The 576,716-nt window shown below is 45.5% G+C and overlaps 9 protein-coding genes across 18 annotated transcripts; 3 read left to right on the top strand and 6 right to left on the bottom strand.

Annotated features, from left to right (window-relative positions):
* Window positions 1-95,162: 95,162 nt before the first annotated feature.
* On the bottom strand, window positions 95,163-152,294 carry LOC141182894 (vacuolar protein sorting-associated protein 37A-like). The gene is made up of 8 exons (XM_073661010.1): window positions 152,269-152,294; window positions 119,176-119,250; window positions 118,076-118,190; window positions 114,042-114,142; window positions 103,799-103,994; window positions 102,934-103,004; window positions 102,567-102,694; window positions 95,163-95,335 (listed from the first exon to the last, which is right to left on the bottom strand). Exons 1-8 carry the CDS (start codon window positions 152,292-152,294, stop codon window positions 95,163-95,165), a joined length of 885 nt encoding a protein of 294 aa, XP_073517111.1.
* A 3,283-nt stretch (window positions 152,295-155,577) lies between these two features.
* LOC141182791 (uncharacterized) lies at window positions 155,578-168,619 on the bottom strand. Of its 5 annotated transcripts, none has more exons than XM_073660897.1 (7): window positions 168,538-168,602; window positions 167,686-167,803; window positions 163,458-163,624; window positions 163,251-163,374; window positions 163,070-163,167; window positions 162,781-162,871; window positions 155,578-156,258 (listed from the first exon to the last, which is right to left on the bottom strand). In XM_073660897.1, exons 3-7 carry the CDS (start codon window positions 163,563-163,565, stop codon window positions 155,612-155,614), a joined length of 1,068 nt encoding a protein of 355 aa, XP_073516998.1. In that variant the 5' UTR covers window positions 163,566-163,624; window positions 167,686-167,803; window positions 168,538-168,602; the 3' UTR covers window positions 155,578-155,611. The 5 variants fall into 5 exon arrangements, with proteins under 5 accessions (XP_073516998.1, XP_073517000.1, XP_073516999.1 ...); XM_073660899.1 differs by lacking the exon at window positions 168,538-168,602 and adding an exon at window positions 167,962-168,502; XM_073660898.1 differs by lacking the exon at window positions 167,686-167,803 and having other exon boundaries at window positions 168,538-168,619.
* Window positions 168,620-175,011: 6,392 nt separating this feature from the next.
* Window positions 175,012-537,715, bottom strand: LOC141182798 (gastrula zinc finger protein XlCGF66.1-like). The gene is made up of 7 exons (XM_073660910.1): window positions 537,673-537,715; window positions 191,292-191,438; window positions 190,983-191,162; window positions 190,776-190,899; window positions 190,598-190,695; window positions 190,319-190,400; window positions 175,012-178,540 (listed from the first exon to the last, which is right to left on the bottom strand). The coding sequence occupies exons 2-7, from the start codon at window positions 191,382-191,384 to the stop codon at window positions 177,768-177,770; spliced, it is 1,350 nt and encodes a 449-aa protein (XP_073517011.1). The 5' UTR covers window positions 191,385-191,438; window positions 537,673-537,715; the 3' UTR covers window positions 175,012-177,767.
* Window positions 223,986-324,509, top strand: LOC141182792 (uncharacterized). Of its 2 annotated transcripts, XM_073660903.1 has the most exons (9): window positions 242,077-242,424; window positions 250,433-250,582; window positions 250,712-250,891; window positions 250,966-251,089; window positions 251,173-251,270; window positions 251,469-251,559; window positions 262,599-264,067; window positions 302,988-302,993; window positions 322,820-324,509. In XM_073660903.1, exons 2-9 carry the CDS (start codon window positions 250,505-250,507, stop codon window positions 323,804-323,806), a joined length of 3,033 nt encoding a protein of 1,010 aa, XP_073517004.1. In that variant the 5' UTR covers window positions 242,077-242,424; window positions 250,433-250,504; the 3' UTR covers window positions 323,807-324,509. The 2 variants fall into 2 exon arrangements, with proteins under 2 accessions (XP_073517003.1, XP_073517004.1); XM_073660902.1 differs by lacking the exons at window positions 242,077-242,424; window positions 302,988-302,993; window positions 322,820-324,509 and adding an exon at window positions 223,986-224,044 and having other exon boundaries at window positions 262,599-264,966.
* LOC141182796 (uncharacterized) lies at window positions 341,250-377,945 on the bottom strand. Of its 3 annotated transcripts, none has more exons than XM_073660906.1 (7): window positions 377,871-377,945; window positions 351,376-351,525; window positions 351,064-351,246; window positions 350,851-350,974; window positions 350,670-350,767; window positions 344,159-344,249; window positions 341,250-342,457 (listed from the first exon to the last, which is right to left on the bottom strand). In XM_073660906.1, exons 2-7 carry the CDS (start codon window positions 351,451-351,453, stop codon window positions 341,433-341,435), a joined length of 1,599 nt encoding a protein of 532 aa, XP_073517007.1. In that variant the 5' UTR covers window positions 351,454-351,525; window positions 377,871-377,945; the 3' UTR covers window positions 341,250-341,432. The 3 variants fall into 3 exon arrangements, with proteins under 3 accessions (XP_073517007.1, XP_073517008.1, XP_073517009.1); XM_073660907.1 differs by lacking the exon at window positions 377,871-377,945 and adding an exon at window positions 358,041-358,111; XM_073660908.1 differs by lacking the exon at window positions 377,871-377,945 and adding an exon at window positions 358,010-358,104.
* Window positions 409,923-436,564, top strand: LOC141182871 (uncharacterized; the record flags this gene model as incomplete). The annotated part of the gene is made up of 7 exons (XM_073660993.1): window positions 409,923-410,078; window positions 410,208-410,387; window positions 410,471-410,594; window positions 410,678-410,775; window positions 410,973-411,063; window positions 414,121-415,302; window positions 435,056-436,564. Coding segments are annotated over 7 exons (2,445 nt in total), but the record flags the coding sequence as incomplete, so codon positions are not given.
* LOC141182790 (uncharacterized) lies at window positions 487,819-506,258 on the top strand. 2 transcript variants are annotated; one of them, XM_073660896.1, is made up of 9 exons: window positions 487,819-487,902; window positions 499,520-499,910; window positions 500,006-500,076; window positions 500,471-500,594; window positions 500,724-500,825; window positions 500,900-501,023; window positions 501,107-501,204; window positions 501,405-501,495; window positions 503,490-506,258. In XM_073660896.1, exons 4-9 carry the CDS (start codon window positions 500,517-500,519, stop codon window positions 504,932-504,934), a joined length of 1,938 nt encoding a protein of 645 aa, XP_073516997.1. In that variant the 5' UTR covers window positions 487,819-487,902; window positions 499,520-499,910; window positions 500,006-500,076; window positions 500,471-500,516; the 3' UTR covers window positions 504,935-506,258. The 2 variants fall into 2 exon arrangements, with proteins under 2 accessions (XP_073516997.1, XP_073516996.1); XM_073660895.1 differs by having other exon boundaries at window positions 500,386-500,594.
* Window positions 527,567-534,028, bottom strand: LOC141182800 (uncharacterized). 2 transcript variants are annotated; one of them, XM_073660911.1, is made up of 4 exons: window positions 533,980-534,028; window positions 533,800-533,897; window positions 533,511-533,601; window positions 527,567-528,725 (listed from the first exon to the last, which is right to left on the bottom strand). In XM_073660911.1, exons 1-4 carry the CDS (start codon window positions 534,011-534,013, stop codon window positions 527,725-527,727), a joined length of 1,224 nt encoding a protein of 407 aa, XP_073517012.1. In that variant the 5' UTR covers window positions 534,014-534,028; the 3' UTR covers window positions 527,567-527,724. The 2 variants fall into 2 exon arrangements, 1 of the variants encoding a protein (XP_073517012.1); XR_012257970.1 differs by lacking the exons at window positions 533,511-533,601; window positions 533,800-533,897; window positions 533,980-534,028 and adding an exon at window positions 530,930-531,060 and having other exon boundaries at window positions 528,594-528,725.
* Window positions 537,716-548,019: 10,304 nt separating the features above from the next.
* Window positions 548,020-571,190, bottom strand: LOC141182795 (uncharacterized). The gene is made up of 7 exons (XM_073660905.1): window positions 571,060-571,190; window positions 564,555-564,705; window positions 564,246-564,425; window positions 564,039-564,162; window positions 563,858-563,955; window positions 563,569-563,659; window positions 548,020-549,771 (listed from the first exon to the last, which is right to left on the bottom strand). The coding sequence occupies exons 1-7, from the start codon at window positions 571,083-571,085 to the stop codon at window positions 548,771-548,773; spliced, it is 1,671 nt and encodes a 556-aa protein (XP_073517006.1). The 5' UTR covers window positions 571,086-571,190; the 3' UTR covers window positions 548,020-548,770.
* Window positions 571,191-576,716: the final 5,526 nt, after the last annotated feature.

Raw genomic sequence — 576,716 nt, 5'->3', positions numbered from 1 at the left:
ACACGGGAACTAATACCGTAAAGCAGGAGACATACAGGACACAGTTCAGACACGGGAGCTGACACCGCAAGGCAGGAGAAATACAGGACTTAGTTCAGACAGGCCTGGAAATACAGCCTCCAGGAAAGGCGGACAGGGAAACAGGAACGGACCTGGCACCTTAAGAGTGCAAGCACACACTGAAAGAAACACTTATGCTCAGGCAGGGATAGAAGGGAGCTGCTGAGCTATATACCAAGTGTCAGACAGCAATAGGCTGAGGACGCACAAGGGGTGTGACCCACAGCAGGTACAAAAGACAGGAAGTGATCGGGCGCCGCCCTTAAGCAGCAGAGACAGACACAAACAGACAGCATGGAGGGAAGCCAGAGAGACATTCTGGACAGGAGATCAAGTGCGCGCTCCTGCACAGTGGGAGATGGACCACTATGCAAGGACGCCGCCAGGTATGTTACAGTACCTCCCCCCTTACGCCCCCTCTTCTTCAGGCCTGCCAGAATCTTCCGCAGGGAATTCGAGGGCCAGTCGTTCACTGGGTTGGAGGGGGACAGAGACTTGAGGGTAATCTCTGCTTCGAGGTACATCTTGTCAAGCTCACAGGAAGAAATAGACGGGTTATCAGGTACATAATGAGGAAAAGTCACTGTCTCTTTGTTATCTGGTGGTACCCCGGAGGATTCAGGAAACAACTGGAGGTCCTCCGCCGGGTCAGAAGAGTACTGAGGCTCAGAGAAAACATCTGCTTCGGAGAACACTAGGTCGGACTCACTGGAGGAAGCAGGCGAGGTATCAGGTACAGGAAATAGGAAAGTCTCTGTCCATTCACCACCAGGTGGCACCCCGAAGGGTTCTAAACACAACTGGAGGTCCTCCGCCTGGTCGGAGGGGTGTAGAGACTCGGGAGAAACTTCTGCTTCGGAGAACACTAGGTCGGACTCACTGGAGGAAGCAGGCGAGGTATCGGGTACCGAGTATAGGAAAGTCTCTGTCCATTCACCACTAGGTGGCACCCCGAAGGGTTCTGAACACAACTGGAGGTCCTCCGCCTGGTCGGAGGGGTGTAGAGACTCGGGAGTAACCTCTGCTTCGGAGTACACTAGGTTGGACTCACTGGACGAAGCGAGCGAGGTATCAGGTACAGAGTATAGGAGAGTCTCTGTCCTTTCGTTACCAGGTAGCACCCCGAAGGGTTCAGGAGGTCTCAGGGAGGACAGACCCAGGCGTGACTGCTTGCCTCTAAGTCTAGCACGTCTGGACTGCCTCTTGAGGTTGGGAGAAGTATTCCGGAAAGCGTAGTCACCCTGTGAGGATTCTGGGTGGGCAGTAGTCTCATTGGGCTGGAGAACTATTACGCTACCCACACACATTACCCATTGGGGCTGCTCCGGGATATTGGGAAGTGAAGCTTCAGCAGGAGCCTCCGGGTTAGGATCATCGAAGACCATTAGAAAGGCCACCAGGAAGGCCATTAGGTCCCGGAGGATCGGATCCTGTGTCTCATATAGGGGGTTGATCCATTCCAAGGCATCCCCCGCCAGGTAAGACATCATAAAGGCCACTTTAGCCCAATCGGAAGGAAAATAAAGAGGGTAGGCCTTAAAGTGTAGCATGCATTGCTCCACAAATGCACGACACTGTCTTGGATCCCCATAGTAACGTGGCGGATCCGCAGGAACGAGAGCTGATAGATCCATCTGGACGGTGCGTAATTCGCCTGGAACTCAGCTAAGGGAAAAAAATTTATTTATTTATTTTAATGCATATATTCGCTGGAAAAACTTCTCAAAGAGCGAAGGCCGTGGGGCTCAACGGGAACCATGGCCTGAGCATGCTGTTATGCACACGCCCGGGCTAAGCGGCGTGTGCGGGTGATTGGTAGTGATTCCACTGGACCATGCCGGAGAGTGTATGCCTGGAGGGGCGTGACTAAGTATTCACCCGATCCGACCAGGGTCGCACGACGGCATACGACGCCAGTGCACCAAGGAGGAACCGAGCAGAGGGACCAGGTGCTACTCCAGGACAGACCCCGGACACGGCTGTTGACCCACACAGGGGAATACAGGAACAGACTGGTATGCAGGCAGGCGGGTATGCAGGCAGGCGGGTATGCAGGCAGGCGGGTATGCAGGCAGGCGGGTATGCAGGCCGGCGGGTAAAGGTAAGCACAGCTAGAGTGCAGACAGGGAGGCACTGGCAAGTGGGAACACAGGCGGGATAGGACCCAGTACACACCGGGATTCAGGAACAATACAGGCAGAGGGGTACAGGCAAGCACAACTAGAGTGCAGAAGACTGAGCAGGGAGGACAGGGCTCTGTTCACACTGAACAGACAGGAAGGGAAAGGCAGAGCCAGACACCCACAGGGTACTTGCAGTGAAGTAGCGAGTGGACCACAAACTCACAAACGGGAGTACAGAGACAACAGGCAGGAGATAGGTACGAGTTCAGACTCTGCAGAAAAAGGAAGGGAACGGGCATAGAGGCAAAACAGGTAAAGGATAGGAGAGAGTTCAGACTGGAACTGAGTGTACGGAGGAGACCGACACTGCAGCGGGATACAGGAGCGGGTCTGGGAATACTGCCCCCAGAGAGGCGGAACGAACAGGCAAGGAGCGTGTTCAGACAGGACAGACTAAAGAACACAGAAAGGACTCAGTTCAGACTCGGGAACTAATACCGTAAAGCAGGAGACATACAGGACACAGTTCAGACACGGGAGCTGACACCGCAAGGCAGGAGAAATACAGGACTTAGTTCAGACACGGGAACTAATACCGTAAAGCAGGAGACATACAGGACACAGTTCAGACACGGGAGCTGACACCGCAAGGCAGGAGACATACAGGACACAGTTCAGACACGGGAGCTGACACCGCAAGGCAGGAGACATACAGGACTTAGTTCAGACACGGGAACTAATACCGTAAAGCAGGAGACATACAGGACTTAGTTCAGACACGGGAACTAATACCATAAAGCAGGAGACATACAGGACACAGTTCAGACACGGGAGCTGACACCGCAAGGCAGGAGAAATACAGGACTTAGTTCAGACAGGCCTGGAAATACAGCCTCCAGGAAAGGCGGACAGGGAAACAGGAACGGACCTGGCACCTTAAGAGTGCAAGCACACACTGAAAGAAACACTTATGCTCAGGCAGGGATAGAAGGGAGCTGCTGAGCTATATACCAAGTGTCAGACAGCAATAGGCTGAGGACGCACAAGGGGTGTGACCCACAGCAGGTACAAAAGACAGGAAGTGATCGGGCGCCGCCCTTAAGCAGCAGAGACAGACACAAACAGACAGCATGGAGGGAAGCCAGAGAGACATTCTGGACAGGAGATCAAGTGCGCGCTCCTGCACAGTGGGAGATGGACCACTATGCAAGGACGCCGCCAGGTATGTTACAGCTTACAACTGAATCCCTGAAATTCAGGATTGTGCTGTCTGAAATGAGACATCTGAAAGCAGAGAAAATGGAGCCTAAAGATTCAGACTTTAGCCTCGGTTTGCCTTTGTTCAAATCAATGGCTATGTCAAGGCACATCTGAATGCCATTTTTCAGGGATTTAGATAGAAGCCTGGAAAGAGGAGATGAATGCATTGCAAAATTCAGTGTGAATAGGCCCTTATATCTGGAGTCTTGATATTGATGCCACAAGCATTTTACTTGTTTTTAACTTAAAAAAAATACACACACACAAATTATACACACACACACACACACACACACACTATACATACACACACAGTATACATACACACACATTATACACACACACTATACATACACACACACAGATGTGTATGTGGGCAGGTGTGTGTGTGTGGGCAGGTGTGTGTGTGTGTGTGGGCAGGTGTGTGTGTGTGTGATGTCTGTCTGTTTGTGTGTGTGTGTGTGGGCAGATGTCATTGTGTGATGTCTGTTTGTATGTATTTTTGTGTTTCAAATGTGTTTATGCGTGTCTGTATATGTTTGTGTGTGTGTATGACTGCATGCGACCTCCTGCTGAGTATAGTTGGCGCCGTGCGGCCTCCTGATGTCTCTGGGGGGGCTCCGTGCATTATAGACGGCGCCGTGCGGCCCCCCGCTGTGTATAGATGGCTACGTGCGCCCCCAGCTGTGTATAGATGGCTACGTGCGGCCCCCCGCTGAGTATAGATGTCGCCGTGCGGCCTCCTGCTGTGTATAGATGGCTACGTGCGGTCTCCCGCTGAGTATAGATGGCGCTGTGCGGCCTCCTGCTGTCTCTGGGGGAGCGCCGTGCGGCATCTATACTCAGCAGGAGGCCGCACGTAGCCATCTATACACGTATACTCAGCAGGAGGCCGCACGTAACCATCTATACGGTGCCATCTATACACAGCGGGAGGCCGCACGGCACCATCTATACACAGCAGGAGGCCGCACGGCGCCATTTATACACAGCGGGAGGCCGCACGGCGCCATCTATACACAGCGGGAGTCTCAGTACTTTGCAAGAGCAGTCAATAAATTCTGCTTGACTAATTCTGAGCACCATAAAGTCTGGTTCGCTTCTAACCTGCTGTCTTCATTTTCAGCTTGCTGAATTCTAACTCATTTACTGTCATTCGAGACGATGCCTTTGCTGGTCTCTTTCACCTTGAATACCTGTAAGTGTTCCACTTAATTTCATATTTTTGATTCTGTTCTTCTTCATCTTTTGGCATGTGCAATTGTATGAGCAAGTATTCATATGAATTTATGACCTACTTAAACCTTCGAGGACCTTAAAATTTATTCAATCAAATTTTTTTCCAGTTTAAAACTATGGGACATATATGTGCCTTGGTCCTCAAAGGGTTTTTAAAGGGGCTGCAAACATAAATACGAAAAAACTAATTCAATTACTGCTTTTTGTGTTCATTTAATTTTTATTTGAAGTCCATTTTTTTTATATACCTTGAAATTAAACCCTACCCCATGGAATGAAGCCCTACCTACATGACATCTGAGAGCTACATGGATCCCGCTTGTGAGGTGCCTGTCCGTCACTACTATTCAGTTTTAGGGTCCACTCACTAAGCCATATATTCTCTCATGCAAGAGAATAGGGCCAATTATGCTAATGACACTGGGCTCAAACTCTGTCAGAGCTTCAACTGAGTGTGATCCGATTCTCTCGCAGCACAGATATGGAAAAGATGGAGAACTTAATTTCTCCATCTTCTCCATAGTCTCTGTGAGTGTTCATCGGACTGCACTTGGATGACATTCGAGTGCAGTCCAATGTTTTACGTGCACCCATAGACTTGTATGGGTGCACATGGTCCGAATATCGAATGAGATTATTTTCTCATGCCAATAATCGCACTGTCCCATAGTATAACATAGGGCCGAGTCCTATCCGATAAAACATCACATAGCATTCGGCCGTGTTATACGACAGTGTGAGCGAGCCCTTAGAGTCAAGGAATATTTACATGCAAATGATGATATTACTCTCCAAGTGTATATTTTTTTAGGCGAGTTCATAGTAAATGCTTTGCATTTTTGACATGTGATCAACTAAAGAACAAGAAAGATTTAGGACCTCCCCTATAGAGAAACGGAAAATAGTTTGGAGGACTTGCATGTCCTTTTTTATTTATTATGAGAAAATCATAAAAGATCCCGTTTTTTAACCATGCTGTGACTTTCTGCTGAGGGAGAGGGAGAGAGCTGACCTATTCAGAGTCTGTAATAAGACCTGCTGACAAAAGGGTTGAAGATACAGTCTAATGTGAATTAACAATGAAAAAAAGTTAATTTAACAAATGGCTTGTATTTTTTTAATACAAACTTTTTTGTCTTTACAGCTCCTTTAAAGGGAATCTGTCATCAGGTTTTTGCCACCTAATCTGAGAGCAGCATAATGTAGGGTTAGAGGCACTGATTCCAGTAATGTGTCACTTACTGGGCTGCTTAGTGTTGTTTTGATAAAATCATTGATTTGTCAGAAGGTAATTATCAATAGATGACTAGTAAGTTCTGTAGGACCCCACCCCCATCACTGATCAGTAGATTTCTGTGTACACTGAGCATGGGCAGAAAGCTGCCAATCAGTGGTGTGGGTGGGGCTATACAGAGCGCAGCATTCAGAGAGCTGCTAGATCTGCAGCAGATAAAACGGTGATTTTCTCAAAATGACAACAAGCAGCTGAAAAAGTGACACATCGCTGAAATCAGGGTATCTGCCCCAATATTGTGCTGCTCTCAGATGAGGCAGCACAATTAATATTATGCCAAATAAATTTCCTGTGAACTATCACATGATCTATCACAGGGGATCATGTGACATGTCACGTGATAAATCAGGTGTGTGGAGGGGGCCTGCGCCTTCTAAACTGCCCGGGGCCCTTGCTACTCTTAATCTACCCCTGCCTATATCCCCGGAGCGGCCTGGCTGCCCCAGTATGCCGGCGAGTCGCATACCTTGGGCGACTTTAAAGAAAGGCTGTATAGACTGTTCAAAGTTTATCCCCTGACAGAAGAACAGAAAGTAAGCATACTGATAGGGCAGTTAACTGGTGCGGCCTAGCGGGAGGTAAAGTCTTGGACAGCTGAGGAGAAAAGGACTGTAAGGGGGGTTCTGACCCGTCTACGGGACACCTTTGATACCCGTACCTCAGCAGAAATCAAAATGCGGTTCTATGGATGTAAGCAGCGAGCTCAAGATAGCATCCGAGATTATGCCCTAAATTTACAGGAAGCCTTGGGGGCAATTAAGCAAGCTGACCCTGGCAGCGTGCAGGATACAGATAAACTATTGACTGACCAGTTCATAGAAGGTCTGCTGTCCAGCGCCCACAGAACCCAGCTGCGCCTCATGGCCCTACAGAACCCCGATTTGACTTTTGCACAGTTCAAAGATAGGGCCATCCAGGTGCTCCGAGAACCTGCACCGGGTGGCGCTGTAGCTTCCCGGCGCCCTGCCATCCCTTACCACCAGGGGGCGGCGCCCTATCCCGCAGACCTTGTGGGGACCGATGCGCAGGCCCTAAATCCATCCCCGCCTGCAAACCTGCACCATCAGGTCCAAGAACTAACAAAGAGTGTTGCTGCATTGACCAGGACCGTACAGTCGTTATAGATGGACCCGTCAGAACCAATCAAGCTGGCTTCCAGTCCGGAGGATGTCCCGTGGCGTCGACGGAGGAGGATCCCGTCATTCAGAGGGAGGCCCGCCGATCATTACACTGAGGATGGACAGCCGATTTGCCGCCGTTGCAGCCAGCCGGGACACGTAGCCAGGTACTGTACTTTAAATGGGTCCGACCTGGGGCAAAGGGCCAACCCCCAGGCATAAGGTCATCAGGCCCATCTAATTGGCGTGATAAGTACGTAGGGGGACGCCCGGTTTTACCCGTAGTGCTGGACGGTATCCGCATGAGTGCACTGCTGGACACCGGGTCCCAAGTGACTACCATCCCCTATGTACTTTTCAAGCAGTACTGGAGTGACACTGATATAACTCGTTATCCAGATGATGACTTGAGCATCATCGCCAGCAATGGTCAACCCGTGCCGCAGGTGGGGTTCAGAGAGATGACCATTAAGATTGGTAAAGTTGAACTGCCGGCACAAGGAGTGATCATTGTGGACATTGACCGTCGAGAAAGTCACCCTAAAATAACCTTGGGTACTAATGTGATTGAAAATTGTCTTTCAGAAGTAATTGTAATTTTGCAGCAGGTGGCGATGAATGCGAGCTCCAGCCAACAGAGGGTCCTCCAGAAGGAGATAAGAGCCCTGATGAGATGGCAACAGGTAGAACTGTCTGGTGGTGAGATCGGTAGCGTGAGGATGAGCGACCCGTTCCCCATTGCTATGCCCCCCAAAAGTGAAATTATCTGGTGTCGGACTGCAATCGGGTTAAGAGGGAGAGACTACCAAGCCATGGTAGAACCCGTGTACTCAGACAGCAGGCCCACCATTTTCACAGCCCGGGGGGTGGTCTATGTCCGCCATGGAAGGGTGCCCGTCCGGATCTTAAACATTGGGGAAAGGGAAGTACACTTGCCCCGGTACGCTACAGTAGCCAAATTGTATACTGTTGAACACAATGCTGTCAGGGCCGTGGAACCCTTGCCTCCATCTCCCCAGGCGGAGGGTAATGGTTCCCAGAAACCCAAGGAGGACTGGTGGCAGAAACTCCACGTGGGTGCTGACTCCACTCCCTTGCACCAAAAACAAGGAGTATACCGGGTGGTTCAAGAGTACGAGAGAATCTTTAGTAAGCACCCGCTAGACTTCGGCAGAGTGAAAGGAGTAGAACACCACATCCCCACGGGGAGCCACCCACCAATAAAAGAAAGATACAGACCTGTACCACCCCGCACACTATCAGAACGCAAAGGGCATTCTGAGAGAAATGAAGGAAGCCGGGGTCATTAGAGACAGTTGTAGCCCCTGGGCAGCCCCCTTGGTTCTGGTAAAAAAGAAAGACGGTACTATGAGAATGTGCGTGGACTATAGAGAAGTCAATCGTATCACCCATAAAGATGCATACCCGTTGCCTAGAATAGAGGAGTCTTTGGCCGCACTAAAATCAGCTAATTTCTTCTCTACTTTGGACCTTACTAGTGGGTACTGGCAGGTTCCTGTGGCAGAGGCTGATAAGGAGAAGACAGCCTTCACCACCCTGATGGGATTAAGTGAATTCAACTATATGCCGTTCGGGCTCTGCAACGCACCCGGGACCTTCCAGAGGCTGATGGAATGCTGTCTAGGGCACCGAAACTTTGAGACGGTCCTACTTTACCTGGACGACGTGATTGTCTATTCGAAGACGTACGAGGACCATCTAAAGCACCTGGCCGAGGTGTTCGATGCCCTGGCAGGCTTTGGCATGAAATTGAAACCCTCCAAGTGCCATCTGTTAAAGCCGAAGGTACAGTACCTGGGACACGTGGTGAGTGCAGAAGGAGTAGCCCCCGACCCTGACAAAATCACGGCAATAAAGAACTGGCCAAGCCCCTCTAACATAAAAGAAGTGTGGCAGTTCCTCGGGTTGGTAGGCTACTACCGAAGGTTCATCCCCAGGTTCACCAAGATAGCAGCCCCTATGCAGGACCTCCTTATAGGACAATCTAAGACCAGAAGCCAAAAGCCACCCTTCAAGTGGGACAAGCCGGAAGAGGAGTCCTTCCGCCAGCTGAAGATGGCCCTCACGGGGGATGAGATCCTGGCTTACCCTGATTATGGCCAGCCTTTTATCCTCCACACAGACGCCAGTAATGTGGGGCTGGGAGCTGTACTGTCACAGAACCAACAGGGCAGAGAAAGGGTGATCGCGTACGCCAGCCGGAAGCTGAGGCCCACCGAGGGAAACCCGGAGAATTACAGCTCCTTTAAGCTGGAGTCCTTGGCAGTGGTGTGGGCCGTAACAGAATGTTTCAAGCATTACCTGGCCTCTGTGAAGTTCACTGTGTACACGGACAACAATCCGTAGATACATCTGGACAATGCGAGACTTGGTGCCCTAGAGCAGCGGTGGATGGCCCGGCTAGCAAACTATGACTTCACCATCAAGTACCAGGCAGGCCGAGCCAATGCCAATGCAGATGCCCTATCGAGAATGCCCCACTTGCCCGATGAGGGAGAAGATCCAGACGAGTTGGAGGAAATAGAGCTCCCTGCATTCCACCGGTACGGGGCCACTCAGTACTCCCACTGTGTAAGAGACAAAGACTTGACCACTGTCATGTTCAATCCCTTACCTCACCACGGCTGGGCTGAAACGCAAGATAGTGACCCTGCAATTCGCCTGGTGAAAGACCTCTTGACCCCGGCAGACGCTAGCCCTGGCTCGGATGCTCCAGAGGAAGCCAAGCAGTTATGGAAGGAGAAAAGCAGGCTATTCCTCTACGAAGGTAAGCTGTGCAGAAGGCTTGTCAACCACCGGACGCACGAGCTGACCTGGCAGGTAGTGGTCCCGAGACGAGATGCATCAATGGTCCTGGAGGCCTACCATGACAGAGCGGGACACTTCGGGTGGAAGAAACTGGAGTTCCTACTGAGAGAGCGGTTCTACTGGGTCAGAATGAGAGGGGCCATAGAGAAGTGGTGCAGGGACTGCGGCCCATGTAACCTCAGAAGGAAGGACGGTACCAGCCAGAAGACGCCCTTGATGCCCATCGTCACCAGGCAGCCTCTTGAGCTGGTAGCTCTGGACCATGTGAAACTGGCTCCAAGCCGGTCGGGCTACGTCTATGCCCTGACAATAGTGGACCACTATTCCCGGTTCCTGGTGGTGGTTCCTGTTAAAGACTTGACAGCCCAAACAGCGGCCAGAGCCTTCCAACAACACTTCTGCCGTCCACACGGGTATCCGGAACAGGTCTTGACAGATCAAGGTCCAGCGTTTGAGGCTGAAATCTTCCAGGAGTTCTGCAACCTCTACGGCTGTAAGAAGATTCGGACAACGTCTTACCACCCACAAACCAACGGGCTGTGTGAGAAAATGAATAATATCGTCATTGATCTCCTCAAAACGTTGCCCCTGGAAGAACGCAGCCTGTGGCCGGAGAAGCTGCCAGACCTGATAGACTTATACAACCATATCCCGGTGAATGCTACAAATTGCACCCCGGCTTACCTGATGCGGGTAAGCTGCCGATAGACCTGGAGATGGGAGTCCTGACCCCCGAGGACACCTCCCCAGACGCGGACTGGGATACGGAACGGTGGCTACAGTACAAGAAGGTACAGGAGAGTGTGGAGAGGAGTCTGGCTCAAGCGAGAGAAAAGCAAGAGAGGCTCTTCAACCAACACGCCCCTGCTGGTCCCCTGGAACCTGGTGAGCAGGTCCTGAAGCGGAAGAGAAGGCTTCACAAGCTAGATGACCAGTGGGAGTGCGACCCGTACACAGTACTGCAGTCCAACCACAACAACCCGAAGGTATGTGTAATTACCAAGGTTGGAGGAGAAACCACTAGCACCGTCTCCAGACACCACCTAAAAAGGTGCCCCGAGCAACTACAGAGTGCAGGAGAAGATCAAGATGACCTTGAACCCGCAGAAGACAAGAAAGAAATGATCAGCACAGTTCTTGGAGAGTTCCCCCGGTCCTGGACTCGGATAAATGATGCAATAGTGGTACCTGTCCTACACTTCCTTCAACCAACCCAGCAGGAACCTACAGGAGAGCAGGAGGAATCAGAAGACCAAGCAGCCCTAGAGGCAGAAGAACCCATGCCAGCAGCCCAGGAGAGTCAACCCTCTGCTGACAGTGAGCCTGCCATACCTGCGGTAAGCCAAAGGACCCGCAGATAGCTGCCTGCACTGCCTGTAAACCCAGCTAGTAGCTGTACCCTGAATGCTAGTGGGGAAAGTCAGGTTAGACCACCACCAGACAGTGGGTTACGCAGGTCAACCCGGAGCACTAGGGGGCAAATACCAGCTCGCTGGAGGATCTAAATGCTGTATATTGTAAATGTTTTATGTTTGTTGCCTGGTTGCTAATTATGTTTTTCCAGTCTTTCTAGTTCATGGACTAACAGGTTATGGACGCTGAATAACCGGAACTATCTTGTAGATAGTTGCACTTGGTGCCCTCTTTCGAAGATGGCCACGGAAGAAAAATCTGTCCGGTGTGGCCTCCTTGTGGCCCAAAGTAGAGAGCTCAGCCTTGTCGCCACGCCCAAGGCCAGGAAATTGGGGTTTATGGAAACAGGTCCCCACACCGTGGAAAACTTCACCTTGTTGGGTGAAATGGACACCCGGTCACGGAAGCGCCGTGACCTCAAGGACAAAATATACTTGTATATATGTTATGTTGTCATTTATACCCTGTATTTGTGTTTCCTGTTTAGTCCGGACTCCGGAGTACTAAATTTTACTAGGGGAGAATGTGTCACCCCAGGTCTGGATGCCACAAACAATAATCTGTGTCTGAGAGCAGGAGGGAGGTCCCCTGGTTAGGGACTATTAGCATACAGCACCTCCTGTCCCAGGCCAGCAGGGGGAGCTGGCTGCCCCTATAAAAGCTGGAACTGGGGGCAGGGTTAGAGAGAACTGGAAAACCTAGCTCAGGAGTGAGACTAGTCCCAGAGAAGGAGGGACAGTTCAGCTGTAGCTGAGGAGTCCGTGAGGCAGAGGAGAAACTGCAAGCCAGGGACAGAGGCGACGAGAGCCGGTCCTGGAAGAGAACCAATCTACCGAGCATTGGGGTCCGGGGCTGTCAGGGTTACAAGCCCAGCAGCAGAGAACCAACCTGCGAGGGATTTCAGGTCCCTTGGCCTAAGAAGCCTGGAGGCTCCGCCACACAGAGGGACCTGTACAGCGAGGAGCAAGCAACAGGTACCCAAGGCCCTAGTCGCATGCCATACAGGCGAGAAGTACACGGCCAGCTCAGGGACGTGGGCTATTACGCCACGAAAAGTGGGATAGTCAGAAAGAGCATAGAGAGAACGGTAGGCCTACACACTCACCCTGACCAGTGGGGCTCGCCCGAATGCTCTCAGACACCCAGGCCCATTCCTAACCGGTACTCTTGGGTCATTAATAATATCTACAATAAAGACCCTGAACTGTTTGAAGCGGACTCTGAACTCTTACTATTGCGGCCTGCACTATCACCCCCAACATCCACCTACACTGCCTTGAGGCTACACTCTTCCCGTGGGGAGTTATCCTACACCTGTGCTGCACACCAACACCAGCCTCAGTAGTCTGCCTCGCAGCGGCGGTTATCCCTGACCGCAATCCACGGGTGGCGTAGTCGGACATTCAAAACACTGATAAATAGACTGCCACCATTTGGTCTGACCACCCTGAGCCATGGCATCGGGTTGCCACTACTACCCCCATCAGCACCGTACACTAGAAGACCCGGTTCCGTGTACCCCACGGCCCAGGGGGCGAGTCATGTGCATCAAATTATACATACACATATGGGGCAGTGGGGCTTCATACTATATACAGGTGCTTCTCACAAAATTAGAATATCATCAAAAGTTAGTTTATTTCAGTTCTTCAATGCAAAAAGTGAAACTCCTATATTATATAGAGTCATTACACACAGAGTGATCTATTATATAGAGTCATTACACAGAGGGATCTATTATATAGAGTGATTACACACAGAGGGATCTATTATATAGAGTCATTACACAGAGGGATCTATTATATAGAGTCATTACACACAGAGGGACCTATTATATAGAGTCATTACACACAGAGGGATCTATTATATAGAGTCATTACACACAGAGGGATCTATTATATAGAGTCATTACACACAGAGGGATCTATTATATAGAGTCATTACACACAGAGGGATCTATTATATAGAGTCATTACACACAGAGCGATCTATTATATAGAGTCATTACCCATACAGGGATCTATTATATAGAGTCATTACACACAGAGGGATCTATTTTAAGTGTTTATTTCTGTTAATGTTGATGATTATGGCTTACAGCCAATGAAAACACAAACGTCATTATCTCAGTAAATTAGAATACTTCATAACAACAGCTTGAAAAATGTTTTTAAAATCCGAAAAGTTGGCCTACTGAAATGTATGTTTAGTAAATGCCCTCAATACTTGTTCGGGCTCCTTGTGCATCAATTACTGCATCAATACGGCAATGTGGCATGGAGGGATCAGCCTGTGGCACTGCTGAGGTGTTATGGAAGCCCAGGTGGCTTTGATAGCAGCCTTCAGCTCATCTGTATTGTGGGGTCTGGGGTCTCATCTTCCTCTTGACAATACCCCATAGATTCTCTATAATAGATTCTCTATGGGGTTAAGGTCAGGCGAGTTTGCTGCCAATCAAGCACAGTGATACTGTTGTGTGTAAACCAGGTATTGGTACTTTTGGCAGTGTGGACAGGGGCCAAGTCCTGCTGGAGAATGACATTTCCATCTCCATAAAGCTTGTGGGCAGAGGGAAGCATGAAGTGCTGTAAAATGTCCTGGTAGACGGCTGCGCTGACTTTGGTCTTGATAAAACACAGTGGACCTCCACCAGCAGATGACATGGCCCCCCAAACCATCACTGATTGTGGAGACTTCACACTAGACCTCCAGCAGCTTGGATTGTGGCCTCTCCACTCTCCCTCCAGACTCTGGGACCTTGATTTCCAAATGAAATGCAAAATTTACTTTTCATCTGAACACAACACCTTGGGCCACTGAGCATCAGTCCAGGTCTTTTTCTCTTTGGCCCAGGTAAGACGCTTCTGGCGTTGTCTATTGGTCATGAGGGGCTTGACACAAGCAATGCGACACTTGTAGCCCATATCCTGGATACGTCTGTGTGTGGTGGCTCTTGAAGCAGTGACTCCAGCAGCAGTCCACTCCTTGTGAATCTCCCCCAAATTTTTGAATGGCCTTTTCTTAGCAATCCTTTCAAGGCTGCGGTTATCCCGGTTGCTTGTGCACCTTTTTCTACCACACTTTTTCCTTCCACGTCCATTAATATGCTCGGATACAGCACTCTGTGAACAGCTGCTTCTTTAGCAATGACCTTTTGTGGCTTACCCTCCTTGAGGAGTGTGTCAATGACTGCCTTCTGGACATCTGTCAAGTCAGCAGTCTTGCCCATGATTGTGGAGCCTACTGAAACTGACTAAGGGACCTTTTTAAATGCTTAGGAAGCCTTTGCAGGTGTTTCTTGTTAATTCTAATTTACTGAGATAATGACTTTTGTGTTTTCATTGGCTGTAAGCCATAATCATCAACATTAGCAGAAATAAACACTTAAAACAGATCACTCTGTTTGTAATGACTCTGTATAATATATGAGTTTCACTTTTTGGATTGAAGAACTGAAATAAATTCACTTTTTGATGATATTCTAATTTTCTGAGAAGCACCTGTATGTAGCAGTGCGGCAATTATACTATATACAGTCAGGAGTATAAGTACTTGATACACTGACAATTTCAAAAGTTTTTCCACCTACAAAGAATGAAGAGGTCTGTTTTGTTCTGCTTAACTGCTGCAACTTGGACCTTTAACAGGATTTATATTTCACCTATGAGAAAGCATACTATGTGCAGATTAACTCAGGCATGTTTATGATAAACTGAATACCTGGATTGGAGTCCTATTTGTATACAGAATATTGACTATTAATGCTGGCAGAGTAAGTCTTAGGCTATATTCACACTAGGTGTTTTTTTTCTGCAGCAAAACATAATCTCTTGGCAGGAAAGAAGTAGCGTCAAAAACGCAGGTTTTGGTGTGTTTTTTTGCAGTGGTTCTTGGTGCATTTTTGGTGCGTTTTTCAGGATCCCAAAGTTCAGCTTTGCTTCCACCATAGACACATGAAAACAGGTCACCATTGCAAGACATATGTTCATGAAAAAGTACACATTACAAATGTAACAGGGGGGGTGGGGGGTGAATTGGTCTGGAATGGTTTATCTAAGACCCTGGCAGTGCATTGAATTTGTAGGACACTATTTACTTTCACATTATGGTTTGCCATTGAGTTGCTCAGGCATTGTTCATTTTCACACCTCCCTGGGCCACACGTGTTGTTCAATCTCACACCTAGCTCAACCAATGTTTACTTTGTAGGCATCACTAACTTAATTAAACTGTAATAATCCAAGCTGCTAACTCAGGTGACCAAGACAAGATGGTTTAAACTTGGGAAAATCACAAGAATAAATGTGTGTCACATACTTGCTTTTTTCACTAAAAACGCAGCAAAATGTTCACACTAGGCTTTTTTTCAGCATTTTTTTCCACCACCCTTTTTTTAATGGGTGAAAAACGCTGAAACAAGTGACATACTCTATTGCAAAAAGCCATGGAACGCACAAAATACTGAGGACAAATAAGCAAGCTTTGTGCATGAGATTTCGGAAATCTCATAGACTTTGTTGGTACTGTAAAACGCAGCTGAAAATTTGCATAAAAAAGCCCGCTAAAAAAACGTCTAGTGTGAATATAGCCTTGTATAACAGTTCGCCAATGAGTTAGGATATATGACCACGATGCAGAAATGCTGCGGATTTTTCCTAAGCGTTTCTGCATCTCCCTGGGTTGTCAAGCGCTTTGCCAAGTGATTTTAGCAACACTTGGAAAAGTGCTTGACAACTTGGTCACACTATATAATTCCATGCAACCGGCATGGATTTATATAGTGTGACCAAGTTACAATGCTGCAAATGCAGCATCAATAATAAAAAAAAAGAATAATAATGGTGAAAAATAAAAAAAAAACATTATACTCATCTTCCGATGGTCCTCGATCTCCTTCTCCGGTGCGTCCGGTGTCTTCGGCAGATCACGGTGCTGTAAAAGGACCTTCCATGACGTCATTTAGTCATGTGACAGGTCACGCGACCGCCGATGTCAGCGGTTGCGTGACCTGTCACATGACTAAATGGCGTCATGGAAGGTCCTTTTACCACCGTGAGCAGCCGAAGAGCCAGCAGCACCGCCGGGAGCAGACAGGGGCCATCAGAAGGTAAGTATATGTTTATTTTTTATTTTAATTCTATTTTAACTACAGGTACTATGGTACCCGGGTCTGGAGGAGAGTCTCTTCATCTCCAGACCCGGGTACCATCCACGCATTGAGTCGCATAATATCCACTTTCTAGAGCAGTAATGCAATTTAAATTTAATTTATTTCATGTTACTTGCTATAGCACTGCAGAATGGACCCTCCATCACATGAATGAGGAAGCCCCCACCCATTCTGACCGCTCTCATCTCAAAATTCTCCTTTCCATTTTTCCTTCTTTATAGGCTGAAGAAAGATCTCAGACTGAAGATTTGGCTGTCTTTAAAGAACTGGCCAATCAATGTATTTGTAGTCATGCGGATGTTATGCGTTCCAATGCAAGTCAATGGCGGCTAAATCGCAGCGACTCTGCAAAATTAAAGGACGTGCTGCAGATTTTTCCGCAATGATAATCCGCAGCGGAAATCTCCGCAGCATGTGCACAGCACATGCGGATTATCATTGGGGACCATTGCAGACCTATCACCAAGCGTTTTTTAAGTGTTTCCGCGGCTGAAGTTAAGCTGCAGAAACGCCTAAAAAACGCATAGTGGGCACACAGCCTTAAAAGTTCTATGGTGAAGAAAAACACGTGAGATAATAAATGCGAAATGACTGAGGAAAAATGCAAAATGCAAAAATGCTGTGTTTTACAGTACCATCTTAGTGAATGACATTTCTGAAATCTCATTCACATGCTGTTTTTTTTGCATTTTTTTTAAATCTGCAGCTTGTCAAGTCTTTCAGAGGTTTTGCAGCATTTTTCACCCATTCAAATGAATGGAAAAAAAAACACAAGTAAAAACACCTGAATTTTAAGCAGCGTTTTTCCTGCCTCCTTTGATTTTTGAGGTAGAAAAAAAATGCTGCCAAAATCCAACTTGTGAACGCACCTTTATCTTGGTTGTGTCCTAATTGGATATAAAATAGAACGGCCATGATAACATGGGTAGTTAATTGTATGGTGTTTTCACTTTATATATTACCAGGCCGCATTCTATTTGCGCAGAGCTGCTCCGTGAAGATTCTATCACAAGATTCCGTGATGACATCACAGGTGATGGTGACATCACTGCTCACAGTCGCTATATATACAATGCACATAGGCTCACTCGTGCCTTTCTTGGCTCTATAGTGACTGATAGCACTTGCAGTTTTTCACTATGGCTGGAATTGTTTTGGACATTCCTCAGGTAAAAGCACTATTGATGATCCTTATGATCAATCGTCCTAACAGTGTGCTTCTACCACCCGATGGCGTCCTCAGCTTCACTCACCGGCTGGTGATGGAGCTAGTAAAGGATTGCCTGACCAAACACCGACAACGTCGTCTAACGTCAGACTATCTGACGGATTTACTTCAGAACATCAGGACATTACTACACCAGGTAAGTGACGGACACTCTGCACAGAACATCTCAATATTAACAGATAATAATGGAGGGCTAGAAGCTTTTTCTTCTAATATATCGTATTTTGCAGACCATAAGACGCACCAAAAATTTTTGGGAGGTAAATAGGAAAAACATTTATTATAATAAAATGGGAGTCTGTCTTATAGTCCTGTCTTATAGTCCGAATTTTCGGTTGCTTACTGAGGGGGGTGGTGGCAGTGGAGCGAGGTCACAGGAGGCAGAGTCGCTGCTGCAGGAAGTTGGCAGTAGGAGTGGGGCACTGCTGCGGGCCCCAAGCTGGGAGGAGCGGGGTGTCCAGAAGGTGCGAGGCTGTGGGCCCTGGGCTTCAAGGAAATGTTAGCGGTAATTCAGGAGGGGAGGCCCTGCTCTACTTATTGATTTCTCTGCAATGGGCTTCAAGAAGTAGGCTGCTGGAGATGGCCAATACGCAGATTGAGATCTCAGCTCCTCCTTGAGCCGAGATCTAAATCTGCACATGCACTGCCTCCAGCGGCCATTTGCCTGAAGCCCACCGCCAGAAATTCAATGGGCAGAGCGGGGACTCCCCTCCTAAATCACCGCTAACATTGCCTTGAAGCCCAGGGCCCGCAGCCTCGCACCTCCTGGATACCCCGCTCCTCCCAGCTCGGGGCCTGCAGCAGTGCCCCACTTCTACTGCCGGCTTCCTACAGCAGTGACCCTACCTCCTGTGACCTCACTCCACCACAGCCACCCCCCTAGTAAGCTACATTCAGACAATTATTATTATTAATAATCTGTCTGATATGCTGGGGTGGAGAGTTCCAGAGTAGGGTGGATGCACGGGAGAAATCTTGTATGCGATTGTGGGAAGAGGAGATAAGAGGGGAGTAGAGAAGAAGATCTTGTGAGGATCGGAGGTTGCGTGCAGGTAAGTACCGGGAGACTAGGTCACAGATATATGGAGGAGACAGGTTGTGGGTGGCTTTGCATGCCAAGGTTAGGGTCTTGAACTGGAGTCTCTGGGTAATGTGGAGCCAGTGAAGGGATTGGCGGAGCGAGGGGAAAAGCCAGGGAATAGCGGGGGGACAGGTGGATTAGTCAGACAGCAGAGTTTAGGATAGATTCAAGGGGTGCGAGAGTGTTAGAAGGGAGGTCAAAAATTTTGGAAAAAAAGGCATCTTATAGTCCAAAAAATACGGTAAAACACGAGTCCCCAAATACAGTATGTAGTCATTGTATCTGCAGACAGAGAACCGATGTCACATACAATTTCCGCCTCCATTCTGACCGCTCTCATCTCAAAATTCTCCTTTCCATTTTTCCTTCTTTATAGGCTGAAGAAAGATCTCAGACTGAAGATTTGGCTGTCTTTAAAGAACTGGCCGAAAAAGTCCTGTCTATACTAGAACGCTCATTGGAACGCCCGGTAAGGATCAATATTAATAGACGTATCTTAATCCACCGTATCTGAGGAGACTTTCTGAGAAAAGGTCTGAAGATGGCGCGGGATTTGTATCGTTACAATTGGTGCATCTGTAAATGTTGGTTTAGTCCTTCATGATTTACAGTATGTATTTGGTGATTTAGTGAAATCTTCCACATATTAATTATATATATTATATCTATCAGGAAACAACAGGAGGCGACGCCAAATATGGGCAAAATGTGACCCCGAAAATCCCTGACCCTAATAGGAGTCAGCCGGAGCTGAACAGCGATCTGATTACAGGTGAGCGATCACCCGACCTTCTACAAGGAATGTCCAGATATTACAGAGGACGGAGGATAATGTTAGATTTACTCTCTACTCTGTGTAATGGGAACCTGGCAGCACATTGTTACATATAGAAGTAGTGGTGTGACGGTATAGGCCATTGTCCCCTAATAATAATTGTTTGTAGTAATCCAATGTGCCAGTCAGGAGAAATGTAAAGTAGACACCATATACAAATCAGAATGGAAGTGCGCTGGGGGCGTGAAAGAAGAAATCCAAGTGCAGTGACACTCCCCCAGTGCACTAATTTGCAAATCTCTCCTATGTTTCAGCTCTCTTACCATCACTCGTATGTGCAGCGTGGGTGGGGGCTTCCTCATTCATGTGATGGAGGGTCCATTCTGCAGTGCTATAGCAAGTAACATGAAATAAATTAAATTTAAATTGCATTACTGCTCTAGAAAATGGGAAAAAACTAAGATACTGAGCACATAATTTGGCCAATTCATGAATGCCCAGCAGCCAATGACAAGGCGATCTTTTTGTTGGAATCCTCTCCTAATGTGAATCCTCTCCTAGGCTGAAGCCTACATTTATATGGGTAGGTAGGATCCTGTTGTAATTAAAACCACCCCGGGCTGATGGGTGGAGATAGGTTCCCAGCAAAAAAGGTCGCCTTGCCGTGACTGCTGGGCATGCACCGAGCAAAAGAAGGTCGCCTTGCCGTGGCTGCTAGGCATGCACCCAGCAAAAGAAGGTCGCCTTGTCGTGACTGCTGGGCATGCACCCAGCAAAAGAAGGTCGCCTTGTCATGACTGCTGGGCATGCACCCAGCAAAAGAAGGTCGTCTTGCCGTGACTGCTGGGCATGCACCCAGCAAAAAAAAAGGTCACCTTGCCGTGGCTACTTGGCATGCACCCAGAAAAAGAAGGTCGCCTTGCCGTGGCTGCTGGCCATGCATGAATTGGCCAAATTATGCGCTAAGTATCTTCCTTTTATCCTATTTTCTACAGCAGTAATGCAATTCAAATTTCATTTATTTCATGTTTACATGCTATAGCGTTACAGAGTGCAACTTTGTTAGTTATGTATTTGGATGGCTACTCTTAGTATGCACCTGTTCACACCCATTTTCTTTTTGGAAGTGATGGTCAGTCTTTTGTTATTTATGAAGGGGTTCCTCCATCATTTACATTACATTAATCTATGGATTCCCCGTATATTCTCATATTTAGAATCCCCATATAACGAGTATTAATCCCATTTACAGACATCTTGTCATTTCTCCGTTATATTGCTGTATTATCTATGTAGGAATAATATCCTCTAATACATTTCATTTCTCCATCATTATTTTAGAAACAACTGAGCTGTCGAATCCTAACAATGGAATTAGTGAGATCCCGGAGATCCAAGAATCCGTAAGTATCATAGAGGGGGATGCGTGTGTGTCATCAGATCATGGGGTGTGAATGACTCGTCCAATATTATCCCCATACAACCATGGGACGTCTCTATTCTAAGTGTAGATGACCCTATGGTGTTAATTACATTTGAATTACAGGGAATCTGTCACCAGGTTTATGCTATTTGGTCTGAGAGAAGCATGATGCAGGGACAGAGACCCTGATTCCATGTGTTGATTACTTTACTCAGTGGAGCAGTTGTGATAAAATCACTATTTTTTTCTGCTGCAGAGCTCTGAATGCTGAGTCTTGATTGGCAGCTTTCTGTGTACACTGTGCATAGGCAGAAAGCTGCTAATCAGTGGTGGAGGCAGGGGTACAGAGCAATAGGATTACCTGGCTAGACAGATAGTCTTCTAGTGATAATCTACTGATTTTATTGAAACAGCCACACACAGCCTAGTAAGTAACACATCACTGGAATCAGGGTCTCTGCCCCTACATCATGGTGCTTTCAGAATACATAGCAAACACCTGGTGACAGATTACCTGTAAGTCCTCCTCTGTGTGATCTCCCACATTATCCAGAATGTTATAGTAATGTATGATGACCGTTGTAGGGCGGCTCCAGGATTTCGTGGGCCCTGGGCGAAAGAGTCTCAGTGGCCCCTTTAACACATACCACGATTCATGATGCACAGATACCGCAGATAAATATATATATATATATATATATATATATATATATATATATAGTACAAGCCCGAAGATTTCACTTCTTACGTTACATGAGCGATATCTATTGTAAATTCCACAATAACTCAGAAAGCGGCGAATCCTCACAGCTCACAGTGCAGACCGGACAGTAATGTCCTCCACACAGTATAATGGCACCACATAGTCCTCTATACCGTATTATGAGCTCCATATATTGCTCCATATAGAACAATGGACCCCATAAAATGCTCCACGCAGGCTGTGCCCCCATATAATGCCCCATGCAGGCTGTGACCCCACACATAATGCCCCATGCAGGCTGTGCCCCCCACATAATGCCCCATGCAGGCTTTGACCCCCCACATAATGCTCCATGCAGGCTGTGACCCCCACATAATGCCCCATGCAGGCTTTGACCCCCCACATAATGCCACATGCAGGCTGTGCCCCCCCCCCCACATAATGCCCCATGCAGGATGTCCCCCTCCCACATAATGGCCCATGCAGGATGTCACCCCCCATATAATTCCCCATGCAGAATGTCCCTCCCACATAATGCCCCATGCAGGCTGTGCCCCCCACATAATGCCCCATGCAGGCTGTGCCCCCCCACATAATGGCCCATGCAGGATGTCACCCCCATATAATTCCCCATGCAGGATGTCCCCTCCACATAATGCCCCATGCAGGATGTCCCACCCCACATAATGCCCCATGCAGGATGTCCCCCACACATAATCCCCCATGCAGGATATCCCCCCCATATAATTCCCCATGCAGGATGTCCCCCCCACATAATGCTCCATGCAGGATGTCCCACCCCACATAATGGCCCATACAGGATGTCACCCCCCATATAATGCCCCATGCAGGATGTCACCCCCCCATATAATGCCCCATGCAGGATGTCCCCCCAACACATACTGCCCCATGTAGGATGTCACCTCTTACCCCATATATTGCCCCATGCAGGATGTCACTCCCCCCCATATAATGCCCCATGCAGGATGTCACTTCTCCCCCCCCATATAATACCCCACGCAGGATGTCCCTACCTCCCCCCCATATAATGCCCCATGCAGGATGTCACTTCTCCCCCCATATAATGCCCCATACCTCCATACATAAAAAAAAAAAATCAAATGCTCACCTCACTGCTCACCAGCTGTGGAGAGGTAAGTATTGTGCCGGCCGTGGTCCTGGGCAAGCATTGGGGGGGGGGGCAAGGCCCACTAGCTGGCGCTGGCACCACTCTCCTCTGCTCACCGGTCCCATAGCGCGCCAGGGTGCCCGACAGCAAGTGGGCCCCTCGCCTACTCAGGGCCCCGGCACTTGCCTGGGTGTGCTGGGTGCTAGCGCCAGGTCTGCCCAGCGTCCGGTTTGTATCCTCCCAACATCATATCAGTGTAAATCATCTGGGACATAATATGGGGGGAGAAGTTTTTGCATCTGTAACTTTTTTCCTGCATCTTCAATAAATCAGTATTATTTCTTATTCTTTTATAGAGCATGATGGATTCATTGGTTCCGGCGAGAAAGCCGCATATGAGCGACTATGAAACTACCAAACTCATCAGCAGTGGAAATTTTGGGTGAGATTTCTGTTGCCATAGTCCACATTTCTCAGGGTTCCCTATGACAATGCTTCTGCCCCTGCACTCTGCCATTCAGTGTTATCATAGGGAAATTATATGATCTGTAGCAAATCAAACTGTAAGGAAAGCAATTTAAATAATATAATTACATATAATATAATATATAATAATATAATATTATTACATTTGCCTGTGCTAGACCCTCATCTGTTCTTATGCTGCCTCCTCCACCTGAGCTTTTCTGCTCTCCACTCTGATCTTTGTTTTGATGGGGGGGCTCCATTATGAAGCTGATCAGAGAAGTTGGCTACACATGGTCACATGAAGGGTGACACCATATTGACGTCAATGACATCTACACCCTCCACCATGACCATGTGGGCCCAATCACTGGCCTCAGCAGCAGAAGAGAGCCCTGGAGCACATTCATTTTGGACCAATTTTATTTGCACTAAATTGTATTTGGTCAGTTATAGCGAATCTGCCCAAAGAGAATTTCGATAGATTCTCGTATCTATAATGTGACCTGGGTGATGGCTCCGGCAGAAGTGGCATTGTGGAGACCTCCCATAGGTGATCTATGTAGTGCTATTTTATGTATTTCTAGATGTGGATTTATAGTGGCGGCCAGACTTCTAGTATTAAACATATGCAAATTGTCTCTTCAGAGAGGAAGCAAACTAGAACTCCACCTATAGGAAGTAGCAATCCTAAAAGTCAATATCGACCCTTTAACAAGCCTTGTCACATGACTTAGGATAATAGCCAAAACCAAAATCTCAATTTGCAGGGACTGTGTTCTGGGGTACTGCCCCTCTTCAGTGCAAAGTGTGAGATATGGTTTGACTGGGTGAGAGGTTTCTGACCGGTATACAAGGGGTTGACGTTTCTCCTTGCGGACATGAGGAGACTTTTAAGCCGCAATGCTCCTCTGGGAAATAGGATTGCTACTTCCTATAGGTGGCACTAGGGTGCTAGTTCTCTTCCTCTCTGAAAAGAGACAATTTGCATATTTCCCAGAAGAGCATTGCAGCTTAAAAGTCTCCTCACCTTGACATGCTTAACATGGCTTTTTCCGCAAGGAGAAACGTTACCGCTTGGATCCCGGTCAGATGCCTCTCACCCAGCCAAACCATATCTCACACTTTGCACTGATGAGTGCTGGTACCCCAAAACATAGTGTCCGAAAATTGAGATTTTGGTTATGGCTATTATTCCATGTCATATGATAAGGCTCGTTAAAGGGTCGATATTGACTTTTAGGATTACTACTTCCTATAATGGGCACTAGAGTTCTAGTTCTCTTCCTCTCTGAAGAGACAATTTGCATATTTCCCAGAGGATCATTGAGGCTTAAAAGTCTCCTCACCTTGACAAGCTTAACATGTCACTCTCCGCAAGGAGAAATGTTACCCCTTGGATACCAGTATTAAACATATAATGATTTCTATAGATGGATTATTAATAAGGATTTATTATAACCGATGGATTCTCCTTCTCTCCAGGGCCGTCTACTTAGTGCATCATAAAGACTCACACCAGACCTTTGCTATGAAGAAAATGGCTAAGCGGAACCTAAATACTGCACAGAGATTGGAATGGGCCTTTCTGGAGAGGGACATCTTAACATTTGCTGATTGTCCCTTTGTGGTCTCCATGCTCTGCTCCTTTCCAACTAGATCTCACCTGTGTATGGTCATGGAGTATGTAGGAGGTAAGACACATCTATTGTATTATATTCAGCCCATGTCTGCTTTCATCTTATCACTGCTCATATCATTAGGACATTGTTGGTTACATCCCCACAGAGCATTTACTATAGGTTATCTATTACCAAGATGCTCGTAAATTCATTGATCTTGGTGCAGGGGCGCTATGGGGCTCATCAGTCGGAGGGGGTCTGTCGACGCTCGGCAGTGGGCAGCATCCCTCCACCTGTCATCACAATTTCAGCGGTATTTGCTTCTTCAAGGAGGTGGGGCTGGTGGGGGCAAAAATACTGAGTAGGTGGCTAGTAGGGGCCAAAATACTGAAAGGGGGCCGTATGACTAGATATGGGGGGACTGTGAATGCTGAGTGGAGGTCATCATATTAAGTGGGGTGCTGTGGGGGTCCTCACTCTATATGGAGGCCCCCATTCTGTGTGGGGACATCATACTGAGTGGGGAGTTATGCGGACCATTATATTGTGTGAGGGACTGTGGGAACCATTATCATGAGTGGGAGGGTTGCTGTGGGTGCCATCACACCGAGTAGGGGGTTGTGGCTGGCCTCCTTCTAAGTGGTGGCCTCCTTAGGAGGATTCACTGTGGGGATACCATACTCATTGAGTGTGGGTGTGGGCATTTTTGGGAGCATCATACTCTAAAATGGCCATAAAAGTTGTATTGCTGGTGAGAACACCAAGCTGCTTCAACAGGGATATAAATATATTTATTTTTTATTTTTTAGGGTGGGGGGCAATTACAACTTTTGATATGGGGTCTTGTGATTTCTATGTACGCCACTATCTGTGTGATCTCCCCAGGATGTTTCCGCCTACTGCTCATTATACATCATGGTTATCTGCTCGTGGTATATCATGGTTATCTTCTGTATAAACCCCTCACCGGTCATATTTCCTTTCTTCTATAGGTGGAGACTGTGGGACCCTTCTAAGCACCAGGGGTCCTTTCTCTGTCCCCATGGCCCGCTTGTACTTTGCAGAGGCGGTACTTGCCGTGGAATACCTGCATAGTTACGGTGTGGTGCACAGAGACCTGAAGCCGGAAAAGTAAGTGCCCCCGTAGTATAATAAAGTGGGGAAAGTTGTCATTTATTATCATTCAGTCTGTGAGGCTAAAACCATCTTCTCTTTTGCAGCCTCCTGATTACATCTACTGGACATATTAAAGTTACCGATTTTGGGATTTCAAAACTTGGTCTAATGATACCGAAAACCAACACCTACAAGGAATTAGCAGTGGACATCTCCAGAGAGTTCCAGGACCGTGAGGTCAGCATCACCTACAAGAACTTAGCTTGTTATTTGCAAATCTCATCACACTATTGTCTCTTCTCTACGTTCTTCCTTTCTAGAGAACTTTTCCACTAATATTTTATCTTCTGCATTGTGTTTTAACAATGATATCTTGTCATAATAATTGTTTCATCGATTCTCATCTCTATGTTCTGTTGGTTTCCAGTTCTGTGGCACCCCATGTTACATAGCCCCAGAGATCATCCTGAAAGAAGGCTATGGAAGACCTGTTGACTGGTGGTCATTGGGGATCATCCTGTATAAATTCCTGCTGGGATGTGTACCATTTGATGCTGATTCCCTCACTGAGCTTTATAAAAGGGTTGTCATTGGTGAGTAGAATAATCCGATCATTGCGTTGATTGGTTACATTTGTTTAGTTATTTCCTTTGCTCTATGTTACAGTCCAGTAAAGAGGTTTTATTTTCTGTAATTTTCTATGTAACAGGAGAACTAATTTGGAATTGTGATCGCGCTCCACCCCTGGATGCTCAGAATCTCATCACTGAGCTGCTCAGAAGAAATCCTGTGCGTAGACTTGGGACAGGTAACAGATATACTAGTATTAATATTCCCTTATTAGACCAAGGACATATCGCTCATGTCCATGAAGATCAGCATTTCTCTATCAGCTCATCTACTGTATTTCTAGTTCTCCACACTAAGACTTTCAGTTTATTTCCTTCATGTCGGCTCAGTTTTGTCATTAGTTCAGATTACGATAAACTGTTCAGATATGGAGCCATCCCTGACTATGTCCGCATCACTTTTGTTTTTCTTTTTCTAGGAGGAGCATTTGAGATCAAGGTTCATCCATTCCTGAGTGACTTGGACTTTGACAACATTCTGAGCCAGGAGCTGGAGTATGTTCCTCAGCTTGTTTCAGACACAGACACCAGCTTATTTATCAGTAAGTAGAAGGAGACGTCATCTAGACTAAGCGACTGTTTGTCTCATCTTCCCTAATATGTGATCATCTGTTCCCATTAATATTAGTGATAAATAGTGACTGTGTTATACTGACAACCTCTAATAATACTTCATTACCTATTTCTTGTAGATCATTCTGATATAAACAAACATCTGGTCTCAAAGGATGAGGAAGGCACAAGTGAGAACAATGAGAGCCTTGACTTCCAAAATTTTACGTCATCTTCTGAAAAGCTTTGTAAAGTAAGTATGTGATTAATAAATCCAAAATATGTAAAAAAAAAATAAAAAAAACTCTAAGAGTACATAAAAAAATATTTTATATCTTATTTTTATCCGTATTTAGCTCTGTACCATCGCTACCAGGATGGTGAACAATGAGGATCCCAATGCCCCTCCAGAGTATACACAAGAAACCAACACAAACATCTCAGAAATGTGAGTAGATTAGAAAGGGTCATTACTGGGAGTTCCAGGCTGATCTATGTACACAACACCAAATATAGGACATAAATAACAGAATATCAAATGCAGCATTCACCGCTTCATGGTTAACGGTTATTGTACTTTTGGCTTCAGAAAATGCAGAAGATAACAGCCCATAATTGTGGCAGGTCATGCATTTTTAGCACTGCCTACTCTGTAGGAGAGCTGTAGTATTACTTGCCAGACATTCTTGGTAGTTGTGTTCTGATCCATGGAAGGTAGTTTGGAGCAGAAAACCTTCCCCACTATGACAGTCATATGTCCTATTAGGCCTTATAGCCAGTGTTCTTATAGTGAGACAACCCATTTTATACTGTGTTTACTTACGATTTACATGTTTTTCTTCTTCAAACAGGCAGAAAGAATCTGTTCCTATATGTAATACAGACGATGCTGTTACCATCTTGCCACCCTCGTCCCCATTGCCAGGTATGTACATGTCTACAGCACCAGCAATGTGAATGTTGACTTCAAGGCTCAAATATTCCCACATGGTTTTATACAATACTATAGGTCTCTTATGTTATCCATATTATGACAAAGCAGATCCTATAAGAATATATTGTTACTGATTTTTTTTTAATTTTTCATCAGAATTTCCATCTCATGAAGAAAGAAAATCGGCAATAAATCTGAGTATGGAGCAACAAAACTCAGAAAATGGAAAAAATGGGAAAAAGAGACGAGGTAAGTGTGAGAATCAACTCCATGTTGTGTGATGTCAGTGAGAATAATTCATGTGGAGTAGATGTCATCTGTCAGTGATGGGATTGTCACATGTATGATTGCTGACAATGACCCCTGACCTCTGTATGATAATATTCCTCTGCCGTCCGGCCACAGTGACTGCACAGCATTATCATGTAATATGGAGTCCCATCACTTACATTATATTTATTTCTCTTCTCATAGGTTCCATCTTCCGCCGGATCTTATCATCCTGCCGGCGTGGATTATCCAGGGCTGCTCGCGCATTTGCATGCTGTCACTGTTGCCCTAAAACCATCTAAAAGACGGGACACCTAAGCATCCAGCGCCCTGAAGTCCAGCAGATCCACCATCACTGCTGGAGCTGTATAGAAGGACCTTCACCATCTACCTGTGGCCTTCTGACTGGTCAACCTGGACAAGTTTCAGTAACGCCTCTGTCATCGGGCTCCGCGGTATTCATACTGCTCATCTGACTTGTCATTTACTGATCACCTGGTATCTGACCTCGGCTATCTTCCTGACTTTGATTTAGTCTATTGATAATGTTCACGATTTTATTCATCCCATTATTAATTAAAAAAAAGTAAAATCTGTTACTGTTGCTCTGATTCCTTTTTGTCTTGAATTCACAAATACTTGTAACACACTAATTGCTCTTCTTCTCACTAAATGTATTTCTCATTATCCTTAATGCAGCAGTCAGTCTCATATTTCTGTCCAGCAGTTACACTGGTGCCTCCACCCTGTACCAGTCATTACACTCATCCACAAACCTCTCCACACTGCTGCACAGTCCTGCATCTCTACCATATCTACACTCCAATGAGCTAATATTAACATCCTCCATAATCAGGACCTCCCACTCTCATGTCCAAGACATTTTCTCTGCTGCACCAGCTCTCAGGAGTGCACTACTGCAGGCAATCATGTTCATTCCCACTATCAGAGATTTTAAGTGTGCAGTAGAAACAGATTATTTGTGGCAGGACTATCAAATCACCTCACTATTCTAAGTTTTTCCTACAGCACTCAGTAGCACTTAATATTTGTACATATACAGATAATGGTTGGTGACTGGTTCATGCAGCCTTAATTCCACAAAGATAGAAATAAAAGGTCAACATGTTTCATACATCCAAACCATCCTTAATCATGGCAGAAAAACATAATTTTAAGTTCCCACTATGAATATTTGGTGAGATATCACAGCTGTGTATTTTCACAGCACAAAGAACGCATCTTACAGATCAGCAAATCACAGTGTGCTGACGCTTAGTGTTGTAGTTTTGAACAACACCATTCATTTTATCATATAATGTGTTGAAAAATGAGAAAAAATGGCAGGTTTGGGTTCCTTCATTTTACAGTGTGTACTGTGTTGTAAAAACAAACTGACAAAATGATTCAGAGTCAGTAGTACGATTACTGTGATACCAAACTTATAAGGTTTATATATATATATATATATATATATATATATATATACAGTGTTTAGCATAAATCAGTACACCCAAATAGATTTGTCAGCAAACCTGTAGTTTCCTTTCAGAATCATCATTTTATATGGGATACCATACTACAAAATACTCTCGCAAATTTGAGCCATTGAATGCAAACAAGATTTAGTATTTTGCAGACCCCAAAAAAGTAATTTTCTTAACAAACTCATTCAAGATCATGTTTCAAAAATGAGAACATCCCAGTAACAGTCTTAAGAGAAAAGCTAAGTTTAGACAACAAAATTCTAATTAACAAGAACTGAACCACAGGTAAGTGTAATTATTCATTAAACAGATGTCCAGCAGACAGGTGTCTGTAAAAGGAAGTTACTTAATAAAGAAAACTCCTTCCCATTTCATGCTATCAGCAATGGCACCACATAGAAGGGAAATGTCACAAAACCTGAGAAAGAAAATAATTTCTTTGCAATAAATGTGAAGTCTACAAGAAGATCAGCAAAACTTTACTTATCAGTCAGAATACTGTAGCAAAAGTGATGCAAAACTATAACAAAGATGGAACTGCAACCATCTTACAGAGACGTCCAGGCCGACTATGGAAGTTAACACCTAAACAAAAGCGTCCTCTGATGAGAAGGGTAAGTGGCACCACATAGAAGAGAAATGTCACAAGACATTTCTGAGAAAGAAAATAATTTCTTTACAAAAAATGTGAAGTCTACAAGAAGATCAGCAAAGCTTTTCTTATCAGTCAGATGGAAGTTAACATCTAAACAAAAGCATCTTCTGATGAGAAGAAAATCGACAGGCAAATTCATTGCTATTAGCTGAAGAAGTAGAAAGCCAAACTAGGGTGAGTGTTTTTCATGACACGACACGGTGTACACTGCAAATGAATGGCATTCATGAGTGTCCTCCACAAAGGAAGCCTCTCTCCCTTAAAGCCCATGAACAATAAAAGTCCGTCTACAATTTGCCAGGGTCCATGCTTAAAACTATGAGGACTACCGGGACTCTATACTGTGTATGTGCATCTTATGTGTATGTCCGTATTTTATGTTTGTGTGCACTATGTATATGCATACGTTAAAATGTGTATAGAGTATTAGCATGTGCAAATTTTATATGTGTGCCTAATATAAATATACATGGAAATGTATATGTAGGTGGTGCCTCATGGAGGGTGGGGGGCCCAGATCAGAAGTCTTGATTAAGGGCCCTTCACTGTCATTGTCTGCCCCTTCCCTTTGGAAGTGCATTGAGGTGAAGGGTACATTGCTGGAAAAGGAAGAAAAAAAAAAAAAAAAAAAACTCTTTAAATCTCTTAGTTTGCGAGTGTGAACGAGCTGCGTGTGTCCGGAGCGTAAGTGCGAACGAAAGTAAGTGTGTGACTTGTTTTTCAGTGAAGAGGTATTTGGGAATCCTGCAGAAAATACCTGTGTGAATTGCGGTGAGTGCTGCATTGTGACCTGCTGAGTGCTTTTCTACCTGTTTAGATTTATTGGGCTTTTTAAAACCTATTTTCTCACTACAGTTTTAGTTTCTTAGTTTACTACCTGTGTATTTAAGGATTAACTACATTGCACTAAAATCCTGAGGTGTAGATTTACTCACAAGGGGTTAATTAAGGGGAAGGGGTCATAATTAAGGGTTTATAAGGGGCAGCTGGTTGGACATCAAGTCCTTTGGAAGTGCATTGAGGTGAAGGGTACATTGCTGGAAAAGGAAGAAGAAAAAAAAAAAAAACTCTTTAAATCTCTTAGTTTGCGAGTGTGAACGAGCTGCGTATGTCCGGAGCGTAAGTGCGAACGAAAGTAAGTGTGTGACTTGTTTTTCAGTGACTTTGGATTCAGGGAGTTTGGAAGGGAGGACTTAGGACTGAATTGCTGACTGTATTTCATTCTTTCTTTACTTTACTTTTTACTTAATTAATCCACCTGACCTACTTATCTGATTCCCCCGTCCATACTTGATACTTAACTGATCCCCCGCCGATATCTAATTGATACACTTGCACATCCCTAATTGATCCCCGTCCATACACCTATATATAAATAATTGTATTTTGTACTTGTATGTATATACTGACTGTATCCCCATATTTAGAATGACGTCCATTTTGGCCGGAGCCGTGCAGTGTACATCTTGCGCAATGTATGCATTCTGTGAGCAACCGCTCGAGGATCCATACTGCTGCGAGAGATGTGAGCATATCGTGCACTTGGAAGCCCAAATTCTGGATCTAAGTGCTCAGATAGCGGTACTGAGGAGCATCGACAACATGGAACGGAGTTTGCTGCTCACCGAGCAGACACTCAATGGGTCAATACTGGGGGTGGAGCATAGAGGGGAAGTGCAGGCTGAACAGGCAGGGAGCTGGATAACAGTTAGAAGGGATAGAGGGAAGAAGTATAGGAAGGCTGGTTCAGAACCGGCATTATTGGAGCACGACAGATCCTCTGACCGCCGGGGGAGTGTATGCTCCAGTAATGAGGGGGAGGGGGGAAGTGTAGGGCAGGCAAGACAGGTTCTGGTAGTGGGTGACTCTATTATTAGGGGGACAGACAGGGCAATCTGTCACAAAGACCGGGATCGCCGAACGGTGTGCTGCCTCCCTGGCGCTCGAGTCCGGCACATCGCGGATCGGGTTGACAGGTTACTGGGTGGGGCTGGCGAAGACCCAGCGGTCATGGTCCACATCGGCACCAATGACAAAGTGAGTGGTAGATGGAGGGTCCTTAAAAATAATTTCAGGGACCTAGGTAGGAAGCTTAGGGCAAGGACCTCCAAGGTAGTTTTCTCAGAAATACTACCAATCCCGCGAGCCACACAGGAGCGCCAACGGGAAGTTAGGGAGGTGAATAAGTGGCTAAAGAGTTGGTGCAAGGCAGAAGGGTTTGGGTTCATGGAGAACTGGGCCGACTTCGCGGTCGGCTACAGGCTCTACCGTAGGGAAGGGCTGCACCTCAATGGGGAAGGTGCAGCGGTGCTGGGGAAGAAGATGGCTAATAGGTTGGAGGAGTTTTTAAACTAGAGACGGGGGGGGAAACCAAGGAAATAGGTGGGATGTGAGGCAAGCAAGGGGGAAGGGGAGAAGTGAATATAATGAGGGTGGAGAGGGGGGTGGGGATAGTACAGTTAGATCGTTAGAGAAGAATAGGATGCTAAATAACCCCAAAGTTTTATCTTGCATGCTGACCAACGCAAGAAGCCTGACCAATAAGGCGGATGAGCTGCAGGCGCTTATATCGGAGGAGAGGTATGACATCGTAGGTATAACAGAGACTTGGCTAGACGATAGCTACGACTGGGGGGTAAATTTATTAGATTATAGTTTATTTAGAAGGGACCGGAAACAGGGGAAAGGCGGAGGAGTCTGCTTATATGTAAAGTCATGTCTAAAACCCAGACTAAGGGAAGATATAGGAGAGGGAGAAGAGGGGGTCGAGTCCATGTAGGTAGAGATAGAGGGAACTAAAAATAATAATAAAATATTACTGGGGGTCTACTATAAGCCACCAAATATAACAGAGGAGAATGAGAATCTGCTATTAGGACAAATAGACAAAGTAGCAAAACATAATGAAGTAATTGTAATGGGGGATTTCAACTACCCGGATATTGACTGGGAAACAGAAACCTGTAGATCTCAGAAAGGAAAAAGGTTCTTGACAAATATTAAGGATAATTATCTCTCCCAACTAGTGCAGGAACCAACGAGAGGGAAGGCCGTGTTGGACTTAATATTGATTAATAGGCCTGATAGAATAACTGAGGTACAGATAGGGGGGCACCTAGGTAATAGCGACCATAATATTATCGACTTCAAAATGCCCTTCAGTAGGGTTATCAATAAGGGAACAACAAAAACATTAAACTTTAGGAGGGCGAAGTTTGATCAGCTGAAAGAAAGCCTTCAACTTATTGACTGGGACAAAGTTCTTAATCAAAGGAATACGAATAGTAAATGGGAAACCTTCAAAAGAATTCTGAATACTCAGTGCGAGAGATATATACCGTATGGGAATAAAAGGGCCAGAAATAAGAGGAAACCAATATGGTTGAACAAGAACGTCAAAGGGGCGTTAAATAGCAAAAAAGAGGCATTCAAGAGATTAAAACAGGAAAACAGTAAGGAGGCACTAATGTGTTACAAGGAAAAAACGAGAACCTGCAAAAAACAAATAAAAATAGCGAAGGAGGAAACAGAGAAACGTATTGCTAGGGAAAGTAGATCAAATCCCAAACTGTTCTTTACGTATATAAATAGTAAAAGGATTAAATCGGATAATATTGGACCGATAAAAAGTGAGGAAGGCAAAATCATAGAGAAAGATGAGGATAAAGCTAATCTATTAAATAATTTTTTTTCGACAACTTTCACAAAGGAAATAGAACTAACAGGAGAAATGAGAAGTGACAAACTTAATCCTCCACTAAGTATGACAAATCTAACCCAAGCTGGGGTACAGAAACGCCTCAGTAACATTAAAATAAACAAATCACCAGGACCTGATGGCATACACCCACGGGTACTAAGGGAACTAAGTAATGTGATAGACAGACCATTATATCTTATATTTAAGGACTCTGTTGAGACTGGGTCTGTGCCACTTGATTGGCGACAGGCGAATGTAGTGCCAATATTCAAAAAGGGAGCGAAAAGTGACGCCGGAAACTATTGGCCGGTGAGTCTGACGTCCGTTGTGGGCAAAATTTTTGAAAGCTTCATTAAAGAGGCAATTACGGAGCATCTTGATGCTAATAATCTTTTAATCCCGAACCAACATGGATTCATGAGGAATCGCTCCTGCCAAACAAACCTGATTGACTTCTACGAGGAGGTTAGCTCTCGAGTAGATCAGGGGGAACCAGTGGATGTCGTGTATCTCGACTTCTCAAAAGCGTTCGATAGCGTGCCACATAATAGGTTGGTATACAAAATGAGAATGATGGGGCTGGGGGAAAATGTCTGCAAGTGGGTAGCTAACTGGCTAAAGGATAGAAGGCAGAGGGTGGTTATAAATGGAATATACTCAGATTGGGTAAGCGTCACTAGTGGGGTACCACAGGGGTCTGTACTAGGCCCAATGTTATTTAATATCTTTATTAACGACATAGTCAACGGGATAAATAGTAAAATATCAATATTTGCAGATGACACAAAGTTATGTAAAACAATTAATACAAAAGAGGACAGTGCAGACCTACAGAGGGATTTGGATAAGCTGGATAGGTGGAGCATTAAATGGCAAATGAGGTTTAACGAGGAGAAATGTAAGGTCATACATATGGGAAGGAAAAATGGAAGTCACCAGTACTCACTGAATGGGAAATCATTGGGGAATTCAGAGATGGAGAAGGACTTGGGCATCTTGATTGATAGCAAACTAAATTGGAGTGCCCAAAGTCAGGCCGCTGCTGTAAGGGCAAACAGGGTAATGGGATGTATCAGAAGAGGTATAGCTGCAAAGGATGAGAACATTGTTCTTCCACTGTACAAAGCACTGGTCAGACCACACTTGGAATACTGTGCTCAGTTATGGGCCCCAATATATAGAAAGGATATAAATGAGCTTGAAAAGGTACAAAGGAGGGCAACAAAATTAATAAAGGGAATGGAGGGACTGCAATACCCAGAGAGGTTGGCAAAACTAGGACTATTCAGCCTGGAAAAGAGAAGGTTGAGGGGGGACATAATAAATGTGTACAAATATGTTAGGGGACAGTATAGAGATCTTGCCCGGGATTTGTTCAAAAGGAACAATTTTCTTGGCAGTTGTGGCTGAAATTTTTGTTGGTCTACCTGACTGTGGTTTGGTTTTTACAGAGCATCTGATTTTCCATTTGTTAATCACAGTTTGAACACTGCAGACTGGCATTATCAATTCCTGGGATATCTTTTTGTATCCCTTTCCTGTGTTATATTCTTTTTGCCTCCCTTTCCTGTGTTATACAGTTCAACTACCTTTTCCCGTAGATCCGTTGATAATTCTTTTGCTTTCCCCATCTCAAAATCCAGAAACGTCAGTGGCTGGATCCCAGAAACTCACTCAGCTTTATGCCCACACACTGATTACAAGCAAACAGGTCATAGGTGAGGATGTTACCTTTAGTAGCCATTCAAACCCATTTGTGTCAAATTCTGTGCATGTTATCAGGCCAAAATCACCAGGGTATGTGAACTTTTTGATCAGGATTATTTGGATGTTTTTGGTTGTCATTAGTGATGAGCGAGCACTAAAATGCTCGAGTACTCGTTGCTCGGGTCGAGCAAATTGAAATACTCGGGTGCTCAACCCGAGCAATGAGCCCAATATAAGTCTAGGGGAAACTTGAGCATTTTTCAGGTGGCTCCCCACGGCGGTCTGCAGAGGGCCTAAAAATTGCCCAAATCGATGGGAACTGCTCAAATGACATGGGAACAGCATGGGGAAGACCCCTGGAAGCATCTCTGACTCCCAGATCACTGCTGTCAACAACGTCGTCAGAGTATTACGCCACTTTTACGGCGTAAGGAACATCCTTTCCAGGGTGATGACTTGTATATAAGGCAAAATAAATAAACAAAAACAAAAATACTCCTACACACCTTGGGCTATGTTCACACGTAGCATTTTTGACACGTTTTTGCACTTTTGCATTGCTTTCAACCAAGACAAATGCATTCACCAGGAAATGTAATTTTAACATTTTACAACCTTATCTGGCCATGTGGTGTGTGACACATCATCAGACACATGCATACAGTGCTGAAAAGACATGGAAACAGCAAGGGGAAGACCTCTGGAAATATCTCTGACTCCCAGGTCACTGCCTAAATGTGTGCCCATCATAAGTGATCCTTGGCACATGCAAAGATGCCTCCCACCATGCACCTGTCATTGCAGACTTGCAACAATCACCGTCCACGTCCTTGTCCCACTGCAGTGTTCAGTTGTCCCTACCCCATTCCTTGGAATGCAAGCACAAGAATGCCGGCAGCCACACAACCACAGGCTGCAATACTATACTGCCAAATTTTTGACAGCTGCTTGCACTTGAAATGTGGCCTTTTAGGCTCGTGGAGGCGGAAGCTTTTCATAACCTCATGCCGGCGGCGGCCGGGTGTCCATACTCGGTCCCCAGCCGCCACTATATTTCCCGGTATCGCCTCCGCCTTCCACAAGCACGGGTCCCATAACATTACCCGTGCCCTCCCCAGTGCACTTACTGGGAAGGACCGCCTAACCACAAACACGTGGACAGGTGAATGTGGCCAGGGACGGTATGGAGCCAGTCCACAACTTTTTTTGCTAAGAGTTGTATTTAGCTCGGTGAAAGGACTGGCATAGAGGGAAACCGTATCTACCCTGTGTGTCATTTCTCCCAGAAAATCCTGTAATTGAGCTTGTTGCAGAAGCAATGGCAGCCCATCCAACATCAACTCACACTTGTCGGTGGTGCTTTGACACACACACATCTTTCTTTGCGCATTTAATTTCTTGAATACAGAGTTGGAAAATGGCCTGATCCGTAATGCGTTTTGAGAAATAACATGCATAAACATGGCCGATCCGCATTAAAAAAGCAGCCATAGAGTGTCCGGGAACCTTCCCCCACACTTTTCTTAGCCAGGGCTGCTTTTCGGCAGGGTTGGACGGGCCCACCAGAGAACCGGAGGTTCCTCCGGTGGGCCCTGGCTTCTCCTTCAGGAGAGTTCATAGTGCCGAGGTGAGGCCATGATGATGATAGAGGCCATCAACTGCTTAGTTTTCTGTTACTTGGAATGCAATTGCAAGTATGCAGCCAGCCACCCACCCACCCACAGGCCGCAACACTAAACTGACAGATTTCTGGGCAGCTCTTTGCACTTGAAATATGGCCTTTTAAGCTTGTGGAGGTGGAAGCTTTTCACAACCTCATGCAGGCGGCGGCCGGGTGTCCATACTCGGTCCCCAGCCGCCACTATTTTTCCTGGTATCGCCTTCGCCTTCCACAAGCACGGGTCCCACAACATTACCCATGCCCTACCCAGTGCACTTACTAAGAAGGACTGCCTAACCACAAACACGTGGACAGGTGAATGTGGCCAGGGACGGTACGGAGCCAGTCCACAACTTTTTTTGGTAAGAGTTGTATTTAGCTCAGTGAAAGGACTGGCATAGAGGGAAACCGTATCTACCCTGCGTGTCATTTCTCCCAGGAAGTCCTCTAAAGCTGCTTGCACTTGAAATGTGGCCTGAACATTACTGCTGGTACTTTTCTGTGGGAATTTTTTTGCCTCCTACCAGCCTGGAATATTTCCAGCAAGCTATGGTACAACACCATGGTATTAGCACTGCCCCCAGTACCAGTAGCAAAGCCATCCTCAATTTCCTTCTCTGGAATTTTATTTGGTAGACTGAGTGGCTGCCCAAATACATTTTCTCACAAAGGAGCTGATGATAGAGTGGCAGTAGGTTCAAGTTTCTCCAGCCTGTTAGATATTAGAGGGTGAACGGCAGCACATTGGATCAGTGGTTAGCACTGAAGTCTTGCAGCACTGGGATCCTGGGTTCAAATCCCAGCAAGGACAACATCTGCAGGAAATTTGTATGTTCTCCCCATGTTTGCGTGTGTTTCCTCCTCAGTGAAAATAGAGAGTCCTGGAATCTTCCCACACACTTTTCTTAGCCAGGACTGCTTCTCGGCAGGGTTGGACAGTCCCACCAGAGAATTCTCTGGTGTGCCTTGGCTTCTACCTCAGGAGAGTTCATGCTAGCGCTAACTTTGCAGCTGCTATGGGGCTCTTGAGCGGGTGAGAAAGGTTAGCCCTCAGAAACAAATCCTCTGGTGGGCACAATGTTTTTCAATCTGAAACAGCTTCTCAGTGGGAGTTGTATTTCACCACAGCCATATTCTTTAGCTCGGTGACAGGACTGGCATAGAGGGAAACCTTATCTACCCCGGTTGTCATTTCTCCGTCACCAGGTTCCGCCCATTGTAACACACGACCATGCCTGGCTGTATGTTCAGCGGTGAGAGCCACAGATCAAGCTGCTGTGTTACAGCTTTCAACAACTATGCAGCGCTGGGCGGTTTGTCAATTAAGCATTAAGCATGTTATCTTCAGCACAGCCTGTTGCTGTTTGGCCAAGGCAGTGCTGCAGTGCTGTCAGCTTGTGACTGATGTGGTCATTTCGGATATGGAGGAGGAGGTGCATGAGCTGAACAATGTGATTACATTGAGGTTAAATTGGTGATGCTGTTTTTTGTACTAAAGAAAGATCCTATTGTTAACCTAATACCCCTTTGAAGAGACATAGAGGAGGGTCTCAGTAAAAAAAATGTTCCCATTATAAAGGAGCGGGTCTTCTATAGTGGTAGTGCCCATGCTGTGACTGCAAGGGTGGCCAAAATTTTTGAAAAAAAACACTAACAATTTAAAGACACAAAGAGCATGGCCACAGTAACAAGCTACGACATGTTCCCATTAGAAAGGAGAGGGTCTGCTATACAGTTATAGGGTATGCAGTGAATCCAACGGCTGACAAATTTTAGGAAAAACCCCACTAAGAATTTAAGGACACACAGAGCAGGGCCACAGTAACAAGGTACGACATGTTCCCATTAGAAAGTAGAGGGTCTGCTTTACAGTTATAGGGTATGCAGTGAATCCAACGGCTGACAAATTTTAATGAAAAACCCCAATAAGAATTTAAAGACACACAGAGCAGGGCCACAGTAACAAGGTACGACATGCTCCCATTAGAAAGGAGAGGGTCTGCTATACAGTTATAGGGTATGCAGTGAGTCCAACGGCTGACCAATTTTAGGAAAAAACCCACTAAGAATTTAAAGACACATAGAGAAGGGCCACAGTAACGACAAATTCCCATTAGAAATGATAGGGTCTGCTATACAGTTATAGGGTATGCAGTGAGTCCAACGGCTGACCAATTTTAGGAAAAAACCCACTAAGAATTTAAAGACACATAGAGCAGGGCCACAGTAACGACAAATTCCCATTAGAAATGATAGGGTCGGCTATACTGTTATAGGGTATGCAGTGAGTCCAATGGTTGACAGATTTTAGGAAAATCCCCACTAAGAATTTAAAGACACACAGAGCAGGGCCACAGTAACAAGATATGACATGTTCCCATTAGAAAGGAGAGGGTCTGCTATACAGTTATAGGGTATGCAGTGAGTCCAACGGCTGACCAAGCTTAGGAAAAAACCTACTAAGAATTTAAAGACACATAGACCAGGCCACAGTAATGACAAATTCCCATTAGAAAGGAGAGAGTCTCCCATAGTGTTGGACTATGCAGTGACTGCAAGGGCTGCCAAAAATTTGGAGGCACTTCAATGGCCCTTGGAAGAGACGTGGAGGAGCGCATCATAAAAAATTTTTACCATTAGAAAGGAGCGGGCCTCCTATACTTGTAATTCCATGCACTAAGTGTATGGGCTGACAAACATTTACTCCTGGGGGGTATACATGAACATACTGTATAAATTTTTTTTTTTACGGGCATCATAAAAATGTAGCGCCCCGAGGGCTCGGCCGCTACAGGGGTATTGCACCTCTGCCAGAGGTGTGATATTTCACTCCCGGGTAAGGATGGAGTATGGACCAGGGTTCAGTTAGCTGCATACAGCACACTCACCCCATTTCCGAGGGACAGCTCAACGGTGCTCCCATTAGACAGAAATGCAGGCACGACAGACCATGTCCCTGGCTGGAGTGGGGAGGGGGTAGGAATACCCAGTGATGTAGGAGCAGATAGGGGTTGGTTCCTGAGCGTAGATAGGAGCCCATTGTTTGCTGGTCACCTGGGCTCATGTTCTAGAGGGAGGTATAAAAGGTGGGCACCATCTTAGAACAGTGTTCAGTCAGAGAGAAGAAGTGACAGAGTGGGGGCCTTGGTTGTTGAATGAAGTGTGCCCTCTGCCTCCAGCGTTTTTAGATGGGAATTTTTTTAAAAGTTCCGCAACAAGGGCCTTCTGGTACTGCCTCATTTTTGTACACCTGTCCGCCTCAGGAATAAGAGATATAAAGTTCTCCTTGTAGAGTGGGTCTAGAAGTGTCACCAACCAGTAATGACCTAAAATTTTGAGAATGCGAGGGTCATGGGAAAGGCAGCATAACATAAACTCAGCCATGCGTGCCAGACTACTAACAGGCAAGACTTCCGTGTCCTCACCAAGAGGATGACTGACCATGCTCTCCTCCTCCTCCTCTCTGTCCTCTGCCCATCCACGCTGAACAGACGGTATGACAGCTGTGCAGATAGCACCGTCTATAGTGCATGAAACTAGTTCCTGTCCTTCCTCCTCCTCCTCTTCCTCATTGTCACCCAATCCACGTTGGGATGAGATGAGGCTTGGCTGTGTGCAATCACCCTGTATGGTTAATTGCTCCATCTTATCGTGCTCCGCCTGCAATGCATCATCTTTGATTGTGAGCAGAGAGCGTTTCAGAAGACAGAGAAGCGGGATGGTGAGGCTAATTATGGCGTCATCGCCGCTCACCATCTTGGTGGAGTCCTCAAAGTTTTGGAGGATGGTACATATGTCTGACATCCACGTCCACTACTGAGGTCTTATGTGTGGAGTCTGAACTGAATACCGATAGCCTTTTTGATGCTGGTACTCAACAACTGCCCTCTTCTGCTCACAAATCCTTCCCAACATCTGCAATGTAGAGTAACAACGTGTGGGCACATCACACACCAGTCTGTGAGCCAGAAGCTGCAAACGCTGCTGAAACACTGCAAGGGCGGCGGAAGCTGTAGCTGACTTTCTAAAATGGGCACACAGGCGGCATACTTTAACAAGCAGATCCGGCAGCTCCGGGTAGGATTTGAGTAACCGCTGAACCACGAGGTTAAGCAAATGGGCCAGGCATGGTACGTGTGTGAGCTCGCCTCGCCTCAGAGCCGCCACCAGGTTCCGGCCATTGTCACACACGACCATGCCTGGCTGTAGGTTCAGCGGTTTGAGCCACAGATCTGCCTGCTCTTTCAGAGCTGTCCATAACTCTTCAGCAATGTGTGTTTTTTCACCTAAGCATATTAGCTTCAGCACAGCCTGTTGCCGCTTGGCCGAGGCAGTGCTGCAGTGCTTCCAGCTTGTGACTGATGTGGTCATTTCGGAGATAGAGGCCGAGGAGGAGGAGGAGGCTGAGGAGCATGAGGTTCAGGAGCTGTAGACCGTGGGGGCAACCCTGATTGACCTAGGGTCTGCAATCCTTGGCGTCGGGAGGACGTGTTCCGTCCCAAGGTCCGACTGGGTCCCGGCTTCCACTATGTTAACCCAGTGTGCCATCAGCGAGATGTACCGTCCCTGCCCTCAAGCACTTGTCCACGTGTCCGTGGTTAGGTGGACTTTACCGGTAACTGCGTTGTTGAGGGCACGGCTAATGTTTTGGGACACGTGCTTGTGTAATGTGGGGACGGCACACTGGGAGAAATAGTGGCGGCTGGCGACAGAGTACCGAGGGACGGCCGCCGCCATCAGGTTGCGGAATGCTTCTGTCTCCACAAGCCTAAAAGGCAACATTTCGAGCCAAGCAGTCGTGAATTGTGAGAATTTAGTAGTGTGGCCTGTGGGACGTTGGCTGCATATTTGCGCTTGCATTCCAAGGACTGGAGTATGAACAACTGAACGCTGCGCTGGGACAAGGACATGGACGTGCTTCCTGATGCTGCTACTTGAGAGTGTGCAATGACAGGTGCAGGGCAGGAGGCATCTTTGCATGCACTATGGACAGGGGATTGACTTGCATGCACAACAGCAGAAGAAGCAATGGTGCCACCTGTAGACACTGTTCCTGGACCCTGGTGTTCGGCCCACAAAGTCGAGTGCTTTGCTGCCATGTGCCTGATCATGCTGGTGGTGGTCAGGCTGGTCGTTTTGCCACCCCTGCTGATGCTGGTCTGGCTCGTGATGCAAATGGCCTTTTTGGAGTTATCGGCAGAGTCTTTAAAAAACAACCAGACTTGGGAAGACCTAACAGTTGTAGTGGCAACTTCCTTCGTGTTGGTGTTACGGGAAACGGTAGCCTGCCTTCTGTCTGCGGCCACCACACTGCTTCTTCCTGCCTGTTGGGGTGCTCTGCCTCCCTCCCCCTGTGTGCTGCTGTCCTTCCTCTGCATGTCCTCCTGCCAGGTTGGGTCAGTTACTATATCATCCACCACCTCGTCTCCCACTTCTGCACCCTGGTACTATTCCTGACTTTCTGCCAATTGTGTCTCATCATCGTCCACCTCTTGTGACAGTTTCCCACCGTCGCCTTCGTGTGACCGTGGCTGCTCAAATATTTGGGCATCGCTACACGTGATCTCCTCTTGCCCCGCTTCAAGTGGACTGGGCGAGAGGCCCGAATCTATAAATGGAAAAGTGAACAGCTCTTCAGATTGTCCAAGTGTGGGATCAGTTGTCTCTGGGTACTCAGCATGGTGGGAGGAAGGAGGATCAGGGTGAGGAATATGAGGTCCAGACTCATGGCTACTGAGACTTGACCGTGTGGAAGACAGGGTGGTGGTGGTGGTGGCTAAGTGACTGGAAGCATTATCCGCTATCCAACCAACAACCTTTTGACACTGATCTGGGTTCAATAGTGGTGTGCTGCGGTCCCCTAGAAATTGGGACAGGAAGGTCAGGCGAGAAGATGTGGGTGTTTGTTGTGGCACAATTTCGGCTTGCCCACGGCCTTGTCCTCGGCCTCTGCATGCACCATTACCATCACGTCCAGTTCCCCGTCCCTTGCCACGTGCCTTGCCCATTTTAAATGGAGGATAGTATCTTCCACGCTCACTACAAATGACTGAGTTTGAAGCAAAGTTATATGTGATCGGTGTGATGGAGAAAACAGAGTTTTAAATACCTGGCCTGTAGGTAAGTAGTGTGAACAGCAAACTGCTGTGAATTGCTTCACTGACACACTGAAAAAATGGAGGCCAGAAATGGCAGTATTTTCTGACAACGTATATGTGATCCGTGTGACGGAGAAAACACAGTTTTAAATAGCTGGATTTCTAGCGCTCTAATATGGAAAGGACCTGGCTGTATTCTGCAGTGCCAACAAGCAAATGGCGCAGAAAAACGGTGTTCTCTAGATTGCTTTATAAGCAAATAATGAGGATTAAGATCCAAAGAAAAGTATTCCTGGCCCCTGAGACCTGGGCCTTTGTATAGAAATATCTAACAGCAGCAGAAGGCAGAATTGGAATGGAGCCTCTTGTGCTATATGCACTGCAGTCTGCTATATACACTGCCTGCCTATATACACTGCCTGCCTGATATCTCTGCAGATGGATTAGTCCTCAGAAGGACTGTTTGTTGAGATGGATATGTGTAATGTGCGTTTTTTCTCACTACACTACCTAATGCACGATCAAATCTCTCCCTAACGCAGCAGCAGCTCTCCCTACACTGTCTGATCCGGAGTGACTGTGATGAGCATGGCGGCGCCAGGTCAGATATAGACCTGATGACGCTGTGCGGCCAGCCAATCACTGTAATGCCCACAACCAACATGGCTATGGCATTACAGTGCATGGCAGGCAATCCCTGCATGTTCATTGGCTCTGTAAAGAGCGCCAAACATGCAGGGAGGGGACCTGACTTCCCGCCCGACCAACCCGGAAATACTCGGTGAGCGCAGAGCATCTCGAGCAGTGAGATATTCGGGCGAGCACAGAGCAGTAGCGAGCATGCTCGCTCATCACTAGTTGTCATTAAGATTTAAAAAGAGAAAACACAGAAATGTGACAGTAAATGGCTTCCCCCAACCAATAACCATGAGTGGAGAAAAAGTGTTTTTGTTATCATTCATTTTCTCTGAAACAAGGCCAAGAAAGGAAAAATTCTGCTGGGGTATGTAAACTTTTGAGCAGAACTGTATATGCGCCAGCCCCAGTGTCTCCTATTCTATATACTCCAGCCCCAGTGTCTCCTATTCTATATACTCCAGCTTCTTCTGTGATGTATATGCTCTAGCCCCAATGTATCCTGTGATGAATATACGCCAGCCCCAGTGTCTCCTATTCTATATACTCCAGCCCCAGTGTCTCCTATTCTATATACTCCAGCTTCTTCTGTGATGTATATGCTCTAGCCCCAATGTATCCCGTGATGAATATACGCCAGCCCCAGTGTCTCCTATTCTATATACTCCAGCCCCAGTGTCTCCTATTCTATATACTCCAGCTTCTTCTGTGATGTATATGCTCTAGCCCCAATGTATCCTGTGATGAATATACGCCAGCCCCAGTGTCTCCTATTCTATATACTCCAGCTCCAGTTTCTCCTATTCTATATACTCCAGCCCCAGTGTCTCCTATTCTATATACTCCAGCTTCTTCTGTGATGTATATGCTCTAGCCCCAATGTATCCTGTGATGAATATACGCCAGCCCCAGTGTCTCCTATTCTGTATACTCCAGCTCCAGTGTCTTCTGTGACGTAGCTAATGTAGCCCTAATGTCTCTTATGCAGAGGCGTCGCATGATAAAGCAGTGAGACACAAGCTCCCTGCCCTATCACTATCTCTTTCATATGCCACAGATCGCCATAGGCCTGCGGTTAACGAGATGTCAGCATACTCACGCAGGTGGCTCGGTGACATCATTGCATCGCTCTGCTCTGCAGTCCCGCCATGGAAGAGGAGACAGAGGCCGTGATGTAGGGAATCAGGATTAAGTGAGAATAAACTTTATTTTTTTAAATGATCGGGCAGTGGAGCCATCCTACTATATATCTGGAGTAGTGGATCCATCATACTACATATGGAGTAGTGGGGCCATTATACTATATGTATGTGGGGCAGTGGGACCATCATAGTATATACAGGTGCATCTCACTAAATTAGAATATCTTCAAAAAGTTAATTTATTCCAGTTCTTCAATACTGTTTCAGTATGCTCCACAATCATGAGGAAGATTGCTGACTTGACAGATGTCCAGAAGGCAGTCATTGACACACTCTACAAGGTCCTAGAGTTCCAATTTTCATTTGGAAATCAAGGTCCCAGAGTCTGGAGGAAGAGTGGAGAGTCCACAATCCAAGCTGCTTGAGGTCTAGTGTGAAGGCTCCACAATCAGTGATGGTTTGGGGGGCCATGTCATCTGCTGGTGTAGGTCCACTGTGTTTTATCAAGACCAAAGACAGCACAGCCGGCTACCAGGACATTTTACAGCACTTCATGCTTCCCTCTGCCGACAAGCTTTTTGGAGATGGAAATGTCATTCTCCAGCAGGACTTGGCCCCTGTCCACACGGCCAAAAGTACCAATACCTGGTTTACACACAACAGTATCACTGTGCTTGATTGGCAGCAAACTCGCCTGACCTTAACCCCATAGAGAATCGATTATAGAGAATCTATGGGGTATTGTCAAGAGGAAGATGAGAGACAACAGACCCAACAATGCAGATGAGCTGAAAGACAGCTTTTTGTATTGAAGAACTGAAATAAATTAACTTTTTGATGATATTCTAATTTAGTGAGATGCACCTGTATATGGAGCAGTGGGACCATCATGCTATATATATGGAGGAGTGGGGGCATCATACTAAATATAGAGCAGTGTGTGTGTGTCACCCCAGGCCTGGATGCCACAAACAATAATCTGTTTCTGAAAGCAGGAGGGAGGTCCCCTGGTTAGGGACAATTAGCATACAGCACCTCCTGTCCCAGGCCAGCAGGGGGAGCTGGCTGCCCCTATAAAAGCTGGAACTGGGGGCAGGGTTAGAGAAAACTGGATGACCTAGCTCAGGAGTGAGACTAGTCCCAGAGAAGGAGGGACAGTTCAGCTGTAGCTGAGGAGTCCGTGAGGCAGAGGAGAAACTGCAAGCCAGGGACAGAGGTGACGAGAGCCGGTCCTGGCAGAGAACCAATCTACCGGACATTGGGGTCCGAGGCTGTCAGGGTTACAAGCCCAGCAGCAGAGAACCAACCTGCGAGGGATTTCAGGTCCCTTGGCCTAAGAAGCCTGGAGGCTCCGCCACACAGAGGGACCAGTACATCGAGGAGCAAGCAACAGGTACCCAAGGCCTGAGTCGCAAGCCATACAGGAGAGAAGTACACGGCCAGCTCTGGGACGTGGGCTATTACACCACGAAAAGGGGGATAGTCAGAAAGAGCATAGAGAGAACGGTAGGCCTACACACTCACCCTGACCAGTGGGGCTCGCCTGAATGCTCTCAGACACCCAGGCCCATTCCTAACTGGTACTGTTGGGTCATTAATAATATCTACAATAAAGACCCTGAACTGTTTGAAGCGGACTCTGAACTCTTACTATTGCGGCCTGCACTATCACCCCCAACATCCACCTACACTGCCCTGAGGCTACACTCTTCCCGTGGTGAGTTATCCTACCCCTGTGCTGCACACCAACACCAGCCTCAGCGGTCTGCCTTGCAGCGGCGGTTATCTCCAACCGCAATCCACGGGTGGCGTAGTCGGACATTCAAAACACTGATAAATAGACTGCCACCATTTGGTCTGACCACCCTGAGCCACGGGATCGGGTTGCCACTACTACCCCCATCAGCACCGTACACTAGAAGACCCGGTTCCGGGTACCCCACGGCCCAGGGGGCGAGTCAGCTTTGGCGTAGTCGGCAGAATTGTGACCAACCCGCCACAAACGGGTATTGCGTGCCTCGAAAAGACTCTATACATATCTGAGTGAAGTTTCCCGCCATTCGGGGCCATTTCCCGCCAATCGGAGCCGTTTCCCGCCATCGGGCGCCATCTTCGGGTCGCCGCGCGGGAAGAAGAGGGGCGTGGATGTCCAAAAACACGCGAGACCTGAAGCCCCGCCCTACGCTGAGACGCTGCTCAAGGTCCTGGAAGGAGATCCAGCGGATGCCGACGTCATCACCGAGCAACGCAAGGTCTTCGCCCAGAGCATCGCGAGCGGAGCCGTGGCCTACAGAAGAGGATCGCCAGAAGGTAGGCCACGGTTAACTAGGGGGGAGGAAGATGTCGGACGCGGAGGGACCCTCTACCACCAGCGTAGCCGCTGCAGCTGTGATGCCGTTTTCCATGCCCTATATCCATAGGCGGATTATAATGAGGGCAATCCGGGCGACCGCCCAGGGCCCCGAGCCTGCAGGGGGCCCGCGGCTCCAGGCGGGGTGTCTAATGCCGGATTGCCCTCATTATATGTGCGGGCCGCCGCGGCACATAGCGGTAGCAGTGGCGGGAGGGGGGGACCGGACCGCTCCCCCAGCAGCGGCCGCCGCTACTTCTTCATCGGCTCGGCCAGCACTGCAGCAGTTAACTTCCCTGTGCTGGCCCGGCCGCGTCACTGCTAGGAGACATGGCCCTGTGTGCGGCTGCGTCTCCTAGCTGTGACGTCACGCAGTGCACCCCGGCCTGCAGTGCTGCACCGGAAAAGAGAGAGAGCAGGCAGGAGGAATTGAGCCGGGGGATGGTGAGTGTGTGTGTGTGTGGGCAGATGTGTGTGTGGGCAGTTGTGTGTGTGTTTGTGGGCAGGTGTCTGTGGGGGCAGGTGTCTGTGTGGGCGGGTGTGTGTGTGTGTGTATGTGTGTGTGTGTATGTGTGTGTGTGTGTCTGTGTGGGCAGGTGTGTGTGTGTGTATATGTGTGTGTGTGTATGTGTGTGTGTGTGTGTGGGCAGGTGTCTGTGTGGGCAGGTGTGGGTGTGTGTGTGGGCAGGTGTGTGTATATGGGTGTGTGTGTGTGTTTGTGGGGAGGTGTCTGTGTGGGCAGATTTGTGTGTGTGTGTGTGTGGGCAGGTGTGTGTGTGTGTGTGTGGGCAGGTGTGTGTGCGGGCAGGTGTGTGGGCAGGTGTGTGTGTGTGTGGCCAGGTGTTTGTGTGTGTGTGTGGGCAGGTGTGTGTGTGTGTGTAGGTGTGTGTGTGGGGGGGGGCAGGTGTGTGTGTGTGTGGGCAGGTGTGTGTGTGTGGGCAGGTGTGTGTGTGTGTGGGCAGGTGTGTGGGGGGGGGAGGTGTGTGTGTGTGTGGGCAGGTGTGTGTGTGTATGTGTGTGTGTGTGTATGTGTGTGTATGTGTGTGTGTGTGTATGTGTGTGTATGTGTGTGTATGTGTGTGTGTGTAGTGTAGTGTAGTGTGCATGTGTTTAGTGTAGTGTAGTGTAGTGTAGTGTAATGTAGTGTAGTGTAGTGTAATGTAGTGTAGTGTAGTGTAGTGTAGTGTTGTGTAATGTAGTGTAGTGTAGTGTAATATTGTGTAATGTAGTGTAGTGTAATGTAGTGTAGTGTAGTGTGTGTGTAGTGTAGTGTAGTGTGTGTGTAGTGTAGTGTAGTGTAGTGTGTGTGTAGTGTAATGTAGTGTAGTGTAGTGCAGTGTAGTGTAGTGTGTGTGTGTAGTGTAGTGTAGTGTAGTGTAATGTAGTGTAGTGTAGTGTAGTGTAGTGTAATATAGTGCAGTGTAGTGTAGTGTGTGTGTGTAGTGTAGTGTAGTGTAGTGTAATGTAGTGTAGTGTAGTGTAGTGTGTGTGTAGTGTAGTGTAGTGTAGTGTAGTGTAATGTAGTGTAGTGTAGTGTAGTGTGTGTGTGTAGTGTAGTGTAGTGTGTGTGTGTAGTGTAGTGTAATGTAGTGTAGTGTAGTGTAGTGTAATGTAGTGCAGTGTAGTGTAGTGTGTGTGTAGTGTAGTGTAGTGTAGTGTAATGTAGTGTAGTGCAGTGTAGTGTGTGTGTGTAGTGTAATGTAGTGTATTGTAGTGTAGTGTAGTGTAGTGTGGGTGTGTAGTGTAGTGTAGTGTAGTGTAGTGTAATGTAGTGTAGTGTAGTGTAGTGTGTGTGTGTAGTGTAGTGTAGTGTGTGTGTGTAGTGTAGTGTAGTGTAGTGTGTGTGTTTAGTGTAGTGTAGTGTGTGTGTAGTGTAGTGTAGTGTAGTGTAATGTAGTGTAGTGTAGTGTAGTGTAGTGTAGTGTAATGTAGTGTAGTGTAGTGTAGTGTGTGTGTGTAGTGTAGTGTAGTGTAATGTAGTGTAGTGTAGTGTAGTGCGTGTGTGTAGTGTAGTGTGTGTGTGTAGTGTAGTGTAGTGTGTGTGTGTAGTGTAATGTAGTGTGTGTGTAATGTAGTGTAGTGTAGTGTAGTGTAGTGTAGTGCAGTGAAGTGTAGTGTGTGTGTGTAGTGTAGTGTAGTGTAGTGTAGTGTAATGTAGTGTAGTGTAATGTAGTGTAGTGTGGTGTAGTGTAGTGTAATGTAGTGTAGTGTAGTGCCGTGTAGTGTAGTGTGTGTGTGTACTGTAGTGTACTGTAGTGTAATGTAGTGTAGTGCAGTGTAGTGTGTGTGTGTAGTGTAGTATAGTGTAGTGTAATGTAGTGTAGTGTAGTGCAGTGTAGTGTAGTGTAGTGTAGTGTAGTGTAGTGCAGTGTAGTGTGTGTGTGTAGTGTAGTGTAGTGTAGTGTAGTGTAGTGTAGTGCAGTGTAATGTAGTGTAATGTAGTGTAGTGTAGTGTAGTGTAGTGTGTGTGTAGTGTAGTGTAGTGTAGTGTGTGTGTAGTGTAGTGTAGTGTGTGTGTAGTGTAGTGTAGTGTGTGTGTGTAGTGTAGTGTAGTGTAGTGTGTGTAGTGTGTGTGTGTGTAGTGTAGTGTAGTGTAGTGTAATGTAGTGTAGTGTAGTGTGTGTGTAGTGTAGTGTAGCGTAGTGTAATGCAGTGTAGTGTAGTGTGTGTGTGTAGTGTAGTGTGTGTGTAGTGTAGTGTAGTGTAGTGTAATGTAGTGTAGTGTAGTGTAGTGTAGTGTGTGTAGTGTAGTGTAGTGCAGTGTAGTGTAGTGTGTGTGTGTGTAGTGTAGTGTAGTGTAGTGTAGTGTGTGTGTGAGTGTAGTGTAGTGTAGTGTAATGTAGTGTGTGTGTGTGTAGTGTAGTGTAATGTAGTGTAGTGTAATGTAGTGTAGTGTAGTGTGTGTGTAGTGTAGTGTAGTGTAATGTAGTGTAGGGTGTAGTGTAGTGTAGTGTAGTGTGTGTGTGTAGTGTAGTGTAATGTAGTGTAGTGTAGTGTGTGTGTAGTGTAGTGTAATGTAGTGTAGTGTAGTGTAGTGTAATGTAGTGTAGTGTAGTGTAGTGTAGTGTAGTGTAGTGTAGTGTAGTGTGTGTGTAGTGTAGTGTAGTGTAGTGTGTGTAGTGTAATGTAGTGTAGTGTAGTGTAGTGCAGTGTAGTGTAGTGTAGTGTAGTGTGTGTGTAGTGTAGTGTAGTGTGTGTGTGTAGTAGTGTAGTGTAGTGTAGTGTGTGTGTAGTGTAGTGTAGTGTGTGTGTGTAGTGTAGTGTGTGTAGTGTAGTGTGAGTGTAGTGTAGTGTAGTGTAGTGTAATGTAGTGTAGTGTGTGTGTGTAGTGTAGTGTAGTGTAATGTAGTGTAGTGTAGTGTAGTGTAGTGTGTGTGTAGTGTAGTGTAGTGTAGTGTGTGTGTGTAGTAGTGTAGTGTAGTGTAGTGTGTGTGTAGTGTAGTGTAGTGTGTAGTGTAGTGTAGTGTAGTGTAGTGTGTGTGTGTAGTGTAGTGTAGTGTAGTGTAGTGTGTGTGTAGTGTAGTGTAGTGTGTGTAGTGTAGTGTAGTGTAATGTAGTGTAGTGTAGTGTAGTGTAGTGTAGTGTGTGTGTAGTGTAGTGTAGTGTAGTGTGTGTGTGTAGTGTAGTGTAGTGTAGTGTGTGTGTGTAGTAGTGTAGTGTAGTGTAGTGTAGTGTGTGTGTGTAGTGTAGTGTAGTGTGTGTGTGTAGTGTAGTGTAGTGTAGTGTAGTGCAGTGTAATGTAGTGTAGTGTAGTGTAGTGTAGTGTAGTGTGTGTGTAGTGTAGTGTAGTGTGTGTGTGTAGTGTAGTGTAGTGTAGTGTGTGTGTAGTAGTGTAGTGTAGTGTAGTGTGTGTGTGTAGTGTAGTGTGTGTGTGTAGTGTAGTGTAGTGTAGTGTAGTGTGTGTGTGTAGTGTAGTGTAGTGTAGTGTGTGTGTGTAGTGTAGTGTAGTGTAGTGTAGTGTAGTGTAGTGTGTGTGTGTAGTGTAGTGTAGTGTGTGTGTGTAGTGTAGTGTAGTGTATTGTAGTGTGTGTAGTGTAGTGTAGTGTAATGTAGTGCAGTGTAGTGTAGTGTGTGTGTAGTGTAGTGTAGTGTAATGTAGTGTAGTGCAGTGTAGTGTGTGTGTGTAGTGTAATGTAGTGTATTGTAGTGTAGTGTAGTGTAGTGTGTGTGTGTAGTGTAGTGTAGTGTAGTGTAGTGTAGTGTAATGTAGTGTAGTGTAGTGTGTGTGTGTAGTGTAGTGTAGTGTGTGTGTGTAGTGTAGTGTAGTGTAGTGTGTGTGTTAAGTGTAGTGTAGTGTGTGTGTGTAGTGTAGTGTAGTGTAGTGTAGTGTAATGTAGTGTAGTGTAGTGTAGTGTAGTGTAGTGTAGTGTAATGTAGTGTAGTGTAGTGTAGTGTAGTGTGTGTGTAGTGTAGTGTAGTGTAGTGTAGTGTAATGTAGTGTAGTGTAGTGTAGTGTGTGTGTGTAGTGTAGTGTAGTGTGTGTGTGTAGTGTAGTGTAATGTAGTGTAGTGTAGTGTAGTGTAATGTAGTGCAGTGTAGTGTAGTGTGTGTGTAGTGTAGTGTAGTGTAGTGTAATGTAGTGTAGTGCAGTGTAGTGTGTGTGTGTAGTGTAATGTAGTGTATTGTAGTGTAGTGTAGTGTAGTGTGGGTGTGTAGTGTAGTGTAGTGTAGTGTAGTGTAATGTAGTGTAGTGTAGTGTAGTGTGTGTGTGTAGTGTAGTGTAGTGTGTGTGTGTAGTGTAGTGTAGTGTAGTGTGTGTGTTTAGTGTAGTGTAGTGTGTGTGTAGTGTAGTGTAGTGTAGTGTAATGTAGTGTAGTGTAGTGTAGTGTAGTGTAGTGTAATGTAGTGTAGTGTAGTGTAGTGTGTGTGTGTAGTGTAGTGTAGTGTAATGTAGTGTAGTGTAGTGTAGTGCGTGTGTGTAGTGTAGTGTGTGTGTGTAGTGTAGTGTAGTGTGTGTGTGTAGTGTAATGTAGTGTGTGTGTAATGTAGTGTAGTGTAGTGTAGTGTAGTGTAGTGCAGTGAAGTGTAGTGTGTGTGTGTAGTGTAGTGTAGTGTAGTGTAGTGTAATGTAGTGTAGTGTAATGTAGTGTAGTGTGGTGTAGTGTAGTGTAATGTAGTGTAGTGTAGTGCCGTGTAGTGTAGTGTGTGTGTGTACTGTAGTGTACTGTAGTGTAATGTAGTGTAGTGCAGTGTAGTGTGTGTGTGTAGTGTAGTATAGTGTAGTGTAATGTAGTGTAGTGTAGTGCAGTGTAGTGTAGTGTAGTGTAGTGTAGTGTAGTGCAGTGTAGTGTGTGTGTGTAGTGTAGTGTAGTGTAGTGTAGTGTAGTGTAGTGCAGTGTAATGTAGTGTAATGTAGTGTAGTGTAGTGTAGTGTAGTGTGTGTGTAGTGTAGTGTAGTGTAGTGTGTGTGTAGTGTAGTGTAGTGTGTGTGTAGTGTAGTGTAGTGTGTGTGTGTAGTGTAGTGTAGTGTAGTGTGTGTAGTGTGTGTGTGTGTAGTGTAGTGTAGTGTAGTGTAATGTAGTGTAGTGTAGTGTGTGTGTAGTGTAGTGTAGCGTAGTGTAATGCAGTGTAGTGTAGTGTGTGTGTGTAGTGTAGTGTGTGTGTAGTGTAGTGTAGTGTAGTGTAATGTAGTGTAGTGTAGTGTAGTGTAGTGTGTGTAGTGTAGTGTAGTGCAGTGTAGTGTAGTGTGTGTGTGTGTAGTGTAGTGTAGTGTAGTGTAGTGTGTGTGTGAGTGTAGTGTAGTGTAGTGTAATGTAGTGTGTGTGTGTGTAGTGTAGTGTAATGTAGTGTAGTGTAATGTAGTGTAGTGTAGTGTGTGTGTAGTGTAGTGTAGTGTAATGTAGTGTAGGGTGTAGTGTAGTGTAGTGTAGTGTGTGTGTGTAGTGTAGTGTAATGTAGTGTAGTGTAGTGTGTGTGTAGTGTAGTGTAATGTAGTGTAGTGTAGTGTAGTGTAATGTAGTGTAGTGTAGTGTAGTGTAGTGTAGTGTAGTGTAGTGTAGTGTGTGTGTAGTGTAGTGTAGTGTAGTGTGTGTAGTGTAATGTAGTGTAGTGTAGTGTAGTGCAGTGTAGTGTAGTGTAGTGTAGTGTGTGTGTAGTGTAGTGTAGTGTGTGTGTGTAGTAGTGTAGTGTAGTGTAGTGTGTGTGTAGTGTAGTGTAGTGTGTGTGTGTAGTGTAGTGTGTGTAGTGTAGTGTGAGTGTAGTGTAGTGTAGTGTAGTGTAATGTAGTGTAGTGTGTGTGTGTAGTGTAGTGTAGTGTAATGTAGTGTAGTGTAGTGTAGTGTAGTGTGTGTGTAGTGTAGTGTAGTGTAGTGTGTGTGTGTAGTAGTGTAGTGTAGTGTAGTGTGTGTGTAGTGTAGTGTAGTGTGTAGTGTAGTGTAGTGTAGTGTAGTGTGTGTGTGTAGTGTAGTGTAGTGTAGTGTAGTGTGTGTGTAGTGTAGTGTAGTGTGTGTAGTGTAGTGTAGTGTAATGTAGTGTAGTGTAGTGTAGTGTAGTGTAGTGTGTGTGTAGTGTAGTGTAGTGTAGTGTGTGTGTGTAGTGTAGTGTAGTGTAGTGTGTGTGTGTAGTAGTGTAGTGTAGTGTAGTGTAGTGTGTGTGTGTAGTGTAGTGTAGTGTGTGTGTGTAGTGTAGTGTAGTGTAGTGTAGTGCAGTGTAATGTAGTGTAGTGTAGTGTAGTGTAGTGTAGTGTGTGTGTAGTGTAGTGTAGTGTGTGTGTGTAGTGTAGTGTAGTGTAGTGTGTGTGTAGTAGTGTAGTGTAGTGTAGTGTGTGTGTGTAGTGTAGTGTGTGTGTGTAGTGTAGTGTAGTGTAGTGTAGTGTGTGTGTGTAGTGTAGTGTAGTGTAGTGTGTGTGTGTAGTGTAGTGTAGTGTAGTGTAGTGTAGTGTAGTGTGTGTGTGTAGTGTAGTGTAGTGTGTGTGTGTAGTGTAGTGTAGTGTATTGTAGTGTGTGTAGTGTAGTGTAGTGTAATGTAGTGCAGTGTAGTGTAGTGTGTGTGTAGTGTAGTGTAGTGTAATGTAGTGTAGTGCAGTGTAGTGTGTGTGTGTAGTGTAATGTAGTGTATTGTAGTGTAGTGTAGTGTAGTGTGTGTGTGTAGTGTAGTGTAGTGTAGTGTAGTGTAGTGTAATGTAGTGTAGTGTAGTGTGTGTGTGTAGTGTAGTGTAGTGTGTGTGTGTAGTGTAGTGTAGTGTAGTGTGTGTGTTAAGTGTAGTGTAGTGTGTGTGTGTAGTGTAGTGTAGTGTAGTGTAGTGTAATGTAGTGTAGTGTAGTGTAGTGTAGTGTAGTGTAGTGTAATGTAGTGTAGTGTAGTGTAGTGTAGTGTGTGTGTAGTGTAGTGTAGTGTAATGTAGTGTAGTGTAGTGCGTGTGTGTAGTGTAGTGTGTGTGTGTAGTGTAGTGTAGTGTGTGTGTGTAGTGTAATGTAGTGTGTGTGTAATGTAGTGTAGTGTAGTGTAGTGTAGTGTAGTGCAGTGTAGTGTAGTGTGTGTGTGTAGTGTAGTGTAGTGTAGTGTAGTGTAATGTAGTGTAGTGTAGTGTAGTGTAATGTAGTGTAGTGTGGTGTAGTGTAGTGTAATGTAGTGGAGTGTAGTGCCGTGTAGTGTAGTGTGTGTGTGTAGTGTAGTGTACTGTAGTGTAATGTAGTGTAGTGCAGTGTAGTGTGTGTGTGTGTGTAGTGTAGTATAGTGTAGTGTAATGTAGTGTAGTGTAGTGCAGTGTAGTGTAGTGTAGTGTAGTGCAGTGTAGTGTGTGTGTAGTGTAGTGTAGTGTAGTGTAGTGTAATGTAGTGTAGTGTAGTGCAGTGTAGTGTAGTGTAGTGCAGTGTAGTGTGTGTGTAGTGTAGTGTAGTGTAGTGTGAGTGTAGTGTGGTGTAGTGTAGTGTAGTGTAGTGTAGTGTAGTGTGTGTGTGTAGTGTAGTGTAATGTAGTGTAGTGTAATGTAGTGTAGTGTAGTGTGTGTGTGTAGTGTAGTGTAGTGTAATGTAGTGTAGTGTGTGTAGTGTAGTGTAGTGTGTGTGTAGTGTAGTGTGTGTAGTGTAGTGTAATGTAGTGTAGTGTAATGTAGTGTAGTGTAGTGTAGTGTAATGTAGTGTAGTGTAGTGTGTGTGTGTAGTGTAGTGTAGTGTAGTGTGTGTGTAGTGTAGTGTAGTGTGTGTGTAGTGTAGTGTAGTGTAATGTAGTGTAGTGTAGTGTAGTGTAGTGTAGTGTGTGTGTAGTGTAGTGTAGTGTGTGTGTGTAGTAGTGTAGTGTAGTGTAGTGTGTGTGTGTAGTGTAGTGTGTGTGTGTAGTGTAGTGTGTGTAGTGTAGTGTGAGTGTAGTGTAGTGTAGTGTAGTGTAGTGTAATGTAGTGTGTGTGTGTAGTGTAGTGTAGTGTAATGTAGTGTAGTGTAGTGTAGTGTAGTGTAGTGTGTGTGTGTAGTAGTGTAGTGTAGTGTAGTGTGTGTGTAGTGTAGTGTGTAGTGTAGTGTAGTGTAGTGTAATGTAGTGTAGTGTGTGTGTAGTGTAGTGTGTGTAGTGTAGTGTAATGTAGTGTAGTGTGTGTGTGTAGTGTAGTGTAGTGTAGTGTAGTGTAGTGTGTGTGTAGTGTAGTGTAGTGTAGTGTGTGTGTGTAGTGTAGTGTAGTGTAGTGTGTGTGTGTAGTACTGTAGTGTAGTGTAGTGTGTGTGTGTAGTGTAGTGTAGTGTGTGTGTGTAGTGTAGTGTAGTGTGTGTGTGTAGTGTAGTGTAGTGTAGTGTAGTGTGTGTGTGTAGTGTAGTGTAGTGTAGTGTAGTGTAATGTAGTGTAGTGTAGTGTAGTGTGTGTGTGTAGTGTAGTGTAGTGTAGTGTAGTTTAATGTAGTGTAGTGTAGTGTAGTGTAATGTAGTGTAGTGTGTGTGTGTAGTGTAGTGTAGTGTAGTGTGTGTGTGTAGTGTAGTGTAGTGTAGTGTAGTGTAGTATGTGTGTAGTGTAGTGTGTGTGTAGTGTAGTGTAGTGTAGTGTAGTGTAATGTAGTGTAGTGTAGAGTAGTGCAGTGTAGTGTAGTGTAGTGTAGTGTAATGTAGTGTAGTGTAGTGTAATGTAGTGTAGTGCAGTGTAGTGTGTGTGTGTAGTGTAGTGTAGTGTAGTGTAATGTAGTGTAGTGTAGTGCAGTGTAGTGTAGTGTGTGTGTGTAGTGTAGTGTAGTGTAGTGTAGTGTAGTGTGTGTGTGTAGTGTAGTGTAGTGCAGTGTAGTGTAGTGTAGTGTAGTGTAGTGCATTGCAGTGCAGTGTGGTGTGTGTGTGTAGTGTAGTGTAGTGTAGTGTAGTGTAGTGCAGTGTAGTGTGTGTGTGTAGTGTAGTGTAATGTAGTGTAGTGTAATGTAGTGTAGTGTAGTGTGTGTGAGTGTAGTGTAGTGTAGTGTAGTGTGTGTGTGTAGTGTAGTGTAGTGTAGTGTGTGTGTGTAGTGTAGTGTAGTGTAATGTAGTGTAGTGCAGTGTAGTGTGTGTGTGTAGTGTAGTGTAGTGTAATGTAGTGTAGTGTAGTGCAGTGTAGTGTAGTGTGTGTGTGTAGTGTAGTGTAGTGTAGTGCAGTGTAGTGTGTGTGTAGTGTAGTGTAGTGTAGTGTAGTGTAGTGTAGTGTGGTGTGTGTGTGTAGTGTAGTGTAATGTAGTGTAGTGCAGTGTAGTGTGTGTGTGTAGTGTAGTGTAATGTACTGTAGTGTAGTGTAATGTAGTGTAGTGTAGTGTGTGTGTGTAGTGTAGTGTAATGTAGTGTAGTGTGTGTGTGTAGTGTAGTGTAGTGTAGTGTAGTGTAGTGTGTGTGTGTACTGTAGTGTAGTGTAATGTAGTGTAGTGTAGTGTAGTGCAGTGTAATGTAGTGTAATGTAGTGTAGTGTAGTGTAGTGTGTGTGTAGTGTAGTGTAGTGTAGTGTAGTGTAGTGTGGTGTAGTGTAGTGTAGTGTAGTGTAGTGTAGTGTAGTGTAGTGTGTGTGTGTGTGTAGTGTAGTGTAGTGTAGTGTGGTGTAGTGTAGTGTAGTGTAGTGTAGTGTAGTGTGTGTGTGTGTAGTGTAGTGTAGTGTAGTGTAGTGTAGTGTAATGTAGCGTAGTGTGTGTGTAGTGTAGTGTAATGTAGTGTAGTGTGTGTGTGTAGTGTAGTGTAGTGTAATGTAGTGTAGTGTAGTGTGTGTGTGTAGTGTAGTGTAATGTAGTGTAGTGTAGTGTAGTGCAGTGTAGTGTAGTGTGTGTGTGTAGTGTAGTGTAATGTAGTGTAGTGTAGTGTAGTGTAATGTAGTGTAGTGTAGTGTAATGTAGTGTAATGTAGTGCAGTGTAGTGTAGTGTGTGTGTGTAGTGTAGTGTAGTGTAGTGTAATGTAGTGTAGTGTAGTGTAGTGTGTGTGTGTAGTGTAAAGTAGTGTAGTGTAGTGTGTGTGTGTAGTGTAGTGTAGTGTAGTGCAGTGTAGTGTAGTGTAGTGTAGTGTAGTGTAATGTAGTGTAGTGTAATGCAGTGTAGTGTGTGTGTGTAGTGTAGTGTAGTGTAGTGTAGTGTAGTGTAATGTAGTGTAGTGTGTGTGTGTAGTGTAGTGTAGTGTAGTGTAGTGTAGTGTAATGTAATGTAGTGTAGTGTAGTGTAGTGTGTGTGTGTAGTGTAGTGTAGTGTAGTGTAGTGTAATGTAGTGTAGTGTAATGTAGTGTAGTGTGTGTGTAGTGTAGTGTGTGTGTAGTGTAGTGTAGTGTAGTGTGTGTAGTGTAGTGTAGTGTAGTGTAGTGTGTGTGTGTGTAGTGTAGTGTAGTGTGTGTGTAGTGTAGTGTAGTGTAGTGTAGTGTAGTGTGTGTGTGTAGTGTAGTGTAGTGTAGTGTAGTGTAGTGTAGTGCAGTGTAATGTAGTGTAGTGTAATGTAGTGTCATGTAGTGTAGTGTAGTGTAGTGTAGTGTGTGTGTGTAGTGTAGTGTAGTGTAATGTAGTGTGTGTGTGTGTGTAGTGTAGTGTAGTGTAATGTAGTGTAGTGTAGTGTAGTGTAGTGTAGTGTGTAGTGTAGTGTAGTGTAGTGTAGTGTAGTGTAGTGTGTAGTGTAGTGTGTGTGTGTAGTGTAGTGTAGTGTAGTGTAGTGTGTGTGTATAGTGTAGTGTAGTGTAGTGTAGTGTGGTGTGTGTAGTGTAGTGTGTGTGTGTAGTGTAGTGTAGTGTGTGTGTAGTGTAGTGTAGTGTGTGTGTGTAGTGTAGTGTAGTGTAGTGTAGTGCAGTGTAGTGTAGTGTAGTGTAATGTAGTGTAGTGTAATGTAGTGTAGTGTAGTGTGTGTGTGTAGTGTAATGTAGTGTAGTGTAGTGTAGTGTAATGTAGTGTCATGTAGTGTAGTGTAGTGTAGTGTAGTGTGTGTGTGTGTGTGTAGTGTAGTGTATTGTAATGTAGTGTAGTGTAGTGTAGTGTGTGTAGTGTAGTGTAGTGTAGTGTGTGTGTAGTGTAGTGTAGTGTAGTGTGTGTGTGTAGTGTAGTGTAGTGTAATGTAGTGCAGTGTAGTGTAGTGTAGTGTGTGTGTGTAGTGTAGTGTAGTGTAGTGTAGTGTAGTGTAGTGTAATGTAGTGTAGTGTAGTGTAGTGTAGTGTAGTGCAGTGTGTGTGTGTAGTGTAGTGTAGTGTAGTGTAGTGTAGTGCAAAGTAGTGTGTGTGTGTAGTGTAGTGTAGTGTAGTGCAGTGTAGTGTGTGTGTGTAGTGTAGTGTAGTGTAGTGTAATGTAGTGCAGTGTAGTGTGTGTGTGTAGTGTAGTGTAGTGTAGTGTAATGTAGTGTAGTGTAGTGCAGTGTAGTGTAGTGTAATGTAGTGTAGTGTAGTGTAATGTAGTGTAATGTAGTGTAGTGTAGTGTAATGTAGTGTAGTGTAATGTAGTGTAGTGTAGTGTAATGTAGTGTAGTGTAGTGCAGTTTGTGTGTGTAGTGTAGTGTAGTGTAGTGTAGTGTAATGTAGTGTAGTGTAGTGTAATGTAGTGTAGTGTAGTGCAATGTAATGTAGTGTAATGTAGTGTAGTGTAGTGCAGTGTAGTGTAGTATGTGTGTGTAGTGTAGTGTAGTGTAGTGTAGTGTAGTGTAGTGTAATGTAGTGTAGTGTAGTGTAGTGTAATGTAGTGTAGTGTAATGTAGTGTAGTGTAATGTAGTGTAGTGTAGTGCAGTGTGTGTGTGTAGTGTAGTGTAGTGTAGTGTAGTGTAGTGTAGTGTAGTGTAGTGTAGTGTAGTGTAGTTTAATGTAGTGTAGTGTAGTGTAATGTAGTGTAATGTAGTGTAGTGTAGTGTAATGTAGTGTAGTGTTGTGTAGTGTAGTGTAATGTAGTGTAGTGTAGTGTAATGTAGTGTAGTGTAATGTAGTGTAGTGTAGTGTAGTGTAGTGTAGTGTAGTGCAGTGTGTGTGTGTGTGTAGTGTAGTGTAGTGTAATGTAGTGTAGTGTAGTGTATTGTAGTGTAGTATAATGTAGTGTAGTGTAGTGTAGTGTAGTGTAGTGTAGTGTAGTGTAGTGTAGTGTAGTGTAGTGTAGTGTAGTGTAGTGTAGTGTAGTGTAGTGTAGTGTAGTGTAGTGTAGTGTGTATGTGTGTGTGTGTGTAGTGTAGTGTAATGTAGTGTGAGTGTAGTGTAGTGTAGTGTAGTGTAGTGTAGTGTAGTGTAGTGTAGTGCAGTGCAGTGTAGTGTAGTGTAGTGTAGTGTAGTGTAGTGTAGTGTAGTGTAGTGTAGTGTAGTGTGTATGTGTGTGTGTGTGTGTATGTGTGTGTGTGTGTGTAGTGTAGTGTAGTGTAATGTAGTGTGAGTGTAGTGTAGTGTAGTGTAGTGTAGTGTAGTGTAGTGTGTGTGTAGTGTAGTGTAGTGTAGTGTAGTGTAGTGTAGTGTAGTGTAGTGTGAGTGTATTAATATAGTCATCTACCTCCTTCTCCTGAAGAATGTGGCAGTAGATCAGTATAGTAACACACACCACACTACATACACATATAAGCAGCTTTAGTATAAAGAATCCTCATGGGGGGGCTTCTGTAAGTGAGATGGAGGTATGGCATGAGACCACTTGTCTCTGCCGAATGGCTGCGCAGGGCCTGTGCGGCTAGCAGTTTTACTGGCCCATTGTGATTGGCCCCTTAGCAGGTTTATTGCATGTATCCGGCAGTTTGTCATATTAGTAAGTCTTTAAAACCTTTCAGAAATTACAGGACATAGTTGGGGTTTGTGCACACTGAGTTTTTGAGGAGTCTTTGGAGCAGAAACGGAGTGGAAACTCACCTCAAAAATGTAAAACTTCTCAAAAACTTGGAGGTTCAGTTTCTGCTTTGAAAGCGTCAGAAAGACTCCTTGTACTCACAGCCTTAGTATGATTGAGAAAAAGACATGTCCATCAAGTTCTATGGAGTGATTGGTAAGGGGTGTAGATCCATCCAGAATGTCTGATCCAATGCTTTACTAGAGCCTAAAGCTGGAAAATCTGGGTTATGTTAATAAAAAATAAACCTTAGAAAATAAGTTTTCTGCCCTTTTCTTTCTGGTGTCCTGCATGTGGTTTTCTTCTGTAGAATACACTCGATGTACGAGTATACAAGTATTCCATGTCACCTCTGTGAAGTTACTGAGCATTCACATCACTTTGTAGAAAGCACCATGTCCATGTACCTGAACATCGCTGGTTGTATGGGGATCAGAGCCAAAAAAGGGGGAAAAAAGGGCCCGATTTGTAATGAGTTTTTAAGTCACTTTTCTTTTTATGTCTTTTAGTATTCCTACATATTTTTGCGCCTGATTCTTATAAATTGTGCGTGTGGTTTCATGAATTTGGGTGGATTTAGCACAAGTCTAATATGTTCGACTGCAATGTCGCAAAAAAACGGAGTAAAAATGACAGCCGTCTATAGAATAATTTGGGGTGGGGGCCTAGTACATTTCTGCAGAAGGGTCTAGGCTATTTTTGCTCTCACTTGAGAGCTTGAGGAAGGTGAGTGGTTTTTGCTCCTTTCATGTGGTGTTGGTGCAGTGTGTCGGCCATTGTTGCTGTGGTTTTGTGCTTGTGGGGCGGCGTGGCCTGGAGTCATGGGGACTCGGTCTGGCAGCATGGGTGCTGTGAGGCACCGGGCCGCCCGCCCTGCTGGTGCATTGTCGCTGCGGCGGTGGGTGGCGCACGGCTCCGCTCCCGTTCAGGCAGGAAATGTTAGGACCCTCTATGAGGTTTGCCGTGACGTGGCAGTGGGCTTCATACAGTCTGATCATTACATCAAATGGATGAGTTTTCGGAGGTGCGCTCCATGCTCCTTTTTTTACATTTCTGTAAAGACTTTGTAACATTTTAAATAAACCCAGGAGAAGACATAAAATAGACTTTACAAAAGGGGCAAATTAAAACCGTATAAGGCCGAAATGAGAAACAGCCAAAAACACAGAAAACCACACAAAAATGTGCAAATGAAAACATGGATTGTGCCCAAAGTTTATTATTATAGAGGGATTGATACCTTTACTTATAAAAAGGGACTTAAAATGGGAGTCGCATCACAGCTCAATACAACCTACTTTATATTTCAGCAAATACATTAATGTAATTATAGCGGAGCATGGTATGGATGGTGTATATAAACATGCAGACAAGATGGCGGTATATTATCGTACCTATAGCGGTGCATGGTATGAATGGTGTATATAAACATGCAGACAAGATGGCGGTATATTATCATACCTATAGCGGTGCATAGTATGGATGGTGTATATGAACATGCAGACAAGATGGCGGTATATTATCATACCTATAGCGGTGCATAGTATGGATGGTGTATATAAACATGCAGACAAGATGGCGGTATATTATCGTACCTATAGCGGTGCATGGTATGGATGGTGTATATGAACATGCAGACAAGATGGCGGTATATTATCATACCTATAGCGGTGCATGGTATGGATGGTGTATATGAACATGCAGACAAGATGGCGGTATATTATCGTACCTATAGCGGTGCATAGTATGGATGGTGTATATAAACATGCAGAGAAGATGGCGGTATATTATCATACATATAGCGGTGCATGGTATGGATGGTGTATATAAACATGCAGACAAGATGGCGGTATATTATCATACCTATAGCGGTGCATGGTATGGATGGTGTATATAAACATGCAGACAAGATGGCGGTATATTATCGTACCTATAGCGGTGCATGGTATGGTATGGATGGTGTATATAAACATGCAGACAAGATGGCGGTATATTATCATACCTATAGCGGTGCATGGTATGGATGGTGTATATAAACATGCAGACAAGATGGCGGTATATTATCGTACCTATAGCGGTGCATGGTATGGTATGGATGGTGTATATAAACATGCAGACAAGATGGCGGTATATTATCATACCTATAGCGGTGCATGGTATGGATGGTGTATATAAACATGCAGACAAGATGGCGGTATATTATCGTACCTATAGCGGTGCATGGTATGGTATGGATGGTGTATATAAACATGCAGACAAGATGGTGGTATATTATCGTACCTATAGCGGTGCATGGTATGGTATGGATGGTGTATATAAACATGCAGACAAGATGGCGGTATATTATCGTACCTATAGCGGTGCATGGTATGAATGGTGTATATAAACATGCAGACAAGATAGCGGTATATTATCGTACCTATAGCGGTGCATGGTATGGATGGTGTATATAAACATGCAGACAACATGGCGGTATATTATCATACCTATAGCGGTGCATGGTATGGATGGTGTATATAAACATGCAGACAACATGGCGGTATATTATCATACCTATAGCGGTGCATGGTATGGATGATGTATATAAACATACAGACAACATGGCGGTATATTATCGTACCTATAGCGGTGCATGGTATGGATGGTGTATATAAACATGCAGACAAGATGGCGGTATATTATTATACCTATAGCGGTGCATAGTATGGATGGTGTATATAAACATGCAGACAAGATGGCGGTATATTATCATACCTATAGCGGTGCATGGTATGGATGGTGTATATAAACATGCAGACAAGATGGCGGTATATTATCGTACCTATAGCGGTGCATGGTATGGATGGTGTATATAAACATGCAGACAAGATGGCGGTATATTATCGTACCTATAGCGGTGCATGGTATGGATGGTGTATATGAACATGCAGACAAGATGGCGGTATATTATCATACCTATAGCGGTGCATGGTATGGATGGTGTATATAAACATGCAGACAAGATGGCGGTATATTATCATACCTATAGCGGTGCATGGTATGGTATGGATGGTGTATATAAACATGCAGACAAGATGGCGGTATATTATCATACCTATAGCGGTGCATGGTATGGATGGTGTATATAAACATGCAGACAAGATGGCGGTATATTATCGTACCTATAGCGGTGCATGGTATGGTATGGATGGTGTATATAAACATGCAGACAAGATGGCGGTATATTATCATACCTATAGCGGTGCATCGTATGGATGGTGTATATAAACATGCAGACAAGATGGCGGTATATTATCGTACCTATAGCGGTGCATGGTATGGTATGGATGGTGTATATAAACATGCAGACAAGATGGCGGTATATTATCATACCTATAGCGGTGCATGGTATGGATGGTGTATATAAACATGCAGACAAGATGGCGGTATATTATCGTACCTATAGCGGTGCATGGTATGGTATGGATGGTGTATATAAACATGCAGACAAGATGGCGGTATATTATCGTACCTATAGCGGTGCATGGTATGGTATGGATGGTGTATATAAACATGCAGACAAGATGGCGGTATATTATCGTACCTATAGCGGTGCATGGTATGAATGGTGTATATAAACATGCAGACAAGATGGCGGTATATTATCATACCTATAGCGGTGCATGGTATGGATGGTGTATATAAACATGCAGACAAGATGGCGGTATATTATCGTACCTATAGCGGTGCATGGTATGGTATGGATGGTGTATATAAACATGCAGACAAGATGGCGGTATATTATCGTACCTATAGCGGTGCATGGTATGGTATGGATGGTGTATATAAACATGCAGACAAGATGGCGGTATATTATCGTACCTATAGCGGTGCATGGTATGAATGGTGTATATAAACATGCAGACAAGATGGCGGTATATTATCATACCTATAGCGGTGCATAGTATGGATGGTGTATATGAACATGCAGACAAGATGGCGGTATATTATCATACCTATAGTGGTGCATAGTATGGATGGTGTATATAAACATGCAGACAAGATAGCGGTATATTATCGTACCTATAGCGGTGCATGGTATGGATGGTGTATATAAACATGCAGACAACATGGCGGTATATTATCATACCTATAGCGGTGCATGGTATGGATGGTGTATATAAACATGCAGACAAGATGGCGGTATATTATCGTACCTATAGCGGTGCATAGTATGGATGGTGTATATAAACATGCAGACAAGATGGCGGTATATTATCATACCTATAGCGGTGCATAGTATGGATGGTGTATATAAACATGCAGACAAGATGGCGGTATATTATCGTACCTACAGCGGTGCATGGTATGGTATAGATGGTGTATATAAACATGCAGACAAGATGGCGGTATATTATCGTACCTATAGCGGTGCATGGTATGGATGATGTATATAAACATACAGACAACATGGCGGTATATTATCGTACCTATAGCGGTGCATGGTATGGATGGTGTATATAAACATGCAGACAAGATGGCGGTATATTATTATACCTATAGCGGTGCATAGTATGGATGGTGTATATAAACATGCAGACAAGAAGGCGGTATATTATCATACCTATAGCGGTGCATGGTATGGATGGTGTATATAAACATGCAGACAAGATGGCGGTATATTATCGTACCTATAGCGGTGCATGGTATGGATGGTGTATATAAACATGCAGACAAGATGGCGGTATATTATTATACCTATAGCGGTGCATAGTATGGATGGTGTATATAAACATGCAGACAAGAAGGCGGTATATTATCATACCTATAGCGGTGCATGGTATGGATGGTGTATATAAACATGCAGACAAGATGGTGGTATATTATCGTACCTATAGCGGTGCATGGTATGGATGGTGTATATAAACATGCAGACAAGATGGCGGTATATTATCGTACCTATAGCGGTGCATGGTATGGATGGTGTATATAAACATGCAGACAAGATGGCGGTATATTATCGTACCTATAGCGGTGCATGGTATGGATGGTGTATGTAAACATGCAGACAAGATGGCGGTATATTATCGTACCTATAGCGGTGCATAGTATGGATGGTGTATATAAACATGCAGACAAGATGGCGGTATATTATCGTACCTATAGCGGTGCATGGTATGGATGGTGTATATGAACATGCAGACAAGATGGCGGTATATTATCATACCTATAGCGGTGCATGGTATGGATGGTGTATATGAACATGCAGACAAGATGGCGGTATATTATCGTACCTATAGCGGTGCATAGTATGGATGGTGTATATAAACATGCAGACAAGATGGCGGTATATTATCATACCTATAGCGGTGCATAGTATGGATGGTGTATATGAACATGCAGACAAGATGGCGGTATATTATCATACCTATAGCGGTGCATGGTATGGTATGGATGATGTATATAAACATGCAGACAACATGGCGGGATATTATCATACCTATAGTGGTGCATAGTATGGATGGTGTATATAAACATGCAGACAAGATGGCGGTATATTATCATACCTATAGTGGTGCATAGTATGGATGGTGTATATAAACATGCAGACAAGATGGCGGTATATTATCATACCTATAGCGGTGCATAGTATGAATGGTGTATATAAACATGCAGACAAGATGGCGGTATATTATCGTACCTACAGCGGTGCATGGTATGGTATAGATGGTGTATATAAACATGCAGACAAGATGGCGGTATATTATCATACCTATAGCGGTGCATGGTATGGATGGTGTATATAAACATGCAGACAAGATGGCGGTATATTATCGTACCTATAGCGGTGCATAGTATGGATGGTGTATATAAACATGCAGACAAGATGGCGGTATATTATCATACCTATAGCGGTGCATAGTATGGATGGTGTATATAAACATGCAGACAAGATGGCGGTATATTATCGTACCTACAGCGGTGCATGGTATGGTATAGATGGTGTATATAAACATGCAGACAAGATGGCGGTATATTATCATACCTATAGCGGTGCATGGTATGGATGGTGTATATAAACATGCAGACAACATGGCGGTATATTATCATACCTATAGCGGTGCATGGTATGGATGATGTATATAAACATACAGACAACATGGCGGTATATTATCGTACCTATAGCGGTGCATGGTATGGATGGTGTATATAAACATGCAGACAAGATGGCGGTATATTATTATACCTATAGCGGTGCATAGTATGGATGGTGTATATAAACATGCAGACAAGATGGCGGTATATTATCATACCTATAGCGGTGCATGGTATGGATGGTGTATATAAACATGCAGACAAGATGGCGGTATATTATCGTACCTATAGCGGTGCATGGTATGGATGGTGTATATAAACATGCAGACAAGATGGCGGTATATTATCGTACCTATAGCGGTGCATGGTATGGATGGTGTATATAAACATGCAGACAAGATGGCGGTATATTATCGTACCTATAGCGGTGCATGGTATGGATGGTGTATATGAACATGCAGACAAGATGGCGGTATATTATCATACCTATAGCGGTGCATGGTATGGATGGTGTATATGAACATGCAGACAAGATGGCGGTATATTATCGTACCTATAGCGGTGCATAGTATGGATGGTGTATATAAACATGCAGAGAAGATGGCGGTATATTATCATACATATAGCGGTGCATGGTATGGATGGTGTATATAAACATGCAGACAAGATGGCGGTATATTATCATACCTATAGCGGTGCATGGTATGGATGGTGTATATAAACATGCAGACAAGATGGCGGTATATTATCGTACCTATAGCGGTGCATGGTATGGTATGGATGGTGTATATAAACATGCAGACAAGATGGCGGTATATTATCATACCTATCGCGGTGCATGGTATGGATGGTGTATATAAACATGCAGACAAGATGGCGGTATATTATCGTACCTATAGCGGTGCATGGTATGGTATAGATGGTGTATATAAACATGCAGACAAGATGGTGGTATATTATTATACCTATAGCGGTGCATGGTATGGATGGTGTATATAAAAATGCAGACAAGATGGCGGTATATTATCGTACCTATAGCGGTGCATGGTATGGTATGGATGGTGTATATAAACATGCAGACAAGATGGCGGTATATTATCGTACCTATAGCGGTGCATGGTATGGTATGGATGGTGTATATGTATATGCAGACAAAATGGCGGTATATTATCGTACCTATAGCGGTGCATGGTATGGTATGGATGGTGTATATAAACATGCAGACAAGATGGCGGTATATTATTATACCTATAGCGGTGCATGGTATGGTATGGATCGTGTATATGTATATGCAGACAAAATGGCGGTATATTATCGTACCTATAGCGGTGCATGGTATGGTATGGATGGTGTATATAAACATGCAGACAAGATGGCGGTATATTATCGTACCTATAGCGGTGCATGGTATGGTATGGATGGTGTATATAAACATGCAGACAAGATGGCGGTATATTATCGTACCTATAGCGGTGCATAGTATGGATGTTGTATATAAACATGCAGACAAGATGGCGGTATATTATCGTACCTATAGCGGTGCATGGTATGGTATGGATGGTGTATATAAACATGCAGACAAGATGGCGGTATATTATCGTACATATAGCGGTGCATGGTATGGATGGTGTATATAAACATGCAGACAAGATGGCGGTATATTATCGTACCTATAGCGGTGCATAGTATGGATGGTGTATATAAACATGCAGACAAGATGGCGGTATATTATCGTACATATAGCGGTGCATGGTATGGATGGTGTATATAAACATGCAGACAAGATGGCGGTATATTATCATACCTATAGCGGGTGCATGGTATGGTATGGATGGTGTATATAAACATGCAGACAAGATGGCGGTATATTATCGTACCTATAGCGGTGCATGGTATGGATGGTGTATATAAACATGCAGACAAGATGGCGGTATATTATCGTACCTATAGCGGTGCATGGTATGGTATGGATGGTGTATATGTATATGCAGACAAAATGGCGGTATATTATCGTACCTATAGCGGTGCATGGTATGGTATGGATGGTGTATATAAACATGCAGACAAGATGGCGGTATATTATTGTACCTATAGCGGTGCATGGTATGGTATGGATGGTGTATATAAACATGCAGACAAGATGGCGGTATATTATTATACCTATAGCGGTGCATGGTATGGATGGTGTATATAAACATGCAGACAAGATGGCGGTATATTATTATACCTATAGCGGTGCATAGTATGGATGGTGTATATGAACATGCAGACAAGATGGCGGTATATTATCGTACCTATAGCGGTGCATAGTATGGTATGGATGGTGTATATAAACATGCAGACAAGATGGCGGTATATTATCGTACCCATAGCGGTGCATGGTATGGTATGGATGGTGTATATAAACATGCAGACAAGATGGCGGTATATTATTATACCTATAGCGGTGCATGGTATGGTATGGATCGTGTATATGTATATGCAGACAAAATGGCGGTATATTATCGTACCTATAGCGGTGCATGGTATGGTATGGATGGTGTATATAAACATGCAGACAAGATGGCGGTATATTATCGTACCTATAGCGGTGCATGGTATGGTATGGATGGTGTATATAAACATGCAGACAAGATGGCGGTATATTATCGTACCTATAGCGGTGCATAGTATGGATGTTGTATATAAACATGCAGACAAGATGGCGGTATATTATCGTACCTATAGCGGTGCATGGTATGGTATGGATGGTGTATATAAACATGCAGACAAGATGGCGGTATATTATCGTACATATAGCGGTGCATGGTATGGATGGTGTATATAAACATGCAGACAAGATGGCGGTATATTATCGTACCTATAGCGGTGCATAGTATGGATGGTGTATATAAACATGCAGACAAGATGGCGGTATATTATCGTACATATAGCGGTGCATGGTATGGATGGTGTATATAAACATGCAGACAAGATGGCGGTATATTATCATACCTATAGCGGGTGCATGGTATGGTATGGATGGTGTATATAAACATGCAGACAAGATGGCGGTATATTATCGTACCTATAGCGGTGCATGGTATGGATGGTGTATATAAACATGCAGACAAGATGGCGGTATATTATCGTACCTATAGCGGTGCATGGTATGGTATGGATGGTGTATATGTATATGCAGACAAAATGGCGGTATATTATCGTACCTATAGCGGTGCATGGTATGGTATGGATGGTGTATATAAACATGCAGACAAGATGGCGGTATATTATTGTACCTATAGCGGTGCATGGTATGGTATGGATGGTGTATATAAACATGCAGACAAGATGGCGGTATATTATTATACCTATAGCGGTGCATGGTATGGATGGTGTATATAAACATGCAGACAAGATGGCGGTATATTATTATACCTATAGCGGTGCATAGTATGGATGGTGTATATGAACATGCAGACAAGATGGCGGTATATTATCGTACCTATAGCGGTGCATAGTATGGTATGGATGGTGTATATAAACATGCAGACAAGATGGCGGTATATTATCGTACCCATAGCGGTGCATGGTATGGTATGGATGGTGTATATAAACATGCAGACAAGATGGCGGTATATTATCGTACATAGAATCATAGAATCATAGAATCATAGAATGGTAGAGTTGGAGGGGACCTCCTGGGTCATCTAGTCCAACCCCCTGCTCAAAGCAGGATTCACTAGATCATCTCAGACAGATGTCTGTCCAGCCTCTGTTTGAAGACGTCCATTGAAGGGGAACTCACCACCTCTCGTGGCAGCCTGTTCCACTCATTAATCACCCTAACTGTCAAAAAGTTTTTTCTAATATCTAATCTGTGTCTCCTCCCATTTAGTTTCATCCCATTGCTTCTAGTCTTTCCTTGTGCAAATGAGAATAAAGATGATCCTTCTACAATGTGACAGCCCTTGACATATTTGTAGACAGCTATTAAGTCTCCTCTCAGTCTTCTCTTTTGCAAGCTAAACATTCCCAAATCCTGCAACCGTTCCTCATAGGACAGGGTTTGCAGACCAGTCACCATTCTGGTCGCTCTTCTCTGAACTTGCTCCAGTTTGTCTATGTCTTTTTTAAAATGTGGTGCCCAAAACTGTACACAGTATTCCAGATGAGGTCTGACCAAAGAGGAGTAAAGACCGATAATGACTTCACGTGATCTAGACTGTATGCTTCTGTTAATACATCCCAGAATTGTATTTGCCTTTTTTGCTGCTGCATCACACTGTTGACTCATGTTCAGTGTATAATCTATTAGTATACCTAAGTTTTTTCACATGTACTGTTGCTTAGCTCTATTCCTCCCATTCTGTATATGCTTTTTTCATTTTTATTGCCCAGATGTAGTACTTTGCATTTTTCCCTGTTAAAAATCATTCTGTTGGTTGCTGCCCACTGCTCCAGTTTATTTAGGTCTTTTTGAATCCTCTCTCTCTCTTCTCTAGTATTAGCTATCCCTCCTAACTTTGTGTCATCAGCAAATTTAATCAGTTTACCCTCAATTCCTTCATCTAAATCATTGATAAAGATGTTGAACAATACAGGTCCCAGGATGGAGCCCTGTGGTACCCCACTTGAGACATTCATCCAGCTGGATGTGAAGCCATTTACAACCACTCTTTGAGTCCGATCACTAAGCCAGTTATGAATCCACCTAACAGTTGCCTGGTCCATTGCATACTTGGTCATTTTTTCAATAAGGATGGTGTGAGATACTTTGTCAAATGCTTTGCTGAAGTCAAGATATACTATATCTACAGCATTTCCCTGATCCACCCAGTCAGAGATTCTGTCATAGAAGGAAATTAAGTTAGTCTGACATGACTTGTTAGTTACAAACCCATGCTGACTCTGGTTAATCACTTCATTCTTATCCAGGTACTTACATACATGTTGTTTAATAATTTGTTCAAAGATCTTTCCTGGTATAGAAGTCAGACTCACCGGCCTATAGTTCCCTGGGTCCACCTTCTTCCCCTTTTTGAAGATAGGAACAACATTTGCTCTTCTCCAGTCTTCTGGGACTTCTCCTGTTCTCCAAGAATTTTCAAAGATTATGGAGAGTGGTTCTAAAATTTCTTCTACGATCTCCTTCAGTACTCTGGGGTGTAATTCATCTGGACCTGGAGACTTGAACTCATTTATGTTAGCTAAATATTCCCTCACAATCTTTCTGTTTACAGATAACTTGGATTCTTCTATTCCTTTAAAAGGACAGTGAAGATCAGTTGATGTTACATTTTCTTTCTGAGAGAAAACAGATGCAAAATAGGAATTAAAAAGTTTGGCTTTCTCAACATCCTCTCTTACCATTTCTCCATTTTCATCCTGTAAAAATCCTATAGCATCTTTGACTTTTCTTTTACTTTTGACATACCCCCAAAATCCTTTTTTATTGCTTTTGACATCTCTTGCAAGCCTTAATTCATTGTCAGCTTTAGCTAACCTGATACGTGCCCTGCAGGATCTGCAGACTGCATTATAATCTTCTTTAGATATGCCTCCCTCTTTCCATTTAATAAACATTTCTTTCTTTCTTTTTAGCATGTGTTTAAGTTCTGTGTTCATCCATCCTGGTTTCCTTAAATGCTTCCCATTCTTCCTACTTTTCGGGATTGTTAACGATTGTGCTTTGAGAATCTCATTTTTAAAAATTTCCCATCCTTCCTGGACATTTTTGTCCTTAAGGACATCCAGCCATTGTATCCCTCCTATTCTCTTTCTGAGTCTCTTAAAATCTGCCTTTCTAAAATCTAACCTTGAAGTTTGAGTCTTCACATGTCTTCCTCCTCTAGTTATCCAAAATTCTATAATAGCATGATCGCTGCCTCCTAGGGTCCCAGCCACCTTTACCTCCTCAACCATTTCCTCCCTGTTTATAAGGATTAGATCCAAAGTAGCAGATCCCATTGTTTTCTCCCCTACCTTTTGGAAGATAAAGTTGTCAGCAAGAGAGGATAAGAATTTGCTTGACCTGTTAGTTTTACTTGAGAGAGATTCCCAACAAATGTCTGGATAGTTGAAATCTCCCATGACCACTACGTCATATTTTTTGGAGAACTTGGTCATTTGATGCATAAAGAGTTCATCCATATCTTCAGCTTGCCCAGGTGGCCTGTAGTAAATGCCTACAATGGTGTCCTTTCCGTTGTTCTCTCCTTGTATTCTTACCCAAACAGTTTCCACAGAACTCCCAGTCTCTGAAGCTTCAATCTCTGTGCAGATATACGCTTTTCTAACATACAATGCGACACCTCCTCCTCGTTTATCAAGTCTGTTTCTTGCAAATAAGTTGTATCCTTTTAGCCTTTTATTCCAATCATGTGTATCGTCCCACCAAGTTTCAGTGATTCCAATGACATCATATTCCTTTTCCTGCATTAGTAGTTCCAATTCTCCTTGTTTGTTGCCCATGCTTTGTGCATTTGTATAAAAACATTTTAGTTTGTGATTGGTTTCTCTTCCTCCCATATTTTTATTATTTAAATTGTTTTGTCTTTGTTCTTCCTTTCCACTTCCAGTAGCAGAGATCTCAATAGTATTTGTCAGCTGTATGGCTTTTTCTGGCCTTTTGCTTCCCTTCCCACATTGTTCTAGTTTAAAGCTCTCCTGATGAGTGTAGCAAGGCGACTTCCAAATACATGTTTTCCAGTCTTCGTAAAGTGCACCCCATCTCTAGCAAGTAGTCCATCGTATAGGTAATTCATTCCGTGATCCAGAAATCCAAATCCTTGTTGACGGCACCATCGACGTAGCCAGTTGTTCACCTGTAGAATCTTATTCCACCTCATTGTTCCATGGCCATCCACTGGGAGGATGGATGAGAAGACCACCTGCGCTCCCAATTCTTTCACTTTCTTGCCTAAGTCTTCAAAGTCACTGCAGATGGTTTCCAGGTCCTTTCTTGCGGTGTCATTTGTCCCCACATGTATTAGCAGGAATGGGTAGTGATCTGTAGATCTGAAGAGTCTTGATATCCTGTCAGACACATATAGCGGTGCATGGTATGGATGGTGTATATAAACATGCAGACAAGATGGCGGTATATTATCGTACCTATAGCGGTGCATAGTATGGATGGTGTATATAAACATGCAGACAAGATGGCGGTATATTATCGTACATATAGCGGTGCATGGTATGGATGGTGTATATAAACATGCAGACAAGATGGCGGTATATTATCGTACCTATAGCAGTGCATGGTATAGATGGTGTATATAAACATGCAGACAAGATGGCGGTATATTATCGTACCTATAGCGGTGCATGGTATGGTATGGATGGTGTATATAAACATGCAGACAAGATGGCGGTATATTATCGTACCTATAGCGGTGCATGGTATGGTATGGATGGTGTATATAAACATGCAGACAAGATGGCGGTATATTATCGTACATATAGCGGTGCATGGTATGGATGGTGTATATAAATGTGGCACCCCAGGGGTCTGGTCTCCACAGTAATAGCAATGTTATGTCTGAGAGCAGGTGGGAGGTCTCTTGGTCAGGAATCCTATGCATGCCACACCTCCTGCCCAGTCCCGGGAGGGGAAGAACTTCCCCTATATAAAACTGGGGCTGAGGCAGGGTTAGGGAGTAGAGTAGAGAGAAGAAGAGGAGCAGCATAGGAAAGAAAGATCAGGAGCTCTGTGGGAGCAGTGCTAAAAGGAATCAGGGGCTGGCAGCTGAAGAGCTCGCCCTGATTGAAGAGTTACCACCGGACCCGGAGTCCGAGGCTGTGGGGATTAACCCAGACCCAGCAGCAGAAACCGACCGGCAGGGGATTTCAGGTCCTCTGGCCAAGAAACCCGAAGGCACGGTCACACGCGTGGGACCAGCACCGCCGTCGTGGAGCGGAAGCCACTAGAAGGCCCCGAGTCACCGGCCATACGGGTGAGCACCACACGGTACACTCAGGGACGTGGGCTACCTTTACCCGCCTCTAGCAAGGAAGCCAGAAGAGTACAATTAGTTGGGGAGGCCTACAACTCCGCCTGGCCAAGGGGGATCCCATCTGCTCAAGGACTGACCAGGCCCCGACCGCTAGCCAGTACTCCGGGAGGGTCTATCTTTGTCACCAGTAAAGACCCTGAACTACACCGCATCGTCTCTGAGTGGTTCCTACTACCCCCATCATCCACGTCGGCTGCCCTGAGGCCATACCCCTCCCGTTGGGGGTTATACCATCCACGCTGCACCATCCTTCCACCGGCCTCAGCGGTCTGCCCTGCAGCGGCAGCTCCATAGCTGCATTCAACGGGTGGCGTAGTCGTCCTACATCTACTGCTAATATACTGCCACTCAGCTTGACTCCCTGGGCACGGACCGGGTCACCGCCACGAGACTACTACCCCTATCAGATCCGGCTCCGGGTAGGCTCCCGTGTGCGCAACGCTACTCAGCACAGGCCCAGGGGCGCGTCAACTTTTGGCGTAGTCGGCAGGATTTCGTGCCCGCAACCACCGGGTACTGCGTGCCTGAAAGAGACTGTTCAAACTTACTAGTGGTGAAGATTCCCACCATCCGTGGAGGTTTCCCGCCATCCGGCGCCATCTTCTACCTTCTTCCCGCCATCCGCGAAGTTTTCCCGCCATCCGGCGCCATCTTCTGCCATCCGTGGAGTTTTCTCGCCGTTGGACGCCATCTTGAAGACGCCGCGCGGGAAGAAGAGGGGCGTGGACTCCGAAAGCGCGCGAGAACTGAAGCCCCGCCTCACGTCCGGACGTTGCGTAAGGTCCTGGAAGGAGCCCAGCAGACGCCGACGTCACAGGAGCGCGACGGAAGGTCCTCAACCCTGACGATCCACTGCGGAGCCGCGGCCTACGGAAGAGGATCATCGCAAGGTAGGCCACGGTCCACTAGGGGGGGAGAAAGATGTCGGATACGGAGGAGAGCTTCACTGCCTCAACCCCCGCCAGCGCCACCGCTGCTGCAGTCATGCCTTTCACCATGCCCTATATCCCGGGAGCAGCCTGGCTACCCCAGTACTCAGGGGAGTCACATACCCTGAATGACTTTAAAGAAAAGCTGGATAGCCTCTTCCAGGTGTACCCCCTCACAGAAGAGCAAAAAGTGAGCATCCTGGTGGCCCAACTAACCGGGGCAGCCCAAAGGGAGGTAAAGTCCTGGCCACCTGGGAGGAGGACTGTCGCAGGGATACTAACCCGGCTGAGGGACACCTTTGATACCCGCACCTCAGCCGAGATTAAGCTTAGATTCTACGGGTGCAAACAGCGAGCACATGAGAATATAAGGGACTATGCACTAAACCTACAAGAGGCCCTGAGAGCCATTAAGCAGACCGACCCTGACGGCGTGGGAAACGAGGACAGGCTGTTGACCGAACAATTTATAGAGGGACTATATTGCAATGCCCACCGGACCCAGTTGCGGGCAATGGCCTTACAGGATCCTCATCTGGACTTTGCACAGTTCAAGGACAGAGCCATCCGGGTGCTCCGAGAACCGGCACCGGGTGGCGTTGTGACCCACAGGCGCCCTACTACCGCTTACCACCAGGAGGCGGCGCCCTTGTCGGCAGGGCCTGTGGGAGCTGACGCGCAGGCTTTGAACAATGACCCGGCTCCAGACCTGCACCATCAGGTCCAAGAGCTAGCTAAAAGCGTTGCTGCGCTAACCCGAACTGTGCAGTCTTTACAGGTTTCTGCTCCAGGGAAGATCCAGCTGGCATCCGGACCGGAGGACATCCCGTGGCGTCGACCAAGGAGGACCCCACCGGCCAGAGGAAGACCCAGCGACCGATACAACGAGGACGGACAACCCATCTGCCGCCGCTGCAATCAACCCGGACATATGGCAAGGTACTGTCCTTTAAACTGGCACAACCTGGGGTAGAGGGCCAACCCCCAGGAAAAAGATCACCAGGCCCATCGAACTGGCGCGACAAATATGTGGGAGGACGTCCAGTCTTGCCTGTGGTACTGGATGGCATCCCTATGAGTGCCCTACTGGACACCGGGTCACAGGTCACCACCATCCCGTACGTGCTCTTCAAGCAGTACTGGAATGACTCGGATATAACCCGCTATCCAGACGACGACTTGAGTATCATCGCCAGTAATGGTCAGCCCGTGCCACAGATCGGATTTAAAGAAATGACCATTAAAATCGGTAGAGTCGAACTGGCAGCACAGGGACTGATCATTGTAGACATTGACAAGCGCGAGAGTCACCCAAAGATAACTCTAGGAACTAATGTGATTGAAAATTGTCTTGCAGAGGTGATTTTCATTTTACAGCAGGTTGCCAAGAACGCCAGCTCCGGCCAGCAGCGAGTGCTCCAGAAAGAGATCCGGGCACTGATGCGACGGCAACAGGTGGAACTCTCCGGTGGTGAGATTGGTAGCGTAAGAATGTGTGACCCTTTCCCTATTGCCATGCCCCCGAAAAGTGAAATGATGATTTGGTGCCGGGCAGCTATTGGTCTGAGAGGTAGAGATTACCAGGCCATGGTAGAACCAGTCTACTCAGACAGTAGGCCCACCATTTTGACAGCACGGGGGGTAGTTGATGTACGCCATGGGAGGGTGCCCGTTCGTATAATAAATATCGGGAAAAGGGAAGTATACCTGCCCCGGTATGCTACGCTAGCCAAATTATATACTATCAACCAAAATTCTATACAGTCTGTGGAACCCTTGCCTCCATCTCACCCGGAGGAAGGTAACGGCTCTACGAAAATAATGGAGGATTGGTGTCAGCAACTACATTTGGGTACTGACTCCACTCCCTCCCACCAGAAACAGGGAGTCTACCGGGTGGTTCAAGAGTACGAGAGAGTGTTTAGTAAACACCCGTTAGACTTCAGGCGAGTCAAGGGGGTAGAACACCACATCCCCACGGGAGACCATCCTCCCATAAAAGAGAGGTATCGACCCGTACTCCCTGCACACTACCAACACGCCAAGGGGATGCTTAGAGACATGAAGGAGGCTGGGGTAATCAGGGATAGCTGTAGCCCCTGGGCAGCTCCACTAGTCTTAGTCAAAAAGAAAGACAACACCATGAGAATGTGTGTAGATTACCGGAAAATTAACCGTATCACACACAAAGATGCGTACCCCTTACCAAGAATAGAGGAGTCTTTGGCTGCTTTAAAATCTGCTAACTTCTTCTCCACCTTGGATCTCACTAGCGGGTACTGGCAGGTTCCTGTAGCAGAGGCGGACCGGGAGAAGACCGCATTCACCACCCCGATGGGACTTAGCGAGTTTACCTGCATGCCGTTTGGACTCTGCAACGCACCAGGAACCTTCCAGCGACTGATGGAGTGCTGTCTGGGACACCGGAACTTTGAGACGGTCCTGTTATACCTGGACGATGTCATCGTCTACTCCAAGACCTACGAGGACCACCTGAAACACCTGGCGGAAGTGTTCGAAGCTCTGGCAAGTTACGGCCTAAAGGTGAAACCCTCCAAGTGTCACCTCCTGAAGCCAAAGGTGCAGTACCTGGGACACGTGGTGAGTGCTGACGGAGTGGCTCCCGACCCTGATAAGATCACCGCAATTAAGGAATGGCCAAGCCCCTCCAGCGTAAAGGAAGTGAGGCAGTTCCTCGGGTTGGTAGGCTACTACCGAAGGTTCATACCCGGTTTCACCAAGAAGGCAGCTCCTATGCAGGACCTCCTGATAGGCCAGTCCAGGAAGGCCAAGAACCAGAAGCCACCCTTCAGATGGGAGAAGCTGGAAGAAGAGTCCTTCCGCCAGCTGAAGATGGCCCTCACGGGGGATGAAATCCTGGCGTACCCGGATTACAGCCAGCCCTTTATCCTCTACACCGACGCTAGTAACATCGGGCTAGGAGCCGTACTGTCCCAGATCCAGCAGGGGAAAGAACGGGTAATTGCTTACGCCAGCCGAAAACTGCGACCCACCGAAAGAAACCCTGAGAATTACAGCTCATTTAAGCTAGAGTTCCTGGCAGTGGTGTGGGCAGTCACCGAACGCTTTAAGCACTACCTCGCTTCTTCCCGGTTCACCGTGTACACGGATAACAACCCGTTGACACACCTGGACACTGCAAGACTCGGTGCCCTAGAGCAGAGATGGATGGCCCGCTTGTCCAACTATGAGTTTACAATCAAATACCGGGCAGGACGCTCCAATACCAACGCAGACGCCCTGTCCAGGATGCCGAACCTACCGGACGTAGGGGAAGATTCAGAGGAACTGGAAGAAGTTGAACTCCCCGCGTTCCACCGTCATGGGACTATCCAGTATTCCCACCGTGTAAGGAGTAAGCAATCCGCTACGTTCAACCCGTTACCTCATTACAACTGGGCGGAGACGCAAGACAGTGACCCTGCCGTCCGACTGGTAAAGGAGATGCTGACTCGGCCAGATGCACGCCTTGACCCAGACGCTCCGGAGGAAGCCAAGCAACTGTGGGCTGAGAAGAGTCGACTGTTCCTTTACAAGGGGAAGTTGTGCCGCAGAATGGTTAACTCCCGGACGCATGAACTAATCTGGCAAGTAGTGGTGCCAAGAAGAGACGCAGCTATGGTGATGGAGGCATACCACGACGGAGCTGGGCATTTCGGATGGAAGAAGCTGGAGTTCCTGCTGCGCGGGCGGTTCCATTGGGTAGGCATGAGAGGAACCATCGAGAGGTGGTGCAGAGACTGTGGCCCATGCAACTTAAGAAGGAGGGACCGTGCCAGCCAGAAGACTCCCCTGCGGTCCATCATCACCAGACAGCCGTTGGAACTGGTAGCCTTGGATCATGTAAAGCTGACCCCAAGCAGAAGTGGCTACGTCTACGCATTAACCATCGTGGATCACTACTCCCGGTTCTTGGTTGTCGTCCCCGTCAAGGATTTAACGGCTCACACAGCAGCTAGAGCCTTCCAGCAGCACTTCTGCCGTCCGCATGGATACCCGGAGCAGGTGCTGACGGACCAGGGGCCTGCCTTTGAAGCGGAGGTCTTCCAGGAGTTCTGCACCCTGTATGGATGCCGGAAGATTAGAACAACACCCTATCACCCGCAAACTAATGGACTTTGTGAGAAAATGAACCAGGTGGTGATAGATCTCCTGAAAACATTGCCCCTGGAGGAACGCAGTCTGTGGCCTGAGAAGCTGCCCGACCTGGTGGACCTATACAACCACATCCCTGTAGGTTCCACCAACTGTACCCCGGCTTACCTAATGAGGGCAAGACCTGGTAAGCTTCCTGTTGATCTGGAGATGGGAGTCCTGACACCCGAGGACACTTCACCAGAAGCAGACTGGGACACAGAGAGGCAGCAGCAGTACCGGAAAGTACAGGAGAGCGTGGAGCGAAGTCTCTGTCAAGCTAGGGAAAGACAAGAGAAAACTTACAACCAGTATGCTCCCGCTGTTCCCCTGGTGCCCGGAGAGCAGGTCTTGAAGAGGAAAAGACGGCTCCACAAGTTGGACGACCAGTGGGAGAAGGACCCGTACACCGTACTGCCCTCAAGCCACGACAACCCGAAGATCTGTACAATCAGTAAAGACGGAGGGGAAACCACGGCCATTGTATCCCGGGATCACCTAAAGAAGTGTCCCGAACAGCTACGGAACCCTGAAGAGGAACAAGAGGACCCTCGACCCGTAGAGGAAAGGGTAGATATGGTTAGTACTGTGCTCGGAGACTTCCCTCGGTCTTGGACTCAAGTCAATGGTGCTGTTGTGGTACCCGTCCTCACGTTCCTCCAACCAGCATCCCAAGTGCCTACGGAGACACAGGTAGAACTGGAAGAACAGCCGGTCCAGGAGGCAGAAGACCCTACACAAGCAGACCCGGAGAATCAACCCTCTGCTTATAGTGAGCCTGCCATACCCCTAGTGAGCCAAAGAGTCCGTAGATGGCTGCCCAGTTTACCCTTGACAGCTCCTATACCCTGTAGCTCAGGACCAGTGAGTCAGCTCCGTAGGTCCACTAGGGTCACTAGAGGCCAGTTGCCCATACGTTGGAGGATCTAAGTGTTTAGATTGTTTATTAATGTTTACCTGTCTATTGTTGCTTGTGTATAATTTTGTGTTTCTAGATATTTATAGGAGTCTTTGGTGGATTTACCGGGAATCCTTTGTGTACATATGTTGGAGCGTAACCAGGAATGGACTAAAGACTGTTAAGGACTCGGGGCAGGACAGACCCCTACCTGGTTACGTCTCCCTGTGTTGGTGAAATGGACACCTTTGTTTTCTTCAAAGACTGCACCCAGTTGCGGACACGCCGTGACCATCCTAATGTTTTTCTTTATTGCGTTGTTTCTGTTTGTAATTTGTTATGTTTACAAAAGTATGTTTAGTCCCGGAGTACTAAAATTCACTAGGGGGGAATGTGGCACCCCAGGGGTCTGGTCTCCACAGTAATAGCAATGTTATGTCTGAGAGCAGGTGGGAGGTCTCTTGGTCAGGAATCCTATGCATGCCACACCTCCTGCCCAGTCCCGGGAGGGGAAGAACTTCCCCTATATAAAACTGGGGCTGAGGCAGGGTTAGGGAGTAGAGTAGAGAGAAGAAGAGGAGCAGCATAGGAAAGAAAGATCAGGAGCTCTGTGGGAGCAGTGCTAAAAGGAATCAGGGGCTGGCAGCTGAAGAGCTCGGCCTGATTGAAGAGTTACCACCGGACCCGGAGTCCGAGGCTGTGGGGATTAACCCAGACCCAGCAGCAGAAACCGACCGGCAGGGGATTTCAGGTCCTCTGGCCAAGAAACCCGAAGGCACGGTCACACGCGTGGGACCAGCACCGCCGTCGTGGAGCGGAAGCCACTAGAAGGCCCCGAGTCACCGGCCATACGGGTGAGCACCACACGGTACACTCAGGGACGTGGGCTACCTTTACCCGCCTCTAGCAATGAAGCCAGAAGAGTACAATTAGTTGGGGAGGCCTACAACTCCGCCTGGCCAAGGGGGATCCCATCTGCTCAAGGACTGACCAGGCCCCGACCGCTAGCCAGTACTCCGGGAGGGTCTATCTTTGTCACCAGTAAAGACCCTGAACTACACCGCATCGTCTCTGAGTGGTTCCTACTACCCCCATCATCCACGTCGGCTGCCCTGAGGCCATACCCCTCCCGTTGGGGGTTATACCATCCACGCTGCACCATCCTTCCACCGGCCTCAGCGGTCTGCCCTGCAGCGGCAGCTCCATAGCTGTATTCAACGGGTGGCGTAGTCGTCCTACATCTACTGCTAATATACTGCCACTCAGCTTGACTCCCTGGGCACGGACCGGGTCACCGCCACAAGACTACTACCCCTATCAGATCCGACTCCGGGTAGGCTCCCGCGTGCGCAACGCTACTCAGCACAGGCCCAGGGGCGCGTCATAAACATGCAGACAAGATGGCGGTATATTATCGTACCTATAGCGGTGCATGGTATAGATGGTGTATATAAACATGCAGACAAGATGGCGGTATATTATCGTACCTATAGCGGTGCATGGTATGGTATGGATGGTGTATATAAACATGCAGACAAGATGGCGGTATATTATCGTACCTATAGCGGTGCATGGTATGGTATGGATGGTGTATATAAACATGCAGACAAGATGGCGGTATATTATACCTATAGCGGTGCATGGTATGGTATGGATGGTGTATATAAACATGCAGACAAGATGGCGGTATATTATCGTACATATAGCGGTGCAAGGTATGGATGGTGTATATAAACATGCAGACAAGATGGCGGTATATTATCGTACCTATAGCGGTGCATGGTATAGATGGTGTATATAAACATGCAGACAAGATGGCGGTATATTATCGTACATATAGCGGTGCATGGTATGGTATGGATGGTGTATATAAACATGCAGACAAGATGGCGGTATATTATCGTACCTATAGCGGTGCATGGTATGGTATGGATGGTGTATATAAACATGCAGACAAGATGGCGGTATATTATACCTATAGCGGTGCATGGTATGGTATGGATGGTGTATATGTACATGCAGACAACATGGCGGTATATTATCGTACCTATAGCGGTGCATAGTATGGATGGTGTATATAAACATGCAGACAAGATGGCGGTATATTATAGTACCTATAGCGGTGCATGGTATGGTATGGATGGTTTATATAAACATGCAGACAAGATGGCGGTATATTATCGTACCTATAGCGGTGCATGGTATGGTATGGATGGTGTATATAAACATGCAGACAAGATGGCGGTACATTATACCTATAGCGGTGCATGGTATGGTATGGATGGTGTATATCTACATGCAGACAACATGGCGGTATATTATCGTACCTATAGCGGTGCATAGTATGGACGGTGTATATAAACATGCAGGCAAGATGGCGGTATATTATCGTACCTATAGCGGTGCATGGTATGGTATGGATAGTGTATATAAACAAGCTGAGAAGATGGCAGTATATTATCGTACCTATAGCGGTGCATGGTATAGATGGTGTATATAAACATGCAGACAACATGGCGGTATATAATCGTACCTATAGCGGTGCACAGTATGGATTGGGTATATAAACAAGCAGAGAAGATGGCGGTATATTATCGTACCTATAGCGGTGCATGGTATGGTATGGATGGTGTATATAAACATGCAGACAAGATGGCGGTATATTATCGTACCTATAGCGGTGCATGGTATGGTATGGATGGTGTATATAAACATGCAGACAAGATGGCGGTATATTATACCTATAGCGGTGCATGGTATGGTATGGATGGTGTATATAAACATGCAGACAAGATGGCGGTATATTATCGTACATATAGCGGTGCATGGTATGGATGGTGTATATAAACATGCAGACAAGATGGCGGTATATTATCGTACCTATAGCGGTGCATAGTATGGATGGTGTATATAAACATGCAGACAAGATGGCGGTATATTATCGTACCTATAGCGGTGCATGGTATGGTATGGATGGTGTATATAAACATGCAGACAAGATGGCGGTATATTATACCTATAGCGGTGCATGGTATGGTATGGATGGTGTATATAAACATGCAGACAACATGGCGGTATATTATCGTACATATAGCGGTGCATGGTATAGATGGTGTATATAAACATGCAGACAAGATGGCGGTATATTATCGTACATATAGCGGTGCATGGTATGGTATGGATGGTGTATATAAACATGCAGACAAGATGGCGGTATATTATCGTACCTATAGCGGTGCATGGTATGGTATGGATGGTGTATATAAACATGCAGACAAGATGGCGGTATATTATACCTATAGCGGTGCATGGTATGGTATGGATGGTGTATATGTACATGCAGACAACATGGCGGTATATTATCGTACCTATAGCGGTGCATAGTATGGATGGTGTATATAAACATGCAGACAAGATGGCGGTATATTATTATACCTATAGCGGTGCATAGTATGGATGGTGTATATGAACATGCAGACAACATGGCGGTATATTATCATACCTATAGCGGTGCATGGTATGGTATGGATGGTGTATATGAACATGCAGACAATATGGCGGTATATTATTATACCTAGAGCGGTGCATGGTATGGATGGTGTATATGAACATGCAGACAACATGGCGGTATATTATCCTACCTATAGTGGTGCATAGTATGGATGGTGTATATGAACATGCAGACAACATGGCGGTATATTATCGTACCTATAGCGGTGCATAGTATGGATGGTGTAAATGAACATGCAGACAACATGGCGGTATATTATTATACCTATAGCGGTGCATAGTATGGATGGTGTAAATGAACATGCAGACAACATGGCGGTATATTATCGTACCTATAGCGGTGCATAGTATGGATGGTGTATATAAACATGCAGACAAGATGGCGATATATTATTATACCTATAGCGGTGCATAGTATGGATGGTGTATATGAACATGCAGACAACATGGCGGTATATTATCGTACCTATAGCGGTGCATGGTATGGATGGTGTATATGAACATGCAGACAACATGGCGGTATATTATCATACCTATAGCGGTGCATGGTATGGTATGGATGGTGTATATGAACATGCAGACAACATGGCGGTATATTATCGTAGCTATAGCGGTGCATAGTATGGATGGTGTATATGAACATGTAGACAACATGGCGGTATATTATCGTACCTATAGCGATGCATAGTATGGATGGTGTATATAAACATGCAGACAAGATGGCGTTATATTATCGTACCTATAGCGGTGCGTGGTATGGATGGTGTATATGAACATGCAGACAACATGGCGGTATATTATCGTACCTATAGCGATGCATAGTATGGATGGTGTATATAAACATGCAGACAAGATGGCGGTATATTATCGTACCTATAGCGATGCATAGTATGGATGGTGTATATAAACATGCAGACAAGATGGCGGTATATTATCGTACCTATAGCGGTGCATAGTATGGATGGTGTATATGAACATGCAGACAACATGGCGGTATATTATCGTACCTATAGCGGTGCACAGTATGGATGGTGTATATAAACATGCAGACAAGAAGGCGGTATATTATCGTACCTATAGCGGTGCATAGTATGGATGGTGTAAATGAACATGCAGACAACATGGCGGTATATTATCGTACCTATAGCGGTGCACAGTATGGATTGGGTATATAAACAAGCCGAGAAGATGGCAGTATATTATCGTACCTATAGTGGTGCATAGTATGGATGGTGTATATAAACATGCAGACAACATAGCGGTATATTATCGTACCTATAGTGGTGCACAGTATGGATTGGGTATATAAACAAGCAGAGAAGATGGCGGTATATTATCGTACCTATAGTGGTGCATAGTATGGATGGTGTATATAAACATGCAGACAACATGGCGGTATAATATTATACCTATAGCGGTGCATAGTATGGATGGGATATATGAACATGCAGATAACATGGCGGTATATTATTATACCTATAGCGGTGCATAGTATGGATGGTGTATATGAACATGCAGACAACATGGCGGTATATTATTATACCTATAGCGGTGCATAGTATGGATGGTGTATATGAACATGCAGACAACATGGCGGTATATTATCGTACCTATAGCGGTGCATAGTATGGATGGTGTATATGAACATGCAGACAACATGGCGGTATATTATTATGCCTATAGCGGTGCATAGTATGGATGGTGTATATGAACATGCAGACAACATGGCGGTATATTATTATACCTATAGCGGTGCATAGTATGGATGGTGTATATGAACATGCAGACAACATGGTGGTATATTATCGTACCTATAGCGGTGCATAGTATGGATGGTGTATATAAACATGCAGACAACATGGCGGTATATTATTATACCTATAGCAGTGCATAGTATGGATGGTGTATATGAACATGCAGACAACATGGCGGTATATTATCGTAGCTATAGCGGTGCATAGTATTGATCGTGTATATGAACATGTAGACAACATGGCGGTATATTATCGTACCTATAGCGATGCATAGTATGGATGGTGTATATAAACATGCAGACAAGATGGCGTTATATTATCGTACCTATAGCGGTGCGTGGTATGGATGGTGTATATGAACATGCAGACAACATGGTGGTATATTATCGTACCTATAGCGGTGCACAGTATGGATGGTGTATATAAACATGCAGACAAGAAGGCGGTATATTATCGTACCTATAGCGGTGCATAGTATGGATGGTGTATATAAACATGCAGACAAGAAGGCGGTATATTATCGTACCTATAGCGGTGCATAGTATGGATGGTGTATATAAACATGCAGACAAGAAGGCGGTATATTATCGTACCTATAGCGATGCATAGTATGGATGGTGTATATAAACATGCAGACAAGATGGCGTTATATTATCGTACCTATAGCGGTGCGTGGTATGGATGGTGTATATGAACATGCAGACAACATGGTGGTATATTATCGTACCTATAGCGGTGCATAGAATGGATGGTGTATATAAACATGCAGACAAGAAGGCGGTATATTATCGTACCTATAGCGGTGCATAGTATGGATGGTGTATATGAACATGCAGACAACATGGCGGTATATTATCGTACCTATAGCGGTGCACAGTATGGATGGTGTATATAAACATGCAGACAAGAAGGCGGTATATTATCGTACCTATAGCGGTGCATAGTATGGATGGTGTAAATGAACATGCAGACAACATGGCGGTATATTATCGTACCTATAGCGGTGCATAGTATGGATGGTGTATATAAACAAGCCGAGAAGATGGCAGTATATTATCGTACCTATAGTGGTGCATAGTATGGATGGTGTATATAAACATGCAGACAACATAGCGGTATATTATCGTACCTATAGTGGTGCACAGTATGGATTGGGTATATAAACAAGCAGAGCAGATGGCGGTATATTATCGTACCTATAGTGGTGCATAGTATGGATGGTGTATATAAACATGCAGACAACATGGCGGTATATTATTATACCTATAGCGGTGCATAGTATGGATGGGATATATGAACATGCAGATAACATGGCGGTATATTATTATACCTATAGCGGTGCATAGTATGGATGGTGTATATAAACATGCAGACAACATGGCGGTATATTATTATACCTATAGCGGTGCATAGTATGGATGGTGTATATGAACATGCAGACAACATGGCGGTATATTATTATACCTATAGCGGTGCATAGTATGGATGGTGTATATGAACATGCAGACAACATGGCGGTATATTATCGTACCTATAGCGGTGCATAGTATGGATGGTGTATATGAACATGCAGACAACATGGCGGTATATTATTATGCCTATAGCGGTGCATAGTATGGATGGTGTATATGAACATGCAGACAACATGGCGGTATATTATTATACCTATAGCGGTGCATAGTATGGATGGTGTATATGAACATGCAGACAACATGGCGGTATATTATCGTACCTATAGCGGTGCATAGTATGGATGGTGTATATGAACATGCAGACAACTTGACGGTATATTATCGTACCTATAGCGGTGCACAGTATGGATGGTGTATATAAACATGCAGACAAGATGGCGGGATATTATCGTACCTATAGCGGTGCATAGTATAGATGGTTTAAATGAACATGTAGACAACATGGCGCTATATTATCGTACCTATAGCGGTGCATGGCATGGATGGTGTATATGAACATGCAGACAACATGGCGGTATATTATCGTACCTATAGCGGTGCATGGCATGGATGGTGTATATAAACATGCAGACAACATGGCGGTATATTATTATACCTATAGCGGTGCATAGTATGGATGGTGTATATGAACATGCAGACAACATGGTGGTATATTATCGTACCTATAGCGGTGCATAGTATGGATGGTGTAAATGAACATGCAGACAACATGGCGGTATATTATTATACCTATAGCGGTGCATAGTATGGATGTTGTATATGAACATGCAGACAACATGGCGGTATATTATCGTACCTATAGCGGTGCACAGTATGGATGGTGTAAATGAACATGCAGACAACATGGCGGTATATTATTATACCTATAGCGGTGCACAGTATGGATGGTGTAAATGAACATGCTGACAACATGGCGGTATATTATCGTACCTATAGTGGTGCATAGTATGGATGGTGTAAATGAACATGCAGACAACATGGCGGTATATTATCGTACCTATAGCGGTGCATAGTATGGATGGTGTATATGAACATGCAGACAACATGGCGGTATATTATTATACCTATAGCGGTGCATAGTATGGATGGTGTAAATGAACATGCTGACAACATGGCGGTATATTATCGTACCTATAGCGGTGCATAGCATGGATGGTGTATATGAACATGCAGACAACATGGCGGTATATTATCGTACCTATAGCGGTGCATAGTATGGATGGTGTATATGAACATGCAGACAACATGGCGGTATATTATCGTACCTATAGTGGTGCATAGTATGGATGGTGTATATGAACATGCAGACAACATGGCGGTATATTATCGTACCTATAGCGGTGCATGGTATGAAATGGATGGTGTATATGAACATGCAGACAACATGGCGGTATATTATTGTACCTATAGTGGTGCATAGTATGGATGGTGTATATAAACATGCAGACAACATGGCGGTATATTATCGTACCTATAGCGGTGCATAGTATGGATGGTGTATATGAACATGCAGACAACATGGCGGTATATTATTATACCTATAGCGGTGCATAGTATGGATGGTGTATATAAACATGCAGACAACATGGCGGTATATTATCGTACCTATAGTGGTGCATAGTATGGATGGTGTATATGAACATGCAGACAACATGGCGGTATATTATCGTACCTATAGATGTGCATGGTATGATATGGATGGTGTATATGAACATGCAGACAACATGGCGGTATATTATCGTACCTATAGCGGTGCATAGTATGCATGGTGTATATGAACATGCAGACAACATGGCGGTATATTATCGTACCTATAGCGGTGCATGGTATGGATGGTGTATATGAACATGCAGACAACATGGCGGTATATTATCGTACCTATAGTGGTGCATAGTATGGATGGTGTATATGAACATACAGACAACATGGCGGTATATTATCGTACCTATAGCGGTGTATGGTATGGATCGTGTATATAAACATGCAGACAACATGGCGGTATATTATCGTACCTATAGCGGTGCATAGTATGGATGGTGTATATGAACAGGCAGACAACATGGCGGTATATTATCGTACCTATAGCGGTGCATGGTATAGTATGGATGGTGTATATAAACATGCAGACAACATGGCGGTATATTATCGTACCTATAGCGGTGTATGGTATGGATGGTGTATATAAACATGCAGACAACATGGCGGTATATTATCGTACCTATAGCGGTGCATAGTATGGATGGTGTATATGAACATGCAGACAAGATGGCGGTATATTATCGTACCTATAGCGTTGCATGGTATGGTATGGATGGTGTATATAAACATGCAGACAAGATAGCGGTATATTATCGTACCTATAGCGGTGCATAGTATGGATGGTGTATATGAACATGCAGACAACATGGCGGTATATTATCGTACCTATAGCGGTGCATAGTATGGATGGTGTATATGAACATGCAGACAACATGGTATATTATCGTACCTATAGCGGTGCATAGTATGGATGGTGTATATGAACATGCAGACAACATGGCGGTATATTATCATACCTATAGCGGTGCATGGTATGGATGGTGTATATGAACATGCAGACAAGATGGCGGTATATTATCATACATATAGCGGTGCATGGTATGGATGGTGTATATGAACATGCAGACAACATGGCGGTATATTATCGTAACTATAGCGGTGTATGGTATGGATGGTGTATATGAACATGCAGACAACATGGCGGTATATTATCGTAACTATAGCGGTGTATGGTATGGATGGTGTATATAAACATGCAGACAACATGGCGGTATATTATCGTACCTATAGCGGTGCATAGTATGGATGGTGTATATGAACATGCAGACAACATGGCGGTATATTATCGTACCTATAGTGGTGCATAGTATGGATGGTGTATATGAACATGCAGACAACATGGCGGTATATTATCGTACCTATAGCGGTGCATAGTATGGATGGTGTATATGAACATGCAGACAACATGGCGGTATATTATCGTACCTATAGTGGTGCATAGTATGGATGGTGTATATAAACATGCAGACAACATGGCGGTATATTATCGTACCTATAGCGGTGCATGGCATGGATGGTGTATATAAACATGCAGACAACATGGCGGTATATTATCGTACCTATAGCGGTGCATAGTATGGATGGTGTATATGAACATGCAGACAACATGGCGGTATATTATCGTACCTATAGCGGTGCATAGTATGGATGGTGTATATGAATATGAAGACAATATGGCGGTATATTATCGTACCTATAGTGGTGCATAGTATGGATGGTGTATATAAACATGCAGACAACATGGCGGTATATTATTGTACCTATAGCGGTGCATGGCATGGATGGTGTATATAAACATGCAGACAACATGGCGGTATATTATCGTACCTATAGCGGTGCATAGTATGGATGGTGTATATGAACATGCAGACAACATGGCGGTATATTATCGTACCTATAGCGGTGCATAGTATGGATGGTGTATATGAATATGCAGACAACATGGCGGTATATTATCGTACCTACAGCGGTGCATAGTATGGATGGTGTATATGAACATGCAGACAACATGGCTGTATATTATCGTACCTATAGCGGTGCATAGTATGGATGGTGTATATGAACATGCAGACAACATGGCGGTATATTATCGTACCTATAGCGGTGCATAGTATGGATGGTGTATATGAACATGCAGACAACATGGCGGTATATTATCGTACCTATAGTGGTGCATGGTATGGTATGGATGGTGTATATGAACATGCAGACAACATGGCGGTATATTATCGTACCTATAGCGGTGCATAGTATGGATGGTGTATATGAACATGCAGACAACATGGCGGTATATTATCGTACCTATAGTGGTGCATAGTATGGATGGTGTATATGAACATGCAGACAAAATGGCGGTATATTATTATACCTATAGCGGTGCATAGTATGGATTGTGTATATAAACATGCAGACAACATGGCGGTATATTATCGTACCTATAGCGGTGCACAGTATGGATGGTGTATATGAACATGCAGACAACATGGCGGTATATTATCGTACCTATAGCGGTGCATAGTATGGATGGTGTATATGAACATGAAGACAATATGGCGGTATATTATCGTACCTATAGTGGTGCATAGTATGGATGGTGTATATAAACATGCAGACAACATGGCGGTATATTATTGTACCTATAGCGGTGCATGGCATGGATGGTGTATATAAACATGCAGACAACATGGCGGTATATTATCGTACCTATAGCGGTGCATAGTATGGATGGTGTATATGAACATGCAGACAACATGGCGGTATATTATCGTACCTATAGCGGTGCATAGTATGGATGGTGTATATGAACATGCAGACAACATGGCGGTATATTATCGTACCTATAGCGGTGCATGGTATGGATGGTGTATATGAACATGCAGACAACATGGCGGTATATTATCGTACCTATAGCGGTGCATGGTATGGATGGTGTATATGAACATGCAGACAACATGGCGGTATATTATCGTACCTATAGCGGTGCATGGTATGGATGGTGTATATGAACATGCAGACAACATGGCGGTATATTATTATACCTATAGCGGGGCATAGTATGGATGGTGTATATGAACATGCAGACAACATGGCGGTATATTATCGTACCTATAGTGGTGCATAGTATGGATGGTGTATATGAACATGCAGACAACATGGCGGTGTATTATCGTACCTATAGCGGTGCATAGTATGGATGGTGTATATGAACATGCAGACAACATGGCGGTATATTATCGTACCTATAGCGGTGCATGGTATGGATGGTGTATATGAACATGCAGACAACATGGCGGTATATTATCGTACCTATAGTGGTGCATAGTATGGATGGTGTATATGAACATGCAGACAACATGGCGGTGTATTATCGTACCTATAGCGGTGCATAGTATGGATGGTGTATATGAACATGCAGACAACATGGCGGTATATTATCGTACCTATAGCGGTGCATAGTATGGATGGTGTATATGAACATGCAGACAACATGGCGGTATATTATCGTACCTATAGCGGTGCATAGTATGGATGGTGTATATGAACATGCAGACATGGCGGTATATTATCGTACCTATAGTGGTGCATAGTATGGATGGTGTATATGAACATGCAGATAACATGGCGGTATATTATCGTACCTATAGTGGTGCATAGTATGGATGGTGTATATGAACATGCAGACAACATGGCGGTATATTATCGTACCTATAGCGGTGCATAGTATGGATGGTGTATATGAACATGCAGACAACATGGCGGTATATTATCGTACCTATAGCGGTGCATGGTATGGATGGTGTATATGAACATGCAGACAACATGGCGGTATATTATCGTACCTATAGTGGTGCATAGTATGGATGGTGTATATGAACATGCAGACAACATGGCGGTATATTATCGTACCTATAGTGGTGCATAGTATGGATGGTGTATATGAACATGCAGACAACATGGCGGTATATTATCGTACCTATAGCGGTGCATGGTATGGATGGTGTATATGAACATGCAGACAACATGGCGGTATATTATCGTACCTATAGTGGTGCATAGTATGGATGGTGTATATGAACATGCAGACAACATGGCGGTATATTATCGTACCTATAGTGGTGCATAGTATGGATGGTGTATATGAACATGCAGACAACATGGTGGTATATTATCGTACCTATAGTGGTGCATAGTATGGATGGTGTATATGAACATGCAGACAACATGGCGGTATATTATCGTACCTATAGCGGTGCATAGTATGGATGGTGTATATGAACATGCAGACAACATGGCGGTATATTATCGTACCTATAGTGGTGCATAGTATGGATGGTGTATATGAACATGCAGACAACATGGCGGTATATTATCGTACCTATAGCGGTGCATAGTATGGATGGTGTATATGAACATGCAGACAACATGGCGGTATATTATCGTACCTATAGTGGTGCATAGTATGGATGGTGTATATGAACATGCAGACAACATGGCGGTGTATTATCGTACCTATAGCGGTGCATAGTATGGATGGTGTATATGAACATGCAGACAACATGGCGGTATATTATCGTACCTATAGCGGTGCATGGTATGGATGGTGTATATAAACATGCAGACAAGATGGCGGTATATTATCGTACCTATAGCGGTGCATGGTATGGTATGGATGGTGTATATAAACATGCAGACAAGATGGCGGTATATTATCGTACCTATAGAGGTGCATGGTATGGATGGTGTATATAAACATGCAGACAAGATGGCGGCATATTATCGTACCTATAGCGGTGCATGGTATGGTATGGATGGTGTATATAAACATGCAGACAAGATGGCGGTATATTATTATACCTATAGCGGTGCATAGTATGGATGGTGTATATGAACATGCAGACAACATGGCGGTATATTATCGTACCTATAGTGGTGCATAGTATGGATGGTGTATATGAACATGCAGACAACATGGCGGTATATTATCGTACCTATAGCGGTGCATAGTATGGATGGTGTATATGAACATGCAGACAACATGGCGGTATATTATTATACCTATAGCGGTGCATAGTATGGATGGTGTATATGAACATGCAGACAACATGGCGGTATATTATCGTACCTATAGTGGTGCATAGTATGGATGGTGTATATGAACATGCAGACAACATGGCGGTATATTATCGGACCTATAGCGGTGCACAGTATGGATGGTGTATATGAACATGCAGACAACATGGCGGTATATTATCGTACCTATAGCGGTGCATGGTATGGATGGTGTATATGAACATGCAGACAACATGGCGGTATATTATCATACCTATAGCGGTGCACAGTATGGATGGTGTATATGAACATGCAGACAACATGGCGGTATATTATTGTACCTATAGCGGTGCATGGTCCTGGCTGTGCAGGGATATGGACTGTTGCAGCTTCTCTACTGTGGCAGCACTGAGAGATAGGAGACAAATCGTCAGTGATGTGAATGGCTTCTAGAGACATAAGTGAAACATGACAGGACTCGGCTCTGCACAGATGCACAATATGATCTAGAGAGCAATTACAATGCCACCTTGGGCCATGGAGCCAGTGTCAGTCACTATCTTTGTCTTTCCTAGGCTTCTTCGTGCAGTCGTTGTATAGGTGCACTATAGGTGCATCAGTGACTGCCAGTCATACTGAGATAACACAGGGGGACATACAATACAAGAGGGCTGTATCCAGCACTAGATCTGAAGAAAATCATTGTAAAAACAACCATTTATTGAAAAGTTTTTATAACTGACGCACTTCAGACTCTGCGCTCTTAATCCTAGTATGGCGTAGTTCTCCAGCGCTAGGTCGTGGTTAAATAATGAAGGTATAGGATATGATGTAGACAGATCATTAGTTCTCTGAACTGAATATATAGACATTTGTTTTTCAAATCAATGATTTATTTCGTTAATATCCATTAAATCAGTTCCAGCATGCTTGCCATCTGGTTCTCTGATCTTTAATGTGAGGAGCCATGAAGCCTCTATGTTTTCTACTACGTGATCCATCGCCTCCTCTCTTGGGTGGAGGAACTTTCTCAGCCGCATTAACCCCGAGGCTTCTGACATCACCATTGTGCTGATGTGGAGGCACCGGATACCCTATACCTTCATTATTTCCCCCCCACCTAGCGCTGGAGAGCTAGAACATACTAGGAGAACACATGGTGTGAAGCGCGGCAGTCGTGCATGCCTCGGAGAAATGCTTTTTTTATTAGATGAATTCTTTGTAACATTTTTTTCAATAAATGGTTTTTACAATGATTTTCTTCGGCCCTGGTGCTGGGTGCACCCCTCTTGTAGCCATTTTGCCCTGCTGGGGGGAGTATGCACAATCAGCAGGGGAGCTGGATTAACCTCTTCTTTCCTCTCTAGGAGGACATACAATGTGGAGTCCATGGCTTCCCGCTCATCGGTACAAGCCGTGTCCGCTGCTCCACCAGATCCAGACCGCAGATAACATTCGCTCTATGGATCCAAGGCTGACCAGCCCAGATACTGAATCATTAATGGCAGCAATTCCCTGTATACAGACATATCTTAGGGAACTGCTATTCATGCAATTCCCCAGTATAAGGTGCACCACTATTAAACCAATACCACAGCACTTACTCTTCTCTTTTCCATGAACAGAGTTAAAAAATCATCTATTTCTGTTTTTCCCTCAAGGAAATTTTCGGCAAAATTGTCAGAGTCCTCTTCAGCTTGGTGGGCAGCGACCTTTAACCTGGCCTGTAGTGCGCTGAGACCGCAGCTCTGCGAGGGGGGAAGGAGCAGGACGTTACACCTCATCCCATATGGCACAGGGACTCACCTATTTTACTAGCGGCAGTAGGTTTCCCCAGCAAATGGGGCTCATTTACAGATCGTCCATTGCAGCCAATCATAATGCAGCTTTCATTCTTCAAACTGTTCCTAAAAAATGAAAGCCAAGCTCTGGTTGGCTGCTGTGAAAGCATCTGGTCATGTACCATTCACATGCTATAACCTCACAGTACTAATCATCAGGATTAAATACAAGTCTGGACAATTGGACCTATCGTCTGTCTAGTAGAAAAGATCAGCTGATATAAAAATGTGTATTATATGGAAAACTGGGCGAGATGATGCTGAAAACATTGTATAGGACTATAGTGGCAATCTGGGAACATGTAGCGACTAGTGATGAGCGAGCGTGCTTGTTTAACCCTTTAAACGAGCACACTCGGGTACTCGCTGAGTAGTTTCGTCGTGTTCAGCATTTCCGTTGCAGCCAGGGCGGCTGCATGTATCGCGGCTGTTACACAGCTGTGACACATGCAGGGATTGCCTGTTTGTTAGCCAGTCTCTGCATGTGTCACAGCTGTGTAACAGCCGCGACACATGCAGCTGCTGCGGCTGCAACCGATATGCACAGCACGCCGAAACTACTTGGCGAGTACCCGAGCGTGCTCGTTTAAAGGGTTAAACGAGCACGCTCGCTCATCACTAGTAGCGACATCATACATATAGTAATATTTCAATATTCAGCCAATTCTTGCATGGCCCCCTTACAGTGCACGCCGTCCATATCCCCCCGCACTGTAAACCTTTCAGAACGTTCCCTTTGTTCTACTGAACAATAATGTCATTTGTGGCTTCAGCGGCTTTCTGCAGATTAGAAGTCCAGTTTCCACAGGACACATAAAGGGCTTTTATTACCCTTTAACTTATCAAAGAGATCTACTGACAGCACAGTTCTGCAATTAAAGGGAATGTGTCATCAGAAAATGACCAGGACTTTATGTTAAAGGTAACCTGTCAGCTCCCCCGAGATCACAAACCGTCACCATGTATTTATTTCTCACTTTATACCCGTCCTAACAAACCCCTTTTAGTGGCTTTCTGATTTCTGCATTTGGCGAAAATCTATTTTATAATTGTGGTGGCAATTTGCTAATTAGAGGGTGACTAGTGGTGGGGCGCGTTGCAATGCCCCCACAAATATTCACCTACTTATTATCACGGCCGCAGTTATAAAAATGTTAGAAATCAGTAAGCCACTATTAATGGGCTCTTTACACAGGGTACAAAAAGATCAATAAATACATGGTGGCGCTTCGGGAGGCATGAGAAAGCTGACAGGTTCTCTTTACATGTTATTTTTAACTACTGAGTTTTTTTTCAATTTTCCATAACACAATCTAGATAAAAAAAAAATGCAAACTGGCCATTAATCCTAATACTAGACTCAAACTTCTTATTCTGTTCACAAGGCTTTGCATCAGTCTCATGATCATCACAGACAGGATAATAATGAAAGGTAACAATCAATATACAATAGAATCCACCATTCACAAGAGGTGATATCACTGTCCCGCAGTCGCCATCTTCTCTAGCCCCGTATCCGCCACATTACCTCGCTCAGCTCAAGAAGGGGGCTGGAGGCATGGGAACCTAGAAGGAAGCCCCACATGACCGGGATTGGCCAGGAGGGTGCAATTTTTAAATCCCAATGGTCGGGATTGGGTATTGGCTTGGAGGGGCTGGCATTTGGATGGGGGTGGGGTAAAGGGGGGGAAGAGGTATAATAGGGAAAAGTGCGGGAAAACGGGCAGTCCAGGGAAGAAGTCATTGAGAGAAGTTCTGGAGCACTGATCAAAAAAAAATATATATATATATATATATATATATATTTCTACCTTTCTAATTGCTTGGACACTCTTCTCGCTATTATGGAGTCCGTGGAGTCCCTTATCGCCAGGCTGAGGGAGACTGCCAGATCCAGGCAAGGAGGGTGGCTTGAGGCCCAGCTGGCCGGACTTCTGGGGAATGCCGGAAAGGAAGAATCCCCGTCGGGTTTGGGAAGAAGTGCCAGGAGGACGCGGCCCCCCGAGAGGCTTTCCCTGGAGATGGTTGGTACGGGCAGCAGGCGCAGGCTGCGGAGCCCCTCAGGGGACCCTGTGTCCGGGGAGCATGCCGGCGGAATCCCCTGCCGGCGTGCCCGCCGCGGCAGGAATCCGCCCAGCCGGTCTGCGGGCTCCCCCTGCATCGGGTCGCGGTCCGCGACTGAAGTTCCCCGGTCCGTCGTGGTGCGGCCTCCCCCGTCGGCGCGCCGCAGTACTAGAGCCCAGGCCGCGCCGGAAGCAAGGCCCGGGCCGCAGACGCGTCATCCGGGGGGCGGGGCCTCACCGGAAATGGGGACTACGTCACTTCCGGCCCCGGAGACAGACGAAAGGGACGCACAGCCAATGAGCGGCGGGCGCAGGGACACGCCCCCCACTCCAAGATCCAGCGGAGATTCAAGACGCCGGTTATTTAAAAGAAAAAAGGGCGGCAATCCTGCAGCGGGGAACGGAGGGAACACCAGTGCGGCAGGCACACCTGGCGACGTTCCTGTCGGGGTGCCTGCCAGACAGACCAGAGGGCGCAGACAGCAGCGGAGCTACACGGGCAGGCAGCAACAATTCCAGGACCTGCTGCCTGGCTCAAGTTTCTCCAGGCAGAGGGATGGAGCGGCGGGCAGCAGCACGGAGTTGCCTGGCAGTTATCCACGGACCAACACGGATCGGGCTGGTGAGTCCAGGTCTAAAAATCGCGGAGGTGCACGGTCGGCGGTGAGGACTGGAGGACGAACGGCGGAGAGGTCGGCACGGGCTCGGGTCCCCCCTGGTGAGGAGGAGGCCAGGGGCGCGGGCCTTGAGCAGCAGGGGTCGGTCGGACTGGATTATGGAGAAGAACAAGACGAACCAAGGACTCATCAGGACTCGGGGAGTACGGCTGGCGGGGACACAGCACCTGCGCAGCTTCGTGAGTATGCGTCTATGTATGGTTTGTCGCCCGCGGGGTCTGTAGCGGATGGGTTAGGTGATAGGCAGGTGTCTGGGCCCAGCAGGGAAAATGGTAGGGGAGGTAGTGGGTCAGATGTAAGCGGGTTTAGGGATTTGTTGGTTAGCATGTCGCGCATTTTGGCGAGAATAGACGGCGGGGGGGCCATTCAAAGGGGGTTGTCACCGGCGGGGGCTTGGCTACCTAGTCAACCGGCGTTGTTGCAGGTGGGGAGCGAGTCGGCCAGGTCGGCGGGGTGTACAGCTGGGACACCTTCTGGGGTGTCGGTGTGTGTGCAGACAGAAAAGGAAAATGCGGATAGTATAAAACTGGATGATAGGGCGAAAGGGGAGGTATACGTGTGCTTTGAGGGGCCATTGGGGGCGCATTTAAAAAAAGAGGTTAAAGAAAAAATTTGGCGGGACGAGTATGTCGAAATTTTTTCCCTTCTTCCGTTGGAAAAGTTTAACCTGGATAAGGGAAAAAAGGAAGACAGTAAAAAAGAGGAAGAAGAGAAGCGTAGGTGAAGGTTGATTCCACAGACGTTTGTCAATTGGTTGCAAGCATTTGCAATATTGGCTAGCGTTATTGGAGAAAAAGCTCCTGATAATTGTTCGGGTTTGTTTTGCTACTTTGATGCTATTGGGGAGGCTTATAGGACTTACGGGGGTCAGGCATGGTTACGATATGACGAGCAATTTCGTCAGAGGAAGGCAGTCCGCCCTGAGATCAGATGGGATCAAAAGGACATTGGTTTGTGGCTGAAGGTTATGGCCCCACTGAGGTATGGGCAGTCCTTTCATGGGAGCAGCAGTAGTGGTAACCAATCTGCAGGACAAGGGGGAGGTAAACAAGGGGCACAAAGCACTAAGAAGGAAGTGGGAACTTGCTGGCAATTTAATGACGGCCAATGCAAGTACGGGACCTCCTGTAAATTCAAACACGTGTGCTCCCATTGTAATGGAAGCTCACACGGGGCATCAAAATGCTTTAAGAAGGGTAAAGGAAAGCCGACAGTGGGTACCGGTCAAAGGGTTGACTCCGGTGAGGGTGCACGCGATGGCCCCCTTTCTAAGTAGGTATCCGGATCAGTCGAAGGCTAAGGTCATTTCGGATGGGTTTTTGGAAGGTTTTAGAATCCCTCCTCCTGAGCACGAGGTCCCCTTTTCACTAAAAAATTTGACGTCGGCTTCCCTTCATCCGGAAGTGGTTAGCGTGAAGTTGGCTAAGGAGGTGGAATTGGGCAGGATGGCGGGACCGTTTCGGGTATTACCTAGCAGTGGGGTGATTATCTCGCCACTGGGGGTTGTGCCCAAAAAAGAGCTGAATAAGTTTCGTTTGATTCAGCATTTGTCGTACCCGAAGGGGCTCTCGGTGAATGATGGCATTGCACAGGAATTATGTTCAGTTGAATATACATCATTTGATGCGGCGGTGCGATGGGTACGGCGATATGGGTCAGGATCGTTGCTAGCCAAGACGGATATCGAGTCGGCTTTTCGGTTGCTGCCAGTTCACCCGGATAGCATCCCGTTGTTAGGTTGTTTTTGGAATGGGGCATATTACATGGATAGGTGTTTGCCAATGGGTTGTGCAATTTCGTGTTCTTTGTTTGAAACGTTTAGTACCTTTTTGGAATGGGTGGTGAAGGACCTGGCATCAGTTAATTCAGTCATTCATTATTTGGATGATTTTTTGTTTATAGGCCCTCCGCAATCGTTATTGTGTAGGAATTTGTTAGGTACTATGGTGTGGGTAGCGGAGCATTTTGGCGTACCATTGGCAAAAGAAAAGACGGAAGGCCCTTGCACAATCCTAAGTTTTTTGGGCATTGTTATTGATACAGAAAGGATGGAGTGCCGGTTACCTGAAGATAAATTGTGTCTGCTCAAGCAGGAGGTCGATAGAGTCGGGAGGTTGCGCAAGGTGACCCTGAGGGAGCTACAATCGCTGTTGGGGCGCTTAAATTTTGCATGCAGGATTATGCCAATGGGCAGAATATTTTGTCGCAGGTTGTCAGGCGCCACAGCAGGAGTGCGTGGGGCTCATCATTTTATCCGCCTAAATAAGGAACACAAGGAGGACCTGAGGGTTTGGAAGTTGTTTTTGGAAAGCTATAATGGCAGGTCATTAATCCAGCAGGAGTTTGTAAGCAGTTTTGATTGTGAGATTTTTACAGATGCTGCGGGAGGTGCTGGATACGGGGCCTACTGGAAAGGGCGGTGGAGTGTTGGGGCATGGCCGATTGGGTGGACGGAGAGGGGACTTACGAGGAACCTGGCGTTTTTGGAATTGTTCCCTATTGTTGTTGCGGTTACTATTTGGGGGGAGTGTTTTGCCAACAGGAGAATTCGGTTTCATTGCGACAACATGGGAGTGGTGTCTGTCATCAACAGCTTGTCGGCCTCATCCCCACCAGTTATTAGGCTGCTCAGGGAACTAGTTCTTTGTTGTCTCAATTTGAACGCTTGGATTACAGCGGTACATGTTCCAGGTGTACAAAATTCTATAGCAGATGCCTTATCTCGTTTTCAGTGGGACCGTTTTCGGGCGCTAGCACCAGAGGCAGGGGACGTGGGTCAAGAATGCCCTTCGCATTTGTGGCAAATGGTTATGGAGGAGCCGGACGGTTAATAAGGGAGTCCATTACGAGGCAGACCTGGGCATCATACGAGGCATCGTGGCGAGTATGGCAAAGTTGGATTCTGGAGTGGGGTGTGATGGAGAGTGATGGAGATAGAGAGATGGCGGTATTGTTTCTTGTGGGAAGGGCAGCAGAGATTGGATGGTCTGTGTCAAAAGTTGGTAAATTTGTTGCAGGATTGGCATTCGGTTTTAGATTACAGGGGTTAAAAGATGTTACAAAATCCCCAACAGTGTCACCAGCAAAGCACCCCCCACACCATCACACCTCCTCCTCCATGCTTCACGGTGGGAACCAGGCATGTAGAGTCCATCCGTTCACCTTTTCTGCGTCGAACAAAGACGAATGCCAAGAGTGTGCAAAGCAGTCATGAAAGCAAAAGGTGGCTACTTTGAAGAACCTAGAGTATAAGACATATTTTCAGTTGTTTCACACTTTTTTGTTAAGTATATAATTCCACATGTGTTAATTCATAGTTTTGATGCCTTCAGTGTGAATGTACAATTTTCATAGTCATGAAAATACAGAAAAATCTTTAAATGAGAAGGTGTGTCCAAACTTTTGGTCTGTACTGTATATCTATCTATCTATATTTTTTTTCCCAAGAACCAGAAAAACTCTTCATTCCTCAAAACCGTATTCAACTACCATCCACCAAATCTTACTTGCCAGCTCCTCGATATTTTTCACTAGCTCCTCTTTATCAGATATAATCTGTTTTAGTTGTGGAAGATTTACAAACTGCTCCAGAAGAACATCCTCTTGCTCCATCATATCGGTGAGCTGTGACACGCTGAAGTAGAAAAAAAGAGAAACGTGCGTCCAAGACTTTCATGGAAATGTTACAACAGGGTACAGAGAAGCTAGTGTGCAGAATAAGCCCCCACAGACTTATCTATAGGGGTGGCCCTGGGGAATACTAGGATGGATGTCATTTTATCATTAGAACTAATATAGAATTCAGAATTTTTTTTTTTGACAAATAAAAATTTAACTTTTTTTTATTTTTATTTTAGTTGTAAAAATACAAACCTCAAATCTGACAGCTCAGGAAACGTTTCAGGGAGATCAGGCATCTTATATGTAAAACCATTCACACCCACCTAAGAAATATATACAGGTACTGGTGAGAGACTACAGAAACAGAAATGTTCGGTGCCTAGGTTACCGGCCACTGCTGCTGTCTATCAGTGGTGGCCAGTCTCCTAGGCAAGGAAAGCAGTTTGCTATACAGCTTGCAAGTGCAGCTCTGAAGTTGGCCGGATCCCTGGATTCAGTACCTCTGTGCTCCTCCGACGCTGCAAAGTCAAAGCGGTCTCTGCCGACAGCAGAGGAAAGTGCATAGTTCAGACCAGCGGCGCGACCATGCCGCTGGTTGAAACTGTCCATCTTCAGGAGAGCACTGCCCCAGCAAGGAGGTAGCCAGCAAGACAGAGGAGCAGTGTGCTCCTGATGAAACAAGATTAGACAAGCTCTTAAAGGGGTTTTCTGATCCGACATGACACTGACTGCAGACTTGTGAATTCTCACATAGTGTGCACTGCTGTCTGCAAGTACGCGCTATGCATACTCCCAGCCAGAATCCAACTACAGTTCAAGGCCTCGCACAATACTCTTGCATTGAGCGCGCTGGAAACAGTGTAGCCAGATTGTGGCCGGAAGTACGCATATTGTATACTTGTGGCCACCTGACCGCCTTTCCCGGTGTGGACACCACAGAATCCTCACTGTGTGCAGTGTGCTCTATGTGAGGATTCACAAGTCTGCAGTCATACACAGTGACTGCAGACTTGTCGTTTTAGACCAGACAACCCCTTTACAGAAACATCTTCCCTGCCCACCTATTAAAGTTTAATTGACATTTTTTGGCTTTTTCTGATCACGGCTGCGCACTTACTTCAGACGGGGGGACAGGCACCGGCAGATCTGTAATTAGGCCGTATGCGGGGGCGGCAGTTTTGGCAGAGTTGTATGTGGAAGGAACAGGTTCAGATACTGGCACTGATCTATTGTTATCTTGTGTAGGGAAAGGTGGAAACAAAGAAAAGCCAGAAAGAGGGTACGGAGGCCTCCCTGCGGGATTGCTGTACAGGCGGAAAGACAAGAAAGGGTTTCCCTCATTAGATTAGTAATCTCACAAGCACCATCGTAATGAAATAGGACATACAATATCTGTAGGTAGATGCTGTGTCGCCAACATGCCAGCAGATAGATCAGCCTATTATGTGCTGTAATTGTGCAGCTCTGAACATACTGTGTACGGACAGATACACACGTATTAACACACAGTTACCCTGCAATCCTATTAGTATAGCAGAGATGTTAATGTGCAGATAAGGTTACTGACAGGCTTCATGAGGACACAATGTAGCCCGTACTCCACATGGGCTGCCAGATGATCACCTCTCCTCTACTGCTAGTGTAGCTGCCATGCAAGGTGCACAATGGGAGAGAACTGTCCGGGCCCTGCTTACCGGCAGCAGCAACATACAGCACATCCACGGACAGAAAACGTACAAGAGAAGTAAGAGGAGCCGTCTGGATGGTATATAGCACCCTGTAATGCTGGGTTTAGTCATTATACCCATTCTGCCCATCAGCAGCATCATATCCATAGGCAGTCACTTCTGGAGATGTTTAGACAGGCGAGCCGCACTTCTGTCCGCACAGAACGATGGTTAATATGATAGAATCTCAGCAGCACACGATCTGATCACACAGGGCGATGATGTGCTGCCAATAACGCTACAGCTTAAGCAGTCTTGAAAATGACCGCCCCATCGCACCAGCTTTGTGCTCCAAGTCTCTTCTATTCACCGCCACATATTTCTGTTGAGTGATGGAGATAAATTTACATCACTGTGACTCCAACTTGTCACTACAACTGAAGACTTCTTTGGTCTCTGAAGTGTAAATGATTGTGAACACACCGCCATTTCCACAGCTCCCATAGCGTTGGCCTATGTTCACATGTGCAGTAATCATCAGTTAGGATGGATCCAGCAGCGATCCATTCACACACAAAAAAAAAAAATTGACACAACTTTTTTGTCCACCTGAAAAGAAACTAATTTCAACTCGGTCCATTTTCTTAACACTGACGTCTATGGAAAACGGATCCGTTTATTAGCCATCTGTTTTCTTCCTTTTGAAACTGATCCAGTAAATAGAACAATTAACCTTTTGCAAAATGAAAAAAAAATGGATGGCTAATTAACAAATCAGTTTTCCATAGGGTTCAATGTTACAAAATGGATCAAATGGAAATAAGTTTATTTTTTTTGCCACATAAAAAAAAGTTGGGCCTGCACAACTGTTCTGTTATCAGATTGCTGCTGGATACGGACTATGTTCACACATCCAGTAATCATGTTAGAACGTTCTAATGGATGATTACTGACGTGTGAACATAGTCTCATGTGCAGCGGCATCATGCAGAGTTTCCCCGACACACTGTGTCTGCAAATTGAGAATCTGGTTTGGCTTTTATCCTAAGTCATATGGCAAGGCTCGTTAAAGGGTCGATATTGACTTTTAGGATTACTTCCAAAAAGTGGCGCTAAAGTTCTAATCCTCTTCCTCTCTGAAGAGACAATTTGCATATTTAATTGCCCAGAGGAGCATGCACGGCTTATACGTCTCCTCACTCTGACATGCCAGGCTTGGCTTGGCATTCTCCACAAGGAGAAACGCTAGCCCTTAGACCCCAACCACTCAGTACAAAACTCTCATCATTGGTGTACAGTGGGTATTCCCATCAAACAATATGGAAAGGAGGGGACCCATAATTTGTAAAGTCTGAATTTTGATAATGTTAAAAGTCTAAAGGAGAGAAAAAGAAATGTTCAGGTACAAGTTAAGGTACAACTCTACAAAGAAACCTGCAGTCAAAATTAGAACTTACTGTCATTTGCTACATGGAACCACAAATTCAGCCGCAATGTGAGGGTAAACAATCGTTCAGATGACCAGAAATAAGTGCTAAAAGCGGATGTGCCATCTTATCAAGTAGAAGTGCACCGCTCCCCAGCCTCCTCGCTTCCCGATTTATGGGGAGCAGTGCGCTCCTGCTTGATTGACAGCTTGGTGCAGCGGCATGTGTTGTGCGGCTTGTCCGAACTATGCGCTCTCTGGTGCTGCAAGCAGAGATCATTTTGCCTTTGCAGCATCTGGGAAGCAGCGGCACTGAAGCCGGCAGTGCGCTCCAGCCATCCAGCCAGCTTCGGGCAGTGCTTACAAGCTCTACTGGGAAGGACTTGTATTTTGCCACCGCAGAAGCAGAAAAGAATAAAATTAAATATACTTCCATTGTTGAGAATGGAAAGGATTTTTAATAACAAGTAAATTACCAAATTGCTTGATTTTACAAGAATTTTGCAATTTCACCACTTTAAGAATATTGGAATAACCCTTTAAACTTAGATGATATTCCACCATAACAATGGAAGGATCTGAGATCCCAGGCCAATATAATTACTTACTAGTAGTGTTGAGCATTCCGATACTGAAATATCGGGTATCGGCCGATATTCGCGGTATCGGAATTCCGATACTTAATTCCGATACTTTTGCAATATCGTATACCGGAATCGGAAGTTCCCATAATGTAATGAGCCATTTTCATTTTATTCAGCCAATGAGGATCCTAAGAAGTGTGGGCACATCCTGTTAGGCATGTAGGCATCTTAACTAATGGCATGGCTGTGATTGGCTGCTGAAATGATGTCATGATGCACTATAAAAGCCGCCGCCGCCATTTTGAGCTCACTCTGCTGTGAATTCAGTTAGGGATAGGACGCTGTTGTTCTGAGGGACAGTTTTAGCTACCTATTTGGTCTATTCTGCTTTACCCAAGCTACTTTATAAATCGCTGTGCCTTGCAGTGCTAGTGCACAGTTCTCTGTGCTGTTCACCGCTTTCTGCAAGGTCTGGTGTGTGAGTGCAGCTCACCCTGTAGTGTGTGCTTCAACCCCGTCTGGTTGTAGTGCACTCAGTGTGTGTCACTGCCTCATACATTGTCCTTTTTTGCCAATTCATAATTTTTCCTGATTTCTCCTATTAGTGTGGTGGTTCCATCTGTATTCAGCTAAATTGGTTCCAAACACACTATATAGGAGTAGATAGAGAAATTTTTTTTGGTCTTGCAGCGCTAGTGCACAGTGCTCTGCATCTGTACTGTTCACCGCTGTCTGCAAGGTCTGGTGTGTGAGTGCAGCTCACCCTGTAGTGTGTACTTCAACCACGTCTGGTTGTAGTGCACTCAGTGTGTGTCACTGCCTCATACATTGTCCTTTTTTGCCAATTCATAATTTTTCCTGATATCTCCTATTAGTGTGGTGGTTCCATCCGTATTCAGCTAAATTGGTTCCAAACACACTATATAGGAGTAGATAGAGGAGCCTTTCTGCAGCATTGGGCCCTGCAGCCCCAGCCAGATTAGTATTAGCCTATTTTTTGTAGCCTCATCTATTGCATTGTAGGTTACCTTCCTACATTGTAATAGCTACAAAAAGTTTGTGATACTATCGTTATTACATCTTTAGGCACATCCAGTGTCTTTTTGTGACAAAAAAAACCTAAATAAAGTTCACCAAAAACTCCACTTTACAGTTGTGTAGGCCACATTAGCTCATATTAAAGTCTAGTCCACACTTTATAAAATTAGTGTTTCTTATACATGTTAGCAGCTGTTCAGGAATAAGCACACTAAGCCCTTAGTACTTTTCTGCCTATCTTTATCAGTCTACCAAGATGAAGAAGGCAGGGAGTAAGGCATGTGGTCGTGGGCGTGGGCGTGGAGTTTCTGGAGGGAGAGGACGTGAGGATTCTGTGCCTGCAGGGAGAGGACGTGGGGATTCTGTGCCTGCTGCGGGCACCAGTGACTCAGCATCCCCCAGTTTTACCAGGGAACAGTCCTTTATGCGCAGCTTTGTAGGAGCTAGCCGTACCCCACTGCTGCGGGAGGACCAAATTGAAGCCGTTGTCGGATGGATGGCAGCTAACGCATCGACTTCAATTAGTTCCAGATCCTCTCAGGTCCTGAGCACTGAAGAGCACCCATCTGTCTCTTCACCACCTGCCAAATTGCCCAGGCAGTCACAGAGCCCTGGACAAGAGCCATCTCTACTTCTGTTCTCTGAATCTCTTGGCTTGGAAAGAGGGGGCCAGCCAAGCAGAATTCGAGAATTTGAAGAAGAGGCAGTATGCAGTGATGCGCAACCGTTTTGTCTCTCTGAATCTGAAGAGGTGGGTGGGCCAGTGCCTATGGTCAGCAGCACACCTCAGTACGCATCTGATGATGAGACTCAGGTGCCACTTTCTGGTGCGTACTGTGCTGTCGAGACTACCCAGGAGAAGCAGCTGTTTGAAAAGGGTGGTGTAGATGATGAGGTCCTTGACCCATCATGGCGTGAGGGACAGGAAGGTGGTGGGAGCAGCTCTGAGGAAGAGATTCCCCGAACAGCCCAAAAAGGAGGGAGAGGGAGGGGGCAGACTTGGTTGCCTGTAGCCTCCACTTCGGCACCCATTAGGAGCATGGCTCTTCCAAAATCCAAAGTGGGCGCTCCCAAGACTTGCAGTGCCTGGTCCTTTTTTGACACAGTTGCAGATGACATTTGTTTTGTCAAATGCAAGCTGTGTAATCAGAAGGTGAAAAGAGGCAAAAGTGTCAGCAACCTCAATACCACAAATATGTGGAAACATGTGCGGACCAAGCACGTGGTGGAGTTACAAAAACACACTGAAGACCTAGGCCAACCTACAGCGCCACCTACCACCTCTTCAGCTCGTGTTGTAGCCTCTTCCTCCAGCTCACACACAGCTGGTTCGGCTTCCTCACAGGATCGCCATGGAAAAATCTCTGGCACTGTTGTACAGAGACACAGTGTAATTCCACCCACAGCACCACTTTCCCAGTCATCCTCACACTCCCAGGCCAGTCTACAGCCATGGTTAGCACAGGCATGGGAGAAAAGGCGCCCATACTCGGCAAACCACCCCCGAGCACAGGCTCTGAATGCTGGCATTGCTAAACTACTGGCCCTTGAAATGCTATCATTCAGGCTGGTGGAGACTGACACATTCCGTAACTTTATGGCATTGGCAGTCCCACAATACAATGTGCCCAGCCGATTTTATTTCAGCAGGCAAGCCGTCCCTGCCCTGCAACATCATGAGGAGGGAAAAATTAAACATGCGCTACAAAACGCCGTCAGTAGCAAGGTCCACCTGACCACCGATGCGTGGACCAGTAAGCATGGACAGGGACGATACCTTTCCCTCACTGCCCATTGGGTAAATGTTGTGGAGCCGGGTACAGATCTTGAGAGTGGCGCTGAACGTGTTCTGCCAACTCCAAGGATTGCAGGAATCCAGTCTGTACACATTGACTCCTCCTCATACTCCAGTTCCTCTGAATCAGCGCTGCAGGAGCCGTCACGGTCTACCTCCACATCGACCCGTGAACGGTTACCTGTTATGGTGACCAATATGAGCACAGCCGTGGCCAAACGTCAACAGGCCGTATTAAAATTAATTTCTTTGGGGAATCGAAGCCACACAGCGCAGGAGCTCTGGAATGCCATCAAGCAGTAGAGCGACGTGTGGTTTGTGCCAGCGAATCTCCAGCCAGGCATGGTAGTGTGTGACAATGGCCGAAATCTGGTGGCAGCTCTGGGCCTACGCAACCTCTCTCACATCCCATGTCTGGCACATGTGCTCAACTTGGTCGTGCAGAGTTTTTTGAGGGACTATCCGGATCTTGATGCACTGCTTCACAAGGTCCGCATAGAGTGCGCTCACTTGCGGCGTTCCAGCAATGCAAGATCACGCATTGCAGCTCTGCAGCGCCGATTACGTCTTCCGGAACATCGCATCATATGTGACCTACCCACCAGGTGGAATTCAACGTTACATATGTTGGAGAGGTTGTGTGAGCAGCAGGCAGCAGTAATGGAGTACCAGCTGCAGCAGGCGCAAACAAGTCGCAGTGCGCGCCGTTCACACTTCACCACCACTGAGTGGGCTTCTATGAAGGACATTTGCCACGTTTTGCGTGCCTTCGATTATTCCACGCGGATGGCGAGTGCAGATGATGCACTAGTCAGCATGACTATCCCCCTTATCTGCCTGCTTGAAAAAACACTGCAAGCACTAAGGGACGAGGTTTTGGAAGAGGTGGAGGATGAGGAGTCACAAATGCCATCTGCTTCTCTACAGTCTGCGCAACGTGGTTCCTCACAAAGGCCTAGGCAGGGGACACTTTGTGAGGAGGATGAGGAGGAGTCAATGGATGAGGAAGACATCTGTCCAGAGGAGGGAGGTACACAATGCTCTAGTAGTCAGTATCTAGAGCAAGGGTGGGGTGATGCAGAGCAGGCAGAGATCACGCCTCAAGCAGGGGACAGCGTTTCGTGGCCAGTTGGCAGTCTGCAGCACATGGTTGTTTTCATGCTGCAGTGCCTGAGAAACGACCGCCGCATCGCCCACATTCTCAACACGGCTGATTATTGGGTGTCCACCCTCCTAGATCCTCGCTACCGGGACAACTTACAAAGCCTCATAACACCGTTGAACCGGGAGCGTAAAATGCGGGAGTACCAAGACGCACTGGTGCATTCCATCATGTTCTCCATTCCAACCGAGAGCAGTGCTGCTAGTGCTTTACAAAGCAGCTCAGTGCGTCGAGGCAGTGGAGGAAGCTCTGCACAAAGAGGGAGCAGAAGCAGCACCTCAGCACAAGGCAAGACCAGTATGGCCGAAATGTGGCAAAGTTTTGTGTCCTCGCCGCCACAAATGTCTACACCATCACAGACGGCTCCAGTCAGCAGGAGGTAACGTTTCCGTCAGATGGTGACAGACTACATGTCTTGCCCTCTTAGTGTACTCCCAGACGGCAATTCTCCCTTCAAGTTTTGGGTCTGTAAGCTAGATACATGGCCAGAGCTAAGTCAGTATGCATTGGAGGTGCTAGCTTGCCCTGCTGCTAGTGTATTATCGGAACGCGTCTTTAGTGCCGCAGGTGGTGTACTAACAGACCGTCGCATGCGACTATCCTCCGATAACGTTGACCGGCTTACTTTTCTCAAAATGAACAAGGCCTGGATCTCTCATGAATTTGCCAGTCCTCTTCCAGAATAAATAATTGTTGGCAAAAGTATCCAGGTCTCCTGTTCTGTTCATGTTTCTACCACCTGAACTGTAATCCCTGAGCTCCAACAGGTGGCGCTCGGAAGTGCCGTCTGCACAGCCAACACTTGCTGCCGTGTCATTGGGGTTCAGTAACGTCAGTTGTTCCCCGGCTGTGCGGACGGCAATTTCTCCTGCTCTGTCCACATCCACTGTACTACTGATTTAAAACCTCCTCCAAATACACCTCTGGCTCCTCTGTTTTCAGTATTATCCCTGAGCTCCAACACCACCAGTTGGCGTTCGGAAGTGCCGTCTGCACAGTCAACACTTGCTGCCGTGTTATTGGGGTTCGGTAACGTCAGCTGTTCCCCTGCTGTGCGGACGGCAATTTCTCCTGCTTTGTCCACATCCACTGTACTACTGATTTAAAACCTCCTCCAAATACACCTCTGGCTCCTCTGTTTTTAGTATTTACCCTGGGCTCCAATACCGCTAGTTGCTGCTCAGAAGTGCCGTCTGCACAGTCAACGCTTGCTCCAGTGTTATTGGGGTTCAGTAACGTCAGCTGTTCCCCTGCTGTGTGTCCGGCAAATTCTCCTGCTTTGTCCACATCCACTGTACTAGTGATTTAAAACTTGCTCCAATTACACCTCTGGCTCCACTCTGTTTTTAGTATTTACCCTGGGTTCCAGCACCGCCAGCTGGTTCTCGGTAGTTCCATTTGCTCTTGTACCTTCTACTACCCATCCGGGTTCCAGTACCATCAGCTAGTTCTCGGCAGTGCCTTTGGATTAGGTGCCTCCTTCTCGGTATCCAAGTTCCACCAACGTCTGCTGGTCCTTGGTAGTGCTTTCTGGCACAGGTACCTCCTGCTTAGTAACCGAGTTCCAGTACCGTCAGCTGGTCTTCGGCAGTTCCATTGGCTCTTGTACCTTCTGCTACCCATCCGGGTTCCAGTACCGTCAGCTGGTCCTCGGTAGTTCCATTTGCTCTTGTACCTTCTACTACCCATCCGGGTTCCAGTACCGTCAGCTCGTTCTCGGCAGTGACTTTGGCACGGGTACTCCCTCCTGCCCAGCCTGGTTCCAGCACGCCAGCTGTTTCCGGGTAGTGTCAACGTCACTTTGCCTCCAATGCGTTGTCCTGTCGTGTTGCGGTCGGGTTAGCCGACTCTATGGTGCCTGCAGTTTAGGTGACTCCTATGTGGGCTGCGGGATCAGGCAATGAAGGCTGGTTCCATAGTGCCAATAGGACAAGCACCCCCTGTAGGACTGTGGGTTTTGGTAACTGCGGCCGGCTCGCGGCCTTGAACTTTTTTTTACATGGGTACCTTCTGCTACCCATCCGGGTTCCAGTACCGTCAGCTGGTTCTCGGCAGTGCCTTTGGATTAGGTGCCTCCTTCTCGGTATCCAAGTTCCACCAACGTCTTCTGGTCCTTGGTAGTGCTTTCTGGCACAGGTACCTCCTGCTTAGTAACCGAGTTCCAGTACCGTCAGCTGGTCTTCGGCAGTTCCATTGGCTCTTGTACCTTCTGCTACCCATCCGGGTTCCAGTACCGTCAGCTGGTTCTCGGTAGTTCCTCAGCTTTCTTGTACCTTCTGCTACATTTCCAAGTTCAAGCTTTTTGAAATGGTTCTTGGTAATCACTCTGGATCTCCCTGATGAGGACCCTGAAGACGAGGACCCTGAAGACCAACCCTAAGAAGACGAGGACCCCGAAGACAACGACCCTGAAGACGAGGACCCTGAAGACCACCCCGAAGAAGACGAGGACCCTGAAGACCACCCCGAAGACGAGGACCCTGAAGACCACCCCGAAGAAGACGAGGACCCTGAAGACCACCCCGAAGAAGACGAGGACCCCGAAGACGAGGACCCAGAAGACCACCCCGAAGAAGACGAGGACCCTGAAGACCACCCCGAAGACGAGGACCCTGAAGACCACCCCGAAGAAGACGAGGACCCTGAAGACCACCCCGAAGAAGACGAGGACCCCGAAGACGAGGACCCAGAAGACCAACCCGAAGAAGACGAGGACCCCCGAAGACGACGACCCTGAAGACCACCCCGAAGAAGACCAAGAAGATGACCCTGAAGAAGTTGACCAAGAGGACAAAGAAGGGAAGACAAGCACCAAGATACAGAAGAACAAGAGACAGAAAACCAAGAAGCAGAAATACAAGAAGCTGCAGAACAAAAAGCGGAAGAACATTAAGCATAAGACTAAAAATCAGAGCAAAAGATAATATCTAAATTATAAGCAGAAGATGACTAAGCAGTGTATGGGGGTGAGTCCGTTCCTCCTCGTGGTGCCCCTGGAAAAGACCTGCTGCTGCAGGCCAAACTGAACGCGGACAAATCCTGTTGTAAATCTTTTGTGACGGGCAGAACGAAAGGTGTAATGTCCAACCTTTTATAGATAACAACTACAGGAATGCCTGTCACAAATAAGAATATGATGAAGAAGAAGAATATGAAGAAGATGAAGAAGTAGAATATGAAGAATGTAAAAAAAAAGAATAATACGAAGAAGGTGAAGAAGAAGAAGATGAAGAAGGTGAAGAAGAAGAGGATGAAAAAGATGCTGAGGATGATGAAGGAGAAAGTGTGGGAGAAGTAAAAAAGAAGGTGAAGAGCATGGAAGTAGTGAAACATAAATATCTGACAAAATATAAAAATACTTAACATAGTCAATATTTCCGTAACTCAGAACGTCTTAAAAAAAATATTAATTCCTGCTATTCCATTTGATTGGGCTAAACCTCTATGCCTTCATTGTCTCCCCCACCTCCCCCAATACATTCTACATTATTCTTAGTTGTTTTCCTTCATGTAGAATTAACCTACAAGGAAAGAAAGGGTTTATTTTCATTCCGATATTTCTGTCCCATTGACTTGCATTGGTTTCCGGTATCGGAATCGGCGATATCCGATACTTTTTTGGTATCGGTCCAATCCAATCCGATCCGATATTTCCCGATATCGGAAGGTATCGCTCAACACTACTTACTAGGGGAAAGAGCCAGAGGTTGGGGCCAGGGTTGGAGGGCTTTTCCAAAACTCTTCTAGTAAATTCTGGACTATTTTCCCAAGATCTGAGTGCATAGTAAACTAAAAAAGGAGAAAATTGTTAAGATGTTAACAGCTGTAAACTCTCATCAGAAAGAATCATGTGGCTAATGCCATAATAACACCTAACATGATCAGAGATTCCTGGCTTTACACTGTGTTCCAAATTATTAAATTATTATGCAAATAATATTTTCTCAGATTTTCCCAAATTACCTATATGAATTGCAGTCATTGTAATTTTCCAGTCAAATAACTATTAGAGTACAATTGAAAGGTTTTTGTACAAACTGCCTATGATAACAGTATATTTTTTAAAAAATAAAAACTCAAACTGCACTCAAAATGCATGTTCCAAATTATTATGCACAGCAGAGTTTTCAAACTTTTCATTTTAATAAAGAACAAAAAAATGGTCATTTTTGAAATTATAAGCATTAGCAGGTTATTACAAACTGAAATCAAACAGTTTTCAACTCAAAACTTTATTCTAGGTGATGTTACATTTTCACATAGGACCCCTTGTTCGAAAGGAGCTTCTGAACTCTCTCGTCCATTGAATTTGTCAGGTTTTGGATGGTTTCTGCTTCAATTGTTTTGCATGAGGACAGAATACCCTCCCAGAGCTGTTGCTTAGATGTGAACTGCCTCCCGCCATTATAGACACTCCTTCTGATGATGCTCCAGAGGTTCTCAATGGGGTTGAGGTCAGGGGAGCATGGGTGCCACACCATAAGTTTGTCCCCTTTTATGCCCATAGCAGCCAGAGATGCAGATGTGTTATGTGCAGCATGAGACGGGGCATTATCATGCATGAAACGATCTCGATGGTCCAGATGGATGGAGTGGAGGATGGCTGGTTGATGGACACCCCATGCAAACATGGCTACGGCGCTAACAAGGAGGAGGTGGAGTAATGTTTTGGGCTGGAATCATGGGGAGAGGGATTGTCGGCCCTTTTAGGATCCCTGAAGGGGTAAAGATGAACTCCATAATGTATGTTGAATTTCTCAAACAGCACTTCCTTTCATGGTTCAAGAAGAAGAACCGTGCATTCCGCAGCAAGATCATTTTTCGGACTGACTGACCTTCATTTCTTAAAGTAATGATGGCCACTCGTTTTTTTTACTTAGCTGCCTTTTTCTTGCCATAATACAAATTCTAACAGTCTATTCAGTAGGACTATCAGCTGTGTATCCACCAGACTTCTGCACAACACAACTGATGGTCCCAACTCCATTTATAAGGCAAGAAATCTCACTTATTAAACCTGACAGGGCACACCTGTGAAGTGAAAACCATTTCCGGTGACTACCACTTGAAGCGCATCAAGAGAATGCCAAGAGTGTGCAAAGCAGTCATCAAAGCAAAAGGTGGCTACTTTGAAGAACCTAGAATATAAGACATATTTTCAGTTGTTTCACACTTTTTTGTTAAGTATATAATTCCACATGTGTTAATTCATAGTTTTGATGCCTTCAGTGTGAATGTACAATTTTCATAGTCATGAAAATACAGAAAAAGTCTTTAAATGAGAAGGTGTGTCCAAACTTTTGGTCTGTACTGTACACACACACGCACGCACGCACGCAGTAGGGAAAATAAGTATTTGATACACTGCCGATTTTGCAAGTTTTCCCACCTACAAAGAATGGAGAGGTCTGTCATTTTTATCATAGGTACACTTCAACTGTGAGTGACAGAATATAAAAATAAAATCCCAAAAAAAATCACATTGTATGATTTTTAAATAATTAAATCGCATTTCATTGCATGAAATAAGTATTTGATCACCTACCAACCAGCAAGAAATCTGTCTCTCACAGACCTGTTAGTTTTTCTTTCAGAAGCCCTCCTACTCTGCACTCCTCACCTGTATTTATTGTACCTGTTTGAACTCGTTACCTGTATAAAAGACACCTGTCCACACACTCAATCAATCAATCACACTCCAACCTATCCACCATGCTTAAGACCAAAGAGCTATCTAAGGACACCAGGGACAAAATTGTAGACCAGCTCCAGGCTGGGATTGGCTACAGGACAATATGCAAGCAGCTTGGTGAGAAGGCAACAACTGTTGGCACAATTATTAGAAAACGGAAGAAACACAAGATGACTGTCAATCTTCCTCGGTCTGGGGTTCCATGCAAGATCTCGACCCGTGGGATAAGGATGATTCTGAGAAAGGTCAGGAATCAGCCCAGAACTACACAGGAGGACCTGGTCAATGACCTGAAGAGAGCCGAGACTACAGTCTCAAACATTACCATTAGTAACACACTATGCCGTCATGGATTAAACTCCTGCAGGGCACGCAAGGTCCTCTGCTCACGCCAGCACATGTCCAGGCCCGTTTGAAGTTTGCCATTGACCATCTGGGTGATCCAGAGGAGGCATGGGAGAGGGTCATGTGCTCAGATGAGACCAAAATAGGACTTTTTGGTATCAACTCCACTTGCCGTGTTGGAGAAAGAAGAAGGATGAGTACAACCCCAAGAACACCGTCCCAACTGAGAAGCATGCTGGGGGAAACCTTATACTTTGGGGGTCCTTTTCTGCAAAGGGGACAGGACAACTGCACCCAGCAACAATCCCGAAACTTGAAAGATCTGGAGAAGATCTGTATGGAGGAGTGGTCCAAAATTCCTGCTGCAGTGTCTGCAAACTTGGTCAAGAACTACAGGAAACGTCTGACCTCTGTAATTGCAAACAAAGGTTTCCGTACCAAATATTAAGATCTGTTTTTCTATTGTATCAAATAATTAATTTGCATAATTGCATCAAATAAGTATGTAAAAATTATAAAATGTTATTTTCTGTTTTTTATTTTTAGATTCTGTCTCTCACAGGTGAAGTGTACCTACGATAAAAATTACAGCCCTCTCCATTCTTTGTAGGTGGGAAAACTTGCAAAATCGTCAGTGTATCCAATACTTATTTTCCCCACTGTATATACTTTGTTACTAAAAAAGAAAAAACCCACCGGTCTTCTATGTGAACATAACAAAGACTATAACTAAAAATCTTATATATTAAAAAAAAACTAAAACAAGGTTGACCACATTTTCTTATGGTATTTTTATCTGAAACTTCCTTGGAAAATTCACTGGAAATATCAGAAATGTCTGAAGTGGGGACCTCAATGTAAGACCCCCACCCATTAGATGTAAGGTGGCTCCCAAACCTCACGTGTCGATGCAGCACAGCCATCTGCAGCCACATTTTACGTAGAGCACACGCAGAACCGGGTCATTAACACATACATTAATCCTTTCATTTCGTTCTCCTTTGCTGAAGATGTGTTTGACAAAGACCTCATCTACCAAAATAAAGAGGTGTATTCCCTATGAAGTAACAATACCGTGGCATCTCTTCTTCCCAGGTCCTCTGCGTTGTGCCAATCTTCTGGAAATGTGTGGATACATTGACAACTGGCCACTGCCAGGCCCCTGGTCGTAGTGATTATGCCTACTGTCCAAACTGATTAGACATGGACAAGGAGTAAGGTAACACCCCATTGTCAATTAGATGTAAGGCTATGTTCACACTAGGCGTTTTTTCACTACACATTACTTTCAATGGGTGAAATACACTGAAAGAAGTGACGTGCTCTATTCAGCAAAAAACAATGCAAATCACAAAATACTGATCATACAAAAACCAGGGTGTGAGCAGGAGATTTCTGAAATCTCATAGACTTTGCTTGTACTGTAAAACACAGCTGAAAATTTGCATTAAAAAAACGCTGAAAAAAACGCAATGTGTGAACATAGCCTTCAAAGGCACTGCACAGTGGTCTGAAACACAAATTCTGCACATTTGTGATTTTATAGGGTTTATAAGATTACTAAAACAGATGTGTCAGGAGACCACACAGATCCACTTTATAAAAAACAAAAACACCTCAGTCATTGAAAGGTTAAATTACAACATTCCTAAGTCCAGTGCTCAAAATCTCCCAAGTCTCCTTACATTATGTAGTAAAGGACAGGTGACATTGGTGCCTTGCTTGTCCACCAGGTGATGTCTTATCGGTGGAAAGACTGTGATGAGAGGTTTGTCTTGAGGAAATTGTGGCGGAAGTAAACTGCAATAAAAGCAAAGTATTAGAGCAAGACGCGGGATACATGACTGCAGCCTACAGAAACGTGACAGGTCCGGGGAAAATACCCAACACCCTCATCTCATCTCAATGGAAAATCCATTTAGGTGGCACGTAGCGTAAGGCATAAAGGGACGTCAGCACCTTGACATATGATCGTAATGGTGTTATAAGAGATCTGATGAGTCCATCATGACAAATCTAGTGTGGAAAACATCTGCAAATCCGTCTGGAAGTGCACTGGGGCGTATCACTGCACTTAGACAGCTCCTTTCAAGTGCACGGACACGCCCCTCTGCACTCCCACACCAATCTGCAGACACTCCATTTCCTTTTGACTGGCACATCGGAGCTCTGCAAAAAAAAAAAAAGGATAATTTTTCTGTGGAGGGACAATCGACGATACTGTTCTACCACTACTTCCATATGTAAAAGGAAGCTGAGAGGACCCTATAAGCCTCCATATTGATTTAAAGTGATTTCTTATTAGTAGCAATTAAACAACTTGCATTAATACACATCATCTATAGTGACGTCATGAGCCGCCAAGCAACATCATTTAATGGCTCCAGTGCTACAAGACATGACTATGGATGACAAGTCATTGTAGGGTACCGATTACACGCGGTGGGGTCTATCAACAGCATGGGACAACGATATTCTAGAAGTACCTAATATGGTCTGCTTTCTTTAAGGGGTTGCCCACTACCTTGATATTGATCACTTACCCATTGGATAGGTCATTAATATGGAATCAGTGGGGGTCATCTTCACAAGTGAATAGGAGCATGCGGCTCCCTCTCTGGGGGGCTGTCAGAACCCCATCGATTTGATATTGATACCCAATGCTGATGTTATCAATATCAAAGTAGAGGACAATCCCTTTAATTCCCATTAGGTTCATATTTAATAACCCCAACAAATGCAACGTAATCTCTCAACTAAGACAATAGCACCCCGTGTCACTTACATATTGATGCTGATGGTGAAGTTCTTAAAGGTGATTGGCAGTCTGTACTCCACATCTTTCTGAATTTCAGTAATACTGGAAAGATAAAAAAAAGAAAACATTGATGATGACAATTCTACAAACTGCTGTGTCCCAAAAGAAAACACAACAGGTGGATATGTGTAAACCTAACCGATGCTCCAGTATTGTGGGTGCTGGAGCGTGCAGTCTCACAAGACACGATTTGTCTACCATCTTGAATTGGAGGTGCCCCAGCCCCCAATAATGATCTAGGGCTGATTCGGCAGAACAGCATGAGGTCCGGCAAATCTGACCGCTTTATGGATACAACATGCTCCATATTACGACCACAAGAAAAAAGCCAAATAAAGAAGTGTGAGAACAGGACGGCGATGGGTGTACGGAGGATGGCAGAGAGATGACTGCAGAACGCAGCATAAAGCACTCAGACATTAATCATCCCTGACAAAACATAATACAAGTCCTGCTTCATGCTGGGTACGCTTCTCAGGTAACCCTATACTGAAGGACTTGTACTGTTCATAGACCTAACATACAACACATTACATACAAGTTATCCCGCAGCAAGAGACACATGACATAAAATAATAACCATCCTAGACATCAAGTTCCCCTTTGAGAGGTCACAAGGTAATATCCGATGGCTCTAAAATGGAATCTGCCACCAGGTTTTGCTATCCCATCTGTATGATGTAAGGGCAGAAACCTGATTCCAGAAATGTGTCCCTTATTTCGCTGCAGTTTTGATAAATTTTAGTTTTATCTACTGCAGATCTAGCAGTGCTCTGAATGCTGAGCTCCGTATAACCGGCTGCACCACTGATTGGCAGCTTTCTGTGTACACTGTGCATAGGCAGAAGGCTGCTATACAGACCTTGTGAAAAATGAGAAGAGAGAAAGGGAGAAAAAGCGCGCCATGTACCACCTGAGGAAGATAGTTCACTATCGAAACGCTTTGTGGAAAGGGCTCATTAAATTTATTTTTTAGTCCTAAAATTTTTTTCACTTCTAGTGTTCATTCTTTTAGCGCCCTATAGACCGCTTTTTTATTTAATTTGGACCACTCCTGAAAAATGAGGGATACCTGGTTGCAGGTTTACTAGTCTTCTAGTCACAACCTCCTACTGATAAAACAAAGATTTTATCAAAACACCAGCAAGCAGCCCAGAAAGTGACACATCGCTGGAATCAGGGTCTCTGTCTCTACATCATGCTGCTCTCGGAATATATGGCAAAAACCTAGTGACAGATTCCCTTTAAGCTCTCATCTCTAGTGATCAGGACCCTAGAATTTTCTTCTGAGGTGGGTTTCCCTTCAGCTCTGCACCTACCTAGCGTCACTGCATGGCTGCGGAAATAAAATAAAAATAAATAAAAAAAAAAATCTTTCTGAATTGTGAAGAGAAGGAGCAGTTGTGGAGTGTCTATATAATAGATGTAGAGAAGTGGGATGACGGCGGCCTGTGCTGAGCATTGCCCGGCTGATCGGGTGATGACTGATGGGTCACATGAATGAGTTATTACAGCAGAAACCGCACCCGTCCTGATAACTATTCCTGCAAGGAACCGGCCGTCCCTAACCCTGCAGCTACATAATAGAGATGCAAAGAAGCAAGGAGAAAGAAAGGAGGCAATGACCGGGATCACCAAGGAATATCAAAAATATAGAATTTTATTAAAGACTAAACATACAAGACATGTTAAAAAAAACACTAAAAAGCAACAATTGCCCCAATGAATAACAAAACCATTGCAAGGTACTGATATGGTTAATCCTCACATATATATGCCCAACTAGTCACAGAAAATCTCACTATATGACTACAGACTGCCCACCACAATATAATAAAGAGCAAGGTAGCAGCAAAGTATCTATTCACAAAGGCATTAATATCCAAATAAGCCTATAAAAATAGTGTCCATTATATAAAGCCACAATGAACCCTGCTGCGGACACAATCGCCCCAAATGTGAAACAATACAATTGGATTGCTAAAAGAGCAAGCTAACGCTGTTAGGTCGGGCAGTAGAAAAAAATGATGTAAATACACCTGAACCATCAGGCAACCTACAGAAATGTGCATGGAGGATGTTGTTTTTACATAAGAGTTATGTATACAGAAAAGCTATATGTCCTATACAGGAAAAGTGTGGGATGAGGAGCTTACAAGACCACTAAAGTAAGACATTCACAAGCTCCTTCTGTATACTCCCTGGTGCCGGGGGTCCGACCCCACTGATCTTACACTGAGAATGGATGGAACTCCTGTAATGTCACCCTTCTTTTCTACAATGTAATCAAGGCATATTTATATGTCTGAACAAGACTTGTATCGACCCATAAAAGAAAAGAGCCGCAGCTCCACCATACTGAATCCCTGCACAGCGACGCTATCAGCCGTGCAGGGACACAACGCAGCTGCCGTCACTTATATAATGGCCGAATGTGCAGGGAAAAGCCACAACGGACCTCATTGTTCTGAAGGCTGCAGCGTATCCGAGCTATATGTGATACTACTCTGACATAGGGAAAGGGACAAAAACCCTTCAAATAGCAGGGAGTGACGTCTGATTAATTTAGATTTGTATTGACCATAAAACCACAATCTCAGGACCATTACATACATTACCAGACTACTTTATAGATGATCAATTGCCAGCACAAGTTATATTACGCCCAAAATTTCTCTGCAGCACCACCAAATTGCTGTATGAAAAATATGAGGAGTTATAGAAGTGTGCGCCCACATATTATCTGTACAGGTCCATATATCAGCCACTATTATGTGAAATATGTCATAAAATACACTATTATACATTATTAATGTTCTGTCCCTTTAAAATTCTGTCACCATGGTAACGACAGTCATACTCAGCCAATAGGATTGCTCGGTTTGAATTTGAAAAAAAAAAAAACCTCCTATGCGGTCAGTTTGTTCCATCTGATCTGAGTGTGAAGACAGACACCTGCGATCAGCGAGAGATTCTAGGTATAAGACGTGATATAATATAATGGACGCAGCCACATCCCATCACACGCACTCAGCGACCACAACTGACAGCAATCAGCCCATTTACCAGAGGAGAAGTCATTATTCCCCAACACATGATACGCTGAGACACCAGTGGGGGGCGCCACACTCATCACATCTCCCATCTGGAAGGATCCAGCCATCACTTCTAATGGGGGTCACTGCCCTTTTTTGGTGATTGCTGGAGTTTCCCGCGGTCGGACCCCACTGATCTATCAGTCGTCACCGAGCCCAGGGATAAGGGGATGACTTGTTCCATCTGATAATTCCCCTTTAATGAAGCTCAGATACAGAACAGTAAATATCCTACACATTTCCCAATTTGCCCTTTCCCCAGCAGAGCCCCCGAATTATTTATAGCCAATGTTTCTAAGACCAAAGAAATATCAGCCAATCCCCAAACCCTCTGCTGACGCCTCCTGAGGTTTTATAGATTGTGGAGACATTTCTACAAGAGAAGATATCAGCGGACACCATGGGGATGGAGTATTCTGCCAGCGTTGGACCCGGTAGTATCCATCACTCACTCACCGTTCTCTATACTCTTGTTACATGGCTTTCTGGGGCTTTCATTAAACAGACTCATCTGTGGGGACATTTTCTTTCCTTTAATGCATATACTTGGTGGTAAATATTTTTCTGAGTTTTATTGAAAATTGTGCACAGTTTGCCTCCTGTACCCTCTGTGCTGTACTGTCTATTGCTGGCTGCAGAACTAGTTAACTGAGAATCCATCAGTGAGCTCCTTCTGACAGTCTTAACATACATACGTCCTCTTTGTACGGTGAGGATTGCTCCTAATATCTGGTTGTGTTTTCTGCAGATTACATCAGTCCTGAGGAACAGCTGAGGAGACTGGCATATTGTGTGAAGTTTCTCCCTTCTCCCCTCTACAAGAAGGAGGTCAGTGAGACGACTCAGGGCAACGCTACGGCCTCTTCTATAAGGTAGCTGTGTATTCGGATCTTCCTTGTAGCCTCCTAACTTCATCTCTTCCCTTCCAGCGCCTTATGCCGACCAACCCCATTGCCCAAAGAAGATGCATCGAAGAGTATAAAGCCAGGGAGAAAAGGAAGAGGGAAGAAAGGCGCAAGGAACTAAAAGAACGGCGCAAGTACCTGGATGAAGAGGAAGACGAGGAAGAAGAGAAGGAAGAAGAGGAGAAAGCAGCAAAGAAGATAAAGCTGGACATCATGGATTTAAGACAGAAGACACTAAAAGAACTGTGCGCCTACCTGGATGAAGAGGAAGAAGAGGAAGAAGAGAAAGAAGAGAAAGCAAAGAAGATGAAACTCCACATCAAGATCCCTAGGGGGGAAGTGACGGCCAAAGGCCAGAAAAGAAGACAACCGATCCCAACAACAAGAAGGAAGAAGGAGAACCAGACCAACTTCCGCCAGTACATCAACCGGTATTTGAGAGGAAAGAGGAACATCATGTGGACCATCCTGCTGGAACCTCTCTGCCGATAACATCACATACGGCAATACCGGCTGGTAAGTATCAGACCACCAAATAACAGCAGGATAGTGTAATATAGTGGTAGTGTATCAGTATTAGTGTAATAAGAGTAATAATACTAGTGATAATAGTAAGAAATAAATAAAATAGTAATAAAATAACAGTAGTAATAGTAGTAGGTAGAATAGCAGTGTGATCCAGGGTCCTAGGACTGATCGCCTTTTCTCGGGGTCAAGAAGGAATTTTTCCCCTGTGACACAAATTGGCTGAAGGTGTCCAGGGGTTTTTGCCTTCTTCTGGATCAATACTGTAGCTATAGGGTAGTATTAGTAGTGATAGGAGAGAATAATAATAATGTAAAAATATAGCAGGTTATTAATAATAATAAGAATATTAAATAGCTATATTTATAAAAATAAAAACATAAATTAAAATAACTCCAGTAGTACAATAAGTAATATATTAATTATACAACTAATAATAACATTATTAGGTTTGATCCAGGGTCCTAGGACTGATCGCCTTTTCTCGGGGTCAAGAAGGAATTTTTCCCCAGTGACACAAATTGGCTGAAGGTGTCCTGGGGTTTTTGCCTTCTTCTGGATCAACACTCTAGGTATAGGGTAGTATTAGTAGTGATAGGAAAGTAGAATAATACTGTAATAAGATAGCAGGATGTTAATAATAGTAAGAATATAAAAATAATTATAGTGTTGTTTTGATTATTTTAAGTAGTTATAGAAAAGTTAGAATAGCAAAGTAATAAGATAGCAGGACATAAATAATATATAATCTATAAAAAGTACAAAAACCTAAATTAAAATACTAATAACTACAGTAGCAGTACAATTAGTTGTGTAATATTAATAAGAATTATTAATAACTAGTAATAACATTATTAGATTTGATCCAGGGTCCTAGGACTGATCGCCTTTTCTCGGGGTCAAGAAGGAATTTTTCCCCTGTGACACAAATTGGCTGAAGGTGTCCTGGGCTTTTTGCCTTCTTCTGGATCAACACTAAGTTTAGGGATTTTAGTAATACCATTATCATAAACACAAGAGTAATAAAAAATTATAAAACTAATTAAAAAAATGAATTATAACAGGTACAATTGATTGCATTAGTACAGTAATAATAAACATTAAAAATGGTGGTCCCAGTTAGTAAGTTAGTGTAGTGTTAGTGTAGGGACCCATCTGAAGAGGTCGCCTTGACGTTGGCAAATGGGCTCGCACAATTTGCTCAAAGTGTGCGCTAAGAACCTCATATTTCTATGTACAGGAGATCTAGCAGTAATACCATTCAGGAGATAGGTATTTGTGTACACACATTTTGTTATGCTATCTGTAAATCGGATCTAGCCCTGCCCCCCCCAGCAGCACTGGGCTACCACTGGTGTGATCAGGGCTATTGGGCTCCTAGATTGGGCAGAGGAGCTCAGTCTTCAGCAGGAGCTGGCTGAGGAGAGCGGAGCGACTTGCATGGGGCTGCTGCACAAGAAGCAGCTCACAAGGTGGAGATTTATCCGGAGACGCGGTACCCGGGCTGTGATCTGCTTTGCAGGCTGCATAGTCGCTGCCTCCTAGGACCCGAACTTCACCCCTAACAGGCACAGCAGAGCTCGGACAGCTGCAAGTGCCGGAGAGTGGCTGATTAGTGACTGCTGTGTCTCCTGCACTCAGATAAGAGCGGTACAGAGAGGGGGCTCAGTAATGGTGAATACGGGAAGTGTCAACCCCTCACATGCCCTATATGTGGCCCCCAGAGGTAAAGTCTTCCCTGTACCCAGCGCCTCCTCCCGCCTTCACTGCTGGCATGCGCCATTGCTTAGAGGGGATGTCTGAAGATGACAAGTTACATACATAGTAACATAGTTTTTAAGGTTGAAGGAAGACTAAGTCCATCTAGTTCAACCCATAGCCTAACATGTTGATCCAGAGGAAGGCAAAAAAAAACCCTGTGGCAAACACTAAGCTCCACATTGGGGAAAAAAATTCCTTCCCGACTCCATACGACAATCAGACTAGTTCCCTGGATCAATGCCCTATCATGGAATCTAGTTTTTGTAACCTGTAATATTATACTTTTCAAGAAAGGCATCCATGCCCTTCTTAAATTTTAACAGTGAATCACTCATTACAACATCATGCGGCAGAGAGCTCCATAGTCTCACTGCTCTTACAGTAAAGAATCCCCATCTGTGATTATGATTAAACCTTCTTTCCTCCAGACGTAGAAGATGCCCCCTTGTCCCCGTCTCAGGCCTCAGAGTAGAAAGATCAGTAGACAGGTCTTTGTACTGTCCCCTCACATACTTGTACATAGTAATAAGATCACCCCTAAGCCTTCTTTTTTCCACAGTAAATAACCCCAAGTGTAATAACCTGTCTTGGTATTGCAGACCCCCCCAGTCCTCTAATAACCTTGGTCGCTCTTCTCTGCACCCGCTCTAGTTCAGCTATATCTTTCTTATACGCCGGAGACCAGAACTGTACACAGTATTCTAAGTGTGGTCGCACTAATGACTTGTATAGAGGTAAAATTATCTTCTCCTCATGATCATCTATGCCTCTTTCAACGCATCCCATTATTTTATTTGCCTTTGCAGCAGCTGCCTGACACTGGCCACTAAACATGAGCTTGTCGTCCACCAATACACCCAGGTCTTTTTCAGTAACAGATTTATCCAGTGTTTTACAATTAAGCATATAATTATACATTTTATTTCCTCTGCCCAAGTGCATTACCTTACATTTATCCCCATTAAAGCTCATTTGCCATTTATCAGACCAAGCTTCTAGTTTACATAGATCCTCCTGTAATATAAAATTGTCCTCCTCTGTATTGATTACCCTGCAGAGTTTAGTGCCATCTGCAAATATTGAAATATTACTCTGTATGCCCCCTACAAGGTCATTAATAAGTATGTTAAAAAGAAGGGGGCCCAATACTGACCCCTGTGGTACCCCACTGTTAAATGAGACCCAGTCTGAGTGTTTTCCATTAATAACCATCCTTTGTTTCCTATCACTGAGCCAATTCTTAACCCACATACATATATTTTCCCCTATCCCCATTGTTCTCATTTTATGTATCAACCTTTTGTGTGGAACCGTATCAAAAGCTTTTGAAAAGTCCATATACACAACATCCACTGCATTTCCTTGGTCCAGTCCAGAACTTGCCTCCTCATAAAAACTGATCAGATTAGTTTGACAGGAACGGTCCCTTGTAAACCCATGTTGATATTGGGTCATGAGGTTATTCTTCTTCAGATACTCTATTATAGAATCTCTTAGGAAACCCTCCAGGATTTTACCCACAGTAGAGGTTAAGCTTACCGGCCTATAATTTCCAAGTTCGGTTTTTGTCCCCTTTTTGAATATTGGCACCACATTTGCTATATGCCAGTCCTGAGGTACAGACTCTGTTATTATTGAATTTTTAAAGATTAAAAATAATGGTCTATCTATGACGTTACTTAATTCCTGCAGTACTCGCGGGTGTATCCCATCCGGGCCTGGGGATTTGTCAACTTTAGTTATCACTTATCCACAGGCTCAGTGATCACTTACTGATCGTGGGGTCTGACCACTGCGAACCATCGTCTGATCGGGAAGGAACGGAAAGTCAGGGAACAACTGCAGCTCCATTCATTCTCTATGGGGCTCTGGAAAAAGCCGAGCTCAGCGCTTGGATGCCACATAGGGAATGAATGGAGCAGATCCTGGAGTAATAACATGTCCTCCTCAGCTTTCTGTCTGTGTAAGTGGCTCAGCCCTCGTCTCCCCTTCTGTTCCCGACTTCTGTTTTGTTCCCTGTGGACTTTCTCTCAGTCCTCTGCAGCCATTATGTGTGTAGACAACTTCAAAAAGAAAAAGTAGCAGAACATCAGTCATCTAATAATCCACGATATTCAGGGGGGAAAACAAAACGGTGATGTTCTTACACAGTCGCCTCCTCCTGAGCTGATGAAGATGTCGATGGCAGCACATTGCGGTTTGTGTTCTCTGCCTGAATATCGCGGATTATGTGACGTCCCGCAGCTTCTCATCATCCATGTTGGGCTGTTGGACGACGTGTGGACGCTCGGCTTGTTGGATTCTTGTGTTACTACCAGCACTGACTTTATATTGTGACTCCTGTGCCGATACCCATTTCTAATTGCAGCGTGTTACTACCAGCACGTGACGGCTGCCACAATCACGTGACGGCTGCCACAATCACATGACGGCTGCCACAATCACGTGACGGCTGCTACAATCACGTGACGACTGTAGCGTCGGCGTCCATGCCTCCTGCTAGGCAGGGACGCCGTTCCCCTCACCTCTCCGCTCCGTGCCCGGCGTCTTCCTCCCGCTCTGCTGGCAGCGCACGCTGCTTCCCGGTCAATGTGCTTAGGGCGCGCGCGCGCACGCTCCCTCTCTCTTAAAGGGGCCGCGAGCGCCGTCCTAAGGAGTCCCCGGCCAATGGCCGGAGGACCTCACTATATATAAGGCACCTCCTCCAAAATGGAGGTGCCCGAGCTCTGTTGTTGCAAAGCCTTTCAACTCTGCTTCAGCCCTCAGGTCCCGTTGCCTGTTACCTGTCTGATACCTGCCTGATATCTGCCTGATTTCTGTCTACCTGCTTGCAATCCTGTGGTCCGACAGTCTGCCTACCAGCACCTGCCAGTCTGTCTATGGATCAGTCCGCCTGCGGACCAGGAACTACCTGCCAGATACCTGCCTGCCTGTCCAGAGACTCTTACCCGCTCACCTGGGAGCGCTCACCTGGGAGCGCTCACCTGCTACCCGCCTGCTAGCCTACCTGGAGGCTTAGCCGTCACTTGATGTGACCACCTGCCTGTCCAGAGACTCTCACCCGCTCACCTGGGAGCGCTCTCCTGCTACCTGCCTGCTAGCCTACCTGGAGGCTTAGTAGTCACTTGCTGTGACCACCTGCCTGTCCAGAGACTCTTACTCGCTCACCTGGGAGCGCTCACCTGCTACCTGCCTGCTAGCCTACCTGGAGGCTTAGCCGTCACTTGCTGTGACCACCTGCCTGTCCAGAGACTCTTACTCGCTCACCTGGGAGCGCTCACCTGCTACCTGCCTGCTAGCCTACCTGGAGGCTCTGCCGTCACTTGCCGTGACCCCCTGCCTGCCTAGAGACTCTTACCCTGTTGTCACTTGCCGTGACTACCCGCCTGTCAAGAGACTGTCCCCGTCACTTGCCGTGACCACCCGCCTGTCAAGAGACTGTCCCCGTCACTTGCTGTGACCTCCCTGCCCTTCTACCCTGAGACTGTCCTTGTCACTTGCAGTGTCTACCTACCCGCCTTCCCTGGGAGCCACCCGCGGCCTTACAAGGACTGCCCTTTATATAGTAGCTCAGAGGTTCCACCTCCCAGACCCGTTACAGTTTGCTCGGGCCATGGAACCCGGTGGCACCCAAGCTCCCTCGCTCTCGGACCTATGTCATGAACTTTCCCGTCAGAAGTCCCAACAGGAGTCCATCCTGAGTCACCTGCGTAGTGTTAACTCTCGCCTGGACACACTGACTGTCTCATCGGGAGCTGCTTCCACTCGCACACTTACTACCACGGCACTGCCGCTGCCCATCAATACCATAGCATCCCTTCCGGGTCCCCGTCTCTCCGCCCCGCCTCGTTTTGGCGGAGATCCCGGTCAGGCACGGGGCTTCACTAACCAGTGCACTCTGCACTTCGAACTTTTGACACACCAGTTTTCCACCGACCGAGCCAAAGTAACCTTCATCATGTCCCATCTCACGGGGGAGGCGCTGGCTTGGCTAAATCCTCTATGGGAGAGAGGAGATTCCCTGGTGTCCAACCTGCCAGCCTTTCTCACGGCTTTCCGGAAAGTCTTCGACGAACCAGGACGGAGGACCTCATCCGCCTCATCTCTGCTACGCCTCCGTCAAGGAAGTCTCACCGTGGGCCAATATGCCATACGGTTCCGTACCCTTGCTTCGGAGCTTGCCTGAGATAACGACGCCCTGGTGTCCGTCTTCTGGGAGGGTCTGTCCGGCCGTATTAAAGATGAACTCGCCGGTCGGGACATTCCTACCACTCTCGACGACTTAATAACACTCGCCAGCCGGATTGACATCCGGTTCCAGGAGCGCACCAAAGAGGTCACCCGTGAGAGGAGGTTTCCACGCCTTGCCCCTACCTTTCAGAAACCCGTCACTTCCTCCGTTCCTCCGTTACTCCTCAGGCGCACTCACCCGAGCCTATGCAGGTTGACCAGACCAAGATGGTCAAAACCCGTCAAGAATTACGCCGTGCCGAGGGGAGCTGCTTCTACTGTGGCAGTAAGGAGCACCGGATCCGTTCCTGCTCGGAGAGGTCGGGAAACGCCTGTGTCTAGGATCGCTCAGAGAGGTCGTCCTAGACAAGAGTAAACCCTCTCCATCTCTGATGCTGTCGGTCTCTATCATCTGCGGGGAGAACAGTTTCTGTGAACTAGCTCAACTTGACTCTGGAGCTGCCGGAAATCTCATTTCTCTATCCCTGGTAGAGAAATACCACATTCCCATCAAACCCCTGGCTGTACCCTTATCTGTCGCCTCCGTGGATGGGGGTCTCTTACCGCATCCCATTCAACTCATCACCGAATCCATAACTCTGCAGGTGGGAATGCTGCACTCTGAGAGCATCTTCTTCCATGTTCTGCCTGGACTCCTTTACGCCCTCTTGCAAGGCCTACCCTGGCTCCAGAAACATGCACCCGTGCTTGATTGGCAGACCGGAGAAGTCCTTCGCTGGGGACAGGACTGCCATAAGACTTGTTTAGTTCCCGTTCTTCCTGCCTGTCCTTCTCCTACCCCAGCCAATCTACCCGGCCTACAGGTTCCCTATTGGTCTTATGCGAATGTCTTTAATAAAAGAGAAGCAGAGACATTACCCCCTCATAGACCATACGATTGCCCAATCGACCTGATACCCGGCGCTACTCCTCCCCGTGGGCGTATTTACCCTTTGTCCGCTGCTGAGACCCGGTCCATGTCTGAATATATTGAGGAGAATCTGGCCCGGGGATTTATCCGGAAATCTACCTCCCCGGCGGGAGCAGGCTTCTTCTTCGTCAAAAAGAAAGACGGCTCACTCCGTCTAGACATTAGAAACGTATCGTCACATTTAATGTCGGAGGTGTAGATCACTTTAAGAGAACTTCCGTCCCGTCCTGTAATGAGCCATGTGAGCTCCTTGTCTGATCAGGATAACAGAGGGGTGGAATGTATTTGTACACCGGACAGATTAGTTGTTGGCTTCTCGGGTTTGGGCTTTGGACGCTGTAGGCCTCGTCTTTACAATGTACTGCCTCCTCTCTGTTTACAGCCTGGGAAGACACATGATAAGTTCAGGTAATATGATCTGTAGGAAAAAAATGGGTGAAGCCAGACTGCGGGACTAAGTTTAGATCAAGTGCGTCAGTAACCTTTATCTCACCAAACAGGTCACAGTCGTTCACGTTCATTTCAGATCTCACATGTACAAATACACATGAATGAGCACGGTCATGCACTGTGGACTTGTGGACTGAGGCCACGGCCCCACTATCAGTATTCGGTCAGTATTTTTTCTCAGGAGTGGGAGCCAAAACCAGGAGTGGGTGATAAATGCAGAATTGGTGACTTGTTTCTATTAGACCGTTTCTCTGATTGTTCCTCACCTGGTTTTGGCTCCCACTCCTGAGAAAAAATACTGACCGAATACTGATAGATAGTGTGGCCGATCATCAGCGTCAGGCCACAGCCCCACTAACAAGTCCACTGGTGCTCATATAAAGCCTTTTCAAAAGGGCCGATACAAAGTGTACCAAGATGGTTGCTTATTGTCGGCAGCACGTCCTGTTTACATGGGCAGATGAGATGACTATAAACAATCCAATCAGGCGATGGATGAGTCTTTTTCTAAATAATACATTGTTCCTGGTTAATAATATTTTTTTAGGACTTGGACCTCCTAAAATTAGGACTTTAAAAATCCTAAATATTTTCACCGTGATAGTGATGCTCATAGTCAGTCTCCTCTCATATGCCACAGCAATTCCAACAGTAAAGCCTTGTCCCATACACAAGAGTACTTCAGCCGAGTGTCTCTGTGTTCTCTATAAGAGAACCGCAGTCCTACATCTTTGGTGATAAGTTATCTCCAGGGAAACAGAAGGATCAATAGTTCAAAATCGGACATGTCGGACACTTTAGAGGTATTCTCATCTCCAAAATCCTATCCCAATATGTAGTAGGTGTAATAATATTAGCAAATACCTACAATTATAAATGTAGGATAGTTCTTCTGATTAGCTATGTCACTTACCCCATGTGCAGGGCATTGCAGTAGCTTAGGTATTCATTGTTACGACCACTAAGCGTAACTATGTGTGGTCGTAACCATGGATGCCTAAGCTACTGCAATGCCTTGCACATGGGGTAAGCAACATTGCTAATCAGAAGGACTATACTACATTTCTAATTGAAGGTATTTGCTAATATTATTATTACACCTACTACATATTGGGATAGGATCTTGGAGATAGGAATACCCCTTTAACTTCCCCAACAATCAGTTGTCTGGGCCCCCATACACATTTGAGTTTCAGCTGAATCTGTCAATATCGGTGGGATAGGTCAACATTAGTCTAATATGTATGGTGGGCCTTCAGTTAGATATTTTGGTTCTAATCCAGCTAAATATACCAGTAGAGTTTATACAATGGGCTCTGTGCTGCTTTATAATGGTCACCCCAGAGTTTGAAGCCCCCGTAGATCCCAGTATACCACACAATAGAACATTTGCTGCATTTTACAACAGTTTGGCTTTTGTAGATCCTTATTTCCATAAAGAACGGATGCAGCCAAATATCCCAGAATACTAAGAATTATTCAGGAATGGTTCCTTGAATAGTCAGGTATTTTCTTTTTTTCCCTCGATGTCCTGGAAAGAGGTGAAGGCTCAGCAGGAGAAGCTCCGAGATGATCATTCCATCATAATGTGTCATTGTCGAGTCTTCAGATGTGGTCCTCTCCCCGCGTGGGGTTTTCCTTTTAGGAGGAAGCTTTAGATTTACCACGTCAGTGTTCTGCATTGTTACTTATTTTTATGTTATGTGAATGTTTTATACACGAGAACATTGACCACTGAGCCTTTATTATAGAATTCTCGGTAAAGCTACTGAATATAGCCTAATGATAATATACAATCACGTTTGTTGGACTTGCGGAATTATATTCTAGTGGTTTCCTGCTTCCTGACTAATTGTGATTTAGATTAAATACTATCTGACCGCGGTCACTTGTGAGGTCCGAGTACTATCTACGTCTTATACGAGTGTTGATCATGTTAAGGAATATATCAGCTAGAAATTTCTGTAATTATTAAAACCAGACATTTATATTCTTTTTTATCAATAGGTTTTTAATTTCTGATTGTCAAGATTTTTCTAATTGTATTCTCTGTAAATGATCAGGCGGCAATATTACCTGAGCTGATAAGCCTTACAGTGGATATATGGACCACTTTAGACTGTGGATGTTCACTGGGTTATAGGCATGCTCTCTGACCTGTGCAGAGGTCATTGTGCAGAGAGGGGGGAGAAGGTCAGCTGAGACCATCACCTTTTGTGAATGGTGGATCCTGTATTATCTATATGACAAGATGTTACCTTTTCTTTTAATCCTGTCTGTGATGACAATAAGATGGCTGCTGAGAATCTCTACAGAACAGGCAGGGTAAGCCAATGCTGAAACTTAATATGCATTTACACTGAAAGATTATAAACAAGAGCTGCTGAGAAGTGGAGTGTAAATAGGCTATAGGGTAAAACGAGAAAATGACGGATTTTGGTAAGACCTTACCTGTAAAATCCTTTTCAGCGAAGGAAGGAAGGGAGACACAGATCCATTACTAGTGGGGGTAGGCGGAGCCCCACAGGATAGTTCACCTCAGATTTAGAAAAAGTGACAACCGGCCCCTCCAGCTTAGGCTCCTGCTACTCCCATGTTCTCCAGTTCGTACACAAGCTAAGGAAGAGCAGACAACACCAGGGGAACAACACAACCCCTTCTGAAAATTCAGAAATGTGAGATAACAGGTTATGTATATAACAGCATGAAAACACACAGTCCCAGGCACTACTTACTGGACCTGACAACTGCGATGAGCTGGCAATGCTGGAACAGAGCCCTAGTGCGCCAACCCCAGACCAGATGACCGCCATCAGGAGGGAGTCGCGCCGCATCTAGAAAAACCATAATACACTTCTGCCATGGGAGGGTGCTGTGTCTCCCTTCCTTCCTTCGCTGAAAAGGATTTTACAGGTAAGGTCTTACCAAAATCCGTCTTTCAGCAGCAGAAGGGAAGGAAGGGAGACACAGATCCATTACTAGTGGGACGTCCCAAAGCAGTCCAAAACTCAAGGGTGGGAAACAGTGGCAGAATCGCCAACATCCCAACAACTTAGGCAAGTGCGCAACAAGCGCCGAACAAAAAATAAAGAGATAACCTAAACCACCGCCGCCTGCAGGACCCTGCGTCCCAAGGCCGCATTGGCGGAAGCACTCACGTCCACTTTATAAAATTTAGTAAAAGTGTGAACGGAGCACCAGGTAGCCGCCCGGCAGAGCTGCGCTGCCAAAGCCCCCTGACGAAAAGCCCACGACAAACCAACAGCTCTCGTGGAATGAGCTTGAACCTTAACCGGACAAGGCTCGCCCTTGAGCCGGTACGCCTCCAGGATAGCCGAACATATCCACCGAGCTATAGTGTCCTTGGAAGCCCGCTGACCACGGCGACGACCAGCAGGAATCACAAACAGAGAATCCGATTTTCGAAACCTTTGCATGATTGAAAGATAGAACTTCAATGCCCGCACCAAAACCAACGAGTGCAAGGCCCGCTCCTTCGGACTCTTTGGTTTCGGACAGAGGGAAGGCAACACGATGTCCTGATTGAGGTGGAAAACGCGACACCACTTTAGGTAAAAAATCTCCATGGGTACGAAGCGCCACACGATCCGGGTGGAATTCCAGAAAAGGGGGCGAGCAAGACAGTGCCGCCAACTCCGAAACCCTTCTTAAAGAGGTGACCGCCACCAGGAAGGCCACCTTCCAAGAAAGCAAGTAAAGCGTAGCTGAATCCATAGGCTCAAACGGCCCATGCTGAAAAGCCTCCAAAACTAAATTGAGCCGCCAAGGAGCCACAACCGCCCTCCGAGGCGGAAACTGACGTGCAACCCCGCGAAAAAATGAACGCACATCCCTGCGTGAGGCAATAGCCTTCCGAAAAAGCCCGGATAGTGCAGAGACCTGACCCCGCAAGGTACTAACTGCTAGACCCTTGACCAGACCACATTGCAGAAAGGCCAAGAAGTTGGGAATGGAAAAAACCCTCGGGTTCCTTGACGATCCAGAACACCATGAATAGAAGGCCTCCCAAGTTCTGTGATAAATCCTAGTCGTAGCTGGACCTCTGGCCGCCCGCAAGGTGGCAATGACCTCGGCCGAAAACCCACGACGGGTCAAGATTTCGGTCTCAAGAGCCACGCCGTCAAACGAAGTGACTTCAGGTCCGGATGACGAATGGGCCCTTGGGTTAACAGGTCCGGGTGAAGAGGCAGTGGAAACGGAGGCGCCGCCAGAAGAGACACCAGCGTTGAATACCACACCCTCCGCGGCCAATCCGGCGCCACCAAAATCGCCGATACTCGTTCGAGATTGATCCGCCTGATCACCAGAGGAAGTAAGGATACCGGCGCAAACACATAGATCAGCTCGAACTGGTCCCACGGGGCCACTAGAGCATCTACCGCCACAGCCTCCGGGTCCTTGTACCTGGACATGAATGTCAGAATCCTGGAGTTCAGCCTGGATGCCATCAAGTCCACTTGGGGAGTCCCCCAACGGGAGCACAGCAGAGTAAAAACCTCCGGATGAAGACTCTATTCTCCGGGATCTATCCGCTCGCGACTGAGGAAGTCCGCCGAGATATTCAGCACACCCGGGATGTGAAACGCGGAGATGACTGGAACCCTGGACTCGGCCCAAACCAGGATCCGAGAGACCTCCATCATGAGTCTGGAACTCCTCGTCCCGCCCTGATGGTTGATATACGCGACAGCTGTCTCATTGTCCGTCTGAATCCGGACCGGCAGACCACTCAAAGGGACCATCCAATGTCTGAGGCAGAGAAATATTGCTCTCAACTCCAGAATGTTGATTGGCAGAGACGACTCCTCTGACGACCAGACCCCCTGAACCCAGAGGTCGTTCCAAACCCCCCCCCCCAGCCAGTCAGGCTGGCATCGGTGGTAATCACCGATCACCGTGGGAGAAGAAGGGATTTACCCAGGGATAGAGCCTCCAGACGTAACCACCATCCAAGAGACTCTCGCACCCTGCGGGTGATGACGACACAGCGATCCAGCGAAGTCGGCGATCGGTCCCAACGGGTCAGAATAAGATCTTGGAGATCCCGGGAATGAAATTGTGCAAATGGCACCGCTTCCATTGCCGCCACCATCAGACCCAGAAGGCGCATGCACTTCCGAAGGGACATCGCCCTCACCGACCTCATAGCCTGGACGTGGTGACGAAGGTTCGCTTGTTTGTCTGGAGGGAGGGACACCACTGCCCGTACGGTGTCGAAATGCATCCCCAAGAACAGGATTGACTGCGACGGCTCCAATGACGACTTCTTCCAATTGACCAGCCACCCGAAGTCCTCCAGGAGCTGAAGGGAGAGATCGCGAGCTGTCACTGCCTCCTCCGCTGTGGGAGCCACAATTAACGAGTCGTCCAGGTAGGGGAGAATCGTAACTCCTTGCTTTCGAAGGAGCGCCATGAGCGGCGCCAGAACCTTTGTAAAAACCCTGGGCGCCGAGACCAACCCGAATGGTAGGGCCACAAATTGGTAATGGGCCTGCCCTACAGCGAAACGCAGGAAGCGCTGGTGAGCCCTGCCGACAAGGACATGCAAATAGGCGTCGCGGATGTTGATCGAAACCAAAAAATCGTACTGCGACAAGGCCGCCACGACGGAGCGAAGAGACTCCATACGGAATTTCCGGATTCGGACATGAAGATTCAAATCCTTGAGGTCCAGAATGGGACGAAACTTGTCCTCCTTTTTTGGGGACCACAAAAAGGTTGGGGTAAAAACCCCCTTCCCCGTTCCTCCGGCGGAACCGGAACCACTACACCCTGCAGCAGAAGAGAGTCGACCTCCCGCAGCAGAGCGGCAGCCAGCTTGGGCACGGACGGGATGCGAGACTGACGAAACCTGTCCGGGGGTAGAGAGTGAAACTCTATGAAATAGCCCGCTGACACAACCCGCGTCACCCAGGCGTCCGATATGTGGGACGCCCAAACCGACCCGAATTGTAGCAGCTGACCTCCCACCCGAGAGCCCTCGAGAGGGATCCTGGCGTCAGTCCGCCTTAGCGGGCTTTTTGTCAACCTCCCTTTTGTCCCGACGGAAATGCTGTTTCCAGGGAGTACGGGATTTCTGGGTGGACTTCTTACCGGAAGACGAGGGACGACCCGATCTCCAAGAGGGCTGATCGAATCGTCCCCTGGGTCGAAAGGACCGACGACCACTACCGGCACTTGACCTGTCAGACGTAGAAGCCGCTGCTTTCCGCTGTGGCAAAGCCACATCATTGGCCTTAGCAATCAGCTCCGTGAGGTCCGAATCAAAAAGCTGACCGCCCTTGTACACCAGAGTAAGCAAACCTTGTTTGGATACTGCGTCTCCAGTCCACTGTTTGAGCCACAGTGCTCTCCTGACTGTGACAGCGGAGGCTTGAGCCCTGGACAGAACCGAAGTAGTATCCAGCACTGCGTCTCTGCTATATCGGGCCGCCTCTTCCAACAGCTGGAAGAGCCTTTCCATGTCAGACAGCGGAGTCCCATCTTGCCATGCTGACTGCAGCTGATCCAACCATCTCAGGGAAGCCTCACCAGTATAATGTTAGGTGTCAGGCATGTGCTGGGCATGAAATTGGGTCAGAATCATCTGTGGATTCTGTGGTCTCCCATTCTGGTCCAGCCAGGGCAGACACTGCTCAGCATCACCATCTGGCCCAACGCCTAACTAGTGCACTAGATGTACAGGCTGTCCCCACATGGCCCCCAAGGCCGCTCGGAATCCATGACCCGCGGCCTCGTAGATGGACTTCGCCGCTAACTCCGTCCTTCTGTCCAGCAGATCCTGTAGACTCGCCTTCCCTTTAACCAGAATTAAAGAAGATTTGCTCAGCTGAGACAATGGCACGTCCACTTCAGGAGAGGGGACCCAATTAGCGATCGTCTCTGTGGAGCAGGGATACAGGGCATCCAAAAACCGCATCCCTTGGAAGCGTTTATCCGGACACAGGCGTTCTTTCTCCACCGCCTCGTTAAGTTCATCGTGCGCCGGCAGTGTCGAACGAGCCCGACGCGACTCCTGATACAGCCGGGCCGACTTGCCCGGCCTCGTCACCTCTTCAGACAGCTCTAACACTTCCTGCATGGCTCCAATAAGAGCATCCACGTGGCCTGAAAGCGAAGCCGAGCGACCCTGCCGATCCTCTTCATCAGAATCGGAGATCTCACCAGCAGAGCTTGTCGGTGAATCCGAAGCCTCTGATGCGCTGCGCGGAGGAGACAGCGCCACCACAGGCCTGTGGTGCTTCTTACCCCGCGCCGGTAGGGACTTAGCTGATACCCAGTGACCCAGGAGGTCAGACAGACTGTCAATAGAGCGAGTGAGCGCTTTAACATCACTGAGGCCCCTGACCAGAGACGAACCTGACGCCGTCAACCCCGGCATATCAGATACGCGTGACCGATCCTGAAGCGGGCCGGGAGAGAGGTCCGCGCCGCCTGGACCCTGATCCGACATACCCCCTACTCAGTAGCGAGCGTCGCGGAAAGAGCAGTAATAACCCCTTACAAGAGCACAGTAACCGGGGAAGTGAGATCCTGCTATCACAGCACTGCAGAAAAAAGGTTTTCGGATGATTGCCAGAAGGGGTTAATGCTGCTGAACACGCAATGCACCTTGCCTTAAAAGGACTAAGGTGTGCATGCAGCAGAGAAGACAGCAGCGCTCTGTGCTGTAGAGATGAGACAAACAGATGACTCACCAGCTTCCTGGAGCCTGTGTGTGAGAGCGGAGAGCAGGGGGGAGGGAGAGGACAGCGCTGAGCTCCGTGAGGCAATGGCCGTTTGCAGAGCCGAAGAGAAGGAAGGCAGGAGGGGGTCGGGGACTGCCCAGCGCGCGCTTTCCAGGTGCTTCCTGTCTGCACAGACGATGGCAGGCAGCCAAGAACATAAGCCACGCCCCCCCGTTACACTAACGGAGCCCGCGCTCCTCTGACCCGCTCCCCTGCTAACAGCAGCGGTGATGTGCATTCTCCAGTATTACACCTGTGCCTGAAAAGACGAAAGGTGCAGTCACCATAAGACAGTAACACACACACACACACAGGGCACTTACCCAGCTGAGCGCCACAGGGACCCCCAGGGATGTGTGGCGCCATGGCCCTTCGCTCCCCCCACGGCGGAGCTCGCAGGGACCCCTAGATGCAGTGTGCGTCTCCGCCAGGGAGCTCCCTGTATCCCCCGGGGCCGGCAGGCTTCTGCGGGGACCTCCTTAGGGGGTACGCAGATCCGCCAGGGGAGGGCCAGGGGTCCCAGCAGCGCTGAGACCCCCTGAGACCTCTAGACCACGGGGGGTCCAGGTTTCCTGGTAAAAATAAAAAATTCTTCTGAGGAGCTGCAAAGGCAGCGACTATCCTCTGCGACCTCAAATTTTAGACTGGAGAACATGGGAGTAGGAGGAGCCTAAGCTGGAGGGGCCGGTTGTCACTTTTTCTAAATCTGAGGTGAACTATCCTGTGGGGCTCCGCCTACCCACTAGTAATGGATCTGTGTCTCCCTTCCTTCCCTTCTGCTGCTGAAATGCTTGTTCGTAGGGTGAAATTATTTTTAAATCATTAAAAATCATTCTTCTTGGCGGCGCATCATCCTGTATAAACAGGACTTGCACTGCCAAGAACAATGGTAAGCTTACGCCTTCTGAACGTTCAACGCACATCATTTAGCATGGTTTTCCTGTGTAAACAGGCTTCTAAACCTCCGACAATCAGTAAATATTTACCAGTTAGTGGTAGTTTACTGCCACTAATCTGTCTGTGTAAATGGAGTATTAGTGGGCAAAGCAAAAATTCCAAGATTTTAGGATTTTATTTTTATATGTAACCTCTCACCGCATTAGGATGTGAATGAACATCCTGAGAAGGAGCCTGCGTGTGTGGAGGTGGCTCAGGAACTCCACAAGAAGCTGATGGTGTCTGTTAACTATTTTGAATGTGCGCTGTTAATCGATGGGTTACCACAGCAGCCGGGGTCCAGCTTAAGCAGAGGCGTTCATAGAAATCATGGGACCCCATACCAAGAGTCTATATTAATGGACTAGGCAGGGTTAAAACATATTGATGCAGTCACACAAGGGCCTACTTTCCAACTTTTAAATACAGGGAGAGGACATGTTTTGTGGCTTGGACACAGAAATAATGCCCCTGCTACTGATTCCTCTTGTTTGCACACACTGATACCATTTTAATAAACCCCATAGAGTATGCTGCCCTCCACACACGGTGCGATACCTCGGAGTGAATCTCCTGTCATAATTTTCTCCCACAGTAGTCCTTACATGGACAACATGATGACCCCATGGCAAACCCCACCAGTATAATGCACCTACACTACTCCCCCCACACACACACACACAGTATGATGCTCTTACAGCCCCCACACATACAGTGCCTACAAGTAGTATTCAACCCCCTGCAGATTTAGCTGGTTTGATAAGATGCAAATAAGTTAAAGCCTTCAAACTGCAAATGAGAGTAGGTTTTATGAACAGAAGCATAAATCTTACAAACCAAAAAGTTATGTTGCTCAGTTGAATTTTATTAAATTTTAAACATAAAAGTGTGGGTCAATTATTATACAACCCCTATGTTTAATATTTTGTGGAATAACCCTTGTTTGCAATTACAGCTAATAATCGTCTTTTATAAGACCTAATCAGGCCGGCACAGGTCTGTGGAGTTATCTTGGCCCACTCCTCCATGCAGATCTTCTCCAAGTTATCTAGGTTCTTTGGTTGTCTCATGTGGACTTTATTCTTGAGCTCCTTCCACAAGTTTTCAAATGGGTTAAGGTCAGGAGACTGACTAGGCCACTCCAACACCTTGACTTTTTCCCTATTGAACCAGGCCTTGGTTTTCTTGGCTGTGTGCTTTGGGTCGTTGTCTTGTTGGAAGATGAAATTACGACCCATCTTAAGATCCTTGATGGAGGAGCGGAGGTTCTTGGCCAAAATCTCCAGGTAGGCCGTGCTATCCATCTTCCCATGGATGCGGACCAGATGGCCAGGCCCCTTGGCAGAGAAACAGCCCCACAGCATGATGCTGCCACCACCATGCTTGACTGTAGGGATGGTATTCTTGGGGTCGTATGCAGTGCCATCCAGTCTCCAAACGTCACTTGTGTGGTTGGCACCAAAGATCTCGAACTTGGTCTCATCAGACCATAGAACCTTGAACCAGTCTGTCTCAGAGTCCTCCAAGTGATCATGAGCAAACTGTAGACGAGCCTTGACATGACGCTTTGAAAGTAAAGGTACCTTACGGGCTCGTCTGGAACGGAGACCATTGCGGTGGAGTACGTTACTTATGGTATTGACTGAAACCAATGTCCCCACTGCCATGAGATCTTCCCGGAGCTCCTTCCTTGTTGTCCTTGGGTTAGCCTTGACTCTTCGGACAAGCCTGGCCTCGGCACGGGAGGACACTTTCAAAGGCTGTCCTGGCCGTGGAAGGCTAACAGTAGTTCCATAAGCCTTCCACTTACGGATGATGCTCCCAACAGTGGAGACAGGTAGGCCCAACTCCTTGGAAAGGGTTTTGTACCCCTTGCCAGCCTTGTGACCCTCCACGATCTTGTCTCTGATGGCCTTGGAATGCTCCTTTGTCTTTCCCATGTTGACCATGTCTGAGTGCTGTTCACAAGTTTGGGGAGGGTCTTAAATAGTCAGAAAAGGCTGGCAAAAGAGATCTTTGATCCACACATGTGAAGTTCATTATTCTTGGTGCCTGAACTACTTCTTAATACTTTAGGGGGACCAAACAGAATTCTTGTGGTTTGAGGGGTTGAATAATAAATGACACTCTGAATTAACTTTTTACGTTTAAAAAAAAAAAAAAAAAAAAAAAAAAAAAAAAAATTTGCTGCAGTGCATTTCCCACTTCCAGGCTGATCTACAGTACAAATGTCACAATGCCAAGTTAATTCCGCATGTGTCAACCAGCTAAATCTGCAGGGGGTTGAATACTACTTGTAGGCACTGTATACACACACAGTATGATGTCTTCCACAGTTCGCTCACACAGTATGATGGCACCCAACAGTTCGCTCACACAGTATGATGGCCCCCAACAGTTCGCTCACACAGTATGATGGCCGCCCCACATCATGTATGATGGATCCCACAGTATACGCTTTTCTTGTTGCCAAAATAAAAAAAAACTCCACACAGAGGGCCCGATCTAGTGACGCCATTGCACCTGCAGTGCTGAGACTTCAAGCACAGACGTACAGGCTGAATGATGGGGAACAAAGGCCATCTTTCAAAGAATGATATGCGGAAGAAGAAAACCCTGTAGCATCAGGCTTTCCCAGCTAATGAGCGCCATAGTGGCCACGTGGTCTACCGCTATGGGCAAAATGCCTTTACCTTTAAGGCCCATCTTAGTACTTTTTACAGCAGACTGAGTGCCATAGGAAACCATGATTTCCAGTAAATACCGCAATACTGTGGTATTACAGTATATATAAGCAATCCAAGGATCACATGTTTAAGTCCACTAATGGGTACAAAAAAAATGTAAAAAAAATAAAAAGTCAAAATATAAAAAATAGATAATTTTTAACTATCCCACGTTTTCCCTATTAAAAACAAAGAAACGGAAAAAAAAACATTTGGTATCGCCACATCCGTAAAAGTCAGATGTATCAAAGTATGGAATTATGGTAATTAACCTTTACGGTTAACATTGCAGAAAAAAAAAAATCAAAATGCCAAAATTGTGGGTTCTTTGTCACCTCACTTAACAAAAAAAATACAATACAAAGCTAGCAAAATGTTCTATGTACTCCAAATTGGTATCAATAAAAACGTCAGCTCCATAAACACAAAAAGCGCTTAAATAAAAAACTCCCTGGTTCTTAGAGAGTTAAAATAGCGATCACAAGACGTTATGTCACCAAACTCATTAAGGCCTAGTACATTAATGGTGCCACAGGAACGGGCAACAGCGAAAAATGTTATTTGCAAATCTCCTTTCAGCGTATGTATGTTGGCCCTTGAGGACATTGCACACGCTGCTGCCAATTTATAGTTTTCCATGAATGTTTATTTTGTGCATAGGGTAAAAGAATACATAAAAGATATTTCTTATAGATGGCAGCTAGCGTTCTATTACTCCTGGTTTAGGAGCTGTGACTCTCACAATCCCTCCAGGTGAGCACCTCAAATTATTTCTTTCCCCCTCCAGTGTTTTTTTTCCCTATGTTCTGTGCGCTCTATTCCCTAAACAGCTCCATTTTCAATGGACAAATCATGATGTCTAGAGATCTCAATATTCTCCTTGTCAGAGGTGCCCCCATGAGGGTTGTCAGAAGATCTCAAAAACAGCAGGTGTTGTGGGGTGTGCCTGGCATACAATAGTTAGTGCCTACCAGGGTAGAACATCCGGTGAGCAGGTGGCGGAGTCATGGGCGCCCAAGGCTCATTGATACTTGTGTGGAACGAAAGGTACAGTAGCCCCAGCTGGTCCGGTGCTGCAGAAGAAATACTGTGGCACATATTGCTTAAAAATTAACTTTTGGCTATGAAGAAAAGATGTCAGGATAAAGTATTGCAGCTTATTACATATGGAGATGCACACTGGTCATTGTCATGCTGACCCGGTTACAGCCAAAAGCACCTACAAGGGTATATGGGCATCAGAACTGAACCATAGAGTAATAGAAGAAAGGGTTCTGGTCTGATGAATCATGTTTTCTTGTACATCACGTAGATGGGTAGAGGTGTATAACTTACCTGGGGAGAAACATGGCCTCCAGGCGCACCTTAGGAAGAAGGCAAACTCCGGGGAAGTAATCTATAGCTGTATGTGCCAAACATTACATTTTATCACCCCTTTGGAATTTTTTTTATATAAAGTGACCAACCCCAATATAATAAATAATACAGAATTTTACATTTTCATTGTACAATTTTTAAGTCATATCCTCACTTGGAGTATCCTACACAACTATATATATATATATATATATATATATATATATATACACACAGTCATGGCCAAAAGTATTGAGAATGAGACAAATAGTAATTTTTCCAAAGTTTACTGCTTCATTTTTTGCAATGGCAATTTGCATATACTCCTGAATGTCAAAGAGTGATCAGCTTAACAGCAATTACTGTACTTGCAAAGTCAATATTTGCCCAGAAAATGAACTTTAACCCCCAAAACACATTTCAACATCATTGCAGTCCTGCCTTAAAAGGAGCAGCTAACATCGTTTTAGTGATTGATCCATTAACACAGGTGTGGGTGTTGATGAGGACAGGGCTGGCGATCAATCAATCATGATTAAGTAAGAATGACATCATTGGACACTTTAAAAGGAGGCTGGTTCTTGGTATCATTGTTTCTCTTCAGTTAACCATGGTTATCTCTAAAGAAACACGTGCAGCCATCATTGCACTGCACAAAAATGGCCTAACAGGGAAGAGTATCGCAGCTACAAAGATTGCACCTCAGTCAACAATCTATCGCATCATCAAGAACTTCAAGGAGAGAGCTTCCATTGTTGTCAAAAAGGCTCCAGGGCGCCCAAGAAAGACCAGCAAGCGCCAGGACCGTATCTTAAAACTGTTTCAGCTGCTGGATCGGACTACCAGCAGTGCCGAGCTTGCTCAGGAATGGCAGCAGGCTGGTGTGAGTGCTTCTGCACGCACTGTGAGGCGGAGACTCTTTGAGCAAGGGCTGGTTTCAAGGAGGGCAGCAAAGAAGCCACTTCTCTCCAGAAAAAACATCAGGGACCGACTGATATTCTGCAAAAGGTACAGGGAGTGGACTGCTGAGGACTGGGGCAAAGTCATTTTCTCTGATGAATCCCCTTTTCAATTGTTTGGGACATCTGGAAAACAGCTTATTCGGAGAAGAAGAGGTGAGCGCTACCACCAGTCTTGTCTCATGCCAACTGTAAAGCATCCTGAAACCATTCATGTGTGGGGTTGCTTCTCAGCCAAGGGAATCGGCTCACTCACAGTCTTGCCTAAAAACACAGCCATGAATAAAGAATGGTACCAGAATGTCCTCCAAGAGCAACTTCTCCCAACCGTCCAAGAGCAGTTTGGAGCCAAACAATGCCTTTTCCAGCATGATTGAGCACCTTGCCATAAAGCAAAGGTGATAACTAAATGGCTCATGGAACAAAACATAGAGATTTTGGTCCATGGCCTGGAAACTCCCCAGATCTTAATCCCATTGAGAACTTGTGGTCAATCATCAAGAGACGGGTGGACAAACAAAAACCAACAAATTCTGGCAAAATGTAAGCATTGATTATGCAAGAATGGACTGCTATCAGTCAGGATTTGGTCCAAAAGTTGATTGAGAGCGTGCCAGGGAGAATTACAGAGGTCTTGAAGAAGAAGGCGCAACACTGCAAATATTGACTTGCTGCATTAACTCATTCTAACTGTCAATATAACCTATTGGTACTCATAATATGATTGCAATTATATTTCTGTATGTGATATAAACATCAGACAAACACTAATAAAAACCAGAGGCCAGCAGATCATGTGAAAATATAATTTTGGTGTCATTCTCAAAACTTTTGGCCATGACTGTATATATTGAAACAGCTAAACAGCTAACTCCTAGACAGGTCAGATGATCCTTATTTTTCTTTAGATTCAATTTCTCTTTCACTTTCAGGCCGGGGTCCAAGAATGTGAAGACTGACAAACTATCAAACTATTTTAGTTCAGTTTCTACTCCAGAACCTCCATCCTCCATTCTACCTTAGGGTATTGTGGTTGTGGTATCCTCAGAGTTGAAAGCTGAGATCCGTAAAGTACAGTCTTTGGCTCCTTTTACCACTCCTTGGGTCCAAATTATTTGTAGTTATGTACCTAAGATTGCGTCTGTTGCGTAAGTTTCATGATTCCATCTTGAGTGGTCATCCTGAGATCACAGATATGCGAAAAACTATCACTAGGCTTTTTTGGTGGCCATCTATGAATAATTACATTAAAGAATTTGTATCCGCTTGTGAAGTTTGTGCATGCACTAAAGTCTGTCATAACTGGCTAGCCAGGGAATATGCTCCATTGCCAATTCCAGAAAGACAGTGGGCGCATCAGTCCATGGATTTCAGTCTGGTGGGAAGACTGTTATTTGGGTGGTGGTTGGCTGATTCAGTAAATAGGTTCATTTTGTCAGGGTTACCTAATGCTGAGACACTCATCACAAAGTTAATTTAAATCAGTTTTTCAATACAAAAAGTGAAACTCATTTATAGAGTCATTACAGAGTGATCTAGTTCAATTGTTTATTTTTACAGCCAATGAAAACACAAAAGTCATTATCTCAATAAATTAGAATACTTTATAACACCAGCTTGAAAAATTATTTTAAAATCCGAAATGTTGGCCTACTGAAATGTATGTTCAGTAAATGCACTCAATACTTGGTCGGGGCTCCTTGTGCATCAATTACTGCATCAATGCGGCGTGGCATGGAGGCGATCAGCCTGTGGCACTGCTGAGGTGTTATGGAAGCCCAGGTTGCTATTATAGCAACCTTCAGCTCGTATGTATTGCTGGGTCTGGTGTCTCTCATCTTCCTCTTAACAATACCCCATAGATTCTCTATGGGGTTAAGGTCAGGCAAGTTTGCTGCCCAATCAAGCACAGTAATACTGTTGTTTTTAAACCTGGTATTGGTACTTTTGGCAGTGTGGACAAGTCCTGCTGGAGAATTAAATTTCCATCTCCAAAAAACATGAAGTGCTCTAAAATGTTCTGGTAGATGGCTGCGCTGACTTTGGTCTTGATAAAACATAGTGGACCTACACCAGCAGATGACATGGCTCCCCAAACCATCACTGATTGTGGAAACTTCACACTAGACCTCAAGCAGCTTGGGTTGTGGCCTCTCTACTCTTTCTCCAGACTCTGGGACCTTGATTTCCAAATGAAATGCAACATTTACTTTCATCTGAAAACAACACCTTGGACCACTGAGTAACAATCCAGGTCTTTTTCTTTTTGGCCCAGGTGAGATGCTTCTGGCTTTGTCTATTGGTCATGAGTGTCTTGACCCAAGGAATGCGACACTTTTAGGCCATGCCCTGGATACGTCTATGTGTGGTGGCTCTTGAAGCAATGACTCCAGCAGCAGTCCACTCCTTGTGAATCTCTCCCAAATTTTTGAATGGTCTTTTATTAACAATCCTTTCAAGGCTGCAGTTATCCCGGTTGCATGTGCACCTTTTTCTACCACTCAACTTTCCATTAATATGCTTGGATACAGCACTCTGTGAACATCCAGCTCTTTAGCTATTATTATTTTATTGTTATTTATATAGCGCCATTGATTCCATGGCGCTGTACATAAGGAGGGGTTACATACCAAATACAGATATCACTTACAGTAAACAAACTAACAATGATAGACTGGTACAGAGGGAAGAGGACCCTGCCCTTGTGGGCTTACATTCTACAGGAATGGGGAAGGAGACAGTAGGTTGAGGGAGATGCAGTAGCTCTGGTGTTGTTGAGGTGGCAGCATGCAAGGTCATGGCAGGCTGTAAGCTTGTTTGAAGAGATAGGTTTTCAAGTTCCGTCTGAAGGATCCAAGTGTGGAGGCTAATGGGACATGCTGTGGCACAGAATTCCATAGGATGGGGGATATTCGGGAGAGAAGGGGGTCTTGGGAGGACCAGAGATTACGTAAGGGAATGTATCGGGAGATTAGTTCAGAGATATACAGAGGAGAGAGGTTATGAATGGCTTTGTAGGTCAGTGTTAGTAGTTTGAACTGGATACACTGAGCAATTGAGATCCAGTGAAGGGATTTGCAAAGGGTGATAGCAGAGAAGTAGCGAGGTGCGAGATGAACTAGTCACGCAGCAGAGTTAAGGATGGACTGGAGGGGTGCGAGAGTGTTGGCTGAAAGGCCACAGAGGAAGATGTTGCAGTAGTTGATGCGGGAGATGATGAGGGCATGCACAAGCAGTTTAGCAGATTGAGGGTTGAGAAAAGCATGGATTCTGGAAATATTTTAGAGCTGGAGGCGACAAGAGGTGGCGAGAGCTTGGATGTGGGGTTTGAAGGACAGGGCAGAGTCAAGGGTTACGCCGAGGCAGTGGATTGCTGGTACAGGGGAAAGTGTGATGCCCTTTATTGTAATAGAAAGGTCAGGTGGAGAAGATATACGAGATGGGGAAAGATGATGAGTTCAGTTTTGTCCACATTGAGCTTGAGGAAGCGGGAGGAGAAGGAGGATATGGCTGCTAGACATGCTGGGATTTTGGCCAGCAGAGAGGTGACATCTGGGCCAGACAGGTATATCTGGGTGTCATCAGCATACAGGTGGTACTGGAAGCCATAGGATTTTATGAGCTGTGCTAAGCCAAGGGTATAGATTGAGAAGAGTAGGGGTCCTAGGACAGAGCCTTGAGGGACTCCAACAGAGAGGGGGCGGGGTGAGGAGGTAGTGTGGGAGTGGGAGACGCTAAATGTGCGTTTAGAAAGGTATGAGGAGATCCATGATAGGGCAAGATTTTTGACACCAAAAGAAGAGAGGATCTCTAGTAGGAGGCAGTGGTCAACTGTGTCGAAAGCAGAGGACAGGTCAAGAAAAAGGAGTACAGAGAATTGTATGTTAGCTTTGGCTGTAAGTCATTGGTGATTTTGGTAAGTGCAGTTTCAGTGGAATGGTGGGGGCGGAAGCCGGATAGACGGTTGTCGAAGAGAGAGTTAGATGAGAAGTGAGAGGAAAGTTCAGCAAGGCAAATGGGCGCAGCAACATGGGGCGGTAGCTTGAAAAGGTGGTTGGGCCAAGAGATGGCTTTTTGAGGATGGGCGTGATTGTGGCATGTTTGAAGGCAGCAGGGAAGGTACCAGAAGATAGTTATAGGTTGAAGAGATGGGTTAGGGATGGGATGAGTGTGGGGGTGAGGTTATGGAGGAGGTGGGATGGGATGAGGTCGAGTGCAGAAATGCTGAGGTGTGATTTGAAGAGGAGACGAGAAAGGTCTCCTTCTGTGATGCTGAGAAGGGAGGTTATGTGGGAAGGGCAATGGTCTGTAAAACAAAGGGGTTGTGGTGGTTGGGCAGTAAAGACTTGCCTTGTTTGGTCAATCTTGTTTTTGAAGTGTGTGGCAAACTCCTCAGCAGAGATGACGGAGGTTGGAGGGGGCAGTGGAGGGCAGAGGAGAGATTTAAAAGTGTTGAATAGTTGTTTAGGGTTGCAGGATAAGGAAGATATGAGGGTTGTGAGGTAGGCCTGTTTAACAGAGGTGATTGCTGATTTGAATGCGAGTGTTGCTTGTTTGAATGTAGTGAAGTCCTCTTGAGAATGTGTTTTCTTCCAATGCCGCTCCACAACCCTGGACGCTTGTCGAAGCTGTTTAGTGAGGTTGTTGTGCCAGGGTTGCCTATTGACTCGTTGCGCTCTGCCATGCATAAAAGTGGCGACCAAGTCAATAGCTGATGCAAGAGTGGCATTGTAGAAAGCAGTGGCGCTGTCTGTGTCGTGGAGTGAAGATATGGATGTCAGTGGTAGAATAGAGTCAGAGAGTGTTCGAGTGTCTAGATTCGCAAGGTTTCTACAGGGGTGTGCTAGTTGCTGGACATGGGTGACAGGTGAGGAGGACTGGGATGAGAATGTAAGTAGATGTGGTCAGATAGGGAGCAGAGTTGGGTGAAGATGAGGTCAAGTGTGTGTCCGTCTATGTGGGTGGCGGAGGAGGACCACTGTGTAAGTCCAAAGGATGAAGTAAGAGGCATGAGTTTGGATGCTGCTGGCTGGAGAGTGTCAGTGGGGATGTTTAAATCGCTCATGATGATTGTGGGAATGTTAGCAGAGAGAAAGTAAAGAAGTCAGGCGGAGAATTGGTCAATAAAGGAAGTGACCGGGTCTGGAGGTCGGTATATGACAGCCACTTGGAGGCTCGAGAGAGAGTAGATGTAGACAGAGTGGATCTTTTGTGGCTTACCCTCCATGTGGACTCTATCAATGACTGCCTTCTGGACATCTGTCAAGTCAGCAGTCTTCCCCATGATTGTGGAGCCTACTGAAACAGACTAAGGGACCTTTTTAAATGCTTAGGAAGCCTTTGCAGGTGTTTTTTGTTAATTATTCTAATTTACTGAGATAATGACTTTTGAGTTTCACTCTTTATATTGAAGAACTGAAATAAATTAACTTTTTGATGATATTCTAATTTAGTGAGAAACACTTGTATTGTCTGCAAATCTTGCAAGATAGGGTCATGGAGCAATACAGTTTGATAATATGCTGATTACGTATTACACCAGCCCAGGGGGTTGTTGATTTGCTGAGAAATGGAGGACAAACTATGCAAGTTGATTAAATGCTCAAACAATGAGTCATGGACCCCTTCCACCTTGATCTCTGACCGTTGACTTTTGAATGATGGCTGAAAGGACAACTGTGATCCATAAAAAGGGGTCTCTCTACAGCTGGTCAGCTTAGGGGACTTTGGCCCCAGCTGGAGGAATACAGATTAGCTCCATTGACCATTGCTGAAGCCTTAGAGATATCTTGAAGAATCCAAGTCACCTGGCCCCAGACTTCACTGCTCTCGGATAGTTTTCTAAGCTTGTCATTACCTTCTCTCGTTGGGGGCCCTACAAAAGTGGGGTGCCTGTGGTGGGTGTAGTCGACCCTGGAAGCCCCAAAATCGCAGCTTCTCTATTCCCGGTGGGCCAGCGGAAGGGTGAGGACTCTGTCATTTGCAACATCTAGAGTACTTGCTGGGACTATTCTATCTGTTTATTGTCCACTTTGTGGTTCAATAAAGTATTACCACACTGTTTTCCCCTCACACTGTGTTGTCTGAGTAGTGTTACGCCCACGGAAGAAATAGGGTCTTCACAATAGTGTCTGCCATTACTACGTCTTGTAGTAGGTATTCCACAGTCTGACTGCTCTGTTTGCTGGATTGGCCATTCTTCCACCTGTAATAAGTGCCCTCTAGTCCTCAGTATGGTCTTTGGACGGAATAAGTCAGCTGGAGATAGTCGACATCGTGCTCTCCAGAGACCCCCCGAGCCTTCCCTAGGAAGACGAGAAAATCATGGGCATACAAGCCACCTTCTCTTTCTTGGTCCCATATTTAAAGATTCATTTCTTACATCACCTGTGTCCACCATGCAGTGAGTGACAAGCAAGCTGAGAGACTTCACCAAGATATTGCAGCTATGGAGAAAAGATATGAAGGAAAATGGAATCCATCAATGCTTGCAGATTATTGATGGACAATTGTAAGAGAAGAGCTCATGGAATACAAGAGTCAAGCAAAAAAGAGTTGTCACTGAATGAGTAACACATTTTGTAATGCAATTTTTTTTAACTGTTGATGGTTCACAATAGTGTTTAGACAGATTTTAGGTTTTTGAATTCTTGCCAAGTTTCCACTAATTAAATATCAGAAAATTGGAATAACAAAATATTCTGAATCTTTATATTTTCAAAAATAATAATGTTTCAAAGTGATGAAACTTTTATGCATTAATTATATGTAGCAGTAAAAGGAAAACTCTTTGATAACATAGAAACAAGAGACATATTTGAATGCAGGAGGTCAAAATCATAAGAAATGGCTCATTTCATAACTGAACCTGAGAAAGTTTGAAAATATGTAAAACAGTGTTACATGATCTGAAACATATATGAGCTACTTGGGTGGAAGGTTCTTAAGCTGCTCGCTCAGGACATACAGGCTCTGTGCAGGTCCCGGTACCTTCCCCTCCTGCTCTGCACCAATCAATTAGATAAGTATGGGCTGGAGGAGAGAGAGCAGCTATCTCAGTGATCAGGAAGGAAACTGTCTCATTGTCCTCCTCTGACACAGGAAACTGCCTCCAGTCGTTAAGACACTCACTTATTAGCAATATTTTTTTATTGCTAAAAAGTGTCTTATAAGTCAAACAATAAGGTAAGTTCTAAAGTAATTTCCCTTTCTCATTTAATTATAGAACTGTGTGTTATATGTTTTTGTATAATTTGTCAATAACATATATAGTTTCTCCCCATTGGAGTCTTTTTGATGGTCAACAAAATACAACTTTCCAGTAATTCATTTTTTTTATGTTTAAAAAAGTTGTCCACTACTTGGACAAGCCTTTTTCATTCCTCATGTTTGGTTCTATTAAAATAAAATAAGAAATACAAACTTCCCATGCCGGCACCATTCCAGCGGTGTCAGCACTTGCATTCCTAGGACTCATGTGAGGTTGGTATGTCACGTGAGCCCTGTGCCCAATCAGTGTTGACGTCAATGTCCCCACTGTAGTGCGGCGGTGTTCACACTGTGCGGTAACGAGGCATTGACCCAAGGAAAGTTCAACTTAAATGTCTTTATTTGCCAAAACTCCCAGCTCAAATGCAAAAGCTGTCCTCCAGATTGCAGCTGGGATATCCAAATAGTCCGTGTAAACCTGATGCCATGGGAGACGGCTGTACCGTTCCAGTCTGGGGTGCACCAGTTGTTTCCTTCACAAGCCTGTGTTATGCCTTCACTCAGGCTTGCAGTGCACAGAGCCTCCTGCTCTGCAGCTTGCAAACAAAGCATTGACACAACCAAACCTTTGCTGAAGGTTTAAATGGAATGGGAGTGACCTGCCCTACTGCCACCTATAGATCACTTCGAAAATAAAATCCCATTCCGGGTTTTCTTAAATCTGACTTGGTCAAATAGTTTGACCAAGTCCAAACTTTACTTTTATTTTGCACTGCAACCACAGGTGTTTTTGCGACTGCAGTGCACTCTAGCGGGTTCAATATGCCTCTATGCACATCCTAGGGAATATATACCGTCCCTCGAATATGATCCCCCTCACTGCCTCACACCACCTTCAGACAAATCAAACATCATGAGGAAGTCAGAGAGCAACCGCAGCCCTGGCTTCCTGTTGATATTCAATACATTCAAAGGCAGGGTGTAACGGGTCTGGGAGGCGGAACCTCTGAGCTACTATACAAGGGGGCAGTCCTTGTAAGGGAGCGGGTGGCGACCAGGCAGGCAGTCACAGCAGGTGACCGGGACAGTCTCTGGAAGAACGGGCAGGAGATCACGACAAGTGACTGGGGCAGTCTCTGGGTGAACGGGCAGATGGTCACGGCAAGTGACCGGGACAGTCTCTGGAAGAACGGGCAGGAGATCACGGCAAGTGACTGGGGCAGTCTCTGGGTGAACGGGCAGGTGGTCACGGCAAGTGACCGGGGCAGTCTCTGGGTAAAGGGTTGGTACGACCTGTGGCGGCTGATGGTAGACTTGAGCTCCCAGGTGAGCAGGCGAGAGTCTCTGGATAAACGGGTGGTCACAGCATGTGACGGCGGAGCCTCCAGGAAGACCAACAGACAGGCGGCAGATGAGCGCTCCCAGGAGAGCGGTCAGAAGTCTCTGGACAGGCGGGTGGTCACAGCACGTGACGGCAGAGCCTCCAGGTATGCTAGCAGACAGGCAGCAGATGAGCGCTCCCAGGTGAGCGAGCAGGAATCACTGGACAGGCAGGTGGTCACAGCATGTGACGGCGGAGCCTCCAGGTAGACTAGCAGGCAGGTAGCAGGTGAGCGCTCCCAGGTGAGCGGGCAAGCTGGTCCATAGACAGACTGACGGGAGTAGGAAGGCAGACCGTCGGACCTCAGGCAAGCAGGCAGGTGGCTGGTGTGCGGTCCCAGGTGAGCGGGCAGGCTGGTCCTTAGACAGACTGACAGGAGTAGCAAGGCAGACCGTCGGACCTCAGACTAGCAGGCAAGTAGCAGATAATCAGGCAGGAATCTGGCAGGTAACTGGCAGGTAACTGGCAACGGGACCTGAGGGCTGAAGCAGAGTAGTGAACAGTGCAACAACATTGCTCGGGCACCTCCATTTTGGAGGAGGTGCCTTATATATGGTAAAGTCCTCCGGCCATTGGCCGGGGACTCCTTAGGACGGCGCGCGCGGCCCCTTTAAGAGGGAGGGAGGGCGCACGCGCGCCCTAAGCACAGTGGCCGGGAAGGAGCGCGCGCTGCCAGCAGAGTGGGAGAGGGACGCCGGGCACGGAGCAGAGCGGTGAGGGGAACAGCGTCCCTGCCTAGCAGAGGGCAGGGACGCCGGCACTACACAGGGACAGTGAAACCGGCACTGATTGGGTGCAGGGCTTGTGATATGTAACAACCTCACATGAACACCGGAAATGCGAGCCCAGAAACGCCTGGAATGGTGCCAGCACAGGAGCTGAGTATGAGTGTTTTTACTTTAACAAGGCCAAACATGAGGAATGACAAGGGGTTGTCCTAGTATTGCACAACCCCTTTAAGATGATACAATTTTCGGTTAAAACATTTCCAACATTCTGAACATGAAAAAAGCTTCTTCCCTGTGTGACTTCTCAGATATTTATTAATCAGAACCTGTCACCACCAAAAAAGCTATTAACCTGCAGATATGGGCTTACTCTGCAGGTTAGTAACGTTACTATCGTGCCCGGCACCTGCACATAGCCAAACGCTGCTGGGAGAAAGTTAACTTTATTCTCCTCAGCAGCATTCGGTTTCAGTCACAGGGGAGGTGCTGGTTCAGTCACCGCTCTGAGTATAAAGAGCAGTGACGGTAACAGCACCCCGGCACTGACTGACAGCCAGCCCCCATGCAGAGCCAGTGGCAGTCAGAGCTGGGAGTTTGTTTACAAAAGCCGTTCTGTATTCTCCGAGCGGTAACAAAATTCGCACATGCACTGCCCTCATGACTGAAATTGAATGCTGCCGGGGAGAATAAAGTTAATTTTCTCCCAGCAGTGGCTATGTGCAGGTACCAGGCAAGTTGGTAACCTGCAGATTAAGCCCATATCTGCAGGTTAATAGTGTTATTTCTGGTGGCAGGTTCCCATTTACAGTTGATTTCAGTGTAAATCATTTCCCACATTAAGAACATGAAAAAGGCTTCTCCCCTGTGTGACTGCTCTGGTGACTAAGAAGAGATGATTTCTTCACAAAACATTCCCCACATTCTGAACATGAAAAAGGCTTCTAGCCTGTGTGGGTTCTCTGGTGTTTATCAAGATGCGCTTTCCGCGTAAAATATTTCCCACATTCTGAACATGATAAAGGATTCACCCCTGTGTGGGTTCTCTGGTGTCTATCAAGATGTGCTTTCCGGTTAAAACATTTCCTACATTCTGAACACAAAAAAGGCTTCTCCCCTGTGTGGCTTCTCTGGTGGCTATCAAGAAGCACTTTCCGTTTAAAACATTTCCTACATTCTAAACATGAAAAAGGCTTCTCCCCTGTATGGGTTCTTTGATGTATAATAACATCTGATTTGCAGTTAAAACATTTCCCACATTCTGAACATGAAAAAGGTTTCTCCCCTTTGTGGATTCTCTGGTGACTATCAAGATTAGCTTTCCGGTTAAAACATTTTCCACATTCTGAACATGAAAAAGGCTTCTCTCCTGTGTGAGTTAGTTTGTGTATAACAAGATTACATTTCTGTCTAAAACATTTCCCACATTCTAAACAGGAAAAGGGCTTCTCCCCTGTGTGACAGTGCTAGTGACTAAGAAGAGATGATTTCTTCACAAAACATTTTCCACATTCTGAACATGAAAATGGTTTCTCCCCAGTGTGAGTTCTCTGGTGACTAACAAGAGTTGATTTATCTACAAAACATTTCCCACATTCTGAACATGAAAAAGGCCTTTCCCCTGTGTGAAATCTTTGATGTCTGATAAGACTTGATTTCTTTGTAAAACATTTCTCACATTCTGAACATGAAAATGGCTTCTCCCCTGTGTGACGTCTCTGGTGACTAACAAGCTGTGATTTGTAGTCAAAACATTTTCCACACTTGGAACAAGAAAATATATTCTCTGCTGTGTGAATTTTTTGATGTTTAAGAAAACACTTTTTGAGAGGAAAACTATTTCCCCATTCTGAACGTGAAAATGGCTTCTTTGCTTTAGGAGCAGTTCGTTTTTTAATGCTTATTTTGCGACTTGGATTTTCCATAGTAGTCAGTAATGAATCAGAAGACAGGACCTGTTTCAAAGGATTAAATGAGAGATCTTTGCTTTTAAGGGATGCTGGTAAATCTGGAGTAATGGCATTCACTTCAGTTGTATCCTGTGGGATCTCAAGGTCATCTGATTTGAAAATTGAAGATGTCAGTTGTCCCTCTGATCTCCTGGTACAGTCATCTGCAAAGAATAAAAAGAAACCATTATTATTTTTGAATAATATATGCTTGATTTTTATATTTTTGAAAATTTGTACTTAAATTGTCTATAAAAAGTTATGTTAAAAAATTTAATTATTCACAAATTAATGACAGTTCACAGTCTAATGCAAATCCTCATAGAATGAACCAGTGGAGCGTGGCGTTCTACTGTTCATTCTGCCTCACAAATATTTAATAAAAAGCCACCAAACAATGTTTTGCAGTCGAAAATATCACCAATAAAAACTTCTACTCATCCCGCAAAAAACATGCCCCCACTCAGGTCCATGATCTGTCAATGGAAAAACAGAGGTTTCCACATTATTAGTGGCTCGTAGGCTCTTGAAAAGAAACATGGCTTCCATACACCAATCCTGCAATATCCGCTCTCTTAAAGTCAAATCTCCCCCTCGCTTCTGAGCCTTGCAGTGCGCCCAAAACCACATTTAGCCTCCATGTATTTGGCATTACTATAGTGAAAAGAACCCACTTCATTTACGGTGTGTCGCCTGGAGCACAATCTGGGAACCAGTAAAATGGCAAATGTGCAATTTTTCTCTCCAACATCCACTGCGTGCTAATTTCCGGAAAGTGCCTGTGGAGTCAAAATAGTCACTACTCCTATAGATTAATTCACTGAGGGTTATAATTTCCAAAATGGAGTCACTTTATGGGGATTTCTGCTTCTCTGGTTTTCTGCCATTTTGTCAAATTAGGGCTTCTGTAAATGGTGTGTCCCATCTCCTCTGGGATCTGCTTCTGCGAAGTCTGATTCTGTCATTAGGCACTGCGTCAAACATACACAGCCGGAGGGGTCATGCAGATCCACCCATTGTTATCACTTCATCAAGGGAACGCAACTCTGCAGCCTCCAAATCGTAAGGACAATACGCAATTGATCAATGATTGATTGACGAGACTGCGGCTGCTTCCAGCACCAATCATTTATACAGGCCAACTGGACACCCATTACAGATAGTATATGGCTTTGGGTGAGGTTTACAAAGCAAAAGGAATAGAACTATTAAACTATATATTTAATCCAAAATATAGGCAGTGTTTAAAAAATATACAAGATAACACAAAATGGGAACAAAACAGCAGAATATATACAAATACATAAAAGGTATAAACACAAGAAACTTGCTAAACTTGGTCACAGAAATGGCTCAGAGTTTAGAGAAGGGAAGCATTTCGATTTGGAATTGGACAGAACCTCCACAGCAAACTACGGTAGGTCTTCCTAGGTGCTGACAATGATCCAGACGCAGGATTTGCTTTTTATTAGCTCCTAAGTTACGCCCACACACTTCTCCTTTATGAACTCATGTGTGGCTTTTTGTGAGATGTTCTCAGCCTTTATGGATTTTAGGAGAGCAACAACTTAAGATATCTTCACCTCTGAAGATCACAGGCACTAGATATTGATGTCATATTTTTTATCATAATTTTACCTGTACATAAAGATCAAATATGACCTGGTTCACACCATCTATCAGACCGTTATTCAATTGGAGGGATTCTAGTGCCCCACCTATGTGAGTTAATGCATTACATCCACCCTTCGTTATGACGCTGAAAATCTATATCTCATACATATCGGGATTGTGCTCAGTAAACTACATACACTGTCTGGTGGGCACCATTACACTGATTAATATGATACCTTGGTTGATGAAATCCGTCCTGTGGTTGCTGTGTTATCTTTACTTTCAGTTTGGAGATAATGATATACATTTGCTCCGGGGCGGCCTGTGGGGGGGTGCGCTATCTGGTGCTCTGCTTACATATTCATCTGTATGCTCTTATGACAGCTCACTGACCTGCCTCCTATTTTACCTAACCCTGCACTACTAAATGCATTATGTAAAATAAGAGGCAAGTCAGTGAAGGCTTAGAGATTGTCACAGTTCCACCCCTCAGTGTGACTGGGATGCAGTTGCTGCCAACTCAAGCATTAAATCTGGTAAAGGGGCTTGCTGAAGCTGTCACTACTTTGATTGACAGCTCGGCCGTCCAATCTGCGACTGGGAGGCACTGACTATCTCGAAGCGTTCATTATCCCAGGTGATTGCCAGTATACTTAACTGGGCTGTTTCTCCTAGACCTCTGCCAGACGTACATTCAGCTTGGGTGAGGTTTGTCTCTACCCCTTGTGTTCTGTGAATTTATCCTCTGTTGCCTGACCTTGGACCTAGTTGTGCTCTGATCCGCTATACTCCTGGTATTCTGACCAACGGAACGTTACCTGACCACGCCATTGTCTCTTCCTTCTGTTTAGGATGTATCCTCCTGGCTTCTGACTTCAGACTCCCTCACTATCCTGGTTCACGACTTGGCCATGAAAGGTGACTCAGCGTCACATTATGTCTGGCCAAGGTCTAAGAATGTGAAAGCTGACACATTATCTTGTAGTCTCGATTCAGTTTCTCCTCCAGAACCTGCATCCTTCATTATTCCTCACGGTATTGTGGATTCTATGGTAACCTTGAAATTGGAGGAGGAGATCCATAAAGTCCAGTCGTTGGCTCCTTCCGCTACTCCAGGATCTAAATTATTTGTGCCTGTGTACCTAAGATTGCGTGTGTTACAAAAATTTCAGGATTCCATCTTGAGTGGTCATCCTGGGGTTATTGCTGCACAGAAAGCAATTGCTAGATTTTTTGGTGGCCGTGCATGCATAATAATATCAAAGATTTTTGTATCTGTTTGTGAAATTTGCGCCCATGATAAAGTCAGTCATAGCCGGCCGGCTGGGGAATTGAATCCATTGACAATTCCAGAAAGCCAGTGGACTCATCTGTCCATGGATTTCATCACGGATTTTCCTCTGTCTCGTGGGAAAACTGCTATCAGAGCGGTAGTTGACCAATTCAGCAAGCAAGCTAATTTTGTTCCTTTGTCAGGATTACCTAATGCTGAGACACTCTCCAGGTTGTTTTTCTCATATTGTAAGGTTACATGGGATCACTCTTAACATTGTGTCTGATAGGGGAGTACAATTTGTCTCTAAATTATGGAGAGCTTTTTGTAGTAAAGTCAGGATTGACTTATCATTTTCATCTGTTTACCACCCTCAAACCAATGGTCAGACTGACAGGACAAATCAATCTTTGGAATAAGTTTTAAGATGCTTTGTGGCGGCTCAGCAGGAGGTCCTCGTTTTTACACTTGCTGAGTTTCCATTTAACAGCTGAGTGAATCAGTCTACTGGAACCTCACCATTGTTCTGTAATTATGGTTTTCATCCCTATTTTGGTGAATTTTCTAGGATTATTTCTGAATGTCTTGGGGTGGAGGTCACAATACTAAGATTTGGGAATGTCTGAAAGGATGTTCAAAAGAATATTGGGACTGCTCAGATTCGCCAAAAAACAGAAGGCCAATAGAAGACGTTCAGTGAGTCCTGTTTTTAAGATCGGGGATAAGGTTTGGTTGTCATAGGAACATTAAACTTAAAGTGCTGTCGACAAAGTTGGGTCCAAATTTTATTGGTCAATATGATATCCTAGAGGTGGTCAATCCAGTGGCATTCAGATTAAAGCTTCCTCCATCTCTTCGCATCACTAAAGTCTTTCATAAATCCCTATTAAAGGAGTTTGTCACTTCGGCATTGTCTTCCCCGCCTCCTCTGGTTTCAGTCGACGGTGGCTTGGAGTATGAGTTTCAGTGGGTTATGGATTCTCATAGGGTCCGAAATTCCCTCCAATACCTCATCCATTGGAAGGAATACGGACCAGAGGAGAGAACGTGGGTCATAGCATGAGATGTGAAGGCAGATTGGTTAGTCAGGACCTTCCATCTAAAATTTCCTGGGAAGCTTGGGGGTCCGGTGGCCTCCGTTAGAAGAGGGGGTACTGTCACGGTTCTACCACTCAGTGTGTCTGGGATGCAGTTACTGACAACTCGGTCATCCAGTCTGGTGCAGGGTTGTGCTGAGCTGTCAGTGTGTTGATTGACAGCTCAGCCGTCCAATCTGAGACTAAAAGGAACTGGCTATCTCGAAGTGTTCATTATCCCAGGTGATTGCCAGGCTACTTAACTGGGCTGTTTCTGCCAGATGTACATTCAGCTTGTGTGAGGTTTGTCTCTGTGCCTTATATTCTGTGAATTGATCTTCTGTTGCCTGACCTTGTTCTGACGATCCGTATGTTTAACCCCTTATGCTCTGATTCGCTATCCTCCTGGTATTCTGATGAACGGAACGTTACCTGTCTACTTATTTCTTTCTTTTGTTTATGATGTACCCTCCTGGCTTTTGACTTCGGACTTGTTACGCTCACGCCCGGGCTGACTGGCGTGAGCATGATTAGTGATCCCACTGGATCATGAACCGAGGAGTGCCTGGAGGGGCGTGACTAAGTATCAACCCGGTTCGACCAAGGTCGCACGGCGGCTCTATCGACTCTGTAAACCAGGGAGGAACCGAGCAGAGGGACCAGGTGCTACTCCAGGTCAGACCCCGGTCAAAGCTGTTGACCCACACCGGGGAATGCAGGAACAGGCAGGTTAGGCTTGCATACAGACAGGTGGGTACTGGCAGGCACAGCTGATATGCAGACAGGTGGGTACTGGCAGGCACAGCTGATATGCAGACAGGTGGGTACTGGCAGGTAGGAACGCAGGCAAAATAGGAACCAGTACAGACTATGATACAGGAACAGAGCCGCAGATGCGGTAGACAAGCAGAGCAGAGCAAAACCCGCAGGTGCGGTAGACAAGCAGAGCAGAGCAAAACCCGCAGGTGCGGTAGACAAGCAGAGCAGAGCAAAACCCGCAGGTGCGGTAGACAAGCAGAGCAGAGCAAAGCCCGCAGATGCGGTAGACAAGCAGAGCAGAGCAAAACCCGCAGGTGCGGTAGACAAGCAGAGCAAAGCAAAACCGCAGGTGCGGTGGACAAGCAGAGCAGAGCAAAACCGCAGGTGCAGTGGACAAGCAGAGCAGAGCAAAGCCGCAGGTGCGGTGGACAAGCAGAGCAGAGCAAAACCGCAGGTGCGATGGACAAGCAGAGCAGAGCAAAACCCAAAGATGCGGTAGACTAGCAGAGCAGAGCAAAACCCGCAGATGCGGTAGACAGGACAGGGTTCTGTTCACATGGAACAGACTGGAAAACACAAGAAGATAGCTGGAACACAGGAGTAGATACGGAGACAGGGAAACAGAACGAGCAGAACCAGATACACACAAGGTACTTCCAATGAAGTAGTGAGTGGACACAAAACTCACAAACAGAAGTACAGAGACGAGTTGGAGTTAGGTGCAGGTTCAGACACTGCAGGAAAAGGGAAGGTACAGACATCGAGACAAATAGGTAAAGGGCTAGGTCACTGTTCAGACAGGATCTGAACCAGGAACAAGATACAGGAACGAGCCTGGGAACTCAGCCCCCAGGATGGCGGAAACTGACTAGAAGTCACAGGTAACAGGCCTGGGTATACAGCCCCCAGGGTGGCAGAAACAGGCAAGATACAGGACAAGACCTGGCAACTCAGTTGCACAGAACACACTGAATGAAAGTGTTGCTCAGGCACCTCCTACTGGGTGGAGGGGGTTTAAGTATCCAGTGACTCACAGCAATAGGTTGGGGATGCATTAGGAGTGCACACACTGCAACTATAAGAATCAGAAAGCAAAAGTGCCGCCGCCCTAAGCAATCAGACAAGAGACATGCAAACAGAAGGCACTGGAGCAAAGTGTGCAGCCTGGACTGATAGGTAAGATTGCGGTCTTGCATGGTGGGAGGTGGTACACCATGTAAGCATGCCACCAGGGATGTTACAGGACTCCTTGACTATCCTGTCTCAAGGCTTGGCCATGAAAAGTGACTCAGCATCACAGAGATATATCATGGCACAGGGGTAATGCTTTTTTATGTAGTTTATCATAATCCTCCTTGAAGTTAGTCAGTTTTAAAAGAAATTTAAAAGTCAGGATAAAGGGAAACTCTGTTGCTATTGTACAGAAATTCACACTCGGCCCTCACTGCACATTTAATGTTGTCGATCATAAAAGTGAAGTTTGGCCAGAAAGACTGGACCTGGTCTTGTAGGGACCATATGAGCACATTCAGCAGCACAGAAGGGAGAGAAGGTAGATTCATCCAATAAGATATCAGGGTTCTAGGAAGCCAACAGCATCATTACCCTCCGCTTTCTCTTACAGGCCCATCATAATATTATTCTTCATGTGATTTTCTAACTTGTCAGCAAATTCTATGTACGCTGTCATTTGGCTTTGTAGTTTAAAGATCTGGGCAGGTAAGAGTCAGCATCTCCTAATCTCAAAGGGTAGGTGGATCCTTCCGGTTGTAAGTTCTATAGAAAAGGGCTTTCAATGCCCAAAGTCATTTAAACAGTTTTGGATGGAGGAGAATGTTGTGGTCTAGAAGTAAACTGGTGATCGCATGATTGTGATACGGCCAGACTACACCACCGATAAAGCAGCCACAGCCGGTGACTGAGATTAATTGGTAACTTCTCTACATTTAGTGGTTACTACTCACCTGGGTAGTCATATGTAGGAATCTCCTCTTTACACCGCTCATCACCCCTCACATATGTCTCTGTAGTATTAATATGGGTCAGATATTCACCCTGAAACAAATATTGTAAAAGTCACAGACTGATGGAGAAGTCACATCTATGATCAGCTCTAATCCTGTCATCTCCACTGTTCTCATTACACAAGTATAAAACATATAATACTGGTGGATAAAACAAGATGGAACACAAGACCTTCACAGCCGTCTACACATCATAGGGGAGATCTCATGACACCTTCTCTCCATCTACCTGATGATCCTGAGGAATATTGGGATCTTCTTGTTTACAGTCATGTGGAAGAAGAGGACGGGGACATCTCTCTGGTGTTGTCCTTTTACTGGATAGATCTGGAGGAAACACATACAGGGACTGAATTCATTCTTTACATACAGATAATTATAGGCCGTGTGTATTTAGTCCTGTCTATTACCTGGTGATGTGAGGGGCTGGGGAACCTCCATCATGACGTCCTTGTACAGATCTTTGTGTTCTTCTAAATACTCCCACTCCTCCATGGAGAAATAGACAGCGACATCCTGACATCTTATAGGAACCTGACACATACAATGATACAGTCATCCCCCCGATCCTTTCATAGCATTACTGTACAAAGTCACAGCATTCCCAGCAGTGTCACCTCTCCAGTCAGCAGCTCAATCATCTTGTAGGTGAGTTCTAGGATCTTCTGGTCATTGATGTCTTCATATATCAGAGGATGAGGTGGAGGCCCCCTGATTGGGCTCATCCCTCAGACACAGGGTCCTCACAGCGCTCTCTAGAGGTCTTCTTCACTACTGTGTAATCCTGGTTATGGAGAGAGACACTAACCTCTTAACCCCTGAGGGTGGTTTGCACGTTAATGACCAGGCCAATTTTTACAATTCTGACCACTGTCACTTTATGAGGTAATTACTCTGGAACGCTTCAACGGATCCCCCTGATTCTGAGATTGTTTTTTCGTGACATATTGTACTTCACGATTGTGGTAAAATTTCTTCGATATCACTTGCTTTTATTTGTGAAAAAAACGGAAATTTGGCGAAAATGTTGAAAATTTTGCAATTTTCAAAATTAGAATTTTTATGCCCTTAAATCAGAGAGATATGTCACATAAAAGAGTTAATAAATAACATTTTCCACATGTCTACTTTACATAAGCACAATTTTGGAACCAAATTTTTTTTTTGTTAGGGAGCTATAAGGGTTAAAAGTTGACCAGCGATTTCTCATTTTTCCAACAAAATTTACAAAACCATTTTTTTAGGGACCACAACACATTTGAAGTCACTTTGAGAGGTCTTTATGACAGAAAATACCCCAAAGTGACATCATCCTAAAAACTGCACCCCTCAAGGTGCTCAAAACCACATTCAAGAACTTTATTAAACCTTCAGGTGCTTCACAGGAATTTTTGGAATGTGGAAGAAAAAAATGAACATTTAACTTTTTTCACAAAAATGTTACTTTAGACCCAATTTTTTTTATTTTCACAGGGGTAACAAGAAAAAATGGACCCCAAAATTTGTTGTGCAATTTCCTCTGGGCACGCAGATACCCCATATGTGGGGAAAAAACACTGTTTGGGCGCACGGCAGGGCTCGGAAGGGAAGGAGCGCCATTTGACTTTTTGATTGTAAAATTTGCTTGAATAATTAGCTGACGCCATGTTGTGTTTGGAGAGCCCCTGTGTGCCCAAACATTGGAGCTCCCCCACAAGTGACCCCATTTTGGAAACTAGACCCCCCAAGGCACCTATCTAGATGCATAGTGAGCACTTGGAACCCCCAGGTGCTTCACAAATTGATTCGTAAAAATTAAAAAGTGAAAAAAACACTTTTTCATTTTTATGAATCAATTTGTGAAGCACCTGGGGGTTCCAAGTGCTCACTATGCATCTAGATAGGTCCCTTGGGGGTCTAGTTTCCAAAATGGGGTCACTTGTGGGGGAGCTCCAATGTTTGGGCACACAGGGACTCTTCAAATGCAACATGGTATCCGCTAACAAATTGTCAGCTCAAATTGTTAGGGGACACCATGTTGCGTTTGGAGAGCCCCTGTGTGCCCAAACATTGGAGCTCCCCTACAAGTGACCCCATTTTGGAAACTAGACCCCCCAAGGCACCTATCTAGATGCAAAGTGAGCACTTGGAACCCCCAGGTGCTTCACAAATTGATTCATAAAAATGAAAAAGTGTTTTTTTTTTCACTTTTTCATTTTTACGAATCAAATTGTGAAGCACCTGGGGGTTCCAAGTGCTCACAATGCATCTAGATAGGTGCCTTGGGGGGTCAAGTTTCCAAAATGGGGTCACTTGTGGGGGAGCTCCAATGTTTAGGCACGCAGGGGCTCTCCAAATGCAACATGGTGTCCGCTAACAATTTGAGCAGATTTTCCATTCAATTTGTTAGCGGACACCATGTCGCGTTTGGAGAGCCCCTGATGTGCCTAAACAGTGGAGCTCCCCCACAAGTGACCCCATTTTAGAAACTATACCCCTCAAGGATTTTATTAAGGTGTATAGTGAACATTTTGAACCCAGAGGTACGACACAGAATTTGATAACATTAGGTCATGATATTGAATAAGTTGTCATTAGTCTTGAACGCAAATGCTCGCTACTTGAGTTTGCATCGGGTACTCAGGTATGCACCATGTACAGCGTGTGCTCGAGTGACATGCTCGAGTCCCTGCTCCGCATGTTTCACGGTTATTAGACACCCAAAAAAAAACATGCGGGGATCGCGCGTGCATGGCAGGCAATCCCCGCAAAGTTTTTTTGGCCGCGAAGCATATGGGGCGGAGACTCGAGCATGTCACTCAAATACCCACGATACTCAATGCATACCAGAGCACCCGATGCAAACTCAAGTACCGAGCACTTGCGCTCAACACTAGTCACCATATCGTCATCTTTTTTTTCTTACTTTTGAAAAAAATCCCAACCCCATCACAACCCTAACCCCAAACCCAGCCCTAACCCTACCCTAACCCGAGAGTTTATTTTTTACGCCGTTCCTCGTGCGGTATAAGTGATTAGACGACTTTATTCTTCGGGTCGGTGTGATTACAGCAATACCAGAATCATATGGGGGTTTTATGACTGACAGATGTCACACACTAGAAGACGCATTTTTCGTAAAATCTAGTTTTTGCATCGCCATATTTTGAGAGCTATAATTTTTCCAGATTTTGGGAGACAGTCATGTGACGGCTCGTTTTTTGTGGGATGAGTTGACGTTGTTATTGGTGCCATTTTCAGGCACGTGACATTTTTTGATCGCTTTCTATTCCGATTTTTGGGAGGCAGAATAAACAAAAACCAACAATTCAGGAATTGTTTTTTTTGTTTTTTTTTATTCTGTTCCACGTGTGGTAAAATTGATAAGGCAGCTTTATTCTTCGGGTCAGTACGTTTACAGCGGTACCACATTTATATCGTTTTTCTATGTTTTGCACTTTTACATAATAAAAGCAATTTTATAGAAAAAAATATTTTTTAGCATAGCTTTATTCTGAGAGCTATAACTTTTTTATTTTTTGGCTGATGGAGCTGTATGGCAGCTTGTTTTTTGCGGAACGAGATGATGTTTTCAGCGGTACCATTTTTATTTATATTTGTCTTTTTGATCGCGTGTTATTCCATTTTTTGTTTGGCGGTATGGTGATAAAGCATTGTTTTTTGCTTCGTTTTTTTTTTTTTTACCATGTTCACTGAAGGGGTTAACCAGTGGGACAGTTTTATAGGTCAGGTTGTTCTGGACGCGGCGATACCAAATATGTGTACTTTTATTGTTTTTTTTTATAATAATATTTATTGATGGGTACATTATATTTTTATTTTTGGTGGATTATTTTTTGTATTTTTATTTTTTATATTTTTGCAATTTTTTTTTTCACTTTCTGATAGTTTTTATATTTTGTTACTTTGTCCCACTATGGGACTTTCACTTTTTTTTCTCTGATCGCCTGCATGGCACAGGAATGCAGCACCATCCCTGTGTCATGCAGGCTGTCAGCGCTGGACAGGGAGAAGATTGTTTGGAGATGCACTGCACATGTCCAAAAAATCTTCCTGCTGTCTGGTGACTTGTATGTTGTCATGTCGACATCGGGTCGTCATGGCAACATCCTGGAAGCCACGGCAGACAGCGCTGGAAGGTGGAAGAGGAGGTGAGTATCTGCGATCACCTCCCCTTGCCACCGCAATGCTGCGATCGACTTCGATCGCAGCATCGCGGGGGTTAATGTGCTGGGAGAGGTGCGTGACCGCTCCCTGCACATAGTACCGGGTGTCAGCTGTGACAATCAGCTGACACCCGGCGGCGATCGCGCCCGCACAGCCTGTGTGCGCGCGCGATCGCCATGACGTACTAATACGGATCTGGCTCTTAAGTCCCAGGGCACAGATGCGCATTAGTACGTCAAATGTTGTTAAGGGGTTAATAAATCTCACTACAGACATTTCCAGAGTCCTCACCTCTCCAGTTCTGTCCATCTGTTATTCCCATAGATAAGAATGATGTAATGTGACGTCATCAGAATCTCTCACCTCTCCAGTAAGCCGGAAGAGGATCTCTAGGGTGAGGTGTAATATCCTCTCCGCCATCTTGTCTCTGTTCATATCCATCCTTGATTTATAAATCAAGAAAATTCTCTTATATAGAAGATCTTCACTGAGAGGATCTGATATTGTAGAGACCTGAATGAGAAGCTGATGAGCCAATGTAACATCATAAAAATCCTGTGTGATAATACAATTACTGGAGATAATAAGGGGAAACATATGAGAAGATTTATTATTTTACAGTATTTAGTTTTCTTCTTTACATCTAGTAATAAAACCTATATATTTTAGGCCACAGACAACAAACAGTTTCTTCCTCGGAGTCTGCAGCTGAATCCGTTTTTCACAAGATGGTGGTTTGATGGTTTTATGAGATGGTTGTTTGTTCTCGGCCCGACCCTTTCACAACTCCTGTCTCCTAAATTAATCGTAAGAGAAACACATAATGAGAACCTGGCTTACACCTCTGGGTTTTTGTAAATGTGGCATTGATAAATGTCCACCATGTAAATATGCCAAACACAAGAAATAGATTTAATCACATTAAATAAAACATTTCATTACACAATGGATCACCTGCAGCAGAGAATTTGTAGTATATTGTATTCAGTGTCTGGGGTGTAATGTCAGATATGTCGGCTGCTCCTCCCGTAAATAAGGCAGAGAATTAATGAGCACATAGGAGACCCCACTAATCCCGCGGCCATTAACCCTTCCAACGTTTCCACACATTTCCTAAGAGAACACAATGGTGACTGAAAGAACCTTCGGTTTTGTGGCATTGAAAGGGTAAATCGTTCAGGTGGAGGGGAGATGTCAGAGGGGCATTGCTGAACTGTGAAGCTTCCTGGACACTGAGGGTAAATCCATCCTACCGGAGGGTATAAAGAGGATATGTGGACGGTTATCACTACTATCTACATTACTGTGCTGGGGCTAGGAGAGGAATAATGGCGTTGTGTGAGGACTTCTCTGGGCTTCTGTCCTTCATCCTGCAGTCGTCTGAATGGATCTAATGTGGACGGGAACCAGCTAAGCCGCATTCTGTCCACAGCTGTTACCTCACTGTTCACACCACACAGAGACCCCAAAAGAGTCTCCGTGCTGAAGGGGTTAATGCCCCCTGCGCCCAGTAATGGGATCTCCACATACCTCCACCTGCAGAGCCACCACCACATATATCGCTGCTCTGTGCGTACAGGACCTGTGATGAGGTCACAGGAGGGGAGGAGTCAGGGGTCACATGATCAGGTGCCTCAGTGGATGCACAGTGTGAACTGTGCGGCTCCTGTACAGTGATATCCGGAGTGAAGACGCTACATGGAGACGTCTCCGCAGTCAGTGACATTTCCGGCATTATGTATGTTTTTTGCCTATCCTTCTCTGAAATTTGACTACCCAATTCCTTCTCCCAACCCCAGTAAAGGGTAGAGGGTCATCGCTGGTGTCCATTTGTGTTGCTTTGTGTATGCAAGATAGAAGTTTAGTACAAGGACCTACTTGCGTGATTAAGGGTTCAAACGGAGTGAGTTCATCTTTTATACTAGTAACATGTGAGAATTTATAAATGACCTGAGCTGGAAATAAGCCAGGCAGGATAGACTCCTAATTGGAAAGGAGCCACGAAGTTCTATAAAGGAAAGAAAAGAGCCTGACCCCATGAGAACATGTCTCAATCTAACCCCATCAGATCAGTCCCAGATTAGAAATGACTTCGTACCTGAAGCAGAGGGAAAATCTGGGTTGCCAAACAAGGGCGTTAATGGACCCAACCTACGTGATATAGATGATGAGATTAAGACTTGATCCCATGTTTTCAAAAAGTGGTGAATGGGTATTGGTAATTGTTTAGTTTGTACATGTATTTAGTCAATCCAAGGTAGAGATGTGAGTATCCTGGGATAGAGGTCCCCTTCCAGTTTCACCCATTGCTTATGTTCCACAGACGTGAACCAGTCCACTGCTCTCATAAGAATCAAAGATTGATGGTATTTTTTTAGATCAGGCATACTAGTACCCCACTTTATTTTTGGAACATCACAATATTTTAAAACATATCCTAGACCTTGACGTTCCCCATACTACCTAAGAGCATTGTCGAGATGGGAGAAAAAGGTCTGAGGAACGCAGAAAGGAACGGTCTGGAATATATTAAGAAGTTTTGGCAAAATGTCCATTTTATCACATAAATACAACCAAACCAGGACAAGGGTTTGAATTTATAATTCATTAAATTTTGTAGAGTTTGTTCAAGGACAGTGATATAATTTAAACTATACAGATCATTCATGTTCCCTGGAATTTGTGTACCGAAGTACTTAGGTGTGTCTTTTTGCCACTTAGAGGGAAAGTTAAAAATTAGCTTTTGTCTTATGTTATTGCTTCTGATTTAGAGTAGTTGACTTTAAAATCGCTTACTTGGCCAAATTCTTCGAATTCCTTTAGTATAGAAGGAAATGAAATAATGGGTTTGAAAATAGAGCAACAAGTCATCTGCATGCAGAGCTAGTTTATAGTGATGTGAGCCTATAGTAACTCCACTAATATCTGGATTTTTTTGTAATACTACCGAGAAATGTTCCATCACCAATGTGTATAGGAGAGGTGATAAGGGACACTCTTGCTTTGTCTCATTTTTAATAGAAAATGTGTCATATAGAAGGCCGTTTACCCTATCGCTTTAGGGTCAGTGTAGAAGGATAGAATTTTAGATAACAAAGAGCCTAACCCAATGTGCTCTTCAAGGAAATCCAGTGCATTCTGTCAAACACCTTTTCAGCGTCCACAGAAACAAGGCACATTGGGATCCCCTGTTTTTTGCACGTGAAACTAACAACGTTTTATTTGTATTATCATGCACTTCTCTACCCTTACCGAAGCCAACCTGATCGCTGCTAACAATTGAGAGTAGGTAGTGGGAGAGCCATGATGCAATTATATTAGAGAATATTTTGATGTATATATTAATGAAATTGGATGAACATTAGGGCAGGCATTTAGTTCTTTTCCAGGCTTTGATAAAACTGTTATGTGAGCCTCAAGTGATTGGGGGGCAAAGGGGGAGTCTTCTGAGATATTATTGAACACCAATGGTAATAACAGAGGTGCAAACATGTTATAAAATCTATTATTGAATCCTTCTGGCCCAGGGCTCTTCCTGATAGGACAGGCCATTAGATCATTCCCTATCTGTTGTTCAGTGAAAGCTTTGTCTAGTACCTCCTGCTCAGGGGTCTGTAAGGAAGGAAGGGCAGTGTCCTTAACCGCTTCCCGACTGCCCACTGTACATAAACGTCCGCGCTGCCTGGGCTCTGTGCAGCGCGGACATTTTAAAACGGTGGGTGGTCTCACAGTGCTCAGGACCCCCAGGGTCCTGCAAGCTCTGCGAGAGCGGTGCAGAGCGATAGCTCTGACAGGGAACATCATCGGGACCTGATTGGATCAGGTCCCAGTGATGTGAACCCTTTGCTGTCTTCTATATGCCGCGATCTATAGTGATCGCGGCATATAGAAGACAGCAGGAGGAGAGGGGGTGGTATACTTACCTCACCGAAAACCCCTGATACCTTCCAGGACCTTGGGTTGCTATGGCAGCTGGAGGTCACATGACCGCCTCCAGCTCTGCCATATATGGTGTCCTGCCAGGGTCAGCCTGCAGCTGAAGCCTGGCAGGACACACTGACTGTGTGAAGATCTCATGTAATGTAATACATGTCTATTACATTACATGAGATCAACGATCAGAAAAATAAAAATTAATATCCCATACAGGGACTAAGTAAAAATGTAAATTAAAATAAATAAATAAAATATTAAACCGAAAAATCCGTATATTTATGCAAAAATAAAAAAAGCACACATATTTGGTATCGCCGCGTCCGAAACAACCCGAGCTATAAAACTGTCACACTAATTAACTCCTTCTGTGCACACCGTAATAAAAATAAATAAAAAACGGAGCAAAAAACTATGCTTTTTCCTCATATCGCCAAACAAAAAGTGGAAAAAAATGCGATCAAAAAGCAAAATGGAAATAAAAATGGTACCGCTGAAAACGTCATCTTGTTCCGCAAAAAAAAAGCCGCCATACAGCTCCATCAGCCGAAAAATAAAAAAAGTTATAGCGCTCAGAATAAAGCAATGCAAAAAAAATATTTTTTCTATAAAATTGTTTTATTGTGTAAAAGCGCCAAAACATAAAAAAAATATACAGTAAGTGTATCGCTGTAAACGTACTGACCCGAAGAATAACGCTGCCTGATCACTTTCACCACACGCAGAACGGCATAAAAAAAAACCCTCAAAAAACAATTCCTGAATTGTTGGTTTTTGTTAATTTTACCTCCCAAAAAACGGAATAGAAAGCGATCAAAAAATGTCACGTACCCAAAAATGGTACCAATAAAAAGGTCAACTCGTCCCGCAAAAAAGAAGCCGTCACATGACTCTGTCGGCCGAAATATGGAAAAATTATAGCTCTCAAAATATGGCGATTCAAAAACTAGATTTTGCAAAAAAAAAGCGTCTCTTAGTGTGTGACAGCTGTCAGTCATAAAAACCCGATATAAATCTGGTATCTCTGTAATCGCACCGACCCGAAGAATAAAGTAATCTAATTAGTTATATCACACGAGGAACGGCGTAAAAAAATAAATAAAACCAATTCTTCACCTGCTACTGATTTGTTTATTATGTCTCCCAAAGATCGCAGTAAGGCTCTGCTCACATTTATCCTGCGCTCTGTGCTGAGCACTTACACCAGAGTTTCCATGTAAATCTCTGAAATACGTGATTCAGACGGAACCCATGACGGAAGATTCCCTGTAATGAGGCAGATATAGGCCACTGTGAATGCCGTCTGGCCTGTGATCCCACGGTGTCATTTGTTTTAGGCGTGCATAAAAGTGCGGTTGGCCAGTTTTGTGCACTTCTGAAAAAAAGGACACCGCTAAACAGAGGCCAGACGGAGTCCAGAGTAACTCTGCTGCCTCATTACAGTGAATGGATCCCGCAGGGGTTTAATCTGAATTACATCACTTGGAAATTTAGATGGAAACCCCGATGTAAGTGCTCAGCCTAGAGCGCCGGATAAATGTTACGTAAAATGTTACCAATAAAAGCTTCAACTCAGTCCTCAAAAAAAGCTAGTCCCCACTCAGGTCCGTCATCTGTTAAAAATATAAGGGACTTCCAAGTTACTGGTAGCAGAAAGGCTCTGGAAAAGCGAAATGGTCCTTGCCCCCCAAAAGAAATTCAGAAACTTTTGTGCTCCCAAATCCAAATGCCTATTCTACAATAATTTGTTCTCCAATTGTCAAATAGCACTCCGTCCCACCCAGATCTCGCCGTATGGCTAAGCGGTACAATACAGCCACATATGGGGTATTGACACTTTTAGAAGAAATTGTGTGACATTTCGGCACCATTTTTACCCTTTGCCCTGTGTGAAAATGTAAAATCTGAGGGTAAAACATTTTTTTGTGGTAAAAATATAATTATGCTTTTTTCACTGCCCAATGGTATAAATTTAAAAATTAAAAAATACTCACTGCTTCCCTAGATGAATTCCTTGAGAGGTGTAGTTTACAAAATGGGGTCACTTGTGGGGGTTTCTGCTGTTTCGGCATGTGACATGGTGTCTGCAACCTATCCCAGCCAACATAGCGCTCCTTTCTCTTCCGAACCCTGCCGTACACCAAAGCAGTGGTTTTCCCCCACATATGGGGTATCGGCGTACTCAGGAGAAATTGCACAACAAATTTCATGGTGCAATTTATCCTATTACCCTTATGATAATACAAAATTAGGGAATGAAAAACATTTTTTGTGGGAAAACCGTGAAAATTTTATTTTTATGGCTCAATATTATAAACTTCTGTGAAGCACCTGGGGGTGCAAGGTGCTCACCACACATCTAGATAAGTTCCCTAAGGGGTCTAGTTTCCAAAATGGTGTCACTTGTGGGGGGTTTCCACTGTTTAGGAACATCAGGGGCTCTCCAAATGCAACATGGCGTCCGCTAATTATTCAAACAAATTTTACATTCAAAAAGTCAAATGGCGCTCCTTCCCTTCCGAACCCTGCCGTGTGCCCAAACAGTGGTTTGCCTCCACATATGGGGTATCAGCGTGTTCAGGAGAAATTGCACAACAAACTTCATGGTGCAATTTATCCTATTACCCTTATGATAATGCAAAATTAAGGGATGAAAAACGTTTTTGTGGGAAAAATGTGAAAATTTTATTTTTACAGCTCAATATTATAAACTTCTGTGAAGCACCTTGGGGTTCAAGGTGCTCACCACACATCTAGATAAGTTCCCTAAGGGGTCTAGTTTCCAAAATGGTGTCACTTGTGGGGGGTTTCCACTGTTTAGGAACATCAGGGGCTCCCCAAATGCAACATGGCGTCTGCTAATTATTCAAACAAATTTTACATTCAAAAAGTCAAATGGCGCTCCTTCCCTTCCGTACCCTGCCGTGCGCCCAAACAGTGGTTTTCCCTCACATATGGGGTATCAGCACAATCAAGAGAAATTGCACAAAAAAATGTGGGGTCCATTTTTTCCTGTTACCCCTGTGAAAATAAAAAAAATTGGGTCTAAAGTAACATTTTTGTGAAAAAAGTTAAATGTTAATTTTTTTCCTCCACATTCCAAAAATTCCTGTGAAGCACCTGAAAGGTTAATAAAGTTATTGAATGTGGTTTTGAGCACCTTAAGGGGTGCAGTTTTTAGAATGGTGTCACTTTTGGGTATTTTCTGTCATAAAGACCCCTCAAAGTGACTTCAAATATGATGTGGTCCCTAAAAAAATGTTTTTGTAAATTTTGTTGGAAAAATGAGAAATCGCTGGTCAACTTTTAACCCTTATAGCTCCCTAACTATGTTTCAAGAAAATTAGGTGGCATGTCGTGGTATTTCCCATGAATATTATGTAGTGAGCTATAACAGCAATGAAATGCGTCAGCTATGTCAGTGGGGTTATGAATTTATAACAGTGGGGCTCCTTTTGTTTTGGATACATACAGCTCTGGCAAAAATTAAGAGACCACTGCAAAATTTTCAGTTTCTCTGATTTTTCTCTTTATAGGTATATTATAGAGTAAAATGTACATTGTTGTTTTAGTCTATAAACTACTGACAACATGTCTCCGAAATTCAAAGCAAAAATGTTGCATTTATTTGCAGCAAATGATAAAGTGTCAAAATACTAAAAAAGAAACACAGTGCTTTCAGACCTCAAATTACTCATGTTTTAAATGTGAAATCAATATTTGGTGGACTAACCATGATTTTTAATCACAGCTTTCATTTGTCTTGTCATGCTTTCCACCAGTCTTTCCAATAGAAAACTGTTCAGTGGTCTCTTAATTTTTGCCGGAGCTGTATGTCCTTTGCATCCGTGGATGTAACTTCCTTGTCAATGAGAGACCACATTTATCTGTGAATTCATACGAGTACCTTCACATGCGATCTTGATATTTTGTATACGTTTGATCTATTAAAGACCTTCGCTCCTTTCTTTTTTTTCAATCAGATCATTTTTATTTAACAAAAGAAAGACCAACATTTTGTTTTTGTCATATAAACTTTGTGGAAAAAAAATAAAAAGAAAGAAAAACCAGTAAACAATAAGGGAACCGGTTTACAATGATATAAATCCCAATATCGCTCTATAGTACAAGGTTTTGGAATAGTAATTTTACATTTGTACATAAATATCTGAATACTTCCTGACTGCTTTTTTTTCCCTATTGGGACGTCAAAAGAAAAAGAATATATCTAAGAAGGGGCAATTGTGTGGACTGAGACAATTATTATTTGCTGACACCTTAGGTATAAGGATATAAATTCCTGGTTTACTGCAGGGATATGTACAAATGGTCCAGTATAGTATTTCTGAAGCAATACCTGGGGTAATTAACCATTGCTCCCATATGTGTATGGATTTCTTGAGAGCGTTCCCTTTCCAAGCATAGAGTGTTATTTATCCTGGATTTTAGTTCTGTTATCGTTGGGGGAGAATTGTCTATCCAATGTAGGGCCATCAACTTTCTGGCTTGGAATAATATTCTTGAGCTAACTATTGCCATATGGGAGTCTGTATCTACGTCCTCTCCCAGGAGTCCTAGGATACAGATTTTAGGTTCCAACTGAAGTTGTATCCCAAATACAGATAGTACAAGAGCGATCACCCCCTTCCAGTAGTCGCCAATATTTACACATTTCCATGTCATATGCATCAGGTGGGCGTCCTTTTGACCACATCTAGGATATTGCTCCATATCTTCTTTAGTAGAGTAATGTAGCGGCTTGCGGCATTACTGTAATGGTCCAGGGTGTGTTTTGGCTGACCATGTACCTCCCCCTCAGGTGACTGATCACATGACTGTGATATCAGCACAGGTCCTGTGCACACAGAAGCTCTGATCACATGACTGACATCAGCACAGGTCCTGTGTGAACTGGAAGATATATAAACCATGGTAGTTTTGAAACAGGTAAAGAAAGGCGTGAGGCCTGTTCCCTGTGTGTGGGACACCGTTGGCCTGGTGAGGCTTAGGAAGAGAGGCCTGGTGAAACCTGGAAGGCAGAGGCTGGATCTCCCCTGTGTTTTGAGATACCAGTAGCCTTTGAAGGTACGTGGCCCGGAGGCCCCATGAAGCCCCGTGAAGCCACAGCGGTGGCAGAAGCCAGCTGAGAGAAGCAGCTACGACCCAGCAAAGGTAAAACACTGCTTGATGTGGACATTTATATTGTTACCTTGCTGAAGGCTGTATCTGGAGCCAAGTGGACATATCTGTCACTGGAAAGGCTATTGGACATTATATGTGTAATATGTCGGCGAGCCACGGAGATGGACTCTGTTATAAGCAGTTATGATAAATAATAAACTGCTGGATTGTGAAATACCGGAAAGATGTTGCATGTGTGCTTTAGTTGACCCGGTGAAGCGAGTGCCCCTCAGCATGATGAATAGCGCTGCCTTACAGTAGGGATAGACGCAATCTGATATACAAATAAGTTATGTTGTTCCCCCATATCAGAATAACCTGTGGCTGGGGGGTAAATGTCCCTGTGAAGCAAGCACTGCACAGTATGGGGGCTTTGGTGAGAATACAGGGAGATTTGTGGAGCTGTTTTCTTGTGAGGCCTACATTAAGAGAGAAGTTGGTGCAGGACTTACTGGCTGGAGCTGTCTGGCATCATGAGGGTTAAGACTGCTTCTTTTTCCACGCTGAGGTGAGGCAGTAATAGCTCCGGAGCAGGAAGATAAGACCTTCCATAAGAAACGCTGCATACCAGACATGCTGACGGAGGTGGAGTACCTCAGATTAACCTCTGATCTCTTCTTTCTTTCCCATATCGAAAGTCATGTTTGAGGCTGTAAATTGCTTATAATTGCCCCAGGAAGACGGCGGTCTGAAGAGAGTGCTTTCAGTGTGTGCATTCTCTTGGTGCTATGTACAGGCCTTGACCGTCCTGTTGAAATACAATACGTCTAAAGGTGGCGTTGATTGGCAGCAGGATTGTGCGATGTAACAACCTTGTGTCATGCAACAACCTTACGGAAACACAAGTTGTGACACCAATGGAACGGCGCCAGAACAGGAAGTGCGTATGAGTGTTTTTATTTTAACAAGGCTAAACATGAGGAATGAGAAGGAGTTGTCCTAGTAGTGGACAACCCCTTTATGATGATACAATTTTTGGTTAAAAATGAAAAAGGCTTCTCCCCTGTGTGACTTCTCTGAAGTTTGTTAAGAGTTGATTTCCATGTAAAACATTTCCCACATTAAGAACATGAAAATGGCTTCTCGTCTGTGTGAGTTCTTTGGTGCTTAACCAAATCTGATTTCCGGCTAAAACATTTCCCTCATTCTGAACAGCAAAAAGGCTTTTCCCCTGAGTGAGTTCTGTTGTGCTTAACCAAACCTGATTTCCGGCTAAAACATTTCCCACATTCTGAACAGGAAAAAGGCTTCTCCCCTGTGTGAATTCTCTTGTGCGTAACAAAACCTGATTTCTGGCTAAAACATTTTCCACATTCTGAACAGGAAAAAGGCTTCTCCCCTGTGTGAGTTCTCTGCTGCTTAACCAAATCTGATTTATCTTTAAAACATTTCCCACATTCTGAACAGCAAAAAGGCTTCTCCCCTGTGTGATTTCTCTGGTGATTAACCAAATCTGATTTCTGGTTAAAACATTTCCCACATTCTGTACAGGAAAAAGGCTTCTCCCCTGTGTGAGTTCTCTGGTGGTCAACCAATTCTGTTTTCCGGCTAAAACATTTTCCACATTCTGAACAGGAAAAAGGCTTCTCCCCTGTGTGAATTCTCTGGTGTTTAACCAAATCTGATTTCCAGCTACAACATTTTCCTCATTCTGAACAGGAAAAAGGTTTCTCCCCTGTGTGAGTTCTCTGGTGCTTAAACAAATCTGATTTATCTTTAAAACATTTTCCACATTCTGAACAGGAAAAAGGCTTCTCACCTGTGTGAGTTCTCTTGTGCTTAACCAAACACGATTTCAGGCTAAAACATTTTCCACATTCTGAACAGGAAAAAGGCTGCTTCCCTGTGTGATTTCTCTTGTGCTTAACCAAAACTGATTTCCGGCTAAAACACTTTCCACATTCTGAACAGGAAAAAGGCTTCTCCGCTATGTGAGTTCTCTGGTGATTAACCAAATCTGATTTCTGGTTAAAACTTTTCTCACATTCTGAACAGGAAAAAGGCTTCTCTCCTGTGTGAGTTCTCTGGTGATTAACCAAACACGATTTCCGGCTAAAACATTTTCCACATTCTGAACAAGAAAAAGGCTTCTCCGCTTTGTGCGTTATCTGATGTCTGATTAAACTTAATTTCTCTGTAAAACATTTTCCACTTTCTGAACATGAAAATCGTTTCTTTGTTTTAGGAGCAATTTCTTTTTTAATGCTTATTTTGTGACTTTGATTTTCCTTAGTAGTCGGTAATGAATCAGAAGACAGGACCTGTTTCAAATGATCAGATGACAGATCTTTGCTGTGAAGGGATGATGGTAGATCTGGGTTAATGGCATTCACTTCAATTGTATCCTGTGGGATCTCAAGATCATTTGATTTAAAAATTGAAGATGTCAGCTGTTCCTCTGATCTCCTGGTACAGTCATCTGCCAAAAATAAAACCAATTATTATTTATGAATAACATATCCTTCAAATTTATATTGTTGAATATTTCTGCTTAAACTCTACGTAAAAATGTACTTTATGTAAAAGTATCATTATCTACCAAGAAAACATATCACAGAAAAAAATCAGCCTTACCAACACCAAATCAGATAACAAATGCATTAGCATTTTACTGTTAGTTGGGTGTACTGGGGTGTCTGTCCATGTGGGGTGCACTTATATAGTGCTGGGCAGCCTTCCTACCCAGTATGGACATCATCAGTATCCTAAGCCAGACACTGTGCATCAAACCTACCTGTGTGACTGGCGTCCTATGCAAGCTTCATCTGTGTGCATCTTTAATACTAGGCAACCACACCCTCCATGAATTGGTACGATTATTGGTGTTAGTAAGGCTGTATCTTTCTCTGTGATTTTTTTTCATTTTGCCCTATGTTAGCCGTCATTATTCACCAAGATAATAACAGTTCACAGTCTAATAGAAAACCTCATAGGATGAACCAGTGGATCGTAGTGTTCAACTGTTTGTTAATTCTGTCTCCCAAATATGGAATAAAAAGCCACCAAACAATGTTATGTAGGTGAAATAATACCAATAAAAACTTCTACTCATCTCACAAAAAACAAGTCCCCACTCATGTCCATCATCTGTCAATGGAAAACCAGAGGTTTCCACATTATTAGTGGCTCAAAGGCTTTTGAAAAGCAACATGGCTTCCATAAAGCAATCCAGCAATATCCGCTCCCCCAAAGTCAGATCTCCCCCTCACTTCTGAGCCTTGCAGTGCGCCCAAAACACATTTAGCATCCATGTATTTGACATTACTATAGTGAGAAGGACCCACTTAATTTACGTTGTGTGTCTCCTGGAGCACAATCTGGGCACTATGTGTTGGGTAATGAAATTATATATTTGTAATTTTCACTCTCCAACATCCACTGCGTGTTAATTTCCGGAAAGTGCCTGTGAAGTCAAAATAGTCACTACTCCTATAGATTATTTCACTGAGGGTTATAATTTCCAAAATGGTGTCACTTTATGGGGATTTCTATTGCTCTGGTTTTCCGCATTTTGGTCACATGGTGGGTCCCATCTCCTCTGGGATCTGCTCCTGCGACGTCTGCTTCTCTCACCAGGAGCTGCCTTATTCATTCTGCAGGCGGCGCTGGTAATGGAAGAGACGTTAGAACCAGAAGCTCTGGGCGGTGCAGGCTCTGTCCAGCTACTAAGATTAGTTTGCCTGGGACCAGTATTACCATCCAGTCTGGCAGTATGGGTGTGTGTGCTGTCCAGCTGGAGTAATCTGCTCCCTGCCTCAGCCAACTGGAAAGCACCGCACCCTACTAAAGCTGGAAGCATAATGCCGGAAGCTGCCAGATACAGCTTTGTTCTCCTCTGGTTCAGTCCTCTGTGCTCAGCTCCTTTACATCAACCTTGTAACATAATAATTTGACACTCACTTGGTCAACTGTGAAGGGTCATTGCTGCCCTCCCTCAACAGCTTGGTGCCGTGACTCAGATCCCTAACCAGGGACACCCCACCACCTCTGGACGTCCACAAAGAGACTTGCTTTCGGCCTCCCCCACTCGAATTGGGACTGATCATCCCCCACAAAAGCCACGGTAAGTGCACGAGTTCTTTACTAGTGATACTGACCGTTTGGCGTGGTTTCCACATGGTGCGTGGTTGTTTGCAGTATCTCCGGATGTCTTGGCTGGATATAGTCAAAGGTGAGACTATAGGGGTGTAGTCCCATTAGGGGTCTGATATTTAACTTTTAAAGCAGTACCACCTCGGATTGACAAGTGAATATTGTATGAATCTTCCTTAACTTCTGACAAAGATTCTTAGGAGACTGAACATTATTAGTATAAGTCGTGGCAGGTGATCAAAGATTGGGTAGGACACGCACACAGATATAAGTATATCGAGTGTCCGGAGGGTTGGAGACGCGAGCTCTCCTCCTTTCACCTAGTACCGTACGTGACTTCCCCGAAGGGAGGGGCGAGTCAGTGGAACAGTTGAGGCTGACCGGACTCATACTGGGCACAAATCAAGGATCTTTGTCAGTCAAAAGGCAGCAGTGCAGTGATTAATCAATGTTTCCGTGGAGCAGAAAGTGTCTCCCCCTCAGGAGGGAGAGGATGTGATGACTATCATGGTCGGTCGAGAGGGGAAAAGATGATTTAAGAATGCACCAAAAGTGTTTAAGTTGTTAAACTTTCCCGTGGAGGGGAGACTTCAGCCTACATTGTGGGACGAAGGAATCCAGCAGAAAAGGGGAAGACTAGTTGACTGTGGATTGTTGGAAGATGCTGAAAAGTTTAGGAAAGTTGCACATGAGATTTGTGGTGATGGATATGTTGAAATCGAGGAGGAGATGAAGCCTGGTTATTTCAATTATCTTTATGTCAAGAAAGGAAAATTATCTAGCACTGTAACAAAGACTGGCTGTTTTGTGCTACAAAATTAAGCTGATGGGGAAAAGGTAGAGGAGGAAGTAGATTCCCCTTCCCAACTTATGTGTCCACAAACTGAATCTGAAGCCCCTAAAGAAGCATCCCCTACCCCCACAAATGTAGCTGTACCCCAGCCCCTGAATCCAGAAACTGAGCAATTTATACCTAAGGAGATTAAATACCTTGCACTTCCCACTGGTGGCCAGCCACCACCATATAACCCAGATGGCTGGCTTTGTAATGTGTGTTGGGTCACCAATCCGGGATGGCTCGAGACGTGTTATAATTGTGGAACCTGCAGACCCAGTGTTGTAGCACCAACCTTCCCATTACTTAACGCTGACGGCGGGTATTATAAACCATTGCCCCCACCTGGACACGAGTACCAGGAGGTGGCGTCTGTTTTACTGAATGGTCCTTCGGAATTTTCCACTATACTGAGAATAGGCATGGGGAGTATACCGCAACAGCAAGTTGGGATCATTGTAAATGCAGCATATGCAATACTACAGCATGGGGGTGGGGTGGGGGGGGGGGGCTAGCTGCAGAAATATGTCATATTGGGGGACCTACAATACAAACTGCATCCAACGATTACATCCATGACCACGGTCCGTTAAGAGAAGGAGAAGTGATGGCTACAAGAGCAGGACAGCCATCATGTCAGTATGTTATACATGCGGTGGGACCAAAGTATGATTCCCTGGATGTACCCAGGTCATAACACCTGCTTACAGAAACAATTCAAAACACCATAGCATACGCATCACAGCTTCATGCGGTCCCAACCCTAGCCCTGCCATTTATTTCCACCGGTATTTTTGGATATCCAAAACATGACGCGGCCAAAATAATAGTCGGGGCTATAAAGCAATACATCGCCACGCATCCAACTAAATTGAGAGAGATAAGACTCTTGGCCATCGACAGGGATCTAGTTGATTATGCCGCTCAACTAATCAAACCCCTATATCTGGTCTCCCCCAGTGTTCCCCTACCTTAAGAACTCCCAACAATCAGTACTCATGCTGATTTCCCTCCACCTCCTCTCACAAAGATGGAGGAAATGGAGGAAGCGGACCACAATACCAGCCCACCCAAATATACCCCGTTTACCCCAGTACAGACGGATACTCTGTGTAACCGTCTCTCGTATCACGAACATTCCTCCATGGCTTTTTACAGGGGCATGGCCGCAAATAGAGAGATATATTCAACAACAAGGCAAGATCTTTTACACCTGCTCCGTGTAAAAGCCGGTGAAGGATATTATCCTATGGTAGAGGCTGCTGTCCCATATAATAGAGCATTAGACGCCAATAAATAGGAGAGTGGGGTTGACTTCTGTCAAGCCCTTAAAATATGGGCTCAGGATAAGTTGGCTGATCAATCCACTACCCTCACAGATGGGAGAGTCGGCTGAGAAGTTTTATGGGCGCCTTATGCAGGTTCTCCTTACATAATAAAACTCATTGCCAGCTGTTAGTATCCGCCCTTAACCAGGGGTTACGGACTGAAATCAAGGACGCGATATTGGCTGTATGACCAGATGTTGAGTCAGCCACCCCAGGAGATGCCCTAAAGGTAGCAAAAAGCTTCCAGAAAAGTGTCGCCCGGACCGCTTCTGCGGTTAAGCCTAAATCCAAACCTGCTGCAGTGGCAGTTGCGGCACCAGCAACACAGTATCCTCCCTTACAGCTCCACTATTACCCCATGGCGGTACCTGATCAGTGAGTAATGTATCCCGGGAAAAGGCCAGTAGTGAATTCCCGTCTTCAATGTTGGAGGTGTGGCCGGACGGGACATTTCCAAAGGGACTTCACACCCCTGCTAGCCATGCACCACCCAAGCCTCCCGATCTAGAAATAGGACGCCCGGCCCACGAGACTCACGAGAAAATGTCCCCCAAAGACCATCCATTCTGAAATGGAGGCCAACCAGAGTCTGCCATCGTGATGCCCGTAACCACCCCTGGGCTCTGTTCATCTGTAGTTCTCCCAGTAGGAGGGTATCCGGTGAAGTTCATGGTAGACCCTGGGGCGGCCAACTCCATTTTAAAATCCACTGAACTGCCCCAGGGTCTCCCAGTCCAATTTTCTAACGACAATCTAATATTGATCAGTGTAGATGGCAGACCTAACAAACACACTCTCACTAAACCTATTCCGAATGGCCCATTTCCGGAAGTAATGGCACAATTTGTCATATCCCCGACCTGCCCGTTAAATCTTTTAGGAGCAGACCTCTTATCTAAATTCCGATCCCGAATTCAATACCAGGACAATGGTCATATGATCCTTACTTTAAAGGATCCAAACTCTGATGCACACATAGAGGAGGTCTGCATCTTACGGGCGCTACCCACGGTTATGATTAACATATCAGATACGATTAAAAAATCTCCCAAAAAATCCCAGGTTAGCTCCATACACAGAGGAAATCCCTTCTCATCTGTGGTCACAAGGCCCAGACGACATTGGGAGATTGCCGGTAGAACCAATACAGGTGTACCTCAAGCCCGGAGCGCCCTTTCCCAAGGTTCGCCAGTACCCGCTCACACATGCACAAGAACAAAGTCTACACCAGCAAATTCACACCTTGTTAGAGAAAGGGGCACTAATCCCCTGCGTCTCCCCGTGCAATACGCCGTTGTTCCCCGTAAGGAAAAAATCCCAACTGGGGCAGCCGCCCGCTTATCGATTGGTGCAGGATTTGAGGGCAGTAAATGCAGCGACAGTCTTGGAAACTCCTGTGGTGCCTAACCCACATACACTTCTCTCACAAATACCATCTACTGCAGCCTGGTTTACAGTAATTGATTTAGCAAACGCCTTTTTCAGCATTCCACTACATAAAGACTGTCAGTTTCTGTTTGCATTTGCATATCAGGGCAAGCAATTGACTTGGAAGGTGATGCCGCAGGGAGCGCAGAATAGCCCTAATCAGTTTGCAAAGAACATGTCTAGCTGTCTGCTGCTGTGGCAGCTGGACAACTCTGAGGTAGTACTATTACAATACGTTGATGATCTTCTTTTGTGTGCCCCCCCATGGAGCAAGTGTCCATCAGGACCAGTGTTAGCCTCCTCAAGCATCTAGCAAAACTGAATTGTCGAGTCTCAGCCTCGAAACTTCAGTTTTGACTCGGTCAAGTGGTTTTCTTAGGCCACTGCCTTACTCAGGGTGCCAGACATCTCACAGAAGAAAGAAAGATGGCCATCTACCTACTACCATTCCCAAAAGATCCCATAGAGCTGCAACGGTTCCTCAGACTATGTACATATTGCAGACAATGGATCCCAGGCGCCTCACGTCTGATGCAACCCCTATATGATGCATTAAAAGAAGACACTCTGGCTGGTGTAAACAACAAGGACCACCAAGAACTGCTGCAACAAGCCTTTGAGCAACTAAAATCAAGGATAATGACAGCCCCTGCCCTTGGAAACCCGGATTATGCTCAACCTTTCCATTTGTATGTCTCCGAGACAGGAGGGCATGCAGCCGGGGTTACTCACGCAGAGACACTGTACAAAGCAGCGCCCGGTCGGTTATTACTCAGCGCGTCTGGACTCAGCAGCCAGGGCCTCCCCCAGCTGTCTACAAGCGGTTCACGCCACACAGCAGTTACTTGAAAAAACGGCAGACATCATCCTTGGAAATGAGACTCACATTTATGCTCCACACGATATTGCGGCTGTTTTGGCTTTACAGCAACCTAAACATCTGTCCACACAGACACCTGCGGCTGCAGTGTACGTTGATTTTGCCAGAAAATGTGAAATTACACCGGTGCACCACCATCAACCCGGCCACCCTGCTACCAGCACCTAAAGGAGAGGGGAAAGAGGTTCCACCACATGATTGTCTGGAACAAATTACTGCGGAGTCAACTCCACTTGTTTTATTGGTGGAAGTACCCTTGGATGGCCCAGAACTTACTTATATACGGATGGATCCAGATATGCTGACACCTCTGGCAGGTTTCATACTGGATATGCTGTCACAACTGAAGATACATTGGTAGAGGCAAAAGCCTTACCTCCCAGTAACGTCAGCACATGAAGCAGAGCTCAAAGCTCAGATTGCTGCTTGTCAACAGGCCGAAAGAAAACGTGTGAATGTATTTACTGACTCGAGATACGCCTTCGGGATTGCACATGACTTTGGGGAGATCTGGGCAAGGAGAGGCTTTGTCACGACTGCAGGTTCTCCTGTGAAAAATGCTGAAAGCGTCAGACAATTGATGGAAGCGGTACAACTACCAAGACAGTTGGCTGTTGTAAAGGTAAAAGCTCATACCCGACCAGATGCCCCTGAAGTAAGAGGTAATGCACTTGCTGATCTCCATGCTAAGCAAGCAGCTCTTCTTCCAATATCCATGTCCATGGCTGTTACGCGGCAGCAGACCAAACAGCTAAATTCCATGCCAACCCAGGATCAACCTGCAGAAAATCATCAACCGGTCCCTCCAATCACAAAGCTACACTGCACATAGCAAAAAGTCTCTAAAGAAGAACACCAGTCATGGAAGGAGGCGGGTGCTAAATTGATAGATGGGCTATGGAAAAAGGGACAACTGTATTGTTTGCCTCGACTCCTATATCAGGCAGTTGCAGCCTGGGCCCATGGACCGGTGCATCGAGGGAAGAATCAAGCTTTGCTACTGGTACAGTAACTCTATTGGGCCCCAGGAATTTCCACCGTGTTGAGCGCACAAAACAAAGGTTGCACAATATGCCAAACCTGCAACCCAGGCAGATTACAGAACGTACCGACAAAACACCTTGCTAAACCAGAGTATCCGTTCCAACGATTGCAAGTTGATCATATCACTCTCCCTAAAGCAGGACGATATGAATACTGCTTAGTGGTAGTGGATAGGTTTTCCAGCTGGCCAGAAGCATTCGCCGTTCCAAACATGACTGCCAAGACTACCGCCAAGAAGGTGGTCTCTGAAGTTGTTTGCCGGTATGGAGTCCCAGAAGTTATCGAAAGTGATCAGGGACCAGCCTTTTCCTCATGCGTATATCAAGAAATACTTACCATGATCGGATCAACAGTGGCGCTGCATACTCCTTACCATCCACAGTCAAGCGGCAAGGTGGAGAGATTGAATGGCACACTGAAAAGGCAATTGACCAAAATGATGCAGGAGACTACGGTCCAGTGGCCTGAGCTCCTTCCCATTGCACTATATCACATACGCACCACCCCCATAGGGAAACATAAACTGTCACCCTATGAGATACTATTTGGGTCACAACCAGCTATAGCTAGATTTACCCCACAACAATTATCAGAAGAAACAGATCATGTTGTGCAATATGTGATTCAGCTTGCCAAAGCCTTAACTAACACCCATGCGTTAGTATCATCTTCTATTCCAGATCCAGCTGATGCAGAAGGTTGTCATACCCTCAAGCCTGGATATTATGTGTATGTGAAGAAGCATGTTCGGAAACACGGACTATGACGGAACATACCAAGTGCTCCTGACAACCCCAACAGCAGTAAAACTTGAAGGGAAGTCAACATGGATCCATGCTTCACACCAAAAGTCAACCATCTTGAGATGTTTTGTGATAATTTGTATGGTTGGACTAGACAATACCTGGAATAGCCTACAACAGAGTACTGACCCTTTTAATAACAAGTTCATTACTCACCACCAAATTTTGGTACAAGAATTGAGTCAATTAGAGAACAACCCGCTCAGTGACTGTTGGATATGTACTTACTCACCAGTTTCAGCTGCTAGTATGCCTTTTCTGGCGGTCCCAGTTACTCTGGAAGAAATACTAAACTGGCCCAATTGTAGCGACGCCCTTGCTAATAACGCTACTAAGTTTAGTAGATTATGGAACACAACTGTAGGTATAACAGTAGTTGGGTGGGTGGATCTTCCCTGGTGGCAAGGAAATCTTACTGCCACCAGTAAATACCTACAATTTCTTGCCCTTAAAGGAAACAAATGGGTGCCCAGAAACAAGTCCTCCTTGACTAATTTAGGCTTCAAACCAACTGAAGGTCTACAAATCAGTTTTAATGCTACTCCTAGTACGGCAGATGCTTTTAAACCATCATTGTTGGAAAGATACATTCATAATCACTCATGGGTACATGCAAATCTGTTTATAAAAGGTACCAATGACACATGTTATAAAATATCTGGTAACATCCCTTGCAATGAATCTTCTGAATATAAGCCTAGTGATCCAACATGTGGCAATCCGGATATTGGATATTGTAGCCCCCTGTGACAAATGCCTTCATGGTATATGTTATCAAATAACACCGTTTTTATCGATTTGGTACATAAATTAGTATTACAGCACTCAGCTTTATGGAATCTGCCATCAGCCACATATTGGGTCTGTGGGAATAATGCGTATAAATGGATATCAGTCGGAGTAGGGGGGGACTTGTACGTTGGCCCGACTAACACCAGCCACTTATCTTATTCCCCACAGTAAAGTAGATATGAGAACCATCCCTCTTCATACCATCTATAAACATGCCAAGAACAACACCCCACGCCCATCAGGAAGACCTCATTTAGTACAAATGAGTATACCCAATAAGATAGCCAGTACCGTCTTCCTCTACCCTATTGTAACACAAATGTGGGACAAATCAGTGGAAGTCACTGACTACTTAGATGACCAGATTTGGAGTGTGTTAGAAGTAATTAATACTACTGTTGCGGTGCAGAATCAACTTACTATAGTAGCTAATCAACATACTTTAGTGCTGGACTATTTGACAGCAGCTCAAGGAGGGATGTGTCAGGTTATAGGCCCAGCCTGTTGTCACTATATTGACCCCGACTCTACCATACGTTTAAAGACTAAAATGGAAGACATTAGGAAACTCAGGGAAGAATATGACAAACATAACAAATTGACCAAAGACAGTTGGTGGTCTGATATGTTCTCCTTTTTAAATCCTGCTAATTGGATTAAAGGGATTGGTGGATGGATTGCTGGAATATTACAAGGAGTGTTGCATATTGCTGCTTGCATCTTGCCAGTCATCAGAGAGCAAGGAGAACGCTGTAAACCAACATCCAGTGCTACTATACACGGACCTCGCAGATGTAACCAGCATTGAGGACCTTGAAGGCAAGGGAATGATGACCGTCACCCGCTTGCCTCGATCAACCTCACGTCTGAAGATCAGAGCTTTATGATTATATCAACGGACAAGGGGGGGATGGACATGCCGCGACGGCCTCAATTGGTAACAAGGGCACTAATTGAGTGAAGACCAATGTCCCTCAGGCTCAAAACATGACCCTGGGATAGCACCTCTATTGTTGATAATAACATCATTTTTAGGGGGGAAATGTAAAGGACATATCGATATTCATGCTATAGTTACTTCATTTTGTGCTTGCTTCTAAAATCATGTTATTATTACACCTTGCATAGCATACATTCATTCATTCTTTTCTCCTGCTTCACATGCAATTTTCTCACAAGAACCTTTTCTCTCAAGAACATTCTATGAAATACACTGCTCCTGTTATCTAACTAGTCTGAACCGGGATGTATAACCTTGTAACTTTCCATCATGTGCCGAACTAACGATAATATGACCATATGTGTGTTTCCGTAATAATCGTACTAACATTGGTTTAAACCTGTAGTATGGCTGTAGGTGATTGGCTATTGATATACTCAAAACAATATATAATGCTAAGTAAAATAAATGGGATTAGAGATTCTCCAAATCCTCCCATACAGAGCTCTGTCTTCGTCTGGTTTCCTGATTGCAATCAACCTTGTAACATAATAATCTGACACTCACTTGGTCAACCGTGAAGGGTCATTGCTGCCCTCCCTCAACAGTGACCTCGGCCAGTTTACTGACTACTTTTGTGTGATTTTGTATTTTCTCTGACCTTCATGTTCTGACCCGGCTATCTGACTATTCTTCTTGCAATCTCACACCACAGAACATTAGGTAACACTGTGGCCCAAGCTTAGCGGGTCTCTGTCTAAGTCCATAGCCATGTAGAGGGGTTAAAGGATGATGAGCAAGGCAAACCCTGGGATCTGGAAAATGGAGTAGATAGCGCTAAGCCTGTTTGTGGTAGCCATCTTTTGAGCTGTCAGGTGACAACGAACAGTGTCCATAATACATTGTGTTTGCACACCATCCCAGCAAGATCTGCATTCAAATAGCTAAATGGCGCTCCTCCCCTTCTTAACCTGCCATGTGCCCAGACAGTAGTGTACAACTGTATATAGGGTATTGTCAGATTCAAGAGAAGTTGAAATATTATTTGTAAGGTCCATTTGTTTCCTATTATCCTTTGTGAAGAATTCCAAAGTTATCACCACATAAAGTGACACACGTCAGATTTGAAAAATGGGGCCTAATTAGGAACACAAAGCTGGCTGCAGGAAGAGGTTAAATCAGAGTATTTTGGGCACTAACTACTATAGTAAAAACTGTGACTATAGACAATAAGACATCTACTGAAATGATCAAACTCAACAGTCTCCATCAGTAAGTAGTGAGTAACTAGTGGTGAAACCTCTCTGGGGTAATTGGAGTATGGGGCTCGGTGGCTCTTGGCATCTAAACTATCGTAAGGGACAATATTTTCTGTCAGATGAGTTTCAAGAAGAAATATTAGACGTTCAAAGAGAACTTTTTATAATAGTGCATAGATGAGGCGTCTTAAATTTAGCTTAGAGATATATCGTGGCACAGGTGTAATGTTTTTTTTTGTTTAGTTTATCACAATCTGGTTTGAAGTTAGTCGGTTTTAAAAGAAATTGAAAAATCAGGATAAAGGGAAACTCTGTGGTTATTGTACAGAAATTCACACTCGGCCCTCACTGCACATCTAATGTTGTAGATCATAAATGTGAAGTTTGGCCAGAAAGACTGGACCTGGTCTTGTAGGGACCATATGAGCACATTCAGCAGCACAGAAGGGAGAGAAGGTAGATTCATCTAATAAGATATCAGGGATCTAGGAAGCCAACAGCATCATTACCCTCCGCTTTCTCTTACAGTCCCATCATAATATTTTTCTTCAAGTAATTTTCTGGCTTTGTGGTTTACAGATCTGGGCAGGTAACGTCTCCTAATCACAGGGAGTAGGTGGATCCTCCAGGTTGTAAGTCGTTTGAACAGTTTTGGGTGGAAGAGAATGTTGTGGTCTAGAGGCAAAATGGTGATCACACGATTGTGATACGGCCGGACTACACCACCGATAAAGCAGCCACAGCCGGTGACTGAGAAGAATCTGTGACTTCTCTGTATTTAGTGGTTACTACTCACCTGGGTAGTCATATGTGGGAATCTCCTCTTTACACCGCTCATCACCCCTTTCTGTAGTATTAATATGGGTCAGATCTTCACCCTGAAACAAATATTGTAAAAGTCACAAACAGATGATAAGTCACATCTATAATTCACTCTAATCCTGCCATCTCCACCGTTCTCATTACACAAATAGAAAACACATAATACTGGTGGATAAAACAAGACAGAACACAAGACCTTCACAGCCGTCTACACATCAAAAGGGAGATCTCATTACACCTTCTCTCCATCTACCTGATGATCCTGAGGAACATTGGGATCTTCTTGTTTACAGTCATATGGAAGAAGAGGATGGGGACATCTCTCTGGTGTTGTCCTCTTACTGGATAGATCTGGAGGAAACACATAAGGGACTGAATTCATTCTTTACATAGATAATTATAGTCCGTGTGTATTTAGTCCTGTCTATTACCTGGTGATGTGAGGGTCTGAGGAACCTCCATCATGACGTCTTTGTACAAATCTTTGTGTCCTTCTAAATACTCCCACTTTTCCATGGAGAAATAGACAGTGACATCCTGACATCTTATAGGAACCTGACACATACAATGATACAGTCATCCCCCCGATCCTTTCATTGTGTTACTGTATAATATCCCAGTATTCCCAGCAGTGTCACCTCTCCAGTCAGCAGCTCAATCATCTTGTAGGTGAGATCTAGGATTTTCTGGTCATTGATGTCCTCATGTATCAGGGGGTGAGGTGGGGGCCCTGTGAATGGGCTCAGGGGTCTTTCCCATCCCTCAGACACATGGACCTGATGGCGCTCACTAGAGGTTTTCTTCACTACTGTGTAATCCTGGTTATGAAGAGACACATTAATAAATCTCCCTCCAGACATTTCCAGAGTCCTCACCTCTCCAGTTCTGTCCATCTGTTATTCCCATAGATAAGAATGATGTAATGTGACGTCATCAGAATCTCTCACCTCTCCAGTAAGCCGGAAGAGGATCTCTAGGGTGAGGTGTAATATCCTCTCCGCCATCTGGTCTCTGTCCAAATCCATCTTTGATGGGTCCATAGGGAAAATTCTCTTTAATAGATCTTCACTGAGAGGATCTGATATTTTAGGGACCTGAATGAGAAGATGATGAGCCGATGTAACATCATAAAAATCCTGTGTAATAATACAATTACTGGAGATAATAAAGGGAAACATATGAGGAGATTTATTATTTTACAGTATTTAGTTTTCTTCTTTACATCTAGTAATAAAACCTATATATTTTAGGCCACAGACAACAAGCAGTTTCTTCCTTGGAGTCTGTAGCTGAACACGTTTCTCAAAGACTCATCTTCCATAAAGCTAATTCTAGTCTCATTTACCGACACTGGAATCGGCATTAGCAAAACTGCAGGAGATATTCATTACACGTAACATGAGAAATAACTACTTCATGATGAGTATGACATTCATCTTCTACTACAGCTCTAGAACCATATTTAGCCAGAGTGCTTCACTGACTACATCTCCACCGGTCGTCTATATGAATGTCTCCCGTCTTCCCTGGACTGTAATCTTCTATTACATTAGATCTCATGTCTGATTCACACACAGAAGTTTGAGGCTTTGACACATGGTAAGGTTTTTAATATTATACAGAGTAGGACTATCCCGAATGGGTTCACCTTGCCATGGTGGGATAGCTTTCATGCTATTTTTGATCAAAAACAGACCGCCGGGGGGAGCCGCCAGAAAAATGCTCGAGTTTCCCATAGACTTACATTGGGCTCGTTGCTCGGGTCGAGCACCCAAGTATTCCAATGTGCTCAACCCGAGAATCGAGCACCCGAGCATTTTAGTGCTCGCCCATCACTAGTTCTGAGTTTAAATCCCTGGTGCGGAAAAAATAAACTTTTGTTTTTTAAATGATGTTGGCGAGCACAAAAACTTCACTGATGCTTGGCTTTGATATCTGACGACTTTTCTCACACATCAGAATAAGAATCACAATTACTTTTAGACCCCTGAGTATTATCATGGTTAATCTCATAAGCCAAGAAAAACTTGTAGGGACACTGAACTTTTTATTATTAATTATATTATTATTATTATTATTACTATTATCTTTTCAAACCAAAACTATGTGACACAGATGCCTTACCATTAAGCTGTAGGTTCATTATTTGATTATTTAGGTAGTGATATATAATTATAATAATTACATAGCAAAAGTAAATTGGGAGTTTGCAGCCAGTTCTTGGGTAGATGGAAATAAAAATTGACAATAAAGAAATGTTATCATTAGACCCCTTTAAGAAATTATGCAAATGTACAGTCACTTGGAAATAGATATGTAGTAAATTAGTGCCTCCCAATTTACTTTGGCTATGTAATTTCGCATGCAAATACACAGCGTGTCTGAAACTCTTTAACACGTCAGGATGACAATCAAAATGTCAGATATTAAAAAGTAAAACACCCCTGTAGTTTGTGTGCTAAATAGGGATAGTTAAAAAAAAATAAAAATAATAATAATAATATTTCTATGAGGATTTTAACTGTGACACTTTAGTTTCAGAGGCTGACGCCTTACCATTGAGCTATCCAAGCAAGTGATAGCTACTAGCAGCTTTTCTTGTCTTATGAGATCAACCATGAAAATACTCAGGGTGACTAAAAGTCATTGTGATTCTGATGTTTGAAGAAAGTCACACATCAGACTCACACATCAAAATCACACATCATTTGAATCTGTCTTGCTTGCAGTCTGTGCATAAGTCCCAATGAGTTTCAATCAGATTTCCACTGAAAATCAGATAACCAAATGGAACTCCAAGGTCTCTTCAACTGAGTTAATAGCTCAGTGGTTAGTGCACTGGTGTCTGGATACAGAATTTTAGGTTCAAGTCCCATCAGCGAACAGTGACTTTTTTTTATTTTTTATTATTATTATTACAGTTGTAAAAGTCACTTATCAAAGTCACTAGTCAGAAACACTAGTCAGACAGGGTATTTAGCCTCAAACTGACATCATTATGATGTTTGATTTTGATATCTGATCATGTCCTAAAATGGACACTGTACTCCTGTGACCGTGTTAACCCCTCTAGTTGCTGGATGCTTCTGGAGCACAACACTACCTGTCTCTTGTGCTTTTGTTACTGCTAATAGTTGCTGAATGCTTTTAAAGGAACAGCACTACTTCTGCATGTCACACTGCAACAGCACTACTTCTGCATGTCACAACGGGCATTGCAGAAAATGACCTTGGTGGATGACGTTCAGGCATTCCTAGTTTGAAAGGGTCGCTGAGATGGAGAAACTTACGCCAGAGCAGAGGGCTGATGCATTGGCGCGTTACTTGACGTGAGAGCCCCAGAAGGTGTACTATGATTTAGCTTTGCAGGACGCCAAAGGGTATGGCAAGCTAAAAACTGAGATTCTCGCCCACTGGGGTAATCACCGGGACAAACAACCTAGCTTCCAAATGTTTGACCTCTTGCACCTGGTCCAGAAGTTGCTGGTACCGGATTCCCCTACACCTGCGCAGATGGTAGAGCGGGTGGTGATGGACCGGTTTGTGCACTCCCTGCCAAGGCCCATACAGACTTGGGTTGCCCAGGGTGATCCCTGGAATACGGATGACCGGGTTGGACTGGTCGAGAGATACCAGGGGGTTGAAGGTTCCTTGGGAAGGCAGCCCACTCCATACTGGGGTTCCCAACAGGGGGCGGAGACTCAAAAGGGGGTGGGCCATCCAAGGTCCAAAGGGGCGGGGGAGGTGGTGCCTAAGGTCCCTACAGGTGATGTTGTTTACTGGAGGTGCCACGGCCCAGGCCATATAGGCACCCATTGTCCGCTGAGCCGATGGACTGCAGCATAGGACGCCATTGTTCATATTATGCTTATCCGACCTGCAGTGTGAAATGTCTACCCAGCGAGGGGCCACAAGCATGTCCTGTGAAGGTGAACGGACAGGAGGTAACGGCACTGCTAGAATCCGGGAGTCTGGTGACCCTTGTGATGGCCACCCTTCCTCTTCAAATGATCCCGGGAAAAAAAGTTGGCGTTCGGTGCATTCATGGTGATGCTAAGGACTACCCCATGGCCAGAGTAGACATTGAAATGGCTCATGGTACTGAGTCCCACAAGGTCGGCGTCGTTCAGGACTTGTTGCACCCTATTACTATAGGCTGGGACTTTTGTTTGTTTTGGGATGTGTGGGGGAAGAGTTCCGGGTTCACTGGCTCAGATAAGAAACCAGTTAACCCTGAGGAGGTATCACCACACCCAGAGTCAGACAGGTTTCTCTTTTGTGTCCTTGTTGGGGATAAGGAGGTAGTGCTCCCCGGGTCTGCCATTCCGGAGTTAGGGGTGACCAGCGAGAATTTTGGGCTTGCCCAACACAGGGACCTAACTCTGAAGGAAGCCTTTAATAATGTCACTGCTATAAATGGGGTTACACAGGAGCCGGGGGCTGACACATGGTTTCCCCATTTTATGATGAGTGGGGAGTCGTTGTACCGGGTCAAGAAAGTGAGGGAGGAGCGAGTGGAGCAGTTAATAGTGCCGGGCCCCTATAGACAGAAGGTGTTGGACATGGCCCATTGACATGTCTTGGGGGGGATATCTGGGAGTGGAAAAAACACAGGAACAGATTGTGCAGAGGTTCTATTGGCCGGGATGTAAGTATTGCAAGTCTTGCCCTACACGCCAGTTAACCGCCCCCACCTCTCACTTTTAAAGTCCCCTTGTGCCTTTGCCCATTATTGTAGAGCATTCAAGAGAATTGTTATGGAAATTGGTTGGTCCCCTGATTGAATCTGCTCGTGGGCAACATCAATATACACTGCTCAAAAAAATAAACGGAACACTCAAATAACACATCCTAGATCTGAATGAATGAAATATTCTCATTGAATACTTTGTTCTGTACAAAGTTGAATGTGCTGACAACAAAATCACACAAAAATCATCAATGAAATCAAATTTATTAACCAATGGAGGCCTGGATTTGGACTCACCCCCAAAATTAAAGTGGAAAAACACACTACAGGCTGATCCAACTTTGATGTAATGTCCTTAAAACAAGGCAAAATGAGGCTCAGTATTGTGTGTGGCCTCCACGTGCCTTGTCGAAAGGTTTAACAAGACTCTGAAGAGTATGCTGAGGAATGCCATAGAAAGGGCCGCAGAGACTGGGATTGTCTCCTACCGTATCTCTTGTTCTCCATCCGAGAGGTTCCACAGGTCTCTACAGGGTTATCGCCATTCGAACTACTGTATGGCTGACATCCGCTGGGTCTCCTGGATGTTGCAAAGGAAACCTAGGAAGCGGAGGTCTCGCCCCACAGGAGCGTCATCGCGCACGTCGCTCTGATGCAGGAAAGGATTGCGAAGGTGATGCCCATTATGAAAGAACATCTCCTCCAGGCACAAGAAGCTCATGCCAGAGTCTACAACCGGTCAGCCAGAGTGATCCAATTCAATCCGGGAGACCGAGTGCTCGTGCTAATTCCTACGGTGGAAAGTAAGTTCTTGGCCAACTGGCAAGGGCCGTATGAGGTGGTGGAAAAAGTGGGTGAAGTGAACTACAAGGATCATCAACAGGGACGACGTAAGCCGTACCAGATATATCGCGTCAACCTCATCAAGCCGTGGCAAGACAGAGAGGCTGTGGAAGCTCCATGCTTGCTGGGCAAGCCAGAAGGTGACGTTGGAGGAGTCGCAATAGCGGAAACGCAACCGAAGGCCCAGAAACAGCAGTGTCGAGAGTTGTTGCAGAAGAACCGGGATCTGTCTACAATAATGTACTGCACCTACGCTACTTCTCATGAGCTAGAAGTCCAATAATGTCCATTCCCTAGTGTGCATGTTCGGAAGTGACGTATTTTACACTGAAACGCTAGATAAACATGGAATCAATGGCACTATATAAATTAATAATAATAATAATAATAATAATAATAAAAAACTGATTGCCGCCGCTTCACTCGTACCTGTGACTGCGCATGCCCGTAGTTATCATTCCACACTGGAGCGCATCTAGGATCATTGTCACGAATGCGCATGCCCAGATGTCTGCGTTCCATGCCGGAGCGCATATGGTATTGGATTGCATTCCATCAAATGAAAAATCCTCTCTCTGAGATCAGCGTCATGGGAGACTAAAAACAACTATTGCACATCCTCCCATCATGCAATAGGCATGTAGATCTACTTTATCACTACAAAAAATAGGGGATGATGGCGCACAGTATATTCCTAAATGGTCAAATTTGACCACTATTGCATAATTAGAGATACATAAGGAACACCACACTTGTTAGTTACTAAACAGTATAAGTGGTATATAACTGATAAGAAATAATTCTGATATAGAAGCTCAGATCTCTTGATGAAGTAAAACAATATGTGAACCTCATTCACAGGGAACTGAGCAGCAATGGGTAGAGTATAAAATCCAAAAATGTAATCCAGAATGGGGCTGTATTCACACAAAACAGGCATAGGAAATTTGCTCATTGAGTTCCTTTGGAGCTTGTGAATCCAGTCTGGAAATCCATTCACTTTCCATTTTGAGGATACATCTATTGTGATCACCTCCTCTCACATTGGGTTTAACCACCTCAATGATATAAGAGGAGATGTCTCCAGTTTCACCTCAATGTGCACTGTTCATGTGTCTCACTAATGAGGTGTCCCGGCCATGGCGTATTTTGCCCAAATGCCCCCCCACAATCCTCTTGGTCGTGCATACATAATCTAGGGGGCAGTTGCATGTGGCCACATATACAAGTCCTGAGGTTTTACAGTTGGAATAATCCCTCTGGAAAAAGGCTTCACCTGTAGATGAACTTGAGAAAGATTTATATGGTCTCATCCAATTACATGTACAACTTTCTCCACAACTAAAGAAACCACAGATTCTTCTATCTAGCCAAGACCACTTGGGTGCAGGTTTTTATAGAAACTATGCACTAAACGGTCCCTAATTGACCAACCCTTTATGAAAGTTATTGTGGGAGTAGATCCCACAGCACCCTCAGGTCCGGGTCGACCACAAGTACATACTAGTGTTTTCTGAGGATATTAACCCCTTAACAACATCTGACGTACTAATACGCGTCTGTGCCCTGGGACTTAAGAGCCAGACCCGTATTAGTACGTCATGGCGATCGCGCGCGCACACAGGCTGTGCGGGCGCGATCGCCGCCGGGTGTCAGCTGATTGTGCAGGGAGCGGTCCTGCACCGCTCCCAGCACATTAACCCCCGCTATGCTGCGATCGAAGTCGATCGAAATCGATCGCGGCATTGCGGAGGCAAGGGGAGGTGATCGGGGATACTCACCTCCTCTTCCGGCTTCCAGCGCAGTCTGCAAAGGCTTCCCGGGTGTTGCCATGACGACCCGATGTTGTCATGACTACATCCGGGTCACCAGAGAGCAGGAAGATTGCTTGGACATGCGCAGTGCATCTCCAAGCAATCTTCACATTGTGCACCGCTGACAGCCTACATGGCATAGGGATGGTGCTCCGTCCCTATGCCATGCAGGCGATCAGAAAAAAAAAGTGAAAGTCCCAGAGTGGGACAAAGTAATAAAGTGTATAAACTGTGTGAAAGTGGAAAAAAAAAAACATTTGCAAAAATATAAAAAAAATAAAAAATAAATAATCCACCAAAAATAAAAATATAATTATAATGTACCCATCAATAAATATTATTATAAAAAAAAACAAAACAAAACAATAAAAGTACACATATTTGGTATCGCCGCGTCCGGAACAACCTGACCTATAAAACTGTCCCACTAGTTAACCCCTTCAGTTAACCCCTTCTAGATAGGTGCCATGGGGGGTCTAGTTTCCAAAATGGGGTCACTTGTGGGGGAGCTCCAATGTTTGGGCACACAGGGACTCTCCAAATGCAACATGATATCCGCTAACAAATTGTCGGCTCAAATTGTTAGCGGACACCATGTTGCGTTTGGCGAGCCCCTGTGTGCCCAAACTTTGGAGCTCCCCCACAAGTGACCCCATTTTGGAAACTAGACCCCCCAAGGCACCTATCTAGATTCATAGTGAGCACTTGGAACCCCAGGTGCTTCACAAATTGATTCATAAAAATGAAAAAGTGTTTTTTTTTTCACTTTTTCATTTTTACGAATCAATTTGTGAAGCACCTGGGGGTTCCAAGTGCTCACTATGCATCTAGAAAGGTGCCTTGGGGGGTCTAGTTTCCAAAATGCGGTCACTTGTGGGGGAGCTCCAAAGTTTGGGCACAGAGGGGCTCTCCAAACGCAACGTGGTGTCCGCTAACAATTTGAGCCGATTTTCCATTCAATTTGTTAGCGGATATCATGTTGCATTTGGAGAGTCCCTGTGTGCCCAAACATTGGAGCTCCCCCACAAGTGACCCCATTTTGGAAACTAGACCCCCCAAGGCACCTATCTAGATTCATAGTGAGCACTTGGAACCCCAGGTGCTTCACAAATTGATTCATAAAAATGAAAAAGTGTTTTTTTTTTCACTTTTTCATTTTTACGAATCAATTTGTGAAGCACCTGGGGGTTCCAAGTGCTCACTATGCATCTAGAAAGGTGCCTTGGGGAGTCTAGTTTCCAAAATGGGGTCACTTGTGGGGGAGCTCCAAAGTTTGGGCACACATGGGCTCTTCAAACACAACATGGCGTCCGCTAATTATTCAAGCAAATTTTACAATCAAAAAGTCAAATGGCGCTCCTTCCCTTCCGAGCCCTGCCGTGCGCCCAAACAGTGTTTTTTCCCCAAATATTGGGTATCTGCGTGCCCAGGGGAAATTGCACAACAAATTTTGGGGTCCATTTTTTCTTGTTACCCCTGTGAAAATAAAAAAAATTGGGTCTAAAGTAACATTTTTGGGAAAAAAGTTAAATGTTCATTTTTTTCTTCCACATTCAAAAAATTCCTGTGAAGCACCTGAAGGGTTAATAAAGTTCTTGAATGTGGTTTTGAGCACCTTGAGGAGTGCAGTTTTTAGAATGGTGTCACTTTTGGGTATTTTCTGTCAAAGACCTCTCAAAGTGACTTCAAATGTGATGTGGTCCCTAAAAAAATGGTTTTGTAAATTTTGTTGGAAAAATGAGAAATCGCTGGTCAACTTTTAACCCTTATAGCTCCCTAACAAAAAAAAATTTTGGTTCCAAAATTGTGCTGATGTAAAGTAGACATGTGGGAAATGTTATTTATTAACTCTTTTGTGTGACATATCGCTCTGATTTCAGGGCTTAAAAATTCAAATTTTGAAAATTGCAAAATTTTCGCCAAATTTCCGTTTTTTTCACAAATAAACGCAAGTGATATCAAAGAAATTTTACCACAATCATGAAGTACAATATGTCACGAAAAAACAGTCTCAGAATCAGGGGGATCCGTTAAAGCGTTCCAGAGTAATTACCTCATAAAGTGACAGTGGTCAGAATTGTAAAAATTGGCCTGGTCATTAACGTGCAAACCACCCTCGGGGCTTAAGGGGTTAAAGGTAAGGTCACTGTGATTGTGACAAGTTTCTATTACTTGTGTTATCCCATATTTTTCTTGCTCTCTTGGTTAGGTATGGAGGAGTGTCTGTCCCTCCTGTTTTTCTGCAAACAATCATGCGGAATCCAAAATGTACTGTGGGTACCTTTTTCCTTGAATCTGGTCTTCATGTCTATTGCCTCTTTATTAATATCTGTGACATTAGAGCAGTTTCTACTCAACTGTAAAAATTGGCCCTTGGATATTGCTTGTTTTTTTTTTAGTAATTTAATAGTTTATTAGTGCTCATAGGTTAATGGTAGATGAGTGTCCCTAGGGTCCCATCCCGTTCTTTCTTGATTGGTACATCCAGGAAAGGCAACTGGTAATAATTAAACTCCGATGTAAATCTAAGGCCCACTCTATGGATATTGAGTTCCCTGACAAATTCAAGAAATTGTTCACTCGTCTCTGACCAGATGATAAAAATGTTGTCAATATATCTATATCAAACCCCAATATATGGATGCCACCACTTATGATCATCCCTGAATATTGTGGTTTCCTCCTATGAGCCCAGGAATAGGTTAACATACGAGGGGGCACAGGGGCTCCCCATCGCAGTACCCCTGAGCTGGTGGAAGTACTTCCTGTCAAAAAGAAATATGTTGTAAGAGTGAATTTTAGAAGATCCTCCATGAAGTCATTATGTCTGCTACACTCTATTGATCTCGATTTCAAGAAACAACTTACTCCTCTGATATCATCCTCATGCGGAATATTACTGTACAAAGACTCAATATCTAGTAAGGCCTGCTCCCCTACATGCCTGTATACAAGCTCGAGGGTATACATGTAGGGGAGCAGGCAAAGGGAAAACCAAAAATAAAAGAAAAAGTTCCCAAAACAGCACACATGACCCTACACATCCAGGGGACATGGCTGCCCCTGTAATCACCGCAGCCCATCCAGCGCCCAGTCAAATGATCAATACCATATACCCCTTTGACAGCGCAGCGACGTATGCGCCTGACACCGATATAGCATCACCCTCTAGCTGGACACAAATAGCACCGCCACATCCCGGTGGGACACATGTATACTGCGCAGAACCCCACATACACCGTCAGGGACACAGAGACTCCAGGTGTACTCGCTGCAGGCGAACTCGCTGTAGTTCCTCCTCGACAGATCTACATCACAGCACACAAGTCACCGGCAAAGGAAGAGGTCGTCGCAAGCAAAGCGGAGATCGGCATCCCACAGGAGGGGTAACAGGTCGCGGTCCTCAAGGTGGCGCTCACCATCCTCCGCATCAGAGATGTCGGGCGCAACGTCAAACCACAGCTGCTTGCACCGATCCCGTCCTTCGGGGGGCAGAGATGATTCAAGGGCACCCTCCAGAGCTTACAGCCTGCACGATGAAGCGATTTCACGTAGGTCTACAAGCAGAGGCACGCAGCTCACCCCGAGCGAGACTGGTGTCGAAGTCCCTCCAAACATCGGAGTCCCTCCTCCAGCCGCAGAAATGGGTGAGTGCAATATAAGTATAACTGAAATGGGAAATATTAACAACAACTTAATAACGGCCCTTAAGGCCATAGTCTAAAAACTATCCGCGCCACCAGGCGCAATACATAATTCTACTAAAACAACTCCACCATTAGCCAGTGTACACAAGGACGCATTCTTTTGCGGAATTAGCCCATTAGGCTCACACATAGACGAGGAAACCAGAATGAAAATATGGAATAATGACTACATCGACATTTGGTCACTATTAACCACTGACCAACATACTATACACAAAGAGAGAAGGGTAGCCGACCGACCATTCGACAGAAACAGACAAAAGGTCGCAAAGACAATGAGCAACTGGTTACAGGCGTTTTCTGTGCTGGGTTGCATCATGGGCCAAAAGCATCCGGAGCGCTGCTCGGAACTATTCATATACCAGGATACGGTGTATAACTCGTACAAAGCACACGGCGGTTCAGCATAGTGGCGCTACGATGAGGAGTTCTGGAGGCGGTTGGCTCTGCAACCACAGCTAGGCTGGGGGGTAAAAGCTACAGACGTATGGTTGTGATTAATGCTGTCACAGAAACAACATCCCTTTACAACAACGGCTACTGGACAACCGGCAACAGCAGGCCAAAATTCAGTGGTCGTACGTAGACCAGGGGCCTGCTGGCAGTTCAATGAGGGACACTGTCGTTTCTACACCTTATGCAGATATAAACATGAATGTTCAGCCTGCGGAGGAGCCCACCCTGCAGCGAGATGTTCTCGTCCCGCAAGCAAATTATCAATTAAACTCCCACAGTCACAAGCCAAGGACCCCGGTGAGCGTAAACGCGATGGGCCCCTGGCTAGACCAATATCCTAAGAAAGACACAGCGGGGCAGTTACGTTTTGGTTTCACATACGGTTTTTTCATCCCTTTCAAACTTAATAAATCGCCCACCTTTGCAAATAACCTTAAATCTGCAAAAGAACACCCTGAAATACTTAGACAAAAAATACAAAAAGAAGTAGCTCTAGGCAGAGTGGCGGGCCCTTTCCCAACACCACCATTCAGTAACCTAAGAGTTTCCCCTCTAGGAATAATACCAAAAAAAGAGCCAGGTTCATTCCGGCTTATCCATCATTTATCTTACCCAAAAGGAGAGTCTGTAAATGACAGTATTACGTCAGAAGATGCCTCGGTCACCTACGCGTCGTTCGACAGAGCAGTAATGTTAGTACGCGATGCTAGGCCCGGAGCGCTCCTCGCTAAATCCGACATAGAATCCGCTTTTCGCCTACTACCGGTGCACCCAGATTGCTACCACCTGTTGGGATGCCAAGTGAACAATGAATACTTCTACGACACTTGCCTCCCAATGGGTTGTTCAATTTCTTGTTATTACTTTGAACTATTCAGTTCCTTCCTAGAATGGGTGTTGAGGTATGAAACCGGCAATAGGTCCGTCACACATTACCTAGATGACTTCCTATTCGTCGGACCAAAAGACTCAAATCAATGGCAATCATTACTTAACGAATTCACAAATATCGCTCAACTGTTCGGAGTCCCATTATGCCCTACACAAACCATAGGCCCCACAACAAAGCTATCGTTTTTAGGCATCAAAATCGACACCACAGCAGGGTTGTTCCGCCTCCCAACGGAAAAAATACAAAAAACATTACACCAGATCGAGGGATTTTGCGCGGTACGGAAAGTAACTCTACAGCAGATGCAAGTATTACTAGGTCTCCTCGTGTTTGCCAGCCGGGTGATGCCAGTCGGAAGGGTTTTTTCTCGTCGTTTATCCCTTGCAACAAAAGGTTCATTAAAACCGAGTCATAGAATCAGAATCACCAGGCAGCTTCGAGCGGACTTAGAGGTGTGGAAAAACTTCTTACAATCATTCAACGGTCATACGTTATTTATGTCAGCAGAACAGTCCAACACTGAACTAAGATTATTCACCGGGGCGGCAGAAGCGGGAGGATATGCAGCGATACTAGATAACCAGTGGCGCACAGGCTTATGGCCTCCATATTGGTCTGAACAAGGATTAACAAAAAAACAGACACTCCTGGAACTCTTTCCAATATTGGTAACAATAGAAATATGGGGCACGTTCCTAGCTAACAAAAATATACGCTTCATAACAAATAACACCAGCCTAGCGCACTGCATTAATAAGATGGCATCATCGTCTCTCCCAGTGCTAGGCCTACTGCGCCGGCTAGCATTCCTGTGCCTAAAACACAATATATGGGTTCGCGCGAGCTACAATATTGAAGAGTCTAATGCTGCTGCTGCTAACGCTTTATCACAATTCAATTGGCAGGTTTTCAGAGAGCTCCTCCCCAACGCCCACCCGTCGGGCACCAGTTGCCCACCCTCCCTATGGGATATAGTGGCGAACAGCTGCTGCCATTAATCAGAGCATCAGTCGCCCCGTCAACGTGGAAAGCATACGGTAAGGCATGGGAAGAGTGGACACGATTAGTAGCAGGCAGACGGGTTGACATATGTGAACAAGCCAGACTAGATGTAACCATAGAATTTCTCCACCAACTAATGATGAGGGGCATATCAGGGGCGTCAGCACAGCGGTGGCTAACTGGAGTGGCATTTCACTTTCAATTACTGAATTGGGAAGATGTGACAAAAAGATTCATCATCAGGCAAGCCTTAAAAGGGTGGAAAAGAGGTCAGCCAAGTCAGGAGTGCAGACGTCCCGTGTTAATAAAACTGCTGTCAGAAATCATATCCCTAACACCAGTAACATGCCACTCACAATTTGAAGCAACACTAGTGTCTACTGCATTTGCGATCGCCTTCTTCGGGGCGCTACGCATAAGCAAATTAGTCCCCCGATCCAAAATCACCACCAGTGGAGGCTTATTACACCAGGACGTAGTCATAGCCAATAATGCAATACGCATACGCAAATCCAAAATGGACCTAGCGGGCAGGGGCACTTGGGTGCTTTTACAACCCACTAACAGTATACTGTGTCCGGTAACAATAGTAAAAACATATACATCCATCAGGCCACAAAGTAATTTCTTCCTATCACACATTGATGGAACTCCATTATCAAGATACCAGTTCCAAGCTATATTTAATAAATGCCTAACATCAGCAGGGTACCACCCCAAAGATTACGGGACACACTCATTCCGCATAGGCGCAGCCACGGAAGCAGCTAAAGCAGGACTGTCAGAGACGGAAGTTCAGAGGATAGGAAGATGGCGATCCGCGTGTTTTGCAAGATACATAAGACCGGACTTGTTATCCTAACGTGGTTTGTTTCTTTTACAGGTGACGCTAAGCCAACAGTGTGAGTGATAGGCCACTCGTATATATATTGGGCAGAAAAAAGGGCGAAAGTCCGCCCAGGCGGGAGGAATATAGGGTTTCATAACACATATTTCAACTGGAGAGGTATTAGAGGCCTGCGATGACCACATGTACTAATGGAGGTAATCGACATAGGCAGAGAAGCATCAGGTCCGGTCATCTTAGTTATACACGCCGGGGGAAACGACCTCGGTCATTACAAAAGTGCAGAACTAATGGCAATAATGAAGCTAGACACTGAGCGCTTCAGAGCATTTTTTAGTAAACTAACTATAGTATGGTCAGAGATTGTGCCGAGAGCTGTATGGAGAGGTGCGAGAGACATCACGGCCATCGAACGGACAAGGAGGCTAAGAAATATTCGGATGGCAAAATTTGTAAAGGAAAGAAGTGGTGTAGTGATACGACACGAGAGCTGGAAGGAGATAAAACAGGCCTCATACGGCCCGATGGTGTTCATTTAACGGATATTGGACTGGACATATTCCTGTCAGGACTCCAGGATGGAGTGGAACAAGCGTTAATGATGATGATGGGTGGGGGTCGGAGTCCTGCCTACGAGTATGCAGGATCCTCCGTGGCCTGGAAATAGAAAGGACATGTTGGAAAGTTATTCTTGTTGGCCAACTTGCCGGTGTGGAGACCCAGGGCATGCTGCAACAAGCTGAATTATTTTTGGAAATAAAATGCCTTTCTAATGGAATGAGTTAAAGAGTTAATAAATCTGTGACCGATCCTCACCCATCCAGTTGTAAGAGTTACATTATTGTAGTGTTAAGGAAGGGGTGGCAGTAGGGGGGCTGAGGATCTGGGTTTGGTTGGGGGTCCCCACAGTCTGGTAGACTCCATACTAAATAAGGAAGGAGTCACTGACTGTGGTGATCCCCCTTCGCTGCCCCTTACTGACCAGTGATCCTGAAGCCCCCGGAAGGATCCAATGAAGCGAAAGGGAACGCTACAAGCCGTCCCATGGATACATAAACACCGGGACATCCCACGTTACTTCCTTTCTTCGCTGGTCCCAGAGTGGAACGTCCCAACCACCCTCCCTGATATGAAGACTGTAAGAAGGAGAATCATAGAATTTTTTAAAGTCACAGCGGCCTGGAAATAGAAAGGACATGTTGGAAAGTTACTCTTGTTGGCCAATTTGCCGGTGTGGAGACACAGAGCATGCTGCAACAAGCCGAATTATTTTTGGAAATAAAATGCCTTCCTAATGGAATGAGTTAAAGAGTTAATAAAGCTGTGACCGATCCTCACCCATCCAGTTGTAAGAGTTACATTATTGTATTGTTAAAGAAGGGGTGGCGGTAGGGGGGCTGAGCATCTGGGTTTGGTTGGGGGTCCCCACAGTCATGGCTGTTCTGTGCGCACAGGACCTGTGATGAGGTCACAGGAGGGGAGGAGTCAGGGGTCACATGATCAGGGGCCTCAGTGGATGCAGGACTCTGCTGTGCTGGTTGTCATGGTGCTGGATGAGCTGAAGTTTATGTGTGGGGTCAGGAGGGGTTTACAGTGTGGATGTAGCAGAGCCGCGTGTGTACGAGGTGTACGGAGCAGAGCCGTGTGTGTACGAGGTGTACGGAGCGGAGCCGCGTGTGTACGAGGTGTATGGAGCAGAGCCGCGCGTGTACGAGGTGTACGGAGCAGAGCCGCGCGTGTACGAGGTGTACGGAGCAGAGCCGCGCGTGTACGAGGTGTACGGAGCAGAGCCGCGTGTGTACGAGGTGTACGGAGCAGAGCCGCGTGTGTACGAGGTGTACGGAGCAGAGCCGCGTGTGTACGAGGTGTACGGAGCGGAGCCGCGCGTGTACGAGGTGTACGGAGCGGAGCCGCGTGTGTACGAGGTGTACGGAGCAGAGCCGCGCGTGTACGAGGGGTACGGAGCGGAGCCGCGCGTGTACGAGGGGTACGGAGCGGAGCCGCGCGTGTACGAGGTGTACGGAGCGGAGCCGCGCGTGTACGAGGTGTACGGAGCGGAGCCGCGTGTGTACGAGGTGTACGGAGCGGAGCCGCGCGTGTACGAGGTGTACGGAGCAGAGCCGCGCGTGTACGAGGTGTACGGAGCAGAGCCGCGCGTGTACGAGGTGTACGGAGCAGAGCCGCGCGTGTACGAGGTGTACGGAGCAGAGCCGCGCGTGTACGAGGTGTACGGAGCAGAGCCGCGCGTGTACGAGGGGTACGGAGCAGAGCCGCGCGTGTACGAGGGGTACGGAGCGGAGCCGCGCGTGTACGAGGTGTACGGAGCGGAGCCGCGCGTGTACGAGGTGTACGGAGCGGAGCCGCGAGTGTACGAGGTGTACGGAGCGGAGCCGCGTGTGTACGAGGTGTACGGAGCGGAGCCGCGTGTGTACGAGGTGTACGGAGCGGAGCCGCGTGTGTACGAGGTGTACGGAGCGGAGCCGCGTGTGTACGAGGGGTACGGAGCGGAGCCGCGTGTGTACGAGGGGTACGGAGCGGAGCCTTGTGTGTACGAGGTGTACGGAGCGGAGCCGTGTGTGTACGAGGTATACGGAGCGGAGCCGTGTGTGTACGAGGTGTACGGAGCGGAGCCGTGTGTGTACGAGGTGTACGGAGCGGAGCCGTGTGTACGAGGTGTACGAAGCAGAGCCGTGTGTGTACGAGGTGTACGGAGCAGAGCCGTGTGTGTACGAGGTGTACGGAGCGGAGCCGTGTGTACGAGGTGTACGGAGCGGAGCCGTGTGTGCACGAGGTGTACGGAGCGGAGCCGTGTGTGTGCGAGGTGTATGGAGCGGAGATGCGCGTGTGCGAGGTGTACGGAGCGGAGCCGCGCGTGTGCGAGGTGTACGGAGCGGAGCCGCGCGTGTGCGAGGTGTACGGAGCGGAGCCGCGCGTGTACGAGGTGTACGGAGCGGAGCCGCGCGTGTACGAGGTGTACGGAGCGGAGCCGCGCGTGTACGAGGTGTACGGAGCGGAGCCGCGCGTGTACGAGTTGTACGGAGCGGAGCCGCGCGTGTACGAGTTGTACGGAGCGGAGCCGCGCGTGTACGAGGTGTACGGAGCGGAGCCGCGCGTGTACGGAGCGGAGCCGTGCGTGTACGAGGCGTGCGGTGTGGAGCAGCACGTGTACGAGGCGTGCATAGCGGAGCCGCATGTATGAGGTGTGGATGTAGCAGAGCCGTGTCTTTGTAAGTTGTACGGAGCACGCATGTGTACGAGGTATAAGGAGCGGAGCGCGCACTCTTCTACCTCCCAACTTTTGAAGAAGAGAAAGAGGGATAGATCCCTCTGCAATTTTTGGCCACGCCCCTGGCCGCACCCCAATCCACACCCATTTACCATTTATTTCTCCCCTGGCAGGAGGAGTTGTCACAGGGGCGCTGGTAATGAGAGGCATTCAGCAGACTGCCCTCATCCCCATTCCTGGTATGCATGGCCCCCTCATCCCCATTCCTGGTATGCATATCACCCTTCATCCCCAATCCTGGTATGCATGGCCCCCTCAGACTCAATCCTGGTATGCATGGCCCCCTTAGACCCAATCCTGGTATGCATGGCCCCCTCAGACTCAATCCTGGTATGCATGGCCCCATTAGACCCAATCCTGATATGCATGGCCCCCTCAGCCCCAATCCTAGTATGCGTGGCCCCCTCCGCCCCAATCCTGATATGCATGGCCCTCTCAGCCCCAATTCTGGTATGCATGGCCCCCTCAGACTCAATTAGGGTATGCATGGCCCCCTTAGACCCAATCCTGGTATGCATGGCCCCATCATCCCCAATCCTAGCATGCATGGCCCCCTCATCCCCAATCCTGGCATATATGGCCCACTCAGACTCAATCCTGATATGCATGGCCCCCTTAGACCCAGTCCTGGTATACATGGCCCCCTCAGTCCCAATCCTGGTATATATGACCCTCTCAGACCCAATCCTGGTATATATGGCCCCCTCATCCCCCAATACTGGTATGTATGGCCCCCTCATCCCTAATCCTGGTATGTATGGCCCCCTTATTCCCAATCCTGGTATGCATAACCCCCTCATCCACAATCTTGATATGCATGGCCCCCCTATCTTGGTATGCATGGCCCCCTCATCCCCAATCCTGGTATGCATGGCCCCCCCATCACTGCACACATGAAAAAGATAAACACTTCTACTCACGTTCCTTCCTCCCCTCTGCTCCAGCGCTGCATGCTGTCTGTCAGTAGCTGATCTCAACATCTGAGCAGCGCATGACATCACTGCCATGCGCCCTCAGACGCCGAGGTGAGTTGCGAGGATATTCACTCCTCTCCACGCCGGGATATGGGAGTGGAGAGGAGTGAATAGTCATTCTCCTTATTGCGCACTGTCAGCACGGACACAGCTCTTAATGCGGCTCAGCTATCCTCTGTGCCCGCTACTAAAGAGAATGAATATTCACTCCTCTCCATGCCCATAGGAGTGGAGAAGAGTGAATATTCATTCTCTCTAATAGCGAGCACACAGGATCGCAGAGCTGCAGCAGAAGCGAACGGCTGCGATCAACAGTGTGCGCTATTAAGGAGAACAGCTGAGCCGTGACTGGACGCGGGACTGAGCCCTCAAAGCACGACAGTCCCGCGGAATCCGGTACAGTTGGGAGCTATGCGTGTGTGTATGGAGCAGAGCCGTGTGTGTATGAGGTGTATAGAGCAGAGCCGTGTTTGAACTAGGTGTACGGAGCGGAGCCGCGTGTGTATGAGGTGCACGGAGTGGAGCCATGTGTGTACGGAGCAGAGGCGCGTGTATACGAGGTGTACGAAGCTGAGCCGTGTGTGTACGAGGTGTGCGGAGCGGAGCCGCGTATGTACGAGGTGTGCGGAGCGGAGCCGCGTGTGTACGAGGTGTAGGGAGCGGAGCCGCGTGTGTACGAGGTGTACGGAGCGGAGCCGACTGTGTACGAGGTATACGGAGCGGAGCCGCGTGTATATGATTATATGTATTCGGAGGAGAACGTAGATAACAGAAGTAGTGAGTGTGGAGCACAGAGTGAAGCACTTGCTGATTGGTGTCAGAAGGAAATTGTGAAATTTGCTCCGCTAGTCTGGAGGGTCGGCCGTGGTACCTGACGGACTTCAGAGATGTGTTCTCGGAATAAGAGGCGGAGATACTACCTCACCATCGTTCTTATGATTGTGCTATTAATCTTGTCCCTAATGCTAAATTACCTAAAGCTCATATCATATAGAAAATCTACTCATGGGCCAAGATGCATAAAATATAACAATGCTTTATTAAATACAAGATAAATGCAATAAAAAATACAGTGGGAAACCACAAGATGGCGCCACAAACCCACAATATGGAATCATGTAAAACCAGATACTGGATCTCTATATCGCCAGGATTAATCATCAAGTGGGAACCCAGTGTCAAACACTATTATACTGTAGTAACCTGCAGAAGTCTCTGCTGTCCCAGCAAGTACATAGACACGTTGTAAGGTATCAATAGAGTATATACATCACCTTCTTGTGGGTGGTATTGCCAGCCCCTAATAACTCAATGTTAGACTATAGAAGAAATATATGTATAACCATTTGTCCATGAATCTACCACTTGAGTACTTCACACCACCATGGAGGCGGTAAGTGGTTCCCTACAGAAAACACTCATCATATAGAAAATGTACTCATGAACCAAGATGCCTAAAATACTTATAGATCGTAAGCTCTTGCGAACAGGATCGTCATTGTCTTTGCTTTAATTATTGTATGATCTTTAGCTATGTTACTTATGACTGTTGTATATGAACCTCTAAATTGTAAAGCGCTGCGGAATATGTTGGCGTTATATAAATAAAGATTATTATTATTATTATATTGTGGGTTTGTGGCGCCATCTTGTGGTTTCCCCACTGTATTTTTTATTGTAATGTATTTTATCTTGTATTTAATAAAGCATTGTTATATTTTATGCATCTTGGTTCATGAGTACATTTTCTATATGATGAGTGTTTTCTGTAGGGAACCACTTACCGCTTCCATGGTGGTGTGAAGTACCCAAGTGGTAGATTCATAGACAAATGGTTATACATATATTGTTTTCGGGGTACTATAAACCATTGACACAACTTCTCTCTATTAACTTGAGATCGCCTGTACAATTTGTCTGGACCTGAACGGACCTCCATGAAAAATTATGTAAACGAAAGTTTACGGAAGGGTCATATCCGTCCTTCCTCCTCTGGGGCTACTGGATTGTTCTTTATAAAAAAAAAAAAGATGGGGGTCTACGTTTTTGCCTCAATTTCCAAGTACTGAATAAAATCACGGTGAAGAATACATACCCTCTTCCAATCATCCCTGAACTATATAATCAGCCTTCGGGGATAAATGGTTTTCTGACCTTGACCTTAGGGGGGCTTATTACAATTTGATTTGCACCATGACGGGTGATGAGTGGGAATCGGCGTCTTTATCGTCTGAGGGTTTACTCGATAATCTCGTCCTCCCATTCGGATTCTCCAATGCACCAACAGGATTTCACCACTCTCTGAATGACGTTTCTCTGATTACATTGGGAGATTTCTTGTGATTTACCTTGATGATATAGAATTTTCTCTCCTGATTTGGATTCTCACCAGGAACATGTCCGTGTTGTATTACAAAGATTGAGGGAGAATTCTTTCTTTGTTTGCTAAAATTGAGAAATTTTTTTTTTTTCTGCTCAGTAAGTGTCATTCCCGGGTCATTTTATCGGCTGATGGGTTTACGATGGATCCTGGGAAGGTAAATGCCATAATAGATTGGGTCCAACCTAGTGACCTGAAAGTGTTGCGACGTTTTATAGGATTCGCCAACTATTATAGGAAATTCATTAGGCTTTTTTCTCAGATTGCTGGACCTCTTATTGTCATCACATGGAAGGGGGCAGATATGAAGGTTTGGTCACCAGATGCTATTGGGCTTGTGAAAAATTGGAAGAGTGTTTTATGTCTGCTCCTGTTCTACATAATGCATCTAGCAGTGTGGGGCTATGTAAAATAGAAGGCAGGTCAGTGAATGATCAGTGAGCTGCCATAAGAGCATACAGATGAATATATAAGCAGAGCACCAGATAGAGCGCCCCCCACAGGCCGCCCTGTAGCATAAGCATATCATTATCTCCAAGCTGAAAGTAAAGGTTACACAAGAACCACAGGACGGATTTCATCAACCAAGGTATCATGTTAATCAGTGTAATGTCGCCCACCAGACAGTGTATGTAGTTTATTGAGCACAATCCTGCTGACGTGTGCTTTAAAGTGCCTTATTATAATATAGGGGATTTACGAGAAGCCAGCAATAATAGTGAGAATTGTATGTATGATTCTCCTGGAATATGGTGGTGGTATGTAGATAGAGATTATGAATAGCGATGGGCGATTCCGAACAGTAATGTTTGGGGCCCGTACCGAACAACTACTGTTCGGGCACGGACCCTGAACACGGACTTCCTCGGGAGATCCGTGTTACTGTTCGGGTCCAGGTTCGGGTGTTTCCCGGGCTGTCATCTGCGAGACAGCGCAGGAAACACAGGCTCTGATTGGCGGTAACATAGTTACCACGGTCAGAGCGCTGTGGGATTATGCTGACAGATGTCAGCATGATCCCACAGCTGTGACAGTGACCTGCAGTAGAAAGCTTACTGCAGGTCATAGACGCCAGCTGATGTGACTACTACCCACATCAACTGGCGCCTGCTGTCATAGAAAATAGGGAGCACAGGCACCACTGGATTGAAGCAGCAGTCTCTTGTCAGCGGTGCCTGTGCTGAAAGTAAAAAAAACAAATGTCGAAATGAATAAAAATAATTAAAATAAAAAAACCACATTATACTCACCTACACCTTGTCCCCGATGTCTTCGACCCCTACAAAAAATAAAAACACGCCATATACTCACCTTACACCTAATCCCTGAAGCCATTGTCTCCTGAAATAAAGATAAAATAATAAATGACCATAATCTTCACCTGTCCACCGTAGTCCATATTGTGAGTGTCCCACATCGATCTCATGAATAGAACGGCCACATCAGAAAATGTGACGTCTCTATTCAGCAGCCGCAATACACTGACAGGAGCGCGACCTCACTTACGGCACTACTGCTGCGTGGGAATTTTTTGACAGTCTGTGTCAGGCGCAGCACTTCCTGTGACGCTGAAGCAGCCTGTGACATGCGCAGTATGATTTGAGATTCTTACTTCAACAATCATGGCGCAGGATACACACAGGCGTTTAGAGCGCCTGCCCGGCCAGGACACTTCCTGGCACTGACACTAACATGTGCGGGAGCATTTGATAGACACTCAGTTTTGGCGCTCGATTATATGATCCAATGGGGTGAGTCATGTTATCTTTGATTATTGAAAGCTACGCATCTGGTACTTGATTGCAATTAAATGTAATGTGTGTTTTGTGTAAATCTGCAATCTGTGTATCACCGGCACTTTATTTATAAATATACAATGAGGTTTGCACATGTCTTTTGTACTAGGCATTTTGGTTCTGTAAAGCACTTATGCACTTTATTTATATCATTGGTTATCTGACGGATGACTCTATTTATATGATGTAACTTCACTTATTCACTGCTTGAGAAAGGCTCAAATCGGAGCCAAAACATCGCCACTAGCCCTTATGGGCCATTGAACCACATTATGTTTTCTACAAGGAGTGCTGTCCTTTATTTTTGGAGTAGAGACATGGATAACTAGATAAACAGATAATAGATAGATAGATAGATAGATATACAGATAGATAGATAGATAAATAGATATACAGATATTAGATAGATAATAGATTCATAGACTGATAAATAGATAGATAAACAGATATATGGAGAGCTGTCTGAAAGCAGGAAAAACGGGAATCTGTCCTGTGCGCTGACGGCTCCTTGTTATACGGATGAGATGGAGTCACTGTGTCTCCTGGACATCGTGTTCTGTATCTGCACTTCTGATTAGCTACAATACCTAGTCGCTGATAACAATGCCTCAAATAAGAACCTGAAAAGTCCTCTGTATCTGTGTGAATAAAGTCCTCTGTATCTGTGTGAATAAAGTCCTCTGTATCTGTGTGAATACAGTCCTCTGTATCTGTGTGAATACAGTCCTCTGTATCTGTGTGAATACAGTCCTCTGTATCTGTGTGAATACAGTCCTCTGTATCTGTGTGAATAAAGTCCTCTGTATCTGAGTGAATATAGTCCTCTGTATCTGAGTGAATATAGTCCTCTGTGTCTGTGTGAATAAAGTCCTCTGTGTCTGTGTGAATAAAGTCCTCTGTATTAGTGATGATCGAGCATACTCGCAAGTACTCGGTACTCGCCCAAGCATCTCAGTACTGCGAGATGCTCGGGCGGATGCTCGGGTCGCCTCCCTGCATTTTTGGCACTCTTTACAGAGCCAATGAACATGCAGGGATTCCTGCCACTCACTGTAATGCCGCAGCCATGTTGGTTGTGGCATTACAGTGATTGGCTGGCCGCACATCGTCATCAGGTCTATATCAGACCTGGCACTGCTGTGATCGTCAGTCTACTCCGCAATCAGGCAGTGTAGGGAGAGGTGCTGCTGAGCTAGGGAGAGATTTGGTTGTGTATTAGGTAGTGTAGGAACAAAACAAGTACATTACACATATCCATCTCAACAAACAGTCCTTCTGAGGACTAATCCATCTGCAGAGATATCAGGCAGGCAGTGTATATAGGCAGGCAGGCAGGGTATATAGCAGACTGCAGTGCATATAGCACAAGAGGCTCCATTCCAATTCTGCCTTCTGCTGCTGTTAGATATTTCTAGACAAAGGCCCACGTCTCAGGGGCCTGGAATAATTTTTTGGTGGATCTTAATCCTCATTATTTGCTTAAAAAGCAATCCAGAGAACCCCGTTTTTCTGCGCCATGTGCTTGTTGGCACTGCAGAATACAACCAGGTCCTTTCCATATTACAGCGTTAAAAATCCAGCTATTTAAAACTGTGGTTTGTCCGTCACACGGATCACATATAATTGCGCTGAAAATACTGCCATTTTTGGCCTCCATTCACATTTTTTTTCAGTATGTCAGCAAAGTTTTTGGCACCGGTTTGCTGTTCAAAATAGTTACCTACAGGCCAGGTATTTAAAACTGTGTTTTTTTTCATCACACGGACTACATATAACTCAGCCATTTGTAGTGAGCGTGGAAGATATTGTCGTCCATTTAAAATGGGCAAGATGCGTGGCAAGGGAAGGGGAACTGGACGTAAATGGTGATGGTGCATGCAGAGGCCGAGGTCGAGGCTGTGGGCAAGCTGAAATTGTGCCACAACAAACACCAGCATCTTCTCGCCTGACCTTCCTGTCCCAATTCCTAGGGGACCGCAGCACACCACTACTGAACCCAGAGCAGTGTCAAAAGGTTGTTGGTTGGATAGCGGATAATGCTTCCAGTCACTTAACCACCACCACCACCCTGTCTTCCACACGGTCAAGTCTCAGTAGCCGTGAGTCTGGACCGCATATTCCTCACCCTGATCCTCCTTCCTCCCACCATGCCGAGTGCCCAGAGACAAATGATCCCACACTTGGACACTCTGAAGAGCTGTTCACTTTTCCATTTATACATTCGGGCCTCTCACCCGGTCCACTTGAAGCGGGGCAAAAGGAGATTGCATGTAGCAATGTCCAAATATTTGAGCAGCCACGGTCACACGAAGGCAATGGTGGGAAAGTGTCACAAGAGGTGGACGATGATGAGACACAAATGCCAGAAATTCAGGAGGAGGACCAGGGTGCGGAAGTGAAAGACGAGGTGGTGGATGATATAGTAACTGACCCAACCTGGCAGGAGGACATGCAGAGAGAGGACAGCAGCACACAGGGGGAGGGAGGCAGATCACCCCAACAGGCAGGAAGAAGCAGTGTGGTGGCCGCAGACAGAAGGCAGGCAACCGTTCCCCGTAACACCAACACGAAGGAAGTTGCCAGTTAGGTCTTCCCGAGTCTAGTTGTTTTTTAAAGACTCTGTCGATAACCCCAAAAAGGCCATTTGCACCACCTGCCAGGCCAGCCTCAGCAGGGGTGGCAAAACTAGCAGCCTGACCACCACCAGCATGATCAGGCACATGGCAGCAAAGCACCTAACTTTGTGGGCCGAACCCCAGGGTCCAGGAAGAGTGTCTGTGGGTGGCACTATTGCTTCTTCCGCTGTTGGGCATGCAAGCCAATCCCCTGTCCATGGTGCATGCGAAGATGCCTCCTGCCCTGCACACTCTCAAGTAGCAGCATGAGGAAGCACGTCCTTGTCCCAGGGCAGCGTTCATTTGTCCATACCCCAGTCCTTGGAATGCAAGCGCAAATACACAGCTAACACCCCACAGGTCACACTACTAAATTCTCACATTTCACGACTGCTTGCTCTCGAAATGTTGCCTTTTAGGCTCGTGGTGACGGAAGCATTCTGCAACCTGATGGCAACGGCCGTCCCTCGGTACTCGGTCTCCAGCCACCACTACTTCTCCCGGTGTGCCGTCCCTGGATTACACAAGCACGTGTCCCAAAACATTAGCCGTGCCCTCAACAACGCATTTACTGGGAAAGTCCACCTAACCGCGGACATGTGGACAAGTGCTTGTGGGCAGGGATGGTACATCTTGCTGATGGCACACTGGGTTAATATAGTGGAAGCCGGGACCCAGTCAGACCTTGGGATGGAACACATCCTCCCGACGCCAAGGATTGCGGTCCCTAGGTCAATCAGGGTTGCCCCCACAGTCTACAACTCCTACACATCATCCTCCTTAGCCTCCTCCTTCTCTACAGCCTCCATCTCCGAAATGACCACATCAGTCACAAGCTGGAAGCACTGTAGCACTGCCTTGGCCATGCGGCAACAGGCTGTGCTGAAGCTAATACGCCTAGGTGACAAACCACATAATGCTGAAGAGTTGTGGACAGTTCTGAAAGAGCAGGCAGATCTGTGGCTCATACCGCTGAACCTACAGCCAGGCATGGTCGTGTGTGACAATGGCGGGAACCTGGTGGCGGCTCTGAGGCGAGGCGAACTCACACACGTACCATGCCTGGCCCATGTGCTTAACCTTGTGGTTCAGTGTTTTCTCAAATCCTACTCAGAGCTGCTGGATTAGCTTGTTAAAGTATGCGCCGCCTGTGTGCCCATTTAAGAAAGTCACCTACAGCTTCTGCTGCCCTTGCCGTGTTTCAGCAGCGTTTGCAGCTTCTGGCACAACGACTTGTATGTGATGTTCCCACGCGTTGGAACTCTACACTGCAGATGTTGGGACGGATTTGTGAGCAGAAGAGGGCAGTTGTTGAGTACCAGCATCAACAAGGCAGTCGGTATTCAGTTCAGACTCCACACATAAGACCTCAGGAGTGGACATGGATGTCAGACATATGTACCATCCTCCAAAACTTTGATGACTCCACCAAGATGGTGATCTCACTTCTCTGTCTTCTGAAATGCTCTCTGCTCACAATCAAAGAGGATGCATTGCAGGCGGAGCACGATGAGATGGAGCAAGGAACCATACAGGGTGATTACACACAGCCCAGCCTCATCTCATCCCAATGTGGATTGGGTGACAATGGGGAAGAGGAGGAAGAACAGGAGCTAGTTTCATGGGCTATAGACGGTACTACCTGCACAGCTGTCATACCGTCTGTTCAGCGTGGATGGCCAGAGGACTGAGAGGAGGAAGAGAGCATGGTCAGTCATTCTCTTGGTGAGGACACGAAAGTCTTTTCTGTTAGCAGTCTGGCACGTATGGCTGAGTTTATGTTACGCTGCCTTTCCCATGACCCTCGCGTTCTCAAACTTTTGGGTGACAGTCATTACTGGTTGGTGACACTTCTAGACCCACGCTAGAACTTTATATCTCTTATTCCTGAGGCGGAGAAGTCTACAAAAATGGGGCTATTCCAGAAGGCCCTTGTTGCGGAACTATTAAAAAAAATCCCATCTGAAAACGCTGGGGGCAGGGGGCACAGTTCGTTGGACAACTAAGGAGTACAGGCGAAAGAGACACAACTTCAATCCAGCAGAGGAAGGGGAACAGTGTCAAAGTTCTGGGAGAATTTTCTCAGCCCCTCCCATCGCACAGGCCCTGAGGTGCGGGGTACTCTCACAAGGAGTGCAAAGTTTGGGAAGATGCTGAGGGAGTACTTTGCCGACCGTACCAACGTCCTCCGTGATTGCTCTGTGCCATATAATTATTGGGTATCCAAGCTGGATACGTGGAATGAACTGGCTCTCTATGCCTTGAAGGTCCTGGCCTGCCCTGCCGCCATGAGGCCTTATAAAGAGGGGGGGGGTACATCCTGAATGGGGCACTATAAATAGAGGGGGTGACATCCTGCATGGGGCATTATAAAGAGAGATGGTTAACATTCTGCATGGGGCATTATAAAGAGGGGGGGTGACATCCTGCATGGGGCATTATAAAGAGAGGGGGGTGACATCCTGCATGGGGCATTATAAAGAGAGGGGGGACATCCTGCATGGGGAATTATAAAGAGGGGGGAGGTGACATCCTGCATGGGGCCTTATAAAGAGGGGGGTACATCCTGCATGGGGCATTATAAAGAGGAGGGGTGACAACCTGCATGGGGCATTATAAGGTGGGGAACAGCCTGCATGGGGCATTATAAGTGGGGGGGACAGCCTGCATAGTGCATTATGTGGTGGTAACAGCCTGCATAGAGCATTATAAGGGGGGGACAGCCTGTATGGGGCATTATGTGGGGGGTAACAGCCTGCATGGAGCATTATAAGGGGGGGACAGCCTGTATGGGGCATTATGTGGGGGGTAACAGCCTGCATGCAGCATTATATGGGGGCCAGTATCCTGTATGGGGCGTTATAAGGGGACCAGTATCCTGTATGGAGCGTTATATGGGGGCCAGTATCCTGTATGAAGCTTTATAAGGGGACCAGTATCCTGTATGGAGCGTTATATGGGGGCCAGGATTCAGTATGGGGCCTTATATGGGGGCCAGTATTCCGTATGGGGCCTTATATGGGGGCCATTATTCCATATGGGGCCTTATATGGGGGCCAGTATTCGGTATGGGGCCTTATATGGGGGCCAGTATTCCGTATGGGGCCTTATATGGGGGCCAGAATTCCGTATGGGGCCTTATATGGGGGCCTGTATTCCGTATGGGTCCTTATATGGGGGCCAGTATTCTGTGTGGAGCGATTCGCTGGTTTCTGAGCTATTGTGGAATTTACAATAGATATCGCTCATGTAATGTAAGAAGTGAAATCTTTGCATTGTACTATATATATATATATTTCTCTGCGGTATCTGTGCATCATGAATCGTGGTATGTATTAAAGGGGCCCACTGAGACTCTTTCGCCCGGGGCCCAGAAAAACCTGGAGCTGGCCCTGTTTATGATGGCCATAAAACAAAAATTTTTATACAGTATGTTCATGTATACCCCCCAGGGGTAAATGTTTGTCAGCCCATACACTTAGTGCATGGGCATTACAAGTATAGGAGGCCTGCTCCTTTCTAATAAGAATATTTTTTTATGAGGCCCTCCTCCACGTCTCTTCCAAGGGGCATTTGAGTGCCTCCCAATTTTTGGGAGCCCTTGCATTCACTGCATAGGCAAACACAATGGGAGACCAACTTCATAATAATGGGAACATTGTTTTCAGGAGGCCCTCCTCTAAGTCTCTTCAAAGGGGTATTGGGGTGCGTCTAAATTTTGGGCAGCCCTGCCACTCACTGCATACGCAATAACAGTATAGGAGACCCACTCTTTAGTAATGGGAACAATAAAACATAGCAGGCTGATGGCTCTTTAAGAATAGTGATGGCCGACGACTGGCCCTTTAAGAATAGCAAAGGCCGCCTGATGGCCCTATAAAAATAGGCTTTGTGACTTTCAGAATCCCTCCATCATAAATGAAACATGATGCGTCTGATGATATCTCACACACCACATGGCCAGATAAGGTTGTAAAATGTTAAAATGACATTACCTATTCTATGGGGCAGCTCAGATCACCGTTTTTTTTCTCAAGCGTATTAGGCGTTCATGCAAAATCGCAGCATGCTGTGATTGTACGCGTATATCGTGCGAGACTCGCCAATGCAAGCCTATGGGTGTAGGAAAAAAATTGGTCGCCACACGGACCATCCGTATGCCGTCCAATTTTTATGGATACATTACCATTCTGTAGCATAGAACACTGTAAATGGTCCTGTAAATGATTGGAGAATAATGGTTGCAGAGAAAATAAATGCATTGCATACTGATGTCATACAGATACACGGGCGAGAAAATATTGCATCATCGCATTACACACGGATTACACATGGATTACCATAGGGAGAACTCGTGCGACTCTCATCAGTGTGAATCGGAACGATTTTGTCTACGTGTAGTGTGACTCCGGCCTGAAGCTTCTGTTCTGCTTCTATAGTCTCAGAGATTAACAAGAACACATCCTTCTCAATAAGACTTTATACACACAAGACTTGTTTTATTGTGGAAATTTATACCTCAAACTGTGTTTTCATTTGAACTTTATGTCTATATCCATATATAGATGTATATATATAGATAGTTGTATATTTACATTTATCTATGTGAGGACACAGCATTTCTTCTTAATTCTGCCAAACGCATTGTTAGTCAGTGGGCACAGGGACAGGAGCTATTGTGGGTGACTCTAGTTGTAGATGTAATTAATTGTTGGAATCTTGAATGGCTGCTGTGTACGGATTATATCGCCCCCTACAGCTTATTGTCCTGCTCTCCTTGTGGAACTAAGGCACATGCTAACTGACCCATTGATCATTGTTAGTTTCCTGTCTACCTATTGTATTAGTGCATTCAAGGTTGTTCTCATGCAAATATTGAAGGACTGGCTATGAACACTTGGACAATGAGAGACGACCTTCTCCCAATCCTGTTGGAAAATACCTGAATACGAGGTGTGACCTAGAAAACTAGGATCTGCCTCTTTTTCCACACACTCTACAGCAAGCCACCGACCAGCTGGAGGAACACAGATCTGCTCCACTGACCATCACTGAACCCTCAAAGACACTGGAGAATCCAGGTTGGGACAATCAGGTCACCTGGCCACATACCTCACTGCACTCACTCAGCTTCCCAAGCTTGCAGCTACGTCCTCCCTGGTTGCCGGCCAGAAGTTGGGGTAGTCGGCCTGGATGCTCCGTAGTCACAGCTGCTCAGAGCCAGCGGAAAGGTGAGACTATGTCATGTGCACCATCTCATGTACTTGCTGGGGCTGTACTGTATGTGACTGGCTGGTGTTGGTGCAATAAATTATTGCCGCACTGTTACCCTCACCCTGTCTGGTCTGAGTAGTGTCCACGGGAAAGGAGAGCGGGCGTTCAGTGGGGTGAGCCCTGGTCCATATGGTTTTCTAAAGATGAGACCACCCACTGACCCTCGTGTCTCCACTCTATCTATTATATTTCAAAATGTTTATGAATTTCTCTATAAAATGCTATATGACAATGATTATATAATGTACATTGTGGACCATTCAGCCTCAGATGCAGAGTGTGAACATTGCCAAAAATCTATATTGTACATTTAACTGAAATAAATTATACAATTCATCAGAAATATTAACCATTTAGACGGTTTTCGAAAACTTCCAGATAAATATGAACAAAATGTAAATGTTGATTGATAAGCCGTGAATTCAGCGGGTCGGTCCTGAGGGAATTTACATCCCATGTAGGAATTCAGGGGATCTGGGAAGGGATTTCGCACCATATGAACAACACCGGATGGATGGGCCCAGATAACCCGGCACCCAGGCTGGAAAAGATCCATACGCTGGTTTTCTTCGATGCCGATATGAAAGAAATAAAAACAAATATTTTCTAACACTTTTCTATTTTTTTTTTTATAATTATTTGATATTAACCCCTTTACCACTTTGGGCTTCTCCATTTTTGCGTTTTCGTTTTTTGCTCCCCTTTTCTCCAGAGCCATAACTGTTTTATTTTTCTGTCAATATGGCCATGTGAGGGCTTGTTTTTTGCGAGACGAGTTGTACTTTTGAACGACACCATTGGTTTTACCATATTGTGTACTGGAAAACAGGAAAAAAATTCAAAGTGCGGTGAAATTACAAAAAAAGTGCAATTTCACAATTGTGACTCACCGGCGCCTGCACACAAGTTTCCTGCTCCACAAGGCTACACAGACGGCAGGAATTAGAGCGCCGTCCATACAGGGTAAATTGCGCAGGCGTGGGATCCGGCCGGGAACTGCACGTCACAGGCCCCTGTGACGTGCCGGGGAGGAGGGGGGATATGGAAAGGAAGCTAATAGGCTGGGATTTCTTCGCATCCCCCAGACGTGAAGCTTGCCAAAACTAATTTAATAAAAAGCTATTACACAGCAAGTGGACCTGTAATATGGGACATACAGGTAAGTATAGATTCATGCTTCTATCACCTGTATCCCCATATTAGAGGTCAGATAGGTCCCAGGGGGGACAGATTCCCTTTAACATATTAACTGCCATGGGAGGATCGCGACTCCACCTGTGGCTGTTAGGGGCATGTGACAGCTGTACAGATCAGCTGTCATGTCCTTGGAAAGGTGCGGTGTCATCGCCGGAGTCCACACGCCTTGCACACATGCGCGGCTCCGCTCCGTACGCCTCGTACACGTGCGGCTCCGCTCCGTACGCCTCGTACACGTGCGGCTCCGCTCCGTGCGCCTTGTACACGTGCGGCTTCGCTCCGTACGCCTCGTGCACACGCGGCTCCGCTCCGTACGCTTCGTACACAAGCGTCTCCGCTCCGTACGTCTCGTACACGTGCGGCTACGCTCCGTACGCCTCGTACACGTGCGGCTACGCTCCGTACGCCTCGTACACGTGCGGCTACGCTCCGTACGCCTCGTACATGTGCGGCTCCGCTCCGTACGCCTCGTACACGTGCGGCTCCGCTCCGTACGCCTCGTACACGTGCGGCTCCGCTCCATACGCCTCGTACACGTGCGGCTCCGCTCCGTACGCCTCGTACACGTGCAGCTCCGCACGCCTCGTACACGTGCGGCTCCGTACGCCTCGTACACGTGCGGCTCCGTACGCCTCGTACACGTGCGGCTCCGCTCCATACGCCTCGTACACGTGCGGCTCCGCTCCGTACGCCTCGTACACGTGCAGCTCCGCTCCGTACGCCTCGTACACATACGGCTCCACTCCGTGCGCCTCGTACATGTGCGGCTCCGCTCCGTGCGCCTCGTGCACACGCGGATCCGCTCCGTACGCTTCGTACACAAGCGGTTCTGCTCCGTACGCCTCGTACACGTGCGGCTCCGCTCTGTGCGCCTCGCACACGTGCGGCTCTGCACGCCTCGTACACGTGCGGCTCCGCTCCGTGCGCCTCGTACACGTGCGGCTCTGCACGCCTCGTACACGTGCTGCTCCGCTCCGTGCGCCTCGTACACATGCGGCTCTGCTTCGTGCGCCTCGTACTCGTGCGGCTCCGCTCCGTGCGCCTCGTGCACACGCGGCTCCGCTCCGTACACAAGTGGCTCTGCTCCGTACGCTTCATACACAAGCGGCTCCGCTCCGTACACCTCGTACACGCGCGACTCCCCTCCGTACACGCGAGGCTCCGCACGCCTCGTACACGTGCGGCTCCACTCCGTACGCCTCGTACACGTGCGGCTCCACTCCGTACGCCTTGTACACGTGTGGCTCCGCTTCGTGCGCCTCGTACACGTGCGGCTCCGCTCCGTGCGCCTCGTACACGTGCGGCTCCGCTCCGTGCGCCTCGTACACGTGCGGCTCCGCTCCGTGCGCCTCGTACATGTGCGGCTCCGCTCCGTGCGCCTCGTGCACACGCGGCTCCGCTCCGTACACTTCGTACACAAGCACCTCTGCTCCGTATACCTCGTACACACGCGGCTCTGCTCCGTACACCTCGTACACGCGCGGCTCTGCTCCGTACACCTCGTACACGCGCGGCTCTACTCCGTACACCTCGTACACACGCGGCTCTACTCCGTACACCTCGTACACACGCGGCTCTGATCCGTACGCCTCGTACACGCGCGGCTCTGCTCCGTACACCTCGTACACACACGGCTCCGCTCCGTACACCTCGTACACATGCGGCTCTGCTCCGTACACCTCGTACACTCGCGGCTCCGCTCCGTACACCTCGTACACACGGCTCTGCTACATCCACACTGTAAACCCCTCCTGACCCCACACATAAACTTCAGCTCATCCAGCACCATGACAACCAGCACAGCAGAGTCCTGCATCCACTGAGGCCCCTGATCATGTGACCCCTGACTCCTCCCCTCCTGTGACCTCATCACAGCTCCTGTGCGCACAGAGCAGCCATATATGTGGTGGCGGCTCTGCAGGTGGAGGTATGTGGAGACCCCATTACTGGGCGCAGGGGGCATTAACCCCTTCAGCACGGAGACTCTTTTGGGGTCTTGTGTTGCCCCTTTATAAGAATCATAAGGTTTTTGTTCTGTTTCCTGTAATAGATACATACGACCCAACTATGGAGACAGGAAGGGAGGAAACGTATTGTTCTCATAGTACAGGACCCCTTTACTGGCCCCACAGTGTAATGCCCCCATTATGCCCCTTATGCAGTATGTATGATGGCCCCCACAGTGTAATGCCCCCATTATACCCCTTATGCAGGATGTATGATGCCCCCACACAGTGTAATGCCCCCATTATGCCCCTTATGCAGGATGTATGATGCCCCCACAGTGTAATGCCCCCATTATACCCCTTATGCAGTATGTATGATGCCCCCCACAGTGTAATGCCTCCGTTATGCCCCTTATGCAGGATGTATGATGCCCCCATTATGCCCCTTATGCAGCATGTATGATGCCCCCACAGTGTAATGCCCCCATTATGCCCCTTATGCAGGATGTATGATGCCCCCACACAGTGTAATGCCCCAATTATGCCCCTTATGCACTATGTATGATGCCCCACAGTGTAATGCCCCCATTATGCCCCTTAAGCAGCATGTATGATGCCCCCACACAGTGTAATGCCCCCATTATGCCCCTTATGCAGGATGTATGATGCCCCCACATAGTGTAATGCCCCCATTATGCCCCTTATGCAGGATGTATGATGCCCCCACACAGTGTAATGCCCCCATTATGGCCATTATACAGTATGTATGATGCCCCCATTATGCCCCTTATTCAGGATGTATGATGCCCCCACACAGTGTAATGCCCCCATTATGCCCCTTATGCAGGATGTATGATGCCCCCACACAGTGTAATGCCTCCATTATGCCCCTTATGCAGGATATATGATGCCCCCATTATGGCCATTATACAGTATGTATGATGCCCATCACACAGTGTAATGCCCCCATTATGCCCCTTATTCAGGATGTATGATGCCACCATTATGCCCCTTATGCAGGATGTATGATGTCCCCACACAGTGTAATGCCCCCATTATGCCCCTTATGCAGTATGTATGATGTTCCCACACAGTGTAATGCCCCCATTAAGCCTCTTATGCAGTATGTATGATGCCCCCCACAGTGTAATGCTCTCATTATGCCCCTTATGCAGTAGTTATGATGCCCCCCACACAGTGTAATGCCCCCATTATGCCCCTTATGCAGTATGCATGATGCCCCCCACAGTGTAATGCCTCCATTATGCCCCTTATGCAGGATGCATGATGCCCCCACAGTGTAATGCCCCTTATGCAGGATGTATGATGCCCCCACACAGTGTAATGCCCCCATTATGCCCCTTATGCAGTATGTATGATGCCCCCCACAGTGTAATGCCTCCGTTATGCCCCTTATGCAGGATGCATGATGCCCCCACACAGTGTAATGCCCCCATTATGCCCCTTATGCAGTATGTATGATACCCTCCACAGTGTAATGCCTCCATTATGCCCCTTATGCAGGATATATGATGCCCCCACACAGTGTAATGCCCCCACTATGCCCCATATGCAGTACGTATGATGTCCCAACACAGGGTAATGCCCCCACTATGCCCCTTATGTAGTATGTATGATGCCCCCACACAGTGTAATGCCCCCATTATGCCCCTTATGCAGTATTTATAATGCCCCCACACAGTTTAATGCCTCTATTATGCCCCTTATGCAGGATGTATGATGCCTCCACACATTGTAATGCCCCCATTATGCTCTTTTTGCAATATGTTTGATGCCCCCCACACAGAGTAATGTTCCTACAGTACCACCTTCCCCCCACATACAGTACAATGTTCCCATAGTATCGCCTGAGGTCCTGCAGTTGGAATAAGTCCTGAGGTTTTATAGTTGAAATAATCCCTCTGGAGTTGGTTTTCCCTCTGCCTGCCATGTATACCCTCGAGCATGTATACATGTATGTAGGGGAGCAGGCCTTACTAGATATCGAGGCTTTGTACAGTAATATACTGCATGAGGATGAGGAGGAGCATGAGATTTACCAATTATCCTTATGGTAGCATGAGACGGACTCTACAACCCACAGAAGTTGATCAGGTAGTGCAGCTCATCCAGGATGGCACATCAATGCGAGCTGTGGCAAGAAGGTTTGCTGTGTCTGTCAGCGTAGTGTCCAGAGGCTGGAGGCACTACCAGGAGACGTGGAGGGGGCCGTATGAGGACAACAACCCAGCAGCAGGCCGCTACCTCTGCCTTTGTGCAAGGAGGAGCGCTGCCAGAGCCCTGCAAAATGACCTCCAGCAGGCCACAAATGTGCATGTGTCTGCACAAACGGTTAGAAACCGACTCCATGAGGGCCCGACGTCCACAGATGGGGGTTGTGCTCACAGCCCAACACCGTGCAGGACACTTGACATTTGCCACAGAAAACCAGGATTGGCAAAGTCGCCACTGGCACCCTGTGCTCTTCACAGATGAAAACAGGTTCACACTGAGCACATGTGACAGACTAATCTGGAGATGCAGTGGAGACACACACACACACACACACACACACACACACACACACACACACACACACACACACACACACACACACACACACACACACACACACACACACACACACACACACACACACACACACCCCCTCTAAAAATAAAGGGATTCAGGTCTGGGGAACGGGTGGGCCAGTCCATAGCTTCAATGCCTTCATCTTGCAGGAATTGCTGACGCACTCCAGCCACATTAGGTCTGCCATTGTCCTGCATTAGGAGGAACCCAGAGCCAACCGCACCAGCATATGGTCTCACAAGGGGTCTGAGGATCTCATCTCTGTACCTAATGGCAGTCAGGCTACCTCTGGCGAGCACATGGAGGGCTGTGTGGCCCTCCAAAGAAATGCCACCCCACACCATTACTGACCCACTGCCAAACCTGTCATGCTGAGGGATGTTGCAGGCAGCAGATCGCTCTCCACGGCATCTCCAGACTCTGTCACGTCTGTCACATGTGCTCAGTGTGAACCTGCTTTCATCTGTGAAGAGCACAGGGCGCCAGTGGCGACTTTGCCAATCCTGGTGTTCTGTGGCAAATGTCAAGCGTCCTGCACGGTGTTGGGGTGTGAGCACAACCCCCATCTGTGGACGTCGGGCCCTCATGGAGTCGGTTTCTAACTGTTTGTGCAGACACATGCACATTTGTGGCCTGCTGGAGGTCATTTTGTAGGGCTCTGGCAGTGTTCCTCCTTGCACAAAGGAGGAGGTAACGGTCCTGCTGCTGGGTTGTTGCCCTCCTATGGCTCCCTCCACATCTCCTGGTATCTGCTCCATGCTCTGGAGACTGTGCTGACAGACACAGCTACCCTTCTTGCCACAGCTCGCGCTGATGTGCCATCCTGGATGAACTGCACTACCTGAGCAACTTCTGTGGGTTGTACTGTAGACACCGCCTCATGCTACTGTACCTCTAGGGGTGAGAGCAATGGCAAAATGATAAAGTGACCAAAACAACAGCCAAAAAGGATGAGAACAGAGAGATGGTCTGTGGTCACCACCTGCAGAACCACTCCTTTATAGGGGGTATCTGGCTAGTTGCCTATCATTTCTACCAGTTGTCTGTTCCATTTGCACAACAGCAGGAGAAATTGATTCACAATCAGTGTTGCTTCATAACTGGACAGGTAGATTTCACTGAAGTGTTATTGACTTGGAGTTACATTGTGTGGTTTAAGTGTTCCCTTTATTTTTTGAGCAGTGTGTGTGTATATATATAATATATTTACATATTTTTATTGATCATATTAAAATTGTACATATATATTGTTCAAGACAAATTTGTTTTGCATCAGGTTGGAGATGACTACGGAATTGCACCCAATTCCACAAATTATATGCTATTATCCAAATGATCAAAGGTTCATTATTATGCCATCAAGTTTAGTTGATTTGATAATCAGAATTATACTATATCAAATAATAAAGGAGATTATTTATGAAAAATTCTAAAGTGACTAGTGCATCAAATAGATAACAATTGATCATATCATATACTGTGTATAAAAATAATAAATAAACGATACAACAAAGATACCACCTATAAAGTACTCTTGTTCAATATTTCGATATGAAATTGATATGACAAGATTGATAGATTATTAATTACTAGAGATGAGCGAATGTTTTGATGTTCCGGTTCGGCGAATAAACCTGTAACATCAAACTTTGGTTTCCCGCGCTGTCATCTGCGTGACATTGTGGGAATCAGGGCCTGTGATTGGCGGTAATATAGCTACCACCGGACACAGCGCTGCAGGGACCATACTGACAGCTGTCAGCGTGATCCCCGCAGCTTTGACAGTGACCCGCGGTAATATAGCTACCGCCGGTCACAGCGCTGCAGGGACCATACTGACTGCTGTCTGCGTGATCCCCGCAACTGTGACCCGGGGTAAAAAAGCTTACCGAGGGTGACAGGCGCCGGCTGATGGGGCTACTACCCCCATCATCCGGCGCCTCCTGTCATTGTAGACGAGCGCCGCTGATAGGAGAATTAACATCTCATCAGCGCGCTTGCACGGTGATAGTGAAAGTAAAATTAAAAAAAGTTAAAATATTTAAATAAAAATTCTAAACACATATACTCACCTATGACTTACCTGCACCTTGACCCCGATGTTCTCGTCCCCTGTAAAAAATAAAAAAACACCATATACTCTCTTTACAGATAATTCTCAAAGCCCATCATTACCTGCAATAAAGGTAAAATAATAAACCAACCTCAATCTCACCTGTCTGCCACAGTCCATATAGCGAGGGTCCCACGACGATCTCAGTGATAGACCAGCCACATCCCGAGATATTTATACTCCAATCTGCGTTCTTTTTTAAAGCTACATACAAATGTGCTCACCATCTTTTTATACAGATAATCACCAATAACATTTCATAAAAATATCACATGACCCAGAACAATTTACATACAGAATTATTAAAAAAACATGACATGATCCGAGGTAATAATTTTATCGTGTTTAGCAGCAAAAGTTGAGCTAGTATGCCAAATTTCAGCATCATAGCCAGTATAGAACTCTAATGGCTATGTGCCAAAGTTTGCAAAATCCTCTTAGCTGAAGCCGCAGGCTTGGTGGAACCTCCAGTGAAAGGTCAACAGTGCCCAATGTATTTGAGATTTGGCCCTAAAAATTTACAGAACCTCTTTTCAAACATACATGTACATCCTTATAAATTTTCAACAAAATCGGAGAAGGTCGAGTGGGGACGATTTTTAAAACTGGTCCACTAGATGTGGAATGACCCCTCTCCTAATTAGTTTATCCCACAAGTAGTGATTTCACTTTCTAGTTTGTCAGCTTTACTGCAGTTACGCTTTATCCTGGTATACTCTCCCACTGGGATTGCTTTTATGGTGTGACACGGATGACTGCTTGCAGCATGCAGTATCGTATTTCCTGAGCGGGGTTTAGAAAATGTTGAAGTAGCTATACTTCCATTTCCCCCCTCCAGTCTGAGGTCCAAGAATGGAATTACAGTGGGGTGAGTATTGTATGTGAATGACAAATTAAAATCATTAAGATACTGTACAAATTCCGGTATGGCAGATATATTGCCCCTCCATATGAAGATCAAATCATCGATGTATCTGCCATACCAGAACAGACAATTCACATAAGGATTCGCAGAAGTATACAAACATTTATGCTCCCAGAAGGACATTATTAAGTTTGCGAGCGACGGGGAGTATTTAGCTCCCATGGAGACCCCCTTGCACTGAAGGAAAAAAACCTGCCTGTACATAAAAAAAAATATTAGTTATTAAAAATTGCACCAATAAGACAATATATTCACATAGATCAGAAGAATAAGCGCTGAATTTAAATATATGATACTTTAGTGTTTGGATAACAATATTATAGGGAATGCAAGTATACAATGACACTACATCGCAGCTAAGCCACGTGTAGTTAGGCTGCCATTCCATTTTAGATACCTGATTTAAGACATCCCTGGAGTCCTTTAAAAATCCTGCAGTTCTTTGAACTAATGGCTGCAATAAATTATCCTTCCAATCCCCTATTAATTCAGTAACTGAGTTTATACCCGATACTATGAGTCTCATCGGGGGAGGAATTATATTTTTTTGTATTTTTGGCAGACCATATAAACCTGGCAACATTGGTTGCTCCACAATTAAATAATCCCTTTCTTTTTCAGTTATAACCTCTAGGGCAAAACCCTCTTGAATAATAGAATGGGTATCTATAACTAGCTTTTGTAATGCACACGCCCGGACTGACTGGCGTGTGCGTGTATATGTAGTGATTCCACTGGACCATACCGGAGAGTGCCAGGAGGGGCGTAACTAAGTATCTGCCCGATCCGACCAAGGTCGCACGACGGCATACGACGCCAGTGCACCAGGGAGGAACCGAGCAGAGGGACCAGGGTCTACTCCAGGTCAGACTCCGGACACGGCGGTTGGCCCACACCGGGGAATACAGGAACTGGAATGTTAGGCTGGCACACAGACTGGGGGTATAGGCGGACACGGCTGGTAAGCACGACTGGTATGCAGGCAGGGAGGTACTGGCAGGTACAACAGGTTGGAGCACAGAGTGGATAGGACCCAGTACAGACTGGGACTTCCGGAACAGAACCGCAGATGCGGTAGACAAACACAGCAGGGTGAGACCTCCCGGAGCGGCGGGCAAGAGCAGAGCAAGACACCGCCAGGAGCAGAGAGTAAAGGGTCAGAGCGGAGCAGGACTGCCGGAGCAGCGAGCAAGGGGTCAGAGCAGAGCGAGACTGCCGGAGCAGCGAGCAAAGGGTCGGAGCGGAGCGAGACTGCCGGAGCGGCGAGCAAAGGGTCGGAGCGGAGCGAGACTGCCGGAGCGGCGAGCAAAGGGTCGGAGCGGAGCGAGACTGCCGGAGCGGCGAGCAAAGGGTCGGAGCGGAGCGAGACTGCCGGAGCGGCGAGCAAAGGGTCGGAGCGGAGCGAGACTGCCGGAGCGGCGAGCAAAGGGTCGGAGCGGAGCGAGACTGCCGGAGCGGCGAGCAAAGGGTCGGAGCGGAGCGAGACTGCCGGAGCGGCGAGCAAGACGGAGCACAGCGGAAACCGCAGGAGCGGTGAGCGAGACGGAGTAGGGCAGAGGAGAAGAGACAGGGCACTGCTCACACGGAACAGACAGGAAAGGAAAGGCGAACCAGATACACACTAGATACTTACAAAGAAGTAGCGAGTGAGCACTAAACTCACAACGGAAGTACAGCAACAACGAGTGGGAGTTAGGTACAGGTTCAGACAATGCAGGAAAAGGGAAGGGACAGACATAGAGGCAAAACAGGTAAAAGGTAGGGGAGTGTTCAGACAGGAACTGAGTGTTCGGGCAGAGACCGGCACTGCAGCAAGGAACAGGAACGAGTCTGGGAATGCGGCCCCGAGAGAGGCGGGACGAACAGGCAAGGAGCGTGTTCAGACTGGCCTGGAAATGCAGCCTCCAGGAAAGGCGGACAGACGGGCAAGAAAACACAGAAACAGGTCTAGGTATGCAGCCCCTAGAAGGCAGGACGAACAGGCTAGGAGCGTTTTCAGACTGGTCTGGAAATGCAGCCTAAGGAAGGCGACCGACAACAGGCTAGGAGAAAGTTCAGACAGGACCTGGCATATCAGCGGCAAGAAGCCCACTGAAGGAACAAGATGCTCAGGCAGGGTTTCCTGGGAGGAGCTGGGTTAAATACCAGGTGACAGACAGCAATAGGCTGAGGACACACAAGGGGTGTGCCTGCAGCACCTACAAGAAACAGGAAGTGATCGGGCGCCGCCCTTAGGCAGCAGAAACAGAGGCAAGCAGACGGCATGGAGGGAAGCCAGAGAGACAGTCTGGACTGGAAATCAAATGCGCGCTCTTGCACAGTGGGAGATGGACCACTATGCAAGGACGCCGCCAGGTATGTTACAGCTTTGATGTGGGATTATCTAGGACTTTTTTATATGTTTTATTATCTGACAGCATTTGTAAATCATACATAAATCTGCTTCCATTAACCGCTTCCGACCTCCCACTTGTAAGGCGGCGGTGTTCACACCGTGCAGTAACTGAGGCAGTGACCCAAGCAAGTCCAACATAAGCAGCTTTTATTCAGCACTCACGGGTAAAACAGAAAGTCCTCTGGTTCTCAGCTGGGTTAACATAAGTCCATAACAACGGTTGCCGTGGGCAACGGCTGCGCCGGGCTGCTCAGAGCCTGACTGGTGCAGAGCCTACCCAGGCGTAGGTTCAGCTACACACAGGCCCGCTAAGCGTTCCTGCTATGTCCCTAGCGGGTCCCAACACTGAACAACACTAATCCTTAATTTAGGGTTTTTAAAGGACCTGAGGCAAGAGCCACTGGAAAACCCGGGTTGGAGGGAGGAATCCGCCCCACTGCCTTCCTGTAGTCTCCTCCAAGAAATGGAGGCTCTGCCGGGTTTTACTAATCTGCCTTAGCCAGATAGCCTGACCAGGTCAATGCTCACCTTCATTCCTGCATTGCAGCCGCAGCTGTGTCGGTGGCTGCAATGCACTTCAGTGGGTTTAATAGGTCTCTGTACACATTCTGTGGGATATATACCGTCCCTTGTATACGATCCCCTTCACTGCCTCACACACTGTACATAAACGTCGGCGCTGGCTGGGCTCTGTGCAGCGCCCACGTTTATGAACAATCAGCGGCCTCGCAGCGCTCAGGAACCCCAGGGTCCTGCAAGTGCTGCGGTTGCGGTGCAGAGCAACAGCTCTGATAGGTAACATCATCGGGATCTGATTGGATCAGGTCCCAATGATGCTAACCCTTTGCTATCTTCTATGCCGCGATCCATAGCGATTGCGGCATTTAGGAGATGGTGAGAGGAGAGGGGGTCGTCCACTCACCTTTCCGATGGCCCCCGTGATAGGACCTGGCGTTGTCATGGCAGCAGGAGGTAATATGATGACTTCCTGGTCTGCCATGCACGGTGTCCTGCTAGAATCAGCCAGCAGCTGAGTCTAGCAGGAGATCTGACAGTGTAAAACTGTCTGCTCTCATGCAATGCAATACATGTCTATTGCATTGCTTAAGACTAGTGATCAGAAAAATAAAAATTGGAGTTCCATACAGGGACTAAGTAAAAATGTAAAAAAAAAAAAAAAAAGTATAAAAAAAATGTTTTCAAACTGTTAAAAAAAAAAATAAATATATATATATATATATCTCACAAAATAAAATTAAATAAATACAGTAAATAAACCAATAAATCAATATATTTATGCAAAAACAAAAAAAAGTACATATATTTGGTATCGCCGCATCCGGAACAACCCTATAAAACTGTTACACTAATTAACCCCTTCTGTAAACACCATAAAAAATAAAAAACGGAGCAAAAAGCTATGCTTTTACATGATACTGCCAAACAAAAAGTGGAATAAAATACAATCAAAAAGCTAAATGGAAATAAAAATGTTACCGCTAAAAACGTCATCTTGTCCTGCAAAAAAAAAGCCGCCATGCAGCTCCATCAGCTGAAAGATAAAAAAGTTGTAGCTCTTTTGTAATTCTTTTGTCTATAAAATAGTTTTTATTGTGTAAAAGCGCCAAAACATAAAAAAACTATGTGTGGTATTACTGTAAACATGCTGACCCGAAGAATAACGCTGCCTTATCAATTTTACACTTGTGGAACGGTATTAAAAAAAACCTCAAAAAAACAAATCCTGAATTGCTGTTTTTTGTTCATTCTACCTCCCAAAAAACAGAATAGGAAACGATCAAAAAATGTCACATGCCCAAAAATGGTACCAATAATAACATCAACTCGACCCGCAAAAAAACAGCCCTCACATGACTTTGTCGGCCAAAATATGGAAAAATTATAGCTCTCAAAATACGGCGATGCAAAAACTAGATTTTGCGAAAGAAAGCGTCTTTTAGTGTATGACAGCTCTCAATCATAAATACCCTATATAAATCTGGTATCACTGTAATCGCAACGACCCGAAGAATATAGTTGTCTAATCACTTATACCGCATGAGGAACGGCGTAAAAAATAAATAAAAACAATTTTTCACCTGCTGCTAATTTGTTCATTCTGCTTCCCAAAACAATGCAGTATGGCGCGTCTCACGTTTATTCTGCGCTAAGCGCTTACACCGGGGTTTCCGTGTAAATCTCTGAAATACATGATTCAGACGGAACACCCGACGGAAGATTCCCTGTAATGAGGCAGATGGAGGCACCATGGACACCGTCTAGCCTATCATCCCACAGTGTCAGGTTTTTTTAGACATGCGTAAAAGTGTGATTGGCCAGAATTTTGTGCACCTCTGGAAAAAAAGGACACCGCTAAACAGAGCCAAGACTGAGTCCTGCGTAACTCTGCTGCCTCACTATAGTGAATGGATCCCTCGGGGGTTTCATCTGAATTACATCACTTGGAGATTTAGATGGAAACTCCGATGTAAGTGCTCAGCGTAGAGAGCCGGATAAACGTTATGTAAAATGTTCCCAATAAAAGCTTCAACTCAATCCACAAAAAAAGCAAGTCCCCACTCAGGTCTGTCATCTAACGAAAATATAAGGGACTTTCAAGTTACTGGTAGCACAAAGGCTCTGGAAAAGCGAAATGGCCCTTGCCCCCCAAAAGAAATTCAGCAAATCCTGTGCTCCCAAGTCCAAATGCTCCCCTCCCTTCTGAGCCCCACAATGTGCCTAAACTATATTTAGGGTCCACATGTCTGGCATTCCTGTAGCGATGAGAGCCCGCCTAATTTACAGGTGCATGTCTACAGAAGCATGAGCTGGCCACAACGTACTGGTCACTACAACGGCAGTTTGAAATTTTCACTCAGCAACATCCACTGCAGGATGTTTCTGGAAAACACGCATGAAGTGAAAATTGTCACTACACCTGTATGTAAATTTCCAAAGGGGTATAATTTCCAAAATGGGGTCCCTTGAGGGGGGATTCTGCTCTTCTAGCACTTAGGGGCTCTGTATGGAGTCCTCAAACTACCGTATATTCCGGCGTATAAGACAACTTTTGAAGACTGAAAAATATTCTGTCTAGTCTGGGGTCGTCTTATACGCCGGTAATGTTTTTGAACTTTCAGAAATTGACATGCGGGGATACTCTGGGGGTGTTAATAAGCTGCCGTGGCCGTATCCCTGCCATGTGGGAGTTAATATAAGGTGGAGGGAGTTAAAATACGGCGGCGGTAGGTCCAGACAGTCAGCGCTTCTGTGCTGAAACTGACACATCGCTGCGCTGTGTCTTCTCAGGCCTGGGACACAGCGCAGCGTATTCCCAGCAGCGGAGACAGACAGAACCTAGCGAACTTTTCTGACACATCGCAGTGTCTTCCCAGCTCCGGACACAGCGCAGGGCTTCTGTGCCGACAGCTTTCACTTGTCACAGAAGCGCTGCGCTGTGTCCGGAGCTGGGAAGTTCGCATCGCTTCTGTGACAAGTAGTGTTGAGCATTCCGATACCGCGAATATCGGCCGATACCCGATATTACAGTATCGGAATTCCGATACTTAATTCCGATACTTTTACAATATCGAATACCGGAATCGGAAGTTCCCATAATGCCTGCGCTCTGCAGTGTCTCTGAAGGATGACAAGCTGGATGGCAGAGCTCAGCTGAGATCCAGCCTGTCATCAGAATGCCATCCCAGCGTGGGAGAATTCTCCTGATTGTTTAAAAGCCGGCGGGCGGTAAAAAGCCGCCGGCTTTTAAACAATCACACAGCCCCATACTGCTTCCCCGCAGCCTTCCACCCCGATCCTCCGCTCCCCTCGCCACCTCCCATCCCGATCGTAAGTTAGGACCGGGCGGGGAGTGCAGCACAAAGGAGCGGGGAGCGAAGGACCCGGGCGGGGAAGCCGGCAGTGAAAAGACTTCACCGCCGGCTTTCCCGTTCTGTGCTGCGCTTTCCCGCCGGTTATTTCAAATGAACAGCTGAGGTATCAGGTGATGCCGATCAGCTGTTCATTTGAAGTCGCCTCGGTGCCCTCAGAGGGTTCATGTGAGTTCATGCTTTACTGCATTGCATGAACTCACATGAACTTTCCCACGGTCTCACAGGTCAGCCTCACCTCCCAGACCCGTCATGATTGGTGTGTGCGGGTGTCTGTGCGTGTGTCTGCGAGTGTGTGTGGGGTGTCTGTGCGATGTCTGCGGGTGTGTGCGGTGTCTGTGAGATGTCTGCGAGTGTGTGCGCGGTGTCTGTGCGATGTCTGCGAGTGTGTGCGGGTGTGCGCGGTGTCTGTGCGATGTCTGGGGGTGTGTGCGGTGTCTGTGCGATGTCTGTGCGATGTCTGCGGGTGTGCGCGGTGTCTGTGCGATGTGTGCGGGTGTGTGCGTGCAGGCAGACATAGGCCGATGTGACACTACTACTCCCATCGGCCTATGTCTGTCCCCCGTCCACTCCTGCCAGCAGGATCAGCTCGATGGGAGCAGTAGTTCCCATCAGCCTGATCCTGCTATATAAATTGCCCTACTGTGTCCCCAATAAATGTTAAATACATGTCATTGGTGGCCAGTGGTTACCTACAATAAATTAGTTCATACATTACCTGTCCCCGCCGATCGCCACCTAAAATAAAGTAAAAAATAAAAAACTACACCTATACTCACCTAGACACCTAATTCCCCGAAGCCATCGATCTCCTGTAATAAAATATAAAATAATAAACCACAACCTTATCCTTACCCCTCCGTAGTAGTCGACGAGTGTCCCACGAAGATCTCCAGTTCAGAGCAGCCACATAGAATGTGACCGCTCTGAACCGCTGCCGCCGCTAGAATGACGGGGCCGTAAAGCAGCCCCGTCATTGCATAAGCGGGTTCGCCGGAGTTAAGGCAGCGCTGCTCCGGTTAGCTGCTTTACGGCCCTGCTGTATCGTGAGAAATTCCCACGGTACAGCAGTGCCGTAAAGGAGGTCTCCGGAGCTGCGCTGACTGAATGCACTCCGGTGACCTCAGTCAGGGGCTCCCGCTGCCGGGAGCGGACGTGTTCCCGGCAGCGTGAGCTTACAGCAGCCATGCACAGCTGTCACCATCTCCAGATGTGACAGCTGTGCATGGGAGATCAGCGCAGGAACGTGGACAGGTAACTATTTTTTTTTTTTTAGTAAACTAAGAATTAAATAAAATGGTGTGGTTTATTTCAAATAAATTATTTTTTTCTTGGTGTAGTGTGTGTTTTTTCTTTTTAACACTTTGTAGGTTAGTAATGGGGGTGTCTTATAGACGCCCATCATTACTAACCTGGGCTTCATGGCAGCTGGCGCTGACATGAACCCCAGCCCTATTACCCCCTGCCACCGCACCAGGGCAGCGTGGAAGAGCGAGGCTAAGTGCCAGAATTGGTGCATCCTATGGATGCGCCATTTCTGGGGCGGCTGACGGCTGGTGTTTCTAGCCTGGGAGGGGGCCAATATTCATGGCACCCTTCCTGGGCTATTAATATCAGGCCCCAGCTGTCTGCCTAGCCTTTGCTAGCTATTAAAATAGGGGGGACCCCACGTCTTTTTTTTGGGGGGGTCCCCCATTTTAATAGCTAGTAAAGGCTAGGTATTCAGCTGGGGGCTGATATTAGTAGTCTGGGAAGCTCCGTGGGTATTACCCCCTTCCCAGGCTTCAAACATCTGCCCCAGCTGTCTGCTTAACCTCCGCTAGAGACTAAAATTAAGGGGAACCCCACGCCAATTTTTTTTTAAATAAATCCTTTATTTTAACACTAAATGACAAGTACAGTAATCAACACTGTCACTGTACTTCATATATATGTGACTGACATGTTTCTATCTATCTAATCTATGTATGATTCTCTATTCCTTCTATTCTAAATTGTCGGGTACAGATGCTGAATTGCCGGCCGGCTTTTTTAAAGAGACGGTGCATGAAAACACTATTATTTTTTTAAATAAATCCTTTACACTAAATGACAAGTACAGTAAGCAACACTGTCACTGTACTTCATATATATGTGACTGACATATTTCTATCTATCTAATCTATGTGTGAAGCTCTATTCTTTCTGTTGTAAATTGTCGGGTACCGGTGTATGCCGCTGATGAAAATGGATGATAGTAATGTTGTTGTTGTATGCCTTATGTTTATGAGTGACAGTTTTCCTGCTATATACCTGCATGTCATAAGAATTTAAATTAAAAAAGGACCATGTTAAATTCAAATCTGTTTTTTTTTAATTTTTACCGGTGTTTGGTATGCGTTGGAAAAGGGGTAGTCTTATACGGTGAATATATCCTAAACTCTATATTTTAACAGGAAAGTAGGTGGGTCGTCTTATACACCAGGTCGTCTTATACGCCGGAATATACGGTATTCTACAATAATTTGTTCTCCAGGAGTCAAATAGCGCTCCCTCCCTCCTGGGTCTTGCCGTATGGCTAGGCGGTACTGTACAGCCACATATGGGGTATTGCCACGTTTAGAAGAAATTGTGTGACACATTTCGGCACCATTTTTACCCATTCCCCTGTGTGAAAATGTAAAATCTGAGGCTAAAACAATTTTTGTGGTAAAAATTTAATTATTTTTTCCTCACTGCCAAATGGTATAAATTTCTGTCACATGTGATGTAAATATGATCACTGCACCCCTAGATGAATTCATTGAGAGGTGTCGTTTGTAAAATGGAGTCATTTATGGGGGGGTTTCTTCTGTTCTGGGACCTCAGGGGCTCTCCCAGTGGGTCATGTCACCTGCAAACCACAACAGTAAAATCTGCGCTGTAACATGGCGCTCCTTACCTTATGAGCTTTGCATTGTGCCTGCAAAGTAGTTTTCGACCACTTATGGGGTATTGATGTACTTAAGAGAAGCTGTGTAACCATTTCTCTTATTACCCCTTTTGAAAACTGCAAACTTGGGGTCAAAGCAACACTTGAATGGAAAAAAATAGTAATATTTCATTTACTCAGCCCAATGTTATACAAGTTTGTGTATCGCCTGAGGGTTAAAAAATACTACTCCCCTAGATGAATTCCTTGAGAGGTGTAGTTTACAAAATGGTGTCACTTGTGGGGGTTTCTGCTGTTTTGGTATGTCAGCGACTCTTCAAATGTGACATGGTGTCTGCAACCTCTTCCAAGCCCTGCCGTGCGCTAAAGCAGTAGTTTTCCTCCCCATATGGGGTATCGGCTTAATCAGGAGGAATTGCACAACAAACTGCATGGTGCAATTTCTCCTGTTACCCTTATGAAAATGTAAAATTGGGGGCTGAAAAACATTTTTGTGGGAAAAATGTGAAAGTTTTATTTTTACGGCTTAATGTTATAAACTTCTGTGAAGCACCTGGGGGTTTAAGGTGCTCACCACACATCTAGATAAGTTCCCTGAGTGGTCTGGTTTCCAAAATGGTGTCACTTGTGGGGGGTTTCCACTGTTTAAGCACATCAGAGGCTCCCCAAACACGAGTTGGCGTCCACTATTTATTTAAGCAAATTTTACATTCAAAAAGTCAAATGGTGCTCCTTCCCTTCCGAGCCCTGCCGTGCGCCCCCACAGTAGTTTTCCCTCACATATGGGGTATCAGCGTGCTCAGGAGAAACTGCACAACACATTTTGTAGTTCATTTTTTCCTGTTACCCTTACGAAAAAAATTAAAAAAAAATTTGGTCTAAAGTAACATTTTTGTGAAAAAAGTTAAATGTTCATTGTTTACTTCCATATTCCAAAAATTCCTGTGAATCACCTGAAGGGTTAATAAACTTATGGAATGTGGTTTTGAGCCCCTTGAGGGGTGCAGTTTTTAGAATGGTGTCACTTTGGATTATTTTCTGTCATAAAGGCCCCTCAAAGTCACTTCAAATAAAATGTGGTCCCTAAAAAATGGTTTTGTAAATTTTGTTGGATAAATGAGAAATCAATGGTCAACTTTTAACCCCTATAACTTCCTAAGAAAAAAAATTTGGTTCCAAAATTGTGCTCATGTAAAGTAGACATGTTAGAAATGTTATTAACTATTTTGTGTGACATATCTCTCTGATTTAAGGGCATAAAAATTCAAAGTTTGAAAATTGCAACATGCCAAATTTCCGATTTTTTTCACAAAGTAACGCAAGTCATATCGAATAAATTTTACCACAATCATGACATACAATATGTCACGAAAAACAGTCTCAGAATCGGTGGGATCCGCTGAAGCATTCCAGAGTAATTACCTCATAAAGTGACAGTGGTCAGATTGACCAAAAATTGGCCTGATCACGAAGGCGAAAACAGGCTCTGGCGTTAAAGGGTTAATACTACTACTCCTCCCTTGTCTGACATTCTTATGACAAGATCTTTCATACATTTTAATTCTTGAAGGGCAATCCGTTCTTTCTTGGTCACATTTCACTTGGCAGTCCCCATATTTGAGATGAATGCAACACCTTTAACTCTCGCTGCACAACATCCTGAAAAATATCCATTGAATCAGATCTGCACTGAATAGGATAACATCCTAAAAATTTGACTTTGGTTTCTTTGGATATGGGTCACACTATGACTAAGAACATCTGAGTTCGAAACATGTTATTGTGATTCCTAAGTCCCATTGTCTTGTTTTAACTTTTTCACAATAAATGGAGTTTTAGCTTTTTTCACATTACCTGGATTTCGTGCTGGATTTTTCGCCCTTCTGTGGAGTGGGTACGGAAAGTATTCAGACCCCTTTAAATTTTTCACTCTTTGTTTCATTGCAGCCATTTGGTAAATTCTAAAAAGTTCATTTTTTTCTCATTAAAGTACACTCTGCACCCCATCTTGACTGAAAAAAAACAGAAATGTAGACATTTTTGAAAATGTAAAACTGAAATATCACATGGTCATGAGTATTCAGACCCTTTGCTCAGTATTGAGTAGAAGCACCCTTTTGAGCTAGTACAGCCATGAGTCTTCTTGGGAATAATGCAACAAGTTTTTCACAGCTGGATTTGGGGATCCACTGCCATTCTTCCTTGCAGATCCTCTCCAGTTCTGTCAGGTTGGATGGTGAATGTTGGTGGACAGCCATTTTCAGTTCTCTCCAGAGATGCTCAATTGGGTTTAGGTCAGGGCTCTGGCTGGGCCAGTCGAGAATGGTCACAGAGTTGTCCTGAAGCCACTCCTTTTGTTATTTTAGCTGTGTGATTAGGGTCATTGTCTTGTTGGAAGGTGAACTTTCCACCAAGTCTGAGGTCCAGAGCACTGTGGAAGAGGTTTTCATCCAGGATATCTCTGTACTTGGCCGCATTCATGTTTCCTTCAATTGCAACCAGTCGTCCTGTCCCTGCAGCTCAAAAACACCCCCATAGCATGATGCTGCCACCACCATGTTTCACTGTTGGTATTGTATTGGGTAGGTGATGAGCAGTGCCTGGTTTTCTCCACACATACCGCTTAGAATTATTACCAAAAAGTTCTATCTTCATCTCATCAGACCAGAGAATCTTATTTCTCATAGTCTGGAAGTCCTTCATGTGTTTTTGAGCAAACTCTATGCAGGCTTTCATATGTCTTGCCCCGAGGAGAGGCTTCCATCGGGCAACTCTGCCATAATGGCCCGACTGGTGGAGGGCTGCAGTGATAGTTAACTTTGTGGACTTTTCTTCCATATCCCTATTGCATCTCTGGAGCTCAGCCACAGTGATCTTGGGCTTCTTCTTTACCTCTCTCACCAAGGCTCTTCTCCCACAGTTTGGCTGGATGGCCAGGTCTAGGAAGACTTCTGGTGGTCCCAAACGTCTTCCATTTAAGGATTATGGAGGCCACTGTGCTCTTGGGAACCTTGAGTAAAGCAGAAATTCATTTGTAACCTTGGCCAGATCTGTGCCTTGCCACAATTCTGTCTCTGAGCTGCTTGGGCAGTTCCTTTGAGCTCATGATTCTCATTTAGTCTGACATGCACTGTGAGCTGTGAGGTCTTATATTGACAGGTGTGTGCTTTTCTGAATCAAGTCCTATCAGTTTAATTAATCACAGCTGGACTCCAATGAAGGAGTAGAACCATCTCAAGGAGGATCACAAGGAAATTGACAGTATGTGACTTAAATATGAGTGTCTGAGCAAAGGGTCTGAATGCTTATGACCATGTGATATTTCAGTTTTTCTTTTTTAATAAATTTACAAAAAATGTCTACATTTCTGTTTTTTTTCAGTCAAGATGGGGAGCAGAGTGTACTTTAATGAGAAAAAAATGAACTTTTTAGAATTTACCAAATGGCTGCAATGAAACAAAGAGTGAAAAAAATAAAGGGGTCTGAATACTTACCTTGACTTCTCCAAAGCGTTTGATACCGTGCCACACAAAAGGTTGGTATATAAAATGAGAATGCTTGGTCTGGGGGATAATGTGTGCAAGTGGGTAAATAGCTGGCTGAGTGATAGAAAGCAGAGGGTGGTTATCAATGGAGTAAGCTCAGGGTGTGTCAGGGTTACTAGCGGGGTGCCTCAAGGGTCTGTCTTGGGCCCTATATTATTTAATATATTTATTAATGATCTAGTGGAAGGGTTGCATAGTAAAATAGCAATATTTGCAGATGATACTAAACTTTGTAAAGTAGTTAACACAGATGAGGATAGGGCACAGCTACAGGAGGATTTAGATAAATTGGGGAGTTGGGCCAAAAAATGGCAAATGGGGTTCAATGCCGATAAATGTAAGGTCATGCACATGGGAAAGAAAAACAGCAGTCACCCATACATATTAAATGGGAAACCGTTGGGGAAATCTGACATGGAGAAGGACCTGGGCTTCTTGGTTAACAGCAAATTAAATTGGAGTGCCCAGTGTCAGGCTGCAGCTGCGAAGGCAAATAGAGTCATGGCATGCATCAGAAGAGGAATAGGGGCATATGATGAGAACATTGTTCTTCCTCTGTATAAAGCGCTGGTAAGGCCGCACTTAGAATATTGTGCACAGTTCTGGGCTCCGGTGCTCAGGAAAGACATATTGGAGCTAGAGAGGGTACAAAGGAGGGCGACTAAGGTAATAAAGGGAATGGAGGGACTAGAATACCCAGAGAGGTTGTCAAAATTAGGCCTATTTACGTTGGAAAAGAGAAGGCTTAGGGGAGACCTCATAAACATGTATAAATACATCAGGGGGCAGTACAGAGATATCTCCCATGACCTGTTTGTACCAAGGATGGTGACAAAGACGAGGGGGCACAATATGCATCTGGAGGAAAGGCGGTTCCTGCACCAGCATAGAAGGGGATTCTTTACGGTCAGAGCCGTGAGACTCTGGAACTCTCTGGGAGAGGAAGTGGTGATGTCCAACTCACTTAATGAGTTCAAGAGAGGCCTGGACGCCTTTCTTGAGAACAATAAAATTACATCTTATGCTTAGTGATAGTTAATTAATCCAGGGATTTAATCTGACTGCCAGATTGGAGTCGGGAAGTGAATTTTTCCTCAATGATGTAAATTGGCCTATACTGCATGGTTTTTTTTTGCCTTCCCCTGGATCAACGCTGTGGAATAGCTGCCGTGCACAAGAAATAGGCTGAACTGGATGGACGCTTGTCTTTTTTCGGCCTTATAAACTATGTTACTATGTTCCATACCCACTGTGTGTGTGTGTGTATATATATATATATATATATATATATACACAGTACAGACCAAAAGTTTGGACACACCTTCTCATTTAAAGATTTTTCTGTATTTTAATGACTTTGAAAATTGTACATTCACACTGAAGGCATCAAAACTATGTATTAACAGATGTGGAATTATATACTTAACAAAAAAGTGTGAAAGAACTGAAAATATGTCTTATATTCTAGGTTCTTCAAAGTAGCCACCTTTTGCTTTGATGACTGCTTTGCACACTCTTGGCATTCTCTTGATGAGCTTCAAGAGGTAGTCACCGCAAGTGGTCTTCCAACAATCTTGAAGGAGTTCCCAGAGATGCTTAGCACTTGTTGGCCCTTTTGCCTTCACTCTGCGGCTCTGCTCACCCCAAACCATCTCGATTGGGTTCAGGTCGGGTGACTGTGGAGGCCAGGTCATCTGGCGTAGCACCCCATCACTCTCCTTCTTGGTCAAATAGCCCTTACACAGCCTGGAGGTGTGTTTGAGGTCATTGTCCTGTTGAAAAATAAATGATGGTCCAGCTAAACGCAAACCGGATGGAATAGCATGCCGCTGCAAGATGCTGTGGTAGCCATGCTGGTTCAGAATGCCTTCAATTTTGAATAAATCCCCAACAGTGTCACCAGCAAAGCACCCCCACACCATCACACCTCCTCCTCCATGCTTCACGGTGGGAACCATGCATGTAGAGTCCATCCGATCACCTTTTCTGCGTCGCACAAAGACACGGTGGTTGGAACCAAAGATCTCAAATTTGGACTCATCAGACCAAAGCACAGATTTCCACTGGTCTAATGTCCTTTCCTTGTGTTCTTTAGCCCAAACAAGTCTCTTCTGCTTGTTGCCTGTCCTTAGCAGTGGTTTCCTAGCAGCTATTTTACCATGAAGGCCTGCTGCACAAAGTCTCCTCTTAACAGTTGTTGAAGAGATGTGTCTGTTGCTAGAACTCTTTGTGGCATTGACCTGGTCTCTAATCTGAGCTGCTGTTAACCTGCGATTTCTGAGGCTGGTGACTCGGATAAACTTCTCCTCAGAAGCAGAGGTGACTCTTGGTCTTCCTTTCCTGGGGCGGTACTCATGTGAGCCAGTTTCTTTGTAGCGCTTGATGGTTTTTGGGGAGACTTTCAAAGTTTTCCCAATTTTTCAGACTGACTGACCTTAATTTCTTAAAGTAATGATGGCCACTTGTTTTTCTTTACTTAGCTGCTTTTTTCTTGCCATAATACAAATTCTAACTGTCTATTCAGTAGGACTATCAGCTGTGTATCCACCAGACTTCTGCACAACACAACTCATGGTCCCAACCCCATTTATAAGGCAAGAAATCCCACTTAATAAACCTGACAGGGCACACCTGTGAAGTGAAAACCATTTCCGGTGACTACCTCTTGAAGCTCATCAAGAGAATGCCAAAAGTGTGCAAAGCAGTCATCAAAGCAAAATGTGGCTACTTTGAAGAACCTAGAATGTAAGACATATTTTCAGTTGTTTCACACTTTTTTGTTAAGTATATAATTCCACATGTGTTAATTCATAGTTTTGATGCCTCCAGTGTGAATGTACAATTTTCATAGTCATGAAAATATAGAAAAATCTTTAAATGAGATGGTGTGTCCAAACTTTTGGTCTGTACTGTGTATATATATATATATATATATATATATATATATATATATATATATATATATAATATAATATAATATAATATAATATAGGAAAAAAGTATTTAGTCAGCCACCAATTGTGCAAGTTCTCCCACTTAAAAATATGAGAGAGGCCTGTATTTGACATCATAGGTAGACCTCAACTATGAGCGACAAAATGAGAAAACAAATCCTGAAAATCACATTGTCTGATTTTGGTGGAAAATAAGTAGTTGGTCAATTACAAACAAGCAAGATTTCTGGCTCTCACAGACCTGTAACTTCTTCTTTAAGAGGCTCCTCTGTCCTCCACTCATACCTGTAGTACTGGCACCTGTTTGAACTTGTTATCAGTATAAAAGACACCTGTCCACAACCTCAAACAGTCACACTCCAAACTCCACTGTGGTGAAGACCAAAGACCTGTCGAAGGACTCCAGAAACAAAATTGTAGCCTCGCACCAGGCTGGGAAGACTGAATCTGCAATAGGCAAGCAGCTTGGTGTGAAGAAATCAACTGTTGGAGCAATAATTAGAAAATAGAAGACCTACAAGACCACTGATAATCTCCCCTGATCTGGGGCTCCACACGAGATCTCACCCCGTAGGTCAAAATGATCTCAAGAACGGTGAACAAAAATCCCAGAACCACACGGGGGGACCTAGTGAATGACCTGCAGAGAGCTGGGACTAACGTTACACAGGCTACCTTCAGTAACACACTACACCGCCAGGGACTCAGATCCTGCAGTGCCAGACATGTCCCCCTGCTTAAGCCATTACATGTCCAGACCCTTCTGAAGTTTGCTAGAGAGCATTTGGATGATCCAGAAGAGTATTGGGAGAATGTCACATGGTCAGATGAAACCAAAGTAGAACTGTTTGGTAGAAGCACAACTCGTCGTTTTTGGAGGGGAAAGAATGCTGAGTTGCATCCAAAGAACACCATACCTACTGTGAAGCATGGGGGTGGCAACATCATGCTTTGGGGCTGTTTATCTGCCAAGGGACCAGGACGACTGATCCGTGTAGATAAAAGAATGAATGGGGCCATGTATCGTGAAATTTCGAATGCAAACCTCCTTCCATCAACAAGGTCATTGAAGATGAAACGTGGCTGGGTCTTTCAGCATGACAATGATCCCAAGCACACCGCCAGGGCAACGAAGGAGTGGCTTTGTAAGAAACATTTCATGGTCCTGGACTGGCCTAGCCAGTCTTCAGATCTAAACCCTATAGAAAACCTTTGGAGGGAGTTGAAAGTCTGTGTTGCCCAGTGACAGCCCCAAAACATCACTGCTCTAGAGGAGATGTGCATGGAGGAATGGGCCAACATACCAGCAACAGTGTGTGCCAACCTTGTGAAGACTTACAGAAAACGTTTGACCTCTGTCATTGTCAATAAAGGATATATAACAAAGTATTGAGATGAACTTTTGTAATTGACCAAATACTTATTTTCCACCAAACTCTGAAAAAAAAATCTTTCCAAATCAGACAATGTGATTTTCAGGATTTGTTTTCTCATTTTGTCGCTCATAGTTGAGGTCGACCTATGAGGTCAATTACAGGCCTCTCTCATCTTTTAAAGTGGGAGAACTTGCACAATTGGTGGCTGACTAAATACTTTTTTTCCCCACTGTATAATATAGTGTGTGTGTGTTTGTTTGTGTGTGTATGCTAATTATACGTTCTATAGGGCTTCTGAGGGACACAATTGTCGTTCCTTAGGGTGCCAACCTCCTCTTCTAGGCAGCATCAGCTTAGTTTAGGTACGGGATAATCCCGTATCAATCCTTCATTGTTTACATCTGTTTATATACAGTACATCCACAACAAGCCATTGAGCTTGTAATTTTGCTTGTGTTAACCCCTTCATGACTGGGCCATTTTCCATTTTTGCATTTTCTTTTTCTGCTCCCTTTCTTCCCACAGCCATAACTTTTTTATTTTTTGGTAAAAAAACAAAGCCACAATAAGAAGAATTAAAATTCCCCCAAAATTGAAGAAAAAAAGAAAAAAAATTTCTTCTTATTGTGGCTTTGCTTTTTATGTTTACAGTAGGGACTCATAAGCATGAGGACCCTTGACGCGGGTTACGAGCTTGAGTATTTTGCCCAAAATATCGGCCAATACGTCATATATTATATATGCATTTTTATTATTAATGCAGAAGAAACATTCATAAAGTGTTGTGCCTGCTATCTGATGTATATACTTCTCATCAAGTTCTTGTTAAGTGTGGAAAAATTTGCCTTTGGACTTTTCTCTCATTAATCTCCATACCATCTGGTCCGTGCCTGCCAAGTACAGCAGCGGCATGCGGTCTGCAGAGTCGGGAGATATGACTCCACCAGATATACAGTATATATTTATAGATACAGTACAGACCAAAAGTTTGGAAACACCTTCTCATTTAAAGATTTTTCTGTATTTTCATGACTTTGAAAATCGTACATTCACACTGAAGGCATCAAAACTACGAATTAACACATGTGGAATTATATACTTAACAAAAAAGTGTGAAACAGCTGAAAATATGTCTTATATTCTAGGTTCTTCAAAGTAGCCACCTTTTGCTTTGATGACTGCTTTGCACACTCTTGGCATTCTCTTGATGTACAGTTGAAACCAGAAGTTTACATACACTATATAAAGACACACATGCATGTTTCTCTCAATATCTGACATGAAATCAGAATAAACCTTTCCAGTTTTAGGTCAAATAGGATTACCATAATTTACCATAATTTTTAATATTTGCCAGATGAGAGAGACTGTTTTAAGGCATTTTTATTACTTACTGCAAAGTTAAAACATTACATACATTTCATTAGTATTTGGTACCATTGCCCTTAAACTTGTCTTGTGCTTTTTGCATGTTTTTACTATTTCTGCTCTTATCTGGTGTCTTTCTTGTAACATAGGAAAGACTAAGGCCAGAAATAAACACCATAAAACAATGTACATGAAGACTTTGGTATCAATTAATTTCTGTCCGAGGTGTTTGTGTGAACAAAAAAGCTTTTAGAAAAGCCTCAAACTTCTGTGTGTGAATCAGACATGAGATCTAATATGATACAAGATTACAGTCCGGGGAAGAAGGGAAACATTCATATAGACGACCGGTGGAGATGTAGTCGGTGACGGATTCTGGCCCAATATGTTTCTAGAGCCGTAGTAGAAAATGAAGATGCCGTCCTCCTCATGAAGTAGTTATTTCTCATGTCACGTGCAATGAATATCTCCTGCAGTATTGCTAATACTGATTCCAGTGTCTGTAAATGAGACGAGAATTAGCTTTATGAAAGATGAGTCTATGAGAAACGTGTTCAGCTGCAGACTCTGAGGAAGAAACTGCTTGTTGTCTGTGGCCTAAAATACACTGCTCAAAAAAATAAAGGGAACACTTAAACAACAGAATATAACTCCAAGTAAATCAAACTTCTGTGAAATCAAACTGTCCACTTAGGAAGCAACACTGATTGACAATCAATTTCACATGCTGTTGTGCAAATGGAATAGACAATAGATGAAAATTATTGGCAATTATCAAGACACCCTCAATAAAGGAGTGGTTCTGCAGGTGGGGACCACAGACCACATCTCAGCACCAATGCTTTCTGGCTGATGTTTTGGTCACTTTTGAAAGTTGGTTGTGCTTTCACACTCATGGTAGCATGAGACGGACTCTACAACCCACAGAAGTTGCTCAGGTAGTGCAGCTCATCCAGGATGGCACATCAATGCGAGCTGTGGCAAGAAGGTTGGCTGTGTCTGTCAGCGTAGTGTCCAGAGGCTGGAGACGCTACCAGGAGACAGGCCAGTACACCAGGAGATGTGGAGGGGGCCATAGGAGGGCAACAACCCAGGAGCAGGACCGCTACCTCCGCCTTTGTGCAAGGAGGAACAGGAGAAGCACTGCCAGAGCCCTGCAAAATGACCTCCAGCTGGCTACAAATGTGCATGTGTCTGCACAATCAATAAGAAACAGACTCCATGAGGGTGGTATGAGGGCCCGACGTCCCAACACCGTGCAGAACGCTTGGCATTTGCCACAGAACACCAGGATTGGCAAAGTCGCCAATGGTGCCCTGTGCGCTTCACAGATGCAAGCAGGTTCACACTGAGCACATGTGAGAGACGTAACAGAGTCTGGAGACGCCGTGGAGAGCGATCTGCTGCCTGCAACATCCTTCAGCATGACCTGTTTGGCAGTGGGTCAGTAATGGTGTGGTGTGGCATTTCTTTGGAGGCCCACACAGCTCTCCATGTGCTTGCCAGATGTAGCCAGACTGCCATTAGGTACCAAGGTGAGATCCTCAGACCCCTTGCGAGACCATATGCTGGTGCGGTTGGCCCTGGGTTCCTCCTAATGCAGGACAATGCCAGACCTCATGTGGCTGGAGTGTGTCAGCAGTTCCTGCAAGATGAAGGCATTGAAGCTATGGACTGGCCCGCCTGTTCCCCAGACCTGAATCCGATTGAGCACATCTGGGACATCATGTCTCACTCCATCCACCAACGTCACGTTGCACCACAGACTGTCCAGTAGTTGGCGGTAGTCCAGGTCTGGGAGGAGATCCCACAGGAGACCATCCGCAACCTCATCAGGAGCATGCCCAGGCATTGTAGGGAGATCATACAGGCACGTGGCTACACACAATACTGAACCTAATTTTGACTTGTTTTAAGGACATTACATCAAAGTTGGATTAGCCTGTAGTGTGTTTTTCCACTTTCATTTTGGTGGTGACTCCAAATCCAGGCCTCCGTTGGTTAATAAATTTGATTTCCATTGATGATTTTTGTGTGATTTTGTTGTCGGCACATTCAACTTTGTACAGAACAAAGTATTCAATGAGAATATTTCATTAATTCAGATCTAGGATGTGTTATTTGAGTGTTCCCTTTATTTTTTTGAGCAGTGTATATAGGTTTTATTTCTAGATGTAAAGAAGAAAACTAAATACTGTAAAATTATAAATCTCCTCATGTTTTCCCAGATTATCTCCAGTAATTGTATTATTACACAGGATTTTTATGATGTTACATCAGCTCATCGTGTTCTCGTTCAGGTCTCTACAATATCGGATCCTCTCAGTAAAGATCGTCTATACAAGTGAATTTTCCTGATTTATCCATCAAAGATGGAAATGGACAGAGACAAGATGGCGGAGAGGATATTACACCTCACGCTAGAGATCCTCTTCCGGCTTACTGGAGAGGTGAGAGATTCTGATGACGTCTCATTACATCATTCTTATCTATGGGAATAACAGATGGACAGAACTGGGGAGGTGAGGACTCTGGAAATGTCTGTAGTGAGATTTATGAATGTGTCTCTCCATAACCAGGATTACACAGTAGTGAAGAAGACCTCTAGTGGGCGCTGTCAGCACCCTGTGTCTGAGGGATGGGGAAGACCCCTGAGCCCAATCACAGGGCCTCCATCTCACCCCTTCATACATGAGGACATCAATGACCAGAAGATCCTAGAACTCACCTACATGATGATTGAGCTGCTGACTGGAGAGGTGACACTGCTGGAACATTATACAGTAACGCTATGAAGGGATCGGTGGGATGACTGTATCATTGTATATGTCAGGTTCCTATAAGGTGTCAGGATGTTGCAGTCTATTTCTCCATGGAGGAGTGGGAGTATTTAGAAGGACACAAAGATCTGTACAAGGACATCATGATGGAGGTTCCTCAGCCCCTCACATCACCAGGTAATAGACAGGACTAAATACACATGGCCTATAATTATCTGTATGTAAAGAATGAATTCAGTCCCTATATGTGTTTCCTCCAGTTTTATCCAGTAAGAGGACAACACCAGAGAGATGTCCTCGTCCTCTTCTTCCACAGGACTGCAAACAAGAAGATCCCAATGCTCCTCAGGATCATCAGGTAGATGGAGAGAAAGTGTCATGAGATCTCCCCTATGATGTGTAGACAGCTGTGAAGATCTTGTGCTCAGTCTTGTTTTATCCACCAGTATTATATGTTTTATACTTGTGTAATGAGAACGGTGGAGATGGCAGGATTAGAGCTGATCATAGATGAGACTTCTCCATCTGTCTGTGACTTTTACAATATTTGTTTCAGGTTGAAGATCTGACCCATATGAATACTACAGAGACATATGTGAGGGGTGATGAGCGGTGTAAAGAGATGATTCCTACAGATAACCTCCCAGGTGAGTAGTAACCACTAAATGCAGAGAAGTTTCAGATTCTTATAAGTCACCGGCTGTGGCTGCTTTATCGGTTGTGTAGTCCGGCCGTATCACAATCGTGTGATCACCATTTTGCCTCTAGACCACAACATTCTCCTCCACCCAAAACTGTTCAAATGATTTTGGCTATTGAAAGCCCTTTTCTATAGAACTTATAACTTGGAGGATCCACCTACTCCCTGTGATTAGAAGACGCTGACCATTACCTCCTCAGATCTGTAAACTACAAAACCAGATGACAATGTACGTAGAATGTACAGACAGTTTAGAAAATCACTTGAAGAAAATATTCTGATGGGCCTGTAAGAGAAAGCGGAGGGTAATGATGCTGTTGGCTTCCTAGAACCCTGATATCTTATTGGATGAATCTACCTTCTCTCCCTTCTGTGCTGCTGAATGTTCTCATATGGTCCCTACAAGACCAGGTCCAGTTTTAATGACCAAACTTCACTTTTATGATCGACAACATTAAACGTGCAGTGAGGCCAAGTGTGAATTTCTGTACAATAACAACAGAGTTTCCCTTTTGTCCTGATTTTTCAATTTCTTTTAAAACCGACTGACTTCATACAGGATCGCGATTAACTATGCAAAAAACATTACACCTGTGCCATGATATACAGGTGCTTCTCAATAAATTAGAATATCATCAAAAAGTTAATTTATTTCAGTAATTCAAAAAAGTGAAACTCATATATTATATAGAGTCATTACACACAGAGTGATCTATTTCACGTGTTATTTCTGTTAATGTTGATGATTATGGCTTATAGCCAATGAAAACATGAAAGTCATTATCTCAGTAAATTAGAATACTTTATAACAACAGCTTGAAAAATGTTTTTAAAATCCGAAATGATGTCCTACCGAAATGTATGTTTAGTAAATGCACTCAATACTTGGTCGGGGATCCTTTTGCATCAATTACTGCATCAATGTGGTGTGGCATGGAGGCGATCAGCCTGTGGCACTGCTGAGGTGTTATAGCTGCCCAGGTTGCTTTGATAACAGCCTTCACCTCGTCTGCATTGTTGGGTCGGGTGTCTCTCATCCTCCTCTTGACAGTACCCCATAGATTCTCTGTAATAGATTCTCTATGGGGTTAAGGTCAGGCGAGTTTGCTGCCAATCAAGCACAGTGATACTGTTGTGTGTAAACCAGGTATTAGTACTTTTGGCAGTGTGGACAGGTGCCAAGTCCTGCTGGAGAATGAAATTTCCATCTCCAAAAAAGCTTGTCGGCAGAGGGAAGCATGAAGTGCTGTAAAATGTCCTGCTACGCTGACCTACACCAGCAGATGACATGGCTCCCCAAACCATCACGGATTGTGGAAACTTCACACTAGACCTCAAGCAGCTTGGATTGTGGCCTCTCCACTCTTCCTCAAGACTCTGGGACCTTGATTTCCAAATGAAATGCAAAATTTACTTTCATCTGAAAACAACACCTTGGACCACTGAGCAACAGACCAGGTCTTTTTCTCCTTGGCCCAGGTAAGACGCTTCTGGCGTTGTCTGTTGGTCATGACTGGCTTGACACAAGGAATGCGACACTTGTAACACATGTCCTGGATAAGTCTATGTGTGTTGACGCTCTTGAAGCAATGACTCAAGCAGAAGTCCACTTCTTGTGAATCTCCCCCCAAATTTTTGAATGGCCTTTTCTTAACAATCCTTTCAAGGCCGCAGTTATCCCGGTTGCTTGTGCACCTTTTTCTACCACACTTTTTCCTTCCACTCAACTTTCCATTAATATGCTTGGATACAGCACTCTGTGAACAGCCAGCTTCTTTAGCAATGACCTTTTGTGGCTTACCCTCCTTGTGGAGTGTGTCAATGACTGCCTTCTAGACATCTGTCAAGTCAGCAGTCTTCCTCATGATTGTAGAGCCTACTGAAACAGACTAAGGGACCTTTTTAAACGCATAGGAAGCCTTTGCAGGTGTTTTTTGTTAATTATTCTAATTTACTGAAATAATGACTTTTGTGTTTTCATCGGCTGTAAGCCATAATCATCAACATTAACAGAAATAAACACTTGAAAGAGATCACTCTGTTTGTAATGACTATATAATATGAGTTTCACTTTTTTTAAGAACTGAAATAAATTAACTTTTTGATGATATTCTAATTTATTGAGAAGCACCTGTATCTCTAAGCTGTGCGAGGCTGATAGCTGTAATATACTGTAATATTTACACCTGCATGAATGTGTTGGCATGGCTCGAGCCCTGGTATGTTGGATTCACTTGCATAAAATACTGATTGAAATAATGGACAGAATTCACACTAGTGGTCACCACTGATACAGATGGCTAGTATAAATTGGGAAGGGTAAGTAGAAAGGGAAAGATGTGTGAATAAAATTTAACTTTTATTAATATAATTAAAAAACTCTTATTATTTAAACTTTTTGTGAATAAATATTCATACATCAAATGATGTATATAGGGCTACTGCTGTGTAGTTATAAGCAGTTCTAGCCCACAAGTTACTTATTTCAAATGTGAGGACACAAGAATAAATTATCCACAGCCGATGTCCCTATAATTATTGGCTGGGTGTTATAAATTGTGTGTCCCAAGTATCCCAACACTCTTCGTCATAAGGTTTAATAATTGTAAATTCCATATGTGGGATGCCGTAAAAATGTGAGGGATAATGGTTGATTCTCCACCAGTGAGCCTTAATGGCTTCTTTTATTCTCTGCACTGTTAGTGAATTATTAACAGTATACAAAAATAAGATATTATACTTGTGCGATCTCACTGCTATAGATGACATTAAAGAGACAGCTATATAGCTGAACTTGCATCTATGGGCCAAGCACTAATCTAATGTGGGTAATATATGCGGTTAATACCGCTGATCTGTCCAATCATACCCATAAAGATAAGAGTGCTCATTTACTCCCACCGCATATACATCCTAGCTGTGTGCGAGTGGTCTGCTTGCAGTCACTGTTATTTGTTGCAGAGATTAAACGTACAGATAACTGCCAGTGTGTATCATTAGTTTCACGTGGAGATCAAAGCACCCTATCTCCCCCACAGCGTTCTCACTCAAGTTACCTGCAGGTAATCTGCACGCTGTCAATGCCGCTTCATATATTGAGCCGGCAGGATAAAAGTAATTTATTGTAGAGATCGTGCAGTTAGCTGCCAGTTTGTATCACTGGCTAGAGCACGTGGAGAGCAAAACACCTTATCTCCCCGACAGCGTTCTCATTCAGATTGCGTGCAGATAACCTGCACGCGGTCACTGCCGCTTTGTATATTAAGCCGGCAGAGTAGAGATCAGAGATTAGAGTGAGATAACAACGGCACCTAACATGACAAAGAGTGGTGTGTGGATCCTGGAGTGTGTCACCACATTTAGAATATAAGAGTAAACATCCCTGACGCGCGTTTCGCCGTGATTACCGGCTTTTTCTAAGGGGAGATAAGGTGTTTTGCTCTCCACGTGCTCTAGCCAGTGATACAAACTGGCAGCTAACTGCACGATCTCTACAGTAAATTACTTTTATCCTGCCGGCTCAATATATGAAGCGGCATTGACAGCGTGCAGATTACCTGCACGTAACTTGAGTGAGAACGCTGTGGGGGAGATAGTGTGTTTTGATCTCCACGTGAAGCTAATGATACACACTGGCAGTTATCTGTACATTTAATCTCTGCAACAAATAACAGTGACTGCAAGCAGACCACTCGCACACAGCTAGGATGTATATGCGGTGGGAGTAAATGAGCACCTTTATCTTTATGGGTATGATTGGACAGATCAGCGGTATTAACCGCATATATTACCCACATTAGATTAGTGCTTGGCCCATAGATGCAAGTTCAGCTATATAGCTGTCTCTTTAATGTCATCTATAGCAGTGAGATCGCACAAGTATAATATCTTATTTTTGTATACTGTTAATAATTCACTAACAGTGCAGAGAATATAAGAAGCCATTAAGGCTCACTGGTGGAGAATCAACCATTATCCCTCACATTTTTACGGCATCCCACATATGGAATTTACAATTATTAAACCTTATGACGAAGAGTGTTGGGATACTTGGGACACACAATTTATAACACCCAGCCAATAATTATAGGGACATCGGCTGTGGATAATTTATTCTTGTGTCCTCACATTTGAAATAAGTAACTTGTGGGCTAGAACTGCTTATAACTACACAGCAGTAGCCCTATATACATCATTTGATGTATGAATATTTATTCACAAAAAGTTTAAATAATAAGAGTTTTTTAATTATATTAATAAAAGTTAAATTTTATTCACACATCTTTCCCTTTCTACTTACCCTTCCCAATTTATACTAGCTATGTTGGATTCACTTCACGTCATAAATTACATTATCATAGAATCATAGAATGGTAGAGTTGGAAGGGACCTCCTGGGTCATCTGGTCCAACCCCCTGCTCAAAGCAGGATTCACTAGATCATCTCAGACAGATGTCTGTCCAGCCTCTGTTTGAAGACGTCCATTGAAGGGGAACTCACCACCTCTCGTGGCAGCCTGTTCCACTCATTAATCACCCTAACTGTCAAAAAGTTTTTTCTAATATCTAATCTGTGTCTCCTCCCATTTAGTTTCATCCCATTGCTTCTAGTCTTTCCTTGTGCAAATGAGAATAAAGATGATCCTTCTACAATGTGACAGCCCTTGACATATTTGTAGACAGTTATTAAGTCTCCTCTCAGTCTTCTTTTTTGCAAGCTAAACATTCCCAAATCCTGCAACCGTTCCTCATAGGACATGGTTTGCAGACCAGTCACCATTCTGGTCGCTCTTCTCTGAACTTGCTCCAGTTTGTCGATGTCTTTTTTAAAATGTGGTGCCCAAAACTGTACACAGTATTCCAGATGAGGTCTGACCAAAGAGGAGTAAAGACCGATAATGACTTCACGTGATCTAGACTGTATGCTTCTGTTAATACATCCCAGAATTGTATTTGCCTTTTTTGCTGCTGCATCACACTGTTGACTCATGTTCAGTCTATGATCTATTAGTATACCTAAGTCTTTTTCACATGTACTGTTGCTTAGCTCTATTCCTCCCATTCTGTATATGCTTTTTTCATTTTTATTGCCCAGATGTAGTACTTTGCATTTTTCCCTGTTAAAAACCATTCTGTTGGTTGCTGCCCACTGCTCCAGTTTATTTAGGTCTTTTTGAATCCTCTCTCTCTCTTCTCTAGTATTAGCTATCCCTCCTAGTTTTGTGTCATCAGCAAATTTAATCAGTTTACCCTCAATTCCTTCATCTAGATCATTGATGAAGATGTTGAACAATACAGGTCCCAGGACGGAGCCCTGTGGTACCCCACTTGAGACATTCATCCAGCTGGATGTGAAGCCATTTACAACCACCCTTTGAGTCCGATCACTAAGCCAGTTATGAATCCACCTAACAGTTGCCTGGTCCATTGCATACTTGGTCATTTTTTCAATAAGGATGATGTGAGATACTTTGTCAAATGCTTTGCTGAAGTCAAGATATACTATATCTACAGCATTTCCCTGATCCACCCAGTCAGTGATTCTGTCATAGAAGGAAATTAAGTTAGTCTGACATGACTTGTTAGTTACAAACCCATGCTGACTCTGGTTAATCACTTCATTCTTATCCATGTACTTACATACATGTTGTTTAATAATTTGTTCAAAGATCTTTCCTGGTATAGAAGTCAGACTCACCGGCCTATAGTTCCCTGGGTCCACCTTCTTCCCCTTTTTGAAGATAGGAAAAACATTTGCTCTTCTCCAGTCTTCTGGGACTTCTCCTGTTCTCCAAGAATTTTCAAAGATTATGGAGAGTGGTTCTAAAATTTCTTCTACAATCTCCTTCAGTACTCTGGGGTGTAATTCATCTGGACCTGGAGACTTGAACTCATTTATGTTAGCTAAATATTCCCTCACAATCTTTCTGTTTACTGATAACTTGGATTCCTCTATTCCTTTAAAAGGACAGTGAAGATCAGTTGATGTTACATTTTCTTTCTGAGAGAAAACAGATGCAAAATAGGAATTAAAAAGTTCGGCCTTCTCAACATCCTCTCTTACCATTTCTCCATTTTCATCCTGTAAAAATCCTATAGCATCTTTGACTTTTCTTTTACTTTTGACATACCCCCAAAATCCTTTTTTATTGCTTTTGACATCTCTTGCAAGCCTTAATTCATTGTCAGCTTTAGCTAACCTGATACGTGCCCTACAGGATCTGCAGACTGCATTATAATCTTCTTTAGATATGCCTCCCTCTTTCCATTTAATAAACATTTCTTTCTTTCTTTTTAGCATGTGTTTAAGTTCTGTGTTCATCCATCCTGGTTTCCTTAAATGCTTCCCATTCTTCCTACTTTTCGGGATTGTTAACGATTGTGCTTTGAGAATCTCATTTTTAAAAATTTCCCATCCTTCCTGGACATTTTTGTCCTTAAGGACATCCAGCCATTGGATCCCTCCTATTCTCTTTCTGAGTCTCTTAAAATCTGCCTTTCTAAAATCTAACCTTGAAGTTTGAGTCTTCACATGTCTTCCTCCTCTAGTTATCCAAAATTCTATAATAGCATGATCGCTGCCTCCTAGGGTCCCAGCCACCTTTACCTCCTCAACCATTTCCTCCCTGTTTATAAGGATTAGATCCAAAGTAGCAGATCCCCTTGTTTTCTCCCCTACCTTTTGGAAGATAAAGTTGTCAGCAAGAGAGGATAAGAATTTGCTTGACCTGTTAGTTTTACTTAAGAGAGATTCCCAACAAATGTCTGGATAGTTGAAATCTCCCATGACCACTACGTCATATTTTTTGGAGAACTTGGTCATTTGATACATAAAGAGTTCATCCATATCTTCAGCTTGCCCAGGTGGCCTGTAGTAAATGCCTACAATGGTGTCCTTTCCGTTGTTCTCTCCTTGTATTCTTACCCAAACAGTTTCCACAGAACTCCCAGTCTCTGAAGCTTCAATCTCTGTGCAGATATACGCTTTTCTAACATACAATGCAACACCTCCTCCTCGTTTATCAAGTCTGTTTCTTGCAAATAAGTTGTATCCTTTTAGCCTTTTATTCCAATCATGTGTATCGTCCCACCAAGTTTCAGTGATTCCAATGACATCATATTCCTTTTCCTGCATTAGTAGTTCCAATTCTCCTTGTTTGTTGCCCATGCTTTGTGCATTTGTATAAAAACATTTTAGTTTGTGATTGGTTTCTCTTCCTCCCATATTTTTATTATTTAGATTTTTTTGTCTTTGTTCTTCTTTTCCACTTCCAGTAGCAGAGATCTCAATAGTATTTGTCAGCTGTATGGCTTTTTCTGGCCTTTTGCTTCCCTTCCCACATTGTTCTAGTTTAAAGCTCTTCTGATGAGTGTAGCAAGGCGACTTCCAAATACATGTTTTCCAGTCTTCGTAAGGTGCACCCCATCTCTAGCAAGTAGTCCATCGTATAGGTAATTCATTCCGTGATCCAGAAATCCAAATCCTTGTTGACGGCACCATCGACGTAGCCAGTTGTTCACCTGTAGAATCTTATTCCACCTCATTGTTCCATGGCCATCCACTGGGAGGATGGATGAGAAGACCACCTGCGCTCCCAATTCTTTCACTTTCTTGCCTAAGTCTTCAAAGTCACTGCAGATGGTTTCCAGGTCCTTTCTTGCGGTGTCATTTGTCCCCACATGTATTAGCAGGAATGGGTAGTGATCTGTAGGTCTGAAGAGTCTTGATATCCTGTCAGACACATCTTTAATTTTTGCTCCTGGAAGACAGCACATTTCTCTTGAGGTTATGTCTGGTCTGCAGATAGCGGCCTCTGTTCCTCTTAACAGGGAATCCCCCATGACCACCACTCTCCGTTTTTTCTTCACAACGTTCTTCTTTCTCCATCCAGGAGGATTCTGAGGGCTTACAAGGTTATTCATTGCTGGCAAAGTCTTATCTTGCTGTATTTCTTCATGGTTCTCCTGTGTGAGAGCCTGGTACTGGTTCCTGAGCAGTATGGGTGCTGACTGCCTCTCGATCCTCCTGCTTCTGTGGGTCACATGCTTCCATTCCTCTGTTTCGTCAGGTGCAGTTCGAATTTCTTCTCTTTCTGAATCATGAAGAGATAATTCTGCTCTGTCTAAGAACTCTTCACCTTCCTTAATGATTTTCAAGGTAGTTAACCTCTCTTCTAGATTTCGCAACTTTTCCTCCAACAGGGACACAAGCTTGCATTTCTGGCATGTGAAGTCTGGCTTTTCCACTGGCAAGTCTGTGAACATGTAGCAGGATATGCAGCTCACCAAATGGCTCCTGGACTCTTCCATGTTCTTATTGTTAATGTTCTGAAAACAGTGAAAAAAGCTTAAAAAAAAAGCTTCAAAATATCGGCGCGCGGTTTACTGATGTCCTCTTTTCAGCTCCAACAGCCAAAATCCAGTGTTCTTTGAGCTCGCGGAGACTCTTCACTTACCCCAAAATGCAGTGGGAATATGCAAATTATCTCCTCAGGACTCTTCCCCTGGTTTACCGATGTCCTCTTTTCAGCTCCAACAGCCAAAATCCAGTGTTCTTTGAGCTCGCGGAGACTCTTCACTTACCCCAAAATGCAGTGGGAATATGCAAATTATCTCCTCAGGACTCCTCCCCTGGTTATGTTTTCAATCCTAAGGAATTCAGATTACTGCACAATCTCTCCTGAAATGGGAGCACTAATACTTTCTCTACTCTTCTGATCAGGTTATTGTAGCTCCAGTGGTCCACCATAAATAAGTGTAAGTCCGCTTTAATGTTGGAGTTCTCCCCTCATACATATGTTCTTGTTGGCGATGTAACATATTTTTTATGTCTTTTTTTCCAGGTTCATTCTGTATGATAGTTTGATTGTGGTGGGATCGGCCGGCCTCACTTATGTGAATCTGTAACTCCCTGGTAGTCTTTCAAAAAAGGTCTCCATTACCTCTTCCCAATGCCCGAGGTCTAAATATAAGACACCTCAGCTCTGCACTATTATAAAAAGTTCATTTAAAATGTCTAATATTTCTTCTTGAAACTCATCTGACAGAAAATATTGGCACTTAGCGATAATTTCGATTGCCAAGAGCCACATGCTCTAATTACCCGCGAGAGGTTTCACCACTATTTACTCATTTTTTTTACTAAAGAAGCCTGTTCAGCTTGATTTCTTCAGTAGATGTGTTATGGTCTATAGTCACAGTTTTGCCCATCACCCCTTTAACTTCTTTAAAGGAAAGCTCTCGTCCCCTGGGAGATGTGAGACCTCTAATATGGTCATACAGGTTATAGAAAAGTAAATCTATACATACCTGTAGGGCACATAGTAGAGGTCTGCTTGCAGTGAAATTGAGTTTTATAAAGTCTGTCTTCATATGCTTGGCGTCCCCCGGACACCAAGAAATCCCCGCCTATCTCTTTAGTTAGCCCAGAAATCCCCGCCTATCTCTTTAGTTAGCCCCGAAATTCCTGCCTATCTGCTTATTTAGCATGTTCCCCCCCTCCCCTGCACGTCACAGGGCCCTGTGATGTGCGCTCTTGTCACTCACTTCCCACTCATGCGCAATACGACGCTCACATCAGGAGCGCTTTGTTTCCTCCCGGCCTGTTTGTCTCTGCACTGTTCCGCAGTGTTCTGGCGCACCGGGGAGGCTGCATCGGGGAGCCTGCGCACCAGAACACTGCGGAGCAGTGCAGAGACAAACAGGCCGGGAGGAAACAAAGCGCTCCTGATGTGAGCATCGCATTGCGCATACGCGGGAAATGAGTTAAACCAGTGCACGTCACAGGTCCCTGTGATGTGCAGGGGAGGTGGGGAACATGCTAAATAAGCAGATAGGCGGGGACTTCTTGGCGTCCGGGGGACGCCAAGCATGTGATAACGGATTTTATAAAACTCCATTTCACTGCAAGCAGACCTCTACTATGGGCCATACAGGCATGTATAGATCTACTTTTCTATAACCTGTATGCCCATACTATAGGTCTCAAATCTCCCAGGGGGTGGCAGATTCTCTTTAACCCCTCTACATGGATCTGGACTTACACAGAGACCCCTAGCTTGGGCCACTGTGTTACCTGCTGTTCTGTTGTGTCAGATGGGAAGAATAGTCAGGTATTCGGGTCAGAACCAGGAGGGCAGAGAAAATACAAAATCAGAAGAAACGAGTAGTCCGTAAACGGGCCGAGGTCACAACAGGAAACAAATAGACAAACCGGGAGCTGAGCACAGAGGACTGAACCAGAGGAGAACAAGGCTGTATCTGGCAGCTTCCAGCAATATGCTTCCAGCTTTAGTAGGGTGCGGTGCTTTCCAATTCTCTGAAGGAGGGAGCAGATTACTCCAGCTGGACAGCACACACCCATACTGCCAGACTGGATGGTACTACTGGTCCCAGCAACCCTAATCTTAATGGCTGGACAGAGCCTGCGCCTCCAGAGCTTCTGGTTCCGACGTCTCCTCCATCACCAGCGCCGCCTGCAGGATTAATAAGGCGGCTCCTGGTGAGAGAAGCAAACGTTGCAGGAGCAGATCCCAGAGAAAATGGGACACACCATTTGCAGAAACCTTGATATGACAAAATGAAAGAAAACCAGAGCAGTAGAAATCCCCATAAGGTGACTCCATCTTGGGAATTAATCTATAGGAGTAGTGACTATTTTGACTCCACAGGCACTTTCCCTAAATTAGCACACAGTGGATGTTGGAGAGTAAAAATTGCAAAAATGCCATTTTATTACCCAACACACAGTGCCCAGATAAATTAAGTGGGTTCTTCTCACTATAGTAATGCCAAATACATGAATGCTAAATGTGGTTTGGGCACAGTCTTTTAGACTGTGAACTGTAATTGACTTGGTGAATAATTCTTTTTTTTTTTTTTTTTTTTTTTACGTAGCTTGCCATTTTTACAGACACTTTAAGTAAAAATGTTAAAAAAATGTAAGAATATTTTATTCAAAAATAATACTTAATTTTATTCTTGTCAGATGACTGTACCTGGAGATCAGAAGGACAACTGACATCTTCAATTTTTAAATCACATGAGATTGAGATCCAACAAGATGCAATTGAAATGAATGCCATTACTCCAGATATACCATCATCCCTTCACAGCAAAGATCAATCATCTAATCCTTTGAAACAGGTCCTGTCTTCTGATTCATTAGCGACTACTAAGGAAAATCAAAGTTGCAAAATAAGCATTAAAAAACGAACTGCTCCTAAAGCAAAGAAGCCATTTTCACGTTCAGAATATAGAAATACTCTTCTTAAACAAGAAAAAATTCGCAGATCAGATCTTGCGAGGCAGAGAACTCACACAGGGGAGAAGACATTTTCATGTTTGGAATGTGGGAAATGTTTTAACCATAAATCAGTTTTGATTAATCACCAGAGAACTCACACAGGGGAGAAGCCTTTTTCCTGTTTAGAATGTGGGAAATGTTTTAACCATAAATCAGTTTTGATTAATCACCAGAGAACCCACACAGGGGAGAAGCCTTTTTCCTGTTCAGAATGTGGGAATGGTTTTAACTACAAATCAGAGCTTGTTATACATCAGAGAATCCACACAGGGGAGACGCCTTATTCATGTTCAGAATGTGGGAAATGTTTTAACCATAAATCAGTTTTGATTAATCACCAGAGAACTCACACAGGGGAGAAGCCTTTTTCCTGTTCAGAATGTGGGAAATGTTTTAACCTAAAATCAGATTTAGCTATACACCAGAGAACTCACACAGGGGAGAAGCCTTTTTCCTGTTCAGAATGTGGAAAATGTTTTAACCATAAATTGGTTTTGGTTAATCACCAGAGAACTCACACAGGGGAGAAACCTTTTTCCTGTTCAGAATGTGGAAAATGTTTTAAACAGGAATCAGGGCTTTATAGACATCGGAGAACTCACACAGGGGAGAAGCCTTTTTCTTGTTCAGAATGTGGGAAATGTTTTAACCTAAAATCAGATTTAGTTATACACCAGAGAACTCACACAGGGGAGAAGCCATTTTCATGTCCAGAATGTGGGAAATGTTTTAACCATAAATCGATTATGGTTAATCACCAGAGAATCCACACGGGAGAGAAGCCTTTTTCATGTCCAGAATGTGGGAAATGTTTTAACCATAAATCGGTTATGGTTAATCACCAGAGAATCCACACGGGAGAGAAGCCTTTTTCCTGTTCAGAATGTGGAAAATGTTTTAACCAGAAATCGGGGCTTTATAATCATCAGAGAACCCACACAGGGGAGAAACCTTTTTCCTGTTCAGAATGTGGGAAATGTTTTAACTATAAATCGGTTATGGTTAATCATCAGAGAATCCACACGGGGGAGAAACCTTTCTCATGCTCAGAATGTGGAAAATGTTTTACACACATGGCTAGTTTTATCAGACATCAGAGAACCCACACAGGGGAGAAGCCTTTTTCCTGTTCAGAATGTGGGAAATGTTTTGTGAAGAAATCATCACTTCTTAGTCACCAAAGAATTCACACAGAGGAGAAGCCTTTTTCATGTTCTTAATGTGGGAGATGTTTTACATGGAAATCAATTCTTAATAAACATCAGAGAAGCCACAGAGGAGAAAAGCCCCTTTTCATGTTCAGAATTTTGGAAATGTTTTAATCGAAAATTGTATCTTCTTAAAGGGGTTACTAAGAAAAAAAACAAAATAAGTCAGCTCACCCATTGAGGAATACAAAGCTCAGGAAAACAGCCGTGCCGCAGGAATACGAATCAAGAGCAGAAAAAAATCCAGCTTCAATGACTAAAGACCTTACTGTCTGAAACGTGTCTGCTAGAAAATATTTCCCCCTCTAGGGTAGTAACATCCATGCTGTTATCTCAGATTTTTATATTTACTCAATAAAGCAATGTTTTAAGAGGATCATTGAAGCTGTATTTTCTTCTGCTCTCGATTCTTAAAGGGGTTGTCCACTACTTGGACAATGCTTTGTCATTCCTCCTGTTTGGCCTCGTTAAATGTGACGCCAGCGCTGATTGGGCTCACATGGTGCAACAACCTGACCTGAGCCCCGGGAACACAAGTGCTGACGCCGATGGAACGGCACAAGTATGGGAGGTTTGTATAATTCTTATAATAATTTTTGTAATAAGTATATCGTTTATCCATTATGTATATATTCAGTGTGTTCATTAATAGAGATTTGAATCCTTAGTTATAGAAATATAGGTTTATCAAAAGATCATAACAGGCCTACTTTTCAGTCATGCTCTTTGCGGTCAGAAGCATCTAACATTCTGAGATACAGTGGTGTAAAAAAAAGTGTTTGCCCCGTCCTGATTTCTTATTCTTTTGCATATTTGTCACACCTAAATGTTTCAGATCATAAGATGTAAATATTAGACAAAGATAACACAAGTAAACACAAAATGCAGTTTTTAAATGAAGGTATTTTATTATTAAGGGAAAAAGAAATCCAAAGCCCCAGGGCCCTGTGTGAAAAAGTGACACCACACACACACACACACACACACACACACACACACATACACACACACACACACACACACACACACACACACACACACACATACACATACACATACACACACACACACACACACACACACACACACACACACACACACACACACACACCCCACTTAAAACCTAAATTAACTGTGGTTTATAACATCTTTGGGAACCTGAGTTAAATTTCCCTAGCCACAATCAGGCCTGATTCCTGCCACACCTGTTCTCAATCAAGAAAATACTTTAACAGGAATTGCTTGACAAAGTGAGGTAGACCAAAAGATCCTCAAAAGCTAGACATCATGCCGCGATCCAAATAAATTCAAGAACAAATGAGAAAAAAAAGTAATTGAGATCGATCAATTTGGAAAAGGTTATAAAGCCATTTCTAAAGCTTTAGGACTCCAGCGAACCACTGTGAGAACCATTATCCACAAAAGGCAAAAGCATGGAACAGTGGTCAACCTGCCCACCAAAATTACTCTAAGAGCGCAGCGGCCACTCATCCAAGAGGTCACAAAAGACCCTGCAACAACATCCAAAGAACTGCAGAGCTCACTTGCCTCAGTTAAGGTCAGTGTTCATGACTCCACCATAAGAAAGACAGTGGGCAAAAATGGCCTGCATTGCATAGTTCCAAGACTAAAACCATTGCTAAGCAATAAGAACATGCTTTTCTCAGTTTTGTCAGAAAAAATCTTGATGATCCCCCAAGACTTTTGGGAGAATACACTGTGGACTGACAGGACAAAAGTTGTACTTTTTGAAAGGTGAATGTGCCATTACATCTGGCGTAGAAGTAACACAGCATTTCAGAAAAGGAACATCATACCCACAGTAAAATATGGTGGTGGTGGTAGTGTGATGGTCTGGGGCTGTTTTGCTGCTTCAGGACCTGGAAGACTTGCTGTGGTAAATGGAACCATGAATTCTGCTGTCTACCAAAAAAATCCTGATGGAGAATGTCCAGCCATCTGTTCGTGACCTCAAGCTGAAGTGCATTTGGGTTATGCATCAGGACAATGATCCAAAACACACCAGCAAATCCACCTACCTCTGAATGACTTAAGAAAAACAAATTTAAGATTTTGGAGTGGCCTAGTCAAAGTCCTGACTTTAATCTGATTTAGATGCTGTGGCATGACCTTAAAAGGGTGGTTCATGCTCGGAAACCCTCCAATGTGGCTGAATTACAAAAATTTAGCAAAGATGAGTGGCCAAAATTCCTCCAGAGCGTTGTAAAAGACTTATTGCCAAACTGCAAACGCTTGATTCCAGTTGTTGCTGCGAAGGGTGGCTCAACCAGTTATTAGGTTTAGGGGGCTATCACTTTTGCACACAGGGTCCTGTAGGTTTGGCTTTCTTTTTCCCTAAATAATAAAGACCTTCATTTAAAAACTGCATTTTGTGGTTACTTGTGTTATCTTTGTCTAACATTTCAATTTGTTTGGTGATCTGAAACATTTAAGTGACAAACATGCAAAAGAATAAGAAATCAGGAAGGGGCAAACATTTTCACACCACTGTATGTGTAGAAGCAGTAACCGTATCTTTTGAAACACAGTATGCTTAGAATATTATCTATAGTCGGCAGCGAGTATTGGTTTTAGCTGCCTGTCATATCTGATTGTGTATATTTTGCATTGCCTGTATAAGCTTGATCGGAATGAATTAGCGTCAGACGGCCTGCTGAGCATCTCACTTGTCTCCTTGTTAAACAAAATAAACAGATTTTTGCTGAGGAATTCAAGATGATCTCCTATCTCACTTGGTAGAAAGTAAAATATTTCTGTCAATAATTGTTTTTATTTTAGGGTCAAACATGTGGAATGTTTGTCCACTACTTGGAAAACCCCTTTAAACGTCAAAAATCCCACAGCGGGAGAAGTCATTCTCATACCAAGAGTGTGAAAAATGAAAAATTAATTACTGGAAAATCAATTTTGTTGACCATCAAAAATAACTCCAATGGGGAGAAACTATATATGTTATTGACAAATTGTACAAAAACATATAACATAATTAACCCCTTAATGACCACCAATACGTCTTTACTGACCTGAGATATAAGAGACTAGCATCCTCCGACCGGTTGACAATCCAGCTGTACACTATAGCTGACAACTTGCTGCATTGGCCACAATCAGTGTTGGAACCGACCATGACCGTTTAACTCCTTAGATGCTACAGTCAATAGTAACTACAGCAATTAGATGATTAAAGGGAAGGTGGCATAAAAAAATGTAAACAATTAAAAAAATGTAAAGTATTAATGTTTTGATTTTTTTTAAATATCATTTGTTTTTAATGAAGTAAAATATGAAAAATAATTTAACAAGGTTTGGTATTTCCACTTTTAAACACTGGGGGGAAGAGCTGCTGAAATTTGCCATGAAAACCTAGTGTACAACTAGCTCACATTACGACTGCAGTAAATGTGGGCTGGGTCTGCTCTCATGTGTGTCATGTCGCTCCTCTCCTCCCTTTCTGGGTGTTTGTAACAGGATAAGAGAGGATGAAGTTTAGGATCACAGTGTTGAGCCATTTTGTTGGTGACTGCCAGTGATACTGACAAGTACAGTGTCACCGAGGACGGCCGGCAGCGCCACTTCTGTTAGTGCTGCTCTCTGTATCATAAGCTGGGGTTAGATACTGTCGTGGTAGCCCTTCCAAGAATTTGGATTGAGATAATTGAGATTGAGAAAGAAAATAACATACAGCCAGTGTGTGTACAATTCTTGTCTGCCCTCAGAACCCAAGCAACAGGTACTTTATTACACCCCCAGAAGAAAGCGGATGGCTAACATTATCTAAGAAAGAAAGTATTTTAATTGGAAATAACAGTCCTTGAAAGCAGCTCTGTCCAATTTACTATACTTTTTAAAAACAAATAAGAAAAGCTTAACACGAAGACAGCTCTATATTTCATACAATGCCGTGTTATCGCTTTTATGAGTAACACTTATAAAGCTAATATTAAATTAGCAAAAATATATAGGTAGATTTAATTGTCTAAAATAATAATCAAAACAAAGTATAAATATTTACCATAACAATACGCGGCGTGTTACACACTCTGGGATTATTTACTGCACATGATACATTACACATATCTAGATATGTGTAGTGTATCACATGATTGGATTAGATACACCAGTCCGGGGATATAGCACACGATGACGGGATTAGATACACCGGTCCGGGGCATATCGCACACGATGACTGGAATAGATACACCGCTCTGGGGAGTATCGCACATTTTGTTGGTGACCGCCAGCGATACTGCCAAGTACAGTGTCACTGAGGACGACCGGCAGAGCTGATCCTGATAGATGGTGCTGCTCGCTGTATCATAAACTGGGGTTAGATATGTGGAATGTATTACATGCGCGATTAGATACGCTTAGAGTAACACATGCTGCTATTAGATACAGGACTAAGTGTAGTGTATCACATTATGGGATTAGATATTGAGCTCAGCAGAGTGTATCACACAGGATGGGATTACATACACAGTTTCTAATGTATGGAGCAAGGTCACACCTTACACCACTGCTCACATAGAAGTGGACGGAGAGGGGTCACACATTACACCACTGCTCCCATAGAAGTGGACTGAGCGGGGTCACACATGACACCACTGCTCCCATAGAAGTGGACTGAGCGGGGTCACACATGACACCACTGTTCCCATAGAAGTGGACGGAGCAGGGTCACACATGACACCACTGCTCCCATAGAAGTGGACGGAGCGGGGGGTCACACATTACACCACTGCTCCCATAGAAGTGGGCGGAGAGGGGTCATACATTACACCACTGCTCCCATAGAAGTGGACGGAGCGGGGGGTCACACCTGACACCACTGCTCCCATAGAAGTGGACGGAGAGGGATCACACATTACACCACTGCTCTCAAAGAAATGAACGGAGCGGGGTCACACATGACATCACTGCTCAAATAGAAGTGGACGGAGCAGGGTCACACGTGACACCACTGCTCCCATAGAAGTGGACTGAGTGGGGTCACACCTGACACCACTGCTCCCATAGAAGTGGACTGAACAGGGTCACTTCTATGGGGGGAGGAGAGTTTTTGCTAGGAAAAAAAAAACTTGTCCAAGTCTCAGGAATTCCACATATTCACAGGGATCAAATGGAATCTACAGGACGGTGAGGAGTTTGTCTCCAAAGCATACAACCACATGGAGGTCTGCGGAACTCAGAAAAGCCACAAAGGACCATCCATTGACGGTTGAATCAATCCAGGAGGGGAAAAGCCATTCCATAGGTGAGAAATGGATTTTATTCTTGACTATTCTAAGAAAAGTGACATACAGTTTAAGTTTGTTCATAGTCCTACAGATGCACAATTATGGTCTATTAGTATAGCCAATGTGAAGCAGAGAATCTTAGTATTGATAAAAGGTTTCTCTCTGTAAAAAAGTTAGAGAAAACTTCAAAATGTGATGCATATGGTCCGTGTGTACAATAATTTAGTCTTTAAAAAAACAGGTGGACACACAAGAGACCAGTCATACTGAGACACAAGACGCTGACGGGGATTACTCTGATTGTCCAAATTGTTTGATTTTGGCAGAACATATTGAACAATTGGATCAAATTGATACCAGGACAGAGTTATTGTCCAGATTACACCAAGACATAAAAAAGGTGTCTGTTCATACAAGATTAAATAGTAAAAGCTTAGATAATACCTCCACATCATTCGTACCAGACACACAAAGTCCAGATGTTTCAGGAGAAGCTTTACAGGGAAATGAATTACAAAGGAAAAAATTACATGACAGAGCAGCACGAATCAATCTTAAAATACACGATCAATTAATGAAAATTGTAAAAGACTTTCCAAAGTACAATGAGAAGATGGATGATTTTGATAATGCCGACATTTTTGAATCTAATAAAGATAAATTCAATCTTAATGATGAACAAAAAAAACAAGACATTCAGAGTATGGTTACCCTCACATATGGCAAAAAGATTACAGACCAGACTAAATGAGGATAATGAACTGATACATAGTACAAAAGAAGACAGACTTAGACAATTGCTATTATTTACCACAGGAGACTCGCCCGCTCTTGACATTTTGCATCAATTGAGTGCGAGTGTCCATGATGACCCGTTTGCTTTTTTGGTCAAATTTGAACAGGCCTATAGAATGGTGATGCCTGATGTGGGGCCTAATGAGGAACCAACATCGATGATCAAATTGTATGTAACAAAATTCAAGTACCCTAGATCCTGTTTCAGTGCAATTGACTAGTGTTCAGACATCATTGCAGGAAGCAACAACTTTTATCGACAAAATTAGGAGATCCATGAAGCGGAACCAGGTCAAGGCAAAAATAGCTGTAGTTCATGAGGAAAAAGATAGACAACTGACATCAGAGAAAACTCAACCAAAACCTAAACCCACATTAACATCCAGGAACAGAGATTACACTGAACATAGAGGTAAAATATCACACAAAGGAACAATATCCATTGTTATTTTTGTGGTATACCTGATCACTTAAAGTGGCAGTGCAGGAAATTTTTGAGAGCAGAATCAGAGGCAGGTACACCGGGAAGGGAAAACTGACTTATTCCAAAATCTTCCAACAGACCTTCTGCCCCTCCATTCAATTCTCTCACATCCCCTCACACTGACAATACACAAACAGTCACCATATGCTCCATTAATCAGACAGATCAGAGAGATGACAGTGAAGGAGTCAAATTGCAGGGACACTGGTCTGCTCCCATCTCCTCCATCTCTCTGACTAACAAAGAATGCTCCCACACCCCATCCATTGGAACTTGTGACTCGAGTTAGATTGGATGACTGTGGAAGACCGTTTCTCAATGTGATTTTGGCAGAACAAAGTGCTGTGTTACTTATTGATACAAGGGCACAATTAAGTGTTACTAACCTTGATTTGATGGTAAAATCAGAATCTCCAAGTTGTAATATTATCAGATTCAGCAGAAAAGGAAAAACAAAAGCAAAGCTCGTTCCCAATGTTATGTTGGAAATACCAGGTTCTTACAAAACAGGAATTGACATTTGGTATTGTCGTGATTCTGAGAATATACTTGGCACAGATTTTATGCAGAGATTAGGATGGGTAATTGATCTAGGGAATCAAGTGATCTGGAAAGATTCTAATGGACGTAAACCTATAGTCATTGACCCTAGTGATAATAGTGATGTTGTGTCATCAGATCATTTGTGGCCTGAAACTGGTGGTGATGAGGTACTGACTGAAATTGTACAATGTTTTCCTTCTCTTTGGGCTCCATTCAGGAATGAGGTGGGTACAATGAAGGATGGAATTGTGAATGTAGAAGGACGTGATCCTCCTCCACAGCGTCAGCGTTGCCTCCAGATTCAATTAGTTCTATGTCTAAGATCGTACAGGAATTGTTAGCTCAAGGTGTCATACCTAAGGCTAACTCTGTAAGTAATAATCCTTTATGGTGTGTATTGAAATCTGATGGTACATATCGAATGATATTGGATTTGGGGATGTTTAATAAACATACTCCCAATGTTGCTTCCATTGTTGCAGATACTCATGACATGATGGCAAAGGCAAAATATTTCTCTGTACTAGACATTAGTAATGTTTTTTCAGTATACCTCTTGAAAAGAGCTGTCAGTACAAGTTTTCATTTACTTTCTTGGATGAACAATATCTGTTTTGCAGGTTACATCTAGGAGCACATTTGTCACCTAGTGTTTTTCATCAGGCGTTGGTGAAGGTATTATCCAGATTTTCTAGGCCTGATTGCATACTGCAATATGTGGATGATATTCTGTTGTCTACTTAGGATAAGGAGTCACATGTTTCTCTTTTGACAGAATTGTTTGAACTGTTGTATGATGCAGGGTTGAAATTTAACACTAAAAAGGTCAAATTGATGCAGACTGAGGTCAGGTTTCTGGGAGTATTGTTGAGTCCAGGAAATAGACCGCCATTGCAGGAAAGAATAGAGGCGATCGCTTCTCTCCCAATCCCAACCACACACAAGGCATTGTGACAATTTTTGGGTCTTGTAAATTATTCTAGGGATTTCATTGAGGATTTTGCTGATAAGGCCAGGCCTTTTTATGATCTTTTGAAAGGTAAAAATACTGATTATTTTGGTCCTTGGGGTGTTGAACAACAAACCTCATTTGAACAAATGAAAATGAATTTACAGAATTCACCTGCTTTGTCCACAGTAGATCCTTCAGCTCCATTTGCTCTACAAGTTCACCCATCAGAGACAGCGGTGTCGGCTGTTCTGTTACAATTGCAGGCAGAAGAGTGGAGAATTTTGGGCTATTTTTCTAAGCTTCTCTCACCTGTTGAAAGAGGTTTTGAAACTTGTGCAAGACACTTGGTAGGTGTCTACTTTGCAGTCAAAGCAACTGAACACATTGTTGGTTTCAACAAAATCATTCTGCAAACTCCTCATTCTACACTAAAACTTCTCATTGAGAAAAATATCCCAGGTGTGTCACATCAGAGATTTGCCCATTGGTTACTGTCATTGTCTCCCAATCAAATTGAGGTAGATTATAAAGCCAAAGTTCTTCCTCAGTTGATGCAATATGAAGGGCAAACTCATGATTGTCTCCAGTCTTTTCAGGATCCGATTCCATCACTTTTCAGACGGAAGGCAGAGGTAACAGATGAAGCAGTTTTTGTAGATGGTTCCAGATTCTATTCAGATGGGCACTATTATACAGGATATGCCATTTTTTATCCCACAAGAGGCCAGGTGGTAAAACACAAGTTACCAAGTAATTTTTCAGCTCAGAGGGCAGAGCTAGAAGCCATAAAAATGGTGCTAAAGCTGAATGAGGCTGACGATCAGTGTCCCATAGTAATCTACAGTGACAGCTCCTATGTTGTGAGTTCACTGACAGATTACTTGCCAGTTTGGGAAAAAAGGATATGTAGATTCTTCTAACAAGACTCTTGTACATAGTGACACAATGAAAACAATTTTTGAGATAGCTTCAAAAACCCCTAATGGTTTTGCTATTGTCAAAGTTCCTGCCCATAAAAAGTCTGATGATGAATTATCTGCTGGAAATGCAGCCGCAGATATGTTAGCCAAAGAGTCAGCCCTGACAGGAGAAGAAATGTTTGAATCTGAACCTCTCGAGGTTTCAGCAGTTCAAAGAACAGACACGCATATCCCTTCTTTTGCAGAAGAACAAGAAAAAGATACAACTCTTGTTGCTTCCCGGGATTTGTGTCGTGACTTAAATGGGGACTTGCGTCCTGTTGTACCAAAACATCTACAGGATGAGTTCACGAGATATAATCATAACAGCTTGGGTCATTTGGGCCAACAGAAATTGTTAGGCATTCTCAAAGAGAGATTTTACTGGGAAAAGATGGAAGAGACTGTACGAAATATTGTTCAATCATGCCTCATTTGTGCCCAAATTAATGCAAGACAAAAAGGACAGAAACCGCCACTACTCCGAACCCCACCTGCAGATGGTCCATGGTCTACGTTACAAATAGACTATATTGGTTCATTACCATCAGGTAAAAATGGTCTCAGGTATACATTGGTTATAGTAGATGTTTAATCATGTTAATTAGTTAATTATGTCTTTTGTACTTGGGGGATCCCAAGAATAATTATCTCTGATCGAGGAAGTCACTTCACAGGAAAAATCATGCGAGCAGTTTGTACTATTCTAGGGGTACAATAGTTTCATGTACCTTACCATCGACAGTCAGCTGGCATTGTGGAAAGGATGAATAGAACAATAAAATCCAGAATTGCCAAAATGTTATTGGACAAAGGTAATACTTGGGTGGATGCAGTACCTTTTGTACTGTTGAGTGTTAGAGGAACAACTTCCTCCACAACTCAGTTTACTCCTTTTGAACTAATGTCAGGAAGGAAAATGCCACTGATTTTCCCACATGAACCATTTTTGTCCACACCTCAAAAAGATGCTGCTGCAAGGTCCAAATGGTTGCAATTGTAGCAGGAAAACTTGAAAACCATTCTTCCACATCCTGCATCAAGAATGCAGAGGATGGAGCCACCATGTGAATCCAAATGAAAAAAAAGGGGCTCTAGTCATGATTAAAACTTTCAGGAAGAGTGGACCTTGGGAAAGTAACTGGGAAGGTCCCTTTAAAATAATCGACACCATGGGGCGAGTTATGATCCTAGTGCAACCAGCATCTAACATAGTTAAAAATACCCGCAGACAACAAAAATTGTGGGTACATGTTGATCAATGCAAATTGTATATTGCAAAATAATGATACTGCATTTCTTTAAGGAAGAAATTGATTCCAATAAGAGCTGGAATACGGAATACCATGTCCTTGATGGAAAGAATTCAATACCAATCCTTCAAGAAAAGAAAAATTTCCCAGGAAAAGCTACTATCTGATGGGAACCACATTTCTGCTACTTTATACTATTTCAGTTGTGATCTACGCAGAAGACATTTTATATCATGGAACAAATACTAGTGAAGTGGATGGACATATCAGAGGAACTTTACATTCACAGAAACCAAGAGGATCAAGTATACAAAATCTAATAGATGAAGACATACCGGACGATTCAGTAGATATTACTGGAAACATTTGCATGGGTTATGGTGTATAATGCTGTATTGAGCTACACTTCATACACAACACTTAATATTACATGCTACCATAGGACCTAAGTCTAAGTTTATACAGTTACAAGGATTTTATATACATAATAATAAGACAGGCACATGGGAATGCAATCCTACAGATGTGTTATACTGGAATATAGAGATAAGAGGTGAAGAGAAAGCTGTGTGGTCGGGTGATATTACTAATGATTTGCTCGCAAAAGGGACAGTTAGAACATCCGAAACAGAGATTGTGTTAAAGACACAACTTTTGGGGAAAATTTTGGATCCTTCATTACTTTCTATTACAGAAGGAGATGAAGATTGGGTAAAAACATGGAATTTCCAGAGAACCAGAGAATCAGTACAAGTACAGGTATCTGTAGTTTTTACAGTAACAAATACTATCGCTCCAGAAGTAAGGGTTGCACCACAAGCAGAACATAGTCAAGAAAATATGTCTCTTTTATTGAAATGCAACACAAGGTTAGAGTTACCTCCCGAGTCTTTGTTAACATGGACCAGAAACAAATTATTTTTGGGAAGTTTTTCAAATGGTCCAACAAATGTTATACATAGAAGTCAATATGGGAATGTGAGATGGTTGGATGAGAATTTTGTTTTTTCTCTAGATAATCCATCTCCTAAGGATTCGGGACTTTATCAATGTTGCGTTTTAACTAAAAATAATTACAAACAATGTAAAGATGTAAATGTTTGGTCAGGAGTAGATAATGTATGTACACAGACAAGGTTTCCACCATCTACTCCTTTCCAAATCAATCAATTCCAATCTAAACCTCTATTAAGAGATGGAGTGTTGATGATTATGGTCTGGACTTTTAACATGTCTAGTTGGAAAATCTAATCCAGATATCCCCAATGTCAATCACATCTCATTAACATGGAGATGGGCATAGAACAATGGTTTGGGAAAAGAACCTCAACACAGGTTAGAAGTAAGAGGGGGATATTAGAAGGTAATTTGGGGGGATTAGGAACAGTGGGAAGTTTAATTAACACTATGGACATTCATACAGTTTAAATCAGATTTGGAAAATATTGGGTATATTGGAGATAAAGGGGTAAAAATTAAGAAAAGTTTGAATCAACTCCTTGAGAAGATGGTTTTGAACACTGCTGCTGTGCTGGGATCTTCAGTGTCACATCTACAAGATGCTACTTTAGCTCTCATAGAAAGTGAACAGGAATCCCAAGTGGCCAGAGCATGTCTAGAAATTCAGATTGAATATTCCACCAATCTGAAAATGATTGCACAGGCATTGCAAAGTGGAATTACACCTTTAGGAATAATGAGAAATTTGCCTACAGAATATAATTTTGCGTTAAATCACACAGATTTGTGGGTAAATAGGTGGTTAGGATGTGAACAGAACATTTGTATAGGAACATCACTAATCCCAATATCGGGAAGAGAAGAAACCATGGTTCCTATAACTGTTATGGAAATTCCTTTTAGTAATACACAATAGCTGTATTATATATTACAGTACACAGATTTTGCATTTGATGGTACAAACACTGAACAATTAGACATTTTTTCATGCTTATAGTGGGTACGGAAAGTATTCAGACCCCTTTATATTTTTCACTCTTTGTTTCATTGCAGCTATTTGGTAAATTCTAAAAAGTTCATTTTTTTCTCATTAAAGTACACTCTGCACCCCATATTGACTGAAAAAAAAAGAAATGTAGAAATTTTTGCAAATTTATTAGAGTTTGCTCAAAAACACATGAAGGACTCCCAGACTATGAGAAATAAGATTCTCTGGTCTGATGAGATGAAGATAGAACTTTTTGGTGATAATTCTAAGCAGTATGTGTGGAGAAAACCAGGCACTGCTCATCACCTGCCCAATACAATCCCAAAAGTGAAACATGGTGGTGACAGCATCATGCTATGGGGGTGTTTTTCAGCTGCAGGGACAGGATAACTGGTTGCAATTGAAGGAAACATGAATGTAGCCAAGTACGGAGATATCATGGATGAAAATCTCTTCCAGAGTGCTCTGGAACTCAGACTTGGTCGAAGGTTCACCTTCCAACAAGACAATGACCCTAAGCACACAGCTAAAATAACAAAGGAGTGGCTTCAGAACAACTCTGTGACCATTCTTGACTGGCCCAGTCAGAGCCCTGACCTAAACCCAATTGAGCATCTCTGGAGAGACCTGAAAATGGCTGTCCACCAACGCTCTCCAACCTGACAGAACTGGAGAGGATCTGCAAGGAAGAATGGCAGAGGATCCCCAAATCCAGGTGTGAAAAACTTGTTGCATCATTCCTAAGAAGACTCATGGCTGTACTAGCTCAAAAGGGGGCTTCTACTCAATACTGAGCAAAGGGTCTGAATACTTATGACCATGTGATATTTCATTTTTTCTTTTTTAATAAATTTGCAAAAATGTCTATATTTCTGTTTTTTTTCAGTCAAGATGGGGTGCAGAGTGTACTTTAAAAAAATGAACTTTTTAGAATTTACCAAATGGCTGCAATGAAACAAAGAGTGAAAAATTTAAAAGGGTCTGAATACTTTCCGTACCCACTGTACATTTAGTTTCTAAGGTAATGTGTCTACCTGGACAGGATAAAGTCATTTATAACTCGTGTTTCCATAATCATACCTCCGGTCATGCCAGAGTTGAGAATGTACACACGATACATGACTTGGTGACCCCAATAAGCTCGAACAAAATTTGTTTCCAAGTTATGTCTTAAAAAGAAGTTGTTTCTGCATTCTTCTCATCTTGTGTACATGCTGAAAATCTGACAATAGGTTTATATTATATTGAGGGAAATGTGAAAAATATCTTTTTTTTTAATTTAGAAGTTTTTGGGAACTCAGATGACATTCAGTACAGGAGTTGATACAAGGTTTTCAGAATAAAGAATGAATGTGATACGAATGGTGAGAGAATGAGTTTAGGATTGATTATGATATTTTTTAAATCATAATCAGGGGGGACTGTAAAATATTAATCTCTTATGATAAAAAAATATACATAAGCTTTATCATGCTTAGGCTGTACCATGCTTAGATTCAAATATAGAGAAAGACTGGAGTTATTCTGGGACCTTGGTAGAAACCTGTTCAGTTTGTCAAACCTATAGGACTCTTGTCTATATAGGTTATTTGGGGATAACTAGTGATCCTTAAAGGCCATATGTTTAAAATATACCAACATGAGGTGATGTGCACGTAGCTAAAATGCATATGTCACAAGTTACTAGTTTTGTTCTAATATGGTAGAAGCTACTAATATACCAGCAAGTCGCCATATTGGGTTATGAAACTGTAAAAATATTCTCCAATGTATGTCTATGAGGCGAGATGGTATATAAGCAGAGCCAGACATGAATGGAGGAGATCACTCATTCCTCGAGTATCTCCAACACGGATCATGCTTCTATACTGGATACGTAAGAACCAATAATTGTTTCCTTTCTCTCTTCTAACCTGATACTTCTTTTTGTGTGCTATGAAATATATTTCTTAATTTTTGTAATCACTTTTGAATGAACATTAAATAAGCTTTTGTTTTATCCACACAATTCAAGATTGTTTTCCTCTCTATTCTCACCTTACCCTTACCTAAAGAAAGGAAGTGTTAGTTTTTCTAGCAGCAACCAACAACCTTTTCACACTGCTCTGGCTTCAAGAGTGGTATTACGCGGCCCCCTAGAAATTGGGACAGGAAAGTAGTTTGACATGATGTGGGTGCCTGTTGTGCTCCCTCACAGGCACAGTTTCATGTTGCCCACGGCCTCGGCGTGCATGTCCACTTCTACCTCCCTTGCCACGCGCCTTGCCCATTTTAAATGGAGTTTAATATTTGTCACGTTGCCAAAAATGTCTGTATTATTACCGCAGTAATATAAGATCACGTCTGATGACCATAGTTTTAGGCAGTGACCTGGGAGTCAGAGATGCTTCCAGGGGTCTTCCCCATGCTGTTCCCATGTCTTTTCAGCACTGTATGGATGTGTCTGATCATGTCTCACACACTACATAGCCAGATAAGGTTGTAAAATGTTAAAATGTAATTTACCGGTGAATGTATTTTTCACAGTTGAAAGCAATGCAAAAGTGCAAAAACGCATCAAAAACGCTATGTGTGAACATAGCCCAAGGTGTGGAGGAGTATTTTTGCTTTTGGTTATTTATTTTGCCTTATATACAAGTCATTACCCTGGAAAGGATGTTCCTTAACATATTTCCCATGAAAATCCATTTTGGTTTTGTTTTTGTATGATTTATTGTGAGTCCGTAAAAGTGGCATAATAGCTCTGACAACATTGTTCACAGCAGTGACCTGGGAGTCAGAGATGCTTCCAGGGGTCTTCCCCATGCTGTTCCCATGTCATTTCAGCACTGTTCCCATCGACTTGGACAATTTTTAGGCCCCCTGCAGGTGCTGAAAAAATGCTTGAGTTTCCCATAGACTTACATTGGGCTTGTTGCTCGGGTCCAGCACCAAAGCATTCCAATTTGCTCGACTTGAGCACTCGAGCATTTTAGTGCTCGCTCATCACTGCTGTTTCATTTTAAATCCAGATTAGTGGCCTGCAGAGCTGAAATCACGAAGATTCAGTGTCCAAATATTTCTGGACCTACCTGTAGTCATATATTTACACTATATTGACAAATATTGCATCTCTTGCCCCCACCCCACAAAACAAATCCCAAAATGTTCTCCTGCCCCTTTTCCTAACTCCCAATCCCAAAATAGACAAGGACATTCGGAGTTGCCAATCCTCCCTCTTTTGTAGACTTCTGGAGATAAAGCATCTTCAGCCCCGACTCTTTACTTCCTACAGACAACATAGAGGGAAAACGAAACACTTGTTATAATCAGTTATTCTTTATCACATTTTTTTTAAAGGTAAATTACAATAAAATGCCCCCAATCCATTTTTCCTTTTTCCCAATCCATAATGCTGGGGTAAGATTATCTCTACAGAGACCCCTGTACAGGAATATTAGGGCTCCAGCGACATCACATCTATTATACAGAGAATAGCGCCATCTCCATAGCTCTGTACACAAGGACATAGAGATCAGACAAGGTCCTCATATTCAGGCAGCTTCTATTCTACTCCAACCCTCTTTATAAGAACAAGATCAGAGTCTCATTATACCGAGCAGAGAAGCTTCAGGGACAAAGACCCCGTCTGGTCCTAACACGGCGGGGGCCCGGAGTATCCAGCCACGGGGCCCGGATTCTCTCATTTGTGGCCCCAGCGTTTCTTGTAGAATAAATCCCTTTCTCATCCAGTCCTGTAGCAATGACTTTGTTATCAAGTTTTGTAGGAGGGTTCGTCTGACTCCATCTTATGTTATCAGTATCTGTGCGAGAAACAAGAGACGTCCGAGCGCAGTTTTACCGAGTGTCCAGTGTCAGCTCTTCTACAGTTGGTTAAAGAGCCGCGGAGTCTACGACCGAACCTGGGAGTATACAGCTGTATACAGCGTACATACCCGGCTCTGTACACACACAGCTCCGCTCCGTACATACAAGACTCTGTACACACACGGCTCCGTATGCACACGTTGCTGTACACACACGGCTCCGCTTCGTACACCTCATACACACGCGGCTCCGCTCCGTACACCTCATACACGCGCGGCTCCGCTCCATACACCTCGTACACGCGCGGCTCCGCTCCGTACGCCTCGTACACGCGCGGCTCTCCTCCGTACGTCTCGTACACGCGCGGCTCCGCTCCGTACGCCTCGTACACGCGCGGCTCCGCTCCGTACGCCTCGTACACGCGCGGCTCCGCTCCGTACGCCTCGTACACGCGCGGCTCCGCTCCGTACGCCTCGTACACGCGCGGCTCCGCTCCGTACGCCTCGTACACGCGCGGCTCCGCTCCGTACGCCTCGTACACGCGCGGCTCCGCTCCGTACGCCTCGTACACGCGCGGCTCCGCTCCGTACGCCTCGTACACGCGCGGCTCCGCTCCGTACGTCTCATACACGCGCGGCTCCGCTCCGTACGCCTCGTACACGCGCGGCTCCGCTCCGTACGTCTCATACACGCGCGGCTCCGCTCCGTACGCCTCATACACGCTCGGCTCCGCACGTCTCGTACACGCGCGGCTCCGCTCCGTACGCCTCGTACACGCGCGACTCCGCTCCTTACGCCTCGTACACGAGCGTCTCGGGTCCGTACGCCTCGTACACGCGCTGCTCCGCTCACCTCGTACACACACGGCTCCGCTCCGTACACCTCATACACACGAGGCTCCGTTCCGTACACCTCGTACACACGCGGCTCTGCTCCGTACACCTCGTACACGCGCGGCTCCGCTCCGTACACCTCGTACACGCGCTGCTCTGCTCCGTACACCTCGTACACACGGCTCCGCTCCGTACCCCTCGTACATGCGCGATTCTGCTGCGTACACCTCGTACACGCGGATCCGCTCCGTACACCTCGTACACACGCGGCTCCGCTCCGTACACCTCGTACACACGCGGCTCTGCTCCGTACACCTCGTACACACACGGCTCCGCTCCGTACACCTCGTACACACACGGCTCCGCTCCGTACACCTCGTACACACGCGGCTCCGCTCCGTACACCTCGTACACACGCGGCTCCGCTCCGTACACCTCGTACACACGCGGCTCCGCTCCGTACACCTCGTACACGCGCGGCTCCGCTCCGTACACCTCGTACACGCGCGGCTCCGCTCCGTACGCCTCGTACACGCGCGGCTCCGCTCCGTACGCCTCGTACACGCGCGGCTCCGCTCCGTACGCCTCGTACACGCGCGGCTCCGCTCCGTACGTCTCATACACGCGCGGCTCCGCTCCGTACGCCTCGTACACGCTCGGCTCCGCTCCGTACGTCTCGTACACGCGCGGCTCCGCTCCGTACGCCTCGTACACGCGCGACTCCGCTCCTTACGCCTCGTACACGCGCGTCTCGGGTCCGTACGCCTCGTACACGCGCTGCTCCGCTCACCTCGTACACACACGGCTCCGCTCCGTACACCTCATACACACGAGGCTCCGTTCCGTACACCTCGTACACACGCGGCTCTGCTCCGTACACCTCGTACACGCGCGGCTCCGCTCCGTACACCTCGTACACGCGCTGCTCTGCTCCGTACACCTCGTACACACGGCTCCGCTCCGTACCCCTCGTACATGCGCGATTCTGCTGCGTACACGCGGATCCGCTCCGTACACCTCGTACACACGCGGCTCCGCTCCGTACACCTCGTACACACGCGGCTCTGCTCCGTACACCTCGTACACACACGGCTCCGCTCCGTACACCTCGTACACACACGGCTCCGCTCCGTACACCTCGTACACACGCGGCTCCGCTCCGTACACCTCGTACACACGCGGCTCTGCTCCGTACACCTCGTACACACGCGGCTCCGCTCCGTACACCTCGTACACACGCGGCTCCGCTCCGTACACCTCGTACACACGCGGCTCCGCTCCGTACACCTCGTACACACATGGCTCTGCTCCGTACACCTCGTACACGCGCGGCTCCGCTCTGTACACCTCGTACACACGCGGCTCCGCTCCGTACACCCGCAGCTCCGCTCCGTACACCTCGTACACACACGGCTCCGCTCCGTACACCTCGTACACACACGGCTCCGCACACCTCGTACACACGCGGCTCTGCTTCGTACACCTCGTACACGCGCGTCTCGGGTCCGTACGCCTCGTACAAACGCGGCTCCGCTCCGTACGCCTCGTACACGCGCGGCTCCGCTCCGTACACCTCGTACACGCACGGCTCCGCTCCGTACGTCTCGTACACGCGCGGCTCCGCTCCGTACGTCTCGTACACGCGCGGCTCCGCTCCGTACGCCTCGTACACGCGCGACTCCGCTCCTTACGCCTCGTACACGCGCGTCTCGGGTCCGTACGCCTCGTACACGCGCTACTCCGCTCACCTCGTACACACACGGCTCCGCTCCGTACACCTCGTACACACGAGGCTCCGTTCCGTACACCTCGTACACACGCGGCTCTGCTCCGTACACCTCGTACACGCGCGGCTCCGCTCCGTACACCTCGTACACGCGCTGCTCTGCTCCGTACACCTCGTACACACGGCTCCGCTCCGTACCCCTCGTACATGCGCGATTCTGCTGCGTACACCTCGTACACGCGGATCCGCTCCGTACACCTCGTACACACGCGGCTCCGCTCCGTACACCTCGTACACGTGCGGCTCCGCTCTGTACACCTCGTACACACGCGGCTCCGCTCCGTACACCCGCAGCTCCGCTCCGTACACCTCGTACACACACGGCTCCGCACACCTCGTACACACGCGGCTCTGCTTCGTACACCTCGTACACGCGCGTCTCGGGTCCGTACGCCTCGTACACGCGCGGCTCCGCTCCGTACGCCTCGTACACGCGCGGCTCCGCTCCGTACACCTCGTACACGTGCGGCTCCGCTCCGTACGTCTCGTACACGCGCGGCTCCGCTCCGTACGTCTCGTACACGCGCGGCTCCGCTCGCCTCGTACACGCGCGTCTCGGGTCCGTACGCCTCGTACACGCGCTGCTCCGCTCACCTCGTACACACACGGCTCCGCTCCGTACACCTCGTACACACGAGGCTCCGTTCCGTACACCTCGTACACACGCGGCTCTGCTCCGTACACCTCGTACACGCGCGGCTCCGCTCCGTACACCTCGTACACGCGCTGCTCTGCTCCGTACACCTCGTACACACGGCTCCGCTCCGTACCCCTCGTACATGCGCGATTCTGCTGCGTACACCTCGTACACGCGGATCCGCTCCGTACACCTCGTACACACGCGGCTCCGCTCCGTACACCTCGTACACACGCGGCTCTGCTCCGTACACCTCGTACACACACGGCTCCGCTCCGTACACCTCGTACACACGCGGCTCCGCTCCGTACACCTCGTACACACGCGGCTCCGCTCCGTACACCTCGTACACACGCGGCTCCGCTCCGTACACCTCGTACACACGCGGCTCCGCTCCGTACACCTCGTACACACACGGCTCTGCTCCGTACACCTCGTACACGCGCGGCTCCGCTCCGTACACCTCGTACACACGCGGCTCTGCTCCGTACACCCGCAGCTCCGCTCCGTACACCTCGTACACACACGGCTCCGCTCCGTACACCTCGTACACACACGGCTCCGCTCCGTACACCTCGTACACACGAGGCTCTGCTTCGTACACCTCGTACACGCGCGTCTCGGGTCCGTACGCCTCGTACACGCGCGGCTCCGCTCCGTACGCCTCGTACACGCGCGGCTCCGCTCCGTACGCCTCGTACACGCGCGGCTCCGCTCCGTACGCCTCGTACACGCGCGGCTCCGCTCCGTACGTCTCGTACACGCGCGGCTCCGCTCAGTACGCCTCGTACACGCGCGACTCCGCTCCTTACGCCTCGTACACGCGCGTCTCGGGTCCGTACGCCTCGTACACGCGCTGCTCCGCTCACCTCGTACACACACGGCTCCGTTCCGTACACCTCGTACACACGAGGCTCCGTTCCGTACACCTCGTACACACGCGGCTCTGCTCCGTACACCTCGTACACGTGCGGCTCCGCTCCGTACACCTCGTACACGCGCTGCTCTGCTCCGTACACCTCGTAAACACGGCTCCGCTCCGTACCCCTCGTACATGCGCGATTCTGCTGCGTACACCTCGTACACGCGGATCCGCTCCGTACACCTCGTACACACGCGGCTCCGCTCCGTACACCTCGTACACACGCGGCTCCGCTCCGTACACCTCGTACACACGCGGCTCCGCTCCGTACACCTCGTACACACGCGGCTCCGCTTCGTACACCTCGTACACACGCGGCTTTGCTCCGTACACCTCGTACACACGCGGCTCCGCTCCGTACACCTCATACACACACGGCTCTGCTCCGTACACCTCGTACACGCGCGGCTCCGCTCTGTACACCTCGTACACACGCGGCTCCGCTCCGTACACCTCGTACACACACGGCTCCGCTCCGTACACCTCGTACACACACGGCTCCGCTCCGTACACCTCGTACACACGCGGCTCTGCTTCGTACACCTCGTACACACGCGGCTCCGCTCCGTACGCCTCGTACACACGCGGCTCCGCTCCGTACGCCTCGTACACACGCGGCTCCGCTCCGTACGCCTCGTACACACGCGGCTCCGCTCCGTACGCCTCGTACACACGCGGCTCCGCTCCGTACACCTCGTACACACGCGGCTCCGCTCCGTACACCTCGTACACACGCGGCTCCGCTCCGTACACCTCGTACACGCGCGGCTCTGCTCCGTACACCTCGTACATGCGCGGCTCCGCTCCGTACACCTCGTACATGCGCGGCTCCGCTCCGTACACCTCGTACATGCGCGGCTCCGCTCCGTACACCTCGTACACGCGCGGCTCCGCTCCGTACACCTCGTACACACGCGGCTCCGCTCCGTACACCCGCAGCTCCGCTCCGTACACCTCGTACACACACGGCTCCGCTCCGTACACCTCGTACACACACGGCTCCGCTCCGTACACCTCGTACACACGCGGCTCTGCTTCGTACACCTCGTACACACGCGGCTCCGCTCCGTACGCCTCGTACACACGCGGCTCCGCTCCGTACGCCTCGTACACACGCGGCTCCGCTCCGTACGCCTCGTACACACGCGGCTACGCTCCGTACACCTCGTACACACACGGCTCTGCTCCGTACACCTCGTACACACGCGGCTCCGCTCCGTACACCTCGTACACACGCGGCTCTGCTCCGTACACCTCGTACACACGCGGCTCTGCTCCGTACACCTCGTACACACGCGGCTCTGCTCCGTACACCTCGTACACACGCGGCTCCGCTCCGTACACCTCGTACACGCGCGGCTCCGCACACCTCGTACACACGCGGCTCCGCTCCGTACACCTCGTACACGCGCGGCTCCGCTCCGTACACCTCGTACACACACGGCTCTGCTCCGTACACCTCGTACACACGCGGCTCTGCTCCGTACACCTCGTACACACGCGGCTCTGCTCCGTACACCTCGTACACGCGGCTCTGCTCCGTACACCTCGTACACACGCGGCTCTGCTCCGTACACCTCGTACACACGCGGCTCTGCTCCGTACACCTCGTACACACGCGGCTCTGCTCCGTACACCCCGTACACACGCGGCTTCGCTCCGTACACCTCGTACACACGCGGCTCCGCTCCGTACACCTCGTACACACGCGGCTCTGCTCCGTACACCTCGTACACACGCGGCTCCGCTCCATACACCTCGTACACACGCGGCTCTGCTCCGTACACCTCGTACACACGCGGCTCTGCTCCGTACACCTCGTACACACGCGGCTCCGCTCCGTACACCTCGTACACACGCGGCTCTGCTACATCCACACTGTAAACCCCTCCTGACCCCACACATAAACTTCAGCTCATCCAGCACCATGACAACCAGCACAGCAGAGTCCTGCATCCACTGAGGCCCCTGATCATGTGACCCCTGACTCCTCCCCTCCTGTGACCTCATCACAGCTCCTGTGCGCACAGAGCAGCCATATATGTGGTGGCGGCTCTGCAGGTGGAGGTATGTGGAGATCCCCCATTACTGGGCGCAGGGGGCATTAACCCCTTCAGCACGGAGACTCTTTTGGGGTCTTGTGTTGCCCCTTTGTAAGAATCATAAGGTTTTTGTTCTGTTTCCTGTAATAGATACATACGACCCAACTATGGAGACAGGAAGGGAGGAAACGTATTGTTCTCATAGTACAGGACCCTTTACTGCCCCACAGTGTAATGCCCCCATTATGCCCCTTATGCAGGATGTATGATGCCCCCCACAGTGTAATGCCCCCATTATGCCCCTTATGCAGGATGTATGATGCCCCCACACAGTGTAATGCCCCCATTATGCCCCTTATGCAGGATGTATGATGCCCCCACACAGTGTAATGCCCCCATTATGCCCCTTATACAGGATGTATGATGCCCCCCACACAGTGTAATGCCCCCATTATGCCCCTTATGCAGGATGTATGATGCCCCCACACAGTGTAATGCCCCCATTATGCCCCTTATACAGGATGTATGATGCCCCACACAGTGTAATGCCCCCATTATGCCCCTTATACAGTATGTATGATGCCCCCACACAGTGTAATGCCCCCCATTATGTCCCTTATACAGTATGTATGATCCACCCATACAGTGTAATGCCCCCATTATGCCCCTTATACAGTATGTATGATGCCCCCACACAGTGTAATGCCCCCATTATGCCCCTTATACAGTATGTATGATCCACCCATACAGTGTAATGCCCCCATTATGCCCCTTATACAGTATGTATGATGCCCCACACAGTGTAATGCCCCCATTATGCCCCTTATACAGTATGTATGATGCCCCACACAGTGTAATGCCCCCATTATGCCCCTTATGCAGGATGTGTTATGCCCCCACACAGTGTAATGCCCCCATTATGCTCCTTATGCAGTATGTATGATCCACCCATACATTGTAATGCCCCCATTATGCCCCTTATAAAGTATGTATGATGCCCCACACAGTGTAATGCCCCCATTATGCCCCTTATACATTATGTATGATGCCCCACACAGTGTAATGCCCCCATTATGCCCCTTATGCAGGATGTGTGATGCCCCCACACAGTGTAATGCCCCCATTATGCTCCATATGCAGTATGTATGATCCACCCATACAGTGTAATGCCCCCATTATGCCCCTTATACAGTATGTATGATGCCCCACACAGTGTAATGCCCCCATTATGCCCCTTATGCAGGATGTGTGATGCCCCCACACAGTGTAACTTCCCCATTATGCCCCTTATGCAGTATGTATGATCCACCCATACATTGTAATGCCCCCATTATGCCCCTTATACAGTATGTATGATCCACCCATACAGTGTAATGCCCCCATTATGCCCCTTATGCAGTATGTATGATGCCCCCGCACAGTGTAATGCCCCCATTATGCCTCTTATATAGTATGTATGATGCCTCCATTATGCCCCTTATGCAGTATGTATGATGCCCCCACACAGTGCAATGCCCCCATTATGCCCCTTATGCAGGATGTATGATGCCCCCACACAGTGTAATGCCCCCATTATGCCCCTTATGCAAAATGTATGATGCCCCCACACAGTGTAATGCCCCAATTATGCTGGATGTATGATCCCCCCCACACAGTGTAATGCCCCCATTATGCCCCTTATGTAGGATGTATGATGCCCCCACACAGTGTAATGCCCCCAATATTCCCATTATGCAGTATGGATGATGCTCCCACACAGTGTAATGCCCCCATTATTCCACTTATGCAGTATGTATAATGCCCCCACACAGTGTAATGCCCCCATTATGCCCCTTATGCAGTATGTATAATGCCCCCACACAGTGTAATGCCCCTTATACAGGAAGTATAATGCCCCCATTATGCCCCTTATGCAGTATGAATGATGCCCCCACACAGTATAATGTTCCCATAGTACCGCCTGAGGTCCTGCACGTGGAATGATTCCTCTGGGATTGGTTTTCCCTTTGCCTGCTCCCCTACATGTAGACCCTCGAGCATGTAGGGGAGCAGGCCTTACTAGATTTCGAGGCTTTGTACAGTAATATACCACATGAGGATGGTATCAGAGGAGTAAGACATTTCTTGAAATCGAGATTAATAGAGTGTAGCAGACATAATGACTTCATGGAGGATCTTCTAAAATTCACTCTTACTCATAACTTCTTTCTTTTTGACAGGGAAGTACTTCCATCAGCTCAGGGGTACTGTGATGGGGAGCCTCTGTGCCCCCTTGTATGCTAACCTATTCCTGTGCTGGTGGGAGGAATCCACAATATTCAGGGATGATCATAAGTGGTGGCATCCATATATTGGGGTATGGTATAAATATATTAACCCCTTACCGGGGACGTATTAGTACGCATATTTGCGATCCCCCCGTTCAGTGAGGGCTGCTGCGCTGAGCCCTCACTGAACGGAGCACATGTCAGCTGATTCTTACAGCTGACATGTGCCCGCAACAGCCGCGGGTGGAATCGCGATCCACCCGCGGCTGTTAACATGTTAAATGCTGCTGTCAATCTCCGACAGCAGCATTTAACGCGCGCTTCCGGGTAGCGCGTCATAAGCCCCGCCCACCAGCGACCCCGTCACGTGATCGCGGGTCGCCGATGGGCGTGCATGACAACCCAGGGTCTGCAGCAGACGCCTGTGGTTGTCATGATCTTGTCGCTATGAGCGCCACCTAGTGGTCGGCGCTCATAGCACAGGACCATTTCTGCTGCATGCAGGGGATCTGCTCGTCCCCTGTATGTAGCAGGGGCGATCGGATAGTTGCTGCTTCTAGTCTCCTATGGAGACTATAGAAGCAAGCAAAAAGTAAAAAAAAAAAAAAGTTTTTAAAAATATAAAAAAAAATAAAAAAATATAAAAGTTTAAATCACCCCCCTTTCGCCCCATTCAAAATAAAATATATAAAAAAAAACCCCACATACACATATTTGGTATCGCCGCGTTCAGAATCGCCCGATCTATCAAAATAAAAAAAGAATTAATCCGATCGGTAAACAGCGTAACGAGAAAAAAATTCTAAACGCCAGAATTACGTTTTTTGGTCGCCGCAAAATTGCAATAAAATGCAATAACGGGCGATCAAAACATCGGATCTACCCCAAATGTTATCAATAAAAACGTTTGCCCGGTGCGCAAAAAATAAGCCATCAACCAGCCCCAGATCACGAAAAATGGAGACGCTACGGGTCTTAGAAAATGGCGCTATTTTTTAAATTTTTTTTTTTACCAAATTTTGGATTTTTTTTTCACCACTTAAATATAAAAGAACCTATACATGTTTGGTGTCTATAAACTCGTAATGACCTGTAGAATAAGAAGGGCAGGTCAGTTTTAGCATTCAGTGAACGTGGTAAAAAAAATAAATAAAAAACAACTGTGGTATTGCACTTTTTTTGCAATTTTACCGCACTTGGAATTTTTTTCCCCTTTTCCCGTACAGGATATGGTAAAACTAGTAATGGCGTTGAAAAGTACAACTCGTCCCGCAAAAAATAAGCCCTCACATGGCCAAATTGACCAAAAAATAAAAACGCTATGGCTCTGGGAACAAGGGGAGCAAAAACAAAAATGCAAAAACGGAAAATGCTCCGGGGCTTAAAGGGTTAATGACATTTTTATCATCTGGTCAGGGACGAGTGAACAGTTTCTTGAATTTGTCAGGGAAATCAACATCAATAGAGTGGGCCTGAGATTTACATCAGAGGTTAATTATAACCAATCAAGAAAGTATGAGATGGAGCCCTAGGGACACTCATCTACCATAAACCTACAAGCACTAATAAACTATTGAAGTGGAATAGTCACCACCCCATCCTTATAAAAAAAAAAAACAATATCCAAGGGCCAATTTTTACGGTTGAGAAGATACTGCTCTAATGTCACAGATATTAATATACAGGCAATAGACATGAACACCAGATTCAAGGAAAAAGGTACCCACAGTACATTTTGGATTCCACACGATTGTTTGCAGAAACACAGGAGAGACAGACTCTCCTCCATACCTAACCAAGAGAACAAGAAAAAGATGGGATAACACGAGTAAGGGTATGTGCACACGATGCAGAAATGAAGCAGAAAATTTCTGCATCATTTCTGCATCTCCCTGGCAGAAAAAACGCATGCAGATTGTGCATGCGTTTTTCCTGCGGAATACATGCGGATTCACATGCTTTTCCACATGCGTTTCCGCATGTGGATTGACAAGCGCTTTCCAGGCGATTTTAGCATCACCTGGAAAGTGCTTGACAACTAGGTCACACTATATAAATCCATGCAACCGGCATGGATTTATATAGTGTGACCCGAGAGAGTGGTAAAAATAAAAAATACATGTATACTTTACCCTCCGATGGCCCGCGCTGTCCTGCTCACTCCGTTCTCCCTCGCCGGCAACTTTGAATTGAAAGACCTGCCGACGTCAGCATCACGTGACCCGTCACATGACTCTGACGTCAGCGCAGGTCCTACAACTCACTGCAAAGTGCCGGGAACCAAGCAGGAGCGGTGCGCGGGCCGACAGAAGGTAAGTATACATTTATTTTTTATTTTATTCTTTTTTTACAGCTTTTTTAATGGTACCTGGGTGTGGATGAGACTCTCCTCTCCTCCACACCCGGGTACCATCCGCACATTAGAACGCGCCAATAGCGCAAGTACAAATGCAGTCTTGCGGAATTGGCGCGTTCTAATGCAAGTCAATGGCGGCGAAAACGCCGTGTTTACGCAAAATTAATGGACATGCTGCGGATTTTTGAGCGCAGCGTTTACGCTGCGGAAAAATCCGCATCATGGGCACAGCACATGCGGATTTCAGTTGGGGAACATTGCTTCCCTTCTACCATGCGTTTTTAATGCGTTTCCGCGGCGTTTACACAACTGCAAAAACGCCGTGGAAACGCATTAAAAACGCATCGTGTGAACTCAGCCTAATATGAACTTACAAGAATCAGAGTGACCATATCTTTAATATCCTCAGAAAACCCTGTCCGACCTGGACCTGAGGGTGCTGTGGAATCTACTCCCACAATAGGTTTAAGAAAGGGTTGGTCAATTAGGGACCGTTTAGTGCATAGTTTCTATAAAAACCTGCACCGAAAGGGACTTGGCTGGATAGAAGAGTCTGCGGTTTCTTTAGATGTGGAGAAAGTTGTACATGTAATTGGATGAGACCATGTAAATCTTTCTCGAGTTCCTCTATAGGTAAAATCTTTTTCCAGAGGGATTATTCCAACTGTAAAACCTCAGGACTTGTATATATGGCCACATGCACCTGTCCCCTAGATTATGTGGCCAAGACCAAGAGGCAGTCTAGGATGAGGGTGGGGAGCATTTGGGCAATAGACACCATGGTCGGGACACCTCATTAGTGAGACACATGAACAGTGTACATCGAGGTGAAACTGGAGACATCTCCTTTTGCATCATTGAGGTGGTTAATCCCAATGTGAGAGGAGGTGATCACAATAGATGTATCCTCAAAAAGGAAAGTGAGTAGATTTTTAGATTGGATTCACGAGCCCCTAAGGGACTCTGAGCAAATTTCCTGTGCCTGTTTTGTGTGAATACATCCCCATCCTGGATTACATTTTGGATTTTATACTCTACCCATTGCTACTCAGTTCCCTGTGAATGAGGTTCACATATTGTTTTACTTCATTAAGATATCTGAGCTTCTATATCAGAATTATTTCTTATCGGTTATATCCCATATATACTATTTAGTAATTAACAAGTGTGGTGATCCTTGTGTATCTCTAATTGTGCTATAGGGTTCAAATTTGACCATTTGGGAATATACTGTGGGCCATCATCCCATATTTTATGTAGTGATAAATTAGGTCTTCATGCCTGTTACATGATGGGAGGGTGTGCAATACTTGCTTTAGTCTCCCATGACTCTGATCTCAGAGACAGGACTTTTCTATATTGGTGGAATAGATTCAGTATGCGCTCTGGAGTGGAACGTATGCTTCCGGACATGTGCAGTCTCAGACAATGATTCTAGATGTGCTGCGACATGGAACGCATATCTACGGACATGCACAGTCACGGGTACGAGTGGCGCGGCGGAAATCAGCTTATCTGGTGTTTAAGTTTAAAGCATGTCACTTCCCGACATGCACATTAGGTGATGGACATTATCGGACCTCTAGCTTATGAGAAGTAGCGCAGGCGCAGTACATTATTGTAGACAGACCCCATTCTATATGTCTTCTGACAATTCTCCTTTAGGTATCGGAATGGGTCTCCTAGTATGGGAAGGGGTTTTGGATGAAGTGGAATATTTATACATGGACACCTGGCTATTAGGCACACTATGCTGAACATCATGAATTATCATCGCTGTATCAAGCCTCCTGATGAACCTGTTGGGGAAACACATTGAGGCAGATTATTGAAACATTCTCTGATGAGTACCAAACCCTTTCCTTTACATATACCTTGAGACATATCTGGTCCTATTTAATGTATCAGGCTAGGCAGTATGAGCTTTGTTTAGGTACAGGATAGGGTTAGGTAGTGACTGTATCAATCATTCAGCAACATCATTGTTTAAATCTGTTTATATACATCCACAACAAGCCATTCAGCTTTTAATTTTTCTACCATTAAGTATATGTATGTTGTTAGTCCAGTTTTTAATGCATATATTTAATAAAGGTGTAAGATTTTACTTTAGGGGCGGTTTCCCACAGTATTGCCCCCTACATACAATTTGGTATCATCTACCCCACCCACTACCCCACGGCTAATTAATAAATACTCACTTACCCCATTCTTGGTGCAGATACTTATGAACCCAGGACCTATGAGATATTTACCACACAATAGTTGGATAGGCAGAGGCGTATCATCCATAACAGCCCACATGGCGACTATTTAATTGAGACAGCTCGGAATGGCTTGTCAGCGGTCACACACTCCTTCCCCATCATCACAATATCAGTGATATCCAAATTCCCATGACGGTGAAACCATTGAAATAGAATAGAGAATCAAAGAATCGAAAGCTCCCTGATCCACCATTCAGCCTTCGCCTGTGAGTCTGAGTGCCACAGGATATATCAATGAAGAAGAAAGAGAATCCAGCGTGCGGATCATCAATAAAAATATTCCATTTATTGAAATTCAATTGAAATCCACAACAAAAAGTCTCAATCCCTACAGTGGGATTATAGGCGTGAGCAAACGCATTTTGGATTAGAATCCTTAATCATTGTGTGCTTGTTTTTTTTTAAATATCAGGAATTGTGGTGGCATCATATTAAGTGAAGGGCTGGTGGGTGCCGTTATACTGAGTGGTGGACTGCAGGGGCCTCCATACTGAGTGGGGGGTCCTTACTTTGTGTAGCAGGCTGTTGTAGCCATAATACTGTGTGAGGGGCTGTGAGGGCCATCATACTCTGTGGGAGCCCTCATTCTGAGTTACATGGGCACACATGAGTACAATTTCCTGGTGATGGGTTAGATAGGGACAAGTAAGTGAGAAATACAGACATTTAGTCCATCTGGTTCCAGACTTGAATTGATATGGTGTTGTGTGCCAGAAGGGATACATTAGTACAATGGGAAGGAAAGTAAAGATATAATAGCAGTGGAAATCTGTATTCCAGGCAGGGAGCAGAGTGGAGACAAAAAGCAGGGTGAGGTCCTTAGCTCAGGCCAGGAGGCCTAGTTAAACGGTACAGAACTTTATCCAGGGGCAGAAGAAGGTCTGGAGACCTAATTAAAGGGATAAAACTTTGCAAAGGTGAGCAGCAGGATAAGGTACTTGGTTCAGACGGAGGCCTACTTAACCCCTTTCTGACGTGGGGCATAATAATACATACCTGCCCCCTGGACTTTAATGACTTATTATTACGCCTCGGCGATCACGCCCGCACAGAAGTTGTGCGGGCGTGATCACCGCTGGGTGTCAGCTGATTCCGCTCCCGACACCGATCCCGGCCCATTAACCCCCGGAATGCTGCTATCGAAGTCGATCGCAGCTTTTTCCGGGGCAGGCAGAGGTAAGAGTGCCCCTCTTACCTTGGATCGGAGACCCCTCACTGTGTGCGCGTGGTCCCGATTGTTGCTGTGGTGACCTCATGTCGTCATGATCACCATGCATCAGGAAGTTAGATAGATCTTGTGCAGTGCACAATCTATCTAACTTGTGCCAGTGCAGAGCTCACAGCCTTCATAGCACAGGGATGCTGCTGCATCCCTATGCTAGGCAAGCGATCAGCCTGCAAAAAAATGAAAGTCACATAGTGAGACAAAGTGTAAAAGTGAAAGAAAATGTCAGAAAGTTAAAAAAAATTGTAAAAATATTTTTTAAAAAAATGAAAAAATAACCCCTCAAAAAATAAAAATATACTGTACCCTTTGTGACAAAGTCACTGGTAAAGTGCTGGAGGGGAGATATGTTTCCCTGAGGCTGTTGGTGTCAGTGAACTAAAACCATTAAATTTCCTCCAGCATGTTATTTGTTGAAAGGGGTTAAGTATATAGTAAAAGGGAGTGTTTTTTGTGAATGGCCATTGTGAAGGGTGGGAGGCCATTCACCATATCTCTCCACCTCAAGGTGTGGTCTGGGGGAGTTCAAATACTCGGCCAGCTGAGGCATTCAGAGTTCAATGTCTGGGGAAGTAAGCTCCAGAAGGGAGCTTGTGTTTGTTCCTGAACCATGGGAAGTTGCTGAACTCCCAGCAGGCGAAGCCATGCTACTACAAGGACTGTGTTCTTTGTGTTACCATTTTAGATATTGTTTTCCTGTTTTGCACAGCGGGCTGTGTTTATTTTCATGGACTAAAGGTTGGTTTATGCTGTTATAATAAGCCAACCAAAGATTTAAAGAGACAGTATATCTGTATCTACCTCAGTTTGCAGCTGAGTGAGCGATCTACTACAGGTAGTGGAGAATGCGGGCAAGATCTCCAGGAGGCACCTGTAACGGCTGAGGACAAACCGCATGCCCTGTGTAAAGGCGGCCATAAGCCAGGAAACGAAGACTGACAGTATGGAGGACCTGGTCAAGCATCTTTTGTGTTACGCACACTCCCGGACTGACTGGCGTGAGTGTCATTAGTGATCCCACTAGACCATGAACCGAGGAGTGCTTGGAGGGGCGTGACTAAGTATCAACTCGGACTGACCAAGGTCGCACGGCGGCTCAATCGACTCCGTGAACCAGGGAGGAACCGAGCATAGGGACCAGGTGCTACTCCAGGTCAGACCCAGGTCACAGCTGTTGACCCACACCGGGGAATGCAGGAACAGGCAGGTTAGGCTGGCGTACGGACAGGTGGGTTCTGGCAGGCACTGCTGGTATGCAGACAGGTGGGTACTGGCAGGCACTGCTGGTATGCAGACAGGTGGGTACTGGCAGGCACTGCTGGTATGCAGACAGGTGGGTACTGGCAGGCACAGCTGGTATGCAGACAGGTGGATACTGGCAGGCACGGCTGGTATACAGACAGTTGGGTACTGGCAGGTAGGAACGCAGGCAGAATAGGGACCAGTACAGACTGGGATACAGGAACAGAGCCACAAGTGCGGCAGTCAAGCAGAGGAGAGCAAAACCCGCAGGTGCGGTAGACAAGCAGAGGAGAGCAAAACCCGCAGGTGCAGTAGACAAGCAGAGCAAAACCTGCAGGTGCGGTAGACAAGTAGAGCAGAGCAAAACCCGCAGGTGCGGTAGACAAGCAGAGCAGAGCAAAACCCGCAGGTGCGGTAGACAAGCAGAGCAGAGCAAAACCCGCAGGTGCGGTAGACGAGCAGAGCAGAGCAAAACCCGCAGGTGTGGTAGACAAGCAGAGCAGATACACACAAGGTACTTACAATGAAGTAGCGAGTGGACACTAAACTCACAAACTGAAGTGCAGAGACAACGAGTTGGAATTTGGTGCAGGCTCAGACACTGCAGGAAAAGGAAAGATACGAACATAGAGACAAACAAGTAACGGGCTAGGACACTGTTCAGACAGGAACTGAACCAGGAACAAGATACAAGAACGAGCCTGGGAACTCAGCCCCCAGGGTGGTGGAAACAGACTAGAAGTCACAGATACAGGCAACGGGCCTGGGTATACAGCTCCCAGGGTGGCGGAACAGACTAGAAGTCACAGATACAGGTAACAGGCCTGGGTACTCAGCCCCCAGGGTGGCAGAAACAGACAAGATACAGAACAGGACCTGACAACTCAGTTGCACAGAACACACTGAAAGAAAGAGTTGCTCAGGCACCTCCCACTGGGTGGAGGGGGTCTAAGTATCCAGTGACTCACAACAATAGGCTGGGAACGCATTAGAAGTGTGCACACAGCAACTACAAGAATCAGGCAGTAACCGCGCCACTGCCCTAAGCAATCAGACAAGAGACATGCACACAGCAGGTACTAGAGCAAAGTGTGCACCCTGGACTGATAGGTAAGATGGCGGTCTTGCATGGTAGGAGGTGGTAAATAATGCCAGCACGCCGCCAGGGATGTTACATTTTGCTAGCACAGCAGGAGACAAGCAAGCTACTAGTCCAGCAGATCCACCAACAGCAGTAGCACCAACAGGACCAGCTCTGACAGCAGCAGCAGTAGATGGAATTGCTCGCAGAGGCCGTTCATGGAAGGCCGACAGCCCCTCCCCCAACTCCAGGTGATTACTCGAGTGTCCGGAAAGCGGTAAGGCGAGCCATGCAAAAAATGACCTCAGACGATGATGTGGAGGCATTTTTGACTGTGTTTGAACGGGTTGCAGAGCGGGAGAAGCTACAGCTGGAGCAGTGGTCGGAGGTGCTGGCCCCCTATCTGACTGGTAAACCCCAAAAGGCTTATTACGACCTGGCCTTGCAGGATACTCAGGAGTATATTAAACTTAAAACTGAGATACTGGGATGTGCTGGAGTGACTATGTCATTGAGAGCCCAAAGGGTCTACCACTGGGCATATTGCAGTGATAAACCCCCTCGCTCCCAAATGTTTGATCTCCTCCATCTTGTACAAAAGTGGTTGCAGCCAGAGTCCTCCATCCCAGCCCAGATGGTAGAAAGGGTCATGATGGATAGGTTTATTCACTCCCTGCCTAGGCCGGTGCAGACCTGGATTGCCCAGGGAGACCCCCGGAATGCGGAGGACCTGGTCGACCTCATAGAAAGATACAAGGTGGTCGAGATGTCCCTAAGAAAGCTGGGTGATACTGCATCTCCATATTGGGGTACTCAGGGGGAGCCAGAGTCCCAAAAGAGGGGAGTAGAGCCACGACTGAGGGGAGTCCAAGGTCCCAAGGGGTTGCTGAGTGGCTGCCAAAGGCCACTGGGAAAGACATGATCTGCTGGAGGTGTCGCGGTTCTGGACACATAGCTGTCAGGTGTCCTATGTCCTATGAGCAGATGGACTGCAGCGTAGGAAGACGCTGCTCATACTATGCTTATACCACCTGCAGTGTGGACTATCAGCCCGGTGAGGGACCACAGTCATGTCCCGTGACCGTAAATGGGATACTGGTGTCGGGACTTTTGGAGTTTGGTGACTCTGTTAAGGGCTACTCTTCCCCACCAGTTGGTCCCTGGGAAACACATGGGTGTCCGCTGTATCCACGGAGACGCCAAGAACTACCCCGTCGCCCAAGTGTCTATAAAAACGAGCCATGGTACTGAGGCCCATGAGTTCGGAGTAGTCAGAGACTTGTTACACCCGGTTATAATCGGGCGGGACTTCCGGCCGTTCTGGGACTTGTAGGGAAAGGCGGGGTTGCCCCCTTGCTCAGACCAGAGCTGGTTCGTCCACGAAGAATCCCCATTACAGCCAGAGGTGGTTGAGTTCCCCCTGTGTGTCCTTGCTGGAGACGAGGACCAGAAAGGGACCCAAGAGGCTGAGATTTCTGAGTTGGGAGTTTCTGGGGGAAATTTTGGGGCTGCTCAAATGGAGGACCTTACGCTAAAAGGGCATAGGACAATGTGACTGTGATAAATGGAGTTGTCCAAGAGCCGGGAGCTGACACCAGGTTTCCTTATTTTTCAGTGAATGAGGATTTGCTATATCAGGTCACTAAACAGAGAGGGGAAGTGTTAGAACAGCTGGTGGTACCTGGTCCTTATAGGCGTAAGGTACTAGACCTAAACCATTCTCATGTCTTGGGGGGGCATCTGGGCATAGACAAAACCCAGGAGCGGTCCTTCAAAGATTTTGCTGGCCTGGATGTCACCGGGAGGTTGTCAGCTATTGTCCGTCCTGTCCTACGTGTCAGTTAACTGCTCCCGTGTCCCACTTCCGTAGTCCCCTGGTCCCATTACCCATTATAGAGGTCCGATTTGACCGAATTGCTATGGACCTTGTAGGGCCCTTAGTTAAGTCTGCCAGGGGACACCAATACATCCTAGTAGTGCTGGACTAGGTGACATAGTACCCCGAGGCAGTACCATCTGGAAACTCCTCTGCCCGAGTATTGCGCGAGAACTGGTCCATATCTTCTCTCGGACGGGCCTGCCAAAGGAGATCCTGACAGACCAGGGAACTCCGTTCATGTCGAAGGTGACGAGCGAGTTGTGTAAGGCTTTCCAGATTACACAACTGAGGATGTCAGTGTACCATCCGCAGACGGACGGCCTGGTGGAGAGGTTCAATAAGACCCTAAAGTCCATGCTTAAAAAGGTCGTGGAGAAGGAGGCCAAGACTGGGATTGCCTACTCCCCTACCTGCTATTCTCCATTAGAGAAGTCCCACAGGCCTCTACGGGGTTCTCACCCTTCGAGTTCCTTCAAGGACGGCACCCTCAGGGACTTTTGGACATTGCGAAAGAGACCTGGGAAGCCGATGTAACACCTCACTGGAGCGTCATCGAGCATGTGGCCCAAATGCAAGACCGGATCACGAGGGTGATGCCAATTGTAAGGGAAAGCCTCTTACAAGCACAAGAGGCCCAGGCAAGGTTCTACAATCGATCGGCGAGACTGACACAGTTCAGCCCTTGAGACCGGGTGTTGGTGTTAATCCCAACGGTGGAAAGTAAATTCCTGGCCAAATGGCAAGAGACATATGAGGTGGGGGGAAAAGTTGAATGATGTCAATAGGTCCACCAACCAGGAAGAAGGAAGCCGTATCAGGTATACCACGTTAACCTGCTCAAACCTTGGCGAGACAGGGAGCTGGTGGAAGCTACGTGTCTGGGGGCCCATCCTGAAGCCCGAGTCGAGGATGTCACAGTGGCGGAGACACTGTCACCGTCCCAGAAACAACAGTGCCGAGAGCTGCTTCACTGTTTTCAGAGCTGCCAGGTTGTATGCAGGTGGTCGAACATGAAATCCTGACAGAGTCACATGTTAGGGTGAATCAAAGGCCATAACGGATTCCTGAAGCCCGCCGCGAGGTAATCTCCAAACAGGTGAGGATAATGTTGAGCCTGGGCGTCATCGAGGAGTCAAAGAGCGGTTGGTCCAGCCCCATTGTCCTGGTGCTGAAGCCAGACCGAGAATAGCGGTTCTGTAATGACTACAGGAATCTGAATAAGGTGTCAAAGTTCGATGCATATCCGATGCCCCGCGTCGATGAGCTTATTGAGAGGCTAGGGACCGCCAGATATATCACCACCCTGGACCTAACGAAAGGATACTGGCAGATTCTCTTGTCCCCAAGTGCCAAGGAGAAAACGGCCTTCTCTACTCATTACGGGTGCTTTCAGTACACCAGGATGCCATTCGGTCTGCAGGGAGCCCCAGCTACCTTCCAGAGGGCCATGGACCGGATCCTAGTTTCTCATAAGAAGTACACTGCAGCTTACCTGGATGACATCGTAATCTTCAGCCCGGACTGGGGAAGTTAATTAGAGAAGGTCCAGACGGTACTGGATGCGCTAAGGAAAGCAGAGTTTACGAGAAACCCAAAGAAGTGAGCCATCGGGAAGGAAGAAGCAAAATACTTCGGCTACGTTGTTGGAAGGGACGAAATAAAGCCGCAAGTAAAGAAGGTGGAGGCTATCCAAAACTGCCCGCAACTGAACTCCAAGAAGCACGTTTGTGCGTTTCTGGGAATTGTGGGATATTATTGGCGATTTATCCCAAATTTCACCATGATAGCCGCCCCCATTACTGATCTCTTAAGGGCATGAAGACATCAATAGCTAAGTGGTCCCCTTAAGTGGAGATGGCATTCCAGGAGTTGAAGCTCGCCCTATGTAAGCAGCCTGTCTTAGTAGCACCTGACTTCAGTAAGGAGTTTGTGGTTTAGACTGACATCTCCGAGGTCAGTTTGGGAGCCATGTTTTCCCAGGAAATAGATGGGGACCAACATCCAGTCCTATTCCTGAGTAGGAAACTCTCCTCTTGTAAAAAGAACTATGCCATTGTAGAGAAGGAATGCCTGGCCATCAAATGGACCATTGAGACCATAAGATACTATCTGTTAGACCGAAAATTCAGGCTAGTTTCAGACCATGCACCCCTGAGATGGATGAGGGAAAGGAAGAAGAACAATGCCTGAGTAACTAGGTGGTTCCTAGCACTCCCAAGATTTTAATTTTCATGTAGAGCACAGGCCCCGGAAAAGACATGGAAACGCAGATACCCTGTGCAGATTTCTCTGTTTAGCAAATGAAGGTGCCAAAACCCCTGGCTTTGGGCAGGGGAAGGGGATATGTGAAAAAGTCACTGGGAAAAAAATAAATAAAAACGAAGCAAAAAACTATGCTTTATCATCATATCGCCAAACAAAAAATGGAAATAAACGTGATCAAAAAGACGAATGTAAATAAAAATGGTACCGCTGAAAACATCATCTTGTCCCGCAAAAAACAAGCCACCATACAACTCCATCAGCCAAAAAATAAAAAAGTTTTAGCTATCAGAATGAAACAATGCAAAAAAATGTTTTTTTTCTATAAAATAGTTTTTATTGTGTAAAAGCGCCAAAACATAAAAAATATATAAATATGGTACCATTGTAAACGTACTGACCCAAAGAATAATGCTGCCTTATCAATTTTACGGCATTTAAAAAAAAACAAACAAAAAAAACAATTCCTGAATTGTTGGTTTTTGTTTATTCTGTCTTCCACAATTCGGAATAGAAAGCGATCAAAAAATGTCACGTGCCCGAAAATGGTACCAATAAAAACGTCAACATGACCGTCGACCGAAATATGTAAAAATGATTGCAAAAAATAGTCTTTGCAAAAAAAGCGTCTTTTAGTGTGTGACAGCTGCCAAACATAAAAACCCGATCTGAATCTGGTATCGCTGTAATCGCACCGACCCAAAGAATAAAGTCCTATAATCACTTATACGTCACAGCTTAAAAAATAAACTCTAGGATTAGATTTAGGCAGGGCAAGTGCCGGGGCCCTGAGCAGGCAGAGGGGCCCACTCACCGTAGGTCACCCCGCCGCGCTATGGGACCCGTGAGCGGAGGAGAGCGGTGTCAGCGCCCACTCCCCCCGCTTGCTCAGGGCCCCGGCAGCCGGCACAATAATCACCTCTCCCCGTGTCTCCGTAGCATCTTCCGTGTCCTCTGACTGTGACGTCTCAGGTCAGAGGGCACGGTGACGTCTTTCCACCGCGCTTTCTCCTGAGCAGTTACAGCGCAGAGCGGGAAGACGCCGGCGACGCTGGAGTCCGGAACAGAAGCAGGCAGGTGAGACCTGAGGTTAGTATTTTTTTTTTTTTTAATGAATGGGGGCAAGGGGCATTATATGGGGGGGTGACATCCTGCATGGGGCATTATAAGGAAGGGGGGTGTGACATCCGGCATGGGGCATTATATGGGGGGGGAGTGACATCCTGCATGGGGCATTATAAGGTGGGAGGGGGGAAGTGACATCCCTTATGGCGCACTATAAGGGAGGGGGGGAAGTGACATCCCGCCTGGGGCATTATAAGGGAGGGCATTATAAGGGAGGGGGCGTGTGACATCCTGCATGGGGCATTATAAGAAGGGGGTGTGTGTGACATCCTGCATGGGGCATTATAAGGAAGGGGGTGGTCCGACATACTGCATGGGGCATTGAAAGGGGGGGGGGAGTGACATCCTGCAAGGGGCATTATATGGGTGGAGAGGTGACAACCTCCATGGGGCATTATATGGGGGGGAGGTGACATCCTGCATGGGGCATTATAATGGGGGTGACATCCTGCATGGGGCATTATAAGGGGGGGAACAGCCTGCATGGAGCGTTATATGGGGGCCAGTATTCTGTATGGAGCGTTATATGGGGACCAGTATCCTGTATGGAGCGTTATAAGGGGGTCAGTATCCTGTATGTAACGTTATATGGGGGCCAGTATCCTGTATGGAGCTTTAGTCAGTATCCTGTATGGAACGTTACATGGGGGCCAGTATCCTGTATGGAGCATTTTATGGGGGCCAGTATTCTGTATGGAGCTATTCGCCTGTTTCTGAGCTATTGTAGAATTAACAATAGATATCGCTCATGTAATGTAAGAAGTGAAATCTTTGGCCTTGTACTATATATATATTTCTCTGCGGTATCTGTGCATCATGAATCGTGGTATGTGTTAAAGGGGCCCACTGAGACTCTTTCGCCCGGGGCCCACAAAAACCTGGAGCCAGCCCTGGATTTAGGGGTAGGGTTAGGATTGGGTTAGTGTTATGTTAGGGTTAGGGTTGTGTTAATGTTAGGGTTGTGGTTAGGGTTGTGTTGGGGTTGGGATTTTTTCAAAAGTAAAAAAAAAATAATGACGAAATGGCGACTAGTGTTGAGCACAAGTGCTCTCTATTTCAGTTTGCATCGGGTGCTCGGGTTTGCACCAAGTATTGCGGGTGCTCGGGTGACATGTTCGAGTGTCCGCCCCATATGTTTCGCGGCTGTTATACAGCCAAAAAAAACACGCAGGGATTGCCTGCCATGCACGGGCAATCCCCGCATGGTTTTTTTGGGTGTCTAACAACCATGAAACATGCGGGTTGGGGAATCGAGCATGTCACTCGAGCACCTGTGATGCTTGATGTATACCCGAACACCCGATGCAACCTCAAGTAGTGAGCACTTGCCCTCAAGACTAATGACAAGTTATTCAATATGATGACCTAATGTTATCAAATTCTGTGTCGTACCTCTGGGTTCAAAATTTTCACCATACCCCTTGATAAAATCCTTGAGGAGTCTAGTTTTCAAAATGGTGTCACTTGTGGGGGGTTTCCACTGTTAGGAGCATCAGGGGTTCTCCAAACGTGACATAGCATTCACTCTTGATTCTAGTTTTACCCCACATATGGGGTTTCTGCGTAATCAAGAGAAATTGCACAACAAATTTGGGGGTTTATTTTTCCTGTTACCGTTGTAAAAATAAAAAAAATAATAAAAATGAAATTTTAGTGACAAAAAGTAAAATGTTGATTTTTTCCAGAAGCACCAGAAGGGTTAATAAACTACTTGAATGTGGCTTGAGTACTTTGAGGGGTGCAGTTTTAACAATGGTGTCACTTTTGGGTATTTTCTGTCATACAGGCCCCTCAAAGTCACTTCAAATGTGATGTGGTCCCTAAAAAATGATTTTGTAAATTTTGTTGGAGAAATTAAAAATCCTTCTCAACTTTTTTCCTTTATAACTTCCTAACAAAAAAAAATAATGTTTTAAAAATGATACAGATGTAAAGTAGACATGTAGGAAATATTATTTATTAAAAGAGTTGTCCACTACTTTTTAAGAGACCCCCAATGTATTAATCCAGTGATTTTAAGATGTTTTGTAAATACCTTGCTGTGTCCTTCTTGCCTGTGAGCAGCACTATCACTAGCCGCTCACAGGCATCACGTGACCCCCACCTGCAGCCGACTTTGACATCCGCTGATGTCACGTCAAGTGCCGGCTGCAGCTGGGGGTTACGCACTTCTGCGATCCACGGTGAGTAATGGGCTGTGGGCGGGGTTACCCCGCACGTCACACCCGGCATCAACCACGCACCTCTCCTCATTCATTGGGAAAGCGCGCCCACAGCCCAGCATCCACCTTGGGGACCGCGTCACTGATGTTACGCCTCACTTGACGTGACATCAGTGGGGGGTCACATGATGCCTGTGAGCATCCAGCGATAGCGCCGCTCCCAAGCAAGAAGGACACAGCAAGGTATTTACAAAACGTCTTATAATCACTGGGTTAATACATTGGGGGTCTCTTAAAAAGTAGTGGACAACTTCTTTAACTATTTTGTGTGACATAAGTTTCTGGTTTATAGGCATATGAATTAAAAGTTTGAAAGATATTTTCAAAAATAAACGCAAGTCATATCGAAGAAATTTTACCACTATTATGAGGCACAATATGTCACGAAAAAAAACAATCTCAGAGTCAGTGGGATCTGTTGTTCCAGAGTTATTACCACATAAAGTGACACTGGTCAGAATTGTAAAATTTGGCTTGGTCATTAAGGACATAATTGGTACATTATGTGTGTGATATGTGTGTTATGTGTGACGAGCACCTTGAACCCCCAGGTGCTTCACAGAAGTTTATAATGTAGAGCCGTGACAATAAAAAAAATCTAATTTTTTCCACAAAAATGTACTTTTAGCCCCAATTTTTTTATTTTCACAAGGGTAAAAGGAGAAAATGGACCCCAAAATTTGTTGTGCAATTTCTCCTGAGTACTCCGATATCTCATATGTGGGGTACACGGCAGGGTTGGGAATGGAAGGAGCACCGTTTGACTTTTTGAATGCAAAAATGTCTGAAATCGAGAGCGAACGCCCTTTCGCTTTTGGTGAGCCCCCAATATGCATAAACCGTGGAAACCCCACAAGTTACCCCATTTTGGAAACTACACCCCTTAAAGGGAACCTGTCACGTCCTAGTTGCTATGCACACTGCCCCCATTGCTTTGTTAGTGATGCAATGTGCTTCACTAACAAGCTTTTTTCATTAAAATCGATGGCAGTATAATTATTTTATAACTTTATATATACTTTGTCCTGCCTGCTCATTCAGTCATAGGGGTGTGATTCTCACATTCAGTTATGGGCGGCACCACATTCAGTCACTGCTGACGCCGCCCATGTACAGTACAGACCAAAAGTTTGGACACACCTCCTCATTTAAAGATTTTTCTGTATTTTCATGACTTTGAAAATTGTACATTCACACTGAAGGTTCTTCAAAGTAGCCACCTTTTGCTTTGATGACTGCTTTGCACACTCTTGGCATTCTCTTGATGAGCTTCAAGAGGTAGTCACCAGAAATGGTCTTCCAACAATCTTGAAGGAGTTCCCAGAGATGCTTAGCACTTGTTGGCCCTTTTGCCTTCACTCTGCGGTCCAGCTCACCCCAAACCATCTCGATTGGGTTCAGGTCTGGTGACTGTGGAGGCCAGGTCATCTGGCGTAGCACCCCATTACTCTCATGCTTGGTCAAATAGCCCTTACACAGCCTGGAGGTGTGTGTTGGGGTCATTGTCCTGTTGAAAAACAAATGATGGTCCAACTAAACGCAAACCGGATGGAATAGCATGCTGCTGCAAGATGCTGTGGTAGCCATGCTGGTTCCTTATGCCTTCAATTTTGAATAAATCCCCAACAGTGTCACCAACAAAGCACCCCCACACCATCACACCTCCTCCTCCATGCTTCACGGTGGGAACTAGGCATGTAAAGTCCATCCGTTCACCTTTTCTGCGTCGCACAAAGACACGGTGGTTGGAACCAAAGATCTCAAATTTGGACTCATCAGACCAAAGCACAGATTTACACTGGTCTGATGTCCATTCCTTGTGTTCTTTAGCCCAAACAAGTCTCTTCTGCTTGTTGCCTGTCCTTAGCAGTGGTTTCCTAGCAGCTATTTTACCATGAAGGCCTGCTGCACAAAGTCTCCTCTTAACAGCTGTTGTAGAGATGTGTCTGCTGCTAGAACTCTGTGTGGCATTGACCTGGTCTCTAATCTGAGCTGTTGTTAACCTGCGATTTCTGAGGCTGTTGACTCGGATAAACTTATCCTCAGAAGCAGAGGTGACCCTTGGTCTTCCTTTCCTGCGGAGGTCCTCATGTGAGCCAGTTTCTTTGTAGCGCTTGATGGTTTTTGCAACTACACTTGGGGACACTTTCAAAGTTTGCCCAATTTTTCGGACTGACTGACCTTAATTTCTTAAAGTAATGATGGCCACTCGTTTTTCTTTACTTAGCTGCTTTTTTCTTGCCATAATACAAATTCTAACAGTCTATTCAGTAGGACTATCAGCTGAATATCCACCAGACTTCTGCACAACACAACTGATGGTCCCAACCCCATTGATAAGGCAAGAAATCCCACTTATTAAACCTGACAGGGCACACCTGTGAAGTGAAAACCATTTCCGGTGACTACGTCTTGAAGCTCATCAAGAGAATGCCAAGAGTGTGCAAAGCAGTCATCAAAGCAAAAGGTGGCTACTTTGAAGAACCTAGAATATAAGACATATTTTCAGTTGTTTCACACTTTTTTGTTAAGTATATAATTCCACATGTGTTAATTCATAGTTTTGATGCCTTCAGTGTGAATGTACAATTTTCAAAGTCATGAAAATACAGAAAAATCTTTAAATGAGAAGGTGTGTCCAAACTTTTGGTCTGTACTGTATTTGAATACTGCTACAGGCAAGGTTGCGTCTAGATCGGAGTTGTTCTTTGAGGCCCTCACTTTAGCCACACCGATGTAGACACTTCACTGCTGAGGAGACTAGATCAGAGTTGCTGGAGTGAGGGTCTCGGTAATCCCCTCCAATGTAGACAGTTCAGCACTGACACCACTAGATCGGCGTTGATTCCAGGATCCTCGTACTCACTGTCTACACTGTGTTCCAAATTATTATGCATATAATATTTTCTCAGATTTTCCCAAATTACATGTATGAATTGCAGTCATTGTAATTTTCCAGTCAAATAACTATTAGAGTACAATTGAAAGGTTTTTGTACAAACTGCCTATGATAACAGTATATTTTTAAAAAAATAAAACACTCAAATGGCACTCAAAATGCATGTTCCAAATTATTATGCACAGCAGAGTTTTCAACCTTTTCATTTTAATAAAGAACAAAAAAAAAGGTCATTTTTGAAATTATAAGCATTAGCAGGTTACTACAAACTGAAATCAAACAGTTTTCAACTCAAAACTTTATTCTAGGTGATGTTACATTTTCACATAGGACCCCTTGTTGGAAAGGAGCTTCTGAACTCTCTCGTCCATTGAATTTGTCAGGTTTTGGATGGTTTCTGCTTCAATTGTTTTGCATGAGGACAGAATACCCTCCCAGAGCTGTTGCTTAGATGTGAGCTGCCTCCCGCCATCATAGACACTCCTTTTGATGATGCTCCAGAGGTTCTCAATGCGGTTGAGGTCAGGGGAGCATGGGTGCCACACCATAAGTTTGTCCCCTTTTATGCCCACAGCAGCCAGAGATGCAGATGTGTTATGTGCAGCATGAGACAGGTAGTCGCCTCTTCTGGCTTTTTAATGTTTTTCTTGTTTTTCTTATGCATTTTTATGCAATTGCTCATGTTTTTAATGGAGCAAACATCACAAGTCAAAAATATTTTTTTTACACTGTTATATATTTTATGGAATTGGGCAAAATTCTTTTTTTCCTGATTAATGAAACTTACATTCTTATTGTCGCTTTATGTAATATAAAAAAAATCCCCTGATTGTTCAGTTTTGCCACAATGTGACTCTTCCCATTAGTCCACAGTCCCATCCTCAGCACCGACATTGTGAAGCGTGTGCGGAGCTCCGCGGGAAGAGGCGTAAAAGAGCGCCCCCAACAGTCACCATAATGTACAACACAGAAGTTACAAATTGTTACAGGAATGTCTAAGGGCATTGGAGAACACTGCTGTTATAATTTATGCAACTTTTGTGATGTCAAGTATGATGATTCTGTCGGCTGCTCCGTTACTGTCACCACCCTCCCTGCAAATCTCCACCCAATCTTAGTTTGAAGTTGATTTTTTGAGGACCTCACGCCAGCAACTCCACTGTAGTCACCTTGGTACTGAACCATCTAGAGTGGAGGCTACGGCCAGGTCCTCAAAAAAATCACCTCCGCTCTACTCAACTCACTAGTGAGCCGCCTACAGTGGAGGCTAAAATGAGGTACTCAAATAATCATCTCCAACATAGATGGTTCCTTATAGAAGTGGCTAGAATGCAGTTACTGCAGTGCGGAGTGTAACATCCCTGGCGGCGTGCTGACATGGCTTACCACCTCCCACCATGCAACACCGCCATCTTACCTATCAGTCCAGGCTTTCATTAACCCCTTAACAACATCTGACGTACTAATACGCGTCTGTGCCCTGGGACTTAAGACCCAGACCCGTATTAGTACGTCATGGCGATCGCGCGCGCACACAGGCTGTGCGGGCGCGATCGCCGCCGGGTGTCAGCTGATTGTCACAGCTGACACCCGGTACTATGTGCAGGGAGCGGTCCTGCACCGCTCCCAGCACATTAACCCCCGCGATGCTGCGATCGAAGTCGATCGCAGCCGATCGCGGCATTGCGGGGGCAAGGGGAGGTGATCGCCGATACTCACCTCCTCTTCCGGCTTCCAGCGCAGTCTGCAAAGGCTTCCCGGGTGTTGCCATGACGACCCGATGTCGTCATGACAACATCCGGGTCACCAGACAGCAGGAAGATTGTTTGGACATGCGCAGTGCATCTCCAAACAATCTTCACACTGTGCACCGCTGACAGCCTGCATGGCATAGGGATGGTGCTGCATTCCTGTGCCATGCAGGCGATCAGAGAAAAAAAAGTGAAAGTCCCAGAGTGGGACAAAGTAATAAAGTGTATAAACTGTCTGAAAGTGGAAAAAAAAAAAATTGCAAAAATATAAAAAATAAATAAAAAAAATAATCCACCAAAAATAAAAATATAATGTACCCATCAATAAATCTTATTATAAAAAAAAAAAAACAATAAAAGTACACATATTTGGTATCGCCGCGTCCGGAACAACCTGACCTATAAAACTGTCCCACTAGTTAACCCCTTCAGTGAACACGGTAAAAAAAAACGAAGCAAAAAACAATGCTTTATCACCATACCGCCAGACAAAAAGTGGAATAACACGCGATCAAAAAGACGCATATAAATAAAAATGGTACCACTGAAAACGTCATCTCGTCCCGCAAAAAAACAAGCCGCCATACAGCTCCATCAGCTGAAAAATAAAAAAGTTATAGCTCTCAGAATAAAGCGATGCTAAAAAATATTTTTTTCTATAAAATAGCTTTTATTGTGTATAAGCGACAAAACATAGAAAAATGATACAAATGTGGTACCGCTGTAAATGTACTGACCCGAAGAATAAAGCTACCTCATCAATTTTACCACACGCGGAACAGAATAAAAAAAATAAAAAAAAAACAATTCCTGAATTGTTGGTTTTTGTTTATTCTGCCTCCCAAAAAACGGAATAGAAAGCGATCAAAATATGTCACGTGCCTGAAAATGGCACCAATAACAACGTCAAGTCATCCCGCAAAAAACGAGCCGTAACATGACTGTCTGTCAAAATCTGGAAAAATTATAGCTCTCAAAATATGGCGATGCAAAAACTAGATTTTACAAGGAATGCGTCTTTTAGTGTGTGACAGCTGTCAGTCATAAAAACCCCATATGATTCTGACATTGCTGTAATCACACCGACCTGAAGAATAAAGTCGTCTAATCACTTATACCGCACAAGGAACGGCGTCAAAAATAAACTCTTGAGTTAGGATTGGGCTAGGGTTAGGGCTGGGTTTGGGGCTAGGGTTGTGCTGGGGCTAGGGTTGTGCTGGGGCTAGGGTTGTGCTGGGGCTAGGGTTGTGCTATGGTTAGGGTTAGGGCTGGGGTTGGGATTTTTTTCAAAAGTAAGAAAAAAAGATGACGATATGGCGACTAGTGTTGAGCGCAAGTGCTCGCTACTTGAGTTTGCATCGGGTGCTCTGGTATGCATTGAGTATCGTGGGTATTTGAGTGACATGCTCGAGTCTCTGCCCCATATGCTTCGCGGCCAAAAAAACTTTACGGGGATTGCCTGCCATTCACGAGCGATCCCCGCATGTTTCTTTTTGGGTGTCTAATAACCGTGAAACATGCGGAGCAGGGACTCGAGCACACGCTGTACATGGTGCATACCTGAGTACCCGATGCAAACTCAAGTAGCGAGCACTTGCGCTCAAGAATAATGACAACTTATTCAATATGATGACCTAATGTAAACAAATTCTGTGCAGTACCTCTGGGTTCAAAATGTTCACTATACACCTTAATAAAATCCTTGAGGGGTATAGTTTCCAAAATGGGGACACTTGTGGGGGAGCTCCATTGTTTAGGCACATCACGGGCTCTCCAAACGCGACATGGTGTCCGCTAACAAATTGAATGGAAAATCGGCTCAAATTGTTAGCGGACGCCATGTTGCGTTTGGAGAGCCCCTGTGTGCCCAAACTGTGGAGCTCCCCCACAAGTGACCCCATTTTGGAAACTAGACCCTCCAAGGCACCTATCTAGATGCATAGTGAGCACTTGGAACCCCAGGTGCTTCACAAATTGATTCATAAAAATGAAAAAGTGTTTTTTTTTTCACTTTTTCATTTTTACGAATCAATTTGTGAAGCACCTGGGGGTTCCAAGTGCTCACTATGCATCTAGAAAGGTGCCTTGGGGGGTATAGTTTCCAAAATGGGGTCACTTGTGGGGGAGCTCCAAAGTTTGGGCACAGAGGGGCTCTCCAAACGCAACGTGGTGTCCGCTAACAATTTGAGCCGATTTTCCATTCAATTTGTTAGCGGATACCATGTTGCATTTGGAGAGTCCCTGTGTGTCCAAACATTGGAGCTCCCCCACAAGTGACCCCATTTTGGAAACTAGACCCCCCAAGGCACCTATCTAGATGCATAGTGAGCACTTGATGAACGGTTACATTTTTCTATTTCTTTGAAAGCAAGTGAAACATTTTCTGAAATATGGTCAATCTGCTTGCTATAGGAGACAGAGTGAAATCTTTTTCCTTGCGGCAAAGCTTTGCCTGCTCCATGTCGTCCAAATACTTGTCAAAGTCAAACTCATCTGATGAGGATGAAGATATGGCAGCAGTAGCACTGTCAGGACCCAAGTCCTCTTGCGCCTGACAGTCCTCCTGTAGGCCACTCATCCTAACTGCTACCTCAGTCAGAGCTTCATTTGGTATAGATAAGATATGGATAGACAGACATGGATAAATGGATGCATAGATAGATAGATAGATAAAGTCATAGAGGGATAGATAGATAGATAGATGGAGGGATGATAGATAGATAGTGGGATAGAGGGATGGATAGGTAAATAGAGGGATGGATAGATGTAGAGATAGATGGATAGGTACAAGGATGGATGGATAGATACAAGGATGGATGGATGGATAAATATATAGCCATATGGATGGATAGCTGGAGGGATAGATGAAAGGATGGATAGATATATAGATAGAGGGATGGATAGATAGAGGGATAAATGAAAGGATAGATGGAGGGATAGAGAAATGGATAGATAGAGGGATGGATAGATAGATGAATACATGGAGGGATAGATAGAGTGTGATGGACAGATGATAGCTACAGACAGCAAATAGTACATTGCACATATCGCACATATAGTTCACACATTGTACAGAGAGCACATAATAATCACCTACAATATTAGCATTAGTTACCTTCCTGTGACAGAGATGAGCAGTAGTACTTTCACTTTCTCACTTTATGCAGCTCGGGGCCCAGGAATCGGATCCTGTGCAGGGCAGGCACCCCTCCCCCTCCTCTCTCTGGTGAAGACGGCAGAAGACAGGACAGAGGAGGGGAGATTGCCCCCTGCAGTCTGGAGCCGGTGCAGGACGGGAGCACTGCAGCATACAAGTGAGTTTTGATAGGTGTGTGCCCCTGCTTTGGGGCTGCCCCCCTTCCCTGCCCCTCGCTGGCAACGGCCATGATTCACACACAGCGTTTTTGCGGATTCGTTTTTTGCAGTAAAATGCAGTGACTCTGGGCGTCCCAGCAAAGTCAATGGGTTTCAAGATATGACATTCAGACACATCGTTTTGTGAGGATCCGTTTTTGGGCTCAAAACCGGATCCTCACAAAGAATGAGCATGTCAGTTTGTGCGGCGTTTTTCTAATCTGCTTTTGCTATTGAAAACATTATCTATGAGCTCAAAAACTTTCAGGTGATGCGTTTTTTCATACAGCTGATCTGCTTTTGCAGCTGAAAAATGTATCCTCAAAAAATGCAGCAAAAAACGCTGTGTGAATGTAGCCTTAGATAAGGAATAGAACAGCCATTTTATAGGACATTTCATAACTTTCCCAAATTCCTATGAAAAAATATTCAGCACATTCTGCATTGAACTACTGTTCCCAATTTATTATATATTTTAGGAGTCGGAGTTGGTCCATTTTATACCGACTCCGACTCCACCAAAATGAGCACCGACTCACACTCCACAGCCCTGGTTTCAGCGGTAGGCGAGAGTCTGATATGTTGGTGTAGAGAGTTCCAGAATAGAGGGGATGCAAAGGAGAAGTCTTGTATGCGATTGTGGGAAGAAGAGATAAGAGGGGAGTAGAGAAGGAGATCTTGTGAGAATCAGAGGTGGCGTACAGGTAAGTACCGGCAGACTAGGTCACAGATGTATGGAGGAGACAGGCTGTGGGTGGCTTTGTATGCCAAGGTTAGGGTCTTAAATTGAGTCTGGGCAATGGGGAGCCAGTGAAGGGATTGACAGAGTGGAGAGGCCGGGGAATAACGGGGGGACAGGTGGATTAGTCGGGCAGCAGAGTTTAGGATAGATTGGAGGGGTGCGAGAGTGTTAGGGGTGCAAGAGCAGAAGGTTGCAGTTGTCGAGGCTGGAGATGATGAGGGCTTGCACTAGTGTTTTTTCAGAGTCTTTGCTGAGGAATGTGCGGATCCGGGAGATATTTCTGAGTTGGAGTCGGCTGGAAGTGGAGAGGGCTTGGATATGTGGTTTGAAGGAGAGATCAGTGTCCAGGGTTACACCGAGGCAGCAAGCTTGTGTTACTGGGGAGAGCGGGCAATCCTTAACTTTGATGGATAGGTCAGTTGAGGGGTTTGTTCTGCCAATAACGTAGGAAACCCCTATATTTCCAGTGATAGATGACGGACCTGAGGGGGGGGCGGGTTTTGTGTGGGATAAATTAGGGTTTTATTGGTAACAATTTGGGGTACATAATATTTTTAGATTGCTTCCAGAATAAAGCTGGGATCACATTCTTTTGTTTTACGCTGAGCACTTACCTTGGGGTTTCTGTGTAAATCCCACAAAAATGCAATTCAGACGACACCCCCGACGGAACCACCCACCATAATGAGGCAAATGGAGACACTTTGGAGTCCGTTTGGCATCTACTCCGGTGGCATCCATCTTTTTAGGTGTGCACAGATCTATAGTCGTCCACACTTGTGCTCTAAAAAGACCCCTAAAATGGTGGGACGCCGCCGGAACACAGACCAGTCTAAAGTGACTCCATCTGCCTCATAAGTGAGTGGTTCCGTCAGTGTTTTTATCTGAATCGCGGTTTGGGGGAATTTACAAGGAAACCCCGACTTAAGTGCTCAGCGGAGTGTGCAGGATAGATGTGAGCAGAGCCTTATTCCAATTTTTGGGAGGTAGAATGAACAGTACAAGAATAGTTCTTATTTTTATTTTTGCACGGTTCACTGTGTGGTATATGTGATAAGGTGGATTTATTGTTCGGGTCGGTGCGATTACAGCGATACCAAATTTATATTGTGCTTTTTTAGGTTTTGCTGCTATCACACGGTAAAAATGTAGTTTTTTTATCTGAATATAATAAGCACTGTAACTTTTTTATTTTTTGGCAAACAGCGCTGTATGAGGGCTTATTGTTTGCGGGACGAGTTGCAGATTTTTTTCGTATTATTTTGAGGCACAAAGTAATTTTTGCAAATTGTATTTGCTTGAGTTCATGTCTTTTTTTCTTTTTTTAACAGTGGGACTTTGCGTTGACTTCTTGCTAAGAGATTAGCTTCACACAGGCGTCTTCTAACTGTCGCAGTACTCACAGGAAACTTGAGACTGTCTTTGATCATCCTGGAGCTGGAGCTGATCATTGGCTGAGCCTTTGCCATTCTGGCTATTGTTTGATCCATTCGAATGGTAGTCTTCCGTTTTCTTCCACCTCTCTCTGGTTTTACTTTCCATTTTAAAGCATTAGAGATCATTATAGCTGAACAGCCTATCATTGTCTGCACTTCTTTATAAGTTTTACCCTCTCCAATCAACTTTTTAATCAGAGTACGCAAGACACAGGTACAGGCTTTCCTGACTTTGTCTGTTCCATGTGAACAGAGCACTGTCTTGCCTGGCTGCGCTCTGCCGCATTCCCGCCTACCCTGCTCTGCTCCGCTTCCCGTCCGCACCTGTGGCTCTACTCTGCTCCGCTTCCCATCCGCACCTGTGGCTCTGCTCTGCTCCCCATACCTGCATGTCTGTATACCAGCTGAACCTGCCCGTTCCTGCAAACCCCGGTGTGGGTCAACAGCTCTGTGACCGAGGTCTGCCCTGGTGTGGCACCTGGGTCACCTCCCTCGTCCCTCCTCGGATCGGGGAGTTGTTTGAGCCGCCGTGCGTCCGGGGTCGGATTGGACGAGACCCTTAGTTACGAACTTCCAGGCACTCCTCGGTTCGTGGCCCAGTGGGACCACAAACCACGCTCACGTCAATCAGTCTGGGCATGAGCGAAACACAGACACTGCTATTTTTTTTTAGAACAGCCCAATGTTCTTTTTTTGTTATTTTCTGTAAAGTAGTTAAAACTTATATACATTTCTCTTCATGTTTTGAATTAGAAAACAGTGTGCAATGTTCCCAATGCATGGAAGTAAAAGCTAGTAGAAAGATTTTGTGCTTAACTCATGTTTTTGAAAACACTGCTATTATTTTGAACACTACTGTATAAGTATCAGAGAAAATAGGCAGCCCCATACTATCGAGTACTTGGGTGAGGAGGGGCATTCAGTCGAACTCTGTCAAACATTCTTAGATGCCATGTTTGCTTTTGACAGTAGCAAGCAGTTAAACTTCAATGGTTTTTGTTGCAGCCGCACCTGTGCCATCCCTGCGGTGTACATCTATGTTCTGGTGCCCAAAAGAGTTTTGTTTTTTTTAAACAAATGTTTAATGTGTTAAAAAATAATAAAACTTGTATTGTGCTTTTTGCATGTTTTTTCTTATTACAATAATTGTTGGTGCCAGTTTGTTTTTTTTCTGGTGTATTTCTTGTAATATAGGAAAGCCTAAGGCCAGATATAAACCCCATAAAACACTGTACAAGGAGACTTTGGTATCAAATTAATTTTGTTCGCGGTGTTTGTGCAAACAAAAAAGCCTCAAACTTCTGTGTGTGAATCAGACGTGAGATTTAACGTGATAGAAGATTACGGTCCGGAGAAGACAGGAAACATTCATATAGACGGCCGGTGGTGATGTAGTCAGTGACAGACTCTGGCCAAATATGTTTCTAGAGCCGTAGTAGAAGATGAAGATGTCGTCCTCATCATGAAGTAGTTATTTCTCATGTCACGTGTAATTAATATCTCCTGCAGTATTGCTAATGCCGATTCCAGTGTCGGTAAAAGAGACAAGAATTAGCTTTATGTAAGATGAGTCTTTGAGAAACGTGTTCAGCTGCCGACTCCAAGGAAGAAACTGCTTGTTGTCTGTGGCCTAAAATATATAGTTTTTATTAGTAGATGTTAAGAAGAAAACTAAATACTATAAAATAATAAATCTCATATGTTTCCCTCATTATCTTCAGTAATTGTATTATTACACAGGATATTTATGATGTTACATAGGCTCATCTTCTTCTCATTCATATCCCTACAATATCGGATCCTCTCAGTGAAGATCTTCTATGTAAGAGAATTTTCTGATTTACCCATAAAAGATGGATGTGGACAGAGACAAAATGGCAGGAAAAATATTACACCTCACCCTAGAGATCCTCTTCCGGCTTACTGGAGAGGTGAGATATTCGAATTATGTCACATTACATCATTCTTATCTATGGGGATAACGTATGGACAGAACTAGAGAGATGAGGACTCTGGAAATGTCTGTAGTGAGATTAATTAATGTGTCTCTCCATAACCAGGATTACACAGTAGTGAAGAAGACCTCTAGTGAGCGCTGTTGGGACCCTGTGTCTGAGGGATGGGGAAGACCTCTGAGCCCAATCACAGGGCCTCCACCTCACCCCCTGATACATGAGGACATCAATGACCAGAAGATCCTAGAACTCACCTACAAGATGATTGAGCTGCTGACTGGAGAGGTGACACTGCTGGGAATGCTAGGACATTATTAAGTAACGCTGTGAAGGAATCAGTGGGATGATGGTATCATTGTTTATGTCAGGTTCCTATAAGGTGTCAGGATGTCGCTGTCTATTTCTCCATGGAGGAGTGGGAGTATTTAGAAGGACACAAAGATGTGTACAAGGACGTCATGATGGAGGTTCTCCAGCCCCTCACATCACCAGGTAATACAAATAATTTTAGGCCATGTATATTTAGTGTATGTAAAACATGAATTCAATCCCTGTATGTGTTTCCTACAGGTCTATCCATTAAGTCGACAACACCAGAAAGATGTTCCCATCCTCTTCTTCCACAGGACTATAAACAAGAAGATCCCAATGTTCCTCAGGATCATCAGGTAGATGGAGAAAACGTGTCATGAGATCTCTCCTATGATATTTAGACAACTGTGTTCAGTTTTGTTTTATCTTCCAGTATTATATGTTTTATACTTGTGTAATGAGAACGGTGGAGACGGCAGGATTAGAGCTAATCATAGATGTGACTTCTCCTTATTTCTGTGACCATATTTCTTTCAGGGTGAAGATCTGACCCATATTAATACTACAGAGACATATGTGAGGGGTGATGAGCGGTGTAAAGAGGAGATTCCCACATATGACTACCCAGGTGAGTAGTAACCACTAAATGCAGAGAAGTCACAGATTCGTCTGAGTCACCTGCTGTGGCTGCTTTATTGGTGGTGTAGTCCGGCCATATCACAATCGTGTGATCACCATTTTGCCGCTAGACCACAACATTCTCCTCCACCCAAAACTGTTCAAATGACTTTGGGCATTGAAGGTCCTTTTCTGTAGAACTTAGAACCTTACAAACTACAAAACCAAATGACAGCGTACAAACAATGTGCTGACACACTGAAGAAAAATATTATGATGGGGCTGTAAGAGAAAGCGGAGGGTAATGATGCTGTTGGCTTCCTAGAATCATGATATCTTATTGGATGAATCTACCTTCTCTCCCCTCTGTGCTGATAAATGTGCTCATATGGTCCCTTCAAGACCAGGTACAGTCTTTCTGACCAAACTTGGCTGTAATATACATTTATTCACGCCTGCAGGAGATGTGTTGGCATGGCTTGAGTCCTGGTTTCATGGATTCACTCCACGTCATAGATTGCATTATATTTTCAATCCTAAGGAATTCAGATTACTGTACAATCTCTCCTGAAATGGGGGCACTAATACTTTCTCTACTCTCCTGATCAGAACTCATAGTAACTCCAATGGTCCACCATAAATGAGTGCAACTCCGGTTTAATGTTGTAGTTCTCTGCCAATACATACAGTGGGTACGGAAAGTATTCAGACCCCTTTATATTTTTCACTATTTGTTTCATTGCAGCCATTTGGTAAATTCTAAAAATCATTTTTTTCTCATTAAAGTACACTCTGTACCTCATCTTGACTGAAAAAAAAGAACTGTAGAAATTTTTGCAAATTTATTAAAAAAGAAAAGCTGAAATATCACATGGTCATAAGTATTCAGACCCTTTGCTCAGACACTCATATTTAAGTCACATGCTGTCCATTTCCTTGTGATCCTCCTTGAGATGGTTCTACTCCTTCAATGGAGTCCAAATGTGTTTAATTAAACTGATAGGACTTGATTTGGAAAGGCACATACCAGTCTATATAATACCTCACAGCTCACAGTGCATGTCAGACCAAATGAGAATCATGAGCTCAATGGAACTGCCTAAGGAGCTCAAAGACAGAATTGTGGCAAGGCACAGATCTGACCAAGGTTACAAAACAATTTCTGCATTACTCAAGTTTCCTAAGAGCACAGTGGCCTCCATAATCCTTAAATGGAAGAAGTTTGGGACCACCAGAAGTCTTCCTAGACCTGGCCGTCCAACCAAACTGAGCAATCGTGGGAGAAGAGCCTTGGTGAGAGAGGTAAAGAAGAACCCCAAGATCACTGTGGCTGAGCTCCAGAGATGCAGTAGGGAGATGGGAGAAAGTTCCACAAAGTCAACTATCACTGCAGCCCTCTACCAGTCGGGCCTTTATGGCAGAGTGGCCCGACGAAAGCCTCTCCTCGGGGCAAGACATATGAAAGCCCGCATAGCGTTTGCTCAAAAACACATGAAGGACTCCTAGACTATGAGAAATAAGATTCTCTGGTCTGATGAGACGAAAATAGAACTTTTTGGTGATAATTCTAAGCAGTATGTGTGGAGAAAACCAGGCACTGCTCATCACCTGCCCAATACAATCCATACAGTGAAAGATGGTGGTGGCAGCATCATGCTATGGGGGTGTTTTTCAGCTGCAGGGACAGAACAACTGGTTGCAATTGAAGGAAACATGAATGCGGCCAAGTACAGAGATGTCCTGGATGAAAACCTCTTCCAGAGTGCTCTGGACCTCAGACTTGGCCGAAGGTTCACCTTCCAACAAGACAGTGACCCTAAGCACACAGCTAAAATAGCAAAGGAGTGGCTTCAGAACAACTCTGTGACTATTCTTGACTGGCCCAGACAAAGCCCTGACCTAAACCCAATTGAGCATCTCTGGAGAGACCTGAAAATGGCTGTCCACCAACGTTCACCATCCAACCTGACGGAACTGGAGAGGATCTGCAAGGAAGAATGGCAGAGGATCCCCAAATCCAGGTGTGAAAAACTTGTTGCGTCATTCCCAAGACTCATGGCTGTACTAGCACAAAAGGGGGCTTCTACTCAATACTGAGCAAAGGGTCTGAATACTTATGACCATATGATATTTCAATTTTTCTTTTTTAATAAATTTGCAAACATTTCTACATTTCTGTTTTTTTTTCAGTCAAGATGGGGAGCAGAGTGTACTTTAGTGAGAAAAAAATGAACTTTTTAGAATATACCAAATGGTTGCAATGAAACAAAGAGTGAAAAATTTAAAGGGGTCTGAATACTTTCCGTACCCAGTGTACATTCTTGTTGGAGATGTAACATGTTTTTTTATTCTATATCTATTTGTTTACAGTTTTTCATTTTGTATGACTTGTGGTGGGATTGGCCGGCCTCACTAGTCTGCAAGTCCCTGGTAGTCTTTAAAAAAAGGTCTTCATTGCCTCTTCCAAATGCCCGAGATCTAAATTTAAGATACCTCAGATCTGTACTATTATAAAAAGTTCTATTTAGATGTCTAATATTTTTTCTTGAAACTCTTCTTATAGAAAATATTGGCCTTTACAATATTTTAGATTACCAAGAGCCACCAAGCCCCATACTCCAATTACCCCAGAGAGGTTTCACCACTAGTTACTCATTTATTACTGATGAAGACTGTTGAGTTTGATAATTTCAGTAAATGTGTTATTGTCTATAGTCCTAGTTTTGACCATCACCCTTTAACCTCTCTACATAGATCTTGACTTACACAGAGACCCCTATGCTTGGGCCACAATGTTACCGGCTGTTCTGTGGTGTGAGATGGCAAGAAGAATAGTCAGGTAGCCAGATCAGAATAAGGAGGGCAGAGAAAATACACCAGGAAACAAATACACAAGCCGTGAACTGAGCACAGAGGACTGAACCAGAGGAGGACAAGGCTGTATCTGGCAGCTTCCAGCAATTTGCTTCAAGCTTTAGTAGGGCGTGGTTCATTCCAGTTGGCTGATGTAGGGAGTAGATTACTCCAGCTGGACAGTACACACACCTATATTGCCAGACTGGATGGTACAAATGGCCCAAGGCACTCCAATCTTACTGGCTAGGCTCTGTCCAGAGCGCCGCCCAAAGCTTCTGGTTCTGACGTCTCCTCTATTACCAGCGCCGCCTGCAGAATGAATAAAGCCACACATGGTGAAAGAAGCAGACATTACAGGAGCAGATCCCAGAGGAGATGGGACACACAATTTGCAGAAGCCCTAATATGACAAAATGGCAGAAAACCAGAGCCGTATAATTCCCCATAAAGTGACTCCATTTTGGAAATTATAGCCCTCAATGAAGAGAAGTGACTATTTTGACTTCACAGGCACTTTCCTGAAATTAGCACGCACTGGATGTTGGAGAGTGAAAATTGCAAATATGCCATTTTATTACCCAACACATAGTGCCCAGATTGTGCTCCAGGAGACATACACCGTAAATTAAGTGGGTTCTTCTCACTATAGTAATGCCACATACATGGATGCTAAATGTGGTTTGGGCACACTGCAAGGCTCAGAAGTGAGGGGGAGATATGACTTTGGGACAGTGGATATTGCTGGACTGGTTTCTGTAAGCCATGTTGCTTTTCAAGAGCCTTTGGGCCACTAATAATCATAGGTAGCAATATTATAATTTATATTCAAATATGTATCTCATACCCAGTCATCAGGAGAGTATAGCAAGGGCATTTCCGACTATAAAATATAACTTTTAATATATACATTTTAAATATTTAGTATAAGACAATTATGACAGAGACAAAGTACACATACTCCTAAGGTCGGAGTAACAACTAAATAAGAGAGTAAAGCACGTCACCTGAGTGGCGTACCGGACCCTGGTCAGAAAGGGTCATTTTAAAAAAGCCTAAATGACACAGGGTCTCTGTGAAGCGTCCAACAAGTAAGTGGACAAAATTAGATGTTTCTCAAAAAATCAAATAGTATCAATGTGATGATCCTGCTATTAACACGGGATAAACGTCTTAGGATGATTGAAAAAACGTTTATCATATGCATTCAAAATAGATACGGTAAGATTATGGCAATGACATCATCAATAGAAAACGTTTATCATCCATACAGAATAACATTTAGAAAATTGAATAAGAGTAATGGAACGTCCTCACCCAATATGTGGAGTAGTTCACGTCACAGTGGGTAAAAAGGACGAGATGTTTCCTGAAGGGGAAGCAGGTAGACAGGCAATAGTCCAGGGGAGGCGTATTTTTCTGCCCCTATTAACACCCTATATGGACTGCACTATCCCTGTACCCCTTTACTCCTGCCCTAACAAGGACAGTCCACATCTAGACTGCTCTAGTAGCCCTGTGCTTGCCCTATAGTCCGGACGCGTTTCTTCCTTTCGGAGTCATCAGGGGACCCCACTGTGTAGCACCATGAAGGCTAAGCTGTCTCAACATGATAAAGCATAACTGTCTTCACTAATCTCAGGTGAAAATTTTTATTTGATTTTGTCCACTTACTTGTTGGACGCTTCACAGAGACCATGTGTCATTTAGGCTTTATTAAATTGCCCTTTCTGACCAGGGTCCGGTACGCCACTCAGGTGATGTGCTTTACTCTCTTATTTAGTTGTTACTCCGACCTGGGGAGTATGTGTACTTTGTCTCTGTCATAATTGTCTTATACTAAATATTTTAAATTTATCTATTAAAAGTTATATTTTATAGTCTGAAATGCCCTTGCTATACTCCACTAATAATGAGGAAACTGTTTTTCCATTGATAGATGATGGACCTGAGTGGGGACTTGTTTTTTGTGAGATGCTTATAAGTTTTTATTGGTATTATTTTGGCCTACATAATATTGTTTGGTGGCTTTTTGTTCCATGTTTGGGAGGCAGAATGAACAAACAAATTTAACACCATGTTCCACTGGTTCATGCTATGAGGTTTTCTATTAGACATTGAACGGTCATCAACTTGGTGAATAATTCAATATTTTCACATAACTTGCCATTTCTACAGCTGGTTCAAGTACAAATGTTAGAAAATATAAAATTCAGGAATACTTTATTTAAAAATAATAATTGGTTTTATTCTTGGCAGATGACTGTACTCGGAGATCAGAGGAACAGCTGACGTCTTCAATTTTTAAATTAGATGAGCTTGAGATACCACAGAATACAATTGAAGTGAATGCCATTACTCCAGATACACCATCATCCCTTCACAGCAAAGATCAATCATCTGATACTTTGAAACAGGTCCTGTCTTCTGATTCATTACCGAACACTAAGGAAAATCCAAGTCACGAAATAAGCATTAAAAATCGAGCTGCTCCTAAAGCAAAGAAACCATTTTCACAAACCGAATATGGAAATAGTTTTCTCCTCGAAAACTCTGTTCTTAAACATCCAAAAATTCACACAGTGAAGAAAAGATTTTCTTGCTCCATGTGTGGAAAATGTTTTAACCAGAAATCAGGTCTTGCTAGACACCAGAGAAGTCACACAGGGGAGAAGCCATTTTCATGTTCAGAATGTGGGAAATATTTTACATGGAAATCAAATTTGGTTCAGCATCAGAGAAGTCACACAATGGAGAAACCTTTTTCCTGTTCAGAATGTGGGAAATGTTTTAACCAGAAATGGGATCTTGTTATACACCAAAGAACTCACACAGGGGAGAAGCCTTTTTCATGTTCAGAATGTGGGAAATGTTTTAACCAGAAATCAACTTTGGTTGACCACCAGAGAACTCACACAGGGGAAAAGCCTTTTTCATGTTCAGAATGTGGGAAATGTTTTAACCGTAAATCAGCTTTGGTTAAGCACCAGAGAACTCACACAGAGGAGACGCCTTTTTGCTGTTCAGAATGTAGGAAATGTTTTAACCAGAAATCAGCTTTGGTTATGCACCAGAGAACTCACACAGGGGAAAAGCCTTTTTTCTGTTCAGAATGTGGGAAATATTTTAAACAGAAACGGACTCTTGCTATACACCAGAGATCTCACACAGGGAAAAAGCCTTTTTCATGTTCAGAATGTGGGAAATGTTTTAACCAGAAATCAGCTTTGGGTGACCACCAGAGAACCCACACAGGGGAGAAGCCTTTTTCCTGTTCACAGTGTGAAAAATGTTTTAACTGTAAAGGGCATCTTGATCGCCACAAGAGAACCCACACAGGAGAGAAACCTTTTTCCTGTTCGAACTGTGGAAAATGTTTTACCCGGAAAGCACATCTTGATATCCACCGAAGAACCCACAAAGGAGAGAAGCCTTTTTCCTGTTCAGAATGTGGAAAATGTTTTAACTTTAAAACGCTTCTTGATAGACACCAGAGAACCCACACAGGGGAGAAGCCTTTTTTCTGTTCAGAATGTGGAAAATGTTTTGTAGATAAATCAACTCTTGTTACACATCAGAGAACTCACACAGGGGAGAAGTCATTTTCATGGTCTTAATGTGGGATATGTTTTACATGGAATACAACTCTTAATAAACTTTAGAGAAGTCACACAGGGAAGAAGCCTTTTTCATGTTCAGAATGTTGGAAATGTTTTAACTGAAAATTGTATTGTCCACTTATAGGGCAATCCCTTGTCATTCCTCATGTTTGGCCTTGTTAAATTAAAAACATTCATACTCCCCTTCCGTGCCGGCACCGTTCCAGTGGTATCTGCACTCGTGTTTCCAGGACTCATGTGAAGTTGTTACATGACATGCGTGTTCCTTCACAATCAGCTTCAATCGGCTTCACTGTCCCCGCCTTCAGATGTATTAAACATCAACAGAAAGCCAGAGCTGCTGCTTTCTGACTTCCTTTAATTGTTCGATGTGTCCGAAAGTGGGGACAGTGACGTCAATGCTGACTGGCCGCAGGGCTCACATGACGTAACAACGTCACATGAGCCTCAAAAACGCAAGTGCTCACATCACTGGAACAGCACAAGCATGGGAAGTTTGTATAATTGTCTTTCTTTTAACAGGACCAAGCATGAGGAATGAGAAGAGATTGTTCAAGTACTGGAAAACCCCTTTAGAAATCAAAAATTCCACACAGAGAGAAGCCATTATCATACTAAGTGTGAAAAAGAATTACTGGAAAATCGTATTTTGTTGACCATCAAAAATAACTCAGTCGGCGGAGAAACTATATATGTTGTTGACAAATTGTACAAAAACATATAACAGACAATCATAATTAAATGAGAAAGGGAAATTACTTTAAAAATGTTTGGTTTTTTTGGACTATAAAACACACTTTTAAGCAAGAAAAAAATCTTGCTAATAAGTGAGTGCATCTTATAGACAGTGTCCTTCCTGATCACTGAGAGAACTGCTTACTCTCCTCCAGCCCCACATTTATATGATTGGTGCAGGAAAGGAAGGTACTAGTACCTGCACAGAGGCTGCACATCCTGAGTGAGCAGCTAAAGAACCATCTACCCGACTAGCTCAAGGACCTTTCAGATCATATAATCAATCACATGACCTGGATGGAACTGAAAAATGGGAAAATGTATATAAAGTGTATGTGTATGCAACTGTGCATATGTAGCAGAGCTGTGTGTATATAAACGTGCATATATAGCAAAGCTGGGTATGCATGCACTATCCATGCTGCAGTGTTGTGTGTATGTCCATGCAGCAGTGTTATGTGCTCACCTGGCTGTCTTTAACAACACCGCACGGGCCGGAGCTCATCCTATTGATTGCCGTTCACGTTTCCTGTGGACATAACAATACTCAGACAATGCAGGGTGAGGGTACCACACTCTGGTAAGACTTTATTGTTCACCGACAGTTAACAGCATATATAACATACCCACTGGCTTGCTGGGAATTAGAACCTCTGCGACTTTGGGACATTCAGGGCCAACTACCCCAAACAGCAGTACCTAGATTTTGACAGGCACCCGCAGAAAGGAGATAGCAGCTAGTGACGCGCCCCCTGGGCCATATTCTTTAGGGGGAATATCCGGAGCCGGATCAGATGGGAGTTGTAGTCTTCCGAGTGGCTGTGACCCGGTCCGTGCCCAGGGTGTCAAACTCAGTTGTATGTGGCAGTCCTACAGATGTTATTAAGTTCTTTATTGTCGACTACGCCACCCGTTGTATTGCGGTCACTATGGCCGCCGCTGCAGCAGGGTCCGCTGAGGCTGATGGTGTAGGTGCAGCTTTTGGTGGTATAACCCCCAACGGGTGGGGTATAGCCTCAGGGGGTCAGGTGCAGAGGATGGGGGTTGTGGTGGTGCAGCGTAGATGTAAAATGAAGACAGAGTCGGGTTGTGCAGTTTAGGGTATTTACTCACTGCTGATGTTCCGGTCACTCCAGCTTCAAGTGACCTCCCGAGCCGTGCTGCATCCACCAGGTCCTGGATCCAGCCAACCCCCAAGCGAGTCCGGAGCGTGACCCTGAGCTCTCCTTCTGTCCTTTCTCTGGCCGTCCCCACTATTGATCCACCCAGGTCCAGCTCCCTCGGGCCTTCTGTTGGGAGACCCTTGGCCTTGGGTTCCCTGACCCTCCACGTGGTATGCCTTCGGGGTGGATGTGGTGGGTGGCCGTGGCAGACGCTGCCCACGGCCTCCGGTCTCTGGCTAGGGTGTGTTTTTGCCCCCACCAGTTTGGGATCCGGTACCCTATTGCCGACTCTTCACCCGGGGATTGAATTTGGGTTCTCAGAGTCCTTTCTTTTTCCCTCTCTGGGTCTTTCCTTCTCTGCTCCACTCTCTCTCTGCAGGCTCATCTGGACCTCTGCTTCTTACTGACTCTGACAGACTGACCCTGTTCTCTGATGGTGCCCACCTTATATACACCCTCTATGTGTGAGCTCAGGTGACCAGCACCCAATGAGCTCCTATCTTTACCCAGGCTGCTCCCCCTATCTGCCCCTACACTACTTGGGATGTACCACCCCCCTCCCACTCCAGCCAGGAACAGACTCGGTCGTACCTGCACATTTCTAAGTGGGAGTACCGTCGGCCTGTTCCTCGGAAATGGGATGTGTGTAGTGCATGCAGCCTACCGAGCTCAGTTCCACACTCCATCCTTACCCGGGAGTGGAATATCACACCTCTGGGTTGAGGTGCAATACCCCTGTAGCAGCCGAATCCTCAGGGTGCTACACTAGCATAGGAAGCTGACCGAGCACCGCGAAATATGTAGCCAGGTGACCGAATTGTCACAACCTGGGTTATCAAAACAAATTTGTGGGCTCCGTGTTGAGCAGTTCTGAAATCCACTGGCTGAAGTCCTGTGGAATCACACTGGTCACAGGAGCAGACCCCTTTTTATAACCCTCAACTCCTATTTTTGATTATTCAATTAGATTGCCTAATTATCCTTCAGATGTTGCAGACTAGTACACCACAGGAGACTAATGCAATACGTAATCAGCAGACATTCCACAAATTAGCATACAAAAATGGGCACAGGACAGTTTCACATGAAACAATGGCTCATGTTCCTTGACTTACTGAACACAGGAATAGTAAGTCTGGCATAATTAAGAATAGTTCACCCCCCTTCCACCACACAAGTGGCACTGAGTCGTTGCACACATCTCCACTTTACACTATCAAGGCAGATTTAATTAGTATGAAAAATGTTTTTCCTTTTTTCTGCTGTTTAAACATTGGATACAGTATATTAGAATTAAAATTATATTCAGATACTAATCTTTAATCCAAAAACCAATATCCAAATGAGTATTGAACACTTCACCAATTTTCTAAGTAAGTATATTTCTAAGGGCTCGCTCTCACTTGCAATTAAATCAGACTACTGCAATGGGATAAAAAATTGGATTGCACTCGTATAAATTTATTCATATGATAGTGTGCTCAGTGGCATTTCTTTTCCAGCCCTGATCGGATCGCAATCGGACTGAAAAAAAAAAGCAGCATTCTGGATTCGGATCGCATGTATAAGCCTATGTGTGCGTGTGAAACATTGCACGGCACATAAGTCCACCAAAGAGATAGCAAAAATGTTAGGAGTGGCCAAATCAACTGATACATTCTGCAAAAAAAAGTTCACTGGTGAGCTTGGGAACTCAAAAAGTTGTGAACGTCCACTGAAGAAAACAGTGGTGGATGATCACAGAATCCTTTCCATGGTGAAGAAAAGCCTGTTTATAATATCAACCTAAATGAAGAACACTCCAGGAAGTAGGTGTTTTTCAGTGTCTAGGACTAACATAAAAGAGAAGACTTCATGAGAGAAAATACAGAGAGCGTTCAATACAAGGTGCAAACCATTAGTGAGCCTTAGAAATACAAAGGCTAGATTAGACAATATGAGGCGGATGTATTGTACCCTGTCGCGGCCACTACCAGAAGACAGCTAGCTCCGCAAGTGAGTACTTCTGGCCAACAACCATAACAGCTGATGGGCAGGGGGCCGGGTGTCTGACCCCGACTCATCAGACATCAATGACCTATCCTAAGGATGGGTTATCAGTGAAAACGTAGTGGGCAACCTCTTTTATTTGTCCATTACTTTTGAGCCCCTGAAATAAGGAGGCTTTATAGATAAATGGTTGCAATTCCAAAACGTTTCACAGGATATTTTTGTTCAGCCCCTTTTTTAATTCAATCTAAAAGTCTACACTTAAATTGCATCCCAGTTGTTTCATTTTAAATCAAGATTAGTGGCCTGCAGAGCTGCAATCACAAAGATTCAGTCACTGTCCAAATACTTCTGTATTCATATATTTACTAATGATGAGCAAGCATGCTTACCACTGCTCGATACTTAATAGATCATCGTGGTGCTCGGGTTTTCAATCAAATATTTGAGGTGCTCGAGTCCCCGCCCCATGTTTTGCGGGTGTTAGATAGCCAATAAACACGCAGGGATGGCCTGTCATACACAGTAATGTCGTAGCCATGTTTTCTACTGGCATTACTCTGATTGGCCTGCCGCATTGCATCATCAGGTTTTATACTCGAACGAGTAACAAGCACACCCGAGTACCCCGATGCTTGATCAAGTATCGAGCAGTGGCGAGTACGCTTGCTCATCACTAATATTTACAATATATGGACAGATATTGCATCTCTTTCCCCCACCCTCTCAAAACAAAACCCAAAATGTCCACCTGCCCCTTTTCCTACCACCTAATCCCAAAATAGACAAGGACATTCGGAGTTGCCAATCCTCCCCCTTTGGCCACTGCCCTGCTATCGGTATTTGGTCAGCATTCGGTCAGTATTTTTTCTCAGGAGTGAGAGCCAAAACCAGGTGAGGAGCAATCAGAGAAAAGGTATAATAGAAACAAGTCACCAATTCTGCATTTATCACCCACTCCTGAGAAAAAATACTGACCGAATACTGATAGTGGGGCTGTGGCCTTTTGTAGACTTATGGAGATAAAGCATCTTCAGTGTCGGCTCTTTACCTCCTACAGACAACATGGTGGGAAAACAAAACACTTTTTTATCAGTTATTTTTTATTATAGGTTTTTCCAGAGGGAAATTACAATAAAATGTCCCAATCCCTTCTCCCAATCCACAATGCTGGGGAAAGATTATCTCTACAGAGACCCCTGTACAGAAATATTAGGGCTACAGCGAAAAGGTCAGGAGTGGGTGATAAATTCAGAATTGGTGCAGTTGTTTATTTTATACCTTTTCTCTGATTGTTCCTCTTATACCTTTTCTCTGATTGTTCCTCATCTGGTTTTGGCTCCCACTCCTGAGAAAAACTACTGACCGAATACTGACCAAATACTGATAGTGAGGCCGTGGCCTATGAACAAGATCAGAGTCTCATTATACCAAGTAGAGAAGCTCCAGGAACAAAGATCCCGTGTGGTCCTAACACGCTGGGGGCCCGGAGTATCCAGCCACGGGGCCCGGATTCTCTCATTGTGGCCCCAGCGTTTCTTGTACAATAAATCCCTTTCTCATCCAGTCCTGTAGTAATGACTATGTTATCAGGTTTTGTAGGAGGGTTCGTCTGACTCCATCTTATGTTATCAATATCTGTGCGAGAAACAAGAAACCTCCAAGCACAGTTTTACCGAGTGTCCAGTGTCAGTTCTTCTACACTTCGTACACATCGTAAACATGCAGCTCCGCGCCGTACATGTCGTAGACTCACGGCTCTGCTCCGTACACATGCGGCTGTCCTCCGTATACATCATACACACACGGCTCCGTACACACACTACTCCACTTCGTATACTCATGGCTCCGCTCCATACACCTCATACACTCGCGGCTCCGCTCACCTCTTACACACAATGCCCCGCTCTGTAAAAGGCTCTGCTCCGTAAACCTTATACACACGCGGCTCCGCTCCGTACACCTTGTGCACGCACGGCTCTGCTCCGTACACCTCGTACATGCATGACTCTGCCCCGTACGCCTCGTACACAGTGATCTGCTACATCTGTAATGCCAGTGATGCACTACTCTGCCATAGATAACACATGTGTGTAGGTATTACCACTTCACTAAGGCAGGAATAAAAGTAAAAGAAAATGTAGTTTGTGACGCCAGGGTGCACTGTATTAACTTCTGTTTCCTGGTGTGATGATATGTTGTGCACCCGATAGTCCAGAAAACAGAGACAGATAATAGGCTACTGGTAAACTCTACTTCTTGCAAACAACTTCAGATAAATCCAGACAGATGATTCAGCAGAGTTTCTCTTTCAATGCAGCAAGCACAGTTACTTTCCAGTATGATAATGCAGATACACAGACGGTGCAGTGACTCCTGAGTCCTGGCTTCTGCTTATCTGTACAGTCCTTATCACAGAGCTGATTGCAGCTGTGACTGGTCTCTCATACAGCAGATATCTGGGCTTCCAGACCTGCTCCTTAAGCTTATCACAGGCAAGACCAGAAACCACACAATGTCTCCTCCTCTCTCCTTCCTGAGCACTCACTGCACTAAGCTCAGGACCTTGGCATGTGGTCTAACCATGTGACCTTATTGCCATATATGGAAAGCAGAACGAATGCATTAACTCTTAGTAATCTGATAGCAGAACACAATAATCACTCTCTACATATATAAACCATTCTGTATACTGGATTCTCATGTACGTTATCTGCAAAGGGAAATATAAACATTGTGCAGACATAATGAGGTAGCTGCTGGCTCTGCTACATCTTAAAGGGGCATACACATACAACTTTGGGGCACTACATATTCACCCACTTTAAAAACATGCATGTCCTCATGCATCTGGAACGTCTTAAAGTGTTTTAGGACAACATATAAGGAGAAACACACATAAAATGCAAACAGTGAAATATTATGAGTCAGTGAGTCTCTGAATAAATGCTGTAACCTGGAACAAATAACATAATTCAAAAGTCTTTGAAGGCACGTAGCTTGAACGTTGCATAAAATGAAGGAAATTAAGAACATGGAGCTGTAGCATAACAGTCTGTTGTGGTGGGCTATTTTCTCATTTAACAGTCCCAATTAAAGTACATAGAGTAAAGCATTAACCCAGTCAGTTAAGGTATCTAGCTGGGACACGGCCTTTGATCACTCTCTTTGACCTTCTCAAAGAGTCACTTATGATACCTGATGAGGGCTCATCCTCAAGGGGTTCAAAGTCCATATGCTCAGTGGGGGGTGACTAAGAGTCAACAAGTTCATACTGTGGTCAGGCTGGTTGTGGGATGGACCACTGCAAACAGGGACCAAATGGCCATCCAAGGGGAAACATTACCTTCTGGAGCTGTTGCTGACCTTTTGTCAGGGGATACCTGAAACGGCATTATCGTCAGGATTCTTCCTGGAATCAGCTCTGAAGTCTCTCAAAGATTTGTTCAACAGTTCTTTTCTCAGTATTGGGCCAGGATTTCACCTCCCTTAGAGCTGCTCCACTCAATTGCCCAATTAATATCTCCACCTCCTGCTCTGTGGACACTGGATAAAGCCTAAACATAGCTTGCATCTCTTCTCTGAAGTCTCTTAGTTCATGGGCATCCCCTTTATAGCTTGGGAGCCACGGTGTTCCAAAATAATAGGCCATAGTTATAGGCATTGTGTGGGTCATGCTGTAAGCTCCACTATTGCTGGGCAGATCACACTCTTTATCGACAGACATCTTGTACACTCTATTATATTCAGATGCCGGTACAGTTTGCTTACCCTCTTCCAGAGGTGCTGTGCTTTTTATTAGGATCTGGTTCTATCTTGCTGCAAGGATCACTGATGCTGTAATCCTGTGTCTGAGGCTGGACTTTCCCTTATTTGGTTTGCTGTGCTGCAATTGGCTGAAGTACGATGAAGGCGGCGGGACTTCACTCTGATGCTGTGCTTGTTCTCACGGCGGCCATTAGCACATGTAAAGTTCATTAGGCTCTGCAGTAACAATGGCTCGGGTTTCTTGCACACCTTTCATTTAGTAGGATCCTATTCGTGCACGCCAAAAGATTGTAATGCCAGTGATGCACTACTCTGCCATAGATCACACACAGGTGGTGTGCGGGTATTATCACTACACTAAGGCATGAAGAAAAGTAAAAAAAAATGTAGTTTGTGATGCCAGGGTGCACTGTATTAACTTCTGTTTCCTGATAATCCAGAAATCAGAGACAGATAATAGGCTACTGGTAAACTCTACTTCTTGCAAACAACTACAGATAAATCCAGACAGATGATTCAGCAGAGTTTCTCTTTCAATGCAGCAAGCACAGTTACTTTCCAGTATGATAATGCAGATACACAAACGGTGCAGTGACTCCTGAGTCCTGGCTTCTGCTTATCTGTACAGTCCTTATCACACAGCTGATTGCAGCTGTGACTGTGGTCTCTCATACAGCAGATATCTGGGCTTCCATACCTGTTCCTTCAGCTTATCACAGGCAAGACCAGACACCACACAATGTCTCCTCCTCTCTCCTTCTCTTCCTGAGCACTCCCTGCACTAAGCTCAGGACCTTGGCATGTGGTCTAACCATGTGACCTTATTGCCATATATGGAAAGCAGAACGAATGCATTAACTCTTAGTAATCTGATAGCAGAACACAATAATCACTCTACATATATAAACCATTCCATATACTGGATCCTCATGTACATTAACTGCAAAGGGAAATATAAACATTGTGCAGACATAATGAGGTAGCTTCTGACTCTGCTACATCTTAAAGGGACATACACATCCAACTTTGGGGCACTACACGTAGAAAATAGAAATTGTATTTTTATTATTCACAAGATACTCCTTTAGCTCCCCTAAAGTCTATAACTTGCAACCAAAAAGGGTTTAATTTCCATGTTGGTGTATACTGCATTGGGAGACTAAGCTTAGGGAGACACAGGGAGGAGAAAGAAAGAACTCTGGGCAGGAACTGATGCAGGACTATAAGACTCTGTATCATACCATGTCCAAGAGTCAAGTCCATGCTCGACAAAGAAGAGAATGTGGATGAAAAACAGTAGCATTGGTATACATTAGGATGACGGCCTCTCCAAAGAGCAATTAAAGCTGTCTCCTTAAGTAAGTAATCAAAAGGGGTACAATTGCCTTCTACCCTCTTAGCTTCATACCTTCCTCTATCCCAGTGAGAGTCCGGTATATTATTAAAGTGCCATTTTATAATATAGGGGATTTGCGAGAAGACGGCAATAATAGTTAGAATTTTGTGTATGATTCTCCTGGAATATGGTGATGGTATGTAGATAGAGATTAGTAATAGAGATTTAGTAATAACTTACAGAACAAACATACGTACTGACCCTCTGTATCTATTATCACTGTAAGACACTCACATTGTGACTGACTCCCCGAGAGTATGGAGAGTGCGTGGAGTGATAGTCGGCTGTAACCACTTCTTGTTTAGTAGATGAAGTTTCTCAGAGGTAAGATGTGTTTCTAGCAGACAAATCAGAGCAAGTTTTTCCATTTGAAAATACTGAAAGATCACCTGTCTTTTAACACTAGAAGAAAGACCCCTTACATTCCAGCTATTTTCATTGACTTCACCATATTTAATGTAATATATACAGTGGGTACGGAAAGTATTCAGACCCCTTTAAATTTTTCACTCTTTGCTTCATTGCAGCCATTTGGTAAATTCTAAAATGTTCATTTTTTTTTTCATTAAAGTACACTCGGCACCCCAGAAATTTTTTAAAATTTATTTAAAAAAAAACCCCTGAAATATCACATGGTCATAAGTATTTAGACCCTTTGCTAAGTATTGAGTAGAAGCACCCTTTTGAGCTAGTAAAGCCATAAGTCTCCTTGGGAATGATGCAACAAGTTTTTCACACCTGGACTTAGGGATTCTCTGCCATTCTTCCTTGCAGATCCTCTCCAGTTCCGTCAGGTTGGATGGTGAACGTTGGTGGACAGCCATTTTCAGTTCTCTCCAGAGATGCACAATTGGGATTAGGTCAGGGCTCTGGCTGGGCCAGTCAAGAATGGTCACAGAGTTGTTCTGAAGCCACTCCTTTGTTATTTTAGCTGTGTGCTTATTGTCATTGTCTTGTTGGAAGGTAAACCTTCGGCCAAGTCCGAGGTTCAGAGCACTCTGGAAGGGGTATTCATCCAGGATATCTCTGTACTTGGCCGCATTCAAGTTTCCTTCAATTGCAACCAATCGTCCTGTCCCTGCAGCTGAAAAAACACCCCCATAGCATGATGCTGCCACCACCATGTTTCACTGTTGCAATTGTATTGGGCAGGTGATGAGCAGAGCCTGGTTTTCTCCACACATACCGCTTAGAATTATCACCAAAAAGTTCTGTTTTTGTCATAATCAGACCAGGGAATCTTATTTCTCATAGTCTGGGGTCCTTCATGTGTTTTTGAGCAAACTCTACGCAGGCTTTCATGTCTTGCACTGAGGAGAGGCTTCCGTCAGGCCACTCTGCCATAAAGGCCCGACTGGTGGAGGGCTGCAGTGACAGTTGACTTTGCGGAACTTTCTCCCATCTCCCTACTGCATCTCTGGGGCTCAGCCACAGTGATCTTGGGGTTCTTCTTTACCGCTCTCACCAAGGCTCTTCTCCCCCGATTGCTTAGTTTGGCTGGATGGCCAGGTCTAGGAAGACTTCTGGTGGTCCCAAACTTCTTCCATTTAAGGATTATGGAGGCCACTGTGCTCTTAGGAAACTTGAGTAATGCAGAAATTGTTTTGTAACCTTGGCCAGATCTGTGCTTTGCCACAATTCTGTCTCTGAGCTCCTTGGGAAGTTCCTTTGAGCTCATGATTCTAATTTGGTCTGAGCTGTGAGGTCTTATATAGACAGGTGTGTGCCTTTCCAAATCAAGTCCTATCAGTTTAATTAAATACAGCTGGACTCCCGTGAAGGAGTAGAACCATCTCAAGGATGATCACAAGGAAATGGATAGAATGTGACTTAAATATGAGCGTCTGAGCAAAGGGTCTGAATACTTATGACCATGTGATATTTCAGTTTTTCTTTTTTAATAAATTTGCAAAAATTTCTACATTTCTTTTTTTTTCAGTCAAGATGAGGTACAGAGTGTACTTTAATGAGAAAAAAAATGATTTTTAGAATTTACCAAATGGCTGCAATGAAACAAAATGAAAAATTTAAAGGGGTCTGAATACTTCCCGTACCCACTGTATACAGGTGCAACTCACTAAATTAGAATATCATCAAAAAGTTAAATTATTTCAGTTCTTCAATACGAAAAGTGAAACTCATATTATATAGAGTCATTACAAACAGAGGGATCTATTATATAGAGTCATTACACACAGAGGGATCTATTATATAGAGTCATTACACACAGAGGGATCTATTATATAGAGTCATTACACACAGAGGGATCTATTATATAGAGTGATTACAAACAGAGTGATCTATTTCAAATGTTTATTTCTATTAATGTTGATGATTATGGCTTACAGCCAATGAAAACACAAAAGTCATTATCTCAGTAAATTTGAATAATTAACAAAAAATACCTGTAAAGGCATCCTAAGTGTTTATAAAGGTCCCTTAGTCTATTTCAGTAGGCTCCACAATCATGGGGAATACTGCTGACTTGATAGATGTCCAGAAGGCAGACACACTCCACAAGGTCCCAGAGTCTGGAGGAAGAGTGGAGAGGCCACAATCCAAGTTGCTTGAGGTTTAGTGTGAAGTTTCCACAATCAGTGATGGTTTGGGGAGCCATGTCATCTGCTGGTGTAGGTCCACTGTGTTTTATCAAGACCAAAGTCAGCACAGCTGTCTACCAGGAAATTTTAGAGCACTCCATGCTTCCCTCTGCTGACAAGCTTTTTGGAGATGGAAATTTCATTCTCCAGCAGGACTTGGCACCTGTCCACACTGCCTAAAGTACCAATACCTGGTTTAAAAACAACAGTATCACTGTGCTTGATTGGCCAGCAAACTCGCCTGACCTTAACCCCATAGAGAATCTATGGGGTATTGTCAAGAGGAAGATGAGAGACACCAGACCCAACAATGCAGACGAGCTGAAGGCTGCTATCAAAGCCACCTGGGCTTCCATAACACCTCAGCAGTGCCACAGGCTGATAGCCTCCATGCCACGCCGCATTGATGCAGTAGTTGATCCAAAAGAGCCCCAACCAAGTATTGAGTGCATTTACTGAATATACATTTCAGTAGGCCAACAGTTCGGATTTTAAAAACATTTTTCAAGCTGTTATAAAGTATTATAATTTACTGAGATAATGACTTTTGTGTTTTCATTGGCTGTAAGCCATAATCATCAACATTAACAGAAATAAACACTTGAAATAGACCACTCTGTCTGTAATGACTCTATATATGAGTTTCACTTTTTGTATTGAAGAACAGAAATAAATTAACTTTTTGATGATATTCTAATTTACTGAGATGCACCTGTATGTAGTTTCCAATATCCTATCAGCAGAGCATTTCTGTTTTACATAGCTAGTTAAGCGCATATTACAAGATTGTCAACAATATAAAACATACCCCAATAAATAAAAAAGACCCCCCCCTCCCCATAAAAGGCAGATATAAAACAACTTTCTCCGGGTGAGAGACTGGCCGAAGTATTTCCATAGCTGTCGCTTTTAAAGTAGAAAAAATGGCGGCTCAGTCACTGTTGAACTTATGGGAGAATCCCACCTAGAACCTTAGCCCCCTTGGGGGATAATTCAACCCCAATTAGGCAAGAAAAATGTGATATAATCATAATAGAACCTGAAGAAAAAACAACAATTGTAAAGAACTGTCCAACAAGCAGGGACACACTTCTTCCCATATACTCACGGATCACTGTGTTTTTGAAGAATTAGGGTTTGTACCACAGGATCTTCAACTTTTAACATCCCGAATGTGATCCCGGCGTATTTGCCTCTCATTCATATCGAGCCAGTGAAGGGTTTATGAATCTTGAATAAAGTGCACAGTACCTCGGGCTACCACCCTTAACTTGGCAGGGTATATCATTGAATATCAGGATCTGGAGATATTTGTGGATACTTCCCACGCTGCTGGTTTATTGAAACCATCAATTCAGAAAGGTTTATTAAATTGCTGTTTTTATTAAATGCGTTTAAAAGTGACAAGCACTTCTTCAGGAAACAACCACATACAGACAAAACTGTGCAAGACAGTGTAAAGGCTTGAGTTTTGAATTAAGGCTCCAAATCAACACATAACTGACTTGTGTCAAAGTTCACTGGATAGACACATGATTACATCGGAAAATAAAATTGCGTGCATTTCAGTTATATAAAGAAATATCTCCAAAAAAATGTATAACAATTCATATACTATAAACCTATTCGACATTATTTAAATATAGTATATATATAGAAGTTCAAATGTTCGCTAAAATAAATGTATTTATTCACTTATTCTAAAAGCAGGAGTTGGGCAAGAACCTATGTCTCTATAGGGAAAACCACTGTGTCCTGTGTTCTTTAGTCGTTAAGCCGCTATGTGTATTTAGGAATTAACAAAAGATTAAAAAGAAAAGCAAATCCAAGGGTAGGAGAAAAGTTTGTAAAAAACTTGTAGTTCATTGTATGTCAAAAAAATTCTTGTTTTATTTATTTTATTTAATATGTCTTTTGATGAGCTAAAATGCTCTTATCCGAATTCCTCTAAATGTTATTTTAGTTTATTATATTTGTTACAGTCCATTTGTCGTGTTTCATATGTCAGAATATTATTTTGTCTCATTATACTGATATCAGTGTGTTATCAATTACTGTATAATTTTATTAGAAGGAAAATAAATATTATAAATTAATTCCACGCTTCCTTTAATTAATTTGTTAAATGAGCACATTATGAGATAGTTCTACAGCTTATAGGAGGGTTAAGGTTTCACACCTGATTATTAATTTCAGCCAGTTTTCAAAGAATTCAGTAGGAAGGAGCCTTCTATTTATTTCAGGCACACCAATAAGTGGTATATCTTTGAGCCTTGACCTATTTTCAAGATCATCTGTTTCCGCCAGCAGTGCTGATATTTGCTGTTCTGCAAGCCTGTTCTCATTGCTTTTATCGGCTATCTGGTCCTCAATGGCAATGACTTAGCCTTCCACTGCCCCTGCTCTATTTTCTGCAGTTTGAGTCATATACCTGCTGTCTCATCTTTAAGACCACCAAAATGTACATTGAAAGCAGAGAGAGAATTTACAATTTACCACTGCAATGAAAACATCTTTTAAAGTAGGTTACTCAGGTACCTGTATGTCCCATTGGTGCAGGTTAGGCCGTGGAGCAGTGAGTATTGTGCCACATGCAATTTTGTGGTCTTTTCATCCCCTTCAAAGAGGCTGCCTCTCCCATCTCCTGCACACCCAACTCCTCCACTTGTAGCCCGTGCACAGGTGTGGGGTAGCTGTTATAAGGCCACTGTCACCTGCTGAGACCTGTGTTTCTGTGCAGGCAAATTGCTACAGCAAGGCCACCACTTCCCTCCTCCTCGTCTCCCCTGCTCAATCTGTCTCCAGCGTGACAACCGTGGTGTCATCTTAGAGCTGAGAACCTGCTTCTCCCGCAGTCTTTATGTGGCTTTTCCTGGTCATTTTTTTCCCCTGGAGCAAACTACTTCCACACTCAGACAATTAACTGGTAGATGTATGCCGATTTTCAAGATGGTCATCAGGTCCTATATTGGATAAATAGCTAGATGCTCGGACGGAGCTCCTACATCTGCTTGTTCACATATGTCGTCAGGGTTGTTGCACACAAGTACTGCTGCTTTCTGTGTGAGTGGGATAGTCGTGCAAAAGAATATGGCTACAAAAAAAGGGACTGGCCTCTCCAACATTCACTTGAGCAAGGGAGTAAACTGTCCTGCATCCAGAAGTCGAGGATCCACCTAGGCAATGGTGGTAACAAAATCTTATCAAGTTGGGCCTGATGAAGAACTTCGTAAATGCTATGGATAAAAAGGTAAAAGCATTCATGAATCTGATTGATAACTTTCCAAGGATAAGTGAAGCAAATATAAAAGAAGGAGTCTTTATTGGACTTCAGATTCGTAAGCTTCTTCAAGATGAGCAGTTTCTTCATTTGTTCCAGGGCAAGGAAAAGTCTGTATGGTTTACATTTGCATTTGTGGTAACTAACTTTTTGGGAAACTTGAGCAGATACAGTAACTATGAAGAGTTGGTGTTATTTCTACTCAAAACATGTAAGGATCTTGGCTGTAACATGTCCTTAATGATTACAATATAAGAAATTAGACTTTTTTTCCACCAAACTGTGGAGTAGTGAGAGACGAGGATGGTGAGAAATGTAACGAAGATATTGCAACTATGGAGAAAAGATATCAAGGAAGATGAAATCCATCAATGCTTGCAGATTACTGTTGTATAATTTTAAGAGATGACCCTATACAGGAGTACAAGAAACAAGCAAAAAAACAGTTGTCACTGAATGAGGACTATTTTGTAGTGCAATTTCTGTAACTGTTTAAATTCGCAATAGGGTTTAGACAGGTTTTAGTTATTTGAATTGTTTCTAAGTTTTCTCTAAATATCAGAAAATTGGCATAACAAAATATTCTGCATCTGTATATTTATTGAAATAATAATGTTTCAAAGTACTGGAACTTTTATCATTAAATTATATGTAGCAGTAAAATGAAAAACTCATTGTCCAATTTGAATTCAGGAGGTCAAATTCATTAAGAAATGGCTAAGTTCATAACGGAACCTGACAACTTTTACAAATATGTAAAACAGTGTTACATGATCTGAAAGGTCCATGAGCTAGATTCTTCAGCTGCTCAGTCAAGACGCGCAGCCTCTGTACAGGTCCCAGTACCTTCCTCTCCTCTTCAGCACCAATCAGTTAGATACAGTTATATGAAAAAGTTTGGGCACCCCTATTAATCTTAAGCTTAATGTTTTTAAAAAATTGGTGTTTTTGCAACAGCTATTTCAGTTTGATATATGTATTAACTGTTGGACACAGTAATGTTTCTGCCTTGAAATGAGGTTTATTGTACTAACAGAAAATGTGTACTCTGCATTCAAACAAAATTTGACAGGTGCATAAGTATGGGCACCCTTATCATTTTCTTGTTTTAAATACTCCTACCTACTTTTTACTGACGTACTAAAGCACTTTTTTTGGTTTTGTAACCTCATTGAGTTTTGAACTTCATAGCCAGGTGTATGCAATCATGAGAAAAGCTACTTAAAGTGGCCACTTGCAAGTTGTTCTCCTGTTTGAATCTCCTCTGAAGAGTGGCATCATGGGCTCCTCAAAACAACTGTCAAATGATCTGAAAACAAAGATTATTCAACATAGTTGTTCAGGGGAAGGATACAAAAAGCTGTCTCAGAGATTTAACCTGCCAGTTTCCACTGTGAGGAACATAGTAAGGAAATGGAAGAACACAGGGACAATTCTTGTTAAGGCCAGAAGTGGCAGGCCAAGAAAAACATCAGAAAGGCAGAGAAGAAGAATGGTGAGATCAGTCAAGGACAATCCTAAGACCACCTCCAGAGAGCTGCAGCATCAACTTGCTGCAGATGGTGTCACTGTGCATTGGTCAACTATACAACGCACTTTGCACAAGGAGAAGCTGTATGGGAGAGTGATGCGAAAGAAGCCGTTTCTGCAAGCACGCCACAAACAGAGTCAGCAGAGGTATGCAAAAGCACATTTGGAGAAGCCAATTTCTTTTTGGAAGAAGGTCCTGTGGACTGATGAAACCAAGATTGAGTTGTTTGGTCATACAAAAAGGCATTATGCATGGCGGCAAAAAAACACGGCATTCCAAGAAAAACACTTGCTACCCACAGTAAAATTTGGTGGAGGTTCCATCATGCTTTGGGGCTGTGTGGCCAATGCCGGCACCGGGAATCTTGTTAAAGTTGAGGGACGCATGGATTCCACTCAGTATCAGCAGATTCTTGACAATAATGTTCAAGAATCAGTGATAAAGTTGAAGTTACGCAGGGGATGGATCTTTCAGCAAGACAATGATCCAAAACACCGCTCCAAATCTACTCAGGCATTCATGCAGAGGAACAATTACAATGTTCTGAAATGGCCATCCCAGTCCCCAGACCTGAATATCATTGAACATCTGTGGGATCATTTAAAGAGGGCTGTCCATGTTCAGCGACCATCAAACTTAACTGAACTGGAATTGTTTTGTAAAGAGGAATGGTCAAAAATACCTTCATCCAGGATCCAGGAACTCATTAAAAGCTACAGGAAGCGACTAGAGGCTGTTATTTTTGCAAAAGGAGGATCTACTAAATATTAATGTCACTTTTCTGGTGAGGTGCCCATACTTATGCACCTGTCAAATTTTGTTTGAATGCAGATTGCACATTTTCTGTTAGTACAATAAACCTCATTTCAAGGCAGAAACATTACTGTGTCCAACAGTTATTACATATATCAAACTGAAACAGCTGTGGCAAAAACACCAATTTTTAAAAAACATTAAGCTTAAGATTAATAGGGGTGCCCAAACTTTTTCATATAACTGTAAGTGTGGGGCTTGAGGCGAGATCAATTCTCTCACTGATCAGGAAGGACACTCATTGTTCTCGGTCACAGGAAGCTACCTTCAGTCTATAGGACGCACTCACTTATTAGCATGATTTTTTCTTGCTAAAAGTGTGTCTTTTCAAGTAAAACATTTTCCACATTAAGGATATAAAAAAGGCTTCTCCCCTCTGTGACTTCTCTGATGTCTAACAAGAGCTGATTTCTGGTTAAAACATTTCCCACATTCTGAACAGGAAAAAGGCTTCTCTCCTGTGTGAGTTCTCTGGTGCTTAAGGAGATTTGATTTCACTGTAAAACATTTCCCACATTCTGAACATGAAAAAGGCTTATCCCCTGTGTGAGTTCTCTGATGTGTAACAAGATCTGATTTCTGGTTAAAACATTTCCCACATTCTGAACAGGAAAAAGGCTTCTCCCCTGTGTGAGTTCTCTGATGTGTAACAAGATCTGATTTCTGGTTAAAACATTTCCCACATTCTGAACAGGAAAAAGGCTTATCTCCTGTGTGAGTTCTCTGGTGCTTAACGAGATTTGATTTCTCTGTAAAATATTTCCCACATTCTGAACATGAAAAAGGCTTCTCTCCTGTGTGAGTTCTCTGGTGCTTAACAAGATTTGATTTCCCTGTAAAACATTTCCCACATTCTGAACATGAAAAAGGTTTTTCCCCTGTGTGAGTTCTTTGATGTGTAACAAGATCTAATTCCTGGTTAAAACATTTCCCACATTCTGAACATGAAAAAGGCTTCTCCCCTGTGTGAGTTCTTTGGTGACTAAGAAAACTTGATTTCTTGTTAAAACATTTCATACACTTGAAACATGAAAATCTATTCTTTGCTGTGTGAATTTTTTGATGTTTAAGAAAAAACTTTTTGAGGGGAAAACTATTTCCATATTCTGACCGTGCAAATGGCTTCTTAGCTTTAGAAGCAGTTAGTTTTTTAATGCTTATTTTGTGACTTTGATTTTCCTTAGTAGTTGGTAATGAATCAGAAGATAGGACCTGTTTCAAAGGATCAAATGACACATCTTTGCTGTAAAGGGATGATGGTATATTTGGAGTAATAGCATTCCCTTCAATTGTATCCTGTGAGATCTCCAGCTCATCTGATTTGAAAATTGAAGATATCGGCTGTCCCTCTGATCTCCTAGTACAGTCATCTGCTAAGTAAAAAAATATATATTTGAATAAAATATTTTTGAAATTTATATTTTTGAACATTTCTACTTAAACTGTTAGTACAAATGGCAAGTTATGTAAAAATATTGATTTATTCACCAAGACAATGACAGTTCACAGTCTAATAGAAAACCTCATAGCATGAACCAGTAGAGTTTGGTGTTCAACTGTTTGTTCATTCTGCCTCCCAAATATGAAATATGCGAAAATTATACCAATAAAAATTTCTACTCATATCACAAAAAACAAGCCTCCACTCAGGTCCATAATCTGTCAACGGAAAAACAGAGGTTTCCACATCATTAGTGGCTCAAAAATGCTTGAAAAGCAACATGGCTTCCATAAACCAATCCAGCAAAATCAGCTCTTCCAAAATCAAATATGCTCCCCACTTAACTCAAATGGAAAGCACCACACCCTACTAAAGTTCACGCATAATGCCAGAAGCTGCCTGATACAGCCTTGTTCTCCGCTGGTTAAGTCTTCTGTGTTCAGCTTCCGTGTTGTGTATTTTCTTCTTAGTTTCTTCTTGTGATCCCAGCACGTTTACTGACTACTATTGTGTCTTCTGAATTTGTATTTTCTCTGCCCTTCTGGTTCTGATCCAGCAACCTGACTATTATTCTTGTCATGTCACACCACAGAACAGCAGGCAACACTAAGTCCAATCCTAAGGGTCTTTGTGTAAGTACAGATCCATGTAGAGGGGTTAAAGGGTGTAGGGCAAAACTTTGACTATAAACAATAACACATGTAATGAAAAGATCAAAAAAAAGAGAGAGAGAGAGAGTAACTAGTGGTGAAACCTCTCTGGGGTAATTAGAGTATGCTTCTTGGTAGCTCCTGGCAGAGTTGCACTTATTTATGGTAGACCATTGGAGCTACTTATGAGTCCTGACCAGAAGAGCAGAGAAAGTATTAGTGCTCCCCATTTAAGGATAAATTGTATCTAAATTCTTTAGGATTGATAATATTATTTATGTCGTGGAGTGAATACATGAAACCAGGGCTCGAGTCATGCCAACATATCTCCTGCAGGCATGAATACATTTTTTACAGCCATCAGCCACTCACAGCTTAGAGATATGTCATGGCACAGGTGTAATGTTTTTTGTATACTTTATCTATTTGAAGTAATTTGGTTTAAAAAGAAATTGAAAAGTAACGGTAAAGGGAAACTCTGTTATCATACAGAAATTCATACTTGGCCCTCACTGAATGTTTAATATTGCCGATCATAAAAGCGAGGTTTGGCCAGAAAGACTGGACCTGGTATTGTAGGGACCATATGAGCACATTCAGCGCCACAGAAGGGAGAGAAGGTATATTCATCTAATAAGATATCAGGGTTCTAGGAAGCCAATAGCATCATTACCCTCCACTTTCTCTTACATAATATTTTTCTTCAAGTGATTTTCTAACTTGTCAGCACTTTCTACATATGCTGTCATTTGGCTTGGTAGTTTACAGACCTGGGCAGGTGAGAGTTTGTAAGTTCTATAGAAAAGGAGTTTCAATGTCCAAAGTTATTTGAACAGTTTTTGGTGGAGGAGAATGTTTTGGTATAGATGCAAAATGGTGATCACATGATTGTGATACAGCTAGACTACATGACCGGTAAACCAGCCACAGCCTGTGACTGAGAAGAATCTGTGACTTCTCTGTATTTAGTGGTTATTACTCACCTGGGTAGTCATATGTAGGAATCTCCTCTTTACACCGCTCATCACCCCTCACATATGTCTCTGTAGTATTAATATGGGTCAGATCTTCACCCTGAAAGAAATATTGTACAAGTCACAGACAGATGGAGAAGTCACATCTATGATCAGTAGTGATGAGCGAGTACTGTAATATTCGTAAATCGCTATACTCGTAATGAGTACTTTGTAATAATTGCGTATTCGTTCCGAATAGCGAGTACAATGTAAGTCAATGGGAAATGCGAGTAATTTTCTGCTAGACCCTATACAAAGGGGCCTGGGGGCCTGAGGAAAAGGCTGAAATGGATGGGAAAGTGATGAAACAGAATGAGAAGAGCCTGGAGAATGAGCCTGCATGCATTTCTGACTCACATATGGTTTCTGGGAATAAGTTTGTCGCAGTATTACGCCACTTTTACAGACACACAAGAACAACTACCAAACCTAACCTAAATTGCATTTAACAGGTCAAAAAGGTTAAGAAACAGTTTTTCCTGCACAATCACTTGTATATAAGGCTAAATAAACCAGAGAATCCAAAAAAATATCCCTTTTAGCCTTTGTTCACACATACTGCTGTGGCTTTTTTTTTCTTTTTACAATTGGGAGGGCACTGACTTATACATTTTGTAGGTCCCTCTGTCATGAATCATTTTTCAGTTTGCTATTCCCCAGCACTTTACAAGCACAGGTAGAAAGCATCAGTAGGTATGTAGATCTTTGACCTGAGAGGCCTCAGGTGGCTCTGTAACATGCGATTTGGAGGGACAGCTGTTACTTAAGACATTTGGACGGTCCCTCCATCATTGACACTCAGATAGTGGAATACACATTCAATAGCAGTTTACAATGTGCCCATTGTAGCGTTGGGCTTGACCCTCCTCCTCCACCTCCACCACCATGTGATACTGCGGCCCTAAATTCAAATGTTCAGAGGCCTTGCAGTAGGCAGGAAAGCTGAGTTTTGTAAGAGCCCTCATGTGGCCCTGTAACATACATTTTGAAGTGCCCTACTCTAGAGATTTTGGAGGTTGCTCGTGTACATCTGAGAGTGCCCTCACTTGCTCATATTGTAGGGCCCTCACTGTATTATTTAACTCATTTAGGGGCAGGGACTACAGAGAAAAAAAGCCAAGAGACGTGGAGTACTAGAAGGTAGCAGTGAGTACAGCCTGCGATCTTCAGGTATGGCTGAACTTAGTGAACCGGAAAAATAAAGCTGCACTAGTTAACTGGATGACGAGCTCAAATATATCACTTGTGCAAGTCAATGGACAAAGGATATATGGTGCTCCTCTCCAGGATGGGTTGGTGAAGCTTCTCCAAATGGCTCAGAAATTTTGATTGTCAATATTCCCCAGATTATATAGGAAGAGAAGACTTCTTGATATTGTACTACTTGGTCCAGTGCAGAATGTGCATCGTACTTCCAAAAATTACTCCTGGGGGCTGTGTCATAACTGCAGGGAGATTCCTTGACAAGGGCCTCCCCTGTCAAACATTATCTACGATGGAGTACTGTAGTAGTTGTGGCCCTCAATTCAAATTTTCAGAGGGCCATCAGTCGGTCATCAACAGTCAGTGTAAATTTCTATTGAATATGTATCCCCTATCTCAATCACAATGTGAGAAGGGCCTCCAACCTCCAATGACAAATATTAGTTTGGTAGGACCAATATACATTCCAGATTTGCCCACTGCACAATGTGCATAGGGTTTGTAAAAATTAGCCCTATGGGCTGAGTCATGGTTGATGCAGGAAGCCACCATTCCAAGGGTCTCCAATCACAAATCGTAGTTAGGCTGGAGAAGGAATACTGTCCTGGTTTGTCCACTGCACGATGTGCAAAGTTTGTAAAAATTAGCCCTATGGGCTGAGTCATGGTTGACGAAGCAAGGAATCTGTTTATGAGAAGGGGGTGACGTTAACAGCAGTAGCATGAATCTGCATTTTTGGGGAATTTAGGTTGGCTTGCTGTCATCTGGAGGGAATACAAATTGTGGAGATATCCAGTCCTTGTTGAATTTAATCAAAGTAAGTCTGTCTGCATTTTCCGTGGAGAGGCGTCTGAGCCTATCAGTGATGATTTCCCCAGCGGAACTGAAAACATGCTCAGACACCACACTAGCAGCAGGGCAGGCCAGCACCTCCAAGGCATATAAAGAGAGGTTGGGCCAAGTGTTCAGCTTAGACACTCAATAATTAAAGGGAACAGAAGCGTCAGAAAGGACACACGTATGGTCACTTAAAGTAACCCTTGACCATGTTCTGCAACTTATCCCTCCTTAGCATTTTTATAGGCACAGATAGCCCTTGCTGTTTTGTTGAAAATTGACCAATTTGGGCACATTTTCCCTCCACCTTCGTTGGAGCTGGTGTTCATGTCTCTCCCCATTATCCCTTGGTGTTGAAAAGAGCTGGTACCTCTGCCACCAGCATTATCTGAGGGTGATGTTTTCAGCAACTGATCTACAACGGCCCTCTTAAACGATTCCATTGTACAACCCCTGGCAAAAATTATGGAATCACCGGGCTTGGAGGATGTTCATTCAGTTGTTTAATGTTGTTGAAAAAAAGAAGATCACAGACATGGCACAAAACTAAAGTCATTTCAAATGGCAACTTTAGGGCTTTAAGAAACACTAAAAGAAATCAAGATTAAAAATGTGGTACTCAGTAAGGGTAATTTTTTTCAGACCAAGCAGAGGGAAAAAATGATGGAATCACCCTGTAAATTTTCATTTCCAAAACTAACACCTGCGTCAAATTAGATATGCTCGGGTGTCTGCATCTAAAAAGGAGTGATCACACCCTGGAGAGCTGTTGCACCAAGTGGACTGACATGAATCATGGCTCCAACACAAGAGATGTCAATTGAAACAAATGGGTGGATTGGACAACCTTTCAGGGTAGGATCTGATGTCCGTCAGGGCTGTCCTCTTAGCCCTTTGCTTTACGCCTTTGCAATTGAACCCTTCCTTAGAAGGATCGATTGTGGATCGTTGGAAGGGGTTCGGATGGGCAAGGCGGTGCCGGAGGCTATCTTGAGGGTAGTGGCCTACGTGGACGATGTCACCGTATTTGTTTCGTCGCAAGAGGAGGCAATGGTGGTGATGTCAGAAGTGGAGCGCTAATCGGAGGCATCCGGGTCCAAGGTCAACCAGGATAAGTGTGAAAATCTCTGGCTGGGAAGCGGAGATCCCGGGTTTGATCTTCTGGACACCCTCCCCGAACCCAAAGAACACGCCAAAGTCCTGTGCACTGAATTCGTCCAGGGTGATTACCCCATGAAAAACTGGGAAGGCAGAATCAAAGGTGTCGCCCAAAGAGTGGACCAATGGAAGGGTTGGTCTTTGAGCCTGAGGGAAAGGGTTGGCTTGTGCAAAGCTTTCCTGCTCCCCTTGCTAATCTACCTGGGCAGAATCTGTGTCTTGCCAAAGCCTCTCTGGACACGGGTCTACAGTCTGTTCTTCCAGATGCTATGGGGGAATAGACTGAACCTAGTCCAGCGGGAGGTCACTTACCGCACGAGGAGACTAGGGTGATTGGATATGGTGAACCCGGTTGTGTTCCTAGTGAACACCTTCTTGAAAGTTAACGTGGCAAACCTCTGGAAGGAGAGGGCTCCTCCATGGGTATTATCCTGCAAGGGATGGTTTGAGCCATCAATCTTCAGGGGGAAGATTGAAAGATCCTCGCACAGTGCATGGGCATCTCCCGGCTTATGTTACCCCGGTTCTAAAAATGATCCACCGGTGGGGTCTGGGAATATGGGAGGTGAGGTCCCTCCCGAGGAAACTCCTCTATAGGAAGGTCTTGCTTTCTCATTTTCAGAGTCCATTGGTCCTCAAGAACTGCCCAAGTCGGGATCTGGAGTTTGGGTTCAGTTTGTTAAATTCTAGCAGGATCCCCAAGAAGTACTGTGACTTGACTTGGCGCTGCTTCCAAGGTAAGCTGTGTGTAAGGGGCAATTTGAAGTACAGGAGCTCCGAGGACAGGAATTGCTCCCCCGTGAGGCTTGTGCTAACATGCTGGAAAGCATGGAGCACTTCCTGCTTCATTGTCCCTTTAATACAGAGGTGTACAACAGGGTGGGAGCTTCCATTGGTTGGCCACGGCAGGCTACTCTGTCCTATGCCGGGTGGGCCTATGGAGCGTTCGGAGACCTTGGGAGAAGGGACCGAACCACTTTATTCATACTAAGTGTGGTCAGGTATTTCATGTGGAACGCACATGTTTTAGTTTCGACGCAGAGTAAAATCCTAAGTGCAGATGAAGTTTGTAGGAACATCCTAGGTGACCTGGTGAAGGTACGTTCTCTGGAGTATGAAAGACTGGCTGCCCGGAGGGCGGCCCCTCTCTGGAGGGGCTTTTCCTTCAGGGTGCCTTAGTCCGGTAGTACTCCTATATCCAGGTGGTGGGCTGATGTCTTTTGTTTTGTATTTAAGTCTCCTGAATAGGTTTCCAAGCATCGAACATGAGCCTTGGAAAGTGAGCATGTAGATTGCCTTTGCCCTGGCCTCTGCTCAACTTGGTATGGCAGATGCTACAGCCTATAATGTTTTTCTCTGAAGGACTTTCAGAAAAAAAAATTCCACACAGCAGCTGAACGCCCCTTTGCCCTGACTTGGCGCACAGAGGGGGTGCTCTTGGGAACAGATGACCCAGTTCTCACTCTGGGCAAACCACGACCCGTTGGTGCCTATGTTGGTGCTACATATCCATCTTCCTCTGTGTTTCTGCCATGGCTATGCATGCCAACGGTCCAGCTCGAATCAGTGGACTCATCATCGACTACCTCGTCTTCCATCTTATCCTCCTTCCCAGTTGACATTGTAGGCTGACCTGATAGCAACTGTGTCTCATCGTCAGCCTCCACCTCTGGAGACAAAAAATGATGTTCCGCCAAGTGTCTTTCTTCTGGCCATAGGTCCTCAAATACATAAGCATCAAGGCACGCCACCTCCTCTTGTCCCTCTTCAATGCTGCACAGAGCCAACCAAAGGATACGTACCAAACAGATCCTCGGAGTGGCCAAGCTTGGGGTCATATGTCTCATGTTGACTGATAATGGTTGGAGGAAGGAGAACCAGCTTCAGGATTGGATGGGCCAGCCTTCTGTATCCACAGTAGACTGTGTGGTCGTGGAAGATTTGTTGCTGCTTGACAAATGCGTAGAGACCTTGTCTGCTATCCAAGACAGAATCTGCTCCCACTCTGGTGGCTTCCACACACGTTTACGTTCCAGACCGGAAAATTTTTCCAGGAACATAGTGGATGAATCAAGCTTCTTCTGACCTGACACAGACTGAGTGCCTTCTCACGCACAACTGACACGTACCTTAACAAGTCTTTTTGGCATTTTGGGTTTTGTTGACAGAATTTCAGATGTTGATGGCACAAGCCAAGCTAGCTGTCACAGCCAAAATAGTGGTTAAAATGGCCTGGTGCGTGCTTTGTAGCAAGCAGTAGGAAATGTTTGGACTACTGCTTTGTGTATGGCACTCAATGATTGTTTAAGTGGACTAATATGGACAGAAGGCAGGCTGACACCCCAAAAATAGTGGTTAAAATGGCCTGGTGCGTGCTTTGTAGCAGGCAGTAACAAATATTTGGACTACTGCTTTGTGTAGGGCACAAAACACTATTTTTAAGTGGACTAATATGGACAGAAGGTAGGCTCTGACCCCTAAAACAGAAGGGAAAATAGACCGATGCTAAAAAAAAAGGCAGCACAAAATGCTACTTCTGTGTGTGATGGCAAAATATTGCTTTGCCTCTGACAAGAGCTGTTTTAATATGGACACTGGAAGAACACTACCTAATACACTTCCTACCTAATACACAATCTCTCCCTCCTTGTACTCTGACTTTGTTGTGTGTCTTCAGCTCTGAAAAGAGCTATTTTTTGATGGTATTATGGAGCTAGTGAGCGGCTCCTTTAAACACAGAACTAGTATACACTGCAGGTAGTCCTTAAAAGGGCTTTTGTTTTATCAAGAGGCCTAAACACTCTCCCTAGCAGCTCAGCGATCTCTCCCTATGCTTATAGAATGCAGGCTCCAGACGCAATGTGCACAAAATGGCGACGACAGGGCTTAAATAGACCCTATGAGGCTGGGTGGCCAGCCAATCACAGTAATGCCACAACCAAGATGTCTGAAAAATTACTGTGATTGGTTTTAAAGCCCAGCATGTTTAGTGGCTGCAAAGGAGGCGCCAAAACTGCAGGGCGGGACATTCGAATATAGCGAGGCGAGTACACAAATACTCGCAATATAACAAGTACCTGAATACCGTACTATCCGTGCGAATATTAATGAATACACTCACTCATCACTAATGATCAGCTCTAATCCAGCCATCTCCCCCATTCTCATTATACAAGTATAAACCATATAATTCTGGTGGATAAAACAAGACCGAACACAAGCCCTTCACAGCCATATACACATCACAGGAGAGATCTCATGACACCTTATCTCCATGTACCTGATGATCCTGAGGAATATTGTGATCTTCTTGTTTACAGTCCTGAGGAAGAAGAGGACGTGGACATCTCTCTGGTGTTGTCCTCTTACTGGATAGATCTAGAGGAAGCACATACAGGGACTGAATTCATTCTTTACATATAGACAATTATAGGCCATGTGTATTCAGTCCTGTCTATTACCTGGTGATGTGAGGGGCTGGGGAACCTCCATCATGACATCCTTGTACAGATCTTTGTGTTCTTCTAAATACTTCCACTCCTCCATGGAGAAATAGACAGCGACATCCTGACACCTTATAGGAACCTGACACACACAATGATAGAGTTATACCCCCAATCCCTTCATAGCTTTACTATAAAATGTTCCAGCATTCTCATTCCTAGCAGTGTCACCTCTCCAGTCAGCAGCTCAATCATCTTGTAGGTGAGATCTAGGATCTTCTGGTCATTGATGTCCTCATCTATCAGGTGGTGAGGTGGAAGCTCCGTGATTGGGCTCAGGGTTCTTCCCCACCATCCCTCAGACAAAGGGTCCTGACAGCGCTCACTAGAGGTCTTCTTCACTACTGTGTAATCCTGATTACGGAGAGACACATTCATAAATCTCACTACAGATATTTCCAGAGTCCTCACCTCTCCAGTTCTGTCCATCTGTTATTCCCATAGATAAGAATGATGTAATGTGACGTCATCAGAATCTCTCACCTCTCCAGTAAGCCGGAAGAGGATCTCTAGGGTGAGGAGTAATATTTTCTCAGCCATCTTGTCTGTGTCCATATTCATCTTTAATGCGTAATTCAGGAAAATTCTCCTCTATAGAAGATATTCACTGAGAGGATTCGATATTGTAGAGACCTGAATGAGAAGTTGAGCAGATGTAACATCATAAAAACCCTGTGTAATAATACAATTACTGGACATATTAAGGGAAACATTTGAGGAGATTTATGTTTTACAGTATCTAGTTTTTTTCTTTACATCTACTAATAAAGCCTATATATTTTAGGCCACAGACAACAAGCAGTTTCTTTCTCATAGACTCATCTTCCTTATTGCTAATTCTCATCTCATTTACCAACACTGGAATCGGCATTAGCAATACTGCAGGAGATATTGATTAAGCGTCACATGAGAAATAACTACTTTATGATGAAGACGAAATCTTCATCTTCCACTACGGCTCTATAAACGTATTTGGCCAGAGTCAGTCACTGACTACATCACCACCGGCCGCCTATATGTTTTCCGTCTTCACCGGATTGTCATCTTCTATCAAGTTAGATCTCAGGTCTGATTCACACTTAGAAGTTTGAGGCATTTATAAAAGCTTGTTTGTAAGACCACAAAGACAGGAGTTATTTGATACCAACATTTCCATGTACAGTGTTTTATGGGGTTTCAAAACAAAGTGTGAATCTCAAATTGAAATCATTGTTGTTGAGATTTTGTGTAAATTTCATAGCCTCCTCCTGTGTGCCTCCCCACATCAGGAGGAGGTTGTCGATAAATCGACCGTACCATACGGTTTTTTTGGGCTATAAATTTTGCTCTCATGGTAAATGTGTTGCTCCTCCCTTTTGGACATTAATCCAATGACGGTGAAAATTTGCTGCCCATACTTACTTCCCTCTTTTGTAAAAAATAAGTTAGTAACATAGTTTTTAAGGTTGAAGGAAGACTAAGTCCATCTAGTTCAACCCATAGCCTAACATGTTGATCCAGAGGAAGGCAAAAAAAAAACATGTGGCAAACACTAAGCTCCACATTGGGGAAAAAAATTCCTTCCCGACTCCATACGACAATCAGACTAGTTCCCTGGATCAACGCCCTATCAAGGAATCTAGTATATATAACCTGTAATATTATACTTTTCAAGAAAGGCATCCATGCCCTTCTTAAATTTTAATAGTGAATCACTCATTACATCACTGCTCTTACAGTAAAGAATCCCCGTCTGTGATTATGATTAAACCTTCTTTCCTCCAGACGTAGAAGATGCCCCCTTGTCCCCGTCTCTGGCCTCAGAGTAAAAAGATCAGTAGAAAGGTCTTTGTACTGTCCCTTCATATACTTGTACATAGTAATAAGATCACCCCTAAGCCTTCTTTTTTCCACACTAAATAACCCCAAGTGTAATAACCTGTCTTGGTATTGCAGTCCTCTAATAACCTTGGTCGCTCTTCTCTGCTCCCGCTCTAGTTCAGCTATGTCTTTCTTATACACCGGAGACCAAAACTGTACACAGTATTCTAAGTGTGGTCGCACTAATGACTTGTATAGAGGTAAAATTATGTTCTCCTCATGAGTATCTATGCCTCTTTTAATGCATCCCATTATTTTATTTGCCTTTGCAGCAGCTGCCTGACACTGGCCACTAAACGTAAGCTTGTCGTCCACCAATACACCCAGGTCTTTTTCAGCTACAGTTTTGCCCAGTGTGTTACAATTAAGCATATAATTATACATTTTATTTCCACTGCCCAAGTGCATTACCTTACATTTATCCCCATTAAAGCTCATTTGCCATTTATCAGCCCAAGCTTCTAGTTTACATAGATCCTCCTGTAATATAAAATTGTCCTCCTCTGTATTGATTACCCTGCAGAGTTTAGTGTCATCTTCAAATATTGAAATATTACTCTGTATGCCCCCTACAAGGTCGTTAATAAATATGTTAAAAAGAAGGGGGCCCAATACTGACCCCTGTGGTACCCCACTGTTAACTGAGACCCAGTCTGAGTGTTTTCCATTAATAACCACCCTTTGTTTCCTATCACTGAGCCAATTCTTAACCCACATACATATATTTTCCCCTATCCCCATTGTTCTCATTTTATGTATCAACCTTTTGTGTGGAACCGTATCAAAAGCTTTTAAAAAGTCCATATACACAACATCCACTGCATTTAATTGGTTCAGTCCAGAACTTGCCTCCTCATAAAAACTGATCAGATTAGTTTGACAGGAACGGTCCCTCATAAACCCATGTTGATATTGGGTCATGAGGTTATTCTTCTTCAGATACTCTAGTATAGCATCTCTTAGGAAACCCTCCAGGATTTTACCCACAGTAGAGGTTAAGCTTACTGGCCTATAATTTCCAAGTTCAGTTTTTGTCCCCTTTTTGAATATTGGCACCACATTTGCTATACGACAGTCCGGTGGTACAAACCCTGTTATTATGGAATCTTTAAAGATTAAAAATAATGGTCTATCTATGACGTTACTTAATTCCTGCAGTACTCGCGGGTGTATCCCATCCGGGCCCAGGGATTTGTCAACTTTACTGATTTTTAGACGCCGCCGTACTTTCTGATGGGTTAAGCAAGTGACATTTAATGAAGAATTTTTGTTATCACTAATCATGTTTTCTGTCATGCGATTTTCTTGTGTAAATACGGTTGAAAAAAAATCATTTAGCATATTGGCTTTTTCCTCATCCTCATCCACCATTTCACCCAGACTATTTTTAAGGGGGCCAACACTATCATTTTTTACTATTTATGTAATTAAAGAATATTTTGGGGTTATTTTTACTTTCTCTGGCAATGATTCTCTCTGCCTCAATCTTTGCTGCCTTGATTTGCTTTTTTACATAATTTATTTAATTTTCTATATTTATTTAATGCCTCATCACTACCTACTTGCTTTAGTTCCCTAAATGCTTTATTTTTGTCACTTATTGCGCCCCTTACAGCTCTATTTAGCCATAGTGGTTTCCTCCTATTTCTAGCATGTTTATTCCCAAAGGGTATATATTGTGCACAGGTCCTATTCAGGATGTTAATAAATGTCTCCCATTTGCTTTGTGTAGTTTTATGTTTCAGGATATCGTCCCAGTTTATTGCACTAAGATCATCTCTCAACCGTTGGAAATTGGCCTTCCTGAAGTTTAGTGTCCTTGAAACCTCTCTACTACACATCTTATTAAAGGTTACATGAAAATGTATTATTTTGTGATCACTATTACCCAAGTGACCCCCAACTCGTATATTTGATATGCGGTCTGGCCTGTTGGTTAATATTAGGTCTAGCAGTGCCCCCCTTCTTGTTGGGTCCTGAACCAGTTGTGAAAGGTAATGGTCTCTCATAGTTGTCAAAAACCCATTACCTTTGCTTGAACTACATGTTTCTATCCCCCAATGTATTTCAGGATAATTGAAGTCTCCCATAATAATGACTTCTCCTTGAGTCGCTGCTTCATCTATTTGCTTTACGAGGATATTCTCCACTACTTCCATTCTTTTTGGAGACTTATAACAAACCCCTATCAGTAATTTATTATTTTTTCCCCCTCCCCTTATCTTCACCCACAGGGACTCTACATTTTCATTAGATTCACCTGTATCCTCCCGCAAGACGGATTTTAAGGATCATTTTACATATAAACACCCCCCCCCCCCCCATCGCTTGTTTGTACGGTCATTTCTGAACAGACTATAGCCCTGTAAATTAACTGCCCAGTCATGGCTCTCGTCCACGTCTTAGATATCCCTACCATGTCATAATTATTTTCCAACAAAATTAATTCTAATTCCTCCATTTTGTTGATGAGGCTTCTGGCATTAGTGTACATTCATTTTATGTATCTCTCTGTACCTCTATTCCTTCTTACTTTATTGACTGTTCTAACCCCACCCCCAATTTCTTTATTTGTGCCCAGGTCACTATCTGCACTATCTTACCCACCTATAAAATGAATACCCCCCCCAATCCCTAGTTTAAACACTCCTCCAACCTTCTAGCCATTTTCTCCCCCAGCACAGCTGCACCCTCCCCACTGAGGTGCAGCCGGTCCCTAGCGAAGAGTCTGTAGCCAACTGTGAAGTCGGCCAAGTTCTCCAGGAACCCAAATCCCTCCTTCCTACACCAGTTCTTGAGCCACTTATTTATCTCCCTAATCTCCCGTTGCCTCTCTGGCGTGGCACGTGGTACCGGTAGTATTTCAGAGAATACCACCTTGGAGGTCCTTCCTTTCAGCTTGCAGCCTAATTCCCTGAAATCATCTTTAAGGACCTTCCACCTACCTTTAACTTTGTCATTTGTGCCAATGTGCACCATGACTGCTGGGTCCTCACCAGCCCCTCCCAGTAATCTGTCAACCCGATCAGCGATGTGCCGGACTCGAGCGCCAGGTAGGCAGCACACTGTTCGACGATCCCTGTCTTTGTGACAGATTGCCCTGTCTGTTCCCCTAATAATTGAGTCCCCCACTACCAGCACCTGCATGGCCTGCCCTGCTCTCCCATTTTCCTCTTTACTGGAGCTGACACTCCTCCGGCTTTCAGGGGACATGCCTTGCTGCAGCAGTGCTACCCCTGGACCGTCACTCCCCTCATCTGCCAACTTTGCAAACTTATTGGGGTGTGCCAGATCAGGACTAGCCTCCCTGGCACTCTTCCCTCTACCCCCACTTCTGTCACCCAACTAACAGCCTCACTGTCCTGCAGCTCCCGACTACCACCCTACCCCACATCTACCCCAGTGAGCTGCTGCTCAGTGAGCAGCAGACTCCTTTCCATATTGACAAATTGATTGTCAAAGCAGAAATAATTATGATTTAGAAGAAATGTAACTGACATGATAATGAAATCTTTTATTTCTACTGTATACGTGCTATAGGTATCCAAGTGATAGCTCAGGCTAGTTAATGCTACACTGTGTGGTATGGATGAGTATAGAGAAACACACGTGGTCAAAATTGTTAGTACTCCTCGTTTAACCCCGTACTGGCCAGGGGCATATTAGTACGCCCCAGGCCATCACCCCCGGTTCATCACGGGCTCCGGCACTGAGCCCGCACCGAACCGGGCACATTTCAGCTGATTCTTACAGCTGACATGTGCCCGCAACAGCCTCGGGTGGAATCTCGATCCACCCGCGGCTTTTAACCAGTTAAATGCTGCTGTCAATCTCTGACAGTTGCATTTAACAGGGCCGCACCAGAAGTGTGTCACTTACCCCGCCCATTGGTGACCCCGTCATGTGATCGCAGGTCACTGATGGGTGGGCATGGCAACCCGGGGTCTGCAGCAGACCCCAGTGGTTGTCATGAAAAGATGGCTATGAGCGCCACCTAGTGGTCGGCGCTAATAGCACAGGAGCATTTCGGCTACATAGAGGTGATCTGCTCATCGCCTCTATGTAGCAGAGGCAATCAGACAGTTGCTGCTTCTAGTCTCCTATGGAGACTATAGAAGCAAGCAAAAAGTGTAGAAAAATGTTTTTAAAAATATTAAAAAATGTAAAAAATATAAAAAGTTCCAACAATCTTGAAGGAGTTCCCAGAGATGCTTAGCACTTGTTGGCCCTTTTGCCTTAACTCTGCGGTCCAGCTCACCCCAAACCATCTCGATTGGGTTCAGGTCTGGTGACTGTGGAGGCCAGGTCATCTGGCGTAGCTCCCCATCACTCTCCTTGGTCAAATAGCCCTTACACAGCTTGGAAGTGTGTTTGGGGTCATTGTCCTATTGAAAAATAAATGATGGTCCAACTAAACGCAAACTGGATGGAATAGCATGCCGCTGCAAGATGCTGTGGTAGCCATGCTGGTTCAGTATGCCTTCAATTTTGAATAAATCCCCAACAGTGTCACCAGCAAAGCACCCCCACGCCATCACACCTCCTCCTCCATGCTTCACGGTGGGAACCAGGCATGTAGAGTCCATCCGTTCACCTTTTCTGCGTCGCACAAAGACACCGTGGTTGGAACCAAAGATCTCAAATTTGGACTCATCAGACCAAAGCACAGATTTCCACTGGTCTAATGTCCATTCCTTGTGTTCATTAGCCCAAACAAGTCTTTTCTGCTTGTTGTCTGTCCTTAGCAGTGGTTTCCTAGCAGCTATTTTACCATGAAGGCCTGCTGCACAAAGTCTCCTCTTAATAGTTGTTCTAGAGATTTTGTCTGCTGCTAGAACTCTGTGTGGCATTGACCTGGTCTCTAATCTGAGCTGCTGTTAACCTGCGATTTCTGAGGCTGGTGACTCGGATAAACTTATCCTCAGAAGCAGAGGTGACTCTTGGTTTTCCTTTCCTGGGGCGGTCCTCATGTGAGCCAGTTTCTTTGTAGGGCTTGATGGTTTTTGCAACTGTACTTGGGGACACATTCAAAGTTTGCCCAATTTTTCGGACTAACTGACCTTCATTTCTTAAAGTAATGATGGCCACTCATTTTTCTTTACTTAGAATTTGTATTATGGCAAGAAAAAAGCAGCTAACAGTCTATTCAGTAGGACTATCAGCTGTGTATTCACCAGACTTCTGCACAACACAACTGATGGTCCCAACCCCATTTATAAGGCAAGAAATCCCACTTATTAAACCTGACAGGGCACACCTGTGAAGTGAAAACCATTTCCGGTGATTACCTCTTGAAGCTCATCAAGAGAATGCCAAGAATGTGCAAAGCAGTCATCAAAGCAAAAGGTGGCTACTTTGAAGAACCTAGAATATAAGACATATTTTCAGTTGTTTCACACTTTTTTGTTAAGTATATAATTCCACATGTGTTAATTCATAGTTTTGATGCCTTCAGTGTGTACTCATGAAAATACAGAAAAATCTTTAAATGAGGTGTGTCTAAACTTTTGGTCTGTACTATATTATATATATATATATATATATATATATATATATATATATATATATATATATATATATATACACACACGCACACACACACTTTTGTACTTGGCAGGTCCACATCAGATGTTAAGGAGATGAATGAGAGAGACTAAAGTCCAAAACTAAACTTTTCAATACTTTATGAATGCTTCTTCAGCATTATGCAGAGTCAGGAACTTTCCGGTTACATGTAAAAGTATATAACTTTTGTTACAAGCCACAACAGTCCAGTAAACTATTATGGGAAGGCCCATCATCACCTGTGGGGATCATACGGGTTGAGATGTGTCGCTACGGCCCCTCAGAGCTACTCTCAGCTCCCAGTTGATTTGTGAGGACCTCGCTGGCTGAGGTGCATAGGTACAACTCCTCACTAGTACTGTCAAAGTCTATTTGATGAGGGCCACATACTCCTTCTATGGCACTGCATCTTCAGTTCTCCAGAGGTGTTTGGCGACACTTTGGCTTCCTCACTAGTATATACAATTTTTGCTTAAGATAAGGAATCCTTCTTTAACTTAATCTCCTTTAATTAGGCCTACTGTCTACTCAGGGCAAAGTTCTGTACTATCTAAGTAGACCTCCTGGCCTGAGCTTAGGACCTTGACCTGCTCTTGGTCTCCGCTATGCTCCCTGCCTGGAATCCAGATTCCCACTGCCATTATATATTTGCTTTCTTTTAGAACACACTATTTGATGTCTCCCTCCTGGCACACAACACCCTGCAACCAGATGGACTGAAGGTCTGTATTTCTCACGTACTTATCCCTATCTTACTCATCACCAGGAAATTGTTCTCCTGTGTACCCATCTAGCTCAGAATGAGGGCGCTCAGACAGTATGATTTCCTGCACAATTTCTGATATTAAAACACACACTACAAATCCAACCCAGTTCCTGAGGTGTGCTGCTCCGGTCTGTCCATTGTGAGTACTGAGTCTCCATACTGCAGGTGTGATGTAGTGAAGCCATTGTGCCTGCAGTGTATGGAGTCTTAGACTCACAGGCGAAGGATGAATGGTGGATCAGTGAACTTTCGACTCCCTGATTCACTATTTATCCAATGGTATCACTGTCATGGGAATGTGGAGATCACTGAAATTGTGAAGATGGGTAAAGAGAGTGTGCTCGGTGGCAAGCCCTCTCAATTCGTGGGCACCATAGTGGTCGCATGGGCTGCCGCTATTGATGAAACGGTCCTGCTAACTATTTATTTTACTCACTTATATAGCGTCATTAATTCCACAGCGCTTTACAGACATTATGGGCACTCACAATCTAAATTCCCTATCATTGTGTCTTTGGAGTGTGGGAGGAAACCGGAGAACAAGGAGGAAACTCACGCAAACAAGGGGAGAACATACAAACTCCTTGCACTGTTGTGTGGTAAATATCTCATAGGTCCTGAGTTCATTAGTATCTGCACCAAGAATGGGGCTAAGGCCACGGCCCCACTATCAGTATTTGGTCAGTATTTTTTCTCAGGAGTGGGAGCCAAAACCAGGATTGGTGCACTTGTTTCTATTATACATTTTCTCTGTTTCTCACCTGGTTTTTGGCTCCCACTCCTGAGAAAATATGATGATTGCTTACCGGTAATTCGATTTTCCAAAACCATGACAGCACCGTACAGAGAGAGAGTGTCGGCCCCCAGGAACAGGAAACCTACCAAAATAAAAGGGGCGGCACCTCTCTTCCTCCCCAATGTGTTTAAAGAGAATAAGAGGTAAACGCCTTGTTAAGACATATATTCATACAACAATAGTTATCAATATTCACCTTATAGTGTTTGCACAAACCAGTGGATTTTTTTTTCCCGAAAACAGGAAGTTTTTGCAGCACCAAAGTAAAAGAGAAGGGAGGTAAGTAGGACGTATACCCTGAGGGGGATCAGGGTCAGAGGCAGAGATAAGGTAAAATTATGGTCATTCTAACTCATCTGGCCATCGTGCACTTAGTAACTGCTTTACCCTTGTTTGCCCCCTGAAAAGAAACAAACATGGCTGAGGACTTTCTCCACTGATTCGTTACCTCAAGGTATTTAAGGATACACCTTCTCACATCTAGGGAGTGAAATTTAATTTCCCCTTGGGTCTTTAGTTCATCACAAAACGAAGGCAGCACTATTTCCTGACTTCTGTGAAATTTAGAGCTTACTTTTGGGAGGAAAGCTGGATCTGGCCTCAATATCACCTTATCTTGTAAGATGTTTGTAAAAGGGGGATTGATTGATAGAGCCTTTAACTCACTCACCCGCCTAGCAGAGGTTAGTGCCACCAGTAGTACTATTTTTAGTGTAAACACTTTAATAGCAGCGGATGAGATGGGTTCAAAGGGAGCCTTGTAAGGGCATTCAGGACTAAATTAAAGGTCCCAGAGAGCTACCGTAGGACTGTCTATAGTTCTGGACGAAAAAGATGCCTTTATAAACCTATATATCCATGGATGATCAGTTATTTTATGATCAAATAGCGCCCCTAGGGCTGATACCTGCACCTTTAAAGGAGCTAGTGGAGAGACCCCTCTCTAGATCTTTTTGAAGGAATCCTAGTATTTCCAAAATGGGAACTAGCTGACTTTAGGGAGTCATGACCCGACTGGAAAATTTAAGAAATTTATTCCAAATCTTTTCATATTTAAGGGAGATTACTTTTTCTGTTCAACAGGAGAGTTGAAATTAAATTTTCTGAAAAACCCCTGTCCGATAACAATCGCCTCTCAAGTTCCAGGCAGTTAGGTGTAATCTGGGAACCTGAGGATGGGTCACCGGACCTTGGGATAGTAGATCTGGATAGTCGGGTGGGATCCAGGGGTCCGAGACTGATATGACTCTTCGCCAAGAAAACCAGGCCCTTTTCGGCCAGAAGGGGGCAATCAGTATTATTCTGGCTTTTTCCTCGCGTATCTTCTTTAATACTATGGGAATCAAGGGAAAGACCGAGAAGGCATTTGCCATGCGAAACCCCATTCCTGCAGAAGGTCGTCCACCCGGTCTGGTGACTTTCTTGGATTTAGAGAATATAATTTTTCTACCTGATGGTTTTCTCTGGTGGCAAATAAATCTATTTCCGGAAGACCCCAGGCCAGACAAATCTGATTGAAGACTCTTCTGTTTAGAGCCTATTCTCCTTGATTGACTGAATGGCGAATGAAAAAAAAAAAAAAAATCGGTGATGATATTTTCTGAACCCCTTAAGAGGCGGCTTGAAAGTGATAGAAGATTTTGCCCCACCATGGAGAATATTTTCTCTACCTCTAACATTAATGGGTCTGACCTGGTCCCCCTTGGCGATTTAAATAAGCCACTGCTGTGCTGTTGTCCGATAGGATTGCTACATCCTTCCCCCATGCAGTATTTTAAGGTTGACTATAATGCTTTCCTGACTGCAGTCAGTTCTTTTAGGTTTGAAGAACCGCTTTTTAATTTGAAATCCCATAGACCCTGAAACCAACCCCCCTCTAGGTGGGCACCCCAACCTGTTGGGCTTGTGTCCGTGGTGATTACGACTGGATTTTGTACTGTCCATGGGACATTCAAGAGATTTTTTGAATCTGCCCACCAATTTAGAGAATTTAGTGTTTTTGCAGACAGCTGAAATTTGTAGTCCAGCCGATCTCCTACCGAGGTCTGTATTTTCAGGATCTCCCAGTGTAGCCTTCTTGTGTGGAAATGAGCCCACATGTACCGCTGCAATTGTTGCTGTCAGGGATCCTAGCAAGGACATGGCTTCTCTTACCGAGATATGTCTTTCTTGAATATTTGCGATTTTTTGTTTGATTTTTTGAACCTTCTCTTATAGGAGGAAGCAACGCTGATGAATAGCATCCAGGTTGATGCCCAGAAAACTTTGAAGTTGGATGGGCTTGGGTCTTGATTTTTCTTCGTTTACTATCCAACCCAACCTTGTTATGGTGGATAGAACTTGTTTGGCTGCTACAGTACAGGCTTTTTCTGAGTCCCCGACTATTAAAAAATCGTCTAGGTATGGCACTATTAATGTCTTTTTTCCATACATAGGATGTCATTTCTGCCAATACCTTGGTAAAAATTCTGGGCGCTATTGACTCCCCAAATGGCAGGCACTGATATTGCAGATGCAAGAGGTTGCCTTGGAATTCTACGGCCACCTTGAGATATTGTTGGTGGTCTGGGTGGATTGGGATGTGATAGTATGTATCCTTTAAGTTTATCACTGCCATGAAACAGAAGGGGTGCAAAAGCTTTACTGTCGATTTCAAAGTCTCCATCTTGAATTCTTCTGTTTTTATACATACGTTCAAGGCTTTTAGATTTATTATTGTTCTGTAGGAACCATAAGGCTTTTTTTTTATTAGAAATAGATTGCTGTAAAATCCTCTTCCTTTTTCTAGCTCTGGCACACTGACTAACATGAGTTTGTCTGGTAACTTTATGATTTCCGCTTCTAATGCGATCTGATTTGTCTTGCCTACCCGGGTCTCTATCATCCAAAGTGGGGGAATGGAAGAAAAAATTATTTTTAAGCCTCTGGAAAGGGGATCCGCTACCCATTGAGTAGCGGGCAGCGAGGCCCACTGATAAAAAAACTGCTTTAATCTTCCCCCACTGGTAAACTGGCGTCTTTGGTGTTTGGGAGCTCCTTTGTAGGTGGCGCCCTTATTAAACAGGAATCCCTTGGACTGACTCCTGTCTCTTCTCCAGGCTCGACCCCCTCTTCCACTATCCTCTCTCTGGCTTCTTCCTTTTCCCCTAGTTTTTGACCCGTGAAAGGATTTTTTATATTTTTGAGAGGGAAAGGGAAAAGTTTTCTTTTTATCGGCCGCCTTCTCTAATATGTCGTCCAGGACTGTCCCGAATAAATAGTCACCTTGGCAGGGAATGGCACAATTTCATTTTGGATTGGAAATTAGCTGACCAATTCTTAAGTCAAAGGGCTCTCCGTGCCGAGTTTGAGAGACCACAGGCCCGGGCCGCAAAGCTCACTCTGTCTATTGAGGCTTCAGCCAAGAAGTCAGCTGCTTTCTGGATAGTGGGGAGTGCTTACAGGAGTTGTTCCCTAGGACATTTATTACTTATCTGGGACTCCAGTTCTTGTAGCCACTTTACTAGAGACCTGGCAGTACATGTGGCTGCGATGCTGGGCTTAAAGGAACCTGCTGCTGCATCCCATGTGCCCCTCAGGAAAGTGTCAACCTTTTTATCTAAAGGATCTTTTAGAGAACCTAGATCCTCAAAAGGAAGGGCTACCTCCTTAGAAACTCGGGCAATAGCCACGTCAATCTTTGGGGATCTTTCCCAAACATTAATCAACTCATCTTCAAAAGATTACTTCTGTTTAAGTGTGTTTGGGATGGACACCTTTTTAACTGTTTTTTCCACTCTTTTTCTATCAAGGAAAGCAAGTTTTTGTGGACTAGGAACAACCGATGTTTGTGCTCCTCCAGGTTACTCAACATAGAATCCTGCACAGATCTATGCTCCCTCGGGGTCTCTATCCCCATAGTAGACCTAATGATTTTTAGTAGTTTTGTCGTTTCTTCCACCGGGAAGCAAGGTTGGCCATATTCCCCATCAGATGAAGATGGTTCTGAGCTATCAGAGTCAACTAATTCCCCTGATTCTTCCTTTTCCTTCTCTGAGCTAAGGTCTGAGTGTGTATGCTGTATGCCTGAGGAGGTGGATGGACCCCGAGTATGTCGTATTTCCTTTTTTACAGTGTTTTTAACTTAGTCTTTGATTAAGGTTTTTATCTCCTGAAACAGAGACAGGGATTCCTCCATTACTGTTTTCTCTATACCGGCCCGGCAAAGTTTTTTTAGTGTATAACTTCGGTAAAGCTTCCTTGCATAAGGCACATTCTTTATTTTTTGTCTTGGTCACTGTTTTCCTGGGTCTATTCTAAAATAGGTAATGACACTAGTCAGTATGTGTGTGTGGGCAGTAGAAACACTCACTCCGTCATAGGGCCCTGGAACTATCGCGCCAGGAGCAGGTCTTGGCTCATCTCCTTCAGGTATGTTTGAATTCTCCATCTTCTCAGCAGGGACTGGAACACCAAACTTAGAGCAGTAGCACACTCAGCAATGTTATACCAAGCACACTTCAGCTGATCAGGGACCGACACCATGTGCCACTTATAATCGGTGTGGGAGGAGCAGGGGTTGGTCTCTCCACCTTACAGGGCATACCGCCCTGTAGCCCCCGCTGACATCATATCCAGCATCACTATGACCCCGGAAGTGACCCCGCACGGCACATGTGCCGTTCTGCAAACCGGCGCCATCTTTCTTATGCGCTCCCAATGCTCTGCGCTCCTCTCAGCACCAACCTCCGAATCCGGAGGTGGCCCGCTGAAGTCCTGCGCTCTGGTTGGAGCGATTCCTCCAAGAAAAGTGCCCCCACCTCTTGGAACAGCCCAGGTTTACCGGGTCAGCACGGCACCAGGAGAAATCTCCCCAGGTATACTGTTCCACCGTAGGCATCCTCTTCCAGGAACAGGAAACCACACTGGGGAGGAAGAGAGGTTCCGCCCCTTTTATTTTAGTAGGTTTCCTGTTCCTGGGGCAGAAACTCTCTCTGTATGGTGCTGTCATGATGAAGGGTAAAACTACTGACTGAATACTGACCAGATACTGATAATGGGCTGTGACCTAAGTGAGTATTTATTCATTAGCCATGCCGCCCCTTAAAATAAAATCTTAAACTTTTTTTAAATACTAGATGGTGGCCCGATTCTAATGCATCGGGTATTCTAGAATAGGTATGCGGCTGACCGGGTGCAATCAGCAGAGCTGTGTTTAAATTTGGGGCCAAAATCGCTGATTGGTCGCGTTCGGCAACCGCGACCAATCAGCAAAGCGGTGTTTAAATTTGGCGGCAATATCGATGATTGGTCGCGGGCGGCGGCCACGACCAATCAGCGAACCGTGTTAGTGAGGACTGGAGAGCGTGTTTAAATTTGGCACCAAAATCGCTGATTAGTCGCGACCAATCAGCAGAGCGGTGTTTAAATTTGGTGCCAATACTGCTGACTGGTCGCGGCCGCCGACCGCGACCAATCAGCAGAGCGATGCAGGGCGGGGTTTAAATTTGGCGCCAATTTAAACACGGCAAATTCAAACACCGCTGTGCTGATTGGTCGCCGACGCTGTGCGCGACCAATCACCGATTTTGGCGGCACATTTAAATGTCCCGGGTTCTCGGAGCGGAAGTATCCGCACAGGCAGCGGCGCTGACATCCATGCGGCTAGGGTGTGAAGGGAGGACTAGGGAGCGGCGCTGACATCCAATTAGTCGCGGCCGCTATTTAAATGTGCCGCACAAATCGGTGATTGGTCGCCGACTTGGCCCGCGACCAATCACTGATCTTGCGGCCAAAGTTAAACAGTATTGTGCTGATTGGTCGCGGACGCTGCCCGCGACCAATCACCGATTTGGGCGCCAAATTTAAATATCGGCCGCGACCAATCACCGATCTTGGCTCCACATTTAAACACCGCTGTGCTGATTGGTCGCCGACGCTGGGCGCGACCCATCACCGATTTTGGCGCCACATTTAAATAGCGTCCGCGACCAATCCGCACAGCGGTGTTTAAATGTGGAGCCAAGATCGGTGATTGGTCGCGGCCCATATTTAAATTTGGCGCCCAAATCGGTGATTGGTCGCGGGCAGCGTCCGCGACCAATCAGCACAGTACTGTTTAACTTTGGCTGCAAGATCAGTGATTGGTCGCGGGCCAAGTCGGCGACCAATCACCGATTTGTGCGGCACATTTAAATAGCGGCCGCGACCAATTGGATGTCAGCGCCGCTCCCCGGTCCTCCCTTCACACCCTAGCCGCATGGATGTCAGCGGCGCTGCCTGTGCGGATACTTCCGCTCCGAGCACCCGGGACATGAGCGGGCGCTGGCAGCAGAAGTATCCCGACCCGCAGCGCCGCTCCCCGGTCCTCCCTTCACACCCTAGCCGCTGATGTCCCCACAGTATCCGCATGGTGTTACAAAGGTCCGGACATTTGTGTTAAAAATCGCTGCTTGGTCACTGGCGCAGCCCGCGACCAATCACCGATTTGGGCGCCAAATTTAAATATTGGCCGCGACCAATCACCGATCTTGGCTTCACATTTAAACACCGCTGTGCTGATTGGTCGCGGCCGATATTTAAATTTGGCGCCCAAATAGGTGATTGGTCGCGGGCAGCGCCAGCGACCAATCAGCGATTTTTAACACAAATTTCCGGACCTTTGTAACACCATGCGGATACAGTGGGGACATCAGCGGCTAGGGTGTGAAGGGAAGACCGGGGAGCGGCGCTGCGAGTCCGGATACTTCTGCTGCGAGCGCCCGCTCATGTCCCGGGTGTTAGAACCTTGCTCTTAGGTTTTTTCTATTGCTGGTCACATGACCTTGTTGGCCTATTTAGTCCTGCTCCGCCCTTCTGGCTTTGCTGGACTTCATTGTATTACTACTCTTTAGCTAGCCTGTGCTCAGTATCTAACTCTGTTAGTTTGCTTGGTCTTCGGACCTCTGTGTTCTATATATTTTGTTTGTTTGTCTGTCTGCTACTATTTCTGTTAGGAGGTGTCCATTTTGCTCCCAGTCCCTAGTACTTGTAGGGATTCCTTCCCCACATCTATAGGTCTCCGTACAGACTAGCTGAGGACTTTAGCAGGTCTGATCGCAGGATCAGGTTCCCTGTTACATCGTAGGGATCAAGCTGAGTTCTATCGTAGGGACAGATCTCCTCTCTTTCCTTAGCTCTGGTAGCAGAACATAACAGTAAGTCCAGCCTGCAAATTCTCTAAGGAAAGATTTTTCTGTTCCATCATGGTGTCGGTTCTGGATTTGGCTAAACGCCTGCAGGGACTCTCTCTGGAGGTGGCCGAGCTCCATCAGCACGTGAGTAACTGTCCTGGAGCACATTTCTTGGAGCCTAAGGTACGTTTGCCTGATTTATTTTTTGGTGAACACCAAGAATTTTTTTCATTTAAAAATGCTTGCTTATTGTATTTTCGTTTGAGACCCAGGTCCTCTGGGGATGAATCCCAGCGCATAGGGTTCATAATGTCACTTTTGCGCAAAGAGCCTCAGGAGTGGGCCTTTTCTTTGCAACCTAGTGATACATGCTTTAGATCAGTGGATAGTTTTTTTTCTGCTTTGGGGCTATTATATGATGATCCTGACCGTGTCTCATCTGCTGAGACTGAGTTGAGACGTTTGAGACAGGGATCAGGTAATGTGGAAAAATATTGTACTCATTTCCGTCGGTGGTCTACTCAAATAGGGTGGAACGATCCTGCTCTGAAGAGTCTGTTTCTTGCTGGGCTTAGTGAAAGGGTTAAAGACCTGCTAATTGCTTATCCCACACCTGAAGATTTGCAACAGGCTATGCAATTAGCTATACGGGTGGATAGGAGACTGCGTGCAAGGGTTAATGAGAGCAAATCCTCTGCTATGTCAGTTTCTGGTCATGAGAATGTGTGTACTGACAGTGGAGAGCCGATGGAGATTGGAGCGATGGCACCTCGCTCTCAAGAAAAGGACCACAGATTTTCTGAAGGTTTGTGTTTCTATTGCGGAAATTCTGGTCATTTCATTAAAAGCTGTGTGCTTCGTATGAAGAAAGAAAAAAAAATGGTCAGTCATGCCCGTATTGCCTGTTTAAATTCCAAGGGTGTATTTTTAGCTGCTTCCACTATTGCTCAGGAAAAATTAATGGAATTTCGGGTGTTTGTCAATTGTGGGTCTACTCTGAATGTAATTGATGGCGGATTCTTGGAAAAACTCAATTTAAAACCCGAACCTTTGTCATCCCCCATTGCTGTGGTTTCTGTGGATGGCTCCCCTTTGAAGAATGTTACTCTCAAGGTCTGTGAATTTCCTCTCACTATTAATGGTGTTCACCATGAGAAATTGGATTTGGTAGTTTTGAATAACTTGCCTTCTCCGGTGGTGTTGGGATTGCCCTGGTTAAAATTGCACAATCCTGTACTGGATTGGTCTACCAATGAAATTAAATAATGGAGCCATAAATGTTATGACAAGTGTTGTAACGGGCGTATTGCTGCTGTGGATAGGGGGGAATTGCCTGTTCCTATTCAGGATTTTTGGAGAGTTTTTTCTGAGAAGGAATCGCAGGTTTTGCCTCCCCATAGAGACTATGATTGTACTATTGAATTTGTTCCTGGAGCGACTCTTCCTAAGAGTCGTTTATTTAATCTTACTATTCCTGAGAGAAAGGCTTTGGAGGAATACATACAGACAAGCTTGGCCGCCGGTCACATTAGGCCTTCCAAGTCTCCTGTGACTGTTGGATTTTTTTTTGTAAAAAAAAAGGACGGCGGTTTACGTCCTTGTCTGGATTTTCGTGAGATTAACAAAATTACTGTACGCAATCCTTACCCACTGCCATTGATTCCTGATCTGTTTAACCAGTTAGTGGGGGCCAAGTGGTTCTCTAAAATTGACCTTCGGGGGGCATACAATCTGTTGCGCATGAAGGAGGGTGACGAATGGAAGACTGCTTTTAACACTCCTGTGGGTCATTTTGAGAATCTGGTTATGCCTTTTGGTCTTACTAATGCTCCTGCATTTTTTCAGAATCTTATTAATGACATCCTTAGACCTTTGATTGGCAAAAATGTGGTTGTGTATTTGGATGACATTTTGATTTATTTGCCGGATCTGGAGTCTCATTGGCGGAGCGTACGTGAAGTATTACAGTTATTAATTGACAATTCGCTTTTTGCTAAGCTGGAGAAATGTGAGTTCGCTGTACAGAGAATTAGTTTTTTGGGCTACATTATCTCCAGCAAAGGTTTTGAGATGGACCCGGTGAAAGTTCAAGCTGTGCAGGAATGGCCTAGGCCTATTGGTTTGAAATCGATACAGAGGTTTTTGGGTTTCGCCAATTATTATAGAAAATTCATTAAAAATTTTTCTATTATTGTCAAACCTCTGACCGATCTCACCAGGAAAGGTGCTGATGCGGTTCAGTGGACTTCTGAGGCCATTGAAGCTTTTGTGTATCTCAAGGAGAGGTTCACCTCTGCTCCCATCCTTATGCAGCCTGATGTGACTAAGCCGTTTTTGGTTGAGGTTGATGCTTCCTCTGTGGGGGTTGGCGCAGTATTGTCTCAGGATAACGGGGATGGAGTACATCCCTGTGCCTTTTTTTCAAGAAAATTTTCGGAGACTGAACTGAATTACGATATTGGTAATCGGGAATTATTGGCTATTAAACTCGCATTTGAACACTGGCGCCACCTCTTGGAAGGTGCGGAATTTCCCGTTCAGGTTTTTACGGATCATAAAAATCTGATCTATCTTGATGCTGCCAAGCGCCTGAATGCCCGTCAGGCTAGGTGGGCACTGTTTTTCTCGCGGTTTAATTTTTCCGTTACTTACATCCCAGGTACTAAGAATGTTAAGGCGGATGCCTTGTCTCGCAGTTTTTCTCCCATAGTCGGTGCTGAGAAAGAGGAGAACATTTTACAAGAAGGTGTTGTGATAGCTGCTTTGGACTCCATTTTGGAAGATGAGATTCTTAAAGCACAGGAGAATGCCCCATCTAACACTCCCCATGGGAGGTTGTTTGTGCCTGGGACCTTTAGGAGAGATTTGTTTGTTGAGTGTCACGAATCTCGGTTGGCAGGTCATCCCGGAATCTCTGAGACCAAGAGACTGGTGGGTCGCAGTTTTTGGTGGCCTGGATGGCAGAAGGAAGTCATTAAGTGGGTGCGTCAATGTACTATATGTGCTAGATCTAAGTCCTCACATACTCCTTCTGCGGGGTTACTTTTCCCTCTGGAGGTTCCCAGTGCTCCTTGGACACATTTGGCTATGGACTTTATAACTGACCTTCCCCCCTCTGAGGGTTTTACTGTCATCTGGGTGGTCATGGACCGTTTTAGCAAGATGTGTCACTTGGTTCCCTTCGTCAAACTGCCCTGCGCTAAGACTCTTGCTAAGGCCTTTGTCAAGGAAATTGTCAGACTTCATGGCGTTCCTACTGACATTGTTTCTGATAGGGGACCTCAGTTCGTGGCTCGTTTTTGGCGCGCCTTTTGTGACAGGTTGGGAGTTCATTTGTTGTTCTCATCCGGATATCATCCTGAATCTAATGGCCAGACAGAAAGGAAAAACCAGGATGTTGAGCAGTTCTTGCGTTGTTTTGTGGCAGACAATCAAGAGGGGTGGTCTGAGTTTCTGCCACTTGCTGAATTTGCTCTGAACAATCATACATCTTCTTCTGCTGGTTGTTCGCCTTTTTTTTGTTGTTCTGGGAGACATCCGTCGTTTGGGTCGTTCTCCAAGTTGGTATCTGCCGTGCCTGAGGAGGAGAATTTTTCCGGCGATTTGGAGAGAGTTTGGACGGATGTGCGTGGTAATCTTCAGGAGGCTAACAGAAAATCTAAAGACTACTTTGATAGGAAACGACAGGAGGTTTTGTTCGCTGTTGGTGACATGGTTTGGTTGTCCTCTAGGAATCTGCGGTTGAGGATTCCTTCTAAGAAATTGGGTCCCAAGTTTGTAGGGCCCTTTAAAGGTGCTACAGGTTGTCAACCAATCTGCTGTTAGGTTGGAGGTTCCTACCTCCTGGAGAATTAATCCGGTGTTTCATGTCTCTCTGTTGAAAAAAGCTGTTGTGTCGGATTGTGACACCTCTGCCTCTGTTCCTCCGGTGGTGGAGGACGGGGAATATGAAATTTCTCGCATCCTTAATTCTAGACGGTATAGAGGTAGTTTGCAGTATCTCGTGGCCTGGAAAGGTTTCGGACCCGAGGATAACTCATGGGTGAGGTCGGATGATGTTTCCGCGTCCAGACTTATCAGAGCGTTTCACAGGAGATTTCCTGATAAGCCTGGTCCTAGGGGATCCGGAGGATCCTCTTAGAAGGGGGGGTACTGTTAGAACCTTGCTCTTAGGTTTTTTCTATTGCTGGTCACATGACCTTGTTGGCCTATTTAGTCCTGCTCCGCCCTTCTGGCTTTGCTGGACTTCATTGTATTACTACTCTTTAGCTAGCCTGTGCTCAGTATCTAACTCTGTTAGTTTGCTTGGTCTTCGGACCTCTGTGTTCTATATATTTTGTTTGTTTGTCTGTCTGCTACTATTTCTGTTAGGAGGTGTCCATTTTGCTCCCAGTCCCTAGTACTTGTAGGGATTCCTTCCCCACATCTATAGGTCTCCGTACAGACTAGCTGAGGACTTTAGCAGGTCTGATCGCAGGATCAGGTTCCCTGTTACATCGTAGGGATCAAGCTGAGTTCTATCGTAGGGACAGATCTCCTCTCTTTCCTTAGCTCTGGTAGCAGAACATAACACCGGGTTCTTGCAGCGGAAGTATCCGCACAGGCAGCGGCGCTGACATCCAATTGGTCGCGGATGCTATTTAAAATTGCCGCACAAATCGGTGATTGGTCGCTGTCTTGGCCCGCGACCAATGACTGATCTTGGCGCCAAAGTTAAACACTATTGTGCTGATTGGTCGCGGAAGCTGACCGCGACCAATCACCGATTTGGGCGCCAAATTTAAATATAGGCCGCGACCAATCACCGATTTGGGCACCAAATTTAAATATCGGCCGCGACCAATCACTGATCTTGGCTCCACATTTAAACACCGCTGTGGTGATTGGTCGCGGCCGATATTTAAATTTGGCGCCCAAATCAGTGATTGGTCGTGGGCAGCGTCGGCGACCAATCAGCACAGCGGTGTTTAAGTTTTGCGCTAAGATCAGTGATTGGTCAGGTCCGAAGACCGCGACCAATCATCGAATCGTCTTGGTGAGGACCGGGGAGCGGCGCTGCCTGTGCGGGTGCTTAGGCTGCGAGAACCCGGGACATGAGCGGGCGCTCGCAGCAGAAGTATCCCGACCCGCAGCGCCGCTCCCCGGTCCTCCCTTCCGCATGAAGGTCAGCGGCGCCGGCGGTCCTTCCGCTGCTACCGGCCAGGAGATGAGTGCCTCGCGCCGCTCATCTCCCGGCTGCATCTCCGTCCCGCAGATGGGTCCGGCGGTCGGGTTCCTTCTGCTGTTGCCGGCCGGGAGATGAGCGCCTCGCGGTGCTCATCTCCCGGCTGCATCGCCGCTCAGCTCCGTCCCGCAGATGAGCCGCTAACGGCCGCCATCTTTTTTTTAGAAATCCCCCGGCGCTGATTGGCCGCTGCTGGACCAATGAGCGACGCGGGATTTCCTGGACAGACAGACGGGATAAGACGATTATATATATAGATATGCATTGAAAACTGGACTAACAACACACGTTATATATATATATATATATATATATACACACACATACATACCCAGTACAGACCAAAAGTTTGGACACACCTTCTCATTTAAATATTTGTCAGGACTATGAAAATTATACATTCACACTGAAGGCATCAAAACTATGAATTAACACATGTGGAATTATATACTTAACAAAAAAGTATGAAACAACTGAAAATATGTCTTATATTCTAGGTTCTTCAAAGTAGCCACCTTTTGCTTTGATGACTAGAATATAAGACATATTTTCAGTTGTTTCACACTTTTTTGTTAAGTATATAATTCCACATGTGTTAATTCATAGTTTTGATGCTTTCAGTGTGAATATTTTCATAGTCATGAAAATACAGAAAAATGAGGTGTGTCCAAACTTTTGGTCTGTACTGTATATATACTGTGACATCATCACAGGTCCTGTGCGAACAGAGGGATATATATATCCGGGTGGTTTTGAAACACAGGGGGGTCAATAGACCTGATCCCTGTGTCTCGGACACCATTAGCCTTGGAAGGCACGAGGCCTGGAGGAACAGAACAGAGCTGATGGAAGCTGCTAGACCCGGCAAAGGTAAAATCGGTGCTTGAAATGGACATTGATGTTGTTACCTTGCTGAAGGCTGTATCTGAAGCCAAGCGGGCATAGCTGCCACTGAAAAGGCTCTAGGACATTACATGTGTAACATTCCTGCGAGCCACTGAGATGGACTATGTTATAGGCAGTTTATGATGTTTAATAAACTGATGGACTTTAGACTACCGGAAAACGTTGCACGTGTGCTTTAATTGACCCGGTGAAGTGAGTGCACCCCAACATGATGAATAGCGCTACCTTACAATATATATACTTAAAACTAGCAAAATTACAAGCTGAATGGCTTGTTGTGGTTGTATATAAACAGATGTAAACAATGATGCTGAATAATTGATACAGTCACTACCATACCCTATCCTGCTTGGCCACGGAGGTTGGCACCCTAAGGAACGATAATGGCGCCCCACTCAACTGTGGCTCTACCTCAGAAGCCGTAGTTAACCCTGATCTATATCAAAAAAGAACACTGATGCATTAAATAGAACTAGATATGTCTCAAGTTATACACTGTGTGCAGAATTATTAGGCAAATGAGTATTTTGATCACATGATACTTTTCATACATGTTGTTCTACTCCAAGCTGCATAGGCTTGAGAGCCAACTACCAATTAAGTAAATCTGGTGATGTGCATCTCTGTAATGAGGAGGGGTGTTAATGACATCAACACCCTATATAAGGTGTGCTTAATTATTAGGCAACTTCCTTTCCTTTGGCAAAATGGGTCAGAACAGAGATTTGACGGGCTCTGAAAAGTCCAAAATTGGGAGATGTCTTGCAGAGGGATGCAGCACTCTTGAAATTTCCAAACTTTTGAAGCGTGATCACCGAACAATCAAGCGTTCCATGGCAAATAACCAACAGGGTTGCAAGAAGCGTGTTGGCCAAAAAAGGCGCAAAATAACTGCCCATGAATTGTGGAAAATCAAGCGTGAAGCAGCCAAGATGCCATTCGCCACCAGTTTTGCCAGATTTCAGAGCTGCCACGTTACTGGAGTATCAAATATCACAAGGGATATGGCCAAGGTAAGGAAGGCAGAAAAACGACCACCTTTCAACAAGAAACATAAGATAAAACGTCAAGAATGGGCCAAGAAATATCTTAAGACTGATTTTTCAAAGGTTTTATGGACTGATGAAATGAGTGAGACTCTTGATGGGCCATATGGATGAGCCAGAGGCTGGATCAGTAAAGGGCAAAGAGCTCCACTCCGACTCAGATGCCAGCAAGGTGGAGGTGGGGTACTGGTATGGGCTGGTATCATCAAAGATGAACTTGTGGGCCCTTTTCGGGTTGAGGATGGAGTGAAGCTCAACTGCCAGACCTACTGCCAGTTTCTGGAAGACAACTTCTTCAAGCAGTGGTACAGGAAGAAGTCGGTATCGTTCAAGAAAAACATGATTTTCATGCAGGACAATGCTCCATCACATGCATCCAACTACTCCACAGCGTGGCTGGCCAGTAAAGGTCTAAAAAAAGAAAAAATAATGACATGGCCCCCTTGTTCACCTGATCTGAACCCCATAGAGAACCTGTGGTCCATCATAAAATGTGAGATCTACAGAGAGGGAAAACAGTACACCTCTCGGAACAGTGTCTGGGAGGCTTTGGTGGCTGCTGCACACAATGTTGATCAAAAACAGATCAAGCAACTGACAGAATCTATCGATAGAAGGCTGTTGAGTGTCATCATAAAGAAAGGTGGCTATATTCATCACTAATTTTTTGTGTTTTGTTTTTGCATGTCAGAAATGTTTATTTCTAAATTTTGTGCACTGATATTGGTTTACCTGGTGAAAATAAACAAGTGAGATGGGATTATATTTGGTTTTTATTAAGTTGCCTAATAATTCGGGACAGTAATAGTTACCTGCACAAACAGATATCCTCCTAAGATAGCCAAATCTAAAAAAAAACACTCCAACTTCCAAAAATATTAAGCTTGGATATTTATGAGTCTTTTGGGTTGATTGAGAACATAGTTGTTGATCAATAATAAAAATAATCCACTAAAATACAACCTGCCTAATTATTCTGCACACAGTGTATATAAAGGAAAGGGTATGACAGTCATCAGAGAATGGTTCAATAATCTGCCTCAATGCATTTTCCCAACAGGTTCATCAGGAGACTTGATACAGCGATAATTCATGATGTTCAGCAAAGTGTGCCTAATAGCCAGGTGTCCATGTATAAATTTTAGTGATGAGCGAGTATGTTCTGTTAACCCTTTCGCCGAGTACGCTCAGGCCGAGCTCCGAGTATTTACAGCTGCTCGGTGATATGCTTGAATCGCTCCCGTGTGCATGATTTGCGACTGTTTGACAGTTTTATTACATGTGAGGAATGTCTATTTCTTACACATTCTTCACATGTAATAAAGCTGCCAAACAGTCGCAAATCATGCACACGGGAGTGATTCAAACATATCACCGAGCAGCTGTACTCGGAGCTCGGCCCGAGCGTACTCGGACAGAACATACTCGCTAAACACTAATAAATATCCCTCTTCATCAAAAACCCCTCCCCATACTAGGAAACCCATTCTGATTCCTAAAGGTGAATTGTTATAAGACATATAGAATGGATTCTGCGCTACTTCTCGTGAGCTAGAGGTCCGATAATGTCCATCCCCTAGTGTGCATGTCCGGAAGTGACGCGCTTTACACTGAAACACCAGATAAACTGATTGCTGTCGTGCCACTCGTAGTAATGTGTTCCACGCCTGAGAGCATAATGGCCTATATGTGTCCAGACCATCATCCTTGTCAGTAGATAAAGTAACATACAGTTAGAGGGTTTGTCTGTGCGTTACTTCAGGTCACCTGATCACAGGGGCATAATGGGGGCATTACACTGTGGGGGAGCCTCATACATACTGCATAAGGGGCATTACACCATGTGGGGGCATCATACATACTGCATAAGGGGCATAATGGGGGCATTACACTGTGTGGGGGCATCATACATCCTGCATAAGGGGCATAATGGGGGGGATTACACTGTGCGGAGCATCATACATCCTGCATAAGGGGCATAATGGGGGCATTACACTGTGTGGGGCCATCATCCATACTGCATAAGGGGCATAATGGGGGCATTACACTGTGGGGGCATAATACATCCTGCATAAGGGGCATAATGGGGGCATTACACTGAGGGGGGCATCATACATACTGCATAAGGGGCATAATGGGGGCATTACACTGTGGGGCATCATACATACTGCATAAGGGGAATAATGGGGGCATTACACTGTGTGGGGGCATCATACATCCTGCATAAGTGGCATAATGGGGGCATTACACTGTGGGGGCATCACACATACTGCATAAGGGGCATAATGGGGGCATTATACATCCTGCATAAGGGGCATAATGGGGACATTACACTGTGTGGGGGCATCATACATCCTGCATAAGGGGCATAATGGGGACATTACACTGTGTGGGGGCATCATACATATTGTATAAGGGGTATAATGGGGGCATTACACTGTGTGGGGGCATCATACATACTGTATAAGGGGTATAATGGGGGCATTAAACTGTGGGGGTATCATACATACTGTATAAGGGGTATAATGGGGGCATTACACTGTGGGGGTATCATACATACTGTATAAGGGGTATAATGGGGCATTACACTGTGGGGGCATCATACATACTGTATAAGGGGTATAATGGGGGCATTACACTGTGGGGGCATCATACATCCTGTATAAGGGGCATAATGGGGGCATTACACTATGGGGGCATCATACATCCTGCATAAGGGGCATAATGGGGGCATTACACTGTGTGGGGGCATCATACATCCTGCATAAGGGGCATAATGGGGACATTACACTGTGTGGGGGCATCATACATCCTGCATAAGGAGCATAATGGGGGCATTACACTGTGTGGGGGCATCATACATCCTGCATAAGGGGCATAATGGGGACATTACACTTTGTGGGGGCATCATACATCCTGCATAAGGGGCATAATGGGGACATTACACTGTGTGGGGGCATCATACATACTGTATAAGGGGTATAATGGGGGCATTACACTGTGTGGGGGCATCGTACATACTGTATAAGGGGTATAATGGGGGCATTACACTGTGGGGGTATCATACATACTGTATAAGGGGTATAATGGGGGCATTACACTGTGGGGGCATCATACATACTGTATAAGGGGTATAATGGGGGCATTACACTGTGGGGGCATCATACATCCTGTATAAGGGGCACAATGGGGGCATTACACTGTGTGGGGGCATCATACATCCTGTATAGGGGCATAATGGGGGCATTACACTGTGGGGGCATCATACATCCTGCATAAGGGGCATAATGAGGGCATTACACTGTGTGGGGGCATCATACATCCTGCATAGAGGGCATAATGGGGGCATTACACTGTGTGGGGGCATCATACATCCTGCATAAGGGGCATAATGGGGGCATTACACTGTGTGGGGGCATCATACATCCTGCATAAGGGGCATAATGGGGGCATTACGCTGTGGGGGCAATAAAGGGGTCCTGTACTATGAGAACAATACATTTCCTCCCTTCCTGTCTCCATAGTTGGGTCGTATGTATCTATTACAGGAAACAGAACAAAAACCTTATGATTCTTATAAAGGGGCAACACAAGACCCCAAAAGAGTCTCCGTGCTGAAGGGGTTAATGTCCCCTGCGCCCAGTAATGGGGGGTCTCCACATACCTCCACCTGCAAAGCCGCCACCACATATATGGCTGCTCTGTGCGCACAGGACCTGTGATGAGGTCACAGGAGGGGAGGAGTCAGGGGTCACATGATCAGGGGCCTCAGTGGATGCAGGACTCTGCTGTGCTGGTTGTCATGGTGCTGGATGAGCTGCAGTTTATGTGTGGGGTCAGGAGGGGTTTACAGGGGGGATGTAGCAGAGCCGTGTGTGTACGAGGTGTACGGAGCAGAGCCGTGTGTGTACGAGGTGTACGGAGCGGAGCCGTGTGTGTACGAGGTGTACGGAGCGGAGCCGCGTGTGTACGAGGTGTACGGAGCGGAGCCGCGTGTGTACGAGGTTTACGGAGCGGAGCCGCGTGTGTACGAGGTGTACGGAGCGGAGCCGCGTGTGTACGAGGTGTACGGAGCGGAGCCGCGTGTGTACGAGGTGTACGGAGCGGAGCCGCGTGTGTACGAGGTGTACGGAGCGGAGCCGCGTGTGTACGAGGTGCACGGAGCGGAGCCGCGCGTGTACGAGGTGCACGGAGCGGAGCCGCGCGTGTACGAGGTGCACGGAGCAGAGCCGCGCGTGTACGAGGTGTACGGAGCAGAGCCGCGCGTGTACGAGGTGTACGGAGCGGAGCCGCGCGTGTACGAGGAGTACGGAGCGGAGCCGCGCGTGTACGAGGAGTACGGAGCGGAGCCGCGCGTGTACGAGGTGTGCGGAGCGGAGCCGCGCGTGTACGAGGTGTGCGGAGCGGAGCCGCACGTGTACGAGGTGTGCGGAGCGGAGCCGCGCGTGTACGAGGAGTACGGAGCGGAGCCGCGCGTGTACGAGGAGTACGGAGCGGAGCCGCGCGTGTACGAGGTGTGCGTAGCCACGCGTGTACGGAGCGGAGCCGCGTGTGTACGAGGCGTACAGAGCGGAGCCGGGTGTGTACGAGGCGCACGGAGCGGAGCCACGTGTGTACGAGGCGAGCGGAGCCGTGTCTGTACGAGGCGTACGGAGCGGAGCCGCGTCTGTGCGAGGCGTATGGAGCCGTGTGTGTATGAGGTGTACGGAGCAGAGCCGCGCGTGTACGAGGTGTACGGAGCGGAGCCGCATGTGTATGAGGCGTACGGAGAGGAGATGGGTGTACGAGGTGTACGGAGCGGAGCCATGTGTGTACGAGGTGTACTGAGCGGAGCTGTGTGTGTTCGAGGTGTACGGAGCGGAGCCGCGTGTGTACGAGGTGTACGGAGCGGAGCCGTGTGTGTTCGAGGTGTACGGAGCACATATGGGGTATCAGCGTATTCAGGAGAAATTGCACAACAAATGGTATGGTGCATTTTCTCTTTTTACTATTCTGAAAATGCTAAATTTGAGCATTAAACAGAAGTTTTGTGGTAAAAATAAGATTTTTTTATTTTCTTGACTCAACGTCATAAACTTCTGTGAAGCACCTGTGGGTTCAAGGTGCTCACCACATATCTTGATAAATTCCTTGAGGGGTCTAGTTTCCAAAATGGGGTCACTTGTAGGGGGTTTCCACTATTTAGGCACATCAGGGGCTCTTGAAACGCAACAATGCGTCCACTACCGACTCCAGCCAATTTTTTGTTGCTAAAGTCGAATGGTGCTCCTTTCCTTCCGCGCCCTGCCGTGACCCCAAACATTAGTCTTCCACCACATATGGGATACCAGCGTATTCAGGAGTAATTGCACAACAAATTGTATGGTCCATTTTCTCATGTTAGATTTGTGAAAATGCTAAATTTTGGACAAAATAAAATTTTTGTGGGAAAAAATAAAATGTTCATTTTTTTCCATTCACATTCCATTAATTCCTGTGAAGCCCCTGAAGGGCTAATAAACTTAATGTATGTTGTTTTGAGCACCTTAAGGGGTGCAGTCTTTAGAATGGTGTCACTTTTGGGTATTTTCTGTCATATAGACCCCTCAAAGTCGCTTCAAATGTGATGTGGTCCCTAAAAAAATGGTTTTGTAAATTTTGTTGGAAAAATGAAAAATCGCTGGTCAACTTTTAACCCTTATAGCTACCTAATAAAAAAAAAAAATTTGGTTCCAAAATTGTGCTGATGTAAAGTAGACATGTTAGACATGTGGGAAATGTTATTTATTAACTATTTTTTGTGAAATATCTCTCTGATTTAAAGGCATAGGAATTCAAAGTATGAAAATTGTGACATTTTCGAAATTTTCGCCAAATTTCCATTGTTTTTTCACAAATAAACGCAAGTCATTTCAAAGAAATTTTACCAATGTTGTGAAGTACAACATGTCACAAAAAAGAAAAAAAACAGTCTCAGAATCCGTGGGATCCGTTGAAGCGTTCCAGAGTTATTACCTCATAAAGTGACAGTGGTCAGAATTGAAAAAAAATGGCCTGGTCAATAACCCACAAAAGTGGCTCAGTCCTTAAGGGGTTAAATGGAGTATAATTACTATTATAGCGCCACTAATTCCTTGGCGCTTTACATGTGTAAAAGGGTATACATAGCAAACAACGAGTACAATAATTTGAACAAAAATTAGTCACCGACTGGTACAGGAGGAGAGAGAACCCTGCCAGCGAGGGCTCACAATCTACAAAGGATGGGTGAGTACAGTAGGTGAGGGAATATTTGACACGTTCCCTAAAAATTTATGGATTAGTATTGCAGTAATATCTGATATGTCTGATGACCACGGTTTTAGGTACTGGCCTTGTAGTATGGTATTGGTCAGCGACCAAGTGTGAATAGTTTGGAACAACACACAACTGCCAGACTTTAAATGGAGTATAAAGAACGCCTTGTAAACACCACAACACACGGCTCTACTTCGTACACCTCGTACACGCACGGCTCCGCTCTGTACACCTCGTACACGTAAAGCTCTACTACGTACGCCTTGTACACGCACGGCTATGCACACCTCGTACACGCACGGCTCCGCTTCGCACCCCTTGTACATGCTGTGACGGATCAGCTATTGGGTAGGCGCAGTTTCACACAGGAATGCAGCCTGCAGGTTCAAAAACAAACTGGTGGTTTATTAAAGGTCCATAAACCAACCAGGAAAACAAAACACAACAGGCTTTTTTCTGGAACAAAAGGTATAACAGAACAAAACTCAAAATAACCCGTCCATATGCAGTACGGTTTCAGCCGTTTAAATGTAGTGCTTTTCTCTGCCTCCAGAAGACTGAGCAGCACAGGCAAGGTCTGCTCACCTTGCCCAACACACAGTACACTGAGACAGGCGCAGCTGTATTAAATCAGGCCTTATAAGACCTGGACTGGAGGTGAGCAGCTGTTCCCCTCCCTCAGCTTTTTCAGCTGCTCGTAAAACCCGGCCCTTTAATCCGAGCCCATTAACTCCCTCTCAGCACTATGTGTGCTGGAGCCTGCTTCTTCGGGTTCTACATCACCGAAGCTTGGTACTTCGGGGACACATACCTCCCGTCCACGACCTGTCCGGTAGCAACCTTACATACCCCCCTTCTGTCCAAAGCGGGGGCCTTGGCACATTCTGCCACCATACAATAGACCCTTGATAGGGCATCAGCATTACCTGGAAACTAAAATCTTGTAGGGCTAGGAACCATCTAGTTACTCGGGCATTGTTCCCCTTCTTTTCTCACATTCACCGCAGTGGGGCATGGTCCGACACTAACCTGAACCTTCTACCTAACAGGCAATATCTCAGAGTGTCCAATGCCCACTTGATGGCTAAACATTCTTTTTCCACTATAGAGTAGTTCTTCTCGCATGTGGACAGTTTCCGACTGAGGTACAGTGCAGACCAAAAGTTTGGACACACCTTCTCATTTAAAGATTTTTCTGTATTTTCATGACTATGAAAATTGTACATTCACACTGAAGGCATCAAAATTATGAATTAACACATGTGGAATTATATACTTAATAAAAAAGTGTGAAACAACTGAAAATATGTCTTATATTCTAGGTTCTTCAAAGTAGCCACCTTTTGCTTTGATGACTGCTTTGCACACTCTTGGCATTGTCTTGATGAGCTTCAAGAGGTAGTCACCGGAAGTGGTCTTCCAACAATCTTGAAGGCGTTCCCAGAGATGCTTAGCACTTGTTGGCCCTTTTGCCTTCACTCTGCTGTCCAGCTCACCCCAAACCATCTCGATTGGGTTCAGGTCTGGTGACTGTGGAGGCCAGGTCTTCTGGCGTAGCACCCCCATCACTCTCCTGCTTGGTCAAATAGCCCTTACACAGCCTGGAGGTATGTTTGGGGTCATTGTCCTGTTGAAAAATAAATGATGGCCCAACTAAACGCAAACCGGATAGAATAGCATGCGGCTGCAAGATGCTGTGGTAGCCATGCTGGTCCAGTATGCCTTCAATTTTGAATAAATCCCCAACAGTGTCACCAGAAAAGCACCCCCACACCATCACACCTCCTCCTCCATGCTTCACGGTGGGAACCAGGCATGTAGAGTCCATCCGTTCACCTTTTCTGCTTCGCACAAAGACACGGCGGTTGGAACCAAAGATCTCAAATTTGGACTCATTAGACCAAAGCACTGATTTCCACTGGTCTAATGTTCATTCCTTGTGCTCTTTAGCCCAAACAAGTCTCTTCTGCTTGTTGTCTGACCTTAGCAGTGGTTTCCTAGCAGCTATTTCACCATGAAGGCCTGCTGCGCAAAGTCTCCTCTTAACAGTTGTTGAAGAGCTGTGTCTGCTGCTAGAACTCTGTGTGGCATTGACCTGGTCTCTAATCTGAGCTGCTGTTAACCTGCGATTTCTGAGGCTGGTGACTCGGATAAACTTATCCTCAGAAGCAGAGGTGACTCTTGGTCTTCCTTTCTTGGGGCGGTCCTCATGTGAGCCAGTTTCTTTGCTGCACTTGATGGTCTTTGCAACTGCACTTGGGGACACTTTCAAAGTTTGCCCAATTTCTCAGATTGACTGACCATCATTTCTAAATGTAATGATGGCCACTTCTTTTTCTTTACTATGTGTTAATTCATAGTTTTGATGCCTTCAGTGTGAATGTACAATTTTTATAGTCATGAAAATACAGAAAAATCTTTAAATGAGGTTTGTCCAAACTTTGGTCTGTACTGTACATTAGAGGGTGTTCCTCTCTGTTAATCTGATGGGACAAGACTGCTCCCACCCCAACATCCGATGCATCCATCTGGACCACAAACTCTTTGGAGAAGTTGGGCGCCACCAAGACTGGCTGTTTACAGAGGGCCAGTTTCAATTCCTGGAAGGCCACTTCAGCTTCCGTGGACCACTTGGCCATAGCTGACTTCATCCCTTTCAGCAGATCCGTCTGCTATCAGGGCAAAGCTAGGGACAAATCTTCGATAGTAGCCCACGATGCCTTGAAATGCCCTGACCTGCTTCTTCGAGAGGGGCTGTGGCCAGTTCAGGATCGCCTCGACCTTATTTATTTGTGGTTTTATTTCCCCTCTACCAACCACGTAGCCCTGATACTTTGCTTCCTCAATCTCCATGGCACATTTCTTCAGGTTGATGGTAAAGCCGCCTTCCTTAGGGCGTCAAGTATGGCTTGAACTTTTCCAAAAATACTTTCCCAGTCCTGGCTGAATATGATGATGTCATCTAGGTAGGCCGCTGCATACTTTTTGCGGGGTGCTAAGATCCAGTCCATGGCTCTCTGGAAGGTGGCCGGAGCTCCCTGCAACCCAAACGCCATCCTGACATATTGATAACATCGGTCTGGCATCGAGAAGGCCATCTTCTCCTTGGCCTCTTTGGACAGGGGAATTTGCCAATATCCTTTGGTGAGGTCCAGGGTGGTGATGTACCGAGCGGGTCCTAGCCTTTCAATAAGCTCATCTAATCTAGGCATTGGGTAGGCGTCGTACTTCAAGACCTCGTTCAGCTTCCTATTATTGTTGCAAAACCGTGATTCTCCGTCTGCTTTCGGCACTAAGACTATAGGACTGGACCAGCCACTCTTGGACTCCTCAATGACTCCCAGGTTCAGGATCCGCTTCACCTCTTTCGAGATCACCTCTCTGCAGGCCTCTGGGCTCCGATATGGTTTTAGGTTGACACGAACATGAGTCTCTGTGAGTACTTCATGCTCTATGACTCGAGTGAGTCCTGGCAACTCCGAAAACAGGTCTTTATTTTACTGTAGCAACTCTTTGCACTGTTGCTTTTGGGCACGTGACAGTGACTCTGCCACCTTGACCTCTTTCACATCAGCGTCAGGCTCAGCCACTAAACACGATGCTTCCATGGGTTCCCTATCTCGCTATGGCTTAATCAAGTTGACGTACACCTGGTAGGGCTTCCTTCTCTCTGGCTGGTGGAGTTTATAGTTGACCTCACCAACCTTTTTAACTGTTTCGTAGGGGCCCTGCCACTTCACCAGGAATTTGCTCTCCACTGTAGGTACCAGTACCCAATCCCTAGGGTTGAAGTGTCTCACTCGTGCTGATCTATTGTACACCCTATATTGCGCCTCTTGTGCTTGGAGGAGGTGCTCTTTCATGGTGGGAATCACCCTGGCAATTCTCTCTTGCATTTGGGCCACGTGTTCGATTACACTCCTGTAGGGTATAGACTCCGCCTCCCAGGTCTCCTTTGCCACATCCAGGAGTCCTTGGGGTGTCAGCCATCCAACAGTTCAAAAGTGGACAATCCAGTAAAGGACTGTGGTACCTCTCTGATGGAGAAGAGAAGGTATGGAAGTAGGCAGTCCCAGTCTCGGCCGTCCTTCTCTACGACCTTCTTTAACATGGCCTTCAAGGTTTTGTTGAACCTTTCCACCAAGCCATCCGTCTGTGGATGGTAGACTGAGGGCCGTAGTTGTGTGATTTGCAGAGTTTTGCACTACTCTCTCAACACCTTTGACATAAATGGGGTCCCTTGATCAGTTAGGATCTCCTTAGGTAACCCCATTCTAGAAAAAAAATGGACCAACTCCCGAGCTATACACTTGGAGGTAGCTTTCGGATATCATGTCGCATAGTCGAGTACCACCAGGATATACTGATGCCATCTGGAGGACTTTAACAGGGGCCCCACCAGATCCATGACTATGCGATCAAAGGGCACCTCAATGATAGGTGACGGCACCGGAGGCGTGTCACCGGGGAGGTCAGCTGGCAGGTGGGACAGGACCTACAATAATTTACAATTTCTCAGTGACAACCGGGTCAATAGAACCTCTGGAGGATTAGTTCCTGTGTTTTTTCTACCCCCAGGCAACCACCTAACGCATGTTCATGGGCCATGTCTAATACCTTACGACTGTATGCTCGACGAGCTCCCCTCTCACCTTGGTGACTCGGTATAGCAAGTCCCCATTGACGGCAAAGTATGGGTATCTGGTGTCACCCCCGGCTCTTGAGCAACAACGTTAAGTATGGACACATTATCAAATGTCCCTTTAAGAGTTAAATCCCTGAGTTGGGCAGTTCCAAAGTTTCCCTCGGACACCTCCAGCTCAGGGATGTTGGCATCAGGGGATGCTGCCCCATCCTCATCACCCACAAACACACATGGGAAACTCTTCGGTTACGGCCTGCGGCGAGGTTTCTTCAGGGGTGTTCTGGCTGTCATCTGAGCAACCAGGTGTCACCACTTTCCCCCACGTCCCAGAATAATGCACAGTCCCGTCCGATTATTGTCAGGTGCAACAAGTCTTTAACGACCCCCACTTCCTGAGCTGTGGTGCCACAGTCCACGTTTACATCCACCCGGGTAACAGGACATTTTTTAGCGTCCCCATGGATACACCGGACACCCACCACCTTCCCAGGAACCAGCCAATGAGGGAGTTTGGCGCTTATCAGGGTTACCAAACTTCCTGAGTCCAGCAGTCCAGACACTTGCATCCGTTCACGGACACTGAGCATGCCTGAGGGCTCTCGCCGTGTTGATGAACCGCGCTACAGGCAGGGTAGGCAAAGTAGGAGCAATGCCGGCCTACGCTGCAGTCCATTGGCTCAGAGTTCCTGGGCCACCGAGCAGCTATATGGCCAGGGGCATGACAACTCCAACAGAGGATGGATTGGGACTGATTCCCCAGCTGCGATTCATCAGCCTCTTAGACTTTGGACGAACGCCCAGTGAAGAAGATTTAGTCCCCTTCTTTTAGAGCCCCAGAAAGGTGACCTAACCACTGCTTGACCACCCAAGGAACCCTCTACCTCCCGGTACCTCTCTACTAGGCCCACCAGATTGTCTGCATTTTAGGGATCTCCCTGGGCAACACAGGACTAAATCGGCTTTGGCAGAGAGTGGATAAACCAATCCATGACCACTCTCTTGACCATCTGGCTGGGGAACAATTCTCTGGCTGCAGCCACTTCTGTACCAGGTGCAGAAGACCAAACATTTGTGACCAAGGAGGTTTGTCCCTGTGGAAGTCCCACAGGTGGACTCGTTGTACTCTCACTGCCAGGGTTATGCCCAGCCACGCCAGGATCTCAGCTTTAAACTTGCTATACTCCTTAGAGTCCTGCAGTGCCAGATCAAAATACGCCTTCTGTGGTTCCCCGATCAGATATGGCGCAAGATCCTCCACCCACTGCTCCGGTGGTAGTCTCTCACGGTCCGCCACCCTCTCAAAGACGGCCAGGAACGCCTCAACGTCATCCCCAGGAGTCATCTTTTGCAACGCCCCTCTCACGGTTTTCCTCACCTGGCTCTCATCGCTTTGGCCTGGAGGTGGTGCGGCTTCACTGATACGGAGGGCCTCCGCCAGGAGCGTCATCTGTTCCTACTGCTGTTGCTGCTGCATCTATTGCTGTTGAAGCTGGAACTGTTGTACTATCAATTTGTTAGTCTCCTGCTGAGCTTGCTGCTGATGCATATTCGCCTGCACCAGTTGCTTTATGAGCTCCTCCATGCTGCCGGAGGAACCTTGCTGGCTGGCGGCCTTCACCCAGGACATATACGTTTTCCTGTAGCAGTCACACTGCCCCTTGGGATTTGTGCCCACATTCTCCACCAATTTGTGACAGATTAGTTCTCGGGTAGGTGCAGGTTCACACAGAAATGCAGTCCTCAGGTTCCAAAGCAAACTGGTGGTTTATAAAATGTCCATAAACCAACTAGGAAAACAAAACATAACAGCCTTTTTCTGGCACAAAAGGTATAATAGAACAAAACGCAAAATAACCCGTCCATATGCAGCACGGCTTCAGCCGTTTAAATGTAGAGCTTTCCTCTGCCTCCAGCAGACTCTGAGCAGCACATGCAAGGTCTGCTCACCTTGCACAACACACAGCACACTGAGACAGGCGCAGCTGTCTTAAATCAGGCCTTCCAAGACCTGGACTGGAGGTAAGTGTCCAGCTCTCTCAGCTGCTCGTAAAACCCGGCCCTTTAATCCGGGCCCATTAACTCCCTCTCAGCACTATGTGTGCTGGTGCCTGCTTCTCCGGGTCCTACATCACTGAAGGTTGGTACTTCAGGGACACATACCTCCCGTCCACGACCTGTCCGGCAGCCACCTTACAGCGTACAGATATGCACACCTCGTACACGCACGGCTCTGCACAGTACACCTCGAACACACACGGCTCCGCTCTGTACACACGCTGTTCCTTTCCGTACACCTTGTACGTGCGCGGCTCCACTTCATACACCTCGTACACGTGCGGCTCCGCTCCGTACACCTCGTACACGCGCGGCTCCGCTCCGTACACCTCCGTAAACCTCGTGCACGCCCGGCTCCGTTCCGTACACCTCGTACACATGCGGCTCCGCTCCATACACCTTGCACACATGCGGCTCCGCTCCGTACACCTCGTACAAGCAGCTCCGCACACTTCGTACACACGCGGCTCCGCTCCGTACACCTCGTACACGTGCGGCTCCGCTCCGTACACTTCGTACACGCGCGGCTCCGCTCCGTACACCTCGTACACGCGCAGCTCCGCTCCGTACACCTCGTACACGCGTGGCTCCGCTCCGTACACGCGCGGCTCCGCTCCGTACACTTCGTACACGCGCGGCTCCGTACACCTCGTACAAGCGGCTCGGCTCCGTACACACGCGGCTCCGTTCCGTACACTTCGTACACACGCGGCTCCGCTCCGTACACGCTCGGCTCCGCACACCTCGTACACACGCGGCTCTGCTCCGTACACCTCGTACACATGCGGCTCCGCTCCGTACACCTCGTACACATGCGCGGCTCCGCTCCGTACACCTCGTACACATGCGGCTCCACTCCGTACACCTCGTACACGTGCGGCTCCGCTCCGTACACCTCGTACACGCTCGGCTCCGCTCCGTACACCTCGTACACGCTCGGCTCCGCTCCGTACACCTCGTACACACGTGGCTCCGCTCCGTACACCTCTTACACACGCGGCTCCGCTCCGTACACCTCGTACACACGCACGGCTCCGCTCCGTACACCTCGTACACATGCGGCTCCACTCCGTACACCTCGTACACGCGGCTCCGCTCCGTACACTTCGTACACACATGGCTCCGCTCCGTACACCTCGTACACACGGCTCTGCTCCGTACACCTCGTACACACGCGTCTCTGCTCCGTACACCTCGTTCACACGCGTCTCTGCTCCGTACACCTCGTACACACACGGCTCCGCTCCGTACACCTCGTACACACACGGCTCCGCTCCGTACACCTCGTACACACGGCTCTGCTCCGTACGACTCGTACACGCACGGCTCTGCTCCATACACCTCGTACACACACGGCTCCGCTCCGTACACCTCGTACACACACGGCTCTGCTCCGTACACCTCGTACACACGTGGCTCTGCTCCGTACACCTCATACACACGCGGCTCTGCTCCGTACACCTCGTACACACGCGGCTCCGCTCCGTACACCTCGTACACGCGCGGCTCTGCTCCGTACACCTCGTACACAGGCGGCTCTGCTACATCCACACTGTAAACCCCTCCTGACCCCACACATAAACTTCAGCTCATCCAGCACCATGACAACCAGCACAGCAGAGTCCTGCATCCACTGAGGCCCCTGATCATGTGACCCCTGACTCCTCCCCTCCTGTGACCTCATCACAGCTCCTGTGCGCACAGAGCAGCCATATATGTGGTGGCGGCTCTGCAGGTGGAGGTATGTGGAGACCCCCCATTACTGGGCGCAGGGGGCATTAACCCCTTCAGCACGGAGACTCTTTTGGGGTCTTGTGTTGCCCCTTTATAAGAATCATAAGGTTTTTGTTCTGTTTCCTGTAATAGATACATACGACCCAACTATGGAGACAGGAAGGGAGGAAACGTATTGTTCTCATAGTACAGGACCCCTTTACTGCCCCACAGTGTAATGCCCCCATTATGCCCCTTATGCAGGATGTATGATGCCCCCCACACAGTGTTAATGCCCCCATTATGCCCCTTATGCAGGATGTATGATGCCCCACACAGTGTAATGCCCCCATTATGCCCCTTATGCCGGATGTATGATGCCCAACACAGTTTAATGCCCCCATTATGCCCCTTATGCAGGATGTATGATGCCCCCACACAGTGTAATGCCCCCATTATGCCCCTTATGCTGTATGCATGATGCCCCCACACAGTGTAATGCCCCCATTATGCCCCTTATGCAGGATATATGATGCCCCCATACAGTGTAATGCCCCCATTATGCCCCTTATGCAGGATGTATGATGCCCCCACAGTGTAATGCCCCATTATGCCCCTTATGCAGGATGTATGATGCCCCCACACAGTGTAATGCCCCCATTATGCCCCTTATGCAGTATGTATGATGCCCCCACACAGTGTAATGCCTCCATTATGCCCCTTATGCAGGATGTATGATGCCCCCACACCGTGTAATGCCCCCACTATGCCCCTTATGCAGGATATATGATGCCCCCACACAGTGTAATGCCCCCATTATGCCCCTTATGCAGGATGTATGATGCCCCCACACAGTGTAATGCCCCCATTATGCCCCTTATGCAGGATGTATGATGCCCCACACAGTGTAATGCCCCCATTATGCCCCTTTTGCAGGCCTTACTAGATATTGAGGCTTTGTACAGTAATATATCGCATGAGGATGATATCAGAGGAGTAAGATGTTTATAGAAATCGAGATCAATAGAGTGTAGCAGACATAATGACTTCATGGAGGATCTTCTAAAATTCATTCTTACTCATAACGTCTTTATTTTTGACAGGAAGTACTTACCCGAGCTCAGGGGTACTGCGATGGGGAGCTCCTGTACTCCCTCATCTGCTAATCTATTCCTGGGCTGATGAGAGGAAAACAACATACTCAGGGATGATTATAAGTGGTGGCAACCATATATTGGGGCATGATATAGATATATTGACAACATTTTTATCATCTGGTCAGGGACGAGTGAACAATTTCTTGAATTTGGAACTCAATAACCATAGAGTGGGCCTTAGATTTATATCAGAGTTTAATTATTCCTACCAGTTGCCTTTCCTTGATGTACCAATCAAGAAAGTATGGGATGGGAGCCAGGGCTGTGGAGTCGGCAAGCCAAACCTTCGACTTCTACTCCTAAATTTCCATGACACCGTCTCCGACTTCACAACTCCGACTCCCTCATACATGGCTCATGTTTAAGTGATAAATTTACAGTAGGACAAATTTTTCTCAGCTAAAAGTCTAGACCCTTAGATCAGGAATAGGAAAGACATTTATAGGACATTTCATAACTTTACCAAATTCTTATGAAAAAATATTCCTCACAAACTGCATTGAACTACTGTACCCAATTTATTATTTATTTTAGGCGCCGGAGTGGGTCAATTTTATACCGACTCCAACTCCACCAAAATGGGCACCGACTCCACAGCTCTGGTTTAGACCCTAGGGACACTCATCTACCATAAACTATTAAAGTGGGATAGCCACCACTGCATCCTACTAAAAAAAAAGCAATATCCAAGGGCCAATATTTACAGTTGAGAAGAAACTGCTCTAATGTCACAGATATTAATATACAGGCAATAGACATAAACACCAGATTCAGGGAAAAAGGTACCCACAGTACATTTTGGATTCCGCATTATTGTTTGCAGAAAAACAGGAGAGAGAGATACTCCTACATACCTAACCAAGACACCAAGAAAAATATGGGATAACACAAGTAATAGGAACTTGTGACAATCAGAGTGACCATATCTTTATTATCCTCAGAAAACGCTAGGATGTACTTGTGGCCGACCTGGACCTGAGGGTGCTGTGTGATCTACTCCCACAATATCTTTCAGAAAGAGTTGGTCAATTAGGGACCGTTTAGTGCATAGTTTCTATAAAAACCTGCACCCAAGGGGACATGGCTAGATAGAAGAATCTGTGGTTTATTTAGATGTGTAGAAAGTTGTACATGTAATTGGATAAGACCATGTAAATCTTTCTCGAGTTCCTCTACAGGTGAAACCTTTCTCCAGAGGGATTATTCCAACTATAAAACCTCAGGACTTGTGTATGTGGCCACATGCACCTACCTCCTAGATTATGTATGCACGACCAAGAGGCAGTCTAAGAGGAGTGTGGAGGGGGCATTTGGGCGAAATATGCCATGGGTGTCACGGGTGTGTCAGAGGTGACAGACAGTCGCCCTGCAGGGGTTTGCAGGAGATCTCCACGTTTGGCAATGCAGACAGCTGCCTAGATGGATGGCTGTGTTTAGGACCCAGATTCTACCTCCATTTAGTCTGGGTGTATATACACCTGGTGTGTCTATGTTGGCGTCGCCGGGTATACTCATTTCTACTTGGAACTTGGCTGAAGCAGCATCACGTCCTCTTTGGAGTCTTGAGGCCGTGTGCCCTGTTGGAGTTTCTTCTAAAGCGAAATTGTAATTCCCCTGTGTTGTAATTCCCCTGTGTTGTCTTTAGAGTGCTAGCGGAGGTTGACTAGTGCTCATCTCCTTCCACCCCCAGCTATAGCCTTATGCCAGGGATAGTTGGGCGAGGCATGTGATGGGCAACAGCTGCGGAGGGGGGAGACAGAGTGATGCTAGTCCAGATTAGAAGGTCACCTCTTCCCCCTTTTCCCTAGTATCTGGGCTCCCTTTCTCCTCTGTGTTGCACTCACACCTGGCGTGACTCTCTGTGTTGCACTCACACCTGGCGTGACATCGGGACACCCCATTAGTGAGAAACATGAACAGTGCACATTGAGGTGAAACAAGAAACATCTCCTTTTGCATCATTGAGGTGGTTAAACCCAATGTGAGAGGCGGTGATCTCAATAAATGTATTCTCAAAAAAAGTGAGTGGATTTCCAGACTGGATTCACTAGGCCCTAAGGGACTGAATGAGCAAATTTCCTATGCCTGTTTTGTATGAATACAGTCCCATTCCGGATTACATTTTAGGATTTTATACTCTACCCATTGCTACTCAGTTCCCTGTATTGTTTTACTTCATCAAGAGATCTGAGCTTCTATGTCAGAATTATTTCTTATCCGTTATATCCCACTTATACCATTTAGTAACTAACAAGTGTGGTGTTCCTTGTGTATCTCTAATTATGCAATAGGGGTCAAATATGACCATTTAGGAGTATACTGTGGGCCACCATACCATATATTTTGTAGTGATAAAGTAGATCCACATGCCGATTGCATGATGGGAGGATGTGCAATACTTGATTTTAGTCTCCCATGACACTGATCTCAGAGAGAGGATTTTTCTGTTGGTTGAATGCAATCCAATACCATATGCGCTCTGGTGTGGAACGCAGACATCTGGGCATGCACATTTGTTAACAATGATCCTAGATGGAATGATAACTACGGGCATGCGCAGTCACAGGTACGAGTTGCACGGCGGCAATCAGTTTATCTGGTGTTTCAGCATAAAGCACGTCACTTCCCTACATGCACACTAGGTGATGGACATTATCGAACCTCTAGCTCATGAGAAGTAGCGTAGGCGCAGTATATTATTGTAGACAGACTCTATTCTGTATATACTGTGACAATTCACCTATAGGAATGGGAATGAGCCTCCTAGTCTGGGAGGGGTTTGGGATGAAATGGGATATTTAAACATGGACACCTGGCTATTAGGCACACTATGCTGAACATCATGAATTATCATCCCTCTATCAAGCCTCCTAATGAACCTGTTGGGAAAATGCGTTGAGGCGGATTATTGAAACATTCTCTGACTACCATACCCTTTCCTTTATACATATTGTAGGGGTTTTACTCACTGGGGCACAATGGGAGGAAAACGGGAGGCATGTTCCTTTAAAATTTCATGTGGGTTTATTACTTCATAAACCCAGAAGCCAAACAGAAAAGCAAATAGCCTTTAGATCAGGCAAACAAAGTAAATGTCCTTAGCAGGTCTCTGCTCAGCCAGGCCTGTGTGGCACACAAGCTGGGGTAGCGTCCAGTGTCCTGGCTTGGTCTGAAGACAAACATACACAGTAGGCCTTCTACCTCCAAACACACAGACCATGTGCCAAACAACAGCCTTCATTTTATAGGCTGTTAACCACACCCAGAGGTGAGGTATTTGGGTAGCTGGACCCGCCCATTCTCTCCTAGCTGCTCATAACCCGGCTCCCAGGTGCACCAAACGATCCTCTTAATGCTTATGTGCCCTAGAGAAACACTCCGGGTTACATCACAGAGACCAGCCATCTCTGTGACACATACCTCCCATCGACTACGCGACCATTAGCCACCTTACATACCTCCCCCCCTCTGCCTAAAGCCTTGGGCTTGACACCTTTTACTACCAGACAGGGGATTCTCGAGAGAGCATCGGCATTACCATGTTGCTTCCCTGCTCTATGTTCTACAGGGAAGTAGGAGTCCTGTAGGGCTAAAAACCCGAGGGTGACTCTGGCATTTTTTCACTTTTTCCCCTCATCCATCTGAGTGGAGCATAGTCGGATAATAATCTAACTTTTCGACCTAACAGATAGTACAGTAAGGTTTCCACCGCACAATTTATAGCCAAGCGTTCCTTCTCTATGACCGAATAATTTTTCTCGCAGGAGGACAGCTTTCTACTCAGGTAGAGGACAGGGTGCTCCTCCCCGTGTATCTCCTGGGAAAGGACTGCTGCTAACCCGACATCTGAGGCATCTGTCTGGAGTATAAACTCTTTCTTGAAGTCCGGGGCAACCAGGACCGGTTGCCTACACAGAGCCAGTTTCATCTTTTGAAAGGACGTCTCCGCCTCTGCAGTCCACTTGGCCTTGGCTGATTTTGTCCCTTTAAGGAGGTCAGTTAGGGGTGCAGCCATCATGGCGAAGTTTGGAATGAATTTCCTGTAGTATCCCACGATTCACAGGAAGGCTCTGACTTGCTTTTTCGACACCGGTCTCGGCCAATTTTGGATTGCTTCTACTTTAGTATTTTGGGGTTTTATCTCGACTCTACCCACTACATATCCGAAGTACTTGGCTTCTTATTTTCCCATGCCACATTTCTTCGAGTTTATTGAAAACCCCACCTTCCTCAGAGCATCAAACACAGCCTGAATCTTTTCCAGATGACTCTCCCAGTCTGGACTGAAGATAGTATTGTCCAGGTGTGTTGCGGCATATTTTCTTATGGGATGCAAGGATGCAATCCATAGCTCTCTGGAATTTTGCAGGGGCCCCCTGCAGTCCAAACGGCATCCGGGCATACTGGAAGCATTCGTCCGGTGTAGAAAGCGCAGTCTTCTCTTTGGCTACCTATGCCATGGGGATCTGCCAATATCCCTTCGTGAGATCCAAGGTGGTTATGTGCCTTGCTGGCCCAAGCCTCTTGATCAGCTCGACGACGCGTGGCATGGGATATGCATCAAATTTGGAAACCTCATTCAACTTCCGATAGTCGTTGCAGAATCTCCATTCACCTTTGGGATTTGGGACCAAGATGATCAGGCTCGACCAACTGCTCTTGGATTCTTCAATGACACTGAGCTTCAGCATACAAGCTACCTCTTTGGATATCAACTCTCGTCGGGTCTCCGTTATCAGATAAGGCTTCAAGTTCACCCGCACATGTGGCTCCGTCAGAACCTTGTGTTCTATGACCCTTGTGCAGCCCGACAATTCCGAGAACAGATCCCTGTTCTTCTGCATCAACTCCCGACACTGCTGTTTCTTGGCCTTCGTTAGCGTTTCCGCTGTTGCGACTCCTCCACAGCCTCTCTGTCTTGCCACATCTTGTTGAGGTTGATGTGGTATATCTGGTACGGCTTACGTCGTCCCGGTTGATGAACCTTGTAGTTCACTTCACCCACTTTTTCCACCATCTTATACGGCCCTTGCTACTTGGCCAAGAACTTACTTTCCACTGTAGGAATTAGCATGAGGACTCCGGTCTCCCGGATTGATTTGCCTCACTCTGGCTGACCGGTTGTAGACTCTGGCATGAGCTTCTTGTGCCTGGAGGAGATGTTCTTTTACGATGGGCATCACCTTCACAATCCTCTCCTGCATCAGAGCAACCTGCTCGATGACGCTCCTATGGGGCATGAATTAGGCTTCCCAGATTTCCTTTGTGACATCCAGAAGACCCCGCGAATGTCGGCCATACAGAAGTTCGAATGGCGAGAACCCTGTAGAGGCCTGTGAAACCTTTCGGTTGGAGAACAACAGATATGGTAGGAGACAGTCCCAGTCTCTACTGTCCCTTTCTATGTCCTTCCTCAGTATACTCTTCAAAGTCTTGTTAAACCTTTCGACTAGGCTATCCGTCTGAGGATGGTATACTGAAGTCCTCAGTTGGGAGATTTGGAGGGCTTTACATAACTCCCTCATCACCTTACTCATAGAGGGAATTTCCTGGTCAGTGAGTATCTCCCTTTGGTAAGCCTGTTGGGGGGGGAAAACGTGGACCAACTCACGGGATATATTCTTTGCGGAGGAGTTACTCAGTGGAATCACTTCAGGATAGCGTGTGACATAGTCCAGGATAACCAATATAAATTGATGCCCACGAGCAGATTCAACCAGGGGACTGACCAAGTCGATAGCAATTCTCTCGAATGGCACTTCAATAATGTTCAGTGGCACGAGGGGACTTCAAAAGTGAGAGGTGGGGTCGGTTAACTGGCACGTAGTGCAAGACCTGCAATGCTTAAATATTTCCCGGTGACATCTGGGCCAATAGAACCTTTGTAAAAGATAATGCCTTACCAACACCAGATGCAGCAAGCCTCCATGATAAAGGCGGGGCCAGCACATGTGCAAAATACTGATGCAGACAGCCACTCACTAACCTACCAATTTATGGAGGGGGTGGCTGTCTAGTATTATACATGCACACCGATGGAGTCTGCATAGGGCGCCAGTCACACAGATATGTGCGATACACAGTTTCTGTCTTGCAGCTTGTTGATGACACCCATACTATTAGATCAGGCGGGCTGCCCAGCACTGTATACGTGCACCCCCACAAGACAGACGCCCCAATTCACCCAGCCAACACTAAAGAGGCCTGGCCGCATCCTGCAAAAAAATGTGCAAAAAAGATGAAAAATAGTGTAGAAGATAAATACAACACATGAGGTGTTGGTCGATATTTTGGCCAAAATACACAAGCTCGCAACCCAAACGTCAAGGGTCCTCATACTTGCGAGTCCTAACACTAAACATTAAAAATGGTGAACATTGGACATAATTTCAAAAAACATCACAGTAAGGCTGTATGGCCACTATGCGTTTTTTAAGCGTTTCCGCAGCGGCAATTCCGCTGCAGAAACGCTTAAAAAACGCTTGGTAGAAGGTCTGCCATGTTCCCCAATGATAATCCCATGTGCTGTGCACATGCTGCGGAAATTTCCACTGCGGATTATTATTGTGGAAAAATCCGCAGCACTACCAATTATTTTGCGGAAGCGCGGCATGTTCGCTGCCATTGACTTGCATTGGAACGCATGGAATCCGCATCATTGCATCTGCAGATGCTCAATCCATGCGTTTCAAGGTGCGGATGGTACCCGGGTTTGGAGAAGAGGAGACTCTCCTCCGGACCCGGGTACCATAGAACCTGTAAAAAAAAGAATAAAATAAAAAATATACATTATACTTTCCTTCTGATGGCCCCCGGTGTCCTTAGTGATGCGTCTCGGCTTGCTGGCAGCTCACGATGGTCTGAAAAGGACCTGCCATGACTAATGTTGAGAATTCCAATACTGCGAATATCGGCCGATACCCGATATTTCAGTATCGGAATTCCGATACTTTTACAATATCGTATACCGGAATCGGAAGTTCCCATATTGCAATGAGCCAGTTTCATTTTATTCAGCCAATGAGGATCCTAAGAAGTGTGGGCACATCCTGTTAGGCATGTAGGCATCTTAACTAATGGCATGGCTGTGATTGGCTGCTGAAATGATGTCATGATGCACTATAAAAGCCGCCGCCACCATTTTCAGCTCACTCTGCTGTGAATTCAGTTAGGGATAGGACGCTGTTGTTCTGAGGGACAGTTTTAGCTACCTATTTGGTCTATTCTGCTTTACCCAAGCTACTTTATAAATCGCTGTGCCTTGCAGCACTAGTGCACAGTTCTCTGTGCTGTTCACCGCTGTCTGCAAGGTCTCTGTGTGTGACTGCAGCTCACCCTGCAGTGTGTGCTTCAAACACGTCTGGTTGTAGTGCACTCAGTGTGTGTCACTGCCTCATACATTGTCCTTATTTGCTAATTCATAATTTTTCCTGATATCTCCTATTAGTGTGGTGGTTCTATCCGTATTCAGCTAAATTGGTTCCAAACACACTATATAGGAGTAGTTAGAGGAGCCTTTCAGCAGCATTGTGCCCTGCAGCCCCAGCCAGATTAGTATTAGCCTATTTTTTGTAGCCTCATCTATTGCATTGTAGGTTACCTTCCTACATTGTAATAGCTACAAAAAGTTTGTGATACTATCGGTATTACATCTTTTGGCACATCCAGTGTCTTTTTTTGGCAAAAAAAACATAAATAAAGTTCACCAAACACTCCACTTTACAGTTGTGTAGGCCACATTAGCTCATATTAAAGTCTAGTCCACACTTTATAAAATTAGTGTTTCTTATACCTGTTAGCAGCTGTTCAGGAATAAGCACACTAAGCCCTTAGTACTTTTCTGCCTATCTTTATCAGTCTACCAAGATGAAGAAGGCAGGGAGTAAGGCATGTGGGCGTGGGCGTGGAGTTTCTGCAGGGAGAGGACGTGAGGATTCTGTGCCTGCAGGAAGAGGACGTGGGGATTCTGTGCCTGCTGCGGGTACCAGTGACTCAGCATCCCCCAGTTTTACCAGGGAACAGTCCTTTATGCGCAGCTTTGTAGGAGCTAGCCGTACCCCACTGCTGCAGGAGGACCAAATTGAAGCCGTTGTCGGATGGATGGCAGCTAACGCATCGACTTCAATTAGTTCCAGATCCTCTCAGGTCCTGAGCACTGAAGAGCACCCATCTGTCTCTTCACCACCTGCCAAATTGCCCAGGCAGTCAGAGAGCCCTGGACAGGAGCCATCTCTACTTCTGTTCTCTGAATCTCTTGGCTTGGAAAGAGGGGGCCAGCCAAGCAGAATTCGAGAATTTGAAGAAGAGGTAGTATGCAGTGATGCGCAACCGTTTTGTCTCTCTGAATCTGAAGAGGCGGGTGGGCCAGTGCCTATGGTCAGCAGCACACCTCAGTACGCATCTGATGATGAGACTCAGGTGCCACTTTCTGGTGCGTACTGTGCTGTCGAGACTACCCAGGAGAAGCAGTTGTTTGAAGAGGGTGGTGTAGATGATGAGGTCCTTGACCCATCATGGCGTGAGGGACAGGAAGGTGGTGGGAGCAGCTCTGCGGAAGAGATTCCCCGAACGGCCCAAAAAGGAGGGAGGGGGAGGGGGCAGACTTGGTTGCCTGTAGCCTCCACTTCGGCACCCATTAGGAGCATGGCTCTTCCAAAATCCAAAGCGGGCGCTCCCAAGTCTTACAGTGCCTGGTCCTTTTTTGACACAGTTGCAGGTGACATTTGCTTTGTCAAATGCAAGCTGTGTAATCAGAAGGTGAAAAGAGGGAAAAGTGTCAGCAACCTCAATACCACAAATATGTGGAAACATGTGCGGACCAAGCATGTGGTGGAGTTACAAAAACACACTGAAGACCTAGGCTAACCTACAGCGCCACCTACCACCTCTTCAGCTCGTGTTGTAGAATCTTCCTCCAGCTCACACACAGCTGGTTCGGCTTCCTCACAGGATCGCCATGGAAGAATCTCTGGCACTGTTGTACAGAGACACAGTGTAATTCCACCCACAGCACCACTTTACCGGTCATCCTCACACTCCCAGGCCAGTCTACAGCCATCGTTAGCACAGGCATGGGAGAAAAGGCGCCCATACTCGGCAAACCACCCTCAAGCACAGGCTCTGAATGCTGGCATTGCTAAACTACTGGCCCTTGAAATGCTATCATTCAGGCTGGTGGAGACTGACACCTTCCGTAACTTTATGGCATTGGCAGTCCCACAATACAATGTGCCCAGCCGCTTTTATTTCAGCAGGCAAGCCGTCCCTGCCCTGCAACAGCATGTGGAGGGAAAAATTAAACATGCGCTACAAAACGCCGTCAGTAGCAAGGTCCACCTGACCACCGATGCGTGGACCAGTAAGCATGGACAGGGACGATACCTTTCCCTCACTGCCCATTGGGGAAATGTTGTGGAGCCGGGTACAGATCTTGAGAGTGGCGCTGTACGTGTTCTGCCAACTCCAAGGATTGCAGGAATCCAGTCTGTACACATTGACTCCTCCTCATACTCCAGTTCCTCTGAATCAGCGCTGCAGGAGCCGTCACGGTCTACCTCCACATCGACCCGTGAACGGTTACCTGTTATGATGACCGATATGAGCACAGCCGTGGCCAAACGTCAACAGGCCGTATTAAAATTAATTTCTTTGGGGAATCGAAGCCACACAGCGCAGGAGCTCTGGAATTCCATCAAGCAGCAGAGCGACGTGTGGTTTGTGCCAGCGAATCTCCAGCCAGGCATGGTAGTGTGTGACAATGGCCGAAATCTGGTGGCAGCTCTGGGCCTAGGCAACCTCACTCACATCCCATGTCTGGCACATGTGCTCAACTTGGTCGTGCAGAGTTTTTTGAGGGACTATCCGGATCTTGATGCACTGCTTCACGAGGTCCGCATAGAGTGCGCTCACTTGCGGCGTTCCAGCAACGCAAGATCGCGCATTGCAGCTCTGCAGCGCTGATTACGCCTTACAGAACATCGCATCATATGTGACCTACCCACCAGGTGGAATTCAACGTTACATATGTTGGAGAGGTTGTGTGAGCAGCAGGCAGCAGTAATGGAGTACCAGCTGCAGCAGGCGCAAACAAGTCGCAGTGCGCGCCGTTCACACTTCACCACCACTGAGTGGGCCTCTATGAAGGACATTTGCCACGTTTTGTGTGCCTTCGATTATTCCACGCGGATGGCGAGTGCAGATGATGCACTAGTCAGCATGACTATCCCCCTTATCTGCCTGCTTGAAAAAACACTGCAAGCACTAAGGGACGAGGTTTTGGAAGAGGTGGAAGATGAGTCACAAATGCCATCTGCTTCTCTACAGTGTGCGCAACGTGGTTCCTCACAAAGGCCTAGGCAGGGGACACTTTGTGAGTAGGATGAGGAGGAGTCAATGGAGGAGGAAGACATCTGTCCAGAGGAGGGAGGTACACAATGCTCTAGTAGTCAGTATCTAGAGCGAGGGTGGGGTGATGCAGAGCAGGCAGAGATCACGCCTCAAGCAGGGGACAGCGTTTCTTGGCCAGTTGGCAGTCTGCAGCACATGGTTGATTTCATGCTGCAGTGCCTGAGAAACGACCGCCGCATCGCCCACATTCTCAACACGGCTGATTATTGGGTGTCCACCCTCCTAGATCCTCGCTACCGGGACAACTTACAAAGCCTCATAACACCGTTGAACCGGGAGCGTAAAATGCGGGAATACCAAGACGCACTGGTGCATTCCATCATGTTCTCCATTCCAACCGAGAGCAGTGCTGCTAGTGCTTTACAAAGCAGCTCAGTGCGTCGAGGCAGTGGAGGAAGCTCTGCACAAAGAGGGAGCAGAAGCAGCGCCTCAGCACAAGGCAAGACCAGTATGGCCGAAGTGTGGCAAAGTTTTGTGTCCCCGCCGCCACAAATGTCTACACCATCACAGACGGCTCCACTCAGCAGGAGGCAACGTTTCCGTCAGATGGTGACAGACTACATGTCTTGCCCTCTCAGTGTACTCCCAGACGGCTCTTCTCCCTTCAAGTTTTGGGTCTGTAAGCTGGATTCATGGCCAGAGCTTAGCCAGTATGCATTGGAGGTGCTAGCTTGCCCTGCTGCTAGTGTATTATCGGAACGCGTCTTTAGTGCCGCAGGTGGTGTACTAACAGACCGTCGCATGCGACTATCCTCCGATAACGTTGACCGGCTTACTTTTCTCAAAATGAACAAGGCCTGGATCTCGCATGAATTTGCCAGTCCTCTTCCAGAATAAATAATTGGTTGGCAACAGTATCCAGGTCTCCTGTTGTGTTCATGTTTCTACCACCTGAACTGTAATCCCTGAGCTCCAACACCGCCAGTTGGCGCTCAGAAGTGCTGTCTGCACAGTCAACACTTGCTGCCGTGTTATTGGGGTTCAGTAACGTCAGCTGATCCCCAGCTGTGTGTCTGGCAAATTCTCCTGCTTTGTCCACATCCACTGTACTATTGATTTAAAACTTGCTCCAATTACACCTCTGACTCCTCTGTTTTTAGTATTTACCCTGGGCTCCAATACCGCTAGTTGCTGCTCAGAAGTGCCGTCTGCACAGTCAACGCTTGCTCCAGTGTTATTGGGGTTCAGTAACGTCAGCTGATCCCCAGCTGTGTGTCCGGCAAATTCTCCTGCTTTGTCCACATCCACTGTACTATTGATTTAAAACTTGCTCCAATTACACCTCCGGCTTCTCTGTTTATAATATTTACCCTGGGCTCCAATACCGCTAGTTGCTGCTCAGAAGTGCCGTCTGCACAGTCAACGCTTGCTCCAGTGTTATTGGGGTTCAGTAACGTCAGCTGATCCCCAGCTGTGTGTCCGGCAAATTCTCCTGCTTTGTCCACATCCACTGTACTATTGATTTAAAACTTGCTCCAATTACACCTCCGGCTCCTCTGTTTATAATATTTACCCTGGGCTCCAATACCGCTAGTTGCTGCTCAGAAGTGCCGTCTGCACAGTCAACGCTTGCTCCAGTGTTTTTGGGGTTCAGTAACGTCAGCTGATCCCCAGCTGTGTGTCCGGCAAATTCTCCTGCTCTGTCCACATTCACACTACTACAGATTTTAAAGTTGCTCCAATTACGCCTCTGGCTCCACTCTGTTTTTAGTATTTACCCTGGGTTCCAGCACCGCCAGCTGTTTCCCAGCAGTGTCTTTGGCACGGGTACTCCCTCCTGCGCAGCCTGGTTCCAGCACGTCAGCTGTTTCCGGGTAGTGTCAACGTCACTTTGCCTCCAATGCGTTGTCCTGTCATGTTGCGGTCAGGTTAGCTGACTCTATGGTGCCTGCAGTTTAGGTGACTCCTATGTGGGCTGCGGGATCTGGCAATGAAGGCTGGTTCCATAGTGCCAATAAGACAAGCATCCCCTGTAGGACTGTGGGTTTCGGTAACTGCGGCCGGCTCGCGGCCTTGCAACTTTTTTTTACATGGGTACCTTCTGCTACCCATCCGGGTTCCAGTACCGTCAGCTGGTCCTCAGCAGTGCCTTTGGCTTAGGTGCCTCCTTCTCGGTATCCAAGTTCCACCAACGTCTGCTGGTCCTTGGTAGTGCTTTCTGGCACAGGTACCTCCTGCTTAGTAACCAAGTTCCAGTACCGTCAGCTGGTCCTCAGTAGTTCCATTGGCTCTTGTACCTTCTGCTACCCATCCGGGTTCCAGTACCGTCAGCTGGTTCTCGGCAGTGTCTTTGACACGGGTACTCCCTCCTGCCCAGCCTGGTTCCAGCACGCCAGCTGTTTCCAGGTAGTGTCAACGTCACTTTGCCTCCAATGCGTTGTCCTGTCGTGTTGCGGTCGGGTTAGCCGACTCTATGGTGCCTGTAGTTTAGGTGACTCCTATGTGGGCTGCGAGATCTGGCAATGAAGGCTGGTTCCATAGTGCCAATAAGACAAGCACCCCCTGTAGGACTGTGGGTTTCGGTAACTGCGGCCGGATCGCGGCCTTGCAACTTTTTTATACATGGGTACCTTATGCTACCCATCCGGGTTCCAGTACCGTCAGCTGGTTCTCGGCAGTGCCTTTGGCTTAGGTGCCTCCTTCTCGGTATCCAAGTTCCACCAATGTCTGCTGGTCCTTGGTAGTGCTTTCTGGCACAGGTACCTCCTGCTTAGTAACCGAGTTCCAGCACCGTCATCTGGTCCTCGGTAGTTCCATTGGCTCTTGTACCTTCTGCTACCCATCCGGGTTCCAGTACCGTCAGCTGGTCCTCGGTAATTCCATTTGCTCTTGTACCTTCTGCTACCCATCCGGGTTCCAGTACCGTCAGCTGGTTCTCGGCAGTTCCTCAGCCTTCTTGTACCTTCTGCTACATTTCCAAGTTCAAGCTTTTTGAAATGGTTCTTGGTAATCACTCTGGATCTCTCTGACGAGGACCCTGAAGGCCACCCCGAAGACGAGGACCCCGAAGACCACCCCGAAGAAGACGAGGACCCCGAAGATGACGACCCTGAACACGAGGACCCTGAAGACCACCCCGAAGAAGACGAGGACCCCGAAGACGACGACCCTGAACACGAGGACCCTGAAGACCACCCCGAAGAAGACGAGGACCCTGAAGACGAGGACCCTGAAGACGAGGACCCCGAAGATTAGGACCCCGAAGATTAGGACCCCGAAGACGACGACCCTGAAGACGACGACCCTGAAGACCACCCCAAAGAAGACCAAGAAGATGACCCTGAAGAAGTTGACCAAGAGGACAAAGAAGAAGAAGACAACCACCAAGATACAGAAGAACAAGAGACAGAAAACCAAGAAGCAGAAGTACAAGAAGCTGAAGAACAAAAAGCGGAAGAACATTAAGCATAAGACTAAAAATCTGAGCAAAAGATAATATCTAAATTATAAGCAGAAGATTACTAAGCAGTGTATGGGGGTGAGTCCGTTCCTCCTCGTGGTGCCCCTGGAAAAGACCTGCTGCTGCAGGCCAAACTGAACGCGGACAAATCCTGTTGTAAATCTTTTGTGACGGGCAGAACGAAAGGTGTAATGTTCAAACTTTTATAGATAACAACTACAGGAATGCCTGTCACAAATAAGAATATGACGAAGAAGAAGAATATGAAGAAGATGAAGAAGTAGAATATGAAGAATGTAAAAAAAAAGAATAATACGAAGAAGATGAAGAAGAAGAAGATGAAGAAGGTGAAGAAGAAGTTGATGAAAAAGATGCTGATGCTGAGGATGATGAAGGAGAAAGTGTGGGAGAAGTAAAAAAGAAGGTGAAGAGCATGGAAGTAGTGAAACATAAATATCTGACAAAATATAAAAAAACTTAACATAGTCAATATTTCCGTAACTCAGAACGTCATAAAAAAAATATTAATTCCTGCTATTTCATTTGATTGGGCTAAACCTCTATGCCTTTGTTGTCTCCCCCACCTCCCCCAATACATTCTACATTATTCTTAGTTGTTTTCCTTCATGTAGAATTAACCTACAAGGAAAGAAAGGGTTTATTTTTCTTCCGATATTTCTGTCCCATTGACTTGCATTGGTTTCCGGTATCGGAATCGGCGATATCCGATACTTTTTGGGTATCGGTCCGATCCGATATTTCCCGATATTGGAAGGTATCGCTCAACACTAGCCATGACGTCAATTAGTCATGTAACGGGTCACGCAACCGCTGACGTTGGCAGGTCCTTTAGTCTACCGCGAGCTGCCGGCAAGCCAGGACGCATCGGATAAAGACACCGGGGGCCATCAGAAGCCATCCGGTTGCATTGATTTATATAGTGTGACCAAGTTGTCAAGCACTTTTCAAGTGATGCTAAAATTGCTTGGAAAGCGCTTGACAATCCGCATGCGGAAATGCATGTGAAGAACGCTTCACTTCTGTACAATCCGCATGCGTTTTTTCTGCCAGGGAGATGCAGAAACGCTCAGGAAAAAAATCCAGAGCATTTCTGCATCGTGGGCACATAGCCTAAAAGATAATGCCTTACCAACACCAGGTCAGATTACCAATGCACTGCAGGATGCAGCAAGCCTCAATGATAAAGGCGGGGCCAGCACATGTGCAAAATACTGATGCAGACAGCCACTCACTAACCTACCATTTCATGGAGGGAGTGGCTGTGTAGTCTGCATAGGGCGCCAGTCACACAGATATGTGTGATGCACATTGTCTGGCTTGCAGCCTATTGATGACGCCCATACTATTAGGCTGTGTGCCCACAATGCGTTTTTAATGCGTTTCCGCAGCGTTTTTGCTGCTGCGGAAACGCATTAAAAACGGGCACGTGCTGCGGAAATTTCCGGTGCGGATTATCATTGCGGAAAAAAACGCAGCACTACCAATTATTTTGCGGAAGCGCTGCGTTTTCACCGCCATTGACTTGCATTAGAACGCGCCAATTCAGAAAGACTGCATCTGTACTTGCGTAATTGGCGCGTTCTAATGTGTAGATGGTACCCAGGTGTGGAGGACGGGAGACTCTCCTCCACACCCAGGTACCATTAAAAAAGCTGTAAAAAAAGAATAAAATTAAAAATAAATATATACTTACCTTCTGGCGGCCCGCGGTGCGCTCCTCCTTGCTTCCCGGCACTTAGCGATGGAATGAAGGACCTGCTCTGACGTCAGAGTCCTGTGACGGGTGACGCGACGCTAACGTCGGCAGGTCCTTCAGTCTACCACTGCCGGCAGCCGGAACCGAGCGAAGCAAGACAGCGCAGGCCATCGGAGGGTATGTATAGATTTATTTTTTTACATTCTCTCAGGTCACACTATATAAATCCATGCTGGTTGCATGGATTTATATAGTGTGACCAAGTTGACAAGCACTTTCCAAGTGATGCTAAAATCGCTTGGAAAGCGCTTGTCAACCCGCATGCGGAAACGCAAGTGAAGAACGCTTCACTTCCACATGTCCCCGGCAGGAAAACGCATGTACAATCCGCATGCATTTTTTCTGCCAGGGAGATGCAGAAACGCTCAGGAAAAAATCCTGAGCATTTCTGCATCGTGGGCACATAGCCTTAGATCATACGGGCTGCCAAGCACTATATACATGCAAGCACACAAGACATATGCCCCAATTCATCCAGCCAACACTAAAGAGGCCTGGTGGGGTATTTATCATGTTGTGTATTTATCTTATACACTATTTTTCATCTTTTTTGCACATTTTTTTGCACTATGCATCACACATATCTGTGTGACTGGCGCCCCCCTTATGCTGACTCCATCGGTGTGCATGTATAATACTACACAGCCACCCCCTCCATGAATTTGGTAGGTTAGTGAGTGGCTGTCTGCTTCAGTATTTTGCACATGTGCTGGCCCTGCCTTTATGATGCAGGCTTGCTGCATCCTGCAGTGCATTGGCAATCTGACCTGGTGTTGGTAAGGTATTATCTTTTACTGTGATGTTTTTTGAAATTATGTCCAATGTTCACCTATAGAACCTTTGCACGATCCGTTCTTGCGTTTTATCCACTCCCAGATGTCCCCCCAAGACATGTGAATGGGCCATGTCCAACACCTTCCGTCTAAAGGGGCCCGGCACTAACTGCTCCACACTCTCCTCCCTCACTTTCTTGACCTGGTACCACAACTCCTTACTCATCATAAAATGGGGAAACCTTGTGTCAGCCCCTGACTCCTGTGCAACCCCATTTATAATAGTGACATTATTAAAGGCTCCCTTCAGAGTTAGGTCCCTATATTGGGCAGACCCAAAATTCTCGCTGGTCACCCCTAACTCTGGAATTGCAGACTCAGGGGGCACTACCTCCTCATCCCCCACAAGGACACAAAAGGGAAACCTGTCTGACTCTGGGTGTGGTGATACCTCATTAGGGTTAATTTTTTTCTTATCTGAGCCAGCGAACCCAGAACCCTTCCCCCACAGATCCCAAAACAAGCAAAAGTCCCAGCCTATAATAATAGGGTGCAACAAGTCCTGAACGACGCCGACCTCGTGGGACTCTGTACCGTGGGCCATTTCAATGTCCACTCTTGCCCGTAGGGTAGTCTTTAGCATCACCATGAGTGCACTGAACGCCAACTTTTTTCCCCGGGATAATTTGGAGAGGAAGGGTGGCCCTCATAAGGGTCACCAGGCTCCCGGAGTCTAGCAGTGCCTTTACTTCCCATCTGTTCACCTTCATGTGACATGCTTGTGGCCCCTCGCTGGGTGGACAGTTCACACTGCAGGCCGGATAAGCATAATATAAACAACGTTGTCCTATGCTGCAGTCCATTGGCTCAAGGGTCAGGGGACAACAGGCAGCTATATGGCCTGGGCCGTGGCACCGCCAGCAAACAACATCACCTGTATGGACCTTGGGCACCACCTCCCTCGTCCATTTGGACCTTGGAAGTCCCACCACCTTTTGGGCCTCCACCCCCTGTTGGGAACTCCAGCATGTAGTGGGCTTCCTTCCCAAGGAACCTTCAACCCCCTGGTATCTCTCGATCAGTCCGACCAGTTCATCTGCATACCGGGGATCACCCTGGGCAACCCAAGGCTGTATGGGCCTCGGCAGGGAGTGCACAAACCGGTCCATCACCACCCACTCTACCATCTGCGCAGACATTGAGGACTCTGGCTCAGCCACTTCTGGACCAGGTGCAGCAGGTCAAACCTTTGGGACGGAGGTGGTTTGTTCCAGTGATACGAACCCGCTGTGCCCTGATAGTCATTGTCAACCCCAAGCGTGCGAGAATCTCAGTTTTTAGCTTGCCATACTCTTTCGCATCCTGCAAAGCTAAATCATAGTATGCCTTTTGGGCGTACTATGCAAAGCTAAATAGGGCGTACTATGCAAAGCTAAATAGGACGTCCTGCAAAGCTAAATCATAGTACGCCTACTACGCGTACTTCTGGGGCTCTCCAAGTCAAGTATGGCGACAGTACCTCTGCCCACTGCTCTTGTGGAAATTTCTCCCTCTCGGTGACCCTTTGAAACACCATCAGGAAAGTCTCATCCCCCAGGGTCATTTTCTGCAAAGCTCGTCATGCTGCCTTCCGGACATGGGAGTCATCAGTCGGACCTGGGGTTGGAGCTCTCATCCTGTCCTGGATGGCGGTTGCCAGAAACTGCTTCTGCTGATGTTGTTTCTGCTAGTGCTGCTGGATCTGCTGTAACTACAGCCTGTTGGTCTCCTGTTGATGCTGCTGCGACTGGACCAGGTGTTTAAGAAGGTCCTCCATTTCGTCTGGCGATGCTTGCTGGCTTGCGACAGACTTCACCCAGGGCATGCAGTCCATCCTGTAGCACTCATACGTCTCTGCTGGGAACGCTGCCCGCAAGTCTAACACTAATTGTGGAGGTTTTACTCACTTGGGTGTGACCGGAGGAAAACAGGAGGCATGTTCCTTTAAAAGTTCATGTGGGTTTATTTCTTCATAAACCCAGAAGCCAAACAGAAAAGAAAATAGCCTTTAGATCAGGCAAACAAAGTAATTGTCCTTAGCAGGTCTCTGCTCAGCCAGGCCTGTGTGGCACACAAGCTGGGGTAACGTCCAGTGTCCTGGCTTGGTCTGAAGACAAACATACACAAGAGGCCTTCTCCCTCCAAACACACAGACCATGTGCCAAACAACAGCCTCCATTTTATAGGCTGTTAACCACACCCAGAGATGAGGTATGTGGGTAGCTGGACCCGCCCATTCTCTCCTAGCTACCCGTAACCCGGCTCCCAGGTGCACCAACCGATCCTCTTAGTGCTTATCTGCCCTAGAGAAACACTCCGGGTTACATCACAGAGACCAGCCATCTCTGTGACACATGCCTCCCATTGACTATTGCAACCATTAACCACCTTAGAATACCTTGATACATATCTGGTTTTATGATTACCCCACGGCTGATGAAAGGGAATCTGTCACCCCCTGGGACTTATCTGACCTCTAATATTGGCATACAGGTGATAGAAATGTGAGTCTATACATACCTGTATGCCTCATATTAGAGGACTGTTTGCTGAGAAATGGCTTTTTATTCAGTGAAGATTCTGATGCTTGCTGTTCGTGGGGAGTGGATTCCCTTTAATAAATACTCACTTAGCCTCATTCTTCGTGCAGATACTAATAAATACAGGACCTATGAGATTTTTACCATATGATAGTTGGATGGTTAGGGGTGTATCATCCATAGCAGCAGCCCACAGGGCCACTATGGTGCCCGTGAAAAAACACAGAATTTGAGCTTGGTTTAAGTTGGTATCCATGCAGCACATAAATGCATGTGTACTATGGCCATCAATCAGAAAAAAAACTATAAGAAGAAAAATGATCATAAACCCTGCTGTAAATAAATAAATAAAAACCAAAAGTGCATTTAAATAAAATAGGGTTCTTAGTAACTCTGTTTTTGATCAAAAATAGCATGAAAGCTATCCCACCATGGTAAAATGAACCCATTCAGGATAGTCCTACTCTGTTTAATATTAAAAACTTTACCATGTATCAAAGCCTCAAACTTCTGTGTGTGAATCAGACATGAGATCTAACGTGATAGAAGATTACAGTCCGGGGAAGACGGGAAACATTCATATAGACGACCGGAGGAGATGTAGTCAGTGAAGAACTCTGGCTAAATATGTTTGTAGAATCGTAGTTGAAGATGTCGTCGTCCTCCGCATGAAGTAGTTATTTCTCATGTCACGTGTAATGAATATCTCCTGCAGTATTGCTAATGCCGATTGCAGTGTCGGTAAATGAGACGAGAATTAGCTTTATGGAAGATGAGTCTATGAGAAACGTGTTCAGCTACAGACTCCAAGGAAGAAACTGCTTGTTGTATGTGGCCTAAAATATATAGGTTTTATTACTAGATGTAAAGCAGGAAACTAAATACTGTAAAATAATATCTCTCCTCATATGTTTCCCCTTATTATCTCCAGTAATTGTATTATTACACAATATCAGATCCTCTCAGTGAAGATCTTCTATTTAAGAGAATTTTCCTTATGGACCCATCAAAGACAGATATGGATAGAGACAAGATGGCAGAGAGGATATTACACCTCACCCTAGAGATCCTCTTCCGTCTTACTGGAGAGGTGAGAGATTCCAATAACGTCACATTACGTCATTCTTATCTATGGGAATAACAGATGAACAGAACTGGAGAGGTGAGGACTCTGGAAATGTCTGTAGTGAGATTTATTTATATGTCTTTCCATAACCAGGATTACATAGTAGTGAAGAAGACCTCTAGTGAGCGCTGTCAGGTCCATGTGTCTGAGGGATGGGAAAGACCCCTGAGCTCAATCACAGGACCTCCATCTCACCCCTTCATACATGAGGACATCAATGACCAGAAGATCCTAGAACTCACCTACAAGATGATTGAGCTGCTGACTGGAGAGGTGACACTGCTGGGAATGCTGGGACATTATACAGTAACGCTATGAAAGGATCGGGGGGATGACGGTATCATTGTGTGTGTCAGGTTCCTATAAGATGTCAGGATGTCGCTGTCTATTTCTCCATGGAGGAGTGGGAGTATTTAGAAGGACACAAAGATTTGTACAAAGACGTCATGATGGAGGTTCCCCATCCCCTCACATCACCAGGTAATAGACAGGACTAAATACACACGGCCCATAATTATCTGTATGTAAAGAATAAATTCAGTCCCTGTATGTGTTTCTTCCAGATCTATCCAGTAACAGGACAACACCAGAGAGATGTCCCCGTCCTCTTCTTCCACATGACTGTAAACAAGAAGATCCCAATGTTCCTCAGGATCATCAGGTAGATGGAGAGAAGGTGTCATGAGATCTCCCCTATGATGTGTAGACGGCTGTGAAGGTCTTGTGTTCAGTCTTGTTTTATCCACCAGTTTTATATGTTTTATACTTGTGTAATGAGAACAGTGGAGATGGCAGGATTAGAGCTGATCATAGATGTGACTTCTCATCTGTTTGTGACTTTTACAATATTTGTTTCAGGGTGAAGATCTCACCCATATTAATACTATAGAGGCATATGTAAGGGGTTATGAGCGGTGTAAAGAGGAGATTCCTACATATGACTACCCAGGTGAGTAGTAACCACTAAATGCACAGAAGTCACAGATTCTTCTCTGTCACCGGCTGTGGCTGCTTTATCGGTGGTGTAGTCCGTCCTTATCACAATCGTGTGATCGCCATTTTGCCTCTAGACCACAACATTCTCTTCCACCCAAAACTGTTCAAATGATTTTGGGCATTGAAACCCTTTTCCATAGAACTTACAACCAGGAGGATCCACCTACCCCCTGTGATTAGGAGACGCTACCTGCCCAGATCTGTAAACCACAAAGCCAGAAAATCACTTGAAAAAAATATTATGATGGGACTGTAAGAGAAAGCGGAGGGTAATGATGCTGTTGGCTTCCTAGAACCCTGATATCTTATTGGATGAATCTACCTTCTCTCCCTTCTGTGCTGCTGAATGTCCTCATATGGTCCCTACAAGACCAGGTCCAGTCTTTCTGGCCAAACTTCACTTTTATGATCGACAACATTAAATGTGCAGTGAGGCCAAGTGTGAATTTCTGTACAATAACAACAGAGTTTCCCTTTATCCCGACTTACCAATTTCTTTTAAAACCAACTAACTTCAAACAGGATTGTGATAAACTAAGCAAAAAAAAACATTATACCTGTGCCATGATATATCTCTAAGCTAAATTTAAGATGCCTCATCTCTGCAGTATTATAAAAAGTTCCCTTTGAACGTCTAATATTTCTTCTTGAAATTCATCTGATAGAAAATATTGTCCCTTACGATAGTTTAGATTGCCAAGAGCCACCGAGCCCCATACTGTAATTACCCCAGAGAGGTTTCACCACTAGTTACTCACTACTTACTGATGAAGACTGTTGAGTTTGATCATTTCAGTAGATGTGTTATGGTCTGTACTCACAGTTTTGACTATGGTAGTTAGTGCCCAAAATACTCTGATTTAACCCCTTCCTGCAGCCTGTTTTGTGTTCCTATCTGAGCCCATTTTTCAAATCTGACGTGTGTCACTTTATGTGGTGATAACTTTGGAATTCTTCACAAAGGATAATAGGAAACAAATGGACCTTACAAATTATATTCCATCTTCTCTTGAATCTGACAATACCCTATATACGGTTATACACTACTGTCTGGGCACATGGCAGGTTAAGAAGGGCAGAGCGCCATTTAGCTATTTGAATGCAGATTTTGCTGGGATAGTGTGCGGACACAATGTATTGGGGACACTATTCGTTGTCACCTGGCAGCTCAAAAGATTGCTACCACAAACAGGCTTGGCACTATCTACTCCATTTTCCAGATCCCAGGGTTTGCCTTGCTCATCATCCTTTAACCCCTCTACATGGATTTGGACTTAGACAGAGACCCCCTAGGCTTGGGCCACAGTGTTACCTAATGTTCTGTGGTGTGAGCTGGCAAGAAGAATAGTCAGGTAGCCGGGTCAGAACCAGGAGGTCAGAGAAAATATAAAATCACACAAGAGTAGTCAGTAAACGGGCCGAGGTCACAACAGGAAACAAATACACAAGCTGAGAGCTGAGCACAGAGGACTGAACCAGAGGAGAACAAGGCTGGATCTGGCAGCTTCCTGCAATATGCTTCCAGCTTTAGTAGGGTGCCTTGCTTTCCAGTTGGCTGAAACAAGGAGCAGATTACTCCAGCTGGACAGCACACACACCCATACTGCCAGACTGGATGGTACTACTGGTCCCAGCAACCCTAGTCTTAGTGGCTGGACAGAGCCTGCGCCGCCCAGAGCTTCTGGTTCTGACGTCTCCTCCATCACCAGCGCCACCTGCAGGATGAATAAGGCGGCTACTGGTGAGAGAAGCAGATGTCGCAGGAGCAGATCCCAGAGGAGATGGGACCCACCATTTGCAGAAGCCCTAATGTGACCAAATTGCAGAAAACCAGAGCAGTAGAAATCCCCATAAAGTGACACCATTTTGGAAATTATACCCCTCAGTGAAATAATCTATAGGAGTAGTGACTATTTTGACTCCACAGGCACTTTCCGGAAATTAGCACGCAGTGGATGTTGGAGAGTGAAAATTACAAATATATAATTTCATTACCCAACACATAGTGCCCAGATTGTGCTCCAGGAGACACACACCATCAATTAATTGGGTTCTTCTCACTATAGTAATGCCGAATACATGGAGGCTAAATGTGGTTTGAGCGCACTGCAAGGCTCAGAAGTGAGGGGGAGATCTGACTTTGGGAGAGTGGATATTGCTGGATTGGGTTATGGAAGCCATGTTGCTTTTCAAAAGCCTTTGAGCCACTAATAATGTGGAAACCTCTGGTTTTCCATTGACAGATGATGGACCTGAGTGGGGACTTGTTTTTTGTGAGATGAGTAGAAGTTTTTATTGATATTATTTTTGCCTACATAACATTGTTTGGTGACTTTTTATTCCATATTTTGGAGGCAGAATTAACAAACAGTTGAACACTACGATCCACTGGTTCATCCTATGAGGTTTTCTATTAGACTGTGAACTGTTATTGTCTTGATGAATAATGACGGCTAACATAGGGCAAAATTAAAAAAAATCACAGAAAAAGATACAGCCTTACCAACACCAAATCATATAACAAATGCACTAGCAGGATGCAGCAGACCCCCATGATAAAGGGGACGGGGGGCAACGCAGGTGCAAAATACTGGTGGAGCAACCACTCACAAACCTACAAATTCATGGAGGGGGTGGTTGCCTAGTATTAAAGATGCACACAGAAGAAGCTTGCATAGGACGCCAGTCACACAGGTAGGTGTGATGCAGTGTCTGGCTTAGGATAGTGATGATGCCCATACTATTACATCAGGAAGGCTGCCCAGCGCTATATAAGTGCACCCCACATGGACAGACACCCCAGTACACCCAACCAACACTAAAATGCTAATGCATTTGTTATCTGATTTGGTGTTGGTAAGGCTGATTTTTTCTGTGATATGTTTTCTTGGTAGATAATGATACTTTTACATAAAGTACATTTTTACGTAGAGTTTAATTAGAAATATTCAACAATATAAATTTTAAGGATATGTTATTCATAAATAATAATTGGTTTTATTCTTGGCAGATGACTGTACCAGGAGATCAGAGGGACAGCTGACATCTTCAGTTTTTAAAACAGATGATCTTGAGATCACACAAGATACAATTGAAGTGAATGTCATTACTCCACATTTACCATCATCCCTTCACAGCAAAGATCTGTCATCTGATCATTTGAAACAGGTCCTGTCTTCTGATTCATTACCGACTAATAAGGAAAATCAAAGTCACAAAATAAGCATTAAAAAACAAACTGCTCCTAAAACAAAGAAGCCATTTTCATGTTCAGAATATGGAAATAGTTTTTCCCTTGAAAAGTCTTTTTTTAAACATCAAAGCATTCACACAGCAGAGAATATATTTTTTTGTTTCAAGTGTGGGAAATTTTTTAACCAGAAATCAAATCTGGTTAATCACCAGAGAAGTCACACAGAGGAGAAGCCATTTTCTTGTTCAGAAAGTGGAAAATGTTTTACAGACAAATCAAGTTTAATCAAATATCAGAGAACTCACACAGGGGAGAAGCCTTTTTGCTGTTCAGAATGTGGGAAATGTTTTAGCCAGAAATCAGATTTGGTTAATCACCAGAGGACTCACACAGGGGAGAAGCCTTTTTCCTGTTTGGAATGTGGAAAATGTTTTAGCCAGAAATCAGGTTTGGTTAAGCACAAGAGAACTCACACAGGGGAGAAGCCCTTTTCCTGTTCAGAATGTGGAAAATGTTTTAGCCGGAAAACATATTTGGTTATACACCAGAGAATTCACACATGGGAGAAGCCTTTTTCCTGTTTAGAATGTGGAAAATGTTTTAGCCGGAAAACATATTTGGTTAAGCACAACAGAACTCACACAGGGGAAAAGCCTTTTTCCTGTTCAGAATGTGGAAAATGTTTTAGCCGGAAATCAGTTTTGGTTAAGCAGAACAGAACTCACACAGGGGAGAAGCCTTTTTCCTGTTCAGAATGTGGGAAATGTTTTATCCAGAAATCAGATTTGGTTAATCACCGGAGAACTCACACAGGGGAGAAGCCTTTTTTCTGTTCAGAATGTGGGAAATATTTTAGCTGGAAATCAGATTTGGTTAAGCACAAGAGAATTCACACAGGGGAGAAGACTTTTTCCTGTTCAGAATGTGGGAAATGCTTTAAAGATAAATCAGATTTGGTTAAGCACCAGAGAACTCACACAGACGAGAAGCCATTTTCATGTTCTTAATGTGGGAAATGTTTTACACGGAAATCAACTCTTAACAAACTTCATAGAAATCACACAGGGGAGAAGCCTTTTACATTTTTAGCCGAAAATTGTATCTTCATAAAGGGGTTGTCCACTACTAGGACAACTCCTTCTAATTCCTCATGTTTGGCCTTGTTAAAATAAAAACACTCATACGCACTTACTGTTCTGGCGCCATTCCATTGGTGTCACAACTTGCGTTTCCGTAAGGCTGTTACATCACACAATCCTGCTGCCAATCAACGCCACCTTCAGATGTATTGTACATCAACAGGAAGGACATGGCCTGGACATAGCACCAAGAGAATGCACACACTGAACGCACTCTCTTCAGACCGTGTTCTTGGGGGAATTATAAGCAATTTACACCCTCAAACATGACTTTCGATATGGGAAAGAAAGACGAGATCAGAGGTTAATCTGAGGTCCTCCACCTCTGTCAGCATGTCTGGTATGCAGCGTTTCTTATGGAAGGTCTTATCTTCCTGCTCCGGAGCTATTACTGCCTCACCTCAGCGTTCACCTCAGCGTGGAAAAAGAAGCAGTCTTAACCATCATGATGTCAGACAGCTCCAGCCTGTAAGTCCTGCGCCAACTTCTCTCTTAATGTAGGCCTCACAAGAAAACAGCTCCATAAATCTCCCTCTACTCTCACCGAAGCCCACAGATTGAGCAGTGCTTGCTTCACAGGGACATTTACCCCCCAGCCACAGGTTATTCTGATATGGGGAACAACATAACTTATTTCATAGAATGGTAGAATTGGAAGGGACCTCCTGGGTCATCTGGTCCAACCCCCTGCTCAAAGCCGGATACTCTAAATCATCTCAGACAGATGTCTGTTCAGCCTCTGTTTGAAGACGTCCATTGAAGGAGAACTCACCACTTCTTGTGGCAGCCTGTTCCACTCATTGATCACCCTAACTGTCAAAAAGTTTTTTCTAATATCTAATCTGTGTCTCCTCCCATTCAGTTTCATCCCATTGCTTCTAGTCTTTCCTTGTGCAAATGAGAATAAAGATGATCCTTCTACAATGTGACAGCCCTTGAGATATTTGTAGACAGCTATTAAGTCTCCTCTCAGTCTTCTTTTTTACAAGCTAAACATTCCCAAATCCTATAACCGTTCCTCATAGGACATGGTTTGCAGACCGGTCACCATTCTGGTCGCTCTTCTCTGAACTTGCTCCAGTTTGTCAATGTCTTTTTTAAAATATGGTACCCAAAACTGAACACAGTATTCCAGATGAGGTCTGACCAAAGAGGAGTAAAGTGCGATAATGACTTCACGTGATCTAGACTGTATGCTTCTGTTAATACATCCCAGAATTGTATTTGCCTTTTTTGCTGCTGCATCACACTGTTGACTCCTGTTCAGTCTATGATCTATTAGTATACCTAAGTCTTTTTCACATGTACTGTTGCTTAGCTCTATACCTCCCATTCTGTATATGCTTTTTTCATTTTTATTGCCAAGACGTAGTACTTTGCATTTTTATATCATTTGCATTTGTATATCAGATTGCGTCTATCCCTACTAAAGAAGATATGGAGCAATATATTCAGAGGCTGGAGACCACATACAATACTGAAATACGTCCCCTCACTTCTATCCTGTCACAGCTTACTGACAAGTTACAGAGATTAGAGGATAATGTCGTCCAAGTTAGAGGCCATCATAATGCTCAGAAACTAACACTGGATCTTCACAGCCAGTAAATAAACCATCTGTTTAATATGGTTGATGATCAAGAAAATGGCAATAATATCTGGATAAGGGGTATACCTGAAAGCATCAATGCACAAGTGATTATGCCAACACTACGATCATTATTCAATAATATCCTTGGTGATCCTATTGATAAGGAGGTGGAGATTTATAAGGCGCACTGGGCAATAGGCAATCATGGCCCAGATCCTGAGCGTCCAAGGGACATTATCTGTCGTATACATTTTTTTCAATGTAAAAGAGGCCATTGTGAGGAAAGCAGAGGAGTTGGGTCCTGGTGATTTCAATGGAAAACGCATATAATTGCTCTAATACAGTACAGATGAAAAGTTTGGACACACCTTCTCATTTAAAGATTTTTCTACATTTTCATGACTATGAAAATTGTACATTCACACTGAAGGCATCAAAACTATGAATTAACACATATGGAATTATATACTTAACAAAAAAGTGTGAAACAACTGAAAATATGTCTTATATTCTAGGTTCTTCAAAGTAGCCACCTTTTGCTTTGATGACTGCTTTGCATACTCTTGGCATTCTCTTGATGAGCTTCAAGATGTAGTCACCGGAAATGGTTTTCACTTCACAGGTGTGCCCTGTCAGGTTTAATAAGTGAGATTTCTTACCTTATAAATGGGGTTGGGACCATCAGTTGTGTTGTACAGAAGTCAGGTGGATACACAGCTGATAGTCCCACTGAATAGACTGTTAGCTGCTTTTTTCTTGCCATAATACAAATTCTAAGTAAAGAAAAACGAGTGGCCATCATTACTTTAAGAAATGAAGGTCAGTCAGTCCGAAAAATTAGGCAAACTTTGAAAGTGTCCCCAAATGCAGTTGCAAAAACCATCAAGTGCTACAAAGAAACTGGCTCACATGAGAACCGCCCCAGGAACGGAAGACCAAGAGTCACCTCTGCTTCTGAGGATAAGTTTATCCAAGTCACCAGCCTCAGAAATCGCAGGTTAACAGCAGCTCAGATTAGAGACCAGGTCAATGCTACACAGAGTTCTAGCAGCAAACACATCTCTTCAACAACTGTTAAGAGGAGACTTTGTGCAGCAGGCCTTCATGGTAAAATAGCTGCTAGGAAACCACTGCTAAGGACAGGCAACAAGCAGAAGAGACTTGTTTTGGTTAAAGAACACAAGGAATAGACATTAGACCAGTGGAAATCTGGGCTTTGGTCTGATGAGTCCAAATTTGAGATCTTTGGTTCCAACCACCTTGTTTTGGGCAATGCAGAAAAGGTGAACGGATGGACTCTACATGCTTGGTTCCCACCGTGAAGCATGGAGGAGGTGTGATGGTGTGGGGGTGCTTTGATGGTGACACTCTTGGAGATTTATTCAAAATTGAAGGCATACTGAACCAGCATGGCAACCGCAGCATCTTGCAGCGGCATGCTATTCCATCCGGTTTGTGTTTAGTTGGACCATCATTTATTTTTCAACAGGACAATGATCCCAAACACACCTCCAGGCTGTGTAAGGGCTATTAGACCAGCAAGCAGAGTGATGGGGTGCTACGCCAGATGACCTGGCCTCCATAGTCACCAGACCTGAACCCAATCGAGATGGTTTGGGGTGAACTGGACCGCAGAGTGAAGGCAAAAGGGCCAACAAGTGCTAAGCATCTCTGGGAACTCCTTCAAGATTGTTGGAAGACCACTTCCGGTGACTACTTCTTGAAGCCCATCAAGAGAATGCCAAAAGTGTACAAAGCAGTCATCAAAGCAAAAGGTGGCTACTTTGAAGAACCTAGAATATAAGACATATTTTCAGTTGTTTCACACTTTTTTGTTAAGTATATAATTCCACATGTGTTAATTCATAGTTTTGATGCCTTCAGTGTGAATGTACAATTTTCATTGTCATGAAAATACAGAAAAATCTTTAAATGAGAAGGTGTATCCAAACTTTTGGTCTGTACTGTATCTATCCTGAATGCCACTTGCTAAAAGAAGGGTATTGAAACCACTACTTGATGCCATCCGGAAAAATGGCCTGATGTACTCCTGGGGGTACCCATTCCACCTGTATATTTTCAAAGATCCAAGCAACATGAGACGTATTTGTGATGTCCTGGACATTCCCAGAATCCATATATCTGACTGGCCACCTGCTCCACCATTGCCACTGACAGTTCCAGCACTTCACAGAAGGTGTTCAATGGATCAGGAACTTGATGGTGATGCAGCCAGATGGGAAAGGAACCTGCTAATCATATGAGCTCCTGAAATGAATCTTGTCTTCCCTGATGAGAGACAGTTTGCAGATGCTTACTTATTTCTTTAAGCATATAATTAGATATATCTAAATAGAGCATTAGGTGCCACTCTTCCACTATATAGAATATCTAAGTTCATATAAGATCTTAGACCGGCATATAATTTGAGTTCACATGATACTACTGTAATATCAGGCTGTATTACATTACTTGCTTTATATTCCATGGTTCCACCTAATAGGAATCCTAGAACTGAAAGTTTGACTTACGTCTGTAAAGACAACCCCCAGTTAGGGACTTGCATTGGGATCTGCTTGTTTCGCAATTTCCTACTGTTTTGATATATTCATAATCTATACTTCTTAGACACTGAGAGGTAGACGTTACTATCTACCGTCTATACTTCCTCTTTTCTCTTAACCTTTCTCTCTTCCATTCCTCCTTTTTTTCATATAATATGGCACAACTCAAAACTTGCTCATTGAATGTCAGAGGACTTAATGTTCCAGAGAAAGGAGCTCAAGTGTTTTATCGTAGGCATAAACAGCACGTACATTTTCTCTTTCTTCAGGAGTCACACTTTAGAGGGGATCATATACTGTACCTCAGATTATTAATAGATATTATTCATCTTGGCGTCCCAGAAAAATGCAGTTTTGAAGTCTAAGGTGCTGAGTATAGGCCGCCACAGATCACTGCCGCGTACTATTGTAGAAACACTGTCTGCCACGGAGAGTAGGTACGTGTTTGTTAAGATCTCCATCTACTCCAAAATTTTGACTTTGGCAAACTTCTATCTCCCTAATTGTGACCAAATTAAGACATGTCGTCATTACTTAAACAAACTAAAATATTTTGCGGAGGACCTTATCATCATTGGAGGTGACTTTAATTTTGTCTTGGATCCTTCTTTAGACGCGTCCCAGGGCTGGTGTCACCAATCTTAAACACAAACAAAAGCTTTGCTAATTGTGCTTTGGTCTCAACTGGTCGATGTATGGAGGATACTACATCCAGACGTAAAGGATTATACCTATTGTTCTCCTTTACACAATATGCATAGCCATATAGTCTTTTTCTTAATTAGCCATCACTTGCCTACATGGCAACCTACATCTCGGGTAGGAACTACTGTATGGTCAGATCATGCTCCTGTGTATTGTAATCTGACTATGCCGGACTCCACCAAGGCTTCAGATGTTGGAACCTAAATGATAATCTGCTGAAAGACTCACTCTGTGTCTCAGACCTTCTTGAGACTATAGACTCCTTCAAATATATGAGCATGATGAAACTGCCTTACCATTTAAATGGGAAGCACTCACATGCGTCCTCAGAGGGATAATAACAAAACATAGATAAAGGCTAAAAAAAGGAGAGAACAGCTAAAGTCTCCCATTTGCTTGAGCGGATTGATCTCCTTGACAAACAACATAAATGATCTGCTTCCCTCCAGGTATATGCAGACCTGCTTAACGCTAGAAGGGAGCTAAAGTAGTTTTATGGATGGGTACTTGAAAATATTGTGTAATTTCAGGGCACCTACTTATGGAAGGAACCAAGTGGAAGCTTCCATTCTCGGTACTAGATATGGGGCCTCCTCGAGAAAATGACTTAAAATGTCCTACACTAAAGTTAATATATAAGGCGTGGGATAGGGGTAAAAATATTCTGGGGATTGGAAAGTACACAAACTATACCCCTTTATGGCACAACTATAACTTACCAGAGCTACATAAACTAAAAAATGTTAGTGAGTGGAAGGATAGGGGTATATGTTTGGTGTCACAACTCTTGAGGGATGGATTATTCAAGAGGTTTGAACAAATAAAGGCAGATTTTAACCTTCCGCATAGAGTGTTTTATCAATATCTGCAAATACATCTTGCATATAGTACACAACTAGAATAAACGCCATACTGATTGACATCACTCAATATATACCATTACTACATCGTTAGATACAAAAGGTCTAATATCCCTTATTTATAGGCAGTTACTGGCCCTACATTTGGATAAATATCCTTTGATAGTTAAGACAAAATGGGAGGAAGATGAGGGTCCCTTATCTGAGGAGCAATGGGGGAAATACTGGATTTGACACAGAATCTGTCATTGTCAGAGTCACAAAGATTGTCCCGAATTCTTCTCATTCATAGGGTATATAGATCCCCAAGTATTTTATTTAAAATTGAAATACAAACGGATGAAACATGTCCTAGATGTGGTCAAAATGACGTCCACCTGATGCATATGACGTGGGAATGTGTAAATATTGGCGACTACTGGAAGGGGGTGATCGCTCTTGTACTATCTGTATTTGGGATACAACTTCAGTTGGAACCTAAAATCTGTATCCTAGGACTCCTGGGAGAGGACGTAGACCCAGACTCCCATATGGCAGTAGGTAGCTCAAGAATATTATTCCAAGCCAGAAAGTTGTTGGCACTACATTGGATAGACAATTCTCCCCTAACGATAACAGAACTAAAATCCAGGATAAATAACACTCTATGCTTGGAAAGTGGATCTTATATTAAAGGAACGCTCTCAAGAAATCCATACACATATGGGAGCAATGGTTAATTACCCCAGGTATTGCTTCAGAAATACTATACTGGACCATTTGTACATATCCCTGCAGTTAACCAGGAATTTATATCCTTATACCTAAGGTGTCAGCTAATAATAATGGTCTCAGTCCACACAATTGCCCCTTCTTAGATATATTCTTTTTCTTTTGATGTCCCAATAGGGGAAAAAAAGCCGTCAGGAAGTATTCAGATATTTATGTACAAATGTAAAATTACTATTCCAAAACATTGTACTATAGAGCGATATTGGGATTTATATCATTGTAAACCGGTTCTTGTATTGTTTACTTCTTTTTTCTTTCTTTTTATTTTTTTTGTCACAAAGTTTATATGACAAAAACAAAATGTTGGTCTTTCTTTCTTTTGTTAAATAAAAATGATCTGATTGAAAAAAAGAAAGGAGCGAAGGTCTTTACTAGATCAAACGTACACAAAATATCAAGATCGCATGTGAAGGTACTCGTATGAATTCACAGATAAATGTGGTCTCTCATTGACAAGGAAGTTACATCCACGGATGCAAAGGACATACGGCTCCGGCAAAAATTAAGAGACCACTGAACAGTTTTCTGTTGGAAAGCATGGAAAGACTGGTGGAAAGCATGGCAAGACGAATGAAAGCTGTGATTAAAAATCATGGTTAGTCCACCAAATATTGATTTCACATTTAAAACTTGAGTAATTTGAGGTCTGAAAGCACTGTGTTTCTTTTTTAGTATTTTGACACTTTATCATTTGCTGCAAATAAATACAAAATTTTTAGCTTTGAATTTCGGAGACATGTTGTCAGTAGTTTATAGATTAAAACAACAATGTACATTTTACTCAAAAATATACCTATAAAGAGAAAAATCAGAGAAACTGAAAATTTTGCAGTGGTCTCTTAATTTTTGCCAGAGCTGTATGTATCCAAAACAAAAAGAGCCCCACTGCTATAAATTCATAACCCCACTGACATAGCTGACGCATTTCATTGCTGTTATAGCTCACTTCATAATATTCATGGAAAACACCATCACATGCCACCTAATTTTCTTGAAACAAAAATTGACAAATATATTAAGTACACTGCCCTTCCTTCCTTACAGACCCCTGAGCAGGAGGTACTAGACAAAGCTTTCACTGAACAACAGATAGGACAGGCTATTAAATCATTCCCTATCGGGAAGAGCCCTGGGGCAGATGGATTCAATAATAGACTTTATAACATGTTTGCACCTCTGTTATTACCATTAGTGTTCAATAATATCTCAGAAGACTCCCCCTTTGCCCCCCAATCACTTGAGGCTCACATAACAGTTTTATCAAAGCCTGGAAAAGAACTAAACGCCTGCCCTAATGTTCATCCAATATCATTAATATATACATCAAAATATTCTCTAATATAATTGCACCATGGCTCTCCCACTACCTACTCTCAATTGTTAGCAACGATCAGGTTGGCTTCGTTAAGGGTAGAGAAGTGCGTGATAATACAGATAAAACATTGTTAGTTTCACATGCAAAAAAACCAGGGGATCCGAATGTGCCTTGTTTCTGTGGATGCTGAAAAAGTGTTTGACAGAATGCATTGGACTTTCTTGAAGAGCACCTTACGAAAAATTGGGTTGGGCTCTTTCTTGTTATCTAAAATTCTATCCTTCTACACTGACCCTAAAGCGATAGGGTAAACGGCCTTCTGTATGACACATTTTCTATTAAAAATGAGACAAAGCAAGATTGTCCCTTATCACCTCTCCTATACACATTGGTGATGGAACATTTCACGGTAGCATTAGAAAAAAATCCACATATTAGTGGAGTTACTATAGGCTCACATCACTATAAACTAGCTCTATACGCAGATGACTTGTTGCTCTATTTTCAAACCCAATTATCTAATTTCCTTCTATACTAAAGGAATTTGAAGAATTTGGCCAAGTAAGCGATTTTAAAGTCAACTACTCTAAATCAGAAGCGATAACATAAGACAACAGCTAATTTTTAACTTTTCCTTTAAGTGGCAGAAAGACACACCTAAGTACCTCAGTACACAAATTCCAGGCAACATGGATGATCTGTGTAGTTTAAATTATATCACTGTCTTTGAACAAACTCTTCAAATTTTAATGAATTAACTTCAAACCCTTGTCCTGGTTTGGTTGTATTTATGTGATAAAATGGACTTTTTGCCAAAACTTCTTTATATATTCCAGACAGTTCCTGTCTGTGTTCCTCAGACCTTTTTCACACATCTCAACAACGCTATTAGGTAGTATGGGGAATGTTGAGGTCTAGGATTCGTTTTAAAATATTGTGATGTTCCAAAAAATAAAGGGGGGTACTAGTATGCCTGACCTAAAAAAATTACCATCAATCTTTTTGATTCTTATGAGAGCAGTGGACTTGTTCACGTCTGTTGAACATAAGCAATGAGTGAAACTGGAAGGGGACTTCTATCCGTGGATACTCACATCTCTACCTTGGATTGACTGACTAAATACATGTACAAACTAAACAATTACCAATACCCACTCAACACTTTTTGAAAACATGGGATCAAGTCTTAATCTCATTGTCTATACCACGTAGGTTGGGTCCATTAATGCCAATGTTTGGGAACCCAGATTTTCCCTCTGCTTAAGATACAGACTCATTTCTAATCTGGGACTGATCTTATGGGGTTAGATTGAGACACATTCTCATGGGGTTAGATTGAGACACATTCTCATGGGATCAGGCTCTTTTCCTTCCTTTATAGAACTTCGCGGCTCCTTTCCAATTAGGAGTCTATCCTGCCTGGCTTATTTCCAGCTCAGGTCATTTATAAATTCTAACATATTTCTAGTATAAAGGATGAACTCACTCCGTTTGAACCCTTAATCACTCAAGTAGGTCCTTGTACTAAGCTTCTATCTTGCATACACAAAGCAACACAAATGGATACCAGCAATGACCCTCTACCCTTTACTAGGGTTGTGAGAAGGAATTGTGTCGTCAAATTTCAGAGAAGGATAGGCAAAAAACATTCACCCACAAAGTATCTATTACTTGCCGTGCTCAGGAGAAAAACGATAAGATTCTATCTAGATGGTACCATTGTCACACTATGCTACGTAGCATCTTCGGACTTGTGCTGGCGGTGTGGTGGTGCAGACTGGTCTGTATTACATATATGGCGGAAATGCCCATCATCATTGGATTCGGTGGACTACGTTGGACCACCTGCATGCTTTTTTTGGGGGGGGTTAATAAATTAGTGAACCAGGAAAAGTGTTGGGGAGTGTTTATTCAAATTAAGTATTTTTTCATGGGTGTTTTTATTTTTGATTACTCGGTCAGTAATGGGGTTGTCTGATAGACACCTCTCCATTACTATCACCAGGGTTTGATGCCAGCTGTGAGTTTTGACAATCCACAGCTGACATTAACCCCAAGATACTTTACATCAATTGTCAATGCATCTGGGCAATAGGGAAGAGCAAAGGCAAAAATCCATAATTGGGGCATCTCATGTGATGGGCCACTTCTGGGGTGGCTATGAGCTGGTATTTTTAGGCTGGGGAGGGCCCAATAACCAGGGACCTTCCCAACTTGATAATATCAGCTCTCAGCTGTCTCCTTTACCTTTGCTGGTTACAAAAAAATAGGGGGACCCCATGTTGTTTTTTTTAAATTATTTATTAGGTTAAACAAGGCTCAACTCCCTTTAGTTCCAGATGAAAGGCTCTAAAGGATGCAAATTTATAATATATAGGGGGTTGTGAAATGATATATCTGCAGGACATCTATCTGTTATCTATCATATCTCTAATATCTTTCTATCGATATCTGTATATAAGATTCTTTTCTTCATTTTGTAAACCAGCTTTAAGCTACATAGAGGATTATAGTCAGTAAAAGACGATGTTAATAACGCATTGTATATGGATGCAGGCGAGAAAAAGATCTCACACTCGCATGATACTTGTCCAATTATTCGGGATGAAAATCAGAGCGATTTATAATCCGCTGATGTGAACGAAGCATTAGCCGGACTCTTCTGAATATAGTCTATCAAGGTAACTGGTGATAATCACCTCATGTGTCGTCTATTTGTCTCCAAGCAGAGAAAATCCCACGTTACATCCTCACATAAAACTGTAGAAAAGGCGGCGCGGGGTAATCGTGCCAGTAGTGAGGGGCAAATAATGCCGGAAATGTCACTGACTGCGGAGACATCTCCATGTAGAGTCTTCACTCCGGATATCACTGTACAGGAGCCGCACAGCTCACACTGTGCATCCACTGAGGCCCCTGATCATGTGACCCCTGACTCCTCCCCTCCTGTGACCTCATCACAGGTCCTGTGCGCAAAGAACGGCCATATATATGGTGGCGGCTCTGCAGGTGGAGGTATGTGGAGATCCCCCATTACTGGGCGCAGGAGGCATTAACCCCTTCAGCACGGAGACTCTTTTGGGGTCTCTGTGTGGTGTGAACAGTGAGGTAACAGCTGTGGACAGAATGCGGCTTAGCTGGTTCCCGTCCACATTAGATCCATTCAGACGACTGCAGGATGAAGGACAGAAGACCAGAGAAGTCCTCACACAACGCCATTATTTCTCTCCTAGTTCCAGCACAGTAATGTAGATAGTAGTGATAACCGTCCACACATAGGGGACGATCCAGGACCTCAAATAACATAAAACTTTTATTCCTTCATTTTATAACCTTATGTCACAATAATGATTGGACGTCATCAGAACATTGGAGGAAAGAATCCAGAGAGAATTAAGGTGGAGGTGACGCGTTTCGGAGTGATACTTCTTACCCAGAACCAAAGGTAAGAATGAAACCCAAGCAGGATATACAAGTGGTGTTCAAAAGTCCTGCATAGGCGTGAAGAAAACTATATATTTCATACTTCTGCATCTCTACAGTGAAACTGGTGGAACATATATGTTTTTGTAATCCCTCATTGTATGCCATACTCATTTTTGAATGTCCGAAGTGTATAAATTGTTATGGTATGCGCATTTTTGATAATTTTTTTTACAGCATAACCATACCTACACCAGTACAGTGTGTAGAATGGTGAACAGGTTTCTAAGTTCATTAACTTCCAATGCAAGTTCACACAGACTTAAATTTTACTTTTTAAGATTTATTATATTTTATTTAATTCAGAGTCCTGAAAAGGGCCTTTTGAGTGCATCTTTAGCTTCTAATACTTTATTGGCCAGCCTTTGCTCTTGAGCACCAACTTGCATCTCTGTGGCATTGAGTGAACAAGCTTCTGCAGATGTTCAAGAGTGATGATGTGGTTCCAGGCCTGTATCAAAGACTCAATCAACTCTCTCTTGGTCCTTGGCTGTTTTTTAGATATCTCTATTGATACCTTGTGCCACAAATTTTCAATTGGATTGAGGTCCGGGGACTAGGCTGGCCAGTCAATAGTAGCCACCTTGTTCTTTTTTTTCCATTCCGTTACTGTCTTAGCTCTGTGACAAGGAGCATTATCATCCTGGAAGATATAATACCCTGAAAACAGGTGTTGAGCAGAAGGCAGCATTTTCTTATTAAGGATGTCTATGTATTTTTTTGCATTAACCATACCCTCCACAATATGAAGCCTTCCAACACCATTGGCATCCATACAGCCCCAGACCATTACTTTCATCGGATGTTTCACAGAGAAGCTCAAACACTCTGGCTTGTACTCTTCATGTGGAAACCTTCTCACATAAGACTTGCCATCATTTCCTAAAATGCAAAAAGTGCTTTCATCACTAAATAGCACTTTTTCCCACTCCTCCTTCCTCCATTTTGAATATTTCAACGCCCACAGTTCTTGCCTTTGTCTTTTTATGGCTGTCATCAATGGCTTCTTTCGGGCCTTGCACCCTCTCAATCCTGCTTTCAAACATCTCTTCCTAACAGTTGATGTTGATACCTCAATATTGCACTTTTCTTGCCATTCTCGCAGAAGCTGAGCAGAGGTGAGCTTTCGATTGGCAAGGGATGTTCTTATCAGTACTCTATCCTCCCTTTTAGTTGACTTTCTGGGCTGACTAGATCTGGGCCTGTCCTGGGTAATTCCAAGCTGCTTATGTTTCTGCAAAATTCTTACGACTGTACTCTGATTACAGCCGACCTTCCTTGCGATCTGGGGGCCAGTATAACCCTCTTCATGTAGCACCACAACTCGCACACGATCCTCCGCTGACAAAAATCTGAAGGCTCCCATCATAAAGCTCTACAGTATGATTCACTAGATAGACCAACAGATAAAACAAGCAAACAAAGCAGCAGATGTGATGCAATGTAATGGAATGTGATTGGCTGCCATATCCAGGTTATGATTGGTCACAAGAACCTCATCTGTGATTGGCTAATTTTGAATCTGAAGCTGTACAATATTTAGTTGTGCTTTCAATTCCCATATTGTTGCAATAATTTCAGGCAAAACTGCTTCAAAAGCTAAAAATATTACAGGGAGAGAATGCAAAATTGAATTCTGAACAAAACCATATATAATATGTCATATTAGCATCGAAGATATTCGACAGAAAACGTTTAAAACTTGAAAAATCAATTTATCCTATGCCTATGCAGGACTTTTGAACACCACTGTAAATGTCTCTGGAGCAGCCGCTCCTGTGCACAGGATGAATGGCGGCATTAATAGATGTAATAGATGTTATACAAAGAAAGACAACGCTGAAACATAATCATCTTACAGTCATCACAATATGGCCCCTTCACCGGTCTGGTAATGTAAGATCAGATCCGTCCTTCTCTTTATACCCTCCAGTACGATGGATTTACCCTCAGTGTCCAGGAAGCTTCACGGTTCAGCAATGCTCCTCCGCCATCTCCCCTCCACCTGAACGATTTACCCTTTCAATGCCACAAAACTGAAAGTTCTTGAAGTCACCGTTGTGTTCTCTTAGGAAATGTGTGGAAACATTGGAGGGGTTAATGGCCGCGGGATTAGTGGGGTCTCCTATGTGCTCATTAATTCTCTGCCTTATTTACGGGAGGTGCAGCCGACATATCTGACATTACACTCCAGACACTGAATACAATATACTACAAATTCACTGCTGCAGGTGATGCATTGTGTAATGAAATGTTTTATTTAATGTGATTAAATCTATTTCTTGTGTTCGACATATTTACATGGTGGACATTTATCAATGCTGCATTTGTGAAAACCCAGAGGTGTAAGCCAGGTTCTCGTTATGTGTTTCTCTTGCGATTAAACTAGGAGACAGGAGTTGTGAAAGGGTCGGGCCGAGAACAAACAACCATCTCGTAATAACCATCAAACCACCATCTCGTGAGAAACTTATTCAGCTGCAGATTCCGAGGAAGAAACTGCTGGTCTTCTGTGGCCAAAAATATATAGGTTTTATTACTAAGTGTAAAGAAGAAAACTAAATACTGTAAAATAATAAATCTCCTCATTGTCTCCAGTAATGTATTATTACACAGGGTTTTTATGATGTTACATCGGCTCATCTTCTTCTCATTCAGGTCTCTACAATATCAGATCCTCTCAGTGAAGATCTTCTATAGAAGAGAATTTTCATGATTTACCAAAGATGGATATGGACAGAGACAAGATGGCAGACAAAATATTATACCTCACCCTAGAGATCCTCTTCCGACTTACTGGAGAGGTGAGAGATTCTGATGACGTCACATTACATCATTCTTATCTATGGGAATAACAGATGGACAGAACTGGAGAGGTGAGGACTCTGGAAATGTCTGGAGTGAGATTTATTAATGTGTCTCTCTGTAACATACCTGGCGGCGTCCTTGCATGGTGGTCCATCTCCCACTGTGCAAGAGGGCGCACTTGATCTCCTGTCCAGAATGTCTCTCTGGCTTCCCTCCATGCTGTCTGTTTGTGTCTGTTTCTGCTGCTTAAGGGCGGCGCCCGATCACTTCCTGCCTTTTGTACCTGCTGTGGGTCACACCCCTTGTGCGTCCTCAGCCTATTGCTGTCTGTCACTTGGTATATAGCTCAGCAGCTCCCTTCTATCCCTGCCTGAGCATAGTGTTTCCTTCAGTGTGTGCTTGCACTCTGAAGGTGCCAGGTCCCGTCTCTTGTCTCCTGCTTTTTGTATCAGTTCCCGTGTCTGAACTGAGTCCTGTATGTCTCCTGCTTTGCGGTATCAGCTCCCGTGTCTGAACTGTGTCCTGTATGTCTCCTGCTTTGCGGTATCAGCTCCCGTGTCTGAACTGAGTCCTTTCTGTGCTCTCTTGTCTGTCCTGTCTGAACACGCTCCTAGCCTGTTCCTCTCGCCTTCTAGTGGCCGATTTCCTAGACCCGCTCCTGTGTCTGGTCTGTCCTGTCTGAACACGCTCCTTGCCTGTTCCTTTCGCCTTCTAGTGGCCGATTTCCTAGACCCGCTCCTGTGTCTGGTCTGTCCTGTCTGAACACGCTCCTTGCCTGTTCGTTCCGCCTCTCTGGGGGCCGTATTCCCAGACCCGCTCCTGTATCCCTCTGCAGTGTCGGTCTCCTCCGTACACTCAGTTCCAGTCTGAACTCTCTCCTGTCCTTTACCTGTTTTACCTCTATGTCCGTTCCCTTCCTTTTTCTGCAGAGTCTGAACTCGTACCTAACTCCTGCTTGTTGTCTCTGCAAGTACTGTGTGAGTATCTGGCTCTGTCTTTCCCTTCCTGTCTGTTCCGTGTGAACAGAGCCCTGTCCTCCCTGCTCAGCCTTGTCTGCACTCTAGCTGTGCTTGCTTGTAACCCTCTGCCTGTATTGTTCCTGAGTCCCGGTGTGTACTGGGTCCTATCCCGCCTGTGTTCCTACCTGCTAGTGCCTCCCTGTCTGCACTCTAGCTGTGCTTGACTTTACCCCCCTGCCTGCATACCCGCCTGCCTGCATACCAGTCGTGCCTGCCTATACCCACCAGTCTGTGTGCCAGCCTACCAGCCTGTTCCTGTATTCCCCTGTGTGGGTCAACAGCCGTGTCCGGGGTCTGTCCTGGAGTAGCACCTGGTCCCTCTGCTCGGTTCCTCCTTGGTGCACTGGCGTCGTATGCCGTCGTGCGACCCTGGTCGGATCGGGTGAATACTTAGTCACGCCCCTCCAGGCATTCACTCTCCGGCACGGTCCAGTGGAATCACTACCAATCACACGCACACGCCGCTTAGCCCGGGCGTGTGCATAACACTCTCCATAACCAGGATTACACAGTAGTGAAGAAGACCTCTAGTGAGCGCTGTCAGGACCCTGTGTCTGAGGGATGGGGAAGATCCCTGAGTCCAAACACAGGATATCCACCTCACCCCCTGGTACATGAGGACATCAATGACCAGAAGATCCTAGAACTCACCTACAAGATGATTGAGCTGCTGACTGGAGAGGTGACACTGCTGGGAAATTATACAGTAACGCTATGAAGGGATCGGGGGGTGACAGTATCATTGTATGTGTCAGGTTCCTATAAGGTGTCAGGATGTCGCTGTCTATTTCTCCATGGAGGAGTGGGAGTATTTAGAAGGACACAAAGATCTGTACAAGGACGTCATGATGGATGGTAATAGACAAGATTAAATACACACGATCTGTAATTATCTGTATGTAAAGAATGAATTCAGTCCCTGTATGTGTTTCCTCCAGATGTATCCAGTAAGAGGACAACACCAGAGAGATGTCCCCGTCCTCTTCTTCCACAGGACTGTAAACAAGAAGACCCCAATGTTCCTCAGGATCATCAGGTACATGGAGAGAAGGTATCATGAGATCTCACCTATAATGTATAAATGGTTGTGAAGGTCTTGTGTGAGAACTTTGGAGATGGATTAGAGCTGATCATAAATCGGACTTCTCCTTCTGTCTGTGACTTTTACAATATTTGTTTCAGGGTGAAGATCTGACCCATATTAATACTACAGAGACATATGTGAGGGGTGATGAGCGGTGTAAAGAGGAGATTCCTACATATGACTACCCAGGTGAGTAGTAACCACTGAATACAGAGAAGTCACAGATTTTTCTCAGTCACCAGCTGTGGCTGCTTTATCGGTGGTGTAGTCCAGTTGTATCACAATCGTGTGATCACCATTTTACCGCTAGACCACAACATTCTCCTCCATCCGAAAATGTTCAAATTACTTTGTGAATTGGGAAAGCCCTTTTCTAGAGAACTTACAACCTGGAGGATCCACCTACCCCCTGGGATTAGAAGATGCTGACCGTTACCTGCCCACATCTGTAAGTAAAATACAAAGCCAAATGACAGCGTATGTAGAATATGCTGACATGTTAGAAAATCGTCTAACGCAAAACAACCCTTTTTCCTAAAAGATAATCTTTAATAATCACAACATGACACATACAACATGAAAAAAGTGCCCATAAAAAAGTGACTTAGTGCAGGTAGTTTTTTTTTAGATACTAACCCTATGCGGTCCCTTCCCCCACACCCCCGCCAGAGGCGATAAACAGATTTTTTTTGCCACTGGATATGCAATATATTAGTGTGAGGTTTCAATTTGAAAAAACCTTAAATGCATAAATCACTTTGCAGAGAGAGAGCTCTCTGCAGGATGACTGGATCTAAAAAAAAACTACCTGCACTAAGTCACTTTTTTTATGGGCACTTTTTTCATGTTGTATGTGTCATGTTGTGATTATTAAAGATTATCTTTTAGGAAAAAGGGTTGTTTTGCGTTTGATGTTAGACTATTTTGCCTTTATTTTCAATCAAGACCGTGTGATCTACGTTAGAAAATCACTTGAAGAAAAATTATAATGGCCTCTAAGAGAAAGTGGAGGGTAATGATGCTGTTGGCTTCCTAGATCCCTGATATCTTATTGGATGAATCTACCTTCTCTCCCTTCTGTGCTGCTGAATGTGCTCATATGGTCCCTACAAGACCAGGTCCAGTCTTTATGACCAAACCTCACTTTTATGATCGACAACATTAAATGTGCAGTGAGGGCCAAGTGTGAATTTCTGTACAATAACAGCTGAGTTTCCCTTTATCCTGACTTTTCAGTTTCTTTTAAAACCAACTAACTTCAAACAGGATTGTGATAAACTATACAGAAAACATTACACCTGTGCCATGATATATCTCTAAGCTGTGCGTGGCTGATGGCTGTAATATACATTTATTCACGCCTGCAGGAGATGTGCTGGCATGGCTCCAGCCCTGGTTTCATGAATTTGCTCAACGTCATAAATTACATTATGCTTTCAATCCTAAGGAATACAGATTACTGCACAATCTCTCCTGAAATGGAGGCGCTAATAGTTTCTCTACTCTTATAGTCAGGACTCATAGTAGCTCCAATGGTCCACCACAAATGAGTTTAACTCCCATTTAGTGTTGGAGCTCTCCCCTCATACATAAGTTCTTATTGGAGATGTAGCATATTTTTTTTTATTCTATTTGTTTACAGTTTCTCGTTTTGTATAATTTGGGGTGGGATTGTCCTGCCTCACTTATGTGAGTCTGCAACTCCCTGGTAGTCTTTAAAAGAAGGTCTCCATTGTCTCTTCCAAATGCCCAAGGTCTAACTTTACAGGCTGTTCTGTGCTGGGAGATGGGAAGAAGAATAGTCTGGTAGCCGGGTCAGAACCAGGAGGGCAGAGAAAATACAAAATTAGAAGACACAAGAGTAGTCAGTAAACGGGCCGGGGTCACAATAGGAAGCAAACACACAAGCCGGGAGCTGAGCACAGAGGACTGAACCAGAGGAGAACAAGGCTGGATCTGGCAGATTCCGGCAATATGCTTCCAGCTTTAGTAGGGTGCGGTGCTTTCCAAATTGGCTGAAGCAGGGAGCAGATTACTCCAGCTGGACAGCACACACCCATACTGCCAGACTGGATGGTACTACAGGTCCCAGGCACCTTGACCAGAGCCTGCACCGCCCAGGGCTTCTGGTTCCGACGTCTCTTCCATCACCATCGCCGCCTGCAGAATGAATAAGGCGGCTCCTGGTTACAGAAGCAGACATTACAGGAGCAGATCCCAGAGGAGATGGGACACACCATTTACAGAAGCCCTAATATGACAAAATGTCAGAAAACCAGAGCAGTAGAAATCCCCACAAGGTGACTCCATTTTGGAAATTGTAACCATCAGTGAATTAATCTATAGGAGTAGTGACTATTTTGACTCCACATTCTCTTTCTGTAAATTAGCACGCAGTGGATGTTAGAGAGTGAAAATTGCACATTTGCCATTTTATTACCCAACACATTGTGCCCAGATTGTGCTCCAGGAGACATACACCGTAAATTAAGTGGGTTCTTCTCACTATAGTAATGCCAAATACATGGATGATAAATGTGGTTTGGACACACTGCAAGGCTCAGAAGTGAGGGGAGATCTGACTTTGGGAGAGTGGATATTGCTGGATTGGTTTATGGAAGCCATGTTGCTTTTCAAGAGCCTTTGAGCCACTAATAATGTGGAAACCTCTGTTTTTCCATTGACAGATGATGGACCTGAGTGGGGACTTGTTTTTTGTGAGATGAGTAGAAGTTTTTATTGGTATTATTTTCGCCTACATAACATTGTTTGGTGGCTTTTTATTCCATATTTGGGAGGCAGAATGAACAATCAGTTGGACAGCACACTCCACTGGTTCATGCTATGAGGTTTTCTATTAGACTGTGAACTGTCATTGTCTTGGTGAATAATTCAGTTTTCTACATAACTTGCAATTTTTACAGACAGTTTAAGTAGAAATGCTCAAAAATATAAAACTCAAGGATATTTTATTCAAAAGTAATAATTGGTTTTATTCTTGGCAGATGACTGTACCAGGAGATCAGAGGGACAGCTGACATCTTCAATTTTTAAATCAGATGATCTTGAGATCACACAGGATACAATTGAAGTGAATGCCATTATTCCAGATATACCATCATTCCTTCACAGCAAAGATCTGTCATCTGATCCTATGAAACAGGTCCTGTCTTCTGATTCATTACCAACTACTAAGGAAAATCAAAGTCACAGAATAAGCATTAAAAAACTAACTGCTCCTAAAGCAAAGAAGCCATTATCACATTCAGAATATGGAAATAGTTTTCCCCTTGAAAAATCTTTTCTTAAACATCAAAAAATCCACACAGAAGAGAATAGATTTTCTTTTTCCAAGTGTAGGAAAAGTCTTAACCAGAAATCAGATCCTGTTAGTCACCTGAGAACCCACACAGTTGCGAAGCCATTTTCTTGTTCAGAATGTGGAAAATGTTTTTTATGGAAATCATATTTAGTTAGTCACCAGAGAAGTCACACATGTGAGAAGCCTTTTTCCTGTTCAGAATGTGGGAAATGTTTTAAACAGAAATCAGATCTTGTTATTCACCAGAGAATTCACACAGGAGAGAAGCCATTTTCTTGTTCAGAATGTGGGAAATGTTTTAACCGGAAATCTGTTTTTGTTAGTCACCAGAGAAACCACACAGGGGAGAAGACTTTTTCCTGTTCAGAATGTGGGAAATATTTTAACCATAAATGGAATCTTATTTTACACCAAAGAACTCACACAGGGGAGAAGCCGTATTCATGTTCAGAATGTGGGAAATGTTTTAACCAGAAATCAGATTTGATTAAGCACCAGAGAACCCACACAGGGGAGAAGCCTTTTTCCTGTTCAGAATGTGGGAAATGTTTTAACCAGAAATCAGGTTTGGTTAACCACCATAGAACCCACACAGGGGAGAAGCCTTTTTCCTGTTCAGAATGTGGAAAATGTTTTGTGAAGAGATCCTCTCTTCTTAGTCACCAGAGCAGTCACGCAGGAGAGAAGCCTTTTTCATGTTCTTAATGTGGAAAATGTTTTACACTATAATCAACTCTTAATAAACATCAGCTTAATAAACATCAGAGTGTCACGATTCCTCTGCTCAGAGTGTCTTGGACGCTGTGACTGACACCTCAGTCATCCATTCTGGTGCAGGGGTGTGCTCAGCTGTCGGTGCTTTGATGGACAGCTCAGCTGTCCAATCTGAGTCTGAGAGGTGCTGAGCTCCTTTCAGGTGTTCCCTGTTCCAGGTGATTACCCAGTTACTTAGCTGAGCTGTCATTCTCAGACCTCTGCCAGACTTACCATCTGCTCAGTGGTTTGTCTTGTATTTCTATGCTCTGATTGTTTATCCTTTGCTGTCTGACCTTGAACGTAGTTCTGACAATTTCTTTGTCTAGCCTATTTGCTCTGATCCACTATCTTCCTGGTATTCTGACCTCAGATCATGACTTGACTTCACCTTTGCCTTTTCACTTTAGTTTTCTATGTGCTTTCTTGGTATCTGACCTTAGAATGTTTGACTACCGTGCCTCACTGCCTGTCCATGAGTGACATTGCGTCTGGCCGATACTTTTTTTTTCCCACCAATGGATCCAGTTCGTACACTCTGTGATCACGTGGCAAATTTGACCCAGATGGTCCAGGATCTGGCCCAAACCAGTAGTATGTGGAAAGGAAAGAAAAGTGGAAAATCCGTGCTGCTAGTAGATAACAGTAAATCAGTTCCACACTAGAATAATATATATATTTTTTTATTGTCTAAGCGTTTTGAAGTAGCATACTAGCTCCTCAGGACAAATAAACATATGCCAAGTGACAGAACTCAGCCATATACAGTATATACACTGGTGAATTTGAAAAAATGTGGAGCCAAAAAAGAACACATGATATGTGAAAGTTCATCTTGGGCAGTTTAACATTGTAAATAATTTAAGAAGAAATTATAAAAATTTCAAAATATATAATTACATATTGTTTATAAGATGAATGAAGTTGACAAAATCATAATAAAATGCACGTTTGTAGTGATAAGTTTCATCCAAAAATAAATATAGCATGATGTAAAAATATCAGTAAGTAAGTCGGACTAGAAGTCACAGAAACAAAGTATCAAAATTGATGTTGGCGTGCCACGGAGAAGAGTGAATGAACAAGAGGATTAAAAAAGAAGGGGGGTTGGGATGTATAGAACCTATTGATGAGCGAGCAATAAAATGGTCAGGTGCTCATTGCTCGGGTCGGGCAAATCATAATGCTTGGGCGCTCGACCCGAGCAGGGCCGGCGTCAGCACCCGGCATACCCGGGCAAGTGCCGGGGCCCTGGAAAATCAGAGGGGCCCAGCCGCCCACTCACTGTCGGGGCCGGGCTCACACACCCACCCGCCCACTCACTGTCGGGGCCGGGCCCACACACCCACCCGCCCACTCACTGTCGGGGCCGGGCCCACACACCCACCCGCCCACTCACTGTCGGGGCCGGGCTCACACACCCGCCCGCCCACTCACTGTGGGGGCCGGGCTCACACACCTGCCCGCCCACTCACTGTGGGGGCCGGGCCCACACACCCACCCGCCCACTCACTGTCGGGGCCATGGCCGCATCTTCGGCACCTGTTCAGTGACGCAGGCGCTGCTTGATTGCCGGCACTCCCCCAGTCCCAGAAATGGCCGCGCGCTGTCAGGCTGTGTCTGCTAGTAATGACACGGCAGGGTCGACGGCACTGCACCTTTAATTTTGCTTGTGTGTCGCCCCTGCCGCGTCATTACTAGCAGACACAGTCGCACAGCGCGCAGCCATGTCTGGGGGAGTGCCATCAAACACCGTCGGAGCGGAGGTCCTGCACAGATGGGGGGGGAGCTGCCCGGACCCGACCGCAAGTGGGCCCCTCTGATGGTCCAGGGCCATGAAGTCTGTGACACGCCGGGGGCCCTGCACTGCACCATACCTGAGGAGCTGCTGGACAGGACACTGGACCGGGGACAGGTGAGTGAGGCTTCCCCAATCCCCATATTAAAAATACTTGTAATGGGTCTGTGTGAGTGCATCTATGTGAATGTCAGTGTGTATGACTGTGTATATATATTTGTCTGTTTTATATATGTCTTTAAGAATTTGTGTAAAAATATGTGTTTGTATGTGTACATATCTGTGTACCGTGTGTGCGTGCGTGTATCTGCGTACCGTGTGTGCGTGCGTGTGTCTGCGTACCGTGTGTGCGTGCGCGTGTCTGCGTACCGTGTGTGCATGTGTGTGTGCGCGTGTCTGCGTACCGTGTGTGCGCGTGTCTGCGTACCGTGTGCGCGTGTCTGCGTACCGTGTGTGCGCGTGTCTGCGTACCGTGTGTGAGCGTGTTTGCGTACCGTGTGTCTGCGTACCGTGTGTGCATGTCTGTGTACCGTGCGTGCGTGCATGTCTGCGTACCGTGCGTGCGTGCGCGTCTGCGTACCGTGTGTGCGTGCGCATGTCTGCATATGTGAAGGATGAGGTGGCAGGCTGGGCCCTGTGTACTATATATATAATTTCTCCGCCGTATCTGTGCATCATGAATCGTGTATGTGTTAAAAGGGCCCACTGAGACTCTTTCGCCCGGGGCCCAGAAAAACCTGGAGCCGGCCCTGGACCCGAGCAACGAGCCCAATGTAAGTCAATGTAACTCGAGTATTTTTCCGGCAGACCCCCAACCTCCCCCAGAGGTGTGGAGGGGGCCTAAAAATTGGACAAATCGATGGGAACAGTGCTCAAATGATATGGGAACAGCATGAGCATCCCTGACTCCCGGGCCACTGCTGTTAACAGTGTTGTCAGAGTATTATGCCACTTTTACAGACTCACAATAAAACATACAAAAATTAAGCCAAAATGGATTTTCCTGGAAAAAATGTAAAGGAACATTCTTTCTAGGGTAATGACTTGTATATAAGGCAAAATACACTGTGTGCAGAATTATTAGGCAAGTTGTATTTTAGAGGATTATTTTTATTATTGATCAACAACTATGTTCTCAATCAACCCAAAAGACTCATAAATATCCAAGCTTAATATTTTTGGAAGTTGGAGTGTTTTTTTTTTAGATTTGGCTATCTTAGGAGGATATCTGTTTGTGCAGGTAACTATTACTGTGCAGAATTATTAGGCAACTTAATAAAAACCAAATATAATCCCATCTCACTTGTTTATTTTCATCAGGTAAACCAATACCAGTGCACAAAATTTAGAAATAAACATTTCTGACATGCAAAAAACAAAAAAATTAGTGATCAATATAGCCACCTTTCTTTATGATGACACTCAACAGCCTTCCATCCATAGATTCTGTCAGTTGCTTGATCTGTTTTCGATCAACATTGCGTGCAGCAGCCACCACAGCCTCCCAGACACTGTTCCGAGAGGTGTACTGTTTTCCCTCCCTGTAGATTTCACATTTTATGATGGACCACAGGTTCTCTATGGGGTTCACATCAGGTGAACAAGGGGGCCATGTCATTATTTTTTCTTCTTTTAGACCTTTACTGGCCAGCCACGCTGTGGAGTAGTTGGATGCATGTGATGGAGCATTGTCCTGCATGAAAATCATGTTTTTCTTGAACGATACCGACTTCTTCCTGTACCACTGCTTGAAGAAGTTGTCTTCCAGAAACTGGCAGTAGGTCTGGGAGTTGAGCTTCACTCCATCCTCAACCCGAAAATGTCCCACAAGTTCATCTTTGATGATACCAGCCCATACCAGTACCCCACCTCCACCTTGCTGGCGTCTGAGTCGGAGTGGAGCTCTCTGCCCTTTATTGATCCAGCTCCAGCTCCATGCTCCTCGATACCCATCTGGCCCATCAAGATTCACTCTCATTTCATCAGTCCATAAAACCTTTGAAAAATCAGTCTTAAGATATTTCTTGGCCCATTCTTGATGTTTTATCTTATGTTTCTTGTTCAAAGGTGGTCGTTTTTCAGCCTTCTTTACCTTGGCCATGTCCCTGAGTATCACACACCTTGTGCTTTTTGATACTCCAGTAACGTTGCAGCTCTGAAATATGGCAAAACTGGTGGCGAATGGCATCTTGGCAGCTTCACGCTTGATTTTCCTCAATTCATGGGCAGTTATTTATTTTTTGGCCAACACGCTTCTTGCGACCCTATTGGCTATTTGCCATGAAACGCTTGATTGTTCGGTGATCACGCTTCAAAAGTTTGGAAATTTCAAGACTGCTGCATCCCTCTGCAAGATATCTCACAATTTTTGACTTTTCAGAGCCTGTCAAATCTCTTTTCTGACCCATTTTGCCAAAGGAAAGGAAGTTGCCTAATAATTAAGCACACCTTATATAAGGTATTAATGTCATTAGACAACACCCCTCCTCATTACAGAGATGCACATCACCAGATTTACTTAATTTGTAGTTGGCTCTCAAGCCTATGCAGCTTGGAGTAGGATAACATGTATAAAAAGTATCAAAGTGATCAAAATACGCATTTGCCTAATAATTCTGCACGCGGTGTAAATAACCAAAAACTAAAATGCTCCTCGATACCTTGGGCTATGTTTACATGTACTGTTTTTGATGCGTTTTTCACTTTTTGCCTTCAACGGTGAAAAATATATTCACCGGTAAATGTAATTTTAACATTTTACTACCTTATCTGGTCATGTTGTGTGTGAGACATGATCAGACACATCCTGTTTCATTTATGAAGGAGGGATTGTGAAATTCACAAAGCCTATTTTTACAAGGCCTTCAGCCGGCCTTTACTATTGTTAGAGGGCCCGCAGTCGTGTTTCACTATTGTTAGAGGGCCATCAGCCGGCTATGCTTTGTTGTTCCCATTATTAAGGAGTGGGTCTGCTATAGTGGTAATGCCAATGCTGTGACTGCAAGGGCTGCCAAAAATTGGATGCACTCAAATACCCCTTTAAAGAGACGTAGAGGAGGTTTTCATTAAAAAAATTGTTCCTATGGGCATCATAAACAACACCCTTAAGAAAAATTATGTGGGTGTTGCATCACGTTCAACCTGGTGATATGGTGGTGGAGAAGGAGGAGGGCAACAGAAAATGGACAAAATCAGGAAGCGAATACCCATGTCTGGGTGTGTAGAGGTGCATGGGAGTAGACCCCAAAAAAAACACTGGATTTGAGTTTATGTTCCGTTGCTATCATCCGGTGGTGTTGAGAAGTCCGGCCCAATCCAGCTTTTGTTCATTTTTATAAGAGGCAGCCTGTCAGCATTTTCAGTTGACAAACAGATGCGCCTATCAGTTATAATGCCCCCGGCGGCACTAAAAACCCGGTCTGACAAAACGTTAGCGGCAGGGCAGGCCAAGACCTCCAAGGCGTAGAGAGCCAGTTCATGCCACGTGTCCAGCTTGGATACCCAATAATTATAAGGCACAGAGGAATCACGGAGTAGGTTGGTACGGTCGGCAAGGTACTCCTTCAGCATCTTCCAAAAATGTTCCCTCCTTTGTCAGAGTACCCCGCGCATCAGGACCTGGGCGCTGGGAGGGTCTGATAAAACTGTCCCACCCCTTTGACATTGTTCCCCTGCCTCTGCTGGATTGGATTTGTGTCTCTCTCTCTTGTACTCCTTGGATGTCCAATGTTCTGTGACCTTTGCCCCCATCATTTTCAGATAGGAATTTTTTTAATAATTCCTCAACAAGGGCCTTTTAGTACTGCAACATTTTATTACACCTCTCCGCCACAGGAAGGAGAGTTAGAAAGTTCTCCTTGTAGCATGGGTCTTGAAGTGTGGCCAACCTGTAATTACTGTCATCCAAAATGCATACAACGTAAAGGGTCAAGGGAAAGGCAGTGGAACATAAACTCAGCCATGTGTGCCAGACTGCCAACAGGCAAGACTTCACTGTCCTGACCATGTTCTCCTCCTCCTCCTGGTCCTCCTCCTCGTTCTCCCTCTCCTCAGGCCATCCACGCTGAACAGACTATATGAATGTTGTGTGGGTATTACCATCTGTAGCGCAAGAAACCAGTTCTTGTTCCTCCTCCTTTTCCTCCTCATTATCACCCAATCTGCATTGAGATGAGGCTGGTTGTGTGGCATCACCCTGCACAGTTCCTTGCTCCATCTCATCATGCTCCGCCTGCAATGCCTCCTTTTTAATTGTGAGCAGCGAGTGTTTCAGTAGACAGAGAAGCGGGATGGTGATGCTAATTATGGCATCATCGCCGCTCACCATCTTGGTGGAGTCCTCAAAGTTTTGGAGGATGGCACACATGTCAGACATCCATGTTCACTCATCAGCTCTTATGTGCGGAGGCTGACCTGAATATCGACAGGCGTGTTGAAGCTGGTGCTCAGCAACTGCCCTCTGCGGCTCACAAATCCTTCTCCATATATGCAAGGTTGAGTTCCAATGCGTGGTGACTAGGGTTGAGCGAGTATGTTCTATTAACCCTTTCGCCAAGTATGCTCGGACCGAGATCCGAGTATTTACAGTTGCTCGGTGATGTGTTTGAATCGCTCCCGTGTGCATGATTTGCAACTGTTTGACAGTTTTACTACATGTGAGGAATGTCTATTTCTTACACATTCCTCACATGTAATAAAGCTGTCAAACAGTTGCAAATCATGCACACGGGAGCGATTCAAACACATCACCGAGCAGTTGTAAATACTCAGAGCTCGGCCCGAGCATACTCGGAACAGAACATACTCGCTCAACACTAGTGGTGACATCGCACACCAGTTGGTGAGCTGGAAGCTGCAACGCTGCTGAAGCACGTTCCCGCCATTGCAGTGCTCACTGCTTATCCACAGCGTTAGTTTATAAGGTTTATTTTGTGCAATCTGTTGTACTGATGAAGGTCTCTTGACTGAAACGTCTTCACTTGTTGGATTGCAGCACTTTAAATAAATATATTCATAATATTCTTTGATTCACTACGAGTGAAAAGTCTTTTTCTACAGTTTACAAGGGATTGGAACCTACTTGTGCACCATACATAGGAGTGCCGAGGTACCACTTTACTGCCAATACAAGGCTGGCATGAACGCCAACCCTATTAGCCCACTTGCCACCGCTACACGGCAGTGGGAACAGGGGAGGCTAAGCGCCAGATTTGGCGCATCTTATGGATGCACCTTTTCTGGGGCAGCTGAGAGCTGATGTTATTAGCCTCGAAGGGGGCTAGTATCCATCGCCCCTTCCCTGGCTATTAATATCAGCCCACAGCTGTCTGTTTAGCCTTTACTGGTTAGATTTTACAGGGGGAGCCTACCTCAAATTTTTTTCTGGGGTCCCCCTGTAAACTATGTATCTATTATCCATTTATCTATTAATCTATTATCTATCTAGCAGTCTATCTATCATCTATATATCTATTACGTATCTATCTATATAACTATCCATCTACCGATAGACTGATAGATAATAGATAGATATATGGATGGATAGATAGATATATAGATAGATATCTAGATGGATATATGGATGGATAGATAGATATCCAAAAAGAGAATGGAGGCAGCACACAAACGGATGATGAAAAAATTGTCTTTTAATAGCCCATGTGGCTGTAGCAACGTTTTCGGTCCAAAGATGTGGACCTTTCTCAAGCAATGTGAAAGTACAATGTGCAGAGTATTTAAGCCTGCTTAATCACACAAATTGATTAGTAGTAATTAATATAGCATATACATTTTAGACATGATACAAATACCATCAATACATCATTTATCATGATTCATATAATATGTGCAATATATAAAGTGCATAAGTGCTAAAGAGACAAAAAAAGTTCAGATCATCATTATAAAAACCATTTCCACTAGTAATTGATCACCAGCTGTACATATTTAAAAAGCCACATGACTCACCCCATAATGTAAACATGAGAAGCGCCGAAATCTCGGCGTCCCCGCTATCTCTATTGCGCATGTCCGGAAGGAATATAATGGTTCTGGAGCGCAATTGCGTTCCAAAGACCGGAAATGCCGGCGCCGTGATAGAAACCCATACAAAACTGACCACGCATACGCGAGAAGGCGCAGACACGTCCCACTCTGCGGTTAAAGGCAGACTCATAGCCTGGGCATCCATGTTTATTAAGGGCAGCTCGCCCACATCTTGCTACATCAGAGCGCAATAGGCATATATATACATTATACAGCTGTAGGGGACACAGCACTACAGTGCTCATTGTGACAGAGTCTTACACTCATTTAAAGGTAGGAGTTACTGATATTTATGCCTGAGAGGCATGGGAACGCCCCTCATTAGCTGGGGATGGCAACCCAGTGGCCTTACTGGGATGGGAGACAGGTACCCATAAGGGCACCAGTCTCAACCCCCCATAACACAAGCGAACTACTGGTCCATATACTCCCATAGATAATTGTGTAGCAACCCCTCAGTATATTGTAAATAAAGGATTTATCACATGGAGCCCAATTCATATCTTTTATCATCATATTCATATACAAACATTGCACAATTTTAGATTAAAACAATCAATTTTGATAGGGATGAATCATGTTCTCAAACATAAGACAGTGGTGGTAGATCTATAAAGAAAAATAAGGAAAAAAATATAGGTATTAATAAGAATTCTAAAAAATAACCACATCATGTATGACTAAGAAACAATCACAAGGAGGAAATGGGCAAGCAAGCATCCCTAAACAGTTACATTCAACTTATAATCAACATTTAATCCATTAGGTTTAAAGTTCTAAGTCTCTTAATCCATTCCAATTCTCTGATTTTCAATAAACGGACCCTATCTCCACCCCGTCTCAAGGGTGGTATGTGATCAATAATTCTACATTTCAAATGTTTCTCTGAGTGTTGGATCTCAGTAAAATGTTTTGGAACAGGTAGGTCAAGTCTTTTTTTTTCCGAATCGTATATCTATGCTGATTGAGTCTAATTCTAAAATCTAGTGTAGTCTCCCCAACGTAAAAAAGATTACAGTGGCACTGCAATAGATAAATAACATAATTTGATGAGCATGTTAGAAAGTGATTTATAGAGTAAGTCTCCCCATCATTGGAAAGCTGAAACTGATTACCTTTCTGTAAAAAAGAACAATTAATACAATTAAGGCAAGGGAAACAACCTGTCCTCCGTTGTCCTGTTAATGTACTCTGAACTGTCTCCCTTCGGGAGCCAATATCTGCCCGAATCAACCTATCCTTGATGTTTTTGGCATGTTTGTAAGACATCAGGGGAGGCAATTGAAATTCTTTGATTTCGGGTAGACATTTATTTAGCATTGGCCAATGGCGTTTAACAATATTAGCCACCATCTTACTTTCCTCACAAAAAGACGTTACCATCGGTATTCTATTCAAATTTCCATGTTTTTTCACTGGTTTATTCAGCAGGCAATTGCGGTCCACTCCCTTCACTTTATCCTTCCATTTATCTAGGAGTTTGCATGGGTAATTCCTCACCTTAAATTTATCAATCATTGAATCCAAAGAAGCCTCCAACATACTATCCTCACTTACAACCTCCTAACTCTCAACATCTGGCTATAGGGAAGCGACTCAACCATTTTGCGTGGATGGTGACTATCATATTTCAATAAATTATTTCTATCCGTAGGCTTAACAAATAGTTCTGTACTCAATCTATTGTTATTATATTTAATCAATACATTAATAAATTGTATCTCTCTATCCGAATGCACCAAAGTAAACCCAATGCCCTCAATCAGATCATTAAGAAAGACATGAAAATCCAACAGTTCCTCCAAGGAATCGGACCATAGGAGGAGGACATCATCTATGTATCTCCACCACCCACATACATGACGGAAGTGGTGGGACACATAGATAAGGTCCTCCTCCATGATTCTCATCACCAAATTTGCATAAGCGGGCGCCATCCTGGTGCCCATCGCTGTTCCTCTGCACTGCATGTAATATTTGTCACCTTATCTATGTGTCCCACCACTTCCGTCATCTATGTGGGTGGTGTGGGCACCGTTAATGAGCAAGTTTCTGGATGCGTAGAGGGTGTTCTTAAACCCCTGTTAAATAATACACCCAGCTGCATTCAGGACACAACGGACCTGAATAAACTAGCAGCAATAGGTCCTCTTCCAGAAGGAACCATCTTGGCTACCATGAATGTGGAATCTTTGTACTCTAATATCCCACACCAGGAGGGATTAAATGCCTGCAAAATCTTCATGGTAAATACAGGAATTGATGCTTATTTTGTGGTGAAACCTACAAAATTCATCCTCACCCACAATTATTTGAATTTGATAACAACATATATCTACAGGAAAATGGTACAGCGATGGGAAGTAAAATGGTTCCACAGTACACAAATCTCTTCATGGCCAAGCCTCTGGCCTACTATGGTTACATTGACAATATTTTAATCATCTGGACGGAATCCGAGGAACAGCACCATGAACACTTTAATCAATTTCATCCCACCATCAATCTAACACTCAACTACTCCTGCACTGAAATTAACTTTTTGGACACCGCCATCAAGCTACAGAACAATGAAATAGAGACATCCCTGTACCGGAAGCCAATCGACTGTCCATTATACCTTAAATGGGACAGTTTCCATCCAAAACACATAAAAAACTCTATTGTCTACAGCCAAGCCATCAGATACAACCAGATATGTTCCAACCCTATGGATAGAGACAAACACCTTGATGGCCTCAGAAAGACCTTTTTGAATCAGGGCTACCATCCAAGAACAGTTGAGAACCAGATTACAAGAGCCAACACAATATCAAGGAATCATCTCCTACATTACAAAACCAAACAAGAAAGCAACCGGGTGCCTCTAGTAGTCACCTACAATCCTAAATCTGAAGGCGCTAAGGGGAGCTGCACGGAAACTACAACATTTACTACAAAAAGATGCCTGATTACAATCCATATTTCCAGACCCCCCACTTCTGTGTTTCAGGCAGCCCCCAAATCTAAGAAGCATCATTGTCAGAAGCTCCCTGTCATCTCCACCAGCTACAGGAACCTTTCCCTGCAACCAGAAAAAATGTAAAACCTGTCCATTTATAATGACCACAGACAAGATGAAGATACCCAACTCACATCAGGACCACAAGATCCCAGGTACTTTTCAGCTGCATCACATCTAATGTGGTGTGCTTAATTATATGTACCAAATATCCAGCTGTGGGTCTGTAGGGGAGACAGGGCAAAAACTTAGAACTTAGCATCAAGGACATGAAATTACTCGTATTAAAAGGTAATTTCAAATCTCAGAGAGACAGAAAAGTTTGGGAATATAGAGTCATCATGACCTTTGACACCTTCAGAGCTGGAATGAATGTGTTGCATTGATTTATGTCATTCTACATCAATTAAGGAATGTGCTCCTCAGACTTGTGGGGTCATCACAACCCTGGACCAGACCTCAATCACAAGATAATAAAACTTTCACACTCCTTATCTATGAACTATTCTAATATTTATGGCCACAACTGTTTATCCCTCTCCTATAGTAATACTTCTGCTTTACGTCATTTGTCTCATCTATTACATTATTTCTGTGTCTTGCTGGGTATAAATATGTGACTCTTCAAATTCTGTTATACTATGCTTGCAATTTGTTACCATCTTTTCAGTTAGCCATTAAAAGGTATCAACCACTGAGGACTCTTAAACCTAAATATTCTTCATACTTAACCAGTAGTGATGAGCGAGCACTAAAATGCTCGGGTACTCGTTGCTCGGGTCGAGCAAATTGGAATACTCGGGTGCTTGACACGAGCAACAAGAACAATGTAAGTCTATGGGAAACTCGAGTATTTTCCAGGTGGCTCCCCCCGGCAGTCTGCAGAGGGTCTAAAAATTGCCCAAATCGACGGGAACAGTGCTCAAATGACATGGGAACAGCATAGGGAAGACCCCTGGAAACATTTCTGACTCCCAGGTCACTGCTGTCAACAATGTTGTTAGAGTATTACGCCAGTTTTATGGACTCACAATAAAACATACAAAAACAAAACCAAAATGGATTTTCCTGGGAAATATGTTAAGGAACATCCTTTCCAGGGTAATGACTTGTATATAAGGCAAAATAAATAACCAAAACCAAAAATACTCCTCCACACCTTGGGCTATGTTCACACGTAGTGCTTTTGATATGTTTTTGCACTTTTGCATTGCTTTCAACCAAGACAAAAGCATTCACTGGGAAATATAATTTTAACATTTTACAACCTTATCTGGCCATGTGGTGTGTGACACATCATCAGACACATGCATACAGTGCTGAAAAGACACGAGAACAGCATGGGGAAGACCTCTGGAAGCATTTCTGACTCCTAGGTCACTGCCTAAAAGTGTGCGCATCATAAGTGATCCTTGGCGCATGCGAAGATACCTCCCGCCATGCACCTGTCATTGCAGACTTGCAACAATCACAGTCCACGTCCTTGTCCCAGTGCAGCGTTCAGTTGTCCCTACCCCATTCCTTGGAATGCAAGCGCAAGTATGCAGCCAGCCACCCACCCTCCCACAGGTTGCAATACTATACTGCCAAATTTTTGACAGCTGCTTGCACTTGAAATGTGGCCTTTTAGGCTCGTGGAGGTGGAAGCTGTCCACAATTTTATGAGTATCCATACTCGGTCCCCAGCCACCACTATTTTTCCTGGTATCATCTTTGCCTTCCACAAGCACGGGTCCCACAACATTACCCCAGTGCACTTACTGGGAAGGAACACATGGACATGTAAATGTGGCCAGGGACGGTACGGTGCCAGTCCACAACTTTTTTTTCTGAGTTGTATTTCACCACAGCCATATTCTGTAACTTGGTGAAAGGACTTGGGAAACCATATCTACCCAGCTGTCATTTCTCCCAGGAAGTCCACTAAAGCTGCTTTCACTTGAAATGTGGCCTTTTGGGTTCATGGAGGCGGAAGCTTTTCATAACCTCATGACGGCGGCGGCCGGGTGTCCATACTTGGTCCCCAGCCGCCACTATTTCTCCCGGTATCGTCTCCGCCTTCCACAAGCACCGGTCCCAAAACATTAAAATTGCCCTCCCCAGTGCACTTACTGGGAATGACCACCTAACCACAAACACGTGGACAGGTGAATGTGGCCAGGGACGGTACGGAGCCAGTCCACAGCTTTTTTTGCTGAGTTGTATTTCACCACAGCCATATTCTTTAGCTTGGTGAAAGGACTTGGGAAACCATATCTACCCAGCTGTCATTTCTCCCAGGACGTCCTCTAAAGCTGCTTTCACTTGAAATGTGGCCTTTTAGGCTCGTGGAGGCGGAAGCTTTTCATAACCTCATGCCGGCGGCAGCCGGGTGTCCATACTCGGTCTCCAGCCGCCACTATTCCTCCTAGTATCGTCTCCGCTTTCCACAAGCATGGGTTCCACAACATTACCCATGCCCTCCCCAGTAGTGCACTTAACAACCTAACCACAAAACACATGGACAGGTGAATGTGGCCAGGAACGGTACGGAGCCAGTCCACGGCTTTTTTTGCTGTGTTGTATTTAGCTCGGTGAAAGGACTGGCATAGAGGGAAACCGTATCTACTCTGGGTGTCATTTCTCCCAGGAAGTCCTCTAATGCAGCTTGTTGCAGAAGCAATGGCAGCACGTCCAACATCAACTCGCACTTGTCGGTGGTGCTTTGACACACAAACATCTTTCTTTGCGCATTTAATTTCATGACTACAGAGTTGGGCAATGGCCTGATCTGCAATGCGGTTTGAGAAATAACATGCATAAGCACGTCCGATCCACATTAAAAAAGCAGCCATAGAGTGTCCGGGAACCTTCCCCCACACTTTTCTTAGCCAGGGCTGCTTCACGGCAGGGATGGATGGGCCCACCAGAAAACCGGAGACTCCTTCGGTGGGCCCTGGCTTCTCCTTCAGGAAAGTTCATAGTGCTGAGGTGAGGCCATGATGATGATAGAGACCACCATCTGCTTAGTTTTCTGTTACTTGGAATGCAAGCGCAAGTATGCAGCCAGCCAGAATCCTCTGGTGTGTCCTGGCTTCTACCTCAGGAGAGTTCATGATAGCGCTAACTTTGCAGCTGCTATGGGGCTCTTGAGCGGGGGAGAAAGGTGAGCCCTCAGCATCAAATCCTCTGGTGGGCACAATGTTTTTCAACCTGAAACAGCTTCTCAGTGGGAGTTGTATTTCACCACAGCCATATTCTTTAACTCAGTGAAAGGACCGGCATAGAGGGAAACCGTATCTACTCTGGCTGTCATTTCTCTGTCAACATGTTCCGCCCATTGTCACACATGACCATGCCTGGCTGTATGTTCAGCAGTGAGAGCCACAGATCAGGCTGTTGTGTTACAGCTTTCAACAACTCTGCAGCGCTGGGCGGTTTCTCACCTAACCATTAAGCATGTTATATTCAGCACAGCCTGTTGCCGCTTGGCCAAGGCAGTGCTGCCAGCTTGTGACTGATGTGGTCATTTCGGAGATGGAGGAGGAGGTGCAGGAGCTGAACAATGTGATTACATTGAGGTTAAATTGGCGACGCTGTTTTTTATACTAAAGAAAGATCCTATTGTTTTGGGGCTTTTTTACGTTATTTTTTAAGACAAATGCATTCACCGGGAAATGTCATTTTAACATTTTACAACCTTATCTGGCCATGTGGTGTGTGACACATCATCAGACACATCCTGTTTTATTTATGATGGAGGGACCCTGAAAGTCATAAAGCCTATTTTTATAGGCCCATCAGACGGCCCTTACTATTCTTAAAAGGCCAGCAGTCGGCCCTCGCTAGCGAGCCATCAGCCGGCTATGCTTTGTTGTTCCCATTATTAACAATTGGGTCTCCTATACTGTTATTGCGTATGCAGTGACTGCAAGGGCTGCCAAAAATTTGGACACAACTCAATACTTCTTTGAAGAGACATAGAGGAGGTAAAAAAAATGTTCCCATTATAAAGGAGCGGGTCTCCTATAGTGGTAATTCCCAAGGGCTGCCAGGGCCCTTGGAAGGGCTGCCAAAATTTGGGAAAAGCCCCACTAAGAATTTAAAGACACATAGAGCAGGGCCACAGTAACAAGTACGACATGTTCCCATTAGAAAGGAGAGGGTCTGTCATACAGTTATAGGGTATGCAGTGAGTCCAACGGCTGACCAAATTTAAGAAAAACAAGAAAAACACCATTAAGAATTTAAAGACACATAGAGCAGGGCCACAGTAACGACAAATTCCCATTAGAAAAGAGAGGGTCTCCCATAGTGTTGGCCTATGCAGTGAATGCAAGGGCTGCCAAAAATTGGGAGACACTCCAATTCCCCTTGGAAGAGACTTAGAGGGCCTCATAAAAAAATGTTCCCATTAGAAAGGAGTGGGTCTCCTATACTTGTAATGCCCATGCACTAAGTGTATGGGCTGACAAGCATTTACCCCTGGGGGGTATACATGAACATACTGTATAATTTTTTTTTTAAGGGCATCATAAACACCCTTTAAAAAAATTATGTGGGTGTTGCATTATGGACCACGGTCACTCTGGTGATATGGTGGTGGAGGATGAGGATTAGGATAAGGAGGAGGACAAGAGCAAATAGCCAAAATCAGGAAGCGTATACCCATGTGTGGGTGTGAAGAGGTGCATGGGAATACACCTCCCAAAAAAAGACACTGGATTTGAGTTTATGTTACGCTGCTATCATTCGGTGGTGTTGAGAAGTCTGGCCCAATCCAGCCCTTGTTCATTTTTATAAGAGTCAGCCTGTCAGCATTTTCAGTTGATAGGCAGATGCGCTTATCAGTTATAATTCCATCAGCGGCACTAAAAACCCGCTCTGATAAAAACGCTCGCGGCAAGGCAGCCCAGAACCTCCAAGGCATAGAGAGCCAGTTCATTCCACGTATCCAGCTTGGATACCCAATAATTAAAAGGCACAGAGGAATCACGGAGTACGTTGGTACGGTTGGCAAAGTACTCCCTCAGCATCTTACCAAACTTTGCACTCCTTGTGAGAGTACCCCGCACCTCAGGGCCTGTGCGATGGGAGGGTCTCAGAAAACTGTCCCAGAACTTTGACAGTGTTCACCTGCCTCTGCTGGATTGCATTTGTGCCTCTCTCGCCTGTACTCCTTGGTTGTACAACAAACTGTGACCTCTGCCGCCAGCGTTTTCAGATGGGAATTTTTTTAATAGTTCCGCAACAAGGGCCTTCTGGTACTGCCCCATTTTTGTAGACCTGTCCGCCACAGGAATAAGACATATGAAGTTCTCCTTGTAGCGTGGGTCTAGAAGTGTCACCAACCAGTAATGACTGTCACACAAAATTTTGGGAAAGGCAGCGTAACATAAACTCAGCTATGCGTGCCAGACTGCTAACAGGCAAGACTTCCGTGTCCTCATCAAGAGGATGACTGACCATGCTCTCCTCCTCCTCTGTCCTCTGGCCATCCACACTGAACAGACGGTATGACAGTTGTGCAGGTAGTACCGTCTACAGCGCATGAAACTAGATCCTGTTCTTCCTCCTCCTCCTCTTCCTCATTGTCACCCAATCCACGTTGGGATGAGATGAGGCTGGGTTGTGTGTAATCACCCTGTATGGTTCCTTGCTCCATCTCATCGTGCTCCGCCTGCAATGCATCCTCTTTGATTGTGAGCAGAGAGAATTTCAGAAGACAGAGAAGCGGGATGGTGACCCTAATTATGGCGTCATCGCCACTCACCATCTTGGTGGAGTCCTCAAAGTTTTGGAGGATGATATATATGTCTGACATCCATGTCCACTCCTGAGGTCTTATGTGTGGATTCTGAACTGAATACCGACGGCCTTGTTGATGCTGGTACTCAACAACTGCCATCTTCTGCTCACAAATCCTTCCCAACATCTGCAGTGTAGAGTTCCAACAAGTGGGGACATGACATATCCGTCTGTGAGCCGGAACCTACAAACACTGCTGAAACACGACAAGGGCGGCGGAAGCTGTAGGTGACTTTCTAAAATGGGCATATAGGCGGCGTACTTTACCAAGCAGATCTGGCAGCTCCGGATAGGATTTGAGAAACCGCTGAACAACGAGGTTAAGCACATGGGCCAGGCATGGTACATGTGTGAGCTCGCCTCGCCTCAGAGCCGCCACTAGGTTCCGGCCATTGTCACACACAACCATGCCTGGCTGTAGATTCAGCGGTGTGAGCCACAGATCTGCCTGCTCTTTCAGAGCTGTCCACAACTCTTCAGCATGTCCATGGCTAGGTGGACTTTCCCGGTAACTGAGTTGTTGAGGGCACAGCTAATGTTTTGGGACATGTGCTTGTGTAATGCGGGGACGGCACACCAGGAGAAATAGTGGCGGCTGGGGACAGAGTACAAGGGACGGCCGCCGCCATCAGGTTGCGGAATGCTTCCGTCTCCACGATATTTCGAGTGCAGGCAGTCGTGAAATGTGGAAATTTAGTACTGTGCCCTGTGGGGCGTTGGTTGCGTATTTGCGCTTGCATTCCAAGGACTGGGGTATGGACAACTGAACGCTGCGCTGGGACAAGGATGTGCTCCCTGATGCTGCTACTTGAGAGTGTGCAACGACAGGTGCAGGGCAGGAAGCATCTTCGCATGCACCATGGACAGGGGATTGGCTTTCATGTACAACAGCGGAAGAAGCAATGGTGCCACCCGCAGACACTGTTCCTGGACCCTGGGGTTCGGCCCACAAAGTCGGGTGCTTTGCTGCCATGTGCCTGATCATGCTGGTGGTGGTCAGGCTGGTCGTTTTGCCACCCCTGCTGATGCTGGCCTGGTAGGTGGTGCAAATGGCATTTTTGGGGTTATCGGCAGAGTCTTTAAAAAACAACCAGACTCGGGAAGACCTAACAGTTGTACTGGCAACTTCCTTCGTGTTGGTGTTACGGGGAATGGTTGCCTGCCTTTTTCTGCGGCCAACACACTGCTTCTTCCTGCCTGTTGGGGTGCTCTGCCTCCCTACCCCTGTGTGCTGCTGTCCTCGCTCTGCATGTCTTCCTGCCAGGTTGGGTCAGTTACTGTATCATCCACCACCTCGTCTTCCACTTACGCACTCTGGTCCTCCTCCTGACTTTCTGGCAATTGTGTCTTATCATCGTCCACCTCTTGTGATACTTTCCCACCGTCGCCTTCGTGTGACTGTGGCTGCTCAAATATTTGGGCATTGCTACATCTCCTCTTGCCCCGCTTCAATTGGATCGGGCGAGAGGCCCGAATCTATAAATGGGAAAGTGAACAGCTCTTCGGAGTGTCCAAGCGTGGGATCAGTTGTCTCTGGGCACTCTGAATGGTGGGACGAAGGAGGTTCAGGGTGAGGAATATGCAGTCCAGACTCACAGCTATTGACACTTGACCGTGTGGAAGACAAGGTGGTGGTGGTGGCTAAGTGACTGGAAGCATTATCTGCTATGCAACCAATAACCTTTTCACACCGCTCTCTGTTCAATAGTGGTGTTCTGCGGTCCCCTATTAATTGGGACAGGAAGGTCGAACGAGAAGATGTGGGTAGTTTGTTGTGGAACAATTTCAGCTTGCCCACGGCCTCGGCCTCTGAATGTACCTTCATCACCATCATGTCCAGTTCCCCGTCCCTTGCCCATTTTAAATGGAGGACAATATCTTCCACGTTCACAACAAATGACTGAATTTGGAGCGAACTTACAGTACAGACCAAAAGTTTGGACACACCTTCTCATTTAAAGATTTTTCTGTATTTTCTTGACTATGAAAATTGTACATTCGCACTGAAAGCATCAAAACTATGAAATAACACATGTGGAATTATATACTTAACAAAAAAGTGTGAAACAACTGAAAATATGTCTTATATTCTAGGTTCTTCAAAGTAGCCACCTTTTGCTTTGATGACTGCTTTGCACGCTCTTGGCATTCTCTTGATGAGCTTCAAGTGGTAGTCACCGGAAATGGTCTTCCAACAATCTTGAAGGAGTTCCCAGAGATGCTTAGCACTTGTTGGCCCTTTTGCCTTCACTCTGAGGTCCAGCTCACCCCAAACCATCTCGATTGGGTTCAGGTCTGGCGACTGTGGAGGCCAGGTCATCTGGCGTAGCAGCCCATCACTCTCCTCCTTGGTCAAATAGCCCTTACACAGCCTGGAGGTGTGTTTGGGGTCATTGTCCTGTTGAAAAATAAATGATGGTCCAACTAAACGCAAACCGGATGGAATAGCATGCCGCTGCAAGATACTGTGGTAGCCATGCTGGTTCAGTATGCCTTCAATTTTGAATAAATCCCCAACAATGTCACCAGCACCCCCACACCATCACACCTCCTCCTCCATGCTTCACGGTGGGAACCAGGCATGTAGAGTCCATCCGTTCACCTTTTCTGCGTCGCACAAAGACACGGTGGTTGGAACCAAAGATCTCAAATTTGGACTCATCAGACCAAAGCACAGATTTCCACTGGTCTAATGTCCATTCCTTGTGTTCTTTAGCCCAAACAAGTCTCTTCTGCTTGTTGCCTGTCCTTAGCAGTGGTTTCCTAGCAGCTATTTTACCATGAAGGCCTGCTGCACAAAGTCTCCTCTTAACAGTTGTTGAAGAGATGTGTCTGCTGCTAGAACTCTGTGTGGCATTGACCTGGTCTCTAATCTGAGCTGCTGTTAACCTGCGATTTCTGAGGCTGGTGACTTGGATAAACTTATCCTCAGAAGCAGAGGTGACTCTTGGTCTTCCTTTCCTGGGGCGGTCCTCATGTGAGCTAGTTTCTTTGTAGCGCTTGATGGTTTTTGCAACTGCACTTGGGGACACATTCAAAGTTTTCCCAATTTTTCGGACTGACTGACCTTCATTTCTTAAAGTAATGATGGCCACTCGTTTTTCTTTACTTAGCTGCTTTTTTCTTGTCATAATACAAATTCCAACAGTCTATTCAGTAGGACTATCAGCTGTGTATCCACCAGACTTCTGCACAACACAACTGATGGTCCCAACCCCATTTATAAGGCAAGAAATCCCACTTATTAAACCTGACAGGACACACCTATGAAGTGAAAACCATTTCCGGTGACTACCTCTTGAAGCTCATCAAGAGTGTGCAAAGCAGTCATCAAAGCAAAAGGTGGCTACTTTGAAGAACCTAGAATATAAGACATATTTTCAGTTGTTTCACACTTTTTTGTTAAGCATATAATTCCACATGTGTTATTTCATAGTTTTGATGCCTTCAGTGTGAATGTACAATTTTCATAGTCATGAAAATACAGAAAAATCTTTAAATGAGAAGGTGTGTCCAAACTTTTAGTCTGTACTGTATATGTGATCCGTGTGACAGAGAAAAGACAGTTTTAAATACCTGGCCTGTAGGCAACTATTTTGAACAGCAATCTGGTGTCAATTGCATCACTGACACACTGCAACAAACCTTTAATGGAGGTCAGAAATGGCAGTATTTTCTGAAAACGCATGTGTGATCCGTGTGATGGAGAAAATACAGTTTTAACCCCTTAACAACATTAGACGTACTAATACGCGTCTGTGCCCTGGGACTTAAGAGCCAGACCCGTATTAGTACGTCATATCTTTAATGCGGCACCACGACTTAAGTCGCGGTGACAGCATTAATGTTACAGTGCCATCTTACCTCTTGGTAGATGGCGTCATCATCCCGGGGGGTGTCGCCGCCCCCCCGCACCAGCTATCGCTGTGATTGGCTGTTCAAATCTGAACAGCCAATCACAGCATTTCTCACTGTTTCCGGCAATGTGATAGCCGGAAACAGTGATCTGCAGCCTAGGATCGGTGCTCCTAAGAGCACCGATCCTAGGCTGTTGCTAGGACACCCCAGCCCTGGCCCCAGACTGCTATGATCGGTGCGATCGCCGATCACATCGATCGCACCGATCGTAGCGCGACCGCGCGGTGACAGGGCGGTCATGGGGTGGTGACCGGCTTGTGACCTGCCTGTCACCGCCCCATGACCCCCTGTAATGTGATTCAAGCCCCCAGACTGCTGTGATTGGAGCAATCGATAATGACATTGATCGCTCCAATCAGAGTACCTGAATACAGCCATGTCTGATTGGTGACACTGATTGCACCAATCAGATGGCTGGGGCACAGCATGCACCACAGGGGGTCACAGAGAGGTGACACCTCCCTGTGACCGCCTGGTCACCTGTATTCAGGAACTCTGATTGGAGCAATCAATGTCATCAATGATTGCTCCAATCAAATTACCTCCACCTGTCTCCACCCCATCATCACCCTGTGACCACCCTGCAGACCCTCACACTTGGTGAGGATTTCTACAGAGTGGTCACATCTGATGTGTCTGTGCTGGGCCTTGTAGTGCCACAGAATATTCTGTGACACCACAAGACCATCTTCTCACCCATTCCAGTCGCTGCTGCTGCTGCCGCTGCTCCTGAATCTTCTGCTCCAGCGTCCTGGATCTTCTGCTCCTGACCTGCTGTGGTTCCTGCTCCAGAGCCTGCTGCTGATCCTGCTGCTGATCCTGCTGCTGATCCTGCAGAGAAGACTTTGGTAAGTCTGTTCTCCCCTCATCCACCCCAATCCCCCCTTACCTTTTTTTCTGCGTCCTGCACCGGTCTCCAGCTCTAGTCCGAGTCTCCAGCTCCGCTCCCGGTCACCAGCTTCGGGCTCCTGGTCACCAGCGCCGGGCTCCCGGGCTCCTGCTCCGGTCTCCTGCTCTGGGTCTTCTGTTCCAGTCCTGCTGACTCTTTGGTAAGTCCATCTCTGATCTCCCCTCATCCACCCCAATCCCCCTCTTCCCACTCCCCTGTCTTTTTACCCCTCTTCCCACTCCCCTGTCTTTTTACCCCACTTCCCACCCCAATCCGCCTCACCCCAGTGTCCCTGTTAATTCTTTTGGTTCTGATCTCGAGCTCCAGTACCAGTCTCCTGCTCCGGGCTCCTGGTCTCCTGCTCCGGCCTCCTGGTCTCCTGCTCCGGGCTCCCGGTCTCCTGCTCCGGGCTCCTGCTCCGGGGTCCTGGTCTCCTGCTCCGGGCTCCCGGTCTCCTGCTCCGGGCTCCCAGTCTCCTGCGCCGGGCTCCCGGTCACCAGCGCCGGGCTCCCGGTCACCAGCACCGGGCTCCTGGTCTCCTGCTCCGGGCTCCTGGTTTCCTGCTCCGGGCTCCTGGTCTCCTGCTCCGGGCTCCTGGTCTCCTGCTCCGGGCTCCCGGTCACCAGCGCCGGGCTCCCGGTCACCAGCGCCGGGCTCCCGGTCCTGAAAGAAGAACAGAGAGGACTTTGGTAAGTAATCTCTGATTTGCCCTCATCCAACCCAATTCCCCTCTTCCCATTCCCCACACATCTGTGCGCACATCCAGCAGCTGCCGAGTATTGATCGGTGACATAGTTCACCAATCCACACTCGTGCTCGCTGTTTGCACTACATACAGTATTTCCTTTTTCCACACACTCTAAATAAAGTACTGACACACACACACTCTCAATAAAGTATTGACACACACGCACCACATACATAACAAACAATGTCCTGCTCATCCCAAACTCAGTATTCAGCGGAGGAGGCATACGCTATTCTTGCCTCCGACACTGACAGCGAGGATGAGGATCCCACATTTCTTTGCTTTTCCGACTCCTCGTCGTCTTCCTCCTTCTCTTCTTCCTCCTCTTCCTCAGGTTCTGCTGGCCCGCCCCGCCGTCGTCGCAGGAGAGATGTTCCAGAGCCCCCCACTACTGAGCCTATATGGACTTCGCCCCCCGAAAATTATGAGCCGCTGATTCCTGATTTCGTGGCGGAATCAGGAATCAAGTTTGACACCACCGGCCTCACAGAAATAGACTTTTTCATATAAACCTCATGGTGGGCCAAACTAATTTATACGCTCATCAATTTTTAGAACAAAACCCCTCTTCATCATTTTCTAACTGGTCTCCTGTAGACGCAGTAGAAATGATGAAGTTTTGGAGCCTGGTCCTTCTTATGGGGATCTTGAAGAAGCCCGAGCTTCGGCAATACTGGAGTGTTGACGTTTTGTATAACACTCCAGTGTTCCGAATGGTCATGCCCCGGACACGCTTTCAGGCCATCTACAAGTTCTTGCATTACCAAGATAATGCAAGGTGTCCTGCACGCGATGACCCGAACTTTGATCGTCTTTTCAAAGTTCGGCCGGTCATCGAACACTTCAACAAGTGTGGTGAAGTGTACGTGCCCCAAAGGGACATCTGTGTGGATGAGTCCTTAATTTCTTTTAAGGGGCGGCTTGGATTCCGGCAGTACCTGCCCAGTAAGAGGGCAAGGTACGGGATCAAGCTGTATAAACTTTGTGAGAGTACCTCAGGATACACTCACAAGTTTATGAAGGGAAGGACTCCCGGATTGAACCCCCTGAATGCCCCCCTGTTCTGGGAGTGAGTGGGAAAATTGTGTGGGACTTGGTGCACCCACCACTTGATAAAGGTTATCACCTCTACGTGGATAACTTTTATACAAGTATCCCGCTCTTCAAGTCCCTGTCTGCGCGACGTACCGCAGCCTGCGGTACTGTCCGCAAAAATCAGAAAGGCCTCCCAAAGACGCTAATTGGGCAGCTGCTCAGAAGGGGTGAGAGCAGAGCCCAATGTAGCGACCACCTGTTGATCGTCAAGTACAAGGACAAGAGGGATGTCCTTTTCTTGACCACCATACATGGTGATGGCAGCACCCTCAGCACTGTACGAGGTTCCACTACACAGGTCGCCAAACCAGACTGTGTAGTGGGGTACAACAAGTACATGGGGGGAGTTGATCTCTCCGATCAAGTCCTCCAGCCGTACAGTGCTTTGAGAAAGGCCAGAGTGTGGTACAAGAAGCTGGCCGTGCACATTGTACAGATGGCAATGCACAACGCTTTCCTTCTGTCACGATGTGCTGGCCAGACTTCTGCGTCGTATCTTCAGTTTCAGGAAACAGTTATCAAGGCCCTGATATTTGGCAGTGGTGACGGAGCGGGCCCCAGTACTTCTGGAATTGAAGGACCGAGAATTGTACCAGGCCAGCATTTCCCAGGGCAGATCCCTCACAGCGGAAAGAAAGCAAAGTCACAAAAGAGGTGCCGAGTGTGTTATAAAAGTGGAATACGCAAGGACACCATTTATCAATGTGACACCTGCCCTGACAAACCTGGCCTGTGTATGAAAGACTGCTTCAAAAGGTACCATACTTCGATGGACTATTGAATTAATTTCTGACGTATGACAACCTGACGAACACTACACAGCTGACGTAGTGTTCATCAGGTTGTCATACTTCAGTTGTGTAGTGTTCGTCAGGTTGTCCTACACAACTGACGTATAACACTACATGATAACATTCAAAAATCAACTACCACTACCAAAAAGGGGGCACTTGATGGGCATTTCCACTGTTTAGGCACATCAGGGGCAATTTCTCCTGGTACTCTTGTGAAAATATTTTTTTTTGCATTTTTGTGGAAAAAATGTTTTTTTTTTATTTTCACAAGTCAACATTATAATTTTCTGTGACGCACCTGGGGGTTCAATGGGCTCACCACATATCTAGATAAATTCATTGGGGGGTCTAGTTTCCAAAAAGGGGGCACTTGTTGGGCATTTCCACTGTTTAGGCACATCAGGGGTTCTGAGAACATGACATGACGCCCGCAGACCATTCCATCAAAGTCTGCATTCAAAAGCGTCACTCCTTCCCTTCCGAGCCCTGCCGAGCGCCCAAACAATGGTTTACCCCCACATATGAGGTATCAGCATACTCAGTAGAAATTGCACAACAACTTTTGGAGTCCAATTTCTCCTAGTACCCTCGTGAAAATAAAAATATTGCGGCTAAAAGATCATTTTTGTGGAAATTTTTTTTATTTTTTTCACGCCTCTACGTCATAAACCTTTGCAAAACACTTGGGGGTTCAAAGTGCTCACCACACATCTAAATAAGTTTCCTGAGGGGTCTAGTTTCCAAAATGGGGTCATTTGTGGGGGGTTTCCACTGTTTAGGCACATCAGGGGCTCTCCAAACGCAACATGGGGTCCGCTGGCAATTCCAGCGAGTTTTACATTGAAAACGTCAATTGGCGCTCCTTCCCTTCCGAGCCCTGCCGTGTGCCCAAACAATGGTTTACCCCCACATATGAGGTATCAGCATACTCAGGAGAAATTGGAGTACAACTTTTGATGTCCAATTTGTCCTAGTGCCCTTGTGAAAATAAAAATATTGTGGCTAAAAGATCGTTTTTGTGGATAAAAAATGATTTTGGCTCTACATCATAAACTTTTGCAAAACACTTGGGGGTTCAAAGTGCTCACCACACATCTAAATAAGTTCCTTAAGGGGTCTAGTTTCCAAAATGGGGTCACTTGTGGGGGGTTTCCACTGCTTAGGCACATCAGGGGCTCTCCAAACGCAACATGGGGTCTGCTGTCAATTCCAGCAAGTTTTACATTGAAAACGTCAATTGGCGCTCCTTCCCTTCTGAGCCCTGCCGTGTGCCCAAACAATGGTTTACCCCCACATATGAGGTATCAGCATACTCAGTAGAAATTGCACAACAACTTTTAGAGTCCAATTTCTCCTAGTACTCTCGTGAAAATAAAAATATTGCGGCTAAAAGATCGTTTTTGTGGAAAAAAATTTTTATTTTTTTTTCACGCCTCTACGTCTTAAACCTTTGCAAAACACTTGGGGGTTCAAAGTGCTCACCACACATCTAAATAAGTGCCCTGAGGGGTCTAGTTTCCAAAATGGGGTCATTTGTGGGGGGTTTCCACTGTTTAGGCACATCAGGGGCTCTCCAAATGCAACATGGGGTCCGCTGGCAATTCCAGCGAGTTGAAAACGTCAATTGGCGCTCCTTCCCTTCCGAGCCCTGCCGTGTGCCCAAACAATGGTTTACCCCCACATATGAGGTATCCGCATACTCAAGAGAAATTGGAGAACATCTTTTGATGTCCAATTTGTCCTAGTGCCCTTGTGAAAATAAAAATATTGTGGCTAAAAGATCGTTTTTGTGGAAAAAAATTATTTTGGCTCTACATCATAAACTTTTGCAAAACACTTGGGGGTTCAAAGTGCTCACCACACATCTAAATAAGTTCCTTAAGGGGTCTAGTTTCCAAAATGGGGTCACTTTTGGGGGGTTTCCACTGTTTAGGCACATCAGGGGCTCTCCAAACGCGACATGTGGTCCGCTGTCAATTCCAGCAAGTTTTAAATTGAAATCGTCAATTGGCGCTCCTTCCCTTCCGAGCCCTGCCGTGTGCCCAAACAATGGTTTACCCACAAATATGAGGTATCGGCGTACTCAGTAGAAATTGCACAACAACTTTTGGAGTCCAATTTCTACTACTACCCTCGTGAAAATAAAAATATTGTGGCTAAAATATCGTTTTTGTGGAAAAAAAATGATTTTGGCTCTACATCATAAACTTTTGCAAAATACCTGGGGGTTCAAAGTGCTCACTACACATCTAAATAAGTTCTTTAAGGAGTCTAGTTTCCAAAATGGGGTCACTTGTGGGGGGTTTCCACTGTTTAGTCACATCAGGGGCTCTCCAAACGCGACATGGGGTCCGCTGGCAATTCCAGCAAGTTTTACATTGAAAACGTCAATTGGCGCTCCTTCCCTTTCGAGCCCTGCCGTGCGCCCAAACAATGGCTTACCCCCACATATGAGATATCTGCGTACTCAGTAGAAATTGCACAACAACTTTTGGGGTCCAATTTCTCCTAGTACCCTTGTGAAAAAAAAAAAAAAAAAATGTTAGTGAAAAAAAGTTAAATGTTCCTTTTTTCCTTTCACGTTCAATTAATTGGTGTGAAGCACCTGAAGGGTTAATAAAGTTCTTGAATGTGGTTTTGAGCACCTTGAGGGGTGCAGTTTTTAGAATGGTGTCACTTTTGGGTATTTTCTGTCATAAAGGCCCCTCAAAGTCACTTCAAATGTGATGTGATCCCTAAAAAAAATGGTTTTGTAAATTTTGTTGTAAAAATGAGAAAGTAGACATGTGGGAAATGTTATTCATTAACTATTTTGTGTTTCATATCTCTCTGATTTACGGGAATAAAAATTGCAAAATTTTCAAAATTTCCGCCAAATTTCCGTTTTTTTTCACAAATAAACGCAAGTGATATCGAAGAAATTTTACCACAATCATGAAGTACAATATGTCACGAAAAAAACAATCTCAGAATCAGGGGGATCCGTTGAAGTGTTCCAGAGTAATTACCTCATAAAGTGACAGTGGTTAGAATTGTAAAAATTGGCCTGGTCATTAATGTGCAAACCACCTTGGGTTGTAAAGGGGTTAATATGATCATTTTATGGATATGACGCCAAAGAAACTAATGAAGTGATTTGCAAATTGCCATAATTTTCACAATTCTGAAAATAAATTGTAAGTTTAGTTCCACTATAAGTGATGTTAATTCTGTTATGAGTAGTGTTGAGCGATACCTTTCCGATATCAGGAAATATCGTATCGGATTGGATCGGGCCGATACCCAAAAAGTATCGGATATCGCCGATTCCGATACCGGAAACCAATGCAAGTCAATGGGACACAAATATCGGAATGAAAATAAACCCTTTCTTTCCTTGTAGGTTAATTCTACATGAAGGAAAACAACTAAGAATAATGTAGAATGACATGAAAAGCCGGCAATTCATCAGCGGCATACACCGGTACACGACAATTTACAACAGAAAGAATAGAGCTTCACACATAGATTAGATAGATAGAAATATGTCAGTCACATATATATGAAGTACAGTGACAGTGTTGCTTACTGTACTTGTCATTTAGTGTAAAGGATTTATTAAAAAAAATATTAGTGTTTTCGTGCACCGTCTCTTTAAAAAAGCCGGCCGGCAATTCAGCAGCGGTACCCGACAATTTATAACAGACAGAATAGAGCTTCACACATAGATTAGATAGATAGAAACATGTCAGCCACATATATAAGAAGTACAGTGACAGTGTTGCTTACTGTACTTGTCATTTAGTGTAAAGGATTTATTTAAAAAAAATAATAGTGTTTTCATGCACCGTCTCTTTAAGAAAGCCGGCCGGCAATTCAGCATCTGTACCCGACAATTTAGAATAGAAAGAATAGAGAATCACACATAGATTAGATAGATAGAAACATGTCAGTCACATATATATGAAGTACAGTGACAGTGTTGCTTACTGTACTTGTCATTTAGTGTAAAGGATTTATTAAAAAAAATAATAGTGTTTTCATGCACCGTCTCTTTAAGAAAGCCGGCCGGCAATTCAGCATCTGTACCCGACAATTTAGAATAGAAAGAATAGAGAATCACACATAGATTAGATAGATAGAAACATGTCAGTCACATATATATGAAGTACAGTGACAGTGTTGATTACTGTACTTGTCATTTAGTGTTAAAATAAAGGATTTATTTTAAAAAAAATTGGCGTGGGGTTCCCCTTAATTTTAGGCTCTAGCGGAGGTTAAGCAGACAGCTGGGGCAAATGTTTGAAGCCTGGGAAGGGGGTAATACCCACGGAGCTTCCCAGGCTACTAATATCAGCCCCCAGCTGAATACCTAGCCTTTACTAGCTATTAAAATGGGGGAACCCCCCCAAAAAAAATAACGTGGGGTCCCCCCTAATTTAATAGCTAGCACAGGCTAGGCAGACAGCTGGGGGCTGATATTAATAGCCCAGGAAGGGTGCCATGAATATTGGCCCCCTCCCAGGCTAGAAACACCAGCCGTCAGCCGCCCCAGAAATGGCGCATCCATAGGATGCGCCAATTCTGGCACTTAGCCTCGCTCTTCCACGCTGCCCTGGTGCGGTGGCAGGGGGTAATAGGGTTGGGGTTGATGTCAGCTTATAATGCCAGCTGACATCAAGCCCAGGTTAGTAATGGAGAGGCGTCTATAAGACACCCCCATTACTAACCCCATAGTCAAAGTTAAAAGAAAACACAAACACCCAGAATAAAGTCCTTTAATTGAAATAAAGACACAATTCTTTATTGTTCTAAATTAAACCATACTTACCATCACGCCCATTCCAGCTGAAGCCAACGATCTCCTGCAATAAAAGTAAAATAATAAAGCAACCTCATCCTTACCTTTCCATGGTTCCCACGACAGCTTCAGCTCTGCTACATCGAGATGACAGGCTGGACCGCAGCAGAACGCTGCCATCCAGCCTGTCATCCCGCAGACACTGAGAAGCGCAGGCATGCTTGCGCTCCTCAGTGTCTCTCTGTGACGTCATCCAGATGAGCCGAGTTCATGTCCAATGAACTCAGCTCACCTCATGCACGTCACTGACAGCGTGGGAAAATTCTCCTGCACTCAGCGCTTCAGCGTGAGAATTCTCCCACGCTGTCAGTGACATACATGAGGTGAGGTCATGTCCAATGAACTCAGCTCACCTCATGCACGTCACTGACAGCGTGGGAAAATTCTCACGCTGAAGTGCTGAGTGCAGGAGAATTTTCCCACGCTGTCAGTGACATGCATGAGGTGAGCTGAGTTCATTGGACATGACCTCGGCTCATCTGGATGCCGTCACAGCCAGACACTGAGGAGTGGAAGTATGCCTGCGCTTCTCAGTGTCTGCGGGATGACAGGATGGATGGCAGCGTTCTGCTGCGGTCCAGCCTGTCATCTCGATGTAGCAGAGCTGAAGCTGTCGTGGGAACCATGGAAAGGTAAGGATGATGTTGCTTTATTATTTTACTTTTATTGCAGGAGATCGTTGGCTTCAGCTGGAATGGGCGTGATGGTAAGTATGGTTTAATTTAGAACAATAAAGAATTGTGTGTTTATTTCAATTAAAGGACTTTTTTCTGGGTGTTGTGTTTTTTTAAATACTTTACTAGAAATTCATGGTGGTCATGTCTAATATTGGCGTGACCCCATGAATTTCGGGCTTAGGGCCAGCTGATAATGCCAAGCTGGCCTTAACCCCTTTATTACCCAGTGAGCCACCGCACCAGGGCCCTGGATGAGTTGGGTACAGCGCCAGAAGATGGCGCTTCTATGAACGCGCCATTTTCTGGGGCGGCTGCGGACTGCAATTTGCAGCGGGGGTGGCCCAGAAAGCTTGGGTCTCCCTGCGCTGCGGATTCCAGCCCCCAGCTGCCTAGTTGTATCTGGCTGGACACAAAAATAGGGCGAAGCCCCACGCATTTTCTTTTAAAATTATTTCATGAAATTCATGGAATAATTAAGAAAAAAAGGGCTTCCCTATATTGTTGTGTCCAACCAGGTACAAATAGGCAGCTGGTGGTTGGGGGCAGCCCATTCCTGCCTGCTGTACCTGGCTGGACACAAATATAGTGCGAAGCCCCACGTCAATTTTTTTTTAATTATTTCATGAAATAATTTTTTTTAAAAAAGGGCTTCCCTATATTGTTGTGTCCGGCCAGGTACAAATAGGCAGCTGGTGGTTGGGGGCAGCCTGTTCCTGCCTGCTGTACCTGGCTGGACACAAATATAGGGCGAAGCCCCACGTCAATTTTTTTTAAAATAAATCCTTTATTTTAACACTAAATGACATTTGAGGAGTTAATAAAGATGCAGTCCCTAAATTATTATTTATTTTTTAATTAATTTTTCCCAAAACTTTTGACGTGGGCTTCGCCATATTTTTGTATGCCAGCCAGGTACAGCATCCAGCTTCTATGAACGCGCCATTTTCCGGGGTGGCTGCGGACTGCAATTTTCAGCGGGGGGTGGGGGGGGCAGAAAGCTTGGGCCTCCCTGCGCTGCAGATTCCATCCCCCAGCTGCCTAGTTGTACCTGGCTGGACACAAAAATAGGGAGAAGCTTCACGTATTTTTTTTTTTTTAATTATTTCATGAAATTCATGGAATAATTAAGAAAAAAAGGGCTTCCCTATATTGTTGTGTCCGGCTAGGTACAAATAGGCAGCTGGTGGTTGGGGGCAGCCCGTTCCTGCCTGCTGTACCTGGCTGGACACAAATATAGTGCGAAGCCCCACGTCAATTTTTTTTAAATCATTTCAGGAAATTCATGAAATAATTAAAAAAAATTGATGTGGGGCTTCGCCCTATATTTGTGTCCAGTCAGGTACAGCAGGCAGGAACGGGCTGCCCCCAACCACCAGCTGCCTATTTGTACCTAGCCGGACACAACAATATAGGGAAGCCCTTTTTTTCTTAATTATTCCATGAATTTCATGAATTTAAAAAAAAAAAACGTGGAGCTTCGCCCTATTTTTGTGTCCAGCCAGGTACAACTAGGCAGCTGGGGGCTGGAATCTGCAGCGCAGGGAGGCCCAAGCTTTCTGGGCCCCACCCGCTGCAAATTGCAGTCCGCAGCCGCCCCGGAAAATGGCGCGTTCATAGAAGCGCCATCTTCTGGCGCTGTACCCAACTCATCCAGGGCCCTGGTGCGGTGGCTCACTGGGTAATAAAGGGGTTAAGGCCAGCTTGGCATTATCAGCTGGCCCTAAGCCCGAAATTCATGGGGTCACGCCAATATTAGACATGACCACCATGAATTTCTAGTAAAGTATTTAAAAAAAACACAAACACCCAGAAAAAAGTCCTTTAATTGAAATAAACACACAATTCTTTATTGTTCTAAATTAAACCATACTTACCATCACGCCCATTCCAGCTGAAGCCAACGATCTCCTGCAATAAAAGAAAAATAATAAAGCAACCTCATCCTTACCTTTCCATGGCTCCCACGACGGCTCCAGCTCTGCTACATCGAGATGACAGGCTGGACCGCAGCAGAACGCTGCCATCCAGCCTGTCATCCCGCAGACACTGAGAAGCGCAGGCATACTTCCACTCCTCAGTGTCTGGCTGTGACGGCATCCAGATGAGCCGACAATGAACTCGGCTCACCTCATGTACGTCACTGACAGCGTGGGAGAATTCTCCTGCACTCAGCGCTTCAGCGTGAGAATTTTCCCACGCTGTCAGTGACGTGTATGAGGTGAGGTCATGTCCAATGAACTCGGCGCACCTCATGCACGTCACTGACAGCGTGGGAAAATTCTCACGCTGAAGCGCTGAGTGCAGGAGAATTTTCCCACGCTGTCAGTGACGTGCATGAGGTGAGCTGAGTTCATTGGACATGACCTCGGCTCATCTGGATGCCGTCACAGCGAGACACTGAGGAGCGCAAGCATGCCTGCGCTTCTCAGTGTCTGCGGGATGACAGGCTGGATGGCAGCGTTCTGCTGCGGTCCAGCCTGTCATCTCGATGTAGCAGAGCTGAAGCTGTCCTGGGAACCATGGAAAGGTAAGGATGAGGTTGCTTTATTATTTTACTTTTATTGCAGGAGATCGTTGGCTTCAGCTGGAATGGGCGTGACTGTAAGTATGGTTTAATTTAGAACAATAAAGAATTGTGTGTTTATTTCAATTAAAGGACTTTTTTCTGGGTGTTGTGTTTTTTTAAATACTTTACTAGAAATTCATGGTGGTCATGTCTAATATTGGCGTGACCCCATGAATTTCGGGCTTAGGGCCAGCTGATAATGCCAAGCTGGCCTTAACCCCTTTATTACCCAGTGAGCCACCGCACCAGGGCCCTGGATGAGTTGGGTACAGCGCCAGAAGATGGCGCTTCTATGAACGCGCCATTTTCCGGGGCGGCTGCGGACTGCAATTTGCAGCGGGTGGGGCCCAGAAAGCTTGGGCCTCCCTGCGCTGCGGATTCCAGCCCCCAGCTGCCTTGTTGTACCTGGCTGGACACAAAAATAGGGCGAAGCCCCACGTATTTTTTTTTTAAATTATTTCATGAAATTCATGGAATAATTAAGAAAAAAAGGGCTTCCCTATATTGTTGTGTCCGGCTAGGTACAAATAGGCAGCTGGTGGTTGGGGGCAGCCCGTTCCTGCCTGCTGTACCTGACTGGACACAAATATAGGGCGAAGCCCCACATAATTTTTTTTTAATTATTTCATGAATTTCCTGAAATAATTAAAAAAAAATTGACGTGGGGCTTTGCACTATATTTGGGTCCAGCCAGGTACAGCAGGCAGGAACGGGCTGCCCCCAACCACCAGCTGCCTATTTGTACCTGGTTGGACACAACAATATAGGGAAGCCCTTTTTTTCTTAATTATTCCATGAATTTCATGAAATAATTAAAAAAAAAAAAAACGTGGAGCTTCTCCCTATTTTTGTGTCCAGCCAGGTACAACTAGGCAGCTGGGGGATGGAATCTGCAGCGCAGGGAGGCCCAAGCTTTCTGCCCCCCGCTGAAAATTGCAGTCCGCAGCCGCCCCGGAAAATGGCGCGTTCATAGAAGCTGGATGCTGTACCTGGCTGGCATACAAAAATATGGCGAAGCTCACGTCAAAAGTTTTGGGAAAAATTAATTAAAAAATAAATAATAATTTAGGGACTGCATCTTTATTAACTCCTCAAATGTCATTTAGTGTTAAAATAATGGATTTATTTAAAAAAAAAATGGCGTGGGATCCCCCATAATTTTAGTCTCTAGCGGAGGTTAAGCAGACGGCTGGGGCAGATGTTTGAAGCCTGGGAAGGGGGTAAAACCCACGGAGCTTCCCAGGCTACTAATATCAGCCCCCAGCTGAATACCTAGCCTTTACTAGCTATTAAAATGGGGGACCCCCCCAAAAAAAATGACGTGGGGTCCCCCCTATTTTAATAGCTAGCAAAGGCTAGGCAGACAGCTGGGGGCTGATATTAATAGCCCAGGAAGGGTGCCATGAATATTGGCCCCCTCCCAGGCTAGAAACACCAGTTGTCAGCCGCCCCAGAAATGGCGCATCCATAGGATGCGCCAACTCTGGCACTTAGCCTCGCTCTTCCACGCTGCCCTGGTGCGGTGGCAGGGGGTAATAGTGGTGGGGTTCATGTCAGCGCCAGCTGCCATGAAGCCCAGGTTAGTAATGATGGGCGTCTATAAGACACCCCCATTACTAACCTACAAAGTGTTAAAAAGAAAAAACACACTACACCCAGAAAAAAATAATTTATTTGAAATAAAACACACAATTTTATTTAATTCTTAGTTTACTAAAAATAATAGTTACCTGTCCACGTTCCTGCGCTGATCTCCCATGCACAGCTGTCACATCTGGAGATGGTGACAGCTGTGCATGGCTGCTGTAAGCTCACGCTGCCGGGAACACGTCCGCTCCCGGCAGCGGGAGCCACTGACTGAGGTCACCGGAGTGCATTCAGGCAGCGTAGCTCCGGAGACCTCCTTTACGGCACTGCTGTACCGTGGGAATTTCTCACGATACAGCAGGGCCGTAAAGGAGCTAACCGGAGCAGCGCTGCCTGAACTCCGGTGAACCCTTACGGCCCCGTCATTCTAACGGCGGCAGAGGTTCAGAGCGGTCACATTCTATGTGGCTGCTCTGAACTGGAGATCTTCGTGGGACACTCGTGGACTGCTACGGAGGGGTAAGGATAAGGTTGTGGTTTATTATTTTATATTTTATTACAGGAGATCGATGGCTTCGGGGAATTAGGTGTCTTGGTGAGTATAGGTGTAGTTTTTTATTTTTTACTTTATTTTAGGTGGCGATCGGCGGGGACAGGTAATGTATGAACTAATTTCTTTTAGGTAACCACTGGCCACCAATGACATGTATTTAAAATTTATTGGGGACACAGTAGGGCAATTTATATAGCAGGATCAGGCTGATGGGAACTACTGCTCCCATCGAGCTGATCCTGCTGGCACGAGTGGACGGGGGACAGACATAGGCCGATGGGAGTAGTAGTGTCACATCGGCCTATGTCTGCTTGCATGCAAACACCCGCACACATCGCACAGACACCGCGCACACCCGCACAAACATCGCGCACACACCCCGCACACACACTAATCATGACGGTCTGATCGTCTGGGAGGTGAGGCTGACCTGTGCGGCCGTGGGAAAGTTCATGTGAGTTCATGCAGTCAAGCATGAACTCACATGAACCCTCTGAGGGCACCGCGGCTAATTCAAATGAACAGCTGATCGGCATCAGCTGATACCTCAGCTGTTCATTTGAAATAACCGGCGGGAAAGCGCAGCACAGAACGGGAAAGCCGGCGGTGAAGTCTTTTCACTGCCGGCTTCCCCGCCCGGGTCCTTCACTCCCCGCTCCTTGGAGCTGCGCTCCCCGCCCGGTCCTAACTTACGATCGGGATGGGAGGTGGCGAGGGGAGCGGAGGATCGGGGTGGGAGGCTGCGGGGAAGCAGTATGGGGCTGTGTGATTGTTTAAAAGCCGGCGGCTTTATACCGCCCGCCGGCTTTTAAACAATCAGGAGAATTCTCCCCCGCTGGGATGGCATTCTGATGACAGGCTGGATCGCGCTGCCATCCAACTTGTCATCCTTCACAGACACTGCAGAGCGCAGGCATTATGGGAACTTCCGATTCCGGTATCCGATATTGTAAAAGTATCGGAATTAAGTATCGGAATTCCGATACCGCGAATATCGGCCGATACCCGATATTACAGTATCGGAATGCTCAACACTAGTTATGAGAGCTAACCTTCTGAGACAAGGTATCACTGCGCTGTGTGAACTGTCACATTAAGCTTTGCTACATCTATACATAGTGAAGTTCAGGATCAAAATGCTGCAGGTCCCATCTCTTCTACAGAACAATCCCATGGAAATAAAGCTGATCATTTTATCAGATGGGATCATTAGACCTTACCTGGTTGGATCCTTTGTTTCTGGTGGTTTCTTTCCCAGGTCGTCATTAAGGCCCTTTACAATAAGCTCCAAAAACTCATCGGACTTTCTGAATCTTTCAAGCGTTTTCTCAATCACAGAAAGGACAGAAAGGAGGCGCTTATCCTGGCAGAGGAGAATCAGAGATATATTGTTCTACATCTTCCAGATGTTTGGATTTATCTACAGACTAATGATTAATCTCGCATGAAGAATGATAATATTATAAGACATCACAATTTTGGGGTAAAATTATTCAATTTAAAAAAAATATATATATATATAGCAATTACATTATTCTGACAAGACCAATTTTTTGTTTTTTTCCTCCCCTTTTTCCCAAAAAATATAACTTTGTTTTTTCATTCACATAGACGGAGGGCTTGTGTTTTATGGGACTAGTTGTTGTTTGGAATGACAACATTCAATTTACCACATAAAGTATTGAAAAATGGGGAAAATCAAAATTATTTTTGTTTGGGTTTTTTTTATGAACATTTAATAAAAAAATGTAGTTTGTGAGACCATTTTCATCTTGCGAAGACCTAATTTTATAAAATGATCCCATTGATGGAGTTGTCGGCTTTTTCTTGTGGAGAGATCAGTAGTTACAAGTTTCTGGCACTTTACTGTCCTTTACAGCATTGACCCGACGTGTAATAGATTTATATATAATGAAAGATTGTACTTATGTCAATGCAGCAGAAACAAATATTGTTTTACGCTTTTTCTTTTTTATAGTTGGCCAGAAAACCGCAGAACCTTAAGCAGAAAATGACATGAATGAGAACATCTGCCCGGCTTGTACCGGATCCGGGGGTGTTACGTACAAGGCGAAGGTCCCAGAATAAGGATTTGCTTCATTTTGGTGCAGAGTTTCTAGTAGTTTCTGGTTACTACTGTTACAGGCAGATGCCGTCTGCATAATACAGCCAGCACCGCCTCAACCCCTCCATGCATGTGGACCCCGGCACAAACACTCAGGTCCATCCTTTTATGCTGAGACATTAATAATTCTACAATTATCACCCACAACTTATATACAGAAACCCCCCAACCGTCCCCGATCCAATGGGACTGTCCGGCTGTCGCTGGAGGTCGGGGCTATGTCCTGACGAGCTGTGTTCTGTCAGGACAGTCTGTGTAGTACAAGAATGTCTCATGCCGAGCTGCTGTGATCGCTCCTGGAGAGGGGCAGCATCCGCACCTCGTACACGCCCGGCTCCGCTCCGCACGCCTCGTACACGCGGGGCTCCGCTCCGTACGCCTCGTACACGCGCGGCTCCGCTCCGCACGCCTCGTACACGCCCAGCTCCGCTCCGCACGCCTCGTACACGCCCACCTCCGCACGCCTCGTACACACGCGGCTCTGCTCCGTACACGCGCGGCTCCGCTCCGTACGCCTCGTACACACCTGACTCCGCTCCGCACGCCTCGTACACACCCGACTCCGCTCCGCACGCCTCGTACGCGCCCGGCTCCGCTCCGTACGCCTCGTAAACGCCCGGCTCCGCACGCCTCGTACACGCGCCTCCGGTCCGCACGCCTCGTACACAGCCGGCTCCGCACGCCTGGTACACGCCCGGCTCCGCTCCGCAGACTTCGTACACGCCCGGCTCTGCTCCGCACGCCTCGTACACGCCTGGCTCCGCACGCCTCGTACAAGCCCGGCTCCGCACGCCTCGTACACGCGCGGCTCCGCTCCGTACGCCTCGTACACGCCCGGCTCCGCTCTGTACACCTCGTACACACACGGCTCCGCTCCGTACACCTCGTACACACGCGGCTCCGCTCCGTACACTTCGTACACACGCGGCTCCGCTCCGTACACTTCGTACACACGCGGCTCCTCTCCGTACACTTCGTACACACGCGGCTCCGCTCCGTACACCTCGTACACACGCGGTTCCGCTCCATACTCCTCGTACACGCGCGGCTCTGTTCCGTACTCCTCGTACACGCGCGGCTCCGCACCATACACCTCGTACACGCGCGGCTCCGCTCCATACGCCTCGTACACGCGCGGCTCTGCTTCGTACGCCTCGTACATGCGCGGCTCCGCTCCGTATGCCTCGTATATGCGCGGCTCCGCTCCGTACGCCTCGTACACGTGCGGCTCCGCTCCGTACGCCTCGTACACGCGCGGCTCAGCTCCGCACGCCTCGTACACACGCGGCTCCGCACCGCACATCTCGTACACACGCGGCTCCGCTACGTACACCTCGTACGCGCGGCTCCGCTCCGTACACCTTGTACACACGCGGCTCTGCCCCGTACACCTCGTAGACACACGGCTCTGCTCCGTACACCTCGTACACGCGCGGCTCCGCTCCGTACACCTCATACACACGCGGCTCCACTCCGTACTCCTCGTAAACCCACGGATTTGCTCTGGACACTTCGTACACGCACAGCTCCACTTCGGACACCTCGTACACACACGGCTCCGCTCCGGACAGGTCGTACACACGCGGCTCCGCTCAGTACGCCTCGTACACGCGCGGCTCCGCTCCGTACACCTCGTACACGCGCGGCTCCGCTCCGTACACCTCGTACACGCGCGGCTCCGCTCCGTACACCTCGTACAAACGCGGCTCCGCTCCGTACACCTCGTACACACGCGGCTCTGCTCCGTACACCTCGTACACACGCGGCTCCGCTCCGTACACCTCGTACAAACGCGGCTCCGCTCCGTACACCTCGTACACACGCGGCTCCGCTCCGTACACCTCGTACACGCGCGGCTCCGCTCCGTACACATCGTACACGCCCGGCTCCGCTCCGTACAACTCGTACACACGCGGCTCCGCTCCGTACACCTCGTACACACGCGGCTCCGCTTCAAACACACGCAGCTCCGCTCCGTACACCTCGTACACACGCGGCTCCGCTTCAAACACACGCAGCTCCGCTCCGTACACATCGTACACACGCGGCTCCGCTCCGTTCACATCGTACACACGCGGCTCCGCTCCGTACACCTCGTGCACACGCGGCTACGCTCGGTACACCTTGTACACACGCGGCTCAGCTCCATACACCTCGTACACACGCGGCTCCGCTACGTACACCTCGTACACACGCGGCTCCGCTCCGTACCCCTCGTACACACGCAGATCCGCTTCGTACACACGCGGCTCCGCTCCGTACACCTCGTACACATGCGGCTCCGCTCCGTAGACATCGTACACACACGGCTCCGCTCCGTACACCTCGCACACACGCGGCTTCGCTCCGTACACCTTGTACACAGGCGGCTCCGCCCCGTATACCTCGTACACACGGGGCTCCGCTTCGTACACACGCGGCTCCGCTCCGTACACCTTTACACATGCGGCTCCGCTCCGTAGACATCGTACGCAAGCGGCTCCGCTCCGTACACCTCGCACACACGCGGCTCTGCTCCGTACACCTTGTACACGCGCGGCTCCGCTCCGTACGCCTCGTACACGGGCGGCTCCGCTCCGTACGCCTCGTACACGCGCGGCTCCGCTCCGTACGCCTGGTACACGCCCGGATCCGCTCCATACGCCTGGTACATGCGCGGCTCCGCACGCCTGGTACACGCGCGGCTCCGCTCCGTACGCCTCGTACACACGGCTCTGCTCCGTACACCTCGTAAATGCGCGGCTCCGCTCCGTACGCCTCGTACACGCGCTGCTCCGCTCCGTACGCCATGTACACGCGCGGCTTCGCTCCGTACGCCTCGTAAACGCGCGGCTCCGCTCCGTACACCTCGTACACGCGCGGCTCCGCTCCGTACACCTCGTACACACGCGGCTCCGCTCCGTACACATCGTACACGCCCGGCTCCGCTCCGTACACCTCGTACACACGCGGCTCCGTTCCGTACACCTCGTACACACGCAGCACCGCTTCGTACACACGCGGCTCCGCTCCGTACACCTCGTACACGCGCGGCTCCGCTAAGTACATCTCGTACACGCGCGGATCCGCTCCGTACACCTCGTACACGCGCGGCTCCGCTCCGTACACCTCGTACACGCGCGGCTCCGCTCCGTACACCTCGTACACGCGCGGCTCCGCTAAGTACACCTCGTACACGCGCGGATCCGCTCCGTACACCTCGTACACGCGCGGCTCCGCTCCGTACCCCTCGTCCACGCGCGGCTCCGCTCCGTACCCCTCGTCCACGCGCGGCTCCGCTCCGTACCCCTCGTACACGCGCGGCTCCGCTCCGTACACCTCGTACACGCGCGGCTCCGCTAAGTACACCTCGTACACGCGCGGCTCCGCTCCGTACACCTCGTACACGCGCGGCTCCGCTCCGTACACCTCGTACACGTGCGGCTCCGCTCCGTACACATCGTACACGCGCGGCTCCGCTCCTTACAGCTCGTACACACGCGGCTCCGCCTCGTACACGCGCAGCTCCGCTCCGTACGCCTGGTACACGCCTGGATCCGCTCCGTACGCCTGGTACACGCGCGGCTCCGCTCCGTACGACTGGTACGCGCGCGGCTCCGCTCCGTACGCCTCGTACACACGGCTCTGCTCCATACACCTCGTACACGCGCGGCTCCGCTCCGTACGCCTCGTACACGCGCGGCTCTGCTCCGTACGCCTCGTACACGAGCGGCTCCGCTCCGTACGCCTCGTACACGCACGGCTCCGCTCCGTACGCCTCGTACACACGCGGCTCCGCTCCGTACGCCTCGTACACGCGCAGCTCCGCTCCGTACAACTCGTACACGCTCCGCTCCGTACGCCTCGTACACGCACGGCTCTGCTCCGTACGCCTCGTACACGAGCGGCTCCGCTTCGTACGCCTCGTACACGCACGGCTCCGCTCCATACACCTCGTACACGCACGGCTCTGCTCCGTACGCCTCGTACACGAGCGGCTCCGCTCCGTACGCCTGTTACACGCGCGGCTCCGCTCCGTACACCTCGTACACGCGCGGCTCCGCTCCGTACACCTCGTACACGCGCGGCTCTGCTCCGTACGCCTCGTACACGAGCGGCTCCGCTCCGTACGCCTGGTACACGCGCGGCTCGCTCCGTACACCTCGTACACGCGCGGCTCCGCTCCGTACACCTCGTACACGCGCGGCTCCGCTCCGTACACCTCGTACACGCGCGGCTCCGCTCCGTACACCTCGTACACGCGCGGCTCCGCTCCGTACACCTCGTACACACGCGGCTCCGCACAACTCGTACACGCGCGGCTCCGCTCCGTACACATCGCACACGCCCGGCTCCGCTCCGTACACCTCGTACACACGCGACTCCGCTCCGTACACCTCGTACACACGCGGCTCCGCTCCGTACACCTCGTACAGATACGGCTCCGCTCCGTACACATCGTACACACGCGGCTCCGCTCCGTACACCTCGTACACACGCTGCTCCGCTTCGTACACACGCGGCTCCGCCCCGTACACCTCGTACACATGCGGCTCCGCTTCGTACACACGCGGCTCCGCTCCGTACACCTCGTACACATGCGGCTCCGCTCCGTACACATCGTACACACGCGGCTCCGCTCCGTACACCTTGTACACACGCGGCTCCGCTCCGTACACCTCGTACACACGCGGCTCCGCTCCGTACACCTTGTACACACGCGGCTCCGCTCCGTACACCTCGTACACACGCGGCTCCGCTCCGTACACACGCGGCTCCGCTTCGTACACACGCGGCTCTGCTCCGTACACCTCGTACACATGCGGCTCCGCTCCGTAGACATCGTACACACGCGGCTCCGCTCCGTACACCTCACACACACGCGGCTCCGCTCCGTATACCTCGTACACACGGGGCTCCGCTTCGTACACATGCGGCTCCGCTCCGTACACCTCGAACACATGCGGTTCCGCTCCGTAGACATCGTACACACGCGGCTCGGCTCCGTACACCTCGTACACGCGCGGCTCCGCACACCTTGTACACGCGCGGCTCCGCTCCGTACACCTCGTACACGCGCGGCTCCGCTCCATACGCCTCGTACACGCGCGGCTCCGCTCCGTACGCCTGGTACACGCGCAGCTCCGCTCCGTACGCCTGGTACACGCGCGGCTCCGCTCCGTACGGCTGGTACACGCACGCCTCCGCTCCGTACGCCTCGTACACACAGCTATGCTCCGTACACCTCGTACACGCGCGGCTCCGCTCCGTACGCCTCGTACACGCGCTGCTCCGCTCCGTACGCCTCGTACACGCGCGGCTTCGCTCCGTACGCTTCGTACACGCGCGGCTCCGCTCCGTACGCCTCGTACACGCACGGCTCTGCTCCGTACGCCTCGTACACGCGCGGCTCTGCTCCGTACGCCTCGTACACGCGCGGTTACGCTCCGTACGCCTCGTACACGCACGGCTCTGCTCCGTACACCTCGTACACACGGGGCTCCGCTTCGTCCACCTCGCACACATGCGGTTCCGCTCCGTACACCTCGCACACACGCGGCTCCGCACACCTTGTACACGCGCGGCTCCGCTCCGTACGCCTCGTACACGCGCAGCTCCGCTCCGTACGCCTCGTACACGCGCGGCTCCGCTCCGTACGCCTGGTACACGCCCGGCTCCGCTCCGTACGTCTGGTACACGCCCGGCTCCGCTCCGTATGCCTGGTACACGCGCGGCTCCGCTCCGTACGCCTCGTACACACAGCTCTGCTCCATACACCTCGTACACGCGCGGCTCCGCTCCGTACGCCTCGTACACGCGCTGCTCCACTCCGTACGCCTCGTACACGCGCGGCTTCGCTCCGTACGCCTCGTACACGCGCGGCTCCGCTCCGTTCGCCTCGTACACGCGCGGCTCCGCTCCGTACGCCTGGTACACGCCCGGCTCCGCTCCGTACGCCTGGTACACGCGCGGCTCCGCTCCGCACGACTGGTACGCGCGCGGCTGCGCTCCGTACGCTTCGTACACACGGCTCCGCTCCGTACACCTCGTACACGCGCGGCTCCGCTCCGTACGCCTCGTACACGCACGGCTCCGCTCCGTACGCCTCGTACACGCGCGGCTCCGCTCCATACACCTCGTACACGCGCGGCTCCGCTCCGTACACCTCGTGCACACGCGGCTCCGCTCCGTACACCTCGTACACGCGCGGCTCCGCTCCGTACACCTCGTACACGCCCGGCTCCGCTCCGTACACCTCGTACACATGCGGCTCCGCTCCGTACACCTCGTACACATGCGGCTCCGCTTCGTACACACGCGGATCCGCTCCGTACACCTCGTACACATGCGGCTCCGCTCCGTACACATCGTACACACGCGGCTCCGGTCCGTACACCTCGTACACACGCGGCTCCGCTCCGTACACCTCGTACACACGAGGCTCCGCTCCGTACACCTTGTACACACGCGGCTCCGCTCCGTACACCTCGTACACACGCGGCTCCGCTCCGTACACCTCGTACACACGCGGCTCCGCTTCGTACACACGCGGCTCCGCTCCGTACACCTCGTACACATGCGGCTCCGCTCCGTAGACATCGTACACACGCGGCTCCGCTCCGTACACCTCGCACACACGCGGCTCAGCTCCGTACACCTTGTACACACGCGGCTCCGCTCCGTATACCTCGTACACACGGCGCTCCGCTTCGTACACATGCGGCTCCGCTCCGTACACCTCGCACACATGCGGTTCCGCTCCGTAGACATCGTACACACGCGGCTCCGCTCCGTACACCTCGTACACGCCCGGCTCCGCTCCGTACACCTCGTACACATGCGGCTCCGCTCCGTACACCTCGTACACATGCGGCTCCGCTTCGTACACACGCGGCTCCGCTCCGTACACCTCGTACACATGCGGCTCCGCTCCGTACACATCGTACACACGCGGCTCCGGTCCGTACACCTCGTACACACGCGGCTCCGCTCCGTACACCTCGTACACACGAGGCTCCGCTCCGTACACCTTGTACACACGCGGCTCCGCTCCGTACACCTCGTACACACGCGGCTCCGCTCCGTACACCTCGTACACACGCGGCTCCGCTTCGTACACACGCGGCTCCGCTCCGTACACCTCGTACACATGCGGCTCCGCTCCGTAGACATCGTACACACGCGGCTCCGCTCCGTACACCTCGCACACACGCGGCTCAGCTCCGTACACCTCGCACACACGCGGCTCAGCTCCGTACACCTCGTACACACGCGGCTCCGCTTCGTACACATGCGGCTCCGCTCCGTACACCTCGCACACATGCGGTTCCGCTCCGTAGACATCGTACACACGCGGCTCGGCTCCGTACACCTCGTACACGCGCGGATCCGCACACCTTGTACACGCACGGCTCCGCTCTGTACGCCTCGTACACACAGCTCTGCTCCGTACACCTCGTACACGCGCAGCTCCGCTCCGTACGCCTCGTACAAGTGCTGCTCCGCTCCGTACGCCTCGTACACGCGCGGCTTCACTCCGTACGCTTCGTACACGCGCGGCTCCGCTCCATTCGCCTCGTACACGCGCGGCTCCGCTCCGTACGCCTGGTACACACGCGGCTCCGCTTCGTACACCTCGTACACATGCGGCTCCGCTCCGTAGACATCGTACACACGCGGCTCCGCTCCGTACACCTCGCACACACGCGGCTCCGCTCCGTACACCTTGTACACGCGTGGCTCCGCTCCGTATACCTCGTACACACGTGGCTCCGCTTCGTACACATGCGGCTCCGCTCCATTCGCCTCGTACACGCGCGGCTCCGCTCCGTACGCCTGGTACACGCCCGGCTCCACTCCGTACGCCTGGTACACACGTGGCTCCGCTCCGTACACCTCGTACACATGCGGATCCGCTCCGTAGACATCGTACACACGTGGCTCCGCTCCGTACACCTCGTACACGCGCGGCTCCGCACACCTTGTACACGCGCGGCTCCGCTCCGTACGCCTGGTACACGCGCGGCTCCGCTCCGTACGCCTGGTACACGCCCGACTCCGCTCCGTACGCCTGGTAAACGCCCGAATCCGCTCCGTACGGCTGGTACACGCGCGCCTCCGCTCCGTACGCCTCGTACACACAGCTCTGCTCCGTACACCTCGTACACGCGCGGCTCCACTCCGTACGCCTCGTACACGCGCTGCTCCGCTCCGTACGCCTCGTACACGCGCGGCTTCCCTCCGTACGCTTCGTACACGCGCGGCTCCGCTCCGTACGCCTCGTAGACGCGCGGCTCCGGTCCGTACGCCTGGTACACGCCCGGCTCCGCTCCGTACGTCTGGTACACGCCAGGCTCCGCTCCGTATGCCTGGTACACGCGCGGCTCCGCTCCGTACGCCTCGTACACACAGCTCTGCTCCATACACCTCGTACACGCGCTGCTCCACTCCGTACGCCTCGTACACGCGTGGCTTCGCTCCGTACGCCTCGTACACGTTCGGCTCCGCTCCGTTCGCCTCGTACACGCGCGGCTCCGCTCCGTACGCCTGGTACACGCCCGGCTCCGCTCCGTACGCCTGGTACACGCGCGGCTCCGCTCCGTACGCCTCGTACACACAGCTCTGCTCCATACACCTCGTACACGCGCGGCTCCGCTCTGTACGCCTCGTACACGCGCTGCTCCGCTCCGTACGCCTCGTATACGCGCGGCTCCGCTCCGTTCGCCTCGTACACGCGCGGCTCCGCTCCGTACGCCTGGTACACGCCCGGCTCCGCTCCGTACGCCTGGTACACGCGCAGCTCCGCTCCGTACGACTGGTACGCGCCCGGCTCCGCTCCGCACACCTCGTACACATGCGGCTCCGCTCCGTACACCTCGTACACGCCCGGCTCCGCTCCGTACACCTCGTACACATGCGGCTCCGCTCCGTACACCTTGTACACACGCGGCTCCGCTTCGTACACACGAGGCTCCGCTCCGTACACCTCGTACACACGCGGCTCCGCTCCGTACACATCGTACACACGCGGCTCCGCTCCGTACACCTCGTACACACGCGGCTCTGCTCCGTACACCTCGTACACATGCGACTCCGCTCCGTACACCTTGTACACACGCGGCTCCGCTTCGTACACACGCGGTTCCGCTCCGTACACCTCGTACACATGCGGCTCCGCTCCGTACACATCGTACACACGCGGCTCCGCTCCGTACACACGCGGCTCCGCTCCGTACACCTCGTACACGCCCGGCTCCGCTCCGTACACCTCGTACACATGCGGCTCCGCTCCGTACACCTCGTACACATGCGGCTCCGCTTCGTACACACGCGGCTCCGCTCCGTACACCTCGTACACATGCGGCTCCGCTCCGTACACATCGTACACACGCGGCTCCGGTCCGTACACCTCGTACACACGCGGCTCCGCTCCGTACACCTCGTACACACGAGGCTCCGCTCCGTACACCTTGTACACACGCGGCTCCGCTCCGTACACCTCGTACACACGCGGCTCCGCTCCGTACACCTCGTACACACGCGGCTCCGCTTCGTACACACGCGGCTCCGCTCCGTACACCTCGTACACATGCGGCTCCGCTCCGTAGACATCGTACACACGCGGCTCCGCTCCGTACACCTCGCACACACGCGGCTCAGCTCCGTACACCTCGCACACACGCGGCTCAGCTCCGTACACCTCGTACACACGCGGCTCCGCTTCGTACACATGCGGCTCCGCTCCGTACACCTCGCACACATGCGGTTCCGCTCCGTAGACATCGTACACACGCGGCTCGGCTCCGTACACCTCGTACACGCGCGGCTCCGCACACCTTGTACACGCACGGCTCCGCTCTGTACGCCTCGTACACGCGCAGCTCCGCTCCGTACGCCTCGTACACGCGCGGCTCCGCTCCGTACACCTGGTACACGCCCGGCTCCGCTCCGTACGCCTGGTACACGCGCGGCTCCGCTCCATACGGCTGGTACACGCGCGGCTCCGCTCCGTACGCCTCGTACACACAGCTCTGCTCCGTACACCTCGTACACGCGCGGCTCCGCTCCGTACGCCTCATACAAGTGCTGCTCCGCTCCGTACGCCTCGTACACGCGCGGCTTCACTCCGTACGCTTCGTACACGCGCGGCTCCGCTCCATTCGCCTCGTACACGCGCGGCTCCGCTCCGTACGCCTGGTACACGCCCGGCTCCACTCCGTACGCCTGGTACACACGCGGCTCCGCTTCGTACACCTCGTACACATGCGGCTCCGCTCCGTAGACATCGTACACACGCGGCTCCGCTCCGTACACCTCGCACACACGCGGCTCCGCTCCGTACACCTTGTACACGCGTGGCTCCGCTCCGTATACCTCGTACACACGTGGCTCCGCTTCGTACACATGCGGCTCCGCTCCATTCGCCTCGTACACGCGCGGCTCCGCTCCGTACGCCTGGTACACGCCCGGCTCCACTCCGTACGCCTGGTACACACGCGGCTCCCCTTCGTACACCTCGTACACATGCGGATCCGCTCCGTAGACATCGTACACACGTGGCTCCGCTCCGTACACCTCGTACACGCGCGGCTCCGCACACCTTGTACACGCGCGGCTCCGCTCCGTACGCCTGGTACACGCGCGGCTCCGCTCCGTACGCCTGGTACACGCCCGGCTCCGCTCCGTACGCCTGGTACACGCCCGAATCCGCTCCGTACGGCTGGTACACGCGCGCCTCCGCTCCGTACGCCTCGTACACACAGCTCTGCTCCGTACACCTCGTACACGCGCGGCTCCACTCCGTACGCCTCGTACACGCGCTGCTCCGCTCCGTACGCCTCGTACACGCGCGGCTTCCCTCCGTACGCTTCGTACACGCGCGGCTTCCCTCCGTACGCTTCGTACACGCGCGGCTCCGCTCCGTACGCCTCGTAGACGCGCGGCTCCGCTCCGTACGCCTGGTACACGCCCGGCTCCGCTCCGTACGCCTGGTACACGCGCGGCTCCGCTCCGTACGGCTGGTACACGCGCGCCTCCGTTCCGTACACCTCGTACACACAGCTCTGCTCCGTACGCCTCGTACACGCGCGGCTCCGCACCGTACGCCTCGTACACGCGCTGCTCCGCTCCGTACGCCTCATACACGCGCGGCTTCGCTCCGTACGCTTCGTACACGCGTGGCTCCGCTCCGTTCGCCTGGTACACGCCCGGCTCCGCTCCGTACACCTGGTACACTCCCGGCTCCGCTAAGTACGCCTGGTACACGCCCGGCTCCGCTCCGTACGACTGGTACGCGCGCGGCTCCGCTCCGTACGCCTTGTAAACACGGCTCCGCTCCGTACGCCTCGTACACGCACGACTCGGCTCCGTACGCCTCGTACACGCACGGCTCTGCTCCGTACGCCTCGTACACGCGCGGCTCCGCTCCGTACGCCTCGTACACGCACGGCTCTGCTCCGTACACCTCGTACACACGGGGCTCCGCTTCGTACACATGCGGCTCCCCTCCGTACACCTCGGACACATGAGGTTCCGCTCCGTACACCTCGCACACACGCGGCTCCGCACACCTTGTACACGCGTGGCTCCGCTCCGTACGCCTCGTACACGCGCAGCTCCGCTCCGTACGCCTGGTACACGCCCGGCTCCGCTCCGTACGTCTGGTACACGCCAGGCTCCGCTCCGTATGCCTGGTACACGCGCGGCTCCGCTCCGTACGCCTCGTACACACAGCTCTGCTCCATACACCTCGTACACGCGCTGCTCCACTCCGTACGCCTCGTACACGCGTGGCTTCGCTCCGTACGCCTCGTACACGTGCGGCTCCACTCCGTTCGCCTCGTACACGCGCGGCTCCGCTCCGTACGCCTGGTACACGCCCGGCTCCGCTCCGTACGCCTGGTACACGCGCGGCTCCGCTCCGTACGCCTCGTACACACAGCTCTGCTCCATACACCTCGTACACGCGCGGCTCCGCTCCGTACGCCTCGTACACGCGCTGCTCCGCTCCGTACGCCTCGTATACGCGCGGCTCCGCTCCGTTCGCCTCGTACACGCGCGGCTCCGCTCCGTACGCCTGGTACACGCCCGGCTCCGCTCCGTACGCCTGGTACACGCGCAGCTCCGCTCCGTACGACTGGTACGCGCCCGGCTCCGCTCCGCACACCTCGTACACATGCGGCTCCGCTCCGTACACCTCGTACACGCCCGGCTCCGCTCCGTACACCTCGTACACATGCGGCTCCGCTCCGTACACCTTGTACACACGCGGCTCCGCTTCGTACACACGAGGCTCCGCTCCGTACACCTCGTACACACGCGGCTCCGCTCCGTACACATCGTACACACGCGTCTCCGCTCCGTACACCTCGTACACACGCGGCTCTGCTCCGTACACCTCGTACACATGCGGCTCCGCTCCGTACACCTTGTACACACGCGGCTCCGCTTCGTACACACGCGGTTCCGCTCCGTACACCTCGTACACATGCGGCTCCGCTCCGTACACATCGTACACATGCGGCTCCGCTCCGTACACACGCGGCTCCGCTCCGTACACCTCGTACACACGCGGCTCCGCTCCGTACACCTTGTACACACGCGGCTCCGCTCTCTACACCTCGTACACACGCGGCTCCGCTCCGTACACCTCGTACACACGCGACTCCGCTCCGTACACCTCGTACACACGCGGCTCCGCTTCGTACACACGCGGCTCCGCTCCGTACACCTCGTACACATGCGGCTCCGCTCCATAGACATCGTACACACGCGGCTCCGCTCCGTACACCTCGCACACACGCGGCTCCGTTCCGTACACCTTGTACACACGCGGCTCCGCTCCGTACACCTCGCACACAGTCGGCTCCGCACACCTAGTACACGCGCGGCTCCGCTCCGTACGCCTCGTACACGCGCAGCTCCACTCCGTACGCCTCGTACACGCGCGGCTCCGCTCCGTACACCTGGTACACGCCCGGCTCCGCTCCGTACGCCTGGTACACGCCCGGCTCCGCTCCGTACGGCTGGTACACGCGCGGCTCCGCTCCGTACGCCTCGTACACACAGCTCTGCTCCGTACACCTCGTACACGCGCTGCTCCGCTTCGTACACCTCGTACACACGCGGCTTCGCCGCTGCATACGCCTCGTACACGCGCGGCTCCGCTCCGTACGCCTGGTACACGCCCGGCTCCGCACGCCTCGTACATGCGCGGCTCCGCTCCGTACGCCTCGTACACGCGCAGCTCCGCTCCGTACGACTGGTACGCGCGCGGCTCCGCTCCGTACGCCTCGTACACACGACTCCGCTCCATACACCTCGTACACGCGCGGCTCCGCTCCGTACGCCTCGTACACTTGCGGCTCCGCTCCGTACGCCTCGTACACGCGCGGCTCCGCTCCGTACGCATCGTACACACGCGGCTCCGCTCCGTACGCATCGTACACACGCGGCTCCGCTCCGTACACCTCGTACACACGCGGCTCCGCTCCGTACACCTCGTACACGTCCGGCTCCGCTCTGTACACCTCGTACACGCCCGGCTCCGCTCCGTACACCTCGTACACACGCGGCTGCGCTCCGTACACCTCGTACACACGCGGCTCCGCTTCGTACACACGCGGCTCCGCTCCGTACACCTCGTACACATGCGGCTCCGCTTCGTACACATCGTACACACGCGGCTCCGCTCCGTACACCTCGTACACACACGGCTCCGATCCGTACACCTCGTACACACGCGGCTCCGCTTCGTACACACGTGGCTCTGCTCTGTACACCTCGTACACACGCGGCTCTGCTCCGTACACCTCGTACACACGCGTCTCCGCTCATATACCTCGTACACACGTGGCTCCGCTCCGTACACCTCGTACACACGCGGCTCCGGTCCGTACACCTCGTACACACGCGGCTCTGCTCCGTACACCTAGTACACACGCGGCTCCACTCCGTACACCTCGTACACGCCCGGCTCCGCTCCGTACACACGCGGCTCCGCTCCGTACACCTCGTACACACGCGGGTCCACTTTGTACACACGCGGCTCCGCTCCGTACACCTCGTACACGCGCGGCTCCGCTCCGTACACATCGTACACACGCGGATCTGCTCCGTACACCTCGTACACACACGGCTCCGCTCCGTACACCTCTTACACACGCGGCTCCGCTTCGTACACACGCGGCTTTGCTCAGTACACCTCGTACACACGCGGCTCTGCTCCGTACACTTCGTACACACGCGGCTCCGCTCCGTACACCTCGTACACACGCGGCTCTGCTCCGTACACACGCGGCTCTGCTCCGTACACCTCGTACACACGCGGCTCTGCTCCGTACACACGCGGCTCTGCTCCGTACACATCGTACACACGCGGCTCCGCTCCGTACACCTCGTACACACGCGGTTTTGCTCCGTACACCTCGTACACACGCGGCTCCGCTCCGTACACCTCGTACACACGCGGCTCCGCTCCGTACACCTCGTACACACGCGGCTCTGCTCCGTACACCTTGTACACACTCGGCTCCGCTCCGTACACCTCGTACACACGCGGCTCTGCTCCGTACACCTTGTACACACTCGGCTCTGCTCCGTACACCTCGTACACCTGCGGCTCCGCTCCGTACGCCTCATACACACACGGCTCCGCTCCGTACACCTCGTACACACACGGCTCTGCTACGTACACCTCGTACACATGCGGCTCCGTTCCGTACACCTCGTACAAACACGGCTCTGCTCCGTACGCCTCGTACACACGCGGCTCCGCTCCGTACACCTCGTACACACGCGGCTCCGCTCCGTACACCTCGTACACACGCGGCTCCGCTCCGTACACCTCGTACACACGCGGCTCTGCTCCGTACACCTCGTACACACACGGCTCCGCTACGTATAGCTCGTACACACACGGCTCTGCTCCGTACACCTCGTACACACGCGGCTCTGCTCCGTACACCTCGTACACGCGCGGCTCTGCTCCGTACACCTCGTACACGCGCGGCTCTGCTCCGTACACCTCGTACACACATGGCTCTGCTCCGTACACTTCGTACACACGCGGCTCTGCTCCGTACACCTCGTACACACGGCTCCGCTCCGTACACCTCGTACACGCGCGGCTCCGCTCCGTACACCTCGTACACGCGCGGCTCCGCTCCGTACACCTCGTACACGCGCGGCTCCGCTCCGTACACCTCGTACACGTGCGGCTCCGCTCCGTACACATCGTACACGCGTGGCTCCGCTCCGTCCACCTCTTACACACGCGGCTCCGCTCCGTACACCTCGTACACACGCGGCTCCGCTCCGTACACCTCGTACACGCGCGGCTCCGCTCCGTACACCTCGTACACGTGCAGCTCCGCTCCGTACACCTCGTACACGCGTGGCTCCGCTCCGTACACCTCGTACACACGCGGCTCCGCTCCGTACACCTCGTACACACGCGGCTCCGCTCCGTACACCTCGTACACACACGGCTCTGCTCCGTACACCTCGTACACACACGGCTCCGCTCCGTACTCCTCGTACACGCGCGGCTCTGCTCCGTACACCTCGTACACACGCGGCTCTGCTACATCCACACTGTAAACCCCTCCTGACCCCACACATAAACTTCAGCTCATCCAGCACCATGACAACCAGCACAGCAGAGTCCTGCATCCACTGAGGCCCCTGATCATGTGACCCCTGACTCCTCCCCTCCTGTGACCTCATCACAGCTCCTGTGCGCACAGAGCAGCCATATATGTGGTGGCGGCTCTGCAGGTGGAGGTATGTGGAGACCCCATTACTGGGCGCGGGGGGTATTAACCCCTTCAGCACGGAGACTCTTTTGGGGTCTTGTGTTGCCTCTTTATAAGAACCATAAGGTTTCTATGGAGACAGGAAGGGAGGAAACGTATTGTTCTCATAGTACAGGACCCCTTTACTGGCCCCACAGTGTAATGCCCCCATTATGCCCCTTATGCAGGATGTATGAAGCCCACACAGTGTAATGCCCCCATTATGCCCCTTATGCAGGATGTTTGATGCCTCCACACAGTGTAATGCCCCCATTATGCCCCTTCTGCAGGATGTATGATGCCCCCCACACAGTGTAATGCCCCCATTATGCCCCTTATGCAGGATGTATGATGCCCCCACACAGTGTAATGCCCCTTATGCAGGATGTATGATGCCCCCATTATGCCCCTTATGCAGTATGTATGATGCCCCCACAGTGTAATGCCCCCATTATGCCCCTTATACAGGATGTATGATGCCCCCCACAGTGTAATGCCCCCATTATGCCACTTATGCAGGATGTATGATGTCCCCACACAGTGGTGTAATGCCCCCATTATGCCCCTTATGCAGGATGTATGATGCCCCCACACAGTGTAATGCCCTCATTATACCCCTTATGTAGTATATATGATGCTCCCCACACAATGTAATGCCCCTTATGCAGGATGTATGATGCCCCTTATGCAGGATGTATGATGCCCCCACAGTGTAATACCCCATTATACCCCTTATGCAGGATGTATGATGCCCCACACAGTGTAATGCCCCCATTATGTCCCTTATACAGGATGTATGATGCCCCACACAGTGTAATGCCCCCATTATGCCCCTTATGCAGGATGTATGATGCCCCCACACAGTGTAATGCCCCCATTATGCCCCTTATGCAGGATGTATGATGCCCCCACACAGTGTAATGCTCCCATTATGCCCCTTATGGAGGATGTATGATGCCCCCACACAGTATAATGCCCCCATTATGCCCCTTATGCAGTACGTATGATGCCCCCCACACAGTGTAATGCCCCCATTATGCCCCTTATGCAGGATGTATGATGCCCCACACAGTGTAATGTCCCCATTATGCCCCTTATGCAGGATGTATGATGCCCCCACACAGTATAATGCCCCCATTATGCCCCTTATGCAGGATGTATGATGCCCCCACACAGTGTAATGCCCTCATTATACCCCTTATGTAGTATATATGATGCTCCCCACACAATGTAATGCCCCTTATGCAGGATGTATGATGCCCCTTATGCAGGATGTATGATGCCCCCACAGTGTAATACCCCATTATACCCCTTATGCAGGATGTATGATGCCCCACACAGTGTAATGCCCCCATTATGTCCCTTATACAGGATGTATGATGCCCCACACAGTGTAATGCCCCCATTATGCCCCTTATGCAGGATGTATGATGCCCCCACACAGTGTAATGCCCCCATTATGCCCCTTATGCAGGATGTATGATGCCCCCACACAGTGTAATGCTCCCATTATGCCCCTTATGGAGGATGTATGATGCCCCCACACAGTATAATGCCCCCATTATGCCCCTTATGCAGTACGTATGATGCCCCCCACACAGTGTAATGCCCCCATTATGCCCCTTATGCAGGATGTATGATGCCCCACACAGTGTAATGTCCCCATTATGCCCCTTATGCAGGATGTATGATGCCCCCACACAGTATAATGCCCCCATTATGCCCCTTATTCAGGATGTATGATGCCCCCACACAGTATAATGCCCCCATTATGCCCCTTATGCAGTATGTATGATGCCCCCACACAGTATAATGTTCCCCCAGTATCGCCTGAGGTCCTGCACTTGGAATAATCCTTCTGGAATTGGTTTTCCCTCTGCCTGCTCCCCTACATGTAGACCCTCGAGCATGTATACATGCATATAGGGGATCAGGCCTTACTAGATATCGAGGCTTTGTACAGTAATATTCCGCATGAGGATGGTATCAGAGGAGTAAGACATTTCTTGAAATCGAGATCAGTAGAGTGTAGCAGACATAATGACTTCATGGAGGATCTTCTAAAATTCACTCTTACTCATAACTTCTTTCTTTTTGACAGGAAGTACTTCCACCAGCTCAGGGGTACTGCGATGGAGAGCCCCTGTGCCCCCTCGTATGCTAACCTTTTCCTATGCTGGTGGGAGGAATCCACAATATTCAGGGATGATCATACGTGGTGGCATCCATATATTGGGGTATGGTACAAATATATTGACTACATTTTAATCATCTGGTCAGAGACGAGTGAACAATCTTTTGAATTTGTCAGGGAACTCAACATCAATAGATGGGCCTGAGATTTACATCGGAGTTTAATTATAACCAGTTGACTTTCCTGGATGTACTAATCTAGATAGAATGGGATGGGACCCTAGGAACACTCAACTACCATAAACCTACTAGCACTAATAAACTATTGAAGTGGAATAGCCACCACCCCATCCCCATAAAAAGAGGAATACCCAAGGGTCAATTTTTATGGTTGAGAAGGTACTGCCATAATGTCACAGATTTTAATATACAGGCAATAGACCTGAACACCAGATTAAGGGATTATAGGGTACTCCTGGTACATTTTGGATTCCGCATCATCGTTTGCAGATAAATGGGAGAGACAGACACTCCTCCATACCTAATCAAGAGACCAAGAAAAAGATGGGATAACACAAGTAAGAAAAACTTATGACAATCAGAGTGACCTGGGATATACTTGTGGCCGACCCGGACCTGAGGGTGCTGTGTGATCTACTCCCACAATAACTTTCAGAAAGGGTTTGTAAATTAGGGACCGTTTAGTGCATAGTTTCTACAAAAAACCTGCACCCAAGGGGACTTGGCTAGATAGAAGAATCTGTGGTTTCTTTAGATGTGGAGAATGTTGTACATGTAATTGGATGAGACCATGTAAATCTTTCTCGAGTTCCTCCACGAATAAAAACTTTTTTCAGAGGGGTTATTCCAACTGTAAAACCTCAGGACTTGTATATATGGCCACATGCACCTGCCCCCTAGATTATGTAGGCAACATCTAAGCAAATAAGAAGAAAGGATAGCACTCACCGGTCCATAAAACGTGCTCCTTTATTGTATCACTTTAAAAGCAACATGCGGGCTAGACAGCTGTACACTATTCCTGGACCAATTTTCTTCCCCGTACAAAGGTGCCGGTTCTTGTTTTCTTTTTTGTGTTTGGACAGATTATGCAGGCAAGACTAAGAGGGAGTCTAGGAGAAGTGTGGGGGGGGCATTTGGGCGAAATACACCATGGTCAGGACACCCGATTAGCGAGACACATGAATAGTGTACATCGAGGTGAAACCAGAGACATCTCCTTTTGTATCATTGAGGTGGTTAAACCCAATGTGAGAGGAGGTGATCACAATAGATGTATCCTCCAAAAAGGAAAGTGAGTGGATTTCCATACTGGATTCACGAGCCCCTAAGGGACTGAATGAGCTAATTTCCTATGCTTGTTTTGTGTGAATACAGCCCCATTCTGGATTACATTTTTGGATTTTATACTCTACCCATTGCTACTCCGTTCCCAGTGATTGGGGTTCACATATTATTGCACTTCATCGAGATATCTGAGCTTCTATATCAGAATTATTTCTTATCAGTTATATCCTACATATACTATTTAGTAACTAACAAGTCTGGTGATCCTTGTGTATCTCTATGCAATAGGGGACAAATTTGATCATTTCGGAATATACTGTGGGCCACCATCCCATATTTTATGTAGTGATAAAGTAGATCTACATGCCTATTGCATGATGGGAGGATGTTCAATACTTGTTTTTAGTCTCCCATAATGCTGATCTCAGAGCTAGGATTTTTCTATGTTGGTGGTATACAATCCAATATCATATGCGTGAAACACATGCTTCCGGACATGCGCATTCGCAGATAGGAGACTGTGATGCACTCCGGCATGGAACGCACATGTCCGGGCACATTTGAGATTCTTCCGGCCTGTTGTTTTGTGCTGAATTATGGGGAATACTTGAGAATTTATTTTTGTTCCATCTGTCATTAGTCGATCCCACTGATACATCAGATAAGTCCTCAGAGAATTATAATTAGAGGAACCCATGGACACATTGGGATTTGTGAAGCTGACCTCCACTCTCCTCTATTTCCTTTGCTCTTGGTAGCTCTTGGTTTGTTTCATTTCCATGTGTAAATTGAATTTGACTCGTTGTCTTTGATATCTCTTTCAAACTTAGTTTTTTTGATGTCTGAGATAGCATCCTCCAGACTTTGTAAATTCTTTTGCATATTTTGTTTGAGTTTTGTATCCAAAAAGGCTTCTACACCAGATCTGGGCAACGTGCGGCCCGCGGGCCACATCTGGCCCTCTGGCTGTTCCAGTCCGGCCTGCGGACCGAGACAGCCGAAGGGCTGATAACAGTGGCCCACGGGCCGCACTGCACCGCACGCCGTCACCGCTCGCCTGCACACCGTCACCGCTTTCTCAATCCGTGGTCTCAATCCGCGGTGAATGCATTGGTGGAGGAGGGGCCGCCACTTCCCTCTTCCACCAATCAGCGTTAGAAACAGCTGACACAATGGCATCAGCCTGCACACTGTGGAGAGTCAGTGCATCAGAGACAGGAGCGTAGGGAAACGGGGAGTGAAGTAAGTATATGCTGGACACAGGTGGGGCTTTAATGCTGGACACAGGGACGGTTTTGCTTTGATGCTGGACACAGGGGGGCTTTAATGCTGGACACAAGAGATGCTTTAATGCTGGACACAGGGGGGGCTCTCATGTTGGACACGGGGGCTCTCATGCTGTACATAGTGGGGCTCTCATGCTGTACATAGTGGGGCTCTCATGCTGGACATAGTGGGGGGCTCTCATGCTGGACACAGGGGGGGCTCTCATGCTGGACACAGGGGGGGCTCTCATGCTGGAAACAGGGGGCTCTCATGCTGGACACAGGGGGCTCTCATGCTGGGCACTAGGGAGGGTTGTCATGCTGGACACAGGGGGGGCTCTCATGCTGGACACAGGGGGGGCTCTCATGCTGGACACAGGGGGGGCTCTCATGCTGGACACAGGGGGGGCTCTCATGCTGGACACAGGGGGGGCTCTCATGCTGGACACAGGGGGGGCTCTCATGCTGGACACTAGGGAGGGCTGTCAGGCTGGACACAGGGGGGCTCTCATGCTGGACATGGGGGGCTCTCATGCTGGACATGGGGGGCTTTAATGCTAGACACTGGGGCTTTAATGCTGGACACTGGGGGGCTGTCATGCTGGACACTTGGAAGGGCTGTCATGCTGGACATGAGGAGGCTCTCGAGCTCTCATACTGGACATGGGGGGCTGTGTGGAGCTCATGGTGGACACAGGAGAGCTGTGTGGTGCTCATGCTGGACACGGGAGGACTGTGTGTGGCTCATACTGGACATGGGGGGGGCTGTGTGGGGCTCATGCTGGACATGGGGGGGCTGTGTGGGGCTCATGCTGGACTTGGGGGCTGTGTGGGGCTCATGCTGGACATGGGGGGCTGTGTGGGGCTCATGCTGGACATGGGGGGGCTGTGTGGGGCTCATGCTGGACATGGGGGGCTTTGTGGGGCTCATGCTGGACATGGGGAGGCTGTGTGGGGCTCATGCTCATGTTAATATTAATATTGAGCAGAATTAATTTCAGCCTATTGGTTCGGCCCTCCCCAACAGTCACGGTCTCTCATGTGGCCCCTCGGGAAAATTAATTGCCCACCCCTGTTCTACACTCTGCGGAAAACTTTCCCTAGTTTTTTTTCAAGAAACAAATATCAAACGCAATGTGACTTGATTATCCTTTATAAATTTATCTTTATTAAGTTTTGAACAGGAAATACAAATACAAACACCGGGTACTAGTTGTGCAACAAGTAGTAGGTCAAACATGACCCCATAACAATAACCAGTATTTCCAAAACATTTGAAAACAAAATGAAAGAAGTTAACACAATCCAAAGTAGAGTCGCTGGTAGAACATTGGTTCAATGTGTTTTAGGATATACCAGCGTGGTGACTCAGACTTAAATATTAAGTCATTACATATTCATGTGGTTTAACAAATAAGGGCTATAAAAGGAAAAAATGAGTAGTTAAAACCAAAAACACAAATACACACAAAGACAAAGGGAAGTGGGGGAAGGTATGTATGGGTAAAAGGGTTAGGGTAACTTCAGAGAGGCTCCTGAAGTATAGACTTAGCTTTCCCCTATGAGGTCAAGGTAATCAGCGGAAGATTTAAACTCCAGTAGAACCATGTTTTATAAAATTTATCATGGAAGTTACTGATCGTGGAGGTGAGCTCCTCCGTTAACATAATCTCATTTATTTTGGAGAACCATAGTGAGATTGTCGCATAGTGTTACTTTTCCATAGAGAGGGAATACATGCTCTAGCAGACGTGATCAAGAGTCTCAGTATCAAATTTTTATATGTTTTTAAAGGGATGTTGCTGTGATGGAGAAGGACGAAAGCTGGGTCATGTCTTGCTCCATCCACGTCACGTTACAACACAAACTGTCCAGGAGTTTGCGGAACCTCATCAGTAGCATGCCCAGGCGTTGTAGGGAGGTTATACAGGCACGTGGAGGCCACACACAATACTGAGTCTCATTTTTGACTTGTTTTAAGGACATTACATCAAAGTTGGATCTGTTATGAACTGCTACAAACACTAAGGAAAAGAAAGGAAAACTGTCCCTACAATAGGACTAAGCTGATTCCCTACGATGCAGCGGGGGACCTGTTCCTTGTGAACAGGCCCCCCTAAGTCCTCGGCTAGTCTGAACGCAGACCTATAGATATAAGGGAGGTGTCCCTACAAGAACTAAGGACTGGGATATAGTTGGACACCTCCTAGCAGAAATTGTAGCAGAGCAAAGACAAACAAAAGTACAAGTGGTCAAAGACCAAGCAAACTACAGAGTAAGGTACAAAGCACCTGGCTAGCTTAAGAGTAAATGTAACACTGAAGTCCAGGAGGGTGGAGCTGGATTATATAGGCAAAAAGTCATGTGACCAGCAAAATAGAAAAAAGTAACAGGAGGGTTCTAACAGTACCCCCTCTTCTATGAGGATCCTCCGGATCCTCCAGGCCCAGGTCTATCAGGAAACCTCCTGTGAAACGCTCCGACAAGTCTAGGAGCAGAGACATCATCCGCCCTTACCCAGGAGTTATCCTCGGGACCGAAACCTTTCCAAGCGACGAGATACTGCAATCTCCCTCTATGCTATCTAGAATTAAGAATGCGAGAAATTTCATATTCACCGTCTGCCTCCACCGGAGGAACAGAAACAGTGGCGTCCCTATCAGAAACATCAGCTTTTTTCAATAAGGAAACATGAAACACCGGATTAATCTTCCAGGAGGTAGGAACCTCCAACCTAACAGCAGATTGGTTAACTACCTGAAGCACCTTAAACGGACCTACAAACTTCGGGCCCAATTTCTTAGAAGGAATCCTCAACCGCAGATTCCTAGAGGACAACCAAACCATGTCACCAACAGTAAACAAAACCTCTTGACGTTTCCTGTCAAAGTACCTCTTGGATTTTTTGTTAGCCTCTTGAAGGTTACGACGTACATCAGTCCAAACTCTCTCCAAATCACCGGAAAAATTCTCCTCCTCCAGCACAGCCGATACCAATTTGGAGAATGACCCAAACGACGGATGTCTCCCAGTACAACAAAAAAAAGGAGAACACCCAGCAGAAGAGAATGTATGGTTGTTAAGAGCAAATTCAGCCAGTGGCAGAAACTCAGACCACCCCTCTTGATTGTCAGCCACAAAACAACGCAAAAGTTATGGGCCCCAATATATAGAAAGGATATAAATGAGCTTGAAAAGGTACAAAGGAGGGCAACAAAATTAATAAAGGGAATGGAGGGACTGCAATACCCAGAGAGGTTGGCAAAACTAGGACTATTCAGCCTGGAAAAGAGAAGGTTGAGGGGGGACATAATAAATGTGTACAAATATGTTAGGGGACAGTATAGAGATCTTGCCCGGGATTTTTTCAAAATGAGGGATATTACGGTAACAAGAGGGCATTCACTAAGACTGGAAGAGAAAAGGTTTCAGCACCAGCATAGGAAGGGGTTCTTTACGGTAAGAGCTGTGAGAATATGGAATTCACTGAGTGAGGAGACGGTAATGTCGGATTCACTAAACCAGTTCTAGTGGGGACTGGATGCATTTCTAGATACCAGGCAGATTTCAGCATATACTTAAAAATAAAATAGTAGGTTGATACAGGGATTTATTCTGGCTGCTGGTTTCAGAGTCAGGAGGGAATTTTTCCTCAGGTGAAGATTGGCTAAATCATTTGGGGTTTTTGCCTTCCTCTGGATCAACTTTAGCAATTACAGAACTAACAGGTCGAACTTGATGGACGCAAGTCTTTATTCGGCTTTACTAACTATGTAACTATATGTAACTGTTCAACATCCTGGTTCTTTCTTTCTGTCTGTCCATTAGACTCAGGATGATAACCAGATGAAAATGACAAATGTACTCCCAACCTGTCACAAAAGGCATGCCAAAAACGAGCCACGAACTGAGGTCCCCTATCGGAAACAATGTCGGTAGGAACGCCATGGAGCCTGACAATTTCTTTCACAAAAGCCTTAGCGAGTGTCTTGGCGCAGGGCAGTTTGATGAAGGGAACCAAGTGACACATCTTGCTAAAACGGTCCACGACCACCCAGATAACAGTGAAACCCTCAGAGGCAGGAAGGTCAGTAATAAAATCCATAGCAAGATGCGTCCAAGGTGCACTAGGAACCTCCAGAGGGCAAAGCAACCCCGCAGCAGGAGCATGTGAAGACTTAGATCTAGCACACACAGTACATTGACGCACCCACTTAATGACTTCCTTCTGCCACCCAGGCCACCAAAAACTGCGACCTACAAGTCTCTTAGTCTCCGAAATTCCTGGATGACCTGCCAACAGAGACTCGTGACACTCCACAAACAAATCTCTCCTAAAGTTCTTAGGCACAAACAACCTCCCATGGGGAGTGTTAGATGGGGCATCCTCCTGGGCTTTCAGAATCCCATCTTCCAAAACGGAGTCCAATGATGCTATCACAACACCTTCCTGTAAAATGCTCTCCTCCTCCTCGGTACCAACCATGGGAGAAAAACTGCGAGATAAAGCATCAGCTTTTACATTCTTGGTACCCGGGATGTAAGTAACAGAAAAATTAAACCGCAAAAAAAAAGTGCCCACCTAGCTTGACGGGCATTCAAGCGCTTGGCAGCATCAAGATAGATCAGATTCTTATGATCAGTAAAAACCTGAATGGGAAATTTAGCTCCTTCCAAGAGATGACGCCAATGTTCAAATGCGAGTTTAATCGCCAGCAATTCCCGATTACCGACATCTTAATTAAGTTCGGTCTCAGAAATTTTTTTTGAAAAAAAAAAAAGCAAAGGGATGTACTCCATCCTTGTTTTCCTGAGACAAAACAGCACCGACCCCCACCGAAGAAGCATCATCCTCGACCAAGAAAGGCTTGGTCTCATCAGGCTGCATAAGGATGGGGGCAGAACTGAACCTCTCCTTGAGATACACAAAAGCTTCAATGGCCTCAGTAGTCCACTGGACAGTATTCGCACCTTTCCTGGTGAGATCGGTCAGCGGCTTAACAATTATAGAAAAATTCTTAATGAATTTTCTGTAATAATTGGCAAAACCCAAAAATCTCTGTATTGGTTTTAAACCAATAGGCCTAGGCCATTCCTGCACCGCCTGAACCTTCACCGGGTCCATCTCAAAGCCCTCGCTGGAGATAATGTAGCCCAAAAAACTAATTCTCTGCACAGCGAACTCACATTTCTCCAGCTTAGCAAAAAGTGAATTGTCGCTTAACAACTGCAATACCTCACGTACGCTTAAGAGTAAATGTAACACTGTAGTCCAGCAAGGCCAGGAGGGCGGAGCTGGATTATATAGGCGAAAAGTCATGTGACCAGCAAAATAGAAAAAAGTAACAGGAGGGTTCTAACAGGATCAGCCTGTAGTGTGTTTTTCCACTTTAATTTTGGGGGTGACTCAAAATCCAGGCCTCCATTGGTTAATAAATTTGATTTCCTTTGATAATTTTTGTGTGATTTTGTAGTCAGCACATTCAACTTTGTACAGAACAAAGTATTCAATGAGAATATTTCATTGATTCAGATCTAGGATGTGTTATTTGAGTGTTCCCTTTATTTTTTTGAGCAGTGCATTTAATAGAATGTATAGAGAGTAAACTAAAATATGTGGGATGCACGTCAGAGTCGCAAAAAAAATGTATTAGAAGACATTTATCTGACGCAATCAATCCCACAACATTAAACGTTTGTGGTTTCAAGACGCTTCACCATGACATATGATTCAAGCCGTGTTAGTTTCCTTGATACCGTGGTGATCAAGGATACACAGGGCCACCTAACAACTGACCTCTATTCTAAGCCCACCGATCGCAATGGCCTATTACACTTTTCTAGCAATCATCCAAGGTCGATGAAGAAATCTATACCTACATCACGATTTCAGAGGGTCAAACGGATTGTGTCCAGTGAAACTATCCACAATCAGAGGTTACAAGAAATGTCGACCAAATTCACTGAACGAGGCTATCCACCTAGCTTCTTGCATCCCCAGGCGTCGAATTCCAGAACTGATCGTCCAAACACTAAGGACAGAATCCCTTTCGTTCACACGTTACACCCCTTCGCCTACATCTTACATAAAACCATTAGGAAACACAGGAACATCTTACAAACCGGCTATCCCACGATCCCTGCGTTCCAACAACCCTTCCTACCGTGTTTTATAAGAGCAACCAATATTAGAGACTCCCTAGTACGTGCCGATTTGGGCGCAGTGCACCAAGGTCCTAAACAATGGTTTTTGCAGAATCCCAAAATGGGCACATTCCCATCTCTCCAATGTCGTCAATGCAACAATGTCCTCAGGGGTAGCATTGTTCATCACCCACAAACTGGCAAAATATGCAACATCAAAAGGTACTTTACATGTGACAGTTCATATGTGGTATATCTTATTAAATGTCCATTCGGCCGAATCTATGTGGGGGAGACGGCACAGCCCATAAGGGATAGGATTTCAAAGCACAAGTCCACAATTTGGTGCAAAAACCTAATGTTACCCATTCCCCAACAGTTTTTCATGGCAGGACATAGTATTTCTCAATTCAAGTACCAGGTATTGGAACAAGTTTTGACACCACGTCGGGGGAGCGACTGAGTGAGCCTTCTCAAACGTACAGAAGCCTACTGGATTCATGAATTACAGTCCTTAGAGCCGAAAGGCCTTAATAGGGACTATGACCTACTGGCTTTTTATATAAGTTTTTTTTATGTTTGGAGTTTGGTTCTCATTGAACAATTGGTATAGAGAAACTTGTCACCCAGGGATCTTATGTGACCCTATGTTGAAATGTATTTGACATTTGGAAATGTGGTCTTCAATTTGAATAGGTCAATAATATACATTATTGATCTCCATATCCTACTCCTATATTGTCTCCTTTATTGCAGATTATTCCTCTCTGGCACACTCTTGTCCCCCCTCCTGGATCCTTCTCCACTCCAACAAAGGCTCTGGCTCATGCCCATTGGGTCTTATGCTCTATACTGGTGGAACGCACGTTCTCTCTCCCTGGCACTCAAACTTCCGGCTCACTGGAACGCATTTACACCAGCCAGCGGATCGCACAGCTTCCTGGGAGCAGCGCGTCACTTCAGGTGATGTCACACGTGCACTTCCGGAGTTCACACTACACAACACTGCGGGATTGGCGGTGATTGGTCAGCCGATACCATCCTGCCCCTGACAACTCTCACAGCACGAGGAACTAGCGGTGGACACTGCGTTCCTCTAACCCACTACATGCAGTACCACCTTATAACCAGGAACTAGGGGTCACAGGTATGCTACGTCCAGCTCTAATCGGTCTATCTCTGCCTCCACAGTCCCTCTCAGCTGTTAACTCTGAGTCTCCCACTCTCTGCTCTTTTCTGCAGACCCAAGCAACCAGTGTCACCATATCTCCACACTTTTGAATTCCTACCTTTGAATACCATCCAGCAGTCTAGTAGGTGTCACCTCTCTTCAATTTGTATATATATTTGCTCTATACTATGATGTTGTATCCGCATTAATGGGGTTTGACGAAATATTATACACTGTTTAAGAGGGGTTTGGGAGAAATTGTTAATATTTTCTCAATATTTCCCTGACAGTGTGTCTATGAGAAACGTATTCAGCTGCAGACTCCAAGGAAGAAACTGCTTGTTGTCTGTGTCCTAAAATATATAGGTTTTATTACTAGATGTAAAGAAGAAAACGAAATACTGTCAAATAATAAATCTCCTTATATGTTTCCTCTCATTATCTCCAATAGATGTATTATTACACAGGATTTTTATGATGTTCCATCAACTTATCTTTTTCTCCTTCCGGTCTCTACAATATCGGATCCTCCTCAGTGGAGATCTTCTATATAAGAAAATTTTTCTGATTTACCCATCAAAGATGGAAATGGACAGAGACAAGATGGCAGAGAGGATATTACACCTCACCCTAGAGATCCTCTTCCGGCTTACTGGAGAGGTGAGAGATTCTGATGACATCACATTACATCATTCTTATCTATGGGAATAACAGATGGACAGAACTGGAGAGGTGAGGACTCTGGAAATGTCTGGAGTGAGATTTATTAATGTGTCTCTCCATAACCAGAGATTAATCACAGGACCTCCACCTCACCCCCTGATACATGAGGACATCAATGACCAGATCCTAGAACTCGCCTACAAGATGATTGAGCTGCTGACTGGAGAGGTGACACTGCTGGGAGATTATACAGTAACGCTATGAAGGGATCGGGGGGATGACTGTATCATTGTGTGTGTCAGGTTCCTATAAGGTGTCAGGATGTCGCTGTCTATTTCTCCATGGAGGAGTGGGAGTATTTAGAAGGACACAAAGATCTGTACAGGGACTTCATGATGGAGGTTCCCCAGCCCCTCACATCACCAGGTAATAGACAGGACTAAATACACACGGCCTATAATTATCTGTATGTAAAGAATGAATTCAGTCCCTGTATGTGTTTCCTCCAGATCTATCCAGTAAGAGGACAACACCAGAGAGATGTCCCCGTCCTCTTCTTCCACAGGACTGTAAACAAGAAGATCCCAATGTCCCTCAGGATCATCAGGTAGATGGAGAGAAGGTGTCATGAGATCTCCCCTATGATGTGTAGACGGCTGTGATGGTCTTGTCCTCAGTCTTGTTTTATCCGCCATTATTATGTTTTATATTTGTGTAATGAGAACGGTGGAGATGGCAGGATTAGAGCTGATCATAGATGTGACTTCTCCATCTGTCTTTGACTTTTATAATATTTATTTGTTTAAGGGTGAAGATCTGACCCGTATTAATACTACAGAGACATATGTGAGGGGTGATGAGCGGTGTAAAGAGGAGATTCCTACATATGACTACCCAGGTGAGTAGTGACCACTAAATGCAGAGAAGTTACAGATTCTTCTCAGTCACCGGGTGTGACTGCTTTATCGGTGGTGTAGTCCGGCCGAATCACAATCTTGTGGTCACCATTTTGCTGCTAGATCACAACATTCTCCTCCGTCCGAAAATGTTCAGAATACTTTGGGAAATTGTGAAAGCCCTTTTCTATAGAACTTACAACCTGGAGGATCCATCTCCCCCTGGGATTAGATGATGCTGACCGTTACCTGCCCATGTCTATGTCTGTAAACTACAAAGCTAAATGACAGCGTGCGTAGAATGTGCAGATGATCAGACCCCATTTTTCAAATCTGACGTGTGTCACTTTATGTGGTGAAAACTTTGAAATTTTTCACAAAGGATAATAAGAAACAAATGGACCTTACAAATTATTTTCCAACTTCTTTTGAATTTGACAATACCCTATATACGGTTGTACACTACTGTCTGGGCACATGGCAGGTTAAGAAGGGAAGGAGCGCCATTTAGCTATTAGGAATGCAGATTTTGCTGGAATAGTTCCCAGACACAATGTATTGGGGGCGCTGTTCATGGTCACCTGGAAGCTCAAAAGATGGTTACCACGAAGAGGCTTGCCTTATCTACCCCGTTTACATATTTCACAAATTACTTTCCTCATCACCCTTTAACCCCTCTACATAGATCTGGACTTACACAGAGACCCCTAGGCTTGGGCCATGGTGTTACCTGCTGTTCTGTGGAGTGAGATGGGAAGAAGAATAGTCAGGTAGCCGGGTCAGAAGAGGGCAGAAAAAATACAAAATCAGAAGACACAAGAGTAGTCAGTAAATGGGCCGGGATCACAACAGGAAACAAATACACAAGAAGGGAGCTGAGCACAGAGGACTGAACCAGAGGAGAACAAGGCTGGATCTGGCAGCTTCCGGCAATATGCTTCCAGCTTTAGTAGGGTGTGATGCTCTCCAAATGGCTAAAGCAGGGAGCAGATTACTCCAGCTGGATAGCACAGACACCCACACTGCAAAACTGGATGGTACTACTGGTCCCAGCAACCCTAATCTTAGTGGCTGGACAGAGCCTGCAGCACCCAGAGCTTCTGGTTTTGACGTCTCTTCCATTACCAGCGCTGCCCGCAGAATGAATAAGGCGGCTCCTGGTGACAGAAGCAAACATCACACAAGTCGAAGCAGGAGAAGTAGACGTCCCAGAGGAGATGGGACACATCCTTTGCAGAAGCCCTAATATGACAAAATGGCAGAAAACCAGAGCAGTAGAAATCCCCATAAAGTGACTCCATTTTGGAAATTATAACCCTCAGTGAATTAATCTATAGGAGAAGTGACTATTTTGACTCTCACAGTCACTCTCCAGAAATTAGTATACAGTGGATGTTGGAGAGTGAAATTACAAATATGCCATTTTATTACCCAACACATAGTGTGCCCAGATAGTGCTCCAGGAGACACACACCATAAATTAAGTGGGTTCTTCTCATTATAGTAATGCCAAATACATGGATGCTAAATGTGACTTAGGCACATAAACTACTGCAAATCTCAGTGAGGGGGAGATCTGACATTGGGAGAGTGGATATTGCTGGATTGGTTTATGGAAGCCATGTTGCTTTTCAAGAGCCTTTGAGCCACTAATAATGTGGAAACCTCTGGTTTTCCACTGAAAGATGATGGACCTGAGTGGGGACTTGTTTTTTGTCAAATAAGTAGAAGGTTTTATTGGTATTATTTTTGCCTACATATCATCATTTGGTGGCTTTTTATTCCATATTTGGGAGGCAGAATTGAAAATCAGTTGAACACCACGCTCTACTGGTTCATCCTATGAGGTTTTCTATTAGACAGTCATTGTCCTGGTGAATAAGTGATTTTTTTTATATAACTTGCCTTTTTTACAGACAGTTTAAGTAGAAATGTTCAAAAATATAAAATTGAAGGATTTTTTATTAAAAATAATAATTGGTTTTATTCTTGGCAGATGACTGTACCAGGAGATCTGAGGGGCAGTTGACATCTTCAATTTTCAAATCAGATAATTTTCAGATCCCACAGGATACAATTGAAGTGAATGCTATTGCTCCAGATATACCATCATCCCTTCACAGCAAAGATCTGTCATCTGATTCTTTGAAACAGGTCCTGTCTTCTGATTCATTACTGACTACTAAGGAAAATCAAAGTCACAAAATAAGCATTAAAAAACAAACTGCTTCTAATGCAAAGAAGCCATTTTCACATTCAGAATATGGAAATAGTTTTCCTCTTAAAAAGTCTTTTCTTAAACCTCAAAAAATTCACACAGCGAAGAATAGATTTTCTTGTTCCAAGTGTGGAAGATGTTTTAATCAGAAATCAGATCTTGTTAGGCACCAGAGAACTCACACAGGGGAGAAGCCATTTTCATGTTCAGATTGTGGAAAATGTTTTACAGAGAAATCAAATCTTATCGCACATCAGAGAACTCACACAGGAGAAAAGCCATTTTCCTGTTCAGAATGTGGGAAATGTTTTACAGCGAAATCAACTCTTACCAAACATCACAAAACTCACACAGGGGAGAAGCCTTTTCCATGTTCAGAATGTGAGAAATGTTTTTCAGAGAAATCAAATCTTATCGCACATCAGAGAACTCACACAGGGGAGAAGCCATTTTCATGTTCAGAATGTGGGAAATCTTTTGCAAAGAAATCAAATCTTATCAAACATCAGAGAACTCACACAGGGGAGAAGCCTTTTCCATGTTCAGAATGTGGAAAATGTTTTAACCATAAATGTAGTTTTCTTAAGCACCAGAGAACCCACATAGGGGAGAAGCCTTTTTCATGTTCAGATTGTGAAAAATGTTTTGGACACAAATCATATCTTAATAAACATCAGAGAACTCACACAGGAGAAAAGCCATTTTCCTGTTCAGAATGTGGGAAATGTTTTACAGAGAAATCAAATCTTATCGCACATGAGAGAACTCACACAGGGGAGAAGCCATTTTCCTGTTCAGAATGTGGGAAATGTTTTACAGAGAAATCAAATCTTATCACACATGAGAGAACTCACACAGGGGAGAAGCCATTTTCCTGTTCAGAATGTGGGAAATGTTTTACAGAGAAATCAAATCTTATCGCACATGAGAGAATTCACACGAGGGAGAAGCCTTTTTCATGTTCAGAATGTGGAAAATGTTTTACAAAGAAATCAATTCTTATCAAACCTCAGAGAACTCACACAGGGGAGAAGCCTTTTTCATATTCAGAATGTGGGAAATGTTTTAACCAGAAATCGGATATTGATAAGCACCAGAGAACTCGCACAGGGGAGAAGCCTTTTTCATGTTCAAAATGTGGGAAATGTTTTAAACAGAAAGCGCATCTTGATAACCACCGGAGAACCCACATAGGGGAGAATGCTGCAACTACACCCAACTAGTCTCTATACAGAGTAGAAAGGCCCTAGCTGCACAACTAAAAATGCCACCACACACCTAACTAACTAATAAGCCGTTGAGGAGTTTCTCATACCTCCTGAGGAACCAGAGAGGAGGCTGCAACACACTATCAACAAGGGGAAAGGAAAGTATGAAGTAAAATATGAAAACTCTGAATCAGAAACAAAAACACATTCATATAGGGCAAAGAAGGCAAGGTAAGGAGAACCAAAAATAAAAGGAACAAGTATAATCTGCCAGAAACCAAACATTGTTAGAATGAAAAGATACTGGGAGGGAAAGCAAACTGACCGGGAGGATAGTTCCACCTTTGTGGTGAAACTTACAAAATTCATCCTGACCAACTTTAAATGTAAACCTGTCCGTTTATAATGACCATGGACAAGATAAAGATTCCCAACTCACATCAGGACCACAGGATCCCAGGTACTTTCAGCTGCATCACAACTAATGTAATGTACTTAATTATATGTAGCAAATGTCCAACTGGGGGTCGGTATGTAGGGGAGACAAGGCAAAAACTTAAAACTAGGATGAATTCTCATCGCCACACAATAAAAGAAAAAAAGAATAGATCTACTTGTGTCCACACATATTTACGGCCACAACTGTTTCTCCCTCTCCCATACTGATAGTTCTGCTTCACGTCACTTGTCTTATCTATTGCATTATTCCTATGCCCTGTTGTGTATAAATATGTGACTCTTCAGATTTTGTGTTATACTATGTCTGCTGAAGAGATCTGAGTAGTCTCGAAAGCTTACTGACTAATGGCTAACTGAAAAGATGGAATCAACCACTGAGGACTTTCAAATTTTAATGTTTTTCTCCAAACAGCAATTTTAAGATCTCTCCACAGGTGTTCAATGGGATTTAGACCCAGACTCATTGCTAGTCAGAACTGTCCAGCACTTTGTTTCCATCCATTTTCTGGGTGCTTCTTGAAGTATATTTGGGGTCATTGTCATGCTGGAAGACCCATGACCTAGGACGCAAACCCAGCTTTCTGACACTAGGCACTACATTGTGCCCCAAAATCCTTTGCTAATCTTCAGATTTCATGATTCCTTGCACACAGTCAGAGGCAGCAAAACAACCCCTAAACCTCTTTGAAGCTCCACCATATTTGACTGTATGTGTTGTAAATTTATTGATTATGTTGCGCACCTTGGACATAGGAATATCCGGATCTCTAAAGATGGACTTATAACCTTGAAATTATTGATATTTTTCAACAATTTTGGTTCTCAAGTTCTCAGACAGTTCTCCTTCTTCTGTTTTCTCCATGCTTAGTGTGCCACACATTTGCACACAATGCAAAGATAGAATCAACTTCTCCCTTTTTTATCTGGTTTTAGTTGTGATTTTCATATTACCCACACCTGTTACTTGCCACAATTGCGTTTGAACAAGCTTCACATGCTTGAAACAAAGTTGTTTACCCACAATTTTGGCTAGGTGTCAATAATTTTGTCCGACCTATTTTATGTGGTTTTGTTTGAAATTATGTTCAATTTGCCTTTTTTTTCTGTGTTTTCTTGTGTTGTTCCAATACACACAAAGGAAATAAACGTGTATAACAAAACATGTAATTGCAATAATTTTCTGGGAGAATTACTTCATTTTCTGGAACAATTTCAAGGGAGCCAACAGTTTTGACTATGACTTGTTTTTGTTGCCTTTTTAATTTGTTGCAGCATATCATCCTCTTCATGTTCAGCTATATTAGGAAGCTTGTAACAAAGTCCAATTATCAGCTTTCCATTATTGCCATTTCCATGTACTTTACCCATACTGATTTTACATCAGGGATGTAAAGCTCAAAACATGCAGAGGGCCAAAATGAAAAACTTGGACAAAGTTGTGGACCAACCAGTATACAGTATAATGGGCCCCACATAGTCCTCCATACAGAATAATGGGCCCCACAAAGTCATCCATTCAGTATGATTGGCCCCACATAGCTTTCCATACAGTAAAATGGGCCCCACAAAGTCCTCCATGCAGAATAATGGCCCCACATAGGTGTGGTGGTTCTGGTGTCGTGAGTCAAATATAATCACCAAGAGTTGGGCATGTGTGCTGTACATTGTCGAAGCTGCCCCCCATGTCGTCATTGAGCTTGAGGTCTTAAGTTGGTTTTAACGAAAATACACACCCATCTACCTATTTTTCTTTCCTATCCGTTTTAATGTAGTGTAACCCTCTATGTTTGTCACCCAGTCATGGCTTTCATCCAACCAGGTTTCTGTAATCTGTGGCTGACCTAAGAGTCTCTGATTCATTCATTTTGTTTTCAAGACTTCTTTCATTTGCCTGCAGACATTTAATACTATTAGCACATTTATTACTGCTACTCGCCTCCTTAATTTCCTTGAATGTCTCACTCTCTGTCTACTCTATCCCCTTATTTGCACGGCTACCCTCCCTCCCCCAGATCCTAGGTTGAAAGCTCCTCCATCCATCTGACCATTTTTTTCCCCAGCACATCTGCATTCTCCCCATTGAGGTGCAGCCTGTAGCCGACAGAGAAGTCAGCCCAGTTCTCCATGAACCCAAACCCTTTCTTCCTGACAATTATCTCCTTAAGTTCCCGCTGACTTTCTAGTGACGTAGTGGAATCAGCAGTATTTCTGAAGACACCACCTGTACTTCAGCTTCTCTCCTAATTCCCTGTAATCATTTTGAAAGACCTTTCACCTCCCTCTAACTTTGTCATTGGTACCAACGTGTACCATGACTACTGGGTTTTCCCCAGTCCCACCCAATAATCTGTATCTGATCGCATGAAGATCCCCCTGTTAGTGGCACACAAAATGTGTGTGTTTCGTCTTAGTTGTCTGCCACCAAATTGTATATAGGATCTATTTGTCGGAGAAATCACAAATGAACACTGAGTAGTGTCTCAAATAGGCTTTTTATAGGAAAAATCAGGAACCTTTCCACACATTACCTCATTGTCTTATCTCATAATTATGGCTGACATCTGTCGCTAATGGGTCATTATTTTAATATGTAAATTTAGTTAAGCTGACTCTCAAATCAATTAAGTCCGTCTTGCACATAAGGTTCAAAGGTCAATCAGTATAGTCACTTATCTTTTATTATTCTGTAATTTCCCTTAAAGAAATAAAGATCATCAGCAAGCTCTTATTATCAGATTAATATGTTAGTCAATAATCATTAGGGATTTTCTATAATTCCATGTTCCACGTAGTATGTGGATCTTTGATCAATATGAGGTTGTTGGTACAATGTGGTACGGGGAGGAGGAGGGCATTTTGGATTGTCTGTAATTCTTAATACATAAAAGTATGGAGTTCCATTTTTATATAACTTCCATAATCATACAGTATATTTATCTATAACACCCCAAATTAACTTAGGAATTATCTTAAGGACCATAATCTTCCACTTGACGAGATAATGCAAAAAAGTACCTGACCCACCTAGAACCAAGAATTCACCTTACTTCATACTCCCGATTCCCTTCCAAATCCACCTCAATTATGTCTTGAGGTCCCCTCAAATTTTTTTAAAAGAGAAGAATGGAAAGAATTATTGATTTTCCAGGCAATAGGAAGCTGCAACTTAACTGTCACAGGATTTAAAATTTTAATAATTTTATAAGGACCTACAAATTTAGGTGCAAACTCTCTAGATATTATCTTTAAGCGCAGATTTTTTTAGGACAACCACACAAAATACCCCACCCTAAAGACAGGAGCCTTCCTACGTCTGCGGTTAGCAACTCTTTTGGTCCAGTCACTATCTGCCAAAAGATACCTTTCGACATCCCTCCAGACCTTAAAGAGGTTGTCCACTACTATTAACAATGCCCCTGTTACGCTCACGCCCGGACTGATTGGTGTGAGGGTGGTTAGTGGTCCCACTGGGCCATGAACCGAGGAGTGCATGGAGGGGCGTGACTAAGGGCCTCGCTATATCCGACCACGAATACACTGCGGCTTAATCGACTCTGTGGTCTGAGGAGGGACGTGGGAGGTGGCCCAGGTGCTACTCCAGGTCAGACCCCGGACACAGCTGTTGACCCACACCGGGGAATGCAGAAACGGGCAGGCACAGCTGGTATGCAGACAGGCGAGTACTGGCAGGCACGGCTGGTATGCAGACAGGCGGGTACTGGCAGGCGCGGCTGGTATGCAGACAGGCGGGTACTGGCAGGTGCGGCTGGTATGCAGACTGGCGGGTACTGGCAGGCATGGCTGGTATGCAGACAGGCGGGTACTGGCAGGTAGGAACGCAGGCTGGATAGGGACCAGTACAGACTGGGATACAGGAACAGAGCCGCAGGTGTGGTGGACAAGCGGAGCAGAACCGCAGGTGCGTTGGACAAGTGGAGCAGAGTGAAACCGCAGGTGCGGTGGACAAGCAGAGCAGAGCAAAACCGCAGGTGCAGTGGACAAGCAGAGCAAAACCGCAGGTGCGGTGGACAAGCGACGCAGAGCAGAGCGAAACCGCAGAGCAGAGGGTGCAGGCAGACAGGATAGGGCTCTGTTCACATGGAACAGACTGGGAAACACAGGAAGATAGTTAGAACACAGGAGGTAGACGGAGGCAGGGAGATGGGACAAACAGAACCAGATACACACAAGGTACTTACAATGAAGTAGCGAGTGGACACAAAACTCACAAACAGAAGTACAGAGACCATGAGTTGGAGTTAGGTGCAGGTTCAGACACTGCAGGAAAAGGGCAGGTACGGACATAGAGACAAACAGGTAATGGGCTAGGACAGGGTTCCCCAACTCCAGTCCTCAAGGCCCACCAACAGGTCATGTTTTCAGGATTTCCTTAGTATTGCACAGGTGATAATTCCATCATCAGCACAGGCAATAGTTACATCACCTGTGCAATACTAAGGAAATCCTGAAAACATGACCTGTTGGTGGGCCTTGAGGACTGGAGTTGGGGAACCCTGGGCTAGGACACCGTTCATACATGAACTGAACCTGGAACAAGATACAGGAACGAGCCTGGGAACTCAGCCCCCAGGGTGGCGGAAACAGACTAGAAGTCACAGATACAGGTAACGGGCCTGGGTATACAGCCCCTAGGGTGGTGGAAACAGACAAGATACAGGACAAGACTTGGCAACTCAGTTGCACAGAACACACTGAAAGAAAGTGTTGCTCAGGCACCTCCTACTGGGTGGAGGGGGTTTAAGTATCCAGTGACTCACAGCAATAGGCTGGGGACGCATTAGGAGTGCGCACACTGTAACTTTAAGAATCAGGCAGTAACGGCGCCGCCGCCCTAAGCAATTAGACAAGAGACATGCACACAGCAAGTACTGAAGCAAAGTGTGCAGCCTGGACTGATAGGTAAGTTGGCGGTCTTGCATGGTGGAAGATGGTAAGCCATGCCAGCATTCCGCCTGGGATATTACAGTCCCCATGGAATTAAATTGTGCCAACAAGTCTTTTTGTAAATGCCTTGCTTGTTCTTTATTGCCTGTGAGCGGCGTTATTGCTGGCCTCTCACCAGGCATCACGTGACCCCGGCTGCAGCCGGCTCCGACATCTGCTGATGTCACGTCAAGTTCCGGCTGCAGTCGGGCATGAGCACGTGATGCACTCCCCCTTGATTGATGGGCTGTGGGCAGGGTTGCATCGCACATCGCAGCCCAGCATCCACCGCACGCTTTCCCTCTCTGCTTTAGTTGGGAAAGAGCAATAAAAAATCAAATTGCACTCGGACCAATGTTAATGAATGAGTGACATCTCATCTGCGATTTTTTTTTTCTCAGCTGAAATCAGGCTGAGAAAAAATTCACAGCATGCTGCGATTTGCCACGTATCTCAGGCGGCGAGACTTGCCAATGCAAGTCAATGGGTGTGTGAAAAAAATCGCACATCACTCGGACCATGCGAGTGCCGTCCGATTTTCACGCCCCCGTCTCTTTAAAAGCCGGCAATTCATCAGCCGCATACAGTTAACAATACATCGGTACCTGACAATATGAAAATAGAAAGAATAGCTATACACATAGAATAGATAGAAAGGTGTCAGTCATGTATATAATTAGTACAGTGACAGTGTTGGCTACTGTACTTGTCATTTATTGTCAAATTAAAGGATTTATTAAAAAAATTTGGTGTGGGGTCCCCCGTAATTTTATTGTCTAGCAGAGGTTAAGCAGATGGCTGGGGCAGATTTTTGAAGCCTGGGAAGGGGGTAATACCCACAGAGCTTCCCAGGCTACTAATATCAGCCCCCCAGCTGAATACTTAGCCTTTACAGGCTATTAAAATGGGGGATCCACAAAAAATGACTTGCTAGCAAAGGCTATGCAGACAGTTGGGGACTGATATTAATAGCCTAGGAAGGGGCCATGAATATTGGCCCCCTCCGAGGCTAGAAACAGCAGCAATCAGCCGCCCCAGAAGTGGCGTATCCATAGGATGCACCAATTCTGGCACTTAGCCTCCGCTCTGCCCACTGCCCTGTAGCGATGGCAGTGGGGTTATAGGGTTGGGGTTGATGTCAGCTTATAAGGCCAGCTGACAACAAGCCCAGGTTAGTAATGGAGAGGCGTCTATAAGACGCCCCCATTACTAACACCATAGTGAAAGTGATATGTGAAATAACTACAACAACACCATGAATAAAATATTTTATTTGAAATAAACACAGAGACCTTTTATTGTTCTAAATTAAACCCTACCTACCATAACGCCCATTCCAGCTGAAGCCAATGTCACCTGCAATGAAAGTTAAATAATAAAGCAACCTCATCCTTACCTAACTAGAAACACTAGCGATCTTAGGCCACGGCCCAACTATCAGTATTCGGTCAGTATTTTTTTCTCAGGAGTTGGAGCCAAAACCAGGTGAGTAACAATCAGAGAAAAGGTATAATGGAAACAAGTCACCAATTCTGCATTTATCCCCCATTCCTGAGAAAAAATACTGACCGAATACTGATAGTGGGACCGGGGCCTTAGAATAAAAAACTGCATTGTATTGACATCAGGGGTATAGATTTGAGTAACTAACTCAAAACCAACGAGGAATAAAGTGCAGATTTTTGGGGGCACATGATACAATACATACAGTTGAAACCAGAAGTTTACATACACTATATATAAAAAGACACATCTGCATGTTTTTCTCAATATCTGACATGAAATCAAAATAAAACTTTCCCGTTTTAGGTCCATTAGAATTACCATCATTTTTTATATTTGCCAAATGCCAGAATAATGAGATAATGTTTTAAGGCATTTTTATTACTTACTGCAAAGTCAAAAGTTTACATACATTTCATTAGTATTTGGTACCACTGCCCTTAAACTAAATGACTTGGGTCAAACATTTGGTACATCCTTCCACAAGCTTCTCACAATAGCTGGTCGGAATTTGGGCCCATTCCTGCTGACAAAATTGATGTAGCTGATCCAGGTTTGTAGGTCGCCTTGCTCGCACCTGCCTTGCCCATAAATTTTCAATAGGATTGAGATCAGGGCATTGTGATGGCCACTCCAAAACATTGACTTGTTATCCTTAAGCCACTTTGTTACCATTTTGGCAGTATGCTTCGGGTCGTTGTCCTTTTGGAAGACCCATTTCCACCCAAGCTTTAACTTCTTGGCTGATGTCTTGAGATGTTGCTTCAGTATTGCCACATAATCTTGTTTGCTAATGAAGCCATCTATTTTGTGAAGTGCACCAGTCCCTCCTGCAGCAAAACAACCCCACAACATGATGCTGCCGCCCCTATGTTTCACAGTTGGGATGGTGTTCTTAGTAGTGTTGAGCGAGTATGTTCTATTAACCCTTTCGCCGAGTATGCTCGGGCCGAGCTCCGAGTATTTATAGCTGCTCGGTGATATGGTTGAATCGCTCCCGTGTGCATGATTTGCAACTGTTAGACATTCCTCACATGTAATAAAACTGTCAAACAGTTGCAAATCATGCACACGGGAGCGATTCAACCATATCACCGAGCAGCTATAAATACTCCGAGCTTGGCCCGAGCATACTCGGACAGAACATACTCACTCAACACTAGTTCTTAGGCTTCCAAGCTTCTCCCTTTTTCCTCCCAACGTAACAATAGTCATTATGCCCAAAAAGTTGAATTTTAGTTTCATCAGACCACAGAACGTCTCCAGAAATTAAGGTATTTGTTCCTGTGTGCATTTGCAAACATTAAACTGACTTTTTTATGTTTCTTTTGGAGTAATGGCTTCTTCCTGGCAGAGTGACCTTTCAGCCCATGTTGATATAGTACTCGTTTCACTGTGATAATTGACACAATCTTACCAGCTTCTGCCATCATCTTCACAAGGTCTTTTGCTTTTGTTCTTGGGTTGATATGCACATGTCGGACCAAAGCACATTCATCGCTGGGACACAGAACCCATCTCCTTCCTGAATGATATGATGGCTGGACATTCCCATCTTGTTTGTACTTGCGTATAATTATTTGTACAGATGAACGAGGCACCTTCATGTATCTTGAAATTGTACCCAAGGATGAGCCAGACTTGTGCAAGTCCACAATTCTCTTTCTGATATATTGGCTGATTTCTTTAGACTTTCCCATGATGCTGCACAAAGAAGCAGTGTGTTTCAGGTGTGCATTAAAATACATCCACAGGTGTGTCTCAGAAGCTTCCAAAACACATGACATCATCATATAGGCAGTCCAGAATTGTTTAAAGGCATAGTAATCTTAGTGTATGTAAACTTTTGACTTTGCAGTAAGTAATAAAAATGCCTTAAAAAATTCTCTCTCATTATTCTGGCATTTGGCAAATATTAAAAATTATGATAATCCTAATTAACCTAAAATGGGAAAGGTTTAATCTGATTTCATGTGTCTTTTTATATAGTGTATGTAAACGTCTGGTTTCAACTGTAAATACACCGACACTGCTAAAGGACAACATGTCCCAGCAGTCCCAAAAAACATACACCAATGAGGACACGGCAAACATGGCCAGCAATGTAACTCAAGTACCACAACGTCACCACAAGTAAGAAATGATTATATCTGCCTAAAAAGCAAACTATACGGGCGGCCTGGATGAACGGATCTGCCGGCACCATACTGGAACTGCTGTGGAACAACTGGTCCCAGAAGTCCTGGCTGAGGAACCATTGCTACCAATGCAGCAGACATGACAGGTGAGTGGAATGAATGGGAAGAATTGTAAAGCAAAAGCCAACGATCCAATGGACCGGCCGTCTACACTACTGCGATAGATACAGATGGAAATATATACAAATTCCATAAGGGAGTTTTATCGTCTCTTACTAAACGCATTGCCAGATAATTATTAGGAGAAAATACAAGTGTGAATGGTGAATCAGATAGTGATTCACAGGAAGCAGATACATCATTTACAAAAGAAAACTGAACGTGTGCACAGGGTCCGACTGTAGAATACATATAGTGAATCACAACTGATCATTAAACATTATGTAAATTGTATGTCCACATTCCTGAATAAGGAAACACATTGTTTTGATGTAAAATTGAAATTAAATATACATCGCCAAGCCGAAAAACAAGGAAATATTAGTAGATGAAAAACAAATCATTTTTGAAGTTCACGCCATGGGGGGACTCCATGTTTAGAGTCAGGATCCAATACGCTTCCCTCAGGGCCGGCTGCTTTTTCCAGCTGTCACCACAGGCCACAAGATTGATCTTTTCGAGTCCGAAAAATGATTAACATGAAGTGTCCTGTTTATGTATTATGGTAAAATGTTAAACCGCACCAGAATACCCGGAGTTGTTGGTGATGTTGATGTGTTCGGCGATCCTCTTCTTCAGTTTACGTGTGGTATAGCCAATATACTGAAGGTGACGGCTACTGCAGAATATACCGTATACCACATGACTGGTCTCGCAATTTATGTCCCCTCACAAGATTTTGACCTATTTCAAACAATAAGAAATGTAAATCCCTTTATACGGTTATTAACAGTTACAAAACATTTCTTCAATGAGTCCGAAGAGTCTTCCACTCCAAATAACATGACGGCAGAGATTATGGAACATAATGATGCTACACTTACAGTCGTTGAACAGATTGCTTACTAACTTTGTCTTCATTGCAGGATCCAGATTTTTCTTTGAATAAACCACAAGATCGAGGAATTAACATCATCCCATCTAACCCTGCATACTATCCTCTGCAATCCAGGGTTCCAACTTTAGGTTTATTTCAAACTCTAGTTGAAAATGACCTTAAAAATTACATGGTGGTATCTGTAATATGAAGCATAATAGTAATTTTGATATGCTTCAGTGGTTAGAGAACTTCAACAAAATGTTAGTATAACCATACAGCATTTAGACAAATGTGGATGTGTTGTGGTATTGGACACCGAATTGTATTGTAACATGGCTCTTTCCATCCTCAGCGACACAAACACCTACACCAGCTTAAGGTCTGTTCGTACTAATGCATTTAAATCTGAGTTACCAGAATGTCTGTGTCAAGGATTCCACACGATCCCGATTACTCATAGAGACCACCCACTGTGATCTCTGGAGTGAACAGCTCTCTGCTGCCCCCTATTGTCCGGACAATTGCACGATTAGCTGACGATCAATATAGGCGGCTGCAGGCTGTTCTCACTACGTAGGTATTGGCAAGCTAGCAGTGAGCGTACGACGTACACACCACCTTCCAACACATGGAATATATGTATACACCATTGTACGATCGCTGTCACTTCACAATAACCCAAGAAAGATTATTCTTTGCCACCACCAATCTGTTTTTCTGGCCGATTGGACGCCTTATAGGTAGCGTGTGGCTTCGGAAGAGGAACTATTACAGAGCAAAAGAAACAGCTATTAAATTTTATATTTAAAGAAGTTGTCCACTACTTTCACATTGGTGCCCTATCCATAGGATAGGGCATCAATGTGTGATTGGCTGGGGTCCCGCACCAGGCACCCCTGCCGATCAGCTGTTATCGGTGACGGCGGCTGTAAGTGCTTGCCTGCGGTGCTTGGCCGTCCATCTGTAGTGGCTGCCGCGGGGTACTGAACATCCACCTCCAATTGAATTGAATAGGAGGCAGATGTGCAGTAACAAGCACCGGCCACTACAGCTTGAAGGCCAAGCACCGCAGGTAAGCACTTCCTGCCGCCGCCGGCCGCCACCACCGATCGCAGCTGATTGGCGGGGGTGGCGGGTGCGGGACCCCGGCTGATCATACATTGATGCCCTATTCTAAGGATAGGGCATCAATGTGAAAGTATTGGACAACACCTTTAATCCAAAGGGAGGCAATGTTTATGAAAAAAATCTACAAAAGATTTTACAAAGGGGGACAAAACAATACAGCATATACAGTTACACAAAATAAATGGGATTAATAGAAGAACTTACTATACAAATCACAGAGACGATTCAGTTTAGCCGAAGGAGAGCACTTCGATTGATTTGGCCGTTACAGTGAAAGTGATCCCTGCTTACATGAAAATATGTATCTCCCAGCATGAGCATATATCAATATTCGGCTTGATGTTTTATGACGAAGTAGGTCCTGCCCGCACACTCCACTGTGATGGCATCACATGGGTTGGTCACCGCCCTTCATGGTTTTATTAAATCTCTAATTTCTGTGATATCTCCTCGCTCGATGATCGCAGAAGTAAGTGAATGATGCCATATTTTTTATTGCGATTTTACCTTTCCTTAGAGATCAAACATGATGCTGTCGGTTATCTCTGCACTGTTGTGTTACAGCTCATCGGCAGGGCTCACAGATACAGAAAAATATGCATACTGTTCCTTATTTAGCCCCGCCACTAAAAATATATGTCCTATCACAATTGGAAATATAGAAATGCCGCTATTCCATATTTCATTTCGGTGCCTCAGAGTCTGGAGATCGAATTCATATGCAGCTAGGAATGTCCTGGCTATTGTAAGGAGTGTGATAGATTTCCTTTGAAGCCTTAACGAGATATTTACTATCTCTTTCAGGTGTCATACTTGTTATTTCTGATCAAATGCACAACTCATTCAGTCTCTGGCCCATATGTTCAAAGGTGTCTATTTGTCACACATGTCTCCTTTACCAGAAGCTCCATTTCGTTTCGTAATTAGCCTGGATAATAAAGTTTGTCACTTCTTTTGTACACTGCTATTTTGCATAGAAGCAGCTTTTTAGATTGCTAGCTCTTCTTACTCCAAATGGGATAGGGGAGGTGGGGACGGATAAAGACTTGGGAGGGAGAGATTTGAGAGATGTTTAATATTTCCTAACAGTCTGGATATAGCAGACTTGGTATTTTGAACCCTAAATTACGAAAACTGTTGATTCCTGAATACCCCATCATTCTTATTTTCCACGGACTCCCTAAGGTTCACAAGGGGGTTTTCCTCCCTCCGCTCAGACCAATAATTTCTGGTATTGGATCCCTGAACGAGAACCTTAGTGAGTGGGTGGATGTCATCTCCAAATACTCCATTATTAGAACCCCAGGTTTTTTGAAGGACACTTCTACTGTCCCTAAGGTTTTTGATCATTTCAAATGGCATCCTAACTATTCTTTTGCTACATTTGATATGGTCAAATTATACTCATCAGTACCTCACAATAGAGCTATGGTGGCTATTGCATACCATTTAGAGAAGTATAGTGCCTATTCGGTAAATAAACAAAAAAGCAGCCTCACCATGTCCTATTTATATGACTCAGTCCGTTTTGCAATGCTGTGGGTCTCCAACCAATAGCCGTGACTTTAAGGCTTCACATAGGAAAAATAATTATGGTGAGTCCCAAAAATAATTAAAATCCTCAATTTATTGCAAAATAATTAAAAGATCATACAGGTTGGGAATACATCTCAACGCGTTTCTGGAAAAAAGCCATTATTCACTGATTCCGATTCCTTATGATACATGGTATAAAAACAAATGATGACCAACCGTTGATCAATAAACACATATGTTAGCAATCAATCACATTTGAGAATAATTAGCATAATCACAAGGCTAAATCACAAGGAAACCAGAAGGAGAGGGGATGAAAAAAACACAAAAAACCACAGGCATTTAAATCTCTAAGATTTAATATAGATAAAGGGTATCATTCCTATAGTTCATGCTGTTGGGGTATTTTGTATCCAGTTTAATAATCCAAAATAATTCTCTTAGGAGGAGTTTTTTCCTCTAATAGGAATATCCACCTTTTCTAACCCATAGAATGAAAAATTGTTTAATTCACCTTTATGTCTCTCTACAAAATGCTTGCACGCTCCTGAATAGGATGCTTTTTTATTTTTGATGTTGGTCACATGTTCTGCCATCCTTTTCTTTAATTTACGTATTGTGCAGCCAATGTATTTTATTTTACATTCTTTGCAAAATATGCAATACACAACATAATTTGTATTGCAACTAATAAATCTTTTTGTATCATTGGCTGCATCAATTTTTTGCGTTTGCAATGTATACTGGCACATCGTACATTTGGAACATGCACATTTAAAAAAACCTTTACAACTGAGCCAGATTTTTTATCACTTTTTTGTGGCATGTATAGACTTGGGGAAAGAGTAGCACCCATTGATCTCCCTTTTCACGGCACACATACTAATCCATTCTCCAGGATTTTATTTAAGTCCCAATCTTGAAATAATACAGGGACATATCTGTTTACAATGTTTTTTATTTCCTGAAATTGGCAACTATATGGGGTACTGAAGATGTTTTTTTTGTCAAACGATATGGACAAAAAAAACATCTTCAGTACCCCTCGCATTAGTATGTGTGCCGAGAAAAGGGAGATCAATAGGTGCTACTCTTTCCCCAAGTCTATACATGCCACAAAAAAAGTGATGAAAAAATCTGGCTCAGTTGTAAAGGTTTTTTTAAATGTGCATGTTCCAAATGTACGATGTGCCAGTATACATTGCAAACTCAAAAAATTGATGCAGCCAATGATATTAAAAGATTTATTAATTGCAATACAAATTATGTTGTGTATTGCATATTTTGCAAAGAATGTAAAATAAAATACATTGGCTGCACAATACGTAAATTAAAGAAAAGGATGGCAGAACATGTTACCAACATCAAAAATAAAAAAGCATCCTATTCAGGAGCATGCAAGCATTTTGTATAGAGACATAAAGGGGAATTAAATAATTTTTCATTCTATGGGATAGAAAAAGTGGATATTCCTATTAGAGGAAAAAACTCCTCCTAAGAGAATTATTTTGGATTATTAAACTGGATACAAAATACCCCAACGGCATGAACTATAGAAATGATACCCTTTATCTATATTAAGTCTTAGAGATTTGAATGCCTGTGTTTTTTTTTCCCCCTCTCCTTCTGGTTTCCTTGTGATTTAGCCTTGTGATTATGCTAATTATTCTCAAATGTGATTGATTGCTAACATATGTGTTTATTGATCAATGGTTGGTCACCATTTGTTTTTATACCATGTATCATAAGGAATCTGTATCTCAGTGAATAAGGGCTTTTTGCCAGAAACGCGTTGAGATGTATTCCCAACCTGTATGATCTTTTAATTATTTTGCAATAAATTGAGGATTATTTTTGGGACTCACCATAATTATTTTTCCTATCTCTACACGTGAGCTGGCATTAGCATACATACATCTCAATGGCTAAAGGTAATTCTGTCTACATCCTGCTGAACAGTCTAGGTGTGTCTCTCACTTAGGTTTTGTTTCTCAATTATGTCTTCTCTAAGTCCGTTAAACAAAGACATTTGTAAGGGACCCCTTATGACAAAACACACATACTGGCTCAAACTCTATCTTGGAAAGCAGGAGATACACATACTAAAATCAAAATCAAGTCAGGATAGATGAAATAACTCATGCTCTCACAATTCCCTTCTCTTGTGGCAGTGGGTGGCTGTTCCAGACAAAGTGCCCGTCTACAGACTTCCCCAGATACATTCCAACACCCCTAATAGAAGAAGCCGGTCTTCTACACCACTTCACCAGATTCTCCAGATCGGTTTGCCTGTCACACCATCGGATGGACACACACAAGACACAACAAGCAAGGGAACTATACGGGTGCCACATTCATGTCAGAGTTAGCACCCAACAGTTGGTCGTAGTAGATATAATTTTTCTAGTCCACATTTTTATTTGCTGTAACGATGGGGAATAGCGAATTCAAATGCCACTGCTACTTGATCTCTGGCTTTGAATTCGTCTGGCACTCCTCTTGGGACTCCAATAGCGTGGATGGACACGTGAATGTCGAAAGAAGTAGGAGTGCTGGTGTCACGCTTGTGTCTCTGGTTTCCCATTGCATATTCATGGAGCTTGTCTATATTCGGAGTCACCATCTGGAATGGTAACAGGAAATTAACAATAGCACATGTGCCATTCCATCCCACTAGCAGTATTGGATAAAAGTCACCATTTCCACACACCCATCACAAGTCAGCCTTAGCTACCATCTGATTCAGGAGGACATAGACTTGTACCAAGTTAGTGGCGGTGGTGGGACTGCGGTACAAGGAACTTAATTGCTTTAGGTCAATGTTACCTATTAAAATCGGGAAACACGTGTTATTCCTCGGATAGGGTCTAACTCCATTAGCCTTTATGTTTTTAGGGTCTAGAAGGGGATAAAACTGCTGTTGCAGATTACACTTCGAAGTATTTTCTCCTTCTACAGCAGAAAATACCTGAATTAGGCAGGAGAAATAAATGAGGTTTGTCTAGTCGCTTATAGGGAAGTACACCAGCGATAAGTCTTGGAAGCTTAGGTTGCAGGGTTTCAGTCTTATTTAGAATAGGTCAGTCCCTGATATCCTTAAGATAAATGTCCTAAATGGTCAGTGTCCCCCGGGATATTTATGCCCATCACATCTATAGTTCTGCATCTGTAACAGAGCGGTTCTCTATTGTCAAGCATAGGGGAAGACAGTTGTCAGACTTACTGTACAATGTTTGGACATGTATTCTGGTTGTAGCTGAGTCATTCTACAGTCATGGCCAAAAGTTTTGAGAATGACACCAAAATTATATTTTCACATGATCTGCTGGCCTCTGGTTTTTATTAGTGTTTGTCTGATGTTTATATCACATACAGAAATATAATTGCAATCATATTATGAGTACCAATAGGTTATATTGACAGAATGAGTTAATGCAGCAAGTCAGCAAGTCAATATTTGCAGTGTTGCCCCTTCTTCTTCAAGATCTCTGTAATTCTCCCTGGCATGCTCTCAATCAACTTTTGGACCAAATCCTGACTGATAGCAGTCCATTCTTGCATAATCAATGCTTGCATTTTGCCAGAATTTGTTGGTTTTTGTTTGTCCACCCGTCTCTTGATGATTGACCACAAGTTCTCAATGGGATTAAGATCTGGGGAGTTTCCAGGCCATGGACCCAAAATCTCTATGTTTTGTTCCATGAGCCATTTAGTTATCACCTTTGCTTTATGGCAAGGTGCTCCATCATGCTGGAAAAGGCATTGTTGGGCGCCAAACTGCTCTTGGACGGTTGGGAGAAGTTGCTCTTGGAGGACATTCTGGTACCATTCTTTATTCATGGCTGTGTTTTTAGGCAAGACTGTGAGTGAGCCGATTCCCTTGGCTGAGAAGCAACCCCACACATGAATGGTTTCAGGATGCTTTACAGTTGGCATGAGACAAGACTGGTGGTAGCGCTCACCTCTTCTTCTCCGAATAAGCTGTTTTCCAGATGTACCAAACAATCAAAAAGGGGATTCATCAGAGAAAATGACTTTGCCCCAGTCCTCAGCAGTCCACTCCCTGTACCTTTTGCAGAATATCAGTCGGTCCCTGATGTTTTTTCTGGAGAGAAGTGGCTTCTTTGCTGCCCTCCTTGAAACCAGCCCTTGCTCAAAGAGTCTCCGCCTCACAGTGCGTGCAGAAGCACTCACACCAGCCTGCTGCCATTCCTGAGCAAGCTTGGCACTGCTGGTAGTCCGATCCCGCAGCTGAAACAGTTTTAAGATACGGTCCTGGTGCTTGCTGGTCTTTCTTGGGCGCCCTGGAGCCTTTTTGACAACAATGGAAGCTCTCTCCTTGAAGTTCTTGATGATGCGATAGATTGTTGACTGAGGTGCAATCTTTGTAGCTGCCATACTCTTCTCTGTTAGGCCATTTTTGTGCAGTGCAATGATGGCTGCACGTGTTTCTTTAGAGATAACCATGGTTAACTGAAGAGAAACAATGATACCAAGAACCAGCCTCCTTTTAAAGTGTCCAGTGATGTCATTCTTACTTAATCATGACTGATTGATTGCCAGCCCTGTCCTCATCAACACCCACACCTGTGTTAATGGATCAATCACTAAAACGATGTTAGCTGCTCCTTTTAAGGCAGGACGGCAATGATGTTGAAATGTGTTTTGGGGGTTAAAGTTCATTTTCTGGGCAAATATTGACTTTGCAAGTACAGTAATTGCTGTTAAGCTGATCACTCTTTGACAATCAGGAGTATATGCAAATTGCCATTACAAAAAATGAAGCAGTAAACTTTGGAAAAATTACTATTTGTCTCATTCTCAATACTTTTGGCCATGACTGTAGTAAGGAGGCTTCTACCCATGCTGTCTGTCTTTTTGCGGGCTACAGAAGGGTTGTCTTTCCCAATGTTCCAGCCTACCATAGTCCAGAACTCACAATCAGACCCATAGCCAGTGTTGGCATTGGTGACACATATATACTTTTGGGTGAGTCTACAGATGTCCCCACGCTGCCACTCCACCCTAGGGCAGCAGACCATGTTACACAGGTCAAATTTGTAACTGATTACATGGTCTGAGGTATTAAACCAGAAAGTGCTAACTAGCTCCCCATTCTTTATATCTTGGGACATAGTCTTCGATGAGCCCCCATTTATCAAAGTTAAAGGATAAGGCACAAGGTGTACTGTACATCCACATCAATCAGTGGCTTTCTTGGGTCAGCTGTCATCCTGCAGTGTGAGTCATGGATCCAATTGGGCTTTCTCTCGAACAGCCGTCTCAGTTGTCATCAGACCTTGGAAGGATCCATCAAATTGAGGCTCAATGGCTCTTCTGATGTGTCTTTTGACCACCACCCAGTCTTCGGGCTGCAAGGGGTGGCTCCCTTCCACAGAATCTGGATCTAGAAAGGAAGAGTAAACTCGAGAGTATACAGTTATATGAAAAAGTTTGGGCACCCATATTAATCTTAAGCTTAATGTTTTATAAAAATTGGTGTTTTTGCAACAGCTATTTCAGTTTGATATATGTAATAACTGTTGGACACAGTAATGTTTCTGCCTTGAAATGAGATTTATTGTACTAACAGAAAATGTGCAATCTGCATTCAAATAAAATTTGACAGGTGCATAAGTATGGGCACCTCACCAGAAAAGTGACATTAATATTTAGTAGATCCTCCTTTTGCAAAAATAACAGCCTCTAGTCGCTTCCTGTAGATTTTAATGATTTCCTGGATCCTGGATGAAGGTATTTTTCACCATTCCTCTTTACAAAACAATTCCAGTTCAGTTAAGTTTGATGGTCGCCGAGCATGGACAGCCCTCTTCAAATGATCCCACAGATGTTCAATGATATTCAGGTCTGGGACTGGGATGGCCATTCCAGGACATTGTAATTGTTCCTCTGCATGAATGCCTGAGTAGATTTGGAGCGGTGTTTTGGATCATTGTCTTGCTGAAAGATCCATCCCCTGCGTAACTTCAACTTTGTCACTGATTCTTGAACATTATTGTCAAGAATCTGCTGATACTGAGTGGAATCCATGCGTCCCTCAACTTTAACAAGATTCCCGGTGCCGGCATTGGCCACACAGCCCCAAAGCATGATGGAACCTCCACCAAATTTTACTGTGGGTAGCAAGTGTTTTTCTTGGAATGCTGTGTTTTTTTGCCGCCATGCATAACACCTTTTTGTATGACCAAACAACTCAATCTTGGTTTCATCAGTCCACAGGACCTTCTTCCAAAAAGAAATTGGCTTCTCCAAATGTGCTTTTGCATACCTCAGCCGACTCTGTTTGTGGCGTGCTTGCAGAAACGGCTTCTTTCGCATCACTCTCCCATACAGCTTCTCCTTGTGCAAAGTGCGTTGTATAGTTGACCGATGCACAGTGACACCATCTGCAGCAAGTTGATGCTGCAGCTCTCTGGAGGTGGTCTGAGGATTATCCTTGACTGATCTCACCATTCTTCTTCTCTGCCTTTCTGATGTTTTTCTTGGCCTGCCACATCTGGCCTTAACAAGAACTGTCCCTGTGTTCTTCCATTTCCTTACTATGTCTCTCACAGTGGAAACTGACAGGTTAAATCTCTGAGACAGCTTTTTGTATCCTTCCCCTGAACAACTATGTTGAATAATCTTTGTTTTCAGATCATTTGACAGTTGTTTTGAGGAGCCCATGATGCCACTCTTCACAGGAGATTCAAACAGGAGAACAACTTGCAAGTGGCCACTTTAAGTAGCTTTTCTCATGATTGCATACACCTGGCTATGAAGTTCAAAGCTCAATGAGGTTATAAAACCAAAAAAAGTGCTTTAGTAAGTTAGTAAAAAGTAGGTAGGAGTATTTAAAACAAGAAAATGATAAGGGTGCCCATACTTATGCACCTGTCAAATTTTGTTTGAATGCAGATTGCACATTTTCTGTTAGTACAATGAACCTCATTTCAAGGCAGAAACATTACTGTGTCCAACAGTTATTACATATATCAAACTGAAATAGCTGTTGCAAAAACGCCAATTTTTATAAAACATTAAGCTTAAGATTAATAGGGGTGCCCAAACTTTTTCATATAACTGTATGCTAGACAAGCATTTTGTAAGTGACATATCATAAGAAGACAGCCTATCATGTTGCATCTGGAGCTGCTATGGAAAATACAACCCTAGCCTAGGGGCTGACCCAAAAAACACCTCATATAGGCAGAGGCCTGTTTTTTTTGTTGGGAGTGTACATGATTAAAAAGAGTGCAAGGGGCAAGCATTCTGTCCATGGTCTGCCCGTTTCAGCCATGGCTTTCTAGATTTTGAGTTTCAGGGCCGAATTCAATGTCTCTACACTACCTCTACTCTGTGGATGGTACATAGTATGAAAGGCCTTTTCCACTCCCAGGGCGGACATTATTTCCTGCATTACTTCTCCGGAAAAGTGGCGCCTCTGTCACCGTCTATGGCCTCGGGCACCCCGTATCTGCTGATAAATTCTAAGATTAGTTTCTTTGCTGTAGCCTTGGCAGTGGCTTTACACATGTGGTACGCCCTGCATGTTTGTCACTTTTTAGACAGCCAAAAATCATGTGGGGATTTCCTACCAGTCACTGTAATGCCGTAGCCACCCTGGTTGTGGCGTTACTGTGATTGACTGGCCGCATAGTGTCATCAGGTCTATATAAGACACTGTATCCCGGAAACAGGCAGAGTAAGGAGAGCTGAAGATGAGAGAGGGACAGAACTGTAGCTGCATAAAGTCAGGGATAAAACCACATTTCTATTTCTTTGAACTACAGGGCTAATTATAATCAAGATTAATACTGCTGTTAGCAGTGCCTCAGGAGAGATTGTGCTGAAGGGATCGTGTAGGACAAGATAGGGTGAATTGTACGTCCTATATGCTTCAACTGATACGAAAAGCCCTTCTCAGGCATAATAGGCATAATTCTCAGGCATAATAATAATATTTTTGCTCTTAATCCTGCAAATTTTTCTGAGCAGGAAATTATTATACACCATTTTAACTAAGGAAGTTGTGTGTCAAAAGCATACAGCCAGACTTGGTTGGATCTCAATATGATCGCTATATTGCTCCTACAGTGAAACCAGTCCATCTGAAGTGGGTAAATTTTCCTGCCATTGTAATACAATGCATTTTTTTCACCAGTGAAATTTTTTATGGTATTTATTGTGCTGCAGTTGTGGCTCAAACACAAAAATAAATTGTTTTCCTGCCATTATAATACTGCAACGTTTTCTCAACAGGGGTATATCATACGTAATTTAAAATGGGCAGGGTGCGGGGTAAGGGACGGGGTAGTGGACGTGATGCTGATGGTGAGAGAAAAGGCCGAAGTCATGGGCAAGGTGAAACTGTGGCTGCTGTGGGAGCACAACTAACACACTTATCATGTCAATCTAGCTTCATCTCTTTGTACGTGGGTGTGGCGTGGAACACCACTCTTTTCATGCCAAACCAGAGTGAAAAGGTTGTTAGATTGAGAACAGATAATGCTTCCAATCACTTTGCCAGCGCCACCCTGTCTTCCACACGGTCCAGTCTCAGTAGCTGTGATTTTGGACCACATAATTCTGACCATGATCCTCCTTTCTCCCACCATGCAGAGTGCCTAGAGACAGAGTGTCTGCCCTTGGACACTCCAAAGAGCTGTTCACATGTCCATTTATAGATTCTGGCCTCTCGCTCTGTCCATTTCAAGCGGGACATGAGGAGTTCGCAGGTAGGGATGCATAAATATTTGAGCAGCCACACTCGCAAGAAGACAATGGTGGAAAAAATGCAATTACTATCGCAAGAGGTGGATGATGATGAGACACAATTGCCAACACATGGCGTTTCAATGTCAGCAAGTCAAGAGGAGGACCAGGGTGCAGAAGTGGAAGACAAGATGGTGGATGATGCTGACTGACCCAACCTGGGAAGGTGACATGCAGAGTGAGGACAGCAGTGCACAGGGGAAGGGAGCTGCAGCACCACAACAGCCAGGAAGATGCAGTTGAGTGGACAGAGACACAAGGTGGGCAACTGTTCCCCAGAGTATCAACAAGGGTGAAGTTGACAAGCCAAGAGTTAGGTCTTCCCAAGTCTGGCGCTTTTTTGAAGACAGTCCAGTTAACCCAAAAAAGGCAATTTAGAACATCTACCATGCCAGCATCAGCAGGGCCAGCACAAGTACCAGCCTGACCACCACCAGCATGCTCAGGCTCATCCAAGCGAAGCACCAGACTACTTTGGGCCGAACGCCAGGGGCCAAAAGCTGTGTCTGCGGGTGACATCATTGCCTCTTCCCCTGTTGAACATGTACACTAATACCCTGTCCATGATGTTGGTGAAGATGCCTCCCACCCTGCACCTGTCATTGCACACTTGCAAACACCGTCAGCATCCATTTCCATGTCCTTGTCCCAGCGCAGCATTCAATTGTACCTACCCCAGTCCTTGGAACGCAAGAGTAAATACACAGCCGCTCACCCATAAGCCACAATACTAAATGGCCACATTTCCATACTGCTTGCCCTGGAAATGTTGCCGTTTAGGCTTGTGGAGACGAAAGCTTTTCGCAACCTCATGGCGGTGGCCATCCCCAGCCGCCACTACACAGCCTCACTGCGCATGGGCGGGGAGCCGCTCATCACAGTGCATGCATGGCTCACAGCACAGTAAGCTTTGCTGGCTGGCTATGTTATACTGCGCAAGTGCAACATACTTACTTCAGCGCGAGCTGGGAGCAGAATTCAAATGCGTGAGTGGCACCAGCCCTGATTGAATGCAAGGATCACACCCCTATGACTAAACGAGCAGGTATGATATAACTATATAAAGTGCTATATACGCATGATATTAGCGCCAATTTTAATGAAAAAAAGAGTGTTACTGATGACATTGACAGGTTCCCTTTAAAAAGATACAATTTCCGGATAAAATATTTTCAACATTCTAAACATGAAAGCGACTTCTCCCCTGTGTGACTTCTCTGATGTTCATTAACAGTTGATTTACAAGTAAAACATTTCCCACATTAAGAATCTAAAAAAGGCTTCTACCCTGTGTGACTGCTCTGGTGACTAAGAAGAGATGATTTCCACAGAAAACATTTTCCACATTCTAAACATGAAAAAGGCTTCTCCCCTGTGTGGGTTCTCCGGTGTCTGGTAAGCTTTGATTTTTCTGCAAATTTTTTTCCACATACTGAACAGGAAAAAGGGTACTCCCCTGTGTGGGTTCTTTGGTGTATAACAAGTTGCTCTTTCCGATTAAAACCTTTCCCGCATTCTGAACATGAAAAAGGCTTCTCCCCTGTGTGAGTTCTCTGATGGGCAATAAGACTTGGTTTCCCTGCAAAGCATTTCTCACATTCTGAACATGAAAATGGCTTCTCCCCTGTGTGAGTTTTTTGATGCTTAACAAGATTCCATTTCTGGTTAAAACATTTTCCACATTCTGAACAGGAAAAAGGATTCGCCCCTGTGTGAATTATCTGATGCTTGATAAGGCTTGGTTTCACTCTAAAACATTTCCCACATTCTGAACATGAAAATGGCTTCTCCCCTGTGTGAGTTCTCTGGTGACTAATAAGGTGTGATTTCTGGTTACAACATTTCCCACATTCTGAACATGAAAATGGCTTCTCCCCTGTGTGAATTCTCTGGTGAGTAACAAGATTTGATTTGTAGTTAAAACATTTCCCACACTTGGAACAAAAAAATCTATTCTCCGATGTGTGAATGTTTTGACGTTTAAGAAAAGACTTTTCGAGGGGAAAACTCTTTCCATATTCTGAACATGAAAATGGCTTCTTTGCTTCAGGAGCAATTTGTTTAATAATGCTTATTTTGTAACTTTGATTTTCCTTAGTAGTCGGTAATGAATCAGAAGACAGGACCTGCTTCAAAGGATCAGATGACAGATCTTTGCTGTGAAGGGATGATGGGATATCTGGAGTAATGGCATTCACTTCAATTGCATTTTGGGGGATCTCAAGATCGTCTGATTTCAAAATTGAAGATGTCAGCTGTTCCTCTGATCTCCTGGTACAGTCATCTGCCAAGAAGAAAATAAATTATTTTTAATAAAAAAAATTGAAATTTATATTTATTAACATTTCTATTTAAACGGTCTGTAGAAAAGGCAAGTTATGTAAACATATTGAATTATTCACCAAGACAATGACAGGTCACAGTCTAATAGAAAACCTCATAGGATGAACCAGTGGAGCGTGGTGTTCAATTGTTTGTTCATTCTGCCTCCCAAATATAAAGGCACCAAACTGTGTTATATAGGCGAACATAATACCAATACAACAACTACTCATCCTGCAAAAAACAATCCCCCACTAAGATCCATTATCTGTCATTGGAAAAATAGGTTTCCATATTATTAGTGGCTCAAAGGCTTTTGAAAAGCAACATGGCTTCCATAAACCAATCCAGCAATATCCGCTCTCCCAAAGTCAGATCTCCCCCTCGCTTCTGAGCCTTGCAGTGTGCCCAAACCACATAGCATCCATGTATTTAGCATTACTATAGTGAGAAGAGCCCACTTAATTGATGGTGTGTGTCTCCTGGAGCACAATCTGGGCACTATGTGTTGGGTAATGAAACTATATATTTGTAATTTTCACTCTCCATCATCCACTGTGTGCTAATTTCCGGGAAGTGCCTGAGGAGTAAAAATAGTCACTACTCCTATAGATTAATTCACTGAGGGTTATAAAATGTATTCACTATATGGGGATTTCCACTGCTCTGGTTTTCTGATATTTTATCATATTAGGGCTTCTGTAAATGGTGGGTCCCATCTCCTCTGGGATCTGCTCCTGCGATATCTGCTTCTCTCAGCAGAAGCCGCCTTATTCATCCTGCAGGCGGCGCTGGTGATGGAGGAGACGTCAGAACCAGAAGCTCTGGGCGGCGCTGGTTCTGTCCAGCCACTAAGATTAGGGTGCCTGGGACCAGTAGTACCATCCAGTCTAGCAGTGTTGGTGTGTGTGCTGTCCAGCTGGAGTAATCTGCTCCCTACTTCAGCCAACTGGAAAGCACCACACCCTACTAAAGCTGGAAGCATATTGCCGGAAGCTGCCAGATACAGCCTTGTTCTCCTCTGGTTCAGTCCTCTGTGCTCAGCTCCCGGCTTGTGTATTTGTTTCCTGTTGTGACCTCGGCCCGTTTACTGACTACTCTTGTGTCTTCTGATGTTGTATGTTCTCTGCCCTCCTGGTTCTGACCCGGCTACCTGACTATTCTTCTTCCCATCTCACACCACAGAACAGCAGGTAACACCGTGGCCCAAAGAACTACGGAACGCAAGCATCCATTCAGCATCAAACCTGAGGACATTGGTTTTAGTTATATATCAACATTAGTTGCTTTACTGTTATATATTATATAAAAATAACTTTATTTTAGGTTTGTGCATAAATGTTGCTAAGATTTCTACCATTGAGGCAGCATGTCGATATATGGATTATCGCTATGCGATTCTGCAAGTATCACTAAGGAAGATTGTTATGATACTCATCATTGAAGCAGTATGCTCACATATGGACTATCGCCATGCGACTCTGCAAGTGTCACTAAGGAAGATCGCCAAGATACTTACCATCGAAACAGCATGCTGACATGTGGACTATCGCTATGCGATTTTATAAATATTATTTGGGAAGTATCTTTGAAAGGCGGTAAGCTCTATATGTATTCTCCTTAGGTGACAATACAGATTGCTGCTATGCGATTTTACAAATGTCTTTGGGGGAATAATTTTTGAAAATTGAAGGTCACATATATGCCCTTCCCATATTGATATATATAAATTCTCGTGTTATGTGACGATATGGATCGTTGCCACATAATTTTGTAGATATTTGTAAGGGAAGTATGTTTCGAACATGGAGGGCTACATATGTGCCCTTTTTTGTATTTTTGCTGTAACCTATCTTTGTAAGCATCTGCATGGCAATACTTTTTGAGTATGAGTGGTTATATATATGTCCCTCCCATATCGATATTTTATTATTCTTCAGGAGGGATCTACTATCTGCCATCTCCTATGATCATGCTGTCGGTATTAGATATAGCAAGTTTGGAATATTTACCATTAATGACTCAGCCATGTACCTTCTGGCAGTGGTATACTTAATAGGATATACGCCCTCATCTCTATCCCTCTAAGCCATTATAAATCTACCAGAATTATTTATTAAACCTAATCTTTAATTCTTAAATATTTGGAATCATCTGTAGCTTTACCTTAGTGGTGCAGACACACCTCGCACATGTGCTGTTTGTCCCCTGTGGCGCCGCGGGCTGGATTCGTTGCCGGGACGACGGGAGTGATGACGTTGTCCTCCCTCCCATTGTTTCCGGCATGCGCTGGCCGGCCACGCCCTGAGGGGAGTAACAACATGACGAGCGGTGCGCCGATTCGCCAGCCACCCGGACATACTCATTTATATAGTGCCCCTTTTTAAATTCTCCCCACGCCTCCTGACAAAGCCGGAAGGAGAAACGCGCGTCGAGGCGCTTACTTGGACCTCCTACCCGCTCTAGGACACGCCAGCATGTCTTCAGGTATAGCACTTCATATTTAATGTTTGCAATGTTCTGATAACCCATTAGGTGCTTGTGTGCAATTGCGCACAAGTTATCTGTATAATATTCTGCACTGCACCTATCCCTGAAGGAGAACATGTTCCTTTGCTGCCTATCCTATAATCCCAAGTGATTAGGGTTGGGGATCCAATGTGTTCTTATGGGTTTTTATCTGCACACTATTGCTTTAAATAATCCTAGCAATTTATTCTGTCTCACATTTCATGGGTTTTCTACTTATATGAATATATATTCTCAATAAAAATTTGTTATATGTATAATTAAACTGATCCCACAGTTTTTTTCTGATTAGTGTCCTCTGGCATCTTCTATATGACTTTAATAATCATTAAGAACCTCTAGATACTTTTATTACATTACTACTTTTCTGGGGGGTTTCTTGAACTGACTATACATTTCAGATCATAGGACTCTGTCAACTTTTCGTTTTAACACCGTGGCCCAAGCCTAGAGGTCTCGGTGTAAGAACAGATCCATGTAGAGGGGTTAAAGGGTGATAAAGTAATCCCTGGCATCTCGAAAATGGAGTAGATAGCACCAAGCCTGTTTGTGGTAGCCATCATTTGAGCTGCCAGGTGACCATTGTCTGCAAACTATTCCAGCAAGATCTGCATTCAAATAGCTAAATGTCGCTCCTTCCCTTCTTAACCTGCCATGTGCCCAGACAGTAGTGTACAATTGCATACAGAGTATTGCCAGATTCAAGAGAAGTTGGAAAATAATTTGTAAGGTCCATTTGTTTCCTATTAAGTTTGGAATTATTCACAAAGGATATCACCATATAAAGTGACACACGTCAGATTTGAAAAATGGGCCCAGATAGGAACACAAAACTGGCTGCAGGAAGGGATTAAATCAGAGTATTTTGGGCACTAACTACTGTAGTCAAAACTGTGAGTATAGACCATAACACATCTACTGAAATGATCAAACTCAACACTTCATCAGTAAGTAGTGAGTAACTAGTGGTGAAACCTCTCTGGGGTAATTAGAGTATGGGGCTCGGTGGCTCTTGGGAATCTAAACTATCGTAAGGAACAATATTTTCTGTCAGATGAGTTTCAAGAAGAGAACTTTTTATAATAGTGCAGAGCTGAGGTGTCTTAAATTTGGACCTCTGGGATTTGGAAAAGGCATTATTTTAAAGACCACCAAGGAGTTATATATTCACATAAGTGAGGCAGGCCGATCCCACCACAATCAAACTATCATGCAGAATGAAGTTGTAAAAAAAGAGATAGAATAAAAAATGTTACATCCCCAACAACAAAGTATGTATGAGGGGAGAAATCCAACACTAAACCAGAGTCGCACTCATTTATGGTGGACCATTGGAGCTACTATGAGTCCTGATCAGAAGAGTAGAGAAAGTATTAGCACCCCCATTTCAGGAGAGATTGTGCAGTAATCTGAATTCCTTAGGATTGAAAACATAATGGAATTTATGATGTGGAGTGAATCCATGAAACCAGGGCTGGAGCCATGCCAACACATCTCCTGCAGGCGTGAATAAATGTATATTACAGCCATCAGCCACGCACAGCTTAGAGATATATCATGGCACAGGTGTAATGTTTTCTGTATAGGTTATCACAATTATGTTTGAAGTTAGTTGGTTTTAAAAGAAATTGAAAACTCAGGATAAAGGGAAACTCTGTTGTTATTGTACAGAAATTCACAGTTGGCCTCACTGCACATTTAATGTTGTCGATCATAAAAGCAAAGTTTGGTCAGAAAGACTGGACCTGGTCTTGTATGGACCATATGAGCACATTCAGCAGCACAGAAGGGGGAGAAGGTAGATTCATCCAATAAGATATCAGGGATCTAGGAAGGAACAGCATCATTACCCTCCGCTTTCTCTTACAGGCCCATCATAATATTTTTCTTCAAGTGATTTTTTAACTTGTCAACACATTCTACATACGCTGTAATTTGGCTTTTTAGTTTACAGATCTGGGCAGGTAAGGAGGTAAGGTTCAGCATCTTCTAATCCCAGGGGGTAGGTGGATCCTCCAGATTGTAAATTCTATAAAAAAGGGCTTTCAATACCCAAAGTCATTTGAACAATTTTTTGGTGGATGAGAATGTTATGGGTTGGTAGCAAAATGGTGGTCACACGATTGTGATACGGCCGGACTACACCACCGATAAAGCAGCCACAGCCGGTGACTGAGAAGAATCCATGACTTCTCTGCATTTAGTGGTCACTACTCACCTGGGTAGTCATATGTAGGAATCTCCTCTTTACACCACTCATCACCCCTCACATATGTCTCTGTAGTATTAATATGGGTCACATCTTCACCCTGAAACCAGTATTGTAAAAGTCACAGACACATGGAGAAGTCACATCTATGATCAGCCCTAATCCGGCCATCTTCACCGTTCTCATTACACAAGTAGAAAGCATATAATAATGGTGGATAAAACAAGACTGAGCACAAGACCTTCACAGCCGTCTACACATCATAGGGGAGATCTCATGACACCTTCTCTCCATCTACCTGATTATCCTGAGGAACATTGGGATCTTCTTGTTTACAGTCCTGTGGAAGAAGAGGACGGGGACATCTCTCTGGTGTTGTCCTCTTACTGGATAGTTCTGGAGGAAACACATACAGGGACTGAATTCATTCTTTACATACAGATAATATAGGCCATGTGTATTTAGTCCTGTCCATTACCTGGTGATGTGAGGGGCTGGGGAACCTCCATCATGATGTCCTTCTAAATATTCCCACTCCTCCATGGAGAAATAGACGGCGACATCCTGACACCTTATAGGAACCTGACACATACAATGATACAGTCACCCCCACGATCCCTTCATAGCGTTACTGTATAATGTCCCAGCATTCCCAGCAGTGTCACCTCTCCAGTCAGCAGCTCAATCATCTTGTAGGTGAGTTCTAGGATCTTCTGGTCATTCATGTCATCATGCATCAGGGGGTGAGGTGTAGGCCCTGTGATTGGGCTCAGGGGTCTTCCCCATCCCTCAGACACAGGGTCCTGACAGCGCTCACTAGAGGTCTTCTTCACTACTGTGTAATCCTGGTTATGGAGAGACACATTAATAAATCTCACTACAGACATTTCCAGAGTCCTCAACTCTCCAGTTCTGTCCATCTGTTATTCCCATAGATAAGAATGATGTAATGTGACGTCATCAGAATCTCTCACCTCTCCAGTAAGACGGAAGAGGATCTCTAGGGTGAGGTGTAATATCCTCTCCACCATCTTGTCTCTGTCCATATCCATCTTTGATGGGTCCATAAGGAAAATTCTCTTATATAGAAGATCTTCACTGAGAGGATCTGACATTGTGCGGACCTGAATGAGAAGATGATGAGCCGATGTAACATCATAAAAATCCTGTGTAATAATACAATTACTGGAGATAATAAGGGGAAACCCATGAGGAGACATATTATTTTACAGTATTTTGTTTTCTTCTTTACATCTAGTAATAAAACCTTTATATTTTAGGCCACAGACAACAAGAAGTTTCTTCCTCGGAGTCTGCAGCTGAAGACTCTTCTCATAGACTCATCTTCCATAAAGCTAATTCTGGAATCATTTACTGATATTTTAATAATACAAGTACTGGACACAATAAGGGAATTCATATGAGGAGATATATTATTTTATGGCATTTTGCTTTCCTCTTTACGTCTATATATATATATAAATCAGTAAATCTGTGTGTTGAGCCCGTTAAATACAAAACCACATTTTTCACAAGGTTTAAGTGAAATTTTGCACGGCCCGTCTTTAACACCAGACTAAAAATATTGCAAACACTAAAACTCAAAATTTCCCCCTTTCATGGGATTTGGCCCTCTGAATTTAGGCTGGAAAGGTATAAAGGAGAAAATGGGTGTCTGTCTGTTGAATGCAAAACTACAGTTTTTGCCCAAAGGATTTTAAAGAATTAGAGCGACAGCGATCAAAGAGTCACTCTTTACAGAAGACGGAAACGTGAACAGCGAGGATATACTGCAACAATCAGATTTCAAAGGGTTAATCAGTACACAGATAATGAAATAATCAGTGGGTTGTATCTTTGAAAAATGTTTGACGCGCACATTAACGTGAAATATTGCAATTCTTTGGAGTCAAATATACTTGCAAATCAGCTAACAAAGGCAGTGATATGGCAGTGTTTCCGTTACACAAACAAAAATGGGGAGGTATATAAGTAGTAACGAATCCATGTGGTGATTACTCAATTTTGCCATCTATGAAAAACATCCGACTGTAGTTCATCTCAGAGTCCATCTTGAAAATGGACAAGTTTATTTCACTACCAATAATTTAAAAGAAAGAGCGGCTCGACCACCTAATACAACATTAACAGCTTTCTTTCTCCCGTGTCAAGCAGATCCATTTGCGAGAACTTTATTATATTCAGAAGTTCCAAAAATATTATACATGGAATAAGTTGAGAAAAGTATTTTGCAAAAGGAAACAAGGTGCAAGGGTCCAAGGATGGGACGGAAGTTTCAGTGATGCTCTTGGACTCGTGTATACACTTCATCCAAACAACGCAGAGTGTTACCACCTACGTTTACTGCGTCACACTGTCCGCGGGCCAGAGACTTTCACAGATTTAAAAACAGTTGGTGGTGAGCTGTGTCAATCTTACAGGGAGGCATGCCAAAAGCGTGGTCTGATCGAAGATTATCAACACTGGGACATGACATTGCAGAAAATGTCCCTCACTCACTTTCCACCTCAACTTCGAAACTTGTTCGCTATAATAATTACAACCTGTGCACCTTTCAATCCCCGAGCTCTTTGGGAAAAACACAAAGAATATCTTAGCGAAGATATTCTGAGAGTGCACAGGAGAGTTAATCCGGATTTAGGCTTAAATTTCACTGCCGACATATTCACCAAAGTCCTCTTGACGCCAGAAGAAAGGTGCAAGTGTATCAATAGTAAAACTCTAATACAATTTGGTTTACCAGCACCAGTTCGACCATCCTTTGATGTTAATGGCTGTGATATTCTGCAAAACAAAAGCTATGATTTGGAAAGGTTGAAAGAATTTGTCACATTGAATAAGCCTCATTTGGTTGATGACCAAAGATCGGCGTATTTGGCAATTACAGATCCGATTTCAAGTGGAAATGGGAGACTGTTTTTCCTTGATGGACCAGGAGGTATCGGTAAAATATTCTTAATTAATTTCCTGCTCACAGAAATTCGCTCAAACAATAACATTGCTCTGGCCGATGCTTCATCTGGAATTGCGGCCACTCTTAAAGATGGAGGGCGCACGGCTCATTCAGTACTAGGATTGCCCTTGAATCTAGTGCTGTTGGAAACTCTTGGCTGTAATATCACTAAAGGCTCAGGGAAAGCTAAAGAATTACAGATTTGCAAATTAATTGTCTGGGAGGAATGTACCATGGCGCACAAGAAAGCTGTTGAGGCCCTCGATCGCACCTTGAAAGATCTGCAGGGATCCAATCGCTTAATGGGGGAAATTGTACTTTTTACAGGTGACTTCTGCCAAACGTTACCTGTTCTTAAGGGAGCAACGCCAGCAGACGAGCTGAATGCCTGTTTAATATCTTCTCATCTATGGAGACATATGCAAAACCTACAAGGAACAAAGTGATCATAAACCCTGCTGTAACTAAATAAGTAAAAAAGCAAAAGTGCATTTAAATAACATAGGGTCCTTAGTGAACACAGTTTTTGATCAAAAAAGCATAACAGCCATCCCACCATGGCAAGGTGACCCTTTTCAGGATGGAGACATATTCAGGAGCTACTCTGACTACTAATATGTGGGTTCACTTGATGGAAAATTCTACTGCAGACGAATTTACACCCCACGTACTATGCCTCAGAAACTACAGGTTCCCTACAGATTCCACTACCGGCTTAATCTCCTTCCCAGAAGACTTTTGCAAAATGACGTCCTCAGTACTGGAGGTTATTAACCAAGTTTTTCCTGATATTTGTCACAATTTTAACAATCATCAGTCGCTTTGTGAACGCGTAATCCTATAAAACTATAGTGTCAGCTCCATAAACCTACAAATACAGAAGAGACGGCCTGGTCCAGAGACCACATACATGTCCACTGATTCAGTCATGGATGGTGAACGAGCCGTAATGTCCCCATTGGGGTTCCTGAATTGTGTGGAGCCTCCTGGATGTCACCGCATAGACTCACTATAAAGAAAGGCGCCCCGATAATGACCCAACCAAAGGGAGTGTAATGTATTATGTCCTATAGAAACTGCAGAGAAATAATCATCTAATGCTGCGATTCCAGGATTATTCTAGAGGGAATCGGCTGCGATATCCCCTGTACAATATATATCTAGTATTAATGCTCCAGTAATGGGGTCTCCACATACCTCCACCTGCAGAGCCGCCACCACATATATGGCTGCTCTGTGCGCACAGGAGCTGTGATGAGGTCACAGGAGGGGAGGAGTCAGGGGTCACATGATCAGGGGCCTCAGTGGATGCAGGACTCTGCTGTGCTGGTTGTCATGGTGCTGGATGAGCTGAAGTTTATGTGTGGGGTCAGGAGGGGTTTACAGTGTGGATGTAGCAGAGCCGTGTGTGTACGAGGTGTACGGAGCAGAGTCGTGTGTGTACGAGGTGTACGGAGCAGAGCCGCGTGTGTACGAGGTGTACGGAGCAGAGCCGCGTGTGTACGAGGTGTACGGAGCAGAGCCGCGTGTGTACGAGGTGTACGGAGCAGAGCCGCGTGTGTACGAGGTGTACGGAGCGGTGCCGCGTGTGTACGAGGTGTACGGAGCAGAGCCGCGTGTGTACGAGGTGTACGGAGCAGAGCCGCGTGTGTATGAGGTGTACGGAGCAGAGCCGTGTGTGTACGAGGTGTACGGAGCAGAGCCGCGTGTGTATGAGGTGTACGGAGCAGAGCCGTGTGTGTACGAGGTGTACGGAGCGGAGCCGCGTGTGTACGAGGTGTACGGAGCAGAGCCGAGTGTGTACGAGGTGTACGGAGCGGAGCCACGTGTGTACGAGGTGTACGGAGCGGAGCCGCGTGTGTACGAGGTGTACGGAGCAGAGCCGAGTGTGTACGAGGTGTACGGAGCGGAGCCGCGTGTGTACGAGGTGTACGGAGTGGAGCCGCGCGTGTACGAGGCGTACGGAGCGGAGCCGCGCGTGTACGAGGCGTACGGAGCGGAACCGCTTGTGTACGAGGTGTACTGAGTTGAGCCGTGTGTGTACGAGGTGTACGGAGCGGAGCCGCGCGTGTACGAGGTGTACGGAGCAGAGCCGCGTGTGTATGAGGTGTACGGAGCAGAGCCGTGTGTGTACGAGGTGTACGGAGCAGAGCCGCGTGTGTATGAGGTGTACGGAGCAGAGCCGTGTGTGTACGAGGTGTACGGAGCGGAGCCGCGTGTGTACGAGGTGTACGGAGCAGAGCCGAGTGTGTACGAGGTGTACGGAGCGGAGCCACGTGTGTACGAGGTGTACGGAGCGGAGCCGCGTGTGTACGAGGTGTACGGAGCAGAGCCGAGTGTGTACGAGGTGTACGGAGCGGAGCCGCGTGTGTACGAGGTGTACGGAGTGGAGCCGCGCGTGTACGAGGCGTACGGAGCGGAGCCGCGCGTGTACGAGGCGTACGGAGCGGAACCGCTTGTGTACGAGGTGTACTGAGTTGAGCCGTGTGTGTACGAGGTGTACGGAGCGGAGCCGCGCGTGTACGAGGTGTACAGAGCGGAACTTCGTGTGTAAGAGGTGTACGGAGCGGAGCCGCGTGTGTACGAGGCGTACGGAGCGGAGCCGCGCGTGTACGAGGCGTACGGAGCGGAGCCGCGCGTGTACGAGGCTTACGGAGCGGAGCCGCGCGTGTACGAGGCGTACGGAGCGGAGCCGCGCGTGTACGAGGCGTATGGAGCGGAGCCGCGCGTGTACGAGGCGTACGGAGCGGAGCCGTGCGTGTACGAGGCGTACGGAGCGGAGCCGCGCGTGTACGAGGCTTACGGAGCGGAGCCGCCCGTGTACGAGGCGTACGGAGCGGAGCCTCGTGTGTACGAGGTGTACGGAGCAGAACCTCGTGTATGAGGTGTACGGAGTGGAGCCGCGTGTGTACGAGGTGTACGGAGCGGAACCTCGTGTGTACGAGGCGTACGGAGCGGAGCCGCGTGTGTACGAGGCGTACGGAGCGGAGCCGCGTGTGTACAAGGCGTACGGAGCGGAGCCGCGCGTGTACGAGGCGTACGGAGCGGAGCCGCGCGTGTACGAAGCGTACGGAGCGGAGCCGCGCGTGTACAAGGCGTACGGAGCGGAGCCGCGTTTCCCTTCAGGAAAGTTGTGGATGCTCCGGGAAAGTTGTGGACACTCCAGGAAAGCTGTGGACTGCTCTTGTAAGGGCAGGAGTCATGGGGCATGTAGGGTTACGGTACTGACCTATATGGCAGAATAGAGCTAATTTCTCCGGTCTCTACCCTTCCCAGACCTGAAGAGGATTCTGTCCTTTGTTTGCCTTGGATGAGGAGGAACTTCCTATTCACTCAGTGGATCTGAATTTTGGGTGAGAGATTTCCAATTTTATTTTCCACCCTGATTTGTTGACTGTAAAAAAATACTTCTTTCTGTATTTTTTCCTATCGAGGACTTCTTATCAGATGTGATTAATCAAAGACTATATTCTTATGAAAAAAATGTATAGATTTATTCTTGGATTGTCCATTAAAAAGAATGATTGCAGTAATTATATATAATAGTTAAATGGTTACAGAGTGATTGTCCATTTGCCCATAATTAGCTTAATAGTTGAGATTCACCCATCTTTCCCTGGGATCCTGAATGGTAGATTGTCTGTCTGTGTCCAGCACGTGTGTCAGTATGACACCATGTGTCCGTTGGACCTACATCAGCAGCTGTTTCACACACAGATCCTCGTTCAGTGTCCTGTGGAATGGCCAGCACCCCCCTGTCTCTAACATAGGCTTTTATAGGCCCCCCCATAGCACCTGTTCTTCTGTATATGGCACTGAACTTAAAATACACAAATAGCGCATGTCATCTAGAAACCCTAGCACGATGGCTGATTCAATCTTATGCAATGTATGGTGCAGAATTCAGAATAAAATGAATATCCGTAATTAGTATTTAACATTGACATTTCCTCCTATACTTCATATGCATTATATGTGACCACTGTCATTTTCAGGCATTTGTATGACGTTTTTCGTACAGGTCTATCTCCATTTACAGATATATTGTCCACCACTATAGCGCTCTGTTCATTTAAATCTATATTTATGAGAAACAGGTGTTCTTATTTTTATACTACTGAAGTCGTTTTTATACACTTTAATCAAAAGTTATGTTTTATTATTGTTCTTACCTTGCTGCTATCTACCTCAAGCAAGTTATTGGTAGATTTGGAAAGAATAAAGGATGTGGGTGTGGGGCGTGTAAGACCATTGATGTAGGAAAGTCCTTCTATAACAAAGACATGGAAGAAAAATATGTCATCAGATCATTCATAAATTGCAGAAGTGAAGGGGTCATCTATAAAGCCACATGTGTCTGTGGTTTGGAATATGAAGGACTTTTTTTTATAGAAGGACTTGCTCGTGTGCGTGCTGTTATTTTGAGTCATGCGTTCCGGCAGTATGCCGATCATTGATGCACCGGAAATGACGCGTCGCTATGTCACGTTGCAGAATAATGCGTTCCAATAAGAGGAAATGACGTTGTGGTGTTCAGAAATGAAGGGTTTTGCTTGGTACTTTTGAATTATTTAAGGGGGACCGGGAAACAGGTCACTATTACACAGGAGGAGACTTGAAGACCTACATAACTGAATGGTTTAATTCCCTGGTGAATCCCACACAGGGAAGAAAAGTTTCATGAAAATAAGGACACCCTTACCTGGTTCCTTAACAGGATGATAGTTAGACATTTGTCTTTGCTCCCATTCATGTGGATCTGAAAAGGATCTGATGCCTGAGAATTAACTACTAGAATTGGGGGGAGACCTTTCCTTTTTTCTCACGTATATGAGGGCATGTGGGACATGTTGTTTGGATCGGTATATCTACCCATTGTGTTCAGAGGCGTTGCTTGAGATTTGTTAATGTATATGTAATACCTCTCTGTGCTGTGACATTCACACCTGCCCACCTGTGGTTTATATATATATATATATATCTATATACATATCTTGTTTGTGTCTCTATTTTAATTCTGATATTTTAATGAATTAAATTAAATGCTATCTTCTAATTTATATCCTTTGTATAAACCTATATTATATTCATCTGGGAAAGTACCTTTTCTGTTTTCTACCTTTACAAACTGATTACGCTATTGCTTGATCACATTATAAGTGACCTGCTTTATCTCCCTCTTCACAATATTGCATCTTGTGAAACATCTTCTTCCTTCCTGCAGCGGCAATGTTCCCTGATTCCTCGTGTCCTGAGCTGCTTTCAGCCTGTTTTGAGCAGCCGGCGTTGGATCTGTAATCATCGCAATCTCTATCTCCCAATTCCTGAAACACCAAATGATCCTGCTGCTTAGTCCGGGATTCAGCTGCTGAGATTTCTGTTATATATATTCCTCTAAGGTCGTCCTTCATGGCTTCCCATACATAGAAAATAGAAGTTGTATTTTTATTAATCACAAGATTCTCCTTTAGTTTCCCATCAATTTTCCCCTTAAGGTCTATAACTTGCAACCAAAAGGGGTTAATTTCCCTGTGGGTCTGTGCTGCATTGGGAGATTAAGCTTAGGGAGACACAGAGGAGAATGATGGGATAGGACTCTGGGCAGGAGCTGATGTCAGATATAAGACCCGGCATCCATTCATTTCCAAGAGACAAATCCATTCTCCACAAAGAGGAGAATGTGGACGAGAAGCAGGAGTATTGGTATACATTAGGACGACCGGCTCTCCAAAGATCAATTACAGCTGTCTCCTTAAGTAAGTGACCAAAAGGAGTACAATTGCCTTTTACCCTCTTAGCTTCATGTCTCCCTCTATCCCAGAGAGAGTCCAGTATATTATTAATGTCCCCTATTATAATATAGGGGGTGTGCGAGAAACCATCAATAATAGAGAGAATTTTGTGTATGATTCTACTGGAATATGGTGGTGGTATGTAGATAGAGATTAGTAATAGAGACTTAGTAATAACTTACAGAACAAACATCCGTACTGACCCTCTGTATCTATTTATCACTATAAGACGTTCACATTGTGCACTAGGGTGTACTAATATACTGACTCCCCAAGAGTATGGAGAGCGCGTGGAGTGATAGTCGCCTGTAACCACTTATCGTTTAGTAGGTGAAGTTTTTGAAGAGGTAAGATGTGCTTCTTGCAGGAAAATCAAAGCAAGTTTTTCCATCTGAAGATACTGAAAGATCACCTGTCTTTTAAAACTAGAAGAAAGACCCCTTACATTCCCGCTATTGCCACGGACCCCGCCATATATAATCAAATAGATAAACGGAGGCTCAGTCACTGTTGAATGTATGGGAGAATCCCACCTACAACTTAAGTCTCCTTGGAGGATGATTCAACCCCACTTAGACATAAAACAGTGATATAATCATAATAGAACCTGAAGAAAACAACATTTGTAAAGAACTGTCCAACAAGCAGGGACACACTTCTTCCCATATACTCACAGATCATCGTGTTTCTGAAGAATTGGGGTTTGTACCACAGGATCTTCAACTTGTAACATCCCGAATTTGATCCCGGTGTATTTGCCTCTCATTCATATCCAGCCAGTGAAGGACTTCTTTTGAATCTTGAATAAAGCGCACAGAACCTCCGGCTACCACCCTTAATTTGGCAGGGAATATCATTGACTATAGAACGTGCAGATCTCTCAGATGTTTTTTGATATCAAGTAATCTGGCTCTTTGTTTCTGTACTTCTATAGAGTAATCTGGAAAGATTGAGATTTTGGATCTATTAATTATTAGATCTGGGTGATCCCTTGCCTGCCGCAGGATAATATCTCTGTTCTGATAGGGTAATGTTTTAGCCAGCACAGGTCTTTGTGGAAGCCCAGGAGGAAGAGGACGGGTTGGCGCCCTATGAGCTCATTCTACAGCCTATAGGGGGTTAAGGTTTCAGGCCCAATTTTTAATTTCCTCCAGTTTTCAAAGAATTCAATAGGAGAGGAGCCTTCTATTTTTTTTCAGGCACATCAATAAGTGGTATATTATTGCATCTTGATCTATTTTCAGGGTCATCTGCTTTGCCAGCAGTGCAGATATTTGCTGTTCTACAAGCCTGTTCTCCTTGCTCATATCAGCTATCTGATCCTCAGTGGCGCTGACTCTGCCTTCCACTGCCCCTGCTGTTTTGTATTCTCTGCAGTTTGCGACGTATATCTGCTATCTCATCTTTAAGACCACCAAACTGTACATTCAAAACAGAGAGGATTTACATGTATGTCATCTTGGTGAAGATTAGGCCGTGGGGCAGTGAGTACTGTGCCACATGCAGTTTCGCTGACTTTTCACCCCTTCAGTAATGCAGCTGCTTCTCCCATCTCCTCTTCACCCCACTCCTCTGCTCCAGAGCCCATGGACAACTACGGGGTAGCTGCTATAAGAAGGTCACCGTCACCTGCTGAGACCTGTGTTTCTGTGCAGGCAAATCACTCCAGCCTGACCAGCACTATCCTCCTCCTTGTCTCCCCTGCTCAATCTGTCCCCTGCGTGACAACCGCGGTGTCATCTTGGAGCTGAGAGCCGCTTCTCCTGCAGTCTTTCTGTGGCTTTCCCTGGTCATTTTTTTTTCCTGGAGCAAAGTACCTCCACACTCAGCAAGATATGACACAGTTCTCTATATTTTCCATCTCTTGGGAGGGCACTATATGGAGATTGCTTATTATATATAAATACGAAAAAAAACTACAAAAAACTAAGTCTCTTTATTACTCACAGGATACTAAGGCTGGAACGCTATTAGCCAATAGAGTAAAAACCCAAGCGATTAAAGCTAAAATTCCCTTTCTCAAGAAAAGCCTGAATCAATCATAACTGTTCATAACTCCATTCCCATAGGTGGAGAGGAGTGAATATTCATTCTCTTTAGTAGCAGGCACACGTGTTCAACGAGCAGCAGCAGCCAGCTACAGCTACTGCCTGTGCCCCGCTCCTCCGCCGCCGTCCCCCCCTCCACAGTCAAAATGTATTATCCGAGCTATAAGATACACCCCCCACTTTCCTACAAAACTTTGGAGGAAAAAAGTGTGTCTTATAGTCCAAAAAATATCGTACCTTTTAGGTACAGTGCAAAGGTCAGAAGGGAAGAAGCACCATATTGAAGTTCAGATTTTGTTGTACTGGTTTGAGAGTACCATGTCACTTTGGCAGAGCCGCTGAAGTGCCAGAACAGCAGACCCATCCCCATAAGAGACCCCATTTTACAAACTAAACTTATTAATGAATTCCTCTAGGGGTGCAATGATCAAATTGACACCACAGGTGGGTCACAGAATTTATACCATTGGGCAGTGAAAAAAAAATAATTAAATTTTTACCACCAAAATTTAGTGTTAGCCCCAGATTTTACATTTTCACAAGGGGAAATGGCAAAAATGGCACCAAAATTTGTCCCACAATTTCTGGTGAATGTAAAAATACCCCATATGTGGCTGTACAGTACTGCTTAGCCATACCGAGACTTGGGAGAGGCGGACCGCTATTTTTCTACTGGAACGCAGATTTTCCTAGAATAGTTTGTGGACTCCATATACAGAGCCCCTTACTGCTAGAAAAGCAGAATCCCCCCTCAAATGACCCTATTTTGGAAATGATACCCCTTTTGGGAATTTATCTACAGGTGTAATGACGATTTTGACTCAATGGGTGTTTTCCAGAAACAGGCAGCAGTGGATATTGCTGAGTGAAAACTGCAAACTGCCATTGTATTCCCCAGTACGTTGTAGTGCCCAGTACATTGTAGTGCCCATACATTGTGCCCAGCTCGTGCTGCTGGAGACATGCACCCTTAAATTAAGCGGGTTGTCATCACTACAGAAATGACAAACATATGGGAGCTAAATGTGATTTAGGCACACTGGGGCTCAGAAGGGAGGTGGGTACTTGGATTTGAGAGCGCAGAATTTGCTGAACTTCTTTTGCGGGGAGCGAGGAGCCATAGTCCTCTTCTAGAGCCTTTGTACTACCAATAACGTGGAAGCCACCTATATTTCCATTGACAGATGACGGACCTAAGTGGGCACTTGCTTTTTTGTGGATTGATTTGAAGCTTTTTTTGGGAACATTTTACATAACATATGGGATCACATTTATCCTGCGCTCTACACTGAGCACTTATATCGGGGTTTCCATGTAAATCTCCAAGAGGTGTGATTCAAATGAAACCCAGAGGGACCCATTTACTAAAAGGAGGCAACAGAGTTACTCTGGCCTCTGTTCAGTGGTGTCCTTCTTTTCAGAAGTGCATAAAACTGTGGCAGACTTCGCTTTTATGCACACCTAAAAAGACGGACACCGCCGGATCACAGGCCAGACGGTGTCCTCAATGCCTCCATCTGCCTCATTGTAGGGAATCTTCTGCCAGGGGTTCTGTTTGAATCACGAGATTTCAGAGATTTACACAGAAACCCCGGGTGTAAGCCCTTAGCGCTGAGTGCAGGATAGATGTGTGCGGAGCCTTACTAAGATCTTTGGGAGGCAAAATGAACAAATCAGCAGCAGCAGTGTGCTGTCACACACTAAGACGCTTTTTATTGTAAAAATTACGTTTTGCATTGCCATATTTTGAGAACTATAATTTTTCCATATTTCTGCCGACAGAGTAATGTAAGGGCTTGTTTTTTGCAGGACAAGTTGACATTTTTATTGTACCATTTTCGTACACATGACATTTTTTGATCGCTTACTATTCTGACTTTTGGGAGGCAGAATGAACAAAAAACAGCAATTAAGTAGTTGTTTTTTTTATGCCGTTCAGGTCGTGGTAAAATTAATACGGCAGCTTTGTTCTTCGGGTCGGTACGATTACAGTGATACAACATTTATATCTTTTTTTTATGTTTTGACTCTTTTACACAATACAAACTATTTTATAGATAAAATATATTTTTGCATCACTTTATTCTGAGAGCTGTAACTGTTTTATTTTTAGGCTAAGGGAGCTATATCACGACTTATTTTGCCGGACAAGATGATGTTTTCAGCGATACCATTTTTCTTTACATTCGTCTTTTTGATGGCGTTTTACTCCACTTTTTCTTGATCACAGCATTTAAGGGTTAAAGTACTGGGAGTGGTGTGGGCACTGCTCCTGTCACTGAGTGCCAGGTGTCAGCTGTCAGAATTAGTTGACACCCAGCGGCAATCATGCGTGCACAGTACCTACCGACCTGAACGTATGGATACATCCAAGGTCGTAAAGGGTTAAGAACCATCTGAGATAGACTTAGACACTAACAAAAAAAGAAGAATATCAGTTACACTAACTAAAACCACAGATAGACTAAACAAAAAAAGGAAAAACAACCTTAAAGAAAAGGAAGACAAATAAGAGGTCAATTATGTGACCTACTCAATCTGAGAGGCAGAAAACAGGATCTCAGTGGAGAGTATTTTGTCAATGCCGAGGTAGGCCAAATACATGCCTAGGTCACCTCAGCCGTCTTTTCCTTTTTTCTGGAAGGGACAGTTTGCCAGTCATTCTCCCTGCAACGTGGGTTCAAATTTTGCTCTTGAGGATGATCTGGGATGTTGAGGTCCCTTCGTCTCAGTAGGTCTCTACCCTCTTCGTATGTTGTGATGGAGTGCCAGGCATTGCTGTGGTTAATGGGTAGATATAAGGGGAATCCCCATCTGTAAATGATCAAGTTCTCCCTGAGACTAGAGGTAATGGGGACAGATTCCTGCAAAAGCGAAGGCTAGTAGAGGACACATCAGAGAAAATCTTCATTTGGTTGAAGGTTTTGGGGAGTTACACTTTCTTTCTTGAGCAGAAGAGCAGGTACTCTTTAACATGAAAGAAGTGGATTCTGGTTAGGACATCACGTGGAGCAGTCTCTGGAAGGTGTTTAGGGCATGGGACCCTAAGGCTTTGTCAATAATCATATCATGGCTGGAGCAGTCTGGTTATCATACCTGGGTAATGGAACAGTGCTGGAGCTATATTAATAGGACAGGTACTGAGGTAGTTGCTAAATAAGGGCACGGGCTGCCAGTGCACTGCAGTCAAGGGGCAATCTTCTTCAGCTTCCAAGTCATGCCCCCCTCACTGTCAAATTTTAATTCAGAAGGTCAAAATCATTAAGAAATGGCTCATTTCATAACTAAACCTGACAACTTTTGAAAATATGTAAAACAATGTTACATGATCTGAAAGATCCTTGAGCTAGTCGAGTGGAAGGTCCTTCAGCTGCTCACTCAGGACATGCAACCTCTGATGGTCCCGGTTCCTTCCTTTCCTGCACTGCACCAATCAGTTACATAAGTGTTGGGGCTAGAGGAGAGAGAGCAGTTCTCTCAGTGATCAGAAAGGACAATGTCTCAGCATTCTCCACTGTCACAGGAAGCTGCCTCCAGTCTATAACACCCAATCACTTATTAGCAAGATTTGTTTCTTGCTAAAAGTGTATTTTATAGGCCAAAAACTACGGTAAGTTCTAAGGTAATTTCCCTTTCTCATTTAATTATAAGATTGTGCAAAAACATATAACAATTTGTCAATAACATACATAGTTTCTTCCCATTTGAGTTAATTTTTGATGGTCAACAAAATCCGATTTTCCAGTAATTAATTTTTCACACGCTAGGTATGATAATGACTTATTTCTCTGTGGGATTTTTGATGTTTAAAAGGTTTGCACAACCCCTTCTCATTCCTCTTGTTTGGTCCCATAAAAATAAAAACACTTATACAAATCTCCCATGTCAGTGCTGACAGCGGTGTCGGTACTTGCGTTCTCAGTGCCCATGTGAGGTTGTTACGTCATGTAAGCCCTGCGCCCAATCAGCGCTGGCGTCACTGTCCCCACTTTCAGACAAATCAAACCTCATGACGAAGTCAGATAGCAGCCGTAGCCCTGGCTTCATGTTGATGTTTAATACATCTGAAGGTGGTGACAGTGAAGCCGGCACTGATTCGTGTGAGTCCCAGGAACGTGAGTCCCGACACTGCTGGAACAGCGGCAGCACGGGATCTGAGTATTAGTGTTTTTATTTAATCAAGGCAAACATGAGGAATGACAAGGGGTTGTTGTCGTAGTGGACAACCCCTTTAAGAAGATACAATTTTCAGTTAAAACATTCCAACATTCTGAACATTAAAAAATATTCTCCCCTGTGTGACTTCTCTGAAGTTTATTAAGAATTGTTTTCCCAAGTAAAAAATTTCTAAAATTAAGAAAATAAAAATGGTTTTTACCCTGTGTGACTTCTCTGGTGACTAAGAAGAGATTTATTCATAAAACATTTTACACATTCTGAACAGGAGAAAGGCTTTTACCCTGTGTGAGTTCTCTGGTGCCTAACAAAATTTGATTTCTGTGTAAAATATTTCCCACATTTTGAACATGAAAAACATTTCTCCCCTGTGTGAATTCTCTGATGTTTGATAAGACTTGATTTATCTGCAAAATATTTCCTACATTCTGAGCATGAAAAAGGCTTCTCCCCTGTGTGAGTTCTCTGATGTTGAATAAGACATGATTTCTCTGTAAAACATTTCCCACATTCTGAACATGAAAAGCGCTTCTCCCCTGTGTGAGTTCTCTGATGTCTGGTAAGACTTGGCTTCTCTGTAAAACATTTCCCACATTCTGAACATAAAAAAGGCTTCTCCCCTGTGTGAGTTCTCTGATGTTTGATAAGACTTGATTTATCTACAAAACATTTCCCACATTCTGAACATGAAAAACGCTTCTCCCCTGTGTGAATTTTCTGATGGCCAAGAAGATGCGCTTTCCGGTTAAAACATTTCCCACATTCGGAACATGAAAACGGCTTCTCCCCTGTGTGACTTCTCTTGTGAGTAACAAGATATGAATTCCAAAAAAAACATTTCCCACATTCTGAACATGAAAATGGCTTTTCCCCTTTGTGAGTTCTCTGGTGACTAACAAGGTCTGATTTCTCTTTAAAACATTTCTCACACTTTGAACAAGAAAATATATTCTCCGCTGTGTGAAATTGTTGATGTTTTAGAAAAGACTTTTGGAGGGGAAAACTATTTCCATATTTTGAACATGAAAATGGCTTATTTGCTTTAGGAGCAATTTGTTTTTTATTGCTTATTTTGTGACTTCGGTTTTCCTTAGTAGTCGGTAATGAATCAGAAGACAGGACCTGTTTCAAAAGATCAGATGACAGATCTTTGCTATGAAGGGATGATGGTATATCTAGAGTAATGGCATTCACTTCAATTGTATCTTGTGGGATCTCAAGATCATCCGATTTGAAAATTGAAGATGTCAGCGGTCTCTCTGAACTCCAGGTACAGTCATCTGCCAAGAATAAAACCAATTATTATTTTTGAATAAAAAAGGCTTGAATTTTATATTTTTGAACATTTCTACTTAAATTATCCATATCCTGTGCTGGGCCGATTGCAAGCACTACAAGTCAAAAAACAACCAGCGAGGCTGCCGAGCATGAAGAGGCTGGATTGAGCGTCCCAGAGGCTGCAGTTAAGTACAAAGGCGGCAGTAAAGTACATAGTTAAACGCAATAACATAGTTTAACACCAGAGCATAGTTTGGTGTTTTCCTTACTAACCTTCTATTTGTTTTTCTGCTTTTACTTGTATTGTTTATCACCATATAGTATGTGCTCCATGGGCAATGCTACCAGGTGTGCGTCTTGTGAGATGTATGCATGCTTTGAACAGCAGTTTGAGGGTGAAAATGTCTGCGCTCGATGTCAACGAGTTACATATTTGTAAGCCCAGATACCGGATCTAAACGTGCAGCTAGCGACACTCAGGAGCATTGCAAACCTGGACAGGAGTTTAGAGTTCACTGAGCTTGTACTGATTGGGGCCAGTGATATGGAGGAGGGTGGAGGTGGGGAAGACCAGGATAGAGAAGTACGCAGCTGGGTAAATGTTACAAGAAGGAGTAGAGGGAAAAGTGCCAGGAAGCCCAGTCCTGATCTGGCACAACCTAGTAAATATGCCTGTTTGGCTGATATTAGGATTGCTATCCCAGGACTGGGATCACTGCAGCAGGACGCTCCTAGCAACCAGGAAGACGTCTGTCGTACAGTGCTGGCCAAAAGTATTGGCACACCTGCAATTCTGTCAGATAATACTCAGTTTCTTCCTGAAAATGATTGCAATCACAAATTCTTTGGTATTATTCTCTTCATTTAATTTGCTTGCAAGGAAAAAACACAAAAGAGAATGAAACAAAAATCAAATCATTGATAATTTCACACAAAATCCCAAAAAAGGGCCGGACAAAAGTATTGGCACCCTCAGCCTAATACTTGGTTGCACAACCTTTAGCCAAAGTAACTGCGAACAACCGCTTCCGGTAACCATCAATGAGTTTCTTACAATGCTCTGCTGGAATTGTAGACCATTCTTCTTTGGCAAACTGCTCCAGGTCCCTGATATTTGAAGGGTGCCTTCTCCAAATTGCCATTCTGAGATCTCTCCACAGGTGTTCTATGGGATTTAGGTCTGGACTCATTGCTGGCCACCTTAGAAGTCTCCAGTGCTTTCTCTAAAACCATTTTATAGTGCTTTTGGAAGTGTGTTTTGGGTCATTGTCCTGCTGGAAGACCCATGACCTCTGAGGGAAAATTTGTTGGTAGTCTTCAGACTTCATAATGCCATGCACACGGTCAAGCAGTCCAGTGCCAGAGGCAGCAAAGCAACCCCAAAACATCAGGAAACCTCCGCCATGTTTGACTGTAGGGACCGTGTTCTTTTCTTTGAATGCCTCTTTTTTTTTCCTGTACACTCTATGTTGATGCTTTTTCCCAAAAAGCTCTACTTTTGTCTCATCTGACCAGAGAACATTCTTCCAAAACGTTTTAGGCTTTCTCAGGTAAGTTTTGGCAAACTCCAGCCTGGATTTTTTATGTCTCGGGGTAAGAAGTGGGGTCTTCCTGGGTATCCTACCATACAGTCCCTTTTCATTCAGACGTCGACGGATAGTACGGGCTGACACTGTTTTACCCTCGGACTGCAGGGCAGCTTGAACTTGTTTGGATGTTAGTCGAGGTTCTTTATCCACCATCTGCACAATGTTGCATTGAAATCTCTCGTCAATTTTTCTTTTCCTTCCACATCTAGGGAGGTTAGCCACAGTGCCATGGGCTTTAAACTTCTTGATGACACTGCGCATGGAAGACACAGGAACATTCAGGTCTTTGGAGATGGACTTGTAGCCTTGAGATTGCTCATGCTTCCTCACAATTTGGTTTCCCAAGTCCTCAGACAGTTCTTTGGTCTTCTTTCTTTTCTCCATGCTCAATGTAGTATACACAAGGACACAGGACAGAGGTTGAGTCAATTTTAATCCATGTTAACTGGCTGCAAGTGTGATTTAGTTATTGCCAACACCTGTTAGGTGCCACAGGTAAGTTACAGGTGCTGTTAATTAAACGAATTAGAGAAGCATCACATGATTTTTCAAAGGGTGCCAATACTTTTGTCCACCCCCTTTTTTAGGTTTGGTGTGGAATTATATCCAATTTGGCTTTAGGAGAATTCTTTTTGTGTTTTTTTCATTGAAGACAAATTAAATGAAGAGAATAATACCAAAGAATTTGTGATTGCAATAATTTTCAGGAAGAAACTGAGTATTATCTGACAGAATTGCAGGGGTGCCAATACTTTTGGCCAGCACTGTAGGAAGGAGGGTAATAGGAATGCAGCAAAGACCAGACAGATGTTGGTGGTAGGAGACTCTATAATTAGGCGGACAGACGGAGTCATCTGCCGCCGAGACCGTGAATGCCGAACAGTGTGTTGTCTGCTGGTTGCTCGGGTTCAACATATTGCGGATCGGATAAACAGATTGCTGGGTGGGTTTGGGCAAAACCCAGCAGTCATGGTACATATCGGTACTAATGACAAAGTTAGAGGGAGGTGGAAGGTCCTTTAACCGGTTCCCGACCGCCCACTGTAGATAAACGTCGGCGCTTGCCGGGCTCTGTGCAGTGCCGACGTTTAAAAACGGTGGGTGGTCTCGCAGTGCTCAGGACCCCCAGGGTCCTGCAAGCACTGCGATTCCGGTGCAGAGCGTTAGCTCTGACAGGGTACATCATCGGGACCTGATTAGATCAGGTCCCAGTGATGTTAACCCTTTTCTGTCTGCTATAGGCTGTGATCTATAGTGATCGTGGCATATAGGAGACAGCAGGAAGAGAGGGGGTCGTCTTACTTACCTCCGAAGACCTCCGTTTCGTTTGAGGACCTGGGGTTGCTATGGCAGCTGGAGGTCACATGACCGCCTCCAGCTCTGCCATATATGGTGTCCTTCCTGTCTGGCTTCAGCCTGTATGTAGCTGATACCAGACAGGAGACTCTGACTGAAACAGTCAGTGAAGATCTCATATAATGTAATATATGTGTATTACATTACATGAGATCAGTGATCAGAAAAATAAAAATTAATGTCCCAAACAGGGACTAAGTAAAAATGTAAAAAAAAGTAAAAAAAAAGTTTTTAAACTATTAAAAAAAAAATCACAAAATAAATAAAAATAAATAAATAAAATATTAAACCAATAAATCCGTAAATTATTACAAAACCAAAAAAAGTACACATATTTGGTATCGCCGCGTCCGAAACAACCCGAGCTATAAAACTGTCACACTAATTAACTCCTTCTGTGCACACCGTAATAAAAATAAATAAAAAACGGAGCAAAAAAATATGCTTTTTCATCATATCGCCAAACAAAAAGTGGAAAAAAATGCGATCAAAAAGCAGAATAGAAATAAAAATGGTACCACTGAAAACGTCATCTTGTTCCGCAAAAAAAAGCTGCCATACAGCTCCATCAGCCAAAAAATAAAAAAGTTATAGCGCTCAGAATAAAGCAATGCAAAAAAAATATTTTTTTTTCTATAAAATTGTTTTATTGTGTAAAAGCGCCAAAACATAAAAAAAATACAGTAAGTGTAGTATCGCTGTAAACGTACTGACCCGAAGAATAACGCTGCCTGATCACTTTTACCACACGCTGAACGGCATAAAAAAAACCTCAAAAAACAATTCCTGAAGTGTTTGTTTTTGTTAACTTTACCTCCCAAAAAACGGAATAGAAAGCGATCAAAAAATGTCACGTGCCCAAAAATGGTTCCAATAAAAATTTCAACTCGTCCCGCAAAAAACAAGCCGTCACATGACTCTATCGGCCGAAATATGGAAAAATTATAGCTCTCAAAATATGGTGATGCAAAAACTAGATTTTGCAAAAAAAGCGTATTTTAGTGTGTGACAGCTGTCAGTCATAAAAACCCGATATAAATCTGGTATCTCTGTAATTGCACCGACCCGAAGAATAAAGTAATCTAATCAGTTATATCACACTAGGAACGGCATAAAAAATAAATAAAACAAATATTATTCACCTGCTACTGATTTGTTTATTATGTCTCCCAAAGATCCCAGTAAGGCTCTGCTCACATTTATCCTGTGCTCTGCGCTGAGCACTTACACCAGAGTTTCCGTGTAAATCTCTGAAATACGTGATTCAGCCAGAACCCATGATGGAAGATTCCCTGTAATGAGGCAGATATAGGCCACTGTGGATGCTGTCTAGCCTGGGATCCCACGGTGTCATTTGTTTTAGGCGTGCATAAAAGTGCGGTTGGCCACAGTTTTGTGCACTTCTGAAAAAAAGGACACCACTAAACAGAGGCCAGACGGAGTCCAGAGTAACTCTGCTGCCTCATTACAGTGAATGGATCCTGCAGGGGTTTCATCTGAATTACATCACTTGGAAAATTAGATGGAAACCCCGATGTAAGTGCTCAGCCTAGAGCGCCGGATAAATGTTACGTAAAATGTTCCCAATAAAAGCTTCAACTCAGTCCTCAAAAAAAGCTAGTCCCCACTCAGGTCCATCATCTGTTAAAAATATAAGGGACTTCCAAGTTACTGGTAGCAGAAAGGCTCTGGAAAAGCAAAATGGTCCTTGCCCCCCAAAAGAAATTCAGAAAATTTTGTGCTCCCAAATCCAAATGCCTATTCTACAATAATTTGTTCTCCAATTGTCAAATAGCGCTCCGTCCCCCCCAGATCTCGCCGTATGGCTGAGCGGTACGATACAGCCACATATGGGGTATTGCCACTTTTAGAAGAAATTGTGTGACACATTTCGGCACCATTTTTACCCATTGCCCTGTGTGAAAATGTAAAATCTGAGGGTAAAACATTTTTTTGTGGTAAAAATATAATTATGCTTTTTTCACTGCCCAATGGTATAAATTTAAAAATTAAAAAATGCTCACTACTTCCCTAGATGAATTCCTTGAGAGGTGTAGTTTACAAAATGGGGTCACTTGTGGGGGTTTCTGCTGTTTTGGCATGTCAGCGACTCTTCAAATGTGACATGGTGTCTGCTGCCTATCCCAGCCAACATAGCGCTTCTTTCTCTTCCGAACCCTGCCGTACACCAAAGCAGTGGTTTTCCCCCACATATGGGGTATCGGCGTACTCAGGAGAAATTGTACAACAAATTTCATGGTGCAATTTATCCTGTTACCCTTATGATAATGCAAAATTAGGGAATGAAAAACATTTTTTATGGGAAAAATGTGAAAATTTTATTTTTACGGCTCAATATTATAAACTTCTGTGAAGCAGCTAGGGGTGCAAGGTGCTCACCACACATCTACATAAGTTCCCTAAGGGGTATAGTTTCCAAAATGGTGGCACTTGTGGGGGGTTTCCACTGTTTAGGCACATTAGGGGCTCCCCAAATGTGACATGGCGTCCGCTAATTATTCAAACAAATTTTACATTCAAAAAGTCAAATGGCGCTCCTTCCCTTTCAAACCCTGCCATGTGCCCAAACAGTAATTTGCCTCCACATATGGGGTATCGGCGTGTTCAGGAGAAATTGCACAACAAATTTCATGGTGCAATTTATCCTGTTACCCTTATGATAATACAAAATTAGGGAATGAAAAACATTTTTTGAGGGAAAAATGTGAAAATTTTATTTTTATGGCTCAATATTATAAACTTCTGTGAAGCAGCTGGGGGTGCAAGGTGCTCACCACACATCTAGATAAGTTCCCTAAGGGGTCTAGTTTCCAAAATGGTGGCACTTGTGGGGGGTTTCCGCTGTTTAGGCACATTAGGGGCTCCCCAAATGTGACATGGCGTCCGCTAATTATTCAAACAAATTTTACATTCAAAAAGTCAAATGGCGCTCCTTCCCTTTCAAACCCTGCCATGCGCCCAAACAGTAATTTGCCTCCACATATGGGGTATCAGCGTGTTCAGGAGAAATTGCATAACAAATTTCATGGTGCAATTTATCCTATTACCCTTATGATAATGCAAAATTAAGGGATGAAAAACGGTTTTGTGGGAAAAATGTGAAAATTTTATTTTTACAGCTCAATATTATAAACTTCTGTGAAGCACCTTGGGGTTCAAGGTGCTCACCACACATCTAGATAAGTTCCCTAAGGGGTCTAGTTTCCAAAATGGTGTCACTTGTGGGGGGTTTCCACTGTTTAGGCACATCAGGAGCTCTCCAAACGCAACATGGCGTCCGCTAATTATTCAGACAAATTTTACATTCAAAAAGTCTAATGGCGCTCCTTCCCTTCCGAACCCTGCCGTGCGCCCAAACAGTGGTTTTCCCTCACATATGGGGTATCAGCACGCTCAAGAGAAATTGCACAAAAAAATTTGGGGTCCATTTTTTCATGTTACCCCTGTGAAAATAAAAAAATTGGGTCTAAAGTAACATTTTTGTGAAAAAAGTTAAATGTTAATTTTTTTCTTCCACATTCCAAAAATTCCTGTGAAGCACCTGAAGGGTTAATAAAGTTCTTGAATGTGGTTTTGAGCACCTTGAGGGGTGCAGTTTTTAGAATGGTGTCACTTTTGGGTATTTTCTGTCATAAAGACCCCTCAAAGTGACTTCAAATATGATGTGGTCCCTAAAAAAATGTTTTTGTAAATTTTGTTGGAAAAATGAGAAATCGCTGGTCAACTTTTAACCCTTATAGCTCCCTAACAAAAAAAAATTTGGGTTCCAAAATTGTGCTGATGTAAAGTAGACATGTGGGAAATGTTATTTATTAACTATTTTGTGTGACATATCTCTCTGATTTAAGGGCATGAAAATTCAAAGTTTGAAAATTGCAACATTTTCAAAATTTTCGCCAAATTTCCGATTTTTTCACAAATAAACGCAAGTGATATCGAAGAAATTTTACCACTATCATGAAGTACAATATGTCACGAAAAAACAATCTCAGAATCAGGGGAATACGTTGAAGCGTTCCAGGGTAATTACTTCATAAACTGGCAGTGGTCAGAATTGAAAAAATTGGCCCGGTCACGAAGGCAAAAACAGGCTCTGGCGCAAAGTGGTTAAAATTATTACAGGGAACTAGGAGAGAAGCTGAAGGCCAGGACCTCCAAGGTGGTGTTTTCAGAAATACTGTCGGTGTCACGAGCGTCACTAGACAGACATCGGGAGCTTAGGGAGATAAATAAGTGGCTTAGACATTGGTGCAGGAAGGAAGGGATTGGTTTCATGGAGACCTGGGCCGACCTTCTCACCAGTCCGGTGAGAGGGGGCAGGTGGATGCTGGTTGACTTCAGTAATAATGTCTTTTACAATTAGATTTTTGCCCTAGTTTTTACTCAATATTTATTCCTGTACAAAGGACCTTTTTGAATGAATTAAATTTAATGTAATTGACTCCTGGATGAAATGTAATCATGTTATTTTGAAAAAGAAGTGATGTTTTGATTAAAAATGACTATGAATTATATAGAATCATATGAAATAATCATGTTCAAAAGGGGATACTTAAAGGGACTATGAACTATATGTAATCATCAGACTAACCATTCATTAGTTACTAAATATTTTAGTGACATATCTGCACATCCTGTATATGTTAATTCTGATAGATATATATCACTTGCACTTTATATTTATATAATTATATACATATTCCCTTTATTAAATCCCATTATGACTAATAAGTAATACATCATACATACTCCCCTGTATGCGTTACCCCCTGATTCCCTCATTTGAGCTTCATTTTTATCTTATTTGTATTGTTGTATGTTTTTTGTCTATGTCTGTGCCCTTTTGTGTTTTTATTACATTAATTGCTATCAAATAAAAAATATTTTTATATGACTTTTTTGTCCAGTGAATATCGTTTTGTTGGTTTATTGATCTTGTGTTTAGATATTGTGAATTTATTTTCTTGGTAACTCTGAGAAACTCCTTCTGTTTTGTAGGATTTATTCTACTGTAGGGAAGGGCCGCATCTCAATGGGGAGGGAGCAGCTATGCTGGGGGAAAAAATGGTCAGACGGATGGAGGAGCTTTTAAACTAGGATCTGGGGGGAGGGAGGGTATGCGTGCTTATAAGGGGATAGATAGACTAGACCAGGGATCTCAAACTCAGCTGGGCATATGGGCCGCACACGGAAAAACATTTCATTTGGGGGGCTGCATTATTTGCATGACAAAGTGACATTTTTAGTGATATCATTTTATTTTATATACACCTTTTGAACTGGTCCTCATCTTGCAGACATGGTCTCCCATCCAGGTTCCCCATATTGCAGACATGGTCTCCCATCCAGGTTCCCCATATTGCAGACATGGTCTCCCATCCAGGTCCTTCATATTGCAGACATGGTCTCCCATCCAGGTCCTTCATATTGCAGACATGGTCTCCCATCCAGGTCCCCCATATTGCAGACATGGTCTCCCATCCAGGTCCCCCATATTGCAGACATGGTCTCCCATCCAGGTCCCCCGTATTGCAGACATGGTCTCCCATCCAGGTCCCCCATATTGCAGACATGGTCTCCCATCCAGGTCCCCCATATTGCAGACGTGGTCTCCCATCCAGGTCCCCCATATTGCAGACGTGGTCTCCCATCCAGGTTCCCCATATTGCAGACGTGGTCTCCCATCCAGGTCCCCCATATTGCAGACGTGGTCTCCCATCCAGGTCCCCCATATTGCAGACATGGTCCTCATATTGCAGACATGGTCTCCCATCCAAGTCCCCCATATTGCAGACATGGTCCCCCATCCAGGTCCCCCATATTGCAGACATGGTCCCCCATATTGCAGACATGGTTCCCATATTGCAGACATGGTCTCCCATCCAGGTCCCCCATATTGCAGACATGGTCCCCCATATTGCAGACATGGTCCTCCATCCTGGTTCTTATCTTGCAGACATGTACCCCATCCAGGTCCCCCCCATACTGCGCACAGGGTCCATCCGTCCCCATACTGCGCTAAGGGTCCCCATCCCCCCATACTGCGCTAAGGGTCCCCATCCCCCCATACTGCGCTAAGGTTCCCGTCCCCCCATACTGCGCTCAGGGTCCCCGTCCCCCCATACTGCGCTCAGGGTCCCCGTCCCCCCATACTGCGCTCAGGGTCCCAGTCCCCCCATACTGCGCTCAGGGTCCCAGTCCCCCCATACTGCGCACAGGGTCCCGTCCCCCCATACTGCGCACAGGGTCCCCGCCCCCCCAGCCGTGATCGTTACGGGGTCTATGTGCCTGCAGCCCGCAAGAAGCAGCCGGAGGGGCAACATGCGGCCCGTGTGTTTGAGACCCCGGGACTAGACAGACAGAGTGGGACAGCAGGGGCAATAGAGCATCTAGGGTGGGGCTAGGATATGCAAGGCATGTAGGGAGCTGAGTAGGAGTAGCAAATGTGCTAATTGTATTAAATGTCTGCTGGCAAATGCAAGAAGTCTCGCAAACAAAATGGCTGAACTGGAGACTCTTATGTCGGTCATGGAATATGATGTGGTGGGCATTACGGAAACTTGGCTGGATGAAAGCCATGACTGGGTGACAAACATGGAGGGATACATTACATTTAGAAAGGACAGGAAAGACAAAAAAGGTGGAGGGGTGTGTATTTTCGTAAGATCCAACTTAAAACGTGTTCAATGATAACATGGCTGGAAGCTGCGACAATGTAGAGTCAATTTGGGTAAATGTACATGGGGATGGCAATAATGGAAAGCTGCTAAGTGGAGTTTGTTACAAGCCTCCTAATATAGCTGAACTGGTAGAGGACAAAATGATGGAACAAATTAAAAATGCAGCAAATAATAATAGGGTCCTTAATATGGGGGATTTTAACTATCCAGACATTCAATGGGACACAGAATCTTCCAGATGTGTTAAAAGCTGAAAATTCTTATCCACAGTCCAGGACAATTACCTCTCTCAGCTGGTAGATGAACCAACCAGGGGAGGTAATCTGCTGGATCTGGTGCTGTCATATAGACCAGATACCATTTCAGATCTACAGGTCTGGGAGCATTTGGGATAAGTTTCAATGTAATATTCAATAAAACATTTCAAAAAGGAAATGCAAAAACCTGAAACTTTAGGAAAGCTGATTTCAACAAATTAAGGGAAGAGCTTAATTGTGTAGACTGGGACCATATCATGGTAACTGGGGATAGATACCGAACGTAAATGGGGCATGTTTAAGGAAATACTTTGGACTTTGCAAAGGCATTCAATACTGTATCACATAACAGCCTTATACTGAAGCTACAGAAGAAAGGACTTAGATGGGTAAGGAATTGGCTAAATGATAGGAAACAAAGGGTCGTCATAAATGGCACATTCTCTAAATGGGATATAGTCAGCAGTGGGGGGCCGCAGGGATCTGTGCTAGGACCAATTCTCTTTAACCTCTTTATTAATGACCTGGGGGATGGGATTGTGAGTAAAACATCAGTTTTTGCTGACGATATCAAACTATGTAGGATATTGAAATCTGATCTTGACATTACGATATTGCAGAATGATCTGGATAAGATGACTGAATGGACAAACACTTGGCAAATGAGGTTTAATGTAGATAAATGTAGTGTAATGCACACAGGATGGAGTAATCCTATGGCTACATATACATTAAATGGGAGTATACTCGGGACTACAGAACAGGAGAAGGATTTGGGTATTCTGGTTACAAGTACTCAATGTCAAGCAGCTGCCGCAAAAGCAAACAACATTTTAGGGTGTATAAAAATAGAAATAAAATCCTGCGATCCCAACATATTGTTACCCCTTTATAAATCACTGGTGAGGCCACATCTGGAATATGGAATCCAGTTTTGGGCTTCACATTTTAAAAGGGATATTCAGATGTTAGAGTCAGTTCAAAGGTGGTAACTAGATTATTACAAGGGATGGAGGCCTCTCATATGATGAGAGGTTGGAAAAGTTGAGCTTGTTTAGCTTAGAAAAACGACGGATCTCATTGACATGTATAAATATATGTGTGGTCAGTACAAAGGTCTAGCACATGACTTATTCCTTCCAAAGACTAAGGACCAGGGGGCAATCATTACTGGTGGAAGAAAGGCGATTCCGGCACCTAAACAGAAAAGGGTTCTTTACAGTCAGAGCAGTCAGACTGAGGAATGCCCTACTACAGGAGGTAGTAATGGCCGACACTATAACAGCTTTCAAAAAAGGGCTGGATGATTTCCTTGATACACATAACATTGTGGGCTAGAGTTAAATTAGACAAAATGTTACACCTATAAAAGTACATTTGATGCAGGGTTCTTGTACTGATCGCCTTTCTCGGCGTCAAGAAGAAGGAATTTTTCCCCATGATGCAAATTGGCTGAATGTATCCTGGTTTTTTTGCCTTCTTCTGGATCAAAAGATTTAGGTACAGGGATTTTAGTAATACCATAACAGTAATACAAAAAATAAAACTAATTAAAAATTATTTATGGTTATTTGTAATTGTAATAGTGCAGTAATAATAAAAATGGTAATCCATTTGTGAAGCCTAGTTCCAGTAAGTTAGTATAGTGTTGGTATGGGGAGTACAATTGGGGGAGAAAGGTTGAACTTGATGGATCTAGGTCTTTATTCAACCTACGTTACTATGTTACACTATCTGACTTCCAAACAAGAACACATCTATCTAGCCAATATCTCTCAGTACACGGGCGCACACTCAGCAGCGTCTGTGTCCTTCAGTAACATGGATAAAATGGCGCTGAGGGAACTTGGCCGGTTTTTATATCGAGAGGAAATGTGATTTCAGCAGCCAATTGCAGAAGCCCTTGTATCTGGACACTGTGGATGCTTCCTGCGCTCTGACTGGCTAGCCGCGCTTTCCTGACTTAAAGTTACCGGCTACAGGAAAAAATAAATAAATAAAAAAATTACAAGCGCACCACTGATCTGACCTGATTTGAGCTATCACCAGCCCCCCCCACTCATCTGCCACGTCCCCCCGCTCATCATAAACAAGCACTATGCTAGCTAAACTGATCAAAACGCTGTAGTTGCCCCGCAATCACGTTCCCGCATTTATTCCCTGATTTTGCCGATTATTTCCAAATTTAAGAAATTTTGCTTGCACTTCCGATCATGAATCCGAATGTGCCATATTCGTGTCGAATTGAGGCTGTGTGCCCACAATGCGTTTTTCAAGCGTTTTCGCTGCGGAATTTCTGCTGCGGAAACGCTTGAAAAACGCTTGGTAATACGTGCCCCATGGTCCCCAATGACAATCCGCATGTTCTGTGCCCATGCTGCGGAATTTTCCGCAGCGGATTTTATGCGCGGAAAAATCCGCAGCATGCCCATTATTTTTGCGTTTATGCATGCGGAATTGCCTACTCAATGCATTAGAAAAACGCATGGCAATTCCGCATGTCAAAAACACTTCAAAACCGCGTGTTAAATTCCCCACACGTTTTTTCTGACAAGGAGATGCAGAAATTAAGCAGAAATTTTCCGCTTCATTTCTGCATCGTGGGCACATAGCCTTAAGTCGCAAGATCGGATTTCGAATAAATTCGCTATTCACTACTTACCATGCTGCTAGCCTATTGTCCTGTAGCTGATCCCAGCCTTGTGCAGGTCTACAATTTTGTCCCTGGTGTCCTTAGACATCTCTTTGGTCTTGGCCATGGGGGAGAGATTGGAGTGTGATTGATTGAGTGTGTGGACAGGTGTCTTTTATACAGGTAACGAGTTCAAACAGGTGCATTTAATACAGGTAATGAGTGCAGAGTAGGAGGGCTTCTTAAAGAAAAACTAACATGTCTGTGAGAGAACAGAATTCTTGCTGGTTGGTAGGTGATCAAATATTTATTTAATGCAATAAAATACAATTTAATTATTTAAAAATCATACAATGTGATTTTCTGGATTTTTTTTAAGATTCTGTCTCTCACAGGTGAAGTGTAGCTACGATAAACTTGCAAAATCAGCAGTGTATCAAATACTTATTTTCCCCACTGTAACAGCAGCTATGGACGTCCATCACGATAGCTTCATCCTCATCTCTAATGCTATAATATGAGAAGTTCAGCTAACAGGCTCTAATGATTGGCATTATCTAGGAGACTGTCTATTGTACTATATGATTGCTGAAAAGATTAGGGATAAAGCAAGAGAATCTCTCAATATCCTATAACTGCTGCTATAAGCACAAGATAAGAGAAACTGACAATGTGTCGGCTTCATGAATTTTAAAGCTTACCACAGTGAATTTATTCACAGTTCTCCTGAATAAATTGTGCTGTTAGATACGGTAGGAAGATCTGTTGTCCTGATTAAATAAATATAATTGATATATATTGCAATAATTTTGAGTGACAAACTCTTTACTGCTAATATCCTAGCTGACTTTCAGTTCAGGTACAATTCAGTCAATAATTTTTACATTTTGCTACTATATTTCTAGTTTTAATCGTGAAAAAATAAAAGTTAATTTTTACCCTTTACTCCAATTGGATTAGTCTGTGAAATTTGGAAATATAAGTTTTGGAGATATATAATAATTTGTCAGAGCAGTGAATTTACTTACACATCTGGGCAGGTAATGGTCAGCATCTCCTAATCCCAGTGGGGAGGTGGATCCTCCAGGTTGTAAGTTCTATAGAAAAGGGCTTTCACAATTTCACAAAGTCATTTGAACAGTTTTAGGTGGACGAGAATGTTGTACTTTAACGGCAAAATGGTGATCACACGACCAATAAAGCAGCCACAGCCGGTGACTGAGAAGAATCTGTGACTTCTCTGCATTTAGTGGTCACTACTCACCTGGGTAGTCATATGTAGGAATCTCCTCTTTACACCGCTCATCACCCCTCACATATGTCTCTGTAGTATTAATACGGGTCAGATCTTCACCCTGAAACAAATATTATAAAAGTCACAGACAGATGGAGAAGTCACATCTATGATCAGCTCTAATCCTACCATCTCCACCGTTCTCATTACACAAGTATAAAACATATAATACTGGTGGATAAAACAAGACTGAGCACAAGACCTTCACAGCCGTCTACACATCATAGGGGAGATCTCATGACACCTTCTCTCCATCTACCTGATGATCCTGAGGAACATTGGGATCTTCTTGTTTACAGTCATGTGGAAGAAGAGGACGGGGACATCTCTCTGGTGTTGTCCTCTTACTGGATAGAGCTGGAGGAAACACATACAGGGACTGAATTTATTCTTTACATACAGATAATTATAGGCCGTGTGTATTTAGTCCTGTCTATTACCTGGTGATGTGAGGGGCTGGGGAACCTCCATCATGACGTCCTTGTACAGATCGTTGTGTCCTTCTAAATACTCCCACTCCTCCATGGAGAAATAGACAGAGACATCCTGACACCTTATAGGAACCTGACACATACAATGATACCGTCATCTCCACGATCCCTTCATAGCGTTACTGTATAATGTCCCATCATTCCCAGCAGTGTCACCTCTCCAGTCAGCAGCTCAATCATCTTGTAGGTGAGTTCTAGGATCTTCTGGTCATTGATGCCCTCATGTATCAGGGGGTGAGGTGGAGGTCCTGTGATTGGGCTCAGGGGTCTTCCCCATCCCTCAGACACAGGGTCCTGACAGCGCTCACTAGAGGTCTTCTTCACTACTGTGTAATCCTGGTTATGGAGAGACACATTAATAAATCTCACTCCAGACATTTCCAGAGTCCTCACCTCTCCAGTTCTGTCCATCTGTTATTCCCATAGATAAGAATGATGTAATGTGACGTCATCAGAATCTCTCACCTCTCCAGTAAGACGGAAGAGGATCTCTAGGGTGAGGTGTAATATCCTCTCTGCCATCTTGTCTCTGTCCATATCCATCCTTGATGAGTAAATCAGGAAAATTCTCTTATATAGAAGATCTTCACTGAGGAGGATCTGATATTGTAGAGAACTGAATGAGAAGAAGATGAGCCGATGTAACATCATAAAAATCCTGTGTAATAATACAATTACTGGAGATAATAAGGGAAACATATGAGGAGATTTATTATTTTACAGTATTTAGTTTTCTTCTTTACATCTAGTAATAAAACTTATATATTTTAGGCCACAGACCACAAACAGTTTCTTCCTCGAAGTCTGCAGCTGAACACGTTTCTCATAGACTCATCTTCCATAACGCGATATCTCGTCTCATTTACCGACTCTGGAATCGGCATTAGCAATACTGCAGGAGATACAGTTGTGCTCAAAAGTTTACATACCCCGGCAGAATTTTTCCTTTCTTGGCCTTGTTTCAGAGAATATGAATGATAACAAAAAACTTTTTCTCCACTCATGGTTATTGGTTGTGTGAAGCCATTTATTGTCAAACTACTGTGTTTTCTCTTTTTAAATCTTAATGACAACCAAAAACATCCAAATGACCCTGATCAAAAGTTCACATACCCTGGTGATTTTGGGCTGATAACATGAACAGAATTTGACACAAATGGGTTTGAATGGCTACTAAAGGTAACGTCCTCACCTGTGACCTGTGTGCTTGTAATCAGTGTGTGTGCATAAAAGCTGAGTGAGTTTCTGGGATCCAGACAGACTCTTGCATCTTTCATCCAACCACTGATGTTTCTGGATTGTGAGTCAAAAGAATTGTCAACGGATCTACGGGAAAAGGTAGTTGAACTATATAACACGGGAAAAGGATACAAAAAAATAGCCAAGGAATTGATAATACCAGTCAGCAGCGTTCAAACTGTGATTAACAAATGGAAAATCAGGGGCTCTGTAAAAACCAAACCATGGTCAGGTAGACCAAGAAAAATTTCAGCCACAACTGCCAGGAAAATTGTTTGGGATGCAAAGAAAAACCCACAAATAACATCAGCTGAAATTCTGGACTCTGAAAACTAGCGGTGTGGCTGTTTCAAGATGCTCAATAAGGAGGCACTTGAAGAAAAATGGGCTGCCTGGTCGAGTCGCCAGAAGAAAGCCATTACTACGCAAATGCCACAAAGTATCTCGCCTACAATACGCCAAACAGCACCGAGACAAGCCTCAAAACTTCTGGAACAAGGTAATTTGGAGTGATGACACCAAAATTGAACTTTTTGGCCATAAACATAAATGTTACATTTGGAGAGAGGTCAACAAGGCCTATGATGAAAGGAACACCATTCCAACAGTAAAGCACGGAGGTGGATTGCTGATGTTTTGGGGACGTGTGAGCTACAAAGGCACAGGAAACTTGGTAAAAGTTGAAGGAAAGATTAATGCAGGACATTATCAGCAAATACTGGAGGCAAATTTGCACTCATCAGTCTGGAAGCTGCGCATGGGATGTACTTGGACATTCCAACATGACAACGATCCAAAACACAAGGCCAAGTCGACCTGTCATTGGCTACAGCAGAACAAAGTGAAGGTTCTGGAGTGGCCATCTCAGTCTCCTGACCTCAATATCATTGAGCCACTCTGGGGAGATCTCAAGCGTGCAGTTCATGCTAGAAAGCCCAGGAATTTACAGGAACTGGAAGCTTTTTGCCAAGAAGAATGGGCAGCTTTACAATCTGAGATAATAACCTCATCCACAACTACTACAAAAGACTTCAAGCTATCATTGATGTTAGAGGGGGGCAATACATGGTATTAACAACTGGGGTATGTGAACTTTTGATCAGAATCATTTAGATGTTTTTGTCATTAAGATTTAAAAAGATAAAACACAGTAGTTTGACAATAAATGGCTTCACCCGACCAATAACCATGAGTGGAGAAAAAGTTATTTTGTTATCATTCATATTCTCTGAAACAAGTGCAACTAAGGAAAAATTCTGACGGGGTATGTAAACTTTTCAGCACAACTGTATTCATTACACATGACATGAGAAATTAAGCACCTACGATCTCAATCTTTATAGTAAGGCTTATATTCATCATATCAACAATAACCTAATTTTTTTTTTAAAATGGAAGCCAAAATATATTAAAAACATATCATTTATTTATAAAAGTAGAACAAAAAATAACACGATAATAATGAGACAACACAGGTAGGAAAAAGGGGGCACACGTGGCATCTATAATATAACCGGAGATGTGTCCTTCTGTCCGAAGCCTAGTAGTACAGTATGGCGCCGGCGTCAGAGCATGTGCACACTGTACTGCGGCGCCCTTTTATTGGAGGAGGGGGCACCTGGGACCGCTGGCTCTGACAACGCTCACTCTTATTAGGACCCCACACAACAAAGCTCTAGCTCTATAGTTTAGCCTGAGCGAAAGCGTTACGAATTGTCTTTTCTAACGATTATTTCCCAGCGACACCCTCCCTGCTGCAGGTACAGGTGGACACGGTACCCAGCCGGCAGGCTGTCACGCCGAACTGTGTATTATAAATACCACCCGGAGAAAGACGAGAGTAGGCCAAACCCAGCGGACACATCACAGCGACTGCTGACGTGCCGGTAATGTTTGCGGGCACCAGATTTGAAAGATAAATGAGAGACGGCAATAAGTTAGGACTTCTACCATTATGTGCGGGTCATACACTGCCCGGGCTGTAGGCGAGAGGGCAGCACTCAGCGGAGGTTCTGTGTACATAGGTATATAGCAGTGGTGTGTGTACGTTTGTATACAGTGCTGGCCAAAAGTATTGGCACCCCTGCAATTCTGCCAGATAATACTCAGTTTCTTCCTGAAAATGATTGCAATCACAAATTCTTTGGTATTATTCTCTTCATTTAATTTGTCTTCAATGAAAAAAACACAAAAAGAATTGTCCTAAAGCCAAATTGGATATAATTCCACACCAAACCTAAAAAAGGGGGTGGACAAAAGTATTGGCACCCTTTGAAAAATCACGTGATGCTCCTCTAATTCGTGTAATTAGCAGCACCTGTAACTTACCTGTGGCACCTAACAGGTGTTGGCAATAACTAAATCATACTTGCAGCCAGTTAACATGGATTAAAGTTGACTCAACCTCTCTCCTGTGTCCTTGTGTGTACCACATTGAGCATGGAGAAAAGAAAGAAGACCAAAGAACTGTCTGAGGACTTGAGAAACCAAATTGTGAGGAAGCATGAGCAATCTCAAGGCTACAAGTCCATCTCCAAAGACCCGAATGTTCCTGTGTCTTCCGTGCGCAGTGTCATCAAGAAGTTTAAAGCCCATGGCACTGTGGCTAACCTCCCTAGATGTGGACGGAAAAGAAAAATTGACCAGAGATTTCAACGCAAGATTGTGCGGATGGTGGATAAAGAACCTCGACTAACATCCAAACAAGTTCAAGCTGCCCTGCAGTCCGAGGGTACAACAGTGTCAACCCATACTATCCGTCGACGTCTGAATGAAAAGGGACTGTATGGTAGGATACCCAGGAAGACCCCACTTCTTACCCCGAGACATAAAAAAGCCAGGCTGGAGTTTGCCAAAACTTACCTGAGAAAGCCTAAAACGTTTTGGAAGAATGTTCTCTGGTCAAATGAGACAAAAGTAGGACTTTTTGGGAAAAAGCATCAACATAGAGTATACAGGAAAAAAAAGAGGCATTCAAAGAAAAGAACACGGTCCCTACAGTCAAACATGGCGGAGGTTCCCTGATGTTTTGGGGTTGCTTTGCTGCCTCTGGCACTGGACTGATTGACCGTGTGCATGGCATTATGAAGTCTGCAGACTACCAACAAATTTTGCAGCATAATGTAGGGCCCAGTGTGAGAAAGCTGGGTCTCCCTCAGAGGTCATGGGTCTTCCAGCAGGACAATGACCCAAAACACACTTCCAAAAGCACTATAAAAATGGTTTTAGAGAAAGCACTGGAGACTTCTAAGGTGGCCAGCAATGAGTCCTGACCTAAATCCCATAGAACACCTGTGGAGAGATCTCAAAATGACAGTTTGGAGAAGGCACCCTTCAAATATCAGGGACCTGGAGCAATTTGCCAAAGAAGAATGGTCTACAATTCCAGCCGAGCATTGTAAGAAACTCATTGATGGTTACCGGAAGCGGTTGTTCGCAGTTATTTTGGCTAAAGGTTGTGCAACCAAGTATTAGGCTGAGGGTGCCAATACTTTTGTCCGGCCCTTTTTTGGAGTTTTGTGTGAAATGATCAATGATTTGATTTTTGCTTCATTCTCTTTTGTGTTTTTTCCTTGCAAGAAAATTAAATGAAGAGAATAATACCAAAGAATTTGTGATTGCAATCATTTTCAGGAAGAAACTGAGTATTATCTGACAGAATTGCAGGGGTGCCAATACTTTTGGCCAGCACTGTACATGTGTGTGTTTATATATACATACACTCAGGAATGAGGCGTGTATATAGCACTGGTGTGTGTATACAGGAATGCCTGTGTACGTATGTATAAAGCACTTATGTGTGCATATGAATAAAGGAAATGGCTGTGTACATAGTTATGTGGCTGTATACATGTGTGTATAATATTAGTATCTTATATATAATGGTGATTGTGTCCTTCTGTCCGAATCTTGGTGCCGGAGTCAGCATGTGCGCATACCGCATTATGGCGCTGTTTTATTGAAGATATTGTGTGTGCGAATTCGCAGACACAGTGTCTTCAATAAAATGACACCGGAGGGTATTGCAGAGCACAAACTTGCCGGGTCCATGTGCCACAATACACGCTGCCGGCCAATCAAGGGCCAGCAGCTGACGGTGGCGTGCATGTGACTGGGAAAATGGCAGTGACATCATTCACCCCGTTGCTTGGACGCTGAAGTCAGCAGCTGTCTTCAGAAGACGACGATGCCCTGTAGGGGAGCGAGGGAAAGGTGAGTTTTTTAGTTCTAACTATTGAAGAACACCGGCGTGGGCAGCATGAGGGGCATATACCAGGATGGAGGGACATATGCCAGGATAGAGGGACATACGCCAGGATGGAGGGACATACGCCAGGATGGAGGGAGTATATACCAGGATAGAGGGACATAAGCCAGAATGGAGGGACATATGCCAGGATGGAGGGACATACGCCAGGATGGAGGGAGTATATACCAGGATGGAGGAACATATGCCAGGATGGAGGGACTCACGCCAGGATGGAGGGAGTATATACCAGGCTGAATGGACATATGCCAGGATGGAGGAACATATGCCAGGATGGAGGAACATATGCCAGGATGGAGGGAGTATATACCAGGCTGAATGGACATATGCCAGGATGGAGGAACATATGCCAGGATGAAGGAACATACGCCAGGATGGAGAGAGTATATACCAGGATAGAGGGAGTATATGCCAGGATGGAGAGAGTATATGACAGGATGGAGGAACATATGACAGGATGGAGGAACAATATTTTCTTCTATTTAGCTCTTTGTCATATAACAGGACTGTGTAAGTTGCAGCCGACAGAAAGGGACAGACAGAAATCATAACCCATGGGAGCTAATGCGGGCGTAATTATACAGCATGAGAGCTTATGTGGGGGCCATTATACAGCATGAGAACTAATGTGGGGGCCATTATACAGTGAGATAGCTATTGCGGGGACCATTATACAGTTTGAAGGCTACTGGGGGACCATCATACAGTATTGGGTCCTATACACAGTGTGGGAGTTACTGTGGGGGCCTTTATACAGTGTAGGAGCTACTGTAGGAACCATTAAAGAGTGTGAAGGCTACTGTGAAGGCACAAAGACACATATTTCTATGTAAGGAGCTCAGCAGTGGCATTAGTATGTGGGGCAGTGAGAGGATCTCTGCTTTTATACCACACAGTAGGTGCAGTAATAGGGACACATACGGCAGCGGCGGCTCAGCATTGGGGTATCGTCAGGATGAGGAGTTTGTGCAGGTTGGGAATAGATGAGGACGGTGGTGAGGAGTCAGATGTGTCTGTGCTGCAATCTCCGCAGACGAGTCCTGGCTGGAGAAGTCACAATGACTTTCTGAGAAAGATGGAAAAGTGAACGAGTCCATCAGAAAGAACGTCAGCTCTGATCTGTAACTGTGCTGTATCTTCTGTGTGTCCTGCAGGACTGGGATCTACCACTAGATGTCACCATATCGCGGGAATAGTGTTGGGCTTTGTGGAGATTTTTCTTTCAGTTACAGCGCGGTCATCTGCTGAGGTTCTCCTATACCCACTAATAGGCTGCACCAGCATAGTGTGATCAGGGGTTACCAGTAAGGGGCCACTCAGATACTGCGCCCCCCGAAGCTGAATACCTAGCTACACCTCTGCAAGTGTTACGTCACTGTTCACACCACACAGAGACCCCAAAAGAGTCTCCGTGCTGCAGGGGTTAATGCCCCCTGCGCCCAGTGATGGGGGATCTCCACATACCTCCACCTGCAGAGCCGCCACCACATATATGGCTGCTCTGTGCACACAGGACCTGTGATGAGGTCACAGGAGGGGAGGAGTCAGGGGTCACATGATCAGGGGCCTCAGTGGATGCAGGACTCTGCTGTGCTGGCTCAGTTGTTCTCACTGACTTCTATTTATACCTCTCATCTCTCTGTAGCTCCTCCTCCTTAGGGGGCAGGGGCCACTCAATAGTCAGTGAATAAATGAAATTATAGTACACTCACCTCTTCCTTCTCCTGTGATCACATCTGCCAGGACTTGAACTAGGAGCTCAGTGTTCAGAGACTGCAGCTCTAACCACTGAGCTACAGCTCTCAATGGTGAACAGAGGAGGATTTGGTTAACTTGACTCTAGAATGCAGGCAATGCATTGTAGAGTCAAGAAGCACAGACAGTACAGAAGCAGAGTATACATCTTCATAGAAATATGACGCGCCCCCTGGGCCGTGGGGTACTCGGTAGCCGGGCCGGTCGATGCTGGGGGATGTCACAGTGGCAGTGACCCGCTCCGTGACCCAAGGCGGTCAATCAAAAGGGGTTTAAAGAAAAGGGGAATTAGTTTTTTTTAATGTTCGTGACGACACCTGTGGTATGCAGCTATATGGAGCCGCCGCTGCGGAGCAGGTCTTCTGGAGCTGTTGTTAATGCAGCAGAGTTGATTCAGCTCTCCACAGGTAGAGCTCCAGGGCGGTGCTGTGATGGTAAATGATGAGGTAGCTGTTGTTGGGCAGTGTAGTGCAGGTGATGGCACACCAATAATTCACCGAGACAGTGGGGTGCAGTCTTCAAGGTTTACTCACGATTATCATGTTGCTCCTGGTTACAATGGCCAAATTATCACCACCCAAGTCGTTCTGCGTTCACCGAGGCTAGGGTTCAGCAAATTCCCAGGTATCTCTGGAGTATTTGACGGGACCCTGTGTTGTGTGCCTTTCACGGTCGTCTTCCTGCGCTGGCTTTTCCCCTCCTGCCCTGCGCCTCACAACCAGTGTCCCAAGCCAGTAACCTGAGATCTTGACGGGCAACCTGGAGTTCCCTGGATCCTGTGCGGCTACCTTTTTAGTGATTAGTTGCGGCTGTGGGAAACTACACCTTGAAAGTACAGTAGCCTCCGGTTATCTAGCTGAGCCTTGTAGTTTTCCACTAGTTAGGGGCCGGTCCCCTCTGCGGCCTGATCCCTCCAAGTCCGTTTAGATTCGGGCGCACGGGTGGCTTCCTGCACTCATCGTGCCCCTGGGATCCCCTCTGTTCCTGGAGCCTTCCCTCTGCTCCCGTCCTCTCTCAGTCTGTCCTCCTGGGCCTCTCTTACTAGACCCGCTCCTCCTGAGCAGAGCTCCTACAGAGCCCCTGCTCCCAACTCTCTCCCTCTCCTCTGACTCTCTCCTCAGACTGATCTCCTTCTAGATGGTTCCCCTCCTTTTTATACTCCTACTGAAGTGCTCCCCTGAACTTCTTCCTCCACCCACACCCACTACACGGTTCCACCCTCTAGCCAGGGACCAGGGACTGTGCTCTCCCTTAGGAGCAATCTCGCCCTTCCCTCTTGAAGTATAATGGATGCAAGTGTGTGGGTTCCAGGTAGTACTCCATCCTTACCTGAGAGTGAGATACCACACCTCTGCGTGAGATGCAGTACCTCTGTGGCGACTGAGCCCGCAGTGGCGCCGCATACCCCCCTGGTAAAACACAGCACGTCCATGGGGTGGAACAGAGTAAAAACAAACATGCAAATTTTTAGAATGCATTCACATAGAAGTATTTGTCACGCTGTCTCTGTATACTGGAGGTAGGGGGCCTAAGCTGACCCTAAGCTGGGGCCCTGGCTAATCCCTCAACCTGGAGGTACTGTTAAAGGTACAGAGGTCCAGGCCGCCAGCGTAACCCCTACCTCCTGAGGATCCCTGCACCTAAGTAATCTAGTCCTGAGAAGGACCCCGATCACAACAAAAGGGGACAAGTAATAATATGCCCACACACAGTACTTAGACGAACGAGACAGTACAAGGGAAAAACCAAAACCACCTTGCATACAAAAACTACACAACTACAACAGAGGGAACACCAACGGGAAAGGAGATAAATGATAAAGCGAGGAAGGGAAAAAACTCTCCGAATACACTTATCTCTGAAACTCCAAATACCACGATCCGCTCTGTTAGTCTGCATGAAATGCTTTCACCGACACTTCCCTAACAGACCAGCAGGCATTTGAAGGAGTCTCACTACAGCAGCATTGATTGCAGCTGGGCGAGGCTGGACCTCGTCTAGCACAGAGAGAGAGAGAATTAACTCCCTCACTGCCGAAAAACACAAAGCACCAAAAAGTCAACTGCGAGAAGTCAGACTGTGTAATCGTGACGATCTTCATGGCGACACACCCGTGACAGTATTATGACATTACTTTTTCTTCCCTTTATGGGAGGCACATTTTTTTGAACGTTACATGTTACTGTATCAGCTTATAAAACATTATCAAACTTTCTTGAATAAAACTTTCTTCATATATATAAAACATTTTTTCATATCAAACATTTTCAATAACTACAGTGAAATCTATAGCCGCGTGTCCATTTCACTGAACAAGGTGCAATTTGAGGGACCCGTCTGAAAACCCTCAATGTAGGCCCTGGGCGTGGCTGCAGGGCATAGGTGGTCCAGCTGTTGGAACACGTCTTCGGCCACGCCAAACGGGTTTTTGTTCAGAGGTCTTTATATATAAAACCAATAAGAAGCACCTTAAGAAGTGCCAACTATATACAGTTAAAAGTTTTTGGCTGCTCACAGTCCTCAGCTCTTCAGTTCTTGTACCCTTACCGGGTAGCTAAGTAAACACAAGACTTTTTCAGTTCACTCAAACACGGATGTACCCTTCCGGGTAACTATAATAACTATATACAGTTCCTTCAAATGAATAGTTTCATAGTGGTGCTCCTTCCCTGGAGACACCTGTTCTCTGTAGGCTGGCCCAGCCGGGTCGTCAGTCTCGAACTGCAGGGGCATGTCCTCTTCCTCCTCCACTACTCTATGTACATGGAGGGCATACCAGCCCCGCTCTCCTCTGTGCCGGGAATAGGTGACTCGGTCACCAGGGTACAGATCCCGCACTGGATGTCCATGCTGTAAATGGGACTCTACGTCCCGCCGGTTAACAAAGAGGTCGGTGCCAAGTTGAGGCTCTCGGATAAAGCCCCATCCTCCATCCAGGTCAAACTTGACCACGACCCCTTCCACCTGTGGATCGGGCATGGCCGGCTTGGCTTTGTGGGCCCGGGCCTTCTCCTCCATGTTGCGAGCCTCCATTGTCTCCCAGCGCACCCGGCGTGCGGTTCCTTCTCCAGCTGAAGGAGTTCCCGCCAACAATACTCCTCTCGGCGTGCGGCCTCCTTTTGGGTCTCCGGGGGAAAACCCATCAGGTCACCCGCCGGGTTATCCCATTGGAATTGGTCCCCATCTTCCCTGTGGGCAACCAAGGGCACGGGAGCGGGCACTAAAGGGAGGCTCTGATCTTCAACCTACTCGGACCAGTCCCATACCGGCGGCCGTACACCCATTCGGGTGTGGGGGCAGGTGGCTCCTGCAGGTGGCCTAGGAGCAGGTCGGCATCGTGAGCGCCCGGGGACGGAGGTTCCTGCAGGGGGACCAGGAACAGATCAGCGCCAGCGGCGTCCGGGACAGGGATATCGCTCCTACCTGCTCCCGTGATCGCTTCAGCTCGGCCTGACGCCTCCTGGTCCAGGAGCAGCTCCTCCGGGGCTGGGGCGCTGCCACTCGCATGCATCGCAGACTGCTGCCGGGTCAGCATCTTCTCAAGGAGCTCGGCTCTCCAGACGGCGACAGCTAAGGCCGTGTTCACACCTAGCATAAATGCTGCTTTCTTTTTGCTTCTTTTTTTCTGCAGGTGTTCGCACCACACGACGCAGTAACAATCTTCTCTGATTATTGTGTGTTGGCTGCGTTTCTTTTATGTGTTTTCCCGATTATTTGATGCGATTTTGGGGCAGATATGAAGCAGAGTTTTTAACGCTTTTTAATAGTACAGAAAAGCTTTGATTCTGCACTTAAAAATGCAGCGGCGTTTTTTTTTTCTTCATGCGTTTTTTTTCAGAAGAAGCCGAGGAGAAAATGCTCCAAAATCACAGAGTAGTGATGAGCGAGCGTGGATTGTTAACCCTTTCGGTGCGCACACTCGCGTGCTCGCAGAGTATTTTCGGCGTGCTCGGCATCTACAGCTGTGACATGTGCAGGATGCCATGACACATGCAGCTACGGCGGCACTAACATAAATGCTGAGCATGCTTTCCGAAAGGGTTAACAACACATGCTCACTCATCACTACCGCAGAGTTCAGCAGCGTCTTCAGACGCTTCTATGTGGAGCCTAAAAAAAATGCAAATACTTCATTAAGTGCAAAATCAAAGCTTTTCTGTACTATAAAAAGCACCTTAAAAACGCGGCTTCACATCTGCACCAGAAACGCATCAAATAAGGGGGAAGAGACTGTTATTGTGGAGTTTGGTGCGGACATCTGCAGAAAACAAAGAACACAGCATTTTTGCAATGTGTGAATGTTCTTGCGGCTCCGACTATGAATGAGGGAACAAAAAATAATCCTCAGGTCCCAACGAGAGATGAGCAGGACGCACAGATGACGTTGCGCTGCCCTGAAAGATAAGAGATTCACAGTGTCCCGTCCAGCCGCCAGGTAGCACTGATTTAGACACTGGACCAGAGACTCAGGAATCCATCCGCTCATCTCTAGTCCCAACTGTCCGGGATACAGCGGACAGTCCTGGATTTGGTTCTACACACTGCAGTCTTGGCCTTCTGCTGAATTTCTCTCACTACCAGCGCCCTTCTGACAACTGCTCCTGCCAGGGGAGAAAGATAATGGTAAATGGGCGTCGATTGGGTTGTGGCCAGAGGCATGGACAAGTTTTGCCTCTTTCTGTTCTTCAAGAGTTGGGAGGTATGCCTGTACGAGGTGTTCGGAGTGGAGCCGTGAGTGTACGAGGTGTACGGAGCGGAGCCGCATGTGTACAAGGTGTACGGACCGAAGCCAGGAAGAAGCCATTACTCCAAAGGAAACATAAAAAGGCCAGATTAATGTTTGCAAATGCACACAGGAACAAAGACCTTAAAGAAGTTGTCCAGTACTTTGTCGCGCCTCACTTGATGTGACATCAGCGGAAGGAAGAGCCGGATGCAGCCGGGGGTCACGTGTTGCCTGTAAGCAAAACCCTTACAAAAACCCTTATCTGAACAGGGTAAATACATTGGGGGATATTTGGTCTACAGTAAAAAGTGCTGGACAACTCCTTTAATTTTTGGAGACATGTTCTGTGGTCTGATGAAACTAAAATAGAACTTTTTGGGCAAAATGACCATCGTTACGCTTGGAGGAAAAAGGGAGAAGCTTGGAAGCCTAAGAACACCATCCCAACTGTTGTGCGGTTATTTTGCTGCAGGAGGGTCTGGTGCACTTCACAAAATAGATGGTAGCATGAGAAAAGAAGATTATGTGGCAATACTGAATCAACATCTCAAGACATCAGCCAGGAAGTTAAAGCTTGAGCGGAAATGGGTCTTCCAAGTAGACAATGACCCAGAGCCCTGATCTCAATCCTATTGAAAAT

The sequence above is a fragment of the Phyllobates terribilis genome, unplaced genomic scaffold, assembly GCF_046119375.1.
Source record: "Phyllobates terribilis strain yellow unplaced genomic scaffold, ASM4611937v1 Scaffold_36__1_contigs__length_13169755, whole genome shotgun sequence".
In the NCBI taxonomy this organism is placed as follows: Eukaryota; Metazoa; Chordata; class Amphibia; order Anura; family Dendrobatidae; genus Phyllobates; species Phyllobates terribilis.
The sequence above is the reverse complement of the archived record's forward strand: the minus strand, read 5'-3'. Positions and strand labels throughout refer to the sequence as shown.

Bases quoted from the DNA above. Each gene is read 5' to 3' on its own strand.
- LOC141182894 (XM_073661010.1), bottom strand. From the start codon at position 152,294: ATGCAAGTGCTGACACCGCTGGAATG. The intron at 118,191-119,175 runs GTAAGTGACACG...CTTTTATTGCAG, and splicing joins TTCACCATCAGCATCAATAT to TTTACTTCCGCCACAATTTC. The intron at 95,336-102,566 runs GTAAGATTTGGT...CTATATATTCAG, and splicing joins AAATATCGAGGAGCTGGCAA to TTCAGAGAACTAATGATCTG.
- LOC141182791 (XM_073660898.1), bottom strand. From the start codon at position 163,565: ATGAGCCCAATCAGGGGGCCTCCACCTCATCCTCTGATATATGAAGAC. The intron at 163,375-163,457 runs GTGACACTGCTG...TGTATGTGTCAG, and splicing joins TTGAGCTGCTGACTGGAGAG to GTTCCTATAAGATGTCAGGA. The intron at 162,872-163,069 runs GTAGATGGAGAG...TATTTGTTTCAG, and splicing joins ATATTCCTCAGGATCATCAG to GGTGAATATCTGACCCATAT.
- LOC141182798 (XM_073660910.1), bottom strand. From the start codon at position 191,384: ATGGACCCATCAAAGATGGATTTGGACAGAGACCAGATGGCGGAGAGG. The intron at 190,900-190,982 runs GTGACACTGCTG...TGTATGTGTCAG, and splicing joins TTGAGCTGCTGACTGGAGAG to GTTCCTATAAGATGTCAGGA. The intron at 178,541-190,318 runs GTGAGTAGTAAC...TATTTTTGGCAG, and splicing joins TCCCACATATGACTACCCAG to ATGACTGTACCAGGAGATCA.
- LOC141182792 (XM_073660903.1), top strand. From the start codon at position 250,505: ATGGAAATGGACAGAGACAAGATGGCGGAGAGGATATTACACCTCACG. The intron at 250,583-250,711 runs GTGAGAGATTCT...CTCCATAACCAG, and splicing joins TCTTCCGGCTTACTGGAGAG to GATTACACAGTAGTGAAGAA. The intron at 251,090-251,172 runs GTAATAGACAGG...TGTTTCCTCCAG, and splicing joins TCAGCCCCTCACATCACCAG to TTTTATCCAGTAAGAGGACA.
- LOC141182796 (XM_073660906.1), bottom strand. From the start codon at position 351,453: ATGAATATGGACACAGACAAGATGGCTGAGAAAATATTACTCCTCACC. The intron at 350,768-350,850 runs GTAATAGACAGG...TGCTTCCTCTAG, and splicing joins CCAGCCCCTCACATCACCAG to ATCTATCCAGTAAGAGGACA. The intron at 344,250-350,669 runs GTACATGGAGAT...TATTTCTTTCAG, and splicing joins ATATTCCTCAGGATCATCAG to GGTGAAGATCTGACCCATAT.
- LOC141182790 (XM_073660895.1), top strand. From the start codon at position 500,409: ATGATGTTCCATCAACTTATCTTTTTCTCCTTCCGGTCTCTACAATAT. The intron at 500,595-500,723 runs GTGAGAGATTCT...CTCCATAACCAG, and splicing joins TCTTCCGGCTTACTGGAGAG to AGATTAATCACAGGACCTCC. The intron at 500,826-500,899 runs GTGACACTGCTG...TGTGTGTGTCAG, and splicing joins TTGAGCTGCTGACTGGAGAG to GTTCCTATAAGGTGTCAGGA.
- LOC141182800 (XM_073660911.1), bottom strand. From the start codon at position 534,013: ATGATGGAGGTTCCCCAGCCCCTCACATCACCAG. The intron at 533,898-533,979 runs GTAATGGACAGG...TGTTTCCTCCAG, and splicing joins CCAGCCCCTCACATCACCAG to AACTATCCAGTAAGAGGACA. The intron at 533,602-533,799 runs GTAGATGGAGAG...TACTGGTTTCAG, and splicing joins ATGTTCCTCAGGATAATCAG to GGTGAAGATGTGACCCATAT.
- LOC141182795 (XM_073660905.1), bottom strand. From the start codon at position 571,085: ATGTGGTGGCGGCTCTGCAGGTGGAG. The intron at 564,706-571,059 runs GTATGTGGAGAT...CTTCTCATTCAG, and splicing joins TGGCGGCTCTGCAGGTGGAG to TTCTCTACAATATCAGATCC. The intron at 549,772-563,568 runs GTGAGTAGTGAC...TATTCTTGGCAG, and splicing joins TCCTACATATGACTACCCAG to ATGACTGTACCTGGAGTTCA.